This window comes from Anomalospiza imberbis, unplaced genomic scaffold (genome assembly GCF_031753505.1).
Source record: "Anomalospiza imberbis isolate Cuckoo-Finch-1a 21T00152 unplaced genomic scaffold, ASM3175350v1 scaffold_46, whole genome shotgun sequence".
NCBI classification, from domain to species: domain Eukaryota; kingdom Metazoa; phylum Chordata; class Aves; order Passeriformes; family Viduidae; genus Anomalospiza; species Anomalospiza imberbis.
The window spans coordinates 537,154-1,035,579 of record NW_027100070.1 but is presented as its reverse complement, the minus strand read 5'-3'; the positions used below and the strand labels follow the sequence as shown (position 1 = coordinate 1,035,579).

Below are 498,426 nucleotides of genomic sequence, written 5' to 3'. Positions count from 1 at the left end.
CTGCATGCTGAGCAACATTGCTTAATTTGCCCTCTATTTCCTTTGTTTTCCTTCTCAAGGGCTAACACCAGTGGGTCTGAGGGAGCGCTGAGCCCACAGCCCGTCTCCCATTCCATATGATTTCACAAGGGGAGAAACATACCAGCAGAAGAGACCTCATCCTATTTCCTTCATGTCTTAAAAACAGCATTAACTGCAACAAGGTATTACAATCTAAAGTTCCTGCCGGTGGCCACTTGGCTCAGTCTTCCAGCCTGTATAATGGCCACTCCGCATGCAGCATTGGATTAAATCTTTCTTGTTCTCCAATCCCACCTTACTGGTGACTTCTTTCCAGTGGGTTCAGATACATCCCAAAGGGCTAGCTCGGGGAACTTCTTTGCTCTGGTGAGTTCCCATTATCTCCTTCTCCTTCTCACTTCCACCCAAAACTCCCTTCACAAAGCCTCACAGTCCTTTCCTAATTCTCCTCCCACGTGCAACCCCAGGTTACAGGTACCAGATGTGATTTTCCACACACAAGCTTTAAAATCTGAGGTTCAATATCGGCTTGATTAGGAAACCTCTGTCCACACTCAGAGCATGTGCCCCGCTGCCTGCGGAACAGCAGTACCAACGCCTCTCACAAACTCCGCACTGCAATAGTGCCCATGGAGGGTGCCAGTCTCTCAAGGTGCCCAAGGCTCCCAAGAACTGCCCGCAAAGGCAGGCTATTCCACTTACTCCTTCGTGAATTTCTAAATTCTCCACAGCAGGCTGCTTCCCATCTAGAGAAACTACATTACCAGCTTGTCACTGCTGAGGTGGTTGCAATACAAAGTAGAGGCATTAAGCAGTCTTAGATGGCAACTCTTTATTATCGAAGATGGTTGACTTTTTATACACTTCTAATTGTTTATACTTCTTCTACTTTAACTATTGGCTACAGTAAATTAACATAACACTATGAGTGAAAAGTAACAGTGACTTTAATTGACTTTTAAAAAATGCTTTGTTTAGTTACAAAGTTTCCTCTTTATCTTTCTTCAATTCCTCTCTTCTCTTCGTCTCCTCAATAACAACCTTAAAAAAACTCCTTATCAGCTTCTTACTTCTCAACTTCTTTGCACTTCTTTAGCTAACAGACCCGCAGTTAGCACCTTCCACACCAGCTGAGGTCCAGTAAAGCCCCTCTAAATAAACCCATTCATCCCCTTTATCTGTCCAGTGATTTACTGGATTCAGAAATTCCCAGGGGTCAAGCCCGAACCACTAAGGCAGTGGAATCCTCTCAGTTCATCTAGCCATGGCCCTGGCTGTGTAAGGCATGCTACGTGGACATGAGACAGCCGGTCCTGTCCCGCTGGGTCCCAGCAGTGCCTCACAGCACTTCTGCATCCACGTCAGGATGCTGGCAAAGAGAGGTCCTGGAAGCTGAGGCAGCTGATTTTAAGCTTGTGCAGGGGCCTACAGGACAAGGCCAACGGTGTTCCCTCAGGATATAGCAGTCCTGAGGGGTCTCCCTCATTCAAACAAATCGGCAGACAAATGCATTGTCCGCCAAAAGCCCTTTCATTGACCTGGCAGGAGGGCAGGGGTCTGCACCCACTGAAATGTTTCTCTGCCACATATAAATTTCAGTGGGTTGATGTAGGAGTTGTATCAAAATCACCATCCATCTTCACACTGCTGAGGTGATTCCATAGGCAGGCGGTTGGAAATACATTGTGTCAGATTCCCATACTTGAAGCTGATGTCCAGGCCCTGGCCAGGAGCGGTCTCGATGCCCCAAAGCAGCACAAAGTCTTCCTCAGGGCTTCCCTGCACAGGGCTGATTCCACACTTGCCCTTAGTTCTTCTGGTAGACTGTGTCTAAAGCTTTTTGTCAGGTCACTCTCATGTCAAGTTAGGCCTGCCAGGTTTTTGTTATGCTAACTGGTGCTAAGTACTTAGGCATGTCTGTGCTAATTACTTGTTTACTCATGTGAATTGCTTGTGCTGACTTATGTCAAACCAAGGCCTTGTTCCATCCCCAAAGGTGCCTGAGGCCACCCGCTCCTTGTGGCACCAGTTGCTTTCCTGTGGAATGTTCTACCCAGCCAGGGTAAAGAGGGAGCTGCAGAAAGAGCTTGCCAGGCTGCTCTCCATCCTTTCCCAGCACTCCTGGTGAAGTGGAGAAGTCCGAGCTGAGCGCAAAGGTGCAAATGGAACAGCCGTGCACAGGAAGGCTCGGTGGGAAGGATGATCCAGGATCCATAGGCCTGGCAGCCTGAGCGTGCTCCAGGGGAAGGCCTTGGAGCAGATCCTCCTGAGTGCCATCCCACGGCACCTGCAGAGAACCAGGGCGTCTGCTGGAGGGTGGGAAAGCTCTGCAGAGGGATGGGGACAGCTGGGGCTCCTGGCGGGGTGTTGAGGGCTTCTGTGTGGGAGTTTGGGGGGCTTGGTGCTGGTGGGGTGTTGGAGAAGGAGTTGTCTGGAAGGTGAGAGGTCTAGGCTGGAATTTGAGTCAGTTTGAAGGCAGCATCTGTGCTTTGGCACAGCTTTGGTTAGGGAGGGCAGAAGGAATATCTGTGACTTTTCCTCTTCATGGTCCTGATTCTCCTGCAGGGAACAAGAGGGGAGAGCTGTACTTTACTGGCCACTCAGATCTCTAATCCTACCAGGGGGAGGATTAGCCCTTTTGCCATCTACTCAATTCTTTCAGCTACTTTTCTACCACTGAGTGGACTTTGATTTCTTGAGAGCTTTTATTTCTTTAGAGAATAAGGATATTATCATCCCTACATAGAAAACCAAAGAATGGCCCTTGTTTTTTTCCTTTTTTTGTGTAGTGCTCTGTTCTGTAAAGTGACCCTCAGTGGATGAGGTTAAGGCAAATGAGTTGCTGCTTTGAGATTGGAAGCAAAATTCCAACTCTTCACCTCCTCAGGCCATCCCAATTAATTTGGGAAGTTTGCAACTTTCTGGAACTACTTGAGTCGAGCAATGGGAATTAAAGCTTTCCTGAATTGAGGATTCTTACTTGCGAGACTCTTCTGTGCCTTCGCCGCTAAGGGGTTTTTGTGCTGTAAGAAATTACTTCAATGAGAAAATAATTTCAGCATGGAGTAAGAGCTTCTGACAGAGACCAAGTGTTGCCAGCAGTTGCTCCAGGTGCTCCTGCCAACAGCCCCTGCAGGCAGGAGCGCAGCCCCCAGTGCATGTGGGCTTTGGCTCCCTCTGGCACAGAAGCCCCCCACGGGCACAGGTCTCTGGGGCAGGAGACGGGCACCGGTGCTGCCAGGGCTCGGGGGGTGGCAGGTCTGCTTGGACAGGGACCCTGCCACACCTGCTGATGTCAGCGCTCTCTGGGCCCCAGGGGTCAGAGCAGCATTCCTGCCATGGCCCACACGTTCCTTGTCTGTGCCACAGCCGCGGGTTTAGGATGGCCACCAGCCGGGACATGTCCCAAGGAGGCCGTGCCAGCTTCTGTGGAAGGCCCCGTGCCCTTCCCAGCGCAGCTGCGTTGGCAGCCCTGGGGGCTCCTTCTGCTGCCCTGAGCCCGCAGAGCAGGGCAGCGTTTGCTGATGGTTTGAGCCATTCCTAAAGATCCTGTCGGGCTGTCTTAGACACTTGGGGTGAGGGATTCCTTCCAACCTGAGCCACTTTGGGTGGGCTGGGGGCAGCCCTAGGGCAGGGGGCAGTGTGTGCAGGGGCCCTTTGTGACACGGGGCAGCACGGTCACCGTGGCATGGAACGGGACAGCGTGTCCAAGGGCCCTTTGTGACACGGGGTGACATAGGAGCTGGCGGTGACAAGACCGTGCCACAGTGCTCGGAGCACGCGACGGGACAGGACGGGACAGAGCGGTGCCATGAGGAGCCCCCGCACAGCGCACTCGTTCGTGTCTGACCCGGAGCTTTTCTGAGGCATTATTCCTGCAGCTGATCTCGAGGCCTGACCACAGGACTTGGTGACCCATGGCCTTCCCGAGGCTTCTCTCCTGCAGGTGTCCTCGAGGGCAGACCCTGGGACTTGGTGCCCTGGAGGCATCTCCCATCCCTGCCACCGGTGCCCCCGAGGCCAGACCATAATCCTCGACAGGAGTCTCCTGTCCTTGTGGCAGGAGCCCTCGAGACCAGAGTGCAGGACTTGCTGTCCTGTCGCCTTCCTGAGGCTTCTCTCTTGAAGGTGCCTTCCAGGCATGACTGCAGGCCTTGCTGACTCGGAGCTTTTCCGAGGCATCTCTCCTGCAAGTAGCCACAAATCCAGTCACTGACATGGAGCAGAAACCCCCGAGAGTGCCCAAGCTGGCCTGGGTGGAGGAGAGGAAGAAGGCCCTGGAGCTGGCCCTGCACAGGAGACTGAAGAGGTGGTGCAGTTCAAGGCTCAGCAGGAGAGTGAGTGGCAGAGCTGGGCTGCTGGGCTGGTGGCTGCAGCCAGCTTGGCCACATCCCATCCCATGGCATCCCATGGCATCCCATGGCATCCCATCCAATCCCAGCCCATCCCAGTCCATCCCCTGGGCACTTGCCCATGGACAGGACTAAAGAGGGCCAGGGCAGACACCCCACAGTGCCCGTGCTCCATGCCCTGGGGCATTCCAGGGCTGTCCCTGCCTGGGGAGTGCAGGGCTGGGCTGTGTTCTCCGGCCTCTCCCACAGCCCCTCAGCTCAGGCTGCGCTCGCTCTTTGCCAGGTGCAGCTGTGCAGCGCACACAAGAGCAGGAACACACCCGTGGCCTCTTCCACAGAACAGCGCAGGTACCTGCCGCAATCCCCAGCTGGGCTGGGCCTGCTGTCACTGCTCAGCCGAGCACCGCGCTTGGAGCATCCCTGGCTTCCTGCCTTTCTCCTACAGCTGGTTTTCAAATTCATCAAAAGGATTCGGGAGGAAGAGACCAGCACCATGGGCACAGGGCTCAGAGCATATTCGCACATCTTCAAAACCAAGACCTGTTCTGCCCTGCTGGATATGCTCGTAGAGGAGGGGTTTTGCAATCCAAAGCAAGTAAGCAGCCTGTGGCCATGGTTTGATCCTCCCAGGAATTGCTTGGCCTCCTAAGCCATGCCTCCTGGTCACTGGAAGCCTTTGAGGCCATGGCAGTGTGGTGGCAAGGGAAGCACTTCTCTGGGGAAGCTGGGGACATTCCTCCCTCTGGCAGCTTTCCAAGTCTCCCCTGCCTTCTCCAGGTGCCTGCCATGGTGAGGTACATCCACCAGTGGCTCATGGCCAGTCAGTTTGCTGAGCACAGGCTGAACAGGGCCCTGCTGGATCTCACCGAAGAACAGCCTGCTGATATAGTAATGTGTCCTGGTTTCGGGCAAATTTGGGAGAAAACCTTCAGAAGGAGCCCCCAGAAAGCAAACCCCCACAGCCCCACCCCCACCTGGTTCAGGAAGAATTTCCTCAGAGAGTAGTGTAAACAACCTGTTTATTGAGCAGGCAAAGCACTCCCCAGCACAAAAAAATGAACAACACCAGATGACAAAAAGTCTTTCACCACACTGAAGAGGTGACAAATTCAGAAAGTCTCTGCTGGGAGTGGTTGCCCAGTTCTCAGTCTCCGGCACTGGGGATGGCTGCTGCAGGTCACAAAATGCTGGCTCTTGGTGTTTCTTGGTGTTTCCCAGGTCCCAGTCCTGAGCAGGTTGGGAAGGTATTCAGGAAAGGGAAAGGAAAAAAAACAGTCCAGGGAAGAAATTGGATTGCCTAGCTAAACTAACTAATAAGCAAAAGCAAGGGCAAAAGCAAAAAGCAGGAGCAAGAGCAAAGCGAAAGCAAGCAAGCCAGCAAGCAAGCAAGAGAGCCAGCAAGCCCTAGCCTCTCTCCTAGACACAAACTGTGAGGGAAGGTGAGCTGGCTGATAACAAGACAAAACAAACCTTCACTTTTCGGAGCCAGTCCCGAAAGCACAGAACATAACATCAAGCATAAACAGAACACACAATTGGGGATGCAAGCACCATAATGTCACCCTAGGACATTCCACCCCTTATCTCCGAATCGTCAACATAACTACCAAACGTCATGTAAAAACTTCATCAAGTAAAAACTTCCATCTTTCACTTACTCAGACACATTTCCTTCCATCTCACTTGCTCAAACCTTTGACACACATTTCCTTCTATATCTCTTGCTCAAACCTTCAGCATTCACACATTTCCTTCTGTCTCAGGTCTGTCTGGTTTAATGTAAAGACAGTGGCAGTAACATCCAGCAAACGTGATATTTGCATATGAGGCTCGCCCCATAATCAGATCTCCCTGAGGTACACATCGTGTTGTTCCATATTTCTGCATTATTCACCATGTACAACCTGGTCCCTGAGCAAAGACAGTGCCACCAATGGGTTTGTCTGTACTCGCGGCAGAATTGATCCACACTGTCTTCCCTAACAAACCTCTGATATGTGCCACTGGGACTTTATCTTCGTCTACTATATTCAGGGACTCAGACTGGGCAGGACCTGCTCCATTGGTGGAACCTCGGGTGTTAACTAACCAGGTGGCCTTTGCTAAATGCTGCTCCCAGTTCTTGAAAGATCCTCCACCCAATGCTTTCAAGGTGGTTTTTAACAGTCCATTGTACCTCTCCACTTTGCCGGCAGCTGGTGCATGGTAGGGGATATGGTGCACCCACTCAATGCCATGTTCCCTAGCCCAGGTGTTGATAAGGCTGTTCTTGAAATGAGTCCCATTGTCTGACTCAATCCTATCAGGGGTACCATGCCTGCACAGGATTTATTTTCAAGGCCCAGGATGGTGCTCCGGGCAGTGGCGTGAGGCACAGGGGAAGTCTCCAACCATCCCGTGGTGGCTTCTACCATTGTGAGCACGTAGCGCTTGCCTTGGCGTGTCTGGGGCAGTGTGATGTAGTCAATCTGCCAGGCCCCCCATACCTGTACTTGGACCACCGCCCACCATACCACAGGGGCTTCACTCGCTTGGCCTGCTTGATCTCAGCACACATCTCACAGTCATTGATAACCTGAGAAATACTGTCCATGGTTAAATCCACCCCTCAGTCTCGTGCCCACTTGTGGGTGGCATCTCTGCCCTGATGGCCTGAGGCATCATGGGCCCATTGAGCTAGGAACAACTCCCCCTTATGTTGCCAATCCAAGTCTATCTTTGACACCTCTATCATTGCAGCCTGATCTACCTGCTCCTTGTTTCGGTGTTCCTCATTAGCCCGACTCTTGGGGACATGGGCATCTACATGACAGACTTTCACACACACATTTTCTACCCAAGAGGCAATGTCTTTCCACTCATCAGTAGCCCAGACTCGTTTTCCTCTACGCTGCCAGTTGGCCTTTTTCCACCTTTCCAGCCAGCCCCACAGAGCATTGGCTACCATCCAAGAATCCATATAAAGGTCGAGCTTTGGTCACTTCTCTCTCTCAGCAATGTCCAGGGTCAGCTGAAAAGCCTTGACTTCAGCAAGTTGACTTGATCCACCTTCTCCTTCAGTAGCTTGTGCTACGTGTTGTGTGGGGCTCCATATGGCTGCTTTCCACTTCCAGTTCATCCCTACGATTCCACAGGAACTGTCAGTGAAAACAGCGTATCGAGTTTCCTCTGCTGGTAGTTGGTTGCATGGTGCACCTTCTTTAGCCCTTGTCACTTGTTCCTGCTGCTCTCCGTCAGTGAGACCAAAGTTCTCACCAGCAGCCAGTTTGTAATTATCTCCAAAATCCCAGGGCGATTCAAGTTTCCAATCTGGGTGTGCTGCATGATGAGAGTAATCCATTTGCTCCATGTGGCAGCAGTGTCATGGAGGGTAGTGGGAACCTTTCCTTTAAACATCCACCCCAGTGCTGTCAGTCAGGGTGCCAGGAGGAGTTGTGCTTCTGTGGCAATCACCTCGGAGGTAGCTTGAACTCCTTCATAGGCAGCCAAGATTTCCTTCTCTGTGGGAGTGCATTTGGCTTCAGACCCTCTGTAATTTCAGCTGCAGAATCCCAGTGGTCGGCCTCAAGTCTCCCCAGGCACCTTCTGCCAAAGGCTCCAGGACAAGCCGTTGTTCCCAGCTGCAGAGTAGAGCACATTCTTCATCTCTGGTCCCATCCTGACTGGGCCAAGGGCTACTGCCTGAGCAATCTCCTGCTTGATCTGGGCGAAAGCTTGTTGCTGCTCAGGGCCCCAGAGGAATTATCGTTCTTCTTGCAGGTGACCAGGTAGGGAGGGCTCACAATCAGGCTGTACTCGAGAATGTGCATTCTCCAAAAACCTATGGTGCCTAGGAAAGCTCGTGTTTCCTTATTGCTGGTGGGTGGAGACACCGCAGTGATCCTTTTGGTGACCTCAGTGGGAATCTGACACAATCCGTCTTGCAACTTTACCCCCAGGAACTGGATCTCTCGGGCAAGTCCCTTGACTTTGGTCTTCTTGATGGTGAAGCCGGCTTCCAGCAGTAACTGGATGATCCTCTCTCTTTTCTCAAATACTTCCATTGCAGTGTTCTCCCACACAATGATGCCATCGATGTACTGCAGGGGTTCTGGAGCTTCACCCTTTTCCAGTGCAGCCTGGATCAGTCCAGGGCAGATGGTGGGGCTGTGCTTCCACCCCTGGGGCAGTCGGTTCCAGGTGTACTGCACGCCCCTCCAGGTGAAAGCAAACTGAGGCCTGCATTCTGCTGCCAGAGAAGTGGAGAAAAACGCGTTGGGAATGTCAACAGTGGCGTACCGCTTTGCTGCCTTGGACTCCAGCTCGTACTGGAGTTCCAGCATGTCCGGCACAGCAGCGTTCAGCGGTGGAGTCACTTCATTCAAGGCACGATAGTCCACAGTCAATCTCCACTGAGACTTGTGCACAGGCCAGATGGGACTGTTGAAGGGTGAGTGGGTTTTGCTGACCATCCCTTGGCTCTCCACCTAACGGATCATTCTGTGGATGGGGATCACAGCACCTCGATTCGTCCGATACTGCCAGCGATGCACGGTCAAGGTGGCAATTGGCACTCGCTGCTCTTCCACCCTCAGGAGTCCTCCTGCAGATGGGTGCTCTGACAGTCCAGGCAAGGTGTTCAATTGCTTAATGTGCTCTGCCTCTACAGCAGCTGTGCCAAAAGCCCACCTGAGTCCCTTTGGTTCTTTGTAATTGCCGTTCTGGAGGAAGTCTATGCCCAGAATACCCAGGGCCTCTGGGCCGGTCACAATAGAATGTTTCTGCCACTCCTTCCCAGTCAGGCTCACCTCGGCTCCCAACAGGGCCAATTGCTGTGATCCCCCCGTCACCCCAGCAATGGAAACAGGTTCTGCCCCCACATGTCCCGATGGTATCAGGGGACACTGCGCTCCAGTATCAACTAAGGTGTTGCATTTTTGTGGCTCTGATGTGCCAGGCCATCGGATCTACACTGACCAAAGATCCGGTTTTCCCGTGCCTCTCCTTGGCTCGAGGCAGGGCCCCTCTAGCTCTGGTTATCCTTTCTTCCCTGAGCATTCATACTAGAGGTACCTTCAAGGGGATCTGACAGATCATACCCGGCAGCTCGGTCACCGGAGGCTGAGTCTACCTTCACCTTACTGTAATCCTCTCAGTTAGTGTTTCCCTCCTTGAGTTGACACGCCCATGCTGCCAGGACAGAAGTGAGTTGATGTACTTCAGACCTGATTAGCATAAAAATTTTGATAATCAGAATGCCTTGGCAAGAACAAACAGAGCTTTGAAGACTGCAAGAAGACTGAATCAAGAAAGAAGATTGAATCAACTTCTATTAGCTAGAGATGCTGCAAAATGGATGTTTGTTTGTGATGATTAACCCAATTATTGTAGAAAAAATTACTAGTCTTCCTAGAATTTGTATAAGCATATGTAGTCCATGTGAAAAACACGTTCACTCTCCTGTGAAAATGTAAAAAGTTTAATAAAGGACAATAGGAGACAAGGACCATGGAGCAAAGGTTATTTATGGCTGGGTGCATCTTGGCACTCAGCCAAGACCACCCTGTTACCTTCAGGGATCCCCCTTAAATACCTTTTCCCTTACATCAGCCTGTTGCATATTCATAGCCGCTTATGCATATCCATAAACTAGTTTACATTTTCCAGGAGCTATTTTACATGGCCCCTCTTTGGGTCTGCCTTTTCAGAGCATGCGTGTTCCTTGGCTGGGGTTTGGCTCCTTCTCTTTATCCCTTCCAGTTCGGGCCTTGATCCGCACTGCCTTCAGACGGTGAGTGCTGATGGTTGGCAGATCTGTACAGGTGTGCTCATCCTGTGTTCATTGGATGTTATCCCATCCAAGCAGGCATTTTAACACAAGCATACTTCCATCAGCTATTGCACTACTGTGTCTAAGCCTAATTAACAACAAAATTTAAAACTATATATTTGGAACAAAGTTACTTTAACATCACATATATAAAATCCATTTTAATATTTGCGAAAAGCCAATATTATAATATATATCTAGAACACTTCTCTCCTGCAAGTAAGGGCTGACACAGCTCGGCTTCTTCAACCTGGGCAAGAGACTTAGACTTGACCCAACTGTGGCCTTCCAGTACCTGAGGGCAAGCTACAAGAAAGATGGACAGGGACTTTGTATGAGGGCAGGCAAGGACAGGACAAGAGAGAATGGATCCAGGTGGAAAGAGAGTCGGTTTAGGTAAGGAATTCAGAAAAAAGTCTCTCCTGGAACAGGTTGACCAGAGAAGGTGTGGCTGTCCCGTCCCTGACAGTGTTCAAGGCCAGGCTGCATGGAGCTCTAGACAAGCCGGGCTAGTGCAAGGGGTCCCAAGCCACAGCAGGGGGGTTGCAGCCGTGTGATTTTTCAGATCCTTTCCAAACCAAACCATGCCACGACTCCACGATTCTGGGATACTTCCCCTCCTCATCCTCTGGCAGAAAAAGGATCTTGGCCCCAAGTTCCACATTGCAGACCATGTCTTTTGGCAGCCTGCAACTGTCTCAACAGAGGATGAAAAGAGATGACATTACTGATACGATTTCCCTTTTCTACTCGAAAATTAAATGCTCCACTCCTGTCCACTCTTGCAAAAGGGTCTGAAGAAGCAATTCTTCCCCATGAAATGCTTCGTCTCAGCCAAAGAAGAAAGAAGCCACAAGCCAACACGCTTCTTTATTGCTACATTGTTTGATTTGGTTACTTCTCGAATAGGAATTACTTTGGGGTTTTATTTGTTAGTTTCTCTCTTTCGTTCCGCGGGGCGCGCGGCAGCTCCTCCGTTGGGTTCGCGGAGGCAACGGAAGAACGTTCGCGAGCTCCGGCGGTTCCGCAGCAGCAGCAGCAGCAGCAGCAGCAGCAGCAGCAGCAGCAGCAGCAGCAGCAGCAGCAGCAGCAGCAGCAGCAGCAGCGCTTCTCTCGATCGGTTTTCCGCTCGACTTTCCACTCGCTCCCCATCCCCTTCTCCCTCTCACACTCACTCTATTCCCGTCCCGTCCCGTCCGTGTTCTGCCTCTCCCAGCCCGGCTCATGCCGCGTCCCGCAAGGCGCCGCTCGGCGGGGCCGCCCCGTGCCCGCCCCTGCCCGTCCCGCCGCGGAGCCGCCTCGGCCGGGCTCTCTCCGTACTGGCTGTGGCACTTCTGGAAGTGCCTCTTGCTCTGGTGCTGGCGGAGCAGCGCGGTCTTTTGGCTCCGCCTGGCGCGGGCTCTGGGCCGGCCCCGGCCGAGGCCCCGGCCCCGAACCAAGCCCCTCCCGCGGTTCCGCCCGCAGCCGCCCCGCTGCCGCCCCGCGCCCGCCCCGGCCCCGACAGCGTCGCCAGCAGCTTCCCCGCTCCGAGCTCCGCCGCTGCTCGGCTTGGCCGCCGGCCCCGAGCCGCCGCAGCCCGGGGCGGCTCGCCAAGCAGCAGCGCGCCGGGCGGTCGGGTTCCCGGGGCAGAAGAGCGGGAGCGCGGTGCCGCCCGCACGGGCGGAGAAGCCTCCCCTGGAGCAGCTCTACCGGGAGGGCCCGCTGCTGGGGAGCGGCGGCTGCGGCAGCGTTTACTCCGGGACCCGGCTCACCGACGGCGCCCCGGTAAGAGACGGGGCCGGAGCGGAGGGGGCGGCGGGCGGCGAGCGGCGGGCGGGGAGCTCAGCCCGGCGCTCGCCTTGGCTTGCAGGTGGCCATCAAGCGAGTGCGCCGGGATCGCATCTCGGAGTGGGCGCGGCTGGTGAGTGAGCGGGGCCAGCGGGAGAAGCCGGCGGGGCGTGCCGGGCGGGGCTGAGGCGAGGCCCGGCAGGGTGGCAGCCGGAACGATGCGAGGGGAGCGAGCGGGGAGTGAGCGGGGGCCGCGCAGCGTCCCGGGCCGGGTAATGGCCAGCGGCGCTGGGGCCGGGCAGGGGATGCCCAAGGCGCGGCGCAGCATCGGCCCCGCTGAGGGCATCGCGGTCCCCCCGCAGCACAACGGCGCCCTTGTGCCCATGGAGCTGGCGCTGCTGTGGATGGTGTCGTGCCCTGGCTTCCGCGGCATTGTGCGGCTCCTGGACTGGTTCGAGCTGCCCGACGGCTTCGCGCTGGTCATGGAGCGTCCGCAGCGCTGTCAGGACCTCTGGGACTTCCTGGCTGAGCGGGGGTTCCTGACGGAGCCCGTGGCGCGGGGGCTGTTCCGCCAGGTGCTGGAGGCCGTGCGGCACTGCACCAGCCGCGGCGTCCTGCACCGCGACATCAAGGCCGAGAACGTCCTCGTCGACCTGGCCACGGGCGAGGCCAAGCTCATCAACTTCGGCTGCGGCACGATCCTCCAGGACACGTTCTACACCCGGATGTCAGGTGAGCCCAAAGCCGGGGCCCAACCGGGCAGCAGAGGTTCCCCCCTTTGCTGGCAGAGGGGGAAGAGGGAGGCAGGGAGGGAGGGGGAATCCTTCTTCAGCTGGCTGCAGCCAAGTTGCTTTTCGGCGGGGCAGAGGCTGGCTGTTGTGGGACAGGAGCTGGCTGGGAGGGAGGGAGGGAGGGAGCAGCATGGGCCTGATGAGCTGTGCCCGTGTCCCATAGGAACACCGGAGTACTGCCCACCGGAGTGGATCCTGTTTGGCTGCTACCATGGCCAGCCAGCCACCATCTGGTCCCTGGGCATCCTGCTTTATGACCTGGTCTGCGGGGACCTTCCTTTCCATACAAACAGGGACATCGTCCAGAGCCAACTCTTCTTCCCGCCCCGGGTGTCTCAAGGTGGGGATGCGCCTTCAAGGCTCGGGAGGAAGAGCGGGGTTGGGAGGGGGCAGCTGGCACAGAAGTGTCCCGCTCCAGCAGCTAGTGAGGAGGTTGATCTCCTGGGTTAGCTGGAGGAGGTGGCACGTGTGCCTCTGTGCTGCTCTCCTCCGGAAGGGAGGATCAATGGGAAGCTTTTGGCTGCAGCTCCGAGCACTCCTAGTGTGGCCTGGGCACCGTGGAATGTGGGATAGCACGGACAGGAGCCTTGTCCCGCTGAGTGGCGGTTTCTGGTTTCTCTGCAGAGTGCCAGCACCTCATCAGGTGGTGTTTATCCATGGAACCCGCAGACAGGCCATCACTGGAAGACCTTTTTGAGCATTCTTGGCTGCAGGAGCCCTGCCTGGCCCAGGAGACAGCAGAGATCCATCCCTCTGCTCAGTAGGATCCAGGAGCCCAGCAAGTACCCGCTGCACACGTCTCGTGGCACTCCAAGAAAACCCCGGAGCGTTTCCCTGTGGCCGCGGCCCGGAGGAGAGAGCGCAGCCAAGGAGATGCTTCCTCTGGTCCCCGGCAAGTTGTGGAGGGAGCGTCTCAGTGCTACCCGTCCCATTGGAGAAGTGGTGGCAGTGCAGTGAAGGTGCCACGGACTGGAACAGGGGAAACATCCCCCTGCAGCTCACTGGCATCGAGATGAGCCCGCAAGCCGAGGCACAGCTGGCGTGTTCTTCTGGAGCACCACGTGGAGCTGGGAACCCCATCCTCGAGCTGGCCGCTGGCGGGGCAAAGCCGAGTGGCTTTGTCTGCCGCCCCTTCCTGGAGGACACGCCCTGTGCCCCGATGAAATCAAGATGAGTCCCCAGCTGGCGCAGGGGCGGAGGGATGCTCGAGCTTCCAGGCATGGCAGGGCTCGGGCTGGCCACGCGCCGTAGGTTCCCCGCTTGGCGGCCCTGGGGAATATTAATTTTTCCCCCGGCCGCCAAGCTGCTTTTTGGTGGGAGAGGGGACGGGTGTTGTGGAAGGGGAGCCGGCTCCTGGCCTTGCTGACAGCTTCTGCCAGCCAGCCTGGCATGGGCTGGGGTGGGGGCAGCCAGCCTGACAAAGCATCCATCCATGTGGATGGGGGCAGCAGAGGGGGACGGGTTCTGAAGCCATGCCCCAGCTGATCTGCTTTGTAGGCCCTTGAGGAAGGGGTGCGTTTAAGGGCAGGAAAGGTGGGGTTTTTCCCCACCCATGGACAGGTTTAATTCTCGCATGGAGTGCTCAGACCCTCCTCAGGCCCGTGAAACGGTGACAGGCTTTGTAGCTTCTTCTTGTTTCCAGGTCTTGTTTAGAATTGATTTCATGAAATTGTTCTTTGTTTTCCCAGGAAGATTACACCTGGTGCCCAGACCGGACGGGCAAGCGCCTGCACCGTCCGTGGAGCACCTCCAGTGCCAGCGCTACCCCAGGGGCCACGGTCTGCGGGGACATCCCCTTCAAGAAGGATGAGGACCTCGTGCGGAATCGGCTCCTCTCCTGGCAGCAGGTCTCCAGAGGTGGGCACCCGGCTCCACAGCTGGGCTGGCAGAAGGGCTTCGGGCAGAGGGCAGCAGGCACACGGGCATCCTGCCCTTACAGCTGCTGAGGAGGCTGCTGTGCTGTGCTTAAGCAGAGGAGGTGGAACATGGCCTGCCACGCTGCCCTTCTCTCGAAACAGAGAATGGCTCGGGAGGTTTGGGCTCTGAGCACAGCCAGCAGCCTGGCCCAGGCCCAGGCCATGGTGGGACAGGGGGACAGGAGCCTTCTGTGACTGACCGTGGCTCTCTGGTTTCTCTCCACAGGCTGCCAGCACCTCATGCCATGGAAACGGCTCCGCTCGGCCTGCCAGTCTGGGAGGGCTGGAGGGCAGCGGGTGCTCATTTGCTGTCAAAAATAAATTGTTTTTTTTTTTTGTCATGTCACGATCACAGCATTTCTTTCATCCTTTTCCAAGGTTTTGGCCTCCCTTCCTCCAGGCTAATCTTTTTGTGTCCTTCCTCAGCCACTTGATGGCATTTGGCAGGGGGGGTTAAGCAATGTTAAAAGTTCAACAACAGCTCCTGTTGCCAACTGCAGCAGCCCCTTCAAGAGCCCTGAGCTACCAGCGAGGTCCACGTCTGCCTTGCAAAAGGGAGTGGTTTGCAGCCATGGGGTTGTCGCCCTGCTGCAAAAGCTGGGAGGAAATAACAAGTGGCAAAATGCCAATTTGGCTCAAGCCCTGCCCAGGTTCTTCATCTTTTCCCTCTGCTCAGTGATAGGCAGGCAGGGCTGGACTCCAGCGAGGTTCAAGCTCTTGGCGCTCCCTGGCATCAAGGGGATCAAGTCAACTCTTGTATGCAGTGACTGCAATAGAGCTCCTGAAGGAAAAAAGGGAATGTCATGAGGTGGGGCCTCCTTCTTGTCCCCTTTGTCTGCCCAGGAGCCCCTTGGAAAGGGAAATGCCCACACGGGTTTATCTGACTCCTTCCCAGCCAGCCTTTCCCTCACTCCCGGGTCTCATTTGCTCCGCAGGCTTCACCAGCTCGCTCAGCTCGGAGGAGCTCTCAGAGGAGAAAACGCTGCCTGGCGTGGGGCTGTCTGATCCCTGTCTCATCTGGATTCCATTTGCCCCGCTCCCTCCCCCATCCAAGAGACCCAAGGATGCCCCGCAGCCCCACGGTCCTGCAGCAGATGCCGGGCACATTCCCTCCTCCGCTCCTTGGTGGCCCTGGGGAGGCTCCAGAGCCCTCCCTGTGTGTGGGACAGCTGCTGCAGCACCGCTGTGCCTGCGTGCGAGCAGCGCCCGAGGAGCAGCTGCGCAAGTTCTGAGTCTGAAGCGGAATCCTCGGCGCACACAAATGACAACTGGCATCTCAGGGGCTGCCAGGAGAAGCTGAATCCATCTGCTCGCTGCCCTTTCGAGCCACAGCCACGCCGAGGCAATTGGAAGAATTGCCCCTGCCCAGGAAGCTCTCAGGTAGAAGAGAGGAGCAAAAGCCACGTGTTTCTGAAACACGAAATGTCAGAATGAGGTTCCTTAACACTAATTTGCTATTTAAGAGGGGATCATTTATTGAGGCCTGAGGCCCAGTGAGGGATAAATCCTAACCTGACGTGGACATGTAATTCTACCAGTGTGTTGTTCATATACAGTCACTAAATGCCAATTACAATTTACCCATTTCCATAAATCCCACCCCAAGTTCCCAGATTCAGTCCTTGTTTTCTCTATCACTGCACCCTTGAGCCAGATGTGTTCTTCTTCTCTTCCAGCCATCCTTGCTGGGAAAGCAGCCCCTGCATGCCTTTTTCCTGTGCTGGAAGTTCACAGGCACGGTAAAAATGGAATGAACCCTTTGGGTCTCAAGGCCAAGGCTTTGTGTGGCCAGGCAGGGGCAGGCAGGAGGCAGAGCTGTCAGCAAAGGAAGGGGCCAGCGAGGTGGGGCAGCCGGGGGATGACGACAGCCTGCAGGGACAGAGGCCAGGGCAGGGACACCGCAGGACAGCCTGGGCTGCAGAGGGCACAGGGATGTGCAGCAGCTGCAAGGCCCTGACAGAGCCAACCTGTGCAGCCCTTTGGCCATGGCTGCTGGCCCTGGGCCTGAGGCCACGAGGGGACAAGTGACCCTTGCAGCCCTGGGGCCTCATGGCCTCCTTGTCCCTGCTCAGCAGCCTGGCAGGGGCCGCCCCATGGTCCTGCCCTTGGCATGGCACATCCCCACATGGCAGTGCCCATCCCGGGAAGAGCCCTGAGCAAGGAGGGAGGGACAGGATCTGCCTTGCCAGGGGCTGGGGCTCAGCCTTGGCCCTTTGCATTCCTGAAACACATCCAGGTTTGCTCAGCGCCAGAGACACCTTTGCCTTGTTTGTCCCCACCTGTCATCAGTGCCTCCAGTGCTCTGCTCTGCCTGGGGCCTGGGGACACTTTGATATGAATTGTGTCCTTGAGTGGAACCCATTAACAGTTAAAGAAAGTTTGGACTTTGAATCTGACTTTTTGAGTTCTTGAGAAGTTCTTTGAGCACACTTCAAAGGACTGGGTCTGATGCAAACAGCACCAAAGCCCCAGAGGTCATTAAAGTCCTGGTGCTGTGTCTGTGCTGCTGAGCTGGGCCGGGCTCCTGGCCCAGAGGCAGCTCCTGGCAAGGGCAGCGCTGCAGAGAGACAGCTCTGGCCAGGAGCAGCTCCTGTGCACAGCCCAGCAGGGCTGGGGCACTGCCAGGGCATCCCAGGGACACGAGCAGGGCACAGACAGAGCTCACAGGGGCTCAGCACTGGCAGGGGCTGTGGGGTGTCCCAGAGGGGGCTGTGTCACGGCAGCACCTCTGTGGCTGTGTCACGGAGGCACAGAGCAGCTGTGATGTCAGAGAGGGGCTGTGTGACTGCACAGAGTGGGTTGTGTGAGGTCACAGATTGGGCTATGACATCACAGAGTGTGAGGTCATCAAGCAGCTATGGCATGACAGAGGGGACTGTGTGACATCACAGAGCAGGCTGTGACATCATGGCATGGCTGTATGACATCATAGAGCAGGCAGTGAGGTCAAAGTGTGTGCTGTGACATTACAGAGTGGCAGCATGACATCACAGGGAGGGTTTTGTGACATCACTGAGGGGGTTGTAACATCACAGGGCAGGCTGTGACATCATAGAGAAGGGTCTAAGGTAATAGAGCAGATCCTGCCATCATAGAGGGTGGCTCTGTGACAACAGAGAGTGGGTTGTGACATCACCGGGCAGCTGTGTGACATCACAGGGGTGTGTGACACCACAGGGGCTGTGTGAGGTCACTGGGGAGGTCACTCCACCCCAGCCCCCCCTCACAGTTCCCCCAGAGAAGTCCAACGCTGCTCGTGCACAGCGGGGTCCCCTGTCCCCCCGGGTCCCCCCGCCCCCGGCGCCGCAGCCTCCCCCAGAGGATGTTCCACGAGATCGACCCCAGAGCCTGACATGGGGACGGGGGCTGGGACTTTAGGGGGTGGGACAGGGGGACAGGAACCCACCGGCAGCGTCCCCGTGTCCCCCAGGGCCAGAGCCTGGGCCAGAGCTCCTTCACCCTGTTACCAACGAGGGCTTGAGAGCGCTGAAAAAATCCCCAGCAAGGGATCAGCAAAAACCAGATTTAATATTAAGCGACAGCACCACAAAGTTCCTTGGCAAGAATCACTCTGCTCCTGACTGGACACTGCAGGTACAGAAAAGGAAACAAAGCAACAACAAAACCAAACAGAATCCAGGCAATCAAACCAGAAATGAGCCAAGACCTGGGGCTTTCCTTCCTATTGAAAAGAACTGTCCTTCTCATCCAGGTGCCCATGGCCAGAATTGGGATTTCACCTCCTACGCCTGTTGTGACAGACTGGAGGAGATTGTTGGCTGGAAACATTTCATGTGTGGGGAGGAAGGGGCAGGTCCAGCCTTGCCCTGCCCTGGAACCCCAGCCCTGCCCTGCCCTGGAACCCCAATCCCCCCAGAGCCTCTATCCCAGCCCAGCAGTGTCTGCCAGTCCCTGGCACAGCACAGGCAATGTTCCACAGCCACCTCTGGAGCCCCCAGCCCAGCTCCTGAGTGACCAAATGACCCCAAGTCCCACCTGGGGGAAGGGCCCAGGAACACCAAGGGGTATTTAAGGCTGAGCACAAGGCAAGCACACATCTTGACCCTACCTCCCCTTGGAATTTCTATTTTTTTGAGAACCACTGGAATCCAGGAGTTGGTAGCTCTGTGTGTGCTTCTCTAAATCTTATTTTTCTCTATTTCTGTGTCTTCTTGTGAATTTTGATTAACTTAAAATTGAACAGGATTGGAGGTTGTGAAGTTGAATGGGCCAAGTTAATGCTTTGGGAAGTGTTTTTGTTGATTAAATGTTGTATAAGACCTTTTGCCAAAGTTTCTCTGATCTTCTAAAGTTCCCAATAACGGCTGTTTTGTTGGTTTGAGCTCATGAGAATCTCTTGTTGGTATTTCTCCAGTGCATCCAACTCAGAGGACACAAACAATTGTAATTCCTCTTAAATGTCTCCTTGAGAGAGTTGTTTGGGGGATGGGAGTCAGGGCTTGTGTGTCCTGCTTGGCACAGCCCAGGCAGGGCTTTCACAGCCACATTCCACACTCCATTTCCCAGCTGGAGCCGCTGGTGCCTCTGAGTTCTGCTGCCCCAGCCCCAGGGACGCTCTCCTTGTCTGCCCATTCCCCCACGGTCTCTGGGCAGGGATGGCCTCAGCGGGGGCTGCTGACATCCTCAGCAACTTGGAGGCTGCTGCTGAATTTTACTGCTCCAGAGGCTTCTTCAGCCTTCAGCTTTTCAGTTCAGCATTTCAGTGTCCCAGAGCTCATTAACATTCAGAACACATTAACAAGCCAAACCTCTGGGAATAAGGTAAGTGTTCAAATCATTTGTGGTTAATTAGCCCAATTACAGAAGCCTCTTCAAAGTGAATACACTACATTTTAAAATACAGTGAGAAAATATTTTTTTGGTCCTGTTCAGGTTTTTTTTTCCCTGTTAATACATTGATATGTGCACTCTCCAATTGACACTGAATCCAAGTTCCTCCTCATGCCCTTGGAACAGATATGAAAATCAAGACCCTTCATGGCTGACAATCAATCAGACTCTGTCCCTACCCCCACCCCAGCATTTCCCCCATCCAAGCCCTGGCACTCAGAGCAGCCTTGTGCAAATCTGAGCTCCCTCCAGCCCGGCTGCACCTGCAGGTTTCAGCTGCTTGGCTCCCACTCCCACCTGCTTTCCTTGGAGAAGGAGCTGCCTGAGACACAGAGGGATGTTCATTTCTTGTCAGCCAGCAAACCCAAGGGAAGGCACAGCTCCATCAAATGCAAAAGTCATTCCTCTGCTGGATATTAAATCCACTTTGCACAGCAGACAGTCTCAGAGCAATGGAAAACACCTTCTGTGCCCAGCACAGATCCCAAGGTCCCCCCAACCCCTCCCTGCCCTGATTCTGCCCCGATTTGCTCTTTGCACACACGAGTCACAGGCTGAAGTCAGGAGCTCCCTCCATGCCCAGAGGGAGGAAAAGAGGGAAAGTGGATGAAGAGCTCTCCTGTGCAGAGCCAAGGTCCAAGTGCCCCTGCAGTGGGAACCACAACTCATCAGGTTTGTGTCCTTTGGGCTCAGGGGTGGTGACACTCAGAGGCACAGAAAGATTTCTTGACAACAAATACAAGTTGAACATTTGAACAGTTTAATAACCATCACAGCTCTTCCCTCAGCTCTCTGTGATGTTCCAGCCATCCCCAAGGAACTTCTGTACAGGAACAGTTTTAGACAAAGACACAAGAAAACGTAATTCCATGATAGATTAAAAAATAGTAAGATGTAATTAATATTTATTTGAACTTCAGAAAGATTGGGCCACTCCCTGATGTGCAAAGAATGAAACCAGTCCATTCAGAGACATTTGAATGACCAGAAAGCATCTGGAGGGGGAAATCTGGGTGCAACAGGAAGTACATAGATCCACCTGGTCTAGTGCAGAGATGTCCTTAGACATGGCCATTTCAACAGAAGAACTGGAAACACCTGAAGGAAGAGGGAGAGGAAAGAATAAACAGAATATTGGTGACTCGAGGAGATGGGAAGATCAGTATTTCTTGTCATTCTGCCATCAGTACTTCAGAAAATTGCTGTTTCTTAAAAGTACTCAAGTGATGCAGATAATAAAAAATGTCCTTGTATAATATGAAATGTACAAGTATTAACACCTGTGCCCCTTTCCAGGCAGACATCAGCTGTGTGCCCATGGACAGGCAGTGCCACTTGTGCCCTGAGGTGCCGAGCTGGGATTGGATCTCTCAGAGAGGAGCTGAGGGAGAGCAGAGCACCTTGCAAGCTGCAGGTCCCTGCCAGCCCCGCAGGGCTCCTGTGCCATCAACATCTGCTCTGCTCCAGCCTGAAACAGGGCCCAGCATGGTGCCGGGACCATCAGAGAGCTGAGGTGTGTGCTGGAATTCAATGCCCTCCCCATGGCGCAGCAGCCCTGCATTTCCCCTCTCCAGCCTTGGTCTCCAGCACAGCCATGGAGGCTCTTTGGGCTCCTGAGTGTTCCTGCTGTGTCCATGCCCCCAAGGGCACAGAGCAGCCTCCTCTCTCGGGCACTTGCCTGTTTTCCATGCCTTGCACAGGCGCTGGCCCTGCCCCACAAGGCCTGGGCTGAGTCCTGCCCTGCACGCTCAGCCAGGCTGGGATGGACACTGATGGTTTCTGTGCCAGGCTCTCTGAGCCCAGCCCAGCTCCCTGCAAGCTCTGCCAGCTGCCCTGAGCTCTGTGCAGCACCAAGGGCCTCTCCCCAGCACAGCCCAGCCGGCTCTGGCCCCACAGCTCTGCTCAGCCCAGGCTGCTCTGGCCACTGGCCCCACGGCCTCAGCCCCTGGCCAGGGCACAGCAGCAGCTGCAGCTCAGCCAGGACTCAGCCCCAGCCATGGGGGAAGGGGCTTGGCCAAGGCCAAAGGAGGCTCCCTGGGTGCCCTGCTCCCCTCGGGCTGAGGTGCTGAGAGCTCTGCAGCCCCTGCTGCCATCCCATCTGCCCAGGCCCGCACAAGAGCCCGGCCTTGGGGCCCTCCAGAGCTGCTCCTGCTCCAGGCCCAGGGCCCATCCCAGAGCTGGGGCAGCCACAAAGCTGTGCCCATTGCTGGTCACTACTGCTCTGATGGGGATGGATCCTCAGCCACTTGGAGGCTGCTGATGAATTTTCCTCCTCCATAGGCCTTTTCTTTCTTGAGCTCTTCAGTTCACGAACTCAGTGAAAAAGGCTCATAACTATTTATTTAAAACTCCCAAAAAAGAAATGCTGCTGGGAATAATTGAAGTTTTCAATCCTTCTGAGGTTAGACAGATTTCAGTAGTGTATTTAAAGTGAATATACTGTTTTGAAAACTATGCAGAGAGAACTGTTTTGTCCTGTTTTCTTTTCCTGTTTTTCCTGTTTGTAGTTTGATATCAGCATTGTCCAATTGATATTGACCCCCAGCACCTCCTAATGCAGTGTGAATAGACGTGAAAATCAAGACCCTTCATATCTGGCAATCGATAACACTTTGTCCCCAAACCCTCCCCACCATTCCCCTCATCCAACCCCTGGCACTCAGAGCAGCTGAGGAATGGAGTCACACCCAGGGGTGTCCCCAGGGCTCAGGACTGGGGCCAGGTCAGTGAAATCTCTTGATTGCTGATCTGGACGAGGCCATCGAGGGCACCCTCAGTCAGTTCCCAGGTGAGCCCAAGCTGGGTGGGAGTGTGGCTGTGCTGGAGGGCAGAAGCTCTGCAGAGGGATCTGGACAGGCTGGAGCCATGGGCCCAGGACAATTGGATGAGGTTCACCAAGGCCAAGGGCCAGGTCCTGCCCTGGGCTCACAACCACCCCAAATCCCTGGCCGTGCCCTGCCCCTGATCCCCACAGCCTGTCCTGTTTCCTTCATCCCTGCATTGCCAGGGACTTTCTGGGACAAGGGAGCTCTGCTCTGGGGATGGAGGGAGGTCCAAGCGCCACCACTGGAGTGGGAACCACAACTCATCAGGTTTGTGTCCTTTGGGGGTCAGGAACTGGTGAGACTCAGAGGCACAGAAAGTTTCTCTTCATGGCCAAGAGACCACGGTTGAACAGGACACAATTTAATAACAATCACACTCTTCCCTGAGCAACGTGCAACGTCCCAGCAGTGTCTGATGAGTCCACCATCCACAAGTGATTTCCATATTAAAATTAATTTTAGACAAACGTGGTTCTGTGATAGATAATAAACACAATTAATTTCTTGTATCAGGATGCTCATCCTGCAGTGGGGCCAAAACATCTCCAACAATTCCTGATTTGCAAAGATGTCAGTGGTGGATGGAGAAGGGAGGTCAGGCTGCTTTTGGTGTTGAGGAAATGCTGAAACCAGCCTGACTCATTCCATCTCCTCCTGGCCTGGCTGATCTCCCCTCTTGCCCCTTCCACCCATTGGCTTCTGTCTCCCACCAGCCCCCAGTGAAGAGCCTGGCTCTGTGTTCTCCATCCCCTCCTCGCTGGCACTGCCAGGCTGGGATGAGGAGCCCCTCAGCCTTCCCTGCTCCAGGCTGGACAAGCCCAGCTCCCTCAGCCTCGGCTCACAGCCCAAGGGCTCCAGCCCCACCTTGCAGGCCCTTCCCTAACCCTGCTCCAGCTGCCAGACATCTTTCCTGCCCTGGGGAACCCAAACCAGGCCACAGGGACCTGGATAATCCACGTCCTTGATGTCCTGGTCACACAGCCCTGGCCCCTTTTCCCCATGTCAGGCTCTGGGGTGGATCCTGTGGAACATCCTTTGGTGGAGGCTGTGGCTCCAGGTGGACCGGGGGGATACCAGGGGACAGGGACCCCGCTGGGCATGAACAGCATTGGACTTGTTGGGAGAAACTGTGAGGGGGAGCTGGGGCAGAGTGACCAACCCAGTGACCTCACACAGCCCTCCTGGGATGTCACACCGCCCCTCTGTGATGCCACAGACTGCTCTGAGATATCATAGCCCATTCTCTAATGTCACACAGCTGTTCTCTGATGTCACAGCCAACTCTGTGATGTCATAATCTGCTCTGTGATTTCAGACCTCTGTCCCATGATGTCACAGCTGGCTCTGTGATGCCACAGAGGCAATCTATGATGCCATAGCTTCTCAATGACCTCACATATTCCCCTCTGTGATGTCATAGCCCACTCTGTGACCTCGTGTTACCAGATGATAAATTGGCTTTGGGAGGAGTTATCCCCCGTGCACCCGGCTGAATAAAGAATACTGCTTCTTCATGCTGCATTGGGGTTAAGGAGTACCTGGTACCCCCTTTTTGGGAAACCCTGGACTTCCCAATCCTGGGCTCAAAGACCCCCTGGAACTCCCTTCTACCTCTCCATGTCCCTGCCCCCCATTTCTGTGACCCTGAGACCCCCCTGCACCCCCATTCCTGAGAACTGACACACCCTTTTACCCCTTTGCCCGGCACTCAGACCCCCCTGCACCCCTTACCCGGCACAAACACAACCTGTTTCTGGCCCCCCGCCTCTCCCCGCCCCCAGCCCCACCCTTTTCCCTGACCTGGGACCCCTGGGCCCCCATTCCTGCCTGTCCCAGCCCCCAGCCCCTCCTTTCCTCACACTCAGGAGCCCTGGCACCCCCTTTCCTGGGCACAGGATTCCCTGGACACCCCATCCCAGCTCTCCCAGTCCCTGCACCCCATTTCCTTGACTCTGAGCCTCTGAACCTCCTTCCCAGCTCTGCCAGCCAGGACATTGGGATAGCCAGAGTTGGGATATTGGGATAGCCAGAGCTGGGATATTGGGATAGCCAGAGCAAGGATATTGGGATAGCCAGAGCCGGGATATTGGGATAGCCAGAGCCGGGATATTGGGATAGCCAGAGCCAGGATATTGGGATAGTCAGAGCTGGGACATTGGGATAGCCAGAGCCGGGACATTGGGATAGGCAGAGCTGGGACATTGGGATAGCCAGATCCGGCTCAAAGACAGGAACCGGCCCGTAGCCGACAGTGACCTGGAGACGGGGCTGGTACAACCAGAGCGGGGGGAGTGGGGGGAGCCAGGGGCTGGGCTGAGATCTGTGGGAATGGAGGACTCTGAGGGGCTGGGATGGGATCTCTGGGGATGGGGGGGATCTCTGGGGCTGGGATGGGAATCCAGCTGGGACACGACTCCATGGGTCCGTTCTCTCCTCATTCCCAGGTCTGCACAGGGTGCAGGTGGTTTCCAGCTGTGACCTCCTGTCCAACGGAGTGTCCATGGATCCCACCGGTATGGCTACGAGGGCTGGGATTTCGTCTGCTTCCAGCTGGGATCTGGGAGCTTTGCAGTGTCTGACGGTGCCGCCTGGATCACCCAGAGGTGCTGGGAATCCAAAGGGATCATGGTGGAGCAGATGAAGCATTACCTGGGACACACCTGTGTGGAAGGGCCCCCAAAATACATCAGATATGGTCGGGAGGCTCTGGAGCACAAAGGGGGGGTGTGGGAGGGGAAGGGCAGCACCAGGGGAGAGCCCTGTCCCTGCCCTGAGCCCAGCACGAGCCTTTCCTTGGGTGTTGTGTGCCCTGCCCGGGGCAGGAGGGCACTGCCGGAGCGGCTTTGGTGGCCCCGGGCACCCGGCCCAGCTGCAGCCACTGCAGGGCTCCTGGGGAATGTTCCAGAGCAGAGCTGAAAGCCAACAACAGTTTCTGGAGGGGATTCTGCCCCTGGGCCTGCGCTGGGAGCCCACGGGCAACAGCCCAAAGTGCTGGAGCTCAGTGTCCCTCGGCCAGGCCATGTTCCCTGGATGTGCCTTGTCCCTCAATTGTGCCCTGTCCCCTGTCCCTGTGCCCTGTCCCTTGGCTGTCCCCCCTATCCCTTGGCTGTGCCCTGTCCCTCGGCTGTGCCCTGTCCCTGTCCCCTGTCACTCAGCTCTGTGGGGCCGGGGGTGGCAGCAGGACCTGGGGCAGCCCTGGGGGAGAACAACCCAGAGCCCCAGCTGGGCCAGTTCCCCCAGTTCCCCCCAGGTCACTCCCAGCATGGGCCCTGTGGCTCCCAGTCACCCCCAGTATGGTCCCAGTCACTTCCAGTTACACTCAGTGTGATCCCAGTATCATCCCAGTCACTCCCAGTATCATCCCAGTATGGTTCCAGCATGTTCCCAGGTGTGTTCCCATTCACCCCTATAATAGTTCCAGGCACTCCCAGTATGGTTCCACTCCTTCCCAGTATGATCCCAGTATGAACCCAGTCACTCCCATTATGCTACCATTTGCCTCCAGTGTGGTCCCAGTCACTCCAAGTCACCCAGTATGATTCCAGTCACTCCCAGATACTCTCAGTATTATTCCAGTAACTTCCTTTATGATTCCTCTGTGATCCCAGTCACTCTTGGCCTTTCCTAGTAAATCCCAGCTGCCCCCAGTGTGCTTCCACTCACTCCATCCCGCTGCCACCGGAGCTCTGGCATGTCTGGACTTGTCTCCATGCTCCCAGCTGCAACATCCAGCCGGGCAAAAGTGTCTCCGGGGCGAAACACCACAGTGGCTGCTATTTGGTTCAGCAGCAGGGCCAGACAAGCCAAGGCACATCCTGTCCTCGATATCGGTAACACCAATATTTTGGCAACCTGACGTGGAGGCTGGCCCGACCCTGCCGCACCGATGGGACACTCCGGAGCTCTCGGAGCCTCACAAGACCATGGAGAGGCTTTAAGGCAGCTTGGCGTCCACTGGCAGAGCTTTGAGGACATAGCTCTCCAGGAGAGACTTTGGGCTTTATCCACAGAATACTTGTGGATGTCCTGCACCTCTGGGAAGCGCACCTCCTTTTTGGTGAGCCAGACCTTCCCAGAGGAAGAACAGGGCAGCTCCTCCTGCCCCGAGGAGTCCTGTTCAGGTGAAGAGAAGACCCCGCCGGACCAGGACACCGATTTGGGTGAGTATCCCCGCTCCATAGCGGGGTGGGGAGCTCAGAAACCGTCCCTGACGAGGGACTTGTTCTTTTTCGCTCTTCTTTCGAGCACGGCAAGGCTGCGCAGCCCCGCGGGGTCGGGAGCGATAGCCCCGGACGGCGCGGCTCTGCCGTTTTTAAAACCCGCGTGGCAGCGGCAGCGCCGCTGGCTCAGGGGGAGCGGGGGGCTCTGCCCGCCCCCTCAGCGCAGTGCGGGGCGTTCGGATTCTCCCGCGGCACAGCGGGCGGCGGCGGCGGCTCCCGGGAGCGGCGGGAGGGCGCGGGCAGCGGGGGCAGAACCATGGCTCGGGCTTTCTCGCTGGGCGTGGGCGGCGCTGAGCCGCGGCTCCTCCGCATGGCGCGGGGGATCCCTGCTGCTGCCGGCGGCAGTTTTAAAAGCCGCACAGGCTGCTGCGCTGGGCAGGGCTAAAAGCTGCATGTTTTCTCTTCTTAACCGCGGTTCTTGGAAATCGGTACCGAATTCGGGTTTGTTTTTGGTCGGTGTGAGGTTGTGCAGTGCATTTTACGTCTACAATGGGGGCTAAGCTAAGCACAGCACAGAAAGGCGTATATTATCAGATTATAGGAATGCTAGTTAGTGGAAATGTATAGTTTTCTAAGGGAAAATTAAAACAGTTTATAAGGTGGCTTTTTCTACACTTCCCGCAAGTTTCTCCCAAACAAGTCCACAACACCCACTTTTGGGACACGGTGGGTCGGTCACAAATTGATAACCTTGGGAAAGTCTGGGGACACGTCTTCAGCTGAATTTGTGTTTTGGAGTTTGCAAGTTCGATCAGCTTTACTCAAGCAAAGGGAAGTGAAGGAAAAGCCAAATAACAAGGAATGTACCTCTGCTCTTCCTATTTCTTCCCACCCCAGTTCTGAACCCTCTTCCCCAAAACTCAGTATTTTAAGGAGAGCAGACTCTGCTCATGCCCAGGGAAGCCGGCTCCCTGAGCATCTTAAAATGCCCGAGTCCCTCTGTCCACAAAGTCCTGGCCAGACCGCGTTGAATTCTCCCCACCCTGTCTGCCCAGCCCAGAAACCCCGAGCACGTGTTGGTTTTTTGGAGAGCAGTGACCACCCAAATGGCTCCCAGTCCCCAGAGAGCCAAGAAAATGGAGGATGCCATGTGGCACCACGCCCTACCTGGTCTCCTTCTTCCCATGATTCCCCTCAGCATCCCAAAAATCCTTTCTTTCCCCTCACCCCCCCGATCCTCGTGATACCTTCCCTCCCCCCACCTTACCTGGCACTCCCTCAGCTCCGCCCCTCCCCCAGGGGGCGTCTGCCGATGTGACGTCACCAGGCATCCCCGCCCCCTGTTCCCACGGTGGCCCCGCCCCCTGTTCCCACGGTGGCCCCGCCCCCTGCCCGGGTTCCCACGGTGGGGGCTCGCCCACTGCTCGCCCCTGTAGCCACACCAGTGATCCCAATGCTTCCCGTTCAAGGGAAAAGCAGCAGGGAACTGCAGAGCCAATGCAGGGTCCCGATTTCTCACTCGCCCCTGTCACATATCAGCATGCAGGGCAAGGGGGAGGAGCCACAGCTGCTAATTGGAAAGCTTTTGCACAGCAAATAATAAGAGAGATTTGCAAAACACACCAACAGTATGGCCCACAGAGCCCATGCTTCCGTGACCTTTTAAAGGCCGAACTGGGGAGGACTGTGCTAGTCCCACATGATTTAAAACATCTTTTTTCGTGCCTCATGACCTCTACAGAATTCAAACTATGGGAAGTGGCATGGAAACAACTGCTGAAAGAGGCCCTCCCAGACTTGCATGCTGATCCAAACACAGCAAAGGATGCCAGTGGTGTGCCAATTACCATCGAGCATCTCTCCGGTGAAGGCCAGTGGTCTCTGGCCCCGGTCCAAGCTGCAGTAATCCCTGTGGTAGTCCTTGAGAGAGTCAGAGATGCAGCTGAAAAAGCCTTCTTTGCCCTTCAACCTGACGGCCCTCTCGAGCCATATAGTAAGATCACACAGCTACCATCAGAGCCTTTTTTGAAATTTGTGGAAAGGTTAACTAGAGCTATTGAAATCCAAGTTAGGAAAGAAAATGCAAGGGAAGAAGTTTTAGAGGAAATGGCATTTGCAAATGCGAATGAACAGTGTCGAGCTGTGATTTTAAGCTTACCTTTAGAACCCCCCCACACTAAAAGATGTGCTTCTAGTTTGTAACAGGAAAGTGCCTCTGAGGAGTGTGGCTCAGGACACCAGACCAAAGCTGCTGCCAAGGCCACCACAGAGAGTCGCCGTTGCCAGCCCAGCGCCCGTTCCATCAGCACAGTGGCACACTGGGCAGCAGCGCGGACCAGCAATGGTTGACCCCACAAAGCCACGCCTGCTTTGTAAGAACCTTGGGCACTGGGTTAACCAGTGTCACCTGAAAATGCAATTGGAGGAATTTAAAAATAGCAGGGGTGGAGAACTACAAGTGCTCCCAGGGAGTCAACAACAACAAAAAAAACCTAAAAGGGGTTCTTTGGTTCTGTGCAAGCACGGGGCTCTGGCACCTCTGGGACCTCAGAGCCTGCTGTGACCCCAGAGCCTGCTGTGACCTCATGGCCTTAGCTGCACCCCCAGAGTGTACCCCCATCTGTACCAATTGACTGCCCTGACTGTAAATGTTTGGCTTGATCCAAGATCATTCCTCAGCAATTCCTTTCTTTTGCCTGCTGACTTTCACTGTGACCCTGTCGCCCTGATTTCTTAGGATTTTCTAAAGCCTTCTGAATTTACATTCTTGTAGAGAGCTTTCTCACGCAACTTTCTGTAAACAACCTCTTGTTTTGCATTCTTTCATAGAGGCGGAGAAATTTGATAGACTGGTAGTTTTTCCAGTGTCGTTGGAGAGGTGGCACGTTCACCTTCCAATCCACTGGCACCTTTTGAGAACTATAAAGGATTGGAGTCAGAAAAAATAAATTCGTCTCTTCATGGTGACCAAAGTTGTGGTGCGTCGTTTTTCCTTGTGTCCTCTGGTGACATCTGGTGGCCGCCGGCGCGTACTACAGCTTAGGTCGGGTGAGAGTGAGCTCACTCCCCCTCCTCTTTGGCGTTTTGCCTGCTGTGTTAGTTGTGAAAAATGCATATTTTATGATTGGCTTTTCGCAAATATTAAATTGAATACTATATGTATTATGTTATATTAATTAGAAGTGCTGTATTAACATTTTAATAGTATGGCATATGTAGTTTTGTAGTTAAAATAGAACCTATGTATGTGGGTTTTTTTTTTTACTAACTCAAGCAAGAGATGAGATAATGAAGAAACTCTTCACACAGAGATGACAATGATGGGGGCCCATAAAGAATTACTGCCTCCTTATCGGAAAAGACAAACATTCTTCCACCTTCTCTCCGTCTTTATGGAACCACCAGGATTAAGGGGAAGAAGTTGACAAAAACCAGAAAAGTTCTTAATTTGCAAGGAATTTATGCATCATGTATGAGATGTATGAATATGCAACAGGCTACTGCTTTTAAAGATTATTCCTTTGTTCACAAGGCATGCTTATCGGGCTTAAGTGCCCGAGAGCATCCGGACATCCGTAATTCTTTGCTTTTTATTGTCTTGTAATTATCCTAATTCTAAATTTTTATTACTCTAATTGTATTACTATTTTTATAACCATTTTATTATTATTAAACTTTTAAAATTTTAAAAACCAAGTGATTGGCGTTTATAACAATCTACAATATGCTAAAAATTGTAAAACCTAAACTTCTCATCCATGTGACATACTAAACTACACTCTACAATCCCTAAAATCCCTAAATGCCTGTTGCCCCCAGGGGATGCTATGTTGGTATTCTCCTTCCTGAGCCCCGGGGATGCTCCGCTGGTTGCCCTGGTCCTCCCAGTTCCATCGTCCTCGTTCCAGGGTGATGCCCCGCCACTCTCGGTGCTCACTGCCCCATGGGATGCTCTGGCAGGGTCCTCCCCCCTCTCCCCCGGGGCATTCCTCACCGCCGTCCGTTGCCAGAGGTGGCTCCGGGGCGCTCCCGGGGCTCTGACTCCGCCAACGCCACCGCTCCCATCGCCGGGCCCGCACTGAGCCCTGTGTGCCAGCACACGCCTTTTATAGTCCGGGCAAGCCCCGCCCTCCCGCCGACAGCCAATGGGAGCGCAGTGATGTCATAGTGGTGAGGGGCTGAGTGTCAAGGCCGCTTGTGATGTCACAATGAAGGGGTGGGGCCAGAATGAGAGTGCGATCTGATTGGACGATGTGGAAGGCGTTCCTGCACTGATTGTTCCAGGCGTTGATTGGTTGGATTGATGCTGGGGGCGGGGCAAGGCGGGGAGTGGGCGTGGCTCGCATGGGGGGAGTCCCAGCCCCATTCTGGGGATCCCAGGCCCATAGCGAGGGGTCTCTGGGGGTCCCTGTCCCATTTCTGGGGGTTGTAGGTTCATGGAGATGGGTCTGTGGTGGTTCCAGTCCCACGGGGATGGGTCTCTGGGGGCACCAGCACCATTTTGGGGGGTTTTAGGTTAATGGGGAGGTTTCTTTGGAAGTCCTAGCCCCATTTCTGGGGTGGCCAGTCCATAGGGAGGGGTCTTCTGGGGGTCCCTAGACTATGGGGAAGGGTCTGTGTGCTCCCAGTCCCACTTTTGAGGGGGAACTTTATGATTCGTGTGGGTGGCGAGTGACTCGTGGGGACAGCAAAGATCAGCCACAGAATTTAATAAGATTTTTTGCCAATTTTGCTTTGGAAAACACCTTACCTTTGGAGGATGCTCCGGTGGGGGTCCGTGCTCCTCCCGCCTGATCCCGGCACTGTCTTCGTCGTTGCCCCGGGGGGATGCTCTGCTGGTGTCCTCCCTCCTCACCCCGGGGCATTCCCCGTCGCTGGCCGCCGTCCATGGCCGGAGGTGGCTCCAGGGCGCTCCAAGGTGCTGAGGATGTCAGCAGCTCCCACTGAGGCCATCCCTGCCCAGAGACCGTGGGGGAATGGGCAGACAAGGAGAGCGTCCCTGGGGCTGGGGCAGCAGAACTCAGAGGCACCAGCGGCTCCAGCTGGGAAATGGAGTGTGGAATGTGGCTGTGAAAGCCCTGCCTGGGCTGTGCCAAGCAGGACACACAAGCCCTGACTCCCATCCCCCAAACAACTCTCTCAAGGAGACATTTAAAAGGAATTACAATTGTTTGTGTCCTCTGAGTTGGATGCACTAGAGAAATACCAACAAGAGATTCTCCGGAGCTCCAAACAACAAAACAGCCTTTTTTGGGAACTTTAGAAACCCAGAGAAACTTTGGTAAAAGGTTTAGCATGACATTCAATCAACAAAAACACTTCCCAAAGCATTACCTTGGCCCATTCAACTTCACAGACTATTAGCTCATTCAATTTTAAGTTAATCAACATTTGCACGAGGACCAAAATAGAAGAAATAGACACAGAAAGAAAGAAAGACAAAAAATATACAGAGAAGCACACACAGAGCTACCAACTCCTGGATTCCAGCAGTGTTCAGATAGAAATTCCAAGAGGAGGTAGGGTCAAGATGTGTGCTTGCCTTGTGCTCAGCCTTAAACACCCCTTGGTGTTCCTGGGCCCTTCCCCCAGGTGGGACTTGGGGTCATTTGGTCACTCAGGAGCTGGGCTGGGGGCTCCAGAGGTGGCTGTGGAGCATTGCCTGTGCTGTGCCAGGGACTGGCAGACACTGCTGGGCTGGGATAGAGGCTCTGGGGGGATTGGGGTTCCAGGGCAGGGCAGGGCTGGGGTTCCAGGGCAGGGCAAGGCTGGACCTGCCCCTTCCTCCCCACACACGAAATGTTTCCAGCCAACAATCTCCTCCAGTCTGTCACAACAGGCAGTGTAGGAGGTGAAATCCCAATTCTGGCCATGGGCACCTGGATGAGAAGGACAGTTCTTTTCCATAGGAAGGAAAGCCCCAGGTCTTGGCTCATTTCTGGTTTGATTGCCTGGATTCTGTTTGGTTTTGTTGTTGCTTTGTTTTCTTTTCCATGCCTGAAGTGTCCAGTCAGGAGCAGAGTGACTCTTGCCAAGGAACTTTGTGGTGCTCTCACTTAATATTAAATCTGGTTTTTGCTGATCCCTCGCTGGGGATTTTTTCAGCGCTCTCAAGCCCTCGTTGGTAACAGGGTGAAGGAGCCCTGGCCCAGGCTCTGGCCCTGGGGGACACGGGGACGCTGCCAGGGGGTCCCTGTCTCCCTGTCCCACTCCCCCACTGCCCCAGTCCCTGTCCCTGTGTCAGGCTCTGGGGTCGATCTCGTGGAACATCCTCTGGGGGAGGCTGCGGCGCCGGGGGCGGGGGGACCCGGGGGGACAGGGGACCCCGCTGTGCACGAGCAGCGTTGGACTTCTCTGGGGGAACTGGGAGGGGGGGCTGGGGTGGAGTGACCTCCCCAGTGACCTCACACAGCCCCTGTGATGTCACACAGCCCCTGTGATGTCACACACACACACCTGTGATGTCACACAGCCCCTGTGATGTCACACAGCTGCCCTGTAATGTCACACAGCCCCTGTGATGTCACAGAGCCAACTCTGAGATGTCACCCTGTGATGTCATACAGCTGCTCTGTGATGTCACAGAAGACTGTGAGATGTCACAATGTCACCCTGCAATGTCACTATTTGTTCTTTGGTGTCACAGCCTGCTCTATGACATTACACAGCTGCCCGGTGATGTCACAACCCACTCTCTGTCGTCACAGAGCCACCCTCTATGATGGCAGGATCTGCTCTATTACCTTATACCCTTCTCTATGATGTCACAGCCTGCCCTGGGATGTCACAACCCCCTCAGTGATGCCACAAAACCCTCCCTGTGATGTCATGCTGCCACTCTGTAATGTCACAGCACACACTTTGACCTCACTGCCTGCTCTATGATGTCATACAGCCATGCCATGATGTCACAGCCTGCTCTGTGATGTCACACAGTCCCCTCTGTCATGCCATAGCTGCTTGATGACCTCACACAACACGCTCTGTGATGTCACAGCCCAGTCTGTGACCTCACACAACCCACTCTGTGCAGTCACACAGCCCCTCTCTGACATCACAGCTGCTCTGTGCCTCCGTGACACAGCCACAGAGCTGCTGCTGTGACACAGCCCCCTCTGGGACACCCCACAGCCCCTGCCAGTGCTGAGCCCCTGTGAGCTCTGTCTGTGCCCTGCTCGTGTCCCTGGGATGCCCTGGCAGTGCCCCAGCCCTGCTGGGCTGTGCACAGGAGCTGCTCCTGGCCACAGCTGTCTCTCTGCAGCGCTGCCCTTGCCAGGAGCTGCCTCTGTGCCAGGAGCCCAGCCCAGCTCAGCAGCACAGACACAGCACCAGGACTTTAATGACCTCTGGGGCTTTGGTGCTGTTTGCATCAGACCCAGTCCCTTGAAGTGTGCTCAAAGAACTTCTCAAGAACTCAAAAAGTCGGATTCAAATTCCAAATTTCTTTAACTGTTAATGGGTTCAACTCAAGGACACAATTCATATCAAAGTATCCCCAGGCCCCAGGCAGAGCAGAGAACTGGAGGCACTGATGACGGGTGGGGACAAACAAGGCAAAGGTGTCTCTGGTGCTGAGCTAACCTGAATGTGTCTCAGGAATGCAAAGGGCCAAGGCTGAGCCCCAGCCCCTGGCAAGGCAGATCCTGTCCCTCCCTCCTTGCTCAGGGCTCTTCCCGGGATGGGCACTGCCATGTGGGGATGTGCCATGCCAAGGGCAGGACCATGGGGCGGCCCCTGCCAGGCTGCTGAGCAGGGACAAGGAGGCCATGAGGCCCCAGGGCTGCAAGGGTCACTTGTCCCCTCGTGGCCTTAGGCCCAGGGCCAGCAGCCATGGCCAAAGGGCTGCACAGGTTGGCTCTGTCAGGGCCTTGCAGCTGCTGCACATCCCTGTGCCCTCTGCAGCCCAGGCTGTCCTGCGGTGTCCCTGCCCTGGCCTCTGTCCCTGCAGGCTGTCATCATCCCCCGGCTGCCCCACCTCGCTGGCCCCTTCCTTTGCTGACAGCTCTGCCTCCTGCCTGCCCCTGCCTGGCCACACAAAGCCTTGGGCTGCTCCAGGCTCCTTCTGGGGACGTGTTGCACCACAGCCCTGACCTGGGAGGGAAATTCCTCTCCTCTTGTGTCCAGTCTAGGTGGGATGGCCCTGGCAGAAAGGTCTCCTTGGATTCCAGCAGATCCAGGCTCTGACCGTGGCTCTGTTCCTCTCTCTTCCAGCCCTTCAAGCCCTGAGTGAAAACAACAGCCCCTCCTGTAGAAGCACATTTGTTCAGGTGATGTTGGAGGGAAGAGCTGCAGAACTACTTTCATCTGCTGGTTCAGAAGAACCAGTGTCTCTTTAAGACCTGCAGATCCCTTGGAAGGTGAGACCACCTGGAGACCAGAGGAGACCAGGTGGAGCTCCAGGCACAGCTGATGACTGGCACAGCTGAGCCTGTGGGAAGCTCCCATAGCTCCTGCCTTCTCCCTCCCTGTTGACAGCTCCCTCCCTGCAGCCCTCAGACCCTGCCCATCCCCTTTCTTCCCTCCCAGCTCATCCCTTTGCTTCGCCTTCCATTAATGAACACTTTGGCTTCTTCGCTTTACCTGCATCTCTGTGGAGCTGAAGCGATGCAAATCCGGGGCCCTGGAACACACAGGCCCCTGCTGCCGTTCTCTTCCACGCCGTGTTTTGTGCACACACTCAGAGGAACGAGGGCAGATCAGGCTGGGAAGGACCCTGTGCTGAAGGTCCAGTTCCACAACACTGTGGAGTTACAGATCTTGCTGAGCACCCTGGAGCCCCTGGATTTTGGAAGAGCCAAGCTGAGGATGCTCTGAACCCAGCTGTGAGGGATTCCATGGCAAGCATGCACAGAGGGCAAAGGAGCTTGGAATGCTGCAAGTTTTCAAGAATACCTTCCTGAAAGCACAGCAGTGCTCCATCCCTGCACAGGATCAGGAAGAGGGCAGAACCAGAGACCATCTGGGCTTAACAGAGAGCTTTGGTGTGCCTAAGAGCAGCTGAAGCAGCAGCATGGTGCCCGAGACTCAGACATGTGACCGTGCCAGTGCCCGGAGCGCTGTCAGGCAGTGCTGGGATCCCGGGTGTGGTTCTGGTCCCCAGAACCGAGGAATGGCAGCCCCAGCCTCAGACCCAGTCAGAAAGCCAACCAAGGGAGACCAGAGGGAGGGCACCCTTCCAGTTTCTCTTGGGCATGGCCGCAAAACAACCCCTGCTGCTTCTTCTTCCATTGGTGTTTGGGTTGTGCTGGTGGCAGAGCCAGCCAGGTTGTGCTCTGCGTTCCAAAGCCTGTTGAGAGCAGGCATGAAAAGTGCAAGAGCATCCTGCGGGAACAGGGCTCTGGGCTCTGGGCTCTGGCTGGAACAGCCTGGTTTTGCTGCAGTGACCGCAGGCAGGAGTTGAGGCAGGTGAAGAGGCAGCGGGCAGCTTGTGTTTGTAGAGGGCCTGGGGCTGCCCCTCTGAACCTCCACCTGGAAACGCACTTGGGAGAATATGAGCTACAGCTGGAGTGCCTGTCCTGAAAGGACCTTAAGTCATTCAGCCTTGCCAGCTTTTCTTGAGAGTGTGTTGGTGTTCCCCAGGACAGCTACACATTTGGGGAAATGCCTTTGGAGGAAAGGGGCTTGCTTCTCAAGGAAGGTGCTTCCCAGGGAGCGCCCAGCGAGGCAGGTGCAAGTGTCCCCCTTTGGCTCTCTGTGGTCCTTTCACTGCCTGAGGCCCGTTGCACTTGGCAGAGGGGCAGGGCAAGGGAGAAGGCTGTGAAGAGAAGGTTTGGCATCCGCCTGGACCTGTGGAGACCAACCCAAGCACCTGCAGCAGGGTGTGTTCCCCTCTTTGGACAGAGGCGTGAGCAGGAGCATCTCTGTCCAGCCGTGAGCCCCAGAGCTCTCTCTGAGAGCTGTGAATTAAAAGGCCTTTACACACACACTTTTCACATCTTCCCTGTCTGCTGTGTTTCACCTCTTGGCAATGTGCATGTGGCTCTTGCTTGGTGGAAGCTGCTGTGGCCCAGGGCCAGCACAGAGCTGGGCTGGGTGGGCCAGGCAGCGTGGAGAGTCTTGGCTGATCTTGGTGTGTCCCTGGCCTCAGAAAAGGCTGGGAAGGTTTGCCTCCCAAGGCGTCCTGCTCATTGGCTCTCCCTGTGCACCCTGGAGAGAACAAGGTAGGCATTTCTGGCAGCTGGGCATCAGCAGGACTTAAAATGGGGCTGTGTTGTGGAGCGAGCCCAGCTGAGATACCCTGAGAGGAGCCCAGTGCTCCTTGCTCCCCTGTGCTGACACGTGAGTGTTTGTCTGGTTTCGGGATGGCCCTGGCTGTGTGAGGGGTGCTGCATGGACACGAGACAGCCGGTCCTGTCCCGCTGGGTCCCAGCAGTGCCTCACAGCAGTCCTGCATCCACGTCAGGATGCCGGCCAAGAGAGGTCCTGGAAGCTGAGGCAGCTGATTTTAAGCTTGTGCAGGTGCCTACAGGCCAAGGCCAACGGTGTTCCCTCAGGATACAGCAGTCCTGAGGGGTCTCCCTCATTCAAACAAATCATCAGACAAATGCATTGTCAGCCAAAAGCCCTTTTATTGACCTGGCAGGAGGGCAGGGGTCAGCACCCCACTAAAGTGTTTCTCTGCCACATATAAATTTCAGTGGGTTGATGTAGGCGTTGTATCAAAATCACCATCCATCTTTACACTGCTGAGGTGATTCCATAGGCAGCGGGTTAGAAATGCATTGTGTCAGATTCCCATACTTGAAGCTGATTTCCAGGCCCTGGCCAGGAGCGGTCTCGATGCCCCAAAGCAGCACAAAGTCTTCCTCACGGCTTCCCTGCACAGGGCTGATTCCACACTTGCCCTTAGTTCTTCTGGTAGACTGTGTCTAAAGCTTTTTGTCAGGTCACTCTCATGTCAAGTTAGGCCTGCCAGGTTTTTGTTATGCTAACTGGTGCTAAGTACTTAGGTATGTCTGTGCTAATTACTTGTTTACTCATGTGAATTGCTTGTGCTTACTTATGTCAAACCAAGGCCTTGTTCCATCCCCAAAGGTGCCTGAGGCCACCCGCTCCTTGTGGCACCAGTTGCTTTCCTGTGGAATGTTCTACCTCCCCAAGAGTAAAGAGGGAGCTGCAGAAAGAGCTTGCCAGGCTGCTCTCCATCCTTTCCCAGCACTCCTGGTGAAGTGGAGAAGTCCGAGCTGAGCGCAAAGGTGCACATGGAACAGCCGTGCACAGGAAGGCTCGGTGGGAAGGATGATCCAGGATCCATAGGCCTGGCAGCCTGAGTGTGCTCCAGGGGAAGGCCTTGGAACAGATCCTCCTGAGTGCCATCCCACAGCACCTGCAGGGAACCAGGGCGTCTGCTGGAGGAGGGGAAAGCTCTGCGGAGGGACGGGGACAGCTGGGGCTCCTGGCGGGGTGTTGAGGGCTTCTGTGCGGGAGTTTGGGGGGCTTGGTGTTGGGGGGGTGTTGGAGAAGGAGTTGTCTGGAAGGTGAGAGGTCTAGGCTGGAATTTGAGTCAGTTTGAAGGCAGCATCTGTGCTTTGGCACAGCTTTGGTTAGGGAGGGCAGAAAGAATATCTGTGACTTTTCCTCTTCATGGTCCTGATTGTCCTGCAGGGAACAAGAGGGGAGAGCTGTACTTTACTGGCCACTCAAATATCTGTACCAGGGGGAGGATTAGCCCTTTTGCCATCTACTCAATTCTTTGAGCTACTTTTCTACCACTGAGTGGACTTTGATTTATTGAGAGCTTTTATTTCTTAAGAGAATTAGGATATGATCATCCATTCATAGAAAACCAAAGAATGGCCCTTGTTTTTTCCCTTTTTTGTGTAGTGTTATGTTCTGTAAAGTGACCCTCAGTGGATGAGGTTAAGGCAAATGAGTTGCTGCTTTGCGATGGGAAGCAAAATTCCAACTCTTCACCTCCTCAGGCTATCCCTATCCATTTGGGAAGTTTGCAACTTCTTGGAACTACTTGAGTTGAGCAATGGGAAGTAAAGCTTTCCTGAATTGAGGATTCTTACTTGCCAGATTCTTCTGTGCCTTCACCACTGAGGTGGTTTTGTTCTGAAGGCAATAATTTCAATGAGAAAATAATTTCAGCATGGAGTAAGAGCTTCTGACAGAGACCAAGTGTTGCCAGCGTTGCTCCAGGTGCTCCTGCCTACAGCCCCTGTAGGACAGAGCACAGCCCCCAGTGGACGTGTGCTTTGGCTGCCCTCTGGCAGAGAAGCCCCCCACGGGCACAGGTCTCTGGGGCAGGAGACGGGCACCGGTGCTGCCAGGGCTCGGGGGGTGGCAGGTCTGCTTGGGCAGGGACCCTGCCACACCTGCTGATGTCAGCGCTCCCCGGGCCCCAGGGCTCAGAGCAGCATTCGTGCCCTGGCCCACACGTTCCTTGTCTGTGTCACACCCGCGGGTTTAGGATGGCCACCAGCCGGGACGTGTCCCAAGGAGGCCATGCCAGCTTCTGTGAAGGCCCCGTGCCCTTCCCAGTGCGGCTGCATCCGCAGCCCTGAGGGCTCCTTCTGCTGCCCTGAGCCTGCAGAGCAGGGCAGCGTTTGCTGATGGTTTGAGCCGTTCCTAAAGATCCTGTCGGGCTGTCTTAGACACTTGGGGTGAGGGATTCCTTCCAACCTGAGCCACTTTGGGTGGGCTGGGGGCGGCCCCAGGGCAGGGGGCAGTGTGTGCAGGGGCCCTTTGTGACACGGTGCAGCACGGTCACCGTGGCATGGAATGGGACAGCGTGTCCAAGGGCCCTTTGTGACACGGGCTGACATAGGAGCTGGCGGTGACAAGACCACACCACAGTGCTTGGAGCACGCGACGGGACAGGATGGGACAGAGTGGTGCCGTGAGGAGCCCCCACACAGCGCACTCGTTCGTGTCTGACCCGGAGCTTTTCTGAGGCGTTATTCCTGCAGCTGACCTCGAGGCCAGACCACAGGACTTGGTGACCCATGGCCTTCCCGAGGCTGCTCTCCTGCAGGTGTCCTCGAGGGTAGACCGTGGGACTTGGTGCCCTGGAGGCATCTCCCATCCCTGCCACCGGTGCCCTCGAGGCCAGACCACAATCCTCGACAGGAGTCTCCTGTCCTTGTGACAGGAGCCCTCGAGACCAGAGTGCAGGACTTGCTGTCCTGTAGCCTTCCTGAGGCTTCTCTCTTGAAGGTGCCTTCCAGGCACGACTGCAGGCCTTGCTGACTCGGAGCTTTTCCGAGGCATCTCTCCTGCAAGTTGTCACAAATCCGATCACTGAAATGGAGCAGAGACCCACGAGAGTGCCCAAGCTGGCCTGGGTGGAGGAGAGGAAGAAGGCCCTGGAGCTGGCCCTGCACAGGAGACTGAAGAGGTGGTGCAGTTCAAGCCTCAGCAGGAGGGTGAGTGGCAGAGCTGGGCTGCTGGGCTGGTGGCTGCAGCCAGCTTGGCCACATCCCATCCCATGGCATCCCATGGCATCCCATGGCATCCCATCCAATCCCAGCCCATCCCAGCCCATCCCCTGGGCACTTGCCCATGGACAGGACTAAAGAGGGGCTGGGCAGACACCCCACAGTGGCCATGCTCCATCCCCTGGGGCATCCCAGGGCTGTCCCTGCCTGGGGAGCGCAGGGCTGGGCTGTGTTCTCCGGCCTCTCCCGCAGCCCCTCAGCTCAGGCTGCGCTCGCTCTTTGCCAGGTGCAGCTGTGCAGCGCACACAAGAGCAGGAACGCACCCGTGGCCTCTTCCACAGAACAGCGCAGGTACCTGCAGCTATCCCCAGCTGGGCTGGGCCTGCTGTCACCGCTCCGCCGAGCACCACGCTTGGAGCATCCCTGGCTTCCTGCCTTTCTTCTACAGCTGGTTTTCAAATTCATCAAAAGGATTCGGGAGGAAGAGACCAGCACCATGGGCACAGGGCTCAGAGCATATTTGCACATCTTCAAAACCAAGACCTGTGCTGCCCTGCTGGATATGCTCGTAGAGGAGGGGTTTTGCAATCCAAAGCAAGTAAGCAGCCTGTGGCCATGGTTTGATCCTCCCAGGAATTGCTTGGCCTCCTAAGCCATGCCTACTGGTCACTGGAAGCCTTTGAGGCCATGGCAGTGTGGTGGAAGGGAAGGACTTCTCTGGGGAAGCTGGGGACATTCCTCCCTCTGGCAGCTTTCCAAGTCTCCCCCTGCCTTCTCCAGGTGCCTGCCATGGTGAGGTACATCCACCAGTGGCTCATGGCCAGTCAGTTTGCTGAGCACAGGCTGAACAGGGCCCTGCTGGATCTCACCGAAGAACAGCCTGCTGATGTAGTAATGTGTCCTGGTTTCGGGCAAATTTGGGAGAAAACCTTCAGAAGGAGCCCCCAGAAAGCAAACCCCCACAGCCTCACCCCCACCTGGCTCGGGAAGAATTTCCTCAGAGAGTAGTGGAAACAACCTTTTTATTGAGCAGGCAAAGCACTCCCCAGCACAAAAAAATGAACAACACCAGATGACAAAAACTCTTTCACCACACTGAAGAGGTGACAAATTCAGAAAGTCTCTGCTGGGAGTGGTTGCCCAGTTCTCGGTCTCCGGCACTGGGGATGGCTGCTGCAGGTCACAAAATGCTGGCTCTTGGTGTTTCTTGGTGTTTCCCAGGTCCCAGTCCTGAGCAGGTTGGGATGGTATTCAGGAAAGGTAAAGGAAAAAAAAACAGTCCAGGGAAAAAATTGGATTGCCTAGCTAAACTAACTAATAAGCAAAAGCAAGGGCAAAAGCAAAAAGCAGGAGCAAGAGCAAAGCGAAAGCAAGCAAGCCAGCAAGCAAGCAAGAGAGCCAGCAAGCCCTAGCCTCTCTCCTAGACACAAACTGTGAGGGAAGGTGAGCTGGCTGATAACAAGACAAAACAAACCTTCATTTTTCGGAGCCAGTCCCGAAAGCACAGAACATAACATCAAGCATAAACAGAACACACGATTGGGGATACAAGCACCATAATGTCACCCTAGGACATTCCACCCCTTATCTCCGAATCGTCAACATAACTACCAAACGTCATGTAAAAACTTCATCAAGTAAAAACTTCCATCTTTCACTTACTCAGACACATTTCCTTCCATCTCACTTGCTCAAACCTTTGACACACATTTCCTTCTATATCTCTTGCTCAAACCTTCAGCATTCACACATTTCCATCTGTCTCAGGTCTGTCTGGTTTAATGTACAGACAGTGGCAGTAACATCCAGCAAACAGTGATATTTGCATATGAGGCTCGCCCCACAATCAGATCTCCCTGAGGCACACATCGTGTTCTTCCATATTTCTGCATTATTCACCATGTACAACCTGGTCCCTGAGCAAAGACAATCCCAAGAATGGGTTTGTCTGTACTTGCGGCAGAATTGATCCACACTGTCTTCCCTAACAAACCTCTGATATGTGCCACTGGGACTTTATCTTCGTCTACTATATTCAGGGACTCAGACTGGGCAGGACCTCTCCATTGGTGGAACCTCGGGTGTTAACTAACCAGGTGGCCTTTGCTAAATGCTGCTCCCAGTTCTTGAAAGATCCTCCACCCAATGCTTTCAAGGTGGTTTTTAACAGTCCATTGTACCTCTCCACTTTGCCGGCAGCTGGTGCATGGTAGGGGATATGGTGCACCCACTCAATGCCATGTTCCCTAGCCCAGGTGTTGATAAGGCTGTTCTTGAAATGAGTCCCATTGTCTGACTCAATCCTATCAGGGGTACCATGCCTGCACAGGATTTACTTTTCAAGGCCCAGGATGGTGCTCCGGGCAGTGGCGTGAGGCACAGGGGAAGTCTCCAACCATCCCGTGGTGGCTTCTACCATTGTGAGCACGTAGTGCTTGCCTTGGCGTGTCTGGGGCAGTGTGATGTAGTCAATCTGCCAGACCTCCCCATACCTGTACTTGGACCACCGCCCACCATACCACAGGGGCTTCACTCACTTGGCCTGCTTGATCTCAGCACACGTCTCACAGTCATGGATAACCTGAGAAATACTGTCCATGGTTAAATCCACCCCTCAGTCTCGTGCCCACTTGTGGGTGGCATCTCTGCCCTGATGGCCTGAGGCATCATGGGCCCATTGAGCTAGGAACAACTCCCCCTTATGTTGCCAATCCAAGTCTATCTTTGACACCTCTATCACTGCAGCCTGATCTACCTGCTCCTTGTTTCGGTGTTCCTCATTAGCCCGACTCTTGGGGACATGGGCATCTACATGACAGACTTTCACACACACATTTTCTACCCAAGAGGCAATGTCTTTCCACTCATCAGTAGCCCAGACTCGTTTTCCTCTATGCTGCCAGTTAGCCTTTTTTCCACCTTTCCAGCCAGCCCCACAGAGCATTGGCTACCATCCAAGAATCCATATAAAGGTCGAGCTTTGGTCACTTCTCTCTCTCAGCAATGTCCAGGGTCAGCTGAAAAGCCTTGACTTCAGCAAGTTGACTTGATCCACCTTCTCCTTCAGTAGCTTGTGCTACGTGTTGTGTGGGGCTCCATACGGCTGCTTTCCACTTCCAGTTCATCCCTACGATGCCACAGGAACCGTCAGTGAAAACAGCGTATTGAGTTTCCTCTGCTGGTAGTTGGTTGCATGGTGCACCTTCTTTAGCCCTTGTCACTTGTTCCTGCTGCTCTCCGTCAGTGAGACCAAAGTTCTCACCAGCAGCCAGTTTGTAATTATCTCCAAAATCCCAGGGTGATTCAGGTTTCCAATCCGGGTGTGCTGCATGATGAGAGTAATCCATTTGCTCCATGTGGCAGCAGTGTCATGGAGGGTAGTGGGAACCTTTCCTTTAAACATCCACCCCAGTGCCGTCAGTCAGGGTGCCAGGAGGAGTTGTGCTTCTGTGGCAATCACCTCGGAGGCAGCTTGAACTCCTTCATAGGCAGCCAAGATTTCCTTCTCTGTGGGAGTGCATTTGGTTTCAGACCCTCTGTAATTTCAGCTGGAGAATCCCAGTGGTCGGCCTCGAGTCTCCCCAGGCACCTTCTGCCAAAGGCTCCAGGACAAGCCATTGTTCCCAGCTGCAGAGTAGAGCACATTCTTCATCTCTGGTCCCGTCCTGACTGGGCCAAGGGCTACTGCCTGAGCAATCTCCTGCTTGATCGGGGCGAAAGCTTGTTGGTGTTCAGGGCCCCAGAGGAAATCGTTCTTCTTGCAGGTGACCAGGTAGGGAGGGCTCACAATCTGGCTGTACTCGAGAATGTGCATTCTCCAAAAACCTATGGTGCCTAGGAAAGCTTGTGTTTCCTTCTTGCTGGTGGGTGGAGACACCGCAGTGATCCTTTTGGTGACCTCAGTGGGAATCTGACACAATCCGTCTTGCAACTTTACCCCCAGGAACTGGATCTCTCGGGCAAGTCCCTTGACTTTGGTCTTCTTGATGGCGAAGCCGGCTTCCAGCAGTAACTGGATGATCCTCTCTCTTTTCTCAAATACTTCCATTGCAGTGTTCTCCCACACAATGATGCCATCAATGTACTGCAGGTGTTCTGGAGCTTCACCCTTTTCCAGTGCAGCCTGGATCAGTCCATGGCAGATGGTGGGGCTGTGCTTCCACCCCTGGGGCATTCGGTTCCAGGTGTACTGCACGCCCCTCCAGGTGAAAGCAAACTGAGGCCTGCATTCTGCTGCCAGAGAAGTGGAGAAAAACGCATTGGGAATGTCAACAGTGGCGTACCGCTTTGCTGCCTTGGACTCCAGCTCGTACTGGAGTTCCAGCATGTCCGGTACAGCAGCGTTCAGTGGTGGAGTCACTTCATTCAAGGCACGATAGTCCACAGCCAATCTCCATTGAGACTTGTGCACAGGCCAGATGGGACTGTTGAAGGGTGAGTGGGTTTTGCTGACCACCCCTTGGCTCTCCACCTAACGGATCATTCTGTGGATGGGGATCACAGCACCTCGATTCGTCCGATACTGCCGGCGATGCACGGTCAAGGTGGCAATTGGCACTCGCTGCTCTTCCACCCTCAGGAGTCCTCCTGCAGATGGGTGCTCTGACAGTCCAGGCAAGGTGTTCAATTGCCTAATGTCCTCTGCCTCTACAGCAGCTGTGCCAAAAGCCCACCTGAGTCCCTTTGGTTCTTTGTAATTGCCGTTCTGGAGGAAGTCTATGCCCAGAATACCCAGGGCCTCTGGGCCGGTCACAATAGGATGTTTCTGCCACTCCTTCCCAGTCAGGCTCACCTCGGCTCCCAACAGGGTCAATTGCTGTGATCCCCCCGTCACCCCAGCAATGGAAACAGGTTCTGCCCCCACATGTCCCGATGGTATCAGGGGACACTGCGCTCCAGTATCAACTAAGGTGTTGCATTTTTGTGGCTCTGATGTGCCAGGCCATCGGATCTACACTGACCAAAGATCCGGTTTTCCCGTGCCTCTCCTTGGCTCGAGGCAGGGCCCCTCTAGCTCTGGTTATCCTTTCTTCCCTGAGCATTCATACTAGAGGTACCTTCAAGGGGATCTGACAGATCATACCCGGTAGCTCGGTCACCAGAGGCTGAGTCTACCTTCACCTTACTGCAATCCTCTCAGTTAGTGTTACCCTCCTTGAGTTGACATGCCCATGCTGCCAGGACAGAAGTGAGTTGATGTACTTCAGACCTGATTAGCATAAAAAATTTGATAATCAGAATGCCTTGGCAAGAACAAACAGAGCTTTGAAGACTGCAAGAAGACTGAATCAAGAAAGAAGATTGAATCAACTTCTATTAGCTAGAGATGCTGCAAAATGGATGTTTGTTTGTGATGATTAACCCAATTATTGTAGAAAAAATTACTAGTCTTCCTAGAATTTGTATAAGCATATGTAGTCCATGTAAAAAACACGTTCACTCTCCTGTGAAAATGTAAAAAGTTTAATAAAGGACAATAGGAGACAAGGACCATGGAGCAAAGGTTATTTATGGCTGGGTGCATCTTGGCACTCAGCCAAGACCACCCTGTTACCTTCAGGGATCCCCCTTAAATACCTTTTCCCTTACACCAGCCTGTTGCATATTCATAGCCGCTTATGCATATTCATAAACGAGTTTACATTTTCCAGGAGCTATTTTACATGGCCCCTCTTTGGGTCTGCCTTTTCAGAGCATGCGTGTTCCTTGGCTGGGGTTTGGCTCCTTCTCTTTATCCCTTCCAGTTCGGGCCTTGGTCCGCACTGCCTTCAGACGGTGAGTGCTGATGGTTGGCAGATCTGTACAGGTGTGCTCATCCTGTGTTCATTGGATGTTATCCCATCCAAGCAGGCATTTTAACACAAGCATACTTCCATCAGCTATTGCACTACTGTGTCTAAGCCTAATTAACAACAAAATTTAAAACTATATATTTGGAACAAAGTTACTTTAACATCACATATATAAAATCCATTTTAATATTTGCAAAAACCCAATATTATAATATATATCTAGAACACTTCTCTCCTGCAACTAAGGGCTGACACAGCTTGGCTTCTTCAGCCTGGGCAAGAGACTTAGACTTGACCCAACTGTGGCCTTCCAGTACCTGAGGGCAAGCTACAGGAAAGATGGACAGGGACTTTGTACGAGGGCAGGCAAGGACAGGACAAGGGAGAATGGATCCAGGTGGAAAGAGAGTCGGTTTAGGTAAGGAATTCAGAAAAAATTCTCTCCTGGAACAGGTTGCCCAGAGCAGGTGTGGCTGTCCCGTCCCTGACAGTGTTCAAGGCCAGGCTGCATGGAGCTCTAGACAAGCCGGGCTAGTGCAAGGGGTCCCCAGCCACAGCAGGGGGGTTGCAGCCGTGTGATTTTTCAGATCCTTTCCAAACCAAACCATGCCACGACTCCATGATTCTGGGATACTTCCCCTCCTCATCCTCTGGCAGAAAAAGGATCTTGGCCCCAAGCTCCACATTGCAGACCATGTCTTTTGGCAGCCTGCAACTGTCTCAACAGAGGATGAAAAGAGATGACATTACTGATACGATTTCCCTTTTCTACTCGAAAATTAAATGCTCCACTCCTGTCCACTCTCACAAAAGTGTCTGAAGAGGCAATTCTTCCCCATGAAATGCTTCGTCTCAGCCAAAGAAGAAAGAAGCCACAAGCCAACACGCTTCTTTATTGCCACATTGTTTGATTTGGTTACTTCTCTAATAGGAATTACTTTGGGGTTTTATTTGTTAGTTTCTCTCTTTCGTTCCTCGGGGCGCGCGGCAGCTCCTCCGTTGGGTTCGCGGAGGCAACGGAGGAACGTTCGCGAGCTCCGGCGGTTCCGCAGCAGCAGCAGCAGCAGCAGCAGCAGCAGCAGCAGCAGCAGCAGCAGCAGCGCTTCTCTCGATCGGTTTTCCGCTCGACTTTCCACTCGCTCCCCATCCCCTTCTCCCTCTCACACTCACTCTATTCCCGTCCCGTCCCGTCCGTGTTCTGCCTCTCCCAGCCCGGCTCATGCCGCGTCCCGCAAGGCGCCGCTCGGCGGGGCCGCCCCGTGCCCGCCCCTGCCCGTCCCGCCGTGGAGCCGCCTCGGCCGGGCTCTCTCCGAACTGGCTGTGGCACTTCTGGAAGTGCCTCTTGCTCTGGTGCTGGCGGAGCAGCGCGGTCTTTTGGCTCCGCCTGGCGCGGGCTCTGGGCCGGCCCCGGCCGAGGCCCCGGCCTCGAACCAAGCCCCTCCCGCGGTTCCGCCCGCAGCCGCCCCGCTGCCGCCCCGCGCCCGCCCCGGCCCCGACAGCGTCGCCAGCAGCTTCCCCGCTCCGAGCTCCGCCGCTGCTCGGCTCGGCCGCCGGCCCCGAGCCGCCGCAGCCCGGGGCGGCTCGGCAAGCAGCAGCGCGCCGGGCGGTCGGGTTCCCGGGGCAGAAGAGCGGGAGCGCGGTGCCGCCCGCACGGGCGGAGAAGCCTCCCCTGGAGCAGCTCTACCGGGAGGGCCCGCTGCTGGGGAGCGGCGGCTGCGGCAGCGTTTACTCCGGGACCCGGCTCGCCGACGGCGCCCCGGTAAGAGACGGGGCCGGAGCGGAGGGGGCGGCGGGCGGCGAGCGGCGGGCGGGGAGCTCAGCCCGGCGCTCGCCTTGGCTTGCAGGTGGCCATCAAGCGAGTGCGCCGGGATCGCATCTCGGAGTGGGCGCGGCTGGTGAGTGAGCGGGGCCAGCGGGAGAAGCCGGCGGGGCGTGCCGGGCGGGGCTAGGGCGAGGCCCGGCAGGGTGGCAGCCGGAACGCTGCGAGGGCAGCGAGCGGGGAGTGAGCGGGGGCCGCGCAGCGTCCCGGGCCGGGCAATGGCCAGCGGCGCTGGGGCCGGGCAGGGGGTGCCCAAGGCGCGGCGCAGCATCGGCCCCGCTGAGGGCATCGCGGTCCCCCCGCAGCACAACGGCGCCCTTGTGCCCATGGAGCTGGCGCTGCTGTGGATGGTGTCGTGCCCTGGCTTCCGCGGCATCGTGCGGCTCCTGGACTGGTTCGAGCTGCCCGACGGCTTCGCGCTGGTCATGGAGCGTCCGCAGCGCTGTCAGGACCTCTGGGACTTCCTGGCCAAGCAGGGGTTCCTGACGGAGCCCGTGGCGCGGGGGCTGTTCCGCCAGGTGCTGGAGGCCGTGCGGCACTGCACCAGCCGCGGCGTCCTGCACCGCGACATCAAGGCCGAGAACGTCCTCGTTGACCTGGCCACGGGCGAGGCCAAGCTCATCGACTTCGGCTGCGGCACGATCCTCCAGGACACGTTCTACACCCGGATGTCAGGTGAGCCCAAAGCCGGGGCCCAGCCAGGCAGCAGAGGTTCCCCCCTTTGCTGGCAGAGGGGGAAGAGGGAGGCAGGGAGGGAGGGGGAATCCTTCTTCAGCTGGCTGCAGCCAAGTTGCTTTTCGGCGGGGCAGGAGCTGGCTGTTGTGGAACGGGAGCTGGCTGGGAGGGAGGGAGGGAGGGAGCAGCATGGGCCTGATGAGCTGTGCCCGTGTCCCATAGGAACGCCGGAGTACTGCCCACCGGAGTGGATCCTCTTTGGCTGCTACCATGGCCAGCCAGCCACCATCTGGTCCCTGGGCATCCTGCTTTATGACCTGGTCTGCGGGGACCTTCCTTTCCATACAAACAGGGACATCGTCCAGGGCCAGCTCTTCTTCCCACCCCGGGTGTCTCAAGGTGAGGATGCGCCTTCAAGGCTCGGGAGGAAGAGCGGGGTTGGGAGGGGGCAGCTGGCACAGAAGCGTCCCGCTCCAGCAGCTAGTGAGGAGGTTGATCTCCTGGGTTAGCTGGAGGAGGTGGCACGTGTGCCTCTGGGCTGCTCTCCTCCGGAAGGGAGGATCAATGGGAAGCTTTTGGCTGCAGCTCCGAGCACTCCTAGCGTGGCCTGGGCACCGTGGAATGTGGGAGAGCACGGACAGGAGCCTTGTCCCACTGAGTGGCGGTTTCTGGTTTCTCTGCAGAGTGCCAGCACCTCATCAGGTGGTGTTTATCCATGGAACCCGCAGACAGGCCATCACTGGAAGACCTTTTTGAGCATTCTTGGCTGCAGGAGCCCTGCCTGGCCCAGGAGACAGCAGAGATCCATCCCTCTGCTCAGTAGGATCCAGGAGCCCAGCAAGTACCCGCTGCACATGTCTCGTGGCACTCCAAGAAAACCCCGGAGCGTTTCCCTGTGGCCGCGGCCCGGAGGAGAGAGCGCAGCCAAGGAGATGCTTCCGCTGGTCCCCAGCGAGTTGTGGAGGGAGCGTCTCAGTGCTCCCCGTCCCATTGGAGAAGTGGTGGCAGTGCAGTGAAGGTGCCACGGACTGGAACAGGGGAAACATCCCCCTGCAGCTCAATGGCATCGAGATGAGCCCGCAAGCCGAGGCACAGCTGGCGTGTTCTTCTGGAGCACCACATGGAGCTGGGAACACCATCCTCGAGCTGGCCGCTGGCGGGGCAAAGCCGAGTGGCTTTGGCTGCGGCCCCTTCCTGGAGGACACGCTCTGCGCCCCGATGAAATCAAGATGAGTCCCCAGCCGGCGCAGGGGCGGGGGGATGCTCGTGCTTCCAGGCATGGCAGGGCTCGGGCTGGCCACGCGCTGTAGGTTCCCCGCTTGGCGGCCCTGGGGAATATTAATTTTTCCCCCGGCCGCCAAGCTGCTTTTTGGTGGGACAGGGGACGGGTGTTGTGGAAGGGGAGCCGGCTCCTGGCCTTGCTGACAGCTTCTGCCAGCCAGCCTGGCATGGGCTGGGGTGGGGGCAGCCAGCCTGACAAAGCATCCATCCATGTGGATGGGGGCAGCAGAGGGGGACGGGTTCTGAAGCCATGCCCCAGCTGATCTGCTTTTTAGGCCCTTGAGGAAGGGGTGCGTTTACGGGCGGGAAAGGTGGGGTTTTTTCCCACCCATGGACAGGTTTAATTCTCGCATGGAGTGCTCAGACCCTCCTCAGGCCCGTGAAACGGTGACAGGCTTTGTAGCTTCTTCTTGTTTCCAGGTCTTGTTTAGAATTGATTTCATGCAATTGTTCTTTGTTTTCCCAGGAAGATTACACCTGGTGCCCGGACCGGACGGGGAAGCGCCTGCACTGTCCGTGGAGCACCTCCAGTGCCAGCGCTACCCCTGGGGCCACGGTCTGCGGGGACATCCCCTTCAAGAAGGACGAGGACCTCGTGCGGGATCAGCTCCTCTCCTGGCAGCAGGTCTCCAGAGGTGGGCACCCGGCTCCACAGCTGGGCTGGCAGAAGGGCTTCGGGCAGAGGGCAGCAGGCACACGGGCATCCCGCCCTTGCAGCTGCTGAGGAGGCTGCTGTGCTGTGCTTAAGCAGAGGAGGTGGAACGTGGCCTGCCACGCTGCCCTTCTCTCGAAACAGAGAATGGCTCGGGAGGTTTGGGCTCTGAGCACAGCCAGCAGCCTGGCCCGGGCCCAGGCCATGGTGGGACAGGGGGACAGGAGCCTTCTGTGACTGACCGTGGCTCTCTGGTTTCTCTCCACAGGCTGCCAGCACCTCATGCCATGGAAACGGCTCCGCTCGGCCTGCCAGTCTGGGAGGGCTGGAGGGCGGCGGGTGCTCGTTTGCTGTCAAAAATAAATTGTTTTTTTTTTGTCATCATCACGATCACAGCATTTCTTTCATCCTTTTCCAAGGTTTTGGCCTCCCTTCCTCCAGGCTAATCTTTTTGTGTCCTTCCTCAGCCACTTGGTGGCATTTGGCAGGGGGGGTTAAGCAATGTTAAAAGTTCAACAACAGCTCCTGTTGCCAACTGCAGCAGCCCCTTCAAGAGCCCTGAGCTACCAGCGAGGTCCACATCTGCCTTGCAAAAGGGAGTGGTTTGCAGCCATGGGGTTGTCACCCTGCTGCAAAAGCTGGGAGGAAATCACAAGTGGCAAAATGCCAATTTGGCTCAAGCCTCGCCCAGGTTTTTCATCTTTTCCCTCTGCTCAGTGATAGGCAGGCAGGGCTGGACTCCAGCGAGGTTCAAGCTCTTGGTGCTCCCTGGCATCAAGGGGATCAAGTCAACTCTTGTATGCAGTGACTGCAATAGAGCTCCTGAAGGAAAAAAGGGAATGTCATGAGGTGGGGCCTCCTTCTTGTCCCCTTTGTCTGCCCAGGAGCCCCTTGGAAAGGGAAATGCCCACACGGGTTTATCTGACTCCTTCCCAGCCAGCCTTTCCCTCACTCCCGGGTCTCATTTGCTCTGCAGGCTTCACCAGCTCGCTCAGCTTGGAGGAGCTCTCAGAGGAGAAAACGCTGCCTGGCGTGGGGCTGTCTGATCCTGTTGCGGTGTGTCTCCTCCCTCCCAAAGGTAACCCTCTCCCCCCGCCCCAACACCCATGAGCCCTGGCTGTGAGACAGGGGGTCCAGGGGGTCGAGTGATTGGCAGATTTGAAAGATACCCCCTGCCCCCTGTGGCTATTGGTAGACCTAAGTGCCCCTTCTCCCCTGGCACCCCTCCCCCTCACCTGCTTGGTGGCTACCTGTCCCTGCCCCTCCCCTTACCCCCGGGTTAAAAGGACAATCCAGCCACGTGGCCGGCCCTTCTGTTGGAGCTGCCACCAGGTCCACAACTCTGTAGCTGAAATAAAGACTCTGGATCAAGCTCTAGCAGAAGTGCCTCCTTTCTTCACCATCGCCTGAAGCCTCTCCACTGAGGAATATCGCTCGCAGCCTCTGAGTAACCCAAGGGTGTCACTGGGGAGGAAACATCCCAGCTGCCGCCATTGGACTCAGCAGCAAGGCAAGCCCGGGCAGGTCTCTGTCGGAATATTGGGAAACCCCAATAAACTCCTACATCAACCCACTGAAATTTATATGTGGCAGAGAAACACTTTAGTGGGGTGCAGACCCCTGCCCTCCTGCCAGGTCAATAAAAGGGCTTTTGGCTGACAATGCATTTGTCTGCCGATTTCTTTGAATGAGGGAGACCCCTCAGGACTGCTGTATCCTGAGGGAACACCGTTGGCCTTGGCCTGTAGGCACCTGCACAAGCTTAAAATCAGCTGCCTCAGCTTCCAGGACCTCTCTTGGCCGGCATCCTGACGTGAAGAGATTAGGTGGGAAGAAGACAAGAAGCAAATTTTGAAGCTTTAAAGCAAACATTAGTCAGTGCAGCAGCACTGAGTCTTCCTGCCTTAGACAAACCCTTCTATCTGTTTGTGGATATAGAAAAAGGGGCAGCACATGGAGGGTTAGCCCAGGACTGGGGAGGATCCAGGAAACCAGTGGCCTATTTATCAAAACCGCAAGACCCTGTCAGCTGGGGGTGGCCAACCTGTATTCAGGCGGTGGCAGCGAGCGCCTCACTTGTAGAAGAAAGCAAAAAATTAACCTTTGGGGGAAAACTGAAAATATATACCCCACACTCAGTAAGGAGTATCCTCAGCTAAAAGGCTGAGAAATGGCTCACTGATTCCCAAGTACTAAAATAAGAAGCCATCTTAATAGATAATGGTTTAGAGCTAGTCGTGAGTAGCCAACTCAACCCTGCCCAGTTTTAGATGAAAACCAGGTGAGGAATTAATACATAATTGCCTAGAGGTTATAAACTATCAAACTAAAGTAAGAGAGGACCTAACAGATCAACCACTCCAAGGTGGGAAACGATTGTACATCGATGGATTTTCACGGGTAATCCAGGGCACAGGGTATTGGGGTAGGCTATAGCAGATGAAGAGTTAGTGGCCCTAGAAAAAGGAAAGTCACCTTCCAACTGGTCAGCCCAAGCATGTGCGTTGTATGCCCTAAAGTGAGCTCTGGAAATATTCACACAGAAAAGAGAAACAATATATACAGACTCAAAATATGCTTTTGGAGTACTGCATACCTTTGGAAAAATTTGGGAAAAGAGTGAGCTATTAAATTCAAGGGGAAAGGAACTAAAAACTTCTTTTAGAAGTGTTAGAAACCTTACAATTACCAGAAGAAGTGGCAGCAGTATATGTTAAAGGACATAAAAAAGGAGTGACTCAAGAAGCACCAGGGAACCATTTACAGATTTAGATGCTAAGAATTCAGCCGAATCAGGGACAGAAAAACTAATGATAGCATTAACCCCCATGAGAGAAATGGAAGAAGTCCCCGTATTCAGTGAGACAGAAGAGAAAGAATTCTTCAAAACAGGAGCCAAGAAAGATAACAAAGGGAAGTGGAGAGCCAATGTTGTGAGTAAAACACTTCCAGAATCAATCATTCCCCAATATGGGATGGTGAACAGGATTGATTCAGACCAAGTGTAAGAGGCCGTCTGAAGCCCCCACTTTTGCCCACCAATTGCCACGAGGAGAAACCCCTTCCCCCAATGTAGTAACGGCTTGGAGAGAGCAGCAGTGCAGGTGCGGTTGCTGCACTGTTACGTTAGCTGTTCCAAACCAGGCCTGGCAAGGACTTGGCAAGGACCTGGCATGATCACAGGAAGGAACGGCCTACTGCATATTTGCCCACTCTCCTCCTGAAGCCAAATGAACTTTTGGGGTGACCCTAGTGGTCTCTCACTGAAGACCTCTCATCTGCCCCATTACCACTGTGACAGTCGGACGGAGATTGAAAACCCTCCTCCCAAGGACTGAGACTGAGACCCCTACCACAGGGAGTGGGGAAACCACTAATGACATGACCTGTTCTTCTTCAGTAATTCCAATGGACTTATTCTTCATTGTGTTTTCCTGCTTTGGTGGTTTCAGTGGACTCACTTGTTTTCCTGCAGCAATTGCAACGGACTTTCATTGTCCTGCATGTTCCCCCCTTTTTTCCTCCGTGGAGTATAACTGGACCCCTGAGTTGACCAGAACTTTGAAGACTTCCCCAACACGACCAGACGGATCCCCATCGTCCGGACCAGTGAGGATCTCGCCTGTGTTGGTAGCTATTCCCATCCCCCTCTTTTCTCTCTCTCTCTCTCTCTATCCTTTTATCTCCTTTCTGATCCCCACTATTGCATTTACTGCTTTGGCCCCTAATAAAGGTGCATTTATTGTGATTAACTGATAGTCCCTTGTTGTTTGCCTTTTTGCACTTTGCGGATCAGTGAAAAGAACCATCACGACACCCCGCACAAGCAGATCGTGACACCAAGGAGCTCATTTCACCTCTAAAATACTGCAAAAAGTTGTTCAAACCCTGGGAGTAAATGGGAATTACACACTCCATGGCATCCACAGAGTTCTAGTCACATTGAGAGGATGAATCAAACTCTTAAAAGAGCTCTAGATAAGCTAATGATTGAAACCCAAATGTAATGGATGAAATGTCTCCCTTTGTCCTTATTAAGACTTAGAACTCAACCCCAGTCAGATCTGGGGGTCTCACCTATGAAATGACGTTTGACTTACCCTTTTTGACCTCACCCCAGAGGGTTGCCACCTATGAGGAAGGGGAAGCCAATGCCAAGAAATATGTTATGTCTATAGCAGAAACCTTAGAAGGGCTAAGACATAGAGGGGCAATTCCTCAAACTACCACCCTGGATTTCAGAATCCATAATATTAATCCTGGGGACTGGGTGATGATCAAGTCATGGAGAGATCAGTCTTTAACTCCTCAATGGGAAGGTCCCTTTCAGGAACTGCTCACCACTGAATCAGCCGTGTGAACTGCAGAGTGGGGATGGACTCATGCCCACAGATGGACTCATGCCAACAGAGTTAAAGGCCCAGCAGGAAAAACACAAAGAATGGACGACATATAACATCCAGACCAGGTGAAACAAGATTGAATCTCAAGCAGAGACTGAAAGACAACCAGAAAAACACCAAGACGCCTAAAGTCAAGCTTCCACCAACCAGTTTGAGAACTGTCTTCCTGTTTTAATGGGTGAGAATTGCAAGCATCTGTTGAGGGGAAGTACACAAGGGACTGTAAAAGGTAATGGGACAGCTTCTTTAAGAAAATAAGACAAAGGAAGGAGGGCAAGACCCCTTTGTTCACTTCCAAGAAGATGGCATAGCCCTGCTGTGGGTAGCAACCCCGTAGGCATGGTAAGGTAGGGACAAAAGGCCATATTGGACCACTGTCATTCCCCAACTGTCTTTGAATACAACAGGGACTGGAGGGCGAGACCGAGCTGGCCTCTGGACCCCTAAGACACACTGACTATGGGTAACAACCACATAGGCATGATAGATGGGAGTCAAAGCCATCCTGGACCTCTGTTAGGCCCTTTTGTCCATTCCAAATAAGTGTGTCTAAGGAAAACCTGAGATTTTTCTCCTGTTCCCACTGTCCTTGCCCACATCAACAGATGCTAGTATGACTCTTTCAATAAAAAAATGTCTTACTTAATTGTTCAAGCATAATGACATATAGAAAAAGAAAAGGGGGGTTTGTTATAGATGAGTAATCCTATGGTTGACTCTCACAATTAAGGGGTGAATATTAAGTATATGTTAAGAGAAGTTGTGTAGGTGTATAGTTGTCTTTCCCTTCCCCCTTGCATTGTTATCATGGGATGCCCTCAGTAGTCAGGGCATTTGGGAGGGTCGGCTTGTTGCTATGGCAGCGCCTGAGCTCCAATCAAGCTGTAAGAAAGTGATCTCCACCACTGGACAGCGAAGGAGGAGCGGATTGACAAGACTTTGGGAGGGGCTGGAGGTATAAAAGACAGAACATCCATTTTGTAGATGAGCACATGGTGATTGAATCCTTTGCTCCGGAAACTGCATTTATTCTTTATTCACTCTTCTGTTAAATTTTGACAAGGTCTTAATAAACCAGTTAAATTTTTGAAAGTGAAAATTGTTTCTCACATGGGGTTGGGGAATGTGGGGCAAGGTTGTCCACACTGGGTCAGACCTCAAGGTAAAACTTCTCTGACCTGGCCGGACCTCCTTAGGAGTGGCCCTACATCAATATCAATCACAGAATGCTGCAATCAGCTCTTCTCTAAAGAGAACAGTAATAAAGACACTCTTTAAATAGGAATACATATTATTAGTAGCTCTTTAAAATATTTCTCCATAACTGCAAAAGGAAAACTTCTTAATGAACTGCATTAGAGCAAAGGAAAATCAACGCACCGCCATCGCTTCTCAGGACTTGCTTCATCCTAATGAGCCCCGTGGTGCATTTGGAGCTGAGCCCTGGAACCTCAGGGCCCGAGATGAGATAGCACAAACATGTCCAGGAGTCAAAGTCAGAGGAAAAACCCGAAGTTTCTTGAGCCATTAATGGGCGCCACTGAGGTCCATCCCCAACATAGGCTCCTCATGGACTCCTTGGAGGAGAGAATTGGAGGACAGGATGTCACAGAAACTTCTCAGAGAGTCAGAGTGAAAATGACAAACCAAAGTACCTTAAACTCCTTGAGTATCTCAAAGCATCAATGATCCCCACTGATTGTCAGTGCAAAGCTCTCAAGGGACTCATTAAAACAGATAATTTCAGGCTGTGACTGCTCAATCTTTCTCACAGAATCTGTATCAAAAGAGAAACAGCAAGTACCTTAAAAGAACTGAAGTACCTTGAAGCATTAATGAGCCCCACTGAGTGTTGTTCCTGACAAAGCCTCTCCAGGGACTAATTACAGCAGATAATTGGAGGCCATCACTGCACAAAGCTCTCAGAGACTCCAAGGCAAAAGCCGAAGTGCTTTGAAAAACCTGCAGTCCCTGGGAGCATGAAGGAGCCCCCAGGGCCATTCCTGAGCAAGGCTCCCCAGGGACTCCTTCCAGCAGATCCTTGAGGCCACTGGGATGTGGGCTAGGGGGGGATGCTGAGGGCAGGACAAGGGGCTGACAGTGCCCAGCCTGGCTGGGGCTGTGCCAGGAGGCCCCAGTGCCTCAGGACAAGGTGTCTCCTGACAGCCCTTGGTGGCACAGACCCTGCTGTGCCCCTGGGCACCAGGACTTGGCTTCTCTTTGTCCCCACCTGATATCGGTGCCTCCAGTTCTCTGCTCTGCCTGGGGTCTGGGGACACTTTCTCAGTCGTGTCCCTCAGTGGGACCCATTAAAAGTCAGAGAAACTTTGGAGTTGGATTCTGACTTGGAGTTCTGGAGAGGTTTCTGCAGCTCCCTCTCAGGGCCTGATGTTCAGGGCCTGAGCACAAAGCCCCAGAGGGTCATTAAAGTCCTTGTGCTGTGTCTGTGCTGCTGAGCTGGGCCGGGCTCCTGGCACAGAGGGTGATCCTGGTAAGCAAGGAGAGCTTCAAAAGCACATTTCTCTGGATGAGCAGCTCTTCTCCCAGCCCAGCAGGGCTGGGGCACTGCCTGCAGCCAGCCCAGGCACAGCACAGAGGCACAGAGAGCTTCCATCAGTCAGGGCTGGGAAGGTGCTGAGAAGTGCCTGGGGCAGAATCCCTGGCAGCCCTTGGCACAGGAACCTCTGGCTGCAGGACAATGCAGCTGCAGCTCCTGGAGTGATCTCCTACAGCCGGAACATCCCAATGCCCACAGACCCTGTGAGTACAACTCTGAGTATTTCTGGCACAGGGGAGGTGAAATGCTCATGAATCTCTGACATGCTGAAGGGTTCTGATCAGTCACAGAATAGTTCCAAAACAAGGATTTTGATAAAAATGAGGAAACTTCCAAAGACTTTGTATTGTTTCGTGCTATTGAAGAATGGTGGGCAGGGGTGATAAGTATTAATGGTTGATTATGAATTTTGACAAGCACCTGAGACATCCAAACTATTACTTTTAGTGATCATTAGGTTCACAGTAGATCCCTAATGTGCTTGCAGCCACTCTGCCCATGGACAGCAGCAGCATCACCTCTGCTGGAGCCATCAGGCTCAGTCTGAGCTGTCCTTTCTCCAAGCTGCAAACAGAACCTGCCCCCAGCCAGTGCCCTGCTAACAGGCAGGGTTCTGTCAGCCCAAGGAGAGTGCACAGAGATTTGGGGTCTGGGAGTACTGGCAGGGAGAGCTCAGGCACAGGGAAACACCTGCACGAGGAAAATCTCCAGGAAGCAGAGAGAAGATCAGGGAAGGAGAGAAAACAAAACCAGAAGTGCTGTGGCAGGGAGAGTTTAGAGATGTCCAGAGGATCCCCTCCAGTGCAGTCCCTCCCGCTGAACAAGCCCCCTCCCTCCTGTTCCCCCAGCCAAGCCTCTGCCCTCAGGGCCTGGGCTCCAAGGCGTGCAGCCCCTCCTGTGCAGGCAGAGCTGCAGCAGAGCCGTGGGGCAGCTCTGCAGCCCTGGGCCCAGTTCCCTCTGCAGAGCACAGGGCTGGGAGCAGCTGCCCGGCACTGGGGGCTCTGGGAGGGGGCACAGCTGGCTCAGGGTGACACAGCTGTCCCCAGTGCCCGGCTCTGGGCAATGCTGTCACTGCAGCCAGGGAAGGAGCTGCATCTCCCTGCATCCAGTGCCATTAGAAGGACACTTGGAAGTCTCCCTGAGATTTCCGTCCAAGCTGGATTGATGGGGAAAGGCAGAGGTGTTCTGATACTGAAAATGCTGCTGGGTTGGTGAAATGAGCAACGTGAGTCCTTGGCTACAAATGAGGAGCTGGGCTGTGGTGGATCGATCTGTCTCAGTAGCACCATAGCGTTTTTAAAAGAAACATGAGACTGTGAACATCCTTCATTTGAAAAAGTGAAAGCCCGGAGATACTCCAAAGAGAATGAAGTGACAGACCATCTCCCCTCAGTTTCCACTCATAATCTTCCCTCAGGGAACTCTGTTCTACCAGAGGGAGGCAGGAATGTTGAGTATTTCTGATATCCAAGTATACCAGGAGAGACATGGGGGTAGCTTAAAATGAAAACCTCTAAACTCTTAAACACAGAAGAGTGTCCATGTGTGTTACAGAGGAAAGTGTATGGGAAATGGCTTTGGTTTTGGTTACAGGTATCTCCTCTAACTCTTCTCTGTCCTTTCTCCATGAACAGGTCCCCATGTGCAGCCACAGCCAATGTCCAACAGCAGCTCCATCAGCCACTTCCTCCTGCTGGCACTGGCAGACACGCGGCAGCTGCAGCTCCTGCACTTCTGCCTCTTCCTGGGCATCTCCCTGGCTGCCCTCCTGGGCAACGGCCTCATCATCAGCGCCGTAGCCTGCGGCCACCACCTGCACACGCCCATGTTCTTCTTCCTGCTCAACCTGGCCCTCAGCGACCTGGGCTCCATCTGCACCACTGTCCCCAAAGCCATGCACAATTCCCTCTGGGACACCACCACCATCTCCTACACAGGATGTGCTGTACAGCTCTTTTTCTTTCTGTTCTTCATCTCAGCAGAGTATTTCCTCCTGACCATCATGTGCTACGACCGCTACGTGTCCATCTGCAAACCCCTGCACTACGGGACCCTCCTGGGCAGCAGAGCTTGTGCCCACATGGCAGCAGCTGCCTGGGCCAGTGCCTTTCTCACTGCTCTGCTGCACACAGCCAATGCATTTTCCCTGCCCCTGTGCCATGGCAATGCCCTGGGCCAGTTCTTCTGTGAAATCCCACACATCCTCAAGCTCTCCTGCTCCAAATCCTACCTCAGGAAACTTGGAGTTTCTGTTGTCACTACCTCCTTAGCATTTGGTTGTTTTGTGTTCATTGTTTTCTCCTATGTGCAGATCTTCAGGGCTGTGCTGAGGATCCCCTCTGAGCAGGGACGGCACAAAGCCTTTTCCACCTGCCTCCCTCACCTGGCCGTGGTCTCCCTGTTCCTCATCACAGCAGCATTTGCTCACCTGAAGCCCCCCTCCATGTCCTCCCCATCCCTGGATCTGGCCCTGTCAGTTCTGTACTCAGTGGTGCCTCCAGCCCTGAACCCCCTCATCTACAGCCTGAGGAACCAGGAGCTCAAGGCTGCAGTTTGGAGACTGATGACTGGATGCTTTCAGGAACATTAAACTGCTGGCTGATTTCTGCAAATCACTTGTAATAAAAGTCATCTTTGATACTCCTTGTTGATTTGGTTGTGTTTTTTTTTTTTTTTTTTTCCCTTTGCCTTACTTTTTTAATATTGACCACAAAGCAATGTCACTGGTTTTGCCATTTCTCCTTTTGTTTCTCTCCACCTTACCTGTGGCTACAGACTGTGTCAATGAGGGCCTGCACTGTTGTTGGCTTAAAAGGAACTCAAGGATCTCCCAGCACAGTTTTCTGCAGAGATGCCCTTTTGTTGCCTTCTCTGGAGCTGCAGCAGCAATGTCTGTGTGCAGAGCTGGGGGCAGATCAGTGCTGGCACAGCAGCTGTGCCCAGCAGCAGCAGCACTTGGTGTTGCCAGTGCTGCTCCCGTGGCCCTGCCCCGCTGCCCTGGTGGCCCTGGTGTTGCTGCAGGGCCTGAGTGCTCTCGGGGCCGGGCACAGTCCTGGGGGTGGCAGTGCCGGGGCTGCAGCAGGGACAGCCCATGGGCACTGCTGGGGCAGCGCTGACGCCTCAGGCCAGGGCCTGGGGGCTCCAGGCTCCTTGCCCAGGCTCTCTAAAGAACACGGCCAGGCCAATGCTCAGCACAGAAAACCCCCGTGAGCAGCCCCAGGCTGGCCGTGGGCAGGCTGGGGGCAAACAGCATGGCTGGTGCTCTGCAAGGGCCCTGGGGGAGACGGAAAGGAGCAGCAGAGCAGGGGCTGATCCATCCCCAGTGCGCTGGACAGGCCAGGGCAGCGTCCCAGAGCGTCCTCATGGAGCTGCCAACAACATCCCCCCTCTGCACCCCTGGCCTTTCCCCCAGCTCACACAGGTGCCGCATCCTTGCAGGCACAGCCACGGCAGCGCCGGCTCAGGAGCCCCTGTTTGCATTGCACACAGCAGGCGGGAGCACCCCCATGCTGCTGCTGTGGGGACATGAACCTGAGGGAGCACAAATGCCAGCAGCCCCTGGGGCCAGGAAGGGCTGGGGAACACCAGGGAAACCACTCAGCTTTGTCCTGGCCTCTGCAGTCAGCCAGAAAGTTTGTTCCCATCAGCTGGGAGTTTCCTGTCCCACTGCAGATGCTGTTGCTCAGAGCCAGGGCTGCCTGGCAGCCACCCCCAAACTGCCCGGAGCATTTCCTTGGCTTCACCTTTGCTTTCTTTACTCTTCGTCCTACAAATTTATTCCCACTGCCCACCCCTGTTCCCTCCCCTGCACACAGCCCATCCCTGTTTGCCCTTTCCTCTCTGGCCCCACTCCCCATTCCAGTTCCTGACTTGGCACCATGGGAACGGCCCTTGGGGAGCAGGATCATACCACAAGTGCTGCAGGAATTGTCTGCAGGCTCCTGCAGTGCCTCGCGCTGCTCCCTTGCCAGAGGCACCCCAGACCAGGGGGGCACATCTGGGCTGCTGTGTTTGGCTGTGGGGCTGCCTGTTCTGGGCAGTGAGGAGGGGCTGCAGAGGCTCTGCAGGACTGACAAGATGGGCTTTGGGGCTGTGAGGAGAAGCTGAGGGACCTGGGCTGCTGCAGCTTCTGAAGAGGAGGCCCAGGGCTCCTCCTGTAACTGCTCCAAGGGTGCTTTCACAGAATCCCAGAATCAGCAAGGTTGGAATAGACCATGGAGATCATCAGGTCCAACCTGTGCCGTGACACCGCCTTGTCTTCCCTGAGCCTCCTCTTCTCCAGGATATACAACCCGAGCTCCCTCAGCTGCTCCGCACAGGAATTGTGCTCCTGACACCTCACCAGCCTTGTTGCCTTTCTCTGGACACGCTCCAGCCCCTCCATGTCCTTCCTAAATTGCGGGGCCCAGAACTGGACACAGCACTCGAGGTGCTGCCCAACCAGTGCCCAGCACAGGGGAAGAATCACTGCCCTGGTCCTGCTGGCCACACCATTCCTGATCCAGGCCAGGAGCCATTGGCCTTCTTGGCCACCTGGGCACACGGCTGGCTCATGTCCAGCCTGCTGTCCATCAGTCCCTGCAGGTCCCTTTCTGCCTGGCTGCTGTCCAGCCACTCTGTCCCCAGCCTGTAGCGCTGCAGGGGTTGTTGTGCCCAAAGTGCAGGACCTGGCACATGGACTTGTTAAACCTCACCTTGTTGGATTTGGTTCCTGGATCCAGCCTGTCCAGGTCCCTCTGCAGAGCCCTCCTGCCTTCCAGCAGATCAACACCCCCAGCCAACTTGGTGTCACCACGGTTCCATGAGGCCCCAGAGTGTCCCAATGGTCTCCATGATTCCATGAGGCCTCCCAGTGTCACAATGTCCCTTTGGTGTCACAAAGTCCCTTGGATCCTTGGGCCCTGCAGTGTCACAATGGCACCGTGGTGCCCCAGGGCCCTGCAGTGTAACGATGGATCCTTGGTTCCATGAGGTCTGGCAGTGCAGCAATTCTCTCCTTGGTTCCCGCTGTCTCCCACACCTCCCACTGTCAGGCTATAGAAGGACACCTGGCCGATGAAGGGGAGTGGGAGTGGGTACCTACTCGAGGAGGTAATAATAAAAATCCCTCCCAAAGCCCTCTCCCAAGCCAGGGGCCACTTCAGATGCGGTATGATCTCCTGGATCTGGAGAGTCAGCCAGATGATTTAGAAGAAAATTATCTGCCCAGTGAACCTCCCAATTATGATTTATCTGTGAGACAGATCAGCACCTCTAACATCAAAAAGGAAAGAAGGGTAATCGTGGTGGGTGACTCCCTCCTGAGGGGAACAGAGGGCCCCATATGTCGACCAGACCCACCCCACAGGGAGGTCTGCTGCCTCCCTGGGGCCCGGGTACGGGATATCACTGGCACACTGCCTGGGCTGATTCAGCCCTCTGATTATTGCCCACTGCTGATACCCCAGGCTGGCAGTGATGAGATTGAGAAGAGGAGTGTCAGGCCAATTAAAAGGGACTTTAGGGCATTGGGTCAGGTGGTTAATAGGACAGGGGCACACACAGTCTTTTCCTCAGTCCCTCTGGAGTCTGAGAAAAACGGTGAAAGCAATAGGAGAGCTCACATTATCAACGAGTGGCTCAAGGGTTGGTGTCATCGTCAAAATTTTGGATTCTTTAATCATGGGGCAACTTTTACAGCACCTGGCCTCCTTGGATCAGACAGCCTCCATCTTTCTGTGAAGGGCAGAAGAATTTTAGCTCATGAACTGGCAGAACTTGTTGACAGGGCTTTAAACTAGGTCTGAAGGGGAAGGGGGTACAGCTGGGTTGTCTGGAAGCAGGCTCGTGGGTGGTAAGCCTGAGTTAGGGGTGAAATCAGCAGCCCAGCTGAGGTGCAGGTACACCAATGCACACAGCATGGGTGACAAACAAGAAGAGCTGGAGGCCATGGTGCAGCACCAGAGCTATGATGTAATTGCCATCACAGAATCATGGTGGGATGACTCACATGGCTGGAGCGCTGCACTGGATGGCTGCAAGCTCTTCAGGAGAGACAGGAAAGGGAGAAGAGGTGGAGGGGTGGCCCTTTACATTAGGGAGGCTTTTGATGCTGTGGGTGTTGAAACTAATGATGATGGAGTCGAATGACTATGGGTGAGACTTAGGGGGAAGGCCAACAAGGCTGACATCCTACTGGGAGTCTGTTATCGTCCACCCAGCCAGGAAGAAGAGGTGGACAGGTTATTTTTCAAGCAGCTAGAGAATGTTTCAGGATCATCAGCCCTTGCTCTTTTAGGTGACTTCTACCTGCTGGACATCTGCTGGGAACTCAATACAGCTGAAAAGAGGCAGTCCAGGAAATTTTTAGAGTTTGTGGAGGACAATTTTTTGTCATAGCTGGTGAGTGAGCCCACCAGGAGAGGGACTATGTTAGATCTGTTGTTTGTAAATAGAGATGGGCTGGTGGGAGATGTGGTGGTTGGAGGTCACTTGGGGCACAGTGATCATGAAATTATAGAATTCTCATGGTGAAGTCAGGTGGAACACTAATAAGACTTTTACATTGGACTTTGGAGGGCAGACTTTGGCCTATTTAGGAGACTTATTCAGAGAGTTCCTTGGGAAATAGCCCTTGAAAACAAAGGAGTTCAGTAAAGGTGGGCAAGCTTCAAAATACAGATCTCGAGGGCACAGAAGGAGACTGTTCCTGTGTGCCAAAAGATGAGTCGACGAAGCAAATGCCCAGCCTGGATGGGCAATGAGGTTTTGAAGGAACTTAGGAATAAAAAGAGGATGTATCATCTTTGGAAGGAGGGTCAGGTCTCTCAGGAAGTATTTAAGGGGCTTGCTAGGGTATATAGGAATGAAATTAGGGAAGCCAAACCTCAGTTTGAACTTAAAATGGCAGCTTTTGTAAAGGGTAATAAAAAATGCTTTTAGAAATATATCAATGGTAAAAGGAAGGGCAAGACCAATCTTTGTTCTTTATTAGATGTGGAAGGGAATTTAATAACTGCAGATGAGGAGAAGGCAGAGGTGCTTAACGCCTTCTTTGCCTCAGTTTTTAGTGAGAAGACGATTTGCCTTCAGGACAACTGTCCACCTGGGCTGGTAGATGGTGTCAGGGAGCAGAGTGGGCCACTGTTATCCAAAAGGAGGCAGTCAGAGAACTGCTGAGCTGCTTGGATGTTCATAAATCCATGGGACCAGATGGGATCCACCCCAGGGTGATGAGGGAGGTCTCAGATGAGCTTGCCAAGCCACTCTCCATCATTTACCAGCAGCCCTGGCTCACTGGTGAGGTCCCAGATGACTGGAAGCTGCCCAGTGTGATGCCCATTCAGAAAAAGGGTGGGAAGGAGGCTCCTGGTAATTCCAGGCCAGTCAGCCTGACCTCAGTACCCGGTAAGGTCATGGAACAGTTCACACTGAATGCCATCACACAGCACTTCCAGGATGGCCAGGGTGTCAGACCCAGCCAGCAGGGGTTTAGGAGGGCTAGGTCGTGTTTGACCAAGCTGGTCTCCTTCTATGACCAGGTGACCCTCCTGGTGGATGCAGGAAAGGCTGTGGATGTGTCTATTTGGACTCCAGCAAGGCCTTTGACACTGTCTCCCACAGCACACTCCTGGAAAAGCTGCAGCCCACGGCTGGGACAGGAGCACTCTGCGCTGGGTTCAGAACTGGCTGGATGGCCGGCCCAGAGAGTGGTGGTGAGCGGTGCTGCATCCAGCTGGGGACAGTCACCAGTGCTGTCCCTCAGGGCTCTGTGCTGGGCCAGCTCTGTTCAATATTTTTATTGACCACATGGATGAGGGGATTGAGGCTTTCATTAGTAAATTTGCAGATGACACTAAGCTGGAAGCTTAGTTACCTACTTCTACCATCTGTTGGAAGGCAGAAGGGCTCTGCAGGGAGACCTGAACAGTTGGATGGATGGGCAGATTCCAGTGGGATGGAGTTTAATAAAATCACTCGCCAAATCCTGCATTTTGGCCACAATAACCCCCTGCACAGCTCTAGGCTGGGGACGGTGTGGCTGGACAGTGCCCAGGCAGAAAGGGACCTGGGGGCACTGGTCGACAGCTGGCTGGACATGAGCCAGCAGTGTGCCCAGGTGGCCAAGAAGGCCAATGGCTCCTGGCCTGGATCAGGAATGGTGCGTCCAGCAGGAGCAAGGCAGTGATTCTTCCCCTCTACTCGGCACTGGTGTTCTTGGCATTCTTCCCCTGTAGTGGCGCCGTACCATGAGTGCTGTGTCCAGTTCTGGCCCCTCTGTTTGGGAAGGACGTTGAGATGCTCGAGAGAAGAGCGACAAGGCTGGTGAGGGGCTTGGAACACAAATCCTGTGAGGAACAACTGAGGGAGCTGGGGTTGCTTAGCCTGGAGAAAAGGAGACTCAGAGGTGACCTTATCCCTCTCTGCAACCTCCTGAAAGGTGGTTGCAGTCAGGTGGGGGTTGGTCTCTTTCTCCAGGCAGCAAATGTCAGAACGTGAGGACACAGTCTCTAGCTGTGTCAGGGGAAATATAGGTTGGATACTAGGAGGAAGTTTTTCACAGAAAGAGTGATAAAATATTGGAATGGCCTGCCTGGGGAGGTGGGGGAGTCATCATCCCTGGGAATGTTCACAAAAAGACTGGATATGGCACTTGGTGCCATGGGTCAGTTAAGGTGTTTAGGGCATGGGTTAGACTTGATGGTCTTGAAGGTCTCTTCCAACCCAGTCATTCTGTGATTCTGTGAAAGCAGCCCACACCTGAAGTCAACATCTGTGCAGACCAAAAGGCAATGCTGTCATCCTTCCTCAGCCCGCTCTCCCTGACCAGGCTGCCTTGCTGTTGGCATGGGTGGTGGGGCAGCAGGGTCATGACATGCGCATGCGTCACAATGGCCTCGGGGCACGATGTCACCGCGGGTCACAAAGGCCTGGTGGGCATGGCCGCCTTTCTGCCAGAGGCCTGGTGGTTTCCATGCAGATGTCCCTGGACACAAAGGCCTTCTTAATGCCTTTGCCCCTTGACTTTGCCTACTCTTGTTCCTCTCTCAATGATCTGCAGCTCTCTCTTGTCCCACCTGTGTTCCTCCCCTCAACATCCCCAAGGAAGCTCTGTGCAAAAGTGCCAAAGTGCTTTTCCCACCCAGCCCACTGTGGGTCCCAGCACACAGCCCCAACTTCCTGGAGAAAGTTCATCAGGAAGGCAAATGTGGATATTCTCAGTTCAGTCAGAGAGAAAAAGAGAAGGTTTTCTAACCAGGCGAGAGCCTGGGAGACATTTGGGAAAGAATGTAAATAATTCTCTAATCTATCTTGTTGTTCACATTGTTTATAGATAGGTTCTGCCACTGTGCGTCATCCACTGCACACCAATGGTGTGAGATGTTTTTACTCTAAGACCAATGAAATCAGTCCGCACGATGTTCTCTATAAATAGAGCGGTGCATTTGAAAAAAATTGGAGTTCATTCTCTTTGCCTTTGATTTGGAGTCATTTTTGTTCCCGTCCTGCTCTACAGCGACACCACTCCTTCCGCTTTTGTCCTTCCTAACAAGGCTATTTTCATCCTGGAATCCCCATGAAATGGGAACCCTGAGCTTGTGGAAGTGCCTGAAAGATGCCCTGTTCCTCTGCAGGGACACTGAGGCTGAAACAGGAGCAGGAGCCCTCTCTGGGGAAGCCTCCTCTGAGCTGGAATGTGTGCCGTGCTGGGAGAGGAACAGGAGGGGGAGAACGCTGGGCGCTGTGAGGCAGGAGCAGGAGGTTTGGGCCGCAGGACATTCCGTCTGTGCCGCTGCCCCGCAATGGGCGGCCGTGCCCGGGGCTCTGGGCCTGGCTCCCTGAGCTCCCGACACTGCGGGAGCTCCCCGCGCTGGGCTCAGGTTCCCACTGGGACTGGGAGCAGGCTGGGCTCCACTGGGATCAGCAGCAGCTGGGAATATCTCTGGGCATCTCCATTTTCTGCTGCTGCTAGGAAGAAACAATAAAGCGAGCCGAGAAGTTCTGGTTTCTCTTTCTCCTGGTGGATTTTTTCATTGTATTTGACACTCCAGAGGCAATTTCTGTGATGGCCTCTGTCAGTTGATTCTATTTCAGCAGCAGCAGCAGCAGCAACAGGGCTGTGTTTGAGCACTGCAGATGTGGCCTGTGTGGCTTTAATTCTCCGTGACTTAGTGCTCAGGGACTTGAGAGCATTTCAAGATCTGCTAATCATGATGCCTGTGACAAAAAGTCTGAGTTTCCTGTGACAAAAGCACTCTGGGTAGCACTGACAAAATTGCTGGCCAGCTTCTGCAAATCATTTGTAAGAAGTCATCTTTGATTGTTCCTGTTGGTTTGGTTGTGGGGTTTTTCCCCTGTGTTTTAGATTTTAAGATTGTCCACAAAGGCCATTCCTTGTGCCATTTCTCATTTTGTTTCTCTCTACCTTTGCTGTGGCCCCAGACTGTGTCAATGAAGAGCTGTGCTCTCAGTGGCTTTAAATGAACTAAAGGATCTCCCAGGAAAGTTTTCACCAGAAATCCTCCTTTTGTTCCCTCCTCTGAAGCTGCAGCAGCAATGTCTGTGTGCAGAGATGGGGGCAGATCAGGACTGGCACAGAAGCCCTGATCCTGCTGGCCACACCATTCCTGATCCAGGCCAGGAGCCATTGGCCTTCTTGGTCACCTGGGCACACTGCTGGCTCATGTCCAGCCTGCTGTCCATCAGTCCCTGCAGGTCCCTTTCTGCCTGGCTGCTGTCCAGCCACTCTGTCCCCAGCCTGTAGTGCTGCAGGGGTTGTTGTGGCTAAGGGGCAGGACCCGGCACATGGACTTGTTAAACCTCACCTTGTTGGATTTGGTTCCTGGATCCAGCCTGTCCAGGTCCCTCTGCAGAGCCCTCCTATCCTCCAGCACATCCACACCCACACCTAGCTTGGTGTCATCTGCAAATTTCCTGATGCTGGACTCAATCCCCTCATGCAGATCATCCATGCAGGCATTGAAATCCACGCTGGCTGGCTCTGATCCCTCGGCCATCCTGTGGGTGCCCTGTGATGGCACTCAGGGTGATCTGTTCCAGAACCTTGCCGGGCACCGAGGTCAGGCTGACAGGCCTGGAGTTCCCCAGATCCTCCTTCCAGCCCATCTTGGGGATGGGCTCACACTGGCATCTCCAGTGCTCTGGGACCTCCCTGCTGAGCCAGGACTGATGGTAAATGATGGAGAGCAGCTTGGGGAGCTCATCCACCAGCTCCCTCTTCCCCCTAGGATGGATCCTATCTGATCCCATACACCTGTGAGTATCTGAGTGGCCCAACAGGTCCCCAGCTGCTTCCTCCTGGATTCCAGAGGCCTGTTCTGCATTCTGACCCCATCTGCCAGCTCAGGAGAACTCTTGTCCTGATGACATCGTGTCCTAATATTGAAAATTGATACAAACAAGGTGTTAAGTAGCTTGGACTTTTCCTTATCTTTAGTTCCTATATTCTCCACTGCATCCAATAAAGAGTAGGGGTTCACCTTATTCCACATTTTGCCATTAATTTATTCATAGACACATTTTTATTATTTTTCACAGAAGTGGCCAGGTTAATCTCTAATTGAGATTTCTTTTTTTTTTTTATTTTTACTGCATGACCTGACAACATCCTTAAACACTTGCTTAAGTTGCCTGACCTTCTGTCCAAAGTTAATGCATACTTTTTTCCCACAAAAGCTCCATGGGCAGCCAGGGCAGTTATTTTCCTCACCAGCTCATCTTTGGCCACACTGGGACAGGCTGCTCCTTCCTCCTTAAGATTACTTTCTTGAAATGTGTCCATCCTCCCTGGACCCCTTTGTTTTTAAGGGCTGTTTCCCATTAAAAATCAGTACCTGATTCGGTACTCCCCAAACCAGCATCCTAAATAGGCCAAAGTCTGCCCTTCCTAATTCCAGTATGGAAGTTTTGTTGCTGCCCCTCCTTCTTTCACAGAACATTGAAAACTTGATTATTTCATGGTCACTGTGCCCCAGGCAGCCAATGACCCCCACATCTGCCACCAGCCCTTCTCTGTGTGTGAGCAGCAGGAGACAGAGCTTTCCTTGGCAGTGGAGTGTTACCAAAAATTCGGTAAAACAGAAAACTCCTTCACACCAATGCAGCATTAAGAAGCAGCATTCTTTATTCAGCCGGATGCACGGGGGATAGCTCCTCCCAAAGCCGAGCATGCTGAGTGCAGGAAAGTTTCTGTTCATATTCTGTATTTTGCACACATGTTCATTGATTGTCCTGGACTAAACACACATCTGATAATCATTTCCCCAGAATCATTAACATATTTCCCCTCCCCTTTACCCATGCTCTCTTCTGTCCTGGGGGTCTCTCTGGTGGTCCCTGGTGGTCATGGACCCCAATGTTCCAGTGGGCCTGGCTGAGCTGGCAGGACACTGAGGCTGGTGAACTTCCAGTTCCCCTTCTGACACAATGGGCATTGTGTGGTTTCCATAGGCCTGGGGATTTGGAGAACAAGCTCCAGGTGTCAGCTCACCTGGTGGTGACAATTTATCATCTGGTAACATGAGGACACAGAGTGGGCTATGACATCACAGAGTGGGTTGTGTGAGGTCATCAAGAAGCTATGACATCATAGGCCATCTCTGTGACATCACAGAGCCAGCTGTGACATCACAGGGCAGAGGTCTGACATCACAGAGCAGATTATGACCTCACAGAGCAGGCTGTGACATCACAGAGGGGCTGTGTGACATCCCAGGGGGGCTGTGTGAGGTCACTGGGTTGGTCACTCCGCCCCAGCTCCCCCTCACAGTTTCTCCCAACAAGTCCAATGCTGTTCATGCCCTGCCGAGGTCCCTGTCCTCCAGTATCCCCCCGGTCCACCTGGAGCCACAGCCCCCACCAAAGGATGTTCCACAGGATCCACCCCAGAGCCTGACATGGGGAAAAGGGGCCAGGGCTGTGTGACCAGGACATCAAGGACGTGGATTATCCAGGTCCCTGTGGCCTGGGTTGGGTTCCCCGGGGCAGGAAAGATGTCTGGCAGCTGGAGCAGGGTTAGGGAAGGGCCTCCAAGGTGGGGCTGGAGCCCTTGGGCTGTGAGCAGTGGCTGAGGGAGCTGGGCTTGTCCAGCCCAGAGCAGGGAAGGCTGAGGGGCTCCTCATCCCAGCCTAGCAGCCTGGCTGGGGCTGAGTCCTGGATGAGCTGCAGCTGCTGCTGTGCCCTGGCCAGGGGCTGAGGCCGTGGGGCCAGTGGCCAGAGCAGCCTGGGCTGAGCAGAGCTGTGGGGCCAGAGCCGGCTGGGCTGTGCTGGGGAGAGGCCCTTGGTGCTGCACAGAGCTCAGGGCAGCTGGCAGAGCTTGCAGGGAGCTGGGCTGGGCTCAGAGAGCCCGGCACAGAAACCATCAGTGTCCATCCCAGCCTGGCTGAGCGTGCAGGGGCCAAGGAGAGCAGTCCAGAGTCTGCAAGTTTTCTGTGTGGGAGCTGAGCTGGTGAGCCCCTGAGCCCTCCCCAGTGCTGGGGCTGCACCTCCAGCTCCAGAGGAGATGTGACAGATGGGAGCAGAGACAAATCATTCTTGCTGGATTCTTTATTGTGTTTGCTTATACAGGTGACCTGGATCCATATGTAGACGAGCTGTTTTGTGTCAGCAAACCCTGGCAGAGTGAGAAGAACACTATTTCCTAGCTGAAAATAGTATTTCATGCATAAGATACAATGAGAAAGAAAAGACACATATGATCAGAAGAGCATCTGAGTTTTTTAGAGGATGAGAGACTCACTGATGTTCCAGCAGTCAAACCTGCTCAAATACTCTCCTCAGGACTTCCTTGAGATGAGAGGTGACCACCAGAGGACCAGGCCAACCAGAGGTGTCTGTCCTGCCAGCTTTTGTCTGGGAGAACCCTTGCACATAGGGAATTTTTCAGGAGGAGTATCAGTTTTGGCTGTGGGCACCTGGAAAGACGGATGGTTCTTTTCCATAGGAAGGAAAGCACAGAGCTCCAGTTCTCCAGGTACTGATGAGAGGCAGCCCTCAACATTCCAAGATCAGCTGGACCTGTCAGGTAGCCCCTGGGAGGCCAAACCCTTGCTTCCATGAGGCCTTGCAGTGTCACAGGAGTCTCCTTGGTGCCGCAGGATCACAATGGACCCTTGGTTCCACGGGGACTCCCAGTGTCAGAAGGGTCTCCTTGGTTCCACGAGGCCCTGCAGAGCCCCTTGATTCAACGAGGCCTCAAAGTGTCACCATGGCCTCCAGGGTTCCATGAGGCCCCGCAATGTCACAGTGTACCTTTGGTTCCATGGAGTCCTGCACTGTTCCATGGATCCTTAGTTCCATGGGGCCCTGAAGTGTCAGGACCCCTTGGTTCCATGGTGCCACACAGTGTGACAAGTGCCCCTTGGCCTGACAAGACTCCATAGTGTCACAATGGCCCCTTGGTTCAGTGAGGCCTTTTAGTGTCACAATGGCTCCTTGGATCCATGGGGCCTGTAGTGTCACAATGGCTCCTTGGATCCATGGGGCCTGTAGTGTCACAATGGTCTCCATGATGCCATAGGGCCTTGCAGTGTCACAACAGAGCATTGGTTTCACTGAGCCCCACAGAGTCACTATGGTCCCCTTGGCTGCACAGGGCTCTGGAGTGCCACAATGCCTCCTTGGTGTCACAAGGCCTCAAAGTGTCAAAATGGCCTCCAAGGTTCCATGAGGCCCTGCTGTGTCACAGTGGACCTGTGGTTCCATGATGCCCCATAGTGTCACAATGGCATCCTTGGTTCCACGGTGTCAGAATGGCCCCTTCATCCCATGGACACCCACAGTGTTCACTGTAGTCCCCTTGATTCCACGAGGCCCTGCCATGCTCTAATGGTCCCTTGGTTCCAGTGGGTCCAAAGTGTCAGAAGAGTCTCCATTGTTCCATGAGGCCCCGCAATGTCACTGTGCTCCCCTTGGTTCCACAGGACCCCACAGTTGAAATACGGACTCTTGGTTCCATGAGGTTCCTCAGTCACAATGGTCTCCTTGGATTCACAGTGTCACCATGGACCCATGGCTCCACGAGGCCTTGCTGTGTCAGAATGTTCCCTTGGTTCCAAGAGGTTCCTCAGTGTCACAATGGTCTCCTTGGATCCACAGTATCACAATGGACCATTGGTTCAGTGTGGCCCCAAGGTGCCACAATGGATTTTGGTTCCATGGGGTTCCGCTGTGTCACCATGGCCCCTTTGTTCCATGAGTTTGCTCAGTGTCACAGCTGACTCCTTGGTTCTGTGAGGCCCCGCTGCCACCAAATCTCTGAAATATCAGAATGAGGCTCCTTAACACTCATTTGCTATTTCAGAGGGTATCGTTTATTCAGGCCTGAGGTCTAACATGGGATAACTCCTAACCTGACGTGGACATGTAATTCTACCAGTGTGTTGTTCATACACAGTCGCTAAATGCCAATCACAATTTACCCATTTCCATAAAACCCACCCCAAGTTCCCAGGTTCAGTCCTTGTTTTCTCTGTCACTGCACCCTTGAGCCAGATGTCTTCTTCTTGTCTTCCAGCCATCCTTGCTGGGAAAGCAGCCCCTGCATGCCTTGTTCCTGTGCTGGAAGTTCACAGGCACGGTAAAAATGGAATGAACCCTTTTGGTCTCAAGGCCAAGGCTTTGTGTGGCCAGGCAGGGGCAGGCAGGAGGCAGAGCTGTCAGCAAAGGAAGGGGCCAGCGAGGTGGGGCAGCCGGGGGATGACGACAGCCTGCAGGGACAGAGGCCAGGGCAGGGACACCGCAGGACAGCCTGGGCTGCAGAGGGCACAGGGATGTGCAGCAGCTGCAAGGCCCTGACAGAGCCAACCTGTGCAGCCCTTTGGCCATGGCTGCTGGCCCTGGGCCTGAGGCCACGAGGGGACAAGTGACCCTTGCAGCCCTGGGGCCTCATGGCCTCCTTGTCCCCGCTCAGCAGCCTGGCAGGGGCCGCCCCATGGTCCTGCCCTTGGCATGGCACATCCCCACATGGCAGTGCCCATCCCGGGAAGAGCCCTGAGCAAGGAGGGAGGGACAGGATCTGCCTTGCCTGGGGCTGGGGCTCAGCCTTGGCCCTTTGCATTCCTGAGACACATCCAGGTTTGCTCAGCGCCAGAGACACCTTTACCTTGTTTGTCCCCACCTGTCATCAGTGCCTCCAGGGTTCTGCTCTAACTGGAACCTGGGGACACTTTCTCAGTCGTGTCCCTCAGTGGGACCCATTAAAACTTCAAGAAACTTTGGAGTTTAAATTTGAGTTCTTTAGAAGTTTTTTGAAGACACTCTTCAGGGACTGAGTCTGGTGTAAACAACACCAAAGCCCTGAGAGGGCCATTAAAGTTTTCCTAGTGCAGTTATGGGGAAAGATTTCAAAGAGCTTGTAAGAAATACACTGTCCTCTTTCAAAGGGTGTATTTTATTACATTTCTCTTTAGAGCAGAGGCGATTGCAGCATTCTGTGATTGATACTGACCCAGGCTCTCCCCTCAGGAGCTCTGGCCTGCTCAGAGCAGCTGTGCCTTGAGCTCTGGCCCAGTGTGGACAGCCTTGCTCCACATTGCCCAAGCCCATCCTGTCTGTCCTCGCTCACCTGGGACCTGCTGTGCTTGCAGAGCTGGCTGCACCCAGCCTAAGAGGGGCTTTCCCTTTGTCTATTTTTGAAGCAATCTAAAACTCCCGAGTTTCCCCATGAAAACAGACACACTCCTCAGCTGTGTGCCAGCCCAAGGTGCCACCAAAACCACTGCAGACCTGCCCTGGGCCAGCTGTGAGGGTGGATCATCAGCCCAAGCTGCACTGGGCCACTGCAAGGGGCTGTGGCCATGGACACTGCACTGACCCCACTGCTGGGTTTGGCTGCCACGGCAACCCTGAGACATTAAACTGTCCTTGGAAACACTGGGGAGGACTGGGACATACTGGAGGACACTGGGAACGCTGTGGGAGAAACTGGGACATACTGGGAGTGACCCTGGGAAGGACTGGGACAGCCTGGGAACATGAGGAATGCTGAGGGGAATCTGGGTGGACTGGGATGGACTGTGGGGGTACACACTGAAACATACTGGGACATACTGGGAATGACACTGGGGGATAATGGGACAAACAGGGGACACTGGGAACGCTGTGGGGAAGACTGGGGGATACTGGAGCGGACTATGGATGACACTGGGGGAAACTGGGAGGGACTGCGAATGAACTCAGGTGTACTGGGAGGGACAGGGCTGTACTGGGAGGGACTGGAGGAGCACTGGGGCTGTACTGGGCTGTACTGGGGTTGTACTGGGCTGTACTGGGAGGGACTGTAGGAACACTGGGGCTGTACTGGGCTGTACTGGAGTTGCACTGGGCTGTACTGGGAGGGACTGGAGGAGCACTGGGGTTGCACTGGGCTGTACTGGGGATGCACTGGGCTGGACTGGAGGGGTTGGATGGGCTGTTCCCGCCTCCGCCACCTCCCATTTGCCGGGGCTCCCGCCCATCACCGCCCGCAGCCAATCAGCGACAGGGATTGTGGCCTTGGGGGCGGTGCCTGGAGTCGGCGCCATACTTCCGCTATTGCCTACAACTCCCGTCATGCCCCGCGGCCCGATTCAGCCCCATTGGAGCCGGGACTACAACGCCCGTCATGCCCCGCGCTCCACAGAACCCCCTCGGTACCCGCCCCCATCTGTCCCGTAAGTGTCCCCCAGACCCTCCAGGATCCCCAAGTGCCCCTCAGCGCCCATTCGGGACCCCGCAAAGGCGCCCCCGGATCCCCGGAGTGCTCCTGACCCCACGGATGCCCGGCACAGCCACTGCTGGGAATTCATCTCCTCTCATCCCCCGCGGCCCCAGAGCCCCTCAGAACACAGTCACGTCCCTAAACCGCCTGCCGTACCCCGCGCCCTAAGGAGCCCGGGAAGAGCTCCCCAAGCTCCCCCCAAGTTCTCCCGAACTGTTTACGTTCGCCCCGAGGGCCTCAAGTCGCGGCTCGGACGCAAAAGTGTCCCCCAAGGGCCTTCCCGGACCCCCAAACGCCGCGTCCCAGCCACTGCCGGGACTACAGCTCCCATCATGCTCCGCGGCGCACGTCCCGCACTACTGCAGCCGTGACTTCATCTCCCGTCATGCCCCGCGCCCCATCGCAGCTGCGCCTAGAACTCCCGTGATGCTCCGCGGCCCCGTTCAACCGTATTCTACCCGCGCCTACAACTCCCATCACCCCCCGCGCCCCGGAGAGCCCCGCTGGAGCCCCCCAAGTGCCCGCCCGGGCCCCGCGGGGCCCCAAATTCCCCTCCCTGACCTCCAAGGGCCCCCCTGGACCCCCAAGGGCTCCCCCGGACCCCGAGCTGTCCCTCAGAACCCCTAAGTGCCCCTCCAAGTGCCCACCCGGCTCCCCCAAGTGTCCTCCAGACCCTCAAGTTCTCTCTGAATTCCCTCCCCAGGCACAGAACTGCCCCAAATGTGCCCCAGAAATGTCTCCAAGGATCCCAAAGTGGCCCCTCCTTAACCCCGTGTGAGAAAAAGATGATAAAAAAGATGACAAAATGACTGGAAATATTGCTAATTGCCATAAACAGGAAGAAATGAATAGCCAATACATCCTAATTCATTAATGAAGGGAATTGTGTTACTCAGATTCAATGAACATTAGTTTTCTTCTAAACTAAAAATGTGTAGATTTTTAATGTAAATATTAAAACTAAGTAAGAAAAGCCAATGCTATTATTAGAACTAAATGTAATACATCTGGAAATAATTAAATATGTGAAAATTGGATATTACATGGCTCTATGCAGATAGTTACTATATGTATTGTGTTATATTGATTAGTTGTGCTGTATTAACATTTTAATAGTACAGTAAATGTAGTTTTGTAGTTAAAATTAAGCTTTAGTACTTAAAATATAAACTCTGTATGTGGGGTTTTTTTAAAGGAATGAGACACTGGCTTCGAGCTAACAGTCACAGAACACCTAAATCTGCCAGAGAAGAGGAATTTATGGTTTTCTCATCAGAAGAAGCCGATTTCTTCAGGCCTTGCTCAGACTCAAAGATGCCGTGGGGATTAAAGGAAGCAGTTGAAAAATACCAGAGTTGCTTGTTTTAAATAGAATGTATGCATAACCATGAAGTATGTATGAATATGCAACAGTGTATGGTTTTTAAGGTTATTCCTTTGTTCACAAAACGTGCTTATCGGGCTTAAGTGCCCGAGAGCATCCGGACGTCCGTAAGTCTTTGCTTTTCATTGCCTTGTAATTGCCCTAACTCTAATTTTTTATTGCTCTAATTGTATTACTATTTTTATAACCATTTCATTATTATTAAACTTTTTAAATTTTAAAACCCAAGTGATTGGTGTTTTTCACAGTTGTTAACATAAAATAATGTGTTACAGAATAGAAATAAGAGAATAAATCACAGGAGCATTTTTGGGTATTTTGGCGTGTCAGTCCCAGGTGGGCGGTGTCAGACATGGTGACGCTGGAGGTGAGGAGCAGGTTGTCCAAACAGGGTCAGCCCAAAAGGGGCTCATTCTTCTCCATTCTGTTAGAAATGAGAAGCCTGACTCAGCCAATACATCAAGCAGCAATTAAATTTATTAATTAATATGGAAACGCATGAGCAGAGACAGCGCTGGGTGCAGTGGTGGGGGTTTTCCCCTCCAACTGCACACCGGTTGTTGGGCTTGCTGGTGTTTATTGATCATGTTCATGCATATTCATCAGCTTTCCCCAGCAGCTTCCATTTCCCATTTTGACGTGAGCTTTCAGCAGTTTCTATTTCTACCTTTTGACGTCACAATTCTGTACTTTAGGATCGTAAATCTGTGATGGTGATGTCTGGTTCCTTTCCAATTTCTATACTCTGTTGTGATCTATTCCAGGTTTCAATATCCCGGGATGTGTGTCCAACATGGTGGGGTCCATCTTCCTGAGGTGGGGTCCAGCTTCTATTTTCTAGGATCATTAATCTATGGTAGTGATGTCCAGCTTCCCCTTTCAAAATCATTAATCAGCAACCTTGATGTCCATCTTCATTTTCCAGGAGCTTGGGATAGGATCACTTCCCTTTCTGTTTAAATCCTTTATATATTCTAAAGCTGCAGTTTAAAATCCTTAATGCTAAGCAATATTCTAAAGTTGTAATTCAAAGGTTCTTATTACAAAACAGTTTAAGACTTATAATTGTTATTTGCAAATAAAAGATTGGTTCAAAAGCCTTCTTCCATGCTTTCCTGGGTTGTGTATTAGAACTCATCTTTATAACTGCCCCATGGCCGTGTTCCATACATTTCATAACCACAACTGCACAGGCTGCCTTTATTTACCTGACACAAAACACAACTTTGTATTTCACACTCCTGCACAGAACTCCAAACCGACTCCAGTCACTGCACAAGCCCTGGAGCCTTGAAGACCATGGAAGGAAGACAAAGAGCTCCTGAGGGCTTTCTGTATTTTCATCAGCCCCACGGTGGATTTGGGGCTGGGTCCAGGACCCTCAGGCACTGGGAGAAGGATGAAGAAGCTGCTCAAGGAGGCAGAAGCAAAACTCCAAGTCCCTGGGAGCATCCCTGGGCCCCAGCGAGGGCAGGGAGTGCCAGAGGCTCCACAGGGAGTGCAGAGAGCAGATCCTTGAGGCCAGGATTGCAGGGAGCCCAAGGCTCAGAGCAGGGAACTGCGATGCTGAGCAAGGCCTGGCTTGGCTGCAGGAAGCAGAAAGGCCAAGCCCTGAGCCCAGCCTGGCACAGCAGGGCCTGTCCCTCACGGCTGGCTCGGGGCTGTTTGTGGGGCAGGGGGATGTGAGGGGCAGCAAGGACAAATGTCACAAACCTGTGTGACACTCCAGATCCTCATGGAGCCAAGGGGCCAGTGTGACACTGTGGGGCCTCATGGAAACAAGAGGCCATTGTGAGCCTGCAGGGCTGTAACACTCCAGAACACTGAAATGCTGGGGGTCACCAAAGGTTCCTTTATTCGACTTTGTTGTACAGGAGAAACACCAACCAGATATTCTCACCATGGCCAGATGCAAGGAATATTCTTGGTAGGAAGGGACCCACAATGATCATCAAGTCCAGCTCTGAAGTGAATGGCCCACACAGGGACTGAACACAGCCTCACTGATACCAGCACCATGCTCTAACCAACAGAGCTGAGAGAGCAAAATGACACAAAATTTTACTGGCAAAATATAGACAATCAAGGAACTTTGGCAAAGAGTTTAATACAACATCCTGTTCTACATAAAACTCTTACCATAGCATGAACTTCATTAACTTAGCCCATTTAACCTAAAAACCTTTAACCCTTAAGATGCTAAGCTACCCAAAAATGTTCCAGGTAAGTAGGATTAGAAGAAGAAGAAATGGAGAACAGAAAGACAGAAGATCTATAGAAAGACACACACAGAGGCACCACCTGCTCAGGTTCCAGCACCATTAACAGAGGAACCCCAGGAGAAGGCAGGATCCAGACCATGGGCTGGCCTCGTGCTCCGGCTTTTAAACCCCTGGGCCTTCATGGGCCCGCCCCTGGGGTGGGACTGCCAGTTGCTTGCCCAGTCAGAGTCAGGGAAGGCACCAGCTGCTGGTGTGTGATTGACTGACAGCTGGGCCAATCAGAGCTGGGTTAGCACTGCCTGCTGTGTGATTGACTGACAGCTCAGCCAATCAGAGCTGGGTTAACACCGCCCCCTTCCATGTGATTGACAGCTGTGCCAGGCCAGGGCTGGGGGCGGGGCTCTGTCCCACCACAAACCAAGGCCTGACCCGCTCCTGGCCCCACACGGGCATTCCGAGCCTCCCAAGGTGTCTGGGGACATCGATCTCATCCAGCCTCTGACAGCGACCACGGTGACACTACAGAACCTCATAAAGCCATGGGTCAGTTGTTACCCTGTGCTGCCCCATGGAATCAAGGAGACCATTGTGAACACGGGGGCCCCAAGGAACCAAGGGTCCATGGTGACCTTGTGGAGCCCGCAGTGTCACAGAGGAGCCGTTGGGACACAGCGAGGGCGCATGGAGCCGAGGAGCCATTGTGACACATCAGGGCTTTGTGGAACCACGAAGCCATTGTGACATTGCAAGGCCCCATGGAAGCACAGGGCCATTGTGACACTGCAGAAGCAAGGGGACATTGTGACACTCCAGGGCCTCATGGAACCAAGCAGACCATTGTGACACTGTGGGGTCACACGAAACCAAGGGAACACGGAACAGGTCTGGCTGGCTGGGCCTCCAGGGGACCACCTGAGAGGTCCAGCTGACCTTGGCATGTCGAGGGCTGCTTCTTACCTGCCCTGAAGCACTGGGGCCCTGGGCTTTCCTTCCTATGGGAGAGAACTGTCCTTCTCCTCCATGGGCCATGGCCAAAATTGGGATTCCACTTCCAAAACTCTGTACATCCAAGGATTGCTCCCCAGTGAAAGCTCCCAGGAAAGAAAGGTGTGGCTGCCCTTGGCCTCCTGCAGATGCCTCTCACCCAAAACACTAGGGCTCGGTGCTTTCCTTCCAATGAAAAAGAACCACCCTTCTTCTCAAGGTGTTCATGGTCCAAATTGAGATTCCTCCTCCCAAATTCTGTATAATTCTGTATATCCAAGGATTCATTCCATGACATAATCTGTGAGGACAAGCAGATCTTGCTGGCTTGGCCGCCCAGGAGCCATGTCTCTCTTCTTCTGCCTTTGAAACACTTGGGCTCTGTGCTTTTCTTCCTATGGAAAAGAACCATCCTTCTTGTCTATGCAGAAATGGCTGAAATTGGGGTTCCAGCTCCGAAATTCCCTATATCCAAGGGTTGCTTTCAGAAAAAAGCTACCAGGACAGAGATCTGGCTGGCTTAGGCCTCTGGTGCCCATCTGCCCTTGAAACACCAGTGTTCCAAGATGTTTTCCTTGGAACACCTTGTTCCAAGGAAACAAGGTTTCCTTCCTATGGAAAAGAATGGTACTCCTCCCCTAGTTGTCCATGTCTGAAACTGGGATTCCACCTCTAAAATTCTGTATATCCAAGGGTTGCTCCCAGCCAAAATCTGCCAGTACCATCAAGTCTGGCTGGCCTTGGCCTCTGGTGGCTGCCCCTGCCACACTGGGGCTCGGTTCTTTCCTTCCCATGGAGATTACTGTGACACGGTGGGGACCTCATGGAAGCAAGGGGATCATTGTGGCACCACTGGAGCCCATGGAACCAAGGGGCCATGGTGACACAGCGGAGCTTCATGGACCCAGAGACCATTATGACTCTGTGGGGCCTGATGGAACCATGGAGACCATTCTGACCCTTCAGGGCCTCGTGTCACCAAGGGGGCATTGTGATACCTCAGGGCCTCATGGAAGCAAGGGACCATTGGGACACTGTGGGGCCCCATGGAACCGAGGGAACATGGAACAGGTCTGGCTGGCTTGGCCTCCCAGGGGCCACCTGACAGGTCAGGCTGATGTTGGAATGCCAAGGGCTGCCTCTCATCAGCTCCTGGAGCACTGGGGCTCTGTGCTTTCCTTGCTATGGAAAAGAACTGTCCCTCTTTTCAGCTGCCCATTGCCAAAATTGCTAAGCTCCCTAAAAAATTTCCAATATGCAAGGGTATCTCTCAGAAAAAAAACCTGTCAGCTCTATCTGACCTCTGGCAGTAACCTCTCATCCACGCGGGGAAACAGTGGGGCTCTGTTCCTTCCTTCCTGTGGAAAAGAACCTGGCCTTCATATCCAGGGTCCATGGCTTAAATTAGAATTTGGCCTCCCGAATTCCGTACATGCAAGGATCGCTCCCAGACAAAAGTAGCCACGACAAACATGTCAGGCTGGCCCTGTGCTCTGGTGTTTTTCTTAGACTATGAGCTGAATGTTTTCATTTGAAAACACCCTGGAGAGTGCCCAGAGATCTCCCAAGTTGGGCTTTTCGGGCCTTGTGCACATGACCACTACATATAGGCAAAGGAGCTCTGTGCTCTGTGCTGTTGTGGTGGTTTTGCATCATGGAAGTGATGTCCTGAGAGAAGCTGCTAGCAGTTTCCTCGGTGTCTGACAAAAAACCAATCAGTAATTAGCTTTGAGAGCTGACAATCTGTTAAACCACTAAGGAAACTGCACACGCCTCTGTCAAGACACAAGTTAAAGATGAGAAAGCCTGGCTGGGTCTGTTTCCCTTCTGGCCAGCAAAGCGGTGACCAGGCCAGCCCGGTCCCCGTCTCAGCCAGGCCAGGCCGGGCGGCTCCTGCCGTGGGGCCGGGCCCCTTCCCAGGGAGCCGCCAGGCCCCATCGGCTGCCGGGCAGGGCAGGGGAGGCCGCGGGGCCGAGGCCGGGCCGGGCCGTGGCTGCGGTTGCTGACATCTGGCCGCTACCGAGCCCTGCCCCGCCGCCAGCCCGGGCCCAGCCAGGATCCGCCGGGCCCCAGGAGCAGCCCCGGGCTGGGCCGGCTCGGCCAAGGTTCTGCCGCCCTTGGGGTTCGCCCGCAACCAGCGGGCAGGGGAGGAGAAGCCATGGGCCCCAGCCGTGCTGCTGCTGTGCTCTGGCCTGGCTGCTGAGATCCTGGCCCTGCCCCAGCGCGGCCCAGCCTGACACAGCCCCAGCGCAGCCGCTGCAGAAACCTCCATGGTAAAACAGCTCCGGCCGCAAGTACCGAGCCCGGCCGGGGTCACGGAACCATCTGCAGGCCCCGGCTGAGATATTGACTCTTCCAGTGCTTCCATCCTCCCTCGAGTGAGAGAAAAGGACAAAGTGCAGGCACACACAGGAGCAACATGAAGACACCAAAGTCAGTGAAGAGGAAGTTGAGTCCCAGATGGGAGGGATGAGGAGATGCCTTGATCTTGGGGCTGAAATCCTCTGGTAATGCTGTGGAGAAGGATGTAATTGATACATCAGACTCTGTTTTTCCCTATAACTCTTTGAAAATAACTGGGTAATGACTTGTTTCAGCAAAGGCCTCCATGCTAATGTAAGGAAATGTTGCAGTAGCTGTGATCCCATGAAAAGTTTGAACAATGAAAGACAGCAGAGTGATGAGAACCTATGCCCCCAGGGAGAGAGAAGAAGACCTCTGTTTCCAGAGATGAAGGTGATTTCAGAAATAGATGAAGAGAACCTTTGCTCTTAAACAGCTCATCTGTAAACTAATACCTCATAAGTTGACAATGCCCATAAACACAGCTGTGGGAAAGGCTGTGAAAAAATGGGAGGGACTTCATGTTTCCAGATTTTTCCAGGAAGCTTCTATTCGTGGAACTGAAAAGCCATGAGACAACTGTTTTCTTGTGGAGAAGTCTCCATAACATTTACAAGAGGAACTTCTCTCCCTAAGTGAAGAAAGACTATTCTAGAGGTGGAAAACTGACTGAAAATTTTAGGTTTTGTCTCTTTACATTGTCAGGTTGTATGGAGAGGGGAAGTGTTCTGAAAGTTTTGTTCTGATTATTATTACTCTTTATTTTAGTTACTATTAATAAACTTTTCTTTATACACTTTTAAAGTTTTGAGCCCACTTTGCCTTTCTCCTAATCTTATCTCAGAGCAGGAAATTAGTAAGTGTATTCTAGTGAGTGCCCTGGTAATTAGCCACTCTCAAACTGGCAAACCAAAACCAATACAGAAACATCCTGATGAACTGCCTCAGACTAGAGGGAAATCAAGGCAGAGTCATGTTTTTTCAAGATTTGTTTGATCCTCATGAGCCCCGTGGTGCATTTGGAGCTGAGCCCTTGAACCTCAGGGCCTGAGAGGAGATTGCACAAATCTTTCCAGGAGTCAAAGTCAGAAGAAAACCCCAAAGTGTCTCAAAGCACAAGTGGGACCCACTGAGGTCCATCCCCAACACAGGCTCCTCATGGACTCCATGGAGGAGAGAAATGGAGGCCAGGATTGCACAAAAACTTCTCAGAGACTCAAAATGGCACAAAAACCTCTCAGTGTGCAAAGGAGAATCTAAAGTACCTTACAAAAGTTGAGTATCTCAAAGCATTCATGAGCCCCACAGAGTGTCAGTACAAAGCTCTCAGGGGGCTAATTAAAACAGATAACTGGGGCCATGATTGCACAAACCTCTCACAGAGTCTGGATCAAAAGGGAAACACCAAGTACCTTAAAAGAACTGAAGTACTTTGAAGCATTAATGAGCCCCACTGAGTGTTGTTCCTGACAAAGCCTCTCCAGGGACTAATTACAGCCGATAATTGGAGGCCATGACTGCACAAAGCTCTCAGAGACTCCAAGGCAAAAGCAAAAGTTAAAGTGCTTTGAAAAACCTGCAGTCCCTGGGAGCATGAAGGAGCCCCCAGGGCCATTCCTGAGCAAGGCTCCCCAGGGACTCCTTCCAGCAGATCCTTGAGGCCACTGGGATGTGGGCTAGGAGGGAATGCTGAGGGCAGGACAAGGGGCTGACAGTGCCCAGCCAGGCTGGGGCTGTGCCAGGAGGCCCCAGTGCCTCAGGACAAGGTGTCTCCTGACAGCCCTTGGTGGCACAGACCCTGCTGGGCCCCAGGGCACCAGGACTTGGCTTCTCTTTGTCCCCACCTGTCATCAGTGCCTCCAGTTCTCTGCTCTGCCTGGGGCCTGGGGACACTTTCTCAGTCGTGTCCCTCAGTGGGACCCATTAAAAGTCTGAGAAACTTTGGAGTGTGATTCTGACTTGGAGTTCTGGAGAGGTTTCTGCAGCTCCCTCTCAGGGCCTGATGTTCAGGGCCTGAGCACAAAGCCCCAGAGGGTCATTAAAGTCCTTGTGCTGTGTCTGTGCTGCTGAGCTGGGCCGGGCTCCTGGCACAGAGGGTGATCCTGGTAACCAAGGAGAGCTTCAAAAGCACATTTCTCTGGATGAGCAGCTCTTCTCCCAGCCCAGCAGGGCTGGGGCACTGCCTGCAGCCAGCCCGGGCACAGCACAGAGGCACAGAGAGCTTCCATCAGTCAGGGCTGGGAAGGTGCTGAGAAGTGCCTGGGGCAGAATCCCTGGCAGCCCTTGGCACAGGAACCTCTGGCTGCAGGACAATGCAGCTGCAGCTCCTGGAGTGATCTCCTACAGCTGGAACATCCCAATGCCCACAGACCCTGTGAGTACATTCTCTGATCATCTCTTGTGCAGAGCAGCCAGGGGTGCCCAGGGCTGTCCTGCAGAGCAGGGTCCTGCAGCCCAGGGCGCTGTGCTGGGCCAGGGACTCTGCTGCCTGCCAGGGACAGCTCTCAGCCAGCCCGGGGAGCTGCTCGCAGTGCTGGGGGACAAGATGTGGGTGGGAGGAGACAGCTGGTAGAGCTTGGAAGTGTTCTCCATGTGTGGTGAGAATGCTACATTGTTCAGGACTGCTCCCAGCATGGCATTTAACTGCAGAACATTTCCAAGTATATTATATGGGAGCACAGCAAGGCAGGGGCAGCATAAAAGGGAAAATCCTGCTTTTTTAATCTACTGATCTGTGTGGATTGGATGGGAAATTGCACATAGATATTCATCAGTCAGTTCAGGCTGAGAGAAAAATAAAAATGTTTTCTCTCAGGAGTTAATAAACCAGGCAGTGACAGAAATCAGCACAGAGCCCCTCACAGGCAGCATCAGTGCTGCTTTTCCAGCCTTCTCAGGGTTGCTCTGGCATTGCCATCGGAGCCTGCAGAGCTAAAGCTGCCCCTGGGCAGTGCCTGAGCTGGGAAGGGTCTGCAGGGCAGAGCGGAGCCCCCAGGGCTGGGCTGGGCTCTGGCAGCACTGGCAGGGCCCAGCGCTGGGCACAGGGAAGCAGCTGCTGGCAGGGACAGCTCCAGGCAGCAGAGCCCTGGGCAGGCAGAGTGGGAAAGTGCCCCTAAGCTGGGGTGGGATATTTAAAGTCCTCTCAAAACCCAACTGTTCCATGATCACTTTTCTTACAGATCCCCATGTGCAGCCACAGCCAATGTCCAACAGCAGCTCCATCAGCCACTTCCTCCTGCTGGCACTGGCAGACACGCGGCAGCTGCAGCTCCTGCACTTCTGCCTCTTCCTGGGCATCTCCCTGGCTGCCCTCCTGGGCAACGGCCTCATCATCAGCGCCGTCGCCTGCGGCCACCACCTGCACACGCCCATGTTCTTCTTCCTGCTCAACCTGGCCCTCAGCGACCTGGGCTCCATCTGCACCACTGTGCCCAAAGCCATGCACAATTCCCTCTGGGACACCACCACCATCTCCTACACAGGATGTGCTGCACAGCTCTTTTTCTTTCTGTTCTTCATGTCAGCAGAGTTTTCCCTCCTGACCATCATGTGCTACGACCGCTACGTGTCCATCTGCAAACCCCTGCACCACGGGACCCTCCTGAGCAGCAGAGCTTGTGCCCACATGGCAGCAGCTGCCTGGGCCAGTGCCTTTCTCAATGCTCTGCTGCACACGGCCAATACATTTTCCCTGCCCCTGTGCCATGGCAATGCCCTAGGCCAGTTCTTCTGTGAAATCCCTCATATCCTCAAGCTCTCCTGCTCCAAAACCCACCTCAGAGAACTTGGGCTCATTGCTGTTAGTGCCTGTTTGGTATTTGGTTGTTTTGTGTTCATTGTTTTCTCCTATGTGCAGATCTTCAGGGCCGTGCTGAGGATCCCCTCTGAGCAGGGACGGCACAAAGCCTTTTCCACCTGCCTCCCTCACCTGGCCGTGGTCTCTCTGTTTGTCTGCATTGGCATACTTGCGAACCTGAAGCCCCCCTCCATGTCCTCCCCATCCCTGGATCTGGCCCTGTCAGTTCTGTACTCAGTGGTGCCTCCAGCCCTGAACCCCCTCATCTACAGCCTGAGGAACCAGGAGCTCAAGGCTGCAGTGAGGACACTGATGACTGGATGCATTCAGGGACATTAAACTGCTGGCCAATTTCTGCAAATCACTTTTAATAAAAGTCATCTCGGTAACTTCTTGTTGGTTTCATTTTGGAGGTTCATATTTTTACTTTTTTGATATTGTCCACAAATAAAAAATACAGTCTGTGCCATTTCTCACTTTGTTTCTCTCCACCTTCCCTGTGGCTACAGACCATGTCAATGAGGGTCTGCCCTCTTGGTGGCTTAAAAGGAACTCAAGGATGTCCCAGCAAAGTTTTCTGCAGATATGCCCTTTTGTTGCCTTCTCTGGAGCTGCAGCAGCAATGTCTGTGTGCAGAGTTGGGGGCAGATCAGTGCTGGCACAGCAGCTGTGCCCAGCAGCAGCAGCACTTGGTGTTGCCAGTGCTGCTCCCGTGGCCCTGCCCCGCTGCCCTGGTGGCCCTGGTGTTGCTGCAGGGCCTGAGTGCTCTCGGGGCCGGGCACAGTCCTGGGGGTGGCAGTGCCGGGGCTGCAGTAGGGACAGGCCATGGGCACTGCTGGGGCAGCGCTGACGCCTCAGGCCAGGGCCTGGGGGCTCCAGGCTCCTTGCCCAGGCTCTCTCAAGAACACGGCCAGGCCAAGGCTCAGCACAGAAAACCCCCGTGAGCAGCCCCAGGCTGGCCGTGGGCAGGCTGGGGGCAGACAGCATGGCTGGTGCTCTGCAAGGGCCCTGGGGGAGACGGGAAGGAGCAGCAGAGCAGGGGCTGATCCATCCCCAGTGCGCTGGACAGCCCAGGGCAGCGTCCCAGAGCATCCTCATGGAGCTGCCAACAACATCCCCCTCTGCAGCCCTGGCCTCTCCCCCAGCTCACACAGGTGCCGCAGCCTTGCAGGCACAGCCACGGCAGCGCTGGCTCAGGAGCCCCTGTTTGCATTGCACACAGCAGGCTGGAGCACCCCCATGCTGCTGCTGTGGGGACATGAACCTGAGGGAGCACAAATGCCATCAGCCCCTGGGGCCAGGAAGGGCTGGGGGACACCAGGGAAACCACTCAGCTTTGTCCTGGCCTCTGCAGTCAGCCAGAAAGTTTGTTCCCATCAGCTGGGAGTTTCCTGTCCCACTGCAGACACAGTTGCCCAGAGCCAGGGCTGCCTGGCAGCCACCCCCAGACTGCCCTGAGCATTTCCTTGGCTTCACCTTTGCTTTCTTTCATCTTTCTGCTATAAATTTCTTCCTACTGCCCACCCCTGTTCCCTCCCCTGCAAGCAGCCCATCCCTGTTTGCCCTTTCCTCTCTGGCCCCACTCCCCATTCCAGTTTCTGACTGGGCACCGAGGGAACGGCCCTTGGGGAGCAGGATCGTCCCACAAGTGCTGCAGGAATTGTCTGCAGGCTCCTGCAGTGCCTCGTGCTGCTCCTTTGCCAGAGGCAGCCCAGGCCAGGGGGGCACATCTGGGCTGCTGTGTCTGGCTGTGGGGCTGCCTGTTCTGGGCAGTGAGGAGGGGCTGCAGAGGCTCTGCAGGACTGACAGGATGGGCTTTGGGGCTGTGAGGAGAAGCTGAGGGACCTGGGCTGCTGGAGCTTCTGAAGAGGAGGCCCAGGGCTCCTCCTGCAACTGCTCCAAGGGTGGTTTCAGAGAATCACAGAATCAGCAAGGCTGGAAAAGAGCTTGGAGATCATCAAGTCCAACCTGTGCCCTGACGCCGCCTTGTGTCCCCTGAGCCTCCTCTTCTCCAGGATAAACAACCCCAGCTCCCTCAGTCGCTCCTCACAGGACTTGTGCTCCAGACCCCTCAGCAGCCTTGTTGCCCTTCTCTGGACACGATCCAGCCCCTCCAGGTCCTTCCTAAATTGGGGGGCCCAGAACTGGACACAGCACTCAAGGTGCTGCCCAACCAGTGCTGAGCACAGGGGAAGAATCACTGCCCTGGTCCTGCTGGCCACACCATTCCTGATCCAGGCCAGGAGCCATTGGCCTTCTTGGCCACCTGGGCACACTGCTGGCTCATGTCCAGCCTGCTGTCCATCAGTCCCTGCAGGTCCCTTTCTGCCTGGCTGCTGTCCAGCCACTCTGTCCCCAGCCTGTAGCTCTGCAGGGGTTGTTGTGGCCAAAGTGCAGGACCTGGCACTTGGACTTGTTAAACCTCACCTTTTTGGATTTGGGCCCTGGATCCAGCCTGTCCAGGGCCCTCTGCAGAGCCCTCCTGCCTTCCAGCAGATCAACACCCCCAGACAACTTGGTGTCACCACAGTTCCATGAGGCCCCAGAGTGTCCCAATGGTGTCCATGATTCCATGAAGCCTCCCAGTGTCACAATGTCCCTCTGGTGTCACCAAGTCCCTTGGATCCTTGGGCCCTGCAGTGTCACAATGGCACCGTGGTGCCCCAGGGCCCTGCAGTGTCACAATGGATCCTTGGTTCCATGAGGTCTGGCAGGGCAGCAATGCTCTCCTTGGTTCCCGCTGTCTCCCACACCTCCCACTGTCAGGCTATAGAAAGACACCTGGCTGATGAAGGGGAGTGGGAGTGGGTACCTACTCGAGGAGGTAATAATAAAAATCCCTCCCAACCCCCTCTCCCAAGCCAGGTGCCCCTTCAGATTTTGTATGATCCCCTGGATCTGGAGAGTCAGCCAGATGGTTTAGAAGAAAATTATCTGCCCAGTGAACCTCCAGATTGTGATTCATCTGTGAGACAGATCAGCACCTCTAACATCAAAAAGGAAAGAAGGGTAATCGTGGTGGGTGAGTCCCTCCTGAGGGGAACAGAGGGCCCCATATGTCGACCAGACCCACCTCACAGAGAGGTCTGCTGCCTCCCTGGGGCCCGGGTACGGGATATCACTGACACACTGCCTGGGCTGATTCAGCCCTCTGATTATTGCCCACTGCTGATACCCCAGGCTGGCAGAGATGAGATTGAAAACAGGAGTGTCAGGGCAATTAAAAGGGACTTTAGGGCATTGGGTCAGGTGGTTAATAGGACAGGGGCACAGACAGTCTTTTGCTCAGTCCCTTTGGAGTCTGAGAAAAATGGTGAAAGCAATAGGAGAGCTCACATTATCAACGAGTGGCTCAAGGGTTGGTGTCATTGACAACATTTCAGATTCTTTAATCATGGGGCAACTTTTACAGCACCTGGCCTGCTTGGACCAGGTGGGCTCCATCTTTCTGTCAAGGGCAGAAGAATTTTAGCTCATGAACGGGCAGAACTTGTTGAGAGGGCTTTAAACTAGGTCTGAAGGGGAAGGGGATGCAGGTGGTTTGTCTGGAAGCAGGCTTGTGGGTGGTAAGCCTGAGTTAGGGGTGAAATGAGCAACCCAGCTGAGGTGCATGTACACCAATGCACACAGCATGGGTAACAAACAAGAAGAGCTGGAGGCCATGGTGCAGCTCCAGAGCTATGATGTAATTGCCATCACAGAAACAGGGTGGGACGACTCACATGGCTGGAGCGCTGCACTGGATGGCTGCAAGCTCTTCAGGAGAGACAGGAAAGGGAGAAGAGGTGGAGGGGTGGCCCTTTACATTTGGGAGGCTTTTGATGCTGTGAGTGTTGAAACTAATGATGATGAGTCAAATGTCTATGGGTGAGACTTAAGGGGAAGGCCAGCAAAGCTGACATCCTACTGGGAGTCTGTTATCATCCACCCAACCAGGAAGAAGAGGTGGACAACTCATTCTAAAAGCAGCTAAAGAATGTTTCAGGATCATCAGCCCTTGTTGTTGTAGGTGACTTCAGTCTGCTGGACATCTGCTGAGAACTCAATACAGCTGAAATGAGGCAGTCCAGGAAATTTTTAGAGTTTGTGGAGGACAATTTTTTGTCATAGCTGCTGAGTGAGCCCACCAGGAGAGGGACTATGTTAGATCTGTTGTTTGTAAATAGAGATGGGCTGGTGGGAGATGTGGTGGGTGGAGGTCACTTGGGGCACAGTGATCATGAAATTATAGAGTTCTCAATATTTTGTGAAGTCAGGAGGAACACTAATGAGACTTTTACATTGGACTTCGGAGGGCAGACTTTGGCCTACTTAGGAGACTTATTCCGAGAATTCCTTGGGGAGCAGCCCTTAAAAACAAGGGACTTCAGGATGGTGGTCATGCTTCAAAACAGAGATCTTGAGGGCACAGGAACAGACTGTCCCTGTGTGCCAAAAGACGAGTCGACAAGGCAAACATCTAGCCTGCATGGGCAACAAGGATTTGAAGGAACTTAGGAATAAAAAGAGGATGTATCATCTTTGGAAGGAGGGTCAGGTCTCTCAGGAAGTATTTAAGGGGCTTGCTGGGGCATGAAGGGAAGAAATTAGGGAGGCTAAAGCTCAGTTTGAACTTAAAATGGCAGCTTCAGTTAAGGGTAATAAAAAAAGTTTTACAAATATATCACTGATTAAAGGAAGGGTAAGACCAACCTTTGTTCTTTATTAGATGTGGACGGGAATTTAATAACTGCAGATGAGGAGAAGGCAGAGGTGCTTAACATAATTTTTTGCCTCAGTTTTTAGTGAGAAGATGTTTTGCCATCAGGACAACTCTCTTGGGCTGGTAGATGGTGTAAGGGAGCAGAGTGGACCACTGTTATCCAAGAGGAGGCAGTCGGAGACCGGCTGAGCTGCTTGCATATTCATAAATCCATGAGGCCAGATGGGATCCAGCCCAGGGTGAAGAGGGAGCTGGCAGATGAGCTTGCCAAGCCACTCTCCATCATTTACCAGCAGTCCTGGCTCACTGGTGAGATCCCAGATGACTGGAAGCTGCCCAATGTGACACCCATTCACAGCAAGGGTGGGAAGGAGGATCCTGGTAATTCCAGCCCAGTCAGCCTGACCTCAGTACCTGGTAAGGTCATGGAACAGTTCACACTGAGTGCCATCACACAGCACTTCCAGGATGGCCAGGGTGTCAGACCCAGCCAGCAGGGGTTTAGGAGGGCTAGGTCGTGTTTGACCAACCTGGTCTCCTTCTATGACCAGGTGACCCTCCTGGTGGATGCAGGACAGGCTGTGGATGTGTCTATTTGGACTCCATCCAGGCCTTTGGCACTGTCTCCCACAGCACACTCCTGGAAAAGCTGCAGCCCACGGCTGGGCCAGGAGCACTCTGTGCTGGGTTCAGAACTGGCTGGATGGCCGGCCCGGAGAGTGGTGGTGAGCGGTGCTGCATCCAGCTGGGGACAGTCACCAGTGGTGTCCCTCAGGGCTCTGCGCTGGGCCAGCTCTGTTCAATATTTTTATTGACCACATGGATGAGGGGATTGAGGGTTTCATGAGTAAATCTGCAGATGACACTAAGCGGGAGCGTGTGTCTATCTGTTGAAAGGCAGGAGGGCTCTGCAGGAACACCTGGAACATCTGGAGAGATGGCAGATACCAATATGATGAAGTTTAACAAGTCCAAGTGTCCAGTCCTGCATTTTGGCCACAATAACCCCCTGCACAGCTCTAGGCTGGGGACGGTGTGGCTGGACAGTGCCCAGGCAGAAAGGGACCTGGGGGCACTGGTCAACAGCAGGCTGGACATGAGCCAGCAGTGTGCCCAGGTGGCCAAGAAGGCCAATGGCTCCTGGCCTGGATCAGGAATGGTGTGGCCAGCAGGAGCAGGGAGGTCATTCTTCCCCTGTGCTTGGCACTGGTGTACTTGGCATTCCTCCCCTGTACTGGCACCGTTCCTCGAGTGCTGTGTTCAGCTCTGGGCTCCCCAATTTAGGAAGGACATGGATGGGCTGGAGCGTGTCCAGAGAAGGACAACAAGGCTGGTGAGGGGTCTGGAACATAAGTCCTGTGAGGAATGACTGAGGGAGCTGGAGTTGTTTATCTTGGAGAAGACTCAGAGGTGACCTTATCACTCTACACTCCCTGAAAGGTGGTTGCAGTCAGGTGGGGGTCGGTCTCTCTCTCCTCACAACAACTGACAGGACCAGAGGACAGTGTCTTAAGCTGCACCAAAGGAAAAATTAGGTTGGATATTAGGAAAAAAAGTATTTTATGGAAAGGGTGATAAAGTACTGGAATTGTCTGTCCAGGGAGGTGGTGGAGTCACCATCATGGGATGTGTTTGAAAAAAGACTGGATGTGGCACTCAGTGCCATGGTTTAGCTGAGGTGGTGTTAGGGCATGGGTTGGACTTGATGACCTTAAAGGTCTCTTCCAACCCAGCAATTCTGTGATTCTGTGATTGTGTGACATCACAGAGCAGGCTGTGACATCATATAGTTGGCTGTGGCATCCCTGGTTTATTATGTGACATCACAGAGCAGGCTGTGACATAACAGAGGAGGTTGTGATGTCACGAAGTCGGCTGTGACATTACAGGCTGGCAGTGTGACATCACAGAACGGGCTGTGAGGCCACAGAGAAGACTCTGCCATTACAGAAAAGGGCTCTGTGACATCACAGAGCAGCTGTGTGATGGCACAGAGAAGGCTGAAACAATACCGAGTGGGTTGTGACATCACAGAGCTGGCTGTGACATCACAGAGCAGGCTGTGACATCACGGCGAGGCTGCATAACATCACAAAGGTGGCTCTGACATCATAGAGCTGGCTGTGACATCACAGGGTGTATGTGACATCACAGGCTGGGCTGTGACATCACAGGGCTGATTTTGTGACATCACAGAGCAGACTGGCGCCTCAAAGAGCAGGCTGTGACATCACAGGACACCTGTCTCATATCACAGGTGGCCTGATACATCTCAGAGTGGGCTGTGTGACATTACAGGGCAGCTGTGTGACATCACAAGAGCTCTGTGACATCACAGGGGTGTGTGTGACATCACAGGGGCTGTGTGAGGTCACTGGGGAGGTCACTCCACCCCAGCCCCCCCTCCCAGTTCCCCCCAGAGAAGTCCAACGCTGCTCGTGCCCAGTGGGGTCCCCTGTCCCCCCGGGTCCCCCCACCCCCGGTGCCGCAGCCTCCCCCAGAGGATGTTCCACGAGATCGACCGCAGAGCCTGACACGGGGACGGGGGCTGGGGACATGGGGGGTGGGACAGGGGGACAGGGACCCCCTGGCAGCGTCCCCGTGTCCCCCAGGGCCAGAGCCTGGGCCAGGGCTCCTTCACCCTGTTACCAACGAGGGCTTGAGAGCGCTGAAAAAATCCCCAGCAAGGGATCAGCAAAAACCAGATTTAATATTGAGCAACAGCACCACAAAGTTCCTTGGCAAGAGTCACTCTGCTCCTGACTGGATACTGCAGGCACACCAAGGAAACAAAGCAACAACAAAACCAAACAGAATCCAGGCAATCAAACCAGAAATGAACCGGGAACTAGGGCTTTCCTTCCTATGGAAAAGAACTGTCCTTCTTGTCCAGGTGCCCATGGCATGAACTGGGATTTCACCTCCAACACTGCCTGTTGTGACAGACTGGAAGAGATTGTTGGCTGGAAACATTTCATGTGTGGGGAGGAAGGGGCAGATCCAGCCTTGCTCTGCCCTGGAACCCCAGCCCTGCCCTGCCCTGGAACCCCAATCCCCCCAGAGCCTCTATCCCAGCCCAGCAGTGTCTGCCAGTCCCTGGCACAGCACAGGCAATGCTCCACAGCCACCTCTGGAGCCACCAGCCCAGCTCCTGAGCGACCAAATGACCCCAAGTCCCACCTGGGGGAAGGACCCAGGAGCACCAAGGGGTATTTATGGCTGAGCACAAGGCAAGCACACATTTGACCCTACCTCCCCTTGGAATTTCTATTTTTTTGAGAACCACTGGAATCCAGGAGTTGGTAGCTCTGTGTGTGTGCTTCTCTAAATCTTATTTTTCTCTATTTCTGTGTCTTCTTGTGAATTTTGATTAACTTAAAATTGAACAGGATTGGAGCTTGTGAAGTTGAATGGGCCAAGTTAATGCTTTGAGAAGTGTTTTTGTTGATTAAATGTTATATAAGACCTTTTGCCAAAGTTTCTCTGATTTTCTAAAGTTCCCAATATAGGCTGTTTTGTTGTTTTGAGCTCCTGAGTATCTCTTGTTGGTATTTCTCCAGTGCATCCAACTCAGAGGACACAAACAATTGCAATTCTTCTTAAATGTCTCCTTGAGAGAGTTGTTTGGGGGATGGGAGTCAGGGCTTGTGTGTCCTGCTTGGCACAGCCCAGGCAGGGCTTTCACAGCCACATTCCACACTCCATTTCCCAGCTGGAGCCGCTGGTGCCTCTGAGTTCTGCTGCCCCAGCCCCAGGGACGCTCTCCTTGTCTGCCCATTCCCCCACGGTCTCTGGGCAGGGATGGCCTCAGTGGGGGCTGCTGACATCCTCAGCAACTTGGAGGCTGCTGCTGAATTTTACTGCTCCAGAGGCTTCTTCAGCCTTCAGCTCTTCAGTTCAGCAATTCAGTGTCCCAGAGCTCATTAACATTCAGAACCACTTAACAAGCCAAACCTCTGGGAATAATGTAAGTGTTCAAATAATTTGTGGTTAATTAGCCCAATTACAGAAGCCTCTTCAAAGTGAATACACTACATTTTAAAAGACAGTGAGAAAAGATTTTTTTGGTCCTGTTTAGTTTTTTTTCCCTGGTAATACACTGATATGTGCAATCTCCAATTGACATTGAATCCAAGTACCTCCTCATGCAGTTTGAACAGACATGAAAATCAAGACCCTTCATGGCTGACAATCAATCAGACTCTGTCCCTACCCCCACCCCACCATTTCCCCCATCCATGCCCTGGCACTCAGAGCAGCCTTGTGCAAATCTGAGCTCCCTCCAGCCCAGGCTGCACCTGCAGGTTTCAGCTCCTTGGCTCCAACTCCCACCTGCTTTCCTTGGAGAAGGAGCTGCCCGAGACACAGAGGGATGTTCATTTCTTGTCAGCCAACAAACCCAAGGGAAGGCACAGCTCCATCAAATGCAAAAGCCATTCCTCTGCTGGATATTAAATCCACTTTGCACAGCAGACAGTCTCAGAGCAATGGAATACACCTTCTGTGCCCAGCACAGATCCCAAGGTCCCCCCAGATCCTCCCTGTCCCGATTCTGCCCAGATTTGCTCTTTGCACACAGGAGTCACAGGCTGAAGTCAGGAGCTCCCTCCATGCCCAGAGGGAGGAAAAGAGGGAAAGTGGATGAAGAGCTCTCCTGTGCAGAGCCAAGGTCCAAGTGCCCCTGCAGTGGGAACCACAACTCATCAGGTTTGTGTCCTTTGGGCTCAGGGGTGGTGACACTCAGAGGCACAGAAAGGTTTCCGGCCAACAAACACAAGTTGAACATTTGAACAGTTTAATAACCATCACAGCTCTTCCCTCAGCTCTCTGTGATGTCCCAGCAGCATCTGACATGTCCCCCAACCCAAGGGATTTCTGTACAGGAACAGTTTTAGACAAAGACACAAGAAAAGGGAATTCTACAATAGATAGGAAGACAAATAAGGATGTTGACTAATATGGGGTTTTTTTGAACTTCGGAAAGATTGGACCACTCCCTAAAGCTCAAAGCATGAAACCAGTCAGGTGAGAGGCACTTGAATGACCAGAAAGCATCTGGAGGAGAAACACTTGGAGCAATAGGAAGTACATAGATCCAGCTGGTCGATTGAAGAGATTTCCTTAAACAAGACCATTTAAACAGGAGAGTGGGAAACACCTGAAGGAAGAGGGAGATGATATAATAAACAGAATATTGGTGACTCAAGTAGACAGGAAGATCAGTATTTCTTCTCCTTCTCCCATCAGTACACTTCCAGGAAATTCCTGTTCCTGGAGGGAAAACTTTGCTATTTCTTAAAAATACTCAAGTGACCCAGATAATAAAAAATGTGCCTGTATATTTATAAAATAAAAGATATTAAAACTTTTGCCCTGTTCCAGGCAGACACCAGCTGTGTGCCCATGACCAGGCAGTGCCACTTGTGCCCTGAGGTGCCGAGCTGGGATTGGATCTCTCAGAGAGGAGGGAGAGCAGAGCACCTTGCAAGCTGCAGGTCCCTGCCAGCCCCGCAGGGCTCCTGTGCCATAAACATCTGCTCTGCTCCAGCCTGAAACAGGGCCCAGCATGGTGCCGGGACCATCAGAGAGCTGAGGTGTGTGCTGGAATTCAATGCCCTCCCCATGGCACAGCAGCCCTGCATTTCCCTGCTCCAGCCTTGGTCTCCAGCACAGCCATGGAGGCTCTTTGGGCTCCTGAGTGTTCCTGCTGTGTCCATGCCCCCAAGGGCACAAAGCAGCCTCCTCTCTCGGGCACTTGCCTGTTTTCCATGCCTTGCACAGGCGCTGGCCCTGCCCCACAAGGCCTGGGCTGAGTCCTGCCCTGCACGCTCAGCCAGGCTGGGATGGACACTGATGGTTTCTGTGCCAGGCTCTCTGAGCCCAGCCCAGCTCCCTGCAAGCTCTGCCAGCTGCCCTGAGCTCTGTGCAGCACCAAGGGCCTCTCCCCAGCACAGCCCAGCCGGCTCTGGCCCCACAGCTCTGCTCAGCCCAGGCTGCTCTGGCCACTGGCCCCACGGCCTCAGCCCCTGGCCAGGGCACAGCAGCAGCTGCAGCTCAGCCAGGACTCAGCCCCAGCCATGGGGGAAGGGGCTTGGCCAAGGCCAAAGGAGGCTCCCTGGGTGCCCTGCTCCCCTCGGGCTGAGGTGCTGAGAGCTCTGCAGCCCCTGCTGCCATCCCATCTGCCCAGGCCAGCACAAGAGCCCGGCCTTGGGGCCCTCCAGAGCTGCTCCTGCTCCAGGCCCAGGGCCCATCCCAGAGCTGGGGCAGCCACAAAGCTGTGCCCATTGCTGGTCATTGCTGCTCTGATGGGGATGGATCCTCAGCCACTTGGAGGCTGCTGATGAATTTTCCTACTCCAGAGGCCTCTTCTTTCTTGAGCTCTTCCGTTCAGGAATTCCATGAGAAAATCTCATAAACACGAGATTTTCAAAACATGAGATTTTGTTCAAAACACCCAAGACAAGAAAAGCCCTTGGTAATAATTCAAGTCCTCAATTCTTCTCTGGTTAATTAGACAGATTTCCGTAGTGTATTCAAAGTGAATATGCTATATTGGAAACAGTGCTGAGAGATTTTTTTTCCTGTTTATAGATTGATATCAGCAATGTCCAATTGATGTTGATCCCCAGCACCTCCTAATGCAGTCTGAATAAATGTGAAAATCAAGACCCTTCATGGCTGACAATCAATCACACTTTGTCCCCAACCCCTCCCCACCATTTCCCTCATCCAAGCCCTGGCACTCAGAGCAGCTGAGGAATGGAGTCACACCCAGGGGTGTCCCCAGGGCGCACGACTGGGGCCAGGTCAGTGAAATCTCTTGATTGCTGATCTGGACGAGGCCATCGAGGGCACCCTCAGTCAGTTCCCAGGTGAGCCCAAGCTGGGTGGGAGTGTGGCTGTGCTGGAGGGCAGGAAGCTCTGCAGAGGGATCTGGACAGGCTGGAGCCATGGGCCCAGGACAATTGGATGAGGTTCACCAAGGCCAAGGGCCGGGTCCTGCCCTGGGCTCACAACCACCCCAAATCCCTGGCCGTGCCCTGCCCCTGATCCCCACAGCCTGTCCTGTTTCCTTCATCCCTGCATTGCCAGGGACTTTCTGGGAGAAGGGAGCTCTGCTCTGGGGATGGAGGGAGATCCAAGCGCCACCGCTGGAGTGGGAACCAAAACTCATCAGGTTTGTGTCCTTTGGGGGTCAGAAACTGGTGAGACTCAGAGGCACAGAAAGTTTCTCTTCATGGCCAACAGACCATGGTTGAACACGACACAATTTAATAACAATCACACTCTTCCCTGAGCTATGTGCAACATCCCAGCAGTGTCTGATGAGTCCACCATCCACAAGTGATTTCCATACTAGAATTGATTTTACACAAATGTGGTTCTGTGGTAGAAATAAACACAATTAAGTTCTTGTATCAGGATGATTGTCCTGCAGTGGGGGCAAAACAGCTCAAACAATTCCTGATTTGCAAAGCTGTCAGTGGTGGATGGAGAAGGGAGGTCAGGCTTCTTTTGGTGTTGAGGAAATGCTGAAACCAGCCTGACTCATTTCATCTCCTCCTGGCCTGGCTGACCGGCCCTCTTTCCCCTTCCACCCACTGGCTTTTGTGTCCCACCAGCCCCCAGTGAAGAGCCTGGCTCTGTGTTCTCCATCCCCTCCTCGCTGGCACTGCCAGGCTGGGATGAGGAGCCCCTCAGCCTTCCCTGTTCCAGGCTGGACAAGTCCAGCTCCCTCAGCCTCTGCTCACAGCCCAAGGGCTCCAGCCCCACCTTGGAGGCCCTTCCCTAACCCTGCTCCAGCTGCACGACATCTTTCCTGCCCTAGGGAACCCAACCCAGGCCACAGAGAGCTGGATAATCCACGTCCTTGATGTCCTGGTCACACAGCCCTGGCCCCTTTTCCCCATGTCAGGCTCTGGGGGGGATCCTGTGGAACATCCTTTGGTGGAGGCTGTGGCTCCAGGTGGACCGGGGGGATACCGGGGGACAGGGACCCCACTAGGCATGAACAGCATTGGACTTGTTGGGAGAAACTGTGAGGGGGAGCTGAGGCAGAGTGACCAACCCAGTGACCTCACACAGCCCTCCTGGGATGTCACACAGCTGCCCTGTGATGTCACAGCCTGCTCTGTGATGTCACAGAGATGACCTATGATGTCATAGCTTCTTGATGACCTCATATAAACCACTCTGTGATGTCATGGACCATTCCATCATAGATCACTCATGTGATGTCATAGATCACTCTGTGACCTCATGTTACCAGATGATAAATTGTCTCCACCAGGTGAGCTGACACCTGGAGCTTGTTCTCCAAAACCCCAGGCCTATGGAAACCACACAATGCCCATTGTGTCAGAAGGGGATCTGGAAGTTCACCAGCCTCAGTGTCCTGCCAGCTCCGCCAGGCCCATGGGAACATTGGGGTCCACGACCACCAGGGACCACCAGAGAGACCCCCAGGACAGAAGAGAGCATGGGTAAAGGGGAGGGGAAATATGTTAATGATTTTGAGGAAATGATTATCAGATATGTGTTTAGTCCAGGACATCCAATGAATATGTGTGCAAAATACAGAATATGAACAGAAACTGTCCTGTACTCAGCATGCTCGGCTTTGGGAGGAGCTATCCCCCGTGCACCCGGCTGAATAAAGAATGCTGCTTCTTAATGCTGCATTGGGGTTAAGGAGTTTTCTGTTTTACCGAATTTTTGGTAACACTCCACTCCCAAGGAAAGCTCTGTCTCCTGCTGCTCACAAACAAAGAAGGGCTGGTGGCAGATGTGGGGGTCGGAGGCTGCCTGGGGCACCGTGACCATGAAATAATCAAGTTTTCAATGTTCTGTGAAAGAAGGAGGGGCAGCAACAAAACTTCCACACTGGAATTAGGAAGGGCAGACTTTGGCCTATTTAGGATGCAGATTTGGGAAGTACTGAATCAGGTACTGATTTTTTAATGGGAAACAGCCCTTAAAAAGAAAGGGGTCGAGGAAGGAGGGACACATTTCCAGAAAGTAATCTTAAGGGGGAAGGAGCAGCCTGTGCCAGTGTGGCCAAAGATGAGCCGGTGAGGAAAATGACTGCCCTGGCTGCCCATTGAGCTTTTGTGGGAACTCAAGTGAAAAAAGGACCGGCAACTCAGGAAGAGTTTAAGGATGTTGTTAGGCCATGCAGAAAGAGAAGTTGAGAGGTGAAATCTCAATTAGAACTTAACATGGCAGCTTCTGTAAAAAGAATAAAACATGTTCTTATAAAAGATTTATAACAAAAGGTAGGATAAGGAGAACCTCTACTCTTTACTGGATCCAGTGGAGCATACAGGAACTAAAGATAAGGAAAAGGCCAAGCTACTTAACACCTTGTTTGCACCAATTTTCAATATTAGGACAGGTTGTCCTCAGGACAAGAGTTCTCCTGAGCTGACAGGTGGGCACAGGGAGCAGAGCAGTCCCTAATCCAGGAGGAAGCAGCTGGGGACCTGCTGAGCCACTCAGATGCTCACAGGTGTATGGGATCAGATGGGATCCATCCTAGGGGCATGAGGGAGCTGGTGGATGAGCTCCTCAAGCTGCTCTCCATCATTTACCATCAGTCCTGGCTCACCAGGGAGGTGCCAGAGCACTGGAGGTGCCAGTGTGAGCCCATCCCCAAGAAGGGGTGGAAGGAGGATCTGGGGAACTCCAGGCCTGTCAGCCTGACCTCGGTGCCCGGCAAGGTTCTGGAACAGATCACCCTGAGTGCCATCACAGGGCACCCACAGGATGGCCCAGGGATCAGAGCCAGCCAGCATGGATTTAAGAGGGGCATGTCCCGCCTGAGCAACCTGATCTCCTTTTGTAACCAGGTGACCCACCTGTGGATGTGGGAAAGGCTGTGGATGTGTCCATCTGGACTTCAGCAAAGCCTTTGACACTGATAGCATTCCCTGGAAAAGCTGCACCCACGGCTTGGGCAGGTTCCTCCTCACTGGGAGATTGAAGAGCTGGCTGGAGGCTGGGCCCAGAGAGCGGTGGGGATGTTGCTGCATCCAGCTGGTGTCCAGTCCCTGGTGCTGTCCCCCAGGGATCTGTGTTGGGCCCAGTCCTGTTTAACATCTTCACTGATGATCTGGGTGAGGGGATCGAGCCCACCATCACCAAATGTGCAGATGACACCAAGCTGGTGTGAGTGTGGATCTGCTGGAGGGCAGGACAAGAAGACACAGCCTTGAGCTGCACCAGGGGAGGTTTAGGCTGGACAACAGGAGGAAGTTCTTCACAGAAAGGGTGAGTGGGCATTGGAATGGGCAGGCCAGGGGGGAGGTGGCAGAGTCACTGTCCCTCTCCAGTGGCACTTAGTGGCATGGTCTGGGTGACAAGGCAGTTTTAGGCATTGGTTGGACTTGATGATCCCAAAGGTCTTTTCCAGCCTATTTGATTCTGTCATTCTGTGATGATTGGGACACTCTGGGGCCATTGTGACACTGCAGGGCCTCGTGGAACTAAGAGGACCATGGTGACCCTGTGCAGCCCCATAGAACCAGGGCTCCATTGTGGTGCTCTGGGGCCAAATGGAACCAGGGAGTGCCCCGTGACACTGGGTCCTCGTGGAACCACAGAGGCCATTGTGACAGTGTGGGGCCTCCTGGAACTGAGGGTTTTCACAATTTTGACACTGCGAAACCAAGGAGAGCATTGGGAGAGTCCAGGGCCCAGTGGAACCAAGGGGCCGTTCTGACACTGCGGGGCCTCATGGAACCAAGGGGACATTGTGACACTGCAGGACCTTGTGTAACCAAGGGACCACTGTGACATTCTGGGGCCTCAAGGAATCTGGAAGGCCGTTGTGACACTGTGTGGCCTCGTGGAAACAAGGAGTCCATTGTGACACTGAGGGGACTTGTGGAACCACAGAGAGCATTGTGACAGTGTGGGACCTCATGTAACCATGGGCCCACTATGACACTCTGGGGCCCCATGGAACCAAGGGGCCACTGTGAAACTGCGGCACCAACGATAACATTGTGACACTGTGAAGCCCCATGGAACCAAGGAGTCCTTTGTCACATTTTGGGGCCCCGTGGAACCAAGGAGACCCGTGTGACAGTGCAGGGCCTGGTGTAACCAAAGGGACATTGTGACACTGAGGGGCCCCTTGGAACCAAGGACATCTTTGCAGATGACTCCAAGCTGGATGTTAGTGTTGCTCTGCTGGAGGGTAGGAGGGCTCTGCAGAGGGACCTGGAAGGCTGGATCCAGGGGCCAGATCCAACAAGGTGAGGTTTAGCAAGTCCAAGTGCTGGGTCCTGCACTTTGGCCACAACAACCCCTGCAGCACTACAGGCTGAGGACAGCAGCCAGGCAGAAAGGGACCTGCAGGGAACGGTGTGGCCAGCAGGACCAGAGCTGCTGTGCCAGCACTGATCTGCCCCCAGCTCTGCACACAGACATTGCTGCTACAGCTCCAGAGAAGGCAACAAAAGGGCATCTCTGCAGAAAACTCTGCTGGGAGATCCTTGACTTCCTTTAAAGCCACCAAGACTGCAGCCCCTCATTGACACAGTCTGTGGCCACAGGGAAGGTGGAGTGAAACAAAATGAGAAATGGCACAAACAATGGCATTTCCTTGTGGAAAACATTAAAATGTAAAACAAAGAAAAAGAACCTCCAAAAGGAAGCCAAAAGGAAGTACCAAAGATTACTTTTATTGCAAGTCATTTGGCCAGCAGTTTAATGTTCCTGAAAGCATCCAGTCATCAGTCTCCTCACTGCAGCCTTGAGCTCCTGGTTCCTCAGGCTGTAGATGAGGGGGTTCAGGGCTGGAGACACCACTGAGTACAGAACTGACAGGGCCAGATCCAGGGATGGGGAGGACATGGAGGGGGGCTTCAGGTGAGCAAACATAATAGTGCTGAGGAACAGGGAGACCACGGCCAGGTGAGGGAGGCAGGTGGAAAAGGCTTTGTGCCGTCCTTTCTCAGAGGGGATCCTCAGCACAGCCCTGAAGATCTGCACATAGGAGAAAACAATGTACATAAAACAGCCAAGTCCTAAACAGGCACTAACAGCAATGAGCCCAAGTTCCCTGAAGTGGGATTTGGAGCAGGAGAGCTTGAGGATCTGTGGGATTTCACAGAAGAACTGGCCCAGGGCATTGCCATGGCACAGGGGCAAGGAAAATGTATTGGCCGTGTGCAGCAGTGAATAGAGAAAGGCACTGGCCCAGGCAGCTCCTGCCACGTGGGCACAAGCTCTGCTGCCCAGGAGGGTCCCGTAGTGCAGGGGTTTGCAGATGCACACGTAGCGGTCGTAGCACATGATGGTCAGGAGGAAATACTCTGCTGAGATGAAGAACATAAAGAAAAAGAGCTGTGCAGCACATCCTGTGTAGGAGATGGTGGTGGTGTCCCAGAGGGAATTGTGCATGGCTTTGGGGACAGTGGTGCAGATGGAGCCCAGGTCGCTGAGGGCCAGGTTGAGCAGGAAGAAGAACATGGGTGTGTGCAGGTGGTGGCCGCAGGCTACGGCGCTGATGATGAGGCCGTTGCCCAGGAGGGCAGCCAGGGAGATGCCCAGGAAGAGGCAGAAGTGCAGGAGCTGCAGCTGCCGCGTGTCTGCCAGTGCCAGCAGGAGGAAGTGGCTGATGGAGCTGCTGTTGGACATTGGCTGTGGCTGCACATGGGGACCTGTTCATGGAGAAAGGACAGTGAAGAGTTAAAAGAGGTAGCTGTAACCAAAACCAAAGCCATTTCCCATACACTTTCCTCTGGAACACACACGGACAAACTTTTGTGTTTAAGAATTTAGAGGTTTTCATTTTAAGCTCCCCCCATGTCTCTCCTGGTATTCTCGGATATCAGAAACACTCAACATTCCTGCATCCCTCTGGTAGAACAGAGTTCCCTGAGGGAAGATTATGAGTGGAGACTGAGGGGAGATGGTCTGTCACTTCATTCTCTTTGGAGTTTCTCTGGGCTTTCACTTTTTCAAATGAAGGATGTTCACACTCTCATGTTTCTTTTAAAAACACTACGGTGCTACTGAGAGCAGATGGATCCAGCACAGCCCAGCTCCACATTTGTAGCCAAGGTCTCACGTTGCTCAGTTCACCAACCCAGCAGCATTTTCAGTGTCAGAACACCTCTGCCTTTCCCCATCAATCTTATAACTCAGAGATGCTCTAGGACAGGTTTGCACCCTGGATTGAAGCTCCCAGCTTGGACTGAAATCTCAGGGAGACTTCCAGGTGTCCTTCTGATGGCACTGGATGCAGGGAGATGCAGCTCCTTCCCTGGCTGCACTGACAGCATTGCCCAGAGCCGGGCACTGGGGACAGCTGTGTCACCCTGATCCAGCTGTGCCCCCTCCCAGAGCCCCCAGTGCCGGGCAGCTGCTCCCAGCCCTGTGCTCTGCAGAAGGAACTGGGCCCAGGGCTGCAGAGCTGCCCCACGGCTCTGCTGCAGCTCTGCCTGCACAGGAGGGGCTGCACGCCTTGGAGCCCCAGCCCTGAGGGCAGAGGCTTGGCTGGGGGGACAGGAGGGAGTGGGCTTGTTCAGAGGGAGGGGCTGCACTGGAGGGGATCCTCTGGACATCTCTAAACTCTCCCTGCCACAGCATTTCTGGGTTTTGTTTTCTCTCCTTCCCTGATCTTCCCTCTGCTTCCTGGGGATTTTCCTCCTGCAGGTGTTTCCCTGTGCCTGAGCTCTCCCTGCCAGCACTCACAGACCCCAAATCTCAGTGCACTCTCCTTGGCCTGACAGAACCCTGCCTGTTTGCAGGGCACTGGCTGGGGGCAGGTTCTGTTTGCAGCTTGGAGAAAGGACAGCTCAGACTGATCCTGATGGCTCCAGCACAGGTGATGCTGGTGCTGTCCATGGGCAGAGTGGCTGAAAGCACATTAGGGATCTTCTGTGAACCTATTGATCACTAAAAATAACATGTCTCAGACACTTGTCAAAATTAATAATCAATAATTCATAATAATCCTTTAATATTTATAGTTCCATTCCTGCCATTCTCCAGTAGTATGAAACTGGATACAAAGTCTATGGAAATTTCCTCATTTTTGTCAAAATCCTTGTTTTGGAAATATTCGGTGACTGATAAGAACCCCTCAGCATGTCAGAGCTTCATGAGCATTTCACCTCCCCTGCACCAGAAATACTCAGAGTCGTACTCACAGGGTCTGTGGGCATTGGGATGTTCCAGCTGTAGGAGATCACTCCAGGAGCTGCAGCTGCATTGTCCTGCAGCCAGAGGTTCCTGTGCCAAGGGCTGCCAGTGATTCTGCCCCAGGCACTTCTCAGCACCTTCCCAGCCCTGACTGATGGAAGCTCTCTGTGCCTCTGTGCTGTGCCCGGCCTGGCTGCAGGCAGTGCCCCAGCCCTGCTGGGCTGGGAGAAGAGCTGCTCATCCAGAGAAATGTGCTTTTGAAGCTCTCCTTGGTTGCCAGGATCACCCTCTGTGCCAGGAGCCCGGCCCAGCTCAGCAGCACAGACACAGCACAAGGACTTTAATGACCCTCTGGGGCTTTGTGCTCAGGCCCTGAACATCAGGCCCTGAGAGGGAGCTGCAGAAACCTCTCCAGAGCTCCAAGTCAGAATCCAACTCCAAAGTTTCTTTGACTTTTAATGGGTCCCACTGAGGGACACGACTGAGAAAGTGTCCCCAGGCCCCAGGCAGAGCAGAGAACTGGAGGCACTGATGACAGGTGGGGACAAGGAGAAGCCAAGTCTTGGTGCCCTGGGGCACAGCAGGGTCTGTGCCACCAAGGGCTGTCAGGAGACACCTTGTCCTGAGGCACTGGGGCCTCCTGGCACAGCCCCAGCCAGGCTGGGCACTGTCAGCCCCTTGTCCTGCCCTCAGCATCCCCCCCTAGCCCACATCCCAGTGGCCTCAAGGATCTGCTGGAAGGAGTCCCTGGGGAGCCTTGCTCAGGAATGGCCCTGGGGGCTCCTTCATGCTCCCAGGGACTGCAGGTTTTTCAAAGCACTTTGGCTTTGGCTTTTGCCTTGGAGTCTCTGAGAGCTTTGTGCAGTCATGGCCTCCAATTATCTGCTGTAATTAGTCCCTGGAGAGGCTTTGTCAGGAACAGCACTCAGTGGGGCTCATTAATGCTTCAAGGTACTTCAGTTCTTTTAAGGTACTTGGTGTTTCCCTTTTTATACAGATTCTGTGAGAAAGATTGTACAGTCACAGCCTGAAATTATCTGCTTTAATTAGCCCCCTGAGAGCTTTGTACTGACACTCAGTGGGGCTCACTTATGCTTTGAGATACACAAGGAGTTTAAGGTACTTTGGATTGTCCTTTTCACTCTGAGTCTCTGAGAGGTTTTTGTGCAATCCTGTCCTCCAGTTCTCTCCTCCAAGAAGTCCATGAGGAACCTGTGTTGGGGATGGACCTCAGTGGCACCCATTAATGGCTCGAGAAACTTTGGGTTTTTTCTCTCACTTTGACTCCTGGACAGGTTTATGCAATCTCCTCTCAGGCCCTGAGGTTTCAGGGCTCAGCTCCAAATGCACCACGGGGCTCATTAGGGTGAAGCAAGTCCTGAGAAACGATAGCTGCGCTTTGATTTCTCTCTGCTCTAGTGCAGTTCATCTGGAAGTTTTCCTTTTACAGTTATGGAGAAATATTTCTAAGAGCTTCTAAGAAATATGTATTCCTATTTTAAAGAGTGTCTTTTATTGCTGTACTCTTCTGAGAAGAGCTGATTGCTGCATTCTGTGATTGATATTGATGTAGGGCCGCTCCTAAGTTTTACCTTGAGGTCTGACCCAGTGTGGAGAACCTTGCCCCACGTTCCTCAACCCCATGTGAGAAACAATTTTCACTTTCAAAATGTATATGGTTTTAAGACCTTATCAAAATACAACAGAAGAGTTAATAAAGTAAAGAATACAGCACCAGGAGCAAAGGATTCCGTCACCATGTGCTCATCTACAAAATGGATGTTCTGTCTTTTATACCTCCAGCCCCTCCCAAAGTCTTGTCAATCCACTCCTCCTTCGCTGTCCAGTGGTGGAGATCACTTTCTTACAGCTTGATTGGAGCTCTGGCGCTGCCATAGTAACAAGCCGACCATCCCAAATGCCCTGACTACTGAGGACATCCCATGATAACAATGCAAGGGGGAAGGGAAAGATAACTATACACCTACAAAACTTCTCTTAACATATACTCAATATTCACCCCTTAACTGTGAGAGTCAACCATAGGATTACTCATCTATAACAAACCCCCATTTTCTTTTTCTATAAGTCATTTTGCTTGAACATTTAATTAAAAATTTTGTCTCTCTTGAAAGAGTCATACTAGCATCTGTTGATGTGGGCAAGGACAGTGGGAACAGGAGGAAAATCTCAGGTTTTCCTTAGACACACTTATTTGGAATGGACAGAAGGGCCTAACAAAGGTCCAGTATGGCTTTGACTCCCATCTATCATGCCTCTGTGGTTGCTACCCATAGTCATTGTACCTTAGGGGTCCAGAGGCCAGCTCGGTCTCGCCCTCCAGTCCCTGTTGTATTCAAAGACAGCTGGGGAATGACAGCGGTCCGATATGGCCTTTTGTCCCTACCTTACCATGCCTACAGGGTTGCTACCCACAGCAGGGCTATGCCATCTTCTTGGAAGTGAACAAAGGGGTCTTGCCCTCCTTCCTTTGTCTTATTTTCTTAAAGAAGCTGTCCCATTACCTTTTACAGTCCCTTGTGTACTTCCCCTCAACAGGTGTTGGTAATTCTCACCCATTAAAACAGGAAGACAGTTCACAAACTGGTTGGTGGAAGCTTGACTTTGGGTGTCTTGGTGTTTTTCTGGTTGTCTTTCAGTCTCTGCCTGAGAGTCAATCTCGTTTCCCCTGGCCAGGATGTTACAGTCCACTCATTGTGTTTTTCCTACTGGGCCTTTAACTCTGTTGGCATGAGTCCATCTGTTGGCATGAGTCCATCCCCACTCTGCAGTTCACACGGCCGATTTGGTGGTGAGCAGTTCCTGAATGGGACCTTCCCACTGAAGAGTTAGAGGCTGATCTCTCCATTACTTGATCATTACTTGATCAAATCCTCAGAATTAATGTTATTGAGTCTGAAATCCAGGGTGGTAGTTTGAGGAATTGCCCCTTTATGTCTTAGCCCTTCTAAGGTTTCTGCTATAGACATAACATATTTCTTGGCATTGGCTTCCCCTTCCTCATAGGTGGCAACCCTCTGGGGTGAGGTCAAAAAGGGTAACCCAAACGTCATTTCATAGGGTGACACCCCCAGATCTGACTGGGGTTGAGTTCTAAGTCTTAATAAAGACAAAGGGAGACATTTTATCCATGACATTCGGGTTTCCATCATCAGCTTAACTAGAGCTCTTTTAAGAGTTTGATTCATCCTCTCAGTGTGACCAGAACTCTGCGGATGCCATGGAGTGTGTAATTCCCATTTACTCCCAGGGTTTGAACAACTTTTTGCATTATTTTAGAGGTGAAATGAGTTCCTTGGTGTCATGATCCGCTTGTGCGGGGTGTCGTGATGGTTCTTTTCACCGATCCCAAAAGTGCAAAAAGGCAAACAACAAGGGACTATCAGTTAATCACAACAAATGCACCTTTATTAGGGGCCAAAACAGTAAATGCGATAGTGGGGATCAGAAAGGAGAGAAAAGGATAGAGAGAGAGATAGAGGAAAGAGGGGGATGGGAATAGCTACCAACACAGGCGAGATCCTCACTGGTCCGGACGATGGGGATCCGTCTGGTCGTGTCGGGGAAGTCTTCAAAATTCTGGTCAACTCAGGGGTCCAGTTATAGTCCACGGAGGAAAAAAAGGGGGGAACATGCAGGACAATGAGAGTCTATTGTAATTGCTGCAGGGGAACAAGTGAGTCCACTGAAACCACCGAAGCAGGACAAACACAATGAAGAATAAGTCCATTGGAATTACTGAAGAAGAACAGGTCTTGTCATTAGTGGTTTCTCCCCTCCCTGTGGTAGGGGTCTCAGTCTCAGTCCTTGGGAGGAGGGTTTTCGATCTCCGTCCGTTTGTCACAGTGGTAATGGGGTAGATGAGAGGTCTTCAGTGAGAGACCACTAGGGTCACCCCAAAAGTTCACTCAGCTTCAGGAGGAGAGTGGGCAAATATGCAGTAGGCCGTTCCTTGCTGGGTTCATGCCAGGTCCTTGCCGATTCCTTGCCAAGTCCTTGCCAAGTCCTTGCCAGGCCTTGTTCGGAACAGCTAACGTAACGGTGCAGCAGCTGCACCTGCACTGCTGCTCTCTCCAAGCCGGTACTGTGGTGGGGAAGGGGGTTTCTCCTTGTGGCAATCGGTAGGCAAAAGTGGGGGCTTCAGACGGCCTCTTACACTTGGTCTGAATCAATCCTGTTCAACATCCTCTATCGGGGAATGATTGATTCTAGAAGTGTTTTACTCACAACATTGGCATTGGCTTTAACCGTGGGTACCGCCTCTACCCAATGAGTCAGATCACCTACTATCACTAGTAAAAACTTCCACCGTTGTACCTGGGGAAGCTCGGTAAAGTCTACTTGGATGTTTTGAAAGGGCTGTAAGGCTAGTTCTCGCTCTCCCCTGGTGTTTTCCTCATGACCTTCTCATTTACTTGTTGGCATATCTCACACCTTTCAATTACCTGCTTAGCTATCCCAAAAATTCCTATGCAGGCCCAGTCCCTTAGAAATTGATCACTTAGCACTTGTGTACCCCAGTGTGTTGTCCCATGTGTGCCTTCGAGCATTTTCCTGGCAAGGGGTTTATTCAACATTTGCCTCCCATCTGCTAATCTCCACTTCCCTTTGTTTTCTTTCTTGGCTCCTGTTTTAAGGAATTCTTTCTCTTCTTTCCTACCGAATACGGGGACTTCTTCCATTTCTCTCATGGGAGTTAATGCTATCATTAGTTTTTCTGTCCCTGATTCAGCTGAATTCTTAGCATCTAAATCTGCTAAATGGTTCCCTCGTGCTTCTTGAGTCACCCCTTTTTTATGTCCTTTAACATATACTGCTGCCACTTCTTCTGGTATTTGTAAGGTTTCTAACACTTCTAAAATAAGTTTTTAGTTCCTTTCCCCTTGAATTTAATAGCTCACTCTCTTCCCAATTTTTTCCAAAGGTATGCAGTACTCCAAAAGCATATTTTGGGTCTGTATATATTGTTTCTCTTTTCTGTGTGAATATTTCCAGAGCTCACTTTAGGGCATACAACTCACATGCTTGGGCTGACCAGTTGGAAGGTAACTTTCCTTTTTCTAGGGCCACTAACTCTTCATCTGCTATAGCCTACCCCAATACCCTGTGCCCTGGATTACCCGTGAAAATCCAGCGATGTACAATCGTTTTTCACCTTGTAGTGGTTGATCTGTTAGGTCCTCTCTTACTTTAGTTGGATAGTTTATAACTTCTAGGCAATTATATATTAATTCCTCACCTGGTTTTCCATCTAAAACTGGGTACGGTTGAGTTGGTTACTCACGACTAGCTCTAAACCATTATCTATTAAGATGGCTTCATATTTTAGCACTGGGGAATCTGTGAGCCATTTCTCAGCCTTTTAGCTGACTATACTCCTTAATGAGTGAGTGGTATATATTTTCAATTTTCTCCCAAAGGTTAATTTTTTGCTTTCTTCTACGAGTGGGGCACTCGCTGCCACCGCCTGAATGCAGGTTGGCCACGCCCAGCTGACAGGGTCTTGCAGTTTTGATAAACAGGCCACTGGTTTCCTGGATCCTCCCTGGTCCTGGGCTAACCCTCCATGTGCTGCCCTTTTTCTTTATCCACAAACAGATAGAAGGGTTTGTCTAAGGCAGGAAGACTCAGTGCTGCTGCACTGACTAATTTTGGCTTTAAAGCTTCAAAATTTGCTTGTTGTCTTCTTCCCACCTAATCTCTTCTTCTACTAACTTTTCAAACAAGAACCTGATGGCCTGCGTGTATCCTTCAATCCATAGCCTGCAATATCCCAACAGGCCTAAAAACCTTCTGACTTCTCTCTTAGTTTTTGGTCATGGGAGTGAGGCTATCCCTGCAATTCTCTCAGGGTTCAGCCGCCAGCTCCCTTGACAAATCACACGTCCTAGGCATTTTACTTCCCTCTCTACAAATTGGAGTTTCCCTTTTGATACTCAAAGTCCTTGGTCCCCCCAAAAATTTACCAGTGCTGTGGTGGATTCTTGAACTTTGAGATAACTTGAGAGGAGCCCAGTGCTCCTTGCTCCCCTGTGCTGACACGTGAGCATTTGTCTGGTTTCGGGATGGCCCTGGCTGTGTGAGGAGTGCTACGTGGACACGAGACAGCCGGTCCTGTCCCGCTGGGTCCCAGCAGTGCCTCACAGCAGTCCTGCACCCACGTCAGGATGCTGGCCAAGAGAGGTCCTGGAAGCTGAGGCAGCTGATTTTAAGCTTGTGCAGGTGCTTACAGGCCAAGGCCAACGGTGTTCCCTCAGGATACAGCAGTCCTGAGGGGTCTCCCTCATTCAAACAAATCAGCAGACAAATGCATTGTCAGCCAAAAGCCCTTTTATTGACCTGGCAGGACGGCTGGGGTCTGCACCCCACTAAAGTGTTTCTCTGCCACATATAAATTTCAGTGGGTTGATGTCGGAGTTGTATCAAAATCACCATCCATCTTTACACTGCTGAGGTGATTCCATAAGCAGACAGTTAGAAATACGTTGTCAGATTCCCATACTTGAAGCTGATGTCCAGGCCCTTGCCAGGAGCGGTCTCCATGCCCCAAAGCAGCACAAAGTCTTCCTCAGGGCTTCCCTGCAAAGGGCTGATTCCACACTTGCCCTTAGTTCTTCTGGTAGACTGTGTCTAAAGCTTTTTGTCAGGTCACTCTCATGTCAAGTTAGGCCTGCCAGGTTTTTGTTATGCTAACTGGTGCTAAGTACTTAGGCATGTCTGTGCTAATTACTTGTTTACTCATGTGAATTGCTTGTGCTCACTTATGTCAAACCAAGGCCTTGTTCCATCCCCAAAGGTGCCTGAGGCCACCCGCTCCTTGTGGCACCAGTTGCTTTCCTGTGGGATGTTCTCCCTCCCCGAGGGTAAAGAGGGAGCTGCAGAAAGAGCTTGTCAGGCTGCTCTCCATCCTTTCCCAGCAGTCCTGGTGAAGTGGAGAAGTCCGAGCTGAGCGCAAAGGTGCAAATGGAGCAGCCGTGCACAGGAAGGCTCGGTGGGAAGGATGATCCAGGATCCATAGGCCTGGCAGCCTGAGCGTGCTCCAGGGGAAGGCCTTGGAGCAGATCCTCCTGAGTGCCATCCCACGGCACCTGCAGGGAACCAGGGCGTCTGCTGGAGGGTGGGAAAGCTCTGCGGAGGGACGGGGACAGCTGGGGCTCCTGGTGGGGTGTTGAGGGCTTCTGTGCAGGAGTTTGCGGGGCTTGGTGCTGATGGGGTGTTGGAGAAGGAGTTGTCTGGAAGGTGAGAGGTCTAGGCTGGAATTTGAGTCAGTTTGAAGGCATCATCTGTGCTTTGGCACAGCTTTGGTTAGGGAGGGCAGAAAGAATATCTGTGACTTTTCCTCTTCATGGTGCTGATTCTCCTGCAGGGAACAAGAGGGGAGAGCTGTACTTTACTGGCCACTCAGATCTCTGTACCAGGGGGAGGATTAGCCCTTTTGCCATCTACTCAATTCTTTGAGCTACTTTTCTACCACTGAGTGGACTTTGATTTCTTGAGAGCTTTTATTCCTTAAGAGAATTAGGATATGAGCATCCATTCACAGAAAACCAAAGAATGGCCCTTGGTTTTGCCCTTTTTTTGTGTAGTGCTCTGTTCTTTAAAGTGACCCTCAGTGGATGAGGTTAAGGCAAATGAGTTGCTGCTTTGAGATGGGAAGCAAAATTCCAACTCTTCACCTCCTCAGGCCATCCCTGTTCATTTGGGAAGTTTGCAACTTCTTGGAACTACTTGAGTTGAGCAATGGGAAGTAAAGCTTTCCTGAATTGAGGATTCTTACTTGCGAGACTCTTCTGTGCCTTCGCCGCTAAGGTGTTTTTGTGCTGAAGGCAATAACTTCAATGAGAAAATAATTTTAGCATGGAGTAAGAGCTTCTGACAGAGAACAAGTGTTGCCAGCGTTGCTCCAGGTGCTCCTGCAAACAGCCCCTGCAGGCAGGAGCGCAGCCCCCAATGCACGTGGGCTTTGGCTCCCTCTGGCACAGGAGCCCCCCACGGGCACAGGTCTCTGGGGCAGGAGACGGGCACCGGTGCTGCCAGGGCTCGGGGGGTGGCAGGTCTGCTTGGGCAGGGACTGTGCCACACCTGCTGATGTCAGCGCTCCCCGGGCCCCAGGGGTCAGAGCAGCATTCGTGCCCTGGCCCACACGTTCCTTGTCTGTGTCACACCCGCGGGTTTAGGATGGCCACCAGCCGGGACGTGTCCCAAGGAGGCCGTGCCAGCTTCTGTGAAGGCCCCGTGCCCTTCCCAGCGCGGCTGCGTCGGCAGCCCTGGGGGCTCCTTCTGCTGCCCTGAGCCTGCAGAGCAGGGCAGCGTTTGCTGATGGTTTGAGCCGTTCCTAAAGATCCTGTCGGGCTGTCTTATACACTTGGGGTGAGGGATTCCTTCCAACCTGAGCCACTTTGGGTGGGCTGGGGGCGGCCCCAGGGCAGGGAGCAGTGTGTGCAGGGGCCCTTTGTGACACGGTGCAGCACGGTCACCGTGGCATGGAACGGGACAGGGTGTCCAAGGGCCCTTTGTGTCACGGGGTGACATAGGAGCTGGCGGTGACAAGACCACGCCACAGTGCTCGGAGCACGCGACGGGACCGGACGGGACAGAGCGGTGCCGTGAGCAGCCCCCGCACAGCGCACTCGTTCGTGTCTGACCCGGAGCTTTTCTGAGGTGTTATTCCTGCAGCTGACCTCGAGGCCTGACCACAGGACTTGGTGACCCGTGGCCTTCCCGAGGCTTCTCTCCTGCAGGTGTCCTCGAGGGCAGACCTTGGGACTTGGTGCCCTGGAGGCATCTCCCATCCCTGCCACCGGTGCCCTCGAGGCCAGACCACAATCCTCGACAGGAGTCTCCTGTCCTTGTGGCAGGAGCCCTCGAGACCAGAGTGCAGGACTTGCTGTCCTGTAGCCTTCCTGAGGCTTCTCTCTTGAAGGTGCCTTCCAGGCACGACTGCAGGCCTTGCTGACTCAGAGCTTTTCCGAGGCATCTCTCCTGCAAGTTGTCACAAATCTGATCACTGAAATGGAGCAGAGACCCACGAGAGTGCCCAAGCTGGCCTGGGTGGAGGAGAGGAAGAAGACCCTGGAGCTGGCCCAGCACAGGAGACTGAAGAGGTGGAGCAATTCAAGCCTCAGCAGGAGAGTGAGTGGCAGAGCTGGGCTGCTGGGCTAGTGGCTGCAGCCAGCTTGGCCACATCCCATCCCATGGCATCCCATGGCATCCCATCCAATCCCAGCCCATCCCAGCCCATCCCCTGGGCACTTGCCCATGGACAGGACTAAAGAGGGGCTGGGCAGACACCCCACAGTGGCCATGCTCCATCCCCTGGGGCATCCCAGGGCTGTCCCTGCGTGGGGAGCGCAGGGCTGGGCTGTGTTCTCCGGCCTCTCCCGCAGCCCCTCAGCTCAGGCTGCGCTCGCTCTTTGCCAGGTGCAGCCGTGCAGCGCACACAAGAGCAGGAACACACCCATGGCCTCTTCCACAGAACAGCGCAGGTACCTGCCGCCATCCCCAGCTGGGCTGGGCCTGCTGTCACCGCTCAGCCGAGCACCACGCTTGGAGCATCCCTGACTTCCTGCCTTTCTCCTACAGCTGGTTTTCAAATTCATCAAAAGGATTCGGGAGGAAGAGACCAGCACCATGGGCACAGGGCTCAGAGCATATTCGCACATCTTCAAAACCAAGACCTGTGCTGCCCTGCTGGATATGCTCGTAGAGGAGGGGTTTTCCAATCCAAAGCAAGTAAGCAGCCTGTGGCCATGGTTTGATCCTCCCAGGAATTGCTTGGCCTCCTAAGCCATGCCTGCTGGTCACTGGAAGCCTTTGAGGCCATGGCAGTGTGGTGGCAAGGAAAACACTTCTCTGGGGAAGCTGGGGACATTCCTCCCTCTGGCAGCTTTCCAAGTCTCCCCCTGCCTTCTCCAGGTGCCTGCCATGGTGAGGTACATCCACCAGTGGCTCATGGCCAGTCAGTTTGCTGAGCACAGGCTGGACAGGGCCCTGCTGGATCTCACCAAAGAACAGCCTGCTTATGTAGTAATGTGTCCTGGTTTCGGGCAAATTTGGGAGAAAACCTCCAGAAGGAGCCCCCAGAAAGCAAACCCCCACAGCCCCTTGCTCACCTGGCTCGGGAAGAATTTCCTCAGAGAGTAGTGGAAACAACCTGTTTATTGAGCAGGCAAAGCACTCCCCAGCAAAAAAAATGAACAACACCAGATGACAAAAACTCTTTCACCACACTGAAGAGGTGACAAATTCAGAAAGTCTCTGCTGGGAGTGGTTGCCCAGTTCTCGGTCTCCGGCACTGGGGATGGCTGCTGCAGGTCACAAAATGCTGGCTCTCGGTGTTTCTTGGTGTTTCCCAGGTCCCAATCATGAGCAGGTTCAAATGGTATTCAGGAAAGGGAAAGAAAAAAAACAGTCCAGGGAAAAAATTGGATTGCCTAGCTAAACTAACTAATAAGCAAAAGCAAGGGCAAAAGCAAAAAGCAGGAGCAAGAGCAAAGTGAAAGCAAGCAAGCCAGCAAGCAAGCAAGAAAGCCAGCAAGCCCTAGCCACTCCTAGACACAGACTTTGGGGAGAGGTGAGCCAGCTGATAACAAGACAAAACAAACCTTCACTTTTCGGAGCCAGTCCTGAAAGCACAGAACATAACATCAAGCATAAACAGAACACACGACTGGGGATACAAGCACCATAACGTCACCCTAGGACATTCCACCCCATATCTCCAAATCGTCAACATAACAACCAAACATCATGTAAAAACTTCATCAGGTAAAAACTTCCATCTTTCACTTACTCAGACACATTTCCTTCCATCTCACTTGCTCAAACCTTTGACACACATTTCCTTCTGTCTCATGTCGGTGTGGTTTAATGTAAAGACAGTGGCAGTAACATCCAACAAACAGTGATATTTGCATATGAGCCTCACCCGACAATCAGATCTCCCTGAGGTACACATCGAGTTCTTCCATATTTCTGCATTATTCACCATGTACAACCTGGTCCCTGAGCAAAGACAATCCCACCAATGGGTTTGTCTGTACTCGAGGCAGAGTTGATCCACACTGTGTTCCCTAGCAAACCTCTGATATGTGCCACTGGGATTTTATCTACCTGGATCGGAACAGCAAATAAAAAGGAGCAGTTCCAAACATATGGCACATTATGCCAATCAGCCTTCTGATGAGCCTGTGACATTTCTTACTCAACAGTGACACTGCAGTGCTGGCCACCAGGCCGGGTTGCCAAGGGAGGCTTCTGGCCATGCCCTGCAAGCAGCTGCTGCTGCCAAGGCGCCTTTGGTGCCTCAGGCTCTCCCTGGCACAGCTCCCAGCACGGCACTCTGTCCTCGTGCCCGAGGCCTTCCCTGTGCTGGGGCTGGCCTGGGGCTTTTCCTGCAGTGGGACCTGCCCTGCTCCTGGCACAGGAAAGGCAGTTCCTGCTGGAGCAGGAGGCTCTGCCTGCGGTGGGCTCAAACCACTCCAGCAAGGCCCTGGTGACGTCAAAATTGCTTCCTAGAGCAGAATAGTCTATAATTGGTATAGCTCCTATATTGAGGAGTAAATAACTATTTTTTAAATTTTATTCTGTGTTGTAAATAGACCGTTTTATCTAATAATGATCAGAATCAATCATAGCTGTATTTATACAGAATTATCTGGTATTCCATCGTTAATCTTTTGGGACAAATTGCATTAAGGTTCAATTCCACCTGTCCAATCTGCAGGGTTGGGATGGGATCCACTAGCTGCCAGTCTCTTCTTTTAGAAGGAATTCTAGAAGTCTAGGGGTCCTGCAGGGGTTTGAGGATCTATGTTGGCTGTTGGAGGACATTTCTCCATCTCATGACTCAGCAGGAGTTTCTCCAGTAAGGAAATAAAGCTTTTGCCTGAAGCTCCCACTCTGCCCATGACAGGAACCCCTGTGAGTGCCCGTAACATCCTGGCTCTTTGGCAGCCTGGGGACTCCTGGGATGTCACTGTGGAGCCCCGGTGAGTGCCTGTGACAGATCGGTGCCTTTGCAGCCCAAGGTCCCCTGGGATGTCACCATGGGATGGCTGTGACTGCCTCTGACCACACGTCTCTTTACCATCCCCAGAAACCCCTGGGAGGTCTCCATGGAGCCCCTGTCTCTGCCTGTGACATTCCAGCTCTTGAGCAGCCTGGAGGCTCTTGGAAAGTCCCCATGGAACCCTTCTGAGTGCCTGTGACAAATCTGATCCTTAGCAGGCAAACATCACCAGGAAGCCCTGTTGCTGTGGTCAGTTTCCATGGCAACCATCACCAGGAACCCCTGTTGCTATGGTCAGTTTCCATGGCAACCATCACCAGCCCCTGTTGCTCTGGTCAGTTTCCATGGCAACCATCACCAGCCCCTGTTGCTATGGTCCGTCCCTGGGCAGCTCCATGGAGACCCCATGCCTGGGGTGGTTGCCATGGACACCAGCTCGTGCCTGGAGCCAGAGCCCGTTGCCATGGCAACCATTGGCAGTCCCATCCCCAGGGCCATGGGATCCCAGAACCACAGAACTGGCTGAGCTGGGAGGGACTCATCAGGATCCTCGAGTCCAACTGCTGGCCCTGCACAGGACACCCCAACAATGCCAGCCTGGGCCTGGCAGCGGTGTCCAAACACTGCTGGAGCTCAGAGAGCCCTGGAGCTGTGACCCTTCCCTGGGGAGCCTGGGCAGTGCCCCAGCAGCCTCTGGGCAAAAACCTTTTCCTGAGATCCAACCTCAGCCTGCCCTGACTCAGCTGCTGCCTTCCTGCCTCCAATGGAAAGCACAAAAGGCAAAGATCCCAGGCTGGGAGGAGAACAATTTACTGGGAACAGCAACGAGACAAGGAACAAACAGGACCAGAAATAATACTGATAATAGAAGGGATAAGAAAAACTATTTACAGGAAAAACTACATCACAACTGACTGGCTCTTCCTGGCCATGTATTTCCTTTAGCCTGGAAAGGACACCCTTCTCCTCAGGGACACAAAGAGAGAGAGAGTCCCTTTCCTGTCCTGCCCCTGGCAATGACCTGTGGTGGGAGTGAATGTAATGACAGGGCCATGGCCAGACCCTCATGTTCTTTGATCCCACACCATGTCATTGGCAGGGGCAGGAAAAGGGAAAGATCTCTTCCCAGCATGGATCACAGGGAACATGGATCACCAGAGCTCTTCCCAACATGGGTTCTCCCATGGGGGATGAAGCTGGAGCAGTGCATGAAGCTCTTCCTGGAGCTAGGGCATTTGCAGGGCTTCCCTTACTGGTGCCTCCGTTGGTGTCTGGTAAAGTGAGAGCTCCTGGAGAAGTTCTTCCCACACTGGGGACACATGTAGGGCCTCTCCCTGGTGTGGATGTGCTGGTGCCTGATGAGATGGGAGTTTTGCTTGAAGCCCTTCCTGCAGTGGGGGCAGCGGAAGGGCCTCTCCCCAGTGTGAATCCGCTGGTGCTTGAGAAGAATGGATCTGGTCTGAAAGCTCTTCTGACAGTTGGGACATTCGTAGGGCTTCTCCCCAGTGTGGATCATTTGGTGGATGATCAGTTGGGACTTCTGGCTGAAGCCCTTCCCACATTCCCCACATTTGTATGGCCTTTCTCCAGTGTGGATCCCCTGGTGGCTGATCAAGTGGGACCTTCGGCTGAAGCTCTTCCCACATTCCCCACACTCGTAGGGCCTTTCCCCAGTGTGGATCCTCTGGTGGCGGATCAAGTGGGACCTTAAGCTAAAGCTCTTCCCACATTCCCCACACTCGTAGGGCCTCTCCCCAGTGTGGATGTGTTGGTGGATGACAAGGGCAGAGCTGCAGCTGAAGCCCTTCCCACATTCCCCACATTTGTATGGCCTTTCCCCGGTGTGGATCCTCTGGTGGCGGATCAAGTGGGACCTTAGGCTGAAACTCTTCCCACATTGCCCACACTCGTAGGGCCTCTCCCCAGTGTGGATGCGTTGATGGCTGATGAGGTTGGATCTGTAGCTGAAGCCCTTCCCACATTCCCCACACTCATAGGGCCATTCCCCGGTGTGGATCATCTGGTGGCAGATCAGGCTGTTGCTCTTCCTGAAGCTCTTCCCACACTGCAAGCACTTGTAGGGCTTCTCCCCACCCTGAAGCTTATCATGGACCACCAGCTCCAAGATCTGGCTGAAGCTCTGTCCACCTTCCTGGCACAGGGTAGGTCTTTCCTCCTCAGAGCACCCTGAGCTGGGTTTGCAGCCCCTCCTCCTGTGGGATCTCCAGGGCTTTTCCTCCCCGTTGGATTCCTGCGCCATGGAGCTGCTCAAAACGGCCTCTGCCAGGAGGTTCTGCCGTGGGGATTTGTCCTTCCTGGTCTCCATCCTCAGCTCCTTGTCTGGGGGAGGAAGGACAAGGAGAGGATGGGATTTGCCTCCGTGCCATAGGGAAGGGGAAGGAGATCCCCGCAGTGCGTCCCCGGCAGGATGGCGTTGGCAGAGAGGTTGTCCTGTAGTCGGGGGCTGTGCTGTGCTGGGAGACGGAGAAGGAGAGAGGGCGAAAGGGGCAGTGACTTCCTCCTCACCTGCCTGCGTTTCCAGGGGCTCCTTCCCCTTCCTCGTAGCCTTCTCCTCCATTTTGCAATGGTTTGGAGAAGGAAAATTCTGTTTTGGGAGGAAAACAAGGGATGAGCACAATGAGTTTTGTGCTGGTTTGAAGGCAAACCAGGAGGAGAGTCTAAGCCAGAATTACAATTTAATAAAAAAAAAAAATCAATATCAAGGCAATGATACAGAAACACTGGCTTAATCTGACAGAGTCAGGATTTAACCTGACACCCCGTTGGTCAGGGTGGTGGTAGCCGTCGGATTAAATGGTGTCTGCAGACCTGTTGGAGTGATGAACGTGATTCTGTCAAAGCAGTGATCCTGTAGAAGGGATCACCTGATGGGTCTTGCTCTGAAGGTCCAGTGGTGGTTATGGAGCTCTTGTCCTCTGGGAATCCAGTAGGCAAGGTGGTCCTGGTGTTGCAAGGGTGAGATTATATCCAGGTAGGAATGCTTGGTTCCTCCCCCTGGGCGGAGCATCCCACAATGGGATGATGTAATTTTATCAGTCCTGCAGTGGCACTCAATGGCCCATTAACAGAAGATAGCCCCTGGAGGGCGTTATCAGGGTTGAGCCATGGAAGAGATAAAGAACACTGCCCCACCTGTTTATCACAGTTTATGAAGATGGTGACTGAAAACATACTTTGGGTTACATCTTACATTGCACCCTGAAACAGTGAGGCAATCCCTGCTCGGGGTGGGGGGTGAACACCACCCCCCTTTCCCAAACTGGCTCAGGTGTAAAACCTCCACCCTGGGAAGGCCACGCACACAGGGGACAATGTCACACTTGCCCCACCTCAGGGGAGGTCTCTGTCCCTGTCACTCCCTTGCTCTCCCCCCTTTTCTCTTTCTTTCCATCTCTCTCTCTACCTCGTATTTACTGTTCAATAAAATCCACTTGGGATTTGGTCTCGTTAGCACCTTAATTGGGGCAGAGGCATCTCTCTAACAATTTTATTAACCAGATTGAGACATTATTTTTGTGCAGTGAGTTCAGGGCACTGTTGTCTGACCCCGAGTGCCTTTGACAAGAGCATGGTTCCCCCCTCTCAGGAGGTCCTGGCTCTTTCTGGAGGAACTCTTGGACACCTGGAGGCAGCTTCTTCTGTGTGACTTTTGGGAGAACTTATGAGGAAAATGGCTGTTGTGGGTGGCCAGTGTAAAGAAAATATTTTGTTGTCCTTCCTAGAAAAGTTTGTTAAAATCACTGGAGGAAAGGGAGCAAATGATACCAGCAAGACTGACAAGGATCATTCACCACAAGGTGAGGAACACAAGGCTGCCAAAAGTCCTAGTGATTTATTAAAGAAATATGGATATTGATGTAGTACTGATATCCAACTGTGACGGACAGAAACTATCTAACAGTTTAAAGTAAGAAAGTGTATGTTTATTACGATGCCAGGCAGCGTGCGGGATAGCTCCCAAATACACACTGCGCCTTTCAAATGATTACAGAGTCCTTTTATCCATACAAGTATTGAATACCCAAAATGCAAATACATATTCATAATTTTAGTGCATCCCATTCCTCACTTTGTATGCTAATCATTTCAAAAGCTATTAAGCATGTGTAGTTTGTTCCTTGAAATGGGTCGGTGGTCCCTTTCATGGGGAGGGGTCCCAAAATGAGGAAGTAAATGAAGTCTTCCTCATTCTGACCTTTCTACCTTTTCAATGCAAATAGGACAAATGAACCTTGGTAGAACTCCCATTCCCTGTCGTCAATTGGTTTCACAACAGAGGAGGCCCACAACTGTCTTATGTTCCTAAAAGCTATTTGTCAGTTTCTATATTCTTCATTATAAACCCAGCTAACTAAACATCGTGTTGACAAGCAATCAATTATTAGTTAACTACTAACTCTTAACTTCATCAAGGCCTACTCATTTGTTTTAATTAACTCTAGTAAGGCTTATCTCTAACTAAAATCTTAGCTCCTCTAAAATCTTTAAATCGCTTCAAGTTTATGTTTTACTAGAAGAAGCCCAGCTCAAGTAGTTAAATTCCCAAATAACTCCCAAATTCACAGGCTTGTGGGCTTTGCCAAATGTGAGAATAATTTTTTTCTTCATCCCTGTCACCATTGTGACAGCTACACAGAGCTTTCCCTTCCTTTTAATAATCTGTATTGGGCCAAATTTTCACTTTTATCAGAACCTGCCAGCAGCAGAGCTGAAGCTGTGCAGGAAACGATGAAATTTGGAATTGCCACATTATTGCTACTATTGTCAGTTTATTCATGTTTGGGATTTGTTTGCCTTTCCATCACAAGTGACATGTGGGAAGAGCAAATATTCCTCAAGGCATTTTATGTAGGGTGAAGTTTGATTTCTGCCGAGTTTGTTTTGTCCAGTGCCCAGGGGATGCTTGAGGTGTCTCTGTGCCTCTTGTCCTGGCAGATGCTTGGGAGGGGCTTGGGGGGTTGTCCCTGTCCCTGTCACCCCAGGCCATTCCCCAAGGGGTGTCCCTGTCCCTCTCACCCCAGGCCATTCCCCAGGGGGTCTCCATCTCTCTATCGTTCTCACTCCAGGGAATGCCTGGGAGGGTCTCCCTACCTCTCACCCCTGTGCCAGGGGAGTGCTCAAGGGAGTCTCTGTCCCTCTCAGCCCAGGGGGTGCTCAGTAGTTGAAACAGGGTATTTTACAGGGTAAATTTAACAGGGTAGAAATCCATGTGTATTTAGGTGAAATGTGCTGCTTTGAATCATTAGTAGCTTGCCAGCCTAGATAAAATACTGCTAGCTCTGCTGCTGAAACGTGGATGAAAAATCGATCCCACAAATCCCGTACGGAGCTGTAGAGACTGTGTGTTTATTGCAGTGCTGGACACATGTGGGGATCATTCCCCTTCAAAGGACATGCACGCCCCTGTGTAAGAGATGGTCCCAAGTTCCCCTCATTTTTGCCTCACGTTTGCCGCAATGGCAGAGACTGAGATCCTGGAGATGCCGAGCGGAGTTCTGGCTTGGAGAGACGGATAATTATTTTTGCAGGTGTATTTGCTGTATCACCACGGACCACTGCTTTGAGCAGGGCCTGGCAAGGAGCGGCTTGTTCTACCTGCTTACACCTGCTTCACAATACCTGCTCAACCCACGAATTTTCCCACCTCTTGGCCAAATGAACTTTCTGGGGTAACTCTGGTGATCTCCCACGGAAGACCCCTCATCTGCCTCATGACCACTGTGATGGATGGAGATTGAAGCCCCTCCCAAAGACTGAGACTCAGACCCCTACCACAGGGAGGAGGGCTGGCCTGATCAATGTGAGATGTTTGCCCAGGTGTGGTCGATGGACCAAGAAGACAATGGCTCTCGCTCACTGCTGATAACATGACCTGTTCCCCTTTGGTGGCTTCAATGCACATTCATTGTCTTGTCCCCGTCCCCCCCTTCCACAGAGGACTATAAAAGACCCCTGAGATAACCAAGATTTTGAGATTCTCCCTGATGTGACACGGCTCTTTGGGAGCCACTGCAGGAGCAGCACCCTGGGAGCCTCGGGAATGCCCCTCTGGGATCCACAGCACACACTCCCTGAGGCTGGAATTCCAATTTCCAGCCAGGAAAAGATGTTCCTGCCCTTGAAGGCAAAGCTCTTAACAAGGAGCCAAAAGCCAAGTGGAGCAAGTTCCTACAGTGACATTTCACTGCCAGCTTTCATAACTTCACCCATAGTTCTTGTAGCTCATGGATTAGGAATGAAATCCGGGCAGGGCCTTTGGTGGGAGCTGCCCTGGATCAAGGGAGACACTGAGAGAGACACAGAGCAGGCAAAGAAAGGCAGGAGAGAAAAGAGGACACAAACACTGAGAAGGTGGCACTCTGAAAACAGAACTGCAACTGACTGAAAAGGAATGGGATGGAAAGAAATAATTTTGTAACTTGTATTTCCAATCAAAATACAATTTCCTCCCTTTCTCACAAACCTCCTCCCGCTGTCATTCAGCAGGGCTGTCAGAATGTTCTTCATTCTGAATGGATGTTCCACGCAGCTGTCACAAAGAAACAGGGAATAGGGACTTTCATGCTCGTGGGGAGTTTGACATCCCCAGCTGAGGAGAGTAGAAGGCACCAAAAGGAAAGGACAGCTGAGCTTCACCCTTCCTCAGGAAAGAGGCGGGGGAAAAATCTCTCGGCATGTCTGCAGCTGCTCCCACAGGGATGTGAAGGCTGATCCCCGAGCCCCAAAGGTCACGTTCAGGGCTGCTCTCAGGGAATGCTCGCCTGGTATTGAGGGGCAGTGTGGGAGCACCTGGATCTTGGAGAACCCAGCTGCCCCTCATATTTGGAGGTGCCTGAGGAGGGCTGGGACGATTCCAGGAACATCCTGCAGTGGCATCCCCCCTGTCCTGCTCTGCGTGTGCTCAGTCCCAAACCTGACCCTGATCCTGCTCTCAATCTCACTCCACATTTAGACACACTCACAGTTCTGTATTTAATCTCATCCCAGAGGCAGAATTATCTAGCCTCAGACCCAATCCCAACCCCAGCCCTAAAGCCAATCCCATGACTAGCTTTAACCCCAATCCCAGCTCTGATCCTATTCTCAGTCCCAACTCCAACCCCAGCCCCAATTCCACCCTCTTCCTAAATCCTCATCCCAAATCAAATCCCAGGTTCAGCCTTTCTGGGCGTTTGGGGATGTCTCTGTCCCTCTGACCCTGATGACATTTGGGCGGGGTCACACCAGGGCTGAGAGGGGCAGAGAACCCCCCACCTCCCCAGGGATGAGAAGGTTGGAGATCCCCCCCGCCCTGAGCACCCTCAGCGGTGAGAGGGACACAGAGCCCCTGGTCCCCAGCCCTGCACAAGCATTCCCTGAGGCCAGAGGGATGGAGACCCCCCGAGCATCCCCCAGGGCAAGGGGACAAAGACCCCCGAGCACTCCCAGGGCTGAGAGGGACAGAGACTGCCCCAAACAACTCCTGGCACAGGGTGAGAGGGAGGGAGACCCCCCAGACATTCCCTGGGGTGAGAACAATGGAGACCCCCTGGAGAATGGCCTGGGGTGACAGGGACAGGGACACCCCATGGGGAATGGTCTGAGGTGAGAGAGGGACACCCCCTGGGGAATGGCTTTGGATGACAGGGACAGACCCTGGGGAATGGCCTGGGGTAAAAGGGACAGGGACAACCCCCCCAAGCCCCTCCCAAGCATCCTCCAGGGCGAGAGGCACAGACTGCCCTGGAGCATCCCTTCGGCAACAGACAAAATAATCTCAGCAGAAATCAAACTTAACTCTGCATAAAATACTTTGATGAATATTTGATATTCCCACAAGTCACTTGTGATGGAAATGCAAACAAATCCCAAACATGAACAAACCGACAATAGAAGCAATTCTGTGGCAATTCCAAATTTCATTGGTTCCTGCACAGCTCCAGCTCAGCTACTGGCAGGTTCCAATAAAAGAAAAGTGGAAGTTTGGCCCAATACAGATGAATAAAGGGAAGGGAAAGCTCAGTCTACCTGTCACAAAGGTGACAGGGATGAAGAGAAAAATGATTCTCACATTTGGCTGTTCTAGATGCAGGTGAACCCAATAGGAAGAATGAAGATGTCTAACTCCAGTTCAGAAGGCTGAATGATTTCTTTATTATAATTATGCTATAATGCATTAATATACTATATAAAAGAGGATACTAAAAGTACATGCTACTTTCTCTAACTATCATATCTAACTAACTCATATGGCAAAGCCCCCAAGCCTGTGAATTTGGGACTTATTGGGGAATTTAGCTATTTGAGCTGGGCTTCTTGTACGACTTCGTGCAGCCTTGTGTTCCTCACCTTGTGCTGAATGATCCTTGTCAGTCTTGCTGGTATCATTTGCTCCCTTTCCTCCAGTGATTTTAACAAACTTTTCTAGGAAGGACAACAAAATATTTTCTTTACACTGGCCACCCACAACAGCCATTTTCCTCATAAGTTCTCCCAAAAGTCACACTGAAGAACCTGCATTGAAGTTTCCAAGAGTTCCTCCAGAAAGAACCATAACCGCCTGAGAGGAGGAAACCATGCTGTTGTCAAAGGCACTTGGGGTCAGACATCAGTGCCCTGAACTCACTGCACCAAAATAATGTCTCAATCTGGTTAATAAAATTGTTAGAGAGGTGCCTCTGCCACAATTAAGGTGCTAATGAGACCAAATCCCAAGTGGATTTTATTGAACAGTAAATGTGAGGTAGAGGGAGAGATGGAAGAAAGAGAAAAGGGGGGAGAGCAAGGGAGTGACAGGGACAGAGACCTCCCCTGAGGTGGGGCAAGTGTGACATTGTCCCCTGTGTGCGTGGCCTTCCCAGGGTGGAGGTTTTACACCTGAGCCAGTTTGGGAAAGGGGGTGGTGTTCACCCCCCACCCCGAGCAGGGATTGCCTCACTGTTTCAGGGTGCAATGTAAGATGTAACCCAAAGTATGTTTTCAGTCACCATCTTCATAAACTGTGATAGGCAGGTGGGGCAGTGTTCTTTATCTCTTCCATGGCTCAGCCCTGATAACGCCCTCCAGGGGCAATCTTCTGTTAATGGGCCATTGAGTGCCACTGCAGGACTGATAAAATTACATCATCCCATTGTGGGATGCTCCGCCCAGGGGGAGGAACCAAGCATTCCTACCTGGATATAATCTCACCCTTGCAACACCAGGACCACCTTGCCTACTGGATTCCCAGAGGACAAGAGCTCCGTAACCACCACTGGACCTTCAGAGCAAGACCCATCAGGTGATCCCTTCTGCAGGATCACTGCTTTGACAGAATCACGATCATCACTCCAACAGGGCTGGAGCCTCCATTTCATCAGACTGCTACCACCACCCTGACCAACGGGGTGTCAGGTTAAATCCTGACTCTGTCAGATTAAGCCAGTGTTTCTGTATCATTGCCTTGATATTGATTTTTTTTTATTAAATTGTAATTCTGGCTTAGACTCTCCTCCTGGTTTGCCTTCAAACCAGTACAAGGCTCAATGTGCTCATCCCTTGTTTTCCTCCCAAAACAGAATTTTCCTTCTCCAAACCATTGTGAAATGGAGGAGAAGGCTGCGAGGAAGGGGAAGGAGCCCCTGGAAACCCAGGCAGGTGAGGAGGAAGTCACTGCCCCTTTCCCCCTCTCTCCTGCTCCATCTCTCAGCCCAGCACGGCCCCCAACTACAGGACAACCTCGCTGCCAACGCAGTCCTGCCAGGGATGCACTGGGGGGATATCCTTCCCCTTCCCTAGGGCACAGAGGCAAATCCCAACCTCTCCTTGTCCTTCCTCCCCCAGACAAGGAGCTGAAGATGGAGACCAGGAAGGACAAATCCCCATGGCAGAACCTCGTGTCAGAGGCTGCTTTGAGCGGCTCCATGGCGCAGGAATCCAACGGGGAGGAAAAGCCCAGGAGATCCCACAGGAGGAGGAGCTGGAAACCCAGCTCAGGGTGCTCTGAGGAGGAAAGACCCACCCTGTGCCAGGAAGGTGGGCAGAGCTCCTGCCAGAGCTCGGAGCTGGTGGGCCATCAGCAGCTTCATGATGGGGAGAAGCCCTACAAGTGCTTGCAGTGTGGGAAGAGCTTCAGGCAGAGCTGCCACCTGATCTGCCACCAGATGATCCACACCGGGGAATGGCCGTATGAGTGTGGGGAGTGTGGGAAGGGCTTCAGCTACAGATCCAACCTCATCATCCACCAACGCATCCACACTGGGGAGAGGCCCTACGATTGTGGGGAATGTGGGAAGAGTTTCAGCCGAAGGTCCCACTTGATCCGCCACCAGAGGATCCACACTGGGGAGAGGCCATACAAATGTGGGGAATGTGGGAAGGGCTTCAGCCAGAAGTCCCAACTGATCATCCACCAAATGATCCACACTGGGGAGAGGCCCTACGAATGTCCCAACTGTCAGAAGAGCTTTCAGACCAGATCCATTCTTCTCAAGCACCAGCGGATTCACACCGGGGAGAGGCCCTTCCGCTGCCCCCACTGCAGGAAGGGCTTCAAGCAAAACTCCCACCTCATCAGGCACCAGCACATCCACACCAGGGAGAGGCCCTACATGTGTCCCCAGTGTGGGAAGAGCTTCTCCAGGAGCTCTCACTTGACCAGACACCAACGGAGACACCAACAAGGGAAGCCCTGCAAATGCCCTAGCTCCAGGAAGAGCTTTGTGCACTGCTCCAGCTCCATCCCCCATGGGAGAACCCATGTTGGGAAGAGCTCTGGTGATCCATGTTCCCTGTGATGCATGCTGGGAAGAGATCTTTCCCTTTTCCTGCCCCTGCCAATGACATGGTGTGGGATCAAAGAACATGAGGGTCTGGCCATGGCCCTGTCATTACATTCACTCCCACCTCAGGTCATTGCCAGGGGCAGGAAAGGGACTCTCTCTCTCTTTGTGTCCCCGAGGAGAAGGGTGTCCTTTCCAGACAAAAGGAAACACATGGCCAGGAAGAGCCAGTCAGTTGTGATGTAGTTTTTCCTTTAAATAGTTTTTCTTATCCCTTCTGTTATCAATATTGTTTCTGGTCCTGTTTGTTCCTTGTCTCGTTGCTGTTCCCAGTAAATTGTTCTCCTCCCAGCCCAGGATCTTTGCCTTTTGTGCTTTCCATGGGAGGCGGGAGGGCAGCGAGGGGCAGTGCGGTTTTAGCAGGAACAGGAAATTGGGGAATCCCATTCCTGAACCCCAGCCCTTGGAAGCCGAGCATCCCAGCTGGTCCCAGCCCTGGTGGCCATGGCAACAGCCTTGGGAGCGGGTCCCTGGCTGGGGCTGTGGGAACCTCTTCACTCTGGTGCCCAGGGACAGGAGTGGAGGGAGTGGCTGCAGCTGAGACGGGGCAGGCTGAGGTTGGATCTCAGGAAAAGGTTTTTGGCCAGAGGCTGCTGGGGCACTGCCCAGGCTCCCCAGGGAAGGGTCACAGCTCCAGGGCTCTCTGAGCTCCAGCAGCGTTTGGACACCACTGCCAGGCCCAGGCTGGCATTGTTGGGGTGTCCTGTGCAGGGCCAGCAGTTGGACTCGAGGATCCTGATGGGTCCCTCCCAGCTCAGCCAGTTCTGTGGTTCTGGGATCCCATGGCCCTGGGGATGGGACTGCCAATGGTTCCATGGCAACGGGCTCGGGCTCCAGGCCTGAGCTGGTGTCCATGGCAACCACCCCTGGCATGGGGTCTCCATGGAGCTGCCCAGGGACTGACCATAGCAACAGGGGCTGGTGATGGTTACCATGGAAATAGAGTATAGCAACAGGGGGTGGTGATGGTTGCCAGGGAAACTGACCACAGCAACAGGGCTTCCTGGTGATGTTTGCCTGCTAAGGATCAGATTTGTCACAGGCACTCAGAAGGGTTCCATGGGGACTTTCCAAGAGCCTCCAGGCTGCTCAAGAGCTGGAATGTCACAGGCAGAGACAGGGGCTCCATGGAGACCTCCCAGGGGTTTCTGGGGATGGTAAAGAGACGTGTGGTCAGAGGCAGTCACAGCCATCCCATGGTGACATCCCAGGGGACCTTGGGCTGCAAAGGCACCGATCTGTCACAGGCACTCACCGGGGCTCCACAGTGACATCCCAGGAGTCCCCAGGCTGCCAAAGAGCCAGGATGTTACGGGCACTCACAGGGGTTCCTGTCATGGGCAGAGTGGGAGCTTCAGGCAAAAGCTTTATTTCCTTACTGGAGAAACTCCTGCTGAGTCATGAGATGGAGAAATGTCCCCCAACAGCCAACATAGATCCTCAAACCCCTGCAGGACCCCTAGACTTCTAGAATTCCTTCTAAAAGAAGAGACTGGCAGCTAGTGGATCCCATCCCGACCCTGCAGATTGGACAGGTGGAATTGAACCTTAATGCAATTTGTCCCAAAAGATAAACGATGGAATACCAGATAATTCTGTATAAATACAGCTATGATTGATTCTGATCATTATTAGATAAAACGGTCTATTTACAACACAGAATAAAATTTAAAAAATAGTTATTTACTCCTCAACATAGGAGCTATACCAATTATAGACTATTCTGCTCTAGGAAGCAATTTTGACGTCACCAGGGCCTTGCTGGAGTGGTTTGAGCCCATTGTAGGCAGAGCCTCCTGCTCCAGCAGGAACTGCCTTTCCTGTGCCAGGAGCAGGGCAGGTCCCGCTGCAGGAAAAGCCCCAGGCCAGCCCCAGCACAGGGAAGGCCTCGGGCACGAGGACAGAGTGCCGTGCTGGGAGCTGTGCCAGGGAGAGCCTGAGGCACCAAAGGCGCTTTGGCAGCAGCAGCTGCTTGCAGGGCATGGCCAGAAGCCTCCCTTGGCAAGCCGGCCTGGTGGCCAGCACTGCAGTGTCACTGTTGAGTAAGAAATGTCACAGGCTCATCAGAAGGCTGATTGGCATCATGTGCCATATGTTTGGAACTGCTCCTTTTTATATGCTGTTCCGATCCAGGTAGATAAAATCCCAGTGGCACATATCAGAGGTTTGTTAGGGAAGACAGTGTGGATCAACTCTGCCTCGAGTACAGACAAACCCATTGGTGGGATTGTCTTTGCTCAGGGACCAGGTTGTACATGGTGAATAATGCAGAAATATGGAAGAACTCAATGTGTACCTCAGGGAGATCTGATTGTCGGGTGAGCCTCATATGCAAATATCACTGTTTGTTGGATGTTACTGCCACTGTCTTTGCATTAAACCACACAGACATGAGACAGAAGGAAATGTGTGTCAAAGGTTTGAGCAAGTGAGATGGAAGGAAATGTGTCTGAGTAAGTGAAAGATGAAAGTTTTTACCTGATGAAGTTTTTACATGATGTTTGGTAGTTATGTTGACGATTCGGAGATAAGGGGTGGAATGTCCTAGGGTGACATTATGGTGCTTGCATCCCCAATTGTGTGTTCTGTTTATGCTTGATGTTATGTTCTGTGCTTTCGGGACTGGCTCCGAAAAGTGAAGGTTTGTTTTGTCTTGTTATCAGCTGGCTCACCTCTCCCCAAAGTCTGTGTCTAGGAGAGGCTAGGGCTTGCTGGCTTTTTTGCTTGCTTGCTGGCTTGCTTGCTTTCACTTTGCTCTTGCTCCTGCTTTTTGCTTTTGCCCTTGCTTTTGCTTATTAGTTAGTTTAGCTAGGCAATCCAATTTTTTCCCTGGACTGTTTTTTTTCTTTCCCTTTCCTGAATACCATTTGAACCTGCTCATGATTGGGACCTGGGAAACACCAAGACACACCGAGAGCCTGCATTTTGTGACCTGCAGCAGCCATCTCCAGCACCGGAGACCGATAACTAGGCAACCACTCCCAGGAGAGACCTTCTGAATTTGTCACCTCTTCAGACCGTAGAAAGACTTTTTGTCATCTGGTGTTGTTCATTTTTTGTCCTGGGGAGTGCTTTGCCTGCTCAATAAACAGGTTGTTTCCACTACTCTCTGAGGAAATTCTTCCCAAGCCAGGTGAGCAAGTGCTGTGTGGGTTTGCTTTCTGGGGGCTCCTTCTGAAGGTTTTCTCCCAAATTTGCCCAAAACCAGGACACTTTAGTACATCAGCAGGCTGTTCGTTGGTGGGATCCAGCAGGGCCCTGTTCAGCCTGTGCTCAGCAAACTGACTGCCCATGAGCCACTGGTGGATGTACCTCACCATGGCAGGCACCTGGAGAAGGCAGGGGAGACTTGGAAAGCTGCCAGAGGGAGGAATGTCCCCAGCTTCCCCAGAGAAGTGCTTTCCTTGCCACCACACGGCCATGGCCTCAAAGGCTTCCAGTGACCAGTAGGCATGGCTTGGGAGGCCAAGCAATCCTGGGAGGATGAAATCCTGGCCACAGGCTGCTTACTTGCTTTGGATTGGAAAACCCCTCCTCTACGAGCATATACAGCAGGGCAGCACAGGTCTTGGTTTTGAAGATGTGCGAATATGCTCTGAGCCCTGTGCCCATGGTGCTGGTCTCTTCCTCCCGAATCCTCTTGATGAATTTGCAAACCAGCTGTAGGAGAAGGGCAGGAAGCCAGGGATGTTCCACGGAATGCTCCAAGCGCAGTGCTCGGCTGAGCGGTGACAGCAGGCCCAGCCCAGCTGGGGATGGCTGCAGGTACCTGCGCTGTTCTGTGGAAGAGGCCACGGGTGCGTTCCTGCTCTTGTGTGCGCTGCACGGCTGCACCTGGCAAAGAGCGAGCGCAGCCTGAGCTGAGGGGCTGCGGGAGAGGCCGGAGAACACAGCCCAGCCCTGCGCTCCCCACGCAGGGACAGCCCTGGGATGCCCCAGGGGATGGAGCACGGGCACTGTGGGGTGTCTGCCCAGCCCCTCTTTAGTCCTGTCCATGGGCAAGTGCCCAGGGGATGGGCTGGGATGGGCTGGGATTGGATGGGATGCCATGGGATACCATGGGATGCCATGGGATGGGATGTGGCCAAGCTGGCTGCAGCCACCAGCCCAGCAGCCCAGCTCTGCAACTCACTCTCCTGCTGAGGCTTGAACTGCACCACCTCTTCAGTCTCCTCTGCTGGGCCAGCTCCAGGGCCTTCTTCCTCTCCTCCACCCAGGCCAGCTTGGGCACTCTCGTGGGTCTCTGCTCCATTTCAGTGATCGGATTTGTGACAACTTGCAGGAGAGATGCCTCGGAAAAGCTCCGAGTCAGCAAGGCCTGCAGTCGTGCCTGGAAGGCATCTTCAAGAGAGAAGCCTCAGGAAGGCGACAGGACAGCAAGTCCTGCACTCTGGTCTTGAGGGCTCCTGCCACAAGGACAGGAGACTCCTGTCGAGGATTATGGTCTGGCCTCGGGGGCACCGGTGGCAGGGATGGGAGATGCCTCCAGGGCACCAAGGCCCACGGTCTGCCCTCGAGGACACCTGCAGGAGAGCAGCCTCGGGAAGGCCACGGGTCACCAAGTCCTGTGGTCAGGCCTCGAGGTCAGCTGCAGGAATAACGCCTCAGAAAGGCTCCGGGTCAGACACGAACGAGTGCGCTGTGCGGGGGCTCCTCATGGCACCGCTCTGTCCCGTCCTGTCCCGTCGCGTGCTCCGAGCACTGTGGCGTGGTCTTGTCACCGCCAGCTCCTATGTCACCCCGTGTCACAAAGGGCCCTTGGACACGCTGTCCCGTTCCATGCCATGGTGACCGTGCTGCACCGTGTCACAAAGGACCCCTGCACACACTGCCCGCTGCCCTGGGGCCGCCCCCAGCCCACCCAAAGTGGCTCAGGTTGGAAGGAATCCCTCACCCCAAGTGTCTAAGACAGCCCAACAGGATCTTTAGGAATGGCTGAAACCATCAGCAAACGCTGCCCTGCTCTGCAGGCTCAGGGCAGCAGAAGGAGCCCCCAGGGCTGCCGATGCAGCCGTGCTGGGAAGGGCACGGGGCCTTCACAGAAGCTGGCACGGCCTCCTTGGGACACGTCCCGGCTGGTGGCCATCCTAAACCCGCAGGTGTGACACAGACAAGGAACGTGTGGGCCAGGGCACGAATGCTGCCCTGACCCCTGGGGCCCGGGGAACGCTGACATCAGCAGGTGTGGCACAGTCCCTGCCCAAGCAGACCTGCCACCCCCCGAGCCCTGGCAGCACCGGTGCCCGTCTCCTGCCCCAGAGACCTGTGCCCATGGGGGGCTCCTGTGCCAGAGGGAGCCAAAGCCCACGTGCACTGGGGGCTGTGCTCTGTCCTACAGGGGCTGTTGGCAGGAGCACCTGGAGCAACTGCTGGCAACACTTGGTCTCTGTCAGAAGCTCTTACACCATGCTGAAATTATTTTCTCATTGCAGTTATTGCCTTCAGCACAAAAACACCTTAGTGGTGAAGGCACAGAAGAGTCTGGCAAGTAAGAATCCTCAATTCAGGAAAGCTTTACTTCCCATTGCTCGACTCAAGTAGTTCCAGAAAGTTGCAAACTTCCCAAACTAATTGGGATGGCCTGAGGAGGTGAAGAGTTGGAATTTTGCTTCCAATCTCAAAGCAGCAACTCATTTGCCTTAACCTCATCCACTGAGGGTCACTTTACAAAACATAACACTACACAAAAAAAGGAAAAAAACAAGGGCCATTCTTTGGTTTTCTATGAATGGATGATCATATCCTAATTCTCTAAAGAAATAAAAGCTCTCAAGAAATCAAAGTCCACTCAGTGGTAGAAAAGTAGCCCAAAGAAATGAGTAGATGGCAAAAGGGCTAATCCTCCCCCTGGTACAGAGATCTGAGTGGCCAGTAAAGTACAGCTCTCCCCTCTTGTTCCCTGCAGGAGAATCAGGACCATGAAGAGGAAAAGTCACAGATATTCCTTCTGGCCTCCGTAACCAAAGCTGTGCCAAAGCACAGATGCTGCCTTCAAACTGACTCAAATTCCAGCCTAGACCTCTCACTTTCCAGACAACTCCTTCTCCAACACCCCACCAGCACCAAGCCCCCCAAACTCCCGCACAGAAGCCCTCAACACTCTGCCAGGAGCCCCAGCTGTCCCCATCCCTCCGCAGAGCTTTCCCACCCTCCAGCAAACGCCCTGGTTCCCTGCAGGTGCCGTGGGATGGCACTCAGGAGGATCTGCTCCAAGGCCTTCCCCTGGAGCACGCTCAGGCTGCCAGGCCTATGGATCCTGGATCATCCTTCCCACCGAGCCTTCCTGTGCACGGCTGTTCCATTTGCACCTTTGCGCTCAGCTCGGACTTCTCCACTTCACCAGGAGTGCTGGGAAAGGATGGAGAGCAGCCTGGCAAGCTCTATCTGCAGCTCCCTCTTTACCCTGGGGAGGTAGAACATTCCACAGGAAAGCAACTGGTGCCACAAGGAGCGGGTGGCCTCAGGCACCTTTGGGGATGGAACAAGGCCTTGGTTTGACATAAGTAAGCACAAGCAATTCACATGAGTAAACAAGTAATTAGCACAGACATGCCTAAGTACTTAGCACCAGTTAGCATAACAAAAACCTGGCAGGCCTAACTTGACATGAGAGTGACCTGACAAAAAGCTTTAGACACAGTCTACCAGAAGAACTAAGGGCAAGTGTGGAATCAGCCCTGTGCAGGGAAGCCGTGACGAAGACTTTGTGCTGCTTTGGGGCATCGAGACCGCTCCTGGCCAGGGCCTGGACATCAGCTTCAAGTATGGGAACCTGACACAATGTATTTCCAACCGCCTGCCTATGGAATCACCTCAGCAGTGTAAAGATGGATGGTGATTTTGATACAACTCCTACATCAACCCACTGAAATTTATACATGGTGGAGAAATATTTCAGTGGGTGCAGACCCTTGCCCACCTGCCAGGTCAATAAAAGGACTTTTGGCTGACAATGCATTTGTCTGCCGATTTGTTTGAATGAGGGAGACCCCTCAGGACTGCTGTATCCTGAGGGAACAGCATTGGCCTTGGCCTGTAGGCACCTGCACAAGCTTAAAATCAGCTGCCTCAGCTTCCAGGACGTCTCTTGGCCAGCATCCTGACGTGGATGCAGGATTGCTGCGAGGCACTGCTGGGACCCAGCAGGACAGGACCGGCTGTCTCGTGTCCACGTAGCACCCCTCACACAGCCAGGGCCATCCCGAAACCAGACAAACACTCACGTGTCAGCACAGGGGAGCGAGGAGCACTGGGCTGCTCTCAGGGTATCTCAGCTGGGCTCGCTCCACAACACAGCCCCACTTTCAGGCCTGCTGATGCCCAGCTGCCAGAAATGCCTACCTTGTTCTCTCCAGGGTGCACAGGGAGAGCCAATGAGCAGGACGCCTTGGGAGGCAAACCTTCCCAGCCTTTTCTGAGGCCAGGGACACACCAAGATCAGCCAAGACTCTCCACACTGCCTGGCCCACCCAGCCCAGCTCTGTGCTGGCCCTGGGCCACAGCAGCTTTCACCAAGCAAGAGCCACATGCACATTGCCAAGAGTTGAAACACGGCAGACAGGGAAGATGTGAAAAGTGTGTGTGTAAAGGCCTTTTAATTCACAGCTCTCAGAGAGAGCTTTGGGGCTCACGGCTGGACAGAGATGCTCCTGCTCACGCCTCTGTCCAAAGGGGGGAACACACCATGCTGCAGGTGCTTGGGTTGGTCTCCACAGGTCCAGGCGGATGCGAAACCTGCTCTTCACAGCCTTCTCCCTTGCCCTGCCCCTCTGCCAAGTGCAATGGGCCTCAGGCAGTGAAAGGACCACAGAGAGCCAAAGGAGGACCCTTGCACCCACATTACTGGGAGCTCCCTGGGAAGCACTTTCCTTGAGAAGCAAGCCCCTTTCCTCCAAAGGCATTTCCCCACATGTGTAGCTGTCCTGGGGAACACCAACACACTCTTAAGAAAAGCTGGCAAGGCTGAATGACTTCAGGTCCTTTCAGGACAGGCACTCCGGCTGTAGCTCGTATTCCCCCAAGTGTGTTTCCAGGTGGAGGTTCAGAGGGGCAGCCCCAGGCCCTCTACAAACACAAGCTGCCTGCTGCCTCTTCACCTGCCTCAACTCCTGCCTGCGGTCACTGCAGCAAAATCAGGCTGTTCCAGCCAGAGCCCAGAGCCCTGTTCCCGCAGGACGCTCTTGCCAGCACCTTCCAGGACTCTCCACTGTGCATGCAGCACTTTTCATGCCTGGTCTCAACAGGCTTTGGAACGCAGAGCACAACCTGGCTGGCTCTGCCACCAGCACAGCCCAAACACAGCGGGAGGAAGAAGCAGCAGGGGTTGTTTTGCGGCCATGCCCAAGAGAAACTGGAAGGGTGCCCTCCCTCTGGTCTCCCTTGGTTGGCTTTCTGACTGGGTCTGAGGCTGGGGCTGCCATTCCTCGGTTCTGGGGACCAGAACCACACCCAGGATCCCAGCACTGTCTGACAGCGCTCCGGGCACTGGCACAGTCACATGTCTGAGTCTCGGGCACCATGCTGCTGCTTCAGCTGCTCTTAGGCACACCAAAGCTCTCTGTTAAGCCCAGATGGTCTCTGGTTCTGCCCTCTTCCTGATCCTGTGCAGGGATGGAGCACTGCTGTGCTTTCAGGAAGCTATTCTTGAAAACTTGCAGCATTCCAAGCTCCTTTGCCCTCCGTGGATGCTTGCCATGGAATCCCTCACAGCTGGGTTCAGAGCATCCTCACCTTGGCTCTTCCAAAATCCAGGGGCTCCAGGGTGCTCAGCAAGATCTGTAACTCCACAGTGTTGTGGAACTGGACCTTCAGCACAGGGTCCTTCCCAGCCTGATCTGCCCTCGTTCCTCTGAGTGTGTGCACAAAACACGGTGTGGAAGAGAACGGCAGCAGGGGCCTGTGTGTTCCAGGGCCCCGGATTTGCATCGCTTCAGCTCCACAGAGATGCAGGTAAAGCGAAGAAGCCAAAGTGTTCATTAATGGAAGGCGAAGCAAAGGGATGAGCTGGGAGGGAAGAAAGGGGATGGGCAGGGTCTGAGGGCTGCAGGGAGGGAGCTGTCAACAGGGAGGGAGAAGGCAGGAGCTATGGGAGCTTCCCACAGGCTTAGCTGTGCCAGTCATCAGCTGTGCCTGGAGCTCCAGCTGGTCTCCTCTGGTCTCCAGGTGGTCTCACCTTCCAAGGGATCTGCAGGTCTTAAAGAGACACTGGTTCTTCTGAACCAGCAGATGAAAGTAGTTCTGCAGCTCTTCCCTCCAACATCACCTGAACAAATGTGCTTCTACAGGAGGGGCTGTTGTTTTCACTCAGGGCTTGAAGGGCTGGAAGAGAGAGGGGAACAGCGCCTCGGTCAGAGCCTGGATCTGCTGGAATCCAAGGAGACCTTTCTGCCAGGGCCATCCCACCTAGACTGGACACAAGAGGAGAGGAATTTCCCTCCCAGGTCAGGGCTGTGGTGCAACACGTCCCCAGAAGGAGCCTGGAGCAGCCCAAGGCTTTGTGTGGCCAGGCAGGGGCAGGCAGGAGGCAGAGCTGTCAGCCAAGGAAGGGGCCAGCGAGGTGGGGCAGCCGGGGGATGACGACAGCCTGCAGGGACAGAGGCCAGGGCAGGGACACCGCAGGACAGCCTGGGCTGCAGAGGGCACAGGGATGTGCAGCAGCTGCAAGGCCCTGACAGAGCCAACCTGTGCAGCCCTTTGGCCATGGCTGCTGGCCCTGGGCCTGAGGCCACGAGGGGACAAGTGACCCTTGCAGCCCTGGGGCCTCATGGCCTCCTTGTCCCTGCTCAGCAGCCTGGCAGGGGCCACCCCATGGTCCTGTCCTTGGCATGGCACATCCCCACATGGCAGTGCCCATCCCGGGAAGAGCCCTGAGCAAGGAGGGAGGGACAGGATCTGCCTTGCCTGGGGCTGGGGCTCAGCCTTGGCCCTTTGCATTCCTGAGACACATTCAGGTTTGCTCAGCACCAGAGACACCTTTGCCTTGTTTGTCCCCATCTGTCATCAGTGCCTCCAGGGTTCTGCTCTAACTGGGGCCTGGGGACACTTTGATATGAATTGTGTCCTTGAGTGGAACCCATTAACAGTTAAAGAAATTTGGAATTTGAATCCGACTTTTTGAGTTCTTGAGAAGTTCTTTGAGCACACTTCAAGGGACTGGGTCTGATGCAAACAGCACCAAAGCCCCAGAGGTCATTAAAGTCCTGGTGCTGTGTCTGTGCTGCTGAGCTGGGCCGGGCTCCTGGCCCCGAGGCAGCTCCTGGCAAGGGCAGCGCTGCAGAGAGACAGCTCTGGCCAGGAGCAGCTCCTGTGCACAGCCCAGCAGGGCTGGGGCACTGCCAGGGCATCCCAGGGACACGAGCAGGGCGCAGACAGAGCTCACAGGGGCTCAGCACTGGCAGGGGCTGTGGGGTGTCCCAGAGGGGGCTGTGTCACAGCAGCACCTCTGTGGCTGTGTCACGGAGGCACAGAGCAGCTGTGATGTCAGAGAGGGGCTGTGTGACAGCACAGAGTGGGTTTTGAGAGGTCACAGATTGGGCTATGACATCACAGAGTGTGTTGTGTGAGGTCATCAAGCAGCTATGGCATGACAGAGGGGACTGTGTGACATCACAGAGCAGGCTGTGACATCATGGCATGGCTGTATGACATCATAGAGCAGGCAGTGAGGTCAAAGTGTGTGCTGTGACATTACAGAGTGGCAGTATGACATCACAGGGAGGGTTTTGTGGCATCACTGAGGGGGTTGTGACATCCCAGGGCAGGCTGTGACATCATAGAGAAGGGTATAAGGGAATAGAGCAGATCCTGCCATCATAGAGGGTGGCTCTGTGACAACAGAGAGTGGGTTGTGACATCACCGGGCAGCTGTGTGACATCACAGGGGTGTGTGACACCACAGGGGCTGTGTGAGGTCACTCCACCCCGGCCCCCCCTCCCAGTTCCCCCAGAGAAGTCCAACGCTGCTCGTGCACAGCGGGGTCCCCTGTCCCCCCGGGTCCCCCCGCCCCCGGCACCGCAGCCTCCCCCGGAGGATGTTCCACGAGATCGACCCCAGAGCCTGACACGGGGATGGGGGATGGGGCTGTGGGGGGTGGGACAGGGGGACAGGGACCCCCTGGCAGCATCCCCGTGTCCCCCAGAGCCAGAGCCTGGGCCAGGGCTCCTTCACCCTGTTACCAACGAGGGCTTGAGAGCACTGAAAAAATCCCCAGCAAGGGATCAGCAAAAACCAGATTTAATATTAAGTGACATCACCACAAAGTTCCTTGGCAAGAGTCACTCTGCTCCTGACTGGACACTGCAGGCACACCAAGGAAACAAAGCAACAACAAAACCAAACAGAATCCAGGCAATCAAACCAGAAATGAGCCAAGACCTGGGGTTTTCCTTCCTATGGAAAAGAACTGTCCTTCTCATCCAGGTGCCCATGGCCAGAATTGGGATTTCACCTCCAACACTGCCTGTTGTGACAGACTGGAGGAGATTGTTGGCTGGAAGCATTTCATGTGTGGGGAGGAAGAGGCAGGTCCAGCCTTGCCCTGCCCTGGAACCCCAGCCCTGCCCTGCCCTGGAACCCCAATCCCCCCAGAGCCTCTATCCCAGCCCAGCAGTGTCTGCCAGTCCCTGGCACAGCACAGGCAATGCTCCACAGCCACCTCTGGAGCCACCAGCCCAGCTCCTGAGCGACCAAATGACCCCAAGTCCCACCTGGGGGAAGGGTCCAGGAACACCAAGGGGTATTTAAGGCTGAGCACAAGGCAAGCACACATCTTGACCCTACCTCCCCTTGGAATTTCTATTTTTTTGAGAACCACTAGAATCCAGGAGCTGGTAGCTCTCTGTGTGCTTCCCTAAATCTAATTTTTTCTCTATTTCTGTGTCTTCTTGTGAATTTTGATTAACTTAAAATTGAACAGGATTAGAGCTTGTGAAGTTGAATGGGCCAAGTTAATGCTTTGAGAAGTGTTTTTGTTGATTAAATGTTGTATAAGACCTTTTGCCAAAGTTACTCTGATCTTCTAAAGTTCCCAGTAAAGGCTGTTTTATTGTTTGGAGCTCATGAGAATCTCTTGTTGGTATTTCTCCAGTGCATCCAACTCAGAGGACACAAACAATTGTAATTCCCCTTAAATGTCTGCTTGAGAGAGTTGTTTGGGGGATGGGAGTCAGGGCTTGTGTGTGCTGCTTGGCACAGCCCAGGCAGGGCTTTCACAGCCACATTCCACACTCCATTTCCCAGCTGGAGCCGCTGGTGCCTCTGAGTTCTGCTGCCCCAGCCCCAGGGACGCTCTTCTTGTCTGCCCATTCCCCCACGGTCCCTGGGCAGGGATGGCCTCAGTGGGGGCTGCTGACATCCTCAGCAACTTGGAGGCTGCTGCTGAATTTTACTGCTCCAGAGGCTTCTTCAGCCTTCAGCTCTTCAGTTCAGCAATTCAGTGTCCCAGAGCTCATTAACATTCAAAACACCTTAACAAGCCAAGCCTCTGGGAATAATGTAAGTGTTCAAATAATTTGTGGTTAATTAGAGCAATTTCAGATGCCCCTTCAAATTGAATACTCTACTTTTAAAAAGACAGTGAGAAAAGATTTTTTTGGTCCTGTTGTTTTTTTTCCCCCTGGTAATACAGTGATATGTACAATCTCCAACTGACACTGAATCCAAGTGCCTCCTTATGCAGTTGGAATAGATATGAAAATCAAGACCCTTCATGGCTTACAATCAATCAGACTCTGTCCCCACCCCACCATTTCCCCCATCCAAGCCCTGGCACTCAGAGCAGCCTTGTGCAAATCTGAGCTCCCTCCAGCCCAGGCTGCACCTGCAGGTTTCAGCTCCTTGGCTCCAACTCCCCCCTGCTTTCCTTTGAGAAGGAGCTGCCTGAGAAACAGGGGGATGTTCATTTCTTGCCAGCCAACAAAGCCAAGGGAAGGCACAGCTCCAGCAAATGCAAAAGTCATTCCTCTGCTGGATATTAACTCCACTGTGCACAGCAGACAGTCTCAGAGCAATGGAAAACACCTTCTGTGCCCAGCACAGATTCCAAGGCCCCCCAAACCCTCCCTGCCCTGATTCTGCCCAGATTTGCTCTTTGCACACACGAGTCACAGGCTGAAGTCAGGAGCTCCCTCCATGCCCAGAGGGAGGAAAAGAGGGAAAGTGGATGAAGAGCTCTCCTGTGCAGAGCCAAGGTCCAAGTGCCCCTGCAGTGGGAACCACAACTCATCAGGTTTGTGTCCTTTGGGCTCAGGGATGGTGACACTCAGAGGCACAGAAAGGTTTCTTGCCAACAAACACAAGCTGAACATTTGAACAGTTTAATAACCATCACAGCTGTTCCCTCAGCTCTCTGTGATGTCCCAGCAGCATCTGACATGTCCCCCATCCCCAAGGGATTTCCGTACAGGAACAGTTTTAGACAGAGACACAAGAAAAGGTAATTCTGTGGTAGACATAAATATAAGTAAGGTGTTGACTAACGTGATATTTATTTGAACTTCAGAAAGATTTGGCAACTCCCTGAACCTCAAAGCAGGAAGCCAGCCAGTTGAGAGCCCCTTGAATTACCAGAGAGCACCTAGATGAGGAAATTTGGGAGCAGCAGAAAGTACATAGATGCACTGGTCTAGTGAAGAGATGTCATTAGACACGGCCATTTCAACAGGAGAGCTGGAAACACCTGAAGGAAGAGGGAGATGATATAATAGGAGAATATTGGTGACTCAAGTAGATGGGTAGATAGATATTTCTCCTCATTCTGCCATCAGTACACTTCCAGGACATTCCTGTTCCTAGAGGGGAAACATTGGTGTTTCTTTAAAGTACTCAAGTGACCCAGATAATAAAATGTCCTTGTATAATATCAAATGTACAAGTATTAAAACCTATACCCCCTTCCAGGCAGACATCAGCTGTGTGCCCATGACCAGGCAGTGCCACTTGTGCCCTGAGGTGCTGAGCTGGGATTGGATCTCTCAGAGAGGAGCTGAGGGAGAGCAGAGCACCTTGCAAGCTGCAGGTCCCTGCCAGCCCCGCAGGGCTCCTGTGCCATCAACATCTGCTCTGCTCCAGCCTGAAACAGGGCCCAGCATGGTGCTGGGACCATCAGAGAGCTGAGGTGTGTGCTGGAATTCAATGCCCTCCCCATGGCGCAGCAGCCCTGCATTTCCCTGCTCCAGCCTTGGTCTCCAGCACAGCCATGGAGGCTCTTTGGGCTCCTGAGTGTTCCTGCTGTGTCCATGCCCCCAAGGGCACAAAGCAGCCTCCTCTCTCGGGCACTTGCCTGTTTTCCATGCCTTGCACAGGCGCTGGCCCTGCCCCACAAGGCCTGGGCTGAGTCCTGCCCTGCACGCTCAGCCAGGCTGGGATGGACACTGATGGTTTCTGTGCCAGGCTCTCTGAGCCCAGCCCAGCTCCCTGCAAGCTCTGCCAGCTGCCCTGAGCTCTGTGCAGCACCAAGGGCCTCTCCCCAGCACAGCCCAGCCGGCTCTGGCCCCACAGCTCTGCTCAGCCCAGGCTGCTCTGGCCACTGGCCCCACGGCCTCAGCCCCTGGCCAGGGCACAGCAGCAGCTGCAGCTCAGCCAGGACTCAGCCCCAGCCATGGGGGAAGGGGCTTGGCCAAGGCCAAAGGAGGCTCCCTGGGTGCCCTGCTCCCCTCGGGCTGAGGTGCTGAGAGCTCTGCAGCCCCTGCTGCCATCCCATCTGCCCAGGCCAGCACAAGAGCCCGGCCTTGGGGCCCTCCAGAGCTGCTCCTGCTCCAGGCCCAGGGGCCATCCCAGAGCTGGGGCAGCCACAAAGCTGTGCCCATTTCTGGTCATTGCTGCTCTGATGGGGATGGATCCTCAGCCACTTGGAGGCTGCTGATGAATTTTCCTACTCCACAGGCCTTTTCTTTCTTGAGCTCTTCAGTTCACGAACTCAGTGAAAAAGGCTCATAACTATTTATTTAAAACTCCCAAACAAGCAATACCGCTGGGAATAATTGAAGTTTTCAATCCTTCTGAGGTTAGACAGATTTCAGAAGTGTATTTAAAGTGAATATACTGTTTTGAAAACTATGCAGAGAGAACTGTTTTGTCCTCTTTTCCAGTTTTTCCTGTTTGTAGTTTGATATCAGCAATGTCCAATTGATATTGATCCCCAGCATCCCCTAATGCAGTCTGAATAGACGTGAAAATCAAGACCCTTCATGTCTGGCAATTGATAACACTTTGTCCCCAACCCCTCCCCACCATTCCCCTCATCCAAGCCCTGGCACTCAGAGCAGCTGAGGAATGGAGTCACACCCAGGGGTGTCCCCAGGGCTCAGGACTGGGGCCAGGTCAGTGAAATCTCTTGATTGCTGATCTGGGCGAGGCCATCGAGGGCACCCTCAGTCAGTTCCCAGGTGAGCCCAAGCTGGGTGGGAGTGTGGCTGTGCTGGAGGGCAGGAAGCTCTGCAGAGGGATCTGGACAGGCTGGAGCCATGGGCCCAGGACAATTGGATGAGGTTCACCAAGGCCAAGGGCCAGGTCCTGCCCTGGGCTCACAACCACCCCAAATCCCTGGCCGTGCCCTGCCCCTGATCCCCACAGCCTGTCCTGTTTCCTTCATCCCTGCATTGCCAGGGACTTTCTGGGACAAGGGAGCTCTGCTCTGGGGATGGAGGGAGGTCCAAGCACCCCCGCTGGAGTGGGAACCACAACTCATCAGGTTTGTGTCCTTTGGGGGTCAGGAACTGGTGAGACTCAGAGGCACAAAAAGTTTCTCTTCATGGCCAACAGACCACAGTTGGACAGGACACAATTTAATAACAATCACACTCTTCCCTGAGCTATGTGCAACGTCCCAGCAGTGTCTGATGAGTCCACCATCCACAAGTGATTTCCATACTAGAACTGATTTTAGACAACCATGGTTCTGTGATAGAAATAAACACAATTAAGTTCCTGTATCAGGATGCTCGTCCTGGAGTGAGGGCAAAACAGCTCAAACAATTCCTGATTTGCAAAGCTGTCAGTGGTGGATGGAGAAGGGAGGTCAGGCTGCTTTTGGTGTTGAGGAAATGCTGAAACCAGCCTAACTCATTTCATCTCCTCCTGGCCTGGCTGATCTCCCCTCTTTCCCCTTCCACCCATTGGCTTCTGTCTCCCACCAGGCCCCCCGGTGAAGAGCCTGGCTCTGTGTTCTCCATCCCCTCCTCGCTGGCACTGCCAGGCTGGGATGAGGAGCCCCTCAGCCTTCCCTGCTCCAGGCTGGACAAGCCCAGCTCCCTCAGCCTCTGCTTACAGCCCAAGGGCTCCAGCCCCACCTTGGAGGCCCTTCCCTAACCCTGCTCCAGCTGCCAGACATCTTTCCTGCCCTAGGGAACCCAACCCAGGCCACAGGGACCTGGATAATCCACGTCCTTGATGTCCTGGTCACACAGCCCTGGCCCCTTTTCCCCATGTCAGGCTCTGGGGTGGATCCTGTGGAACATCCTTTGGTGGAGGCTGTGGCTCCAGGTGGACCGGGGGGATACCAGGGGACAGGGACCCCGCTGGGCATGAACAGCATTGGACTTGTTGGGAGAAACTGTGAGGGGGAGCTGGGGCGGAGTGACCAACCCAGTGACCTCACACAGCCCTTCTGGGATGTCACACAGCCCCTCTGTGATGCCACAGACTGCTCTGGGATGTCATAGCCCATTCTCTGATGTCACACAGCTGGTCTCTGATGTCACAGCCAACTCTGTGATGTCATAGTCTGCTCTGTGATTTCCGACCTCTGTCCCATGATGTCACAGCTGGCTCTGTGATGTCAGAGAGGCAATCTATGATGCCATAGCTTCTCAATGACCTCACATAACCCCCTCTGTGATGTCATAGCCCACTCTGTGACCTCATGTTACCAGATGATCAATTGTCTCCACCAGGTGAGCTGACACCTGGAGCTTGTTCTCCAAAACCCCAGGCCTATGGAAACCACACAATGCCCATTGTGTCAGAAGGGGAACTGGAAGTTTACCAGCCTCAGTGTCCTGCCAGCTCAGCCAGGCCCACTGGAACATTGGGGTCCACGACCACCAGGGACCACCAGAGAGACCCCCAGGACAGAAGAACACATGGGTAAAGGGGAGTGGAAATATGTTAATGATTCTGGGGAAATAATTATCAGATGTGTGTTTAATCCAGGACAATCAGTGAATATGTGTGTAAAATACAGAATATGAACAGAAACGTTCCTGTACTCAGCATGCTCGGCTTTGGGAGGAGCTATCCCCCGTGCACCTGGCTGAATAAAGAATGCTGCTTCTTAATGCTGCATTGGTGTGAAGGAGTTTTCTGTTTTGCCGAATTTTTGGTAACACTCCCACGCCCAAGGAAAGCTCTGTCTCCTGCTGCTCACAAACAGAGAAGGGATGGTGGCAGATGTGGGGGTCGGAGGCTGCCTGGGGCACAGTGACCATGAAATAATCAAGTTTTCAATGTTCTGTGAAAGAAGGAGGGGCAGCAACAAAACTGCCACACTGGAATTAGGAAGGGCTGACTTTGGCCTATTTAGGATGCTGATCTAGGGAGTACCAAATCAGGTACTGATTTTTTAAGGGAAACAGCCCTTAAAAACAAAGAGGTCCTGGGAGGATGGACACATTTCAAGAAAGTAATCTTAAGGGGGAAGAAGCAGCCTGTCCCAGTGTGGCCAAAGATGAGCCGGTGCGGAAAATGACTGGCCCTGACTGCCCTTGGAGCTTTTGTGGGAACTTAAGGGAAAAAAGAGGGCGTATTAACTTTGGACAGAAGGTCAGGCAACTTAGCAAGTGTTTGAGGATGTTGTTAGGTCATGCAGAATGAGAAGTTGAGAGGTGAAAGCTCAATTAGAACTTAACCTGGCAGCTTCTGTAAAAAGAATAAAATTGTATTTATTAAAAAATTTATAGCAAAAGGGAGGGGAAGGAGAAGTTCTACTCTTTATTGGATGCAGTGGAGAATATAGGAACTAAAGATAAGGAAAAGGCCGAGCAACTTAACATCTTGTTTGTCTCAATTTTCAATATACGGACAGGTTGTCCTCAGGACAGGAGTTCTCCTGAGCTGGTAGATGGGCACAGGGAGCAGAACAGCCTTCTGGAATCCAGGAGGAAGCAGCTGGTGATCTGCTGGGCCACTCAGATGCTCACAGGTGTATGGGATCAGATGGGATCCATCCTAGGGGGATGAGGGAGCTGGTGGATGAGCTCCCCAAGCTGCTCTCCATCATTTACCATCAGTCCTGGCTCCCCAGGGAGGTCCCAGAGCACTGGAGGTGCCAGTGTGAGCCCATCCCCAAGAAGGGCTGGGAGGAGGATCTGGGGAACTCCAGGCCTGTCAGCCTGACCTCGGTGCCCGGCAAGGTTCTGGAACAGATCACCCTGAGTGCCATCACAGGGCACCCACAGGATGGCCCAGGGATCAGAGCCAGCCAGTGTGGATTTAAGAGGGGCATGTCCCGCCTGAGCAACCTGATCTCCTTTTGTAACCAGGTGACCCAGCTGTGGATGTGGAAAGGCTGCGGATGTGTCCATCTGGACTTCAGCAAAGCCTTTGGCACTGTCTCTGACAGCATTCCCTGGAAAAGCTGCACCCACGGCTTGGGCAGGTTCCCTCCTCGCTGGGAGATTGAAGAGCTGGCTGGAGGCTGGGCCCAGAGAGCGGTGGGGATGGTGCTGCATCCAGCTGGTGTCCAGTCCCTGGTGCTGTCCCCCAGGGATCTGTGTTGGGCCCAGTCCTGTTTAACATCTTCACTGATGATCTGGGTGAAGGGATCGAGCCCACCATCACCAAATGTGCAGATGACACCAAGCTGGGGGTGAGTGTGGATCTGCTGGAGGGCAGGACAAGAAGACACAGCCTTGAGCTGCAGCAGGGGAGGTTTAGGCCGGACAACAGGAAGAAGTTCTTCACAGAAAGGGTGAGTGGGCATTGGAATGGGCAGGCCAGGGGGGAGGTAGCACAGTCACTGTCCCTCTCCAGTGGCACTTAGTGGCATGGTCTGGGTGACAAGGCAGTTTTAGGGCATTGGTTGGACTTGATGATCCCAAAGGTCTTTTCCAGCCTATTTGATTCTGTCATTCTGTGATGACTGGGACACTCTGGGGCCATTGTGACACTGCAGGGCCTCGTGGAACTAAGAGGACCATGGTGACACTGGCAGCCCCATAGAACCAGGGCTCCATTGTGGTGCTCTGGGGCCAAATGGAACCAGGGAGTGCCCCGTGACACTGGGTCCTCGTGGAACCACAGAGGCCATTGTGACACTGCGGGGCCTCCTGGAACCGAGGGGTTTCACCATTTTGACATTGCAAAACCAAGGAGAGCATTGGGAGAGTCCAGGGCCCAGTGGAACCAAGGGGCCGTTCTGACACTGCGGGGCCTCATGGAACCAAGGGGACATTGTGACACTGCAGGACCTTGTGGAACCAAGGGGCCACTGTGACACTCTGGGGCCTCAAGGAATCTGGAAGGCTGTTGTGACACTGTGTGGCCTCGTGGAAACAAGGAGTCCATTGTGACACTGAGGGGACTTGTGGAACCACAGAGAGCATTGTGACAGTGTGGGACCTCATGTAACCATGGGGCCACTGTGACACCCTGGGGCCCCATGGAACCAAGGGGCCACTGTGAAACTGCGGCACCAACGAGAACATTGTGACACTGTGAAGCCCCATGGAATCAAGGAGTCCATTGTCACATTTTGGGACCCCATGGACCCAAGGAGACCAGTGTGACAGTGGAGGGCCTGGTGTAACCCAAGGGACATTGTGACACTGAGGGGACCTGTGCAACCAAGGACATCTTTGCAGATGACTCCAAGATGGCTGGAAGTGTGGATCTGCTGGAGGGTAGGAGGGCTCTGGACAAGGCCCTTGACAGGCTGGATCCAGGGGCCAGATCCAACAAGGTGAGGTTTAACAAGTCCAAGTGCCAGGTCCTGCACTCTGGCCACAACAACCCCTGCAGCACTACAGGCTGGGGACAGAGTGGCTGGACAGCAGCCAGGCAGAAAGGGACCTGCAGGGACTGATGGAAAGCAGGCTGGACATGAGCCAGCAGTGTGCCCAGGTGGCCAAGAAGGCCAATGGCTCCTGGCCTGGATCAGGAATGGTGTGGCCAGCAGGACCAGAGCTGCGGTGCCAGTGCTGATCTGCCCCCAGCTCTGCACACAGACATTGCTGCTGCAGCTCCAGAGAAGGCCACAAATGGCATCTCTGCAGAAAACTTTGCTGGCAGATCCTTTAGCTCCTTTAAAGCCACCAAGAGCGCAGCCCCTCATTGACACAGTCTGTGGCCACAGGGAAGGTGGAGAGAAACAAAATGAGAAATGGCACAAACAATGGCATTTCCTTGTGGACAATATTTAAAAAACAAAACAAAGAAAATGAACCTCCAAAATGAAACCAACAAGAAGTATCAAAGATGACTTTTATTACAAGTGATTTGCAGAAATTGGCCAGCAGTTTAATGTTTCTGAAACCATCCAGTCATCAGTGTCCACACTGCAGCCTTGAGCTCCTGGTTCCTCAGGCTGTAGATGAGGGGGTTCAGGGCTGGAGGCAGCACCGAGTACACAACTGACAGGGTCAGATCCAGGGATGGGGAGGAGATGGAGGGGGGCTTCAGATGAGCAAATGCTGCAGTGCTGACAAACAGGGAGACCACGACCAGGTGAGGGAGGCAGGTGGAAAAGGCTTTGTGCCGTCCCTGCTCAGAGGGGATCCTCAGCACGGCCCTGAAGATCTGCACATAGGAGAAAACAATGAACACAAAACAACCAAATGCCAAACACACACTAAAAGCAATGAGCCTAAATAACCTGAGGTGGGATTTGGAGCAGGAGAGCTTGAGGATCTGTGGGATTTCACAGAAGAACTGGCCCAGGGCATTTCCATGGCACAGGGGCAGGGAAAATGTATTGGCCGTGTGCAGCAGAGCATTGAGAAAGGCACTGGCCCAGGCAGCTGCTGCCATGTGGGCACAAGCTCTGCTGCCCAGGAGGGTCCCGTAGTGCAGGGGTTTGCAGATGGACACGTAGCGGTCGTAGCACATGATGGTCAGGAGGGAAAGCTCTGCTCCCATGAAGAAGATAAGCAGAAAGAGCTGTGCAGCACATCCTGTGTAGGAGATGGTGGTGGTGTCCCAGAGGGAATTGTGCATGGCTTTGGGGACAGTGGTGCAGATGGAGCCCAGGTCGCTGAGGGCCAGGTTGAGCAGGAAGAAGAACATGGGCGTGTGCAGGTGGTGGCCGCAGGCTACGGCGCTGATGATGAGGCCGTTGCCCAGGAGGGCAGCCAGGGAGATGCCCAGGAAGAGGCAGAATTGCAGGAGCTGCAGCTGCCGCGTGTCTGCCAGTGCCAGCAGGAGGAAGTGGCTGATGGAGCTGCTGTTGGACATTGGCTGTGGCTGCACATGGAGACCTGTTCATGGAGAAAGGACAGTGAAGAGTTAAAAGAGGTACCTGTAACCAAAATCAAAGCTATTTCCCATACTCACTTCCCTGGAACACACATAGACAGCCTTTTGTGTTCAAGAGTTCTGGGGTTTTCTTCATAAGCTCCCCCCATGTCTCTCCAGGTATTCTTAGATATCAGAAACCCTCGGCATTTCCGCTGCACTCAGGGAGAACAGAGGAAGTTCTGTGAGGCAAAATGATGAGTGTAGAGTGAGGGGAGATGGTCTGCAATTCTGACCTCTTCAGAGTTTCTCCGGGATTTAACTTCTCTCAGGTAGAGGGTGATCACCTTCCTGCACTTGTACTAAAATGTCACCAGGTACTGCTGAGAGCAGATGGATCCACCACAGCCCAGCTCCACATTTGTAGCCAAGGACTCACGTTGCTCATTTCACCAACCCAACAGCATTTTCAGTGTCAGAACACCTCTGCCTTTCCCCATCGGTCTTATAACTCAGAGATGCTCTAGGACAGGTTTGCACCCTGGATTGAAGCTCCCAGCTTGGACTAAAATCTCAGGGAGACTTCCAAGTGTCCTTCTGATGGCATTGGATGAAGGGAGATGCAGCTCCTTCCCTGGCTGCACTGACAGCATTGCCCAGAGCCGGGCACTGGGGACAGCTGTGTCACCCTGAGCCAGCTGTGTCCCCTCCCAGAGCCCCCAGTGCCGGGCAGCTGCTCCCAGCCCTGTGCTCTGCAGAGGGAACTGGGGCCGGGGCTGCAGAGCTGCCCCACGGCTCTGCTGCAGCTCTGCCTGCACAGGAGGGGCTGCACGCCTTGGAGCCCCGGCCCTGAGGACAGAGGCTTGGCTGGGGGGACAGGAGGGAGGGGGCTTGTTCAGAGGGAGGGGCTGCACTGGAGGTGATCCTCTGGACATCTCTAAACTCTCCCTGCCACGGCATTTCTGGGTTTTGTTTTCTCTCCTTCCCTGATCTTCTCTCTGCTTCCTGGGGATTTTCCTCCTGCAGGTGTTTCCCTGTGCCTGAGCTCTCCCTGCCAGCACTCACAGACCCCAAATCTCTGTGCACGCTCCTTGGCCTGACAGAACCCTGCCTGTTTGCAGGGCACTGGCTGGGGGCAGGTTCTGTTTGCAGCTTGGAGAAAGGACAGCTCAGACTGAGCCTGATGGCTCCAGCAGAGGTGATGCTGCTGCTGTCCATGGGCAGAGTGGCTGCAAGCACATTAGGGATCATCTGTGAACCTATTGATCACTAAAAGAAACAGTTCAGATGTCTCAGGCACTTGTCAAAATTCTTATCAATAAGTCATAATCATCATTTAATATTTATCCCTCCATCCCTGCCATTCTCCAATAGTAGGAAACAGAATACAAAGTCTTAGGAAATCTCCTCATTTTTATCAAAATCCTTGTTTTGCAAACATTCTATGACAGATCAGAAGTCCTCAGCATATCAGAGCTTCATGAGCATTTCACCTGCCCTGCACCAGAAATACTCAGAGTTGTACTCACAGGGTCTGTGGGCATTGGGATGTTCCAGCTGTAGGAGATCACTCCAGGAGCTGCAGCTGCGTTGTCCTGCAGCCAGAGGTTCCTGTGCCAAGGGCTGCCAGTGATTCTGCCCCAGGCACTTCTCAGCACCTTCCCAGCCCTGACTGATGGAAGCTCTCTGTGCCTCTGTGCTGTGCCCGGGCTGGCTGCAGGCAGTGCCCCAGCCCTGCTGGGCTGGGAGAAGAGCTGCTCATCCAGAGAAATGTGCTTTTGAAGCTCTCCTTGGTTACCAGGATCACCCTCTGTGCCAGGAGCCCGGCCCAGCTCAGCAGCACAGACACAGCACAAGGACTTTAATGACCCTCTGGGGCTTTGTGCTCAGGCCCTGAACATCAGGCCCTGAGAGGGAGCTGCAGAAACCTCTCCAGAGCTCCAAGTCAGAATCCAACTCCAAAGTTTCTCTGACTTTTAATGGGTCCCACTGAGGGACACGACTGAGAAAGTGTCCCCAGGCCCTAGGCAGAGCAGAGAACTGGAGGCACTGATGACAGGTGGGGACAAGGAGAAGCCAAGTCTTGGTGCCCTGGGGCACAGCAGGCTCTGTGCCACCAAGGGCTGTCAGGAGACACCTTGTCCTGAGGCACTGGGGCCTCCTGGCACAGCCCCAGCCAGGCTGGGCACTGTCAGCCCCTTGTCCTGCCCTCAGCATCCCCCCCTAGCCCACATCCCAGTGGCCTCAAGGATCTGCTGGAAGGAGTCCCTGGGGAGCCTTGCTCAGGAATGGCCCTGGGGGCTCCTTCATGCTCCCAGGGACTGCAGGTTTTTCAAAGCACTTTGGCTTTGGCTTTTGCCTTGGAGTCTCTGAGAGCTTTGTGCAGTCATGGCCTCCAATTATCTGCTGTAATTAGTCCCTGGAGAGGCTTTGTCAGGAACAGCACTCGGTGGGGCTCATTAATGCGTCAAGGTACTGCCGTTCTTTTAAGGTACTTGGTGTTTCCCTTTTTATACAGATTCTGTGAGAAAGATTGTGCAGTCACAGCCTGAAATTATCTGTTTTAATTAGCCCCCTGAGAACTTTGTACTGACACTCAGTGGGGCTTATTGATGCTTTGAGATACACAAGGAGTTTAAGGTACTTTGGATTGTCCTTTTCACTCTGAGTCTCTGAGAGGTTTTTGTGCAATCCTGTCCTCCAGTTCTCTCCTCCAAGAAGTCCATGAGGAGCCTGTATTGGGGATGGACCTCAGTGGCACCCATTAATGGCTCGAGAAACTTTGGGTTTTTTCTCTCACTTTGACTCCTGGACAGGTTTATGCAATCTCCTCTCAGGCCCTGAGGTTTCAGGGCTCAGCTCCAAATGCACCACGGGGCTCATTAGGATGAAGCAAGTCCTGAGAAGCGATGGCTGTGCTTTGATTTCTCTCTGCTCTAGTGCAGTTCATCTGGAAGGTTTCCTTTTACAGTTATGGAGAAATATTTCTAAGAGCTTCTAAGAAATATGTATTCCTATTTTAAAGAGTGTCTTTTATTGCTGTTCTCTTCTGAGAAGAGCTGATTGCTGCATTCTGTGATTGATATTGATGTAGGGCCGCTCCTAAGTTTTACCTTGAGGTCTGACCCAGTGTGGACAACCTTGCCCCACGTTCCTCAACCCCATGTGAGAAACAATTTTCACTTTCAAAATGTATATGGTTTTAAGATCTTATCAAAATACAGCAGAAGAGTTAACAAAGTAACGAATACAGAGCCAGGAGCAAAGGATTCAGTCACCATGTGCTCATCTACAAAATGGATGTTCTGTCTTTTATACCTCCAGCCCCTCTCAAGGTCTTGTCAATCCACTCCTCCTTCGCTGTCCAGTGGTGGAGATCACTTTCTTACAGCTTGATTGGAGCTCAGGCGCTGCCATAGTAACAAGCCGACCCTCCCAAATGCCCTGACTACTGAGGGCATCCCATGATAACAATGCAAGGGGGAAGGGAAAGATAACTATACACCTACACAACTTCTCTTAACATCTACTTAATATTCACCCCTTAACTGTGAGAGTCAACCATAGGATTACCCATCTGTAACAACCCCCCGTTTTCTGTTTTTACAAGTCATTTTGCTGGAAAAAATAAGTAAAAAAAATTCTCTCTCTCTTCAATGAGTCATACTAGCATCTGTTGATGTGGGCAAGGACAGTGGGAACAGGAGGAAAAATCTCAGGTTTTCCTTAGACACACTTATTTGGAATGGACAAAAGGGCCTAACAGAGGTCCAGGATGGCTTTGACTCCCATCTATCATGCCTATGTGGTTGCTACCCATAGTCAGTGTATCTTAGGGGTCCAGAGGCCAGCTCGGTCTCGCCCTCCAGTCCCTGTTGTATTCAAAGACAGTTGGGGAATGACAGTGATCCGATATGGCCTTTTGTCCCTACCTTACCATGCCTACGGGGTTGCTACCCACAGCAGGGCTATGCCATCTTCTTTGAAGTGAACAAAGGGCTCTTGCCCTCCTTCCTTTGTCTTATTTTCTTAAAGAAGCTGCCCCATTACCTTTTACAGTCCCTTGTGTACTTCCCCTCAACAGGTGCTGGTAATTCTCACCCATTAAAGCAGGAAGACAGTTCTCAAGCTGGCTGGTGGAAGCTTGACTTTGGGCGTCTTGGTGTTTTTCTGGTTGTCTTTCAGTCTCTGCCTGAGAGTCAATCTTGTTTCCCCTGGCCTGGATGTTACAGTCCACTCATTGGGTTTTTCCTACAGGGCCTGTAACTCTGTGGACATGAGTCCATCTGTTGGCATGAGTCCATCCCCACTCTGCAGTTCACACGGCCGATTCCGTGGTGAGCAGAACCTGAAAGGGACCTTCCCATTGAGGAGTTAAAGGCTGATCTCTCCATGACTTGATCATTACTTGATCAAATCCTCAGAATTCATGTTGTGGACTCTGAAATCCAGGGTGGTAGTTTGAGGAATAGCCCCTTTATGTCTTAGCCCTTCTAAGGTTTCTGCTATAGACATAATATATTTCTTGGCATTGGCTTCCCCTTCCTCATAGATGGCAACCCTCTAGGGTGAGGTCAAAAAGGGTAACCCAAACGTCATTTCATAGTGTGAGACCCCCAGATCTGACTGGGGTTGGGTTCTAAATCTTGACAAGGCTAAAGGGAGACATTTTATCTATGACATCTGGGTTTCCATCATCAGCTTAACTAGAGCTCTTTTAAGAGTTTGATTCATCCTCTCAATGTGACCAGAACTGTGTGGATGCCATGGAGTGTGTAAGCCCCATTTACTCCCAGGGTTTGAACAACTTTTTGCAATATTTTAGAGGCGAAATGAGTTCCTAGGTCTGAATCAATCCTCTTCACCATCCCATATTGGAGAATGATTGATTCTAGAAGTGTTTTACTCACAACATTGGCATTGGCTTTAACCGTGGGTACCGCCTCTACCCAATGAGTCAGGTCACCTACTATCACTAGTAAAAACTTCCACCGTTGTACCTGAGGAAGCTCAGTAAAGTCTACTTGGATGTTTTGAAAGGGCTGTAAGGCTAGTTCTCGCCCTCCCGTGGTGTGTTCTGCATGACCTTCTCATTTACTTGTTGGCATATCACACACCTTTCAATTACCTGCTTAGCTATCCCAAAAATTCCTATGCAGCCCCAGTTCCTTAGAAATTGATCACTTAGCGCTTGTGTACCCCAATGTGTTGTTCCATGTATGCCTTCGAGCATTTTCCTGGCAAGGGGTTTATTCAACATTTGCCTCCCATCTGCTAATCTCCACTTCCCTTTATCTTTCTTGGCTCCTGTTTTGAGGAATTCTTTCTCATCCGTCTCACTGAATATGCAGACTTCTTCCATTTCTCTCATAGGGGTTAATGCTGTCATTAGTTTTTCTGTCCCTGATTCGGCTGCATTCTTACCATCTAAATCTGCTAAATGGTTCCCTCGTGCTTCTTGAGTCACTCCTTTTTTATGTCCTTTAACATATACTCCTGCCACTTCTTCTGGTAATTGTAAAGTTTCTAACACTTCTAAAATAAGTTTTTAGTTCCTTTCCCCTTGAATTTAATAGCTCACTCTTTTCCCAAATTTTTTCAAAGGAGTGCACTATTCCAAAAGCATATTTTGAGTCTGTATATATTGTTTCTCTTTTCTGTGTGAATATTTCCAGAGCTCACTTTAGGGCATACAACTCACATGCTTGGGCTGACCAGTTGGAAGGTTACTTTCCTTTTTCTAGGGCCACTAACTCTTCATCTGCTATAGCCTACCCCAACACCCTGTGCCCTGGATTACCCATGAAAATCCATCGATGTACAATCGTTTTCCACCTTGGAGTGGTTGATCTGTTAGGTCCTCTCTTACTTTAGTTTGATAGTTTATAACCTCTAGGCAATTATGTATTAATTCCTCATCTGGTTTTCCATCTAAAACTGGGCAGGGTGGAGTTGGTTACTCGCATCTAGCTCTAAACCATTATCTATTAAGATGGCTACATATTTTAGTACTTGGGAATCAGTGAGCCATTTCTCAGCCTTTTAGCTGAGGATACTCCTTACTGAGTGTGGGGTATATATTTTCAGTTTTCCCCCAAAGGTTAATTTTTTGCTTTCTTCTACGAGTGGGGCGCTCACTGCCACTGCCTGAATGCAGGTCGGCCACCCCCAGCTGACAGGGTCTTGCAGTTTTGATAAACAGGCCACTGGTTTCCTGGATCCTCCCCGGTCCTGGGCTAACCCTCCATGTGCTGCCCCTTTTTCTATATCCACAAACAGATAGAAGGGTTTGTCTAAGGCAGGAAGACTCAGTGCTGCTGCACTGACTAATTTTTGCTTTAAAGCTCCAAAATTTGCTTCTTGTCTTCGTCCCACCTAATTTCTTCACGTCAGGATGCTGGCCAAGAGAGGTCCTTGGAGCTGAGGCAGCTGATTTTAAGCTTGTGCAGGTGCCTACAGGCCAAGGCCAACGGTGTTCCCTCAGGATACAGCAGTCCTGAGGGGTCTCCCTCATTCAAACAAATCAGCAGACAAATGCATTGTCAGCCAAAAGCCCTTTGATTGACCTGGCAGGAGGGCAAAGGTCTGCACCCCACTAAATTGTTTCTCTGCCACGTATAAATTTCAGTGGGTTGATGTAGGAGTTGTATCAAAAACACCATCCATCTTTACACTGCTGAGGTGATTCCATAGGCAGGCGGTTGGAAATACGTTGTGTCAGATTCCCATACTTGAAGCTGATGTCCAGGCCCTGGCCAGGAGCGGTCTGGATGCCCCAAAGCAGCACAAAGTCTTCCTCAGGGCTTCCCTGCACAGGGCTGATTCCACACTTGCCCTTAGTTCTTCTGGTAGACTGTGTCTAAAGGTTTTTGTCAGGTCACTCTCATGTCAAGTTAGGCCTGCCAGGTTTTTGTTATGCTAACTGGTGCTAAGTACTTAGGTATGTCTGTGCTAATTACTTGTTTACTCATGTGGATTGCTTGTGCTTACTTATGTCAAACCAAGGCCTTGTTCCATCCCCAAAGGTGCCTGAGGCCACCCGCTCCTTGTGGCACCAGTTGCTTTCCTGTGGAATGTTCTCCCTCCCCAGGGTAAAGAGGGAGCTGCAGAAAGAGCTTGCCAGGCTGCTCTCCATCCTTTCCCAGCACTCCTGGTGAAGTGGAGAAGTCCGAGCTGAGCGCAAAGGTGCAAATGGAACAGCCGTGCACAGGAAGGCTCGGTGGGAAGGATGATCCAGGATCCATAGGCCTGGCAGCCTGAGCGTGCTCCAGGGGAAGGCCTTGGAGCAGATCCTCCTGAGTGCCATCCCACGGCACCTGCAGGGAACCAGGGCGTCTGCTGGAGGAGGGGAAAGCTCTGCGGAGGGACGGGGACAGCTGGGGCTCCTGGCGGGGTGTTGAGGGTTTCTGTGCGGGAGTTTGGGGGGCTTGGTGCTGGTGGGGTGTTGGAGAAGGAGTTGTCTGGAAGGTGAGAGGTCTAGGCTGGAATTTGAGTCAGTTTGAAGGCAGCATCTGTGCTTTGGCACAGCTTTGGTTAGGGAGGCCAGAAGGAATATCTGTGACTTTTCCTCTTCATGGTCCTGATTCTCCTGCAGGGAACAAGAGGGGAGAGCTGTACTTTACTGGCCACTCAGATCTCTGTACCAGGGGGAGGATTAGCCCTTTTGCCATCGAAACATTTCTTTTGGCCACTTTTATACCACTGAGTGGACTTTGATTTCTTGAGAGCTTTTATTTCGTTAGAGAATTAAGATATAATCATCCGTTCATAGAGAACCAAAGAATGGCCCTTGGTTTTGCCCTTTTTTTGTGTAGTGTTATTTTCTGTAAAATGACCCTCAGTGGATGAGGTTAAGGCAAATGAGTTGCTGCTTTGAGATGGGAAGCAAAATTCCAACTCTTCACCTCCTCAGGCCATCCCAGTTAATTTGGGGAGTTTGCAACTTTTTGGAACTACTTGAGTTGAGCAATGGGAAGTAAAGCTTTCCTGAATTGAGGACTATTACTTGCCAGATTCTTCTGTGCCTTTGCCACTAAGGTGTTTTTGTGCTGAAGGCAATAACTTCAATGAGAAAATAATTTCAGCATGGAGTAAGAGCTTCTGACAGAGACCAAGTGTTGCCAGCGTTGCTCCAGGTGCTCCTGCCAACAGCCCCTGCAGGCAGGAGCGCAGCCCCCAATGCACGTGGGCTTTGGCTCCCTCTGGCACAGAAGCCCCCCATGGGCACAGGTCTCTGGGGCAGGAGACGGGCACCGGTGCTGCCAGGGCTCGGGGGGTGGCAGATCTCCTTGGGCAGGGACTCTGCCACACCTGCTGATGTCAGCGCTCCCCGGGCCCCTGGGGTCAGAGCAGCATTCCTGCCATGGCCCACATGTTCCTTGTCTGTGTCACACCCGCGGGTTTAGGATGGCCACCAGCCGGGACGTGTCCCAAGGAGGCCGTGCCAGCTTCTGTGAAGGCCCCGTGCCCTTCCCAGCACGGCTGCGTTGGCAGCCCTGGGGGCTCCTTCTGCTGCCCTGAGCCCGCAGAGCAGGGCAGCGTTTGCTGATGGTTTGAGCCATTCCTAAAGATCCTGTCGGGCTGTCTTAGACACTTGGGGTGAGGGATTCCTTCCAACCTGAGCCACTTTGGGTGGGCTGGGGGCGGCCCCAGGGCAGGGGGCAGTGTGTGCAGGGGCCCTTTGTGACACGGGGCAGCACGGTCACCGTGGCATGGAACGGGACAGCGTGTCCAAGGGCCCTTTGTGACACGGGGTGACATAGGAGCCGGCGGTGACAAGACCACGCCACAGTGCTCGGAGCACGCAATAGGACAGGACGGGACAGAGCGGTGCCGTGAGGAGCCCCCGCACAGCGCACTCGTTCGTGTCTGACCCGGAGCTTTTCCGAGGCGTTATTCCTGCAGCTGACCTTGAGGCCAGACCACAGGACTTGGTGACCCATGGCCTTTCCGAGGCTTCTCTCCTGCAGGTGTCCTCGAGGGCAGACCTTGGGACTTGGTGCCCCAGAGGCATCTCCCATCCCTGCCACCAGTGCCCTCGAGGCCAGACCACAATCCTTGACAGGAGTCTCCTGTCCTTGTGGCAGGAGCCCTCGAGACCAGAGTGCAGGACTTGCTGTCCTGTAGCCTTCCTGAGGCTTCTCTCTTGAAGGTGCCTTCCAGGCACGACTGCAGGCCTTGCTGACTCGGAGCTTTTCTGAGGCATCTCTCCTGCAAGTAGCCACAAATCCAGTCACTGACATGGAGCATTGACCCCCGAGAGTGCCCAAGCTGGCCTGGGTGGAGGAAGAGGAAGAAGGCGCTGGAGCTAGCCCTGCACAGGAGACCTGTGCTGCCCCACTGCATATGCTCGTAGAGGGGGGTTTTGCAATCCAAAGCAAGTAAGCAGCCTGTGGCCATGGTTTGATCCTCCCAGGAATTGCTTGGCCTCCCAAGCCATGCCTACTGGTCACTGGAAGCCTTTGAGGCCATGGCAGTGTGGTGGCAAGGAAAGCACTTCTCTGGGGAAGCTGGGGACATTCCTCCCTCTGGCAGCTTTCCAAGTCTCCCCCTGCCTTCTCCAGGTGCCTGCCATGGTGAGGTACATCCACCAGTGTCTCATGGCCAGTCATTTTGCTGAGCTCAGGCTGAACAGGGCCCTGCTGGATCTCACCAAAGAACAGCCTGCTTATGTAGTAATGTGTCCTGGTTTTGGGCAAATTTGGGAGAAAACCTTCAGAAGGAGCCCCCAGAAAGCAAACCCCCACGGGCCCTTCCCCACCTGGTTCGGGAAGAATTTCCTCAGAGAGTAGTGAAAACAACCTTTTTATTGAGCAGGCAAAGCACTCCACAGCACAAAAAATGAGCAACACCAGATGACAAAAAGTCTTTCTACGCTCTGAAGAGGTGACAAATTCAGAAAGTCTCTGCTGGGAGTGGTTGCCCAGTTCTCAGTCTCCGGTGCTGGGGATGGCTGCTGCAGGTCACAAAATGCTGGCTCTCGGTGTGTCTTGGTGTTTCCCAGGTCCCAGTCCTGAGCAGGTTCAAATGGTATTCAGGAAAGGGAAAGAAAAAAAACAGTCCAGGGAAAAAACTGGATTGCCTAGCTAAACTAATTAATAAGCAAAAGCAAGGGCAAAAGCAAAAAGCAGGAGCAAGAGCAAAGTGAAAGCAAGCAAGCCAGCAAGCAAGCAAGAAAGCCAGCAAGCCCTAACCTCTCCTAGACACAGACTTTGGGGAGAGGTGAGCCGGCTGGTAACAAGACAAAACAAACCTTCACTTTTCGGAGCCAGTCCCGAAGGCACAGAACATAACATCAAGCATAAACAGAACACACGATTGGGGATGCAAGCACCATAACGTCGCCCTAGGACATTCCACCCCTTATCTCCATATCGTCAACATATTACCAAACATCATGTAAAAACTTCATCAAGTAAAAACTTCCATCTTTCACTTACCCATCCTTCCATCTCACTTGCTCAAACCTTCAACACTTACACATTTCCTTCTATCTCTCTTGCTCAAACCTTTGACACTTAAATATTTCCTTCTGTCTCATGTCGGTGTGGTTTAATGTACAGACAATGGCAGTAATATCCAGCCAACAGTGATATTTGCATATGAGTCTCACCCCACAATCAGATCTCCCTGAGATACACATTGTGTTATTCCATATTTCTGCATTATTCACCATGTACAACCTGGTCCCTGAGCAAAGACAATCCCACCAATGGATTTGTCTGTATTCGAGGCAGAATTAATCCACACTGTCTTCCCTAACAAACCTCTGATATGTGCCACTGGGACTTTATCTCCGTCTACTAGGACGCACAAATTGTCCACAAATAAATGTCATTGTTTGTGCCATTTCTCATTTTGTTTCTTTCCACCTTCCCTGTGGCCACAGACTGTGTCAATGAGGGGCTGCACTCTTGGTGGCTTTAAAGGAACTCAAGGATCTCCCAGCAAAGTTTTCTGCAGAGATGCCCTTTTGTTGCCTTCTCTGGAGCTGCAGCAGCAATGTCTGTGTGCAGAGCTGGGGGCAGATCAGTGCTGGCACAGAAGCCCTGGTCCTGCTGACCACACCATTCTCAATCCAGGCCAGGAGCCATTGGCCTTCTTGGCCACCTGGGACCACTGCTGGCTCATGTCCAGCCTGCTGTCCATCAGTCCCTGCAGGTCCCTTTCTGCCTGGCTGCTGTCCAGCCACTCTGTCCCCAGCCTGTAGCGCTGCAGGGGTTGTTGTGGCCAAGGTGCAGGACCCGGCACTTGGACTTGTTAAACCTCACCTTGTTCGATTTGGGCCCTGGATCCAGCCTGTCCAGGGCCCTGTGCAGAGCCCTCCTATGCTCCCACAGATCAACACTCACATCCAGCTTGGAGTCATCTGCAAAGATGTCCTTGGTTCCAAGGGGTCCCTCAGTGTCACAATGTCTCTTGGGTTACACCAGGCCCTGCACTGTCACACTGGTCTCCTTGGTTCCATGGGGCCCCAAAATGTGACAATGGACTCCTTGGTTCCATGGGACTTCACAGTGTCACAATGTTCTCCTTGGTGCCCCAGTTTCACAGTGGCCCCCTGGTTCCATGGGGTCCCAGGGTGTCACAGTGGCCCCATGGTTACATGAGGTCCCACACTGTCACAATGCTCTCTGTGGTTCCACAAGTCCCCTCAGTGTCCCAATGGACTCCTTGTTTCCACGAGGCCACACAGTGTCACAACAGCGTTCCAGATTCCTTGAGGCCCCAGAGTGTCACAGTGGCCCCTTGGTTCCACAAGGTCCTGCAGTGTCACAATGTCCCCTTGGTTCCATGAGGCCCCGCAGTGTCACAATGGCCTCTGTGGTTCCACGAGGACCCAGTGTCACAGGGGACTCCCTGGTTCCATTTGGCCCCAGAGCACCACAATGGAACCCTGGTTCTATGGGGCTGCACAGTGTCACCATGGTCCTCTTAGTTCCACGAGGCCCTGCAGTGTCACAATGGCCCCAGAGTGTCCCAGTCATCACAGAATGACAGAACCATGGTTGTCTAAAATCAGTTCTAGTATGGAAATCACTTGTGGATGGTGGACTCATCAGACACTGCTGGGACGTTGCACATAGCTCAGGGAAGAGTGTGATTGTTATTAAATTATGTTCTGTTCAACCATGGTCTGTTGGCCATGAAGAGAAACTTTCTGTGCCTCTGAGTCTCACCAGTTTCCAACCCCCAAAGGACACAAACCTGATGAGTTGTGGTTCCCACTCCAGTGGTGGCGCTTGGACCTCCCTCCATCCCCAGAGCAGAGCTCCCTTCTCCCAGAAAGTCCCTGGCAATGCAGGGATGAAGGAAACAGGACAGGCTGTAGGGATCAGGGGCAGGGCACGGCCAGGGATTTGGGGTGGTTGTGAGCCCAGGGCAGGACCCGGCCCTTGGCCTTGGTGAACCTCATCCAATTGTCCTGGGCCCATGGCTCCAGCCTGTCCAGATCCCTCTGCAGAGCTTCCTGCCCTCCAGCACAGCCACACTCCCACCCAGCTTGGGCTCACCTGGGAACTGCCTGAGGGTGCCCTCGATGGCCTCGTCCAGATCAGCAATAAAGAGATTTCACTGACCTGGCCCCAGTCCTGAGCCCTGGGGACACCCCTGGGTGTGACTCCATTCCTCAGCTGCTCTGAGTGCCAGGGGTTGGATGAGGGGAATGGTGGGGAGGGGTTGGGGACAAAGTGTTATTGATTGTCAGCCATGAAGTGTCTTGATTTTCACATCTATTCAGACTGCATTAGGAGGTGCTGGGGGTTAATATCAACTGGACATTGCAGATATCAACCTATAAACAGGAAAAAAAAATTCTCTCAGCATTGTTTCCAATATAGCATATTCACTTTGAATACACTACTGAAATCTGTCTAATTAACCAGAGAAGAATTGAGGACTTGAATTATTACCAAGGGCTTTTCTTGTCTTGGGTGTTTTGAACAAAATCTCATTTTTTGAAAATCTCATGTTTATGAGATTTTTTAATGGAATTCCTGAACGGAAGAGCTCAAGAAAGAAGAGGCCTCTGGAAAAGTAAAATTCATCAGCAGCCTCCAAGGTGCTGAGGATCCATCCCCATCAGAGCAGCAATGACCAGCAATGGGCACAGCTTTGTGGCTGCCCCAGCTCTGGGATGGGCCCTGGGCCTGGAGCAGGAGCAGCTCTGGAGGGCCCCAAGGCCGGGCTCTTGTGCTGGCCTGGGCAGATGGGATGGCAGCAGGGGCTGCAGAGCTCTCAGCACCTCAGCCCGAGGGGAGCAGGGCACCCAGGGAGCCTCCTTTGGCCTTGGCCAAGCCCCTTCCCCCATGGCTGGGGCTGAGTCCTGGCTGAGCTGCAGCTGCTGCTGTGCCCTGGCCAGGGGCTGAGGCCGTGGGGCCAGTGGCCAGAGCAGCCTGGGCTGAGCAGAGCTGTGGGGCCAGAGCCGGCTGGGCTGTGCTGGGGAGAGGCCCTTGGTGCTGCACAGAGCTCAGGGCAGCTGGCAGAGCTTGCAGGGAGCTGGGCTGGGCTCAGAGAGCCTGGCACAGAAACCATCAGTGTCCATCCCAGCCTGGCTGAGCGTGCAGGGCAGGACTCAGCCCAGGCCTTGTGGGGCAGGGCCAGCGCCTGTGCAAGGCATGGAAAACAGGCAAGTGCCCGAGAGAGGAGGCTGCTCTGTGCCCTTGGGGGCATGGACACAGCAGGAACACTCAGGAGCCCAAAGAGCCTCCGTGGCTGTGCTGGAGACCAAGGCTGGAGCAGGGAAATGCAGGGCTGCTGTGCCATGGGGAGGGCATTGAATTCCAGCACACACCTCAGCTCTCTGATGGTCCCGGCACCATGCTGGGCCCTGTTTCAGGCTGGAGCAGAGCAGATGTTGATGGCACAGGAGCCCTGCGGGGCTGGCAGGGACCTGCAGCTTGCAAGGTGCTCTGCTCCCCCTCAGCTTCTCTCTGAGAGATCCAATCCCAGCTCGGCACCTCAGGGCACAAGTGGCACTGCCTGTCCATGGGCACACAGCTGATGTCTGCCTGGAAAGGGGCACAGGTTTTAATACTTGTACATTTCATATTATACAAGGACATTTTTATTATCTGTGTCACTCCAGTAATTTTAAGAAACAGCAATTTTCTGAAGTACTGATGGCAGAAGGAAAAGAAATACTGATCTTCCCATCTCCTCGAGTCACCAATATTCTGTTTATTCTTTCTTCTCCCTCTTCCTTCAGGTGTTTCCAGTTCTCCTGTTGAAATGGCCTTGTCTAAGGACATCTCTGCACTAGACCAGGTGGATCTATGTACTTCCCGTTGCACCCAGATTTCCCCCTCCAGATGCTTTCTGGTCATTCAAATGTCTCTCAACGGACTGGTTTCACTGTTTTGCACATCAGGGAGTGGCCCAATTTTTTGAAGTTCAAATAAATATGAATTATATCTTACTATTTTTAAATCTATCATAGAATTAGCTTTTCTTGTGTCTTTGTCTAAAACTGTTCCTGTACAGAAGTTCCTTGGGGATGAGGGACATGTCAGATGCTGCTGGGACATCACAGAGAGCTGAGGGAAGAGCTGTGATGGTTATTAAACTGTTCAAATGTTCAACTTGTATTTGTTGTCAAGAAACCTTTCTGTGCCTCTGAGTGTCACCATCCCTGAGCCCAAAGGACACAGACCTGATGAGTTGTGGTTCCCACTGCAGGGGCACTTGGACCTTGGCTCTGCACAGGAGAGCTCTTCATCCACTTTCCCTCTTTTCCTCCCTCTGGGCATGGAGGGAGCTCCTGACTTCAGCCTGTGACTCGTGTGTGCCAAGAGCAAATCTGGGCAGAATCAGGGCAGGGAGGGTTTGGGGGGACCTTGGGATCTGTGCTGGGCACGGCAGGAGTTTTCCATTGCTCTGGGACTGTCTGCTGTGCACAGTGAAGTTAATATCCAGCAGAGGAATGACTTTTGCATTTGGTGGAGCTGTGCCTTCCCTTGGATTTGTTGGCTGACAAGAAATGAACATCCCTCTGTGTCTGGAGCAGCTCCTTCTCCAAGGAAAGCAGGTGGGACTGGGAGCCAAGGAGCTGAAACCTGCAGGTGCAGCCTGGGCTGGAGGGAGCTCAGATTTGCACAAGGCTGCTCTGAGTGCCAGGGCTTGGATGGGGGAAATGGTGGGGTGGGGGTAGGGACAGAGTCTGATTGATTGTCAGCCATGAAGGGTCTTGATTTTCATATCTATTCCAACTGCATGAGGAGGTACTTGGATTCAGTGTCAGTTGGAGATTGCACATATCAATGTATTAACAGGGAAAAAAAAACTAAACAGGACCAAAAAAATATTTTCTCACTGTCTTTTAAAATGTAGTGTATTCACTTTGAAGAGGCTTCTGTAATTGGGCTAATTAACCACAAATTATTTGAACACTTACATTATTCCCAGAGGTTTGGCTTGTTAATCTGTTCTGAATGTTAATGAGCTCTGGGACACTGAATTGCTGAACTGAAGAGCTGAAGGCTGAAGAAGCCTCTGGAGCAGTAAAATTCAGCAGCAGCCTCCAAGTTGCTGAGGATGTCAGCAGCCCCCACTGAGGCCATCCCTGCCCAGAGACCGTGGGGGAATGGGCAGACAAGGAGAGCGTCCCTGGGGCTGGGGCAGCAGAACTCAGAGGCACCAGCGGCTCCAGCTGGGAAATGGAGTGTGGAATGTGGCTGTGAAAACCCTGCCTGGGCTGTGCCAAGCAGGACACACAAGCCCTGACCCCCATCCCCCAAACAACTCTCTCAAGGAGACATTTAAGAGGAATTGCAATCGTTTGTGTCCTCTGAGTTGGATGAACAGGAGAAATACCAACAAGAGATTCTCAGGAGCTCAAAAGAACAAAACAGCATTTTTGGGGAACTTAAAAAAATCAGAGAAACTTTGGCAAAATGTCTTATAAAACATTCAATCAACAAAAAATGCTTCTCAAAGCATTGCCTTGGCCCATTCACTCCACAAACTCTAAGCTTGTTCAGTTTTAAGTTAATCAAATTTTGCAAGACAACAGAAATAGAAGTAGACCCAGAAAGAGAGAAAAATAAGATTTAAAGAAGCACACAAAGAGCTACCAACTCCTGGATTCCAGTGATGTTCAGATAGAAATTCCAAGAGGAGGTAGGGTCAAGATGTGTGCTTGCCTTGTGCTGAGCCTTAAATGCCCCTTGGTGTTCCTGGGTCCTTCCCCCAGGTGGGACTTGGGGTCATTTGGTCACTCAGGAGCTGGGCTGGGGGCTCCAGAGGTGGCTGTGGAGCATTGCCTGTGCTGTGCCAGGGACTGGCAGACACTGCTGGGCTGGGATAGAGGCTCTGGGGGGATTGGGGTTCCAGGGCAGGGCAGGGCTGGGGTTCCAGGGCAGGGCAAGGCTGGACCTGCCCCTTCCTCCCCAAACATGAAATGTTTCCAGCCAACAATCTCCTCCAGTCTGTCACAACAGGCAGTGTTGGAGGTGAAATCCCAGTTCTGGCCATGGGCACCTGGACAAGAAGGACAGTTCTTTTCCATAGGAAGGAAAGCCCCAAGTCTTGGCTCATTTCTGGTTTGATTGCCTGGATTCTGTTTGGTATTGTTGTTGCTTTGTTTCCTTTTCTGTACCTGCAGTGTCCAGTCAGGAGCAGAGTGACTCTTGCCAAGGAACTTTGTGGTGCTCTCACTTAATATTAAATCTGGTTTTTGCTGATCCCTTGCTGGGGATTTTTTCAGTGCTCTCAAGCCCTCGTTGGTAACAGGGTGAAGGAGCCCTGGCCCAGGCTCTGGCCCTGGGGGACACGGGGACGCTGCCGGTGGGTCCCTGTGCCCCTGTCCCACCCCCCACAGCCCCAGCCCCCGTCCCCGTGTCAGGCTCTGGGGTCGATCTCGTGGAACATCCTCTGGGGGAGGCTGCGGCACCGGGGGCGGGGGGACCCGGGGGGACAGGGGACCCCGCTGTGCACGAGCAGCGTTGGACTTCTCTGGGTGAACTGGGAGGGGGGGCTGGGGTGGAGTGACCTCCCCAGTGACCTCACACAGCCCCTGTGGTGTCACACACCCCTGTGATGTCACACCGCTGCCCGGTGATGTCACAACCCACTCTCTGTTGTCACAGAGCCACCCTCTAGGATGGCAGGATCTACTCTATTGCCTTATACCCTTCTCTATGATGTCACAGACTGCCCTGTGATGTTACAACCCCCTCAGTGATGTCACAAAACCCTCCCTGTGATGTAATACTGCCACTCTGTAATGTCACAGCACACACTTTGACCTCACTGCCTGCTCTTGATGTCATACAGCCATGCCATGATGTCACAGCCTGCTCTCTGATGTCACACAGTCCCCTCTGTCATGCCATAGCTGCTTGATGACCTCACACAACACACTCTGTGATGTCATAGCCCAGTCTGTGACCTCACACAACCCACTCTGTGCAGTCACACAGCCCCTCTCTGACATCACAGCTGCTCTGTGCCTCCGTGACACAGCCACAGAGGTGCTGCTGTGACACAGCCCCCTCTGGGACACCCCACAGCCCCTGCCAGTGCTGAGCCCCTGTGAGCTCTGTCTGTGCCCTGCTCGTGTCCCTGGGATGCCCTGGCAGTGCCCCAGCCCTGCTGGGCTGTGCACAGGAGCTGCTCCTGGCCAGAGCTGTCTCTCTGCAGCGCTGCCCTTGCCAGGAGCTGCCTCGGGGCCAGGAGCCCAGCCCAGCTCAGCAGCACAGACACAGCACCAGGACTTTAATGACCTCTGGGGCTTTGGTGCTGTTTGCATCAGACCCAGTCCCTCAGAGTGTGCTCAAAGAGCTTCTCAAGAATTTAAAAAGTCAGATTCAAAGTCCAAACTTTCTTTAACTGTTAATGGGTTCCACTCAAGGACACAATTCATATCAAAGTGTCCCCAGGCCCCAGGCAGAGCAGAGCCCTGGAGGCACTGATGACAGGTGGGGACAAACAAGGCAAAGGTGTCTCTGGCGCTGAGCAAACCTGGATGTGTTTCAGGAATGCAAAGGGCCAAGGCTGAGCCCCAGCCCCTGGCAAGGCAGATCCTGTCCCTCCCTCCTTGCTCAGGGCTCTTCCCGGGATGGGCACTGCCATGTGGGGATGTGCCATGCCAAGGGCAGGACCATGGGGCGGCCCCTGCCAGGCTGCTGAGCGGGGACAAGGAGGCCATGAGGCCCCAGGGCTGCAAGGGTCACTTGTCCCCTCGTGGCCTCAGGCCCAGGGCCAGCAGCCATGGCCAAAGGGCTGCACAGGTTGGCTCTGTCAGGGCCTTGCAGCTGCTGCACATCCCTGTGCCCTCTGCAGCCCAGGCTGTCCTGCGGTGTCCCTGCCCTGGCCTCTGTCCCTGCAGGCTGTCGTCATCCCCTGGCTGCCCCACCTCGCTGGCCCCTTCCTTTGCTGACAGCTCTGCCTCCTGCCTGCCCCTGCCTGGCCACACAAAGCCTTGGCCTTGAGACCCAAAGGGTTCATTCCATTTTTACCGTGCCTGTGAACTTCCAGCACAGGAAAAAGGCATGCAGGGGCTGCTTTCCCAGCAAGGATGGCTGGAAGAGAAGAAGAACACATCTGGCTCAAGGGTGCAGTGATAGAGAAAACAAGGACTGAATCTGGGAACTCGGGGTGGGATTTATGGAAATGGGTAAATTGTAATTGGCATTTAGCGACTGTATATGAACAACACACTGGTAGAATTACATGTCCACGTCAGGTTAGGATTTATCCCTCACTGGGCCTCAGGCCTCAATAAATGATCCCCTCTTAAATAGCAAATTAGTGTTAAGGAACCTCATTCTGACATTTCGTGTTTCAGAAACACGTGGCTTTTGCTCCTCTCTTCTACCTGAGAGCTTCCTGGGCAGGGGCAATTCTTCCAATTGCATCAGCATGGCTATGGCTCGAAAGGGCAGCGAGCAGATGGATTCAGCTTCTCCTGGCAGCCCCTGAGATGCCAGTTGTCATTTGTGTGCGCCGAGGATTCCACTTCAGACTCAGAACTTGCGCAGCTGCTCCTCGGGCGCTGCTCGCACGCAGGCGCAGCGGTGCTGCAGCAGCTGTCCCACACACAGGGAGGGCTCTGGAGCCTCCCCAGGGCCACCAAGGAGCGGAGGAGGGAATGTGCCTGGCATCTGCTGCAGGACCGTGGGGCTGCGGGGCATCCTTGGGTCTCTTGGATGGGGGAGGGAGCGGGGCAAACGGAATCCAGATGAGACAGGGATCAGACAGCCCCACGCCAGGCAGCGTTTTCTCCTCTGAGAGCTCCTCCGAGCTGAGCGAGCTGGTGAAGCCTGCGGAGCAAATGAGACCCGGGAGTGAGGGAAAGGCTGGCTGGGAAGGAGTCAGATAAACCCGTGTGGGCATTTCCCTTTCCAAGGGGCTCCTGGGCAGACAAAGGGGACAAGAAGGAGGCCCCACCTCATGACATTCCCTTTTTTCCTTCAGGAGCTCTATTGCAGTCACTGCATACAAGAGTTGACTTGATCCCCTTGATGCCAGGGAGCGCCAAGAGCTTGAACCTCGCTGGAGTCCAGCCCTGCCTGCCTATCACTGAGCAGAGGGAAAAGATGAAGAAACTGGGCAGGGCTTGAGCCAAATTGGCATTTTGCCACTTGTTATTTCCTCCCAGCTTTTGCAGCAGGGCGACAACCCCATGGCTGCAAACCACTCCCTTTTGCAAGGCAGACGTGGACCTCGCTGGTAGCTCAGGGCTCTTGAAGGGGCTGCTGCAGTTGGCAACAGGAGCTGTTGTTGAACTTTTCACATTGCTTAACCCCCCCTGCCAAATGCCATCAAGTGGCTGAGGAAGGACACAAAAAGATTAGCCTGGAGGAAGGGAGGCCAAAACCTTGGAAAAGGATGAAAGAAATGCTGTGATCGTGACGATGACAAAAAAAAAAAAACCAATTTATTTTTGACAGCAAATGAGCACCCGCCGCCCTCCAGCCCTCCCAGACTGGCAGGCCGAGCGGAGCCGTTTCCATGGCATGAGGTGCTGGCAGCCTGCGGAGAGAAACCAGAGAGCCACGGTCAGTCACAGAAGGCTCCTGTCCCCCTGTCCCACCGTGGCCTGGGCCTGGGCCAGGCTGCTGGCTGTGCTCAGAGCCCAAACCTCCCGAGCCATTCTCTGTTCGGGGAGAAGGGCAGCGTGGCAGGCCACGTTCCACCTCCTCTGCTTAAGCACAGCACAGCAGCCTCCTCAGCAGCTGTAAGGGCAGGATGCCCGTGTGCCCGCTGCCCTCTGCCCGAAGCCCTTCTGCCAGCCCAGCTGTGGAGCCGGGTGCCCACCTCTGGAGACCTGCTGCCAGGAGAGGAGCCGATTCCGCACGAGGTCCTCGTCCTTCTTGAAGGGGATGTCCCCGCAGACCGTGGCCCCTGGGGTAGCGCTGGCACTGGAGGTGCTCCAGGGACGGTGCAGGCGCTTCCCCGTCCGGTCCGGGCAGCAGGTGTAATCTTCCTGGGAAAACAAAGAACAATTGCATGAAATCAATTATAAACAAGACCTGGAAACAAGAAGAAGCTACAAAGCCTGTCACCGTTTCACGGGCCTGAGGAGGTTCTGACCACTCCATGTGAGAATTAAACCTGTCCATGGGTGGGAAAAAACCCCACCTTTCCCGCCCTTAAACGCACCCCTTCCTCAAGGGCCTGCAAAGCAGATCAGCTGGGGCACGGCTTCAGAACCCGTCCCCCTCTGCTGCCCCCATCCACATGGATGGATGCTTTGTCAGGCTGGCTGCCCCCGCCCCAGCCCATGCCAGGCTGGCTGGCAGAAGCTGTCAGCAAGGCCAGGAGACGGCTCCCCTTCCACAACACCCGTCCCCTGTCCCACCAAAAAGCAGCTTGGCGGCCGGGGGAAAAATTAATATTCCCAGTGCCGCCGAGCGGGGAACCTGCAGCGCGTGGCCAGCCCAAGCTCTGCCATGCCTGGAAGCACGAGCATCCCCCCGCCCCTGCACCGGCTGGGGACTCATCTTGATTTCATCGGAGCGCAGAGCGTGTCCTCCAGGAAGGGGCCGCAGCCAAAGCCACTCGGCTTTGCCCCGCCAGCGGCCAGCTCGAGGATGGTGTTCCCAGCTCCATGTGGTGCTCCAGAAGAACACGCCAGCTGTGCCTCGGCTTGCGGGCTCATCTCGATGCCATTGAGCTGCAGGGGGATGTTTCCCCTGTTCCAGTCCGTGGCACCTTCACTGCACTGCCACCACTTCTCCAATGGGACGGGGAGCACTGAGACGCTCCCTCCACAACTCGCTGGGGACCAGCGGAAGCATCTCCTTGGCTGCGCTCTCTCCTCCGGGCCGCGGCCACAGGGAAACGCTCCGGGGTTTTCTTGGAGTGCCACGAGACGTGTGCAGCGGGTACTTGCTGGGCTCCTGGATCCTACTGAGCAGAGGGATGGATCTCTGCTGTCTCCTGGGCCAGGCAGGGCTCCTGCAGCCAAGAATGCTCAAAAAGGTCTTCCAGTGATGGCCTGTCTGTGGGTTCCATGGATAAACACCACCTGATGAGGTGCTGGCACTCTGCAGAGACAAACCACAAACCGCCACTCAGCGGGACAAGGCTCCTGTCCGTGCTCTCCCACATTCCACGGTGCCCAGGCCACACTAGGAGTGCTCGGAGCTGCAGCCAAAAGCTTCCCATCGATCCTCCCTTCCGGAGGAGAGCAGCACAGAGGCACACGTGCCACCTCCTCCAGCTAACCCAGGAGATCAACCTCCTCACTAGCTGCTGGAGCGGGACGCTTCTGTGCCAGCTGTCCCCTCCCAACCCCGCTCTTCCTCCCGAGCCTTGAAGGCGCATCCCCACCTTGAGACACCCGGGGCGGGAAGAAGAGCTGGCCCCGGACGATGTCCTTGTCTGTATGGAAAGGAAGGTCCCCGCAGACCAGGTCATAGAGCAGGATGCCCAGGGACCAGATGGTGGCTGGCTGGCCATGGTAGCAGCCAAAGAGGATCCACTCCGGTGGGCAGTACTCCCGCGTTCCTATGGGACACGGGCACAGCTCATCAGGCCCATGCTGCTCCGTCCCTCCCTCCCTCCCAGCCAGCTCCTGTCCCACAACAACCAGCCCCTGCCCCGCCGAAAAGCAACTTGGCTGCAGCCGGCTGAAGAAGGATTCCCCCTCCCTCCCTGCCTCCCTCTTCCCCCTCTGCCAGCAAAGGGGGGAACCTCCGCTGCCCGGCTGGGCCCCGGCTTTGGGCTCACCTGACATCCGGGTGTAGAACGTGTCCTGGAGGATCGTGCCGCAGCCGAAGTCGATGAGCTTGGCCTCGCCCGTGGCCAGGTCGACGAGGACGTTCTCGGCCTTGATGTCGCGGTGCAGGATGCCGCGGCTGGTGCAGTGCCGCACGGCCTCCAGCACCTGGCGGAACAGCCCCCGCGCCACGGGCTCCGTCAGGAACCCCTGCTCGGCCAGGAAGTCCCAGAGGTCCTGACAGCGCTGCGGACGCTCCATGACCAGCGCGAAGCCGTCGGGCAGCTCGAACCAGTCCAGGAGCCGCACGACGCCGCGGAAGCCAGGGCACGACACCATCCACAGCAGTGCCACCTCCATGGGCACAAGGGCGCCGTTGTGCTGCGGGGGGACCGCGATGCCCTCAGCGGGGCCGATGCTGCGCCGCGCCTTGGGCACCCCCTGCCCGGCCCCAGCGCCGCTGGCCATTGCCCGGCCCGGGACGCTGCGCGGCCCCCGCTCACTCCCCGCTCGCTCCCCTCGCAGCGTTCCGGCTGCCACCCTGCCGGGCCTCGCCCTAGCCCCGCCCGGCATGCCCCGCCGGCTTCTCCCGCTGGCCCCGCTCACTCACCAGCCGCGCCCACTCCGAGATGCGATCCCGGCGCACTCGCTTGATGGCCACCTGCAAGCCAAGGCGAGCGCCGGGCTGAGCTCCCCGCCCGCCGCTCGCCGCCCGCCGCCCCCTCCGCTCCGGCCCCGTCTCTTACCGGGGCGCCGTCGGCGAGCCGGGTCCCGGAGTAAACGCTGCCGCAGCCGCCGCTCCCCAGCAGCGGGCCCTCCCGGTAGAGCTGCTCCAGGGGAGGCTTCTCCGCCCGTGCGGGCGGCACCGCGCTCCCGCTCTTCTGCCCCGGGAACCCGACCGCCCGGCGCGCTGCTGCTTGCCGAGCCGCCCCGGGCTGCGGCGGCTCGGGGCCGGCGGCCGAGCCGAGCAGCGGCGGAGCTCGGAGCGGGGAAGCTGCTGGCGACGCTGTCGGGGCCGGGGCGGGCGCGGGGCGGCAGCGGGGCGGCTGCGGGCGGAACCGCGGGAGGGGCTTGGTTCGGGGCCGGGGCCCCAGCCGGGGCCAGCCCAGAGCCCGCGCCAGGCGGAGCCAAAAGACCGCGCTGCTCCGCCAGCACCAGAGCAAGAGGCACTTCCAGAAGTGCCACAGCCAGTACGGAGAGAGCCCGGCCGAGGCGGCTCCGCGGCGGGACGGGCAGGGGCGGGCACGGGGCGGCCCCGCCGAGCGGCGCCTTGCGGGACGCGGCATGAGCCGGGCTGGGAGAGGCAGAACACGGACGGGACGGGACGGGAATAGAGTGAGTGTGAGAGGGAGAAGGGGATGGGGAGCGAGTGGAAAGTCGAGCGGAAAACCGATCGAGAGAAGCGCTGCTGCTGCTGCTGCTGCTGCTGCTGCTGCTGCTGCTGCTGCTGCTGCTGCTGCTGCTGCTGCTGCTGCTGCGGAACCGCCGGAGCTCGCGAACGTTCTTCCGTTGCCTCCGCGAACCCAACGGAGGAGCCGCCGCGCGCCCCGCGGAACGAAAGAGAGAAACTAACAAATAAAACCCCAAAGTAATTCCTATTCGAGAAGTAACCAAATCAAACAATGTAGCAATAAAGAAGCGTGTTGGCCTGTGGCTTCTTTCTTCTTTGGCTGAGACGAAGCATTTCATGGGGAAGAATTGCTTCTTCAGACACTTTTGCAAGAGTGGACAGGAGTGGAGCATTTAATTTTCGAGTAGAAAAGGGAAATCGTATCAGTAATGTCATCTCTTTTCATCCTCTGTTGAGACAGTTGCAGGCTGCCAAAAGACATGGTCTGCAATGTGGAACTTGGGGCCAAGATCCTTTTTCTGCCAGAGGATGAGGAGGGGAAGTATCCCAGAATCGTGGAGTCGTGGCATGGTTTGGTTTGGAAAGGATCTGAAAAATCACACGGCTGCAACCCCCCTGCTGTGGCTTGGGACCCCTTGCACTAGCCCGGCTTGTCTAGAGCTCCATGCAGCCTGGCCTTGAACACTGTCAGGGACGGGACAGCCACACCTTCTCTGGTCAACCTGTTCCAGGAGAGACTTTTTTCTGAATTCCTTACCTAAACCGACTCTCTTTCCACCTGGATCCATTCTCTCTTGTCCTGTCCTTGCCTGCCCTCATACAAAGTCCCTGTCCATCTTTCTTGTAGCTTGCCCTCAGGTACTGGAAGGCCACAGTTGGGTCAAGTCTAAGTCTCTTGCCCAGGTTGAAGAAGCCGAGCTGTGTCAGCCCTTACTTGCAGGAGAGAAGTGTTCTAGATATATATTATAATATTGGCTTTTCGCAAATATTAAAATGGATTTTATATATGTGATGTTAAAGTAACTTTGTTCCAAATATATAGTTTTAAATTTTGTTGTTAATTAGGCTTAGACACAGTAGTGCAATAGCTGATGGAAGTATGCTTGTGTTAAAATGCCTGCTTGGATGGGATAACATCCAATGAACACAGGATGAGCACACCTGTACAGATCTGCCAACCATCAGCACTCACCGTCTGAAGGCAGTGCGGACCAAGGCCCGAACTGGAAGGGATAAAGAGAAGGAGCCAAACCCCAGCCAAGGAACACGCATGCTCTGAAAAGGCAGACCCAAAGAGGGGCCATGTAAAATAGCTCCTGGAAAATGTAAACTAGTTTATGGATATGCATAAGCGGCTATGAATATGCAACAGGCTGATGTAAGGGAAAAGGTATTTAAGGGGGATCCCTGAAGGTAACAGGGTGCCACAGAAGCACAACTCCTCCTGGCACCCTGACTGACAGCACTGGGGTGGATGTTTAAAGGAAAGGTTCCCACTACCCTCCATGACACTGCTGCCACATGGAGCAAATGGATTACTCTCATCATGCAGCACACCCGGATTGGAAACTTGAATCGCCCTGGGATTTTGGAGATAATTACAAACTGGCTGCTGGTGAGAACTTTGGTCTCACTGACGGAGAGCAGCAGGAACAAGTGACAAGGGCTAAAGAAGGTGCACCATGCAACCAACTACCAGCAGAGGAAACTCGATACGCTGTTTTCACTGACAGTTCCTGTGGAATCGTAGGGATGAACTGGAAGTGGAAAGCAGCCGTATGGAGCCCCACACAACACGTAGCACAAGCTACTGAAGGAGAAGGTGGATCAAGTCAACTTGCTGAAGTCAAGGCTTTTCAGCTGACCCTGGACATTGCTGAGAGAGAGAAGTGACCAAAGCTCGACCTTTATATGGATTCTTGGATGGTAGCCAATGCTCTGTGGGGCTGGCTGGAAAGGTGGAAAAAGGCCAACTGGCAGCGTAGAGGAAAACGAGTCTGGGCTACTGATGAGTGAAAAGACATTGCCTCTTGGGTAGAAAATGTGTGTGTGAAAGTCTGTCATGTAGATGCCCATGTCCCCAAGAGTCGGGCTAATGAGGAACACCGAAACAAGGAGCAGGTAGGTCAGGCTGCAGTGATAGAGGTGTCAAAGATAGACTTGGATTGGCAACATAAGGGGGAGTTGTTCCTAGCTCAATGGGCCCATGATGCCTCAGGCCATCAGGGCAGAGATGCCACCCACAAGTGGGCACGAGACTGAGGGGTGGATTTAACCATGGACAGTATTTCTCAGGTTATCAATGACTGTGAGATGTGTGCTGAGATCAAGCAGGCCAAGCGAGTGAAGCCCCTGTGGTATGGTGGGCGGTGGTCCAAGTACAGGTATGGGGGGGCCTGGCAGATTGACTACATCACACTGCCCCAGACACGCCAAGGCAAGCGCTACGTGCTCACAATGGTAGAAGCCACCACGGGATGGTTGGAGACTTCCCCTGTGCCTCACGCCACTGCCCGGAGCACCATCCTGGGCCTTGAAAATAAATCCTGTGCAGGCATGGTACCCCTGATAGGATTGAGTCAGACAATGGGACTCATTTCAAGAACAGCCTTATCAACACCTGGGCTTGGGAACATGGCACTGAGTGGGCGCACCATATCCCCTACCATGCACCAGCTGCCGGCAAAGTGGAGAGGTACAATGGACTGTTAAAAACCACCTTGAAAGCATTGGGTGGGGGATCTTTCAAGAACTGGGAGCAGCATTTAGCAAAGGCCACCTGGTTAGTTACCACCCGAGGTTCCACCAATGGAGCAGGTCCTGCCCAGTCTGAGTCCCTGAATATAGTAGACGAAGATAAAGTCCCAGTGGCACATATCAGAGGTTTGTTAGGGAAGACAGTGTGGATCAATTCTGCCGCGAGTACAGACAAACCCATTGGTGGCACTGTCTTTGCTCAGGGACCAGGTTGTACATGGTGAATAATGCAGAAATATGGAACAACAGGATGTGTACCTCAGGGAGATCTGATTGTGGGGCGAGCCTCATATGCAAATATCACGTTTGCTGGATGTTACTGCCACTGTCTTTACATTAAACCAGACAGACCTGAGACAGATGGAAATGTGTGAATGCTGAAGGTTTGAGCAAGAGATATAGAAGGAAATGTGTGTCAAAGGTTTGAGCAAGTGAGATGGAAGGAAATGTGTCTGAGTAAGTGAAAGATGGAAGTTTTTACTTGATGAAGTTTTTACATGACGTTTGGTAGTTATGTTGACGATTCGGAGATAAGGGGTGGAATGTCCTAGGGTGACATTATGGTGCTTGCATCCCCAATTGTGTGTTCTGTTTATGCTTGATGTTATGTTCTGTGCTTTCGGGACTGGCTCCGAAAAGTGAAGGTTTGTTTTGTCTTGTTATCAGCCAGCTCACCTTCCCTCACAGTTTGTGTCTAGGAGAGAGGCTAGGGCTTGCTGGCTCTCTTGCTTGCTTGCTGGCTTGCTTGCTTTCGCTTTGCTCTTGCTCCTGCTTTTTGCTTTTGCCCTTGCTTTTGCTTATTAGTTAGTTTAGCTAGGCAATCCAATTTCTTCCCTGGACTGTTTTTTTTCCTTTCCCTTTCCTGAATACCTTCCCAACCTGCTCAGGACTGGGACCTGGGAAACACCAAGAAACACCAAGAGCCAGCATTTTGTGACCTGCAGCAGCCATCCCCAGTGCCGGAGACCGAGAACTGGGCAACCACTCCCAGCAGAGACTTTCTGAATTTGTCACCTCTTCAGTGTGGTGAAAGACTTTTTGTCATCTGGTGTTGTTCATTTTTTTGTGCTGGGGAGTGCTTTGCCTGCTCAATAAACAGGTTGTTTCCACTACTCTCTGAGGAAATTCTTCCTGAACCAGGTGGGGGTGGGGCTGTGGGGGTTTGCTTTCTGGGGGCTCCTTCTGAAGGTTTTCTCCCAAATTTGCCTGAAACCAGGACACATTACTATATCAGCAGGCTGTTCTTCGGTGAGATCCAGCAGGGCCCTGTTCAGCCTGAGCTCAGCAAACTGACTGGCCATGAGCCACTGGTGGATGTACCTCACCATGGCAGGCACCTGGAGAAGGCAGGGGAGACTTGGAAAGCTGCCAGAGGGAGGAATGTCCCCAGCTTCCCCAGAGAAGTGCTTCCCTTCCCACCACACTGCCATGGCCTCAAAGGCTTCCAGTGACCAGTAGGCATGGCTTAGGAGGCCAAGCAATTCCTGGGAGGATCAAACCATGGCCACAGGCTGCTTACTTGCTTTGGATTGCAAAACCCCTCCTCTACGAGCATATCCAGCAGGGCAGCACAGGTCTTGGTTTTGAAGATGTGCGAATATGCTCTGAGCCCTGTGCCCATGGTGCTGGTCTCTTCCTCCCGAATCCTTTTGATGAATTTGAAAACCAGCTGTAGGAGAAAGGCAGGAAGCCAGGGATGCTCCAAGCGTGGTGCTCGGCTGAGCGGTGACAGCAGGCCCAGCCCAGCTGGGGATTGCGGCAGGTACCTGCGCTGTTCTGTGGAAGAGGCCACGGGTGTGTTCCTGCTCTTGTGTGCGCTGTACGGCTGCACCTGGCAAAGAGTGAGCGCAGCCTGAGCTGAGGGGCTGTGGGAGAGGCCGGAGAACACAGCCCAGCCCTGCGCTCCCCAGGCAGGGACAGCCCTGGGATGCCCCAGGGCATGGAGCACGGGCACTGTGGGGTGTCTGCCCTGGCCCTCTTTAGTCCTGTCCATGGGCAAGTGCCCAGGGGATGGACTGGGATGGGCTGGGATTGGATGGGATGCCATGGGATGCCATGGGATGCCATGGGATGGGATGTGGCCAAGCTGGCTGCAGCCACCAGCCCAGCAGCCCAGCTCTGCCACTCACTCTCCTGCTGAGCCTTGAACTGCACCACCTCTTCAGTCTCCTGTGCAGGGCCAGCTCCAGGGCCTTCTTCCTCTCCTCCACCCAGGCCAGCTTGGGCACTCTCGGGGGTTTCTGCTCCATGTCAGTGACTGGATTTGTGGCTACTTGCAGGAGAGATGCCTCGGAAAAGCTCCGAGTCAGCAAGGCCTGCAGTCATGCCTGGAAGGCACCTTCAAGAGAGAAGCCTCAGGAAGGCGACAGGACAGCAAGTCCTGCACTCTGGTCTCGAGGGCTCCTGCCACAAGGACAGGAGACTCCTGTCGAGGATTATGGTCTGGCCTCGAGGGCACCGGTGGCAGGGATGGGAGATGCCTCCAGGGCACCAAGTCCCAGGGTCTGCCCTCGAGGACACCTGCAGGAGAGAAGCCTCGGGAAGGCCATGGGTCACCAAGTCCTGTGGTCAGGCCTCGAGATCAGCTGCAGGAATAATGCCTCAGAAAAGCTCCGGGTCAGACACGAACGAGTGCACTGTGCGGGGGCTCCTCATGGCACCGCTCTGTCCCGTCCTGTCCCGTCGCGTGCTCCGAGCACTGTGGCGTGGTCTTGTCACCGCCAGCTCCTATGTCACCCCGTGTCACAAAGGGCCCTTGGACACGCTGTCCCGTTCCATGCCACGGTGACCGTGCTGCCCCGTGTCACAAAGGGCCCCTGCACACACTGCCCCCTGCCCTAGGGCTGCCCCCAGCCCACCCAAAGTGGCTCAGGTTGGAAGGAATCCCTCACCCCAAGTGTCTAAGACAGCCCGACAGGATCTTTAGGAACGGCTCAAACCATCAGCAAACGCTGCCCTGCTCTGCAGACTCAGGGCAGCAGAAGGAGCCCCCAGGGCTGCCAACGCAGCTGCGCTGGGAAGGGCACGGGGCCTTCACAGAAGCTGGCACGGCCTCCTTGGGACATGTCCCGGCTGGTGGCCATCCTAAACCCGCGGCTGTGGCACAGACAAGGAACGTGTGGGCCATGGCAGGAATGCTGCTCTGACCCCTGGGGCCCAGAGAGCGCTGACATCAGCAGGTGTGGCAGGGTCCCTGTCCAAGCAGACCTGCCACCCCCCGAGCCCTGGCAGCACCAGCGCCCGTCTCCTGCCCCAGAGACCTGTGCCCATGGGGGGCTTCTGTGCCAGAGGGAGCCAAAGCCCACATGCACTGGGGGCTGCGCTCCTGCCTGCAGGGGCTGTTGGCAGGAGCACCTGGAGCAACTGCTGGCAACACTTGGTCTCTGTCAGAAGCTCTTACTCCATGCTGAAATTATTTTCTCATTGAAGTAATTTCTTACAGCACAAAAACACCTTAGCGGCGAAGGCACAGAAGAGTCTCGCAAGTAAGAATCCTCAATTCAGGAAAGCTTTAATTCCCATTGCTCGACTCAAGTAGTTCCAGAAAGTTGCAAACTTCCCAAATTAATTGGGATGGCCTGAGGAGGTGAAGATTTGGAATTTTGCTTCCAATCTCAAAGCAGCAACTCATTTGCCTTAACCTCATCCACTGAGGGTCACTTTACAAAACATAACACTACACAAAAAAAGGAAAAAAACAAGGGCCATTCTTTGGTTTTCTAAGTAGGGATGATAATATCCTAATTCGCTTAAGGAATAAAAGCTCTCAAGAAATCAAAGTCCACTCAGTGGTAGAAAAGTAGCTGAAAGAATTGAGTAGATGGCAAAAGGGCTAATCCTCCCCCTGGTACAGAGATCTGAGTGGCCAGTAAAGTACAGCTCTCCCCTCTTGTTCCCTGCAGGAGAATCAGGACCATGAAGAGGAAAAGTCACAGATATTCCTTCTGGCCTCCGTAACCAAAGCTGTGCCAAAGCACAGATGCTGCCTTCAAACTGACTCAAATTCCAGCCTAGTCCTCTCACCTTCCAGACAACTCCTTCTCCAACACCCCACCAGCACCAAGCCCCCCAAACTCCCGCACAGAAGCCCTCAACACCCCGCCAGGAGCCCCAGCTGTCCCCGTCCCTCCGCAGAGCTTTCCCACCCTCCAGCAGACGCCCTGGTTCCCTGCAGGTGCCGTGGGATGGCACTCAGGAGGATCTGCTCCAAGGCCTTCCCCTGGAGCACGCTCAGGCTGCCAGGCCTATGGATCCTGGATCATCCTTCCCACCGAGCCTTCCTGTGCACGGCTGTTCCATTTGCACCTTTGCGCTCAGCTCGGACTTCTCCACTTCACCAGGAGTGCTGGGAAAGGATGGAGAGCAGCCTGGCAAGCTCTTTCTGCAGCTCCCTCTTTACCCTGGCTGGGTAGAACATTCCACAGGAAAGCAACTGGTGCCACAAGGAGCGGGTGGCCTCAGGCACCTTTGGGGATGGAACAAGGCCTTGGTTTGACATAAGTGAGCACAAGCCATTCACATGAGTAAACAAGTAATTAGCACAGACATACCTAAGTACTTAGCACCAGTTAGCATAACAAAAACCTGGCAGGCCTAACTTGACAGGAGAGTGACCTGACAAAAAGCTTTAGACACAGTCTACCAGAAGAACTAAGGGCAAGTGTGGAATCAGCCCTGTGCAGGGAAGCCCTGAGGAAGACTTTGTGCTGCTTTGGGGCATGGAGACCGCTCCTGGCCAGGGCCTGGACATCAGCTTCAAGTATGGGAATCTGACACAATGTATTTCTAACCGCCTGCCTATGGAATCACCTCAGCAGTGTAAAGATGGATGGTGTTTTTGATACAACTCCTACATCAACCCACTGAAATTTATATGTGGCAGAGAAACATTTCAGTGGGTGCAGACCCCTGCCCTCCTGCCAGGTCAATGAAAGGGCTTTTGGCGGACAATGCATTTGTCTGCCGATTTGTTTGAATGAGGGAGACCCCTCAGGACTGCTATATCCTGAGGGAACACCGTTGGCCTTGTCCTGTAGGCCCCTGCACAAGCTTAAAATCAGCTGCCTCAGCTTCCAGGACCTCTCTTTGCCAGCATCCTGACGTGGATGCAGAAGTGCTGTGAGGCACTGCTGGGACCCAGCGGGACAGGACCGGCTGTCTCATGTCCACGTAGCATGCCTTACACAGCCAGGGCCATGGCTAGATGAACTGAGAGGATTCCACTGCCTTAGTGGTTCGGGCTTGACCCCCTGGGAATTTCTGAATCCAGTAAATCACTGGACAGATAAAGGGGATGAATGGGTTTATTTAGAGGGGCTTTACTGGACCTCAGCTGGTGTGGAAGGTGCTAACTGCGGGTCTGTTAGCTAAAGAAGTGCAAAGAAGTTGAGAAGTAAGAAGCTGATAAGGAGTTTTTTTAAGGTTGTTATTGAGGAGACGAAGAGAAGAGAGGAATTGAAGAAAGATAAAAGAGGAAACTTTGTAACTAAACAAAGCATTTTTTAAAAGTCAATTAAAGTCACTGTTACTTTTCTCTCATAGTGTTATGTTAATTTACTGTAGCCAATAGTTAAAGTAGAAGAAGTATAAACAATTAGAAGTGTATAAAAAGTCAACCATCTTCGATAATAAAGAGTTGCCATCTAAGACTGCTTAATGCCTCTACTTTGTATTGCAACCACCTCAGCAGCGACAAGCTGGTAATGTAGTTTCTCTAGATGGGAAGCAGGCTGCTGTGGAGAATTTAGAAATTCACGAAGGAGTAAGTGGAATAGCCTGCCTTTGCGGGCAGTTCTTGGGAGCCTTGGGCACCTTGAGAGACTGGCACCTTCCATGGGCACTATTGCAGTGCGGAGTTTGTGAAAGGCGTTGGTACTGCTGTTCCGCAGGCGGCGGGGCACATGCTCTGAGTGTGGACAGAGGTTTCCTAATCAAGCCGATATTGAACCTCAGATTTTAAAGCTTGTGTGTGGAAAATCACATCTGGTACCTGTAACCTGGGGTTGCATGTGGGAGGAGAATTGGGAAAGGACTGTGAGGCTTTGTGAAGAGAGTTTTGGGTGGAAATGAGAAGGAGAAGGAGATAATGGGAACTCACCAGAGCAAAGAAGTTCCCCGAGCTAGCCCTTTGGGATGTATCTGAACCCACTGGAAAGAAGTCACCAGTAAGGTGGGATTGGAGAACAAGAAAGATTTAATCCAATGCTGCATGCGGAGTGGCCATTATACAGGCTGGAAGACTGAGCCAAGTGGCCACCGGCAGGAACTTTAGATTGTAATACCTTGTTGCAGTTAATGCTGTTTTTAAGACATGAAGGAAATAGGATGAGGTCTCTTCTGCTGGTATGTTTCTCCCCTTGTGAAATCATATGGAATGGGAGACGGGCTGTGGGCTCAGCGCTCCCTCAGACCCACTGGCATTAGCCCTTGAGAAGGAAAACAAAGGAAATAGAGGGCAAATTAAGCAATGTTGCTCAGCATGCAGCATAGGACAGCCATGTACCAAATCAGATAAGGTCTACCGTGCTGCAGCTCAAGAACAAGATACAATAGATTTGCTGAAATTGCCTCCTAGGAGACGGGAGGATGAGGATGAGGATGAGGTGGACTTTCCAAAAAAATAGGACTTAGGCTTGGAAGGGACATCCGCTCAAACCCACTCCCCTCCTGGCAGTCCGGTTTAGTCCAGAACCAGGAGACAAGCAGTGTTACAGGCCGCTCTGCGAGAGGCAGTGGGACCGGAAGGAGAGAGACTGATGGTTAAAGTACCATTCTCCACCCCTGATCTAGAGGCATGGGAAAGGATTGCTAAAATTACCACAGCAACCTGATACTTTTTGCGAAGCATTTACGATATGTTATCAAACAACACAACCCAGATTGGAGAGACACCCAGTTATTACTGGATACTTTCACTGAAACAGAAAAGCAGCTGATCCTGAGAAGGGGCTTTGGCAGAGGATAACTGTAAAAGCTGGTGATTGGATGTAAGAGAATTTTTCCCTCTCCAAGGGACCCTAAATGGGATCCAAATATATTGGCAGAGTTACAGAAATTAGCAGATTATCAAGATTGGATAGCACTGGGAGTGGAGAGAGCTATCCCAAAGACCAAAAATTGGTCTGTCCTAAATTCTGTTAAGCAGGGGCCTTCCGAGACTCCATCTGAGTTTCTAGAGTGTCTAAGGGATGCTATGCATCGCCATGCATCATTAGACCTGGGGTCTGAGATAGGAATTGCGGTGCAGAGAATCACAAATGGGACATCTCGCCATGATCAATATGATCAAGTGAAACCAATTTTATTGTACAGAGGCCTGTATTTATAATAAGTTCTGCTGTGCACGAGTCTCTAGCTAATACATGATTGGTTAATCCTAGCTGTTTATGTGTCTAAAATTAAATGCCGATTGGATCACCCGATTCTTGACGCGTCTTGCTTTGGTTGTCTGGCCCACCCTGAGTTCTCTTTTTTATTTTGCTGACAACTTTGCCGACTCCTCTGACTTCTTCTTCTTTTCCTGTCGTCAAGGATTCACTGACCCCGTTTCTTGAACTGATTCCTTTGTTACCAGAAGGCTGGACTGTGCATCTGCTGAATGTGTCCATTGTCCTGCAAAAAATCCTCAACAGGGGATGTCCTATTAGTTCCAGAAGCAGGGTGCAATCTATTAGGGTGGGATTTACAGGTGCAGTTAGACATTGGAGTACTCCCAGAGGAAGGAAAAATGGTGGTTAAGGTATTAAAATTAACGGAAGAGAATGAGGACAAAATTCATGAGGTGGTGTGGACAAAACTGAAAAATCGAGGTAAATTGAACATGAAACCTATAGTAATAAAAATAGTTGATGAGAACCATCCAGTTCAGGTATGACAATACCCACTCTCCCTTGAAGGGAGACAAGGACTGCAGCCAGGGATCCAGGACCTACTTGAGGAGGGGACTTTAGAGCCATGTATGTCCCCCAAAATACACCCATATTACCAGTAAAGAAGTCAGATGGGACTTACAGGCTTGTCCAAGATTTAAGAGAAGCAAACCAAAGAACAGTGAATCGGTACCCAGTTGTGCCTAAGCCCTGTACACTACTGAGTAATATCCCCCCAGCACAGCAGTGGTTTAGTGTGATAGACCTAAAAGATGCTTTTGGGGCATATCCACTGGCAGAAGAAAGCAGGGATATATTTGCCTTTGAATGGGAGGACCCCAGTTCAGGGAGAAAGCAACAGCTTTGGTGGACCAGGTTACCACAAGGGTTTTCCAAATCCCCAAACCTATTTGGTCAAGGCTTGGGAGAAGTACTAAAACTCTTCTCCATCAAACCTGAGATAAAGCTCATCCAGTATGGAGATGATTTGTTTCTCTCAGGACGGGAAGAAAATGAAGTTTGAGAATCCACCATAGCATTATTAAATTTTCTGGGGGACCAAGGACTTTGAGGATCAAAAGGGAAACTCCAGTTTGCAGAGAGGGAAGTAAAATGCCTGGGACATGTGATTTGTCAAGGGAGCTGGCGGCTGAACCCTGAGACAATTGCAAGGATAGCCTCACTCCCACAGGCAAAAACTGAGAGAGAAGTCAGAAGGTTTTTAGGCCTGTTGGGATATTGCAGGCTATGGATTGAAGGATACACTCAGGCCTTCAGGTTCTTGTTTGAAATGTTAGTAGAAGAAGAGATTAGGTGGGAAGAAGACGACAAGCAAATTTGAAGCTTTAAAGCCAAAATTAGTCAGTGCAGCAGCACCGAGTCTTCCTGCCTTAGACAAACCCTTCTATCTGTTTGTGGATATAGAAAAAGGGGCAGCACATGGAGTGTTAGCCCAGGACCACGGAGGATCCAGGAAACCAGTGGCCTATTTATCAAAACTGCAAGACCCTGTCAGCTGGGGGTGGCCAACCTGCATTCAGGCGGTGGCAGCGAGCGCCCCACTCGTAGAAGAAAGCAAAAAAGTAACCTTTGGGGGGAAACTGAAAATATATACCCCACACTCAGTAAGGAGTATCCTCAGCTAAAAGGCTGAGAAATGGCTCACTGATTCCCAAGTACTAAAATATGAAGCCATCTTAATAGATAATGGTTTAGAGCTAGATGTGAGTAACCAACTCAACCCTGCCCAGTTTTAGATGGAAAACCAGGTGAGGAATTAATATATAATTGCCTAGAAGTTATAAACTATCAAACTAAAGTAAGAGAGGACCAGAATTAATATATAATTGCCTAGAAGTTATAAACTATCAAACTAAAGTAAGAGAGGACCTAACAGATCAACCACTCCAAGGTGGAAAACGATTGTACATCGATGGATTTTCACGGGTAATCCAGGGCACAGGGTATTGGGGTGGGCTATAATAGATGAAGAGTTAGTGGCCCTAGAAAAAGGAAAGTTACCTTCCAACTGGTCAGCCCAAGCATGTGAGTTGTATGCCCTAAAGTGAGCTCTGGAAATATGAACACAGAAAAGAGAAACAATATTTACAGACTCAAAATATGCTTTTGGAGTAGTGCATTCCTTTGGAAAAATTTGGGAAGAGAGTGGGCTATTAAATTCAAGGGGAAAGGAACTAAAAAATTCTTTTAGAAGTGTTAGAAACCTTACAATTGCCAGAAGAAGTGGCAGCAGTATATGTTAAAGGACATAAAAAAGGAGTGACTCAAGAAGCACGAGGGAACCATTTAGCAGATTTAGATGCTAAGAATTCAGCCGAATCAGGGACAGGAAAACTAATGACAGCATTAACCCCTATGAGAGAAATGGAAGAAGTCTGCATATTCAGTGAGACAGAAGAGAAAGAATTCCTCAAAACAGGAGCCAAGAAAGATAACAAAGGGAAGTGGAGATTAGCAGATGGGAGGCAAATGTTGAATAAACCCCTTGGCAGGAAAATGCTCGAAGGCATACATGGAACAACACACTGGGGTACACAAGCGCTAAGTGATCAATTTCTGAGGGACTGGGCCTGCATAGGAATTTTTGGGATAGCTAAGCAGGTAATTGAAAGGTGTGGGATATGCCAACAAGTAAATGAGAAGGTCATGAGGAAAACACCAGGGGAGAGCGAGAACTAGCCTTACAACCCTTTCAAAACATCCAAGTAGACTTTACTGAGCTTCCCCAGGTACAACGGTGGAAGTTTTTACTAGTGATAGTAGGTGACCTGACTCACTGGGTAGAGGCGGTACCCACGGTTAAAGCCAATGCCAATGTTGTGAGTAAAACACTTCTAGAATCAATCATTCCCCGATATGGGATGGTGAACAGGATTGATTCAGACCAAGTGTAAGAGGCCATCTGAAGCCCCCACATTTGCCTACCGATTGCCACGAGGAGAAACCCCTTCCCCCCTGCAGTACTGGCTTGGAGAGAGCAGCAGTGTGGGTGCAGTTGCTGCACCGTTACGTTAGCTGTTCCGAACAAGGCCTGGCAAGGACTTGGCAAGGAGTTGGCAAAAACTTGGCAAGGAATCGGCAAGGACCTGGCATGAACCCAGCAAGGAACGGCTTATTGCATATTTGCCCACTCTCCTCCTGAAGCTGAATGAACTTTTGGGGTGACCCTAGTGGTCTCTCACTGAAGACCTCTCATCTGCCCCATTACCACTGTGACAGACCGACGGAGATCAAAAACCCTCCTCCCAAGGACTGAGACTGAGACCCCTACCACAGGGAGTGCGGAAACCACTAATGACATGACCTGTTCTTCTTCAGTAATTCCAATGGACTTATTCTTCATTGTGTTTGTCCTGCTTTGGTGGTTTCAGTGGACTCACTTGTTCCCCTGCAGCAATTACAATAGACTCTCATTGTCCTGCACATTCCCCTCTTTTTTCCTCCGTGGACTATAACTGGACCCCTGAGTTGACCAGAACTTCGAAGACTTCCCCGACACGACCAGAAGGATCCCCATCGTCCGGACCACTGAGGATCTCGCCTGTGTTGGTAGCTATTCCCATCCCCCTCTTTTCTCTCTCTCTCTTTATCCTTTTATCTCCTTTCTGATCCCCACTATCGCATTTACTGCTTTGGCCCCTAATAAAGGTGCATTTGTTGTGATTAACTGATAGTCCCTTGTTGTTTGCCTTTTTGCACTTTTGGGATCAGTGAAAAGAACCATCACGACACCCCGCACAAGCGGATCGTGACACCAAGGAGCTCATTTCACCTCTAAAATATTGCAAAAAGTTGTGCAAACCCTGGGAGCAAATGGGAATTACACAGTCCATGGCATCCACAGAGTTCTGGTCACACTGAGAGGATGAATCAAACTCTTAAAAGGGCTCTAGATAAGCTGATGATTGAAACCCAAATGTCATGGATGAAATGTCTCCCTTTGTCCGTATTATGACTTACAACTCATCCCAAGTCAGATCTGGGGGTGTCACCCTATGAAATGATATTTGGGTTACCTTCTTTGACCTCACCCCAGAGGGTTGCCACCTATGAGGAAGGGGAAGCCAATACCAAGAAATACGTTATGTCTATAGCAGAAACCTTAGAAGGGCTAAGACATAAAGGGGCAATTCCTCAAACAGCCACCCTGGATTTCAGAGTCCATAGCATTAATCCGGGGGATTGGGTGATGATCAAGTCATGGAGAGATCAGCCTTTAACTCCTCAGTGGGAAGGTCCCGTTCAGGAACTGCTCACCACCGAATCGGCCGTGTGAACTGCAGAGTGGGGATGGACTCATGCCCACAGATGGACTCATGCCAACAGAGTTAAAGGCCCAGCAGGAAAAACACAAAGAATGCACTACATATAACATCCAGACCAGGTGAAACGAGACTGAATCTCAGGCAGAGACTGAAAGACAACCAGAAAAACACCAAGACGCCCAAAGTCAAGCTTCCACCAACCAGTTTGTGAACTGTCTTCCTGTTTTAATGGGTGAGAATTACCAGCACCTGTTGAGGAGAAGTACACAAGGGACTGTAAAAGGTAATGGGACAGCTTCTTTAAGAAAGTAAGAAAAAGGAAGGAGGGCAAGACCCCTTTGTTCACTTCCAAGAAGATGGCATAGCCCTGCTGTGGGTAGCAACCCCGTAGGCATGGTAAGGTAGGGACAAAAGGCCATATCGGACCACTGTCATTCCCCAACTGTCTTTGAATACAACAGGGACTGGAGGGCGAGACCGAGCTGGCCTCTGGATCCCTAAGGTACACTGACTATGGGTAGCAACCACATAGGCATGATAGATGGGAGTCAAAGCCACACTGGACCTCTGTTAGGCCCTTTTGTCCATTCCAAATAAGTGTGTCTAAGGAAAACCTGAGATTTTTCTCCTGTTCCCACTGTCCTTGCCCACATCAACAGATGCTAGTATGACTCTTTCAATAAAAAAATTTCTTACTTAATTGTTCAAGCATAATGACATATAGAAAAAGAAAAGGGGGGTTTGTTATAGATGAGTAATCCTATGGTTGACTCTCCCAATTAAGGGGTGAATATTGAGTAGATGTTAAGAGAAGTTGTGTAGGTGGATAGTTCTCTTTCCCTTCCCCCTTGCATTGTTATCGTGGGATGCCCTCAGTAGTCAGGGCATTTGGGAGGGTCGGCTTGTTGCTATGGCAGCGCCTGAGCTCCAATCAAGCTGTAATAAAGTGATCTCCACCACTGGACAGCGAAGGAGGAGCGGATTGACAAGACTTTGGGAGGGGCTGGAGGTATAAAAGACAGAACATCCATTTTGTAGATGAGCACATGGTGATTGAATCCTTTGCTCCTGGTGCTGTATTCTTTACTTTATTCACTCGTCTGTTGTATTTTGATAAGGTCTTAATAAAACCCTTTAAATTATTGAATGTGGAAATTGTTTCTCACATGGGGTTGGGGAATGTGGGGTAAGGTTGTCAACACTGGGTCAGACCTCAAGGTGAAACTTCTCTGACCTGGCCAGACCTCCTTAGGAGTGGCCCTACATCAATATCAATCACAGAATGCTGCAATCAGCTCTTCTCTAAAAAGAACAGTAATAAAGACACTCTTTAAAATAGGAATACTTATTTCTTATAAGCTCTTTGAAATATTTCTCCATAACCTAAAAGGAAAACTTCTTAATGGACTATATTAGAGCAGAGGGAAATCAACGCACAGCCATGGCTTCTCAGGACTTGCTTGATCCTAATGAGAACCGTGGTGCATTTGGAGCTGAGCCCTGGAACCTCAGGGCCTCAGAGGAGATTGCACAAACCTGTCCAGGAGTCAAAGTCAGAGAAGAAACCCCAAAGTTTCTCGATCCATTAATGGGTGCCACTGAGGTCCATCCCCAACGCAGGCTCCTCATGGACTCCTTGGAGGAGAGAATTGGAGGACAGGATGGCACAAAAACTTCTCAGAGACTCAGAGTGAAAAGGACAATCCAAAGTACCTTAAACTCCTTGCCTATCTCAAAGCACCAATGAGCCCCACTGAGTGTCAGTACAAAGCACTCAGGGGGCTAATTAAAGCAGATAATTTCAGGCTGTGACTGCACAATCTTTCTCACAGAGTCTGGATCAAAAGGGAAACACCAAGTACCTTAAAAGAACTGAAGTACCTTGAAGCATTAATGAGCCCCACTGAGTGCTGTTCCTGACAAAGCCTCTCCAGGGACTAATTACAGCAGATAATTGGAGGCCATGACTGCACAAAGCTCTCAGAGACTCCAAGGCAAAAGCCAAAGCCAAAGTGCTTTGAAAAACCTGCAGTCCCTGGGAGCATGAAGGAGCCCCCAGGGCCATTCCTGAGCAAGGCTCCCCAGGGACTCCTTCCAGCAGATCCTTGAGGCCACTGGGATGTGGGCTAGGGGGGGATGTGAGGGCAGGACAAGGGGGTGACAGTGCCCAGCCTGGCTGGGGCTGTGCCAGGAGGCCCCAGTGCCTCAGGACAAGGTGTCTCCTGACAGCCCTTGGTGGCACAGAGCCTGCTGTGCCCCAGGGCACCAAGACTTGGCTTCTCCTTGTCCCCACCTGTCATCAGTGCCTCCAGTTCTCTGCTCTGGCTGGGGCCTGGGGACACTTTCTCAGTCGTGTCCCTCAGTGGGACCCATTAAAAGTCAAAGAAACTTTGGAGTTGGATTCTGACTTGGAGTTCTGGAGAGGTTTCTGCAGCTCCCTCTCAGGGCCTGATGTTCAGGGCCTGAGCACAAAGCCCCAGAGGGTCATTAAAGTCCTTGTGCTGTGTCTGTGCTGCTGAGCTGGGCCGGGCTCCTGGCCCAGAGGGTGATCCTGGTAACCAAGGAGAGCTTCAAAAGCACATTTCTCTGGATGAGCAGCTCTTCTCCCAGCCCAGCAGGGCTGGGGCACTGCCTGCAGCCAGCCCGGGCACAGCACAGAGGCACAGAGAGCTTCCATCAGTCAGGGCTGGGAAGGTGCTGAGAAGTGCCTGGGGCAGAATCCCTGGCAGCCCTTGGCACAGGAACCTCTGGCTGCAGGACAATGCAGCTGCAGGTCCTGGAGTGATCTCCTACAGCTGGAACATCCCAATGCCCACAGACCCTGTGAGTACATTCTCTGATCATCTCTTGTGCAGAGCAGCCAGGGGTGCCCAGGGCTGTCCTGCAGAGCAGGGTCCTGCAGCCCAGGGCGCTGTGCTGGGCCAGGGACTCTGCTGCCTGCCAGGAACAGCTCTCAGCCGGCCCGGGGAGCTGCTCCCAGTGCTGGAGAGAACCTGTGGGGGGAAGGAGCCACCCTGAGCAGGGCAGGTGCTGCTGCTGAGAGCTGCTGGGTGGGGCAGGGCTGCTCCCTGCTCCAGAGCAGCCTGGGCACAGCTCTGGAGGACACTTCCCAAAGAAGGTAAACCTGGGATTGCTGTAAAGCTCAGGAGCTTTCCTGAGAGTGTTTTCAATTTCCTGCTTGGAGAAGGATGAGACAAAACGATTTTTTCCTTTTATACATTTTTAATATATTTGTAGGTCTGTAAATTACTATTATATACTTATAAAACTATAATCCTTACTTTACTCTATTAAACACTTAATTAGCTATATTAAGGTTCTATTATATGCTTCTATAACTGCGATCCTTAATTTAGTACATTTCCTAATCTTTTTCTTAGATTTTAGAACAATAAGCTGACCTTCTAAACACAGTCCTGAGTTTCTGAATAGTCTTATTACCCGGAAGAGGACCTAGAAGAAGAACATTTGTTTTTTGAATGTGCGCAGTGATAACAAAAACTGGGGCAAAGAAGTCCTTAGACATACTCCAATGGGTTGAGCCATGGGTGTGTAACTGGGGCAACTGAATCTCCTATTGGATGTTCCTGTTAAATATCCTAATTAATCAACCTTAATGAATTGTTGAAATCAGGGGCTGGGTTTGCCCCATCCCCACTGGGACACCTGGAAACTTCCAATAAAGGTCTGGTTTTTACTTTATTGGTCTAACACTATTACAAGGTTTTTTTTTTTTTCTCTTTTGATTATAGACAACAGGGGGATTAGAGAAGCAGAACAGGAATTGTAATCCCAGAATCACAGAACATTCTGAGTTGAAAGGGACACACAGGATCATCAAAGGAATGTTTGAACATTTACAGAGACTCCAGAACTGTGACTTTGGGTGGTCAGTCTCTCTGCTGGCAGCCTCCCAAAGGGCCTTCAGCCACTCCTCAGCCCTGGACAGCAGCAGCATCACCTTTGCAGGGCCCAGCAGGGCTCTCCTGAGCTGCCCTGGCCCAGCTGCACACAGACCCTGCCCCAGCCAGGGCCCTGCACACAGGCAGGTTTCTGTAGGGCCGGGACGAGGGCACACAGGGTGGGATGGGCTCTGTGAGCGCTGGCAGGGACAAGGCACCTCTCAGGAGGGAATGTCCAGGCCAGGGAGATGCGCAGGGAAGCAGAGGGGGCTGAACAGAGCAGTGCTGGGGCAGGAGGGCACTGTTGGTGTGTGGGAGGTGCCGGGCACAGCTGGGCACGGGAACACTGTCCTGAGTGCCCGGCTGTCTCTGCCCTGCCCTCTCAGGCACAGCACCACAACATCTTCTCCTGTTTCTGCACTCCCCTGATATTGTCAGTGTTTTCTGGTGCTCTCAGGAAGGCTCTGGCATTTGCAGCAGCTGAGTCAGGCACTGCCCTTGGCATTCCTGCCAGGCAGGGCTGTCCATGGGAATGGGGTGTCCAAGCTTCCCTGGGACCTGTGGGGCTGTGGGCAAAGCAGTCCATGGGAAAGGGGAATGAGCTGAGCCCCTCCCTGAGATCCCATCATGGGCACACCCGGGGATCTCCTTGCTGTGCCCTTCCCAGCTCTGAGCTGCCCTCCTGGGTGCAGAGCTGTGCCAGAGCCTCTGGGAGTTCCCTGAATTACCCATGGGGAAGTGCAGAGATGCCACAGCTGAGGAAATGTTGCTGGGCTGGCCAAGGGAGCCGTGAGTGTCCTTGGCACAGGGGGGTGCTGAGAGCTTGCCCAGAGACCTTTGAAGAGGGTGAGACATTCAGGGATCCCTCTGCTCTGAGCAGGGTCTGGTTTATCCCAGGGTGACCCAGGGGTGTGACTGTGCTCTGATTGCAGCCAAAGGTGCAAAGCCAGGGCAGTTGGGAACAAGCCCATCCAGCCCCTCACCTTCCCTCATCCACAGGGAATCCTTTGCCTCTCACATCTCTCAGTGGCAAACTGAGTGTAGCAGGAATGCTGGGGATTTCTGACCTCAGAGAGCCAGGAATTATGTGTGGGTAGGAAAACAATTCCTAAACAAGCTACTGCCAGCCTCTCCTGACTTGTCACTGTCCTTTCTGCCTGAACAGGTCCCCATGTGCAGCCACAGCCGATGTCCAACAGCAGCTCCATCAGCCACTTCCTCCTGCTGGCACTGGCAGACACGTGGCAGCTGCAGCTCCTGCACTTCTGCCTCTTCCTGGGCATCTCCCTGGCTGCCCTCCTGGGCAACGGCCTCATCATCAGCGCCATAGCCTGCGGCCACCACCTGCACACGCCCATGTTCTTCTTCCTGCTCAACCTGGCCCTCAGCGACCTGGGCTCCATCTGCACCACTGTCCCCAAAGCCATGCACAATTCCCTCTGGGACACCAGCACCATCTCCTACACAGGATGTGCTGCACAGGTGTTTCTGGTTTTCTTCTTCCTTGGAGCAGAGTATTTCCTCCTGACCATCATGTGCTACGACCGCTACGTGTCCATCTGCAAACCCCTGCACTACGGGACCCTCCTGGGCAGCAGAGCTTGTGCCCTCATGGCAGCAGCTGCCTGGGTCAGTGCCTTTCTCTATTCACTGCTGCACACGGCCAATACATTTTCCCTGCCCCTGTGCCATGGCAATGCCCTGGGCCAGTTCTTCTGTGAAATCCCACAGATCCTCAAGCTCTCCTGCTCCAAATCCCACCTCAGGGAACTTGGGCTCATTGCTGTTAGTGCCTGTTTGGGACTTGGCTGTTTTGTGTTCATTGTTTTCTCCTATGTGCAGATCTTCAGGGCTGTGCTGAGGATCCCCTCTGAGCAGGGACGGCACAAAGCCTTTTCCACCTGCCTCCCTCACCTGGCTGTGATCTCTCTGTTCCTCAGAAATGGCACTCTTGCCTACCTTAAGCCCCCCTCCATGTCCTCCCCATCCCTGGATCTGGCCCTGTCAGTTCTGTACTCGGTGGTGCCTCCAGCCCTGAACCCCCTCATCTACAGCCTGAGGAACCAGGAGCTCAAGGCTGCAGTGTGGACAGTGATGACTGGATGCTTTCAGGGACATTAAACTGCTGGCTAATTTCTGCAAATAATTGTAATAAAAGTCATCTTTGGTACTTCTTGTTGGTTTCATTTTGGAGTTTCTTTTTATTTGTTTTTGTTTTTCCATGTTGTCCAAAAGGAAAAGCCATTCCTTGTGCCATTTCTCATTTCATTTCACTCCACCTTCCCTGTGTCTACAGACTGTGTCAATGAGGGGCTGCACTCTCGGTGCCTTTAAAGGAGCTAAAGGATGTCCCAGCAAAGTTTTCTGCAGAGACGCCCTTTTGTTGCCTTCTCTGGAGCTGCAGCAGCAATGTCTGTGTGCAGAGCTGGGGGCAGATCAGTGCTGGCACAGCAGCTGTGCCCAGCAGCAGCAGCACTTGGTGTTGCCAGTGCTGCTCCCGTGGCCCTGCCCCGCTGCCCTGGTGGCCCTGGTGTTGCTGCAGGGCCTGAGTGCTCTCGGGGCCGGGCACAGTCCTGGGGGTGGCAGTGCCGGGGCTGCAGCAGGGACAGCCCATGGGCACTGCTGGGGCAGTGCTGACGCCTCAGGCCAGGGCCTGGGGGCTCCAGGCTCCTTGCCCAGGCTCTCTCAAGAACACGGCCAGGCCAATGCTCAGCACAGAAAACCCCCGTGAGCAGCCCCAGGCTGGCCGTGGGCAGGCTGGGGGCAAACAGCATGGCTGGTGCTCTGCAAGGGCCCTGGGGGAGAGGGGAAGGAGCAGCAGAGCAGGGGCTGATCCATCCCCAGTGCGCTGGACAGCCCAGGGCAGCGTCCCAGAGCGTCCTCATGGAGCTGCCAACAACATCCCCCCTCTGCAGCCCTGGCCTCTCCCCCAGCTCACACAGGTGCCGCATCCTTGCAGGCACAGCCACGGCAGCACTGGCTCAGGAGCCCCTGTTTGCATTGCACACAGCAGGCGGGAGCACCCCCATGCTGCTGCTGTGGGGACATGAACCTGAGCGAGCACAAATGCCATCAGCCCCTGGGGCCAGGAAGGGCTGGGGGATGCCAGGGAAACCACTCAGCTTTGTCCTGGCCTCTGCAGTCAGCCAGAAAGTTTGTTCCCATCAGCTGGGAGTTTCCTGTCCCACTGCAGACGCTGATGCTCAGAGCCAGGGCTGCCTGGCAGCCACCACCAAACTGCCCTGAGCATTTCCTTGGCTTCACCTTTGTATTGTTTTCTCTTTTCTAGTTGAAATTTCTTTCCATTGCCCACCCCTGTTCCCTCCCCTGCAAACAGCCCATCCCTGACTGCCCTTTCCTCTCTGGCCCCACTCCCCATTCCAGTTCCTGACTTGGCACCATGAGAACGGCCCTTGGGGAGCAGGATCATCCCACAAGTGCTGCAGAAATTGTCTGCAGGCTCCTGCAGTGCCTCGTGCTGCTCCCTTGCCACAGGCAGCCCAGGCCAGGGGGGCACATCTGGGCTGCTGTGTCTGGCTGTGGGGCTGCCTGTTCTGGGCAGTGAGGAGGGGCTGCAGAGGCTCTGCAGGACTGACAGGATGGGCTTTGGGGCTGTGAGGAGAAGCTGAGGGACCTGGGCTGCTGGAGCTTCTGAAGAGGAGGCCCAGGGCTCCTCCTGCAACTGCTCCCAGGGTGGTTTCAGAGAATCCCAGAATCAGCAAGGCTGGAAAAGACCTTGGAGATCATCAAGTCCAACCTGTGCCCTGACAGTGCCTTGTCTTCCCTGGGCCTCCTCTTCTCCAGGATAAACAACCCCAGCTCCCTCAGCCGCTCCTCACAGGAATTGTGCTCCAGACCCCTCACCAGCCTTGTTGCCCTTCCCTGGACATGCTCCAGCCCCTCCAGGTCCTTCCTAAATTGGGGGGCCCAGAACTGGACACAGCACTCGAGATGCTGCCCAACCAGTGCTGAGCACAGGGGAAGAATCACTGCCCTGCTCCTGCTGGCCACATCATTCCTGATCCAGGCCAGGAGCCATTAGCCTTTTTGGCCACCTGGGCACACTGCTGGCTCATGTCCAGCCTGCTGTCCATCAGTCCCTGCAGGTCCCTTTCTGCCTGGCTGCTGTCTAGCCACTCTGTCCCTCAGCAGGGGTTGTTGTGGCCAAAGTGCAGGACCTGGCACATGGACTTGTTAAACCTCACCTTGTTGGATTTGGGTCGTGGATCCAGCCTGTCCACGGCCCTGTGAAGAGCCCTCCTAAGCTCCAGCAGATCAACACTCCCCGCCAGCTTGGTGTCACCACGGTTCCATGAGGCCCCAAAGTCTCCCAATGGTGTCCATGATTCCGTGAGGCCTCCCAGTGTCACAATGTCCCTTTGGTGTCACAAAGTCCTTTGGATCCTTGGGCCCCACCGTGTCACAATGGATCCTTGGTTCCATGAGGTCTGGCAGGGCAGCAATGCTCTCCTTGGTTCCCGCTGTCTCCCACACCTCCCACTGTCAGGCTATAGAAGGACACCTGGCTGATGAAGGGGAGTGGGAGTGGGTACCTACTCGAGGAGATAATAATAAAAATCCCTCCCAACCCCCTCTCCCAAGCCAGGTGCCACTTTAGATTCGGTATGATCCCCTGGATCTGGAGAGTCAGCCAGATGGTTTAGAAGAAAATTATCTGCCCAGTGAGCCTCCCAATTATGATTCAGCTGTGAGACAGATCAGCACCTCTAACATCAAAAAGGAAAGAAGGGTAATCATGGTGGGTGACTCCCTCCTGAGGGGAACAGAGGGCCCCATATGTCGACCAGGCCCACCCCACAGAGAGGTCTGCTGCCTCCCTGGGACCCGGGTACGGGATATCACTGACACACTGCCTGGGCTGATTCAGCCCTCTGATTATTACCCACTGCTGGTACCCCAGGCTGGCAGTGATGAGATTGAAAAGAGGAGTGTCAAGGCAATTAAAAGGGACTTTAGGGCATTGGGTCAGGTGGTTAATAGGACAGGGGCACAGACAGTCTTTTCCTCAGTCCCTTTGGAGTCGGAGAAAAACGGTGAAAGCAATAGGAGAGCTCACATTATCAACGAGTGGGTCAAGGGTTGGTGTCATTGGCCAAATTTGGGATTCTTTAATCATGGGGCAACTTTTATGGCACCTGGCCTGCTTGGACCAGATGGGCTCCATCTTTCTGTGAAGGGCAGAAGAATTTTAGCTCATGAACTGGCAGAACTTGTTGAGAGGGCTTTAAACTAGGTCTGAAGGGGAAGGGGATGCAGCTGGGCTGTCTGGAAGCAGGCTCGTGGGTGGTAAGCCTGAGTTAGGGGTGAAATCAGCAGCCCAGCTGAGGTGCATGTACGCCAATGCACACAGCATGGGTGACAAACAAGAAGAGCTGGAGGCCATGGTGCAGCAGCAGAGCTATGATGTAATTGCCATCACTGAAACAGGGTGGGACGACTCACATGGCTGGAGCGCTGCACTGGATGGCTGCAAGCTCTTCAGGAGAGACAGGAAAGGGAGAAGAGGTGGAGGGGTGGACCTTTACATTGGGGAAGCTTTTGACGCCATAAGTATTGCAACTTATAACGATGAAGTCGAATGTCTATGGGTAAGAATTAGGGAAGGCCAACAAGGCTGACATCCTACTGGGAGTCTGTTATCATTCACCCAACCGAGAAGAAGAGTTGGACAACTCATTCTATAAGCAGCTAGAGAATATTTCTGGATCTTCAGCCCTTGTTCTTGTAGGCGACTTCAACCTGCTGGACATCTGCTTGGAACTCAATACAGCTGAAAAGAGGCAGTCCAGGAAATATTTAGAGTTTGTGGAGGACAATTTTTTGTCGCAGCTGGTGAGTGAGCCCACCAGGAGAGGGACTATGTTGGATCTGTTGTTTGTAAATAGAGATGGGCTGGTGGGAGATGTGGTGGTTGGAGGCCGCTTGGGGCACAGTGATCATGAAATTATAGAATTCTCAATATTTGGAGAAGTCAGGAGGAACACTAATAAGACTTTTACATTGGACTTCGGAGGGCAGACTTTGGCCTATTTAGGAGACCTATTTAGAGAGTTCCTTGGGAAGCAGCCCTTGAAAACAAAGGAGTTCAGGAAAGGTGGGGCAGCTTCAAAACAGAGATCTCAAGGGCACAGGAAGAGACTGTCCCTATATGCCAAAAGACGAGTAGACGAGGCAAACGTCCAGTCTGGATGGGCAAGGAGGTTTTGAAGGAACTTAGGAATAAAAAGAGGATGTATCATCTTTGGAAGGAGGGTCAGGTCTCTCAGGAAGTATTTAAGGGGCTTGCTGGGGCATGAAGGGAAGAAATTAGGGAGGCCAAACCTCAGTTTGAACTTAAAATGGCAGCTTCTGTAAAGGATAATAAAAAAATGTTTTTACAAATACATCAATGGTAAAAGGAAGGGTAAGACCAACCTTTGTTCTTGATTAGATGTGGAAGGGAATTTAATAACTGCAGATCAGGAGAAGGCAGAGGTGCTTAACGCCATTTTTTTGCCTCAGTTTTTAGTGAGAAGATGATTTGCCTTCAGGACAACTCTCCTTCTGGGCTGGTTGATGGTGCCAGGGAGCTGAGTGGTGCACCCATTATCCTTGAGAGGCAGTCAGAGAACTGCTGAGTTGCTTGGATGTTCATAAATCCAAAGGACCAGATGGGATCCACCCCAGGGTGATGAGGCAGCTGGCAGATGAGCTTGTGAAGCCACTCTCCATCATTTACCAGCAGCCCTGGCTCACTGGTGAGGTACCAGATGACAGGTGACTGGACAGTGCCGAGGCAGAAAGGGACCTGGGGGCACTGGTCAACAGCAGGCTGAACATGAGCCAGCAGTGTGTCCAGGTGGTCAAGGCGGCCAATGGCTCCTGGCCTGGATCAGGAATGGTGTGGCCAGCAGGAGCAGGGAGGTCATTCTTCCCCTGTACTTGGCACTGGTGTACTTGGCATTCTTACCCTGTACTGGCACCGTTCCTCGAGTGATGTGTCCTGTTTTGGGCTCCCGAATTGAAGGGGGACACAGAGGACCTGGAGCGTGTCCAGAGAAGGGCAAAAAGGCTGGTGAGGGGTCTGGAACACAAGCCCTGTGAGGAACGACTGAGAGAGCTGGGGTCGTTTCGCTTAGAGAAGACTCAGAAGTGACCTTATCACTCTACATATTCCTGAAAGGTGGTTGCAGTCAGGTGGGGGTCGGTCTCTCTCCTCACAACAACTGACTGAATCAGGGGACAGTGTCTTAAGCTACAGCAAGGGAAATTTAGGTCGGAGATCAGGAAAAATGTTTTTATGGAAAGGGTGATAAATTCCTGGAACTGTCAGTCCAGGGAGGTGGTGGAGTCACCATCCTGGGATGTGTTTAAGAAAGACTGGATGTGGCACTCAGTGCCATGGTTTAGCTGAGGTGGTGTTGGGGCATGGGCTGGACTTGATGACCTTAAAGGTCTCTTCCAACCCAGCAATTCTGTGATTGTGTGACATCACAGACCAGGTTGTGACATCATATAGATGGCTGTGACATCCCTGGTTTATTATGTGACATCACAGAGCAGGCTGTGACATCAGAGCATGCCTGTATGACATCACAGAGCAGAGTGAGCTGTGAGGTCAAAGAGTGTGCTGTGACATCATAGGGTGGCTGTGTTCCATCACTGAAGGTGTTGTGACATCACAGGGTGGGGCTGTGAGCCCACAGAGGTGCTGTGTGACATGCTAAGTGAGTTCTGCCATCACAGAGCAGGCTGTGACATCACAGAGCAGGCTGTGACATCACAGAGCAGGCTGTGACATGATAGAGGAGGTTGTGATGTCACAAAGTCGGCTGTGACATTACAGGCTGGCACTGTGACATCACAGAACAGGCTGTGAGGCCACAGAGAAGACTCTGCCATCATAGAAAAGGGCTCTGTGACATCACAGAGCAGCTGTGTGATGGGCTGGCTGTGACATCACAGCTGGCTGTGACATCACAGCGAGGCTGCATAACTTCACAAAGGTGGCTGTGACATAATAGGGCTGGCTTTGACATCATAGAGCTGGCTGTGACATCACAGGGCAGATTTTGTGATATCACAGAGCAGACTGGGACCTCAAAGAGCAGGCTGTGACATCAGAGGACACCTGTATGAAATCACAAGTGGCTTATTACATCTCAGAGTGGGCTGTGTGACATCACAGGGGCTGTGTGACATCACAGGGGCTGTGTGAGGTCACTGGGGAGGTCACTCCACCCCGGCCCCCCCTCCCAGTTCCCCCAGAGAAGTTCAACGCTGCTTGTGCACAGAGGGGTCCCCTGTCCCCCCGGGTCCCCCCGCCCCCGGCACCGCAGCCTCCCCCAGAGGATGTTCCACGAGATCGACCCCAGAGCCTGACACGGGGACGGGGGCTGGGGCTGTGGGGGGTGGGACAGGGGGACAGGGACCCCCCGGCAGCGTCCCCGTGTCCCCCAGGGCCAGAGCCTGGGCCAGGGCTCCTTCACCCTGTTACCAACGAGGGCTTGAGAGCGCTGAAAAAATCCCCAGCAAGGGATCAGCAAAAACCAGATTTAACATTAAGCGACAGCACCACAAAGTTCCTTGGCAAGAGTCACTCTGCTCCTGACTGGACACTGCAGGCACACCAAGGAAACAAAGCAACAACAAAACCAAACAAAATCCAGGCAATCAAACCAGAAATGAACCGGGAATTAGGGCTTTCCTTCCTATGGAAAAGAACTGTCCTTCTTGTCCAGGTGCCCATGGCCAGAATTGGGATTTCACCTCCAACACTGCCTGTTGTGACAGACTGGAGGAGATTGTTGGCTGGAAACATTTCATGTGTGGGGAGGAAGGGGCAGGTCCAGCCTTGCCCTGCCCTGGAACCCCAGCCCTGCCCTGCCCTGGAAGCCCAATCCCCCCAGAGCCTCTATCCCAGCCCAGCAGTGTCTGCCAGTCCCTGGCACAGCACAGGCAATGCTCCACAGCCACCTCTGGAGCCCCCAGCCCAGCTCCTGAGTGACCAAATGACCCCAAGTCCCACCAGGGGGAAGGGCCCAGGAACACCAAGGGGTATTTAAGGCTGACCACAAGGCAAGCACACATCTTGACCCTACCTCCTCTTGGAATTTCCATCTGAACAGTGCTGGAATCCAGGAGTTGGTAGCTCTGTGTGTGCTTCTCTAAATCTTTTTCATCATTCTCTATTTCTGTCTCTTATTCTTTTATTTCTGTCCTCTTGAACATTTTGAGTAACTTAAAACTCAGATGGCTTAGAGTTTGTGAAGTTGAATGGACCAATATACAGCTTTGAAAAGTGTTTTTTGTTCATTGAATGTCTTATTAAACCTTTTCCCTAAGTTTCAGCTCCTTGGCACCAGACTTGTTGCCCTTCTCTGGACATGATCCAGCCCCTCCATGTTGTGGCCAAAGTGCAGGACCTGGCACTTGGACTTGTTAAACCTCACCTTGTTGGATTTGGGCCCTGGATCCAGCCTGTCCAGGTCCCTCTGCAGAGCCCTCCTGCCTTCCAGCACATCCACACCCACACCCACCTTGGTGTCATCTGTAAATTTGCTGATGCTGGACTCAATCCCTTCATGCAGATCATCCATGCAGACATTGATATCCACACTGGCTGGCTCTGATCCCTCGGCCATCCTGTGGGTGCCCTGTGATGGCACTCAGGGTGGTCTGTTCCAGAACCTTGCCGGGCACCGAGGTCAGGCTTACAGGCCTGGAGTTCCCCAGATCCTCCTCCCAGCCCTTCTTGGGAATGGGCTCACACTGGCACCTCCAGTGTTCTGGGACCTCCCTGGTGAGCCAGGACTGATGGTAAATGATGGAGAGCAGCTTGGGGAGCTCATCCACCAGCTCCCTCATCCCCCTAGGATGGATCCCATCTGATCCCATACACCTGTGAGCATCTGAGTGGCCCAGCAGGTCCCCAGCTGCTCCCTCCTGGATTACAGGGGGCTGTTCTGCTCCCTGTGCCCATCTACCAGCCCAGGAGAACTCTTGTCCTGAGGACAACCTGTCGTTATATTGAAAATTGAGTCAAACAAGATGTTAAGTTGCTCAGCCTTTTCCTTATCTTTAGTTGCTATATTCTCCACTGCATCCAATAAAAAGTAGAACTTCTCCTTCCTCCTCCTTTTGCTATAAATTTTTTTATAAAAACATTTTTTATTCTTTTTACAGAAGCTACCAGCTTGAGTTCTAATTGAGCTTTCACCTGTCAACTTCTCTTTCTGCATGACCTAACAACATCCTTAAACACTTCCTGAGTTGCCGGTCCTTTTTCCCCTGACTTCCCACAAAAGCTCCACGGGCAGCCAGGGCAGTCATTTTCCTCACCAGCGCATCTTTGGCCACAGTGGCACAGGCTGCTCCATCCCCCTTAAGATTACTTGTGTGAAATGTGTCCATCCACCCTGGACCCCTTTGTTTTTAAGGGCTGTTTCCCATTAAAAAATCAGTACCTGATTCAGTACTCCCCAAATCTGCATCCTACATAGGCCAAAGTCTGCCCTTCCTAATTCCAGTGTGGCAGTTTTGTTGCTGCCCCTCCTTCTTTCACAGAACATTGAAAACTTGATTATTTCATGGTCACTGTGCCCCAGGCAGCCAACGACCCCCACATCTGCCACCAGCCCTTCTCTGTTTGTGAGCAGCAGGAGACAGAGCTTTCCTTGGCAGTGGAGTGTTACCAAAAATTCAGTAAAACAGAAAACTCCTTCACACCAATGCAGCATTAAGAAGCAGCATTCTCTATTCAGCTGGATGCATGGGGGACAGCTCCTCCCAAACCCAAGCATGCTGAGTACAGGAAAGTTTCTGTTCATATTCTGTATTTTGCACACATGTTCATTGATTGTCCTGGACTAAACACACATCTGATAATCATTTCCCCAGAATCATTGACATATTTCCCCTCCCGTTTACCCATGCTCTCTTCTGTGCTGGGGGTCTCTCTGGTGGTCCCTGGTGGTCATGGACCCCAATGTTCCAGTGGGCCTGGCTGAGCTGGCAGGACACTGAGGCTGGTGAACTTCCAGTTCCCCTTCTGAGACAATGGGCATTGTGTGGTTTCCATAGGCCTGGGGATTTGGAGAACAAGCTCCAGGTGTCAGCTCACCTGGTGGAGACAATTTATCATCTGGAACATGAGGTCACAGAGTGGGCTATGACATCACAGAGTGGGTTATGTGAGGTCATCAATAAGCTTTGCCATCATAGGCCATCTCTGTGACATCACAGGGGGGCTGTGTGACATCCCAGTAGGGCTGTGTGAGGTCACTGGGTTGGTCACTCCACCCCAGCTCCCCCTCACAGTTTCTCCCAACAAGTCCAATGCTGTTCATGCCCAGCGGTGTCCCTGTCCCCCGGTATCCCCCCGGTCCACCTGGAGCCACAGCCCCCACCAAAGGATGTTCCACAGGATCCACCCCAGAGCCTGACATGGGGAAAAGGGGCCAGGGCTGTGTGACCAGGACATCAAGGACGTGGATTATCCAGGTCCCTGTGGCCTGGGTTGGGTTCCCCAGGGCAGGAAAGATGTCTGGCAGCTGGAGCAGGGTTAGGGAAGGGCCTCCAAGGTGGGGCTGGAGACCTTGGGCTGTGAGCAGAGGCTGAGGGAGCTGGGCTTGTCCAGCCCGGAGCAGGGAAGGCTGAGGGGCTCCTCATCCCAGCCTGGCAGTGCCAGCGAGGAGGGGATGGAGAACACAGAGCCAGGCTCTTCACCGGGGGCCTGGTGGGAGACAGAAGCCAACGGGTGGAAGGGGCAAGAGGGGAGATCAGCCAGGCCAGGAGGAGATGAAATGAGTCAGGCTGGTTTCAGCATTTCCTCAACACCAAAAGCAGCCTGACCTCCCTTCTCCATCCACCACTGACAGCTTTGCAAATCAGGAATTGTTGGAGATGTTTTGCCCCCACACCAGGGCGAGCATTACTGATACAAGAACTTAATTGTGTTTATTTCTACCACAGAACCACGGCTGCCTACAATCAATTCTGGTATGGAAATCACTTGTGGATGGTGGACTCATCAGACACTGCTGGGACGTTGCACATTGCTCAGGGAAGAGTGTGATTGTTATTAAATTGTGTCCTGTTCAACCATGGTCTGTTGGCCATGAAGAGAAACTTTCTGTGCCTCTGAGTCTCACCAGGTCCTGACCCCCAAAGGACACAAACCTGATGAGTTGTGGTTCCCACTCCAGTGGTGGCACTTGGACCTCCCTCCATCCCCAGAGCAGAGCTCCCTTATCCCAGAAAGTCCCTGGCAATGCAGGGATGAAGGAAACAGGACAGGCTGTGGGGATCAGGGGCAGGGCACAGCCAGGGATTTGGGGTGGTTGTGAGCCCAGGGCAGGACCCGGCCCTTGGCCTTGGTGAACCTCATCCAATTGTCCTGGGCCCATGGCTCCAGCCTGTCCAGATCCCTCTGCAGAGCTTCCTGCCCTCCAGCACAGCCACACTCCCACCCAGCTTGGGCTCACCTGGGAACTGACTAAGGGTGCCCTCGATGGCCTCGTCCAGATCAGCAATAAAGAGATTTCACTGACCTGGCCCCAGTCCTGAGCCCTGGGGACACCCCTGGATGTGACTCCATTCCTCAGCTGCTCTGAGTGCCAGGGGTTGGATGAGGGAAATGGTGGGGAGGGGTTGGGGACAAAGTGTGATTGATTGTCAGCCATGAAGGGTCTTGATGTCCACATTTATTCAGACTGCATTAGGAGGTGCTGGGGGTCAATATCAATTGGACATTGCTGATATCCATCTCTAAACAGGAAAAACTGGAAAAGAAAACAGGACAAAACAGTTCTCTCTGCATAGTTTGCAAAACAGTATATTCACTTTAAATACACTACTGAAATCTGTCTAATTCATCACAGAAGAATTGAAAACTTCAATTATTCCCATGGGCTTTTCTTGTTTGGAAGTTTTAAACAAATCTTTATGAGCCTTTCTCACTGAATTCCTAAAAGAAGGAGCTCAAGAAAGAATAGGCCTCTGGAGTAGTAAAATTCATTAGCAACCTCCAAGTGGCTGAGGATCCATCCCCATCAGAGCAGCAATGACCAGCAATGGGCACAGCTTTGTGGCTGCCCCAGCTCTGGGATGGGCCCTGGGCCTGGAGCAGGAGCAGCTCTGGAGGGCCCCAAGGCCGGGCTCTTGTGCTGGCCTGGGCAGATGGGATGGCAGCAGGGGCTGCAGAGCTCTCAGCACCTCAGCCCGAGGGGAGCAGGGCAGCCAGGGAGCCTCCTTTGGCCTTGGCCAAGCCCCTTCCCCCATGGCTGGGGCTGAGTCCTGGCTGAGCTGCAGCTGCTGCTGTGCCCTGGCCAGGGGCTGAGGCCGTGGGGCCAGTGGCCAGAGCAGCCTGGGCTGAGCAGAGCTGTGGGGCCAGAGCCGGCTGGGCTGTGCTGGGGAGAGGCCCTTGGTGCTGCACAGAGCTCAGGGCAGCTGGCAGAGCTTGCAGGGAGCTGGGCTGGGCTCAGACAGCCTGGCACAGAAACCATCAGTGTCCATCCCAGCCTGGCTGAGCGTGCAGGGCAGGACTCAGCCCAGGCCTTGTGGGGCAGGGCCAGCGCCTGTGCAAGGCATGGAAAACAGGCAAGTGCCCGAGAGAGGAGGCTGCTCTGTGCCCTTGGGGGCATGGACACAGCAGGAACACTCAGGAGCCCAAAGAGCCTCCATGGCTGTGCTGGAGACCAAGGCTGGAGCAGGGAAATGCAGGGCTGCTGCGCCATGGGGAGGGCATTGAATTCCAGCACACACCTCAGCTCTCTGATGGTCCCGGCACCATGCTGGGCCCTGTTTCAGGCTGGAGCAGAGCAGATGTTGATGGCACAGGAGCCCTGCGGGGCTGGCAGGGACCTGCAGCTTGCAAGGTGCTCTGCTCTCCCTCAGCTCCTCTCTGAGAGATCCAATCCCAGCTCGGCAGCTCAGGGCACAAGTGGCACTGCCTGGTCATGGGCACACAGCTGATGTCTGCCTGGAAAGGGGCACAGGTTTTAGTACTTGTACATTTCATATTATACAAACACATTTTTAGTATCTGTGTCACTTCAGTACTTTTAAGAAACAGCAATTTTCTGAAGTACTGATGGCAGAAGGAAAAGAAATACTGATCTTCCTGTCTCCTTGAGTCACCAATATTCTGTTTATTCTTTCCTCTCCCTCTTCCTTCAGGTGTTTCCAGTTCTCCTGTTGAAATGGCCATGTCTAAGGACATCTCTGCTCTAGACCAGGTGGATCTATGTACTTCCCGTTGCACCCAGATTTCCCCCTCCAGATGCTTTCTGGTCATTCAAATGTCTCTCAACGGACTGGTTTCACTGTTTTGCACATCAGGGAGTGGCCCAATTTTTTGAAGTTCAAATAAATATGAATTATATCTTACTATTTTCAAATCTATCATAGAATTACATTTTCTTGTGTCTTTGTCTAAAACTGTTCCTGTACAGAAATCCCTTGGGGATGGGGGACATGTCAGATGCTGCTGGGACATCACAGAGAGCTGAGGGAAGAGCTGTGATGGTTATTAAAGTGTTCAAATGTTCAACTTGTGTTTGTTGGCAGGAAACCTTTCTGTGCCTCTGAGTGTCACCATCCCTGAGCCCAAAGGACACAAACCTGATGAGTTGTGGTTCCCACTGCAGGGGCACTTGGACCTTGGCTCTGCACAGGAGAGCTCTTCATCCACTTTCTCTCTTTTCCTCTCTCTGGGCATGGAGGGAGCTCCTGACTTCAGCCTGTGACTCGTGTGTGCAAAGAGCAAATCTGGACAGAATCAGGGCAGGGAGGGGTTGGGGGGCCTTGGGATCTGTGCTGGGCACAGAAGGTGTTTTCCATTGCTCTGAGAATGTCTGCTGTGCACAGTGGAGTTAATATCCAGCAGAGGAATGACTTTTGCATCTGATGGAGCTGTGCCTCCCCTTGACTTTGCTGGCTGACAAGAAATGAACATCCCTCTGTGTCTCGGGCAGCTCTTCCTCCAAGGAAAGCAGGTGGGAGTTGGAGCCAAGGAGCTGAAACCTGCACGTGCAGCCTGGGCTGGAGGGAGCTCAGATTTGCACAAGGCTGCTCTGAGTGCCAGGGCTTGGATGGGGGAAATGGTGGGGTGGGGGTAGGGACAGAGTCTGACTGATTGTAAGCCATGAAGGGTCTTGATTTTCATATCTATTCCAACTGCATAAGGAGGCACTTGGATTCAGTGTAAGTTGGAGATTGTACATATCAGTGTATTACCAGGGGAAAAAAAAACAACAGGACCAAAAAAATCTTTTCTCACTGTCTTTTTAAATGTAGAGTATTCAATTTGAAGGGGCTTCTGAAATTGCTCTAATTAACCACAAATTATTTGAACACTTACATCATTCCCAGAGGCTTGGCTTGTTAATCTGTTCTGAATGTTAATGAGCTCTGGGACACTGAATTGCTGAACTGAAGAGCTGAAGGCTGAAGAAGCCTCTGGAGCAGTAAAATTCAGCAGCAGCCTCCAAGTTGCTGAGGATGTCAGCAGCCCCCACTGAGGCCATCCCTGCCCAGAGACCGTGGGGGAATGGGCAGACAAGGAGAGCGTCCCTGGGGCTGGGGCAGCAGAACTCAGAGGCACCAGCGGCTCCAGCTGGGAAATGGAGTGTGGAATGTGGCTGTGAAAGCCCTGCCTGGGCTGTGCCAAGCAGGACACACAAGCCCTGACTCCCATCCCCCAAACAACTCTCAAGGAGACATTTAAGAGGAATTACAATTGTTTGTGTCCTCTGAGTTGGATGCACTGGAGAAATACCAACAAGAGATTCTCAGGAGCTCAAAACAACAAAACAGCCTCTATTGGGAACTTTAGAAGATCAGAGAAAATTTGGCAGAAGGTCTTATACAACATTTAATCAACAAAAACACTTCTCAGAGTGTTAACTTGGCCCATTCAACTTGAAAAGCTCCAATCCTGTTCAATTTTGAGTTAATCAAAATTTGCAAGAAGACACAGAAATAGAGAAAAATAAGATTTAGAGAAGCACACACAGAGCTACCAATTCCTAGATTCCAGTGGTTCTCAAAAATATAGAAATTCCAAGAGGAGGTAGGGTCAAGATGTGTGCTTGCCTTGTGGTCAGCCTTAAATACCCCTTGGTGTTCCTGGGCCCTTCCCCAGGTGGGACTTGGGGTCATTTGGTCACTCAGGAGCTGGGCTGGGGGCTCCAGAGGTGGCTGTGGAGCATTGCCTGTGCTGTGCCAGGGACTGGCAGACACTGCTGGGCTGGGATAGAGGCTCTGGGGGGATTGGGGTTCCAGGGCAGGGCAGGGCTGGGGTTCCAGGGCAGGGCAAGGCTGGACCTGCCCCTTCCTCCCCACACATGAAATGTTTCCAGCCAATAATCTCCTCCCGTCTGTCACAACAGGCAGTGTTGGAGGTGAAATCCCAATTCTGGCCATGGGCACCCGGATGAGAAGGACAGCTCTTTTCCATATGAATGAAAGCCCCAGGTCTCAGCTCATGTCTGGTTTGATTGCCTGGATTCTGTTTGGTTTTGTTGTTGCTTTGTTTCTTTGGTATGCCTGAAGTGTCCAGTCAGGAGCAGTGACTCTTGCCAAGGAACTTTGTGGTGATGTCACTTAATATTAAATCTGGTTTTTGCTGATCCCTTGCTGGGGATTTTTTCAGCGCTCTCAAGCCCTCGTTGGTAACAGGGTGAAGGAGCCCTGGCCCAGGCTCTGGCCCTGGGGGACACGGGGACGCTGCCGGGGGGTCCCTGTCCCCCTGTCCCACCCCCCACAGCCCCGGCCCCCGTCCCCGTGTCAGGCTCTGGGGTCGATCTCGTGGAACATCCTCTGGGGGAGGCTGGGGCGCCGGGGGCGGGGAGACCCGGGGGGACAGGGGACCCCTCTGTGCACGAGCAGCGTTGGACTTCTCTGGGGGAACTGGGAGGGGGGGCTGGGGTGGAGTGACCTCCCCAGTGACCTCACACAGCCCCTGTGATGTCACACAGCCCCTGTGATGTCACACAGCCCCTGTGATGTCACAGAGCCAACTCTGAGATGTCACCCTGTGATGTCATACAGCTGCTCTGTGATGTCACAGAAGACTGTGAGATGCCACAATGTCACCCTGCAATGTCACTATTTGTTCTTTGGTGTCACAGCCTGCTCTATGACATTACACAGCCACCCGGTGATGTCACAACCCACTCTCTGTTGTCACAGAGCCACCCTCTATGATGGCAGGATCTGCTCTATTACCTTATACCCTTCTCTATGATGTCACAGCCTGCCCTGTGATGTCACAACCCCCTCAGTGATGTCACAAAACCCTCCCTGTGATGTCATGCTTCCACTCTGTAATGTCACAGCACACACTTTGACCTCACTGCCTGCTCTATGATGTCATACAGCCATGCCATGATGTCACAGCCTGCTCTGTGATGTCACACAGTCCCCTCTGTCATGCCATAGCTGCTTGATGACCTCACACAACACACTCTGTGATGTCATAGCCCAGTCTGTGACCTCACACAACCCACTCTGTGCTGTCACACAGCCCCTCTCTGACATCACAGCTGCTCTGTGCCTCCGTGACACAGCCACAGAGCTGCTGCTGTGACACAGCCCCCTCTGGGACACCCCACAGCCCCTGCCAGTGCTGAGCCCCTGTGAGCTCTGTCTGTGCCCTGCTCGTGTCCCTGGGATGCCCTGGCAGTGCCCCAGCCCTGCTGGGCTGTGCACAGGAGCTGCTCCTGGCCAGAGCTGTCTCTCTGCAGCGCTGCCCTTGCCAGGAGCTGCCTCGGGGCCAGGAGCCCAGCCCAGCTCAGCAGCACAGACACAGCACCAGGACTTTAATGACCTCTGGGGCTTTGGTGCTGTTTGCATCAGACCCAGTCCCTCAGAGTGTGCTCAAAATACTTCTCAAGAACTCAAAAAGTCAGATTCAAATTCCAAATTTCTTTAACTGTAAATGGGTTCCACTCAAGGACACAATTCATATCAAAGTGTCCCCAGGCCCCAGGCAGAGCAGAGAACTGGAGGCACTGATGACAGGTGGGGACAAACAAGGCAAAGGTGTCTCTGGTGCTGAGCAAACCTGGATGTGTCTCAGGAATGCAAAGGGCCAAGGCTGAGCCCCAGCCCCTGGCAAGGCAGATCCTGTCCCTCCCTCCTTGCTCAGGGCTCTTCCCGGGATGGGCACTGCCATGTGGGGATGTGCCATGCCAAGGGCAGGACCATGGGGCGGCCCCTGCCAGGCTGCTGAGCAGGGACAAGGAGGCCATGAGGCCCCAGGGCTGCAAGGGTCACTTGTCCCCTCGTGGCCTCAGGCCCAGGGCCAGCAGCCATGGCCAAAGGGCTGCACAGGTTGGCTCTGTCAGGGCCTTGCAGCTGCTGCACATCCCTGTGCCCTCTGCAGCCCAGGCTGTCCTGCGGTGTCCCTGCCCTGGCCTCTGTCCCTGCAGGCTGTCGTCATCCCCCGGCTGCCCCACCTCACTGGCCCCTTCCTTTGCTGACAGCTCTGCCTCCTGCCTGGCCCTGCCTGGCCACACAAAGCCTTGGCCTTGGTGCCCAAAGGGTTCATTCCATTTTTACCGTGCCTGTGAACTTCCAGCACAGGAACAAGGCATGCAGGGGCTGCTTTCCCAGCAAGGATGGCTGGAAGAGAAGAAGAAGACATCTGGCTCAAGGGTGCAGTGATAGAGAAAACAAGGACTGAATCTGGGAACTTGGGGTGGGATTTATGGAAATGGGTAAATTGTAATTGGCATTTAGCGACTGTATATGAGCAACACACTGGTAGAATTACATGTCCACGTCAGGTTAGGATTTATCCCTCACTGGGCCTCAGGCCTGAATAAATGATCCCCTCTTAAATAGCAAATGAGTGTTAAGGAGCCTCATTCTGACATTTTGTGTTTCAGAAACACGTGGCTTTTGCTCCTCTCTTCTACATGAGAGCTTCCTGGGCAGGGGCAATTTTTCCAATTGCATCGGCGAGGCTATGGCTGGAAAGGGCAGCGAGCAGATGGATTCAGCTTCTCCTGGCAGCCCCTGAGATGCCAGTTGTCATTTGTGTGCGCCGAGGATTCTGCTTCAGACTCGGAACTTGCGCAGCTGCTCCTCGGGCGCTGCTCGCACGCAGGCGCAGCGGTGCTGCAGCAGCTGTCCCGCACACAGGGAGGGCTCTGCAGCCTCCCAAGGGCCACCAAGGAGCGGAGGAGGGAACGTGCCCGGCATCTGCTGCAGGTCCGTGGGGCTGCAGGGCATCCTTGGGTCTCTTGGATAGGGGAGGGAGCGGGGCAAACGGAATCCAGAAGAGACAGGGATCAGACAGCCCCACGCCAGGCAGTGTTTTCTCCTCTGAGAGCTCCTCCGAGCTGAGCGAGCTGGTGAAGCCTGCGGAGCAAATGAGACCCAGGAGTGAGGGAAAGGCTGGCTGGGAAGGAGTCAGATAAACCCGTGTGGGCATTTCCCTTTCCAAGGGGCTCCTGGGCAGACAAAGGGGACAAGAAGGAGGCCCCACCTCATGACTTTCCTTTTTTTCCTTCAGGAGCTCTATTGCAGTCACTGCATACAAGAGTTGACTTGATCCCCTTGATGCCAGGGAGCACCAAGAGCTTGAACCTCGCTGGAGTCCAGCCCTGCCTGCCTATCACTGAGCAGAGGGAAAAGATGAAGAAACTGGGCAGGGCTTGAGCCAAATTGGCATTTTGCCACTTGTTATTTCCTCCCAGCTTTTGCAGCAGGGCGACAACCCCATGGCTGCAAACCACTCCCTTTTGCAAGGCAGACGTGGACCTCGCTGGTAGCTCAGGGCTCTTGAAGGGGCTGCTGCAGTTGGCAACAGGAGCTGTTGTTGAACTTTTCACATTGCTTAACCCCCCCTGCCAAATGCCATCAAGTGGCTGAGGAAGAACACAAAAAGATTAGCCTGGAGGAAGGGAGGCCAAAACCTTGGAAAAGGATGAAAGAAATGCTGTGATCGTGACATGACAAAAAAAAAAACCAATTTATTTTTGACAGCAAATGAGCACCCGCCGCCCTCCAGCCCTCCCAGACTGGCAGGCCGAGCGGAGCCGTTTCCATGGCATGAGGTGCTGGCAGCCTGCGGAGAGAAACCAGAGAGCCACGGTCAGTCACAGAAGGCTCCTGTCCCCCTGTCCCACCATGGCCTGGGCCCGGGCCAGGCTGCTGGCTGTGCTCAGAGCCCAAACCTCCCGAGCCATTCTCTGTTTCGAGAGAAGGGCAGCATGGCAGGCCACGTTCCACCTCCTCTGCTTAAGCACAGCACAGCAGCCTCCTCAGCAGCTGTAAGGGCAGGATGCCCGTGTGCCCGCTGCCCTCTGCCCGAAGCCCTTCTGCCAGCCCAGCTGTGGAGCCGGGTGCCCACCTCTGGAGACCTGCTGCCAGGAGAGGAGCCGATTCCGCACGAGGTCCTCGTCCTTCTTGAAGGGGATGTCCCCGCAGACCGTGGCCCCTGGGGTAGCGCTGGCACTGGAGGTGCTCCAGGGACGGTGCAGGCGCTTCCCCGTCCGGTCCGGGCACCAGGTGTAATCTTCCTGGGAAAACAAAGAACAATTGCATGAAATCAATTCTAAACAAGACCTGGAAACAAGAAGCTACAAAGCCTGTCACCGTTTCACGGGCCTGAGGAGGGTCTGAGCACTCCATGCGAGAATTAAACCTGTCCATGGGTGGGGAAAAACCCCACCTTTCCCGCCCTTAAATGCACCCCTTCCTCAAGGGCCTGCAAAGCAGACCAGCTGGGGCACGGCTTTGGAACCCGTCCCCCTCTGCTGCCCCCATCCACATGGATGGATGCTTTGTCAGGCTGGCTGCCCCCGCCCCAGCCCATGCCAGGCTGGCTGGCAGAAGCTGTCAGCAAGGCCAGGAGCCGGCTCCCCTTCCACAACACCCGTCCCCTCTCCCACCAAAAAGCAGCTTGGCGGCCGGGGGAAAAATTAATATTCCCCAGGGCCGCCAAGCGGGGAACCTGCGGCGCGTGGCCAGCCCGAGCCCTGCCATGCCTGGAAGCACGAGCATCCCCCCGCCCCTGCGCCAGCTGGGAACTCATCTTGATTTCATCGGGGCGCAGAGCGTGTCCTCCAGGAAGGGGCCGCAGCCAAAGCCACTCGGCTTTGCCCCGCCAGCGGCCAGCTCGAGGATGGTGTTCCCAGCTCCATGTGGTGCTCCAGAAGAACATGCCAGCTGTGCCTCGGCTTGCGGGCTCATCTCGATGTCATTGAGCTGCAGGGGGATGTTTCCCCTGTTCCAGTCCGTGGCACCTTCACTGCACTGCCACCACTTCTCCAATGGGACGGGGAGCACTGAGCCGCTCCCTCCACAACTCGCTGGGGACCAGCGGAAGCATCTCCTCGGCTGTGCTCTCTCCTCCGGGCCGCGGCCACAGGGAAACGCTCCGGGGTTTTCTTGGAGTGCCACGAGACGTGTGCAGCGGGTACTTGCTGGGCTCCTGGATCCTACTGAGCAGAGGGATGGATCTCTGCTGTCTCCTGGGCCAGGCAGGGCTCCTGCAGCCAAGAATGCTCAAAAAGGTCTTCCAGTGATGGCCTGTCTGCGGGTTCCATGGATAAACACCACCTGATGAGGTGCTGGCACTCTGCAGAGAAACCAGAAACCGCCACTCAGCGGGACAAGGCTCCTGTCCGTGCTCTCCCACATTCCACGGTGCCCAGGCCACACTAGGAGTGCTCGGAGCTGCAGCCAAAAGCTTCCCATCGATCCTCCCTTCCGGAGGAGAGCAGCACAGAGGCACACGTGCCACCTCCTCCAGCTAACCCAGGAGATCAACCTCCTCACTAGCTGCTGGAGCGGGACGCTTCTGTGCCAGCTGCCCCCTCCCAACCCCGCTCTTCCTCCCGAGCCTTGAAGGCGCATCCCCACCTTGAGACACCCGGGGTGGGAAGAAGAGCTGGCCCTGGACGATGTCCTTGTTTGTGTGGAAAGGAAGGTCCCCGCCGACCAGGTCATAGAGCAGGATGCCCAGGGACCAGATGGTGGCTGGCTGGCCATGGTAGCAGCCAAACAGGATCCACTCCGGTGGGCAGTACTCCGGCGTTCCTATGGGACACGGGCACAGCTCATCAGGCCCATGCTGCTCCCTCCCTCCCTCCCTCCCAGCCAGCTCCCGTTCCACAACAGCCAGCCCCTGCCCTGCCGAAAAGCAACTTGGCTGCAGCCAGCTGAAGAAGGATTCCCCCTCCCTCCCTGCCTCCCTCTTCCCCCTCTGCCAGCAAAGGGGGGAACCTCTGCTGCCCGGCTGGGCCCCGGCTTTGGGCTCACCTGACATCCGGGTGTAGAACGTGTCCTGGAGGATCGTGCCGCAGCCGAAGTCGATGAGCTTGGCCTCGCCCGTGGCAAGGTCGACGAGGACGTTCTCGGCCTTGATGTCGCGGTGCAGGACGCCGCGGCTGGTGCAGTGCCGCACGGCCTCCAGCACCTGGCGGAACAGCCCCCGCGCCACGGGCTCCGTCAGGAACCCCTGCTCGGCCAGGAAGTCCCAGAGGTCCTGACAGCGCTGCGGACGCTCCATGACCAGCGCGAAGCCGTCGGGCAGCTCGAACCAGTCCAGGAGCCGCACGACGCCGCGGAAGCCAGGGCACGACACCATCCACAGCAGCGCCAGCTCCATGGGCACAAGGGCGCCGTTGTGCTGCGGGGGGACCGCGATGCCCTCAGCGGGGCCGATGCTGCGCCGCGCCTTGGGCACCCCCTGCCCGGCCCCGGCGCCGCTGGCCATTACCCGGCCCGGGACGCTGCGCGGCCCCCGCTCACTCCCCGCTCGCTCCCCTCGCAGCGTTCCGGCTGCCACCCTGCCGGGCCTCGCCCTAGCCCCGCCCGGCACGCCCCGCCGGCTTCTCCCGCTGGCCCCGCTCACTCACCAGCCGCGCCCACTCCGAGATGCGATCCCGGCGCACTCGCTTGATGGCCACCTGCAAGCCAAGGCGAGCGCCGGGCTGAGCTCCCCGCCCGCCGCTCGCCGCCCGCCGCCCCCTCCGCTCCGGCCCCGTCTCTTACCGGGGCGCCGTCAGCGAGCCGGGTCCCGGAGTAAACGCTGCCGCAGCCGCCGCTCCCCAGCAGCGGGCCCTCCCGGTAGAGCTGCTCCAGGGGAGGCTTCTCCGCCCGTGCGGGCGGCACCGCGCTCCCGCTCTTCTGCCCCGGGAACCCGACCGCCCGGCGCGCTGCTGCTTGCCGAGCCGCCCCGGGCTGCGGCGGCTCGGGGCCAGCGGCCGAGCCGAGCAGCGGCGGAGCTCGGAGCGGGGAAGCTGCCTGCGATGCTGTCGGGGCCGGGGCGGGCGCGGGGCGGCAGCGGGGCGGCTGCGGGCGGAACCGCGGGAGGGGCTTGGTTCGGGGCCGGGGCCCCAGCCAGGGCCAGCCCAGAGCCCGCGCCAGGCGGAGCCAAAAGACCGCGCTGCTCCGCCAGCACCAGAGCAAGAGGCACTTCCAGAAGTGCCACAGTCAGTACGGAGAGAGCCCGGCCGAGGCGGCTCCACGGCGGGACGGGCAGGGGCGGGCACGGGGCGGCCCCGCCGAGCGGCGCCTTGCGGGACGCGGCATGAGCCGGGCTGGGAGAGGCAGAACACGGACGGGACGGGACGGGAATAGAGTGAGTGTGAGAGGGAGAAGAGGATGGGGAGCGAGTGGAAAGTCGAGCGGAAAACCGATCGAGAGAAGCGCTGCTGCTGCTGCTGCTGCTGCTGCTGCTGCTGCTGCTGCTGCTGCTGCTGCGGAACCGCCGGAGCTCGCGAACGTTCCTCCGTTGCCTCCGCGAACCCAACGGAGGAGCCGCCGCGCGCCCCGAGGAACGAAAGAGAGAAACTAACAAATAAAACCCCAAAGTAATTCCTATTCGAGAAGTAACCAAATCAAACAATGTAGCAATAAAGAAGCGTGTTGGCTTGTGGCTTCTTTCTTCTTTGGCTGAGACGAAGCATTTCATGGGGAAGAATTGCCTCTTCAGACACTTTTGTGAGAGTGGACAGGAGTGGAGCATTTAATTTTCAAGTAGAAAAGGGAAATCGTATCAGTAATGTCATCTCTTTTCATCCTCTGTCGAGACAGTTGCAGGCTGCCAAAAGACATGGTCTGCAATGTGGAGCTTGGGGCCAAGATCCTTTTTCTGCCAGAGGATGAGGAGGGGAAGTATCCCAGAATCGTGGAGTCATGGCATGGTTTGGTTTGGAAAGGATCTGAAAAATCATACGGCTGCAACCCCCCTGCTGTGGCTGGGGACCCCTTGCACTAGCCCGGCTTGTCTAGAGCTCCATGCAGCCTGGCCTTGAACACTGTCAGGGACGGGACAGCCACACCTTCTCTGGGCAACCTGTTCCAGGAGAGAATTTTTTCTGAATTCCTTACCTAAACCGACTCTCTTTCCACCTGGATCCATTCTCCCTTGTCCTGTCCTTGCCTGCCCTTGTACAAAGTCCCTGTCCATCTTTCCTGTAGCTTGCCCTCAGGTACTGGAAGGCCACAGTTGGGTCAAGTCTAAGTCTCTTGCCCAGGTTGAAGAAGCCAAGCTGTGTCAGCCCTTACTTGCAGGAGAGAAGTGTTCTAGATATATATTATAATATTGGGTTTTTGCAAATATTAAAATGGATTTTATATATGTGATGTTAAAGTAACTTTGTTCCAAATATATAGTTTTTAATTTTGTTGTTAATTAGGCTTAGACACAGTAGTGCAATAGCTGATGGAAGTATGCTTGTGTTAAAATGCCTGCTTGGATGGGATAACATCCAATGAACACAGGATGAGCACACCTGTACAGATCTGCCAACCATCAGCACTCACCGTCTGAAGGCAGTGCGGACCAAGGCCCGAACTGGAAGGGATAAAGAGAAGGAGCCAAACCCCAGCCAAGGAACACGCATGCTCTGAAAAGGCAGACCCAAAGAGGGGCCATGTAAAATAGTTGTTGGAAAATGTAAACTCGTTGATGGGTATGCATAAGGGGCTATGAATATGCAGCAGGCTGGTGTAAGGGAAAAGGTATTTAAGGGGGATCCCTGAAGGTAACAGGGTGGTCTTGGCTGAGTGCCAAGAGGCACCCGGCCATAAATAACCTTTGCTCCATGGTCCTTGTCTCCTATTGTCTTTTATTAAACTTTTTACATTTTGACAGGAGAGTGAACGTGTTTTTCACATGGACTACATATGCTTATACAAATTCTAGGAAGACTAGTAATTTTTTCTACAATAATTGGGTTAATCATCACAAACAAACATCCATTTTGCAGCATCTCTAGCTAATAGAAGTTGATTCAATCTTCTTTCTTGATTCAGTCTTCTTGCAGTCTTCAAAGCTCTGTTTGCTATTGCCAAGGCATTCTGATTATCAAATTTTTTATGCTAATCAGGTCTGAAGTACATCAACTCACTTCTGTCCTGGCAGCATGGGTGTGTCAACTCAAGGAGGGAAACACTAACTGAGAGGATTGCAGTAAGGTGAAGGTAGACTCAGCTTCCAGTGACCGAGCTGCCAGGTATGATCTGTCAGATCCCCTTGAAGGTACCTCTAGTATGAATGCCCAGGGAAGAAAGGATAACCAGGGCTAGAGGGGCCCTGCCTCGAGCCAGGGAGAGGCACGGGAAAACCGGATCTTTGGTCAGTGTAGATCCGATGGCCGGGCACATCAGAACCACAAAAATGCGACACCTTAGTTGATACTGGAGCGCAGTGTCCCCTGATACCATCGGGACATGTGGGGGCAGAACCTGTTTCCATTGCTGGGGTGACGGGGGGATCACAGCAATTGACCCTGTTGGAAGCCGAGGTGAGCCTGACTGGGAAGGAGTGGCAGAAACATCCTATTGTGACTGGCCCAGAGGCCCTGGGTATTCTGGGCATAGACTTCCTCCAGAACATTCCCGAGTACAGCCAGATTGTGAGCCCTCCCTACCTGGTCACCTACAAGAAGAACGATTTCCTCTGGGGCCCTGAGCAGCAACAAGCTTTCACCCAGATCAAGCAGGAGATTGCTCAGGCAGTAGCCCTTGGCCCAGTCAGGACGGGACCAGAGGTGAAGAACATGCTCTACTCTGCAGCTGGGAACAACGGCTTGTCCTGGAGCCTTTGGCAGAAGGTGCCTGGGGAGACTCGAGGCCGACCACTGGGATTCTGCAGCTGAAATTACAGAGGGTCTGAAGCCAAATGCACTCCCACAGAGAATGAAATCTTGGCTGCCCATGAAGGAGTTCAAGCTGCCTCCGAGGTGATTGCCACAGAAACACAACTCCTCCTGGCACCCTGACTGACAGCACTGGGGTGGATGTTTAAAGGAAAGGTTCCCACTACCCTCCACGACACTGCTGCCACATGGAGCAAATGGATTACTCTCATCATGCAGCACACCCGGATTGGAAACCTGAATCGCCCTGGGATTTTGGAGATAATTACAAACTGGCTGCTGGTGAGAACTTTGGTCTCACTGACGGAGAGCAGCAGGAACAAGTGACAAGGGCTAAAGAAGGTGCACCATGCAACCGACTACCAGCAGAGGAAACTCAATACGCTGTTTTCACTGACGGTTCCTGTGGCATCGTAGGGATGAACTGGAAGTGGAAAGCAGCCATATGGAGCCCCACACAACACGTAGCACAAGCTACCGAAGGAGAAGGTGGATCAAGTCAACTTGCTGAAGTCAAGGCAGGCCGTTCAGCTGGCCCTGGACATTGCTGAGAGAGAGAAGTGACCAAAGCTCGACCTTTATATGGATTCTTGGATGGTAGCCAATGCTCTGTGGGGCTGGCTGGAAAGGTGGAAAAAGGCCAACTGGCAGCATAGAGGAAAACCTATCTGGGCTACTGATGTGTGGAAAGACATTGCCTCTTGGGTAGAAAATGTGTGTGTGAAAGTCTGTCATGTAGATGCCCATGTCCCCAAGAATCGGGCTAATGAGGAACACCGAAACAACGAGCAGGTAGATCAGGCTGCAAAGATAGAGGTGTCAAAGATAGACTTGGATTTGCAACATAAGGGAGAATTGTTCCTAGCTCAATGGGCCCATGATGCCTCAGATCATCAGAGCAGAGATGCCACCTACAAGTGGGCATGAGACCAAGGGGTGGCTCTAACCATGGACAGTATTTCTCAGGTTATCCATGACTGTGAGACGTGTGCTGCCATCAAGCAGGCCAAGCGAGTGAAGCCCCTGTGGCATGGTGGGCAGTGGTCCAAGTACAGGTATGGGGGGGCCTGGCAGATTGACTACAGCACACTGCCCCAGACACGCCAAGGCAAGCGCTATGTGCTCACAATGGTAGAAGCCACCACGGGATGGTTGGAGACCTCCCCTGTGCCTCACACCACTGCCTGTAACACCATCCTGGGACTTGAAAAGCAGGGCCTTTGGAGGCATGGTACCCCTGATAGGATTGGGTCTGACAACGGGACTCATTTCAAGAGCAGCCTTATCAACACCTGGGCTAGGGAACATGGCATTGAGTGGGTGCACCATATCCCCTACCATGCACCAGCTGCAGGCAAAGTGGAGAGGTACAATGGACTGTTAAAAACCACCCTGAAAGCATTGGCTGGGGGATCTTTCAAAAACTGGGAGCAGCATTTAGCAAAGGCCACCTGGTTAGTTAACACCCGAGGTTCCACCAGTGGAGCAGGTCCTGCCCAGTCTGAGTCCCTGAATATAGCAGATGGAGATAAAGTCCCAGTGGCACATATCAGAGGTTTGTTAGGGAAGACAGTGTGGATCAATTCTGCCTCGAGTACAGACAAACCATTTGTGGGATTGTCTTTGCTCAGGGACCAGGTTGTACATGGTGAATAATGCAGAAATATGGAAGAACACGATGTGTACCTCAGGGAGACCTGATTGTGGGGTGAGGCTCATATGCAAATATCACTGTTTGCTGGATGTTACTGCCACTGTCTGTACATTAAACCAGACAGACATGAGACAGAAGGAAATATTTAAGTGTCAAAGGTTTGAGCAAGAGAGATAGAAGGAAATGTGTAAGTGTTGAAGGTTTGAGCAAGTGAGATGGAAGGATGAGTAAGTGAAAGATGGAAGTTTTAACTTGATAAAGTTTTTACGTGATGTTTGGTAGTTATGTTGACGATTCGGAGATATGGGGTGGAATGTCCTAGGGTGACGTTATGGTGCTTGTATCCCCAGTCGTGTGTTCTGTTTGTGCCTGATATTACGTTCTGTGCCTTCAGGACTGACTCTGAAAGTGAAGGTTTGGTTTGTTTTGTTATCAGCCAGCTCACCTCCCCCATGGTTTGTGTGTAGGAGAGGCTAGGTTTCCTTGCTTGCTTGCTGGCTTGCTTGCTTTCGCTTTGCCCTTGCTTTTGCTCATTAGTTAGGTATTTTTGGATGGGTTTTTTTTGGGGTTTTTTTGGGGTTTTTTTTTTTGTTGTTGTTGTTGTTGTTGTTTTTTTTTTTTGCATTGGGGAGTGTTTTGCTTGTTGAATAACAGTTTTTTTTTCCACTTCTCTCCAAGGAAATTCTTTCGTAAGCAGGTAGGGGAGGGGCCGTGGGGGGTTTCGCTTTCTGGGGGCTCCTCCTGGAAGATTTCTCCCAAATTTGCCCTAAACTAGGACACCTTGGCATGTCGATGGCTGCTTCTCACCTGCCCCTGAAGCACTGGGGCTCTGGGCTTTCCTTCCTATGGGAGAGAACTGGCCTTCTCCTCCAGTGACCTAGGGCCAAAACCGGGATTCCTTCTCCAAATTTCTTTATATGCAGAGATTGTTCCCAGATTAAATCTGTCAGGAGAGACAGGTCTGGCTGCCTTGGCCACCCAGGGGCCACCTCTCATCTTCCTTTGAGACACTGGGACCATGTACTTTTCTTTCTTATGGGAAAAAACATCCATCTCAACTAGGTACCCATGGCCAAAATTGGGGATCTGCCTCCAGAATTCCCTATATCCAAAGATAGCTCCCAGACAAAAGCTGCCAGGGGAGACAAGTCTGGCTGGCCTTGGCTTCCTGAGGGGTGGCACTCATGTGCCTCTGAAACACTGGGGCTCTGTGCTTTCCTTCCTAATGAAAAGAACGCCTCTTTCTGTAAGGGTGCCCACGGCCAAAACTAAGATTCCACTTCCAAAATGCCCTGTGTCCAAGGATAGCCCCTTGACAAAAGGTGCCAGGACAGACAGGTCTGGCTGTCTTGGCCTCTCAGGAGCCACCTCTCTCCTCCTCTGCCTTTGAAACACTTGGGCTCTGTGCTTTCCTTCCTCTGGAAAAGAACCGTCCTTATTATCTATGCAGAAATGGCCAAAATTGGGGTTCCACCTCCCAAATTCCCTATATCCAAGGGTTGCTCCCAGGCAAAATCTGCCAGTACCATCAAGTCTGGCTGGCCTTGGCCTCTGGTGGCTGCCCCTGCCACACTGGGGCTCAGTTCTTTTCTTCCCATGGAGATCACTGTGACACGGTGGGGACCTCATGGAAGCAAGGGGATCATTGTGGCACCACTGGAGCACATGGAAACAAGGGGCCATGGTGACACAGTGGGGCTTCATGGACCCAGAGACCATTATGACTCTGTGGGGCCTGATGGAACCATGGAGGCCATTAGGACCCTTCAGGGCCTCGTGTCACCAAGGGGGCATTGTGACACCTCAGGGCCTCATGGAAGCAAGGGACCATTGGGACACTGTGGGGCCTCATGGAACCGAGGGAACATGGAACAGGTCTGGCTGACTTGGTCTCCCAGGGGCCACCTGACAGGTCAGGCTGATCTTGGAATGCCAAGAGCTGCCTCTCATCAGCTCCTGGAGCACTGGGGCTCGGTGCTTTCCTTGCTAAGGGAAAGGACTGTCCCTCTTTTCAGTTGCCCATTACTAAAATTGGTAAACTCCCGAAAAAATTTTCTCTATGCAAAGGTATCTCTCAGAAAAAACCTGCAAGCTCTGGCTGGCCCTGGCCTCCAGTGGTCACCTCTCATCTGCCCCTGGAACAGAGGGCTCTGTTCCTTCCTTCCTATGGATAAAAACAAGCCTTCTTACCAAAGACCATGGCAAAAATTAGACCTTGTCCTCCCAAATTCCGTATATCCAAGGATTGCTCCCAGACAAAAGTAGCCAGGACAGACAGGTCGGGCTGGCCCTATGCTCCGGTGATTTTCTTAGACTATGAGCTGAATGTTTTCATTTGAAAACACCTTGGAGAGGGCCCAGAGATCTCCCAGGCTGGGATTTTGAGGCCTCGGGCACATGACCACTACATATGGACAAAAGAGCTCTGTGCTCTGTGCTGTTGTGGTGGTTTTGCATCACGGAAGTGATGTCCTGAGAGAAGCTGCTAGCAGTTTCCTTGGTGTCTGATGAAAAACCAATCAGTAATTAGCTTTGAGAGCTGACAATCTGTTAAACCACTAAGGAAACTGCACACGCCTCTGTGAAGACACAAGTTAAAGATGGAGAAGCCTGGCTGGGTCTGTTTCCCTTCTGGCCAGCAAAGAGGTGACCAGGCCGGCCCAGCCCCGTCTCAGCCAGGCCAGGCCGGGCGGCTCCTGCCGTGGGGCCGGGCCCCTTCCCAGGGAGCCGCCAGGCCCCATCGGCTGCCGGGCAGGGCAGGGGAGGCCGCGGGGCCGAGGCCGGGCCGGGCCGTGGCTGCGGTTGCTGACATCTGGCCGCTACCGAGCCCTGCCCCGCCGCCAGCCCGGGCCCAGCCAGGATCCGCCGGGCCCCAGGAGCAGCCCCGGGCCGGGCCGGCTCGGCCAAGGTTCTGCCGCCCTTGGGGTTCGCCCGCAACCAGTGGGCAGGGGGAGGAGAAGCCATGGGCCCCGGCCGTGCTGCTGCTGTGCTCTGGCCTGGCTGCTGAGATCCTGGCCCTGCCCCAGCGCGGCCCAGCCTGACACAGCCCCAGCGCAGCTGCTGCAGAAACCTCCATGGTAAAACAGCTCCGGCCGCAAGTACCGAGCCCGGCCGGGGTCACGGAACCATCTGCAGGCCCTGGCTGAGATATTGACTCTTCCAGTGCTTCCATCCTCCCTCGAGTGAGAGAAAAGGACAAAGTGCAGGCACACACAGGAGCAACATGAAGACACCGAGGTCAGTGAAGAGGAAGTTGAGTCCCAGATGGGAGGGATGAGGAGATGCCTTGATCTTGGGGCTGAAATCCTCTGGTAAAGCTATGGAGAAGGATGTAATTGATACATCAGACTCTCTTTTTCTCTATAACACATTGAAAAGAATTGGGAGATGATTTGTTCAGCAAAGGTCTCCATGCTAAAGTGAGCAAATGTTGAAGTAGCTGTGATCCCATGAGAAGTTTGAACAATGAAAGACAGCAGAGTGATGAGAACCTATGCCCCCAGGGAGAGAAGAAGAAGACCTCTGTTTCCAGAGATGAAGATGATTTCAGAAATAAAAGAAGAGAACCTTTGCTCTTATACAGCTCATCTTTAAACTAATACCCCATAAGCTGGCATGGCTGATAAACACAGCTGTGGGAGAAGATGTGAAAAAATGGGAGGGACTTCACGATTACAGATTTTTCCTAGGCAGCTGCTATTCATGGAAATGAAAAGCCATGAGATAACTGTTGTCTTGTGGAGAAGTCTCCATAACATTTACAAGAGGAACTTCTCTTTCTAAGTCAATCGAAGAAAGACTATTCTAGAGGTGGAAAACTGACTGAAATTTTAGGTTTTGTCTCTTTTCATTGTCAGGTTGTATGGAGAGAGGAAGTGTTCTGAAAGTTTTGTTCTGATCCTTATTACTCTTTATTTTAGTTACTATAAATAAACTTTTCTTTATACCCTTTTAAAGTTTTGAGCCCACTTTGCCTTTCTCCTAATCTTATCTCAGAGAAAGAAATTAGTAAGTATATTCTAGTGAGTGCCCTGGTAATTAGCCAACACTGAACCCACCACAGTAATTAACGCATTGGCCGAGAAATCTCAAATTGGCGAAGCAAAGCCAATACAAAATCTTCCTGATGAACTGCCTCAGACAAGAAGGAAATCAAGGCACAGCCATGGTTTCTCAGGATTTGTTTGTTCCTCATGAGCCCCGTGGTGCATTTGGAGCTGAGCCCTGGAACCTCAGGGCCCAAGAGGAGATGGCACAAACCTTTCCAGGAGTCAAAGGCAGAAGAAAACCTCAAAGTGTCTCAAAGCATAAATGGGACCCACTGAGGTCCATCCCCAACACAGGCTCCTCATGGACTCCTTGGAGGAGAGAATTGGAGGCCAGGATGGCACAAAAACCTCTCAGAGACTCAAAAGAGCACAAAAACCTCTCAGTATGGAAAGGAAAATCCAAAGTAATTTACAAAACTTGAGTATCTCAAAGCATTCATAAGCCCCACTGAGTGTCAGCACAAAGCTCTCAAGGGACTCGTTAAAGCAGATAATTGGGGCCATGATTGCACAAACCTCTCTCAGAGTCTGGATCAAAAGGGAAACACCAAGTACCTTAAAAGAACTGAAGTACCTTGAAGCATTCATGAGCCCCACTGAGTGTTGTTCCTGACAAAGCCTCTCCAGGGACTAATTACAGCAGATAATTGGAGGCCAGGATTGCACAAAGCTCTCAGAGACTCCAAGGCAAAAGCCAAAGCCAAAGTGCTTTGAAAAACCTGCAGTCCCTGGGAGCATGAAGGAGCCCCCAGGGCCATTCCTGAGCAAGGCTCCCCAGGGACTCCTTCCAGCAGATCCTTGAGGCCACTGGGATGTGGGCTAGGGGGGGATGTGAGGGCAGGACAAGGGGGTGACAGTGCCCAGCCTGGCTGGGGCTGTGCCAGGAGGCCCCAGTGCCTCAGGACAAGGTGTCTCCTGACAGCCCTTGGTGGCACAGACCCTGCTGTGCCCCAGGGCACCAGGACTTGGCTTCTCTTTGTCCCCACCTGTCATCAGTGCCTCCAGTTCTCTGCTCTGCCTGGGGCCTGGGGACACTTTCTCAGTCGTGTCCCTCAGTGGGACCCATTAAAAGTCAAAGAAACTTTGGAATTGGATTCTGACTTGGAGCTCTGGAGAGGTTTCTGCAGCTCCCTCTCAGGGCCTGATGTTCAGGGCCTGAGCACAAAGCCCCAGAGGGTCATTAAAGTCCTTGTGCTGTGTCTGTGCTGCTGAGCTGGGCCGGGCTCCTGGCACAGAGGATGATCCTGGCAACCAAGGAGAGCTTCAAAAGCACATTTCTCTGGATGAGCAGTTCTTCTCCCAGCCCAGCAGGGCTGGGGCACTGCCTGCAGCCAGCCCGGGCACAGCACAGAGGCACAGAGAGCTTCCATCAGTCAGGGCTGGGAAGGTGCTGAGAAGTGCCTGGGGCAGAATCCCTGGCAGCCCTTGGCACAGGAACCTCTGGCTGCAGGACAATGCAGCTGCAGCTCCTGGAGTGATCTCCTACAGCTGGAACATCCCAATGCCCACAGACCCTGTGAGTACATTCTCTGATCATCTCTTGTGCAGAGCAGCCAGGGGTGCCCAGGGCTGTCCTGCAGAGCAGGGTCCTGCAGCCCAGGGCGCTGTGCTGGGCCAGGGACTCTGCTGCCTGCCAGGGACAGCTCTCAGCCGGCCCGGGGAGCTGCTCCCAGCGCTGGAGAGAAGCTGTGGGGGGAAGGAGCCACCCTGAGCAGGGCAGGTGCTGCTGCTGAGAGCTGCTGGCTGGGGCAGGGCTGCTCCCAGCTCCAGACCAGCCTGGGCACAGCTCCGGAGGACACTTCCCAGAGAAGGTAAACCTGGGATTGCTGTAAAGATCAGGAGCTTTCCTGAGAGTGTTTTCCATTTCCTGCTTGCAGAAGGATGAGAAAGTTGCGGTGGTGACAAAAAGATTTCTGCTTTTTATTCATTTTTCATATATTTGTAGCTCTGTAAATTACTATTATATAGTTATAAAAATATAATCCTTACTTAACTCTATATAACTCTTAATTAACTCTATTAAACTACTGTTATGTACTTTTATAACTATAATCCTTAATTAACTCTAGTACATTTCCTAACCTTTCTCTTAGATTTTAGAAAAATTACCTGTCTAAATACATTCCTGAAATACTATATAGTCTTATGATCAGGAAGAGGACCCACAAGAAGAATATTTTTGTTTTTGAGCAGAATTTAAGCAGTCATAACAAAAACATGCAAAAAAACCCCTTGGACCTACTCCAATGGGTTGAGCAAGGGGTTGTTACTGGGGCAACTGAATGTCCTACTGGATGTTCCTGTTAAATATCCTAATTAATCAACCATAATAAATTGTTGAAATCAGGGGCCAGGTATGACCCATCCCCACTGGGACACCTGGAAGCTTCCAATAAAGGTCTGTTTTTTACTTTACTGGTCTAACACTGTTTTTACCTTACTGTTCTAACTTTGTTGCAAGGTTTTTGTTTTTTTTTTTTTTTTCCTCTTTTGATTATAGACAACAGGGGGATTAGAAAAGCAGAACAGGAATTGTAATCCCAGAATCACAGAACATTCTGAGTTGAAAGGGACACACAGGATCATCAAAGGAATGTTTGAACATTTACAGAGACTCCAGAACTGTGACTTTGGGTGGTCAGTCTCTCTGCTGGCAGCCTCCCAAAGGGCCTTCAGCCACTCCTCAGCCCTGGACAGCAGCAGCATCACCTTTGCAGGGCCCAGCAGGGCTCTCCTGAGCTGCCCTGGCCCAGCTGCACACAGACCCTGCCCCAGCCAGGGCCCTGCACACAGGCAGGTTTCTGTAGGGCCGGGCCGAGGGCACACAGGGTGGGATGGGCTCTGTGAGCGCTGGCAGGGACAAGGCACCTCTCAGGAGGGAATGTCCAGGCCCAGGGAGATGCTCAGGGAAGCAGAGGGGCCTGAACAGAGCAGTGCTGGGGCAGGAGGGCACTGTTGGTGTGTGGGAAGTGCCGGGCACAGCTGGGCACGGGAACACTGTCCTGAGTGCCCGGCTGTCTCTGCCCTGCCCTCTCAGGCACAGCACCACAACATCTTCTCCTGTTTCTGCACTCCCCTGATATTGTCAGTGTTTTCTGGTGCTCTCAGGGAGGCTCTGGCATTTGCAGCAGCTGAGTCAGGCACTGCCCTTGGCATTCCTGCCAGGCAGGGCTGCCCATGGGAATGGGATGTCCAAGCTTCCCTGGGACCTGTGGGGCTGTGGGCAAAGCAGTCCATGGGAAAGGGGAATGAGCTGAGCCCCTCCATGAGATCCCATCATGGACACAGCCGGGGATCTCCTTGCTGTGCCCTTCCCAGCTCTGAGCTGCCCTCCTGGGTGCAGAGCTGTGCCAGAGCCTCTGGGAGTTCCCTGAATGTCCCACGGGGAAGTGCAGAGATGCCACAGCTGAGGAAATGCTGCTGGGTTGGCCAAGGGAGCCGTGAGTGTCCGTGGCACAAGGGGGTGCTGAGAGCTTGCCCAGAGACCTTTGGAGAGGGTGAGACATTCAGGGATCCCTCTGCTCTGGGCAGGGTCTGGTTTATCCCAGGGTGACCCAGGAGTGTCATTGTGCCCTGATTCCAGCCAAAGGTTTTCCCAGAACGGGAAGAAGGACTGGTAAGTCCCAGCAGGACAGTCGGCAGGGAATGGCCCAGGTGTAGCTCCAAGCAACCTCTCCTGATGTGTCACTGTCCTTTCTCTATGAATAGGTCCCCATGTGCAGCCACAGCCAATGTCCAACAGCAGCTCCATCAGCCACTTCCTCCTGCTGGCACTGGCAGACACGCGGCAGCTGCAGCTCCTGCACTTCTGCCTCTTCCTGGGCATCTCCCTGGCTGCCCTCCTGGGCAACGGCCTCATCATCAGCGCCGTAGCCTGCGGCCACCACCTGCACACGCCCATGTTCTTCTTCCTGCTCAACCTGGCCCTCAGCGACCTGGGCTCCATCTGCACCACTGTCCCCAAAGCCATGCACAATTCCCTCTGGGGCACCAGCACCATCTCCTACTCAGGATGTGCTGCTCAGCTTTTTCTGATTATCTTCTTCCTTGGAACAGAGCTTTCTCTCCTGACCATCATGTGCTACGACCGCTACGTATCCATCTGCAAACCCCTGCACTACGGGACCCTCCTGGGCAGCAGAGCTTGTGCCCACATGGCAGCAGCTGCCTGGGCCAGTGCCTTTCTCAATGCACTGCTGCACACAGCCAATACATTTTCCCTGCCCCTGTGCCATGGCAATGCCCTGGGCCAGTTCTTCTGTGAAATCCCACAGATCCTCAAGCTCTCCTGCTCCAAATCTCACCTCAGGGAACTTGGACTTCTTGCTGTTAGTGTGTGTTTCGCATTTGGTTGTTTTGCGTTCATTGTTTTCTCCTATGTGCAGATCTTCAGGGCCGTGCTGAGGATCCCCTCTGAGCAGGGACGGCACAAAGCCTTTTCCACCTGCCTCCCTCACCTGGCCGTGGTCTCTCTGTTTATCAGCACTGCAGTGTTTGCCTACCTGAAGCCCCCCTCCATCTCCTCCCCATCCCTGGATCTGTCAGTGTCTGTTCTGTACTCAGTGGTGCCTCCATCCCTGAACCCCCTCATCTACAGCCTGAGGAACCAGGAGCTCAAGGCTGCAGTGTGGACACTGATGACTGGATGCTTTCAGGAACATTAAACTGCTAGTCAAGTTCTGCAAATCACTTGTAATAAAAAGAATCTTTGATACTTCTTGTTGGATTCATTTGGTAGGTTTTTTTATTTTTCTTTTTTCATATTGTCCACAAAGAAATGTTATTGTTTGTGCCATTTCTCACTTTGTTTCTCCCCACCTTCCCTGTGGCTGTGTCAATGAGGGGCTGCACTCTCGGTGGCTTTAAAGGAACTCAAGGATCTCCCAGCAGAGTTTTCTGCACAGATGCCCTTTTGTTGCCTTCTCTGGAGCTGCAGCAGCAATGTCTGTGTGCAGAGCTGGGGGCAGATCAGTGCTGGCACAGCAGCTGTGCCCAGCAGCAGCAGCACTTGGTGTTGCCAGTGCTGCTCCCGTGGCCCTGCCCCGCTGCCCTGGTGGCCCTGGTGTTGCTGCAGGGCCTGAGTGCTCTCGGGGCCGGGCACAGTCCTGGGGGTGGCAGTGCCGGGGCTGCAGCAGGGACAGCCCATGGGCACTGCTGGGGCAGCGCTGGCGCCTCAGGCCAGGGCCTGGGGGCTCCAGGCTCCTTGCCCAGGCTCTCTCAAGAACACGGCCAGGCCAATGCTCGGCACAGAAAACCCCCGTGAGCAGCCCCAGGCTGGCCGTGGGCAGGCTGGGGGCAGACAGCATGGCTGGTGCTCTGCAAGGGCCCTGGGGGAGACGGGAAGGAGCAGCAGAGCAGGGGCTGATCCATCCCCAGTGCGCTGGACAGCCCAGGGCAGCGTCCCAGAGCGTCCTCATGGAGCTGCCAACAACATCCCCCCTCTGCAGCCCTGGCCTCTCCCCCAGCTCACACAGGTGCCGCATCCTTGCAGGCACAGCCACGGCAGCGCTGGCTCAGGAGCCCCTGTTTGCATTGCACACAGCAGGCGGGAGCACCCCCATGCTGCTGCTGTGGGGACATGAACCTGAGGGAGCACAAATGCCATCAGCCCCTGGGGCCAGGAAGGGCTGGGGAACACCAGGGAAACCACTCAGCTTTGTCCTGGCCTCTGCAGCCAGCCACAAAGTTTGTTCCCATCAGCTGGGAGTTTCCTGTCCCACTGCAGATGCTGTTGCTCAGAGCCAGGGCTGCCTGGCAGCCACCCCCAAACTGCCCGGAGCATTTCCTTTGCTTCTCCTTTGCTTTCTTTTTCCTTCCCTAGTACATACTTCTTCCAATTGCCCACTCCTGTTCCCTCCCCTGCAAACAGCCCATCCCTGTTTGCCCTTTCCTCTCTGGCCCCACTCCCCATCCCAGTTCCTGACTTGGCACCATGGGAATGGCCCTTGGGGAGCAGGATCATCCCACAGGTGCTGCAGGAATTGTCTGCAGGCTCCTGCAGTGCCTCATGCTGCTCCCTTGCCAGAGGCAGCCCAGGCCAGGGGGGCACATCTGGGCTGCTGTGTCTGGCTGTGGGGCTGCCTGTTCTGGGCAGTGAGGAGGGGCTGCAGAGGCTATGCAGGACTGACAGGATGGGCTTTGGGGCTGTGAGGAGAAGCTGAGGGACCTGGGCTGCTGGAGCTTCTGAAGAGGCGGCCCAGGGCTCCTCCTGCAACTGCTCCAAGGGTGGTTTCAGAGAATCCCAGAATCAACAAGGCTGGAAAAGACCTTGGAGATCATCAAGTCCAACCTGTGCCTTGACAGTGCCTTGACTCCCTGAGCCTCCTCTTCTCCAGGATAAACAACCCCAGCTCCCTCAGCCGCTCCTCACAGGAATTGTGCTCCTGACCCCTCACCAGCCTTGTTGCCCTTCTCTGGACATGCTCCAGTCCCTCCAGGTCCTTCCTAAATTGGGGGTCCCAGAACTGGACACTGCACTCGAGGTGCTGCCCAACCAGTGCTGAGCACAGGGGAAGAATCACTGCCCTGCTCCTGCTAGCCACTCCATTCCTGATCCAGGCCAGGAGCCATTGGCCTTCTTGGCCACCTGGGCACACTGCTGGCTCATGTCCAGCCTGCTGTCCATCAGTCCCTGCAGGTCCCTTTCTGCCTGGCTGCTGTCCAGCCACTCTGTCCCCAGCCTGTAGCGCTGCAGGGGTTGTTGTGGCCAAAGTGCAGGACCTGGCACATGGACTTGTTAAACCTCACCTGGTTGGATTTGGGCCCTGGATCCAGCCTATCCAGGGCCCTGTGCAGAGCTGTCCAGCAGATCCATATTTACAGCCAGCTTGGTGTCATCTGCAAATTTGCTGATGTTGGACTCAATCCCCTCATCCAGATCATCCATGCAGACATTGAAATCCACGCTGGCTGGCTCTGACGCCTCGGCCATCCTGTGGGTGCCCTGTGATGGCACTCAGGGTGATCTGTTCCAGAACCTTGCCGGGCACCGAGGTCAGGCTGACAGGCCTGGAGTTCCCCAGATCCTCCTCCCAGCCCTTCTTGGGGATGGGCTCACACTGGCACCTCCAGTGCTCTGGGACCTCCCTGGTGAGCCAGGACTGATGGTAAATGATGGAGAGCAGCTTAGGGAGCTCATCCACCAGCTCCCTCATCCCCCTAGGATGGATCCCATCTGATCCCATACACCTGTGAGCATCTGAGTGGCCCAGCAGGTCACCAGCTGCTTCCTCCTGGATTAGGGGCTGTTCTGCTCTCTGTGCCCAACTACCAGCTCAGGAGAACTCTTGACCTGAGGACAACCTGTCCTAATATTGAAAATTGGTGCAAACAAGGTGTTAAGTAGCTTGGCCTTTTCCTTATCTTTAGTTACTATATTCTCCACTGCATCCAGTAAAGAGTAGAGGTTCTCCTTATCCTACCTTTTGTTATAAATCTTTTATAAGAACATGTTTTATTCTTTTTACAGAAGCTGCCATGATAAGCTCTAATTGAGATTTCACCTCTCAACTTCTCTTTCTGCATGGCATAACAACATCCTTAAACACTTCCTGAGTTGCTGGTCCTTTTTTCCCTTGAGTTCGCACAAAAGCTCCATGGGCAGCCAGGGCAGTCATTTTCCTCACCAGCTCATCTTTTGCCACACTGGCACAGGCTGCTCCATCCCCCTTAAGATTACTTGTGTGAAATGTGTCCATCCACCCTGGACCCCTTTGTTTTTAAGGGCTGTTTCCCATTAAAAAATCAGTACCTGATTCAGTACTCCCCAAATCTGCATCCTACATAGGCCAAAGTCTGCCCTTCCTAATTCCAGTGTGGCAGTTTTGTTGCTGCCCCTCCTTCTTTCACAGAACATTGAAAACTTGATTATTTCATGGTCACTGTGCCCCAGGCAGCCAACGACCCCCACATCTGCCACCAGCCCTTCTCTGTTTGTGAGCAGCAGGAGACAGAGCTTTCCTTGGCAGTGGAGTGTTACCAAAAATTCGGTAAAACAGAAAACTCCTTCACACCAATGCAGCATTAAGAAGCAGCATTCTTTATTCAGCTGGATGCACGGGGGATAGCTCCTCCCAAAGCTGAGCATGCTGAGTGCAGGAAAGTTTCTGTTCATATTCTGTATTTTGCACACATGTTCATTGATTGTCCTGGACTAAACACACATCTGATAATCATTTCCCCAGAATCATTAACATATTTCCCCTCCCCTTTACCCATGTGTTCTTCTGTCCTGGGGGTCTCTCTGGTGGTCCCTGGCGGTCATGGACCCCAATGTTCCAGGGGGCCTGGCTGAGCTGGCAGGACACTGAGGCTGGTGAACTTCCAGTTCCCCTTCTGACACAATGGGCATTGTGTGGTTTCCATAGGCCTGGGGTTTTGGAGAACAAGCTCCAGGTGTCAGCTCACCTGGTGGAGACAATTTATCATGTGGTAACATGAGGTCACAGAGTGGGCTATGACATCACAGAGTGGGTTATGTGAAATCATCAAGCAGCTTTGACATAAACTGCCTCTGTGACATCTGAGATCCTGCTGTGACATCACAGGGCAGAGGTCTGACATTACAGAGCAGGCTATAACATCACAGAGGGGCTGTGTGACATCCCAGGAGGGCTGTGTGAGGTCACTGGGTTGGTCACTCCACTCCAGCTCCCCCTCACAGTTTCTCCCAACAAGTCCAATGCTGTTCATGCCCAGCGGGGTCCCTGTCCCCCGGTATCCCCCCGGTCCACCTGGAGCCACAGCCTCCACCAAAGGATGTTCCACAGGATCCCCCCCAGTGCCTGACATGGGGAAAAGGGACCAGGGCTGTGTGACCATGACATCAAGGACGTGGATTATCCAGGTCCCTGTGGCCTGGGTTGGGTTCCCCAGGGCCCGAAAGATATCGTGCAGCTGGAGCAGGGTTAGGGAAGGGCCTCCAAGGTGGGGCTGGAGCCCTTGGGCTGTGAGCAGAGGCTGAGGGAGCTGGGCTTGTCCAGCCCCGAGCAGGGAAGGCTGAGGGGCTCCTCATCCCAGCCTGGCAGTGCCAGCGAGGAGGGGATGGAGAACACAGAGCCAGGCTCTTCACCGGGGGCCGGGTGGGAGACAGAAGCCAAATGCAGTCTGACCTCCCTTCTCCATCCACCACTGACAGCTTTGCAAATCAGGAATTGTTTGAGCTGTTTTGCCTCCACTCCAGGACGAGCATCCTGATACAAGAACTTAATTGTGTTTATATCTATCACAGAACCACATTTGTCTAAAATTAGTTTTAGTATGCAAGTCACTTGTGGATGGTGGACTCATCAGACACTGCTGGGACGTTGCACATAGCTCAGGGAAGAGCGTGATTGTTATTAAATTGTGTCCTGTTCAACCATGGTCTGTTGGCCATGAAGAGAAACTTTCTGTGCCTCTGACTCTCACCAGTTCCTGACCCCCAAAGGACACAAACCTGATGAGTTGTGGTTCCCACTCCAGTGGTGGCACTTGGACCTCCCTCCATCCCCAGAGCAGAGCTCCCTTGTCCCAGAAAGTCCCTGGCAATGCAGGGATGAAGGAAACAGGACAGGCTGTGGGGATCAGGGGCAGGGCACAGCCAGAGAGAAGAATGACTTTTGCATTTGCTGGAGCTGTGCCTTCCCTTGGCTTTGTTGGCTGACAAGAAATGAACATCCCTCTGTGTCTGGAGCAGCTCGTTCTCCAAGGAAAGCAGGGGGAGTTGGAGCCAAGGAGCTGAAAACTGCAGGTGCAGCCTGGGCTGGAGGGAGCTCAGATTTGCACAAGGCTGCTCTGAGTGCCAGGGCTTGGATGGGGGAAATGGTGGGGTGGGGGTAGGGACAGAGTCTGATTGATTGTCAGGTCTTGATTTTCATATCTATCCAAACTGCATGAGGAGGTACTTGGATTCAGTGTCAATTGGAGATTGAACTTATCAATGAATTAACAGAAAAAAAAAAAACCAACAGGACCTGAAAAACCTTATCTCACTGTCTTTTTAAATATAGTGTATTCACTTGGAATAGACTTCTGAAATTGGTCTAATTAACCACAAAACATTTTAATGCTTACATTATTCCCAGAGGCTTGGCTTGTTAATCTGTTCTGAATGTTAATGAGCTCTGGGACACTGAATTCCTGAACTGAAGAGCTGAAGGCTGAAGAAGCCTCTGGAGCAGTAAAATTCAGCAGCAGCCTCCAAGGTGCTGAGGATGTCAGCAGCCCCCACTGAGGCCATCCCTGCCCAGAGACCGTGGGGGAATGGGCAGACAAGGAGAGCGTCCCTGGGGCTGGGGCAGCAGAACTCAGAGGCACCAGCGGCTCCAGCTGGGAAATGGAGTGTGGAATGTGGCTGTGAAAGCCCTGCCTGGGCTGTGCCAAGCAGCACAGACAAGCCCTGACTCCCATCCCCCAAACAACTCTCTCAAGGAAACATTTAAGAGGAATTACAATTGTTTGTGTCCTCTGAGTTGGATGCACTGGAGAAATACCAATAAGAGATTCTCAGGAGCTCCAAACAACAAAACAGCCTTAACTGGGAACTTTAGAAAACCAGAGAAACTTTGGCAAAAGGTTTAATATAACATTTAATTCACACAAAACACTTCTCAAAGCATTAACTTGGCCCATTCGACTTCACAAACTCTAAGCCTGTTCAATTTTAAGTTACTCAAAATTTTCAAGAGGACAGAAATAGAAGTAGACAAAGAAAGAGAGAAAAATAAGATTTAGAGAAGAACACACACAGAGCTACCAACTCACAGATTCCAGTGGCATTCAGATAGAAATTCCAAGAGGAGGTAGGGTCAAGATGTGTGCTTGCCTTGTGGTCAGCCTTAAATACCCCTTGGTGTTCCTGGGCCCTTCCCCAGGTGGGACTTGGGGTCATTTGGTCACTCAGGAGCTGGGCTGGGGGCTCCAGAGGTGGCTGTGGAGCATTGCCTGTGCTGTGCCAGGGACTGGCAGACACTGCTGGGCTGGGATAGAGGCTCTGGGGGGATTGGGGTTCAAGGGCAGGGCAGGGCTGGGGTTCCAGGGCAGGGCAAGGCTGGACCTGCCCCTTCCTCCCCACACATGAAATGTTTCCAGCCAACAATCTCCTCCAGTCTGTCACAACAGGCAGTGTTGGAGGTGAAATCCCAGTTCTGGCCATGGGCACCTGCAGGAGAAGGACAGTTCTTTTCCATATGAATGAAAGCCCCAAGTCTTGGCTCATTTCTGGTTTGATTGCCTCGATTTTGTTCGGTTTTGTTGTTGCTTTGTTTCCTTGGTGTGCCTGCAGTGTCCAGTCAGGAGCAGAGTGACTCTTGCCAAGGAACTTTGTAGTGCTGTCGCTTAATATTAAATCTGGTTTTTGCTGATCCCTTGCTGGGGATTTTTTCAGCGCTCTCAAGCCCTCGTTGGTAACAGGGTGAAGGAGCCCTGGCCCAGGCTCTGGCCCTGGGGGACACAGGGACATTGTCGGAGGGTCCCTGTCCCCCTGTCCCACCCCCCACAGCCCCAGCCCCCATCCCCGTGTCAGGCTCTGGGGTCGATCTCGTGGAACATCCTCTGGGGGAGGCTGCGGCGCCGGGGGCTGGGGGACCCGGGGGGACAGGGACCCCGCTGTGCACGAGCAGAGTTGGACTTCTCTGGGGGAACTGGGAGGGGGGGCTGGGGTGGAGTGACCTCCCCAGTGACCTCACACAGCCCCTGTGATGTCACACAGCTGCCCTGTAATGTCACACAGCCCACTCTGAGATGTAGCAGGTCACCTGTGATTTCAGACAGGTGTCCTGTGATGTCACAGCCTGCTCTTTGAGGTCCCAGTCTGCTCTGTGATATCACAAAATCTGCCCTGTGATGTCACAGCCCAGCCTGTGATGTCACAGACACCCTGTGATGTCACAGACACCCTGTGATGTCACAGCCAGCTCTATGATGTCACAGCTACCTTTGTGATGTTATGCAGCCTCGCTGTGATGTCACAGCCTGCTCTGTGATGTCACACAATCACAGAATCACAGAATTGCTGGGTTGGAAGAGACCTTTAAGATCATCAAGTCCAGCCCATGCCCTAACACCACCTCAGCTAAACCATGGCACTGAGTGCCACATCCGGTCTTTGTTTAAACACATCCCATGGTGGTGACTCCAGCACCTTCCTGGACAGACAATTCCAGTAATATATCACCCTTTCCATAAAAAACTTTTTTCCTAATATCCAACCTAAATTTCCCTTGGTGCAGCTTAAAACGCTGTCCTCTGGTCCTGTCAGTTGCTGTGAGGAGAGAGGCCGACCTCTACCTGACTGTAGCCACCTTTCAAGAAGTGTAGAGAGTGATAAGGTCACCTCTGAGTCTCCTCCATGATAAACGACCCCACTCTCTCAGGCATTCCTCATAGGTCTTGTGTTCCAGACCCCTCATCAGCCTTGTTGCCCATCTCAGTATAAACTGTTCCATGACCTTACCGGGTACTGAGATCAGGCTGACTGGCCTGTAATTACCAGGATCCTCCTTCCCACCCTTGCTTTGAATGGGCGTCACATTGGGCAGCTTCCAGTCATCTGGGACCTCACCAGTGAGCCAGGACTGCTGGTAAATGATGGAGAGTGGCTTGGCAAGCTCATCTGCCAGCTCCCTCATCACCCTGGGGTGGATCCCATCTGGTCCCATGGATTTATGAACATCCAAGCAGCTCAGAAGTTCTCTGATGGCCTCCTCTTGGATAACAGTGTCCCACTCTGCTCCCTGACACCATCTACCAGCCCAGGAGGAGAGTTGTCCTGAAGGCAAATCATCTTCTCACTAAAAACTGAGGCAAAAAAATGGTGTTGAGCACCTCTGCATTCTCCTGATCTGCAGTTATTAAATTCCCTTCCACATCTAATAAAGAAAAAAGGTTGTTCTTACCCTTCCTTTTACCATTGATATATTTGAAAAAATATTTTTATTAGCCTTTACAGAAGCTGCTATTTTAAGTTCAAACTGAGCTTTGGCCTCCCTAATTTCTTCCCTTCATGCCCTAGAAAGTCCTTTAAATACTACCTGAGAGACCTGACCCTCCTTCCAAAGATGATACATCCTCTTTTTATTCCTAAGTTCCTTCAAAACCTCCTTTCCCATCCACACTGGATGTTTGCCTAGTCGACTCGTCTTTCGGCACACAGGGACAGTGTGTTCCTGTGCCCTCGAGATCTCTGTTTTGAAGCTCGCCCACCTTTCCTGAACTCCTTTGTTTTCAAGGGCTGCTTCCCAAGGAACTCTCTGAATAAGTCTCCTAAGTAGACCAAAGTCTGCCCTCCAAAGTCCAATGTAAAAGTCTTATTAGTGTTCCTGCTGACTTCACCATGAGAATTCTATAATTTCAAGATCACTGTGCCCCAAGTGACCTCCAACCACCACAACTCCCACCAGCCCATCTCTATTTACAAACAACAGATCTAACATAGTCCCTCTCCTGGTGGGCTCACTCACCAGCTGCGACAAAAAATTGTCCTCCACAAACTCTAAAAATTTCCTGGACTGCCTCTTTTCAGCTGTATTGAGTTCCCAGCAGATGTCCAGCAGGTTGAAGTCGCCTACAAGGACAAGGGCTGATGATCCTGAATCATTCTCTAGCTGCTTATAGAATGAGTTGTCCACCTCTTCTTCCCGGTTGGGTGGACGATAACAGACTCCCAGTAGGATGTCAGCCTTGTCGGCCTTCCCCCTAAGTCTCACCCATAGACATTCAACTCCATCATCATTAGTTTCAACACCCACAGCAGCAAAACCCTGCCTAATGTAAAGGGCCACCCCTCCACCTCTTCTCCCTTTCCTGTCTCTCCTGAAGAGCTTGCAGCCATCCAGTGCAGCGCTCCAGCCATGTGAGTCGTCCCACCCTGTTTCTGTGATGGCAATTACATCACAGCTCTGCTGCTGCACCTTGGCCTCCAGCTCTTCTTGTTTGTCACCCATGCTGTGTGCACTGGTGTACATGCACCTCAGCTGGGCTGCTGATTTCACCCCTAACTCAGGCTTACCACCCACAAGCCTGCTTCCAGACAAACCAGCTGCATCTCCCTCCCTCTTCAGACCTAGTTTAAAGCCCTCTCAACAAGTTCTGCCAGTTCATGAGCTAAAATTCTTCTGCCCTTCACAGAAAGATGGAGCCCATCTGGTCCAAGGAGGCCAGGTGATGTAAAAGTTGCCCCATGATTAAAGAATCCCAAATTTTACCAATGACACCAACCCTTGACCCACTCGTTGATAATGTGAGCTCTCCTATTGCTTTCAGCGTTTTTCTCAGACTCCCAAGGGACTGAGGAAAAGACTGTCTGTGCCCCTGTCCTATTAACCACCTGACCCAATGCCCTAAAGTCCCTTTTAATTGCCCTGACACTCCTCTTTTCAATCTCATCACTGCCAGCCTGGGGTATCAGCAGTGGGCAATAATCAGAGGCCTGAATCAGCCCAGGCAGTGTGTCAGTGATATCCCGTACCCGGGCCCCAGGGAGGCAGCAGACCTCTCTGTGGGGTGGGTCTGGTCGACATATGGGGCCCTCTGTTCCCCTCAGGAGGGAGTCATCCACCACGATTACCCTTCTTTCCTTTTTGATGTTAGAGGTGGTGATCTGTCTCACAGATGAATCATAATTGGGAGGTTCACTGGGCAGATAATTTTCTTCTAAACCATCTGGCTGACTCTCCAGATCCAGGGGATCATACCGAATCTGAAGTGGCTTGGGAGAGGGGGTTGGGAGGGATTTTTATTATCACCTCCTTGAGTAGGTATGCACTCCCAATCCCTTCATCAGCCAGGTGTCCTTCTGTAGCCTGACAGTGGGAGGAGTGGGAGACAGCGGGAACCAAGGAGAGCATTGCTGCACTGCCAGACCTCATGGAACCAAGGATCCATTGTGACACTGCAGGGCCCTGGGGCACCACGGTGCCATTGTGACACTGCAGGGCCCAAGGATCCAAGGGACTTTGTGACACCAGAGGGACATTGTGACACTGGGAGGCCTCATGGAATCATGGAGACCATTGGGACACTCTGGGGCCTCATGGAACCGTGGTGACACCAAGTTGTCTGGGGGTGTTGATCTGCTGGAAGGCAGGAGGGCTCTGCACAGGGCCCTGGAAAGGCTGGATCCAGGGCCCAAATCCAACCAGGTGAGGTTTAACAGGTCCATGTGCCAGGTCCTGCACTTTGGCCACAACAACCACTGCAGCGCTACGGGCTGGGGACAGAGTGGGTGGACAGCAGCCAGGCAGAAAGGGACCTGCAGGGACTGATGGACAGCAGGCTGGACATGAGCCAGCCGTGTGCCCAGGTGGACAAGAAGGCCAATGGCTCCTGGCCTGGATCAGGAACTGTGTGGCCAGCAGGAGCAGGGCAGTGATTCTTCCCCTGTGCTCAGCACTGGTTGGGCAGCACCTCGAGTGCAGTGTCCAGTTCTGTGCCCCCCAATTTAGGAAGGACCTGGAGGGGCTGGAGCGTGTCCAGAGAAGGGCAACAAGGCTGGTGAGTGGTCAGGAGCACGAGTCCTGTGAGGAGCGGCTGAGAGAGCTGGGGTTGTTTATCCTGGAGAAGAGGAGGCTCAGGGGAGACAAGGCGGTGTCAGGGCACTGGTTGGACCTGATGATCTCCAAGGTCTTTTCCAGCCTTGCTGATTCTGTGATTCTCTGAAACCACCCTGGGAGCAGTTGCAGGAGGAGCCCTGGGCCTCCTCTTCAGAAGCTCCAGCAGCCCAGGTCCCTCAGCTTCTCCTCACAGCCCCAAAGCCCATCCTGTCAGTCCTGCATAGCCTCTGCAGCCCCTCCTCACTGCCCAGAACAGGCAGCCCCACAGCCAGACACAGCAGCCCAGATGTGCCCCCCTGGCCTGGGGTGCCTCTGGCAAGGGAGCAGCACGAGGCACTGCAGGAGCCTGCAGACAATTCCTGCAGCACTTGTGGGATGATCCTGCTCCCCAAGGGCCATTCCCATGGTGCCAAGTCAGGAACTGCAATGGGGAGTAGGGCCAGAGAGGAAAGGGCAAACAGGGATGGGCTGTTTGCAGGGGAGGGAACAGGGATGGGCAATAGGAAGAAATATGCACTAGGGAAGGAAAAAGAAACCAAAGGTGAAGCCAAGGAAATGCTCAGGGCAGTCTGGGGGTGGCTGCCAGGCAGCCCTGGCTCTGAGCAACAGCGTCTGCAGTGGGACAGTAAACTCCCAGCTGCTGGGAACAAACTTTCTGGCTGACTGCAGAGGCCAGGACAAAGCTGAGTGCTTTCCCTGACAAAGAGAAGCCAAGTCCTGGTGCCCTGGGGCACAGCAGGCTCTGTGCCACCAAGGGCTGTCAGGAGACACCTTGTCCTGAGGCACTGGGGCCTCCTGGCACAGCCCCAGCCAGGCTGGGCACTGTCACCCCCTTGTCCTGCCCTCACATCCCCCCCTAGCCCACATCCCAGTGGCCTCAAGGATCTGCTGGAAGGAGTCCCTGGGGAGCCTTGCTCAGGAATGGCCCTGGGGGCTCCTTCATGCTCCCAGGGACTGCAGGTTTTTCAAAGCACTTTGGCTTTGGCTTTTGCCTTGGAGTCTCTGAGAGCTTTGTGCAATCCTGGCCTCCAATTATCTGCTGTAATTAGTCCCTGGAGAGGCTTTGTCAGGAACAACACTCAGTGGGGTTCAATAATGCTTTGAGATACTCAAGTTTTTAAAGGTACTTTAGATTTTCCTTTCCACACTGAGAGGTTTTTGTGCTCTTTTGAGTCTCTGAGAGGTTTTTGTGCCATCCTGGCCTCCAGTTCTCTCCTCCTAGGAGTCCATGAGGAGCCTGTGTTGGGGATGGACCTCAGTGGGTCCCATTAATGCTTTGAGACACTTTGGGGTTTTCTTCTGCCTTTGAATCCTGGAAAGGTTTGTGCCATCTCCTCTCGGGCCCTGAGGTTCCAGGGCTCAGCTCCAAATGCACCACGGGGCTCATGAGGAACAAACAAATCCTGAGAAACCATGGCTGTGCCTTGATTTCCCTCTTGTCTGAGGCAGTTCATCAGGAAGATTTTGTATTGGCTTTGCTTCGCCAATTTGAGATTTCTTGGCCAATGTGTTAATTACTGTGGTGGGTTCAGTGTTGGCTAATTACCAGGGCACTCACTAGAATATACATACTAATTTCTTGCTCTGAGATAGGATTAAGAGAAAGGCAAAGTGGGCTCAAAACTCTAAAAGGGTATAAAGAAATCTTTATTAATAGTAAATTAAATAAAGATTAATAAGAATCAGAACAAAACTTTCAGAACACTTCCTCTCTCCATACAACCTGACAATGTAAAGAGACAAAACATAAAATTTTCCATCAGTTTACAACCTCTAGAATAGTCTTTTTTCAGTTCACTTAGGGAGAGAAGTTCCTCTTGTAAATGTTATGGAGACTTCTCTGAAAGGAAAGAGTTGTCTCATGGCTTTTCATTTCCATGAATAGCAGCTGCCTGCAATGGTGAAGTCCCTCCCATTTTTCACAGCTTTTCCCACAGCTGTGTTTATGGGCCATGTCAACTTATGAGGTATTAGTTTACAGATGAGCTGTTTAAGAGCAAAGGTTCTCTTCATTTATATCTGAAATCATCTTCATCTCTGGAAAAAGAAGTCTTCTTCTCTCCCTGGATCCACAGGGTCTCATCACTCTGCTCTCTTTCATTGTTCAAACTTCCCATGGGATCACAGGTACTTCAACATTTCCTTACATTAGCATGGAGGCCTTTGCTGAATAAGTCATTTCCCAATTCTTTTCAATGTGTTATAGGGAAAAAGAGAGTCTGATGTATCAATTACATCCTTCTCCATAGCTTTACCAGAGGATTTCAGCCCCAAGATCAAGGCATCTCCTCATCCCTCCCATCTGGGACTCAACTTCCTCTTCACTGACCTCGGTGTCTTCATGTTGCTCCTGTGTGTGCCTGCACTTTGTACTTTTCTCTCACTCGAGGGAGGATGGAAGCACTGGAAGAGTCAATATCTCAGCCGGGGCCTGCAGATGGTTCCGTGACCCCGGCCGGGCTCGGTACTTGCGGCCGGAGCTGTTTTACCATGGAGGTTTCTGCAGCGGCTGCGCTGGGGCTGTGTCAGGCTGGGCCGCGCTGGGGCAGGGCCAGGATCTCAGCAGCCAGGCCAGAGCACAGCAGCAGCACGGCCGGGGCCCATGGCTTCTCCTCCCCTGCCCGCTGGTTGCGGGCGAACCCCAAGGGCGGCAGAACCTTGGCCGAGCCGGCCCGGCCCGGGGCTGCTCCTGGGGCCCGGCGGATCCTGGCTGGGCCCGGGCTGGCGGCGGGGCAGGGCTCGGTAGCGGCCAGATGTCAGCAACCGCAGCCACGGCCCGGCCCGGCCTCGGCCCCGCGGCCTCCCCTGCCCTGCCCGGCAGCCGATGGGGCCTGGCGGCTCCCTGGGAAGGGGCCCGGCCCCACGGCAGGAGCCGCCCGGCCTGGCCTGGCTGAGACGGGGCCGGGCCGGCCTGGTCACCTCTTTGCTGGCCAGAAGGGTAAGAGACCCAGCCAGGCTTCTCCATCTTTAACTTGTGTCTTCACAGAGGCGTGTGCAGTTTCCTTAGTGGTTTAACAGATTGTCAGCTCTCAAAGCTAATTACTGATTGGTTTTTTGTCAGACACCGAGGAAACTGCTAGCAGCTTCTCTCAGGACATCACTTCCGTGATGCAAAACCACCACAACAGCACAGAGCACAGAGCTCCTTTGTCCATATGTAGTGGTCATGTGCCCACGGCCTCAAAACCCCACCTTGGGAGATCTCTGGGTGCTCTCCAGGGTGTTTTCAAATGGAGACATTCAGCTCATTGTCTAAGAAAATCACCAGAGCAGAGGGCTAGCCCAACCTGTCTGTCCTGGCTCCTTTTGTCTGGGAGCGATCCTTGGAGATACGGAATTTGGGAGGCCAAACTCTAATTTTAGCCATGGACCCTGGACATGAAGGCCAGGTTCTTTTCCACAGGAAGGAAGGAACAGTGCTCCACTGTTTCCCCGGGTGGATGAGAGGTTACCGCCAGAGGTCAGCTAGAGCTGACAGTTTTTTTTTTCTGGGAGATACCCTTGCATATAGGAAATTTTTTAGGGAGGATACAAATTTTGACAATGGGCACCTGAAAAGAGGGACAGTTCTTTTCCATAGCAAGGAAAGCACGGAGCCCCAGTGCTCCAGGAGCTGATGAGAGGCAGCCCTTGGCATTCCAAGATCAGCCAGACCTGTCAGGTGGCCCCTGGGAGGCCAAGCCAGCCAGACCTGTTCCATGTTCCCTCGGTTCCATGGAGCCCCACAGTGTCCCAAAGTTCCCTTGCTTCCATGAGGCCCTGAGGTGTCCCAATGCCCCCTTGGTGACACGAGGCCCTGAAGGGTCCGAATGGCCTCCATGGTTCCATCAGGCCCCACAGAGTCATAATGGTCTCTGGGTCCATGAAGCCCCGCTGTGTCACCATGGCCCCTTGGTTCCATGGGCTCCAGTGGTGCCACAATGATCCCCTTGCTTCCATGAGGTCCCCACCGTGTCACAGTGATCTCCATGGGAATAAAAGAACCGAGCCCCAGTGTGGCAGGGGCAGCCACCAGAGGCCAAGGCCAGCCAGACTTGACGGTACTGGCAGATTTTGGCTGGGAACAACCTTTGGATATAGGGAATTTTAGAGGTGGAATCCCAATTTCAGACATGGACACCTGAAGGAGAAGCACAAATCTTTTCCATACCAAAAAATACAGAACACTGGTGTTTCAGGGGCAGATAAAACGTGGGCACCAGAGGCCTAGGCCAGCCAGACCTCTTTGTCCTGGTAGCTTTTGTCTGAAAGCAACCCTTGGATAGAGGGAATTTGGGAGGTGGAACACCAATTTCAGCCATTTCTGCATAGATAAGCACAGTTCTTTTCCACAGGAAGGAAAGCACAGAGCCCATGTGTTTCAAAGGCAGAAGAGGAGAGAGGTGGCTCCTGGGAGGCCAAGCCAGCCAGACCTGTTTGTCCTGGCAGCTTTTGTCATGAACGGATCCTTGGATATATGGAATTTGGGAGGAGGAATCTCAATTTCCACCACGGACACCTTGAGAAGGATGGTTCTTTTCCACAGGAAGGAAAACATTGAGCCCCAGTGTTTTGAGGCAGGTGAGAGGCAGCCCCCAAGAGGCCAAGGGCACCCAGACCTGTCTGTCCTGGGAGCTTTCACTTGGGAGCAATCCTTGGATGTACGGAGTTTTGGAGGTGGAATCCCAGTTTTGGCCATGGGCGCCTGGTCAGGATGGATGGTTTTTTCCTATAGGAAAGAAAAGCACAAAATCCAAGTGTTCTGGAAGAAGATGAGAGGTTGCCACCCTTAGGCCAAGCCAGCCAGACCTGTCTGTCCTGGCACCTTTTGTCTAGGGGCTATCCTTGGACACAGGGCATTTTGGAAGTGGAATCTCAGTTTTGGCCGTGGGTGCCTGGACAGGAAGATGAGTTCTTTTCATTAGGAAGGAAAGCACAGAGCCCCAGTGTTTCAGAGGCACATGAGTGCCAGCCCTCAGGGAGCCAAGGCCAGCCAGACTTGTCTCCCCTGGCAGCTTTTATCTGGGAGCTATCCATGGATATAGGGAATTCTGGAGGCAGATCCCCAATTTTGGCCATGGGTGCCTGGTTAAGATGGATGTTTTTTTCCCATAAGAAAGAAAAGTACATGGTCCCAGTGTTTCAAAGGCAGATGAGAGGTGGCCCCTGGGTGGCCAGGGCAGCTAGACCCATTTCTCCTGGCAGATTTCATCTGGGAACAATCTTTGCATATAAGGAAATTTGGAGAAGGAATCCCGGTTTTGGCCATAGGCCCCTGGCGGAGAAGGACAGTTCTCTCCCATAGGAAGGAAAGCCCAGAGCCCCAGTGCTTCAGGGCAGGTGAGAAGCAGCCATTGACATGCCAAGGTCAGCTGGACCTCTCAGGTGGTCCCCAGGAGGCTCAGCCAGCCACACCTGGTCCATGTTCCCTTGGTTTCGTGTGACCCCACAGTGTCACACTGGTCTGCTTGGTCCATGAGGCCCTGGAGTGTCACAATGTCCCCTTGCTTCTGCAGTGTCACAGTGGCCCTGTGCTTCCATGGGGCCTTGCAATGTCACAATGGCTTCGTGGTTCCACAAAGCCCTGATGTGTCACAATGGCTCCTGGGCTCCATGCGCCCTCGCTGTGTCACAACAGCTCCTCTGTGACACCGTGAGCTCCACAAGGTCACCATGGACCCTTGGTTCCTTGGGGCCCCCGTGTTCACAATGGTCTCCTTGATTCCATGGGGCAGCACAGTGTCACAATGGCCCCTTGGTTCCATGAGGTTCCATTGTGCCACCATGGTGTCCTTGGGGCCTGCATTGTCACAACTGACCCATGGCTCCATGAGGTTCTGTAGTGTCACCGTGGTCGCTGTCAGAGGCTGGATGGGATTGATGTCCCGAGATACCTTGGGATGCTCGGAATGCCCGTGTGGGACCAGGAGCGGGTCAGGCCTGGTTTGTGGTGGGACAGAGCCCCGCCCCCAGCCCTGGCCTGGCACAGCTGTCAATCACATGGAAGGGGCGGTGTTAACCCAGCTCTGATTGGCTGAGCTGTCAATCAATCACACAGCAGGCAGGGCTAACCCAGCTCTGATTGGCCCAGCTGTCAGTCAATCACACACCAGCAGCTGGTGCCTAACCTGACTCTGATTGGACAAGCAACTGGCAGTCCCACCCCAGGGGCGGGCCCATGAAGGCCCAGGGGTTTAAAAGCCGGAGCACGAGGCCGGCCCATGGTCTGGATCCTGCCTTCTCCTGGGGTTCCTCTGTTAGTGACACTGGAACCCGAGCAGTTGGTGTCTGTGTGTGTCGTTCTATAGATCTGTCTTTCTGTTGTTCTCTATTTCTTCTTCTTCTAATCCTGCTTACCTGGAACATTTTTGGGTAACTTAACATCTTAAGGGTTAAAGGTTTTTAGGTAAAGTGGGCTAAGTTAACAAAGTAATGCTATGGTAAGAGTTTTATGCTGCAGTGGATGTTGTATGAAACCCTTTGCTCAAGTTCCTTGATTGTCCATATTTTGCCAGTAAAATTTTGTGTCATTTTGCTCTCTCAGCTCTGTTGGTTAGAGCATGGTGCTGGTATCACTGAGGCTGTGTTCAGTCCCTGTGTGGGCCATTCACTTCAGAGCTGGACTTGATGATCCTTGTGGGTCCTTTCCTATCAAGAAAACTCTTTCATCTGGCCATGGTGAGAATATCTGGTTGGTGTTTCTCCTGTACAACAAACTCGAATAAAGGAACCTTTGGTGACCCCCAGCATTTCAGTGTTCTGGGGTGTTACAGCCCTGCAGGCTCACAATGGCCTCTTGTTTCCATGAGGCCCCACAGTGTCACACTGGCCCCTTGGCTCCATGAGGATCTGGAGTGTCACACAGGTTTGTGACATTTGTCCTTGCTGCCCCTCACATCCCCCTGCCCCACAAACAGCCCCGAGCCAGCCGTGAGGGACAGGCCCTGCTGTGCCAGGCTGGGCTCAGGGCTTGGCCTTTCTGCTTCCTGCAGCCAAGCCAGGCCTTGCTCAGCATCACAGTTCCCTGCTCTGAGCCTTGGGCTCCCTGCAATCCTGGCCTCAAGGATCTGCTCTCTGCACTCCCTGGGGAGCCTCTGGCACTCCCTGCCCTCGCTGGGGCCCAGGGATGCTCCCAGGGACTTGGAGTTTTGCTTCTGCCTCCTTGAGCAGCTTCTTCATCCTTCTCCCAGTGCCTGAGGGTCCTGGACCCAGCCCCAAATCCACCGTGAGGCTGATGAAAATACAGAAAGCCCTCAGGAGCTCTTTGTCTTCCTTCCATGGTCTTCAAGGCTCCAGGGCTTGTGCAGTGACTGGAGTCGGTTTGGAGTTCTGTGCAGGAGTGTGAAATACAAAGTTGTGTTTTGTGTCAGGTAAATAAAGGCAGCCTGTGCAGTTGTGGTTATGAAATGTATGGAACACGGCCATGGGACAGTTATAAAGATGAGTTCTAATGCACAACCCAGGAAAGCATGGAAGAAGGCTTTTGAACCAATCTTTTATCTGCAAATAACAATTACAAGTCTTAAACTGTTTTGTAATAGGAGTATTTGAATTAGAACTTTAGAATGGTGCTTTTGATAAGAACTTTTTACTTGTAATTAAGTCTTAAGCTGTTTTGCAATAAGAACCTTTGAATTCTAACTTTGGAATGTTGCTTAGCATTAAGGATTTTAAACTGTAGCTTTGGAATATATAAAGGATTTAAACAGAAAGGGAAGTGACCCTATCCCAAGCTCCTGGAAAAGGAAGATGGACATCAAGGTTGCTGATTAATGATTTCGAAAGGGGAAGCTGGACATCACTACCATAGATTAATGATCCTAGAAAATAGAAGCTGGACCCCACCTCAGGAAGATGGACCCCACCACGTAGGACACACATCCCGGGATATTGAAACCTGGAATAGATCACAACAGAGTATAGAAATTGGAAAGGAACCAGACATCACCATCACAGATTTACGATCCTAAAGTACAGAATTGTGACGTCAAAAGGTGGAAATAGAAACTGCTGAAAGCTCACGTCAAAATGGGAAATGGAAGCTGCTGGGGAAAGCTGATGAATATGCATGAATATGATCAATAAACACCAGCACGCCCAACAACCGGTGTGCAGTTGGAGGGGAAAACCCCCACCACTGCACCCAGCGCTGTCTCTGCTCATGCGTTTCCATATTAATTAATAAATTTAATTGCTGCTTGATGTATCGGCTGAGTCAAGCTTCTCATTTCTAACAGAATGGAGAAGAATGAGCCCCTTTTGGGCTGACCCTGTTTGGACAACCTGCTCCTCACCTCCAGCGTCACCACGTCTGACACCGCCCACCTGGGACTGACACGCCAAAATACCCAAAAATGCTCGTGTGATTTATTCTCTTATTTCTATTCTGTAACACATTATTTTATGTTAGCAACTGTGAAAAACACCAATCACTTGGTTTTTAAAATTTATAAAGTTTAATAATAATAAAATGGTTATAAAAATAGTAATACAATTAGAGCAATAAAAATTTAGAGTTAGGGCAATTACAAGACAATAAAAAGCAAAGACTTACGGACGTCCGGATGCTCTCGGGCACTTAAGCCCAATAAGCATGTTTTGTGAACAAAGGAATAACCTTAAAAACCATACACTGTGGCATATTCATACATACTTCATGGCTATGCATACATTCTATTTAAAACAAGCAACTCTGTTATTTTTCAACTGCTTCCTTTAATCCCCACGGCATCTTTGAGTCTGAGCAAGGCCTGAAGAAATCAGCTTCTTCTGATGAGAAAACCATAAGTTCCTCTTCTCTGGCAGATTTAGGTGTTCTGGGACTGTTAGCTCGAAGCCAGTGTCTCATTCCTTTAAAAAACCCCCACATACAGAGTTTCTGTTTTAAATACTAAAGCTTCATTTTAACTACAAAACTACATTTACTGTACTATTAAAATGTTAATAAAGCACAACTAATCAATATAACATAATACATACAGTAACTATCTGCGTAGAGCCATATAATATCCATTTTCACATATTTAATTATTTCTATATTAAATTTATTTCTAATAATAGCATTGGTTTTTCTTACCTAGTTTTAATATTTACATTAAAAATCTATACATTTTTAGTAACCAAGAAAACGAATGTTCTTTGTATCTCAGTAACACAATTCCCTTCATTAATGAATTAAGATGTATTGGCTATTTATTTCTTCCTGTTTATGGCAATTAGCAATATTTCCAGTCATTTTGTCATCTTTTTTATCATCTTTTTCTCACACAGGGTTGAGGAGGGGCCACTTTGGGATCCTTGGAGACATTTCTGGGGCACATTTGGGGCAGTTCTGTGCCTGGGGAGGGAATTCAGAGAGAACTTGAGGTTCTGGAGGACACTTGGGGGAGCCGGGTGGCACTTGGAGGGGCACTTAGGGGTTCTGAGGGACAGCTCGGGGTCCGGGGGAGCACTTGGGGGTCCAGGGGGGCCCTTGGAGGTCAGGGAGGGGAATTTGGGGCCCCGCGGGGCCCGGGCGGGCACTTGGGGGGCTCCAGCGGGGCTCTCCGGGGCGCGGGGGGTGATGGGAGTTGTAGGCGCGGGTAGAATACGGATGAACGGGGCCGCGGAGCATCACGGGAGTTCTAGGCGCAGCTGCGATGGGGCGCGGGGCATGACGGGAGATGAAGTCACGGCTGCAGTAGTGCGGGACGTGCGCCGCGGAGCATGATGGGAGCTGTAGTCCCGGCAGTGGCTGGGACGCGGCGTTTGGGGGTCCGGGAAGGCCCTTGGGGGACACTTTTGCGTCCGAGCCGCGACTTGAGGCCCTCGGGGCGAACGTAAACGGTCCGGGAGAACTTTGGGGGAGCTCGGGGAGCTCTACCCGGGCTCCTTAGGGCGCGGGGTACGGCAGGCGGTTTAGGCGCGTGACTGTGTTCTGAGGGGCTCTGGGGCCGCGGGGGATGAGAGGAGATGAATTCCCAGCAGTGGCTGTGTCGGGCATCCGTGGGGTCGGAAGCACTCCGGGGATCCGGGGGCGCCTTTGGGGGGTCCCGAATGGGCGCTGAGGGGCACTTGGGGATCCTGGAGGGTCTGGGGGACACTTACGGGACAGATGGGGGGGGTAGCGAGGGGTTCTGTGGAGCGCGGGGCATGACGGGCGTTGTAGTCCCGGCTCCAATGGGGCTGAATCGGGCCGCGGGGCATGACGGGAGTTGTAGGCACTAGCGGAAGTATGGCGCCGAGTCCAGGCACCGCCCCAAGGCCACAATCCCTGTTGCTGATTGGCTGCGGGCGGTGATGGGCGGGAATTCCGGCAAATGGGAGGCGGCGGAGGCGGGAACAGCCCATCCAACCCCTCCAGTCCAGCCCAGTGCATCCCCAGTACAGCCCAGTACAGCCCCAGTGCTCCTCCAGTCCCTCCCAGTACAGCCCAGTGCATCCCCAGTACAGCCCAGTACAACCCCAGTGCTCCTCCAGTCCCTCCCAGTACAGCCCAGTGCAACCCCAGCACAGACCAGTACAGCCCAGTACAACCCCAGTGCTCCTCCAGTCCCTCCCAGTACAGCCCAGTGCATCCCCAGTACAGCCCAGTGCATCCCCAGTACAGCCCAGTACAACCCCAGTACACCCCAGTCCCTTCCAGTACACCTGAGTTCATTCCCTGTCCCTCCCAGTTTCCCCCAGTGTCATCCATAGTCCGCTCCAGTGTCCCCCAGTCTTCCCCACAGTGTTCCCAGTGTCCCCTGTTTGTCCCAGTATCTCCCAGTATCACTCCCAGTATGTCCCAGCATGTTTCAGTGTGTACCCCCACAGTCCATCCCAGTCCACCCAGATTCCCCTCAGCATTCCTCGTGTTCCCAGGCTGTCCCAGTCCTTCCCAGGGTCACTCCCAGTATCTCCCAGTGTCTCCCACAGCGTTCCCAGTGTCCCCCAGTTATGTCCCAGTCCTCCCCAGTGTTTCCAAGGACAGTTTAATGTCTCAGGGTTGCCGTGGCAGCCAAACCCAGCAGTGGGGTCAGTGCAGTGTCCATGGCCACGGCCCCTTGCAGTGGCCCAGTGCAGCTTGGGCTGATGATCCACCCTCACAGCTGGCCCAGGGCAGGTCTGCAGTGGTTTTGGTGGCACCTTGGGCTGGCACACAGCTGAGGAGTGTGTCTGTTTTCATGGGGAAACTCGGGAGTTTTAGATTGCTTCAAAAATAGACAAAGGGAAAGCCCCTCTCAGGCTGGGTGCAGCCAGCTCTGCAAGCACAGCAGGTCCCAGGTGAGCGAGGACAGACAGGATGGGCTTGGGCAATGTGGAGCAAGGCTGTCCACACTGGGCCAGAGCTCAAGGCACAGCTGCTCTGAGCAGGCCAGAGCTCCTGAGGGGAGAGCCTGGGTCAGTATCAATCACAGAATGCTGCAATCGCCTCTGCTCTAAAGAGAAATGTAATAAAATACACCCTTTGAAAGACGACAGTGTATTTCTTACAAGCTCTTTGAAATCTTTCTCCATAACTGCACTAGGAAAACTTTAATGGCCCTCTCAGGGCTTTGGTGTTGTTTACACCAGACTCAGTCCCTGAAGAGTGTCTTCAAAAAACTTCTCAAGAACTCAAAGTTAAACACCAAAGTTTCTTGAAGTTTTAATGGGTCCCACTGAGGGACACGACTGAGAAAGTGTCCCCAGGTTCCAGTTAGAGCAGAGCCCTGGAGGCACTGATGACAGGTGGGGACAAACAAGGCAGAGGTGTCTCTGGCGCTGAGCAAACCTGGATGTGTCTCAGGAATGCAAAGGGCCAAGGCTGAGCCCCAGCCCCTGGCAAGGCAGATCCTGTCCCTCCCTCCTTGCTCAGGGCTCTTCCCGGGATGGGCACTGCCATGTGGGGATGTGCCATGCCAAGGGCAGGACCATGGGGCGGCCCCTGCCAGGCTGTTGAGCAGGGACAAGGAGGCCATGAGGCCCCAGGGCTGCAAGGGTCACTTGTCCCCTCGTGGCCTCAGGCCCAGGGCCAGCAGCCATGGCCAAAGGGCTGCACAGGTTGGCTCTGTCAGGGCCTTGCAGCTGCTGCACATCCCTGTGCCCTCTGCAGCCCAGGCTGTCCTGTGGTGTCCCTGCCCTGGCCTCTGTCCCTGCAGGCTGTCGTCGTCCCCCGGCTGCCCCACCTCGCTGGCCCCTTCCTTTGCTGACAGCTCTGCCTCCTGCCTGCCCCTGCCTGGCCACACAAAGCCTTGGCCTTGAGACCCAAAGGGTTCATTCCATTTTTACCGTGCCTGTGAACTTCCAGCACAGGAACAAGGCATGCAGGGGCTGCTTTCCCAGCAAGGATGGCTGGAAGAGAAGAAGAACACATCTGGCTCAAGGGTGCAGTGATAGAGAAAACAAAGACTGAACCTGGGAACTTGGGGTGGGATTTATGGAAATGGGTAAATTGTGATTGGCATTTAGCGACTGTAGATGAGCAACACACTGGTCGAATTACATGTCCAGGTGAGGTTAGGAGTTATCTCATGTTAGACCTCAGGTCTGAATAAATGATACCCTCTGAAATAGCAAATGAGTGTTAAGGAGCCTCATTCTGATATTTCAGAGATTTGGTGGCAGCGGGGCCTCACAGAACCAAGGAGTCAGCTGTGACACTGAGCAAACTCATGGAACAAAGGGGCCATGGTGACACAGCAGAACCCCATGGAACCAAAATCAATTTTGGCACACTGGGGCCACACTGAACCAATGGTCCACTGTGATACTGTGGATCCAAGGAGACCATTGTGACACTGAGAAACCTCTTGGAACCAAGGGGCCATTCTGACACAGCAAGGCCTCATGGAGCCATGGGTCCATGGTGACACTGTGAATCCAAGGAGACCATTGTGACTGAGGAACCTCATGGAACCAAGAGTCCATTGTTCAGCTGTGGATCCTGTGGAACCAAGGGGAGCACAGTGACATTGTGGGGTCTCATGGAACAATGGAGACTCTTCTGACACTTTGGACCCACTGGAACCAAGGGGCCATTAGAGCATGGCAGGGCCTCGTGGAATCAAGGGGACTACAGTGAACACTGTGGGTGTCCATGGGATGAAGGGGCCATTCTGACACCGTGGAACCAAGGATGCCATTGTGACACTATGGGGCATCATGGAACCACAGGTCCACTGTGACACAGCAGGGCCTCATGGAACCTTGGAGGCCATTTTGACACCTTGAGGCCTTGTGACACCAAGGAGGCATTGTGGCACTCCAGAGCCCTGTGCAGCCAAGGGGACCATAGTGACTCTGTGGGGCTCAGTGAAACCAATGGTCTGTTGTGACACTGCAAGGCCCTATGGCATCATGGAGACCATTGTGACACTACAGGCCCCATGGATCCAAGGGGCCATAGTGACACTACAGGCCCCATGGATCCAAGGCGCCATTGTGACACTACAGGCCCCATGGATCCAAGGAGCCATTGTGACACTACAGGCCCCATGGATCCAAGGAGCCATTGTGACACTACAGGCCCCATGGATCCAAGGGGCCATTGTGACACAATGGAGTCTTGGCAGGCCAAGGGGCACTTGTCACACTGTGTGGCACCATGGAACCAAGGAGTCCATTGTGACTCTTCAGGGCCCCATGGAACTAAGGATCCATGGAACAGTGCAGGACTCCATGGAACCAAAGGTCCACTGTGACATTGCGGGGCCTCATGGAACCCTGGAGGCCGTGGTGACACTTTGAGGCCTCGTCAAATCAAGGGGCTCTGCAGGGCCTCATGGAACCAAGGAGACCCTTCTGACATTGTGAGTCCCCATGGAACCAAGGGTCCATTGTGATACTGTGGCACCAAGGAGACCCCTGTGACACTGCAAGGCCTCATGGAAGCAAGGATTTGGCCTCCCAGGGGCTACCTGACAGGTCCAGCTGATCTTGGAATGTGGAGGGCTGCCTCTCATCAGTCCCTGGAGAACTGGAGCTCTGTGCTTTCCTTCCTATGGAAAAGAGCCATCCGTCTTTCCAGGTGCCCACAGCCAAAACTGATACTCCTCCTGAAAAAAATCCCTATATGCAAGGGTTCTCCCAGAGAAAAGCTGGCAGGATAGACACCTCTGGTTGGCCTGGTCCTCGGGTGGTCACCTCTCATCTCAAGGAAGTTCTGAGGAAAGTATTTGAGCAGGTTTGCCTGCTGGAACATCAATGAGTCTCTCATCCTCTAAAAAACTCAGATGCTCTTCTGATCATATGTGTCTTTTCTTTCTCATTGTGTCTTATGCATGAAATACTGTTTTCAGCTAAGAAATAGTGTTCTTCTCACTCTAGCAGGGTTTGCTGACACAAAACAGCTCGTCTACATATGGATCCAGGTCACCTGTATAAGCACACAAAAGAAAGAATCCAGCAGGAATGATTTGTCTCTGCTCCCATCTGTCACATCTCCTCTGGAGCTGGAGGTGCAGCCCCAGAACTTGGGAGGGCTCAGGGGCTCACCAGCTCAGCTCCCACACTGAGAACTTGCAGACCCTGGGCTGCTCTCCTTGGCCCCTGCACGCTCAGCCAGGCTGGGATGGACACTGATGGTTTCTGTGCCAGGCTCTCTGAGCCCAGCCCAGCTCCCTGCAAGCTCTGCCAGCTGCCCTGAGCTCTGTGCAGCACCAAGGGCCTCTCCCCAGCACAGCCCAGCCGGCTCTGGCCCCACAGCTCTGCTCAGCCCAGGCTGCTCTGGCCACTGGCCCCACGGCCTCAGCCCCTGGCCAGGGCACAGCAGCAGCTGCAGCTCAGCCAGGACTCAGCCCCAGCCATGGGGGAAGGGGCTTGGCCAAGGCCAAAGGAGGCTCCCTGGGTGCCCTGCTCCCCTCGGGCTGAGGTGCTGAGAGCTCTGCAGCCCCTGCTGCCATCCCATCTGCCCAGGCCAGCACAAGAGCCCGGCCTTGGGGCCCTCCAGAGCTGCTCCTGCTCCAGGCCCAGGGCCCATCCCAGAGCTGGGGCAGCCACAAAGCTGTGCCCATTGCTGGTCATTGCTGCTCTGATGGGGATGGATCCTCAGCCACTTGGAGGTTGGTGATGAATTTTCCTCCTCCAGAGGCCTCTTCTTTCTTGAGCTCTTCAGTCCTGGAATTCAGTGTGAAAAGCTCATAAACACTTGTTCAAAATGCCTGAACAAGAACAACCCCTGGGATTAATTCAAGTTTTCAACTCTTCTGTGGTTAATTAGACAGATTTCTGAAGTGTATTCAAAGTGAATATTTAGTATATTGAAAACAATGCAGGGAATTGTTTTGTCCTGTTAAGTTTGGTTTTCCTGTTTACAGATTGGTATCAGCAATCCCCAATTGATATTGACCCCCCGCACCTTCTAATGCAGTCTGAACAGATATGAAAACCAAGACCCTTCATGGCTGACAATCAATAACACTTTGTCCCCACCCCCTCCCCACCATTTCCTTTATCCAGCCCCTGGAACTCCTATGGATCAGGAATGGTGTGGCCAGCAGGAGCAGGGCAGTGATTCTTCCCCTGTGCTGAGCACTGGTTGGGCAGCAGCTCGAGTCCGGTGTCCAGTTCTGGGCCCCCCAATTTAGGAAGGACCTGGAGGGGCTGGAGTGTGTCCAGAGAAGGGCAACAAGGCTGGTGAGGGGTCTGGAGCACAAGTCCTGCGAGGAGCAGCTGAGGGAGCTGGGGTTGTTTATCCTGGAGAAGAGGAGGCTCAGGGGAGACCTCATCACTCTCTACAACTCCCTGACAGGAGGGTGCAGCCAGCTGGGGGTCGGGCTCTTTTCCCACAGAACAGAGACAGGACAAGAGGACACAGCCTTCAGCCGCACCAGGGGAACTTTAGGCTGGACATTAGGAAATATTCTTCACACAAAGCATGATTGGGCATTGGAATGGGCTGCCCAGGGAAGTGGTTGTGTCACTGTCCCTGGAAGTGTTTCAGGAAAGACTGGATGTGGCACTCAGTGCCATGGTCTGGGTGACAAGGCGGTGTTGGGTCCCAGGTTGGACTTGATGCTCTCCAAGGTCTTTTCCAGCCTGGTTGATTCTCTGATGCTTGTGACACTGCAGGGCCTGGTGGCACTAAGAGGACCATGGTGACACTGTGTGTGACATGGCACCACAGAGCCAAGGGGCCATTGTGACACTGTGGGGCTGAATGGAAGCAAGGAGTGCATTGTGACAGTCTGGGTCCTGGTGGAACCACAGAGGCCACTGTGACACTGTGGGGCCTTGTGGAACCAAGGGGCCATTGTGACACTGCGGAACCAAGGAGACCCTTGGGAGAGCCTGGGGACAATGGAATCAAGGGGCCATTGCTCCATTGCAAGGACTCTGGGAACGGAGGGAACAATTGTGACACTGTGGTGCCCCGTGGAACCAAGGGTCTCTGGTGACACTGCAGGATCTTGTGTCACCAGGGCTCCATTGTGACATGGCAGCACCAAGGAATTCATTGTGGCTCTCTGAGGCCTTGTGGAACCAAGAGGCCACAGTGACCATGCAGGGCCTTGTGGAACCATGCAGAGCTCTGTGACAGAGCAGGACCTTCTGTCATGATGGGGCCACTGTGACACTGCAGGGTCCCATGGAACCAAGGGGCCAGTGCTGCTTCTCAGGGACTCATGGAATGAAGGAAACACGTTTGACACCGTGGTGGCCCTTAGGACCAAGAGGCCATTGTGACACTGTTGGACAAAGGAGAGCATTGCTGTCCTGCCAGACCTCATGGAACCAAGGATCCATTGTGACACTGCAGGGCCTTGGGGGACCAAGGGCCATTGTGACACTGCAGGGTCTTGAGGGACCAAGGATCCATTGCTGCACTGCCAGGCCTCATGGAACCAAGGATCCATTGTGACACTGCAGGGCCCTGGGACCAAGGGCCATTGTGACACTGTGGGGCCCAAGGACCCATGGGACTTGGTGACACCAAGGGGTCCCATGGAACCAAAGGGACATTGTGACACTAGGAGGCCTCATGGAATCATGGAGACCATTGGGTCACTCTGGGGCTTCATGGAACTGTGGTGACACCAAGTTGGCTGGGAGTGCGGATCAGCTGGAGGGCTCTGCACAGGGACCTGGTGAGGCTGGATCCAGGGCCCAAATCCAACAAGGTGAGGTTTAACAAGTCCAAGTGCCGGGTCCTGCACTCTGGCCACAACAACCCCTACAGCACTACAGGCTGGGGACAGAGTGGCTGGACAGCAGCCAGGCAGAAAGGGACCTGCAGGGACTGATGGACAGCAGTGGCACAAACAATGACATTTATTTGTAGACAATATTGAAAATGTAAAACAAAGAAAAAGAACCTCCAAAATGAAACCAACAAGATGTATCAAAGATGACTTTTATTACAAGTGATTTGCAGAAACTGGCCAGCTGTTTAATGTTTCTGAAACCATCCAGTCATCAGTGTCCACACTGCAGCCTTGAGCTCCTGGTTCCTCAGGCTGTAGATGAGGGGGTTCAGGGCTGGAGGCACCACTGAGTACAGAACTGACAGGACCAGATCCAGGGATGGGGAGGAGATGGAGGGGGGCTTCAGGTAAGCAAACATAATAGTGCTGAGGAACAAGGAGACCACGGCCAGGTGAGGGAGGCAGGTGGAAAAGGCTTTGTGCCGTCCCTGCTCAGAGGGGATCCTCAGCACAGCCCTGAAGATCTGCACATAGGAGAAAACAATGAACACAAAACAGCCAGATGATAAACAGGCACTAACAGCAAGAAGCCCAAGTTCCCTGAGGTAGGATTTGGAGCAGGAGAGCTTGAGAATCTGTGGGACTTCACAGAAGAACTGGCCCAGGGCATTGCCATGGCACAGGGGCAGGGAAAATGTATTGGCCATGTGAATGAGAGCATTGAGAAAGCCACTGGCCCAGGCAGCTGCTGCCATGTGGGCACAAGCTCTGCTGCCCAGGAGGGTCCCGTAGTGCAGGGGTTTGCAGATGGACACGTAGCGGTCGTAGCACATGATGGTCAGGAGGAAAAGCTCTGATGACATGAAAAAGACAAAAAAAAAGAGCTGTGCAGCACATCCTGTGTAGGAGATGGTGGTGGTGTCCCAGAGGGAATTGTGCATGGCTTTGGGGACAGTGGTGCAGATGGAGCCCAGGTCGCTGAGGGCCAGGTTGAGCAGGAAGAAGAACATGGGCGTGTGCAGGTGGTGGCCGCAGGCTACGGCGCTAATGATGAGGCTGTTGCCCAGGAGGGCAGCCAGGGAGATGCCCAGGAAGAGGCAGAAGTGCAGGAGCTGCAGCTGCCGCGTGTCTGCCAGTGCCAGCAGGAGGAAGTGGCTGATGGAGCTGCTGTTGGACATTGGCTGTGGCTGCACATGGGGACCTGTTCATGGAGAAAGGACAGTGACAAGTCAAGAGCGGCTGGCAGTAACTGGTTTAGGAATTGTTTTCCTACCCACACATCATTCCTGGCTCTCTGAGGTCAGAAATCCCCAGCATTCCTGCTGCACTCAGCGTTTGCCACTGAGAGATGTGAGAGGCAAAGGATTCCCTGTGGCTGAGGGCAGGTGAGGGGCTGGATGGGCTTGTTCCCAACTGCCCTGGCTTTGCACCTTTGGCTGCAATCAGAGCACGGTCACATTCCTGGGTCACCCTGGGATAAACCAGACCCTGCCCAGAGCAGAGGGATCCCTGAATGTCTCACCCTCTCCAAAGGTCTCTGGGCAAGCTCTCAGCACCCCCTTGTGCCAAGGACACTCACGGCTCCCTTGGCCAACCCAGCAGCATTTCCTCAGCTGTGGCATCTCTGCACTTTCCCGTGGGACATTCAGGGAACTCCCAGAGGCTCTGGCACAGCTCTGCACCCAGGAGGGCAGCTCAGAGCTGGGAAGGGCACAGCAAGGAGATCCCCGGCTGTGCCCATGATGGGATCTCAGGGAGGGGCTCAGCTCATTCCCCTTTCCCATGGACTACTTTGCCCACAGCCCCACAGGTCCCAGGGAAGCTTGGACATCCCATTCCCATGGGCAGCCCTGCCTGGCAGGAATGCCAAGGGCATTGCCTGACTCAGCTGCTGCAAATGCCAGAGCCTCCCTGAGAGCACCAGAAAACAATGACAATATCAGGGGAATGCAGAAACAGGTGAAGATGTTGTGGTGCTGTGCCTGAGAGGGCAGGGCAGAGACAGCCGGGCACTCAGGACAGTGTTCCCGTGCCCAGCTGTGCCCGGCACCTCCCACACACCAACAGTGCCCTCCTGCCCCAGCACTGCTCTGTTCAGCCCCCTCTGCTTCCCTGAGCATCTCCCTGGGTCTGGACATTCCCTCCTGAGAGGTGCCTTGTCCCTGCCAGCGCTCACAGAGCCCATCCCACCCTGGGTGCCCTCGGCCCGGCCCTACAGAAACCTGCCTGTGTGCAGGGCCCTGGCTGGGGCAGGGTCTGTGTGCAGCTGGGCGAGGGCAGCTCAGGAGAGCCCTGCTGGGCCCTGCAAAGGTGATGCTGCTGCTGTCCAGGGCTGAGGAGTGGCTGAAGGCCCTTTGGGAGGCTGCCAGCAGAGAGACTGACCACCCAAAGTCACAGTTCTGGAGTCTCTGTAAATGTTCAAACATTCCTTTGATGATCCTGTGTGTCCCTTTCAACTCAGAATGTTCTGTGATTCTGGGATCACAATTCCTGTTCTGCTTCTCTCATCCCTCTGTTGTCTACAATCAAAAGAGAAAAAAAAAAATCCTTTGCAACAGTGTTAGACCAATAAAGTAAAAACCAGACCTTTATTGGAAACTTCCAGGTGTCCCAGTGGGGATGAGGCACACCCAGCCCCTGATTTCAACAATTCATTAAGGTTGATTAATTAGGATATTTAACAGGAACATCCAATAGGAGATTCAGTTGACCCAGTTACACACCCCTGGCTCAACCCATTGGAGTAGGTCCAAGGACTACTTTGCCCCAGTTTTGGTTATCACTGCTCACATTCAAAAATCTAAATGTTTTTCTTCCAGGTCCTCTTCCATATAAGAAGACTATAAAGTATTTAAAAAACGTATTTAGACAAGTTATTGTTCTAAAATCTAAAGAAAGGTAAGGAAACATACTAGAGTTAATGAAGGTTTATAACTATATTAAGTATATAATAGTAGTTAAATAGAATTATTTAATAGTTAAAAAGAGTTAAGTAAGGATTATAGATTTATACTTATAAAATAGTAATTTACAGAACTATGAATATATGAAAAATATATGAAAAGCAAAAATCTTTTTGTCATCCCCCCAACATTCCCATTCTGCTCCAAGAAGGAAATTCAAAACATTCTGAGGAAAGCTCCTGACCTTTACAGCAATCCCAGGTTTACCTTCTTTGGGAAGTGTCCTCCAGAGCTGTGCCCAGGCTGGTCGGGAGCTGGGAGCAGCCCTGCCCCAGCCAGCAGCTCTCAGCAGCAGCACCTGCCCTGCTCAGGGTGGCTCCTTCCCCCCACAGCTTCTCTCCAGCGCTGGGAGCAGCTCCCCGGGCCGGCTGAGAGCTGTCCCTGGCAGGCAGCAGAGTCCCTGGCCCAGCACAGCGCCCTGGGCTGCAGGACCCTGCTCTGCAGGACAGCCCTGGGCACCCCTGGCTGCTCTGCACAAGAGATGATCAGAGAATGTACTCACAGGGTCTGTGGGCATTGGGATGTTCCAGCTGTAGGAGATCACTCCAGGAGCTGCAGCTGCATTGTCCTGCAGCCAGAGGTTCCTGTGCCAAGGGCTGCCAGTGATTCTGCCCCAGGCACTTCTCAGCACCTTCCCAGCCCTGACTGATGGAAGCTCTCTGTGCCTCTGTGCTGTGCCCGGGCTGGCTGCAGGCAGTGCCCCAGCCCTGCTGGGCTGGGAGAAGAGCTGCTCATCCAGAGAAATGTGCTTTTGAAGCTCTCCTTGGTTGCCTGGATCACCCTCTGGGCCAGGAGCCTGGCCCAGCTCAGCAGCACAGACACAGCACAAGGACTTTAATGACCCTCTGGGGCTTTGTGCTCAGGCCCTGAACATCAGGCCCTGAGAGGGAGCTGCAGAAACCTCTCCAGAGCTCCAAGTCAGCATCCAACTCCAAAGTTTCTTTGGCTTTTAATGGGTCCCACTGAGGGACACGACTGAGAAAGTGTCCCCAGGCCCCAGGCAGAGCAGAGAACTGGAGGCACTGATGACAGGTGGGGACAAAGAGAAGCCAAGTCCTGGTGCCCTGGGGCACAGCAGGGTCTGTGCCACCAAGGGCTGTCAGGAGACACCTTGTCCTGAGGCACTGGGGCCTCCTGGCACAGCCCCAGCCAGGCTGGGCACTGTCAGCCCCTTGTCCTGCCCTCAGCATCCCCCCCTAGCCCACATCCCAGTGGCCTCAAGGATCTGCTGGAAGGAGTCCCTGGGGAGCCTTGCTCAGGAATGGCCCTGGGGGCTCCTTCATGCTCCCAGGGACTGCAGGTTTTTCAAAGCACTTTGGCTTTGGCTTTTGCCTTGGAGGCTCTGAGAGCTTTGTGCAATCATGGCCTCCAATTATCTGCTGTAATTAGTCCCTGGAGAGGCTTTGTCAGGAACAACACTCAGTGGGGCTCATTTATACTTTGAGATACTCAAGGAGTTTAAGGTACTTTGGATTTTCCTTTCCACACTGAGTCTCTGAGAGGTTTTTGTGCCATCCTGGCCTCCAGTTCTCTCCTCCAAGGAGTCCATGAGGAGCCTGTGTTGGGGATGGACCTCAGTGGCACCCATTAATGCTTTGAGACACTTTGGGTTTTTTTCTCTGACTTTGACTCCTGGAAAGATTTGTGCAATCTCCTCTCAGGCCCTGAGGTTCCAGGGCTCAGCTCCAAATGCACCACAGGGCTCTTTAGGATAAGCACGTCTTACCAAATCATGGCTCTGCCTTTATTTCCCTCTGCTCTAATGTAGTTCCTTAGGAATGTTTCATTTTACAGTTATGGAGAAATATTTCAAAGTGCTTCTAAGAAATATGTATTCCCATTTTAAAGAGTGTCTTTTATTACTGTTCTCTTTAGAGAAGAGCTGATTGTAGCATTCTGTGATTGATATTGATGTAGGGCCACTCCTAAGGAGGTCTGGCCAGATCAGAGAAGTTTTACCTTGACGTCTGACCCAGTGTGGACAACCTTGCCCCACATTCTCCAACCCCATGTGAGAAACAATTTTCACTTTCAATAATTTAACTGGTTTATTAAGACCTTGTCAAAATTCAACAGAAGAGTGAATAAAGAATAAATACAGTTTCCGGAGCAAAGGATTCAGTCACCATGTGCTCATCTACAAAATGGATGTTCTGTCTTTTATACCTCCAGCCCCTCCCAAAGTCTTGTCAATCCACTCCTCCTTCGCTGTCCAGTGGTGGAGATCACTTTCTTACAGCTTGATTGGAGCTCAGGCACTGCCATAGCAACAAGCCAACCCTCCCAAATGCCCTGACTACTGAGGACATCCCATGATAACAATGCAAGGGGGAAGGGAAAGATAACGATCCACCTACACAACTTCTCTTAACATATACTTAATATTCACCCCTTAATTGTGAGAGTCAACCATAGGATTACCCATCTATAACAAACCCCCCTTTTCTTTTTCTATATGTCATTTTGCTTGAACATTTAATTTCAAATTTTCTCTCTCTCTTGAATGAGTCATACTAGCATCTGTTGATGTGGGCAAGGACAGTGGGAACAGGAGAAAAATCTCAGGTTTTCCTTAGACACACTTATTTGGAATGGACAAAAGGGCCTAACAGATGTCCAGGATGGCTTTGACTCCCATCTATCATAGCTATGTGGTTGCTACCCATAGTCAGTGTATCTTAGGGGTCCAGAGGCCAGCTCGGTCTCACCCTCCAGTCCCTGTTGTATTCAAAGACAGTTGGGGAATGACAGTGGTCCGATATGGCCTTTTGTCCTTACCTTAACATGTCTATAGGGTTGCTACCCACAGCAGGGCTATGCCATCTTCTTGGTAGCAAACAAAGGGGTCTTGCCCTCCTTCCTTTGTCTTATTTTCTTAAAGAAGCTGCCCCATTACCTTTTACAGTCCCTTGTGTGCTTCCCCTCAACAGGTGCTGGTAATTCTCACCCATTAAAGCAGGAAGACAGTTCTCAAACTGGCTGGTGGAAGCTTGACTTTGGGCGTCTTGGTGTTTTTCTGGTTGTCTTTCAGTCTCTGCCTGACAGTCAATCTCATTTCACCTGGCCTGGATGTTATATGTAGTGCATTCTTTGTGTTTTTCCTGCTGGGCCTTTAACTCTGTTGGCATGAGTCCATCCGTTGGCATGAGTCCATCCCCACTCTGCAGTTCACACGGCCGATTTGGTGGTGAGCAGTTCCTGAACGGGACCTTCCCATTGAGGAGTTAAATGCTGATCTCTCCATGACTTGATCATTACTTGATCAAATCCTCAGAATTAATGTTATTGAGTCTGAAATCCAGGGTGGCTGTTTGAGGAATTGCCCCTTTATGTCTTAGCCCTTCTAAGGTTTCTGCTATAGACCTAACATATTTCTTGGCATTGGCTTCCCCTTCCTCATAGGTGGCAACCCTCTGGGGTGAGGTCAAAAAGGGTAACCCAAACGTCATTTCATAGGGTGACACCCCCAGATCTGACTGGGGTTGGGTTCTAAGTCTTAATAAGGACAAAGGGAGACATTTTATCCATGACATTCGGGTTTCCATCATCAGCTTATCTAGAGCCCTTTTAAGAGTTTGATTCATCCTCTCAGTGTGACCAGAACTCTGTGGATGCCATGGAGTGTGTAATTCCCATTTACTCCCAGGGTTTGAACAACATTTTGCAATATTTTAGAGGTGAAATGATTTCCTTGGTGTCATGATCCGCTTGTGCGGGGTGTCGTGATGGTTCTTTTCACCAATCCCAAAAGTGCAAAAAGGCAAACAACAAGGGACTATCAGTTAATCACAACAAATGCACCTTTATTAGGGGCCAAAACAGTAAATGCGATAGTGGGGATCAGAAAGGAGATAAAAGGATAGAGAGAGAGAGAGAGAAAAGAGGGGGATGGGAATAGCTACCAACACAGGCGAGATCCTCACTGGTCCGGACGATGGGGATCCGTCTGGTCGTGTCGGGTAAGTCTTCAAAATTCTGGTCAACTCAGGGGTCCAGTTATAGTCCACGGAGGAAAAAAGGGGGGAACATGCAGGACAATGAGAGTCTATTGTAATTGCTGCGGGGGAACAGGTGAGTCCACTGAAACCACCGAAGCAGGACAAACACAATGAAGAATAAGTCCATTGGAATTACTGAAGAAGAACAGGTCTTGTCATTAGTGGTTTCCCCACTCCCTGTGGTAGGGGTCTCAGTCTCAGTCCTTAGGAAGAGGGTTTTTGATCTCCGTCGGTCTGTCACAGTGGTAATGGGGCAGATGAGAGGTCTTCAGTGAAAGACCACTAGGGTCACCCCAAAGTTCATTCAGCTTCAAAAGGAGAGTGGGCAAATATGCAGTAGGCCGTTCCTTGCTGAGTTCATGCCAGGTCCTTGCTGATTCCTTGCCAAGTCCGTGCCAATTCCTTGCCAAGTCCTTGCCAGCCTTGTTCGTAACAGCTCACGTAACGGTGCAGCAACTGCACCTGCACTGCCGCTCTCTCCAAGCTGGTACTGTAGTGGAGGAAGGCGTTTCTCCTCGTGGCAATCGGTAGGCAAAAGTGGGGGCTTCAGACGGCCTCTTACACTTGGTCTGAATCAATCCTGTTCACCATCCCATATCGGGGAATGATTGATTCTAGAAGTGTTTTACTCACAACATTGGCATTGGCTTTAACCGTGGGTACCGCCTCTACCCAATGAGTCAGGTCACCTACTATCACTAGTAGAAACTTCCACCGTTGTACCTGGGGAAGCTCGGTAAAGTCTACTTGGATGTTTTGAAAGGGCTGTAAGGCTAGTTCTCGCCCTCCCCTGGTGTTTTCCTCATGACCTTCTCATTTACTTGTTGGGATATCACACACCTTTCAATTACCTGCTTAGCTATCCCAAAAATTCCTATGCAGGCCCAGTCCCTCAGAAATTGATCACTTAGCGCTTGTGTACCCCAATGTGTTGTTCCATGTATGCCTTCTGGCATTTTCTTGGCAAGGGGTTTATTCAACATTTGCCTCCCATCTACTGATCTCCACTTCTCTTTGTTATCTTTCTTGGCTCCTGTTTTGAGGAATTCTTTCTCTTCTGTCTCACTGAATATGCAGACTTCTTCCATTTCTCTCATGATAATGCTATCATTAGTTTTCCTGTCCCTGATTCGGCTGCATTTGTAGCATCTAAATCTGCTAAATGGTTCCCTCGTGCTTCTTGAGTCACCCTTTTTTATGTCCTTTAACATATACTGCTGCCACTTCTTCTGGTATTTGTAAGGTTTCTAACACTTCTAAAATAAGTTTTTAGTTCCTTTCCCCTTGAATTTAATAGCCCACTCTCTTCCCAAATTTTTCCAAAGGTATGCAGTACTCCAAAAGCATATTTTGAGTCTGTATATATTGTTTCTCTTTTCTGTGTTAATATTTCCAGAGCTCACTTTAGGTCATACAACTCACATGCTTGGGCTGACCAGTTGAAAGGTAACTTTCCTTTTTCTAGGGCCACTAACTCTTCATCTGCTATAGCCTACCCCAATACCCTGTGCCCTGGATTACCCGTGAAAATCCAGCAATGTACAATCGTTTTCCACCTTGGAGTGCTTGATCTGTTAGCTCCTCTCTTACTTTAGTTTGATAGTTTATAACTTCTAGGCAATTACATATTAATTCCTCACCTGGTTTTCCATCTAAAACTGGGCAGGATTGAGTTGGTTACTCACGACTAGCTCTAAACCATTATCTATTAGGATGGCTTCATATTTTAGTACTTGGGAATCAGTGAGCCATTTCTCAGCCTTTTAGCTGAGGACACTCCTTACTGAGTGCGGGATATATATTTTCAATTTCACCCCAAAGGTTAATTTTTTGTTTTCTTCTACGAGTGGGGCGCTCGCTGCCACCGCCTGAATGCAGGTTGGCCACCCCCAGCTGACAGGGTCTTGCGGTTTTGATAAACAGGCCACTGGTTTCCTGGATCCTCCCTGGTCCTGGGCTAACCCTCCATGTGCTGCCCCTTTTTCTATACCCACAAACAGATAGAAGGGTTTGTCTAAGGCAGGAAGACTCAGTGCTGCTGCACTGACTAATTTTTACTTTAAAGCTTCAAAATCTGCTTGTCATCTTCTTCCCACCTAATCTCTTCTTCTACTAACTTTTCATACAAGAACATGATGGCCTGCGTGTATCCTTCAATCCATAGCCTGCAATATCCCAACAGACCTAAAAACCTTCTGACTTCTCTCTTAGCTTTTGGTAATGGGAGTGAGGCTATCCCTACAATTCTCCCGGGGTTCAGCTACCAGCTCCCTTGACAAATCACATGTCCCAGGCATTTTACTTCCCTCCCTACAAATTGGAGTTTCCCTTTTGATACTCAAAGTCCTTGGTCCCCCCAAAAATTTACCAGTGCTGTGGTGGATTCTCGAACTTTGAGATACCTTGAGAGGAGCCCAGTGTCCCTTGCTCCCCTGTGCTGACACGTGAGCGTTTGTCTGGTTTCGGGATGGCCCTGGCTGTGTGAGGGGTGCTACGTGGACACGAGACAGCCGGTCCTGTCCTGCTGGGTCCCAGCAGTGCCTCACAGCAGTCCTGCATCCATGTCAGGATGCTGGCCAAGAGAGGTCCTGGAAGCTGAGGCAGCTGATTTTAAGCTTGTGCAGGTGCCTACAGGCCAAGGCCAACGGTGTTCCCTCAGGATACAGCAGTCCTGAGGGGTCTCCCTCATTCAGCAAATCGGCAGACAAATGCATTGTCAGCCAAAAGCCCTTTCATTGACCTGGCAGGAGGGCAGGGGTCTGCACCCCACTAAAGTGTTTCTCTGCCACATACAAATTTCAGTGGGTTGATGTAGGAGTTGTATCAAAATCACCATCCATCTTCACACTGCTGAGGTGATTCCACAGGCAGGCGGTTGGAAATGCATTGTGTCAGATTCCCATACTTGAAGCTGATGTCCAGGCCCTGGCCAGGAGCGGTCTCGATGCCCCAAAGCAGCACAAAGTCTTCCTCAGGGCTTCCCTGCACAGGGCTGATTCCACACTTGCCCTTAGTTCTTCTGGTAGACTGTGTCTAAAGCTTTTTGTCAGGTCACTCTCATGTCAAGTTAGGCCATCAGGTTTTTGTTATGCTAACTGGTGCTAAGTACTTAGGCATGTCTGTGCTAATTACTTGTTTACTCATGTGAATGGCTTGTGCTTACTTATGTCAAACCAAGGCCTTGTTCCATCCCCAAAGGTGCCTGAGGCCACCCGCTCCTTGTGGCACCAGTTGCTTTCCTGTGGGATGTTCTACCTCCCCAGGGTAAAGAGGGAGCTGCAGAAAGAGCTTGCCAGGCTGCTCTCCATCCTTTCCCAGCACTCCTGGTGAAGTGGAGAAGTGCGAGCTGAGCGCAAAGGTGCAAATGGAGCAGCCGTGCACAGGAAGGCTCGGTGGGAAGGATGATCCAGGATCCATAGGCCTGGCAGCCTGAGCGTGCTCCAGGGGAAGGCCTTGGAGCAGATCCTCCTGAGTGCCATCCCACGGCACCTGCAGGGAACCAGGGCGTCTGCTGGAGGGTGGGAAAGCTCTGCGGAGGGACGGGGACAGCTGGGGCTCCTGGCGGGGTGTTGAGGGCTTCTGTGCAGGAGTTTGGGGGGCTTGGTGCTGGTGGGGTGATGGAGAAGGAGTTGTCTGGAAGGTGAGAGGTCTAGGCTGGAATTTGAGTCAGTTTGAAGGCAGCATCTGTGCTTTGGCACAGCTTTGGTTACGGAGGCCAGAAGGAATATCTGTGACTTTTCCTCTTCATGGTCCTGATTGTCCTGCAGGGAACAAGATGGGGGAGCTGTACATTACTGGCCACTCAGATCTCTGTACCAGGGGGAGGATTAGCCCTTTTGCCATCTACTCATTTCTTTGGGCTACTATTGTACCACTGAGTGGACTTTGATTTCTTGAGAGCTTTTATTTCTCAAGAGAATAAGGATATTATCATCCCTACACTGAAAATCAAAGAATGGCCCGCGTTTTTTCCCTTTTTTTGTGTAGTGTTATGTTCTGTAAAGTGACCCTCAGTGGATGAGGTTAAGGCAAATGAGTTGCTGCTTTGAGATGGGAAGCAAAATTCCAACTCTTCACCTCCTCAGGCCATCCCTATTCATTTGGAAAGTTTGCAACTTTTTGGAACTACTTGAGTCGAGCAATGGGAAGTAAAGCTTTCCTGAATTGAGGATTCTTACTTGCCAGATTTTTCTGTGCCTTCGCCGCTAAGGTGTTTTTGTGCTGAAGGCAATAACTTCAATGAGAAAATAATTTCATCATGGAGTAAGAGCTTCTGACAGAGAACAAGTGTTGCCAGCAGTTGCTCCAGGTGCTCCTGCCAACAGCCCCTGCAGGCAGGAGCGCAGCCCCCAGTGCACGTGGGCTTTGGCTCCCTCTGGCACAGGAGCCCCCCACGGGCACAGGTCTCTGGGGCAGGAGACGGGCACCGGTGCTGCCAGGGCTCGGGGGGTGGCCGGTCTGCTTGGGCTGGGACCCTGCCACACCTGCTGATGTCAGCGCTCCCCGGGCCCCAGGGGTCAGAGCAGCATTCCTGCCCTGGCCCACACGTTCCTTGTCTGTGTCACACCCGCGGGTTTAGGATGGCCACCAGCCGGGACGTGTCCCAGGGAGGCCGTGCCAGCTTCTGTGAAGGCCCCGTGCCCTTCCCAGCACGGCTGCGTCGGCAGCCCTGGGGGCTCCTTCTGCTGCCCTGAGCCCGCAGAGCAGGGCAGCGTTTGCTGATGGTTTGAGCCGTTCCTAAAGATCCTGTCGGGCTGTCTTAGACACTTGGGGTGAGGGATTCCTTCCAACCTGAGCCACTTTGGGTGGGCTGGGGGCGGCCCCAGGGCAGGGGGCAGTGTGTGCAGGGGCCCTTTGTGACACGGTGCAGCACGGTCACCGTGGCATGGAACGGGACAGCGTGTCCAAGGGCCCTTTGTGACACGGGGTGACATAGGAGCTGGCGGTGACAAGACCACGCCACCGTGCTCGGAGCACGCGACGGGACAGGATGGGACAGAGCGGTGCCGTGAGGAGCCCCCGCACAGCGCACTCGTTCGTGTCTGACCCGGAGCTTTTCCGAGGCGTTATTCCTGCAGCTGACCTCGAGGCCAGACCACAGGACTTGGTGACCTGTGGCCTTCCCGAGGCTTCTCTCCTGCAGGTGTCCTCGAGGGCAGACTTTGGGACTTGCTGCCCTGGAGGCATCTCCCATCCCTGCCACCGGTGCCCGCAAGGCCAGACCACAATCCTTGACAGGAGTCTCCTGTCCTTGTGGCAGGAGCCCTCGAGACCAGAGTGCAGGACTTGCTGTCCTGTAGCCTTCCTGAGGCTTCTCTCTTGAAGGTGCCTTCCAGGCATGACTGCAGGCCTTGCTGACTCGGAGCTTTTCCGAGGCATCTCTCCTGCAAGTAGCCACAAATCCGATCACTGACATGGAGCAGAGACCCACGAGAGTGCCCAAGCTGTCCTGGGTGGAGGAGAGGAAGAAGGCCCTGGAGCTGGCCCAGCACAGGAGACTGAAGAGGTGCTGCAGTTCAAGCCTCAGCAAGAGAGTGAGTGGCAGAGCTGGGCTGCTGGGCTGGTGGCTGCAGCCAGCTTGGCCACATCCCATCCCATGGCATCCCATGGCATCCCATCCAATCCCAGCCCATCCCAGCCCATCCCCTGGGCACTTGCCCATGGACAGGACTAAAGAGGGGCCGGGCAGACACCCCACAGTGCCCGTGCTCCATCCCCTGGGGCATCCCAGGGCTGTCCCTGCCTGGGGAGCGCAGGGCTGGGCTGTGTTCTCCGGCCTCTCCCGCAGCCCCTCAGCTCAGGCTGCGCTCGCTCTTTGCCAGGTGCAGCCGTGCAGCGCACACAAGAGCAGCAACGCACCCGTGGCCTCTTCCACAGAACAGCGCAGGTACCTGCCGCCATCCCCAGCTGGGCTGGGCCTGCTGTCACCGCTCAGCCGAGCACCACGCTTGGAGCATCCCTGGCTTCCTGCCTTTCTCCTACAGCTGGTTTTCAAATTCATCAAAAGGATTCGGGAGGAAGAGACCAGCACCATGGGCACAGGGCTCAGAGCATATTTGCACATCTTCAAAACCAAGACCTGTGCTGCCCTGCTGGATATGCTCGTAGAGGAGGGGTTTTGCAATCCAAAGCAAGTAAGCAGCCTGTGGCCATGGTTTGATCCTCCCAGGAATTGCTTGGCCTCCTAAGCCATGCCTACTGGTCACTGGAAGCCTTTGAGGCCATGGCAGTGTGGTGGGAAGGGAAGCACTTCTCTGGGGAAGCTGGGGACATTCCTCCCTCTGGCAGCTTTCCAAGTCTCCCCCTGCCTTCTCCAGGTGCCTGCCATGGTGAGGTATATCCACCAGTGGCTCATGGCCAGTCAGTTTGCTGAGCACAGGCTGAACAGGGCCCTGCTGGATCTCACCAAAGAACAGCCTGCTTATGTAGTAATGTGTCCTGGTTTCGGGCAAATTTGGGAGAAAACCTTCAGAAGGAGCCCCCAGAAAGCAAACCCCCCACCGCCCCTCCCCCACCTGGTTCGGGAAGAATTTCCTCAGAGAGTAGTGGAAACAACTTTTTTATTGAGCAGGCAAAGCACTCTCCAGCACAAAAAATGAGCAACACCAGATGACAAAAAGTCGTTCTACGCTCTGAAGAGGTGACAAATTCAGAAAGTCTCTGCTGGGAGTGGTTGCCCAGTTATCGCTCTCCGGCACTGGGGGTGGCTGCTGCAGGTCACAAAATGCTGGCTCTTGGTGTTTCTTGGTGTTTCCCAGGTCCCAGTCCTGAGCAGGTTCAAATGGTATTCAGGAAAGGTAAAGGAAAAAAAACAGTCCAGGGAAGAAATTGGATTGCCTAGCTAAACTAACTAATAAGCAAAAGCAAGGGCAAAAGCAAAAAGCAGGAGCAAGAGCAAAGTGAAAGCAAGCAAGCCAGCAAGCAAGCAAGAAAGCCAGCAAGCCCTAGCCTCTCTCCTAGACACAAACTGTGAGGGGAGGTGGGCCGGCTGATAACAAGACAAAACAAACCTTCACTTTTCGGAGCCTGTCCCGAAAGCACAGAACATAACATCAAGCATAAACAGAACACACGATTGGGGATGCAAGCACCCTAACGTCACCCTAGGACATTCCACCCCTTATCTCCGAATCGTCAACATAACTACCAAACGTCATGTAAAAACTTAATCAAGTAAAAACTTCCATCTTTCACTTACTCAGACACATTTCCTTCCATCTCACTTGCTCAAACCTTTGACACACATTTCCTTCTATATCTCTTGCTCAAACCTTCAGCATTCACACATTTCCATCTGTCTCACGTCTGTCTGGTTTAATGCAAAGACAGTGGCAGTAACATCCAGCAAACAGTGATATTTGCATATGAGGCTCGCCCCACAATCAGATCTCCCTGAGGTACACATCGTGTTGTTCCATATTTCTGCATTATTCACCGTGTACAACGTGGTCCCTGAGCAAAGACAATCCCACCAATGGGTTTGTCTGTACTCGCGGCAGAATTGATCCACACTGTCTTCCCTAACAAACCTCTGATATGTGCCACTGGGACTTTATCTTCGTCTACTATATTCAGGGACTCAGACTGGGCAGGACCTCTCCATTGGTGGAACCTCGGGTGTTAACTAACCAGGTGGCCTTTGCTAAATGCTGCTCCCAGTTCTTGAAAGATCCCCCACCCAATGCTTTCAGGGTGGTTTTTAACAGTCCATTGTACCTCTCCACTTTGCCTGCAGCTGGTGCATGGTAGGGGATATGGTGCACCCACTCAATGCCATGTTCCCTAGCCCAGGTGTTGATAAGGCTGTTCTTGAAATGAGTCCCATTGTCTGACTCAATCCTATCAGGGGTACCATGCCTGCACAGGATTTACTTTTCAAGGCCCAGGATGGTGCTCTGGGCAGTGGCATGAGGCACAGGGGAGGTCTCCAACCATCCCGTGGTGGCTTCTGCCATTGTGAGCACGTAGTGCTGGCCTTGGTGTGTCTGGGGCAGTGTGATGTAGTCAATCTGCCAGGCCCCCCCATACCTGTACTTGGACCACTGCCCACCATACCACAGGGGCTTCACCCACTTGACCTGCTTGATCTCAGCACACGTCTCACAGTCATGGATAACCTGAGAAACACTGTCCATGGTTAGAGCCACCCCTTGGTCTCATGCCCACTTAAAAGTGGCATCTCTGCCCTGATGGCCTGAGGCTTCATGGGCCCATTGAGCTAGGAACAACTCCCCCTTATGGTGCCAATCTAAATCTATCTTTGACACTTCTATCATTGCAGCCTGATTTACCTGCTCGTTGTTTCGGTGTTCCTCATTAGCCCAACTCTTGGGGACATGGGCATCTACATGACAGACTTTTACAGACACATTTTCTACCCAAGAGGCAACGTCTTTCCACTCATCAGTAGCCCAGATTGGTTTTCCTCTATGCTGCCAGTTGGCCTTTTTCCACCTTTCCAGCCAGCCCCATAGAGCATTGGCTACCATCCAAGAATCCATATAAAGGTCGAGCTTTGGTCACTTCTCTCTTTCAGCAATGTCCAGGGCCAGCTGAACGGCCTTGACTTCAGCAAGTTGACTTGATCCACCTTCTCCTTCGGTAGCTTGTGTTACGTGTCATGTGGGGCTCCATACGGCTGCTTTCCACTTCCAGTTCATCCCTATGATGCCACAGGAACTGTCAGTGAAAACAGAGTATTGAGTTTCCTCTGCTGGTAGTTGGTTGCATGGTGGAGCTCCTTTAGACCTTGTCACTTGTTCCTGCTGCTCTTCGTCAGTGAGACCAAAGTTGTCACCAGCAGCCAGTTTGTAATTATCTCCAAAATCCCAGGGCAATTCAGGTTTCCAGTCTGGGTGTGCTGCATGATGAGAGTAATCCATTTGCTCCATGTGGCAGCGGTGTCGTGGAGGGCAGTGGGAACCTTCCCTTTAAACATCCACCCCAGTGCTGTCAGTCAGGGTGCCAGGAGGAGTTGTGCTTCTGTGGCAATCACCTCGGAGGCAGCTTGAACTCCTTCATAGGCAGCCAAGATTTCATTCTCTGTTGGGGTGTAGTTGGCTTCAGACCCTCTGTAATTTCAGCTGCAGAATCCCAGTGGTCGGCCTCGAGTCTCCCCAGGCACCTTCTGCCAAAGGCTCCAGGACAAGCCATTGTTCCCGGCTGCAGAGTAGAGCACATTCTTCATCTCTGGTCCCATCCTGACTGGGCCAAGGGCTACTGCCTGAGCAATCTCCTGCTTGATCTGGGCGAAAGCTTGTTGCTGCTGAGGGCCCCAGAGGAATTATCGTTCTTCTTGCAGGTGAACAGGTAGGGAGGGCTCACAATCTGGCTGTACTCAGGAATGTGCATTCTCCAAAAACCTATGGCACCTAGGAAAGCTCGTGTTTCCTTCTTGCTGGTTGGTGGAGACATCGCAGTGATCCTTTTGGTGACCTCAGTGGGAATCTGACACAATCCGTCTTGCAACTTTACCCCCAGGAACTGGATCTCTCGGGCAAGTCCCTTGACTTTGCTCTTCTTGATGGCGAAGCCGGCTTCCAGCAGAATCTGGATGATCCTCTCTCCTTTCTCAAATACTTCCATTGCCGTGTTCCCCCACACAATGATGCCATCGATGTACTGCAGGTCTTCTGGAGCTTCACCCTTTTCCAGTGCAGTCTGGATCAGTCCATGGCAGATGATAGGACTGTGCTTCCACCCCTGGGGCAGTCGGTTCCAGGTGTACTGCACTCCCCTCCACGTAAAGGCAAACTAAGGCCTGCATTCTGCTGCCAGAGGAGTGGAGGAAAACGTGTTAGCAATGTCAACAGTGGCGTACCACTTTGCTGCCTTGGACTCCAGCTCGTACTGGAGTTCCAGCATGTCCGGCACAGCAGCGTTCAGCAGTGGAGTCACTTCATTCAAGGCACGATAGTCCACAGCCAATCTCCATTGAGACTTGTGCACAGGCCAGATGGGACTGTTGAAGGGTGAGTGGGTTTTGCTGACCATCCCTTGGCTCTCCACCTAACGGATCATTCTGTGGATGGGGATCACGGCATCTTGATTCATCCGATACTGCCGGCGATGCACTGTCAAGGTGGCAATTGGTACTTGTTGCTCTTCCACCCTCAGGAGTCCTACTGCAGATGGATGCTCTGACAGTCCAGGCAAGGTGTTCAACTGCTTAATGTTCTCTGCCTCTACAGCAGCTATGCCAAAAGCCCACCTGAGTCCCTTTGGTTCTTTGTAGTAGCCGTTCTGGAGGAAGTCTATGCCCAGAATACCCAGGGCCTCTGGGCCGGTCACAATAGGATGTTTCTGCCACTCCTTCCCAGTCAGGCTCACCTCGGCTCCCAACAGGGCCAATTGCTGTGATCCCCCCGTCACCCCAGCAATGGAAACAGGTTCTGCCCCCACATGTCCCGATGGTATCAGGGTACACTGCGCTCCAGTGTCAACTAAGGCGTCGCATTTTTGTGGCTCTGATACGCAGGCCATTGGATCCACACCGTCCAGGAGATCCGGTTATCCTGTGCCTCTTCCTGGCTAGAGGCTCTAACCCTGGTTATTATTTCTTTCCTGGGCATACATGTTAGAGGTACCTTCAATGGGATCTGACAGATCATACCCAGCTGCTCGGTCATGGGAGGTTGAGACTATATTCACTTTAGTGGAACTCCCTCGGTTAGTGTCCTAGGGTGACATTATGGTGCTTGTATCCCCAGTCGTGTGTTCTGTTAATGTTTGATATTATGTTCTGTGCCTTCAGGACTGACTCTGAAAGTGAAGGTTTGTTTTGTCTTGTTATCAGCTGGCTCAACTCCCCGCCATGGTCTGTGTCTAGGAGAGGCTGGCTTGCTGGCTTGCTTGCTTTGCTTTCACTTTGCTCCTGCTTTTTGCTTTTGCTTATTAGTTAGTTTAGCTAGGCAATCCAATTTTTACCCTGGACTGTTTTTTTTTTTCCTTTCCCTTTCCTGAATACCATCCCAACCTGCTCTGGACTGGAACCTGGGAAACACCAAGAAACACCGAGAGCCAGCATTTTGTGACCTGCAGCAGCCATCCCCAGCACCGGAGACTGATAGCTGGGTTACCACTCCCAGAGAGACTTTCTGAATTTGTCATCTCTTCAGAACGGTGAAAGAGTTTTGTCATGTGGTGTTGTTTTTTGTATTGGGGAGTGTTTTGCTTGTTAAATAAACAGGTTTTTTTTCCACTTCTCTCCCAGGAAATTCTTCCTGAACCAGGTGGGGGAGGGGCTGTGGGGGGATTTGCTTTCTGGGGGCTCCTTCCAGAGGTCTTCTCCCAAATTTGCTCTAAACTAGGACAAATATTTTGGCACCCAACTCGTGGCTCGAGAGAGTGGAAAAAACCCTGTTCTAGTAATATTTTGGTTGCAATTACTCTGGGCTGGTATAGAGCAGTTACTGGCTATGTTTTTTGAATTCATAATGTCTCTTGGGGTGCAGGCCTGCATGTGTTTCTGGTCCCTAGGGTTTTTTGAGGTCTTAATACCTCTATGGTCCTTAGGTTTATTTTCTTATCCCGAAATAGCTCTGGTATTGTCCCTAATATGTAGTTTTTGCAGTAGAAGGGCACTGACCAGAATATCCATTGGGCTGGGCTTGGTTGTAATGGCTTGCAGGAGGTTTATAAAGGTGCTGGAGTCTGTTCCAGGAATGTTTGGTTCATGGTTATGGTTGTGCACCCAGTTTGTCAGAGGAGAAGCAGGAGATGAGGCTTTTCAGCCTTTGCTTTCCTTCTTCTCCTCTGAATCTGTTACATCCCTATTGGAGAATGTTCAGTTTCCCCTGAATGTTAAAGAGACCATCTTTCTGGTATTTAATTTGGTAAGCTTTCTCTATACAGTCTGCAGCTTCTCTAGAATGAGGGCTGAGATTTCTAGAAGGGCTGATGAGACCCCTGACCCAGGAGTAGACCCAGGTGTGAGAAATCCTGAGTGGTGTGGGAAATGGACCAAATCTTAAAGGAGTTTTCTGACCCTATAGTCTGGGACTTTCCATGTGAACAAATTCAGAACCCAGCTGAGGTGGCAAAGTACCTGAAAGAGAAGTGCCATGATACCCCTAAGGAGAAAAAGATCATTGCAGTGAGCTGGGCCCTGGCATATGCTTATCGCACTCTGCTAGGTCCTGTAGGGCAGAAGACAGAGGAAGGGGGGCAGGGAGATAAATCAGCAGCGATCCCAGTCACTCAGGCTGCAGCCAACAGCCCAGGCTCGAGGCCAGCAGCTAAACCAGACTGTAAGCCTCAATCAGTGGCTGTTGCTACCAGCACAAGTGGAAAGTGCACAGACAAGACCGATCGACCAGTGGATGACGATGATGATTATGATGCAGAAGAAGGACCCTCAACGCCTCCTGACACAAAATCAGGAGTCAAAGAAACTGGTACAAGATCAGAAGCCAATATTGAGTCCTTTTCCCTAAAGGACCTCCGTGGCCTAAGAAAGGATTACACTCGACAACCTGATGAGTCTATAATTAGTTGGTTGGTCCATCTTTGGGATGCTGCAGGAGAAGCTACAATTCTGGACGGCACTGAAGCGAGGCATTTGGGATCCCTGTCACATGATCCTGTCATCGACCAAGGAATGATGAAGGGGGCTAACCCTTACAGCCTCTGGGCACGGCTCCTGGAAAGTGTAGCACAAAGATACCTGTGTGCAGATGATCTTCATATGCAGCAGACCCAGTGGAAGACTATAGAACAAGGGATGCAACGCCTGAGAGAAATGGCAGTGGCAGAGATTATCTTCTCCAATGAAATAACAACTAGGAATCCAGACATGGTACCATGTACATCTGTGATGTGGCAAAAACTTGTACGGCTGGGGCCACATGAATACGCTTCTGCTTTAGCAATAATGAAGCGGGATGAGAAGGACGAGACCGTGCTCAATATGGCCAAGAAGCTGTGGGCATATGCAGATGCTGTGCATGGCCCAACAGACGCCAGAATTGCAGCGGTGGAAACACATCTGCAGAAATTAGAAGACAAGATAGAGGAGAATCACAAGAAACTCAGGGAGGAGATTAAAGAGGACCTTCTCCAAATCTCGGCAGTATAAATTAGAGGCCCTGGTATCCAACGCAGATGTTCCCCAGATGGGGAGAGAAGGTACACCCCACGAGCTGAGCTGTGGTTCTTCCTGAGTGATTGCGGAGAAAACATGAGGAGATGGGACAGAAAATCTACTGCTGCTCTGGCACAATGGGTGTGTGAATTGAAGGAAGGCAAGACTCAGAGAGGAAGTTCCACCAAAAGGAAACAGCTCCAGTTGCCCATAGCCAAGCTTCCAGGTATGATGATGATGATGATGATGATGACATGTCTGATCCCCCTGAAGGAAGCTCTAAGACATATGCCCAAGGAAAGAAGGATAACCAAGCTTAGAGGGGCCCTGCCTCTAGCCAGGTAGAGGCGAGGGAAAACTGTGTTTTCTGGACTGTGTTGGATTTGTTGGCCTGGCACATCAGAACCACAAAAATAGAAGGCTTTGGTCGATACTGGTGCACAATGCACATTAGTCCCATCGAGACATGGTGGGGCAGAACCTGTCTCCATTGCTGGCATGACAGGGGGATCACAGGACTTTACCTTGGTGGAAGCTGAGGTGAGCCTGACTGGAAATGAGTGGAAAAAACACCCTATTGGGACTGGCCCAGAGGCCACATGCATTTTGGGCATAGATTACCTCCAAAGGGGGTATTTTAAAGACCCAAAAGGACTGAGGTGGGCATTTGGGATAGCAGCTACAGTGACAGAGGGCGTCCATCAATTGAACACCTTGCCTGGACTGTCCGAGAATCCAACTACAGTAGGACTTCTGAAGGGAGAAGAGCAACAAGTACCAATTGCCACTTCAACAGTGCATCGCCGACAGTACAGAACAACTCGAGATGCTGTGGTTCCCATCCATAAGATGATTCAAGAGCTGGAGACCCAAGAAGTGGTCAGCAAAACCCACTCACCCTTCAACAGCCCCATCTGGCCTGTGCGTTAATCTGAAGGAGAATGGAGATTGACAGTGGACTACCATGCATTAAATGAAGTGACTCCACCACTGAGCACTGCTGTGCCAGACATGCTGGAACTCCAGTACGAGCTGGAGTCCAAGGCAGCAAAGTGGTACGCCACTATTGATATTGCTAATGCATTTTTCTGCATTCCTCTAGCAGCAGAATGCCGGTCTCAGTTTGCCTTTACGTGGAGGGGAGTGCAGTACACCTGGAACCGACTGCCCCAGGGGTGGAAGCACAGCCCCACCATCTGTCATGGACTGATCCAGGCTGCACTGGAAAAGGGTGAGGCTCCAGAACATCTACAGTATATTGATGATATTATTGTGTGGGGGAACACAGCAGCAGAAGTGTTTGAGAAAGGAGAGGAAATCATCCAAATCCTCCTGCAAGCTGGTTTCGCCATCAAGAAGAGTAAAGTTAAGGGACCTGCTTGAGAGATCCAGTTCTTGGGAGTGAAGTGGCAAGATGGACAGTGTCAGATTTCTACGGATGTCATCAACAAGATCACAGCTATGTCCCCACCAACCAATAAGAAGGAAACACAAGTTTTCTTAGGCACCATAGGCTTTTGGAGAATGCACATTCCTGAGTACAGTCAGATCGTGAGCCCTCTTTACATGGTCACCCACAAGAAGAACGAGTTACATTGGGGCCCTGAGCAGCAACAAGCTTTCACCCAGATTAAGCAGCAAATTGCTCATGCAGTAGCCCTTGGACCAGATGTAAAGAACGTGCTCTACTCTGCAGCCAGGAACCATGGTCTGTCCTGGAGTCTTTGGCAGAAGGTGCCTGATGAGACTCGAGGTCGACCATTAGGATTCTGGAGTCAAAGTTACAGAGGGTCTGAAGCCAACTACACCTGTTGCGGTGTGTCTCCTCCCTCCCAAAGGTAACCCTCTCCCCCCGCCCCAACCCCCATGAGCCCTGGCTGTGAGACAGGGGGTCCAGGGGGTCAAGTGATTGGCAGATTTGAAAGATACCCCCTGCCCCCTGTGGCTATTGGTAGACCTAAGTGCCCCTTCTCCCCTGGCACCCCTCCCCCTCACCTGGTTGGTGGCTACCTGTCCCTGCCCCTCCCCTTACCCCCGGGTTAAAAGGAGAATCCAGCCACGTGGCCGGCCCTTCTGTTGGAGCTGCCACCAGGTCCACAACTCTGTAGCTGAAATAAAGACTCTGGATCAAGCTCTAGCAGAAGTGCCTCCTTTCTTCACCATCACCTGAAGCCTCTCCACTGAGGAATATCGCTCGCAGCCTCTGAGTAACCCAAGGGTGTCACTGGGGAGGAAACATCCCAGCTGCCGCCATTGGACTCAGCAGCAAGGCAAGCCCGGGCAGGTCTCTGTCAGAATATTGGAAACCCCAATATACACCCCAACAGAGAATGAAATCTTGGCTGCCCATGAAGGAGTCCAAGCCACCTCAGAGGTGATTGGTAAGGAAGCACAACTCCTCCTGGCACCCCGACTACCGGTGCTGGGGTGGATGTTCAGAGGAAAGGTTCCCTTCACCCACCATGCCACCAGTGCTACATGGAGCAAGTGGATTGCTCTCATCACGCAGCATGCCCATATTGGTAAACTGAATCGCCCTGGGATTTTGGAAGCAATTACAAATTGGCCTGAAGGTGAAAGTTTTGGTGTCACAGGTGAAGAACAAGAACCAGTGACACAGGCTGAAGAAGCTCCACCATACAACCAATTGTCAGCAGAGGAAACACAATATGCTCTTTCCACTGAGGGTTCCTGTCACATTGTAGGGATGAATCGGAAGTGGAAAGCAGCTGTATGGAGCCCCACACAATGGGTCGCAGAGGCCACTGAAGGAGAAGGTGGATCAAGTCAACTTGCTGTACTCAAAGCCGTTCAACTGGCCCTAGACATTGCAGAAAGGAAGTGGCCAAATCTCTATCTCTACACTGATTCATGGATGGTAGCCAATGTTCTGTGGGGCTGGCTGCAGAGACGGAAAGAGGCTAACTGGCAGCATAGAGGAAAACCAATTTGGGCTGCTGAAGAATGGAAAGACATTGCTGCCCGGGTAGAGAAACCACCTGTGAAGGTTTGCCACAAAGATGCCCATGTCCCCAAAAGTAGAGCTAATGAAGAGCAGCAAAACAATCAGCAGGTAGATCAGGCTGCAAAGATAGGGGTGTCAAAGATAGACCTGGATTGGCAACACAAGGGGGGAGTTGTTCCTAGCACAATGGGCCCATGATGCCTCAGGCCATCAGGGTAGAGATGCCACCTCTAAGTGGGCATGAGACCAAGGGCTCATGGTGGGCTCTAACCATGGACAGTATTTCTCTGGTTATCCATGACTGTGAGATGTGTGCTGCCATCAAGCAGGCCAAGCGAGTGAAGCCCCTGTGGTATGGTGGGCAGTGGTCCAAGTACAGTTATGGGGGGCCTGGCGGATTGACTACATCACACTGCCCCAGACACGCCAAGGCAAGCGCTACGTGCTCACAATGGTAGAAGCCAGCACGGGATGGTTGGAGACCTCCCCTGTGCCTCACACCACTGCCCGGAGCACCATCCTGGGCCTTGGAAAGTAAATCCTGAGCAGGCATGGTACCCCTGAGAGGATTGAGTCTGACAACGGGACTCATTTCAAGAACAGCCTTATCAACACCTGGGCTAGGGAACATGGCATTGAGTGAGCGCACCATATCCCCTACCATGCACCAGCTGCAGGCAAAGTGGAGAGGTACAATGGACTGTTAAAAACCACCCTGAAAGCATTGGGTGGGGGATCTTTCAAGAACTGGGAGCAGCATTTAGCAAAGGCCACCTGGTTAGTTAACACCCGAGGTTCCACAAATGGAGCAGGCCCTGCCCAGTCTGAGTCCCTGAATATAGCAGACGGAGATAAAGTCCCAGTGGCACATATCAGAGGTTTGTTAGGGAAGACAGTGTGGATCAGTTCTGCCGCGAGTACAGACAAACCCATTGGTGGGATTGTCTTTGCTCAGGGACCAGGTTGTACACGGTGAATAATGCAGAAATATGGAAGAACATGATGTGTACCTCAGGGAGACCTGATTGTGGGGTGAGCCTCATATGCAAATATCACTGTTTGCTGGATGTTACTGCCACTGTCTGTACATTAAACCACACAGACATGAGACAGAAGGATATGTATAGGTGTCGAAGGTCTGAGCAAGTGATATAGAAGGAAATGTGTGTCAAAGGTTTGAACAAGTGAGATGGAAGGAAATGTGTCTGAGTAAGTGAAAGATGGAAGTTTTTACTTGATGAAGTTTTTACATGATGTTTGGTAGTTATGTTGACGATTCGGAGATACGGGGTGGAATGTCCTAGGGTGACATTATGGTGCTTGCATCCCTAATTGTGTGTTCTGTTTATGCTTGATGTTATGTTTTGTACCTTCGGGACTGGCTCCGAAAAGTGAAGGTTTGTTTTGTCTTGTTATCAGCCGGCTCACCTTCCCTCACAGTTTGTGTCTAGGAGAGAGGCTAGGGCTTGCTGGCTCTCTTGCTTGCTTGCTGGCTTGCTTGCTTTCACTTTGCTCTTGCTCCTGCTTTTTGCTTTTGCCCTTGCTTTTGCTTATTAGTTAGTTTAGCTAGGCAATCCAATTTTTTCCCTGGACTGTTTTTTTTCTTTCCCTTTCCTGAATACTATTTCAACCTGCTCAGGACTGGGACCTGGGAAACACCAAGAAACAACGAGAGCCAGCATTTTGTGACCTGCAGCAGTCATCCCCAGCGCCGGAGACTGATAACTGGGCAACCACTCCCAGCAGAGACTTTCTGAATTTGACACCCCTTCAGAGTGTAGAAAGACTTTTTGTCATCTGCTGTTGTTCATTTTTTTGTGCTGGGGAGTGCTTTGCCTGCTCAATAAACAGGTTGTTTCCACTACTATCTGAGGAAATTCTTCCCGAGCCAGGTGAGCAAGGGGCTGTGGGGGTTTGCTTTTTGGAGGCTCCTTCTGGAGGTTTTCTCCCAAATTTGTCCAAAACCAGGACACATTACTACATCAGCGGGCTGTTCGTTGGTGAGATCCAGCAGGGCCCTGTTCAGCCTGTGCTCAGCAAACTGACTGGCCATGAGCCACTGGTGGATGTACCTCACCATGGCAGGCACCTGGAGAAGGCACAGGAAGACTTGGAAAGCTGCCAGAGGGAAGAATGTCCCCAGCTTCCCCAGAGAAGTGCTTCCCTACCCACCACACTGCCATGGCCTCAAAGGCTTCCAGTGACCAGTAGGCATGGCTTGGGAGGCCAAGCAATTTCTGGGAGGATCAAACCCTGGCCACAGGCTGCTTACTTGCTTTGGATTGGAAAACCCCTCCTCTACGAGCATATCCAGCAGGGCAGCACAGGTCTCCTGTGCAGGGCCAGCTCCAGGGCCTTCTTCCTCTTCCTCCACCCAGGCCAGCTTGGGCACTCTCGGGGGTCTCTGCTCCATTTCAGTGATCGGATTTGTGGCTACTTGCAGGAGAGATGCCTCGGAAAAGCTCTGAGTCAGCAAGGCCTGCAGTCGTGCCTGGAAGGCACCTTCAAGAGAGAAGCCTCAGGAAGGCTACAGGACAGCAAGTCCTGCACTCTGGTCTCGAGGGCTCCTTGCCACAAGGACAGGAGACTCCTGTCAAGGATTGTGGTCTGGCCTCGAGGGCACCAGTGGCAGGGATGGGAGATGCCTCTGGGGCACCAAGTCCCACAGTCTGCCCTCGAGGACACCTGCAGAAGAGAAGCCTCAGGAAGGCCACGGGTCACCAAGTCCTGTGGTCTGGCCTCGAGGTCAGCTGCAGGAATAACGCATCGGAAAAGCTCCGGTCAGACACGAACGAGTGCGCTGTGCGGGGGCTCCTCACGGCACCGCTCTGTCCCGTCCTGTCCCATCGTGTGCTCCGAGCACTGTGGCGTGGTCTTGTCACCGCCAGCTCCTATGTCACCCCGTGTCACAAAGGACCCTTGGACACGCTGTCCCGTTCCATGCCACGGTGACCGTGCTGCCCCGTGTCACAAAGGGCCCCTGCACACACTGCCCCCTGCCCTGGGGCCGCCCCCAGCCCACCCAAAGTGGCTCAGGTTGGAAGGAATCCCTCACCCCAAGTGTCTAAGACAGCCCAACAGGATCTTTAGGAACAGCTCAAACCATCAGCAAACGCTGCCCTGCCCTGCAGGCTCAGGGCAGCAGAAGGAGCCCCCAGGGCTGCCGATGCAGCCGCGCTGGGAAGGGCAAGGAGCCTTCCACAGAAGCTGGCACGGCCTTCTTGGGACACGTCCCGGCTGGTGACCATCCTAAACCCGCGGGTGTGACACAGACAAGGAACGTGTGGGCCAGGGCAGGAATGCTGCTCTGACCCCTGGGGCCCGGGGAGCGCTGACATCAGCAGGTCTGGCACAGTCCCCACCAAAGCAGAGTTCCCCCGAGCCATGGCAGCACCGGTGCCCGTCTCCTGCCCCAGAGACCTGTGCCCGTGGGGGGCTTCTGTGCCAGAGGGAGCCAAAGCCCACGTGCACTGGGGGCTGTGCTCTGTCCTACAGGGACTGTAGGCAGGAGCACCTGGACCAACTGCTGGCAACACTTGTTCTCTGTCAGAAGCTCTTACACCATGATGCAATTATTTTCTCATTGAAGTTATTGCCTTCAGAACAAAACCACCTCAGCAGTGAAGGCACAGAAGAATCTGGCAAGTAAGAATCCTCAATTCAGGAAAGCTTTACTTCCCATTCCTCAACTCAAGCAGTTCCAAAAAGTTGCAAACTTCCCAAATTAATTGGGATGGCCTGAGGAGGTGAAGATTTGGAATTTTGCTTCCTATCTCAAAGCAGCAACTCATTTGCCTTAACCTCATCCACTAAGAGTCACTTTACAGAACATAACACTACAAAAAAAAAAGGGAAAAACCAAGGGCCATTCTTTGGTGTTCTATGTAGGGATGATAATATCCTTATTCTCTTAAGGAATAAAAGCTCTCAAGAAATGAGAGTCCACTCAGTGGTACAATAGTAGCCCAAAGAATTGAGTAGATGGCAAAAGGGCTAATCCTACCCCTGGTACAGATATCTGAGTGGCAGTAAAGTACAGATCTCCCCTCTTGTTCCCTGCAGGAGAATCAGGACCATGAAGGGGAAAAGTCACTTTTTATTCTGCCCTCCGTAACCAAAGCTGTGCCAAAGCACAGATGCTGCCTTCAAACTGACTCAAATTCCAGCCTAGTCCTCTCACCTTCCAGACAACTCCTTCTCCAACACCCCACCAGCACCAAGCCCCCCAAACTCCCACACAGAAGCCCTCAACACCCCGCCAGGAGCCCCAGCTGTCCCCGTCCCTCCGCAGAGCTTTCCCACCCTCCAGCAGACGCCCTGGTTCCCTGCAGGTGCTGTGGGATGGCACTCAGGAGGATCTGCTCCACGACCTTCCCCTGGAGCACGCTCAGGCTGCCAGGCCTATGGATCCTGGATCATCCTTCCCACCGAGCCTTCCCGTGCATGGCTGTTCCATTTGCACCTTTGCGCTCAGCTCGGACTTCTCCACTTCACCAGGAGTGCTGGGAAAGGATGGAGAGCAGCCTGGCAAGCTCTTTCTGCAGCTCCCTCTTTACCCTCGGGGAGGAAGAACATTCTACAGGAAAGCAACTGGTGCCACAAGGAGCGGGTGGCCTCAGGCACCTTTGGGGATGGAACAAGGCCTTGGTTTGACATGAGTAAGCACAAGCAATTCACATGAGTAAACAAGTAATTAGCACAGACATGCCTAAGTACTTAGCACCAGTTAGCATAACAAAAACCTGGCTGGCCTAACTTGACATGAGAGTGACCTGACAAAAAGCTTTAGACACAGTCTACCAGAAGAACTAAGGGCAAGTGTGGAATCAGCCCTGTGCAGGGAAGCCGTGAGGAAGACTTTGTGCTGCTTTGGGGCATCGAGACCGCTCCTGGCCAGGGCCTGGACATCAGCTTCAAGTATGGGAATCTGACAAAATGTATTTCTAACCCGCTGCCTATGGAATGACCTCAGCAGTGTAAAGATGGATGGTGATTTTGATACAGCTCCTACATCAACCCACTGAAATTTGTATGTGGCAGAGAAGCACTCTAGTGGGGTGCAGACCCCAGCCGTCCTGCCAGGTCAATAAAAGGGCTTTTGGCTGACAATGCATTTGTCTGCCGATTTGTTTGAATGAGGGAGACCCCTCAGGACTGCTGTATCCTGAGGGAACAGCATTGGCCTTGGCCTGTAGGCACCTGCACAAGCTTAAAATCAGCTGCCTCAGCTTCCAGGACCTCTCTTGGCCAGCATCCTGACGTGGATGCAGGACTGCTGTGAGGCACTGCTGGGACCCAGCGGGACAGGACCGGCTGTCTCGTGTCCACGTAGCACCCCTCACACAGCCAGGGCCATCCCAAAACCAGACAAACGCTCACGTGTCAGCACAGGGGAGCAAGGAGCACTGGGCTCCTCTCAGGGTATCTCAAAGTTTGAGAATCCACCACAGTACTGGCAAATTTTTGGGGGGACCAAGGACTTTGAGTATCTAAAGGGAAACTCCAATTTGTAGAGAGGGAAGTTAAATGCCTAGGACGTGTGATTTGTCAAGGGAGCTGGCAGTTGAACCCTGAGAGAATTGCAAGGATAGCCTCACTCCCATGGGCAAAAACTAAGAGAGAAGTCAGAAGGTTTTTAGGCCTGTTGGGATATTGCAGGCTATGGATTGAAGGATACATGCTGGCCTGCAGGTTCTTGTTTGAAGTCAGTAGAAGAAGAGATTAGGTGGGAAGAAGACGACAAGCAAATTTTGAAGCTTTAAAGCAAAAATTAGTCAGTGCAGCAGCACTGAGTCTTCCTGCCTTAGACAAACCCTTCTATCTGTTTGTGGATATAGAAAAAGGGGCAGCACATGGAGGGTTAGCCCAAGACCGGGGAGGATTCAGGAAACCAGTGGCCTATTTATCAAAACTGCAAGACCCTGTCAGCTGGGGGTGGCCAATCTGCATTCAGGCGGGTGGCAGCGAGCGCCCCACTCGTAGAAGAAAGCAAAAAATTAACCTTTGGGGGAAAACTGAAAATATATACCCCACACTCAGTAAGGAGTATCCTCAGCTAAAAGGCTGAGAAATGGCTCACTGATTCCCAAGTACTAAAATATGAAGCCATCTTAATAGATAATGGTTTAGAGCTAGTCGTGAGTAACCAACTCAACCCTGCCCAGCTTTAGATGGAAAACCAGGTAAGGAATTAATACATAATTGCCTAGAAGTTATAAACTATCCAACTAAAGTAAGAGAGGACCTAACAGATCAACCACTCCAAGGTGGAAAACGATTGTACATCGATGGATTTTCACGGGTAATCCAGGGCACAGGGTATTGGGGTAGGCTATAGCAGATGAAGAGTTAGTGGCCCTAGAAAAAGGAAAGTTACCTTCCAACTGGTCAGCCCAAGCATGTGAGTTGTATGCCCTAAAGTGAGCTCTGGAAATATTCACAAAGAAAAAAGAAACAATATTTAAAGACTCAAAATATGCTTTTGGAGTAGTGCATACCTTTGGAAAAATTTGGGAAGAGAGTGGGCTATTAAATTCAAGGGGAAAGGAACTAAAAACTTCTTTTAGAAGTGTTAGAAACCTTACAATTACCAGAAAAAAGTGGCAGCAGTATATGTTAAAAGACATAAAAAAGGGGTGACTCAAGAAGCACGAGGGAACCATTTAGCAGATTTAGATGCTAAGAATTCAGCTGAATCAGGGACAGAAAAATTAATGACAGCATTAACCCCTATGAGAGAAATGGAAGAAGTCCCTGTATTCAGTGAGACAGAAGAGAAAGAATTCCTCAAAACAGGAGCCAAGAAAGATAACAAAGGGAAGTGGAGATTAGCAGATGGGAGGCAAATGTTGAATAAACCCCTTGGCAGGAAAATGCTCGAAGGCATACATGGAACAACACACTGGGGTACACAAGCGCTAAGTGATCAATTTCTAAGGGACTGGGCCTGCATAGGAATTTTTGGGATAGCTAAGCAGGTAATTGAAAGGTGTGTGATATGCCAACAAGTAAATGAGAAGGTCATGAGGAAAACACCAGGGGAGGGCGAGAACTAGCCTTACAGCCCTTTCAAAACATCCAAGTAGACTTTACCGAGCTTCCCCAGGTACAACGGTAGAAGTTTTTACTAGTGATAGTAGGTGACCTGACTCATTGGGTAGAGGCGGTACCCACGGTTAAAGCCAACGCCAATGTTGTGAGTCAAACACTTCTAGAATCAATCATTCCCCAACGTGGGATGGTGAACAGGATTGATTCAGACCAAGTGTAAGAGGCCGTCTGAAGCCCCCACTTTTGCCTACCGATTGCCACAAGGAGAAACCCCTTCCCCCACTGCAGTTCTGGCTTGGAGAGAGCGGCAGTGCAGGTGCAGTCGCTGCACCGTTACGCTACCTGTTCCGAACAAGGCCTTGCAAGGACTTGGCAAGGAGTTGGCAAAAACTTGGCAAGGAATCGGCAAGGAGCTGGCATGAACACAACAAGGAACGGCCTACTGCATATTTGCCCACTCTCCTCCTGAAGCCAAATGAACTTTTGGGGTGACTCTAGTGGTCTCTCACTCAAGACCTCTCATCTGCCCCGTTACCACTGTGACAGACGGACAGAGATGGAAAACCCTCCTCCCAAGGACTGAGACTGAGACCCCTACCACAGGGAGTGGGGAAACCATTAATGACATGACCTGTTCTTCTTCAGTAATTCCAATGGACTTATTCTTCATTATGTTTGTCCTGCCTTGGTGGTTTCAGTGGACTCACCTGTTCCTCCGCAGCAATCACAACAGACTCTCATTGTCCTGCATGTTCCCCCCTCTTTCCTTTGTGGACTATAACTGTGAGGATCTCGCCTGTGTTGGTAGCTATTCCCATCCCCCTCTTTTCTCTTTCTATCTCCTTTTATCTCCTTTCTGATCCCCACTATCGCATTTACTGTTTTGGCCCTTAATAAAGGTACATTTGCTGTGATTAACTGATAGTCCCTTGTTGTTTGCCTTTTTGCACTTTTGGGATTGGCGAAAAGAACCATCGCAACACCCCGCACAAGCGGATCGTTACAGATGTCCAGGGTGTCAGACCCAGCCAGCAGGGGTTTAGCAGGGGCAGATCGTGTTTGATCAACCTGGTCTCCTTCTATGACCAGGTGACCCTCCTGGTGGATGCAGGAAAGGCTGTGGATGTTGTCTGTTTGGACTCCAGCAAGGCCTTTGACACTGTCTCCCACAGCACACTCCTGGAAAAGCTGCAGCCCACGGCTGGGACAGGAGCTCTCTGTGCTGGGTTCAGAACTGGCTGGATGGCCGGCCCAGAGAGTGGTGGTGAGCGGTGCTGCATCCAGCTGGGGACAGTCACCAGTGCTGTCCCTCAGGGCTCTGTGCTGGGCCAGCTCTGTTCAATATTTTTATTGACCACATGGATGAGGGGATTGAGGCTTTCATTAGTAAATCTGCAGATGACACTAAGCAGGAGTGTGTGTCCATCTGTTGGAAGGCAGGAGGGCTCTGCAGGGACACCTGGAATGGTTGGATGGATGGGCAGAGGCCAAAAGGATGAAGTTTAACCAGTCCAAGTGCCCAGTCCTGCATTTTGGCCACAATAACCCCCTGCAATGCTATAGGCTGGGGACAGCGTGGCTGGACAGTGCCCAGGCAGAAAGGGACCTGGGGGCACTGGTCGACAGCAGGCTGGACATGAGCCAGCAGTGTGCCCTGGTGGCCAAGAAGGCCAATGGCTGCTGGGCTGGATCAGAAATGGTGTGGCCAGCAGGAGCAGGGCAGTCATTCTTCCCCTGTACTTGGCACTGGTGTGCTTGGCATTCTTCCCCTGTACTGGCACCGTACCTCGAGTGCTGTGTCCAGTTCTGGCCTCCCCAATTTGGGAAGGACATGGAGGGGCTGGAGCATGTCCAGAGAAGGACAACAAGGCTGGTGAGGGGTCTGGAACACAAGTCCTGTGAGGAACGACTGAGGGAGCTGGGGTTCTTTAGATTGGAGAAGACTCAGAGGTGACCTTATCACTCTCTACACTCCCTGAAAGGTGGTTGCTGTCAGGTGGGGGTCGGTCTCTCTCCTCACAGCAACTGACAGGACAAGAGGACAGTGTCTTAAGCTGCACCAAGGGAAATTTAGGCTGGATATTAGGAAAAAAAGTTTTTTATAGAAAGGGTGATAAATTCCTGGAATTGTCTGTCCAGGGAGGTGGTGGAGTCACCATCATGGGATGTGTTTAAAAAAAGACTGGATGTGGCACTCAGTGCCATCGTTTAGCTGAGGTGGTGTAAGGGCATGGGTTGGAGTTGTTGATCTTAAAGGTCTCTTCCAACCCAGCAATTCTGTGATTTTGTGATTGTGTGACATCACAGATCAGGTTGTGACATCATACAGTTGGCTGTGACATCACTGGTTTATTATGTGACATCACAGAGCTGGCTGTGACATCACAGCATGCCTGTATGACATCACAGAGCAGAGCGAGCTGTGAGGTCAAAGAGTGTGCTGTGACATTATAGGGTGGCTGTGTTCCATCACTGAAGGTGTTGTGACATCACAGGGTGGGTCTGTGTGACCACAGAGGTGCTGTGTGACATGATAAGTGAGTTCTGCCATCACAGAGCAGGCTGTGACATCACAGAGCAGGCTGTGATGCCACAAAGTCAGCTGTGACATTAGAGGCTGGCAGTGTGACATCACAGAATGGGCTGTGAGGTAACAGAGAAGACTCTGCCATCATAGAAAAGGGCTCTGTGACATCTCTTTGCCATCCACCACTGACAGCTTTGCAAATCAGGAATTGTTTGAGCTGTTTTGCCTCCACTGCAGGACAATCATCCTGATACAAGAACTTAATTGTGTTTATTTCTATCACAGAACCACGGTTGTCTAAAATCAGTTCTAGTATGGAAATCACTTGTGGATGCTGGACTCATCAGACACTGCTGGGACATTGCACATTGCTCAGGGAAGAGCGTGATTGTTATTAAATTGTGTCCTGTTCAGCCATGGTCTGTTGGCCATGAAGAGAAACTTTCTGTGCCTCTTGAGTCTCACCAGGTCCTGACCCCCAAAGGACACAAACCTGATGAGTTGTGGTTCCCACTCCAGTGGTGGCACTTGGACCTCCCTCCACCCACCCAGAGCAGAGCTCCCTTGTCCCAGAAAGTCCCTGGCAATGCAGGGATGAAGGAAACAGGACAGGCTGTGGGGATCAGGGGCAGGGCACGGCCAGGGATTTGGGGTGGTTGTGAGCCCAGGGCAGGACCTGGCCCTTGGCCTTGGTGAACCTCATCCAATTGTCCTGGGCCCATGGCTCCAGCCTGTCCAGATCCCTCTGGAGAGCTTCCTGCCCTCCAGCACAGCCACACTCCCACCCAGCTTGGGCTCACCTGGGAACTGCCTGAGGGTGCCCTCGATGGCCTCGTCCAGATCAATAAAGAGATTTCTCTGACCTGGCCCCAATCCTGAGCCCTGGGGACACCCCTGGGTGTGACTCCATTCCTCAGCTGCTCTGAGTGCCAGGGGTTGGATGAGGGTAAAGGTGGGGAGGGGTTGGGGATAAAGTGTTATTGATTGTCAGCCATGAATGGTCTTCATTTTCATATCTGTTAAAACTGCTTTAGGAGGTGCTGGGGGTCAATATCAATCGGACATTGCTTATATCAATATATAAACAGGAAAAGAACAATTCTCTCAGCACTGTTTTCAATATGGTATAGTCACTTTGAATACACTACTGAAATCTGTTTAATTAACCACAGAATTGAAATTTTCAATTATTCCCTTTTTTCTTGTCCTGGGTGTTTTGAACAAATGTTTATGAGCTTTTCTCGCTGAATTCCTGAATTGAAGAGCTCAAGAAAGAAGAGGCCTCTGGAGTAGGAAAATTCATCAGCAACCTCCAAGTGGCTGAAGATCCATCCCCATCAGAGCAGCAATGACCAGCAATGGGCACAGCTTTGTGACTGCCCCAGCTCTGGGATGGGCCCTGGGCCTGGAGCAGGAGCAGCTCTGGAGGGCCCCAAGGCCGGGCTCTTGTGCTGGCCTGGGCAGATGGGATGGCAGCAGGGGCTGCAGAGCTCTCAGCACCTCAGCCCGAGGGGAGCAGGGCAGCCAGGGAGCCTCCTTTGGCCTTGGCCAAGCCCCTTCCCCCATGGCTGGGGCTGAGTCCTGGCTGAGCTGCAGCTGCTGCTGTGCCCTGGCCAGGGGCTGAGGCCGTGGGGCCAGTGGCCAGAGCAGCCTGGGCTGAGCAGAGCTGTGGGGCCAGAGCCGGCTGGGCTGTGCTGGGGAGAGGCCCTTGGTGCTGCACAGAGCTCAGGGCAGCTGGCAGAGCTTGCAGGGAGCTGGGCTGGGCTCAGAGAGCCTGGCACAGAAACCATCAGTGTCCATCCCAGCCTGGCTGAGCGTGCAGGGCAGGACTCAGCCCAGGCCTTGTGGGGCAGGGCCAGCGCCTGTGCAAGGCATGGAAAACAGGCAAGTGCCCGAGAGAGGAGGCTGCTCTGTGCCCTTGGGGGCATGGACACAGCAGGAACACTCAGGAGCCCAAAGAGCCTCCATGGCTGTGCTGGAGACCAAGGCTGGAGCAGGGAAATGCAGGGCTGCTGTGCCATGGGGAGGGCATTGAATTCCAGCACACACCTCAGCTCTCTGATGGTCCCGGCACCATGCTGGGCCCTGTTTCAGGCTGGAGCAGAGCAGATGTTGATGGCACAGGAGCCCTGCGGGGCTGGCAGGGACCTGCAGCTTGCAAGGTGCTCTGCTCTCCCTCAGCTCCTCTCTGAGAGATCCAAACCCAGCTCGGCACCTCAGGGCACAAGTGGCACTGCCTGGTCATGGGAACACAGCTGGTGTCTGCCTGATAACGGGGCAAAAGTTTTAATATCTTTTATTTTATTAATATACAGGCACATTTTCATTATCTAGGTCACTTGAGTATTTTTAAGAAATAGCGAAGTTTTCCCTCAATGAACAGGAATTTCCTGGAAATGTACTAATGGGAGAAGGAGAAGAAATACTGATCTTCCTGTCTACTTGAGTCACCAATATTCTGTTTATTATATCATCTCCCTCTTCCTTCAGGTGTTTCCCACTCTCCTGTTTAAATGGCCTTGTTTAAGGAAATCTCTTCACTTGACCAGCTGGATCTATGTACTTCCTATTGCTCCAAGTGTTTCTCCTCCAGATGCTTTCTGGTCATTCAAGTGCCTCTCACATGACTGGTTTCATGCTTTGAGCTTTAGGGAGTGGTCCAATCTTTCCGAAGTTCAAAAAAAAACCCATATTAGTCAACATCCTTATTTGTATTCCTATCTATCATAGAATTACCTTTTCTTGTGTCTCTGTCTAAAACTGTTCCTGTACAGAAATCCCTTGGGGATGGGGGACATTTCAGATGCTGCTGGGACATCGCAGAGAGCTGAGGGAAGAGCTGTGATGGTTATTAAACTGTTCAAATGTTCAGCTTGTGTTTGTTGGCAAGAAACCTTTCTGTGCCTCTGAGTGTCACCATCCCTGAGCCCAAAGGACACAAACCTGATGAGTTTTGGTTCCCACTGCAGGGGCACTTGGACCTTGGCTCTGCACAGGAGAGCTCTTCATCCACTTTCTCTCTTTTCCTCCCTCTGGGCATGGAGGGAGCTCCTGACTTCAGCCTGTGACTCGTGTGTGCAAAGAGCAAATCTGGGCAGAATCGGGACAGGGAGGGTTAGGCGGGACCTTGGGATGTGTGCTGGGCACAGAAGGTGTTTTCCATTGCTCTGAGACTGTCTGCTGTGCAAAGTGGAGTTAATATCCAGCAGAGGAATTACTTTTGCATTTGATGGAGCTGTGCCTTCCCTTGGCTTTGTTGGCTGAAAAGAAATGAACATCCCTCTGTGACTGGAGCAGCTCCTTCTCCAAGGAAAGCAGGTGGGAGTGGGAGCCAAGGAGCTGAAACCTGCAGGTGCAGCCTGGGCTGGAGGGAGCTCAGATTTGCACAAGGCTGCTCTGAGTGCCAGGGCTTGGATGGGGGAAATGGTGAGGTGGGGGTAGGGACAGAGTCTGATTGATTGTCAGCCATGAAGGGTCTTGATTTTCATATCTATTCCAACTGCATGAGGAGGTACTTGGATTCAGTGTCAATTGGAGATTGCACATATCAATGTATTAACGGGGAAAAAAAACCTAAACAGGACCAAAAAAATCTTTTCTCACTGTCTTTTTAAATCTAGTGTAATCACTTTGAAGAGGCTTCTGTAATTGGGCTAATTAACCACAAATGATTTGAACACTTACCTTATTCCCAGATGTTTGGCTTGTTAATGTGTTCTGAATGTTAATGAGCTCTGGGACACTGAATTCCTGAACTGAAGAGCTGAAGGCTGAAGAAGCCTCTGGAGCAGTAAAATTCAGCAGCAGCCTCCAAGTTGCTGAGGATGTCAGCAGCCCCCACTGAGGCCATCCCTGCCCAGAGACCGTGGGGGAATTGGCAGACAAGGAGAGCGTCCCTGGGGCTGGGGCAGCAGAACTCAGAGGCACCAGCGGCTCCAGCTGGGAAATGGAGTGTGGAATGTGGCTGTGAAAGCCCTGCCTGGGCTGTGCCAAGCAGGACACACAAGCCCTGACTCCCATCCCCCAAACAACTCTCTCAAGGAGACATTTAAGAGGAATTGCAATTGTTTGTGTCCTCTGAGTTGGATGCACTGGAGAAATACCAACAAGAGATTCTCAGGAGCTCAAAACAACAAAACAGCCTATATTGGGAACTTTAGAAAATCAGAAAAAATTGGCAGAAGGTCTTATACAACATTTAATCAACAAAAACACTTCTCAGAGCATTAACTTGGCCCATTCAACTTCACAAGCTCCAATCCTGTTCAATTTTAAGTTAATCAAAATTCACAAGAAGACACAGAAATAGAGAAAAATAAGATTTAGAGAAGCACACACAGAGATACCAACTCCTGGATTCCAGTGGTTCTCAAAAAAATAGAAATTGCAAGAGGAGGTAGGGTCAAGATGTGTGCTTGCCTTGTGCTCAGCCATAAATACCCCTTAGTGTTCCTGGGCCCTTCCCCCAGGTGGGACCTGGGGTCATTTGGTCACTCAGGAGCTGGGCTGGGGGCTCCAGAGGTGGCTGTGGAGCATTGCCTGTGCTGTGCCAGGGACTGGCAGACACTGCTGGGCTGGGATAGAGGCTCTGGGGGGATTGGGGTTCCAGGGCAGGGCAGGGCTGGGGTTCCAGGGCAGGGCAAGGCTGGACCTGCCCCTTCCTCCCCACACATGAAATGTTTCCAGCCAACAATCTCCTCCAGTCTGTCACAACAGGCAATGTTGGAGGTGAAATCCCAATTCTGGCCATGAGCACCTGGACAAGAAGGACAGTTCTTTTCCACAGCAATGAAAGCCCCAGGTCTCAGCTCATTTCTGGTTTGACTGCCTGGATTTTGTTTGGTTTTGTTGTTGCTTTGTTTCCTTGGTGTGCCTGCAGTGTCCAGTCAGGAGCAGAGTGACTCTTGCCAAGGAACTCTGTGGTGCTGTCGCTCAATATTAAATCTGTTTTTTGCTGATCCCTTGCTGGGGATTTTTTCAGCGCTCTCAAGCCCTCGTTGGTAACAGGGTGAAGGAGCCCTGGCCCAGGCTCTGGCCCTGGGGGACACGGGGACGCTGCCGGGGGATCCCTGCCCCCTGTCCCACCCCCCACCCCCCCGGCCCCCGTCCCCGTGTCAGGCTCTGGGGTCGATCTCGTGGAACATCCTCTGGGGGAGGCTGCGGCGCCAGGGTTGGGGGACCCGGGGGGACAGGGGACCCCGCTGTGCACGAGCAGCGTTGGACTTCTCTGGGGGAACTGTGAGGGGGGGCTGGGGTGGAGTGACCTCCCCAGTGACCTCACACAGCCCCTGTGATGTCACACAGCTGCCCTGTAATGTCACACAGCCCACTCTGAGATGTAACAGGCCACCTGTGATTTCATAGCGGTGTCCTGTGAGGTCACAGCCTGCTCTTTGAGGTCCCAGTCTGCTCTGTGATGTCACAAAATCTGCCCTGTGATGTCACAGCCCAGCCTGTGATGTCACAGACACCCTGTGATGTCACAGCCAGCTCTATGATGGCACAGCTCTCTTTGTGATGTTATGCAGCCTCGCTGTGATGTCACAGCCTGCTCTGTGATTTCACAGTCAGCTCTGTGATGTCACAACCCACTCTGTATTGTCTCAGCATTCTCTGTGACATCACACAGCTGCTCTGTGATGTCACAGAGCCCTTTTCTATGATGGCAGAGTCTTCTCTGTGGCCTCACAGCCCATTCTGTGATGTCACACAGCCAGCCTGTAATGTCACAGCTGACTTTGTGACATCACAACCTCCTCTGGGATGTCACAGCCTGCTCTGTGATGTCACAGCCTGCTCTGTGATGGCAGAACTCACTCAACATGTCACACAGCACCTCTGTGGTCACACAGACCCACCCTGTGATGTCACAACACCTTCAGTGATGGAACACAGCCACCCTATAATGTCACAGCACACTCTTTGACCTCACAGCTTGCTCTGCTCTGTGATGTCATACAGGCATGCTCTGATGTCACAACCTGGTCTGTGATGTCACACAATCACAGAATTGCTGGGTTGGAAGAGACCTTTAAGATCATCAAGTCCAACCCATGCGCTAACACCACCTCAGCTAAACGATGGCACTGAGTGCCACATCCAGTCTTTTTTTAAACACATCCCATGATGGTGACTCCACCACATCCCTGGACAGACAGTTCCAGGAATTTATCACCCTTTCCATAAAAAAAAATTTCCTAATATAAAACCTAAATTTCCCTTTGTGCAGCTTAAGACACTGTCCTCTGGTCCTGTCAGTTGTTGTGAGGAGAGAGACCGACCCCCACCTGACTGCAACCACCTTTCAGGGAGTGTGGAGAGTGATAAGGTCACCTCTGAGTCTTCTCCAGGATAAACAACTCCAGCTCCCTCAGTCATTCCTCACAGGACTTGTGTTCCAAGCCCCTCACCAGCCTTGTTGCCCTTCTCTGGACACGCTCCAACCCCTCCATGTCCTTCCTAAATTGGAGGGCCCAGAACGGGACACAGCACTCGAGGTACGTTGCCAGTACAGGGGAAGAATGCCAAGCACACCAGTGCCAAGTACAGGAGAAGAATGACCACTCTGCTCCTGCTGGCCACACCATTCCTGATCCAGGCCAAGAGCCATTGGCCTTCTTGGCCACCTGGGCACACTGCTGGCTCATGTCCAGCCGGCTGTCGACCAGTGCCCCCAGGTCCCTTTCTGCCTGGGCACTGTCCAGCCACGCTGTCCCCAGCCTGTAGCTGTGCAGAGGGTTATTGTGGCCAAAATGCAAGACTGGGCACTTGGACTGGATAAACTTCATCCTATTGGACTCTGCCCATCCATCCAAGCATTCCAGGTGTCCCTGCAGAGCCCTCCTGCCTTCCAACAGATGGACACACGCTCCCAGCTTAGTGCCATCTGCAGATTTACTAATGAAAGCCTCAATCCCCTCAGCCATGACATCAATAAAAATATTGAACAGAGCTGGCCCAGCACAGAGCCCTGAGGGACAGCACTGGTGACTGTCCCCAGCTGGATGCAGCACCGCTCACCACCACTCTCTGGCCCGGCCATCCAGCCAGTTCTGAACCCAGCACAGAGTGCTCCTGGCCCAGCCGTGGGCTGCAGCTTTTCCAGGAGTGTGCTGTGGGAGACAGTGCCAAAGGCCTTGCTGGAGTCCAAATAGACACATCCACAGCCTGTCCTGCATCCACCAGGAGGGTCACCTGGACATAGAAGGAGACCAGGCTGGTCAAACACGACCTAGCCCTCCTGAACCCCTGCTGGCTGGGTCTGACACCCTGGCCATCCTGGAAGTGCTGTGTGATGACACTCAGTGTGAACTGTTCCATGACCTTACCGGGTACTGAGGTCAGGCTGACTGGCCTGGAATTACCAGGATCCTCCTTCCCACCCTTGCTGTGAATGGGTGTCACATTGGGCAGCTTCCAGTCATCTGGGACCTCACCAGTGAGCCAGGACTGCTGGTAAATGATGGAGAGCGGCTTGGCAAGCTCATCTGCCAGCTCCCTCATCACCCTGGGGTGGATCCCATCTGGTCCCATGGATTTATGAACATCCAAGCAGCTCAGCATTTCTCTGATGGCCTCCTCTTGGATAACAGTGGCCCACTCTGCTCCCTGACACCATCAACCAGCCCAGGAGGACAGCTGTCCTGAAAGCAAATCATCTTCTCACTAAAAACTGAGGCAAAGAAGGCGTTAAGCACCTCTGCCTTCTCCTGATCTGCAGTTATTAAATTCCCTTCCACATCTAATAAAAAACAAAGGTTGGTCTTACCCTTCCTTTAACCACTGATATATTTGAAAAAATATTTTTATTATCCTTTACAGAAGCTGCCATTTTAAGTTCAAACTGAGCTTTGGCTTCCCTAATTTCTTCTCTTCATGCCTCAGCAAGCCCCTTAAATACTTCCTGAGAGACCTGACCCTCCTTCCAAAGATGATACATCCTCTTTTTATTCCTATCTTCCTTCAAAACCTCCTTTCCCATCCAGACTGGACGTTTGCCTTGTCGACTCGTCTTTGGGCACACAGGGACAGTCTGTTCCTGTGCCCTCGAGATCTCTGTTTTGAAGCTTCCCACCTTTCCTGAACTCCTTTGTTTTCAAGGGCTGCTTCCCAAGGAACTCTTGGAATAAGTCTCCTAAGTAGGCCAAAGTCTGCCCTCCAGAAGTCCAATGTAAAAGTCTTATTAGTGTTCCTCCTGATTTCACCAAATATTGAGAACTCTATAATTTCATGATCACTGTGCCCCAAGTGACCTCCAACCACCACATCTCCCACCAGCCCATCTCTATTTACAAACAACAGATCCAACATAGTCCTTCCCCTGGTGGGCTCACTCACCAGCTGCAGCAAAAAGTTGTCCTCCACAAACTCTAAAAATTTCCTGGACTGCCTCTTTTCATCTGTATTAAGTTCCCAGGAGATGTCCAGCAGGTTGAAGTCACCTACAAGAACAAGGGCTGATGATCCAGAAACATTATCTAGCTGCTTGAAAAATAACCTGTCCACCACTTCTTCCTGGCTGGGTGGACGATAACGGACTCCCAGTAGGATGTCAGCCTTGTTGGCCTTCCCCCTAAGTCTCACCCATTGACATTCAACTCCATCATCATTAGTTTCAACATCCGTAGCATCAAAAGCCTCCCTAATGTAAAGGGCCACCCCTCGACCTCTTCTCCCTTTCCTGTCTCTCCTGAAGAGCTTGCAGCCATCCAGTGCAGCGCTCCAGCCATGTGAGTTGTCCCACCCTGTTTCTGTGATGGCAATTACATCACAGCTCTGCTGCTGCACCATGGCCTCCAGCTCTTCTTGTTTGTCACCCATGCTGTGTGCATTGGTGTACATGCACCTCAGCTGGGCTGCTGATTTCACCCCTCACTCAGGCTTACCACCCACAAGCCTGCTTCCAGACAACCCAGCTGTATCCCCTTCCCCTTCAGACCTAGTGTAAAGCCCTCTCAACAAGTTCTGCCAGTTCATGAGCTAAAATTCTTCTGCCCTTCACAGAAAGATGGAGCCCATCTGGTCCAAGCAAGTCAGGTACTGTAAAAGTTTCCCCATGATTAAAGAATACCAAATTTTACCAATCACACCAACCCTTGAGCCACTCGTTGATAATGTGAGCTCTCCTATTGGTTTCAGCATTTTTCTCAGACTCCAAAGAGACTGAGGAAAAGACTGTCTGTGCCCCTGTCCTATTAACCACCTGACCCAATGCCCTAAAGTCCCTTTTAATTGCCCTGACACTCCTCTTTTCAATCTCATCACTGCCAGACTGGGGTATCAGCAGTGGGCAATAATCAGAGGGCTGAATCAGCCCAGGCAGTGTGTCAGTGATATCCCGTACCCGGGCCCCAGGGAGGCAGCAGACCTCCCTGTGGGGTGGGTCTGGTCGACATATAGGGCCCTCTGTTCCCCTCAGGAGGGAGTCACCCACCACGATTACGCTTCTTTCCTTTTTGATGTTAGAGGTGCTGATCTGTCTCACAGATTAATTGGGACGCTCACTGGGCAGATAATTTTCTTCTAAATCTTCCTGACTGTCTAGATCCAGGAGCTCATACCTGTTCTGAAGTGGCACCTGAATAAGGGAGAGGGGGCTGAGAGGAGTTTTTATTAATACTTCCCCAAGCAGGGACCCATTTCCAGTCCCCTTCATCTCCCAAGCATTCTTCTATTGCCTGACAGTGGGAGGCATGGGAGTCCTCTGACCCTTGGTGGGCCTCCCGTAAAGATGGAAGGGCTGAACTCCACCAATCTCTTTCCCTTTCACTTTCCCTGATACTCCTTAGTCCTTCAACTTCCTCTCTAAGCTCGGCCACCACTGTGAGGAGATCATTCACCTGTTCACACGGCAGGCAGATTTCCTCTGCAATGCCCCTGAAACCACTGCTAAGCTCAAACAGTCCACACAAGAATGAGTCTGTACAGACACATCCTTCCTGGAGAGTTGCTTTTGGTTACACCGATTTGCACTAACTAGCATTTTTGGTTATGTGAAGCCCATTACTAACAGAAACTCTGAAACCAAACAACAAAAACACCGAAAGCAACACACAGCAAACCTTTCCAACAGGGGCCACCTGGAAACCTGCAACCCTGCCTGCGCAAACTGCCGTGCAAACTGCTACACAAACTGCCATGCCAAACCCTTCAAGCCGTGCCATGCCCCTGCTTGCCCGCTCCGGGTCACCGCACTCCCCAGAGGCCTCTTTTAAAGCCCCTGCTTCACACCGCAGCCGAGAAAAACCCCACCGTGCACCTGCACGGACGAACGAGCACAACACAGCCCACCTGCTAAGCGGCATTATGGGGGTGCATCCCCATCCTACCCCAGGGAGGGTGGTTTAGGAGCTTAGAAATGCTCCTTGGGCCACAGCATTGCAGGTAAATGAAGGCAAACCCATTCTCTCTTCACATGGCAAAGAGGAAAACGGTTCCCTGGATACCCGCAACATGGACTGGAGAAAGATAACCCCAGATGAATGACCTTGTTTCCCCACCTCCACAAGAACCACTGGGACTCCAGCGCAGAGAAGCGCAGGGTGACCAAGGACGGATGGGACACTGCTGGAGCCAAGAGTCGTGTGCTCTCCTCTGTTTGATCTCTTCCCCACCCCACTCCCGATCTTCCCCACACCCATGCACCCCCACTCTTTCCTTCCCCACCCCATCCTCCATCTTTCCCCTCTTTCCTTCTCACTCTCCTGTCTCCTATCCCTTTCTATCTGTCTACGGCACATTTATTGTTAAATAAATTCCCTGTTGTTGACTTTTGTAGACTATCTCCTGGACTGCTGATCATTCTCAAAGGAGAACCCAAAATATACATAGACATAACTTGGCCCACGCGCTGAAGACCCTCACTTCTTTATTTATGCCAATTGATTAGCATAAATCATAATAAATATAACTTTAGTTCAATTCTACGTCATGCACCACATGTCTTCCACAGATGCGGTTGCAATCTGCTGTAATAGCAATTAAAAGGGAAGGCGGTAACGGCACCTTGACCACTGATAAACTAAAGGTAATTTGGAATTATGACAGTCTCTTTCAAAGGATTCCCAATCTTGGTGACATCTTGTTAGTGACACTTATTATCCCATTGAGGGTAAAGCCACAAAGCCACAGCTTTTCTTTTAACAATACTCTATGCCTTACACCCAGTTATAGTGCTGATTAAATCCCAATGGAACTGTCCTCTGGCTGTTAGAACATCCAAGTGTGAGCCCCAAATGGGAGCACATGGCCAACTGTGGATGTTGATGCCTGACTGTACAGGAACAGCAAGGATTTATTTGTGAAAATAATACTGTAGACAACTAAGACATTTGCCTTGACCTTTAAGAAAATGTCAATATGTGTTGAAACCCCAGCAACTGTACTTGCATATGTTGGAAATGGATGTATCTGTATGAGAACTCTGTGTGATTCTATGTTTACAGAAAACACCACCTGAGAGACATCTGATCACTCTAATAGCTGTATCTGTAGTTTTAGCAAAATGATGGGCTGCAGCTTTAACAATTCAGCTCCCTCACAACTCACCAATTGCTACAGTCCAACTGCACACCGTGTCAAGTTTCATTGCCTGTCACTGCTGGAGTGAATCTGGCATTGGCAAGAAACTGTTGCAATGGTCTGAGTCCATGCTGAAATGGACAACAGCACACCAGACAAGGAACCCACATTACCACCCATCGTCAGGCAGAGAAGATAAACCGTGTCCTGGAAAGAGGGAAGAAAGATAGAGAACATTGCTGGTGGGAAATTATTTTTGGATGGCCACACAGAGCAACTGGAATTTTGAATTTAATGTTGCATCCAATTGTAGTTTTGTTAGTTTCGTCTTTATTCTGTTTACTGTTTATAATAATCCTGCATATCCTGTCAGAAGATAAACCAAATTATATCCATCCAACATGTAAACCACATACAATGAACTCAGTACATGAAATGTAATATAATTGCAGTATTTCTGAACCATAAATTAGAAAACTTATCAATGAACTGTACCCTTACCTCTAATCTGCAATACGCCACATATTTATGACAAAGACACAAGAGATAACTGAATTACCGTTCAAGGAGTTGGTAATTTGTATTAAATGTAGCCACAGGGTAAAGGGACTCAGAGCCGGGCATAGGATATGAGGTGTGGCCTCCCCAGTGCCCAGCAGAGAGGGACAATCAGAGCCCGGTCCTGCTGCCCACACTATGGCTGGCACAGACAACCAGGATGCCCCTGGCATATTCCTGACCAGAATCCCTTCCTCCCCACCCTGCCCCCAATCCCTGCAATAAAGAATGGACATTTTCCTTGGCCCTACTTTGTTATTAATCTTTTTTAAAAACCACACTTTTTATAGTCTTTCACAGTAGCCATCAGAGTAATTTCAAATGGAGCTTTTGCCTTCCTGATGATCTTTCTCCAGGAGGTTGGGGCTGAGGGCTGGGACCCAGGGTGGGCTGGGTGGGAAAAGCTCTTTGGCACTTTGGCAAAGGAATTCCTTGGGGATGTTAGGGGAGGAATAAAGGTGGGACAAGAGGTCTCTGGGAGGAAGGGCGGCCATGTCCACCAGGCCTTTGTGACCCACGGTGACATCATGCCCAGAGGCCATTGTGACGTGGGTGCATGTCCTGACCCTTGGGGCTGCCAGTCCCTGCAGTGGCCACTGCCAGGAGAGCAGCTCTCTGAGGAGGCAGCAGCTTCTCTGGAGGCAGCAGCTCCCCTGGGTGATTGTGGCCAGTGTTCACCAGAGCACTACCACAATGCTGAAGGAGGAGGAGGAGAATGCCCACGGCCAGCCCCGTGAGGGGCAGCCACTCAGATCCATGCAGCAAAAGGTGAGGGACAGGGATGGAGGCACAGCTTCCAGAGGGACAGCCCTGGGGCAGAGACAGCCAGGCCGGGCACCAGGCCATGCTCTGTGGAGGGAACAGTGCTGGGATGGGCCAGGCACAGCAATGCCCCAGAGGCAGCGAGCCCAGCTGGGAACCCAGCCCAGCCTGGCTGCTGTGGCCAGCACCTGCCCTGGGGCCAGGCCTGGGCATGCTGGCACATGGGGGACACTGTGCCCACACAGCCACCTCCATCCCGTGCCTCCTCCTGCTTCCCACAGGTGACCCACAGGCAGCCACAGGCGGCACCTCAGGTCACCCTGACGAACAACACGCCTCACAGCAGTGCCACAGGGCCACAGAGACTGTCCGTGTCGGACTTGCTGTCTCTCCATGGCCCTCAGCTGCCACTGGTACCTCCCTGCCAGCTCAGCCCTGAAATGCAAAGAGCAGCCTCTGCGAGGGTCAAGCTGCCCCATCTGCCAGCACCAGCAGCAGGAGCAGCCCCTGGGTTTTCTCCCGGAGGCACAGCACGTGCTGTGGGCCCCGTGGCCAGAGGCCAGCCAGAGATGGTACCACCTTCACCAAAGGGCACTCAGGCTGCTGCTGGGGCCTGGGAAACGCCTTCCCTGGCAAGGAGAACAGAAGGGCTCTGGTGTGGCTCAGCAGCAAGGCAGGGCCATCACCTGCCACCGGTGCAACCCGCACACAGCCTGCAGATCAGCACTGGGACCCAGCCGGCTTGGAAGCACCTGGGGCGCTCTGAGATAGAGGAGCTCGTCAAGGTGCAGGAAGGGCATGGGGGCAACACCTGCAGTGACCTGTTGAGAGGCCTGGGCCCATACCTGCGTGAGAACAGGTCCGTCAAGTCCACCTTGAGAACCCCAAAGTGGTTAAGTGCCCGCCAAGAGGCAGAGGGAATTCGTCAGCCAGCCGAGGAAACTGCGCGGCTCAAGCGGCTGTGCCCAGAGGATGAGGAGGCTTTGATGCAGTGTCTGCGGAAAAAGAGGGAGGAGCTGGACGAGGTGGAAGACAAAGTCCATGAAAAGATGTTTAGAGCCATCTTCTCCTCGTTGATGACGCAGAAAGCCCCATGAGGTCCAAGTGCATCCTCAAGGATGCATCAAGCCTCACCCTGGAGCCAGCTGCAGGCCCCTGGGTCCCACTCAGCACTTGCAGTGTGATCGATGATGCCACAGGAGAGACACAAACCTCCTCAGAACTTGTGTCTCTTGACCAGTTGCTGGCTGAGCTGTGCCCTGTCTGGGACAACTTGCTGTCATGCGATGCTCTCCTCAAGGATTCCACAGGAGAGACAGAAAACAACTCAGGGATTGCACATCCTGACCTGCTGGCAGGCCTGTGCCCTGTCTCTGGTGACTCGCCATCCTGCGCCTTTCTAGACGAGCTCCTGGAAATGTGGGAGGAAGAAGAGCTCCAAGACAGAGCAGTGGCAGGAGACAGTGACAGCGAGCCAGAGAGCCCGTTGTCTCTCCCACTGCAAGAGAAGGAAGCAGAACCACCAGCTTCTCCCATGGACAGCGATCCCTGCATCCAGCTGCACAGCGAGCCCCTCCCCACAGCCTCACTCGAAAACCCAAATATGTCTGTGGGTTGTGCCTTGCCTGCTGGCCCTGCGGACGAGGCTGAAGAAGCCGGCATGGAGGCTGGCCGTGCCCAGCCTGCCCCTCCACAGGAAAAGCCCTGCGGGGATGAGCTGCCGGCAGGAGCTTGCCCAGTGCCTGCCCAGCCCCTGGCACGCAGGGTTCCTGCCTGCCCCGCTGGCAGCGCAGCCGTCCCGCAGCCCCCGGCCCCACGGCGATGGCGCTCCATGGCCGAGACAGCCCAGCGGGCTCTGCGCCGCCTCTTCTCCTTCAGCTGCCTCGGGGGCAGCCGGAGGAGTGAGCCCAGGGCCAGCACAAGGACGATGCCGAGAGATGCCGGATCACCCTGAGGACACCCAGCTCCCAGGGACAGCAGCAGCTCCCAGAGCTAATGGCAGCAGGGAGAGAAAAACCCGGGGTACACACCAATGGATGGGTGAGTGGCACCCAAGGCAGGGTGACAAGGACCAACGTGACACTGCTGGAGACAAGCGTCCGGACCCGTCCTTTGTTTGATCATTTCCCCACCACACCACAGCCTTGCTTTTCCCCCTCTTTCCTTCTCACTCTCCTGTTTTCAGTCCGTTTCAACCTCTCTACCCCACATTTATTGTAAAATAAAATCCCCATTGTTGCCTTTGGTAGATGATCTCCTTGGCACCTTAATTCATGCAGAAGCATCTCACACTAATCAAATCTTAATGGGGGCACACTTGTGCACACAGCACTCGAGGTGTGACCACGCCAGTGCCCAGCAGAGAGGGAAAATCAGAGCCCTGGTCCTGCTGGCCACACTATGGCTGACACAGAATACAAGGATGCCCCTGGCATATCCCTGACCAGTATTCCATCCTCCCCCGCCCTCCCCATATGAAATAAAAAATGGACATTTTCCTTGGCCCTACTTTGTTATTAATCTTTTTAAAAAATTCACTTTTTATAGTCTTCCACAGTCGCCACCAAATAAAGTCCAAATGGAGCTTTTGCCTTCCTGATGATCTTTCTCCAGGAACTTGGGGCCGAGTGCTGGGACCCACGGTGGGCTGGGTGGGAAAAGCACTTCGGCACTTTTGCACAGAGCTTCCTTGGGGATGTTGAGGGGAGGAACAAAGGTGGGACAAGAGAGAGCTGCAGATCATTGAGAGAGGAACAAGAGTAGGCAAAGTCAAGAGGCAAAGGCATTAAGAAGGCCTTTGTGTCCAAAGGCATCTGCACGGAAACCACCAGGCCTCTGGCAGAAAGGCGGCCATGCCCACCAGGCCTTTGTGACCCGCGGTGACATCGTGCCCCGAGGCCATTGTGACGCATGCGCATGTCATGACCCTGCTGCCCCACCACCCATGCCAACAGCAAGGCAGCCTGGCCAGGGAGAGCGGGCTGAGGAAGGATGACAGCGTTGCCTTTTGGTCTGCACAGATGTTGACTTTAGGTGTGGGCTGCTTTCACAGAATCACAGAATGACTGGGTTGGAAGAGACGTTCAAGATCATCAAGTCTAACCCATGCCCTAAACACCTTAACTGACCCATGGCACCAAGAGCCATATCCAGTCTTTTTGTGAACATTCCCAGAGATGGTGACTCCCCCACCTCCCCAGGCAGGCCATTCCAATATTTTATCACTCTTTCTGTGAAAAACTTCTTCCTAGTATCCAACCTATATTTCCCCAGACACAGCTTGAGACTGTGTCCTCACGTTCTGACATTTGTTGCCTGGATAAAGAGACCAACCCCCACCTGACTACAAACACCTTTCAGGAAGTTGTAGAGAGTGATAAGGTCACCTCTGAGTCTCCTTTTCTCCAGGCTAAGCAACCCCAGCTCCCTCAGTTGTTCCTCATAGGATTTGTGTTCCAAGCCCCTCACCAGCCTTGTCGCTCTTCTCTCGAGCATCTCAACGTCCTTCCCAAACTGAGGGGCCAGAACTGGACACAGCACTCATGGTACGGCGCCAGTACAGGGGAAGAATGCCAAGTACACCAGTGCCGAGTAGAGGGGAAGAATCACCTTCCTGCTCCTGCTGGCCACACCATTCCTGATCCAGCCCAGGAGCCATTGGCCTTCTTGGCCACCTGGGCACACTGCTGGCTCGTGTCCAGCCTGCTGTCGACCAGTGCCCCCAGGTCCCTTTCTGCCTGGGCACTGTCCAGCCACGCCGAACCCAGCCTATAGCAATGCAGGGGGTTATTGTGGACAAAATGCAGGACTGGGCACTTGGACTGATTGAACTTCATCCTTTTGGACTCTGCCCATCCATCCAACCATTCCAGGTGTCCCTGCAGAGCCCTCCTGCCTTCCAACAGATGGACACACGCTCCAAGTTTAGTGTCATCTGCAGATTTACTAATGAAGGACTCAATCCCCTCATCCATGTGGGCAATAAAACTATTGAACAGAGCTGGCCCAGCACAGAGCCCTGAGGGACAGCACTGGTGACTGTCCCCAGCTGGATGCAGCACCGCTCACCACCACTCTCTGGGCCGGCCATCCAGCCAGTCCTGAACCCAGCACAGAGTGCTCCTGTCCCAGCCGTGGGCTGCAGCTTTTCCAGGAGTGTGCTGTGGGAGACAGTGTCAAAGGCCTTGCTGGAGTTCAGATAGACACATCCACAGCCTTTCCTGCATCCACCAGGAGGGTCACCTGGTCATAGAAGGAGACCAGGTTGGTCAGACACGACCTAGCCCTCCTAAACCCCTGCTAGCTGGGTCTGACACCCTGGCCATCCTGGAAGTGCTGTGTGATGGCACTCAGTGTGAACTGTTCCATGACCTTACCGGGTACTGAGGTCAGGATGACTGGCCTGGAATTACCAGGATCCTCCTTCCCACCCTTTTTCTGAATGGGTTTCACACTGGGCAGCTTCCAGTGTTCTGGGACCTCACCAGTGAGCCAGGGCTGTTGGTAAATGATGGAGAGCGGCTTGGCAAGCTCATCTGCCAGCTCCCTCATCACCCTGGGGTGGATCCCATCTGGTCCCATGGATTTATGAACATCCAAGCAGCTCAGCAGGTCTCTGATGGCCTCCTCTTGGATAATGGCTGCACCATTCTGCTCCCTGGCACTATCAACCAGCCCAGGAGGACAGTTGTCCTGAAGGCAAATCGTCTTCTCACTAAAAACTGAGGCAAAAAATGGCGTTAAGCACCTCTGCCTTCTCCTCATCTGCAGTTATTAAATTCTCTTCCACATCTAATAAAGAACAGTGGTTGGTCTTACCCTTCCTTTTACCATTGATGTATTTGTAAAAACATTTTTATTATTCTTTACAAAAGCTGTCATTGTAAGTTCAAACTGATCTTTGACTTCCCTAATTACTTTCCTACATGCCCTAGCAAGCACCTTAAATACTTCCTGAGAGACCTGACGCTCCTTCCAAAGACAATACATCCTCTTTTTTTCCTACGTTCCTTCAAAACCTCCTTGCCCATCCAGACTGGACAGTTGACTCGTCGACTTGTCTTTTGGCACACAGGAACAGTCTCTTCCTGTGCCCTCGAGATCTCTCTTTTGAAGCTTGCCCACCTTTCCTGAACTCCTTTGTTTTTAAGGGCTGCTTCCCAAGGAACTCTCTCAATAAGTCTCCTAAGTAGGCCAAAGTTTGCCCTCTGAAGTCCAATGTAAAAGTCTTATTAGTGTTCCGCCTGACTTCACCAAATGTTGAGAATTCTATAATTTCATGATCACTGTGCCTCAAGTGACCTCCAAGCACCACATCTCCCACCAGCCCATCTCTATTTACAAACAACAGATCTAACATAGTCCTTCCCCTGGTGGGCTCACTCAACAGCTGCAGCAAAAAGTTGTCCTCCACAAACTCTAAAAATTTCCTGGACTGCCTTTTTTCTGCTGTATTGAGTTCCCAGCAGATGTCCAGCAGGTAGAAGTCACCTAAAAGAGCAAGGGCTGATGATCTAGAAACATTCTCGAGCTGCTTGAAAAATAACCTGTACACCTCTTCTTCCCAGCTGGGTAGCTGATAACAGACTCCCAGTAGGATGTCAGCCTTGTTGGCCTTCCCCCTAAGTCTCACCCATAGACATTCGACTCCATCATCATTAGTTTCAACACCCACAGCATCAAAACCCTTCCCAATGTAAAGGGCCACCCCTCCACCTCTTCTCCCTCTCCTGTCTCTCCTGAAGAGCTTGCAGCCATCCAGTGCAGTGCTCCAGCCATGTGAGTCGTCCCACCCTGTTTCTGTGATGGCAATTACATCATAGCTCTGCTGCTGCACCATGGCCTCCAGCTCTTCTTGTTTGTTACCCATGCTGTGTGCAATGGTGTACATGCACCTCAGCTGGGCTGCTGATTTCACCCCTAACTCAGGCTTACCACCCATGAGCCTGCTTCCAGACAACCCAGCTGCATCCCCTTCCCCTTCAGACCTAGTTTAAAGCCCTCTCAACAAGTTCTGCCAGTTCATGAGCTAAAATTCTTCTGCCCTTCACAGAAAGATGGAGCCCGTCTGGTCCAAGGAGGCCAGGTGCCATAAAAGCTGCCCCATGATTAAAGAATCTGAAATTTTGTCGATGACACCAACCCTTGAGCCACTCGTTGATAATGTGAACTCCCCTATTGCTTTCAGCATTTTTCTCAGACTCCAAAGGGACTGAGGAAAAGACTGTCTGTGCCCCTGTCCTATTAACCACCTGACCCAATGCCCTAAAGTCCCTTTTAATTGCCCTGACACTCCTCTTTTCAATCTCATCACTGCCAGCCCAGGGTATACGTAGTGGGCAATAATCAGAGGGCTGAATCAGCCCAGGCAGTGTGTCAGTGATATCCCGTACCCGGGCCCCAGGGAGGCCGCAGACCTCTCTGTGGGGTGGGTCTGGTCGACATATGGGGGGGCCCTCTGTTCCCCTCAGGAGGGACTCACCCACCACGATTACCCTTCTTTCCTTTTTGATGTTAGAGGTGCTGATCTGTCTCACAGATGAATCATAATTGGGAGGCTCACTGAGCAGATAATTTTCTTCTAAACCATCTGGCTGACTCTCCAGATCCAGGGCATCATACTGAATCTGAAGTGGCACCTGGCTTGGGAGAGGGGGTTGGGAGGGATTTTTATTATTACCTCCTCGAGTAGGTACCCACTCCCACTCCCCTTCATCAGCCAGTGTGACACTGCAGGGCCCAAGGATCCAAGGGACTTTGTGACACCAGAGGGACATTGTGACACTGGGAGGCCTCATGGAATCATGGAGACCATTGGGATACTCTGGGGCCTCATGGAACCGTGGTGACACCAAGTTGTCTGGGGGTGTTGATCTGCTGGAAGGCAGGAGGGCTCTGCAGAGGGACTAGGACAGGCTGGATCCAGGGCCCAAATCCAACAAGGTGAGGTTTAACAAGTCCATGTGCCGGGACCTGCACTTTGGCCAAAACAACCCCTGCAGAGCTACAGGCTGGGGACAGAGTGGCTGGACAGCAGCCAGGCAGAAAGGGACCTGCAGGGACTGATGGACAGCAGGCTGGACATGAGCCAGCAGTGTGCCCAGGTGGCCAAGAAGGCCAATGGCTCCTGGCCTGGATCAGGAATGGTGTGGCCAGCAGGTTGGGCAGCACCTCGAGTGCTGTGTCCAGTTCTGGGCTCCCCAATTTAGAAAGGACCTGGCAGGGCTGGAGCATGTCCAGAGAAGGGCAACAAGGCTGGTGAGGGGTCTGGAGCACAAGTCCTGTGAGGAGCAGCTGAGGGAGCTGGGGTTGTTGATCCTGGAGAAGAAGAGGCTCAGGGGAGAGAAGGCGGTGTCAGGGAAAAGGTTGGACTTGATGATCTCCAAGGTCTTTTCCAACCTTGCTGATTCTGGGATTCTCTGAAACCACCCTTGGAGCAATTGCAGGAGGAGCCCTGGGCCTCCTCTTCAGAAGCTCCAGCTGCCCAGGTCCCTCAGCTCCTCCTCACAGCCCCAAAGCCCATCCTGTCAGTCCTGCAGAGCCTCTGCAGCCCCTCCTCACTGCCCAGAACAGGCAGCCCCACAGCCAGACACAGCAGCCCAGATGTGCCCCCCTGGCCTGGGGTGCCTCTGGCAAGGGAGCAGCACGAGGCACTGCAGGAGCCTGCAGACAATTCCTGCAGCACTTGTGGGATGATCCTGCTCCCCAAAGGACATTCCCATGGTGCCAAGTAAGGAACTGGAATGGGGAGTGGGGCCAGAGAGGAAAGGGCAAACAGGGATGGGCTGTTTGCAGGGGAGGGAACAGGGGTGGGCAATAGGAAGAAATACATACAAGGGAAGGAAAAAGAAAGCAAAGGTGAAAGCAAGGAAATGCTCAGGGCAGCTTGGGGGTGGCTGCCAGGCAGCCCTGGCTCTGAGCAACAGCGTCTGCAGTGGGACAGGAAACTCCCAGCTGATGGGAACAAACTTTCTGGCTGGCTGCAGAGGCCAGGACAAAGCTGAGTGGTTTCCCTGGCGTCCCCCAGCCCTTCCTGGCCCCAGGGGCTGATGGCATTTGTGCTCCCTCAGGTTCATGTCCCCACAGCAGCAGCATGGGGGTGCTCCCGCCTGCTGTGTGCAATGCAAACAGGGGCTCCTGAGCCAGCGCTGCCGTGGCTGTGCCTGCAAGGATGCGGCACCTGTGTGAGCTGGGGGAGAGGCCAGGGCTGCAGAGGGGGGATGTTGTTGGCAGCTCCATCAGGACGCTCTGGGACGCTGCCCTGGGCTGTCCAGCGCACTGGGGATGGATCAGCCCCTGCTCTGCTGCTCCTTCCCGTCTCCCCCAGGGCCCTTGCAGAGCACCAGCCATGCTGTTTGCCCCCAGCCTGCCCACGGCCAGCCTGGGGCTGCTCACGGGGGTTTTCTGTGCTGAGCACAGGCCTGGCCGTGTTCTTGAGAGAGCCTGGGCAAGGAGCCTGGAGCCCCCAGGCCCTGGCCTGAGGCGTCAGCGCTGCCCCAGCAGTGCCCATGGGCTGTCCCTGCTGCAGCCCCGGCACTGCCACCCCCAGGACTGTGCCCGGCCCCGAGAGCACTCAGGCCCTGCAGCAACACCAGGGCCACCAGGGCAGCGGGGCAGGGCCACGGGAGCAGCACTGGCGACACCAAGTGCTGCTGCTGCTGGGCACAGCTGCTGTGCCAGCACTGATCTGCCCCCAGCTCTGCACACAGACATTGCTGCTGCAGCTCCAGAGAAGGCAACAAAAGGGCATCTCTGCAGAAAACTTTGCTGGGACATCCTTGAGTTCCTTTAAAGCCACCAAGAGTGCAGCCCCTCATTGACACAGTCTGTGGCCACAGATAGGTGGAGGGAAAAGAAATGACAAATGGCACAGTGTGTATTTTTTATTTGTGGGCAGCATGAAATAAGTAAAACAAAATATGAACCTCCAATATGAAATCAGCAAGGAGTATCAAAGAGGACTTTTATTACAAGTGATTTGCAGAAATTGACCAGCAGTTTAATGTTTCCTGACAGCATCCAGTCATCAGTGTCCACACTGCAGCCTTGAGCTCCTGGTTCCTCAGGCTGTAGATGAGGGGGTTCAGGGCTGGAAGCACCACCGAGTACAGAACTGACACTGACAGATCCAGGGATGGGGAGGACATGGAGGGGGGCTTCAGGTGAGCAAATGCTGCAGTGCTGAGGAACAGAGAGACCACAACCAGGTGAGGGAGGCAGGTGGAAAAGGCTTTGTGCCGTCCCTGCTCAGAGGGGATCCTTAGCACGGCCCTGAAGATCTGCACATAGGAGAAAACAATGAACACAAAACAACCAAATGCTAAACAGGCACTAAATGCTATGAGCCCAAGTTCCCTGAGGTGGGATGTGGAGCAGGAGAGCTTGAGGATCTGGGGGATTTCACAGAAGAACTGGCCCAGGGCATTGCCATGGCATAGGGGCAGGGAAAATGTATTGGCCGTGTGCAGCAGAGCATTGAGAAAGGCACTGGCCCAGGCAGCTGCTGCCATGTGGGCACAAGCTCTGCTGCCCAGGAGGGTCCCGTAGTGCAGGGGTTTGCAGATGGACACGTAGCGGTCGTAGCACATGATGGTCAGCAGGGAAAGCTCTGCTCCAAGGAAGAAGATAAGCAGAAAAACCTGTGCAGCACATCCTGTGTAGGAGATGGTGGTGGTGTCCCAGAGGGAATTGTGCATGGCTTTGGGGACAGTGGTGCAGATGGAGCCCAGGTCGCTGAGAGCCAGGTGGAGCAGGAAGAAGAACATGGGCGTGTGCAGGTGGTGGCCGCAGGCTACGGCGCTGATGATGAGGCCGTTGCCCAGGAGGGCAGCCAGGGAGATGCCCAGGAAGAGGCAGAAGTGCAGGAGCTGCAGCTGCCGCGTGTCTGCCAGTGCCAGCAGGAGGAAGTGCCTGATGGAGCTGCTGTTGGACATTGGCTGTGGCTGCACATGGGGACCTGTTCATGGAGAAAGGACAGTGAAGAGTTAAAAGAGGTACCTGTAACCAAAATCAAAGACATTTCCCATACACCCTCCTCTGTGCCACAGACAGACACCATTTTGTGTTCAAGAGTTCTGAGGTTTTCTTTTTAAAAACCCCCATATCACTGCTGGTGTTCTTGGATATCAGAAACCCTCAGAATTTCTGCTGCCCCCAGGAAGAACAGAGCATGTTCTGTGAGGCAAAATGATGAGAAGAGAGTGAGGGGAGATGGTCTGTCATTCTGACCTGTACAGATTTTCTCTGGGCTTTAACCTCTCTCAAGTGGAGGATGATCACCTTCCCGCACTTGTACTAAAATGTCACCAGGTACTGCTGAGAGCAGATGGATCCACCACAGCCCTGCTCCATATTTGTAGCCAAGGACTCACGTTGCTCATTTCACCAAACCAGCAGCATTTTCAGTGTCAGAACACCTCCTCCTTTCCCCATCAGTCTTATAACTCAGAGATACTCTAGGACAGGTTTGCACCCTGGATTGGAGCTCCCAGCTTGGACTGAAATCTCAGGGAGACTTCCAAGTGTCCTTCTGATGGCACTGGATGCAGGGAGATGCAGCTCCTTCCCTGGCTGCACTGACAGCATTGCCCAGAGCCGGGCACTGGGGACAGCTGTGTCACCCTGAGCCAGCTGTGCCCCCTCCCAGAGCCCCCAGTGCCGGGCAGCTGCTCCCAGCCCTGTGCTCTGCAGAGGGAACTGGGCCCGGGGCTGCAGAGCTGCCCCACGACTCTGCTGCAGCTCTGCCTGCACAGGAGGGGCTGCACACCTTGGAGCCCCAGCCCTGAGGGCAGAGGCTTGGCTGGGGGGACAGGAGGGAGGGGGCTTGTTCAGAGGGAGGGGCTGCACTGGAGGGGATCCCCTGGACATCTCTAAACTCTCCCTGCCACAGCACTTCTGGGTTTTGTTTTCTCTCTTTCCCTGATCTTCTCTGTGTTTCCTGGGGATTTTCCTCATGCACGTGTTTCCCTCTGCCTGAGCTCTTCCTGCCAGCACTCACAGACCCCAAATCTCTGTGCACTCTCCTTGGCCTGACAGAACCCTGCCTGTTTGCAGGGCACTGGCTGGGGGCAGGTTCTGTTTGCAGCTTGGAGAAAGGACAGCTCAGACTGAGCCTGATGGCTCCAGCAGAGGTGATGCTGCTGCTGTCCATGGGCAGAGTGGCTGAAAGCACATTAGGGATCGTCTTTGAACCTATTGATCACTAAAGGTAATAGTTTGGATGTCTCAGGCACTTGTCAGAATTCATAATCAACTGTTACTATCTATTCCTCCCCCCCTGCCATTCTCCAACAGTACGAAACTGAATATAAATTCTTAGGAAATTTCCTCATTTTTATCAAAATCCTTGTCTTGGAAATATTCTATGACTGATCAGAACCCCTCAGCATATCAGAGCTTCATGAGCACTTTACCTGCCCTGTACCAGAAATACTCAGAGTTGTACTCACAGAGTCTGTGGGCATTGGGATGTTCCAGCTGTAGGAGATCACTCCAGGAGCTGCAGCTGCATTGTCCTGCAGCCAGAGGTTCCTGTGCCAAGGGCTGCCAGGGATTCTGCCCCAGGCACTTCTCAGCACCTTCCCAGCCCTGACTGATGGAAGCTCTCTGTGCCTCTGTGCTGTGCCCGGGCTGGCTGCAGGCAGTGCCCCAGCCCTGCTGGGCTGGGAGAAGAGCTGCTCATCCAGAGAAATGTGCTTTTGAAGCTCTCCTTGGTTGCCAGGATCACCCTCTGTGCCAGGAGCCCGGCCCAGCTCAGCAGCACAGACACAGCACAAGGACTTTAATGACCCTCTGGGGCTTTGTGCTCAGGCCCTGAACATCAGGCCCTGAGAGGGAGCTGCAGAAACCTCTCCAGAACTCCAAGTCAGAATCCAACTCCAAAGTTTCTTTGACTTTTAATGGGTCCCACTGAGGGACAGGACTGAGAAAGTGTCCCCAGGCCCCAGGCAGAGCAGAGAACTGGAGGCACTGATGACAGGTGGGGACAAAGAGAAGCCAAGTCTTGGTGCCCTGGGGCACAGCAGGCTCTGTGCCACCAAGGGCTGTCAGGAGACACCTTGTCCTGAGGCACTGGGGCCTCCTGGCACAGCCCCAGCCAGGCTGGGCACTGTCAGCCCCTTGTCCTGCCCTCACATCCCCCCCTAGCCCACATCCCAGTGGCCTCAAGGATCTGCTGGAAGGAGACCCTGGGGAGCCTTGCTCAGGAATGGCCCTGGCGGCTCCTTCATGCTCCCAGGGACTGCAGGATTTTCAAAGCACTTTGGCTTTGGCTTTTGCCTTGGAGTCTCTGAGAGCTTTGTGCAATCATGGCCTCCAATTATCTGCTGTAATTAGTCCCTGGAGAGGCTTTGTCAGGAACAACACTCAATGGGGCTCATTAATGCTTCAAGGTGCTTCAGTTCTTTTAAGGTACTTGGTGTTTCCCTTTTGATCCAGACTCTGTGAGAGGTTTGTGCAATCATGGCCCCAATTATCTGCTTTAACGAGTCCCTTGAGAGCTTTGCACTGACACTCAGTGGGGCTCATGAATGCTTTGAGATACTCAACTTTTGTAAGGTACTTTGGATTTTCCTTTCCACACTGAGAGGTTTTTGTGCAATTTGAGTCTCTGAGAGGTTTTTGTGTCATCCTGGCCTCCAATTCTCTCCTCCAAGGAGTCCATGAGGAACCTGTGTTGGGGATGGACCTCAGTGGGTCCCATTTATGCTTTGAGACACTTTGGGGTTTTCTTCTGCCTTTGACTCCTGGAAAGGTTTGTGCAATCTCCTCTTGGGCCCTGAGGTTCCAGGGATCAGCTCCAAATGCACCACGGGGCTCATGAGGAACAAACAAATCCTGAGAAACCATGGCTGTGCCTTGATTTCCTTCTTGTCTGAGGCAGTTCATCAGGAAGGTTTTGTATTGGCTTTGGTTCGCCAGTTTGAGATTTCTCGGCCAATGAGTTAATTACTGTGGTGGGTTCTGTGTTGGCTAACTACCAGGGCACTCACTAGAACATACTTACTACTTTCTTGCTCTGAGATAAGATTAGGAGAAAGGCAAAGTGGGCTCAAAACTTTAAAAGGGTATAAAGAAAAGTTTATTAATAGTAACTAAAATAAAGAGTAATAAGGATCAGAACAAAACTTTCAGAACACTTCCTCTCTCCATACAACCTGACAATGAAAAGAGACAAAACCTAAAATTTCAGTCAGTTTTCCAGCTCTAGAATAGTCTTTCTTTGGTTGACTTAGAAAGAGAAGTTCCTCTTGTAAATGTTATGGAGACTTCTCCACAAGACAACAGTTATCTCATGGCTTTTCATTTCCATGAATAGCAGCTGCCTAGGAAAAATCTGTAATTGTGAAATCCCTCCCATTTTTTCACAGCTTTTCCCAGAGCTGTGTTTATCAGCCATGCCAGCTTATGGGGTATTAGTTTAAAGATGAGCTGTATAAGAGCAAAGGTTCTCTTCTTTTATTTCTGAAATCATCTTCATCTCTGGAAACAGAGGTCTTCTTCTCTCCCTGGGGGCTCAGGTTCTCATCACTCTGCTATCTTTCATTGTTCAAACTTCTCATGGGATCACAGCTACTTCAACATTTCCTTACATTAGCACGGAGGCCTTTGCTAAACAAATCATCTCCCCATACTTTTTAATGCGTTATTGTCTGATGTATCAATTACATCCTTCTCCATAGCTTTACCAGAGGATTTCAGCCCCAAGATCAAGGCATCTCCTCATCCCTCCCATCTGGGCCTCAACTTCCTCTTCACTGACCTTGGTGTCTTCATGTTGCTCCTCTGTGTGCCTGCACTTTGTCCTTTTCTCTCACTCGAGGGAGGATGGAAGCACTGGAAGAGTCAATATCTCAGCCGGGGCCTGCAGATGGTTCCGTGACCCCGGCCGGGCTCGGTACTTGCGGCCGGAGCTGTTTTACCATGGAGGTTTCTGCAGCGGCTGCGCTGGGGCTGTGTCAGGCTGGGCCGCGCTGGGGCAGGGCCAGGATCTCAGCAGCCAGGCCAGAGCACAGCAGCAGCACGGCCGGGGCCCATGGCTTCTCCTCCCCTGCCCGCTGGTTGCGGGCGAACCCCAAGGGCGGCAGAACCTTGGCCAAGCCGGCCCGGCCCGGGGCTGCTCCTGGGGCCCGGCGGATCCCGGCTGGGCCCGGGCTGGCGGCGGGGCAGGGCTCGGTAGCGGCCAGATGTCAGCAACCGCAGCCACGGCCCGGCCCGGCCTCGGCCCCGCGGCCTCCCCTGCCCTGCCCGGCAGCCGATGGGGCCTGGCGGCTCCCTGGGAAGGGGCCCGGCCCCACGGCAGGAGCCGCCCGGCCTGGCCTGGCTGAGACGGGGGCTGGGCCGGCCTGGTCACCTCTTTGCTGGCCAGAAGGGAAACAGACCCAGCCAGGCTTCTCCATCTTTAACTTGTGTCTTCACAGAGGCGTGTGCAGTTTCCTTAGTGGTTTAACAGATTGTCAGCTCTCAAAGCTAATTTCTGATTGGTTTTTTGTCAGACACCGAGGAAACTGCTAGCAGCTTCTCTTAGATCATCACTTCTATGATGCAAAAGAACCACAACAGCACAGAGCTCCTTTGTCCATATGTAGTGGTCATGTTCCCAAGACCTCAAAATCCCCTCTTGGGAGATCTCTGGGCACTCTCCAGGGTGTTTTCAAATTAAAACATTCAGCTCATAGTCTAAGAAAATCACCAGAGCATAGAGCTAGCCTGACCTGTCTGTCCTGGCTACTTTTGTCTAGGAGCAATCTTTGGATATACACAATTTGGGAGGCTAAAGTCTAATTTTTGCCATGGTCTTTGGCAAGAAGGCTGTTTTTTATCCACAGGAAGGAAGGAACAGAGCCCTCTGTTCCAGGGGCAGATGAGAGGTGACCACTGGAGGCCAAGGCCAGCCAGAGCTAGCAGGTTTTTTTCTGAGAGATACCTTTGCATGGAGGAAATTTTTTAGGGAGCTTACCAATTTTGGCAATGGGCATCTCAAAAGAGGGACAGTTCTTTTCCATAGCAAGGAAAGCACAGAGCCCCAGTGCTCCAGGAGCTGATGAGAGGCAGCCCTTGGCATTCCAACATCAGCCAGACCTTTCAGGCAGCCCCTGGGAGGCCAAGCCAGCCAGACCTGTTCCATGTTCCCTCGGTTCCATGGGGCCCCACAGTGTCCCAATGGTCCCTTGCTTCCATGAGGCCCTGAGGTGTCACAATGCCCCCTTGGTGACACGAGGCCCTGAAGGGTCCTAATGGCCTCCATGGTTCCATCAGGCCCCACAGAGTCATAATGGTCTCTGGGTCCATGAAGCCCCGCTGTGTCACCATGGCCCCTTGGTTCCAAGGGCTCCAGTGGTGCCACAATGATCCCCTTGCTTCCATGAGGTCCCCACCGTGTCACAATGATCTCCATGGGAAGGAAAGAACCGAGCCCCAGTGTGGCAGGGGCAGCCACCAGAGGCCAAGGCCAGCCAGAATGGATGGTACTGGCAGATTTTGGCTGGGAGCAATCCTTGGATATACAGAATTTTATAGGTGGAATCCCAATTTCCGACATGGACACCAGGGGGTGGAGGACAGTTCTTTTCCATAGGAAGGAAAGCATGGAACACTGGTGTTTCAGGAGCAGATGAAAGGCGGCCACCAGAGGCCTAAGCCAGCCAGACCTCCCTATCCTGGTAGCTTTTTTCTGAAAGCAACTGTTGGATAAATGGAATTTGGGAGGTGGAAGCCCAGTTTTGGCCATTTCTGCATAGATATAGAAGGACAGTTCTTTTCCATAGGAAGAAAAGCACAGAGCCCAAGTGTTTCAAAGGCAGAAGAGGAGAGAGGTGGCTCCTGGGAGGCCAAGCCAGTAAGACCTGCTTGTCCTGACAGATTTTGTCATGGAGGAATCCTTGGATATACAGAATTTGGGAGGAGGAATCTCAATTTGGACCATGAGCACCTTGAGAAGACGGGCGGTTCTTTTTCATTGGAAGGAAAGCACCGAGCCCCAGTGTTTTGGGTGAGAGGCATCTGCAGGAGGCCAAGGGCAGACAAACCTTTAGGTCCTGGTTGCTTTCACCGGGGAGCAATCCATGGATGTACGGAGTTTTGGAAGTGGAATCCCAATTTTGGCCATGGCCCATGGAGGAGAAGGACAGTTCTCCCCCATAGGAAGGAAAGCCCAGAGCCCCAGTGCTTCAGGGCAGGTGAGAAGCAGCCATCGACATGCCAAGGTCTGCTGGACCTGTCAGGTGGTCTCCAGGAGCCCCAGCCAGCCAGACCTGTTCCATGTTCCCTTGGTTTCGTGTGACCCCACAGTGTCCCAATGGTCTCCTTGGTTCCATGAGGCCCTGGAGTGTCACAATGTTCCCCTTGCTTCTGCAGTGTCACAATGGCCCTGTGCTTCCATGGGGCCTTGCAATGTCACAATGGCTTCGTGGTTCCACAAAGCCCTGATGTGTCACAATGGCTCCTCGGCTCCATGCGCCCCCGCAGTGTCACAACGGCTCCTCTGTGACACTGCGGGCTCCACAAGGTCACCATGGACCCTTGGTTCCTTGGGGCCCCCGTGTTCACAATGGTCTCCTTGATTCCATGGGGCAGCACAGTGTCACAATGGCCCCTTGGTTCCATGAGGTTCCATTGTGTCACCATGGTGTCCTTGGACCTGCATTGTCACAACTGACCCTTGGTGTTGTAGTGTGCTTGCCACACCTTGGTTCCATGAGGTTCCCCAGTGTCACCCTGGTGTCCTTGGGCCTGTGTTGTCACAACTGACCCATGGCTCCATGAGGTTCCGTAGTGTCACCATGTGGTCACTGTCAGAGGCTGGATGAGATCAATGTCCTTGGGATGCTCGGAATGCCCGTGTGGGGCCAGGAGCGGGTCAGGCCTTGGTTTGTGGTGGGACAGAGCCCCGCCCCCAGCCCTGGCCTGGCACAGCTGTCAATCACATGGAAGGGGCGGTGTTAACCCAGTTCTGATTGGCTGAGCTGTCAGTCAATCACACAGCAGGAAGGGCTACCCCAGCTCTGATTGGCCCAGCTGTCAGTCAATCACACAGCAGGCAGGGCTAACCCAGCTCTGATTGGCCCAGCTGTCAGTCAATCACACACCAGCAGCTGGTGCCTTCCCTGGCTCTGATTGGACAAGCAACTGGCAGTCCCACCCCAGGGGCGGGCCCATGAAGGCCCAGGGGTTTAAAAGCCGGAGCACGAGGCCAGCCCATGGTCTGGATCCTGCCTTCTCCTGGGGTTCCTCTGTTAGTGATGCTGGAACCTGAGCAGGTGGTGCCTCTGTGTGTGTCTTTCTACAGATCTTCTGTCTTTCTGTTGTTCTCTATTTCTTCTTCTAATCCTGCTTACCTGGAACATTTTTGGGTAATTTAACATCTTAAGGGTTAAAGGTTTTTAGGTAAAGTGGGTTAAGTTAACAAAGTTAATGCTATGGTAAGAGTTTTATGCTGCAGTGGATGTTGTATGAAACCCTTTGCTCAAGTTCCTTGATTGTCTATATTTTGTCAGTAAAATTTTGTGTTATTTTGATCTCTTAGCTCCATTGGTTAGAGCATGGTGCTGGTATCACTGAGGTTGTGGGTTCGATCCCTGTGTGGGCCATTCACTAAAGAGCTGGGTCCCTTCCTACCAAGAAAACTCTTTCATCTGGCCATGGTGAGAATATCTGGTTGGTGTTTCTCCTGTGCACCAAACTCAAGTAAAGAAACCTCTGGTGACCCCCAGCATTTCAGTGTTCTGGGGTGTTACAGCCCTGCAGGCTCACAATGGCCTCTTGTTTCCATGAGGCCCCACAGTGTCACACTGGCCCCTTGGTTCCATGGGCCCCAACAGTGCCACAGTGATCCCCTTGGTTCCACAACTTCCCACAGTGTCACACTGGCCCCCTGGTTCCATGAGGATCTGGAGTGTCACATAGGTTTGTGACATTTGTCCATGCTGCCCCTCAAATCCCACTGTTGAGAGCTGGCATGAAAAGTGCTGCATGCACAGCGGAGAGTCCTGGAAGGTGCTGGCAAGAGCGTCCTGTGGGAACAGGGCTCTGGGCTCTGGCTGGAACAGCCTGGTTTTGCTGCAGTGACCGCAGGCAGGAGTTGAGGCAGGTGAAGAGGCAGCGGGCAGCTTGTGTTTGTAGAGGGCCTGGGGCTGCCCCTCTGAACCTCCACCTGGAAACACACTTGGGGGAATACGAGCTACAGCCGGAGTGCCTGTCCTGAAAGGACCTGAAGTCATTCAGCCTTGCCAGCTTTTCTTAAGAGTGTGTTGGTGTTCCCCAGGACAGCTACACATGTGGGGAAATGCCTTTGGAGGAAAGGGGCTTGCTTCTCAAGGAAAGTGCTTCCCAGGGAGCTCACAGCGAGGCAGGTGCAAGGGTCCTCCTTTGGCTCTCTGTGGTCCTTTCACTGCCTGAGGCCCATTGCACTTGGCAGAGGGGCAGGGCAAGGGAGAAGGCTGTGAAGAGCAGGTTTGGCATCCACCTGGACCTGTGGAGACCAACCCAAGCACCTGCAGCAGGGTGTGTTCCCCCCTTTGGACAGAGGCGTGAGCAGGAGCATCTCTGTCCAGCCGTGAGCCCCAGAGCTCTCTCTGAGAGCTGTGAATTAAAAGGCCTTTACACACACACTTTTCACATCTTCCCTGTCTGCTGTGTTTCAACTCTTGGCAATGTGCATGTGGCTCTTGCTTGGTGGAAGCTGCTGTGGCCCAGGGCCAGCACAGAGCTGGGCTGGGTGGGCCAGGCAGCGTGGAGAGTCTTGGCTGATCTTGGTGTGTCCCTGGCCTCAGAAAAAGCTGGGAAGGTTTGCCTCCCAAGGCGTCCTGCTCATTGGCTCTCCCTGTGCACCCTGGAGAGAACAAGGTAGGCATTTCTGGCAGCTGGGCATCAGCAGGCCTTAAAATGGGGGTGTGTTGTGGAGCGAGCCCAGCTGAGATACCCTGAGACGAGCCCAGTGCTCCTTGCTCCCCTGTGCTGACACGTGAGTGTTTGTCTGGTTTCGGGATGGCCCTGGCTGTGTGAGGGGTGCTACGTGGACACGAGACAGCCTGTCCTGTCCCGCTGGGTCCCAGCAGTGCCTCACAGCAGTCCTGCATCCACGTCAGGATGCTGGCTAAGAGAGGTCCTGGAAGCTGAGGCAGCTGATTTTAAGCTTGTGCAGGTGCCTGCAGGCCAAGGCCAACGGTGTTCCCTCAGGATACAGCAGTCCTGAGGGGTCTCCCTCATTCAAAGAAATCAGCTGACAAATGCATTGTCAGCCAAAAGCCCTTTCATTGACCTGGCAGGAGGGCAGGGGTCTGCACCCCACTAAAGTGTTTCTCTGCCACATATAAATTTCAGTGGGTTGATGTAGGAGTTGTATCAAAACCACCATCCATCTTTACACTGCTGAGGTGATTCCATAGGCAGGCGGTTGGAAATACATTGTGTCAGATTCCCATACTTGAAGCTGATGTCCAGGCCCTGGCCAGGAGCGGTCTCGATGCCCCAAAGCAGCACAAAGTCTTCCTCACGGCTTCCCTGCACAGGGCTGATTCCACACTTGCCCTTAGTTCTTCTGGTAGACTGTGTCTAAAGCTTTTTGTCAGGTCACTCTCATGTCAAGTTAGGCCACCAGGTTTTTGTTATGCTAACCGGTGCTAAGTACTTAGGCATGTCTGTGCTAATTACTTGTTTACTCATGTGAATTGCTTGTGCTTACTTATGTCAAACCAAGGCCTTGTTCCATCCCCAAAGGTGCCTGAGGCCACCCGCTCCTTGTGGCACCAGTTGCTTTCCTGTGGAATGTTCTCCCTCCCCAGGGTAAAGAGGGAGCTGCAGAAAGAGCTTGCCAGGCTGCTCTCCATCCTTTCCCAGCTCTCCTGGTGAAGTGGAGAAGTCCGAGCTGAGCGCAAAGGTGCAAATGGAGCAGCCGTGCACAGGAAGGCTCGGTGGGAAGGATGATCCAGGATCCATAGGCCTGGCAGCCTGAGCGTGCTCCAGGGGAAGGCCTTGGAGCAGATCCTCCTGAGTGCCATCCCACGGCACCTGCAGGGAACCAGGGCGTCTGCTGGAGGTTGGGAAAGCTCTGCGGAGGGACGGGGACAGCTGGGGCTCCTGGAGGGGTGTTGAGGGCTTCTGTGTGGGAGTTTGGGGGGCTTGGTGCTGGTGGGGTGTTGGAGAAGGAGTTGTCTGGAAGGTGAGAGGTCTAGGCTGGAATTTGAGTCAGTTTGAAGGCAGCATCTGTGCTTTGGCACAGCTTTGGTTAGGGAGGGCAGAAAGAATATCTGTGACTTTTCCTCTTCATGGTCCTGATTCTCCTGCAGGGAACAAGAGGGGAGAGCTGTACTTTACTGGCCACTCAAATATCTGTACCAGGGGGAGGATTAGCCCTTTTGCCATCTACTCAATTCTTTGAGCTACTTTTCTACCACTGAGTGGACTTTCATTTCTTGAGAGCTTTTATTTCTTAAGAGAATTAGGATATGATCATCCATTCATAGAAAACCAAAGAATGGCCCTTGTTTTTTCCCTTTTTTGTGTAGTGTTATGTTCTGTAAAGTGACCCTCAGTGGATGAGGTTAAGGCAAATGAGTTGCTGCTTTGAGATTGGAAGCAAAATTCCAACTCTTCACCTCCCCAGGCCATCCCAATTAATTTGGGAAGTTTGCAACTTTTTGGAACTACTTGAGTTGAGCAATGGGAATTAAAGCTTTCCTGAATTGAGGATTCTTACTTGCGAGATTCTTCTGTGCCTTCACCGCTAATGTGTTTTTGTGCTGAAGGCAATAACTGCAATGAGAAAATAATTTCAGCACGGAGTAAGAGCTTCTGACAGAGAACAAGTGTTGCCAGCATTGCTCCAGGTGCTCCTGCCAACAGCCCCTGCAGGCAGGAGCGCAGCCCCCAATGCACGTGGGCTTTGGCTCCCTCTGGCACAGAAGCCCCCCACGGGCACAGGTCTCTGGGGCAGGAGACGGGCACCGGTGCTGCCAGGGCTCGGGGGGTGGCAGGTCTGCTTGGGCAGGGACCCTGCCACACCTGCTGATGTCAGCGCTCCCCGGGCCCCAGGGGTCAGAGCAGCATTCCTGCCCTGGCCCACACGTTCCTTGTCTGTGTCACACCCGCGGGTTTAGGATGGCCACCAGCCGGGACGTGTCCCAAGGAGGCCGTGCCAGCTTCTGTGAAGGCCCCGTGCCCTTCCCAGCGCGGCTGCGTCGGCAGCCCTGGGGGCTCCTTCTGCTGCCCTGAGCCCGCAGAGCAGGGCAGCGTTTGCTGATGGTTTGAGCCGTTCCTAAAGATCCTGTTGGGCTGTCTTAGACACTTGGGGTGAGGGATTCCTTCCAACCTGAGCCACTTTGGGTGGGCTGGGGGCAGCCCCAGGGCAGGGGGCAGTGTGTGCAGGGGCCCTTTGTGACACGGTGCAGCACGGTCACCGTGGCATGGAACGGGACAGCGTGTCCAAGGGCCCTTTGTGACACGAGGTGACATAGGAGCTGGCGGTGACAAGACCACGCCACAGTGCTCGGAGCACGCGACGGGACAGGATGGGACAGAGCGGTGCCGTGAGGAGCCCCCACACAGTGCACTGGTTCGTGTTTGACCCGGAGCTTTTCCAAGGCATTATTCCTGCAGCTGACCTCGAGGCCTGACCACAGGACTTGGTGACCCGTGGCCTTCCCGAGGCTTCTCTCCTGCAGGTGTCCTCGAGGGCAGACCGTGGGACTCTGTGCCCCAGAGGCATCTCCCATCCCTGCCACCGGTGCCCTCGAGGCCAGACCACAATCTTCGACAGGAGTCTCCTGTCCTTGTGGCAGGAGCCCTCGAGACCAGAGTGCAGGACTTGCTGTCCTGTAGCCTTCCTGAGGCTTCTCTCTTGAAGGTGCCTTCCAGGCACGGCTGCAGGCCTTGCTGACTCGGAGCTTTTCCGAGGCATCTCTCCTGCAAGTAGCCACAAATCCAGTCACTGACATGGAGCAGAGACCCACAAGAGTGCCCCAGCTGGCCTGGGTGGAGGAAGAGGAAGAAGGCCCTGGAGCTGGCCCAGCACAGGAGACTGAAGAGGTGGTGCAGTTCAAGCCACTGCAGGAGGGTGAGTGGCAGAGCTGGGCTGCTGGGCTGGTGGCTGCAGCCAGCTTGACCACATCCCATCCCATGGCATCCCATGGCATCCCACCCAATCCCAGCCCATCCCAGCCCATCCCCTGGGCACTTGCCCATGGACAGGACTAAAGAGGGGCCGGGCAGACAGCCCACAGTGCCCGTGCTCCATCCCCTGGGGCATCCCAGGGCTGTCCCTGCCTGGGGAGCACAGGGCTGGGCTGTGTTCTCCGGCCTCTCCCACAGCCCCTCAGCTCAGGCTGCGCTCGCTCTTTGCCAGGTGCAGCCATGGACTGCACACAAGAGCAGGAATGCACTCGTGGCCTCTTCCACAGAACAGCGCAGGTACCTGCAGCCATCCCCAGCTGGGCTGGGCCTGCTGTCACCGCTCAGCCGAGCACCGCGCTTGGAGCATCCCTGGCTTCCTGCCTTTCTCCTACAGCTGGTTTGCAAATTCATCAAGAGGTTTCGGGAGGAAGAGACCAGCACCATGGGCACAGGGCTCAGAGCATATTTGCACATCTTCAAAACCAAGACCTGTGCTGCCCTGCTGGATATGCTCGTAGAGGAGGGGTTTTCCAATCCAAAGCAAGTAAGCAGCCTGTGGCCAGGGTTTGATCCTCCCAGGAATTGCTTGGCCTCCCAAGCCATGCCTACTGGTCACTGGAAGCCTTTGAGGTCATGGCAATGTGGTGGGAAGGGAAACACTTCTCTGGGGAAGCTGGGGACATTCCTCCCTCTGGCAGCTTTCCAAGTCTCCCCATGCCTTCTCCAGGTGCCTGACATGGTGAGGTACATCCACCAGTGGCTCATGGCCAGTCAGTTTGCTGAGCACAGGCTGAACAGGGCCCTGCTGGATCTCACCGAACAGCCCACTGATGTAGTAATGTGTCCTGGTTTCGGGCAAATTTGGGAGAAAACCTTCAGAAGGAGCCCCCAGAAAGAAAACCCCCACGGGCCCTCCCCACCTGGTTCAGGAAGAATTTCCTCAGAGAGTAGTGGAAACAACCTGTTTATTGAGCAGGCAAAGCACTCCCCAGCAAAAAAAAAAATGAACAACACCAGATGACAAAAACTCTTTCACCACACTGAAGAGGTGAGAAATTCAGAAAGTCTCTCCTGGGAGTGGTTGCCCAATTATCGCTCTCCAGCGCTGGGGATGGCTGCTGCAGGTGACAAAATGCTGGCTCTCGGTGTTTCTTGGTGTTTCCCAGGTTCCAGTCCTGAGCAGGTTCAAATGGTATTCAGGAAAGGGAAAGAAAAAAAACCAGTCCAGGGAAAAAATTGGATTGCCTAGCTAAACTAACTAATAAGCAAAAGCAAGGGCAAAAGCAAAAAGCAAAAGCAAGAGCAAAGTGAAAGCAAGCAAACCAGCAAGCAAGCAAGAAAGCCAGCAAGCCCTAGCCTCTCTCCTAGACACAAACTGTGATGGAAGGTGAGCCGGCTGATAAAAAGACAAAAAAAACCTTCACTTTTCGGAGCCAGTCCCGAAGGTACAAAACATAACATCAAGCATAAGCAGAACACACAATTAGGGATGCAAGCACCATAATGTCACCCTAGGACATTCCACCCCTTGTCTCCGAATCGTCAACATAACTACCAAACATCATGTAAAAACTTCATCAAGTAAAAACTTCCATCTTTCACTTACTCAGACACATTTCCTTCCATCTCACTTGTTCAAACCTTTGACACACATTTCCTTCTATATCACTTGCTCAAACCTTCGACACTTACACATTTCATTCTGTCTCATGTCTGTGTGGTTTAATGTACAGACAGTGGCAGTAACATCCAGCAAACAGTGATATTTGCATATGAGGCTCGCCCCACAATCAGATCTCCCTGAGGTACACATTGTGTTCTTCCATATTTCTGCATTATTCACCGTGTACAACCTGGTCCCTGAGCAAAGACAATCCCACAAATGGTTTGTCTGTACTCGCGGCAGAATTGATCCACACTGTCTTCCCTAACAAACCTCTGATATGTGCCACTGGGACTTTATCTTCGTCTACTATATTCAGGGATTCAGACTGGGCAGGGCCTGCTCCACTGGTGGAACCTCGGGTGGTAACTAACCAGGTGGCCTTTGCTAAATGCTGCTCCCAGTTTTTGAAAGATCCCCCACCCAATGCTTTCAAGGTGGTTTTTAACAGTCCATTGTACCTCTCCACTTTGCCTGCAGCTGGTGCATGGTAGGGGCTGTGGTGCGCCCACTCAATGCCATGTTCCCTAGCCCAGGTGTTGGTAAGGCTGCTCTTGAAATGAGTCCCGTTGTCAGACTCAATCCTATCAAGGGTACCATGCCTGCACAGGATTTACTTTTCAAGGCCCAGGATGGTGCTCCGGGCAGTGGCGTGAGGCACAGGGGAGGTCTCCAACCATCCCGTGGTGGCTTCTACCATTGTGAGCACGTAGCGCTTGCCTTGGCGTATCTGGGGCAGTGTGATGTAGTCAATCTGCCAGGCCTCCTCATACTTGGACCACTGCCCACCATGCCAGAGGGGCTTCACCCACTTGGCCTGCTTGATCTCAGCACACATCTCCCAGTCATGGATAACCTAAGAAATACTGTCTATGGTTAGATCCACCCCTTGATCTTGTGTCCACTTAGAGGTGGCATCTCTGCCCTGATGACCTGAGGCATCATGGGCCCATCGTGCTAGGAGCGACTCTCCCTTGTGTTCCCAATCTAGGTCTATCTTTCACACCCCTATCTTTGCAGCCTGATCTACCTGCTGATTGTTTTGCTGCTCTTCATTAGCTCTACTCTTAGGGACATGGGCATCTATGTGGCGAACCTTCACAGGTAGTTTACTACCCGGGTAGCAATGTCTTTCCATTCTTCAGCAGCCCAAATTGATTTTCCTCTATGCTGCCAGTTAGCCTCTTTCCATTCTTCAGCCAGCCGCACAGAGCATTGGCTACCATCCATGAATCATTGTAGAGATAGAGCTTTGGCCACTTCTCTCTTTCTGCAATGTCTAAGGCCAGTTGAACGGCTTTGAGTTCAGCAAGTTTGACTTGATCCACCTTCAGTGATCCTCCTTCAGTGGCCTCTGCGACCCATCATGTGGGGCTCCATACGGCTGCTTTCCACTTCCAATTCATCCCTACAATGTGACAGGAACGGTCAGTGAAAAGAGCGTAGCGTGTTTCCTCTGCTGGCAGTTGGTTGCATGGTGGAGCTTCTTCAGCCTGTGTCACTGGTTCTTGTTCTTCATCTGTGACACCAAAACTTTCACCTTCAGGCCAATTTGTAATTGCTTCCAAAATCCCAGGGCGATTCAGTTTACAATATGGGTGTGCTGCGTGATGAGAGCACTCCACTTGCTCCATGTAGCACTGGTGGCATGGTGGGTGGAGGGAACCTTTCCTCTGAACATCCACCCCAGCACCGGTAGTCGGGGTGCCAGGAGGAGTTGTGCTTCCTTACCAATCACCTCTGAGGTGGCTTGGACTCCTTCATAGGCAGCCAAGATTTCATTCTCTGTTGGGGTGTAGTTAGCTTCAGACCCTCTGTAGATCCGACTCCAAAATCCTAATGGTCGGCCTCGAGTCTCCCCAGGCACCTTCTGCCAAAGGCTCCAGGACAGACCATTGCTCCCGGCTGCAGAGTAGAGCATGTTCTTCACCTCTGGTCCCGTCCTAAATGGGCCAAGGGCTAGTGCATGGGCGATTTCCTGCTTAATCTGGGTGAAAGCTTGTTGCTGCTCAGAGCCCCAGTGGAACTCATTCTTCTTGCGGGTGACCAGGTAAAGAGGGCTCACGATCCTACTGTACTCAGGAATGTGCATTCTCCAAAAGCCTTTGGTGCCTAAGAAAACTTGTGTTTCCTTCTTATTGGGTGGTGGGGACATAGCTGTGATCTTGTTGATGACATCCGTAGGAATCTGACGCCGTCCATCTTGCCACTTCACTCCCAAGAACTGGATCTCTTGAGCAGGTTCCTTAACTTTACTCTTCTTGATGGCAAAACCATCTTCCAGGAGTATTCGGATGATTTTCTTTCCTTTCTCAAACACTTCTGCTGCTGTGTTCCCCCACACAGTGATGTCATTGATGTTGCCATGGTTTCACACTGGTGCAATGCCAGTGCCCCCATGAAAATGCACCTTTCCAAATAATTGCTGTGAGATGTGATCAGGAACAGAGTAGAGAGGGCCCAAGCTTAATAACAAAGAAAAGAACTTTATTAATCTACTACTACTATAAAACTACAAACACTAAATCCTGGATGAAGTCCTTCCAAAACACCCCTCCTCCTCCCACCTAATTTCCAAACAAACTCAACACTGAGACACCACCCGGGGTGACATTATGGTGCTTGCATCCCCAATCGTGTGTTCTGTTTAAGCCTGATATGATGTTTTGTGCCTTCAGGACTGACTCTGAAAGTGAACATTTCTTTTGTCTTGTTATCAGCCGGCTCACCTCCTGCCATGGTCTGTGTCTAGGAGAGGCTAGGTTTCCTTGCTTGCTTGCTGGCTTGCTTGCTTTCGCTTTGCACTTGCTTTTGCTTTTGCTTATTAGTTAGTTGGTTTTGGTTTTTTTTTTTTTTCTTTTTTTTTTTTTTTTTTTGTACTGGGGAGTGTTTTGCTTGTTGAATAAACAGGGTTTTTTTCCACTTCTCTCCAAGGAAATTCTTCCCGAACCAGGAAGGGGAGGGGCTGTGGGGGTGTTTGCTTTCTGGGGGCTCCTCCTGGAGGATTTCTCCCAAGTTTGCCCTAAACTAGGACACCTTGGCATGTCAAGGGCTACTTTTCTTCTGCCTCTGAAGCACTGAGGCTCTGGGCTTTCCTTCCTATGGGAGAGAACTGTCCTTCTTCTAAAGGTTTCCAAGGTCAAAATTCAGATTCCTCCTCCCAAATTCCATATATCCAACGATCCTTTCATGACAAAAGATGCCAGAACAAGCAGGTCTGGCCGGCTTGGCCTCCCAGGAGCCACCTCTCTCCTCTTCTGCCTTTGAAACACTTGGGCTCTGTGTTTTTCTTCCTATGGAAAAGAACCGTCCTTCTTATCTATGCAGAAATGGCCAAAATTGGGGTTCCACCTCCAAAATTCCCTATACCCAAGGGTTGCTTTCAGAAAAAATCTACGGGGACAAACAGGTCTGGCTGCCTTAGGCCTCTGGTGCCCATCTGCCTTTGAAACACTGGTGTTCCATGCTTTCCTTCCTATGGAAAAGAACTGTCCTCCTCCCGCAGGTGTCCATGTCTGAAATTGGGATTCCACCTCTAACATTCTGTATATTCAAGGGTTGCTCCCAGCCAAAATCTGCCAGTACCATCCATTTTGGCTGGACTTGGCCTCTGGTGGCTGCCCCTTCCACACTGGGGCTCGGTTCTTTCCTTCCCATGGAGATCACTGTGACACGGTGGGGACCTCATGGAACCAAGGGGATCATTGTGGCACCACTGGAGCCCATGGAACCAAGGGGCCATGGTGACACAGCGGGGCTTCATGGACCCAGAGACCATTATGACTCTGTGGGGCCTGATGGAACCATGGAGGCCATTCTGACCCTTCAGGGACTCGTGTCACCAAGGGGGCATTGTGACACCTCAGGGCCTCATGGAAGCAAGGGACCTTTGGGACACTGTGGGGCCCCATGGAACCGAGGGAACATGGAACAGGTCTGGCTGGCTTGGCCTCCCAGGGGCCACCTGACAGGTCTGGCTGATGTTGGAATGCCAAGGGCTGCCTCTCATCAGCTCCTGGAGCACTGGGGCTCGGTGCTTTCCTTCCTAAGGGAAAGAACTGTCCCTCTTTTCAGATGCCCATTGCCAAAATTGGTATCCTCCCTAAAAAATATCCTCTATGCAAAGGTATCTCTCAGAAAAACCTGCGAACTCTGGCTGGCCTTGGCCTCCAGTGGTCACCTCTCATCTGCCCCTGAAACAGAGGGGCTCTGTTCCTTCCTTCCTATGGATAAAAAACAGCCTTCTTGCCAAAGACCATGGCAAAAATTAGACTTTGGCCTCCCAAATTCCGTATATCCAAGGATTGTGCTCAGACAAAAGTAGCCAGGACAGACAGGTCGGGCTGGCCCTGTCCTCTGGTGATTTTCTTAGATTATGAGCTGAATGTTTTCACTTGAAAACACCCTGGAGAGGGCCCGGAGATCTTGCAAGCTGGGCTTTTGGGGCCTTGGGCACATGACCACTACATATGGACAAAGGAGCTCTGTGCTCTGTGCTGTTGTGGTGGTTTTGCATCATGGAAGTGATGTCCTGAGAGAAGCTGCTAGCAGTTTCCTTGGTGTCCGACAAAAAAAAAACAATCAGTAATTAGCTTTGAGAGCTGACAATCTGTTAAACCACTAAGGAAACTGCACACGCCTCTGTGAAGACACAAGTTAAAGATGGAGAAGCCTGGCTGGGTCTGTTTCCCTTCTGGCCAGCAAAGAGGTGACCAGGCCGGCCCAGCCCCGTCTCAGCCAGGCCAGGCCGGGCGGCTCCTGCCGTGGGGCCGGGCCCCTTCCCAGGGAGCCGCCAGGCCCCATCGGCTGCCGGGCAGGGCAGGGGAGGCCGCGGGGCCGAGGCCGGGCCGGGCCGTGGCTGCGGTTGCTGACATCTGGCCGCTACCGAGCCCTGCCCCGCCGCCAGCCCGGGCCCAGCCAGGATCCGCCGGGCCCCAGGAGCAGCCCCGGGCCGGGCCGGCTCGGCCAAGGTTCTGCCGCCCTTGGGGTTCGCCCGCAACCAGCGGGCAGGGGGAGGAGAAGCCATGGGCCCCGGCCGTGCTGCTGCTGTGCTCTGGCCTGGCTGCTGAGATCCTGGCCCTGCCCCAGCGCGGCCCAGCCTGACACAGCCCCAGCGCAGCCGCTGCAGAAACCTCCATGGTAAAACAGTTCCGGCCGCAAGTACCGAGCCCGGCCGGGGTCACGGAACCATCTGCAGGCCCCGGCTGAGATATTGACTCTTCCAGTGCTTCCATCCTCCCTCGAGTGAGAGAAAAGGACAAAGTGCAGGCACACACAGGAGCAACATGAAGACACTGAGGTCAGTGAAGAGGAAGTTGAGTCCCAGATGGGAGGGATGAGGAGATGCCTTGATCTTGGGGCTGAAATCCTCTGTTAAAGCTATGGAGCAGGATGTAATTGATACATCAGACTCTCTTTTTCCCTATAACACATTGAAAAGAATTGGGAGATGACTTGCTCAGCAAAGGCCTCCATGCTAATGTAAGGAAATGTTGAAGTAGCTGTGATCCCATGAGAAGTTTGAACAATGAAAGACAGCAGAGTGATGAGACCCAGGGAGAGAAGAAGACCTCTTTTTCAAGAGATGAAGATGATTTCAGAAGTAGATGAAGAGAACCTTTGCTCTTAAACAGTTCATCTGTAAACTAATACCTCATAAGTTGACATGGCCCATAAACACAGCTGTGGGAAAAGCTGTGAAAAATGGGAGGGACTTCACGATTGCAGGCAGCTGCTATTCATGGAAATGAAAAGTCATGAGACAACTGTTTTCTTTCAGAGAAGTCTCCATAACATTTACAAGAGGAACTTCTCTCCCTAAGTGAGCTGAAGAAAGACTATTCTAGAGGTGGAAAAATGACTGAAAATTTTATGTTTTGTCTCTTTACATTGTCAGGTTGTATGGAGAGAGGAAATGTTCTGAAAGTTTTGTTCTGATTCTTACTACTCTTTATTTTACTTACTATAAATAAACTTTTCTTTATACCCTTTTAGAGTTTTGAGCCCACTTTGCCTTTCTCCTAATCTTATCTCAGAGCAAGAAAGTAGTAAGTATATTCTAGTGAGTGCCCTGGTAATTAGCCAACACAGAACCCACCACAGTAATTAACTCATTGGCCGAGAAATCTCAAACTGGCGAACCAAAGCCAATACAAAATCTTCCTGATGAACTGCCTCAGACAAGAAGGAAATCAAGGCACAGCCATGGTTTCTCAGGATTTGTTTGATCCTCATGAGCCCCGTGGTGCATTTGGAGCTGAGACCTGGAACCTCAGGGCCCAAGAGGAGATTGCACAAACCTTTCCAGGAGTCAAAGTCAGAAGAAAACCCCAAAGTGTCTCAAAGCATAAATGGGACCCACTGAGGTCCATCCCCAAGACAGGTTCCTCATGGACTCCTTGGAGGAGAGAATTGGAGGCCAGGATGACACAAAAACCTCTCAGAGACTCAAATTGCACAAAAACCTCTCAGTGTGGAAAGGAAAATCTAAAGTACCTTTAAAAACTTGAGTATCTCAAAGCATTATTGAGCCCCACTGAGTGTCAGTGCAAAGCTCTCAAGGGACTCGTTAAAGCAGATAATTGGGGCCATGATTGCACAAACCTCTCACAGAGTCTGGATCAAAAGGGAAACACCAAGTACCTTAAAAGAACTGAAGTGCCTTGAAGCATTAATGAGCCCCACTGAGTGCTGTTCCTGACAAAGCCTCTCCAGGGACTAATTACAGCAGATAATTGGAGGCCATGATTGCACAAAGCTCTCAGAGACTCCAAGGCAAAAGCCAAAGCCAAAGTGCTTTGAAAAACCTGCAGTCCCTGGGAGCATGAAGGAGCCCCCAGGGCCATTCCTGAGCAAGGCTCCCCAGGGACTCCTTCCAGCAGATCCTTGAGGCCACTGGGATGTGGGCTAGGGGGGGATGCTGAGGGCAGGACAAGGGGCTGACAGTGCCCAGCCTGGCTGGGGCTGTGCCAGGAGGCCCCAGTGCCTCAGGACAAGGTGTCTCCTGACAGCCCTTGGTGGCACAGAGCCTGCTGTGCCCCAGGGCACCAAGACTTGGCTTCTCTTTGTCCCCACCTGTCATCAGTGCCTCCAGTTCTCTGCTCTGCCTGGGGCCTGGGGACACTTTCTCAGTCGTGTCCCTCAGTGGGACCCATTAAAAAGTCAAAGAAACTTTGGAGTTGGATTCTGACTTGGAGCTCTGGAGAGGTTTCTGCAGCTCCCTCTCAGGGCCTGATGTTCAGGGCCTGAGCACAAAGCCCCAGAGGGTCATTAAAGTCCCTGTGCTGTGTCTGTGCTGCTGAGCTGGGCCGGGCTCCTGGCACAGAGGGTGATCCTGGTAACCAAGGAGAGCTTCAAAAGCACATTTCTCTGGATGAGCAGCTCTTCTCCCAGCCCAGCAGGGCTGGGGCACTGCCTGCAGCCAGCCCGGGCACAGCACAGAGGCACAGAGAGCTTCCATCAGTCAGGGCTGGGAAGGTGCTGAGAAGTACCTGGGGCAGAATCACTGGCAGCCCTTGGCACAGGAACCTCTGGCTGCAGCTCCTGGAGTGATCTCCTACAGCTGGAACATCCCAATGCCCACAGACCCTGTGAGTACAACTCTGAGTATTTCTGGTACAGGGTAGGTAAAGTGCTCATGAAGCTCTGATATGCTGAGGGGTTCTGATCAGTCATAGAATATTTCCAAGACAAGGATTTTGATAAAAATGAGGAAATTTCCTAAGAATTTATATTCAGTTTCTTACTGTTGGAGAATGGCAGGGGGGGAGGAATAGATAGTAACAGTTGATTATGAATTTTGACAAGCACCTGAGACATCCAAACTATTACCTTTAGTGATCAATAGGTTCACAGAAGATCCCTAATGTGCTTGCAGCCACTCTGCCCATGGAGAGCAGCAGCATCACCTCTGCTGGAGCCATCAGGCTCAGTCTGAGCTGTCCTTTCTCCAAGCTGCAAACAGAACCTGCCCCCAGCCAGTGCCCTGCAAACAGGCAGGGTTCTGTTAGGCCAAGGAGAGTGCACAGAGATTTGGGGTCTGTGAGTGCTGGCAGGGAGAGCTCAGGCACAGGGAAACACCTGCAGGAGGAAAATCCCCAGGAAGCAGAGAGAAGATCAGGGAAGGAGAGAAAGCAAACCCAGCAAATGTTGTGACAGGGAGAGTTTAGAGATGTCCAGAGGATCCCCTCCAGTGCAGCCCCTCCCTCTGAACAAGCCCCCTCCCTCCTGTCCCCCCGGCCAAGCCTCTGCCCTCAGGGCCGGGGCTCCAAGGCGTGCAGCCCCTCCTGTGCAGGCAGAGCTGCAGCAGAGCCGTGGGGCAGCTCTGCAGCCCCGGGCCCAGTTCCCTCTGCAGAGCACAGGGCTGGGAGCAGCTGCCTGGCACTGGGGCTCTGGGAGGGGACACAGCTGGCTCAGGGTGACACAGCTGTCCCCAGTGCCCGGCTCTGGGCAATGCTGTCAGTGCAGCCAGGGAAGGAGCTGCATCTCCCTGCATCCAGTGCCATCAGAAGGACACTTGGAAGTCTCCCTGAGATTTCAGTCCAAGCTGGGAGCTCCAATCCAGGGTGCAAACCTGTCCTAGAGTATCTCTGAGTTATAAGACTGATGGGGAAAGGCAGAGGTGTTCTGACACTGAAAGTGCTGCTGGGTTGGTGAAATGAGCAACGTGAGTCCTTGGCTACAAATATGGAGCTGGGCTGTGGTGGATCCATCTGCTCTCAGCAGTACCTGGTGACATTTTAGTACAAGTGCGGGAAGGTGATCATCCTCCACTTGAGAGAGGTTAAAGCCCAAAGAAACTCTGAAAAGGTCAGAATGACAGACCATCTCCCCTCACTCTCCTCTGATCATTTTGCCTCACAGAACTTGCTCTGTTCTTCCTCGGGGCAGCAGAAATTCTGAGGGTTTCTGATATCCAAGAACACCAGCAGTGATATGGGGGTTCTTAAAAAGAAAACCTCAGAACTCTTGAACACAAAATGGTGTCCGTCTGTGGCACAGAGGAGGGTGTATGGGAAATGGCTTTGGTTTTGGTTACAGGTACCTCTTTCAACTCTTCACTGTCCTTTCTCCATGAACAGAACCCCATGTGCAGCCACAGCCAATGTCCAACAGCAGCTCCATCAGCCACTTCCTCCTGCTGGCACTGGCAGACACGCGGCAGCTGCAGCTCCTGCACTTCTGCCTCTTCCTGGGCATCACCCTGGCTGCCCTCCTGGGCAACGGCCTCATCATCAGCGCCGTAGCCTGCGGCCACCACCTGCACACGCCCATGTTCTTCTTCTTGCTCAACCTGGCCCTCAGCGACCTGGGCTCCATCTGCACCACTGTCCCCAAAGCCATGCACAATTCCCTCTGGGACACCAGCACCATCTCCTACTCAGGATGTGCTGCTCAGCTCTTTTTCTTTATGCTCTTCCTTGGAGCAGAGTATTTCCTCCTGACCATCATGTGCTACGACCGCTACGTGTCCATCTGCAAACCCCTGCACTATGGGACCCTCCTGGGCAGCAGAGCTTGTGCCCACATGGCAGCAGCTGCCTGGGCCAGTGCCTTTCTCAATGCACTGCTGCACACGGCCAATACATTTTCCCTGCCCCTGTGCCATGGCAATGCCCTGGGCCAGTTCTTCTGTGAAATCCCCCAGATCCTTAAACTCTCCTGCTCAAATTCCTACCTCAGGAAATTTGGGCTCATTGCTGTTAGTGCCTGTTTGGTATTTGGTTGTTTTGTGTTCATTGTTTTCTCCTATGTGCAGATCTTCAGGGCCGTGCTGAGGATCCCCTCTGAGCAGGGACGGCACAAAGCCTTTTCCACCTGCCTCCCTCACCTGGCCGTGGTCTCCTTGTTCCTCAGCACTATTATGTTTGCTCACCTGAAGCCCCCCTCCATCTCCTCCCCATCCCTGGATCTGTCAGTGTCAGTTCTGTACTCGGTGGTGCCTCCAGCCCTGAACCCCCTCATCTACAGCCTGAGGAACCAGGAGCTCAAGGCTGCAGTGTGGACACTGATGACTGGATGGTTTTCAGGAACATTAAACTGCTGGCCAATTCCTCCAAATGACTTGTAATACAAGTCATCTTTGATACATCTTGTTGGTTTCTTTTTGGACATTCTTTTTCTTTGTTTTGTTTTTTAAATATTGTCCACAAATAAATGTCACTGTTTTTGCCATTTCTCATTTTGTTTCTCTCCACCTTCCCTGTGGCTATAGACTGTGTCAATGAGGGGTTGCGATGTCGGGGGCTTTAAAGGAACTCAAGGATGTCCCAGCAAAGTTTTCTGCAGAGATGCCCTTTTGTTGCCTTCTCTGGAGCTGCAGCAGCAATGTCTGTGTGCAGAGCTGGGGGCAGATCAGTGCTGGCACAGCAGCTGTGCCCAGCAGCAGCAGCACTTGGTGTTGCCAGTGCTGCTCCCGTGGCCCTGCCCCGCTGCCCTGGTGGCCCTGGTGTTGCTGCAGGGCCTGAGTGCTCTCGGGGCCGGGCACAGTCCTGGGGGTGGCAGTGCCGGGGCTGCAGCAGGGACAGCCCATGGGCACTGCTGGGGCAGCGCTGACGCCTCAGGCCAGGGCCTGGGGGCTCCAAGCTCCTTGCCCAGGCTCTCTCAAGAACACAGTGAGGCCAAGGCTCAGCACAGAAAACCCCCGTGAGCAGCCCCAGGCTGACCGTGGGCAGGCTGGGGGCAAACAGCATGGCTGGTGCTCTGCAAGGGCCCTGGGGTAGACGGGAAGGAGCAGCAGAGCAGGGGCTGATCCATCCCCAGTGCGCTGGACAGCCCAGGGCAGCGTCCCAGAGCGTCCTGATGGAGCTGCCAACAACATCCCCCCTCTGCAGCCCTGGCCTCTCCCCCAGCTCACACAGGTGCCCCATCCTTGCAGGCACAGCCACGGCAGCACTGGCTCAGGAGCCCCTGTTTGCATTGCACACAGCAGGCGGGAGCACCCCCATGCTGCTGCTGTGGGGACATGAACCTGAGGGAGCACAAATGCCATCAGCCCCTGGGGCCAGGAAGGGCTGGGGGACGCCAGGGAAACCACTCAGCTTTGTCCTGGCCTCTGCAGCCAGCCAGAAAGTTTGTTCCCATCAGCTGGGAGTTTCCTGTCCCACTGCAGACGCTGTTGCTCAGAGCCAGGGCTGCCTGGCAGCCACCCCCAAACTGCCCTGAGCATTTCATTGGCTTCACCTTTGCTTTCTTTACTCTTCCTGCTACCAATTTCTTCCCATGGCCCACCCCTCTTCCCTCCCTTGCACCCAGCCCATCCCTGTTTGTCCTTTCCTCTCTGGCCCCACTCCCCATTCCAGTTCCTGACTTGGCACCATGGGAACGTCCCTTGGGGAGCAGGATCATCCCACAAGTGCTGCAGGAATTGTCTGCAGGCTCCTGCAGTGCCTGGTGCTGCTCCCTTGCCAGAGGCACCCCAGGCCAGGGGGGCACATCTGGGCTGCTGTGTCTGGCTGTGGGGCTGCCTGTTCTGGGCAGTGAGGAGGGGCTGCAGAGGCTCTGCAGCACTGACAGGATGGGCTTTGGGGCTGTGAGGAGAAGCTGAGGGACCTGGGCTGCTGGAGCTTCTGAAGAGGAGGTCCAGGGCTCCTCCTGCAACTGCTCCAAGGGTGGTTTCAGAGAATCACAGAATCAACAAGGCCTGAAAAGACCTTGGAGATCATCAAGTCCAACCTGTGCCCTGACACCGCCTTGTCTCCCCTGAGCCTCCTCTTCTCCAGGATCAACAACCCCAGCTCCCTCAGCCGCTCCTCACAGGACTTGTGCTCCAGACCCCTCACCAGCCTTGTTGCCCTTCTCTGGACACGATCCAGCCCCTCCATGTCCTTCCTTAATTGGGGGACCCAGAACTGGGCACAGCACTCGAGGTGCTGCCCAACCAGTGCCCAGCACAGGGGAAGAATCACTGCCCTGGTCCTGCTGGCCACACCATTCCTGATCCAGCCCAGGAGCCATTGGCCTTCTTGGCCACCTGGGCACACTGCTGGCTCATGTCCAGCCTGCTGTCCATCAGTCCCTGCAGGTCCCTTTCTGCCTGGCTGCTGTCCAGCCACTCTGTCCCCAGCCTGTAGTGCTGCAGGGGTTGTTGTGCCCAAGGTGCAGGACCCGGCACTTGGACTTGTTAAACCTCACCTTGCTGGTTCTGGGCCCTGGATCCAGCCTGTCCAGGGCCCTGTGCTTGGCCCTCTTGCCCTCCAGCAGATCAACACCCCCAGACAACTTGGTGTCACCATGGTTCCATGAGGCCCCAGAGTGTCCCAATGTTCTCCATGATTCCATGAGGCCTCCCAGTGTCACAATGTCCCTCTGGTGTCACAAAGTCTCTTGGATCCTTGGGCCCTGCAGTGTCACAATGGCACCGTGGTGCCCCAGGGCCCTGCAGTGTCACAATGGATCCTTGGTTCCATGAGGTCTGGCAGGGCAGCAATGCTCTCCTTGGTTCCTGCTGTCTCCCACACCTCCCACTGTCAGGCTATAGAAGGACACCTGGCTGATGAAGGGGAGTGGGAGTGGGTACCTACTCGAGGAAGTAATAATAAAAATCCCTCCCAACCCCCTCTCCCAAGCCAGGTGCCACTTCAGATGCGGTATGATCTCCTGGATCTGGAGAGTCAGCCAGATGGTTTAGAAGAAAATTATCTGCCCAGTGAACCTCCCAATTATGATTCATCTGTGAGACAGATCAGCACCTCTAACATCAAAAAGGAAAGAAGGGTGATCGTGGCAGGTGACTCCCTCCTGAGGGGAACAGAGGGCCCCATATGTCGACCAGACCCACCCCACAGAGAGGTCTGCTGCCTCCCTGGGGCCCGGGTACGGGATATCACTGACACACTGCCTGGGCTGATTCAGTTCTCTGAACAAAGTACAGGTCCAGACTCTTGTCTCCAGCAGTGTCACGTTAGTCCTTGTCACCCTGCCTTGGGCGCCACCCACCCACCCATTGGTGTGTACCCCGTGTTTTTCTCTCCCTGCTGCCGTTTGCTCTGGGAGCTGCCGCTGCCCCTGGGAGCTGGGCATCCTCAGGGTGATCCGGCGTCTATGGGCATCGTCCTGGTGCTGGCCCCGGGCTCACTCCTCCGGCTGCCCCCTGAGGCAGCTGAAGGAGAAAAGGCGGCGCAGAGATGGGCTGGTGGGAGATGTGGTGGTTGAAGGTCACTTGGGGCACAGTGATCATGAAATTATAGAATTCTCGATATTTGGTGAGATGAGGAAGAACACAAATAAAACCCTTACATTGGACTTCAAGAGGGCAGACTTTGGCCTACTTAGGAGACTTTTTCAGAGAGTTCCTTGGGAAGCAGCCCTTGAAAACAAAGGAGTTCAGGAAAGGTGGGAAACTTCTAAACAGAGATCTTGAGGGCACAGGAACAGACTGTCCCTGTGTTCCAAAAGACGAGTCGACGAGGAAAACATCCAGCCTGGATGGGCAAGGAGGTTTTGAAGGAACTTAGGAATAAAAAGAGGATGTATCATCTTTGGAAGGAGGGTTAGGTCTCTCAGGAAGTATTTAAGGGCCTTGCTAGGGCATGTAGGAAAGAAATTAGGGAAGCCAAACCTCAGTTTGAACTTAAAATGGCAGCTTCTGTAAAGGATAATAAAAATGTTTTTATAAATACATCAATGGTTAAAGGAAGGGTAAGACCAACCTTTGTTCTTGATTAGATGTGGAAGGGAATTTAATAACTGCAGATGAGAAGGCAGAGGTGCTCAACACCATTTTTTGCTTCAGTTTTTAGTGAGAAGACGATTTGCCTTCAGGACAACTGTCCTCCTGGGCTGGTAGATGGTGCCAGGGAGCAGAGTGGGACACTGTTATCCAAGAGGAGGCAGTCAGAGAACTGCTGAGCTGCTTGGCTGTTCATAAATCCATGGGACCTGATGGGATCCACCCCAGGGTGATGAGGGAGCTGGCAGATGAGCTTGTGAAGCCGCTCTCCACAATTTACCAGCAGCCCTGGCTCACTGGTGAGGTTCCCGATGACTGGAAGCTGCCCAATGTGACGCCCATTCACAGCAAGGGTGGGAAGGAGGATCCTGGTAATTCCAGGCCAGTCAGCCTGACCTCAGTACCCGGTAAGGTCATGGAACAGTTCACACTGAGTGCCATCACACAGCACTTCCAGGATGGCCAGGGTGTCAGACCCAGCCAGCAGGGGTTTAGGAGGGGCAGGTCGTGTTTGACCAGCCTGGTCTCCTTCTATGACCAGGTGACCCTCCTGGTGGATGCAGGAAAGGCTGTGGATGTGTCTATTTGGACTCCAGCAAGGCCTTTGACACTGTCTCCCACAGCACACTCCTGGAAAAGCTGCAGCCCACGGCTGGGACAGGAGCACTCTGTGCTGGGTTCAGAACTGGCCGGATGGCCGGCCCAGAGAGTGGTGGTGAGCGGTGCTGCATCCAGCTGGGGACAGTCACCAGTGCTGCCCCTCAGGGCTCTGTGCTGGGCCAGCTCTGTTCAATATTTTTATTGACCACATGGATGAGGGGATTGAAGCTTTCATTAGTAAATCTGCAGATGACACTGAGCTGGGAGCGTGTGTCCATCTGTTGGAAGGCAGGAGGGCTCTGCAGGGACACCTGGAACAGCTGGATAGATGTCAGAGTTCAATAAGTTTAAATTTAATAAATCCATGTGCCAAGTCCTGCATTTTGGCCACAATAACCCCCTTCACTGCTCTAGGCTGGGGACGGCGTGGCTGGACAGTGCCCAGGCAGAAAGGCACCTGGGGGCACTGGTCGACAGCAGGCTGGACATGAGCCAGCAGTGTGCCCAGGTGGCCAAGAAGGCCAATGGCTCCTGGCCTGGATCAGGAATGGTGTGGCCAGCAGGAGCAGGGAGGTCATTCTTCCCCTGTACTTGGCACTGGTGTACTTGGCATTCTTCCCCTGTACTGGCAACGTACCTCGAGTGCTGTGTCCAGTTCTGGGCTCCCCAATTTGGGAAGGACATGGAGGGGTTGGAGCGTGTCCAGAGAAGGACAACAAGGCTGGTGAGGGGTCTGGAGCACAAGTCCTGTGAGGAACGACTGAGGGAGCTGGGGTTGTTTCGCTTGGAGATGACTCAGGGGTGACCTTATCACTCTCTACACTCCCTGAAAGGTGGTTGCAGTCAGGTGGGGTCGGTCTCTTTCTCCTCACAGCAACTGACAGGACCAGAGGACGGTGTCTTAAGCTGCACCAAGGGAAATTTAGGTCGGATATTAGGAAAAAAAATTTTTATGGAAAGGGTGATAAAGTACTGGAATTGTCTGTCCAGGGACTCGGTGGAGTCACCACCATGGGATGTGTTTAAAAAAAGACTGGATGTGGCACTCAGTGCCATGGTTTAGCTGAGGTGGTGTTAGGGCTTGGGTTGGACTTGATGATCTCAAAGGTCTCTTCCAACCCAACAATTCTGTGGTTGTGTGATTGTGTGACATCACAGACCAGGTTGTGACATCATATAGATGGCTGTGACATCACTGGTTTATTATGTGACATCACAGAGCAGGCTGTGACATCACAGGATGCCTGTATGACATCACAGAGCAGAGCGAGCTGTGTGGTCAAAGAGTGTGCTGTGACATTATAGGGTGGCTGTGTTCCATCACTGAAGGTGTTGCGACATCACAGGGTGGGTCTGTGAGCCCACAGAGGTGCTGTGTGAAATTATAAGTGAGTTCTGTCATCCCAGAGCAGGCTGTGACATCACAGAGCAGGCTGTGACATCACAGAGGAGGTTGTGATGTCACAAACTCGGCTGTGACATTACAGGCTGGCTGTGTGACATCACAGAACGGGCTGTGAGGTCACAGAGAAGACTCTGCCATCACAGAAAAGAGCTCTGTGACATCACAGAGCAGCTGTTTGATGTCACAGAGAAGGCTGAGACAATACAGAGTGGATTGTGACATCACAGACCTGACTGTGAAATCAAAGAGCAGGCTGCGACATCACAGCGAGGCTGCATAACATCACAAAGGTGGCTGTGACATCATAGAGCTGGCTGTGACATCACAGGGTGTCTGTGACATCACAGGCTGGGCTGTGACATCACGGGGCAGATTTTGTGACATCACAGAGCAGACTGGGACCTCAAAGAGCAGGCTGTGACATCACAGGACACCTGTATGAAATCACAGGTGGCCTGATACATCTCAGAGTGGGCTGTGTGACATCACAGGGGTGTGTGTGACATCACAGGGGCTGTGTGAGGTCACTGGGGAGGTCACTCCACCCCGGCCCCCCCTCCCAGTTCCCCCAGAGAAGTCCAACGCTGCTCGTGCACAGCGGGGTCCCCTGTCCCCCCTGGTCCCCCCGCCCCCGGCACCGCAGCCTCCCCCAGAGGATGTTCCACGAGATCGACCCCAGAGCCTGACACGGGGACGGGGGCTGGGGCTGTGGGGGGTGGGACAGGGAGACAGGGACCCCCCGGCAGCGTCCCCGTGTCCCCCAGCGCCAGAGCCTGGGCCAGGGCTCCTTCACCCTGTTACCAATGAGGGCTTGAGAGCGCTGAAAAAATCCCCAGCAAGGGATCAGCAAAAACCAGATTTAATATTAAGTGACAGCACCACAAAGTTCCTTGGCAAGAGTCACTCTGCTCCTGACTGGACACTTCAGGCACAGAAAAGGAAACAAAGCAACAACAAAACCAAACAAACGACCGGCAATCAAATGAGAAATGAGCCAAGAATTGGGGCTTTCCTTCCTGTGGAAAAGAACTGTCCTTCTTGTCCAGATGCCCATGGCCAGAATTGGGATTTCACCTCCAACACTGCCTGTTGTGACAGACTGGAGGAGATTGTTGGCTGGAAACATTTCATGTGTGGGGAGGAAGGGGCAGGTCCAGCCTTGCCCTGCCCTGGAACCGCAGCCCTGCCCTGCCCTGGAACCCCAATCCCCCCAGAGCCTCTATCCCAGCCCAGCAGTGTCTGCCAGTCCCTGGCACAGCACAGGCAATGCTCCACAGCCACCTCTGGAGCCCCCAGCCCAGCTCCTCAGTGACCAAATGACCCCAAGTCCCACCTGGGGAAGGGCCCAGGAACACCAAGGGGTATTTAAGGCTGACCACAAGGCAAGCACACATCTTGACCCTACCTCCCCTTGGAATTTCTATTTTTTTGAGAACCACTGGAATCCAGGAGTTGGTAGCTCTGTGTGTGCTTCTCTAAATCTTACTTTTCTCTATTTCTGTGTCTTCTTGTGAATTTTGATTAACTTAAAATTGAACAGGATTGGAGCTTGTGAAGCTGAATGGGCCAAGTTAATGCTTTGAGAAGTGTTTTTGTTGATTAAATGTTGTATAAGACCTTTTGCCAAAGTTTCTCTGATCTTCTAAAGTTCCCAATAAAGGCTATTTTGTTGTTTTGAGCTCATGAGAATCTCTTGTTGGTATTTCTCCAGTGCATCCAACTCAGAGGACACAAACAATTGTAATTCCTCTTAAATGTCTCCTTGAGAGAGTTGTTTGGGGGATGGGGGTCAGGGCTTGTGTGTCCTGCTTGGCACAGCCCAGGCAGGGCTTTCACAGCCACATTCCACACTCCATTTCCCAGCTGGAGCCGCTGGTGCCTCTGAGTTCTGCTGCCCCAGCCCCAGGGATGCTCTCCTTGTCTGCCCATTCCCCCACGGTCTCTGGGCAGGGATGGCCTCAGTGGGGACTGCTGACATCCTCAGCAACTTGGAGGCTGCTGCTGAATTTTACTGCTCCAGAGGCTTCTTCAGCCTTCAGCTCTTCAGTTCAGCAATTCAGTGTCCCAGAGCTCATTAACATTCAGAACAGATTAACAAACCAAGCCTCTGGGAATAATGTAAGTGTTCAAATAATTTGTGGTTAATTAGAGCAATTTCAGAAGCCTATTCCAAGTGAATACACTATATTTAAAAAGACAGTGAGAAAAGATTTTTTAGGTCCTGTTTAGTTTTTTTTTTCTGTTAATACATTTATATGTGCAAACTCCAATTGACACTGAATCCAAGTGCCTCCTCATGCAGTTGGAATAGATATGAAAATCAAGACCCTTCATGGCTGACAATCAATCAGACTCTGTCCCTACCCCCACCCCACCATTTCCCCCATCCAAGCCCTGGCACTCAGAGCAGCCTTGTGCAAATCTGAGCTCCCTCCAGCCCAGGCTGCACCTGCAGGTTTCAGCTCCTTGGCTCCAACTCCCCCCTGCTTTCCTTGGACAAGGAGCTGCTCCAGACACAGAGGGATGTTCATTTCTTGTCAGCCAACAAACCCAAGGGAAGGCACAGCTCCATCAGATGCAAAAGTCATTCCTCTGCTGGATATTAAATCCACTGTGCACAGCAGACAGTCTCAGAGCAACGGAAAACACCTTCTGTGCCCAGCACAGATCCCAAGGTCCCCCCAAACCCTCCCTGCCCCGATTCTGCCCAGATTTGCTCTTTGCACACACGAGTCACAGGCTGAAGTCAGGAGCTCCCTCCATGCCCAGAGGGAGGAAAAGAGGGAAAGTGGATGAAGAGCTCTCCTGTGCAGAGCCAAGGTCCAAGTGCCCCTGCAGTGGGAACCAAAACTCATCAGGTTTGTGGCCTTTGGGCTCAGGGATGGTGACACTCAGAGGCACAGAAAGGTTTCCAGCCAACAAACACAAGTTGAACATTTGAACATTTTAATAATCATCACAGCTCTTCCCTCAGCTCTCTGTGATGTCCCAGCAGCATCTGACATGTCCCCCATCCCCAAGGGAATTCTGTACAGGAACAGTTTTAGACAAAGACACAATAAAAGGGAATTCTATGATAGATTTAAAAATAGTAAGATATAATTCATATTTATTTGAACTTCAGAAAGATTGGGCCACTCTCTGATGTGCAAAACGGTGAAACCAGTCCTTAGAGACGCATTTGAATGACCAGAAAGCATCTGGAGGGGGAAATCTGGGTGCACCAGGAAGTACATAGATCCACCTGGTCTAGTGCAGAGATGTCCTTAGACATGGCCATTCCAACAGGAGAACTGGAAACACCTGAAGGAAGAGGGAGAGGAAAGAATAAACAGAATATTGGTGACTCAAGGAGATGGGAAGATCAGCATTTCTTGTCATTCTGCCATCAGTACTTCAGAGAATTGCTGTTTCTTAAAAGTACTGGAGTGACACAGATAATAAAAATGTCCTTGTATAATATGAAATGTACAAGTACTAAAACCTGTGCCCCTTTCCAGGCAGACACCAGCTGTGTGCCCATGACCAGGCAGTGCCACTTGTGCCCTGAGGTGCTGAGCTGGGATTGGATCTCTCAGAGAGGAGCTGAGGGAGAGCAGAGCACCTTGCAAGCTGCAGGTCCCTGCCAGCCCCGCAGGGCTCCTGTGCCATCAACATCTGCTCTGCTCCAGCCTGAAACAGGGCCCAGCATGGTGCCGGGACCATCAGAGAGCTGAGGTGTGTGCTGGAATTCAATGCCCTCCCCATGGCGCAGCAGCCCTGCATTTCCCTGCTCCAGCCTTGGTCTCCAGCACAGCTGTGGAGGCTCTTTGGGCTCCTGAGTGTTCCTGCTGTGTCCATGCCCCCAAGGGCACAGAGCAGCCTCCTCTCTCGGGCACTTGCCTGTTTTCCATGCCTTGCACAGGCGCTGGCCCTGCCCCACAAGGCCTGGGCTGAGTCCTGCCCTGCACGCTCAGCCAGGCTGGGATGGACACTGATGGTTTCTGTGCCAGGCTCTCTGAGCCCAGCCCAGCTCCCTGCAAGCTCTGCCAGCTGCCCTGAGCTCTGTGCAGCACCAAGGGCCTCTCCCCAGCACAGCCCAGCCGGCTCTGGCCCCACAGCTCTGCTCAGCCCAGGCTGCTCTGGCCACTGGCCCCACGGCCTCAGCCCCTGGCCAGGGCACAGCAGCAGCTGCAGCTCAGCCAGGACTCAGCCCCAGCCATGGGGGAAGGGGCTTGGCCAAGGCCAAAGGAGGCTCCCTGGGTGCCCTGCTCCCCTCGGGCTGAGGTGCTGAGAGCTCTGCAGCCCCTGCTGCCATCCCATCTGCCCAGGCCAGCACAAGAGCCCGGCCTTGGGGCCCTCCAGAGCTGCTCCTGCTCCAGGCCCAGGGCCCATCCCAGAGCTGGGGCAGCCACAAAGCTGTCTTAGGGTGACGTTATGGTGCTTGTATCCCCAGTCATGTGTTCTGTTTATGCCTGATATTATGTTCTGCGCCATCAGGACTGACTCTGAAAATGAAGGATTGTTTTGTCTTTTTATTAGCCGGATCATCTCCTCCCATGGTCTGTGTCTAGGAGAGGCTTGGCTTGTTTGCTTGCTTGCTTGCTTTTCATTTTTCTTTTGCTATTGCTTATTAGTTAGTTTAGCTAGGCTGGGCAGTCCAATTTTTACCCTGGACTGTTTTTTTTCCCTCCTTTCCTTTCCCTTTCCTGAATATCATCTGAACCTGCTCCGGACCGGGACCTGGGAAACACCAAAAGACACCAGGAGCCTGCACTTTGTGACCTGCAGCAGCCATCCCCAGCACTGGAGACTGAGAACTGGACAACCACCCCCAGGAGAGACTTTCTGAATTTGTCATCTCTTCAGAACAGTGAAAGAGTTTTGTCATCTGGTGTTTTTGTACTGGGGAGTGTTTTGCTTGTTAAATAAACAGTTTTTTTTCCACTATTCTCCCAGGGAGTTCTTCCCAAACCAGGTGGAGAAGGGGCCGTGAAAGTTTGCTTTCTGGGGGCTCCTTCCGGAGGTCTTCTCCCAGATTTGCCCTAATCTAGGACAATCTAATCTGTGCCCATTTCTGTTCATTGCTTCTCTGATGGGGATGGAGCCTCAGCCACTTGGAGGCTGCTGATGAATTTTCCTACTCCAGAGGCCTATTCTTTCTTGAGCTCTTCCGTTCAGGAATTCCATTAAAAAATCTCATAAACATGAGATTTTCAAAAAATGAGATTTTGTTCAAAACACCCAAGACAAGAAAAGCCCTTGGGAATAATTCAAGTCCTCAATTCTTCTCTGGTTAATTAGACAGATTTCAGTAGTGTATTCAAAGCGAATATGCTATATTGGAAACAGTGCTGAGAGAATTTTTTTTTCTTGTTTATACATTGATATCAGCAATGTCCAATTGATATTGACCCCCAGCACCTCCTAATGCAGTCTGAATAGATATGAAAATGAAGACCCTTCATGGCTGACAATCAATAACACTTTGTCCCCAACCCCTCCCCACCATTTCCCTCATCCAAGCCCTGGCACTCAGAGCAGCTGAGGAATGGAGTCACACCCAGGGGTGTCCCCAGGGCTCAGGACTGGGGCCAGGTCAGTGAAATCTCTTTATTGCTGATCTGGACGAGGCCATCGAGGGCACCCTCAGTCAGTTCCCAGGTGAGCCCAAGCTGGGTGGGAGTGTGGCTGTGCTGGAGGGCAGGAAGCTCTGCAGAGGGATCTGGGCAGGCTGGAGCCATGGGCCCAGGACAATTGGATGAGGTTCACCGAGGCCAAGGGCCAGGTCCTGCCCTGGGCTCACAACCACCCCAACTCCCTGGCCATGCCCTGCCCCTGATCCCCACAGCCTGTCCTGTTTCCTTCATCCCTGCATTGCCAGGGACTTTCTGGGACAAGGGAGCTCTGCTCTGGGGATGGAGGGAGGTCCAAGTGCCACCACTGGAGTGGGAACCACAACTCATCAGGTTTGTGTCCTTTGGGGGTCAGGAACTGGTGAGACTCAGAGGCACAGAAAGTTTCTCTTCATGGCCAACAGACCATGGTTGAACAGGACACAATTTAATAACAATCACACTCTTCCCTGAGCTATGTGCAATGTCCCAGCAGCGTCTGATGAGTACGGCACCCACAAGTGATTTCCATATTAAAATTAATTTTAGACAAATGTAGTTCTGTGATAAATAATAAACACAATTAAGATCCTGTATCAGGATGCTCGTCCTGGAGTGGGGGCAAAACAGCTCAGAACAATTCCTGATTTGCAAAGCTGTCAGTGGTGGATGGAGAAGGGAGGTCAGGCTGCTTTTGGTGTTGAGGAAATGCTGAAACCAGCCTGACTCATTCCATCTCCTCCTGGCCTGGCTGATCCCCCCTCTTTCCCCTTCCACCCATTGGCTTCTGTCTCCCACCAGGCCCCCGGTGAAGAGCCTGGCTCTTTGTTCTCCATCCCCTCCTCGCTGGCACTGCCAGGCTGGGATGAGGAGCCCCTCAGCCTTCCCTGCTCCAGGCTGGACAAGCCCAGCTCCCTCAGCCTCTGCTCACAGCCCAAGGGCTCCAGCCCCACCTTGGAGGCCCTTCCTTAACCCTGCTCCAGCTGCCAGACATCTTTCCTGCCCTGGGGAACCCAACCCAGGCCACAGGGACCTGGATAATCCACGTCCTTGATGTCCTGGTCACACAGCCCTGGCCCTTTTCCCAATGTCAGGCTCTGGGGTAGATCCTGTGGAACATCCTTTGCTGGGGGCTGTGGCTCCAGGTGGACCGGGGGGATACCGGGGGACAGGGACCCCACTGGGCATGAACAGCATTGGACTTGTTGGGAGAAACTGTGAGGGGGAGCTGGGGCGGAGTGACCAACCCAGTGACCTCACACAGCCCTCCTGGGATGTCACACAGCCCCTCTGTGATGCCACAGCCTGCTCTGGGATGTCACAGCCCATTCTCTGATGTCACAGCCAACTCTGTGATGTCATAGTCCCAAAAATCCCCTCTTCCCTGAGGAAAGGTGAAGCCCAGCTGCCCTTTCCTTCTGCTGCCTCCTCCTCTCCTCAGCGAGGATGTCAAACTCCCCAGGAGCAGGAAAGTCCCCATTCCCTGTTTCCTTGTGGCTGCAGCCTGGAACATCCACTCAGAACAAAGAACTTTCTGACAGCCCTGCTGAATGACAGCAGGAGGAAGTTTTGAGAAATGAAGGAAATTGTATTTTGATAGGAAATAAAGTTTAAAAATTATTTCTTTCTGTCCCATTCATTTCAGTCCATTGCAGTTCTATTTTTCAGAGTGCCACCTTCTCAGCTGATTGTGTTTGTGTCCTCCTCTCTCTCCTGCCTCTCTTTGCCTGCTCTGTTTCTCTCTCCGTGTCTCCCTTGAGCCAGGGCAGCTGCCACCAAAGACCCTGCCCTGATTTAATTCCCAGTGCAGGAGCTACAACAACCATGGGTGAAGGTAGGAAGGCTGGCAGTGAAATGTCACTGTAGGATCTTGCTGCACTTGGCTTTTGGCCCCTTCTTAAGAGCTTTGCCTTCAAGGGCAGGAACATCTTTTCCTGGCTGGGAACTGGAATTCCAGCCCCTGGGAGTGTGTGCCACGGATCCCAGAGGGGCATTCCCGAGGCTCCCAGGGTGCTGCTCCTGCCCTGCCTCCCAAGGAGCTGTGCAGGGCCAGGGGACAAGGTGCAGCAGCTCCGTGGGCTCCTGCAGCACGCAGCAAAGGTGGCTGTGCTGGACATTTCCCAGCACATCCCCGGCTGTAGGCAGAGGGAGGGAGGAAAGGAAAGCGAGTCCCCGACAGAATCTCGGAACGATTGGGGTGGGAACGGACCCTGCCCGCGGGTTACGATCCCGTGAGGGAGAGACGCCTCTGCCCCAGTGAAGGTGCAAATGAGAGCATGGGAGCGCAACGTGCGGATTCGACTGAACATAGATTGGACGGAACAAGAAATGGGAAGGAGAAAGGGAGAGACAGAAATAGTAAAGAGATCTCAGAGAGAGAGAAAGCAATCGGGAAAAGGTCTCAGAGAGACAGAAAGAAACAGGGAAAGGCTCCGGCCCGGACTCCGCAGCTCCCCGGGACACCCGCGGGGCGCAGCGCCTTTCACAATTCCAGCCAATCCGAGAAGGCGCTGGACAATTTCCAGCCAACCAGCGCTTTCCTCGCCGATGACTCACCGGTTGCCGGGCGGACCCGCAGAGCCCCGCGGGCCCGGGAGCGGAATTTCGGGCTCGGGCCGGGGGGACGGATCCGCGCCGGGGGGGTCCCCGAGCCCCCTGCCCACCCCTGGGGCCGATCGGGGGCTGCCCCCACGCAGCAGCCGGTGCTGCGGCGGCCCGGGACAGAGGGGTGGGAAAGGGAGCTCCGGGCTGGGAGCGGAGGGGATGCGGGAGGAAGAGGAGGGACAGGAGGAGGAGGAGCAGCAGGAGCAGGAGCGGGAGGATCCCGCCGCTCGCAGCGCTCGCACGCTGGGTCTGCAGCACCCCCTGCCCCGGGAGCATCGCCCCCAGCCCCGAGCCGCAGGGGAGGGGGAGGCCGAGCTCGCCCCGCCTCTATCGAGGGGTCTCCGGGAGGATTTTTCTGGAGAGTGTTCGGAGCCGGCAGATTCCGGCCCCGGATCCCTCCGGGCGTCCCTAAGAGGAGCTTTTTCCGGGGGAGGGGAGCTGTGATCGCCCCTCGGGAGGGTCCAGGGGGGTCCAGGCGGGGCTGGCCCGGTACTGACAGGGCGGGACATTGGTTTTGGGGATCCCCGTGAGAGCCGGGCCTCCGGAGCGTGGGACCCCCGGGGCGGGGAGAGGGGAAGGGGCGATAGCGGAGCTGGGGGACCCCCGGCAGCCCGGAGATGAGGCGGGGACGGGACCCCCTGACCCTGACAGGGCCGTGTGCTGGGGTGACCTCGCGGTGCCCGTGCCCCCATTGGTCCGTGTAGCCCGAAATGAGTTCTGCACCTTTAAGGCTGGTTCTGAGAGCGAAGAGGGGCAGGAAGAAGCGCGCAGTTTGTTTCCAGGAGCTGCACTCGCTCCTCCACATTCCGGCTCCTGGACTGCTGTGATGCCTTAAGGAGCTGGAGCAGAGGCCAGACGGAGCCAAGAGGAATAAAGTGGATGTAATAAACGCCAATCACTTGTTTCAAAAATTTAGAAAAGTTTAATAAAAATAAAAATAAAATGGTTATAAAAATAATACAAGTGTAGTAATAAAGGTTAAACAATTAGAGTTAGGACAATTAATGAGACAATAGCAGCAAAGAGTTACAGCCCGGGCTGGGTACCTCTTTCTGGACAAAAGTGAGCCAGGAAAAGGACCCCGTTAAAAGAAAATTTACTCCTTAAGGAGGGTAATCTGTTGCATATACAAAACACTTTATGAATATGTATATATTTTATTTAAAACAAGAAATCCATCTGGTACTTGTCAAGAAATTTTCTGTAATCCCCAGGCGCCTTCCAGTCTAAGTCAGGCTTGAAGAAGTTCGTTTCTGCTGATAAGGAAAACCATACATTCCTCTCCTCTGGAAAATTTATGGGTTTCTGTAATTGTTATCTCCATGTGAAGAATTTCTTGATTATCTTCTCCTTTTCTTGAGCTCATAAAAGAATACCTTACACACATAATTTCTATTTTAACTACTAAAGCTTAATTACAAAACTACATTTACTATATTATTAAAATGTTAATACAACATAACTTTCCAACCTAGCATAATACATATAGTAAATATCTGTGTAGAGTCATATAATATGCATTTTTCACAGTGGATATTTATTGAAGTGCCTTCAAAGGCCACACCCCGGCGGTGCCGGAGCCACAGTCGTGGCTCTGCCTGGATGGCTCCAAGATGGAAGCAAAAGAGGGCTTGTTCATGAGATCTCACATTTTTATAAGTTTTAGTCCATTTGCATACAGGATTTAACTGCCCAATTAATAGCTTCAAATTATGAAGTTTCATCCTCCTTGCTGGCTTGCTTTCCTGCCCTCCTCTTTTCCCGTTGTTTGTGCTTTGGGCCTGAAGTTTGAAGAGATTGTCCTTGACTCTCCAGCTAGAACAGGATTGTTTTGTCTTCACCACCCTGTGAAAAGATCCCAGTAACACTTAATAGAAAGCTAAAGCTGCACAGCAAAACAGAACAGAAAAACTTAAACCTAAGGTATCAGTTGTCTGCTAGCAGACAGGCAGCAGGACAGAGCTCTCCTTTGCTTTTAGTTAGTTTTTAGCTCGCTGGGGCAGGGAAGTTCCCTGGATGGTGGTTTTTCTTTTTCTTTGGAGCTGTTTAAACCTGCTCTGGACTGAGCACCAGAAGAGCACTGGCAGCTCGCACCTGTGGCCCACCGGGCCGGGCCTGGGCCACGGAGGGACTGATCAGAGACGGAGTGAGCCGAGCTGCAGCCCACGGAGGGACTTTCTGAGTTTGTCATCTCTTTTGGAGCGGCAACAGGTTGTATTGTTTACTATTGTTCATTTTCTGTGCTGGTGAATGCTTTGCCTGTTAAATAAACAGTTTTTTTCTACTTTTCTCCAAGGAAATCTTTTCTCGAACTGGTTGGGGGAGGGGTCGCTTGAATCTGCTTTCTCGAAAACCCCCTTTGGGCGTTTTCTCCCAAATTTGCCCTAAACCAGGACAGGGTGGTGGGGAGAGGGGAGAGCCCCAAGTGCCTGGACCGGGGGGAGGCTGGAGAGGGGGACCCTCGTACCCCAAAACCCCCCAGCATCCCTAAGCAGGACCCTGGAGAAGGGGGATCCCCAGGACCCACGGGATCCCCTGCAGCCCTGAGACGGGGAACCACCAGAACCCCAGAGGGATCAGACTGCAAATGGGACACCCCTGCTTTTTTGGTTTTTTTTATTCACTCTTGATTTTTGGAGGTTTTTATGGACACCTGGAGACATCTGGAGATGGATTTGGGCAGGAGGAATCCCCAACACAAGGTGTTCACACCTTCTTTTTCCCCAAACCAGGATTTCCCATTCCCAAACTTTGGCTGGATGGAGGAGGAGGAGGCTGCAAGGAAGATGCCCTGGGACACTCAGGCAGGTGAGGAGGAAGTCAGTGCCCCTTTCCCCCTCTCTCCTGCTCCATCTCCCAGCCCAGCACGGCCCTGGCTGCAGGACAGCCCTGCTGCCGGTGCCGTCCTGCTGGGGACGCACTGGGGGGATCTCCTTCCCCTTCCCTGTGGCACGGAGGCAAATCCCATCCGCTCCTTGTCCTTCCTCCCCCAGAGCAGGAGCTGAGGATGGAGAGCAGGGAGGACAAATCCCCAGGACAGAACCTCGTGGAAGAGGCCGTTTTGAGCGGCTCCACGGCGCAGGAACCCAACGGGGAGGAAAAGCCCCAGAGATGCCACACGAGGAGGGGCTGTAATTGCAGATCGCTGGGATCTGAGGAGGAAAGACCCACCCTGGGGCAGGCAGGTGGACAGAGCTCCAGCCAGAGCTCAGAGCTGGTGGTCCATGAGCAGCCTCATGACAGGGAGAGGCCCTACGAGTGCTTGGAGTGTGGGAAGAGCTTCAGGAAGAGTTTCAACCTGATCTGCCACCACAGGATCCACACTGGGGAACGGCCCTACGAGTGCTTGGAATGTGGGAAGGGCTTCAGCCACAGGTCCGACCTGATTGTCCACCAGAGGTTCCACACTGGGGAGAGGCCCTACGAGTGTCCCCAGTGTGGGAAGAGGTTCCACACCAGCTCCCATCTCCTTGTGCATCAGCGGATTCACACCGAGGAGAGGCCGTTCCACTGCCCCCACTGCGGGATGGGCTTCAAGCACAACTCCACCCTCGTCACCCACCGGCGCATCCACACCGGGGAGAGGCCCTACGAGTGTCCCCAGTGTGGGAAGAGCTTCTCAGACCGCTCGTTCTTTACCCGACACCAGCGGAGGCACCGGTAAGGGACGTCCTGCGAGTGCCCCGAGTGCGGGAAGAGCTTCGTGCGCTGCTCCAGCTCCATCCCCACTGCAGGACCCACGCTGGGCAGAGCCCTGGTGACCCACATTTCCTCTGATACACAGAGGGAAGTGGCTGGTGTTCCTTTTATTTTGTCTCTAATTATCTTTTATCTTCCTCCCTTCAAAATACAGAAATATGGGGTAAAAATCAACAAATTCATCAAAGGCATCTGAAGCCTCACATTTTACTTGTGTTTTGGGGAATCTTGGATTCTGGGAGACATCTGGAAGGATATGGGAGAGGTTGGAGGAATTTGGTTTAGTGGTCTTTATTTCTTTGCACACCAAATGACAAGAAGTATTGATCTGTCACCACAAAACCAGTCAATACCACTGAAAACTACTGAATCCTACCCCAAAATTACTGGATTCCACCACTTCTCAGGGTGAAATTGGGTTGGAAGGGGATTGGGCAATGTGGGATGCAAATCAGGAGGGGTGAGATGGGCATTGGGTGGGGCAGGATGGGTGGGATGGGGTTTGGGCAGTGTGAAATGGGGGAAATCCAGGTTGGGAAGGGGATCTTGATGTCCAGCATGGGTGGGATGGGTTGGGACTGGGGAGGTGGACTGGAGTCTGGAATGGGACAGCCAAAGTTTGGGGATGATTAAGATAGGGGGAGCCCATTACTGAGTGAGTTTTTGAATAGTCTACATTCAAGAAGAGATCCCGGGGTATCTCACATGCTTGAGGCAGTTTTGGGGCACTCCCCAACTCTTGGGGTGTTTCCTGAGAGCAGCTCCATGGAGCCCCATTGCCAGGGGTGGCTGTCACGGGCACGAGCTCAGAGCTGTGCCAGAGTCCATTGCCTCGGTGCTGGAGAGCAGAGAAATGATGAACGGCCCCAGACATCTCCAGTGTGTGTTTGTGGAGGCCTGCGAGCTTACTGGGGAGAGGGCAACAGCAATCCCCTGGAGAAATGCACCTTAGGCTCTGGGCCTCCCTCACAGCTCAGGGTGAGGACAGAAGATTCCCCCAAGGTGCTCTACAGCACTGTGTTAATTTGTCCCAGTTCTGTCCTCCCCATTGACCCGTTGGCCTTTCCTACCCCTTTTACCCTCATATGTTCATGTTCTAGCAAGTTCTCCCTTCCCTGTCTTCCCCTTGGTTTATGTCCCCGCCTATCCACCCTGGCATTCCCTATCAGTCCCTTTCCCTGTGCACCACCCCTAAACCCTCAGATCCCTGATGCTCTCCTCCACCCCCTCTTTCCCTATATTTATACCCTAAACCCTCCTTTGTCTTTGTCTTTAACCCCTGGACCGCTGAGCGTCAGACCCTCACAAACCCTCGCTGGAGCTCCATGCCCGGACCCTCCCGTGTCTTCACTGCCGAGCTGCTCCGTGTGTGTGTGTGTGTGTGTGTGTGTGTGTGTGTGTGCTGGGGCTCTCATGGCTCCTGCCCGTTAGCACAAAACACTCTCAGGGAAAGTTGTGCCCGCCACCAATCCAGACCACAACAGTGTCCCTTGGGACCAAGAGGCCATTGTGAAACCGTGGGACCAAGGAGAGCATTGCTGCCCTGCCAGACCTCATGGAACCAAGGATCCATGGGGACACTGCCAGTCCCAAGGATCCAAGGGACTTTGTGACACCAAGGGGTCCCATGGAAGCAAAGGGACATTGTGACACTGGGAGTCCTCATGGAATCATGGAGACCATTGGGACACTCCGGGGCCTCATGGAACCGTGGTGACACCAAGTTGGCCGGGAGTGCTGATCTGCTGGAGGGTAGGAGGGCTCTGCACAGGGCCCTGGACAGGCTGGATCCAGGGCCCAAACCCAACAAGGTGAGATTTAACAAGTCCAAGTGCCGGGTCCTGCACTTTGGCCACAACAACCCCTGCAGCGCTACAGGCTGGGGACAGAGTGGCTGGACAGCAGCCAGGCAGAAAGGGACCTGCAGGGACTGATGGACAGCAGGCTGGACATGAGCCAGCAGTGTGCCCAGGTGGCCAAGAAGGCCAATGGCTCCTGGCCTGGATCAGGAATGGTGTGGCCAGCAGGAGCAGGGCAGTGATTCTTCCCCTGTGCTCAGCACTGGTTCTGCAGCACCTTGAGTGCTGTGTCCAGTTCTGGGCCCCCTAATTTAGGAAGGACATGGAGGGGCTGGAGCGTGTCCAGAGAAGGGCAACAAGGCTGGTGAGGGGTCTGGAGCACAAGTCCTGTGAAGAGCAGCTGAGGGAGCTGGGGTTGTTTATCCTGGAGAAGAGGAGGCTCAGGGGAGACAAGGCAGTGTCAGGGCACAGGTTGGACTTGATGATGTCCAAGGTCTTTTCCAGCCTTGCTGATTCTGTGATTCTCTGAAACCACCCTGGGAGCAGTTGCAGGAGGAGCCCTGGACCTCCTCTTCAGAAGCTCCAGCAGCCCAGGTCCCTCAGCTCCTCCTCACAGCCCCAAAGCCCATCCTGTCAGTCCTGCAGAGCCTCTGCAGCCCCTCCTCACTGTCCAGAACAGGCAGCCCCACAGCCAGACACAGCAGCCCAGATGTGCCCCCCTGGCCTGGGGTGCCTCTGGCAAGGGAGCAGCACGAGGCACTGCAGGAGCCTGCAGACAATTCCTGCAGCACTTGTGGGATGATCCTGCTCCCCAAGGGCCGTTCCCATGGTGCCATGTCAGGAACTGGAATGGGAGTGGGGCCAGAGAGTGAAGGGCAACCAGGGATGGGCTGTGTGCAGGGGAGGGAACAGTGTTGGGCAAGAGGAAGAAATATGTAAAAGGGAAGGAAAAAGAAAGCAAAGGTGAAGCCAAGGAAATGCTCAGGGCAGTTTGGGGGTGGCTGCCAGGCAGCCCTGGCTCTGAGCAGCAGCGTCTGCAGTGGGACAGGAAACTCCCAGCTGATGGGAAAAAACTTTCTGTCTGGCTGCAGAGGCCAGGAAAAAGCTGAGTGGTTTCCCTGGCGTCCCCCAGCCCTTCCTGGCCCCAGGGGCTGATGGCATTTGTGCTCCCTCAGGTTCATGTCCCCACAGCAGCAGCATGGGGGTGCTCCCGCCTGCTGTGTGCAATGCAAACAGGGGCTCCTGAGCCAGTGCTGCCGTGGCTGTGCCTGCAAGGATGCGGCACCTGTGTGAGCTGGGGGAGAGGCCAGGGCTGCAGAGGGGGGATGTTGTTGGCAGCTCCATCAGGACGCTCTGGGACGCTGCCCTGGGCTGTCCAGCGCACTGGGGATGGATCAGCCCCTGCTCTGCTGCTCCTTCCCGTCTCCCCCAGGGCACTTGCAGAGCACCAGCCATGCTGTCTGCCCCCAGCCTGCCCACGGCCAGCCTGGGGCTGCTCACGGGGGTTTTCTGTGCTGAGCATTGGCCTGGCCGTGTCCTTGAGAGAGCCTGGGCAAGGAGCCTGGAGCCCCCAGGCCCTGGCCTGAAGCGTCAGCGCTGCCCCAGCAGTGCCCATGGGCTGTCCCTGCTGCAGCCCCGGCACTGCCACCCCCAGGACTGTGCCCGGCCCCGAGAGCACTCAGGCCCTGCAGCAACACCAGGGCCACCAGGGCAGCGGGGCAGGGCCACGGGAGCAGCACTGGCAACACCAAGTGCTGCTGCTGCTGGGCACAGCTGCTGTGCCAGCACTGATCTGCCCCCAGCTCTGCACACAGACATTGCTGCTGCAGCTCCAGAGAAGGCAACAAAAGGGCATCTCTGCAGAAAACTTTGCTGGCTGATCCTTTAGTTCCTTTAAAGGCACCAAGCGCACAGCCCCTCATTGACACAGCCACAGGTAAGGTGGAGAGAAATAAAATGAGAAACGGCACAAATAATGTCATTTCCTTGTGGACAAATTAAGAAAGGAAAACAAAGAAGAAGAATTTTCAAAATGAAACCAATAAAAAGTATCAAGGATGACTTTTATTTCAAGTGACTTGCAGAAATTGACCAGCAGTTTAATGTTTCTGCAATTGCCTAGTGATCAGTCTCCTCACTGCAGCCTTGAGCTCCTGGTTCCTCAGGCTGTAGATGAGGGGGTTCAGGGCTGGAGGCACCACCGAGTACAAAACTGACAGGGCCAGATCCAGGGATGGGGAGGACATGGAGGGGGGCTTCAGGTGAGCAAATGCTGCAGTGCTGACAAACAGAGAGACCACGGCCAGGTGAGGGAGGCAGGTGGAAAAGGCTTTGTGCCGTCCCTGCTCAGAGGGGATCCTCAGCACGGCCCTGAAGATCTGCACATAGGAGAAAACCATGAACACAAAACAGCCGAAAAACAAACAGGCACTAACAGCAATGAGCCCAAGTTCCCTGAGGTTTGACTGTGAGCAGGAGAGCTTGAGGATCTGTGGGATTTCACAGAAGAACTGGCCCAGGGCATTGCCATGGCACAGGGGCAGGGAAAATGTATTGGCCGTGTGCAGCAGTGAATAGAGAAAGGCACTGGCCCAGGCAGCTGCTGCCATGTGAGCACAAGCTCTGCTGCCCAGGAGGGTCCCATAGTGCAGGGGTTTGCAGATGGACACGTAGCGGTCGTAGCACATGATGGTCAGGAGGAAATACTCTGCTGAGATGAAAAAGACAAAAAAAAAGAGCTGAGCAGCACATCCTGGGTAGGAGATGGTGCTGGTGTCCCAGAGGGAATTGTGCATGGCTTTGGGGACAGTGGTGCAGATGGAGCCCAGGTCGCTGAGGGCCAGGTTGAGCAGGAAGAAGAACATGGGCGTGTGCAGGTGGTGGCGGCCGCAGGCTACGGCGCTGATGATGAGGCCGTTGCCCAGGAGGGCAGCCAGGGAGATGCCCAGGAAGAGGCAGAAGTGCAGGAGCTGCAGCTGCCGCGTGTCTGCCAGTGCCAGCAGGAGGAAGTGGCTGATGGAGCTGCTGTTGGACATTGGCTGTGCCTGACCATGGGGACCTGTTCATGGAGAAAGGACAGTGACGAGTCAGGAGAGGCTGCTTGGAGCCAAACCTGGGCCATTCCCTGAACAATGTCCCGCTGGGACTCACCCACACTTCTTCCTGCTCTGGGAAAACTTTTGGCTACAATCAGAGCACAATAACACTCCCGGGTCACCCTGGGATAATCCAGACCCTGCCCAGAGCAGAGGGATCCCTGAATGTCTCACCCTCTCCAAAGGTCTCTGGGCAAGCCCTCAGCACCCCCTTGTGCCAAGGACACTCACGGCTCCCTTGGCCAACCCAGCAGCATTTCCTCAGCTGTGGCATCTCTGCACTTCCCCGTGGGACATTCAGGGAACTCCCAGAGGCTCTGGCACAGCTCTGCACCCAGGAGGGCAGCTCAGAGCTGGGAAGGGCACAGCAAGGAGATCCCCGGCTGTGCCCATGATGGGATCTCAGGGAGGGGCTCAGCTCATTCCCCTTTCCCATGGACTGCTTTGCCCACAGCCCCACAGGTCCCAGGGAAGCTTGGACACCCCATTCCCATGGGCAGCCCTGCCTGGCAGGAATGCCAAGGGCAGTGCCTGACTCAGCTGCTGCAAATGCCAGAGCCTCCCTGAGAGCACCAGATAACACTGACAATTTCAGGGGAGTGCAGAAACAGGAGAAGATGTTGTGGTGCTGTGCCTGAGAGGGCAGGGCAGAGACAGCCGGGCACTCAGGACAGTGTTCCTGTGCCCAGCTGTGCCCGGCACCTCCCACACACCAACAGTGCCCTCCTGCCCCAGCACTGCTCTGTTCAGCCCCCTCTGCTTCCCTGAGCATCTCCCTGGCCTGGACATTCCCTCCTGAGAGGTGCCTTGTCCCTGCCAGCGCTCACAGAGCCCATCCCACCCTGTGTGCCCTCGGCCCGGCCCTACAGAAACCTGCCTGTGTGCAGGGCCCTGGCTGGGGCAGGGTCTGTGTGCAGCTGGGCGAGGGCAGCTCAGGAGAGCCCTGCTGGGCCCTGCAAAGGTGATGCTGCTGCTGTCCAGGGCTGAGGAGTGGCTGAAGGCCCTTTGGGAGGCTGCCAGCAGAGAGACTGACCACCCAAAGTCACAGTTCAGGAGTCTCTGTAAATGTTCACACATTCCTTTGATGATCCTGTGTGTCCCTTTCAACTCAGAATGTTCTGTCATTCTGGGATTACAATTCCTGTTCTGCTTCTCTCATCCCCCTGTTGTCTATAATCAAAAGAGAAAAACAAACCCTTGCAACAAAGTTAGAACAGTAAAGTAAAAACCAGACCTTTATTGGAAGCTTCCAGGTGTCCCAGTGGGGATGGGGCAACCCCACCCCTGATTTCAACAATTTATTAAGGTTGATTAATTAGGATATTTAACAGGAACATCCAATAGGAGATTCAGTTGCCTCAGTTACACACCCCTGGCTCAACCCATTGGATTAGTTCCAAGGATTTCTTTGCCCCAGTTTTTGTTATCACTGCGCACATTCAAAAACCAAAATGTTCTTGTACGTGCTCTTCCTGATAATAAGACTATGCAGTATTTCAGGAATGTATTTAGACAGTCAGCTTATTGTTCTAAAATCTAAGAGAAAGGTAAGGAAACATACTAGAGATAATTAAGGATTGTAAATATATGAAGTATAAAATAGTTGTTAAACAGAGTTAATTAAGAATTTAATAGAGTTAGATAAGGATTTTAGATTTATACTTATGTTATACTAATTTACAGAACTACGAATATAAGAAAAATATATGAAAAGCAAAAATCTTTTTCTCATCACCCCAACTTTCCCACCCTGCTCCAAGCAGGAAATGGAAGACACTCTCAGAAAAGCTCCTGAGCTTTACAGCAATCCCAGGTTTACCTTCTTTGGGAAGTGTCCTCTGGAGCTGTGTCCAGGCTGCTCTGGAGCAGGGAGCAGCCCTGCCCCAGCCAGCAGCTCTCAGCAGCAGCACCTGCCCTGCTCAGGGTGGCTCCTTCCCCCCACAGCTTCTCTCCAGTGCTGGGAGCAGCTCCCCGGGCCGGCTGAGAGCTGTCCCTGGCAGGCAGCAGAGTCCCTGGCCCAGCACAGCGCCCTGGGCTGCAGGACCCTGCTCGGCAGGACAGCCCTGGGCACCCCTGGCTGCTCTGCACAAGAGATGATCAGAGAATGTACTCACAGGGTCTGTGGGCATTGGGATGTTCCAGCTGTAGGAGATCACTCCAGGAGCTGTAGCTGCACTGTCCTGCAGCCAGAGGTTCCTGTGCCAAGGGCTGCCAGTGATTCTGCCCCAGGCACTTCTCAGCACCTTCCCAGCCCTGACTGATGGAAGCTCTCTGTGCCTCTGTGCTGTGCCCGGGCTGGCTGCAGGCAGTGCCCCAGCCCTGCTGGGCTGGGAGAAGAGCTGCTCATCCAGAGAAATGTGCTTTTGAAGCTCTCCTTGGTTACCAGGATCACCCTCTGTGCCAGGAGCCCGGCCCAGCTCAGCAGCACAGACACAGCACAAGGACTTTAATGACCCTCTGGGGCTTTGTGCTCAGGCCCTGAACATCAGGCCCTGAGAGGGAGCTGCAGAAACCTCTCCAGAGCTCCAAGTCAGAATCCAACTCCAAAGTTTCTTTGACTTTTAATGGGTCCCACTGAGGGACACGACTGAGAAAGTGTCCCCAGGCCCCAGGCAGAGCAGAGAACTGGAGGCACTGATGACAGGTGGGGACAAAGAGAAGCAAAGTCCTGGTGCCCTGGGGCACAGCAGGGTCTGTGCCACCAAGGGCTGTCAGGAGACACCTTGTCCTGAGGCACTGGGGCCTCCTGGCACAGCCCCAGCCAGGCTGGGCACTGTCAGCCCCTTGTCCTGCCCTCAGCATCCCCCCCTAGCCCACATCCCAGTGGCCTCAAGGATCTGCTGGAAGGAGTCCCTGGGGAGCCTTGCTCAGGAATGGCCCTGGGGGCTCCTTCATGCTCCCAGGGACTGCAGGTTTTTCAAAGCACTTTGGCTTTGGCTTTTGCCTTGGAGGCTCTGAGAGCTTTGTGCAGTCATGGCCTCCAATTATCTGCTGTAATTAGTCCCTGGAGAGGCTTTGTCAGGAACAACACTCAGTGGGGCTCATTAATGCTTCAGGGTACTTCAGTTCTTTTAAGGTACTTGGTGTTTCCCGTTTGATCCAGACTCTGTGAGAGGTTTGTGCAATCATGGCCCCAATTATCTGCTTTAACGAGTCCCTTGAGAGCTTTGTACTGACACTCAGTGGGGCTCATTGATGCTTTGACATACTCAACTTTTGTAAGGTACTTTGGATTTTCCTTTCCACACTGAGAGGTTTTTGTAATATTTAGAGTCTCTGAGAGGTTTTTGTGCCATCCTGGCCTCCAGTTCTCTCCTCCAAGGAGTCCATGAGGAGCCTGTGTTGGGGATGGACCTCAGTTGGTCCCATTTATGCTTTGAGACACTTTGTGGTTTTCTTCTGACTTTGACTCCTGCAAAGGTTTGTGCAATCTCCTCTCGGGCCCTGAGGTTCCAGGGCTCAGCTCCAAATGCACCACGGGGCTCATGAGGAACAAACAAATCCTGAGAAACCATGGCTGTGCCTTGATTTCCCTCTTGTCTAAGGCAGTTCATCAGGAAGAATTTGTATTGGCTTTGCTTCGCCAATTTGAGATTTCTCGGCCAATGCGTTAATTACTGTGGTGGGTTCAGTGTTGGCTAATCACTAGTGCTCTCACTAGAATATACTTACTAATTTCTTGATCTGAGATAGGATTAGGAGAAAGGCAAAGTGGGCTCAAAACTTTAAAAGTGTATAAAGAAAACTTTATTAACAGTAACTAAAAGAAAGAGTAATAAGAATCAGAACAAAACTTCAGAACACTTCCCCTCTCCATACAACCTGACAATGTAAAGAGACAAAACCTAAAATTTTCAGCCAGTTTTCCACCTCTAGAATAGTCTTTCTTCAGTTCACTTAGGGAGAGAAGTTCCTCTTGTAAATGTTATGGGGACTTCTCAACTAGAAAACAGTTGTCTCATGGCTTTTCATTTCCATGAATAGCAGCTGCCTGGAAAAACCTGGAATCGTGAAGTCCCTCCCATTTTTTCAAAGCTTTTCCCACAGCTGTGTTTATGGGCCATGTCAACTTATGAGGTATTAGTTTACAGATGAGCTGTTTAAGAGCAAAGGTTCTCTTCATCTATTTCTGAAATCATCTTCATCTCTGGAAACAGAGGTCTTCTTCTTCTCTCCCTGGGAGCATAGGGTCTCATCACTCTGCTGTCTTTCATTGTTCAAACTTCTCATGGGATCACAGCTACTTCAACATTTCCTTACATTAGCATGGAGGCCTTTGCTGAACAAGGCATCTCCCAATTCTTTTCAATGTGTTATAGGGAAAAAGAGAGTCTGATGTATCAATTACATCCTTCTCCATAGCATTACCAGAGGATTTCAGCCCCAAGGTCAAGGCATCTCCTCATCCCTCCCACCTGGGACTCAACTTCCTCTTCACTGACCTCGGTTTCTTCATGTTGCTCCTGTGTGTGCCTGCACTTTGTCCTTTTCTCTCACTCGAGGGAGGATGGAAGCACTGGAAGAGTCAATATCTCAGCCGGGGCCTGCAGATGGTTCCGTGACCCCGGCCGGGCTCGGTACTTGCGGCCGGAGCTGTTTTACCATGGAGGTTTCTGCAGCGGCTGCGCTGGGGCTGTGTCAGGCTGGGCCGCGCTGGGGCAGGGCCAGGATCTCAGCAGCCAGGCCAGAGCACAGCAGCAGCACGGCCGGGGCCCATGGCTTCTCCTCCCCCTGCCCGCTGGTTGCGGGCGAACCCCAAGGGCGGCAGAACCTTGGCCGAGCCGGCCCGGCCCGGGGCTGCTCCTGGGGCCCGGCGGATCCTGGCTGGGCCCGGGCTGGCGGCGGGGCAGGGCTCGGTAGCGGCCAGATGTCAGCAACCGCAGCCACGGCCCGGCCCGGCCTCGGCCCCGCGGCCTCCCCTGCCCTGCCCGGCAGCCGATGGGGCCTGGCGGCTCCCTGGGAAGGGGCCCGGCCCCACGGCAGGAGCCGCCCGGCCTGGCCTGGCTGAGACGGGGGCTGGGCCGGCCCGGTCACCTCTTTGCTGGCCAGAAGGGAAACAGACCCAGCCAGGCTTCTCCATCTTTAACTTGTGTCTTCACAGAGGCGTGTGCAGTTTCCTTAGTGGTTTAAAAGATTGTCAGCTCTCAAAGCTAATTACTGATTGGTTTTTTGTCAGACACCAAGGAAACTGCTAGCCGCTTCTCTCAGGACATCACTTCCGTGATGCGAAACCACCACAACAGCACAGAGCACAGAGCTCCTTTGTCCATATGTAGTGGTCATGTGCCCAAGGCCTCAAAATCCCAACTTGGGAGATCTCTGGGCCCTCTCCAGGTTTTTTTCAAGTGAAAACATTCAGCTCATAGTCTAAGAAAATAACCAGAGCATAGAGCTAGCCTGACCTGTCTGTCCTGGCTACTTTTGTCTGGGAGCAATCCTTGGATATACACAATTTGGGAGGCCAAAGTCTAATTTTTGCCATGGTCTTTGGCAAGAAGGCTGTTTTTTATCCATAGGAAGGAAGGAACAGAGCCCTCTGTTTCAGGGGCAGATGAGAGGTGACCACTGGAGGCCAAGGCCAGCCAGAGTTCGCAGGTTTTTTTCTGAGAGACACTTTTGCATGGAGGAAATTTTTTAGGGAGCTTACCAGTTTTAGCAATGGGCAACTGAAAAGAGGGACAGTTCTTTTCCTTAGGAAGGAAAGCATGGAGCCCCAGTGCTCCAGGAGCTGATGAGAGGCAGCCCTTGGCATTCCAAGATCAGCCGGACCTGTCAGGTGGCCCCTGGGAGGCCAAGCCAGCCAGACCTGTTCCATGTTCCCTCGGTTCCATGAGGCCCCACAGTTTCCCAAAGTTCCCTTGCTTCCATGAGGCCCTGAGGTGTCACAATGCCCCCTTGGTGACACGAGTCCCTGAAGGGTCAGAATGGCCTCCATGGTTCCATCAGGCCCCACAGAGTCATAATGGTCTCTGGGTCCATGAAGCCCCGCTGTGTCACCATGGCCCCTTGGTTCCATGGGCTCCAGTGGTGCCACAATGATCCCCTTGCTTCCATGAGGTCCCCACCGTGTCACAGTGATCTCCATGGGAAGGAAAGAACCGAGCCCCAGTGTGGCAGGGGCAGCCACCAGAGGCCAAGGCCAGCCAGAATGGATGGTACTGGCAGATTTTGGCTGGGAGCAACCCTTGGATATACAGAATTTTAGAGGTGGAATCCCAATTTCAGACATGGACATCTGGGAGAGGAGGACAGTTCTTTTCCATAGGAAGGAAAGCATGGAACACCAGTGTTTCAAGGGTAGATGGCCACCAGAGGCCTAAGGCAGCCAGACCTCCATGTCCTGGTAGCTTTTGTCTGAAAGCAACCCTTGGGTATAGGGAATTTGGGAGGTGGAACCCCAATTTTGGCCATTTCTGCATAGATAAGAAGGACGGTTCTTTTCCACGGGAAGGAAAGCACAGAGCCCAAGTGTTTCAAAGGCAGAAGAGGAGAGAGGTGGCTCCTGGGAGGCCAAGCCAGCCAGACCTGTTTGTCCTAGCATCTTTTGTCATGAAGGGATCCTTGAATATATGGAATTTGGGAGGAGGAATCTCAATTTCGACCACGGACACCTTGAGAAGAAGGATGGTTCTTTTCCATAGGAAGGAAAGCATCGAGCCCCAGTGTTTTGAGGCAGGTGAGAAGCAGCTCCCTAGAGGCCAAGGGCAGCCAAACCTTTAAGTCCTGGCTGCTTTCACTGGGCAGCAATCCTTGGATGTACGGAGTTTTGGAGGTGGAATCCCAGTTTTGGCCATGGGCGCCTGGTCAGGATGGATGGTTTTTTCCCTATAGGAGAGAAAAGCACAAAATCCAAGTGTTCTGGAAGAAGATGAAAGGTGGCCACCCTTAGGCCAAGCCAGCCAGACCTGTCTCTCCTGGCACCTTTTATCTAAGGGCTATCCTTGGACACAGGGCATTTTGGAAGTGGAATCTCAATTTTGGCCGTGGGCACCCTGACAGGAAGATGAGTTCTTTTCATTAGGAAGGAAATCACAGAGCCCCAGTGTTTCAGAGGCACATGAGTGCCACCCCTCAGGAAGCCAATGCCAGCTGGACTTGTTTCCCCTGGCAGCTTTTGTCTGGGAGCTATCCTTGGATATAGGGAATTCTGGAGGCAAATCCCCAATTTTGGCCATGGGTGCCTGGTCGAGATGGATGTTTTTTTTCCCATAAGAAAGAAAAGCACATGGTCCCAGTGTTTCAAAGGCAGATGAGAGGTGGCCCCTGGGTGGCCAAGGCAGCCAGATCTGTTTCTCCTGGCAGATTTCATCTGAAAACAATCCTTACATATAAGGAAATTTGGAGAAGGAATCCCAGTTTTGGCCCTGGGTCCCTGGAGGAGAAGGACAGTTCTCTCCCATGGGAAGGAAAGCCCAGAGCCCCAGTGCTTCAGGGCAGGTGAGAAGCAGCCATTGACATGCCAAGGTCAGCTGGACCTCTCAGGTGGTCCCCAGGAGGCCCAGCCAGCCAGACCTGTTCCGTGTTCCCTTGGTTTCGTGTGACCCCACAGTGTCACAATGGTCTGCTTGGTTCCATGAGGCCCTGGAGTGTCACAATGTCCCCTTGCTTCTGCAGAGTCACAATGGCCCTGTGCTTCCACGGGGCCTTGCAATGTCACAATGGCTTCGTGGTTCCACAAAGCCCTGATGTGTCCCAACGGCTCCTCTGTGACACCGTGGGCTCCACAAGGTCACCATGGACCCTTGGTTCCTTGGGGCCCCCGTGTTCACAATGGTCTCCTTGATTCCATGAGGCAGCACAGTGTCACAACTGACCCATGGCTCCATGAGGTTCTGTAGTGTCACCGTGGTCGCTGTCAGAGGCTGGATGAGATCAATGTCCCCAGACACCTTGGGATGCTCGGAATGCCCGTGTGGGGCCAGGAGCGGGTCAGGCCTTGGTTTGTGGTGGGACAGAGCCCCGCCCCCAGCACTGGCCTGGCACAGCTGTCAATCACATGGAAGGGGCGGTGTTAACCCAGCTCTGATTGGCTGAGCTGTCAGTCAATCACACAGCAGGCAGGGCTAACCTAGCTCTGATTGGCCCAGCTGTCAGTCAATCACACACCAGAAGCTGTGCCTAACCTGACTCTGATTGGACAAGCAACTGGCAGTCCCACCCCAGGGGCGGGCCCATGAAGGCCCAGGGGTTTAAAAGCCGGAGCACGAGGCCAGCCCATGGTCTGGCTCCTGCCTTCTCCTGGGGTTCCTCTGTTAATGGTGCTGGAACCTGAGCAGGTGGTGCCTCTGTGTGTGTCTTTCTATAGATCTTCTGTCTTTCTGTTCTCCATTTCTTCTCCTTCTAATCCTGCTTACCTGGAACATTTTTGGGTAACTTAGCATCTTAAGGATTAAAGGTTTTTAGGTTAAATGGGCTAAGTTAATGAAGTTAATGCTATGATAAGAGTTTTATGTTGAAGTCGGTGTTGTATGAAACCCCTTGTCAATATTCCTTGATTGTCCATATTTTGTCAGTAAAATTTTGTGTCATTTTGCTCTCTCAGCTCTGTTGGTTAGAGCATGGTGCTGGTATCACTGAGGCTGTGTTCAGTCCCTGTGTGGGCCATTCACTTCAGAGCTGGACTTGATGATCCTTGTGGGTCCCTTCCTACCAAGAATATTCTTTACATCTGTCCATGGTGAGAATATCTGGTTGGTGTTTCTCTTGTGCACCAAACTCGAATAAAGGAACCTTTGGTGACCCCCAGCATTTCAGTGTTCTGGGGTGTTACAGCCCTGCAGGCTCACAATGGCCTCTTGTTTCCATGAGGCCCCACAGTGTCACACCGGCCCCTTGGCTCCATGAGGATCTGGAGTGTCACACAGGTTTGTGACATTTGTCCTTGCTGCCCCTCACATCCCCCTGCCCCACAAACAGCCCCGAGCCAGCCGTGAGGGACAGGCCCTGCTGTGCCAGGCTGGGCTCAGGGCTTGGCCTTTCTGCTTCCCGCAGCCAAGCCAGGCCTTGCTCAGCATCGCAGTTCCCTGCTCAGAGCCTTGGGCTCCCTGCAATCCTGGCCTCAAGGATCTGCTCTCTGCACTCCCTGGGGAGCCTCTGGCACTCCCTGCCCTCGCTGGGGCCCAGGGATGCTCCCAGGGACTTGGAGTTTTGCTTCTGCCTCCTTGAGCAGCTTCTTCATCCTTCTCCCAGTGCCTGAGGGTCCTGGACCCAGCCCCAAATCCACCGTGGGGCTGATGAAAATACAGAAAGCCCTCAGGAGCTCTTTGTCTTCCTTCCATGGTCTTCAAGGCTCCAGGGCTTGTGCAGTGACTGGAGTCGGTTTGGAGTTCTGTGCAGGAGTGTGAAATACAAAGTTGTGTTTTGTGTCAGGTAAATAAAGGCAGCCTGTGCAGTTGTGGTTATGAAATGTATGGAACACGGCCATGGGACAGTTATAAAGATGAGTTCTAATACACAACCCAGGAAAGCATGGAAGAAGGCTTTTGAACCAATCTTTTATTTGCAAATAACAATTACAAGTCTTAAACTGTTTTGTAATAAGAGTATTTGAATTCTAACTTTAGAATGTTGCTTTTGAGAAGAACTTTTTACTTGTAATGAAGTCTTAAGCTGTTTTGCAGTAAGAACCTTTGAATTCTAACTTTGGAATGTTGCTTAGTATTAAGGATTTTAAACTGCAGCTTTGGAATATATAAAGAATTTAAACAGAAAGGGAAGTGACCCTATCCCAAGCTCCTGGAAAAGGAAGATGGACATCAAGGTTGCTGATTAATGATTTCGAAAGGGGAAGCTGGACATCACTACCATAGATTAATGATCCTAGAAAATAGAAGCTGGACCCCACCTCAGGAAGATGGACCCCACCATGTGGGACACACATCCCGGGATATTGAAACCTGGAATAGATACAGAAATTGGAAAGGAACCAGACATCACCATCACAGATTTACGATCCTAAAGTACAGAATTGTGACGTCAAAAGGTAGAAATAGAAACTGCTGAAAGCTCACGTCAAAATGGGAAATGGAAGCTGCTGGGGAAAGCTGATGAATATGCATGAATGTTATCAATAAACACCAGCAAGCCCAACAACCGGTGCGCAGTTGGAGGGGAAAACCCCCACCACTGCACCCAGCGCTGTCTCTGCTCATGTGTTACCATATTAATTAATAAATTTAATTGCTGCTTGATGTATTGGCTGAGTCAAGCTTCTCATTTCTAACAGAATGGAGAAGAATGAGCCCCTTTTGGGCTGACCCTGTTTGGACAACCTGCTCCTCACCTCCAGCGTCACCACGTCTGACACCGCCCACCTGGGACTGACACGCCAAAATACCCAAAAATGCTCGTGTGATTTTTTCTCTTATTTCTACTCTGTAACACATTATTTTGTGTTAACAACTGTGAAAAACACCAATCACTTGGTTTTTAAAATTTAAAAAGTTTAATAATAATGAAATGGTTATAAAAATAGTAATACAATTAGAGCAATAAAAATTTAGAGTTAGGGCAATTACAAGACAATAAAAAGCAAAGACTTACGGACGTCCAGATGCTCTTGGGCACTTAAGCCCGATAAGCACGTTTTGTGAACAAAGGAATAACCTTAAAAACCATACACTGTGGCATATTCATACACACTTCATGGCTATGCATACATTCTATTTAAAACAAGCAACTCTGTTATTTTTCAACTGCTTCCTTTAATCCCCACAGCATCTTTGAGTCTGAGCAAGGCCTGAAGAAATCAGCTTCTTCTGATGAGAAAACCATAAATTCCTCTTCTCTGGCAGATTTAGGTGTTCTGTGACTGTTAGCTCGAAGCCAGTGTCTCATTCCTTTAAAAAACCCCCACATACAGAGTTTTTATTTTAACTACTAAAGCTTCATTTTAACTACAAAACTACATTTACTGTACTATTAAAATGTTAATACAGCACAACTAATCAATGTAACACAATACATATAGTAACTATCTGCATAGAGCCATATAATATCCATTTTTCACATATTTAATTATTTCTAGATGTATTACATTTATTTCTAATAATAGCATTGGATTTTCTTACTTAGTTTTAATATTTACATTAAAAATCTATACACTTTTAGTAGCCAAGAAAACGAATGTTCTTTGTATCTCAGTAACACAATTCCCTTCATGAATGAATTAAGATGTATTGGCTATTTATTTCTTCCTGTTTATGGCAATTAGCAATATTTCCAGTCATTTTGTCATCTTTTTATCATCTTTTTCTCACACAGGGTTGAGGAGGGGCCACTTTGGGATCCTTGGAGACATTTCTGGGGCACATTTGGGGCAGTTCTGTGCCTGGGGAGGGAATTCAGAGAGAACTTGAGGGTCTGGAGGACACTTGGGGGAGCCGGGTGGGCACTTGGAGGGGCACTTAGGGGTTCTGAGGGACAGCTCGGGGTCCGGGGGAGCACTTGGGGGTCCAGGGGGGCCCTTGGAGGTCAGGGAGGGGAATTTGGGGCCCCGCGGGGCCCGGGCGGGCACTTGGGGGGCTCCAGCGGGGCTCTCCGGGGCGCGGGGGGTGATGGGAGTTGTAGGCGCGGGTAGAATACGGTTGAACGGGGCCGCGGAGCATCACGGGAGTTTTAGGCGCAGCTGCGATGGGGCGCGGGGCATGACGGGAGATGAAGTCACGGCTGCAATAGTGCGGGACGTGCGCCGCGGAGCAGGATGGGAGCTGTAGTCCCGGCAGTGGCTGGGACGCGGCGTTTGGGGGTCCGGGAAGGCCCTTGGGGGACACTTTTGCGTCCGAGCCGCGACTTGAGGCCCTCGGGGCGAACGTAAACGGTTCGGGAGAACTTGGGGGGAGCTCGGGGAGCTCTACCCGGGCTCCTTAGGGCGCGGGGTACGGCAGGCAGTTTAGGGACGTGACTGTGTTCTGAGGGGCTCTGGGGCCGCGGGGGATGAGAGGAGATGAATTCCCAGCAGTGGCTGTGCCGGGCATCCGTGGGGTCGGGAGCACTCCGGGGATCCGGGGGCGCCTTTGGGGGGTCCCGAATGGGCGCTGAGGGGCACTTGGGGATCCTGGAGGGTCTGGGGGACACTTACGGGACAGATGGGGGCGGGTACCGAGGGGTTCTGTGGAGCGCGGGGCATGACGGGCGTTGTAGTCCCGGCTCCAATGGGGCTGAATCGGGCCGCGGGGCATGACGGGAGTTGTAGGCAATAGCGGAAGTATGGCGCCGACTCCCGGCACCGCCCCCAAGGCCACAATCCCTGTCGCTGATTGGCTGAGGGCGGTGATGGGCGGGAGCCCCGGCAAATGGGAGGCGGCGGAGGCGGGAACAGCCCATCCAACCCCTCCAGTCCAGCCCAGTGCATCCCCAGTACAACCCAGTACAACCCCAGTGCTCCTCCAGTCCCTCCCAGTACAGCCCAGTGCATCCCCAGTACAGCCCAGTACAACCCAGTGCTCCTCCAGTCCCTCCCAGTACAGTCCAGTGCATCCCCAGTACAGCCCCAGTGCTCCTCCAGTCCCTCCCAGTACAGCCCAGTGCATCCCCAGTACAGCCCAGTACAGCCCCAGTGCTCCTCCAGTCCCTCCCAGTACAGCCCTGTCCCTCCCAGTACACCTGAGTTCATTCCCAGTCTCTTGCAGTTCCTCCCAGTCTTCCCTGCAATGTCCAGTGTCCATCCCAGTATCCCCCAGGGTCACTCCCAGTATGTCCCAGTGTCTCCCACATCGTTCCCAGTGTCCCCCAGTATGTCCCAGTCCTCCCCAGTGTTTCCAAGGACAGTTTAATGTCTCAGGGTTGCCGTGGCAGCCAAACCCAGCAGTGGGGTCAGTGCAGTGTCCATGGCCACGGCCCCTTGCAGTGGCCCAGTGCAGCTTGGGCTGATGATCCACCCTCACAGCTGGCCCAAGGCAGGTCTGCAGTGGTTTTGGTGGCACCTTGGGCTGGCACACAGCTGAGGAGTGTGTCTGTTTTCCTGGGGAAACTCGGGAGTTTTAGAGTGCTTCAAAAATAGACAAAGGGAAAGCCCCTCTTAGGCTGGGTGCAGCCAGCTCTGCAAGCACAGCAGGTCCCAGGTGAGCGAGGACAGACAGGATGGGCTTGGGCAATGTGGAGCAAGGCTGTCCACACTGGGCCAGAGCTCAAGGCACAGCTGCTCTGAGCAGGCCAGAGCTCCTGAGGGGAGAGCCTGGGTCAGTATCAATCACAGAATGCTGCAATCGCCTCTGCTCTAAAGAGAACTGTAATAAAATACACCCTTTGAAAGAGGACAGTGTATTTCTTACAAGCTCTTTGAAATCTTTCTCCATAACTGCACTAGGAAAACTTTAATGGCCCTCTCAGGGCTTTGGCGTTGTTTACATCAGACTCAGTCCCTGAGAGTGTCTTCAAAAAACTTCTAAAGAACTCAAAGTTAAACTCCAAAGTTTCTTGAAGTTTTAATGGGTCCCACTGAGGGACACGGCTGAGAAAGTGTCCCCAGGTTCCAGTTAGAGCAGAACCCTGGAGGCACTGATGACAGGTGGGGACAAACAAGGCAAAGGTGTCTCTGGTGCTGAGCAAACCTGGATGTGTTTCAGGAATGCAAAGGGCCAAGGCTGAGCCCCAGCCCCTGGCAAGGCAGATCCTGTCCCTCCCTCCTTGCTCAGGGCTCTTCCCGGGATGGGCACTGCCATGTGGGGATGTGCCATGCCAAGGGCAGGACCATGGGGCGGCCCCTGCCAGGCTGCTGAGCAGGGACAAGGAGGCAATGAGGCCCCAGGGCTGCAAGGGTCACTTGTCCCCTCGTGGCCTCAGGCCCAGGGCCAGCAGCCATGGCCAAAGGGCTGCACAGGTTGGCTCTGTCAGGGCCTTGCAGCTGCTGCACATCCCTGTGCCCTCTGCAGCCCAGGCTGTCCTGTGGTGTCCCTGCCCTGGCCTCTGTCCCTGCAGGCTGTCGTCATCCCCCGGCTGCCCCACCTCGCTGGCCCCTTCCTTTGCTGACAGCTCTGCCTCCTGCCTGCCCCTGCCTGGCCACACAAAGCCTTGGCCTTGAGACCCAAAGGGTTCATTCCATTTTTACCGTGCCTGTGAACTTCCAGCACAGGAACAAGGCATGCAGGGGCTGCTTTCCCAGCAAGGATGGCTTGAAGACAAGAAGAAGACATCTGGCTCAAGGGTGCAGTGATAGAGAAAACAAGGACTGAATCTGGGAACTTGGGGTGGGATTTATGGAAATGGGTAAATTGTAATTGGCATTTAGCGACTGTATATGAGCAACACACTGGTAGAATTACATGTCCACGTCAGGTTAGGAGTTATCCCATGTTAGACCTCAGGCCTGAATAAACGATACCCTCTGAAATAGCAAATGAGTGTTAAGGAGCCTCATTCTGATATTTCAGAGATTTGGTGGCAGCGGGGCCTCACAGAACCAAGGAGTCAGCTGTGACACTGAGCAAACTCGTGGAACAAAGGGTCCATGGTGACACAGTGGAACCCCATGGAACCAAAATCCATTTTGGCACGTTGGGGCCACACTGAACCAATGGTCCATTGTGATACCGCGGATCCAAGGAGACCATTGTGACACTGAGAAACCTCTTGGAACCAAGGGGCCATTCTGACACAGCAAGGCCTCGTGGAGCCATGGGTCCATGGTGACACGGTGAATCCAAGGAGACCATTGTGACTGAGGAACCTCATGGAACCAAGAGTCCATTGTTCAGCTGTGGATCCTGTGGAACCAAGGGGAGCACAGTGACATTGCGGGGCCTCATGGAACAATGGAGACTCTTCAGACACTTTGGACCCACTGGAGCCAAGGGGCCATTAGAGCATGGCAGGGCCTTGTGGAATCAAGGGGACTACAGTGAACACTGTGGGTGTCCATGGGATGAAGGGGCCATTCTGACACCGTGGAACCAAGGATGCCACTGTGACACTATGGAGCATCATGGAACCACAGGTCCATTGTGACACAGCAGGGCCTCATGGAACCTTGGAGGCCATTTTGACACCTTGAGGCCTTGTGACACCAAGGAGGCATTGTGGCACTCCAGAGCCCTGTGCAGCCAAGGGGACCATAGTGACTCTGTGGGGCTCAGTGAAACCAATGCTCTGTTGTGACACTGCAAGGCCCTATGGCATCATGGAGACCATTGTGACACTACAGGCCCCATGGATCCAAGGAGCCATTGTGACACTACAGGCCCCATGGATCCAAGGAGCCATTGTGACACTACAGGCCCCATGGATCCAAGGGGCCATTGTGACACTACAGGCCCCGTGGATCCAAGGAGCCATTGTGACACTACAGGCCCCATGGATCCAAGGAGCCATTGTGACACTACAGGCCCCATGGATCCAAGGGGCCATTGTGACACTACAGGCCCCATGGATCCAAGGGGCCATTGTGACACTACAGGCCCCATGGATCCAAGGAGCCATTGTGACACTACAGGCCCCATGGGTCCAAGGAGCCATTGTGACACTACAGGCCCCATGGATCCAAGGAGTCATTGTGACACTACAGACCCCATGGATCCAAGGAGCCATTGTGACACTACAGGCCCCATGGATCCAAGAGGCCATTGTGATACTACAAGGCCTCACTGAACCAAGGGGCCATTGTGACACTATGGAGTCTTGGCAGGCCAAGGGGCACTTGTCACACTGTGTGGCACCATGGAACCAAGGGGTCCATTGTGACACTTCAGGGCCCCATGGAAATAAGGATCCATGGAACAGTGCAGGACTCCATGGAACCAAAGGTCCACTGTGACATTGCGGGGCCTCATGGAACCCTGGAGGCCATGGTGACACTTTGAGGCCTCGTCGAATCAAGGGGCTCTGCAGGGCCTCATGGAACCAAGGAGACCCTTCTGCCACTGGGAGTCCCCATGGAACCAAGGGTCCATTGTGATACTGCGGCACCAAGGAGACCCCTGTGACACTGCAAGGCCTCATGGAAGCAAGGGTTTGGCCTCCCAGGGGCTACCTGAAAGGTCCAGCTGAACTTGGAATGTTGAGGGCTGCCTCTCATCAGTCCCTGGAGAACTGGAGCTCTGTGCTTTCCTTCCTATGGAAAAGAACCATCCATCTTTCCAGGTGCCCACAGCCAAAACTGATACTCCTCCTGAAAAATTCCCTATATGCAAGGGTTCTCCCAGAGAAAAGCTGGCAGGACAGACACCTCTGGTTGGCCTGGTCCTCTGGTGGTCACCTCTCATGTCAAGGAAGTCCTGAGGAAAGTATTTGAGCAGGTTTGACAGCTGGAACATCAATGAGTCTCTCATCCTCTAAAAAACTCAGATGCTCTTCTGATCATATGTGTCTTTTCTTTCTCACTGTGTCTTATGCATGAAATACTATTTTCAGCTAAGAAATAGTGTTCTTCTCACTCTACCAGTGTTTGCTGACACAAAACAGCTCGTCTACATATAGATCCAGGTCACCTGTATAAGCACACACAAGAAAGAATCCAGCAGAAATTATTTGTCTCTGCTCCCATCTGTCACATCTCCTCTGGAGCTGGAGGTGCAGCCCCAGCACTCGGGAGGGCTCAGGGGCTCACCAGCTCAGCTCCCACACAGAGAACTTGCAGACCCTGGGCTGTTCTCCTTGGCCCCTGCACGCTCAGCCAGGCTGGGATGGACACTGATGGTTTCTGTGCCAGGCTCTCTGAGCCCAGCCCAGCTCCCTGCAAGCTCTGCCAGCTGCCCTGAGCTCTGTGCAGCACCAAGGGCCTCTCCCCAGCACAGCCCAGCCGGCTCTGGCCCCACAGCTCTGCTCAGCCCAGGCTGCTCTGGCCACTGGCCCCACGGCCTCAGCCCCTGGCCAGGGCACAGCAGCAGCTGCAGCTCAGCCAGGACTCAGCCCCAGCCATGGGGGAAGGGGCTTGGCCAAGGCCAAAGGAGGCTCCCTGGGTGCCCTGCTCCCCTCGGGCTGAGGTGCTGAGAGCTCTGCAGCCCCTGCTGCCATCCCATCTGCCCAGGCCAGCACAAGAGCCCGGCCTTGGGGCCCTCCAGAGCTGCTCCTGCTCCAGGCCCAGGGCCCATCCCAGAGCTGGGGCAGCCACAAAGCTGTGCCCATTGCTGGTCACTGCTGCTCTGATGGGGATGGATCCTCAGCCACTTGGAGGTTGCTGATGAATTTTACTACTCCAGAGACCTATTCTTTCTTGAGCTCGTCAGTCCAGGAATTCAGTGAGAAAAGCTCATAAATATTAGTTCAAAACACCCAAGACAAGAAAAGGCCTTGAAGTTTTCAATTCTTCAGTGATGAATTAGACAGATTTCAGTAGTGTATTTAAAGTGAATATACTGTTTTGAAAACTATGCAGAGAGAACTCTTTTGTCCTGCTTTCTTTTCCAGTTTTTCCTGTTTATAGATTGATATCAGCAATGTCCAATTGATATTGACCCCCAGCACCTCCTAATGCAGTCTGAATATATGTGAAAATGAGGACCGTTCATGGCTGACAATCAATAACACTTTGTCCCTACCCCCTCCCCACCATTTCCCTCATCCAACCCCTGGCACTCAGAGCAGCTGAGGAATGGAGTCACACCCAGGGGTGTCCCCAGGGCTCAGGATTGGGGCCAGGTCAGTGAAATCTCTTGATTGCTGATCTGGACGAGGCCATCGAGGGCACCCTCAGTCAGTTCCCAGGTGAGCCCAAGCTGGGTGGGAGTGTGGCTGTGCTGGAGGGCAGAAGCTCTGCAGAGGGATCTGGACAGGCTGGAGCCATGGGCCCAGGACAATTGGATGAGGTTCACCAAGGCCAAGGGCCGGGTCCTGCCCTGGGCTCACAACCACCCCAAATCCCTGGCCGTGCCCTGCCCCTGATCCCCACAGCCTGTCCTGTTTCCTTCATCCCTGCATTGCCAGGGACTTTTTGGGACAAGGGAGCTCTGCTCTGGGGATGGAGGGAGGTCCAAGCGCCACCACTGGATTGGGAACCACAACTCATCAGGTTTGTGTCCTTTGGGGGTCAGGAACTGATGAGAGTCAGAGGCACAGAAAGTTTCTCTTCATGGCCAACAGACCACGGTTGAACAGGACACAATTTAATAACAATCACACTCTTCCCTGAGCAATGTGCAACGTCCCAGCAGTGTCTGAGGAGTCCACCATCCACAAGTGATTTCCATACTAGAATTGATTGTAGACAACTATGGTTCTGTGATAGAAATAAACACAATTAAGTTCTTGTATCAGGATGATTGTCCTGCAGTGGAGGCCAAACAGCTCAAACAAGTCCTGATTTGCAAAGCTGTCAGTGGTGGATGGCAAAGAGATGTCACAGAGCTCTTTTCTATGATGGCAGAGTCTTCTCGGTGGCTTCACAACCCATTCTATGATGTCACACTGCCAGCCTGTAATGTCACAGCCGACTTTGTGACATCACAACCTCCTCTGTGATGTCACAGCCTGCCCTGTGATGTCACAGCCTGCTCTGTGGTGGCAGAACTCACTTAACATGTCACACAGCACCTCTGTGGGCTCACAGACCCACCCTATGATGTCACAACACCTTCAGTGATGGAACACAGCCACCCTATAATGTCACAGCACACTCTTTGACCTCACAGCTTGCTCTGCTCTTTGATGTCACACAGGCATCCTGTGATGTCACAGCCTGCTCGGTGATGTCACATAATAAACCAGGGATGTCACAGCCAACTATATGATGTCACAACCTGGTCTGTGATGTCACACAATCACAGAATTGCTGGGTTGGAAGAGACCTTTGAGATCATCAAGTCCAACCCATGCCCTAACACCACCTCAGCTAAACCATGGCACTGAGTGCCACATCCAGTCTTTTTTTAAACACATCCCAGGATGGTGACTCCACCACCTCCCTGGACAGACAATTCCAGTACTTTATCACCCTTTCTATAAAAAACTTTTTTTCCTAATATCTAACCTATATTTCCCTTGGTGCAGCTTAAGACACTGTCCTCTGGTCCTGTCAGTTGCTGTGAGGAGAGAGACCGACCCGCCCCTGACTGCAAACCCCTTTCAGGAAGATGTAGATTGGTAAGGTCACCTCTAAGTCTTCTCCAATCTAAACAACCCCAGCTCCCTCAGTCGTTCCTCACAGGACTTGTGTTCCAGACCCCTCGCCAGCCTTGTTGCCCTCCTTTCGACACACTCCAGGTCCTTTGTATCCCTCCTAACTGGGGGGCCCAGAACTGGACACAGCACTCGAGGAAAGGTGCCAGTACAGAAGAGGAATGCCAAGCACACCAGTGCCAAGTACAGTGGAAGAATGACCTCCCTGCTCCTGCTGGCCACACCATTCCTGATCCAGCCCAGGAGCCATTGGGCTTCTTGGCCACCTGGGCACACTGCTGGCTCATGTCCAGCCGGCTGTCGACCAGTGCCCCCAGGTCCCTTTCTGCCTGGGCACTGTCCAGCCACGCCGTCCCCAGCCTAGAGCTGTGCAGGGGGTTATTGTGGCCAAAATGCAGGACTGGGCACTTGGACTGGTTAAACTTCATTTTACTGGAAACCAGTCCAGGTCTCCCTGCAGAGCCCTCCTACTTTCCAACAGATGGACACACGCTTCCAGCTAAGTGTCATCTGCAGATTTACTAATGAAAGCTTCAATCCCCTCATCCATGTGGTCAATAAAAATATTGAACAGAGCTGGCCCAGCACAGAGCCCTGAGGGGCAGCACTGGTGACTGTCCCCAGCTGGATGCAGCACCGCTCACCACCACTCTCTGGGCCGGCCATCCAGCCAGTTCTGAACCCAGCACAGAGTGCTCCTGTCCCAGCCATGGGCTGCAGCTTTTCCAGGAGTGTGCTGTGGGAGACAGTGCCAAAGGCCTTGCTGGAGTCCAAAAAGACAACATCCACAGCCTTTCCTGCATCCACCAGGAGGGTCACCTGGTCATGAAAGGAGACCAGGTTGGTCAAACACGACCTGCCCCTGCTAAACCCCTGCTGGTTGGGTCTGACACCCTGGCCATCTGTCACGATCCACTTGTGCGGGGTGTTGCGATGGTTCTTTTTGCCAATCCCAAAAGTGCAATAAGGAAAACAACGAGGGACTATCAGTTAATCACAACAAATGTACCTTTATTAAGGGCCAAAACCGTAAATGCGATAGTGGGGATCAGAAAGGAGATAAAAGGATAAAGAGAGAGAGAAAAGAGGGGGATGGGAATAGCTACCAACACAGGCAAGATCCTCACAGTTATAGTCCACAGAGGAAAGAGGGGGGACCATGCAGGACAATGAGAGTCTATTGTAATTGCTGTGGGGGAACAGGTGAGTCCACTGAAACCACCAAGGCAGGACGAACACAATGAAGAATAAGTGCATTGGAATTGCTGAAGAAGAACAGGTCATGTCATTAGTGGTTTCCCCACTTCCTGTGGTAGGGGTCTCAGTCTCAGTCCTTAGGAAGAGGGTTTTCGATCTCCGTCCGTCTGTCACAGTGGTAACAGGGCAGATGAGAGGTCTTCAGTGAGAGACCACTAGGGTCACCCCAAAAGTTCATTCGGCTTCAGAAGGAGAGTAGGCCATTCCTTGCTGTGTTCATGCCAGGTCCTTGCCGATTCCTTGCCAAGTTTTTGCCAACTCCTTGCCAAGTCCTTGCCAGGCCTTGTTCGGAACAGCTAACGTAACGGTGCAGCAACTGCACCTGCACTGCCGCTCTCTCCAAGCTGGTACTGCAGGGGGGGAAGGGGGTTTCTCCTCGTGGCAATCGGTAGGCAAATGTGGGGGCTTCAGACGGCCTCTTACACTTGGTCTGAATCAATCCTGTTCACCATCCCATATCGGGGAATGATTGATTCTAGAAGTGTTTTACTCACAACATTGGCATTGGCTTTAACCGTGGGTACCGCCTCTACCCAATGAGTCAGGTCACCTACTATCACTAGTAGAAACTTCCACCGTTGTACCTGGGGAAGCTCGGTAAAGTCTACTTGGATGTTTTGAAAGGGCTGTAAGGCTAGTTCTCACCCTCCCCTGGTGTTTTCCTCATGACCTTCTCACTTACTTGTTGGCATATCACACACCTTTCAATTATCTTCTTAGCTATCCCAAAAATTCCTATGCAGCCCCAGTCCCTTAGAAATTGATCACTTAGCGCTTGTGTACCCCAGTGTGTTGTTCCATGTATGCCTTTGGGCATTTTCCTGGCAAGGGGTTTATTCAACATTTGCCTCCCATCTGCTAATCTCCACTTCCCTTTGTTTTCTTTCTTGGCTCCTGTTTTAAGGAATTCTTTCTCTTCTTTCCTACCGAATACGGGGACTTCTTCCATTTCTCTCATGGGGGTTAATGCTGTCATTAGTTTTCCTGTCCCTGATTCAGGTGAATTCTTAGCATCTAAATCTGCTAAATGGTTCCCTCGTGCTTCTTGAGTCACTCCTTTTTTATGTCCTTTAACATATACTGCTGCCACTTCTTCTGGTAATTGTAAAGTTTCTAACACTTCTAGAAGAAGTTTTTAGTTCCTTTCCCCTTGAATTTAATAGCCCACTCTCTTCCCAATTTTTTCCAAAGGAATGCACTACTCCAAAAGCATATTTTTAGTCTGTATATATTGTTCCTCTTTTCTGTGTGAATATTTCCAGAGCTCACTTTAGGGCATACAACTCACATGCTTGGGCTGACCAGTTGAAAGGTAACTTTCCTTTTTCTAGGGCCACTAACTCTTCATCTGCTATAGCCTACCCCAATACCCTGTGCCCTGGATTACCCATGAAAATCCATCAATGTACAATCGTTTTCCACCTTGGAGTGGTTGATCTGTTAGCTCCTCTCTTACTTTAGTTGGATAGTTTATAGCTTCTAGGCAATTATATACTAATTCCTCACCTGGTTTTCCATCTAAAGCTGGGCAGGGTTGAGTTGGTTACTCACGACTAGCTCTAAACCACTATCTATTAAGATGGCTTCATACTTCAGCACTCGGGAATCTGTGAGCCATTTCTCAGCCTTTTAGCTGACGATACTCCTTACTTAGTGTGGGGTATATATTTTCAGTTTTCCCCCAAAGGTTAATTTTTTGATTTCTTCTACGAGTGGGGCGCTTGCTGCCACCGCCTGAATGCAGGTTGGCCACCCCCAGCTGACAGGGTCTTGCAGTTTTGATAAAAAGGCCACTGGTTTCCTGGATCCTCCCTGGTCCTGGGCTAACCCTCCATGTGCTGCCCCTTTTTCTATATCCACAAACAGATAGAAGGGTTTGTCTAAGGCAGGAAGACTCAGTGCTGCTGCACTGACTAAATTTTGCTTTAAAGCTCCAAAATTTGCTTGTTGTCTTCTTCCCACCTAATCTCTTCTTCTGCTAAATTTTCAAACAAGAGCCTGATGGTCTACATGTATCCTTCAATCCATAGCCTGCAATATCCCAACAGGCCTAAAAACCTTCTGACTTCCCTCTTAGCTTTTGGTCATGGGAGTGAGGCTATCCCTGCAATTCTCTCAGGATTCAGCCACTGGCACCCTTGACAAATCCCATGTCCTAGGCATTTTACTTCCCTCCCTACAGATTGGAGTTTCCCTTTTGACACTCAAAGTCCTTGGTCCCCCCAAAAATTTACCAGTGCTGTGGTGGATTCTTGAACTTTGAGATGCCTTGAGAAGAGCCCAGTGCTCCTTGCTCCCCTGTGCTGACACGTGAGCGTTTGTCTGGTTTTGGGATGGCCCTGGCTGTGTGAGGGGTGCTACGTGGACACGAGACAGCCGGTCCTGTCCCGCTGGGTCCCAGCAGTGCCTCACAGCAGTCCTGCATCCACGTCAGGATGCTGGCCAAGAGAGGTCATGGAAGCTGAGGCAGCTGATTTTAAGCTTGTGCAGGAGCCTACAGGCCAAGGCCAACGGTGTTCCCTCAGGATACAGCAGTCCTGAGGGGTCTCCCTCATTCAAAGAAATCAGCTGACAAATGCATTGTCAGCCAAAAGCCCTTTCATTGACCTGGCAGGAGGGCAGGGGTCAGCACCCCACTAAAGTGTTTCTCTGCCACATATAAATTTCAGTGAGTTGATGTAGGAGTTGTATCAAACATACCATCCATCTTCACACTGCTGAGGTGATTCCATAGGCAGCGGGTTGGAAATACATTGTGTCAGATTCCCATACTTGAAGCTGATGTCCAGGCCCTGGCCAGGAGCGGTCTCGATGCCCCAAAGCAGCACAAAGTCTTCCTCAGGGCTTCCCTGCACAGGGCTGATTCCACACTTGCCCTTAGTTCTTCTGGTAGACTGTGTCTAAAGCTTTTTGTCAGGTCACTCTCATGTCAAGTTAGGCCTGCCAGGTTTTTGTAATGCTAACTGGTGCTAAGTACTTAGGTATGTCTGTGCTAATTACTTGTTTACTCATGTGAATTGCTTGTGCTTACTTATGTCAAACCAAGGCCTTGTTCCATCCCCAAAGGTGCCTGAGGCCACCCGCTCCTTGTGGCACCAGTTGCTTTCCTGTGGAATGTTCTCCCTCCCCCAGGGTAAAGAGGGAGCTGCAGAAAGAGCTTGCCAGGCTGCTCTCCATCCTTTCCCAGCACTCCTGGTGAAGTGGAGAAGTCCGAGCTGAGCGCAAAGGTGCAAATGGAGCAGCCATGCACAGGAAGGCTCGGTGGGAAGGATGATCCAGGATCCATAGGCCTGGCAGCCTGAGCGTGCTCCAGGGGAAGGCCTTGGAGCAGATCCTCCTGAGTGCCATCCCACGGCACCTGCAGGGAACCAGGGCGTTTGCTGGAGGGTGGGAAAGCTCTGCGGAGGGACGGGGACAGCTGGGGCTCCTGGCGGGGTGTTGAGGGCTTCTGTGCGGGAGTTTGGGGGGCTTGGTGCTGGTGGGGTGTTGGAGAAGGAGTTGTCTGGAAGGTGAGAGGTCTAGGCTGGAATTTGAGTCAGTTTGAAGGCAGCATCTGTGCTTTGGCACAGCTTTGGTTAGGGAGGGCAGAAGGAATATCTGTGACTTTTCCCCTTCATGGTCCTGATTGTCCTGCAGGGAACAAGAGGGCAGAGCTGTACTTTACTGGCAACTTAGATATCTGTACCAGGGGGAGGATTAGCCCTTTTGCCATCTACTCAATTCTTTGGGCTACTATTGTACCACTGAGTGGACTCTCATTTCTTGAGAGCTTTTATTCCTTAAGAGAAAGAAGATATTATCATCCCTACATAGAAAACCAAAGAATGGCCCTTGTTTTTGCCCTTGTTTTATGTAGTGTTATGTTCTGTAAAGTGACCCTCAGTGGATGAGGTTAAGGCAAATGATTTGCTGCTTTGAGATGGGAAGCAAAATTCCAACTCTTCACCTCCTCAGGCCATCCCAATTAATTTGGGAAGTTGGCAACTTTTTGGAACTACTTGAGTTGAGCAATGGGAAGTAAAGCTTTCCTGAATTGAGGATTCTTACTTGCCAGACTCTTCTGTGCCTTCACCACTAAGGTGTTTTTGTGCTGAAGGCAATAATTTCAATGAGAAAATAATTTCAGCATGGAGTAAGAGCTTCTGACAGAGAACAAGTGTTGCCAGCAGTTGCTCCAGGTGCTCCTGCCAACAGCCCCTGCAGGCAGGAGCTCAGCCCCCAATGCACTTGGGCTTTGGCTCCCTCTGGCACAGGAGCCCCCCACGGGCACAGGTCTCTGGGGCAGGAGACGGGCACCGGTGCTGCCAGGGCTCGGGGGGTGGCAGGTCTGCTTGGGCAGGGACTGTGCCACACCTGCTGATGTCAGAGCTCCCCTGGCCCCAGGGCTCAGAGCAGCATTCCTGCCCTGGCCCACACGTTCCTTGTCTGTGTCAAACCCACGGGTTTAGGATGGCCACCAGCCGGGACGTGACCCAAGGAGGCCGTGCCAGCTTCTGTGAAGGCCCCGTGCCCTTCCCAGCACGGCTGCGTCGGCAGCCCTGGGGGCTCCTTCTGCTGCCCTGAGCCCACAGAGCAGGGCAGCGTTTGCTGATGGTTTGAGCCGTTCCTAAAGATCCTGTCGGGCTGTCTTAGACACTTGGGGTGAGGGATTCCTTCCAACCCGAGCCACTTTGGGTGGGCTGGGGGCGGCCACAGGGCAGGGGGCAGTGTGTGCAGGGGCCCTTTGTGACACGGGGCAGCACGGTCACCGTGGCATGGAACGGGACAGCGTGTCCAAGGGCCCTTTGTGACACGGGCTGACATAGGAGCTGGCGGTGACAAGACCACGCCACAGTGCTCAGAGCACGCGACGGGACAGGATGGGAGAGAGCGGTGCTGTGAGGAGCCCCCGCACAGCGCACTCGTTCGTGTCTGACCCGGAAATTTTCTGAGGCGTTATTCCTGCAGCTGACCTCGAGGCCAGACCACAGGACTTGGTGACCCATGGCCTTTCTGAGGCTTCTCTCCTGCAGGTGTCCTCAAGGGCAGACCATGGGACTTAGTGCCCCAGAGGCATCTGCCATTCCTACCACCGGTGCCCTCGAGGCCAGACCACAATCCTTGACAGGAGTCTCCTGTCCTTGTGGCAGGAGCCCTCGAGACCAGAGTGCAGGACTTGCTGTCCTGTAGCCTTCCTGAGGCTTCTCTCTTGAAGGTGCCTTCCAGGCATGACTGCAAGCCTTGCTGACTCGGAGCTTTTCCGAGGCATCTCTCCTGCAAGTAGCCACAAATCCAGTCACTGACATGGAGCAGAGACCGCCGAGAGTGCCCCAGCTGTCCTGGGTGGAGGAAGAGGAAGAAGGCGCTGGAGCTGGCCCTGCACAGGAGACCTGTGCTGCCCTGCTGGATATGCCCGTAGAGGAGGGGTTTTCCAATCCAAAGCAAGTAAGCAGCCTGTGGCCAGGTTTTGATCCTCCCAGGAACTGCTTGGCCTCCCAAGCCATGCCTACTGGTCACTGGAAGCCTTTGTGGCCATGGCAGTGTGGTGGGAAGGGAAGTACTGCTTTGGGGAAGCTGGGGACATTCCTCCCTCTGGCAGCTTTCCAAGTCTCCCCGTGCCTTCTCCAGGAGCCTGCCATGGTGAGGTACATCCACCAGTGGCTCATGGCCAGTCAGTTTGCTGAGCACAGGCTGAACAGGGCCCTGCTGGATCTCACCAAAGAACAGCCTGCTTATGTAGTAATGTGTCCTGGTTTTGGGCAAATTTGGGAGAAAACCTTCAGAAGGAGCCCCCAGAAAGCAAACCCCCCACCGCCCCTCCCCCACCTGGTTCAGGAAGAATTTCCTCAGAGAGTAGTGGAAACAACCTGTTTATTGAGCAGGCAAAGCACTACCCAGGACAAAAAATGAACAACACCAGATGACAAAATCTTTCTACGCTCTGAAGAGGTGACAAATTCAGAAAGTCTCTCCTGGGAGTGGTTGCCCAGTTATTGGTCTCCGGCACTGGGGATGGCTGCTGCAGGTGACAAAATGCTGGCTCTCGGTGTGTCTTGGTGTTTCCCAGGTCCCAATCCTGAGCAGGTTGAAATGGTATTCAGGAAAGGGAAAGAAAAAAAACAGTCCAGGGAAAAAATTGGATTGCCTAGCTAAACTAACTAATAAGCAAAAGCAAGGGCAAAAGCAAAAAGCAGGAGCAAGAGCAAAGTGAAAGCAAGCAAACCAGCAAGCAAGCAAGCAAGCCAGCAAGCCCTAACCTCTCCTAGACACAGACTTTGGGGAGAGGTGAGCTGGCTGGTAACAAGACAAAACAAACCTTCACTTTTCAGAGCCAGTCCCGAAGACACAGAACATAACATCAAGCATAAACAGAACACACGACTGGGGATGCAAGCACCATGATGTCACCCTAGGACATTCCACCCCATATCTCCATATTGTCAACATAACTACCAAACGTCATGTAAAAACTTTATCAGGTAAAAACTTCCATCTTTCACTTACTCAGACACATTTCCTTCCATCTCTCTTGCTCAAACTTTAGACACACATTTCCTTCTGTATCACTTGCTCAGACCTTCGACACTTACACATTTCATTCTGTCTCATGTCTGTGTGGTTTAATGTAAAGACAGTGGCAATAACATCCAGCAAACAGTGATATTTGCATATGAGGCTCACCCCACAATCAGATCTCCCTGAGGCACACATCGTGTTCTTCCATATTTCTGCATTATTCACCGTGTACAACCTGGTCCCTGAGCAAAGACAATCCCACCAATGGGTTTGTCTGTACTCGCGGCAGAATTGATCCACACTGTCTTCCCTAACAAACCTCTGATATGTGCCACTGGGACTTTATCTCCATCTACTATATTCAGGGACTCAGACTGGGCAGGACCTGCTCCATTGGTGGAACCTTGGGTGGTAACTAACCAGGTGGCCTTTGCTAAATGCTGCTCCCAGTTTTTGAAAGATCCCCCACCCAATGCTTTCAGGGTGGTTTTTAACAGTCCATTGTACCTCTCCACTTTGCCTGCAGCTGGTGGATGGTAGGGGATATGGTGCACCCACTCAATGCCATGTTCCCTAGCCCAGGTGATGATAAGGCTGTTCTTGAAATGAGTCCCGTTGTCAGACTCAATCCTCTCAGGGGTACCATGCCTCCAAAGGACCTGCTTTCCAAGGCCCAGGATGGTGCTCCAGGCAGTGGCGTGAGACACAGGGGAAGTCTCCAATCATCCCATGGTGGCTTCTACCATGGTGAGCACGTAGCGCTTACCTTGGTGTGTCTGGGGCAGTGTGATGTAGTCAATCTGCCAGGCCCCCCCATACCTGTACTTGGACCACTCCCCACCATACCACAGGGGCTTCACCCACTTGGCCTGCTTGATCTCAGCACACGTCTCACAGTCATGGATAACCTGAGAAATACTGTCCATGGTTAAATCCACCCCTCGGTCTTGTGCCCACTTGTGGGTGGCATTTCTACCCTGATGGCCTGAGGCATCATGGGCTCATCGTGCTAGGAGCAACTCTCCCTTGTGTTCCCAATCTAGTTCTATCTTTGACACCCCTATCTTTGCAGCCTGATCTACCTGCTGATTGTTTTGCTGCTCTTCATTAGCTCTACTTTTGGGGACATGGGCATCTATGTGGCAAACCTTCGCAGGTAGTTTCTCTACCCTGGTAGCAATGTCTTTCCACACATCAGCAGCCCAGGTTGGTTTTCCTCTATGCTGCCAGTTAGCCTCTTTGCATCTCTCCAGCTATCCCCACAGAGCTTTGGCTACCATCTATGAATCAGTGTAGAGGTAGAGCTTTGGCCACTTCTCTCTTTCTGCAATGTCTAGGGCCAGTTGAATGCCTTTGAGTTCAGCAAGTTGACTTGATCCACCTTCTCCTTCAGTGGCCTCTGCGACCCATCATATGGGGCTCCATAGAGCTGCTTTCCACTTCTGATTCTGCCCTACGATGCCACAGGAACCATCAGTGAAAAGAGCGTAGCGTGTTTCCTCTGCTGGCACTTGGTTGTATGGTGGAGCTTCTTCAGCCCATTTCACTGGTTCTTGTTCTTCATCTGTGACACCAAAACTTTCACCTTCAGGCCAATTTGTAATTACTTCCAAAATCCCAGGGTGATTCAGTTTACCAATATGGGCGTGCTGCGTGATGAGAGAAATCCATTTGCTCCATGTAGCACTGGTGGCATGGTGGGTGGAGGGAACCCTTCCTCTGAACATCCACCCCAGCACCGGTAGTCGGGGTGCAGGAGGAGTTGTGCTTCTGTACCAATCACCTCTGAGGCGGCTTGAACTCCTTCATAGGTGGCCAAGATTTCTTCTCTGTTGGGGTGTAGTTGGCTTCAGACCCTCTGTAGCTCCGACTCCAAAATCCTAGTGGTCAGACTCAAGTCTCCCCAGGCACCTTCTGCCAAAGGCTCCAGGACAAGCCATTGTTCCCAGCTGCAGAGTAGAGCACATTCTTCATCTCTGGTCCCATCCTGACTGGGCCAAGGGCTACTGCCTGAGCAATCTCCTGCTTGATCTGGGTAAAAGCTTGTTGGTGTTCAGGGCCCCAGAGGAAATCGTTCTTCTTGCAGGTAACCAGGAAGGGAGGGCACACAATCTGGCTGTACTCGGGAATGTGCATTCTCCAAAAACCTATGGCACCTAGGAAAGCTCGTGTTTCCTTCTTGCTGGTTGGTGGAGACATCCCAGTGATCCTTTTGGTGACCTCAGTGGGAATCTGACACAATCCGTCTTGCAACTTTACCCCCAGGAACTGGATCTCTCAGGCAAGTCCCTTGACTTTGCTCTTCTTGATGGCAAAGCCAGCTTCCAGCAGAAACTGGATGATCCTCTCTCCTTTCTCAAATACTTCCACTGCCGTGTTCCCCCACACAATGATGCCATTGAGGTACTGCAGGTGTTCTGGAGCTTCACCCTTTTCCAGTGCAGCCTGGATCAGTCCATGGCAGATGGTGGGGCTGTGCTTCCACCCCTGGGGCAGTCGGTTCCAGGTGTACTGCACGCCCCTCCAGGTGAAAGCAAACTGAGACCTGCATTCTGCTGCCAGTGGAATGGAGAAAGACGTGTTAGCAATGTCAACAGTGGCGTACCACTTTGCTGCCTTGGACTCCAGCTCGTACTGGAGTTCCAGCATGTCTGGCACAGCAGCGCTCAGTGGTGGAGTCACTTCATTTAATGCATGGTAGTCCACTGTCAATCTCCATTCTCCTTCAGATTAACGCACAGGCCAAATGGGGCCGTTTAAGGGTGAGTGGGTTTTGCTGGCCACTTCTTTGCTGTCCAGCTCTCGAATCATCTTATGGATGGGAACCACAGCATCTCGAGTTGTTCTGTACTGTCGGCGATGCACTGTTGAAGTGGCAATTGGTACCTTTGCTCTTCTCCCTTCAGAAGTCCTACTGTAGTTGGATTCTTGGACAGTCCAAGCAAGGTGTTCAATTGCTGGATGTCCTCTGTCACTGCAGCTGCTATCCCAAATGCCCACCTGAGTCCTTTGGGGTCTTTAAAATACCCCCTTTGCAGGTAATCTATGCCCAAAATGCATGGGGCCTCTGGGCCAGTCACAATAGGGTGTTTTTCCCACTCATTTCCAGTCAGGCTCACCTCAGATTCCACCAAGGTAAAGTCCTGTGATCCCCCTGTCACGCCAGCGATGGAGACAGGTTGTGCCCCCACATGTCTTGATGGGACTAATGTGCATTTTGCACCAGTATTGACCAAAGCCTTCTATTTTTGTGGTTCTGATGTACCAGGCCAACGAATCCACACAGTCCAGAAAACACAGTTTTCCCTCGCCTCTACCTGGCTAGAGGCAGGGCCCTTCTAAGCCTGTTTATCCTTCTTTCATTGGGCATATGTCTTAGAGCTTCCTTCAGGGGGATCACTCATGAAGAACCACAGCTCAGCTCATGGGGTGTACCTTCTCTCCCCCTCTGGGGAACGTCTGCGTTGAATACCAGGGCCTCTAATTTGTACTGCCGAGATTTGGAGAAGGTCCTCTTTAATCTCCTCCCTGAGTTTCTTGTGATTCTCCTCTATCTTGTCTTCTAATTTCTGCAGACGTGTTTCCCCTGCTGCAATTCTGGCGTCTGTTGGGCCATGCACAGCATCTGCATATGCCCGGAGCTTCTTTACCATATTGAGCACGGTCTCATCCTTCTCATCCCACTTCATTATTGCTAAAGCAGAAGCGCATTCATGTGGCCCAAGCCGTACAAGTTTACGCCACGTCACAGACGTACATGGTACCGTGTCTGGATTCCTAGTTGTTATGTCATCTGAGAAGATAATCTCTGCTACTGCCATTTCTCTCAGGCGTTGGATCCCTTGTTCTATAGCCTTCCACTGGGTCTGCTGCATATAAAGATCATCTGCACACAGGTATCTTTGTGCTACACTTTCCAGGAGCCGTGCCCAGAGGCTGTGAGTGTTAGCCCCCTTCATCATTCCTTGGTCGATGACAGGATCATGTGACAGGGATCCCAAATGCCTCGCTTCAGTGGCGTCCAGAATTGCGGCTTCTCCTGCAGCATCCCAAAGATGGACCAACCAACTAATTATAGACTCATCAGGTTGTCGAGTGTAATCCTTTCTTAGGCCACGGAGGTCCTTTAGGGAAAAGGACTCAATATTGGCCTCTGATCTTGTACCAGTTTCTTTGACTCCTGATTTTGTGTCAGGAGGCGTTGAGGGTCCTTCTTCTGCATCATAATCATCATCGTCATCCACTGGTCGATCGGTCTTGTCTGTGCACTTTCCACTTCTCGTGCTGGTAGCAACAGCCACTGATTGAGGCTTACAGTCTGGTTTAGCTGCTGGCCTCGAGCCTGGGCTGTTGGCTGCAGCCTGAGTGACTGGGATCGCTGCTGATTTATCTCCCTGCCCCCCTTCGTCTGCTGCCCTACAGGACCTAGCAGAGTGCGATAAGCATATGCCAGGGCCCAGCTCACTGCAATGATCTTCTTCTCCTTATGGGTATCATGGCACTTCTCTTTCAGGTACTTTGCCACCTCAGCTGGGTTCTGAATTTGTTCACATGGAAAGTCCCAGACTATAGGGTCAGAAAACTCCTTTAAGATTTGGCCCATATCCTCCCATTTCCCACACCACTCAGGATTTCCCACACCTGAGTCTACTCCTGGGTCAGGGGTCTCATCAGCCCTTCTAGAAATCTCAGCCCTCATTCTAGAGAAGCTGCAGACTGTATAGAGAAAGCTTACCAAATTAAATACCAGAAAGATGGTCTCTTTAACATTCAGGGGAAACTGAACATTCTCCAATAGGGATGTAACAGATTCAGAGGAGAAGAAGGAAAGCAAAGGCTGAAAAGCCTCATCTCCTGCTTCTCCTCTGACAAACTGGGTGCACAACCATAACCATGAACCAAACATTCCTGGAACAGACTCCAGCACCTTTATAAACCTCTTGCAAGCCATTACAACCAAGCCCAGCTCAATGGATATCCTGGTCAGTGCCCCTCTACTGCAAAAACTACATATTAGGGACAATACCAGAGCTATTTCTGGATAAGAAAATAAACCTAGGGACCATAGAGGTATTAAGACCTCAAAAAACCCTAGGGACCAGAAACACATGCAGGCCTGCACCCCAAGAGACATTATGAATTCAAAAAACATAGCCAGTAACTCTCTATACCAGCCCAGAGTAATTGCAACCAAAATATGATTAGAACAGGGTTTTTTCCACTCTCTCAAGCCACAAGTTGGGTGCCAAAATATTTGTCCTAGTTTAGAGCAAATTTGGGAGAAGACCTCTGGAAGGAGCCCCCAGAAAGTCAATTCCCCCACAGCCCCTCCCCCACCTGGTTCAGGAAAAATTTCCTGGGAGAGAAGTGGAAAAAAACCCTGTTTATTTAACAAGCAAAACACTCCCCAATACAAAAAAACAACACCAGATGACAAAACTCTTTCATCATTCTGAAGAGATGAAACATTCAGAAAGTCTCTCTGGGAGTGGTCGCCCGGTTCTCAGTCTCCGGTGCTGGGGATGGCTGCTGCAGGTCACAAAATGCTGGCTCTCGCTGTTTCTTGGTGTTTCCCAGGTTCCAGTCCGGAGCAGGTTGGGATGGTATTCAGGAAAGGGAAAGGAAAAAAAAACAGTCCAGGGTAAAAATTGGATTGCCTAGCTAAACTAATAAGCAAAAGCAAAAAACAGGAGCGAGAGCAAAGCAAAGCAAGCAAGCCAGCAAGCAAGCCAGCATCCCCTAGACACAGACCATGGCGGGGAGTTGAGCCGGCTGATAACAAGACAAAACAAACCTTCACTTTCAGAGTCAGTCCTGAAGGCACAGAACATAATATCAAACATAAACAGAACACACGACTGAGGATACAACACCATAATGTCACCCTAGGACACTAACCGAGGGAGTTCCACTAAAGTGAAGATAGTCTCAACCTCCCATGACCGAGCAGCTGGGTATGATCTGTCAGATCCCCTTGAAGATACTTCGACCATGTATGCCCAGGAAAGAAATAATAACCAGGGTTAGAGCCTCTAGCCAGGAAGAGGCACAGGAAAACTGGATCTTCTGGACAGTGTGGATCTGATGGCCTGGCATATCAGAGCCACAAAAATGCGATGCCTTAGTTGACACTGGTGCGCAGTGTACCCTGATACCATCGGGACATGTGGGGGCAGAACCTGTTTCCATTGCTGGGGTGACGGGGGGATCACAGCAATTGGCCCTGTTGGGAGCTGAGGTGAGCCTGACTGGGAAGGAGTGGCAGAAACATCCTATTGTGACCGGCCCAGAGGCCCCTTTTCTTCTGGGCATAGACTTCCTCCAGAACGGCTATTACAAAGAACCAAAGGGACTCAGGTGGGCTTTTGGCACAGCTGCTGTAGAGGCAGAGGACATTCGGCAATTGAACACCTTGCCTGGACTGTCAGAGCACCCATCTGCAGGAGGACTCCTGAGGGTGGAAGAGCAACAAGTACCAATTGCCACCTCGACAGTGCATCGCCGGCAGTATCGGACGAATCGAGGTGCCGTGATCCCCATCCACAGAATGATCGGTTAGGTGGAGAGCCAAGGGATGGTCAGCAAAACCCACTCACCCTTCAACAGTCCCATCTGGCCTGTGCACAAGTCTCAATGGAGATTGACTGTGGACTATCGTGCCTTGAATGAAGTGACTCCACTACTGAACGCTGCTGTACCGGACATGCTGGAACTCCAGTACGAGCTGGAGTCCAAGGCAGCAAAGTGGTTCGCCACTGTTGACATTGCTAACACGTTTTTCTCCATTCCTCTGGCAGCAGAATGCAGGTCTCAGTTTGCTTTCACCTGGAGGGGTGTGTAGTACACCTGGAACCGACTGCCCCAGGGGTGGAAGCACAGCCCCACCATCTGCCATGGACTGATCCTGGCTGCACTGGAAAAGGGTGAAGCTCCAGAACACCTGCAGTACCTCAATGGCATCATTGTGTGGGGGAACACGGCAATGGAAGTATTTGAAAAAGGAGAGAGGATCATCCAGATTCTGCTGGAAGCCGCCTTTGCCATGAAGAGGAGCAAAGTCAAGGGATTTGCCCGAGAGATCCAGTTCCTGGGGGTAAAGTTGCAAGACGGATTGTGTCAGATTCCCACTGAGGTCTCCAAAAGGATCACTGGGATGTCTCCACCAACCAGCAAGAAGGAAACACGAGCTTTCCTAGGTGCCATAGGTTTTTGGAGAATGCACATTCCCGAGTACAGCCAGATTGTGAGCCCTCCCTACCTGGTCACCTGCAAGAAGAACGATTTCCTCTGGGGCCCTGAGCAGCAACAAACTTTCGCCCAGCTCAAGCAGGAGATTGCTCAGGCAGTAGCCCTTGGCCCAGTCAGGATGGGACCAGAGATGAAGAATGTGCTCTACTCTGCAGCTGGGAACAATGGCTTGTCCTGGAGCCTTTGGCAGAAGGTGCCTGGGGAGACTCGAGGCCGACCACTGGGATTCTGCAGCTGAAATTACAGAGGGTCTGAAGCCAAATGCACTCCACCAGAGAAGGAAATCTTGGCTGCCTATGAAGGAGTTCAAGCTGCCTCCGAGGTGATTGCCACAGAAACACAACTCCTCCTGGCACCCTGACTGACGCCACTGGGGTGGATGTTTAAAGGAAAGGTTCCCACTACCCTCCACAACACTGCTGCAACATGGAGCAGATGGATTACTCTCATCATGCAGCACACCCGGATTGGAAACCTGAATCGCCCTGGGATTTTGGAGATAATTACAAACTGGCTGCTGGTGAGAACTTTGGTCTCATTGACGGAGAGCAGCAGGAACAAGTGACAAGGGCTAAAGAAGGTGCACCATGCAACCAACTACCAGCAGAGGAAACTCGATATGCTGTTTTCACTGACGGTTCCTGTGGCATCTAGGGATGAACTGGAAGTGGAAAGCAGCCATATGGAGCCCCACACAACACATAGCACAAGCTACCGAAGGAGAAGGTGGATCAAGTCAACTTGCTGAACTCAAGGCCATTCAGGTGGCCCTGGACATTGCTGAGAGAGAGAAGTGACCAAAGCTCAACCTTTATATGGATTCTTGGATGGTAGCCAATGCTCTGTGGGGCTGGCTGGAAAGGTGGAAAAAGGCCAACTGGCAGCATAGAGGAAAACCAATCTGGGCTACTGATGTGTGGAAAGACATTGCCTCTTGGGTAGAAAATGTGTGTGTGAAAGTCTGTCATGTAGATGCCCATGTCCCCAAGAGTCAGGCTAATGAGGAACACCGAAACAAGGAGCAGGTAGATCAGGCTGCAATGATAGAGGTGTCAAAGATAGACTTGGATTGGCAACATAAGGGGGAGTTGTTCCTAGCTCAGTGGGCCCATGATGCCTCAGGCCATCAGGGCAGAGATGCCACCCACAAGTGGGCACAAGACCGAGGGGTGGATTTAACCACGGACAGTGCTTCTCAGGTTATCAATGACTGTGAGATGTGTGCTGAGATCAAGCAGGTCAAGTGAGTGAAGCCCCTGTGGTATGGTGGGCAGTGGTCCAAGTACACGTATCGGGGGGCCTGGCAGATTGACTACATCACACTGCCCCAGACACGCCAAGGCAAGCGATACGTGCTCACAATGGTAGAAGCCACCACGGGATGGTTGGAGACTTCCCCTGTGCCTCACGCCACTGCCCGGAGCACCATCCTGGGCCTTGAAAAGTAAATCCTGTGCAGGCATGGTACCCCTGATAGGATTGAGTCTGACATCGGGACTCATTTCAACAACAGCCTTATGAACACCTGGGCTAGGGAACATGGCATTGAGAGGGTGCACCATATCCCCTACCATGCACCAGCTGCAGGCAAAGTTGAGAGGTACAATGGACTGTTAAAAACCACCTTGAAAGCATTGGGTGGGGGATCTTTCAAAAACTGGGAGCAGCATTTAGCAAAGGCCACCTGGTTAGTTACCACCCAAGGTTCCACCAATGGAGCAGGTCCTGCCCAGTCTGAGTCCCTGAATATAGCAGACGGAGATAAAGTCCCAGTGGCACATATCAGAGGTTTGTTAGGGAAGACAGTGTGGATCAATTCTGCCTCGAGTACAGACAAACCCATTTGTGGGATTGTCTTTGCTCAGGGACCAGGTTGTACACGGTGAATAATGCAGAAATATGGAAGAACACGATGTGTACCAGAGGGAGATCTGATTGTGGGGTGAGCCTCATATGCAAATATCACTGTTTGCTGGATGTTACTGCCACTGTCTGTACATTAAACCACACCGACATGAGACAGAAGGAAATGTGTAAGTGTCAAAGGTTTGTGCAAGAGAGATAGAAGGAAATGTGTAAGTGTCGAAGGTTTGAGCAAGTGAGATGGAAGGATGGGTAAGTGAAAGATGGAAGTTTTAACTTGATGAAGTTTTTACATGATGTTTGGTAGTTATGTTGACGATATGGAGATATGGGGTGGAATGTCCTAGGGTGACGTTATGGTGCTTGCATCCCCAATCGTGTGTTCTGTTTGTGCCTGATATTATGTTCTGTGCCTTCAGGACTGACTCTGAAAGTGAAGGTTTGTTTTGTCTTGTTATCAGCCAGCTCACCCTCACCTTGGTCTGTCTCTAGGAGAGGCTAGGTTTCCTTGCTTGCTTGCTGGCTTGCTTGCTTTCGCTTTGCCCTTGCTTTTGCTTTTGCTTATTAGTTAGTTGTTTTTTTGTATTGGGGAGTGTTTTGCTTGTTGAATAACAGGGTTTTTTTCCACTTCTCTCCAAGGAAATTCTTCCCGAACCAGGAAGGGGAGGGGCCGTGGGGGGGATTACTTTCTTGGGGCTCCTCCTGGAGGATTTCTCCCAAATTTGCCCTAAACTAGGACACCTTGGCATGTCAAGGGCTGCTTCTCACCTGCCCTGAAGCACTGGGGCTCTGGGCTTTCCTTCCTGTGGGAGAGAACTGTCCTTCTCCTCCAGGAACCCAGGGCCAAAAACGGGATTCCTTCTCCAAATGTCTTTATATGCAAAGATTGTTCCCAGATGAAATCTGCCAGGAAAGACAGGTCTGGCTGCCTTGGCCACCCAGGGGCCACCTCTCATCTGCCTTTGAGACACTGGGACCATGTGCTTTTCTTTCTTATGGGAAAAAAACATCCATCTCAACTAGGTACCCACGGCCAAAATTGGGCATCTGCCTCCAGAATTCCCTATATCCAAGGATAGCTCCCAGACAAAAGCTGCCAGGAGAGACAAGTCTGGCTGGCCTTGGCTTCCCGAGGGCTGGCACTCATGTGCCTCTGAAACACTGGGGCTCTGTGCTTTCCTTCCTAATGAAAAGAACTCTTCTTCCTGTCCAGGTGCCCACGGCCAAAATTGAGATTCCACTTCCAAAATGCCCTGTGTCCAAGGATAGCCCCTAGACAAAAGGTGCCAGGACAGACAGGTCTGGCTGGCTTGGCCTAAGGGTGGCCACCTCTCATCTTCTTCCAGAACACTTGCATTTTGTGCTTTTCTTTCCTATAGGAAAAAAACATCCATCCTGACCAGGCGCCCATGGCCAAAACTGGGATTCCACCTCCAAAACTCCGTACATCCAAGGATCGCTCCCCAGTGAAAGCAGCCAGGACTTAAAGGTTTGGCTGCCCTTGGCCTCTAGGGAGCTGCCTCTCACCTGCCTCAAAAAACTGGGGCCCAATGCTTTCCTTCCTATGGAAAAGAGCCGTCCTTGTTCTCAAGGTGTCCATGGTCACAATTGAGATTCCTCCTCCCAAATTTCATATATACAAGGATCCCTTCATGACAAAAGCTGCCAGGACAAACAGGTCTGGCTGGCTTGGCCTCCCAGGAGCCACCTCTCTCCTCTTCTGCCTTTGAAACACTTGGGCTCTGTGTTTTCCTTCCTGTGGAAAAGAACTGTCCTTCTTATCTATGCAGAAATGGCCAAAATTGGGGTTCCACCTCCCAAATTCCTTATATCCAAGAGTTGCTCCCAGCCAAAATCTGCCAGTACCATCCATTCTGGCTGGCCTTGGCCTCTGGTGGCTGCCCCTGCCACACTGGGGCTCGGTTCTTTCCTTCCCATGGAGATCACTGTGACACGGTGGGGACCTCATGGAAGCAAGGGGATCATTGTGGCACCACTGGAGCCCATGGAACCAAGGGGCCATGGTGACACAGCGGGGCTTCATGGACCCAGAGACCATTATGACTCTGTGGGGCCTGATGGAACCATGGAGGCCATTCTGACCCTTCAGGGCCTCGTGTCACCAAGGGGGCATTGTGACACCTCAGGGCCTCATGGAAGCAAGGGACCATTGGGATACTGTGGGGCCTCATGGAACCGAGGGAACATGGAACAGGTCTGGCTGGCTTGGCCTCCCAGGGGCCACCTGACAGGACTGGCTGATCTTGGAATGCCAAGAGCTGCCTCTCATCAGCTCCTGGAGCACTGGAGCTCCATGCTTTCCTTGCTATGGGAAAGAACTGTCCCTCACTTCAGATGCCCATTGCCAAAATTGGTAAGCTCCCTAAAAAATTTCCTCCATGCAAAGGTATCTCTCAGAAAAACCTGCCAGCTCTGGCTGGCCTTGGCCTCCAGTGGTCACCTCTCATCTGCCTCTGAAACAGAGGGGCTCTGTTCCTTCCTTCCTATGGATAAAAAACAGCCTTCTTGCCAAAGACCATGGCAAAAATTAGAATTTGGCCTCCCAAATTGTGTATATCCAAGGGTTGCTCACAGACAAAAGTAGCCAGGACAGACAGGTCAGGTTGGCTCTATGCTCTGGTGATTTTCTTAGACTATGAGCTGAATGTTTTCATTTGAAAACACCCTGGAGAGTGCCCAGAGATCTCCCAAGTTGGGATTTTGAGGCCTTGTGCACATGACCACTACATATAGGCAAAGGAGCTCTGTGCTCTGTGCTGTTGTGGTGGTTTTGCATCACGGAAGTGATGTCCTGAGAGAAGCTGCTAGCAGTTTCCTCGGTGTCTGACAAAAAACCAATCAGTAATTAGCTTTGAGAGCTGACAATCTGTTAAACCACTAAGGAAACTGCACACGCCTCTGTGAAGACACAAGTTAAAGATGGAGAAGCCTGGCTGGGTCTCGTTCCCTTCTGGCCAGCAAAGAGGTGACCAGGCCGGCCCAGCCCCGTCTCAGCCAGGCCAGGCCGGGCGGCTCCTGCCGTGGGGCCGGGCCCCTTCCCAGGGAGCCGCCAGGCCCCATCGGCTGCCGGGCAGGGCAGGGGAGGCCACGGGGCCGAGGCCGGGCTGGGCCGTGGCTGCGGTTGCTGACATCTGGCCGCTACCGAGCCCTGCCCCGCCGCCAGCCCGGGCCCAGCCAGGATCCGCCGGGCCCCAGGAGCAGCCCCGGGCTGGGCCGGCTCGGCCAAGGTTCTGCCGCCCTTGGGGTTCGCCCGCAACCAGCGGGCAGGGGGAGGAGAAGCCATGGGCCCCGGCCGTGCTGCTGCTGTGCTCTGGCCTGGCTGCTGAGATCCTGGCCCTGCCCCAGCGCGGCCCAGCCTGACACAGCCCCAGCGCAGCCGCTGCAGAAACCTCCATGGTAAAACAGCTCCGGCCGCAAGTACCGAGCCCGGCCGGGGTCACGGAACCATCTGCAGGCCCCGGCTGAGATATTGACTCTTCCAGTGCTTCCATCCTCCCTCGAGTGAGAGAAAAGGACAAAGTGCAGGCACACAGAGGAGCAACATGAAGACACCGAGGTCAGTGAAGAGGAAGTTGAGGCCCAGAAGGGAGGGATGAGGAGATGCCTTGATCTTGGGGCTGAAATCCTCTGGTAAAGCTATGGAGAAGGATGTAATTGATACATCAGACTCTCTTTTTCCCTATAACACATTGAAAAGTGTGGGGAGATGATATGTTCAGCAAAGGCCTCCATGCTAATGTAAGGAAATGTTGAAGTAGCTGTGATCCCATGAGAAGTTTGAACAATGAAAGAGAGCAGAGTGATGAGACCCTATGCCCTCAGGGAGAGAAGAAGACCTCTGTTTACAGAGATGAAGATGATTTCAGAAATAGATGAAGAGAACCTTTGCTCTTAAACACCACATCTTTAAATTTATACCCCATAGGTTGGTATGGCCCATAAACATAGCTGTGGAAAGGCTGTGAAAAAATGAGAGGGACTTCACCATTGCAGGCAGCTGCTATTCATGGAAATGAAAAGCCATGAGATAACTGTTGTCTTGTGGAGAAGCCCCCATAACATTTACAAGAGGAACTTCTCTCTAAGTGAGCTGAAGAAAGACTATTCTAGATGGTGTTAAACTGACTGAAATTTTAGGTTTTGTCTCTTTACAAAATTGTCAGGTTGTATGGAGAGAGGAAGTGTTCTGAAAATTTTGTTCTGATTCTTATTACTCTTTATTTTAGTGACTATTAATAAACTTTTCTTTATACCCTATTAAAGTTTTGAGCTCACTTTGCCTTTCTCCTAATCTTATCTCAGAGCAGGAAATGAATGAGTATATTCTAGTGAGTGCCCTGGTAATTAGCCAGCCTCAAATTGGCGAACGAAAATCACTACAGAAACTTCCCGATGAACTACTTCAGACAAGAAAGAAATCAAGGCAGAGTCATGTTTTTTCAGGATTTGTTTGATCCTCATGAGCCCTGTGGTGCGTTTGGAGCTGAGACCTGGAACCTCAGGGCCCGAGAGGAGATCGCACAAATCTTTCCAGGAGTCAAAGTCAGAAGAAAACCGGAATGTGTCTCAAAGCATTCATGGGTCCCACTGAGGCCCATCCCCAACACAGGCTCCTCATGGACTCCTTGGAGGAGAGAACTGGAGGCCAGGATGGCACAAAAACCTCTCAGAGACTCAAAAGAGCACAAAAACTTCTCAGTGTGGAAAGGAAAACCCAAAGCACCTTAAACTCCTTGAGTATATAAAAACATCAATGAGCCCCACTGAGTGTCAGCACAAAGCTCTCAAGGGACTCCTTAAAGCAGATAATTGGGGCCATGATTGCACAAACCTCTCACAGAGTCTGGATCAAAAGGGAAACACCAAGTACCTGAAAAGAACTGAAGTACCTTGCAGCATTAATGAGCCCCACTGAGTGTTGTTCCTGACAAAGCCTCTCCAGGGACTAATTACAGCAGATAATTGGAGGCCATGACTGCACAAAGCTCTCAGAGCCTCCAAGGCAAAAGCCAAAGCCAAAGTGCTTTGAAAAGCCTGCAGTCCCTGGGAGCATGAAGGAGCCCCCAGGGCCATTCCTGAGCAAGGCTCCCCAGGGACTCCTTCTAGCAGATCCTTGAGGCCACTGGGATGTGGGCTAGGGGGGGATGCTGAGGGCAGGACAAGGGGCTGACAGTGCCCAGCCTGGCTGGGGCTGTGCCAGGAGGCCCCAGTGCCTCAGGACAAGGTGTCTCCTGACAGCCCTTGGTGGCACAGACCCTGCTGGGCCCCAGGGCACCAAGACTTGGCTTCTCTTTGTCCCCACCTGTCATCAGTGCCTCCAGTTCTCTGCTCTGCCTGGGGCCTGGGGACACTTTCTCAGTCGTGTCCCTCAGTGGGACCCATTAAAAGTCAAAGAAACTTTGGAGTTGGATTCTGACTTGGAGCTCTGGAGAGGTTTCTGCAGCTCCCTCTCAGGGCCTGATGTTCAGGGCCTGAGCACAAAGCCCCAGAGGGTCATTAAAGTCCTTGTGCTGTGTCTGTGGTGCTGAGCTGGGCCGGGCTCCTGGCACAGAGGGTGATGCTGGCAACCAAGGAGAGCTTCAAAAGCACATTTCTCTGGATGAGCAGCTCTTCTCCCAGCCCAGCAGGGCTGGGGCACTGCCTGCAGCCAGCCCGGGCACAGCACTGAGGCACAGAGAGCTTCCATCAGTCAGGGCTGGGAAGGTGCTGAGAAGTGCCTGGGGCACAATCACTGGCAGCCCTTGGCACAGGAACCTCTGGCTGCAGGACAATGCAGCTGCAGCTCCTGGAGTGATCTCCTACAGCTGGAACATCCCAATGCCCACAGACCCTGTGAGTACATTCTCTGATCCTCTCTTGTGCAGAGCAGCCAGGGGTGCCCAGGGCTGTCCTGCAGAGCAGGGTCCTGCAGCCCAGGGCGCTGTGCTGGGCCAGGGACTCTGCTGCCTGCCAGGGACAGCTCTCAGCCGGCCCGGGGAGCTGCTCCCAGCGCTGGGGAGAAGCTGTGGGGGGAAGGAGCCACCCTGAGCAGGGCAGGTGCTGCTGCTGAGAGCTGCTGGGTGGGGAAGGGCTGCTCCCTGCTCCAGACCAGCCTGGGCACAGCTCCGCAGGACACTTCCCAAAGAAGGTAAACCTGGAATTGCTGTAAAGATCAGGAGCTTTCCTGAGAGTGTTTTCAATTTCCTGCTTGGGTGGGAAAGCTGGGGTGATGACAAAATGATTTTTGCTTTTATACATTTTTCATACAGTCGTATCTCTGTAAATTACTATTATATACTTATAAAAATATAACCCTTATATTGTAAATGTAGGTAAACTTAATGGGAAGAAATGATGATGTCTAACATCAGTTTAAAAGGCTGAATGATTTCTTTATTATAACTATGCTATAATACATTAATATACTATATAAAAGAAGATACTAAGACTACATACTTACTTTCTTTAACTACTGTATCTAACTAGTAATAACTTGTGATCCTGTTCTTGAGAGTCTAGACACAGGTGGATTGGATTGGCCATCAGGCTCAAGCAATCCTCACTAGAATCTAATCAAGCAATCACCCCAGGTAAACAATTCTCTAAACACATTCTACATAGGAAAAACAATGAGTAGAAATAGAAATTGTTTTCTCTTTCTCTCTGTGCACCTCTATGAAAAATCCTGAGAGTGGGAGAAATGTGCTACCACACCCTTACCTAACTCTTAATTGACTCTATTTAACTACTATTATAAACTTAATATAATTATAATCCTTAATTAACTCTAGTACATTTCCTAACCTTTCTCTTAGATTTTGGAACAATAAGCTGAATGTCTAAATACATTCCTGAAACACTGTATAGTCTTACTATCAGGAAGAGGACCTAGAAGAAGAACATTTTGGTTTTTGACCAGAATGTGAGCAGTCACAAGAAAAAGTGAAGGCAAAGAAGCCCTTGGACCTACTCCAATGGGTTGAGCCAGGGGTGTGTAACTGGGGCAACTGAATCTCCTATTGGATGTTCCTGTTAAATATCCTAATTAATCAACCTTTAGAAATTGCTGAAATCAGGGGCCAGGTGTGCCTCATCCCCACTGGGACACCTGGAAGCTTCCAATAAAGGTCTGGTTTTTACTTTACTGGTCTCACACTGTTGCAAGGGTTTCTTTCTCTTTTGATTATAAACAACAGGGGGATGAGAGAAGCAGAACAGGAATTGTGATCCCAGAATCACAGAACAAACTGAGTTGAAAGGGACACACAGGATCATCAAAGGAAGGTTTGAACATTTACAGAGACTCCAGAACTGTGACTTTGGGTGGTCAGTCTCTCTGCTGGCAGCCTCCCAAAGGGCCTTCAGCCACTCCTCAGCCCTGGACAGCAGCAGCATCACCTTTGCAGGGCCCAGCAGGGCTCTCCTGAGCTGCCCTCGCCCAGCTGCACACAGACCCTGCCCCAGCCAGGGCCCTGCACACAGGCAGGTTTCTGTAGGGCCGGGCCGAGGGCACACAGGGTGGGATGGGCTCTGTGAGCGCTGGCAGGGACAAGGCACCTCTCAGGAGGGAATGTCCAGGCCCAGGGAGATGCGCAGGGAAGCAGAGGGGGCTGAACAGAGCAGTGCTGGGGCAGGAGGGCACTGTTGGTGTGTGGGAGGTGCCGGGCACAGCTGGGCACGGGAACACTGTCCTGAGTGCCCGGCTGTCTCTGCCCTGCCCTCTCTGGCACAGCACCACAACATCTTCTCCTGTTTCTGCACTCCCCTGATATTGTCAGTGTTATCTGGTGCTCTCAGGGAGGCTCTGGCCTTTGCAGCAGCTGAGTCAGGCACTGCCCTTGGCATTCCTGCCAGGCAGGGCTGCCCATGGGAATGGGGTGTCCAAGCTTCCCTGGGACCTGTGGGGCTGTGGGCAAAGCAGTCCATGGGAAAGGGGAATGAGCTGAGCCCCTCCCTGAGATCCCATCATGGGCACACCAGGGGATCTCCTTGCTGTGCCCTTCCCAGCTCTGAGCTGCCCTCCTGGGTGCAGAGCTGTGCCAGAACCTCTGGGATTTCCCTGAATGTCCCACGGGGAAGTGCAGAGATGCCACAGCTGAGGAAATGCTGCTGGGTTGGCCAAGGGAGCCGTGAGTGTCCTTGGCACAAGGGGGTGCCGAGAGCTTGCCCAGAGACCTTTGGAGAGGGTGAGACATTCAGGGATCCCTCTGCTCTTGGCAGGGTCTGGTTTATCCCAGGGTGACCCGGGAGTGTGATTGTGCTCTGATTCCAGCCAAAGGTGCAAAGCCAGGGCAGTAGGGAACAAGCCCATCCAGCCCCTCACCTTCCCTCATCCACAGGGAATCCTTTGCCTCTCACATCTCTCAGTGGCAAACTGAGTGTAGCAGGAATGCTGGGGATTTCTGACCTCAGAGAGCCAGGAATGATGTGTGGGTAGGAAAACAATTCCTAAACCAGTTACTGCCAGCCGCTCTTGACTTGTCACTGTGCTTTCTCCATGAACAGGTCCCCAAGTACAGCCACAGCCAATGTCCAACAGCAGCTCCATCAGCCACTTCCTCCTTCTGGCACTGGCAGACACGCGGCAGCTGCAGCTCCTGCACTTCTGCCTCTTCCTGGGCATCTCCCTGGCTGCCCTCCTGGGCAACGGCCTCATCATCAGCGCCGTAGCCTGTGGCCACCACCTGCACACACCCATGTTATTCTTCCTGCTCAACCTGGCCCTCAGCGACCTGGGCTCCATCTGCACCACTGTCCCCAAAGCCATGCACAATTCCCTCTGGGACACCAGCACCATCTCCTACACAGGATGTGCTGCACAGCTCTTTTTTTTTGTCTTTTTCATGTCAGCAGAGCTTTCCCTCCTGACCATCATGTGCTACGACCGCTACGTGTCCATCTGCAAACCCCTGCACTACGGGACCCTCCTGGGCAGCAGAGCTTGTGCCCACATGGCAGCAGCTGCCTGGGCCAGTGGCTTTCTCAATGCTCTCATTCACATGGCCAATACATTTTCCCTGCCCCTGTGCCATGGCAATGCCCTGGGCCAGTTCTTCTGTGAAGTCCCACAGATTCTCAAGCTCTCCTGCTCCAAATCCTACCTCAGGGAACTTGGGCTTCTTGCAGTTAGTGCCTGTTTAGGACTTGGTTGTTTTGTGTTCATTGTTTTCTCCTATGTGCAGATCTTCAGGGCTGTGCTGAGGATCCCCTCTGAGCAGGGACGGCACAAAGCCTTTTCCACCTGCGTCCCTCACCTGGCCGTGGTCTCCTTGTTCCTCAGCACTATTATGTTTGCTCACCTGAAGCCCCCCTCCATCTCCTCCCCATCCCTGGATCTGGTCCTGTCAGTTCTGTACTCGGTGGTGCCTCCAGCCCTGAACCCCCTCATCTACAGCCTGAGGAACCAGGAGCTCAAGGCTGCAGTGTGGACACTGATGACTGGATGCTTTCAGAAACATTAAACTGCTGGCCAATTTCTGTAAGTCACTTGTAATAAAAGTAATCTCTGAAACTTCTTTTTGGTTTCATTTTGGAGGTTCTTTTTCTTTGTTTTACATTTTCAATATTGTCTACAAATAAATGTCATTGTTTGTGCCACTGCTGTCCATCAGTCCCTGCAGGTCCCTTTCTGCCTGGCTGCTGTCCAGCCACTCTGTCCCCAGCCTGTAGGGCTGTAGGGGTTGTTGTGGCCAGAGTGCAGGACCCGGCACTTGGACTTGTTAAACCTCACCTTGTTTGATTTGGGCCCTGGATCCAGCCTCACCAGGTCCCTGTGCAGAGCCCTCCAGCTGATCCGCACTCCCAGCCAACTTGGTGTCACCACAGTTCCATGAGGCCCCAGAGTGACCCAATGGTCACCATGATTCCTTGAGGCCTCCTAGTGTCACAATATCCCTTTGGTTCCATGGGACCCCTTGGTTTCACCAAGTCCCTTGGGTCCTTGGGCCCCACAGTGTCACAATGGCCCTTGGTCCCAAGGCCCTGTAGTGTCACAATGGATCCTTGGTTCCATGAGGCCTGGCAGTGCAGCAATGGATCCTTGGTCCCTCAAGGCCCTGCAGTGTCACAATGGCCCTTGGTCCCCCAAGGCCCTGCAGTGTCACAATGGATCTTGGTTCCATGAGGTCTGGCAGGGCAGCAATGCCCTCCTTGGTCCCACAGTTTCACAATGGCCTCTTGGTCCCAAGGGCCACCACGGTGTCAAACGTGTTTCCTTCATTCCACGAGTCCGTGAGCAGCAGCACTGGCCCCTTGGTTCCATGGGACCCTGCAGTGTCTCAATGGCCCCATCATGACAGAAGGTCCTGCTCTGTCACAGAGCTCTGCATGGTTCCACAAGGCCCTGCAGGGTCACTGTGGCCTCTTGGTTCCATGAGGCCTCAGAGAGCCACAATGAATTCCTTGGTGCTGCCGTGTCACAATGGAGCCCTGGTGACACAAGATCCTGCAGTGTCACCAGGGACCCTTGGTTCCACGGGGCACCACAGTGTCACAATTGTTCCCTCAGTTCCCAGAGTCCTTGCAATGGAGCAATGGCCCCTTGATTCCATTGTCCCCAGGCTCTCCCAAGGGTCTCCTTGGTTCCGCAGTGTCACAATGGCCCCTTGGTTCCACAAGGCCCTGCAGTGTCACAGTGGCCTCTGTGGTTCCACCAGGACCCAGACTGTCACAATGCACTCCTGGCTTCCATTCAGCCCCACAGAGTCACAATTGCCCCTTGGCTCTGTGGTGCCATGTCACACACAGTGTCACCATGGTCCTCTTAGGGCCACCAGGCCCTGCAGTGTCACAAGCATCAGAGAATCAACCAGGCTGGAAAAGACCTTGGAGAGCATCAAGTCCAACCTGGGACCCAACACCGCCTTGTCACCCAGACCATGGCACTGAGCGCCACATCCAGTCTTTCCTGAAACACTTCCAGGGACGGTGACACAACCACCTCCCTGGGCAGCCCATTCCAATGCCCAATCACGCTTTATGTGAAGAATATTTCCTAATGTCCAGCCTAAAGTTCCCCTGGTGCGGCTGAAGGCTGTGTCCTCTTGTCCTGTCCCTGTTCCCTGGGAAAAGAGCCCGACCCCCAGCTGGCTGCACCCTCCTGTCAGGGAGTTGTAGAGAGTGATGAGGTCTCCCCTGAGCCTCCTCTTCTCCAGGATCAACAACACCAGCTCCCTCAGCTGCTCCTCACAGGACTTGTGCTCCAGACCCCTCACTAGCCTTGTTGCCCTTCTCTGGACACGCTCCAGCCCCTCCATGTCCTTCCTAAATTGGGGAGCCCAGAACTGGACACAGCACTCGAGGTGCTGCCCAACCAGTGCTGCGCACAGGGGAAGAATCACTGCCCTGGTCCTGCTGGCCACACCATTCCTGATCCATAGGAGTTCCAGGGGCTGGATAAAGGAAATGGTGTGGAGGGGGTGGGGACAAAGGGTTATTGATTGTCAGACATGAAGGGTTTTCATTTTCATATCTGTTCAGACTGCATTAGAAGGTGCGGGGGGTCAATATCAATTGGGGATTGCGGATATCAATCTATAAACAGGAAAACAAAACTTAACAGGACAAAACAATTCCCTGCATTGTTTTCAATATACTAAATATTCACTTTGAATACACTTCTGAAATCTGTCTAATTAGCCACAGAAGAGTTGAAAACTTGAATTAATCCCAGGGGCTGTTCTTGTTCAGGCATTTTGAACAAGTGTTTATGAGCTTTTCACACTGAATTCCTGGACTGAAGAGCTCAAGAAAGAAGAGGCCTCTGGAGTAGTGAAATTCATCAGCAACCTCCAAGTGGCTGAGGATCCATCCCCATCAGAGCAGCAATGACCAGCAATGGGCACAGCTTTGTGGCTGCCCCAGCTCTGGGATGGGCCCTGGGCCTGGAGCAGGAGCAGCTCTGGAGGGCCCCAAGGCCGGGCTCTTGTGCTGGCCTGGGCAGATGGGATGGCAGCAGGGGCTGCAGAGCTCTCAGCACCTCAGCCCGGGGGGAGCAGGGCAGCCAGGGAGCCTCCTTTGGCCTTGGCCAAGCCCCTTCCCCCATGGCTGGGGCTGAGTCCTGGCTGAGCTGCAGCTGCTGCTGTGCCCTGGCCAGGGGCTGAGGCCGTGGGGCCAGTGGCCAGAGCAGCCTGGGCTGAGCAGAGCTGTGGGGCCAGAGCCGGCTGGGCTGTGCTGGGGAGAGGCCCTTGGTGCTGCACAGAGCTCAGGGCAGCTGGCAGAGCTTGCAGGGAGCTGGGCTGGGCTCAGAGAGCCTGGCACAGAAACCATCAGTGTCCATCCCAGCCTGGCTGAGCGTGCAGGGCAGGACTCAGCCCAGGCCTTGTGGGGCAGGGCCAGCGCCTGTGCAAGGCATGGAAAACAGGCAAGTGCCCGAGAGAGGAGGCTGCTCTGTGCCCTTGGGGGCACGGACACAGCAGGAACACTCAGGAGCCCAAAGAGCCTCCATGGCTGTGCTGGAGACCAAGGCTGGAGCAGGGAAATGCAGGGCTGCTGCGCCATGGGGAGGGCATTGAATTCCAGCACACACCTCAGCTCTCTGATGGTCCCGGCACCATGCTGGGCCCTGTTTCAGGCTGGAGCAGAGCAGATGTTGATGGCACAGGAGCCCTGCGGGGCTGGCAGGGACCTGCAGCTTGCAAGGTGCTCTGCTCCCCCTCAGCTCCTCTCTGAGAGATCCAATCCCAGCTCGGCACCTCAGGGCACAAGTGGCACTGCCTGTCCATGGGCACACAGCTGATGTCTGCCTGGAAAGGGGCACAGGTTTTAATACTTGTACATTTCATATTATACAAGGACATTTTTATTATCTGTGTCACTCCAGTACTTTTAAGAAACAGCAATTCTCTGAAGTACTGATGGCAGAATGACAAGAAATGCTGATCTTCCCATCTCCTTGAGTCACCAATATTCTGTTTATTCTTTCCTCTCCCTCTTCCTTCAGGTGTTTCCAGTTCTCCTGTTGGAATGGCCATGTCTAAGGACATCTCTGCACTAGACCATGTGGATCTATGTACTTCCTGGTGCACCCAGATTTCCCCCTCCAGATGCTTTCTGGTCATTCAAATGCGTCTCTAAGGACTGGTTTCACTGTTTTGCACATCAGGGAGTGGCCCAATCTTTCTGAAGTTCAAATAAATATGAATTATATCTTACTATTTTTAAATCTATCATAGAATTCCCTTTTCTTGTGTCTTTGTCTAAAACTGTTCCTGTACAGAATTCCCTTGGGGATGGGGGACATGTCAGATGCTGCTGGGACATCACAGAGAGCTGAGGGAAGAGCTGTGATGATTATTAAAATGTTCAAATGTTCAACTTGTGTTTGTTGGCTGGAAACCTTTCTGTGCCTCTGAGTGTCACCATCCCTGAGCCCAAAGGCCACAAACCTGATGAGTTTTGGTTCCCACTGCAGGGGCACTTGGACCTTGGCTCTGCACAGGAGAGCTCTTCGTCCACTTTCCCTCTTTTCCTCCCTCTGGGCATGGAGGGAGCTCCTGACTTCAGCCTGTGACTCGTGTGTGCAAAGAGCAAATCTGGGCAGAATTGGGGCAGGGAGGGTTTGGGGGGACCTTGGGATCTGTGCTGGGCACAGAAGGTGTTTTCCGTTGCTCTGAGACTGTCTGCTGTGCACAGTGGATTTAATATCCAGCAGAGGAATGACTTTTGCATCTGATGGAGCTGTGCCTTCCCTTGGGTTTGTTGGCTGACAAGAAATGAACATCCCTCTGTGTCTGGAGCAGCTCCTTGTCCAAGGAAAGCAGGGGGGAGTTGGAGCCAAGGAGCTGAAACCTGCAGGTGCAGCCTGGGCTGGAGGGAGTTCAGATTTGCACAAGGCTGCTCTGAGTGCCAGGGCTTGGATGGGGGAAATGGTGAGGTGGGGGTAGGGACAGAGTCTGATTGATTGTCAGCCATGAAGGGTCTTGATTTTCATATCTATTCCAACTGCATGAGGAGGCACTTGGATTCGATGTCAATTGGAGTTTGCACATATAAATGTATTAACAGAAAAAAAAAACTAAACAGGACCAAAAAAATATTTTCTCACTGTCTTTTTAAATCTAGTGTATTCACTTTGAAGAGGCTTCTGTAATTGGGCTAATTAACCACAAATTATTTGAACACTTACATTATTCCCAGAGGCTTGGTTTGTTAATCTGTTCTGAATGTTAATGAGCTCTGGGACACTGAAATGCTGAACTGAAGAGCTGAAGGCTGAAGAAGCCTCTGGAGCAGTAAAATTCAGCAGCAGCCTCCAAGTTGCCGAGGATGTCAGCAGCTCCCACTGAGGCCATCCCTGCCCAGAGACCGTGGGGGAATGGGCAGACAAGGAGAGCGTCCCTGGGGCTGGGGCAGCAGAACTCAGAGGCACCAGCGGCTCCATCTGGGAAATGGAGTGTGGAATGTGGCTGTGAAAGCCCTGCCTGGGCTGTGCCAAGCAGGACACACAAGCCCTGACCCCCATCCCCCAAACAACTCTCTCAAGGAGAAATTTAAGAGGAATTACAATTGTTTGTGTCCTCTGAGTTGGATGCACTGGAGAAATACCAACAAGAGATTCTCATGAGCTCAAAACAACAAAATAGCCTTTATTGGGAACTTTAGAAGATCAGAGAAACTTTGGCAAAAGGTCTTATACAACATTTAATCAACAAAAACACTTCTCAGAGCTTTAACTTGGCCCATTCAGCTTCACAAGCTCCAATCCTGTTCAATTTTAAGTTAATCAAAATTCACAAGAAGACACAGAAATAGAGAAAAGTAAGATTTAGAGAAGCACACACAGAGCTACCAACTCCTGGATTCCAGTGGTTCTCAAAAAAATAGAAATTCCAAGGGGAGGTAGGGTCAAGATGTGTGCTTGCCTTGTGGTCAGCCTTAAATACCCCTTGGTGTTCCTGGGCCCTTCCCCCAGGTGGGACTTGGGGTCATTTGGTCACCCAGGAGCTGGGCTGGGGGCTCCAGAGGTGGCTGTGGAGCATTGCCTGTGCTGTGCCAGGGACTGGCAGACACTGCTGGGCTGGGATAGAGGCTCTGGGGGAATTGGGGTTCCAGGGCAGGGCAGGGCTGGGGTTCCAGGGCAGGGCAAGGCTGGACCTGCCCCTTCCTCCCCACACATGAAATGTTTCCAGCCAACAATCTCCTCCAGTCTGTCACAACAGGCAGTGTTGGAGGTGAAATCCCAATTCTGGCCATGGGCATCTGGACAAGAAGGACAGTTCTTTTCCACAGGAAGGAAAGCCCCAATTCTTGGCTCATTTCTCATTTGATTGCCGGTCGTTTGTTTGGTTTTGTTGTTGCTTTGTTTCCTTGGTGTGCCTGAAGTGTCCAGTCAGGAGCAGAGTGACTCTTGCCAAGGAACTTTGTGGTGCTGTCACTTAATATTAAATCTGGTTTTTGCTGATCCCTTGCTGGGGATTTTTTCAGCGCTCTCAAGCCCTCGTTGGTAACAGGGTGAAGGAGCCCTGGGCCAGGCTCTGGCGCTGGGGGACACGGGGACGCTGCCGGGGGGTCCCTGTCTCCCTGTCCCACCCCCCACTGCCCCAGCCCCCGTCCCCGTGTCAGGCTCTGGGGTCGATCTCGTGGAACATCCTCTGGGGGAGGCTGCGGTGCCGGGGGCGGGGGGACCCGGGGGACAGGGGACCCCGCTGTGCACGAGCAGCGTTGGACTTCTCTGGGGGAACTGGGAGGGGGGGTTGGGGTGGAGTGACCTCCCCAGTGACCTCACACAGCCCCTGTGATGTCACACACACCCCTGTGATGTCACACAGCCCACTCTGAGATGTAACAGGCCACCTGTGATTTCATACAGGTGTCCTGTGAGGTCCCAGCCTGCTCTGAGATGTCACAGTCAGCTCTGTGATGTCACAACCCACTCTGTATTGTCTCAGCCTTCCCTGTGACATCACACAGCTGCTCTGTGATGTCACAGAGCCCTTCTCTATGATGGCAGCGTCTTCTCTGTGGCCTCACAGCCCGTTCTGTGATGTCACACTGCCAGCCTGTAATGTCACAGCTGACTTTGTGACATCACAACCTCCTCTGTGATGTCACAGCCTGCTCTGTGATGTCACTGCCTGCTCTGTGATGGCAGAACTCACTCAACATGTCACACAGCACCTCTGTGGGCTCACAGACCCACCCTGTGATGTCACAACACCTTCAGTGATGGAACACAGCCACCCTATAATGTCACAGCACACTCTTTGACCTCACAGCTTGCTCTGCTCTGTGATGTCATACAGGCATGCTCTGATATCACAGCCTGCTCTGTGAGGTCACATAATAAACCAGTGATGTCACAGCCTACTATATGATGTCACAACCTGGTCTGTGATGTCACACAATCACAGAATTGCTGGGTTGGAAGAGACCTTTAAGATCATCAAGTCCAGCCCATGCCCTAACACCACCTCAGCTAAACCATGGCACTGAGTGCCACATCCAGTCTTTTTTTAAACACATCCCATGATGGTGACTCCACCACCTCCCTGGACAGACAGTTCCAGTAATTTATCACCCTTTCCATAAAAAACTTTTTTCCTAATATAAAACCTAAATTTCCCTTGGTGCAGCTTAAGACACTGTCCTCTGGTCCTGTCAGCTGCTGTGAGGAGAGAGAGACCGACCCCCACCTGACTGCAACCACCTTTCAGGGAGTGTAGAGAGTGATAAGGTCACCCCTGAGTCTTCTCCAAGCAAAACAACCCCAGCTCCCTCAGTCGTTCCTCACAGGACTTGTGTTCCAGAACCCTCACCAGCCTTGTTGCCCTTCTATGGACATGCTCCAGTCCCTCCATGTCCTTCCTAAATTGGGGAGCCCAGAACTGGACACAGCACTCGAGGTACGGTGCCAGTACAGGGGAAGAATGCCAAGTACACCACTGCCAAGTACAGGGGAAGAATGACCTCCCTGCTCCTGCTGGCCACACCATTCCTGATCCAGGCCAGGAGCCATTGGCCTTCTTGGCCACCTGGGCACACTGCTGGCTCATGTCCAGCCTGCTGTCGACCAGTGCCCCAGGTCCCTTTCTGCCTGGGCACTGTACAGCCACACCGTCCCCAGCCTAGAGCAGTGCAGGGGGTTATTGAGGCCAAAATGCAGGACTTGGCACATGGATTTATTAAATTTAAACTTATTGAACTCTGACATCTATCCAGCTGTTCCAGGTGTCCCTGCAGAGCCCTCCTACCTTCCAACAGATGGACACACGCTCCCAGCTCAGTGTCATCTGCAGATTTACTAATGAAAGCCTCAATCCCCTCATCCATGTGGTCAATAAAAATATTGAACAGAGCTGGCCCAGCACAGAGCCCTGAGGGACAGCACTGGTGACTGTCCCCAGCTGGATGCAGCACCGCTCACCACCACTCTCTGGCCCGGCCATCCAGCCAGTTCTGAACCCAGCACAGAGTGCTCCTGGCCCAGCCGTGGGCTGCAGCTTTTCCAGGAGTGTGCTGTGGGAGACAGTGTCAAAGGCCTTGCTGGAGTCCAAATAGACACATCCACAGCCTGTCCTGCATCCACCAGGAGGGTCACCTGGTCATAGAAGGAGGCCAGCTTGGTCAAACACAACCTAGCCCTCCTAAACCCCTGCTGGCTGGGTCTGACACCCTGGCCATCCTGGAAGTGCTGTGTGATGACACTCAGTGTAAACTGTTCCATGACCTTACTGGGTACTGAGGTCAGGCTGACTGGCCTGGAATTACCAGGATCCTCCTTGCCACCCTTGCGGTGAATGGGCGTCACATTGGGCAGCTTCCAGTCATCTGGAACCTCACCAGTGAGCCAGGACTGCTGGTAAATGATGGAGAGCAGCTTGGCAAGCTCATCTGCCAGTTCCCTATCACCCTGGGGTGGATCCCATCTGGTCCCATGGATTTATGAACATCCAAGCAGCTCAGCAGTTCTCTGATGGCCTCCTCTTGGATAACAGTGGTCCACTCTGCTCCCTGACACCATCAACCAGCCCAGGAGGACAGTTTTCCTGAAGGCAAATCGTCTTCTCACTAAAAACTGAGGAAAAGAAGGCATTAAGCACCTCTGCCTTCTCCTGATCTGCAGTTATTAAATTCCCTTCCATATCTAATAAAGAACAAAGGTTGGTCTTACCCTTCCTTTAACCACTGATATATTTATAAAAACATTTTTATTAGCCTTAACTGAAGCTGCCATTTTATGTTCGAACTGAGCTTTGGCCTCCCTAATTTCTTCCCTTCATGCCCTAGCAAGCCCCTTAAATACTTCCTGAGAGACCTGCCCCTCTTTCCAAAGATGATACATCCTCCTTTTATTCCTAAGTTCCTTCAAAACCTCCTTGCCCATCCGGACTGGATTTTTGCCTCGTCGACTCGTCTTTTGGCACACAGGGACAGTCTGTTCCTGTGCCCTCGAGATCTCTGTTTTGAAGCTTCCCACCTTTCCTGAACTCCTTTGTTTTCAAGGGCTGCTTCCCAAGGAACTCTCTGAATAAGTCTCCTAAATAGGCCAAACTCTGCCCTCCGAAGTCCAATGTAAAAGTCTCATTAGTGTTCTTCCTGACTTCACCAAATATTGAGAATTCTATAATTTCATGATCACTGTGCCCCAAGTAGCCTCCAAACACCACATCTCCCACCAGCCCTTCCCTATTTGAAAACAGCAGATCGAACATTGTCCCTGTTCCAGTGGGACTATGCTGCAACCAGCTGCAACAAAAAGTTCTCCTCCATACACTCTAAACATTTCCTGGACTGCCTTCTTTCTGCTGTATTAAGTTCCCAGCAGATGTCTGGTAGGCTCACGTCACCTACCAGAACAAGGGCTGATGATCCTGAAACATTCTGTAGCTGCTTATAGAATGAGTTGTCCATCTCTTCTTCCTGGCTGGGTGGATGATAACAGACTCCCAGTAGGATGTCAGCCTTGTTGGCCTTCCCTTAATTCTTACCCATAGACATTCAACTCCATCATCATTAGTTTCAACATTTGTAGCATCAAAAGCCTCCCTAATATAATGGGCCACCCCTCCACCTCTTCTCCCTTTCCTGTCTCTTCTGAAGAGCTTGCAGCCATCCAGTGCAGCGCTCCAGCCATGTGAATCGTCCCACCCTGTTTCTGTGATGGCAATTACATCATAGCTCTGCTGCTGCACCATGGCCTCCAGCTCTTCTTGTTTGTCACCCATGCTGTGTGCATTGGTGTACATGCACCTCAGCTGGGCTGCTGATTTCACCCCTCACTCAGGCTTACCACCCACGAGCCTGCTTCCAGACAACCCAGCTGCATCTCCCTCCCCCTTCAGACCTAGTTTAAAGCCCTCTCAACAAGTTTTGACAGTTCATGAGCTAAAATTCTTCTGCCCTTCACAGAAAGATGGAGCCCATCTGGTCCAAGCAAGTCAGGTGCTGTAAAAGTTGCCCCATGATTAAAGAATCCAAAATATTGACGATGACACCAACCCTTGAGCCACTCGTTGATAATGTGAGCTCTCCTATTGCTTTCACTGTTTTTCTCAGACTCCAAAGGGACTGAGGAAAAGACTGTCTGTGCCCCTGTCCTATTAACCACCTGAGCCAATGCCCTAAAGTCCCTTTTAATTGCCCTGAATCTCCTCTTCTCAATCTCATCACTACCAGCCTGGGGTATCAGCAGTGGGCAATAATCAGAGGGCTGAATCAGCCCAGGCAGTGTGTCAGTGATATCCCGTACCCGGGCCCCAGGGAGGCAGCAGACCTCTCTGTGGGGTGGGTCTGGTCGACATATGGGGCCCTCTGTTTCCCTCAGGAGAGAGTCACCCACCACGATTACCCTTCTTTCCTTTTTGATGTTAGAGGTGCTGATCTGTCTCACAGATGAATCATAACTGGGAGGCTCACTGGACAGATAATTTTCTTCTAAACCATCTGGCTGACTCTCCAGATCCAGGGGATCATACCGAATCTGAAGGGGCACCTGGCTTGGGAGAGGGGGTTGGGAGGGATTTTTATTATTACCTCCTCAAGTAGGTACCCACTCCCACTCCCCTTCATCAGCCAGGTGTCCTTCTATAGCCTGACAGTGGGAGGTGTGGGAGACAGCGGGAACCAAGGAGAGCATTGCTGCCCTGCCAGACCTCATGGAACCAAGGATCCATTGTGACACAGCAGGGCCCTGGGGCACCACGGTGCCATTGTGACACTGCAGGGCCCAAGGATCCAAGGGACTTTGTGACACCAGAGGGACATTGTGACACTGGGAGGCCTCATGGAATCATGGAGACCATTGGGACAGTCTGGGGCCTCATGGAACCATGGTGACACCAAGTTGTCTGGGGGTGTTGATCTGCTGGAAGGCCGGAGGGCTCTGCAGAGGGCCCTGGACAGCCTGGATCCAGGGCCCACATCCAACAAGGTGAGGTTTAACAAGTCCAAGTGCCAGGTCCTGCACTTTGGCCACAACAACCCCTGCAGCGCTACAGGCTGGGGACAGAGTGGCTGGACAGCAGCCAGGCAGAAAGGGACCTGCAGGGACTGATGGACAGCAGGGTGGACATGAGCCAGCAGTGTGCCCAGGTGGCCAAGAAGGCCAATGGCTCCTGGCCTGAATCAGGAATGGTGTGGCCAGCAGGAGCAGGGCAGGGATTCTTGCCCTGTGCTCAGCACTGGTTGGGCAGCACCTTGAGTGCTGTGTCCAGTTCTGGGTCCCCCAATTTAGGAAGGACCTGGAGGGGCTGGAGTGTGTCCAGAGAAGGGCAACAAGGCTGGTGAGGGGTCTGGAGCACAAGTGCTGTGAGGAGCGGCTGAGGGAGCTGGGGTTGTTTATCCTGGAGAAGAGGAGGCTCAGGGAGACAAGGTGGTGTCAGGGCACTGGTTGGACTTGATGATGTCCAAGGTCTTTTCCAGCCTTGCTGATTCTGGGATTCTCTGAAACCACCCTTGGAGCAGTTGCAGAAGGAGCCCTGGGCCTCCTCTTCAGATGCTCCAGCAGCCCAGGTCCCTCAGCTTCTCCTCACAGCCCCAAAGCCCATCCTGCCAGTCCTGCAGAACCTCTGCAGCCCCTCCTCACTGCCCAGAACAGGCAGCCCCACAGCCAGTCACAGCAGCCCAGATGTGCCCCCCTGGCCTGGGCTGCCTCTGGCAAGGGAGCAGCACGAGGCACTGCAGGAGCCTGCAGACAATTCCTGCAGCACTTGTGGGATGATCCTGCTCCCCAAGGGACGATCCCATGGTGCCAAGTCAGGAACTGGAATGGGGGAGTGGGGCCAGAGAGGAAAGGGCAAACAGGGATGGGCTGTTTGCAGGGGAGGGAACAGGGGTGGGCAATAGGAAGAAATTTCAACTAGGAAAGAGAAAACAAAGCAAAGGTGAAGGCAAGGAAATGCTCAGGGCAGTCCGGGGGTGGCTGCCAGGCAGCCCTGGCTCTGAGCAGCAGCGTCTGCAGTGGGACAGGAAACTCCCAGTTGATGGGAACAAACTTTCTGGCTGGCTGCAGAGGTCAGGACAAAGCTGAGTGGTTTCCCTGGTGTCCCCCAGCCCTTCCTGGCCCCAGGGGCTGCTGGCATTTGTGCTCCCTCAGGTTCATGTCCCCCCCGCAGCAGCATGGGGGTGCTCCCGCCTGCTGTGTGCAATGCAAACAGGGGCTCCTGAGCCAGTGCTGCCATGGCTGTGCCTGCAAGGATGCGGCACCTGTATGAGCTGGGGGAGAGGCCAGGGCTGCAGAGGGGGGATGTTGTTGGCAGCTCCATGAGGACGCTCTGGGACGCTGCCCTGGGCTGTCCAGCGCACTGGGGATGGATCAGCCCCTGCTCTGCTGCTCCTTCCCGTCTCCCCCAGGGCCCTTGCAGAGCACCAGCCATGCTGTTTGCCCCCAGCCTGCCCACGGCCAGCCTGGGGCTGCTCACGGGGGTTTTCTGTGCTGAGCATTGGCCTGGCCGTGTTCTTGAGAGAGCCTGGGCAAGGAGCCTGGAGCCCCCAGGCCCTGGCCTGAGGCGTCAGCGCTGCCCCAGCAGTGCCCATGGGCTGTCCCTGCTGCAGCCCCGGCACTGCCACCCCCAGGACTGTGCCCGGCCCCGAGAGCACTCAGGCCCTGCAGCAACACCAGGGCCACCAGGGCAGCGGGGCAGGGCCACGGGAGCAGCACTGGCAACACCAAGTGCTGCTGCTGCTGGGCACAGCTGCTGTGCCAGCACTGATCTGCCCCCAGCTCTGCACACAGACATTGCTGCTGCAGCTCCAGAGAAGGCAACAAAAGGGCATCTCTGCAGAAAACTGTGCTGGGAGATCCTTGACTTCCTTTAAAGCCACCAAGAGTGCAGCCCCTCATTGACACAGTCTGTGGCAAGAGGGAATATGGAGAGAAACAAAACGAGGTATGGCACAAACAATGGCATTTCTTTGTGGATAATATTGAAAAAGTAAAAGAAATCCCATAACCAAATCAACAAGAAGTATCAAAGATGACTTTTATTACAAGTGATTTGCAGAAACTGGACATCAGTTTAATGTTTCCGAAACCATCCAGTCATCAGTGTCCACACTGCAGCTTTGAGCTCCTGGTTCCTCAGGCTGTAGATGAGAGGGTTCAGGGCTGGAGGCACTACTGAGTACAGAACTGACAGGGCCAGATCCAGGGATGGGGAGGAGATGGAGGGGGGCTTCAGGTAGGCAAACACTGCAGTGCTGAAGAACAGGGAGACCACGGCCAGGTGAGGGATGCAGGTGGAAAAGGCTTTGTGCCGTCCCTGCTCAGAGGGGATCCTCAGCACAGCCCTGAAGATCTGCACATAGGAGAAAACCATGAACACAAAACAGCCAAATGATAAAATGGCACTAACTGCAAGGACCCCAAGTTCTCTGAGGTAGAAGTGTGAGCAGGCGAGCTTGAGGATCTGGGGGATTTCACAGAAGAACTGGCCCAGGGCATTGCCTTGGCACAGGGGCAGGGAAAATGTATTGGCTGTGTGCAGCAGAGCATTGAGAAAGGCACTGGCCCAGGCAGCTGCTGCCATGTGGGCACAAGCTCTGCTGCCCAGGAGGGTCCCGTAGTGCAGGGGTTTGCAGATGGACACGTAGCGGTCGTAGCACATGATGGTCAGGAGGGAAAGCTCTGCTGAGATGAAAAAGACAAAAGAAAAGACCTGAGCAGTACATCCTGTGTAGGAGATGGTGGTGGTGTCCCAGAGGGAATTGTGCATGGCTTTGGGGACAGTGGTGCAGATGGAGCCCAGGTCGCTGAGGGCCAGGTTGAGCAGGAAGAAGAACATGGGCGTGTGCAGGTGGTGGCCGCAGGCTACGGCGCTGATGATGAGGCCGTTGCCCAGGAGGGCAGCCAGGGAGATGCCCAGGAAGAGGCAGAAGTGCAGGAGCTGCAGCTGCCGCGTGTCTGCCAGTGCCAGCAGGAGGAAGTGGCTGATGGAGCTGCTGTTGGACATTGGCTGTGCCTGACCATGGGGACCTGTTCATGGAGAAAGGACAGTGACGAGTCAGGAGAGGCTGCTTGGAGCCAAACCTGGGCCATTCCCTGCAGACTGTTCTGCTGGGACTCACACACCCTTGTTCCTGATCTGGGAAAACCTTCACCCAGGTCCCTGCCTGAGCTCCAGTTGTGCTGGCTGAGTGTGCCAGGAGCAGCCAGGGCTGTGCATGGGAGCTCTCGCAGAGCCATCCCTGCCCCACTGCCCTGGGTTTGTGGCCATGTGGCAGAGGGACAAGGTTGGATATTCAGGATTTTTCAGGCCAATCACTCCTACTGCAGAAAGGGTTGGTAGCATCTGCAGTCACACTTGTAAAGGAATTTCACTCTATTTCTTAAGGAAATACATAGCACGAGTTGATTTTTGGAATTCTTTTCCTACCCACACATCATTCCTGGCTCTCTGAGGTCAGAAATCACCAGCATTCCTGCTGCACTCAGAGTTTGCCACTGAGACATGTGAGAGGCATGTGGCTGAGGGCAGGTGAGGGGCTGGATGGGCTTGTTCCCAACTGCTCTGGCTTTGCACCTTTGGCTGCAATCAGAGCACAATCACACTCCCAGGTCACTCTGGGATAAACCAGACCCTGCCCAGAGCAGAGGGATCCCTGAATGTCTCACCCTCTCCAAAGGTCTCTGGGCAAGCTCTCAGCACCCCCTTGTGCCAAGGACACTCACGGCTCCCTTGGCCAACCCAGCAGCATTTCCTCAGCTGTGGCATCTCTGCACTTCCCCGTGGGACATTCAGGGAACTCCCAGAGGCTCTGGCACAGCTCTGCACCCAGGAGGGCAGCTCAGAGCTGGGAAGGGCACAGCAAGGAGATCCCCGGGTGTGCCCATGATGGGATCTCATGGAGGGGCTGAGCTCATTCCCCTTTCCCATGGACTGCTTTGCCCACAGCCCCACAGGTCCCAGGGAAGCTTGGACACCCCATTCCCATGGACAGCCCTGCCTGGCAGGAATGCCAAGGGCAGTGCCTGACTCAGCTGCTGCAAATGCCAGAGCCTCCCTGAGAGCACCAGAAAACACTGACAATATCAGGGGAGTGCAGAAACAGGAGAAGATGTTGTGGTGCTGTGCCTGAGAGGGCAGGGCAGAGACAGCCGGGCACTCAGGACAGTGTTCCCGTGCCCAGCTGTGCCCGGCACCTCCCACACACCAACAGTGCCCTCCTGCCCCAGCACTGCTCTGTTCAGCCCCCTCTGCTTCCCTGAGCATCTCCCTGGGCCTGGACATTCCCTCCTGAGAGGTGCCTTGTCCCTGCCAGCGCTCACAGAGCCCATCCCACCCTGTGTGCCCTTGGCCCGGCCCTACAGAAACCTGCCTGTGTGCAGGGCCCTGGCTGGGGCAGGGTCTGTGTGCAGCTGGGCGAGGGCAGCTCAGGAGAGCCCTGCTGGGCCCTGCAAAGGTGATGCTGCTGCTGTCCAGGGCTGAGGAGTGGCTGAAGGCCCTTTGGGAGGCTGCCAGCAGAGAGACTGACCACCCAAAGTCACAGTTCTGGAGTCTCTGTAAATGTTCACACATTCCTTTGATGATCCTGTGTGTCCCTTTCAACTCAGAATGTTCTGTCATTCTGGGATTACAATTCCTGCTCTGCTTCTCTCATCCCCCAGTGGTCTATAATCAAAAGAGAAAAAAAAAATCCTTGTAATAGTGTTAGACCAGTAAAGTAAAAACCAGACCTTTATTGGAATCTTCCAGGTGTCCCAGTGGGGATGGGGCGAACCCAGCCCCTGATTTCAACAATTTATTAAGTTTAATTAATTAGGATATTTAACAGGAACATCCAATAGGAGAGTCAATTGCCCCAGTTACACACCCCTGGCTCAACCCATTGGAGTAGGTCCAAGGGCTTCTTTGCCTTCACTTTTTCTTGTGACTGCTCACATTCTGGTCAAAAACCAAAATGTTCTTCTTGTAGGTCCTCTTCCTAATAATAAGGCTATACAGTATTTCAAGAATGTATTTAGACAGTCAGCTTATTGTTCTAAAATCTAAGAGAAAGGTTAGGAAATGTACTAGAGTTAATTAATGATTATAATTATAGTAAGTATATAATAGTAGTTAAATAGTTAATTAAGAGTTAGGTAAGGGTGTGGTAGCACATTTCTCCCACTCTCAGGATTTTTCATAGAGGTGCACAGAGAGAAAGAGAAAACAATTTCTATTTCTACTCCTTGTTTTTCCTATGTAGAATGTGTTTAGAGAATTGTTGACCTGGGGTGATTGCTTGATTAGATTCTAGTGAGGATTGTTTGAGCCTGATGGCCAATCCAATCCACCTGTGTCTAGACTCTCACGAACAGGATCACAGGTTATTACTAGTTAGATATAGTAGTTAAAGAAAGTAAGTATGTAGTCTTAGTATCTTCTTTTATATAGTATATTAATGTATTATAGCATAGTTATAATAAAGAAATCATTCAGCCTTCTAAACTGATGTTAGACATCATCATTTCTTCCGATTAGGTTTGCCTATGTTTTACAATATAAGGGTTATAGTTTTATAAGTATATAATAGTAATTTACAGAGATATGACTATATGAAAAATGTATAAAAAGCAAAAATCTTTTTGTCATCACCCCAGCTTTCCCACCCTGCTCCAAGCAGGAAATTGAAAACACTCTAAGGAAAGCTCCTGAGCTTTACAGCAATCCCAGGTTTACCTTCTTTGGGAAGTGTCCTCTGGAGCTCTGCCCAGGCTGGTCTGGAGCAGGGAGCAGCCCTTCCCCACCCAGCAGCTCTCAGCAGCAGCACCTGCCCTGCTCAGGGTGGCTCCTTCCCCCCACAGCTTCTCCCCAGCGCTGGGAGCAGCTCCCCGGGCCGGCTGAGAGCTGTCCCTGGCAGGCAGCAGAGTCCCTGGCCCAGCACAGCGCCCTGGGCTGCAGGACCCTGCTCTGCAGGACAGCCCTGGGCACCCCTGGCTGCTCTGCACAAGAGATGATCAGAGAATGTACTCACAGGGTCTGTGGGCATTGGGATGTTCCCGCTGTAGGAGATCACTCCAGGAGCTGCAGCTGCATTGTCCTGCAGCCAGAGGTTCCTGTGCCAAGGGCTGCCAGGGATTCTGCCCCAGGCACTTCTCAGCACCTTCCCAGCCCTGACTGATGGAAGCTCTCTGTGCCTCTGTGCTGTGCCCGGGCTGGCTGCAGGCAGTGCCCCAGCCCTGCTGGGCTGGGAGAAGAGCTGCTCATCCAGAGAAATGTGCTTTTGAAGCTCTCCTTGGTTGCCAGGATCACCCTCTGTGCCAGGAGCCCGGCCCAGCTCAGCAGCACAGACACAGCACAAGGACTTTAATGACCCTCTGGGGCTTTGTGCTCAGGCCCTGAACATCAGGCCCTGAGAGGGAGCTGCAGAAACCTCTCCAGAGCTCCAAGTCAGAATCCAGCTCCAAAGTTTCTTTGACTTTTAATGGGTCCCACTGAGGGACACGACTGAGAAAGTGTCCCCAGGCCCCAGGCAGAGCAGAGAACTGGAGGCACTGATGACAGGTGGGGACAAAGAGAAGCCAAGTCCTGGTGCCCTGGGGCACAGCAGGGTCTGTGCCACCAAGGGCTGTCAGGAGACACCTTGTCCTGAGGCACTGGGGCCTCCTGGCACAGCCCCAGCCAGGCTGGGCACTGTCAGCCCCTTGTCCTGCCCTCAGCATCCCCCCCTAGCCCACATCCCAGTGGCCTCAAGGATCTGCTGGAAGGAGTCCCTGGGGAGCCTTGCTCAGGAATGGCCCTGGGGGCTCCTTCATGCTCCCAGGGACTGCAGGTTTTTCAAAGCACTTTGGCTTTGGCTTTTGCCTTGGAGTCTCTGAGAGCTTTGTGCAATCATGGCCTCCAATTATCTGCTGTAATTAGTCCCTGGAGAGGCTTTGTCAGGAACAACACTCAGTGGGGCTCATTAATGCTTCAAGGTATTTCAGTTCTTTTAAGGTACTTGGTGTTTCCCTTTTGATCCAGACTCTGTGTGAAAGATTGTGCAGTCACAGCCTGAAATTATCTGTTTTAATGAGTCCCTTGAGAGCTTTGCACTGACACTCAGTGGGGCTCATGAATGCTTTGAGATACTCAAGGAGTTTAAGGTACTTTGGATTGTCCTTTTCACCCTGAGTCTCTGAGAGGTTTTTTGTGCAATCCTGTACTCCAATTCTCTTTTCCAAGGAGTCCATGAGGAGCCTGTGTTGGGGATGGACCTCAGTGGCGCCCATTAATGGCTCAAGAAACTTTGGCTTTTTTCTCTGACTTTGACTCCTGGACAGGTTTGTGCAATCTCCTCTCAGGCCCTGAGATTCCAGGGCTCACCTCCAAATGCACCACGGGGCTCATTAGGATGAAGCAAGTCCTGAGAAGCCATGGCTGTGTGTTGATTTCCCTCTGCTCTAATGTAGTTCATTAAGAAGGTTTTCTTTTACAGTTATGGAGAAATATTTCAAAGAACTTCTAAGAAATATGTATTCTTATTTTAAAGAGTGTCTTTATTACTGTTCTCTTTTGAGAAGAGCTGATTGCAGCATTCTGTGAATGATATTGATGTAGGGCCGCTCCTAAGGAAGTCTGGCCAGGTCAGAGAAGTTTTACCTTGAGGTCTGACCCAGTGTGGACAACCTTGCCCCACATTCCCCAACCCCATGTGAGAAACAATTTTCACTTTCAATAATGTAAATGGTTTTATTAAGACCTTGTCAAAATACAACAGAAGAGTGAATAAAGTAAAGAATACAGCACCAGGAGCGAAGGATTCAGTCACCGTGTGCTCATCTACAAAATGGATGTTCTGTCTTTAATACCTCCAGCCCCTCACAAAGTCTTGTCAATTCACTCCTCCTTCGCTGTCCAGTGGTGGAGATCACTTTCTTACAGCTTGATTGGAGCTCAGGCGCTGCCACAGCAACAAGCCGACCCTCCCAAATGCCCTGACTACTGAGGGCATCCCATGATAACAATGCAAGGGGGAAGGGAAAGATAACTATACACCTACACAACTTCTCTTAACATCTACTTAATATTCATCCCTTAATTGTGAGAGTCAACCATAGGATTACTCATCTATAACAAACCCCCATTTTCTTTTTCTGTAAGTCATTTTGCTTGAACATTTAAGTAAAAATTTTCTCTCTCTCTTGAATGAGTCATACTAGCATCTGTTGATGTGGGCAAGGACAGTGGGAACAGGAGAAAAATCTTAGGTTTTCCTTAGACACACTTATTTGGAATGGACAAAAGGGCCTAACAGAGGTCCAGGATGGCTTTGACTCCCATCTATCATGCCTCTGTGGTTGCTACCCATAGTCAGTGTATCTTAGGGGTCCAGAGGCCAGCTCGGTGTCGCCCTCCAGTCCCTGTTGTATTCAAAAACAGTTGGGGAATGACAGTGGTCCGATATGGCCTTTTGTCCTTAACCTTACCATGCCTACGAGGTTGCTGCCCACAGCAGAGCTATGGAGTCTTCTTGGTAGCAAACAAAGGGGCCAACCTGGTCTTGCCCTCCTCCTTTTGTCTTATTTTCTTAGAGAAGCTGTCCCATTTCCTCTTATGGTCCCTTGTGTACTTCCCCTACAGGGGTGCTGGTAATTCTCACCCATTAAAACAGGAAGACAGTTCTCAAATTGGTTGGTTGAAGCTTGCCTTAAGGCGTCTTGGTGTTTTTCTGTTTGTCTCTCAGTCTCTGCCTGAGAGTCAATCTCGTTTCACCGGGTCTGGATGTTACAGTCCACTCTTTGGGTTCTTCTACTGGGCCTTTAACTCTGTGGGCATGAGTCTATCTGTTGGCATGAGTCCATCCCCACTCTGCAGTTCACACGGCTGATCCAGTGGTGAGCAGTACCTGAAAGGGACCTTCCCACTGAGGGGTTAAAGGGTGATTCCTCCATGACTTGATCATTACTTGATCCAGTCCCCAGAATTAATGTTATGGATTCTGAAATCCAGGGTGGTAGTTTGAGGAATTGCCCCTTTATGTCTTAGCCCTTCTAAGGTTTCTGCTATAGACATAACATATTTCTTGGCATTGGCTTCCCCTTCCTCATAGATGGCAACCCTCTGGGGTGAGGTCAAAAAGGGTAACACAAACGTCATTTCATAGGGTGACACCCCCAGATCTGACTGGGGTTGAGTTCTAAGTCTTAATAAGGACAAAGGGAGACATTTTATCCATGACATCCGGGTTTCCATCATCAGCTTATCTAGAGCTCTTTTAAGAGTTTCATTCATCCTCTCAATGTGACCAGAACTCTGTGGATGCCAGGGAGTGTGTAATTCCCATTTAATCCCAGGGTTTAAACAACTTTTTGCAATATTTTAGAGGTGAAATGAGTTCCTTGGTCTGAATCAATCCTCTTCACCATCCCATATCGGGGAATGATTGATTCTAGAAGTGTTTTACTCACAACATTGGCATTGGCTTTAACCGTGGGTACCGCCTCTACCCAATGACTCAGGTCACCTACTATCACTAGTAAAAACTTCCACCGTTGTACCTGGGGAAGCTCAGTAAAGTCTACTTGGATGTTTTGAAAGGGCTGTAAGGCTAGTTCTCGCCCTCCCCTGGTGTTTTCCTCATGACCTTCTCATTTACTTGTTGGCATATCACACACCTTTCAATTACCTGCTTAGCTATCCCAAAAATTCCTATGCAGGCCCAGTCCCGTAGAAATTGATCACTTAGCGCTTGTGTAGCCCAGTGTGTTGTTCCATGTATGCCTTCGAGCATTTTCCTGCCAAGGGGTTTATTCAACATTTGCCTCCCATCTGCTAATCTCCACTTCCCTTTGTTATCTTTCTTGGCTCCTGTTTTGAGGAATTCTTTCTCTTCTGTTTCACTGAATATGCAGACTTCTTCCATTTCTCTCATAGGGGTTAATGCTGTCATTATTTTTCCTGTCCCTGATTCGGCTGAATTCTTAGCATCTAAATCTGCTAAATGGTTCCCTCGTGCTTCTTGAGTCACTCCTTTTTTATGTCCTTTAACATATACTGCTGCCACTTCTTCTGGTATTTGTAAGGTTTCTAACACTTCTAAAAGAATTTTTTAGTTCCTTTCCCCTTGAATTTAATAGCCCACTCTCTTCCCAAAGTTTTCCAAAGGTATGCAGTACTCCAAAAGCATATTTTGAGTCTGTATATATTGTTTCTCTTTTCTGTGTGAATATTTCCAGAGCTGTGTTCCGACACTTTCCTTTTTCTAGGGCCACTAACTCTTCATCTGCTTTAGCCTACCCCAATACCCTGTGCCCTGGATTACCCGTGAAAATCCATCGATGTACAATCATTTTCCACCTTGGAGTGGTTGATCTGTTAGGTCCTCTCTTACTTTAGTTTGATAGTTTATAACTTCTAGGCTGTGAAAAATGCATATTGTATGATTGGCTTTTCGCAAATATTAAATTGAATACTATATGTGTTATGTTATATTGATTAGAAGTGCTGTATTAACCTTTTAATGGTATGGTAAATGTAGTTTTGTAGTTAAAATAGCACCTATATATGTGTTTTTTTTTTTTTACTAGCTCAAGCAAGTGATGAGATAATGAAGAAACTCTTCACACAGAGATGACAATGATGGGGGCCCATAAAGAATTACTGCCCCCTTATCGGAAAAGACAAACATTCTTCCACCTTCTCTCCGTCTTTATGGAACCACCAGGATTAAGGGGAAGAAGTTGACAAAAACCAGAAAAGTTCTTAATTTGCAAGGAATTTATGCATCATGTATGAGATGTATGAATATGCAACAGGCTATTGCTTTTAAAGATTATTCCTTTGTTCACAAGGCATGCTTATCGGGCTTAAGTGCCCGAGAACATCCGGACATCCGTAATTCTTTGCTTTTTACTGTCTTGTAATTGTCCTAACTCTAAATTTTCATTACTCTAATTGTATTACTATTTTTAAAACTATTTTATTATTATTAAACTTTTAAAATTTTAAAAACCAAGTGATTGGCGTTTATAACACTGGTTTCCTATAATACAGAAATAGAAATACTAAAATACTTTACCTTTGTCTACATGAAGTATTTTGTATAGAAATAACACTGTACTGGCATTTAATTAATAGCTCTTTCTAAATAAAAAGTGACCACTTTACCTATAGATTTGTGTCTAGGCACAATTAACGTTTTTCATGACCAAAAATTACTCGATGACATATGTTTTCACACTTTTTTTTTTTTTTGACTGGCCAAAGAGACACAAATGCCATCAACAAGGGGATCAGTAACTTAGATTAAATCTTGTCTTTAAAGACATTTCTACTATTAAAGAATGAAGTTTCAGGTTTTTAGCTGCAGACCATAAATATTTTATAATTGAATAAATACTAAGTGTATTCCCATTTAAAAAGAAGACAGACTTCATCTGTCAGATCAGAACATCTATACGAGATCAGAAATTGTTCCACAAGGTGCCGTCTTCTTAACATATTTTATGTATTTAATAAGTGTAGGAGATAATAATCATTAAAACCTGCATGCACTGCAAGAAAACCACAAGCTCATTATTGGTTTTCAGTACTTACTACCAGAGCCATACTCAGAGCAAGCAACATGACTCAAAGAGCAAGAGATCAGCAACAATTAAAATCACTTTTTTTAATGCAACTCAGCTCTTGGGACAACCTGTGCCAGTTGCCAGTGTGGCACCATGCTCCAAGTGAACAAGTTCTTCCTTAGACCTAATCTGACTCAATTCTCCATTATATATTCTCAATATTATCGCATGTCCTATTGCAACTGAGCCTGTGAAAAAAGGTCTTTCCTACTTCCTGAGAATCCCCTTTGAAGTACTGGAACTCAGCAATGAAGTCTCCCTGGGGCCTCTTCTCCTCCAGGCTGAATAACTCCAGGTCTCTCAGCCTGCCCTCAGAGGAGAGGCGCTCTGTCCTCTGTTTCTGTCACCCTGTTTTGTAATTTGGTGGGGTGTTCAGTTTTATCTAATGGCAAAAGAATTGAAGTAGAGCAATGCAGGGTACAGAGCCATGAAATGGTGGTGGAGGAACCCAAGGATGCCAGTCCTGGCAGAGCAGTCTGGAGAGATTTGGCTGTGGGCAGGAGGGGCTGTGAGGGGCTCACTGTGAGCCTCTGGTTTGTGCCCCCCACCCCACCCTTAGAGGTTTCTGGCACGCAAACAGGGACAGCTGAGAGGGACTTGTCCCAGCCCCATCTGCTGCCTGGCACGCTCAGGCAGAGGGGAACTGGCCCAGGCTTACTGCCAGGTTGTGTGGCAGAGAGGGAACTGCAGGAGCCAGCGCCACTGGGCTGGCCCTGCTGGGAAGGAAGCACATCCAGCACAGGAGGGGCAGGGCATGGAAAGGTAGACACTGCTCTGTCTCCCTGTGGAAATTAACACGGGGCCTGTCTTTCAAAGACAGGGACCTATGGGAGTCACTGGAGTTTCCTGAAAGGGAGAAACCCCAGGGACAGAAAGCACCACTTCTAGAGCACTGGCAGGGCAAAAATCCCAGCAAGATGGAGAAACCAGAATAAACGGATGAGTGGGATTCTGGGCCAGGTTTGCCTGTGATGGCAATGTCCTGCAGATAAAGATGGGGTGCAGATGGTCCCATTGGTCCTCTTTCTGCATCTTTCTAGGAGCCAGAGGAATCCTGTGAAATACTGAGCTTGGAAACTCATGGTTCATTGGTTTTTGTTGATTTTTTTTTTCCTTTGGGCAGCATCCATTTGTAACATTTGCTGAGCCTGCGTCCAGCCTGCTGCCACTGATTGTTTCAGTGAAGAAGAGGAAGGAGACAAGAATGTGATAATCACATCAGGACCATTACCATTTACTTCGACTAGGATTATAGGTTAGGGTTAGGGTTAGTGTTAGGGTAGGATTGTCTAATAAGACAGGGAACAGTAGGATTGGAAATGAATAAAGTTTGAAACCACAACTCACCTTGAAGATTCCCTTCTTTCTCACTCCGTGAATAACCTCAAGATTTCCTTCTGAATTGCCTGTTGTTCCTTAAGGGTGCAAAGTGACACTTAGGGAGTCTTTGGCACGGTGTGAAAGTGGGGAAGGCTCTTCTTCATTCATCCTCTTCAGACCACACTGCCTTTGGAATCCGGCCCACTGGTCTGTTTTTGCCCTGCTGTGGTACTTCTGTTTGAGGCAGAAAGGGCAATGACATTTGCAGGAAAAACCAGAGGGGGAGTGGGGCAGTCCAAACACCCTGTGCTGATGCAGCCCTTCTGCTGTGCCTCGAGAGCATTGGGGCGCCTGCCACTTGGACTTGTATCCCTAAGTGCAATGTCTTGGGCTGGAGGAGAGCCGTGCTCAGCTGAGAAAGCAGAAAGATCAGAGAGGGTGCTCTGAAAGGTCTCCTCCGGTGCAGAGCTGTCAGCGACTGTGAGGTGCGAGCGGGCCCGGCCTTGCCCGGGGTGGAGCCGCAGCAGAGCCCCGGCAGAGCCCGGAGCAGCCTGAGCCTCGGCACGGGCAGGCGGCCAGGAGGCCCTTGTAGCTGCAGGAGGCAGCAGCCCGGCCCTGCATGCCTCTTCCTGGCACCGGGCGCATCCTCTGGTTGTAATTTTGAGCAAAATTACAAGTGTATCCTCAAAAGGTTTCCAACGCAAATGGAGCGGCTGGAGATGAAACATGGAACCAATCAGATCTTCACTAGACGTGAGCTGCATTCTCCTCTCACAGCCACTGGTGCTGTGCCAGCCTCTAGACTGAATGAAACCAGAGGTGAATGAAGTGCAGACCCTCTCAGTAAAACCTGACTCGTTCCATTTCAGCCTATAATGGCATTGACAGTCAATCTAGTGGTTATGAACTGAACCTTACAGTTCCTACCTGCTTGAATGGAGCAGTTCTACTGAAAGCAACAAGGCCATTGCCTTTTGTAGATGAAGCTGGCACACTGCTTTGCCAAATCTCAGCATTTCACAGGCATCTCAGCTTGGCAGTGCCCTTCATCCTATGCAAAACAGTATAAAGATTTTTTCTAAGTGAGTTATTGGAACAGCACGTACGGGGATCCTGTGAGGTATCTTTTAAGAGAAACATTAAATTACAGCTCAAATTTTAAAAGACAACTGTCATGGAACCATTTTCCTTCTCTTAGCAGCAGCACTGACTTTAGCTGTGTGAAAAATGCAGAATGTATGGCTCTACGCAGATATTTACGATATGTATTATGCTAGGTTGGAAAGTTATGCTGTAGTAACATTTTAATAATATAGTAAATGTAGTTTTGTAATTGAAATTAAGCTTCAGTAGTTAAAATAGAAAATATGTGTGTGTGGTATTCGTTTTGCTCAAGAGAAGAAGAAGATAATCAAGGAATTCTTCACACAGAGATAACAATTACAGAAACCCCTAAATCTTCCAGAGGAGAGGAATTTATGGCTTTCCTTATCAACAAAAAACCGAACTTCTCCAAACTCGACTTAGACTTCAAGGCGCCTGGGATTAACAGGAATTCCTCAACAAGTACCGGACGAACTTCTTGTTTTAAATAAATATATGCATATTCATGAAGTGATTTGTGTATGCAACAGGTTACCCCTCTTAAGGAGGGAATTCTTTTTTATCGGGGTCCTTCTCCTGGCTCACTTTTGTCCAGAGAGAGGTACCCAGCCCGGGCTGTAACTTTTTGCTGTTATTGTCTCTTTAATTGTCCTAACTCTAATTGTTTAATCTTTATTACTATACTTGTATTTTTTTTTCCCATTTTATTTTTAGTAAACTTTTATAAATTTTTAAAACGAGTGATTGGCGTTTATAACAAATGGTAGCAGAGGATGGTTCCCAATACCTCGCTGTGGATGCTGTAGGAGAATTAGAGTGAGAAGGCGCGTCCTGCCCTGATTAGGCAGTCTCGCTCTGTTCCCCTGGTGTGACCACAGACCGCAGGTTACGATCCGATGGACAAAAAGAGACAATAAAGCAAAGAAAAGGGAAAGAATTCCTAAACCGCGGTAATTAGCCCCTAAGACCAAAGTGTACACGAAGAACAAAGACCCAAGGACAACGGATAGGTAAGTATTTGTTGGGATGAATGTGTGAATGGGGTGGATAAGGGGGGGATGAATGTGTGTGAATGAGAGGCGGGCTGGTTACCCCAGACCTGCTAAGTGAGAGCGGTAGTCTCCTATGCTGCGTTTCCGTCTTTTTCGCGAGAAGAGCGGCCAGTACAGAGACGAAGCGAATGATAAAAGAGTGAGAGAATCCCCCCAGAGAGATTGAATTGAATGGGCTGGGTTGAGGGATTAATATTCAAGAGCACCCAGGGTTGCTGCTGGGTTGAGATATTAATCTTCAAGAGCACCCAGGGTTGAATAAAAGTCTGCTGGGTTGAGGGATTAATATTCAAGAGCACCCAGGGTTGCTGCTGGGTTGAGATATTAATTTTCGAGAGCACCCAGGACTGAGTAAAATTTTGCCGGAGTGAGGGTACACCCGAGAGAATCTGGGGTTGGCAACAATGCAGCCGGATTGAGGGGTATCCAAGAACACCGGTACTGGCCAGGGACACCTAAAAGTGTAATAGGTGTGTTGAAAAATAAAAGGTACCTTGTTGTTGTGGTTGTTTTGTTGTGTGTGTGAGTAAGTGAAAAATAAACTTGAGCGAATGGGGACAAATGAAAGTATACGCAATGCAGATTGTTTATTTTAAGCTTTGTTGTAGTTCCTTGGAGGAAAGTGTGTTGTGTTGAAGGGTGGTGAGAGAAAAAGGAGTTGTTCTTTTTTTTTTTTTTTTTTTTTTTTTTTTTTTTTTTTTGAGTGTAGTCGAGGGAAAAGTGGTATTTAAGTAGGGGGAGGAAGGTGGAACAGAGGCAGGGGGTGAGTAGATAAAATCTTGAAAAATGGGACAAAAATCCAGTAAGAAATTATCAACAGAGATACCCCAAGATAGTCCCCTAGGAGTTATGTTAGCCAACTGGGAAAAAAACCCTTGTACAAGAAATAAAGACAAAGTAAAGATGATACAATTTTGTATGCTTGAATGGCCAAAAAAGGAAATAAGATCTGACCACGTTTATTGGCCTAGATATGGTTCTTTTGAGAAATGGATTTGTCAGGCTTTAAATGTATTTGTAAACTCAAAGGAACCGTTTAATTCAGAAGAAAGAGAATATGCCACGTGTTGGACAGGGGATTTTAGGAAAATAAAAATCTTTAATGTATCAGAAATCCCCGAAACAAAACAAGAAAGGAAAAAAGGGAAAGAGAAGGGAGGGGAACAAGAGGAAAAAAGAGGAAAAGAAAAAGAATGGGATCCTTTAGAAATGTTACCTCCTCCCTTCCCATTCGCGCCTGCACCGCCTGCGGCCCCAGCACCGGTTTCGGGTCCCAGCGAGCTGCTCCCCTCAGCTCCGCCGGTCCCGGTGCCGGTGCCTGTCCCGGTGCCTGCGCCCACCCCGGGCTCTGGCTCGCCGCGTGTTCCTGCCCCGGTTCCCGTACCCGCGGCGGCGGCTCTGCGGGTTCCCGTCCCGCTGCCCGCAGCAAACCCCCTGGTCCCTGTTTCGCCGCCTGCCGCTTCGGTACCGGCCCCCGCCTCGCTGCTCGCGGCTGCCCGACCGGCCCCCTCCCCATCCTGCCCGGTTTGTCCGCGGCTGGTCCGCTGGCCGCGCCCGGCGGGCTCCCGTTAGTCCCGGCTGTCCCGTCTCTGGCCGCTTCTCCCGCAGCGGTTTTCTCGGCCCCATGCCCCGCGGTTTTGCCCGTTCCGGCTACACTGGGCGCTGCTGCCGCTGCCCTGCCTCTGCCGGGAGCGGCCGGCTCAGCCGCCGTGAGCCACGTGGAGGCTGACCGCACTCCCATCCGGTATCCCCCGGACATGCTGCCCCCTTCAGCAGCTCCGGCAGCAAACCCCGCCCGTGCTCCGCCTCTGGAGGACCTGGCCTCTATGGTATGTCCTCCTCACACCGCCCTTCCTGCCCGGAGCTCCGTTCCCTTGGAAACCGCAGCTCCGGCTCCAAGGAACTCCCTGTCCCTGGAAGATGCTCCTTATAAAAATACTAGAGGTGCAGTTAGGAAGCAGCTTTCTCCTGATTTTTCCTCACCACACGAAAATAAAGCTGCAGAAAAACATTGGAATAAAGAAATTGGTCTATTTCCACTAAGAGAGGTCCCGATGGGAGGGGGTGGGATTGGATTTGTGAATGCTCCCCTGACTTCTTCCGAAGTCAGAAATTTTAAAAAGGAAATCAAAGGGATTTTAGAGGATCCCATCGGCACAGCTGAACAACTTGACCAATTTTTAGGTCCAAACGTTTATACCTGGGAAGAAATGCAGTCTATAATGAAGATATTATTTTCTCAGGAAGAAAGGGAAATTATAAGAGTTGCAGGCATTAAAGCCTGGAATAAAGAACATCCACAGGGGCCCTCTGGAGAAGACATAATGCCAACTGAACCTCCGGGGTGGAGTCAAAATAGTGAGGAGGGGAGAAAACTTATGAATGACTATCGCAATACAATAATCAAGGGAATAAAAGGGGCGTCACCTCGAGGGCAAAATGCTAAAAAGGCTTTTGAGACACAGCAGGGGAAAGAAGAGACCCCAACTGAATGGTTAGACAGACTTAGGAAAAATATAAAACAATATTCAGGAATAGATCCTGAAACTGATGTGGGGAAAGCTTTGTTAAGAATTAACTTTGTAACGAATGCTTGGCCAGATATTAGAAAGAAATTAGAAAAAATTGAGGATTGGCATGATAAACCATTAAATGACTTATTAAAGGAAGCTCAGAAAGTTTATGTCCGGAGAGATGAAGAAAAAGCTAAACTGAAGGCAAAAATTATGGCAGTCACCATGAGAGAAAACAAGTACAAGAAAAATCAAAACCACACAGACTCTACTCCTAACGGTCGTAGAGACAGAGGAACAGAAAAGAATAAAACCCCAATACAAACCAAACCTCAGGAGCATTTTAGGAATGTCTGTTTTTACTGTCAGGGCGAAGGACATTATAGGAAGGACTGTCCTAAGCGGGCAAAAGATCTGAAAATCTTCAAAGAGATGAGCACAGAAGAAGAATAGGGGGGTCAAAGGCTCTATTTTCTAGGGGACAGATACCATCTGGAGCCTGTGATAACTTTAAAAGTAGGTCCCCAAGAAGAAGAATTGGAATTTGTAGTAGATACAGGAGCAGAAAGAACCTGTTTGTTAAATATTCCAAAAGGTTATAGTGTAAGTAAAGATACTGTAAAAGTAACAGGAGCAAAAGGAGAGAGTTTCACTGTTCCTGTCATCAAAAATGTGGTAATGGAGGGAGAAACTAGATTTTGGATGGGGGATGTCTTGTTAGTCCCAGGAGCAGGTAGTAATTTATTGGGACGAGACTTTCAAGTGAAATTAGGGATAGGAGTTATACCAGAAGATGGGAGGATGACAGCTAAAGTGCTAAAATTAGACCAGGAGGATGAAAAGAAGATTAAAAAGGAAGTTTGGGCTGGTGAAGGAAATAGGGGAGGATTAAATATCGATCCTATAAAAGTTACAATTGAGAGAGAAGATTGTCCCATACGTGTGCGTCAGTATCCTATCTCATTAGAAGGACGAGAAGGTTTGAAGCCAGTAATAGAAGGGCTAATAGAGGATGGGACATTAGAACCTTGTATGTCTCCTCACAATACCCCTATTCTCCCAGTAAAGAAGTCTGATGGGAGTTACAGACTAGTACAAGATTTAAGGGAGGTAAACAAGAGAACTCGGACTCGCTACCCAGTGGTACCAAATCCCTATACTCTCCTAAGTAAGGTCCCTCCCCAGCATCAGTGGTTTAGTGTGGTGGATCTTAAAGATGCTTTTTGGGCTTGCCCATTAGCCAAAGAGAGCCGAGATATCTTTGCCTTTGAATGGGAGGATCCACAAACTGGGAGAAAGCAGCAATTAAGATGGACGAAATTACCACAAGGCTTTACAGAGTCCCCAAACTTATTTGGACAAGCCTTAGAAACAATATTACAAGCTTTCCCCACTCCCCCTGGGATACAAATTCTCCAATATGTGGATGATCTTTTACTATCGGGGGAAGTTGAAGCTGAAGTCAGGGAGGCTACTATAAAACTTTTGAATTTTCTTGGAGAAAAAGGATTAAGGGTGTCAAAAGGAAAGCTGCAATTTGTGGAACCAGAGGTAAAATATCTTGGACACTTAATAAGTAAAGGTAGTCGGAAGCTTAACCCAGAAAGAATTGCCGGAATTTTATCCCTTCCCCCTCCCTCTTCCAAGAGGGAGATCAGAAAACTACTTGGGTTATTGGGATATTGTAGATTATGGATTGAGGGATACACACAGGCAGTAAAGTTTTTGTATGAAAAATTAACAGAGGGAGATGATATAAAATGGACCAAGGAAGATGATGATAAATTAGGAGAACTGAAGTTAAAACTGGCCTCAATACCTGCTTTAAGCTTACCTTCACTAGAAAAACCCTTTCATCTGTATGTGAATGCAGAAAAGGGGGTGGCTCATGGAGTTCTGGTTCAGGAGTGGGGGGGAGTAAAGAGACCAGTGGCTTATTTATCAAAGATGTTAGATCCAGTGAGTCATGGCTGGCCAGTATGTATTCAGGCTATAGCAGCTACTGCAATCCTGGTGGAAGAAAGTCGTAAACTGACTTTTGGGGGCAAACTAATTGTGTGCACACCTCATGCAGTACGAAATGTGTTAAATCAAAAGGCTGAAAAATGGTTGACAGACTCTAGGATGTTAAAATATGAAGCAATCTTGATAGACAGTGATGACTTAACACTAGAAGTAAACAGAAGTTTAAATCCAGCTCAATTTTTATATGGGGAACCAACAGATAATCTAATACATGATTGTCTAGAAATTATCCAATACCAAACAAAGGTTCGAGAAGATCTTGAAGAACAAGCCCTTTCAGAAGGGGAGATAATTTTTGTGGATGATTCCTCCAGGTGTCTACAAGGAAAAAGAATGTCAGGGTATGCAGTAGTGGATGGGAAAAACATGCAAACCATTGAAAAGGGGAAATTACCTTCAAACTGGTCAGCTCAAACCTGTGAATTATATGCTCTAAAAAGGGCACTGGAATATTTAGCACACAAAAAGGGAACTATATATACTGATTCAAGGTATGCCTTTGGAGTAATACATACCTTTGGAAAAATTTGGGAAGAAAGAGGATTGCTTAATTCAAGGGGAAAAGGATTAGTACATGAGGGGCTCATTTTAGAGGTTTTAGAAGCATTAAGATTACCAGAAGAAATAGCTGTAGTACACATTAAGGGTCACCAAAAGGGAGTGACTCCAGAAGTAAGAGGAAATAATTTGCCAGACCAGGAAGCTAAGGATGCAGCAGAAAATGGAACTGAAAGAGTTATGCTAATATTAACTCCAAATGAGGAGAAATTGGAAATTCCAAAATTTAGTGAAGCAGAGGAAAAAGAATTAAAAAAAATAGGAGGTGAACAACATGAATCAGGGAAATGGAAACTTCCTGATGGAAGACAATTACTTAATAAAATACTTACTAGAAGGATATTAGAAGACATGCATCAAAAAACTCACTGGGGTACTCAGGCTCTGTGTGATCACTTTCTAAGGAACTATGGGTATATTGGGATTTTTGGGATAGCAAAGAAGGTTACTGAAAAATGTATAACTTGCCAAAGGATAAATAAAAAGGTAATGAGAAAAACCACATTGGGAGGTCGGGAATTAGCTCTTAGGCCATTTCAAAGTATTCAAGTAGATTTTACTGAACTCCCTCAAGTTCAAAGATGGAAGTATTTATTAGTAATAACAGACCATCTAACTCATTAGGTGGAAGCGGTTCCCACTGCCAAGGCCACAGCCAACGTGGTAAGTAAAACCCTTTTGGAACAGATTATTCCAAGATATGGAATGGTTAATAGGATAGACTCAGACAGAGGAACACATTTTACGTCAAAAGTGTTACAACAATTAATTCAGACCTTGGGGATAAAATGGGAATTACACACCCCATGGCATCCACAGAGTTCTGGCCGAGTAGAGAGAATGAACCAAACTTTAAAAAGAACTTTAACTAAATTAATAGTTGAAACCCGAATGTCATGGGTACAATGACTACCTTTAGCCTTACTGAGGATTCGAACACAACCCAGGTCAGACCTGGGAGTGTCACCTTATGAAATGATGTTTGGATTACCTTTTTTGACTACTCTACATGAAAATGCTACCCATGAGGTAGGGGAAGAAAATGTTAAAAAATATGCGAACACTATTGCCAAAACTATTGAAAATTTAAGGTTAAAAGGAATAATCCCCCAAACCACACCTTTAGACTTTAAAATCCATAATATTCATCCAGGGGAATGGGTGTTGGTAAAAACATGGAAAGAACAATCTTTAACTCCACAATGGGAACGTCCTTTTCAGGTATTGCTGACGACCGAGGCTGCGATCCGGACCAGGGAACGAGGGTGGATCCACGCCAGCAGAATCAAAGGACCTGTGGAAGAACCTAAGGAGTGGACGATAACCTCTGAACCGGGTGATTCAAAATTGACTCTTAAACGGGGAATGGGTGGTAATGAACTGGGAAGACCTGAATGATCCAAGAAATATACACAGGATCACACCTGACTGGAGAGTAAGACCGAGTTTACATCAGTGGTTTCAAATACCGCGTGGACAAACTTTGAGGCGCATCCGATATCCTCCTTGGGAAGGAATACTGCCACCACAGACAGGAGGATCAGGACTGTTTCGGACAGAAAACACCTGTATTTTGGCCTTAGCCTGTGATTTATACAAAGAGGAGGGTGAATTACAATCTCAATCAGTGCCACGTAATATACCCTGTTTGATTCATCCAAATACTAGACACGTTAAATGGGTTAAATGCAAATGTTTGAAATGTGGGAAAAAACTGGTATTGTAGTTCACACAAGCGACGCCCTCGTTGCAGGAAGTGTCGAGTGCCAACTAGATCCCCTATCCAAGTAGAGCTCGAAGCAACTGAAATAATAACTTTGTTTTGTGGATGGGAATTATTAGTGCCTGTTGAATGGGAAATAGCTGAGGAACAGTGGGAGACCACCGTTAAGGAGTGTCAAAAATGATTTGCCTGGAAATTAGCTAAGAGAAAGTGACAAGAGAAGAGAGGGCAAGACCAGATTGGCCTCTATAATCGCCACCAAGAAGATCACATACACCTGCTGTGGGTTGCAACCCCATAGGCATGGGAGGTGGGAGTATAAGCCATACTGGACCTCTCCTTTTTCTGTCACTCATTTTCTGTCTTTTCCCTTTTGGGACATTGACAAAGCCATGCTACAGGTGTTACCAGAAGCTGTATATGGAAAGACACCGAGGCTCCTTTTTTATCTCGCACACTCATGTCAACAGTCACTGTTATAACCCATCCAGATTAGGAAACTGCATGCACAATGGACAAAAGTACTGGATTACTGAGAATCTAGGAATAAGTGGTAAGAGGATGGGAAGTGAATGCCCAAAAGGGGAGAAATGGATTTGTTTCACATACGCTATTGGGAATAAAGCCCAGGATTTGGTAAAAGAGCAATTGATAAACAAAAAAGCTAAGCCGGCACCACCACCTAAACCTGTACCAATCTCACTTGACAATTTGTATACAAAACTGGAACAACAATTAGAAAAAGAGATAGATATTTCGAGGATGGGTAAAAATCAGTTTGTAGAATTGGGAGAAAGAATAAGTAAGGAAGTTAACATAACCAATTGTTGGGTCTGTGGAGGGGCTCTGATGTCAGAAGAATGGCCATGGAAAGGCAGCAGCTTAGGCCCAATTGAGCTCCTTAAGTGGAACCAGACAAGTATAAGAGGAGAAAACCGACCAGAGGGGTGGGTTTTGAGTTCAGTAGTCATAGGGGAAGAATGTCTTTGGCGAAATGGGAAAAAGTTCCTTCATGAAGTAGGAAAAACTCCCTGTAAAAAATATAAAGTCAGTAATGGAACTTCTGTATGGTGGCTCCCAGAAGAACCCACCATGTATTGGACCCAAGAAAAAGTAAAAAAAGGGAAATTGTAAGTATAATAATAAAATCAGACTTTTTCAGTGTAATGACACAGGAAAAAATCCTTACGTTGGCATCCCAGAGATTTCTAAATTTTGGGAGAATATAGATGAGCAAAAATTTGATTATTGGAAAGCCCCAGATGGCTTATTCTGGATATGTGGAAAAAAGGCATACCCAAAACTCCCCTCTCAGTGGAAAGGGAGCTGTACTCTGGGAGTCATACAGCCAGGATTTTTTCTTTTGCCAGGGTCTGAAGGGGATCACTTAGGGATACCAGTTTATGAAGATCTAAAAAGAAACAAGAGAGACTTAATTGGAGGATTCCAAAAATGGGGAGACGAGGAATGGCCCCCTGAACGTATATTGGAAACATATGGGCCAGCCACCTGGGCACAAGATGGGAGTTGGGGATATCAAACCCCAATTTATATGTTAAATCGTATTATAAGACTCCAAGCCGCTGTAGAAATAATAACAAACAAAACTGGTCGGGCAATGGCATTAATGTCAAGACAACAGACCCAAATCAGAGCAGCAGTGTATCAGCACAGGTTGGCTTTGGATTATCTATTAGCTGAAGAAGGGGGTGTTTGTGGAAAATTCAATACATCAGATTGCTGTTTGAAAATAGATGATAACGGGGATGCTGTCCTAGATATAGTCAATGATATCAGAAAAATAGCCCATGTACCAGTTCAAAGGTGGGAACCAATGCTAAATACTAGCTGGTGGGATAACGTGTTGGGAATAGAATGGTGGAAGAAGCTAGGTTTCTTTCTGTTATGTGCTACAGCTGGTCTAATATTCCTTCCTTGTTTGATCCCCTGTTTCATTCGACTCATCACCAGTGTAGTTCAAAGCATGCAAATAGTGACCATGGATCAAAAATTGGATACAACAAAAACGGTGCAAAAGATTATGGTATTAAAGAAACAAAATAATATAGAAGACCCCTTTCAAGAGGCTAGATTGATTTATGAAGAAAATGAACGAAAAGTGAAGACTAGAAAGCAGTAAATATTGCTCGAGCCAAAATAATTATAAAAAGAAAGAGGAAGGATTGTGAAAAATGCAGAATGTATGGCTCTACGCAGATATTTACTATATGTATTATGCTAGGTTGGAAAGTTATGCTGTAGTAACATTTTAATAATATAGTAAATGTAGTTTTGTAATTGAAATTAAGCTTCAGTAGTTAAAATAGAAAATATGTGTGTGTGGTATTCGTTTTGCTCAAGAGAAGAAGAAGATAATCAAGGAATTCTTCACACAGAGATAACAATTACAAAAAACCCCTAAATCTTCCAGAGGAGAGGAATTTATGGCTCTCCTTATCAACAAAAAACCGAACTTCTCCAAACTCGACTTAGACTTCAAGGCGCCTGGGACTAACAAGAATTCCTCAACAAGTACCGGACAAACTTCTTGTTTTAAATAAATATATGCATATTCATGAAGTGATTTGTGTATGCAACAGGTTACCCCTCTTAAGGAGGGAATTCTTTTTATCGGGGTCCTTCTCCTGGCTCACTTTTGTCCAGAGAGAGGTACCCAGCCCGGGCTGTAACTTTTTGCTGTTATTGTCTCTCTAATTGTCCTAACTCTAATTGTTTAATCTTTATTACTATATTTGTATTTTTTTTCCATTTTATTTTTAGTAAACTTTTATAAATTTTTAAAACGAGTGATTGGCGTTTATAACATGCTGAACCAGACGACTCGGAGAGAAGAACACAGTCCCATCCAATTCCTTCTGGGACACGGAGAGGGGAGGCTGTGGAAACAGGAGCAGTGTTTGGTGTGGCCTCCTCTCTGCCCTGCACGCCTTTCAGCGCTTTGAACCAGCCAAGAGCTTTCTCCAAGAGTGCAATGGAGCAGCTGTTCCTGCTGCCGGGTCTGGCTCTCTCCAGTCTCTGACCTTGCCTGCTTTTGTTCCTCTTGCTGTGCCCTCTGCTCCCCCAGGGCTCGGTGGCTGCTGCCCAGGACTGTGGGACTGGCACAGATCCCGTGGTCAAGACCCTCCTTTCTCTGCCCTTGGAGCTGCCTGGGCACAGCAGCCTTTTCCATCTGGAAGCTCCCCATGGACAGGGAGTCCCCAGCTCCGCTCCTTGCACAACCTCCAGGAGCCCAGGGCTGCCATCTCAAGTCCCTGCTGGCCCTGGGGGCTCCCAGGTGGGCACAAGTGGGGCAGCAGAGCCAGCAGGGAGCCTGTGAGTCTCTTCCAGCCCTGTCTGCTCTGAGTTTGGGCCTTAGAGCCTCAGGTGGCCAAAGGCAGCTGCTGCTGGTCCCTCTGTGTGCCCCTGTTTTTAGCAGTGCTGCTCCATCAGTCTGTGCCCAGCCATGGGGAAAAGCCTCAGCCCTGCAGGGTCAGGAGCTGCCGGGCTCTGCCTGAGCAGCTCAGCCAGAGGGAAGGGAGCTGCTCCCCACGGGAACCAGGAGCCAAGGGCTGGAGCACCTCGTTCTGGGGCAGAGCCCAAATTCTGAGGGAGTAACAGAGTTATTCACGTGCACTGGTGTGTCAGCTCTGCAGGTGCTGTGCCTGCAAACACATGGCTCGAGATGTGCAAAAGAATTCTGCAACTCTTGGCTGGAGCAGGATGTCAGCAGTGCTGAACTCCTGCTTAGTCCAAAGCAAACGCTTGACACCTCTGCTCATATCTGCTAGATTTTTTACATCAGGGTATCCAGAGAAAAGTAAACAGAGGAGTAAATATTTTCATTCTTTATCAGAAATGTATCTCATTTTGCTGAACATTTCTTTTTCAGAATGTGTTATCTTCTTAAAAAAGAAAAAGAAAAAAGAAAAAAAACCCGAGAAAAATATTAAAGAGAAAAAAAAAGAAACAAATGTGTAGTGAAATCTTCTTGAACTTTGGATTAAGAGGTAACTGATCTTTTTAAAAGGAGAACTCATTTAATTTGTGCATGTTCTCATGCCTGGATCCATCTTACGGACTGACATCAGCATCCATTTTAAAGACTTTGGGTTTTGTTTCCAATATTAAGATTTTTTTTTAATTGGAGTTGAAGCAATAGGAGGATGAGAGATGGATTGTGCACGACTGTGTCTTGAGAACAAAAATATTGCAGTTTGAAACTTGGACCTAAAGTATTGAAAATGAAACTTACAAATCCCAGTGTATTGTGTGACAGCAGCTTTTCCTATAGGATGCGCAGCATCACAAAGACTTCATCAGTGGGGTTGGGAGGGCTTGGAGCTTTGTCCTGTGCCACTCTGGGATGTCATAAACCAGGACTTCGCCTGCCACCAGCCCAGGTCACCCTCTGCCACAGCAGCTCCTTGGGCCTTGTGTCCCCAAAGCAGACACAAAGTGTTTCTGCTGCTCCCCCGTTGCACAAACCCACAGAGAGCTGGGATTTTTCCAAGGCTCGTGTCTCCATTGGGCCATATTCCCAAAGAACCAGCAGCACATCCTGATGAATACGGCGAGTTACGTGGATGGTTGTCAGCTCCACTTCCTGCCTAGAAATCCTGAAACTGCTTCTAAATGCTGCTCCTTCAGCTCCTGGACACCTTCTCACACAGAGCTGGGAAAAAATCCCCTGGCCACTGGCTAAAAGGTGAGTTATGCCCAAGTTAGAGCTCTGTGGGAAATCTCTCTCCCTCCCTGATGTTTTAATGTATCTGTACATGGGGGTGTGCATGGATGCGTCTTGTATACAAAGGAAGGAGCGTGCAAGCAACAGGACTGACACTTTCAGTGTCCATGCTATTCCATACCCATGGGCACAGAGACATTATGGAAACCCTGACACACACAGAGCCTTCTGTCCATGGGTACAGAGACATCCAAGAGCCCCTGGCACACACAGAGCCTTCTGTCCATGGGTACAGAGACATCCAAGAGCCCCGGGCACACACAGGCCTGGCACACACAGGCCTGGCAGCACAGGTGGCTTTCCCCACAGGCTGCAGGAGATGACAACACAACCTTTGCCAACACTGACTGCAAGCCACAGCTCTGGGTGCTCCCCGTGAACCTCAGCTCTGGGACCACTGTCTGCCCCAAGCTCCAGAGTCTGCAGTGGGAGCCTGGCTGGGCTCTGCCCTGGGGCCATCCTGCAGGGACAGCTGCAAACAGGGAGCATTCCCTTGCCACAAACAGCCAAGCCAGGGCTGCAGGGCAGCTGCTCCAGCCCGGAGTGCACTGCTGAGTGCTGTGCTCTGGGGCTGGGGCTCCCTGCACAGGGGACTGGACTGGTGTGCCACAGGAGACAGAGAAGCTGCAGCTTCAGCCTAACTGAGGTGGGTGCGTGGGCTGGGAAGAGTGGGGAGGCTCAAGGGGATTCACAGAGCTCATCCTGCTGCAAGGACGAGGAAAAGGGAGTGGGAACTCAGCAGTGAGGAGAGCTGAGGGCTGGAGAGCAGCTCTGAATGACACTAAAATCCCACTGCACCTCTGAGACATTGCTGCTCCTCAGCCCGTGACAGGATGAGTCCCTAAGCCTGGGGCTCAGCCTTCCTCATGGTGAGGGGCATCAAGGAAGGCAACAGTGTGATGGAGACTGCCATGGGCTGGGAACTCACTGGGGGAAAAGAGGGAGCAGTTGGGAAGTAAAAGGCAGGTGGAGGAGAGAACTGTTCAGAGAAAGATTGAGCTACAGCTTGAGCAGGCTGCAAAATGTCATTTGGGGTCATCCCAGATTGATTTCATTTCAGAAGCTAATGAACAAGTTTATTTTGGGGTGGTGTCATGTTTTCCCTGGGAGGTGTACACTCTGAACACTTGAGCTGTGTTGCTGAAATGCTCCAGCAGGTCTGTGCTGCAGGTCACCCCATTTCTTCTTTGGCTGATTGCGGCCCGGTGCTGAGCTCCAGCAGAGCCCTGGCAGAGCCCAGAGCAGCCTCAGCACCCGCAGAGCCCGGCTGCAAGGAGAGAAACCAGAAAGCGCCCGTCAGCTGAAGGCTCCTGTCCCCTTGTCCCAGCCACCCGCGGTGCCCAGGCCATGCTGGCCGTGCCCAGAGCTGTGCCCAGAGCTGCCCATCCCTGCTGCCTTCGGGAGCAGAGCAGGAGGGCAGAACATGTGCCCAGCCTGCAGCTGGCCACGGCACATCCAGCCCTCAGCAGCTGCCCAGAGCAGGATGCTCCTGTGCTCGCTGCCATCTCCCCAAAGCTCTGATCCCACCATGCCAAGCAGACGGGACCCACCTGACGCCATCCCCCGCTGGAAGAAAAGCTGGTCCCAAACGATGTCCTCATCCTTCTCCAAGGGCACGGCCCATCCACGCCACAGCTGCTCCCAAGCACTTCCCCATCCAGACTGGACCCCACCTGGAACACTTCCTCTAGAAAAACACACAACAAATTATTGAAAATAGATTACAGACAAAAAGGGGAAACAAGAAAAAAGGTCAAAAATCATATTACTGTCAGGGACTTGAGGAAGGCCCAACCCCTGCATGCCAGGGAAAAACCCACCCACAGGTAAGGGAAGCCCAGGCTTACTCCCTTCCCCCCCAAAATAACGGTGACCCCAAAGCAAACAGGGGCAGTGGAGCAGCCCAAGCCCTTCCTTGCCTGCAGAGCAAAGCAGCCCCTGCACAGGTTCTGGAGTCTCACCTCTGCTCCCACCATGGGGGTTTGTTTGTGTCGGGCTGGCTGCCCCAGCCCCAGCCCCAGCCCGGGGCACGGTGGGTGCTGGGGGCTGTTGGCAGGGCCAGGAGCCCACTCCCATTTCATCACCACCCCAGCCCACCCCCCCAGCCCTGCCAAAAGCAGCCTGGCAGCCGACTGAAGGATCAGCTGCATCCACCCAGCAAAGGGGGAAACTTTGGTTCCTGGCCAGGCTGTGCAATGCCCAAATCTGGGAGCATCCCCCTGCGTGTGGACTCACCTGCTAATTCCCTGTGGAGCCTGGCTTTGGAGAAGGTGCCAGAATCGAAGTCCATCATCCTCAGCTGCCGGTGGCCAGGTGGAGGAAGAGGTTGTCATCCTTGATGTCGTCCTCGCTGTCCCCAGCAGCAGCAGCCCCACCTGGTACAGCTCCTCCAGGGGCTCCTTCTCCTTCCCTGGGGGTGAGCCCAGGCTGTCTGGGTTCTGCCCAGGGCCCCAGCTGTCAGGGAACCAGGACAAGCAAAACCAGCTCAGATGGTGGCCACCAGTGCTGGGCAGAGCAGCTCAGCTCCAGCACAAGGGCTGCGTGTCCCCATCTGATGACCCCTGGGCAGTGACACAGGCAGGACAAAATGTCTGGGTTCCTTTGCTTCTGATTGCCAAGGCATGTGTGGAGCTGTAACTTACCAGGGCCTTGCATCAAAGTGTGCCTGTGGCTCTCTCCCTTCTTCTAGGGCCGATCAATATCCTGCAGCCAGGGATCACAGAACAGCTCTTCTAACGAGGGCCTGTCCGAGTGCAGCATGGATAAACACCACCTGATCACATCTTGGCACTCTGGGCAGAGAAACCAGAACCCGCCGGTCAGCTGGAGAAGGCTCCTGTTGGCTTTGCCCCACTATTCCCGTGTCCAGGCCATGCTGGATGTGCTCAGAGCTGGGCCTAAACTCCCCCATCAATTCCCTGTTTTGGAGGAGAGCAGGAGAGCAGGACATGTGCCACCTCCTCAGCAGCTGCCAGAGCGGGATGCTCACGAGCTGCTGCTGTCTCCAAGCACTGGCATTGCCCCCGTGGCCAGAGATGAGGATCCACCTTGAGAGAGCCGTCGTGGCAGCGAGAGCTGATGGTCCCAGCTGATGTTCTGGCTCCTCCTGAAAGGGTGCTCCCCGCAGACCATCTGGTGCAGCAGGATGCCCAGGGACCAGATGGTAGCTGGCTTGCCATAGTAAAATCCAAAGTGGATCCATTCCGGGGGGCTGTATGACGGTGTTCCTGTGGAATACAGATGGGGTTCATCAGGGGGATGCTGCTGCTCCCAGAGCCTGGCCCCAGCATCCCTGGGCGTGTGGGGGCTGCCCCAGTGGCACACGGGGTGACCGCTGCCCTCTCGCCAGCACCTGGGACTTGTGTATAGACTCGGGGTTGGAAAAGAAGCCACTGGGGTTGGAAGAGGGCAGCAGAAATCCTGGCAAGGCCCAACCATGAGGAGGAAAAACCCACCCAGTGCTTGGGAAAACCATGCCTTCATCCTCCCTGCCTGCACTGCCCAAAAAACATCATGAATCCAAAACAAACCAGATGAGTGGAGCAGTCCAAGCCCTTTCTCACCTGCACACCAAACCGGCTGGGACACAGCTTACGGCCCCCCTCTCTGCTACCCCCACGGGTGTTTTTGTCAGGCTGGCTGCCCCAGCCCCAGATTCAGTCCTGCCCAGAGAGGTGGACAAAGGCTGCCAGCAGGGCTGGAAGCTTGCTCCCCACCCAGCCCGGCTCAAACGCAACTCAGCTGAAATCTCAGCGCCATGAAGGGCAGCAAAAGGGAGAACCCCCGCTGCCACACCCAGCTTGGGCTGTGAGATGTTGGGCCATGAGATGCCAGGACCGAGAGCACACCCCTGCGTGGGCTCACCTGCAAAGCGAGTGTAGGCTGTGTCTTGCAGGTAGGTGCCACAGCCAAAGTCGATCAATTTGGCCTGCCCGGTGGCCAGGTCCACCAGGATGTTCCCTGGTTTGATGTCCCTGTGCAGGACCCCGCAGCTGGTGCAGTGCTGCACGGCCTCCAGCACCTGGCGGAACAGATCCCGCGCCACCTCCTCGGACAGGAACCCCCGTGCCCGAATGAAATGGTGCAGGTCCTGAGAGCGCTCTGGGCGTTCCAGCACGATCAAGATGTCGTTGGGGAGCTCAAGCCACTCCAGCAGCTGGACGACACCGGGGAAGCCAGTGGAGACCTTGGCCAGCAGCACGATCTCCAGGGGTGCGCTGGTGCCGTCGGGCTGCGGGAGGAGCACGATGCCATCAGTGGGGCTGATGCCATGCCGGGGGTCAGGAACCCCTCACCCAGCACGGGATGCTCTTCGCCCTGCGCTGGCCCCACGCCCGCTCTCCCTCGAGGTGTCCTGGTGGCTGCCACCCTGCTGGGCCTCGGCTCATCCCCGCCCGGCACGGCCCGGCTTCTGCCGCTGGCTCCGCTCACTCACCAGCTCGCCCCAGTGCCGGACGCGGTTCCTTGGCACCCTTTTGATGGCCACCTGCAAGCCAAGAGCAGCAGCGGGCTGAGCTCGCCGCCCGCCCTGCGCAGCCCCAGCTCCATCGCCATCCTCCTCCCCCTTCTCCTCCTCCCCCTCCTCCTCCCCCTCCTCCTCCTCCTGCCCCGCCGCCGGCCCCGCCGCTCACCGGGGCGCCGTCCGAGAGCCGCGTGGCCGCGAAGACGCTGCCGAAGCCGCCGCTGCCCAGCAGCGAACCCAGCCGGTACCGCTCCTTCAGGCCCTGCTGCGCCTTCCCTGCGGGCGGGACGCGGCTGTCAGCGCTCGGCCCGGGGCCAGGAGCGGCCCCCGAGCGCCCCCCGACCGCCCCGGGCCGGCCCTCCCCAGGCGTTCGCTCCTGGCAACGGGACAGCGGCGGCTCGGGGGCGGCGGCCGCGCTGCCGAGCGGCGGAGCTCGGGCCGGGGAAGCCGCAGCGGAGGCGGCGGCAGCGGCCGCGCCGCGTGTGTCCTCCGCGGGGCCCGGGAGGAGCCGGGGCCGGGGCCAGGCTCGGGCCAGGCGGAGCCAGAGCGAGGCGATGCCGCCCCAGCCCCAGGCACCGATGCCCACACAGAAGCGCCACCGCCAGCACGGCCAGAGCCGGGCGGAGGCGAGACCCCGGCGGGACGGCCGGGGGCGGGGATGGGGCAGCCCCGCCCGGAGCCGGGGGCGGGCCGGGGGCATGGCCCGGCCGGGAATGGGGAGAGAGAGAGACTGGGAGAGGAGGGGACAGCGGAAAAGGGAGAGCGGGAGACGGTGCGGGACAGCGGGAGAAGGAGAGGAGAATCAAGAGGGAATCAACAAAATCACTGCTTTGGCTGCTGCCGCCGCTGCTGCTGCCGCCGCTGCTGCTGCTGCTGCAACTGAAGCTCCGGGGCTGTTTGTCCCCGTGTCCGTTTGTCCGTTGCCCGCTCGCCCCTGCGCCCAGCCCCCCGCTCCCCGGGGGCGGCCCCTGAGCCTGTCCAAACACGGGAACTTTGCCCTGTTCAGCCCAGACCCAGAGTCTGGACTCCTGCACAGCGGCACAGAAATCCTCTTGGTCGCTGCTGTGCATTGTCCCTGCTGAGGGTCAAACACTATCGGAGCACATTCCCTGAATGCAGAATTTGTTCCTGACCCAAGCACTGCACTTAGTCTCCAGCACTGCTTTCCAAGTAAACCAGGGGAAGGCAAACTGTGTGTAGCTCATGGTATTTTACAGTGTCTCAAACTTGCCATGTCATGGATCTTAGAGGTGAGATCCAGTTGGATTAATGGGATGGAGAAGCAGTGCAAGATGGAAAAGGGGAGCATAAAAATAAACAGAGGAAAACATCTTGGATTGTTTCTTTCCATTTTCATTTCATTTCCTAGAAGCTCATTCAGTTTTCCCAGAATCTTCTCCACAGTCCTGTTTGCTCTTTCCAAGAACCTTTCCTGGAGAACGAGGTGCAGCTCCTGTCACAAGATGTGCCACCAGCTGCAGCTTCTCTTGGCTTTCCACACCGTGAGTGCAGCACGACTCTTACAGCAAAGCAGGACTAATATTAGAAAAACTTGACAGCTTGTTCTTTCTTTTCCTTGTGGGCTGGGCAGTTGTGCCATCGGTGAGGTTTTCATTGTTACTGTGATACCGTAAGAATCCATGACGGGCTACCGGAAATTATTAGGGAATGCAAGCCTGACTGAATGCAGAGAAAGAATCTGCAGAGCCTGCAGCCAGAAATGGAGAGCTGTGGGATAATCATTCCAACATCCCCATGGGCATCTTGAAAGTGATGTAGAAGATGAAAATGGGCTGACAGGGGAGTTCGTTTCTGTGTTCACTTTAGATGCTTCTACGTCTCATGCACTGATATAATTCAAGAGTTCAATCAATTAATGACAAGCACCAGACCAAGCTGGATCTCTCAGGAGATGACTGAAAGAATCTGAAAAGGAGAAATGCAGGCAATGACGTGGTGATCTTTGTCTGTAAGAATGGTCATTTTTTCCTAATAATTTTCAGTCCACTCCCTCCGCTTTTGTCCTTCCTAACAAGGCCATTTTCATCCTAGATTCCCCATGAAATGGGAACCCGGAGCTTGTGGAAGTGCCTGAAAGATGCCCTGCTTCTCTGCAGGGACACTGAGGCTGAAACAGGAGCCGGAGCCCTCTCTGGGGAAGCCTCCTCCGAGCTGGAATGTGTGCCGTGCTGGGAGAGGAGCAGGAGGGGGAGAACGCTGGGCGCGGTGAGGAAGGAGCAGGAGGTTTGGGCTGCAGGACATTCCATCTGCGCCGCTGCCCCGCAATGGGCGGCCGTGCCCGGGGCTCTGGGCCTGGCCCCGCGTGCGCGGAGCTCCCAGCACTGCGGGAGCTCCCCGGGCTGGGCTCAGGTTCCCGCTGGGACTGGGCAGCAGGCTGGACTCCACTGGGATCAGCAGCAGCTGGGAATACCTCTGGGCATCTCCATTTTCTGCTGCTGCTAGGAAGAAACAATGAAGTGTGTCGAGAAGTTCTGGTTTCTCTTTCTCCTGGTGGAATTTTTCATTGTATTTGACACTCCAGAGGCAATTTCTGTGATGGCCTCTGTCAGTTGATTCTATTTCAGCAGCAGCAGCAGCAGCAACAGGGCTGTGTTTGAGCACTGCAGATGTGGCCTGTGTGGCTTTAATTCTCCGTGACTTAGTGCTCAGGGACTTGAGAGCATTTCAAGATCTGCTAATCATGATGTCTGTGACAAAAAGTCTGAGTTTCCTGTGACAAAAGCACTCTGGGTAGCACTGACAAAATTGCTGGCCAGCTTCTGCAAATCATTTGTAATAAAAGTCATTTTTGATTGTTCCTGTTGGTTTGGTTGTGGGGTTTTTCCCCTGTGTTTTAGTTTTTTAAGATTGTCCACAAAGGCCATTCCTTGTGCCATTTCTCATTTTGTTTCTCTCAACCTTTGCTGTGGCCCCAGACGGTGTCAATGAGGAGCTGTGCTCTCAGTGGCTTTAAATGAACTAAATGATCTCCCAGGAAAGTTTTCACCAGAGATCCTCCTTTTGTTCGCTCCTCTGGAGATGCAGCAGCAATGTCTGTGTGCAGAGCTGGGGGCAGATCAGGGCTGGCACAGAAGCCCTGGTCCTGCTGGCCACACCATTCCTGATCCAGGCCAGGAGCCATTGGCCTTCTTGGCCACCTGGGCACACTGCTGGCTCATGTCCAGCCTGCTGTCCATCAGTCCCTGCAGGTCCATTTCTGCCTGGCTGCTGTCCAGCCACTCTGTCTCCAGCCTGTAGCGCTGCAGGGGTTGTTGTGGCCAGAGTGCAGGACCCGGCACTTGGACTTGTTAAACCTCACCTTGCTGGATTTGGGCCCTGGATCCAGCCTGTCCAGGTCCCTCTGCAGAGCCCTCCTATCCTCCAGCACATTCACACCCACACCACCTTGGTGTCATCTGCAAATTTGCTGATGCTGGACTCAATCCCCTCATGCAGACATTGAAATCCACGCTGGCTGGCTCTGACCCCTCGGCCATCCTGTGGGTGCCCTGTGATGGCACTCAGGGTGATCTGTTCCAGAACCTTGCCGGGCACCGAGGTCAGGCTGACAGGCCTGGAGCTCCCCAGATCCTCCTCCCAGCCCTTCTTGGGGATGGGCTCACACTGACACCTCCAGTGCTCTGGGACCTCCCTGGTGAGCCAGGACTGATGGTAAATGATGGAGAGCAGCTTGGGGAGCTCATCCACCAGCTCCCTCTTCCCCCTAGGATGGATCCCATCTGATCCCATACACCTGTGAGTATCTGAGTGGCCCAACAGGTCCCCAGCTGCTTCCTCCTGGATTCCAGAGGCCTGTTCTGCATTCTGACCCCATCTGCCAGCTCAGGAGAACTCTTGTCCTGATGACATCCTGCCCTAATATTGAAAATTGATACAAACAAGGTGTTAAGTAGCTTGGACTTTTCCTTATCTTTAGTTCCTATGTTCTCCACTGCATCCAATAAAGAGTAGGGGTTCACCTTATTCCACATTTTGCCATTAATTTATTCATAGACACATTTTTATTATTTTTCACAGAAGTGGCCAGGTTAATCTCTAATTGAGATTACACCTCTTTCTTTTTTTTTTTTTTTACTGCATGACCTGACAACAACCTTAAACACTTGCTAAGTTGCCTGACCATTTGTCCAAAGTTAATGCATACTTTTTTCCCACAAAAGCTCCACGGGCAGCCAGGGCAGTCATTTTCCTCACCAGCTCATCTTTGGCCACACTGGGACAGGCTGCTCCTTCCCCCTTAAGATTACTTTCTTGAAATGTGTCCATCCTTCCTGGACCCCTTTGTTTTTAAGGGTTATTTCCCATTAAAAATCAGTACCTGATTCGGTACTCCCCAAACCAGCATCCTAAATAGGCCAAAGTCTGCCCTTCCTAATTCCAGTATGGAAGTTTTGTTGCTGCCCCTCCTTCTTTCACAGATCATTGAAAACTTGATTATTTCCTGGTCACTGTGCCCCAGGCAGCCAATGACCCCCACATCTGCCACCAGCCCTTCTCTGTTTGTGAGCAGCAGGAGACAGAGCTTTCCTTGGCAGTGGAGTGTTACCAAAAATTCGGCAAAACAGAAAACTCCTTCACACCAATGCAGCATTAAGAAGCAGCATTCTTTATTCAGCCGGGTGCACGGGGGATAGCTCCTCCCAAAGCCGAGCATGCTGAGTGCAGGAAAGTTTCTGTTCATATTCTGTATTTTGCACACATATTCACTGATTGTCCTGGACTAAACACACATCTGATAATCATTTCCCCAAAATCATTAACATATTTCCCCTCCCCTTTACCCATGTGTTCTTCTGTCCTGGGGGTCTCTCTGGTGGTCCCTGGTGGTCGTGGACACCAATGTTCCCATGGGCCTGGCTGAGCTGGCAGGACACTGAGGCTGGTGAACTTCCAGTTCCCCTTCTGACACAATGGGCATTGTGTGGTTTCCATAGGCCTGGGGTTTTGGAGAACAAGCTCCAGGTGTCAGCTCACCTGGTGGAGACAATTTATCATCTGGTAACATGAGGTCACAGAGTGGGCTATGACATCACATGAGTGATCTATGACAGAATGGTCCATGACATCACAGAGTGGGTTATGTGAGGTCATCAAGAAGCTACAGCATCATAGATTGCCTCTGTGGCATAACAGAGCCAGCTGTGACATCACAGGACAGAGGTCTGAAATCACAGAGCAGATTATGACATCACAGAGTTGGCTGTGACATCAGAGACCAGCTGTGTGACATTAGAGAATGGGCTGTGACATCTCAGAGCAGTCTGTGGCATCACAGAGGGGCTGTGTGACATCCCAGGAGGGCTGTGTGAGGTCACTGGGTTGGTCACTCCGCCCCAGCTCCCCCTCACAGTTTCTCCCAACAAGTCCAATGCTGTTCATGCCCAGTGGGGTCCCTGTCCCCTGGTATCCCCCCGGTCCACCTGGAGCCACAGCCTCCACCAAAGGATGTTCCACAGGATCTGCCCCAGAGCCTGACATGGGGAAAAGGGGCCAGGGCTGTGTGACCAGGACATCAAGGACGTGGATTATCCAGGTCCCTGTGGCCTAGGTTGGGTTACCTAGGGCAGGAAAGATGTCTGGCAGCTGGAGCAGGGTTAGGGAAGGGCCTCCAAGGTGGGGCTGGAGCCCTTGGGCTGTGAGCAGAGGCTGAGGGAGCTGGGCTTGTCCAGCCCCGAGCAGGGAAGGCTGAGGGGCTCCTCATCCCAGCCTGGCAGTGCCAGCGAGGAGGGGATGGAGGACACAGAGCCAGGCTCTTCACCGGGGGCCTGGTGGGAGACAGAAGGCAATGCGTGGAAGGGGAAATAGGGGCGGTCAGCCAGACCAGGAGGAGATGAAATAAGTCAGGCGGGTTTCAGCATTTCCTCAACACCAAAAGCAGCCTGACCTCCCTTCTCCATCCACCACTGACAGCTTTGCAAGTCAGGAATTGTTTGAGCTGTTTTGCCCCCACTCCAGGACGAGCATCCTGATACAAGAACTTAATTGTGTTTATATCTATCAGAAGACCACATTTGTATAAAATCAATTTTAATATGGAAATCTCTTGTGAATGGTGGACTCATCAGACACTGCTGGGACGTTGCACATAGCTCAGGGAAGAGTGTGATTGTTATTAAATTGTGTCCTGTTCAACCATGGTCTTTTGGCCATGAAGAGAAACTTTCTGTGCCTCTGAGTCTCACCAGTTCCTGACCCCCAGAGAACACAAACCTGATGAGTTGTGGTTCCCACTCCAGTGGTGGCGCTTGGACCTCCCTCCATCCCCAGAGCAGAGCTCCCTTGTCCCAGAAAGTCCCTGGCAATGCAGGGATGAAGGAAACAGGACAGGCTGTGGGGATCAGGGGCAGGGCACGGCCAGGGATTTGGGGTGGTTGTGAGCCTAGGGCAAGACCCGGCCCTTGGTCTTGGTGAACCTCATCCAATTGTCCTGGGCCCATGGCTCCAGCCTGATATCAATCTATAAACTGGAAGAGAAAACTAAACAGGAAAAAAGAGTTCTCTCTGCAGTGTTTTCAATGTGGTATATTCACTCTGAATTCACTTCTGAAATCTGTCTAATTAACCACAGAAGACTTGAAAACTTCAATTATTCCAAGCAGCTTTTCTTGTTTGGGTATTTTGAACAAATGTTTATAAGCATTTCTCACTGAATTCCTGAACTGAAGAGCTCAAGAAAGAAGAGGCCTCTGGAGAAGTTAAATTCATCAGCAACCTCCAATTGGCTGAGGATCCATCCCCATCAGAGCAGCAATGACCAGCAATGGGCACAGCTTTGTGGCTGCCCCAGCTCTGGGATGGGCCCTGGGCCTGGAGCAGGAGCAGCTCTGGAGGGCCCCAAGGCCGGGCTCTTGTGCTGGCCTGGGCAGATGGGATGGCAGCAGGGGCTGCAGAGCTCTCAGCACCTCAGCCCGAGGGGAGCAGGGCAGCCAGGGAGCCTCCTTTGGCCTTGGCCAAGCCCCTTCCCCCATGGCTGGGGCTGAGTCCTGGCTGAGCTGCAGCTGCTGCTGTGCCCTGGCCAGGGGCTGAGGCCGTGGGGCCAGTGGCCAGAGCAGCCTGGGCTGAGCAGAGCTGTGGGGCCAGAGCCGGCTGGGCTGTGCTGGGGAGAGGCCCTTGGTGCTGCACAGAGCTCAGGGCAGCTGGCAGAGCTTGCAGGGAGCTGGGCTGGGCTCAGAGAGCCTGGCACAGAAACCATCAGTGTCCATCCCAGCCTGGCTGAGCGTGCAGGGCAGGACTCAGCCCAGGCCTTGTGGGGCAGGGCCAGCGCCTGTGCAAGGCATGGAAAACAGGCAAGTGCCCGAGAGAGGAGGCTGCTCTGTGCCCTTGGGGGCATGGACACAGCAGGAACACTCAGGAGCCCAAAGAGCCTCCATGGCTGTGCTGGAGACCAAGGCTGGAGCAGGGAAATGCAGGGCTGCTGCACCATGGGGAGGGCATTGGATTCCAGCACACACCTCAGCTCTCTGATGGTCCCGGCACCATGCTGGGCCCTGTTTCAGGCTGGAGCAGAGCAGATGTTGATGGCACAGGAGCCCTGCGGGGCTGGCAGGGACCTGCAGCTTGCAAGGTGCTCTGCTCTCCCTCAGCTCCTCTCTGAGAGATCCAATCCCAGCTCGGCAGCTCAGGGCACAAGTGGCACTGCCTGGTCATGGGCACACAGCTGATGTCTGCCTGGAAGGGGGTATAGGTTTTAATACTTGTACATTTGATATTATACAAGGACCTTTTATTATCTGGGTCACTTGAGTACTTTTAAGAAACACCAATGTTTTCCCTCTAGGAACAGGAATGTCCTGGAAGTGTACTGATGGCAGAATGAGGAGAAATATCTATCTACCCATCTACTTGAGTCACCAATATTCTCCTATTATATCATCTCCCTCTTCCTTCAGGTGTTTCCAGCTCTGCTGTTGAAATGGCCTTGTCTAATGACATCTCTTCACTAGACCAGCTGCATCTATGTACTTTCGGCTGCTCCCAAATTTCCTCATCTAGGTGCTCTCTGGTAATTCAAGGGGCTCTCAACTGGCTGGCTTCCTGCTTTGAGGTTCAGGGAGTTGCCAAAACTTTCTGAAGTTCAAATAAATATCACGTTAGTCAACACCTCACTTATATTTATATCTACCACAGAACTACCTTGTCTTGTGTCTCTGTCTAAAACTGTTCCTGTACAGAAATCCCTTGGGGATGGGGGACATGTCAAATGCTGCTGGGACATCACAGAGAGCTGAGGGAACAGCTGTGATGGTTATTAAACTGTTCAAATGTTCAGCTTGTGTTTGTTGGTAAGAAACCTTTCTGTGCCTCTGAGTGTCACCATCCCTGAGCCCAAAGGACACAAACCTGATGAGTTGTGGTTCCCACTGCAGGGGCACTTGGACCTTGGCTCTGCTCAGGAGAGCTCTTCATCCACTTTCCCTCTTTTCCTCCCTCTGGGCATGGAGGGAGCTCCTGACTTCAGCCTGAGACTCGTGTGTGCAAAGAGCAAATCTGGGCAGAATCAGGGCAGGGAGGGGTTGGGGGGACCTTGGGATCTGTGCTGGGCACAGAAGGTGTTTTCCATTGCTCTGAGACTGTCTGCAGTGCAAGGTGGATTTAATATCCAGCAGAGGAATGACTTTTGCATTTGCTGGAGCTGTGCCTTCCCTTGGGTTTGTTGGCTGACAAGAAATGAACATCCCTCTGTGTCTCGGGCAGCTCCTTCTCAAAGGAAAGCAGGGGGGAGTTGGAGCCAAGGAGCTGAAACCTGCAGGTGCAGCCTGGGCTGGAGGGAGCTCAGATTTGCACAAGGCTGCTCTGAGTGCCAGGGCTTGGATGGGGGAGATGGTGGGGTGGGGGTAGGGACAGAGTCTGACTGATGGTCAGCCATGAAGGGTCTTGATTTTCATATCTGTTCAAACTGCATGAGGAGGTACTTGGATTCACTGTCAATTGGAGAGTGCACATATCAATGTATTAACAGGGAAAAAAAACCTAAACAGGACAAAAAAAAATTCTTTTAAAATGTAGTGTATTCACTTTGAAGAGGCTTCTGTAATTGGTCTAATTAACCACAAATTATTTGAACACTTACATTATTCCCAGAGGCTTGGCTTGTTAAGGTGTTCTGAATGTTAATGAGCCCTGGGACACTGAATTGCTGAACTGAAGAGCTGAAGGCTGAAGAAGCCTCTGGAGCAGCAAAATTCAGCAGCAGCCTCCAAGTTGCTGAGGATGTCAGCAGCCCCCACTGAGGCCATCCCTGCCCAGAGACCGTGGGGGAATGGGCAGACAAGGAGAGCGTCCCTGGGGCTGGGGCAGCAGAACTCAGAGGCACCAGCGGCTCCAGCTGGGAAATGGAGTGTGGAATGTGGCTGTGAAAGCCCTGCCTGGGCTGTGCCAAGCAGGACACACAAGCCCTGACTCCCATCCCCCAAACAACTCTCTCAAGGAGACATTTAAGAGGAATTACAATTGTTTGTGTCCTCTGAGTAGGATGCACTGGAGAAATACCAACAAGAGATTCTCATGAACTCAAAACAACAAAACAGCCTATATTGAGAACTTTAGAAAATCAGAAAAAAAATTGGCAGAAGGTCTTGTACAACATTTAATCAACAAAAACACTTCTCAGAGCATTAACTTGGCCCATTCAACTTCACAAGCTGCAATCCTGTTCAATTTTAAGTTAATCAAAATTCACAAGAAGACACAGAAATAGAGAAAAATAAGATTTAGAGAAGAACACACAGAGAGCTACCAACTCCTGGATTCCAATGGTTCTCAAAAAAATAGAAATTCCAAGAGGTGGTAGGATCAAGATGTGTGCTTGCCTTGTGGTCAGCCATAGATACCCCTTGGTGTTCCTGGGCCCTTCCCCCAGGTGGGACTTGGGGTCATTTGGTCACCCAGGAGCTGGGCTGGGGGCTCCAGAGGTGGCTGTGGAGCATTGCCTGTGCTGTGCCAGGGACTGGCAGACACTGCTGGGCTGGGATAGAGGCTCTGGGGGGATTGGGGTTCCAGGGCAGGGCAGGGCTGGGGTTCCAGGGCAGGGCAAGGCTGGACCTGCCCCTTCCTCCCCACACATGAAATGTTTCCAGCCAACAATCTCCTCCAGTCTGTCACAACAGGCAGTGTTGGAGGTGAAATCCCAGTTCTGGCCATGGGCACCTGGACAAGAAGGACAGTTCTTTTCCACAGGAAGGAAAGCCCCAGGTCTCAGCTCATTTCTGATTTGATTGCCTGGATTTTGTTTGGTTTTGTTGTTGCTTTGTTTCCTTGGTGTGCCTGCAGTGTCCAGTCAGGAGCAGAGTGACTCTTGCCAAGGAACTTTGTGGTGCTGTCACATAATATTAAATCTGGTTTTTGCTGATCCCTTGCTGGGGATTTTTTCAGCGCTCTCAAGCCCTCGTTGGTAACAGGGTGAAGGAGCCCTGGCCCAGGCTCTGGCCCTGGGGGACACGGGGACACTGCTGGGGGGTCCCTGTCCCCCTGTCCCACCCCCCACAGCCCCGGCCCCCGTCCCCGTGTCAGGCTCTGGGGTCGATCTCGTGGAACATCCTCTGGGGGAGGCTGCGGTGCTGGGGGCGGGGGGGACCCGGGGGGACAGGGGACCCCACTGTGCACGAGCAGCATTGGACTTCTCTGGGGGGAACTGGGAGGGGGGGCTGGGGTGGAGTGACCTCCCCAGTGACCTCACACAGCCCCTGTGATGTCACACAGCCCTTGTGATGTCACACAGCCCCTGTGAGGTCACACAGCCCACTCTGAGATGTAACAGGCCACCTGTGATTTCATACATGTGCCCTGTGAGGTCACAGCCTGCTCTTTGAGGTCTCAGTCTGCTCTGTGATGTCAGAAAATCTGCCCTGTGAGGTCACAGCCCAGCCTGTGATATCACAGACACCCTGTGATGTCATAGCCAGCTCTATGATGGCACAGCCACCTTTGTGAAGTTATGCAGTCTCGCTGTGATGTCACAGCCTGCTCTGTGATTTCACAGTCAGCTCTGTGATGTCACAACCCCCTCTGTATTGTCTCAGCCTTCTCTGTGACATCACACAGCTGCTCTGTGATGTCACAGAGCCCTTTTCTATGATGGCAGAGTCTTCTCTGTGGCCTCACAGCCCGTTCTGTGATGTCACACTGCCAGCCTGTAATGTCACAGCCGACTTTGGGACATCACAACCTCCTCTGTGATGTCACAGCCTGCTCTGAGATGTCACAGCCTGCTCTGTGATGGCAGAACTCACTTAGCATGTCACACAGCACCTCTGTGGGCTCACAGACTCACCCTGTGATGTCACAATACCTTCAGTGATGGAACACCGCCACCCTATAATGTCACAGCACACTCTTTGACCTCACAGCTTGCTTTGCTCTGTGATGTCATACAGGCATGCTCTGATGTTACAGCCTGCTCTGTGATGTCACAAAATAAACCAGGGATGTCACAGCCAACTATATGATGTCCCAACCTGGTCTGTGATGTCACACAATCACAGAATTGCTGGGTTGGAAGAGACCTTTAAGATTATCAAGTCCAACCCATGCCCTAACACCACCTCAGCTAAACCATGGCACTGAGTGCCACATCCAGTCTTTTTTTAAACACATCCCATGATGGTGACTCCACCACCTCCCTGGACAGACAGTTCCAGTACTTCACCCTTTCAATAAAAAAAATTTCCTAATATCCAATCTAAAGTTCCCTTGATGCAGCTTAAGACACTGTCCCCTGGTACTGTCAGTTGTTGTGAGGAGGAAGAGACCGACCCCCAGCTGACTGCAACCACCTTTCAGGAAGCTGCAGAGAGTGATAAGGTCACCTCTGAGTCTTCTCCGATCTAAACAACCCCATCTCCCTCAGCTGTTCCTCACAGGACTTGTGCTCCAAGCCCCTCACCAGCCTTGTTGCCCTTCTCTGGACACGCTCCAGCCCCTACATGTCCCTCCTAAATTGGGGGGCCCAGAACTGGACACAGCATTAGAGGTACGGTTTCACTACAGGGGAAGAATGCCAAGCACACTAGAGCCAGCTACAGGGGAAGAATGACCTCCCTGCTCCTGCTGGCCACACCATTCCTGATCCAGGCCAGGAGCCATTGGCCTTCTTGGCCACCTGGGCACACTGCTGGCTCATGTCCAGCCTGCTGTCGACCAGTGCCCCCAGGTCCCTTTCTGCCTGGGCACTGTCCAGCCACACCATCCCCAGCCTAGAGCAGTGCAGGGGGTTATTGTGGACAAAATGCAGGACTGGGCACTTTGACTTGGTAAACTTCACCTTCTCGAACTCTGTCCATTCCTCCAACTGTTCCATGTGTCCCTGCAGAGCCCTCCTACTACCCAACAGATGGACACACACTCCCAGCTTAGTGTCATCTGCAGATTTACTAATGAAAGCCTCAATCCCCTCATCCATGTGGTCAATAAAAATATTGAACAGAGCTGGCCCAGCACAGAGCCCTGAGGGACAGCACTGGTGACTGTCCCCAGCTGGATGCAGCACCGCTCACCACCACTCTCTGGGCCGGCCATCCAGCCAGTTCTGAACCCAGCACAGAGTGCTCCTGGCCCAGCCGTGGGCTGCAGCTTTTCCAGGAGTGTGCTGTGGGAGACAGTGTCACAGGCCTTGCTGGAGTCCAAATAGACACATCCACAGCCTTTCCTGCATCCACCAGGAGGGTCACCTGGTCATAGAAGGAGACCAGGTTGGTCAAACACGACCTAGCCCTCCTAAGCCCCTGCTGGCTGGGTCTGACACCCTGGCCATCCTGGAAGTGCTGTGTGATGGCACTCAGTGTGAACTGTTCCATGACCTTACCGGGTACTGAGGTCAGGCTGACTGGCCTGGAATTACCAGGATCCTCCTTCCCACCCTTGCTGTGAATGGGCGTCACATTGGGCAGCTTCCAGTCATCTGGAACCTCACCAGTGAGCCAGGGCTGCTGGTAAATGATGGAGAGCGGCTTCACAAGCTCATCTGCCAGTTCCCTATCACCCTGGGCTGGATCCCATCTGGTCCCATGGATTTATGAACATCCAAGCAGCTCAGCAGTTCTCTGTCTGCCTCCTCTTGGATAACAGTGGTCCACTCTGCTCCCTGACACCATCTACCAGCCCAGGAGGACAGTTCTCCTCAAGGCAAATCGTCTTCTCACTAAAACCTGAGGCAAAAAATGGCGTAAAGCACCTCTGCCTTCTCCTCAACTGCAGTTATTAAATTCCCTTCCACATCTAATCAAGAACAAAGGTTGGTCTTACCCTTCCTTTTACCATTGATATATTTGTAAAAACATTTTTTTTTATCCTTTACAAAAGCTGCCATTTTAAGTTCAAACTGAGCTTTGGCTTCCCTAATTTCTTCCCTTCATGCCCCAACAAGCCCCTTAAATACTTCCTGAGAGACCTGACCCTCCTTCCAAAGATGATACATCCTCCTTTTATTCCTAAGTTCCTTCCAAACCTCCTTGCCCATCCAGGCTGGATGTTTGTCTCGTCGACTCGTCTTTTGGCACACAGGGACAGTCTCCTCCTGTGCCCTCGAGATCTCTGTTTTGAAGCTTCCCTCCTTTTCTGAACTCCTTTGTTTTCAAGGGCTGCTTCCCAAGGAACTCTCTGAATAAGTCTCCTAAGCAGGCCAAAGTCTGCCCTCCAGAAGTCCAATGTAAGAGTCTTATTTGTGTTCTTCCTCGTTTCACCAAATATTGAGAATTCTATAATTTCATGATCACTGTGCCCCAAGCGGCCTCCAACCACCACATCTCCCACCAGCCCATCTCTATTTACAAACAACAGATCCAACATAGTCCCTCTCCTGGTGGGCTCACTCACCAGCTACAACAAAAAATTGTCCTCCACAAACTCTAAAAATTTCCTGGACTGCCTCTTTTCAGCTGTATTGAGTTCCCAGCAGATGTCCGGCAGGTTGAAGTCGCCTACAAGAACAAGGGCTGATGATCCAGAAACATTCTCTAGCTGCTTATAGAGTGAGTTGTCTACCTCTTCTTCCTGGTTGGGTGGATGATAACAGACTCCCAGTAGGATGTCAGCCTTGTTGGCCTTCCCCTTAAGTTTCACCCATAGACATTTGACTCATCATCATTAGTTTCAACATCCGTAGCATCAAAATCCTCCCTAATGTAAAGGGCCACCCCTCCACCTCTTCTCCCTATCCTGTCTCTCCTGAAGAGCTTGCAGCCATCCAGTGCAGCGCTCCAGCCATGTGAGTCGTCCCACCCTGTTTCTGTGATGGCAATGACATCATAGCTCTGCTGCTGCACCATGGCCTCCAGCTCTTCTTGTTTGTCACCCATGCTGTGTGCATTGGTGTACATGCACCTCAGCTGGGCTGCTGATTTCACCCCTAACTCAGGCTTACCAGCCATGGGCCTGTTTCCAGACAACCCAGCTGCATCCCCTTTCCCTTCTGTAAAAGTTGCCCCATGATTAAAGAATACCAAATTTTACCAATGACACCACCCCTGAGCCACTCGTTTATAATGTGACCTTTCATATTGCTTTCACCGTTTTTCTCAGACTCCAGAGGGACTGAGGAAAAGACTGTCTGTGCCCCTGTCCTATTAACCACCTGACCCAATGCCCTAAAGTCCCTTTTAATTGCCCTGACACTCCTCAATCTCATCACTGCCAGCCTGGGGTATCAGCAGTGGGCAATAATCAGAGGGCTGAATCAGCCCAGGCAGTGTGTCAGTGATATCCTGTACCCGGGCCCCAGGGAGGCAGCAGACCTCTCTGTGGGGTGGGTCTGGTTGACATATGGGGCCCTCTGTTCCCCTCAGGAGGGAGTCACTCACCACAATTGCCCGTCTTTTTGATGTTAGAGGTGCTGATCTGTCTCACAGATGAATCATAATTGGGAGGTTCACTGGGCAGATAATTTTCTTCTAAACCATCTGGCTGACTCTCCAGATCCAGGGGATCATACCGAATCTGAAGGGGCACCTGGCTTGGGAGAGGGGGTTGGGAGGGATTTTTATTATTACCTCCTCCCACTCCCCTTCATCGGCCAGGTGTCCTTCTATAGCCTGACATTGGGAGGTGTGGGAGACAGCGGGAACCAAGGAGAGCATTGCTGCCCTGCCAGACCTCATGGAACCACGGATCCATTGTGACACTGCAGGGCCCTGGGGCACCACGGTGCCATTGTGACACTGCAGGGCCCAAGGATCCAAGGGACTTGGTGACACCAGAGGGACATTGTGACACTGGGAGGCCTCATGGAATCATGGAGACCATTGGGACACTCTGGGGCCTCATGGAACCGTGGTGACACCAAGCTGGGTGTGAGTGTTGATCTGCTGGAAGGCAGGAGGGCTCTGCAGAGGGACCTGGACAGGCTGGATCCAGGAACCAAATCCAACAAGGGGAGGTTACCAAGTCAAAGTGCCGGGTCCTGCACTTTGGCCACAACAACCCCTGCAGCACTACAGGCTGGGGACAGAGTGGCTGGACAGCAGCCAGGCAGAAAGGGACCTGCAGGGACTGATGGACAGCAGGCTGGACATGAGCCAGCAGTGTGCCCAGGTGGCCAAGAAGGCCAATGGCTCCTGGCCTGGATCAGGAATGGTGTGGCCAGCAGAAGCAGGGCAGGGATTCTTCCCCTGTGCTCAGCACTGGTTGGGCAGCACCTCGAGTGCTGTGTCCAGTTCTGGGACCTGCAATTTAGGAAGGACCTGGAGGGGCTGGAGCGTGTCCAGAGAAGGGCAACAAGGCTGGTGAGGGGTCTGGAGCACAAGTGCTGTGAGGAGCGGCTGAGGGAGCTGGGGTTGTTTATCCTGGAGAAGAGGAGGCTCAGGGACACAAGGCGGTGTCAGGGCACTGGTTGGACTTGATGATGTCCAAGGTCTTTTCCAGCCTTGCTGATTCTGGGATTCTCTGAAACCACCCTTGGAGCAGTTGCAGGAGGAGCCCTGGGCCTCCTCTTCAGAAGCTCCAGCAGCCCAGGTCCCTCAGCTTCTCCTCACAGCCCCAAAGCCCATCCTGCCAGTCCTGCAGAGCTTCTGCAGCCCCTCCTCACTGCCCAGAACAGGCAGCCCCACAGCCAGACACAGCAGCCCAGATGTGCCCCCCTGGCCTGGGGTGCCTCTGGCAAGGGAGCAGCACGAGGCACTGCAGGAGCCTGCAGACAATTCCTGCAGCACTTGTGGGATGATCCTGCTCCCCAAGGGCTGTTCCCTTGGTGCCAAGTCAGGAACTGGAATGGGGAGTGGGGCCAGAGAGGAAAGGGCAAACAGGGATGGGCTGTTTGCAGGGGAGAGAACGGGGGTGGGCAACAGGAAGAAATATGTACTAAGGAAGGAAAAAGAAAGCAAAGGTGAAGCCAAGGAAACGGTCAGGGCAGTTTGGGGGTGGCTGCCAGGCAGCCCTGGCTCTGAGCAACAGCGTCTGCTGTGGGACAGGAAACTCCCAGCTGATGGGAACAAACTTTCTGGCTGACTGCAGAGGCCAGGACAAAGCTGAGTGGTTTCCCTGGTGTCCCCCAGCCCTTCCTGGCCCCAGGGGCTGATGGCATTTGTGCTCCCTCAGGTTCATGTCCCCACAGCAGCAGCATGGGGATGCTCCCGCCTGCTGTGTGCAATGCAAACAGGGGCTCCTGAGCCAGCGCTGCCGTGGCTGTGCCTGCAAGGATGCGGCACCTGTGTGAGCTGGGGGAGAGGCCAGGGCTGCAGAGGGGGGATATTGTTGGCAGCTCCATGAGGACGCTCTGGGACGCTGCCCTGGGCTGTCCAGCGCACTGGGGATGGATCAGCCCCTGCTCTGCTGCTCCTTCCCGTCTCCCCCAGGGCCCTTGCAGAGCACCAGCCATGCTGTTTGCCCCCAGCCTGCCCACGGCCAGCCTGGGGCTGCTCACGGGGGTTTTCTGTGCTGAGCATTGGCCTGGCCGTGTCCTTGAGAGAGCCTGGGCAAGGAGCCTGGAGCCCCCAGGCCCTGGCCTGAGGCGTCAGCGCTGCCCCAGCAGTGCCCATGGGCTGTCCCTGCTGCAGCCCCGGCACTGCCACCCCCAGGACTGTGCCCGGCCCCGAGAGCACTCAGGCCCTGCAGCAACACCAGGGCCACCAGGGCAGCGGGGCAGGGCCACGGGAGCAGCACTGGCAACACCAAGTGCTGCTGCTGCTGGGCACAGCTGCTGTGCCAGCACTGATCTGCCCCCAGCTCTGCACACAGACATTGCTGCTGCAGCTCCAGAGAAGGCAACAAAAGGGCATCTCTGCAGAAAACTTTGCTGGGACATCCTTGAGTTCCTTTAAAGCCACCAAGAGTGCAACCCCTCATTGACACAGTCTGTGGGCACAGGTAAGGTGGAGAGAAACAAAATGAAAAAAGGCACAAAAATGACATTTATTGTGGACAATATGAAAAAAAGCAAAACAAAGGAAAAAAATCCCCAGAACTAAACCAACAAGAAGTATCAAAGATGACTTATATTTCAATTGATTTTCAGAAATTGCCAGAAGTTTAATGTTCCTGAAAGCATCCAGTCATCAGTGTCCACACTGCAGCCTTGAGCTCCTGGTTCCTCAGGCTGTAGATGAGGGGCTTCAGGGCTGGAGGCACCACCAAGTACAGAACTGACAGGGCCAGATCCAGGGATGGGGAGGAGATGGAGGGGGGCTTCAGGTAGGAAATAGCTCCAGTGCTGATAAACAGGGAGACCACGGCCAGGTGAGGGAGGCAGGTGGAAAAGGCTTTGTGCCGTCCCTGCTCAGAGGGGATCCTCAGCACGGCCCTGAAGATCTGCACATAGGAGAAAACAATGAACACAAAACAGCCAAACACCAAACACACACTAGCCACAATGAGCCCAAGTTCCCTGAGGTAGGATTTGGAGCAGGAGAGCTTGAGGATCTGTGGGATTTCACAGAAGAACTGGCCCAGGGCATTGCCCTGGCACAAAGGCAGGGAAAATGTATTGGCCGTGTGCAGCAGTGAATAGAGAAAGGCACTGGCCCAGGCAGCTGCTGCCATGTGGGCACAAGCTCTGCTGCCCAGGAGGGTCCCGTAGTGCAGGGGTTTGCAGATGGACACGTAGCGGTCATAGCACATGATAGTCAGGAGGGAAAGCTCTGCTGAGATGAAGAACAGAACGAAAAAGAGCTGTGCAGCACATCCTGTGTAGGAGATGGTGGTGGTGTCCCAGAGGGAATTGTGCATGGCTTTGGGGACAGTGGTGCAGATGGAGCCCAGGTCGCTGAGGGCCAGGTTGAGCAGGAAGAAGAACATGGGTGTGTGCAGGTGGTGGCCGCAGGCTACGGCGCTGATGATGAGGCCGTTGCCCAGGAGGGCAGCCAGGGAGATGCCCAGGAAGAGGCAGAAGTGCAGGAGCTGCAGCTGCCGCGTGTCGGCCAGTGCCAGCAGGAGGAAGTGGCTGATGGAGCTGCTGTTGGACATTGGCTGTGGCTGCACATGGGGGCCTGTTCATGGAGAAGGGACAGTGACAAGTCAGGAGAGGCTGGCAGTAGCTGGTTTAGCAATTGTTTTCCTACCCACACATCATTCCTGGCTCTCTGAGGTCAGAAATCCCCAGCATTCCTGCTGCACTCAGCGTTTGCCACTGAGAAATGTGAGAGGCAAAGGATTCCCTGTAGATTAGGGCAGGTGAGGGGCTGAATGAGCTTGTTCCCAACTGCCCTGGCTTTGCACCTTTGGCTGCAATCAGAGCACAATCACACTCCCGGGTCACCCTGGGATCTGCCCAGAGCAGAGGGATCCCTGAATGTCTCACCCTCTCCAAAGGTCTCTGGGCAAGCTCTCAGCACCCCCTTGTGCCATGGACACTCACGGCTCCCTTGGCCAACCCAGCAGCCTTTCCTCAGCTGTGGCAGCTCCGCACTTCCCCGTGGGACATTCAGGGAACTCCCAGAGGCTCTGGCACAGCTCTGCACCCAGGAGGGCAGAGCTGGGAAGGGCACAGCAAGGAGATCCCCGGCTCTGTCCATGATGGGATCTCAGCGAGGGGCTCAGCTCATTCCCCTTTCCCATGGACTGCTTTGCCCACAGCCCCACAGGTCCCAGGGAAGCTTGGACACCCCATTCCCATGGGCAGCCCTGCCTGGCAGGAATGCCAAGGGCAGTGCCTGACTCAGCTGCTGCAAATGCCAGAGCCTCCCTGAGAGCACCAGAAAACACTGACAATATCAGGGGAGTGCAGAAACAGGAGAAGATGTTGTGGTGCTGTGCCTGAGAGGGCAGGGCAGAGACAGCCGGGCACTCAGGACAGTGTTCCCGTGCCCAGCTGTGCCCGGCACCTCCCACACACCAACAGTGCCCTCCTGCCCCAGCACTGCTCTGTTCAGCCCCCTCTGCTTCCCTGAGCATCTCCCTGGGCCTGGACATTCCCTCCTGAGAGATGCCTTGTCCCTGCCAGCGCTCACAGAGCCCATCCCACCCTGTGTGCCCTCGGCCCGGCCTTACAGAAACCTGCCTGTGTGCAGGGCCCTGGCTGGGGCAGGGTCTGTGTGCAGCTGGGCGAGGGCAGCTCAGGAGAGCCCTGCTGGGCCCTGCAAAGGTGATGCTGCTGCTGTCCAGGGCTGAGGAGTGGCTGAAGGCCCTTTGGGAGGCTGCCAGCAGAGAGACTGACCACCCAAAGTCACAGTTCTGGAGTCTCTGTAAATGTTCAAACATTCCTTTGATGATCCTGTGTGTCCCTTTCAACTCAGAATGTTCTGTCATTCTGGGATTACAATTCCTGTTCTGCTTCTCTCATCCCCCTGTTGTCTATAATCAAAAGAGAAAAACAAACCCTTGCAACAAAGTTAGAACAGTAAAGGAAAAACCAGACCTTTATTGGAAGCTTCCAGGTGTCCCAGTGCGGATGGGGCACACCCCACTCCTGATTTCAACAATTTATTAAGGTTGATTAATTAGGATATTTAACAGGAACATCCAATAGGAGATTCAGTTGCCCCAGTTACACACCCCTGGCTCAACCTATTGGATTAGTTCCAAGGATTTCTTTGCCCCAGTTTTTGTTATCACTGCGCACATTCAAAAACCAAAATGTTCTTGTACGTGCTCTTCCTGATAATAAGACTATGCAGTATTTCAGGAATGTATTTAGACAGTCAGCCTATTGTACTAAAATCAAAGAGAAAGGTAAGGAAACATACTAGAGATAATTAAGGATTGTAAATATATGAAATATAAATTAGTTGTTAAACAGAGTTAATTAAGAATTTAATAGAGTTAGATAAGGATTTTAGATTTATACTTATGTTATACTAATTTACAGAACTACGAATATAAGAAAAATATATGAAAAGCAAAAATCTTTTTGTCATCACCCCAACTTTCCCACCCTGCTCCAAGCAGGAAATGGAAGACACTCTCAGAAAAGCTCCTGAGCTTTACAGCAATCCCAGGTTTACCTTCTTTGGGAAGTGTCCTGCGGAGCTGTGCCCAGGCTGCTCTGGAGCAGGGAGCAGCCCTGCCCCAGCCAGCAGCTCTCAGCAGCAGCACCTGCCCTGCCCAGGGTGGCTCCTTCCCCCCACAGCTTCTCTCCAGCGCTGGGAGCAGCTCCCCGGGCTGGCTGAGAGCTGTCCCTGGCAGGCAGCAGAGTCCCTGGCCCAGCACAGCGCCCTGGGCTGCAGGACTCTGCTCTGCAGGACAGCCCTGGGCACCCCTGGCTGCTCTGCACAAGAGATGATCAGAGAATGTACTCACAGGGTCTGTGGGCATTGGGATGTTCCAGCTGTAGGAGATCACTCCAGGAGCTGCAGCTGCATTGTCCTGCAGCCAGAGGTTCCTGTGCCAAGGGCTGCCAGGGATTCTGCCCCAGGCACTTCTCAGCACCTTCCCAGCCCTGACTGATGGAAGCTCTCTGTGCCTCTGTGCTGTGCCCGGGCTGGCTGCAGGCAGTGCCCCAGCCCTGCTGGGCTGGGAGAAGAGCTGCTCATCCAGAGAAATGTGCTTTTGAAGCTCTCCTTGGTTACCAGGATCACCCTCTGTGCCAGGAGCCCGGCCCAGCTCAGCAGCACAGACACAGCACAAGGACTTTAATGACCCTCTGGGGCTTTGTGCTCAGGCCCTGAACATCAGGCCCTGAGAGGGAGCTGCAGAAACCTCTCCAGAGCTCCAAGTCAGAATCCAACTCCAAAGTTTCTTTGACTTTTAATGGGTCCCACTGAGGGACACGACTGAGAAAGTGTCCCCAGGCCCCAGGCAGAGCAGAGAACTGGAGGCACTGATGACAGGTGGGGACAAAGAGAAGCCAAGTCTTGGTGCCCTGGGGCACAGCAGACTCTGTGCCACCAAGGGCTGTCAGGAGACACCTTGTCCTGAGGCACTGGGGCCTCCTGGCACAGCCCCAGCCAGGCTGGGCACTGTCAGCCCCTTGTCCTGCCCTCAGCATCCCCCCCTAGCCCACATCCCAGTGGCCTCAAGGATCTGCTGGAAGGAGTCCCTGGGGAGCCTTGCTCAGGAATGGCCCTGGGGGCTCCTTCATGCTCCCAGGGACTGCAGGTTTTTCAAAGCACTTTGGCTTTGGCTTTTGCCTTGGAGTCTCTGAGAGCTTTGAGCAATCATGGCCTCCAATTATCTGCTGTAATTAGTCCCTGGAGAGGCTTTGTCAGGAACAACACTCAGTGGGGCTCATTTATACTTTGAGATACTCAAGGAGTTTAAGGTACTTTGGATTTTCCTTTCCACACTGAGTCTCTGAGAGGTTTTTTTGCCATCCTGGCCTCCAGTTCTCTCCTCCAAGGAGTCCATGAGGAGCCTGTGTTGGGGATGGACCTCAGTGGCACCCATTAATGCTTTGAGACACTTTGGGTTTTTTCTCTGACTTTGACTCCTGGAAAGATTTGTGCAATCTCCTCTCAGGCCCTGAGGTTCCAGGGCTCAGCTCCAAATGCACCACAGGGCTCTTTAGGATAAGCACGTCTTACCAAATCATGGCTCTGCCTTTATTTCCCTCTGCTCTAATGTAGTTCCTTAGGAATGTTTCCTTTTACAGTTATGGAGAAATATTTCAAAGTGCTTCTAAGAAATATGTATTCCCATTTTAAAGAGTGTCTTTTATTACTGTTCTCTTTAGAGAAGAGCTGATTGTAGCATTCTGTGATTGATATTGATGTAGGGCCACTCCTAAGGAGGTCTGGCCAGATCAGAGAAGTTTTACCTTGACGTCTGACCCAGTGTGGACACCTTACCCCACATTCCCCAACCCCATGTGACAAACAATTTTCACTTTCAAGAATTTAAATGGTTTATTAAGACCTTGTCAAAATTCAACAGAAGAGTGAATAAAGAATAAATACAGTTTCCGGAGCAAAGGATTCAATCACCACGTGCTCATCTACAAAATGGATGTTCTGTCTTTTATACCTCCAGCCCCTCCCAAAGTCTTGTCAATCCACTCCTCCTTCGCTGTCCAGTGGTGGAGATCACTTTCTTACAGCTTGATTGGAGCTCAGACGCTGCCATAGCAACAAGCCGACCCTCCCAAATGCCCTGACTACTGAGGGCATCCCATGATAACAATGCAAGGGGGAAGGGAAAGACAACTATACACCTACACAACTTCTCTTAACATATACTTAATATTCACCCCTTAACTGTGAGAGTCAACCATAGGATTACTCATCTATAACAAACCCCCCTTTTCTTTTTCTATATGTCATTTTGCTTGAACATTTAATTTCAAATTTTCTCTCTCTCTTGAATGAGTCATACTAGCATCTGTTGATGTGGGCAAGGACAGTGGGAACAGGAGAAAAATCTCAGGTTTTCCTTAGACACACTTATTTGGAATGGACAAAAGGGCCTATCAGAGGTCCAGGATGGCTTTGACTCCCATCTATCATGCCTATGTGGTTGCTACCCATAGTCAGTGTATCTTAGGGGTCCAGAGGCCAGCTCGGTCTCGCCCTCCAGTCCCTGTTGTATTCAAAGACAGTTGGGGAATGACATTGATCCGATATGGCCTTTTGTCCTTACCTTAACATGTCTATAGAGTTGCTACCCACAGCAGGGCTATGCCATCTTCTTGGTAGCAAACAAAGGGGTCTTGCCCTCCTTCCTTTGTCTTATTTTCTTAAAGAAGCTGTCCCATTACCTTTTACAGTCCCTTGTGTACTTCCCCTCAACAGGTGCTGGTAATTCTCACCCATTAAAACAGGAAGACAGTTCTCAAACTGGCTGGTGGAAGCTTGACTTTGGGCGTCTTGGTGTTTTTCTGGTTGTCTTTCAGTCTCTGCCTGAGAGTCAATCTTGTTTCACCTGGTCTGGATGTTACATACAGTCCACTCATTGTGTTTTTCCTACTGGGCCTTTAACTCTGTTGGCATGAGTCCATCTGTGGGCATGAGTCCATCCCCACTCTGCAGTTCACACGGCCGATTTGGTGGTGAGCAGTTCCTGAATGGGACCTTCCCACTGAAGAGTTAGGGGCTGATCTCTCCATGACTTGATCATTACTTGATCAAATCCTCAGAATTCATGTTATGGATTCTGAAATCCAGGGTGGCTGTTTGAGGAATAGCCCCTTTATGTCTTAGCCCTTCTAAGGTTTCTGCTATAGACATAAAATATTTCTTGGCATTGGCTTCCCCTTCCTCATAGGTGGCAACCCTCTGGGGTGAGGTAAAAAAGAGTAACCCAAACGTCATTTCATAGGGTGAGACCCCCAGATCTGACCGGGGTTGAGTTCTAAGTCTTAATAAGGACAAAGGGAGACATTTTATCCATGACATTTGGGTTTCAATCATTAGCTTATCTAGAGCTCTTTTAAGAGTTTGATTCATCCTCTCAGTGTGACCAGAACTCTGTGGATGCCATGGAGTGTGTAATTCCCATTTACTCCCAGGGTTTGAACAACTTTTTGCAGTATTTTAGAGGTGAAATGAGTTCCTTGGTGTCATGATCCGCTTGTGCGGGGTGTCGTGATGGTTCTTTTCACCGATCCCAAAAGTGCAAAAAGGCAAACAACAAGGGACTATCAGTTAATCACAACAAATGCACCTTTATTAGGGGCCAAAACAGTAAATGCGATAGTGGGGATCAGAAAGGAGATAAAAGGATAGAGAGAGAGAGAGAGAGAAAAGAGGGGGATGGGAATAGCTACCAACACAGGCGAGATCCTCACCGGTCCAGACGATGGGGATCCGTCTGGTCGTGTCGGGGAAGTCTTAAAAATTCTGGTCAACTCAGGGGTCCAGTTATAGTCCATGGAGGAAAAAAGGGGGGAACATGCAGGACAATGAGAGTCTATTGTGATTGCAGCGGGGGAACAGGTGAGTCCACTGAAACCACCGAAGCAGGACAAACACAATGAAGAATAAGTCCATTGGAATTACTGAAGAAGAACAGGTCATGTCATTAGTGGTTTCCCCACTCCCTGTGGTAGGGGTCTCAGTCTCAGACCTTGGGAGGAGGGTTTTCAATCTCCGTCCGTCTGTCACAGTGGTAACGGGGCAGATGAGAGGTCTTCAGTGAGAGACCACTAGGGTCACCCCAAAAGTTCATTCGGCTTCAGGAGGAGAGTGGGCAAAGATACACCAGGCTGTTCCTTGCTGTGTTCATGCCGGGTCCTTGCCGATTCCTTGCCAAGTCCTTGCCAAGTCCTTGCCAGGCCTTGTTCGGAACAGCTAATGTAACGGTGCAGCAACTGCACCTGCACTGCCGCTCTCTCCAAGCTGGTACTGCAGTGGGGGAAGGGGTTTCTCCTCGTGGCAATCGGTAGGCAAAAGTGGGGGCTTCAGACGGCCTCTTACACTTGGTCTGAATCAATCCTGTTCACCATCCCATGTCGGGGAATGATTGATTCTAGAAGTGTTTTACTCACAACATTGGCATTGGATTTAACCGTGGGTACCGCCTCTACCCAATGAGTCAGGTCACCTACTATCACTAGTAAAAACTTCCACCGTTGCACCTGGGGAAGCTCGGTAAAGTCTACTTGGATGTTTTGAAAGGGCTGTAAGGCTAGTTCTCGTCCTCCCCTGGTGTTTTCCTCATGACCTTCTCATTTACTTGTTGGCATATCACACACCTTTCAATTACCTGCTTAGCTATCCAGAAAATTCCTATGCAGGCCCAGTCCCTTAGAAATTGATCACTTAGCGCTTGTGTACCCCAGTGTGTTGTTCCATGTATGCCTTCGAGCATTTTCCTGCCAAGGGGTTTATTCAACATTTGCCTCCCATCTGCTAATCTCCACTTCCCTTTGTTTTCTTTCTTGGCTCCTGTTTTAAGGAATTCTTTCTCTTCTTTCCTACCGAATACGGGGACTTCTTCCATTTCTCTAATGGGAGTTAATGCTATCATTAGTTTTCCTGTCCCTGATTCGGCTGAATTCTTAGCATCTAAATCTGCTAAATGGTTCCCTCGTGCTTCTTGAGTTACTCCTTTTTTATGTCCTTTAACATATACTGCTGCCACTTCTTCTGGTATTTGTAAGGTTTCTAACACTTCTAAAAGAAGTTTTAGTTCCTTTCCCCTTGAATTTAATAGCCCACTCTCTTCCCAAATTTTTCCAAAGGTATGCAGTACTCCAAAAGCATATTTTGAGTCTGTATATATTGTTTCTCTTTTCTGTGTGAATATTTCCAGAGCTCACTTTAGGGCATACAACTCACATGCTTGGGCTGACCAGTTGGAAGGTAACTTTCCTTTTTCTAGGGCCACTAACTCTTCATCTGCTATAGCCTACCCCAATACCCTGTGCCCTGGATTACCCATGAAAATCCATCGATGTACAATCATTTTCCACCTTGGAGTGGTTGATCTGTCCTCTCTTACTTTAGTTTGATAGTTTATAACTTCTAGGCAATTATATATTAATTCCTCACCTGGTTTTCCATCTAAAACTGGGCAGGGTTGAGTTGGTTACTCACGACTAGCTCTAAACCATTATCTATTAGACAGCATCATATTTTAGTACTGGGGAATCAGTGAGCCATTTCTCAGCCTTTTAGCTGACTATACTCCTTAATGAGTGAGTGGTATATATTTTCAATTTTCTCCCAAAGGTTAATTTTTTTCCTTTCTTCTACGAGTGGGGCGCTCACTGCCACCACCCCAGGTTGGCCACGCCCAGCAGGTTGGCCACCCCCAGCTGACAGGGTCTTGCAGTTTTGATAAACAGGCCACTGGTTTCCTGGATCCTCCCCGGTCCTGGGCTAACCCTCCATGTGCTGCCCCTTTTTCTATATCCACAAACAGATAGAAGGGTTTGTCTAAGGCAGGAAGACTCAGTGCTGCTGCACTGACTAATTTTTGCTTCAAAGCTTCAAAATTTGCTTCTTGTCTTCTCGCCACCTAATCTCTTCATGTCAGGATGCCAGCCAAGAGAGGTCCTGGAAGCTGAGGCAGCTGATTTTAAGCTTGTGCAGGTGCCTACAGGCCAAGGCCAACGGTGTTCCCTCAGGATATAGCAGTCCTGAGGGGTCTGCCTCATTCAAACAAATCAGCAGACAAATGCATTGTCAGCCAAAAGCCCTTTTATTGACCTGGTGGGAGGGCAGGAGTCTGCACCCACTGAAATGTTTCTCCACCATGTATAAATTTCAGTGGGTTGATGTCGGAGTTGTATCAAAATCACCATCCATCTTTACACTGCTGAGGTGATTCCATAGGCAGCGGGTTGGAAATACATTGTGTCAGATTCCCATACTTGAAGCTGATGTCCAGGCCCTGGCCAGGAGCGGTCTCGATGCCCCAAAGCAGCACAAAGTCTTCCTCAGGGCTCCCCTGCACAGGGCTGATTCCACACTTGCCCTTAGTTCTTCTGGTAGACTGTGTCTAAAGCTTTTTGTCAGGTCACTCTCATGTCAAGTTAGGCCTGCCAGCTTTTTGTTATGCTAACTGCTGCTAAGTACTTAGGCATGTCTGTGCTAATTACTTGTTTACTCATGTGAATTGCTTGTGCTTACTTATGTCAAACCAAGGCCTTGTTCCATCCCCAAAGGTGCCTGAGGCCACCCGCTCCTTGTGGCACCAGTTGCTTTCCTGTGGAATGTTCTCCCTCCCCAAGGGTAAAGAGGGAGCTGCAGAAAGAGCTTGCCAGGCTGCTCTCCATCCTTTCCCAGCACTCCTGGTGAAGTGGAGAAGTCCGAGCTGAGCGCAAAGGTGCAAATGGAGCAGCCGTGCACAGGAAGGCTCGGTGGGAAGGATGATCCAGGATCCATAGGCCTGGCAGCCTGAGCGTGCTCCAGGGGAAGGCCTTGGAGCAGATCCTCCTGAGTGCCATCCCACGGCACCTGCAGGGAACCAGGGCGTCTGCTGGAGGGTGGGAAAGCTCAGCGGAGGGACGTGGACAGCTGGGGCTCCTGGCGGGGTGTTGAGGGCTTCTGTGTGGGAGTTTGGGGGGCTTGGTGCTGGTGGGGTGTTGGAGAAGGAGTTGTCTGGAAGGTGAGAGGTCTAGGCTGGAATTTGAGTCAGTTTGAAGGCAGCATCTGTGCTTTGGCACAGCTTTGGTTATGGAGGCCAGAAGGAATATCTGTGACTTTTCCTCTTCATGGTCCTGATTGTCCTGCAGGGAACAAGAGGGGAGAGCTGTACTTTACTGGCCATTCAGATATCTGTACCAGGGGGAGGATTAGCCCTTTTGCCATCTACTCAATTCTGTGAGCTACTTTTCTAACACTGAGTGGACTTTGATTTCTTGAGAGCTTTTATTCCTTAAGAGAATGAGGATATTATCATCCGTTCATAGAAAACCAAAGAATGGCCCTTGTTTTTTCCCTTTTTTTGAGTAGTGTTATGTTCTGTAAAGTGACCCTCAGTGGATGAGGGTTAGGCAAATGAGCTGCTGCTTTGAGATTGGAAGCAAAATTCCAAATCTTCACCTCCTCAGGCCATCCCAATTAATTTGGGAAGTTTGCAACTTTCTGGAACTACTTGAGTCGAGCAATGGGAAGTAAAGCTTTCCTGAATTGAGGATTCTTACTTGCCAGATTCTTCTGTGCCTTCGCCGCTAAGGTGTTTTTGTGCTGAAGGCAATAACTTCAATGAGAAAATAATTTCAGCATGGAGTAAGAGCTTCTGACAGAGACCAAGTGTTGCCAGCAGTTGCTCCAGGTGCTTCTGCCAACAGCCCCTGCAGGCAGGAGCGCAGCCCCCAATGCACGTGGGCTTTGGCTCCCTCTGGCACAGGAGCCCCCCACGGGCACAGGTATCTGGGGCAGGAGACGGGCACCGCTTCTTCCAGGGCTCGGGGGGTGGCAGGTCTGCTTGGGCAGGGACTGTGCCACACCTGCTGATGTCAGCGCTCCCCGGGCCCCAGGGGTCAGAGCAGCATTCCTGCCCTGGCCCACACGTTCCTTGTCTGTGTCACACCCGGGGGTTTAGGATGGCCACCAGCCGGGACGTGTCCCAAGGAGGCCGTGCCATCTTCTGTGGAAGGCCCCGTGCCCTTCCCAGCGCGGCTGCGTCGGCAGCCCTGGGGGCTCCTTCTGCTGCCCTGAGCCTGCAGAGCAGGGCAGCGTTTGCTGATGGTTTCAGCCATTCCTAAAGATCCTGTCGGGCTGTCTTAGACACTTGGGGTGAGGGATTCCTTCCAACCTGAGCCACTTTGGGTGGGCTGGGGGCGGCCCCAGGGCAGGGGGCAGTGTGTGCAGGGGCCCTTTGTGACACGGTGCAGCACAGTCACCGTGGCATGGAACGGGACAGCGTGTCCAAGGGCCCTTTGTGACACAGGGTGACATAGGAGCTGGCGGTGACAAGACCACACCACAGTGCTTGCAGCACGCGATGGGACAGGACGGGACAGAGCCGTGCCGTGAGGAGCCCCCGCACAGCGCACTCGTTCGTGTCTGACCCGGAGCTTTTCCGAGGCGTTATTCCTGCAGCTGACCTCGAGGCCAGACCACAGGACTTGGTGACCCATGGCCTTTCCGAGGCTTCTCTCCTGCAGGTGTCCTCGAGGGTAGACCGTGGGACTTGGTGCCCCAGAGGCATCTCCCATCCCTGCCACCGGTGCCCTCGAGGCCAGACCACAATCCTCAACAGGAGTCTCCTGTCCTTGTGGCAGGAGCCCTCGAGACCAGAGTGCAGGACTTGCTGTCCTGTCGCCTTCCTGAGGCTTCTCTCTTGAAGGTGCCTTCCAGGCATGACTGCAGGCCTTGCTGACTCGGAGCTTTTCTGAGGCATCTCTCCTGCAAGTCATCACAAATCCAGTCACTGAAATGGAGCAGAGACCCCCGAGAGTGCCCAAGCTGGCCTGGGTGGAGGAGAGGAAGAAGGCCCTGGAGCTGGCCCAGCACAGGAGACTGAAGAGGTGGTGCAGTTCAAGCCTCAGCAGGAGAGTGAGTGGCAGAGCTGGGCTGCTGGGCTGGTGGCTGCAGCCAGCTTGGCCACATCCCATCCCATCGCATCCCATGGCATCCCATCCAATCCCAGCCCATCCCAGCCCATCCCCTGGGCACTTGCCCATGGACAGGACTAAAGAGGGGCCGGGCAGACACCCCACAGTGGCCATGCTCCATCCCCTGGGGCATCCCAGGGCTGTCCCTGCCAGGGGAGCGCAGGGCTGGGCTGTGTTCTCTGGCATCTCCCACAGCCCCTCAGCTCAGGCTGCGCTCGCTCTTTGCCAGGTGCAGCCGTGGACTGCACACAAGAGCAGGAACGCACCCATGGCCTCTTCCACAGAACAGCGCAGGTACCTGCCACCATCCCCAGCTGGGCTGGGCCTGCTGTCACCGCTCAGCCGAGCACCGTGCTTGGAGCATCCCTGGCTTCCTGCCTTTCTCCTACAGCTGGTTTACAAATTCATCAAAAGGATTCGGAAGGAAGAGACCAGCACCATGGGCACAGGGCTCAGAGCATATTTGCACATCTTCAAAACCAAGACCTGTGCTGCCCTGCTGGATAAGCTTATAGAGGAGGGGTTTTCCAATCCAAAGCAAGTAATCAGCCTGTGGCCATGGTTTGATCCTCCCAGGAATTGCTTGGCCTCCTAAGCCATGCCTACTGGTCACTGGAAGCCTTTGAGGCCATGGCAGTGTGGTGGCAAGGAAAGCACTTCTCTGGGGAAGCTGGGGACATTCCTCCCTCTGGCAGCTTTCCAAGTCTCCCCGTGCCTTCTCCAGCTGCCTGCCATGGTGAGGTACATCCACCCGTGGCTCATGGCCAGTCAGTTTGCTGAGCACAGGCTGAACAGGGCCCTGCTGGATCTCAAAGAAGAACAGCCTGCCTATGTAGTAATGTGTCCTGGTTTCGGGCAAATTTGGGAGAAAACCTTCAGAAGGAGCCCCCAGAAAGAAAACCCCCACAGCCCCTTGCTCACCTGGCTCGGGAAGAATTTCCTCAGAGAGTAGTGGAAACAACCTTTTTATTGAGCAGGCAAAGCACTCCCCAGCAAAAAAAAAAAAAAATGAACAACACCAGATGACAAAAAGTCTTTCTACACTCTGAAGAGGTGACAAATTCAGAAAGTCTCTGCTGGGAGTGGTTGCCCAGTTCTCGGTCTCCGGTGCTGGGGGTGGCTGCTGCAGGTCACAAAATGCTGGCTCTTGGTGTTTCTTGGTGTTTCCCAGGTCCCAGTCCTGAGCAAGTTCAAATGGTATTCAGGAAAGGGAAAGAAAAAAAACAGTCCACTGAAAAAATTGGATTGCCTAGCTAAACTAACTAATAAGCAAAAGCAAGGGCAAAAGCAAAAAGCAAAAGAAAGAGCAAAGCGAAAGCGAGCAAACCAGCAAGCAAGCAAGAAAGCCAGCAAGCCCTAGCCTCTCTCCTAGACACAAACTGTGAGGGAAGGTGAGCCGGCTGATAACAAGACAAAACAAACCTTCACTTTTCGGAGCCAGTCCCGAAGGCACAGAACATAACATCAAGCATAAACAGAGCACACGATTGGGGATGCAAGCACCATAACATCACCCTAGGACATTCCACCCCTTATCTCTATATCGTCAACATACTACCAAACATCATGTAAAAACTTCATCAAGTAAAAACTTCCATCTTTCACTTACTCAGACACATTTCCTTCCATCTCACTTGCTCAAACCTTCGACACACATTTCCTTCTATATCATTTGCTCAAACCTTCGACACTTACACATTTCCTTCTGTCTCATGTCTGTGTGGTTTAATGTACAGACAGTGGCAGTAACATCCAACAAACAGTGATATTTGCATATGAGGCTCACCCCACAATCAGATCTCCCTGAGGTACACATCGAGTTCTTCCATATTTCTGCATTATTCACCATGTACAACCTGGTCCCTGAGCAAAGACAATCCCACAAATGGGTTTGTCTGTACTTGAGGCAGAGTTGATCCACACTGTCTTCCCTAACAAACCTCTGATATGTGCCACTGGGATTTTATCTACCTGGATCGGAACAGCATATAAAAAGGAGCAGTTCCAAACATATGGCACATGATGCCAATCAGCCTTCTGATGAGCCTGTGACATTTCATACTCAACAGTGACACTGCAGTGGTGGCCACCAGGCCGGGTTGCCAAGGGAGGCTTCTGGCCATGCCCTGCAAGCAGCTGCTGCTGCCAAGGCGCCTTTGGTGCCTCAGGCTCTCCCTGGCACAGCTCCCAGCACGGCACTCTGCCCTTGTGCCCGAGGCCTTCCCTGTGTTTGGGCTGCCTGGGGCTTTTCCTGCAGCGGGACCTGCCCTGCTCCTGGCACAGGAAAGGCAGTTCCTGCTGGAGCAGGAGGCTCTGCCTCCGGTGGGCTCAAACCACTCCAGCAAGGCCCTGGTGACGTCAAAATTGCTTCCTAGAGCAGAATAGTCTATAATTGGTATAGCTTCTATATTGAGGAGTAAATAACTATTTTTTAAATTATATTCTGTGTTGTAAATAGACCGTTTTATCTAATAATGATCAGAATCAATCATAGCTGTATTTAAACAGATTTATCTGGTATTCCATCATTAATCTTTTGGGACAAATTGCATTAAGGTTCAATTCCACCTGTCCAATCTGCAGGGTCGGGATGGAATCCAGCCACTGCCAGTCTCTTCTATTAGAAGGAATTCTAGAAGTCTAGGGGTCCTGCAGGGGTTTGAGGATCTATGTTGGCTGTTGGGGGACATTTCTCCACCTCATGACTCAGCAGGAGTTTCTCCAATAAAGAAATAAAGCTTTTGCCTGAAGCTCCCACTCTGCCCATGACAGGAACCCCTGTGAGTGTCTGTGACATCCTGACTCTTTGGCAGCCTGGGGACTCCTGGGATGTCACTGTGGAGCCCCCGTGAGTGCCTGTGACAGATCGGTGCCTTTGCAGCCCAAGGACCCCTGGGATGTCACCATGGGATGGCTGTGACTGCCGCTGACCACACGGCTCTTTCCCATCCCCAGAAACCCCTGGGAGGTCTCCATGGAGCCCCTGCCTCTGCCTGTGACATTCCAGCTCTTGAACAGCCTGGAGACTCTTGGAAAGTCCCCATGGAACCCCTCTGAGGGCCTGTGACAAATCTGATCCTTAGCAGGCAATCATCACCAGGAACCCCTGTTGCTGTGGTCCGTTTCCATGGCAACCATCACCAGCCCCTGTTGCTATGGTCAGTTTCCATGGCAACCATCACCAGCCCCCTGTTGCTATGGCCAGTCCCTTGGCAGCTCCATGCCCACCAGGGTGGGGCTGGGGCTGCTCCTCCTCCCGCTCCTCCGCTGACCCTCCTCCCGCTCCTCTTCCTCCTGGTCCTTCTTTTCCTCCCGCTCCTCTTTTCCCCTTTCCTTTTCCTCCTTTTCTCTCCCTCTTCTCCCTCCCTAACAAATACGGCGGGAGCAGCGCGGGGTTTGCTCGGTCACGTGAGGGCCGGGGGGGCTGGAGCGATGGCGGCGGCGGCGGTGAGCGGGAATGGGGACCGGGAATGGGGACAGGGAATGGGAATGGGGACAGGGACCGGGAATGGGGACAGGGACCGGGAATGGGGACAGGGAATGGGAATGGGGACAGGGAATGGGAATGGGGACAGGGACCGGGAATGGGGACAGGGACCGGGAATGGGGACAGGGAACGGGAATGGGGACAGGGAGTGGGAATGGGGACAGGGACCGGGAATGGGGACAGGGACCGGGAATGGGGACAGGGAATGGGAATGGGGACAGGGAGTGGGAATGGGGACAGGGACTGGGAATGGGGACAGGGACCGGGAATGGGGATAGGGACCGGGAATGGGGACAGGGAATGGGAACGGGGACCGGGAATGGGAATTGGGACAGGGACGGGGAATGGGGACAGGAAATGAGAATGGGGACAGGGACCAGGACTGGGGACGGGGACTGGGACTGGGACCAGGAATGGGGACAGAGACCAGGAATAGGACTGGGAATGGGAACAGGGACAGGGAATGGGGACAGGGACTGGGAATGGGGACACAAAGTGGGGACAGGGACAGGGAATCAGACCGGGAATGGGGACAGAGACCAGGAATAGGACTGGGAATGGGACTGGGAATGGGGACAGTAATCAGGACTGGGGACAGGGACTGGGAATGGGACCGGGAATGGGGGCAGAGACCAGGAATAGGACTGGGAATGGGACCAGGAATGGGGACAGGGACAGGGGGTCCTTGACCAGCTTCCCCAGAACCTCCACCAGGGTCTCCCAGTGCAACCGGAGCCGCTCAGCCTGGTGTCCCCAAAGCCCTGAGCAACCTCCAAGGCCCTCCCGGGAACCCTCCGGTCCCTCAAACCCAGCATCCCCCACATTCCCTGCAAGACCCCCATGTCCCCATCCTTGTCTTAGCTCAACGTCTTTATTTTTACCTGCTTTTGAGGGTTTTGAAAGGGCAAAGAGAAATGAAAAAAAAAATCCAGGCCAAGGGGAGCCAGGAGGATGTGGAGCCCCCAGCCAGGTGTCTTCCCAACACGGATCAGCGGCACCACAGATCACCGGGGCTCTGCCCACCGGGGCTCACTGGGGATCATCCAGCACGGATCCTCCCGTGGGAGATGGAGCTGGAGCAGCGCATGGAGCTCTTCCACACTGGGGGCACTCGCAGGGCTGCCCTTGGTGGTGCCTCTGTTGGTGTTGGGTCAAGGCTGGGCTGTGTGAGGAGCTCTTCCCACATCTGGAACACTCGTAGGGCCTGGGACATCACCAGGAGCGGGGCTGGGACTTGCTCTGGTGCCTGGGACACCACCAGGAGCGGGGCTGGGATGTGCTCTGGTGCCTGGGACATCACCAGGAGCGGGGCTGGGACGTGCTCTGGTGCCTGGGACACCACCAGGAGCAGGGCTGGGATGTGCTCTGGTGCCTGGGACATCACCAGGAGCGGGGCTGGGATGTGCTCTGGTGCCTGGGACATCACCAGGAGCGGGGCTGGGATGTGCTCTGGCGCCTGGGACACCACCAGGAGCGGGGCTGGCTGTGATGCTCTCCGGTGCCTGGGACATGACAAGGGGCGGTGCTGGCTGGGGTCTGTTTGGTGCCTGTGAAGTGCCAAGGGCAGTGTCCCAGCGGGGCAGCTCTCAGTGTCCCCAGCAGGTCACAGTGTCCAGTGCAGCCCGTGCCAGCGGTCACTGCGCACACGGGGCAGGCTGGGCTGGACGGGGGTCGGGGCAGAAACGCCGCCCCCGGGACTGGGCTCTCCCCCTGCCTCTGGGGCCCAGCCCCTGCTGGGAGCGCCTTGGGCAGGGCACGGGGCTGCTGCTGGGCCAGGGGGACAGGCCTTGCCCCCTGCCAGCTGCCCGGGCCCCTCTGATGCCTGTCCCACGTCCCTGTGGCTCCTGTCCCCACCACTCCCCACCACCTTCACTCCCTCCATCAAAGCCCCACTCAACCTCTGCACCGTGACCTCTGGAAAGAAAGAAAGAATGAAGGAAAGGAAGTGTTGTCTCTTCACCCTGGCTGGATGCCAGGCACCCACCAAAGCTGCTCTCTCACTCCCCTCCAGAGATGGCCAGGAGAGAGAAAACAGAAGGAAGGCTTCATGGGTTGAGTTAAGGACTGGGGCAGATCACTCAGCAAATGCCATCAGGGGCAAATCATTTTCAAAATTAGAGATATTAGTGGAATTTATTGCTATCCAGATCAGGGCAGGATAGTGAGAAGTAAAATAAAGCTTTAAAAACCCCTTCTGCCCATCCCTCCTTCCTTCCCAGCTCTACCTCCTCCCCCAGTGGGTGCAGGGAGACAGGGAATGGGGGTTCTGGTCAGGTCATCACCTCTTGTTTCTCCTGCTGCTCGGGGAGAGGAGTTGTTCCCCTGCTGTGCTGGGGTCCCTCCCTGAGACACTTCTCCATGAACTTCTCCAAGGTGAGTTCATCTCAGGGACAGCAGTTCTTCACAAACTGCTGCAGCGTGGCTCGCTCCTCCATGGGCTCACAAGTCCTAGCAGGACCCTGCTCCAGCGTGGGCTCCTCTCTCCAGGGGTTTGCAGGTCCCTGCCAGGTCCCTGCTCCAGCACAGGTTTCTCGTGGGGTCACAGCTCCGCTCAGGCATCCCCCTGCTCCGGCACGGGCTCCTCCAGGCGCTGCAGGTGCATCTCTGCTCTCCGTGCCCTCCATGGGCTGCAGGGGCCCAGCTGCCTCACCAGGGACTGCACCAGGGAACCACAGGGCAATCAGCTCCAGCACCTGGAGCAGCTCCTGCCCCTCCTGCCCTGCCCTGGGGTGTGCAGAGCTGTTCCTCTCACATGTTCTCACCGGCTCTTCCCTGCTCACAGTTACAGCTACACGATCACCATTTTTTGTTTTCTCAAATCTCTTATCTCAAAGGCGTTACCACCATTTCTAACTGGCCCAGCCTTGGCCGGCGGCCGGTCCATCCTGGAGTGGGCTGGAATTGACTCTGTGGGACATGGAGGAGCAGCTGCTCTCACAGAAGGTGCTCCTAGAGCCCCTCCCTTGCCAAAACCTGGCCATGCAAACCTCGTATAAGTATGGTAGGGTTTTTATTACCATTATGATTTCAATGATCTCTATTTTTGCTATTAATGGTACAGTTGTTATTACTAGTATTTTTAGTCTTTTTGACTCTGTATTAATAGTGGCTATAGTAGAAACAGGTTCTTCATTGCAAGCAGAAGTTATAGTTTTGTCAGCCTCTTGCCCTGCCCTGTTCTGTGTCATTGCTGCGTGTGAAGCTGCTGCTGCCAGGGCTCCCCATTTCCCTGGTTTGGGAAATTCCATGGCGTTGCTCACATGTCAGAAAGAGAGGGCTCATTCCATTCAAATGGATTGCCTGAGCTCTTCTAGTCCCAGTGTTGGAAGCTTGTTTTCTAACATTGTTGACTTTCTCAGCTTCTGTTAACATTTGTGATTTTATAACAAAATGTTCTCGGATGTGATTTTCCAAGATTCTCTAATCAGCTTTCAGTTTGCTCTTGGATTCTTAATGGTGTGTCCGAACCGAAGGCAGCATTTTGGGTGGGAAGGCTTCAGTCGGAGCTGGGATTGCCTCAGCAGCAGCTGGTTTTGCACATGTCAGCAGAGCTAACAGAGATTCCGGGAGCTGAATATTCTGCCTCGTTCGGAAGCCGCAGTGCCCGGCTCGGGGGAGCTGCGCTGGGAGCTGCAGGTTGTGCCGGGGCCGGGCAATGGCCGGAGCCCCCGGCAAGGGCCGGCGATGGACACCGACCCTTTGCTGGGCAGGGGCTCGGGGCCCTGCGGCGCCGGGCGGTCGGTGCCCGCTCACGGCGGGACTGCGGGAGCCGGGAGCAGCGAGAGAGCCCGGGCGGAACATCAGCACCGGGGCGGGCACGGCCTGGGAGGGGGCACAGCCCGGGGGTCCCGCGGAGCCTCCCTGCTCCAGAGCCGCAGCTGCGACAGCGGGGCCGCTGCCGGGATCTTTGGGGCAGGGAGAGCCGCAGGCGGGCGTTCCAAGTGCCTCCTTCGGGGCAGGATTTTGTCCCGGTGCGGGGGAATTCCCGCGGGCTGGGGCCGCTGCCGAGCGCCGCCGCCTTTCCCGGGAGCCCCCGGGCAGAGCTCTCTGCTCGGGCTGTGAAAAACACGCTCACTCTCCTGTGAAAATTTAAACATTTTAATACAGGACGATAGGAGACAAGGACCATAGAGCAAAGGTTGTTACGGCCGGGTGCATCTTGGCACTGAACCGGGAGCACACTTATCTCCGGAGATGCCCATTAAATACCTTTCCCCTCCCATCAGCCTGTTGCATATTCATAGACACTTATGCATAGTAAACTTTTTTCCCAAACTAGTTTACATATTCCAAGAACTGTTTAGAGTGGCTCCCCCTCCTCGGTTCCACCCTTTTAGAGCATGTGTATTCCTTGGTTGTGGTTTTAGTCCTTTTTTATCATCATCTTCACTTTTGGCCCCGGCCCTCACTGCCTTCAGACGGTGAGTGCTGATCATTGGCAGATCTGTACAGGTGTCCTCATCCTGTGTTCATTGCCATCCAAGCAGGCACTTTAACTCAAGCATACTTGTTAGAAACATTCCCGGTACGAAAAGTGATTTCAGCATTTAATGTAATAAAAAAAGAAAGGCCTAAAGCATGGAGGCCCGCGGGCTGAGCAGGAGCGCTCCCCTCAAGGATGCTGCAGCGCCGGCGCTGGGTCTTCTGAGCAGCGACGTCCCCGACGTTCCAGGTGGAGCAGCACAGGTTCAGTGGGTCAGAAGCCCCTTTTTATCCTGTTTTTTGTCCCTTTGGATCGGTTTCTTTTTGGATCCCTCATTTGCATGAAGGTTTAGGCGCTCGATTGGCCCGTGGCAGTTCAGTCCAGGCTGGCTCCTTTCCCTTGGGGGGCTGCACTTTACTTAGGTGTAATACGGTACGTGGAGTACCGTATTTCTTCTAACTACCCTTCAAACCTCTTTTACCATAACCAAACCAACAGTACACGCTCAACAGCGATCAACTATTTTACAATAGTTTCTGACCTATTTTAACAATTCCCCCTCTAACGATTTGATCAGTCTTCTAGCCTGCATCAGCCTTTTAAAGTCCAATTTCTAATTTTCTCAATTTGTCATACTGTTCAAGCATATCTCTGGCATTCTGATCACTCTGTTCTTTTATTAGCGTTACTTTTTTGTCATTTTTCCCTTCTACATTACCTTGCAGCATGATGCTGCCTTGGCCAATGCTGGGTACTATCAGGACTAGACATGGAATTGCACATGGTAGAAATATTACACTTACTAGTGCACACACTACAAAGAAGACCAATTTCTTCCACCATTTACCGTTCCAGGTGAACAAGTTGTCCCGCCTATCGGGGTCTCCAAAAAGGGGGTCCATTTTTGCGTTCCAGCATAGGTTAGTTTCCTAATATTTTGAGTAATGTTTTTAATTACATGACTGTGGTCATCTATCTCTACGCAGCATTCTGAAATGTTAAATTTCCCACAGATCCCTCCTTCCTCTGCAAGGAGGTAGTCCACTGCCAATCGAATTTGGTAAATTACTGATCATGTTTGTGGTTGCTGCTGGCTCAAGAGAGCAATGGTCAGAGTTGTTTGATTGGACATTATTTCAAGTACTGCTTGTAAACGGATGATTCGATTGAGCATGTATACTGGGCTTCTGTACCCCCAGGATCCACCCTGGGCCCAGGCAGCCGGCCCATAAGTATCGATAATCTTTTGTGGGGTCCAAATTTAATTGTTCCAATTTTGGTTCTGCCAAGTAAACTCCTTTTCTTTCTGGCCAGATCATCATATACTGGGACTCCCAAGTTTGATTTCAAGCAGTAAGAAAAGGATGGTTTTACTGCTCCAATTGTGCAGTTCGTGGTCCACCCTCCCGGTAACTTCACATACGCTGTGTTACCACAGACCCAAAATAAATTTTTAGGTGCATCCCAGAAATTAGAATCTTGATTTGTTGTATGTTTCCAATATTTGGATAGGGTTTCTATTGCCCAGAATGGGTCAATATAATCTCCTAAGCATTCAAACAGTTTTTCACTGTATGCACATCTACTTTCAGTTTTTTCTATTGGCCAATATGAATGGGGGGTTTCTGGGATCCACCTGGGGTGTGTGTGTCATTTGCTGCTAGATATCTTTCACATGGTGTTTCTCCTGCTTCTATAGTATACATTTTCCCTTTTCTTGATAAACACTCTTCCCCTATTATTGTGGATTTTAGCTTCCACTCTCCTTCCCTTCTTTTGGGTACTACCATACTTTTTTTTCATGTAATCCATTTAAAAATGTCTAGGGGACCCAAACTGATACCATCCCATGGCCAAATTTTAAGTGTGTCCCCTTGCACACCCAACAATCAGTCAAATTAAATTCTTTTGTAATCTTTTCCACCATATCGATAAAAAGATTCTTACCATTTATTTGTCCCTCCCTATCCCTTTGTCCTTTCAATTGCACTTCTTTCTCCTTGAATGTATCCTCTAAGTTGGTTTTACTTTCTTGTTCAAAACATACCCATCTTTCTTTCATGGGGCACTCTCCTGAGATCCTCTGACTTGGGTTTGCAATAGTTTTAGCCAGCCAATATATTTCATTATCCTCTTTACAGGTTGTTAACTGGAGTGGTCGATACATTTGGGATTCATGTTGGTGTGCACTCTGATGAATGCACTTACTGTATCTCCTCTACACAAGGGATAGTAACACTTCTCACAAGTGTTTCCTCCACTTCCTCCGAAGTGGATGAGTAGCAGCATTGCTACCAGTGGGAGTCTGGTACGGGCTGGCCTCCTCACCTCTCGATCCACAGGGCTTTTCTCGGTGCCCTGAGAGTCTTTCCCAGAGGTAGTTCCTGGTCCAGTCTTGCCTCCCACCTCTGGTTTTCCCTCCTTCTGGAGACATTCTGCCATGACCCTTATCTCACCAACTCCCTTCCCTCAATTTGGTCCCAATGAGGGTTGCAAGGGGAGTGCTCTATGGAGCAGTACTGGAAACTGAGATGTTATTCTGATTGTCAATTCTTAGCTAAACAAAACTTAAATTTATCCTATAACTATAACAAACATTAGCAAACTTTAATGATATACGGATAACAATGTAGAGGTTTCCTGTGGGGGGGTTGTGTTCAGGGTTGCACTTCTTTTGGTGCTTTCCTCAGGACCAGTTTCAAGTCTTTATCGTCTCTGCTGGCTATAGTCCATTCGCTTGCCTCAGCTGGGGGTTGTACTGGACCCTTCACTCGACTTGCATGAGTCCAGCCCCGCTCCTTTGTTCTCACTGTGGTGTTTGCTGCAAGCAGTGCCTGGAAGGGGCCTTCAAAGCGAGCAGTTAGTGGAGGGTTTTTCCATGATTTCATCAACACCCAGTCTCCTGGGTTAGTACCATGTATTTTACAGTCCAGTGGGGAAGTTTGAGGAAGGTAGCCGTTTTTCCTTAGTTCTTCCAGGGTTGTTGTTAGTGTTTCTATATATTTTTGCATGGTCATCCCCCCCTCTTGATGTTCCCCAGTACTGTATGGGGTAAGCAAGAAGGCAGCCCAAACAACATTTCACAAGGAGAGACCCCTAGATCTGTTCTGGGTCTCGTTCCTATTCATAATAGGGCTAGTGGTAAACATTTGACCCAATTCCATTGGCTTTCTAAGACCAATTTTGTTAAAATATTCTTTAAGGTTTGATTTACCCTCTCGACCCTCGCAGAACTCTGAGGGTGCCAAGGGGTGTGTAACTCCCACTTCATTCCCAGGGCCCCGAGGACTTGTTGCAGAACACTGGATGTAGAGTGGGGCCACGGTCTGAATCAATAAAATTTACTAGCCCGTATCTCGGAATAATTTCTTCTAAAAGAACTTTTGTCACAGTTTGGGCTGTCTCCCTTCTCGTGGGGAATGCCTCAAACCAGTGGGTTAGATGGTGAATCTCCTCTGGGGAGAAGAGGATGTTCCTAATAGGATGCAGCTCTTCCCAGGTGTGTGTATTGGGACCCAGGAACTGATCTGTTTGCTGTGCGGTGCCAGTTGGATCTTCTATTAAACCAACTAGCTCTTTCTTATATATTCTTGCTTCAGAAGCTGTCAGGGGTGCATTTATAACACCTATTCCTCCTACCCCACACCTAGTGGAACTTCCCTCAGGGGAAGCAGCCTGTCAGGATTTACCTCTGGCCTTACACCACTTTTTGATCTGGTATTACAGTAAGGGCCAGCATCTGAAGGCTTACTTGACTGGCTCACTAATTCTTTGTTATCACGTTGGGAGGGCTCAGTTGTTAGGTTGGAGGATATATCCAGAGGTTTTTTCTCAGGGAAAGGTGTTGTATTCTGACTTACAGGTGAAGCAAGTTGTATGTTAGTGGGGGTAGGAGGCAATGGGGAAAAAGCACCAAGGGGTGGATATATATGGGGCAGTGGGTTGTTGGAGGGTGTAAAAATGGCATGGAGATTCCCTGAGGAGATAGAGAAGGGGCAGGGATCATTGGAGGGGGTAAAGGTAGGTTTTGAGAAGCAGGAGGCTGGGTGTTAAGGGGGGGGGGGGTGGCTTCATAGTGTGAAAAAAAGGCAATCACTTGGGTTTTTTTTAGTTTTAAAAGTTTATTAGTAATAAAATTGTTATAAAAATAGCAATAAAATTAGAGTAATAAAAATTTGGACAATGAGGATTAGGACAATTACAAGACAATAAAAAGTAAAGAATTATGGATGTCCGGATGTTTTTGGGCACTAAGCTGCCAAAAACATGCCTTGTGAACAAAGGAATTACCCTTAACAGCAACAGCCTGTTGCATATTCATATATCTCATACATGATGCATAAATTCCTTGCAAATTAAGAATTTTTCTGGTTGTTGTCAACTTCTTCCCCTTAATCCTAATGGTTCCATAAAGATGGAGAGAAGGTGGAAGAATGTTTGTCTTTTCTGATAAGGAGGCAGTAACTCTTTATGTGTCTTGTCGCTGTTATTTCTGTGTCAAGAGTTTCTTGATTATCTTATTCCTTTTCTTGAGCTAGTAAAAATATCTGACATTGCAGAGTTTCTATTTTAACATTGTGTTATAGCCTAGAACTATATTTAACACACTACTTAAGAGAATTAATACAGCATAACTTTCTATCATTGCACATATAATATTTGTTTTAATATTTGTGAAAAAAGCAATCATAAAATATGCATTTTTCACACCTTGCCCTCACTGCCCTTTTGTCACACACACACACACACGGACAGTTCTCAGTTCATTTCTGGTTTTGATTGCCTGGATTTTGTTTGGTTTTGTTGTTGCTTTGTTTCTTGGTGTGCCTGAAGTGTCCAGTCAGGAGCAGAGTGACTCTTGCCAAGGAACTTTGTGGTGCTGTCACTTAATATTAAATCTGGTTTTTACTGATCCCTTGCTGGGGATTTTTTTCAGCGCTCTCAAGCCCTCATTGGTAACAGGGTGAAGGAGACCTGGCCCAGGCTGTGGCCCTGGGGGACATGGGGACGCTGCTGGGGGATCCCTGTCCCCCTGTCCCAACCCAAAGTCCCCTCCCCCCGTCCCGTGTCAGGCTCTGGGGTCGATCTCGTGGAACATCCTCTGGGGGAGGCTGCGGTGCCGGGGGCGGGGGGACCCGGGGGGACAGGGGACCCCGCTGTGCACGAGCAGCGTTGGACTTCTCTGGGGGAACTGGGAGGGGGGGATGGGGTGGAGTGACCTCCCCAGTGACCTCACACAGCCCCTGTGATGTCACACTCACCCCTGTGATGTCACACAGCCCCTGTGATGTCACACAGCCCACTCTGAGATGTATCAGGCCACCTGTGATTTCATACAGGTGCCCTGTGAGGTCACAGCCGGCACTTTGAGGTCCAAACTGCTCTGTGATGTCACAAAATTTGCCCTGTGATGTCACAGCCCAACCTGTGATGTCACAGACACCCTGTGATGTCACAGCCAGCTCTATGATGTCACAGCCACCTTTGTGATGTTATGCAGCCTTGCTGTGATGTCACAGCCTGCTCTGTGATTTCACAGTCAGCTCTGTGATGGCACAACCCACTCTGTATTGTCTCAGCCTTCTCTGTGACATCACACAGCTGCTCTGTGATGTCACAGAGCCCTTTTCTATGATGGCAGAGTCTTCTCTGTGGCCTCACAGCCCGTTCTGTGATGTCACACAGCAGCCTGTAATGTCACAGCCGACTTTGGGACATCACAACCTCCTCTGTGATGTCACAGCCTGCTCTGTGATGGCAGAACTCACTTAACATGTCACACAGCACCTCTGTGGGCTCACAGACCCACCCTGTGATGTCACAACACCTTCAGTGATGGAACACAGCCACCCTATGATGTCACAGCACACTCTTTGACCTCACAGCTTGCTCTGCTCTTGATGTCATACAGGCATCCTGTGATGTCACAACCTGGTCTGTGATGTCACACAATCACAGAATCACAGAATTGCTGGGTTGGAAGAGACCTTTAAGGTCATCAAGTCCAACCCATGCCCTAACACCACCTCAGCTAAACCATGGCACTGAGTGCCACATCCAGTCTTTTTTTAAACACATCCCAGGATGGTGACTCCACCACCTCCCTGGACAGACAGTTCCAGTACTTTATCACCCTTTCCATAAAAAACTTTTTTCCTAATATCCAACCTGAATTCCCTTGGTGCAGCTTAAGACACTGTCCCTCTGGTCCTGTCAGTTGCTGTGAGGAGAGAGACCGACCCCCACCTGACTGCAACCACCTTTCAGGGAGTGTGGAGAGTGATAAGGTCACCTCTGAGTCTTCTCCAGGATAAACAACTCCAGCTCCCTCAGTCATTCCTCACAGGACTTGTGTTCCAGACCCCTTGTAATAGATAAGAGAAGTCTCTTTGTTCATCATTAAACAGGAACGCAGGCAAAGGAAGAGTTTTTTTGTGAATAACAGGAAACCCGAGGATACGCTGACTCCTTCAGTTGATTGTACAACGAGGGTCGGGAGGTGTGTAACCATCTATGGAAAGATTGTTACAGGGTCATAAACCCCCAGCGAGGAAGAGGAGGAGAGCCTTCATCCAGACGACCACCAGAGAGCAGGCGGCGACCCCCTAGCAACTGGGAGGCGCACGCGCAGAGTACTCCGGAAAAGCCACAATCGTGGAAGAAGGGGAGAATAAAGGACCGTGGGAAAAGGGAAGCGGTGTGAGCCTTGGCGGAGCACTGACTCCCCGGCTGCACCCAGCGCTGTTTGCTGTCATTGCTTGCTGTAATCAATAAAATTATTTTTACCAATCCTAAAGGATCAGACAAATTACTTACTTTAACTTAGAACACCCATTCCCTGCTCTTCCTGCTGCCCCATCTTCAAAGCCTCTCCTCGGGCTCTTCCTCCCGTGCAGAGCAGCTCCTCCTGGACAGGGACGGCAGATGGCACAGCTGGGAAGCAAAGGGAGCACTGAGTCAGTATGGGGACGTTTTCCTTGGCAGCAGCTGCACTTCCATCAGGGAAGGGAAGATCTCAGAGCCTCCCCAGGAGGGTTAGAAAGAAAAAGCAGCCGAGCGGGCCAGGCTGCGGTGAGCGCAGCCGCGGCGGGACTGTCCCGCAGCCCCGGCAGCCCGGCACAGCCGGCACAGCTCCCGGGCCCTGCCGGCACAGCTGCCTTGCCCAAGGACAGCACCCTGTGCCGGCCGGGGCAGCTGCGCTGAGCAGCCCCAGCACGGGCAGGGCCCGCTGCTGCCCCGCCGGGCAGTGCCCACGGCCACAGCCCACGCCACCCTCAGCCCCACCCTGCCTCCCCGGGCCTGGGGCCTCACCCGGGCTCTCTCCAGCGTGGCAGCAGAAGGTCCCAGGTCCCAGGACACCTGGGATGACGTGGCTTCTACTCTGCCTGTGGCCACCAGTTCTGCCGGGGCTGCATCCTGCGGTGGGCACAGACAAATCCATCATGCCCACTGTGCAGAGGAGCAATAGAGACTGTCAGGTTTTCTGATGATGCCGGTGACTCTCTAGAGATTGTCATCACAGGCCCTGAGCAGCTGCCAGCACCAACGAGCTCATCAGAGCGAGCTCCCGGCGGCCAGGACGAGATCAGCCCCCATGGCCCTGTGCCGGCCCATCCCTCTTCTCCTCAGGAGACACCAGCCAGAGCTGTCGGCGGTGTCCTGCCCAAGGTCTGGGCAGGACTTTTCCGTCAACGATGGGAACTTCTGGACCCTGTGTGGACTTGGCTGAACCAGAGGATGGAGGCCATCCAAAGGGAGCAGTGGTGGATGGCAAGGAGCACAGAGTGCCATCCTGTATGTTCTCTGTGTGTGTGGGCCAGACCAGGAGGTCATGATCCAGAGTCTGCAGGGCTTCCTGGAGGAACACACAGTGCCACTGGTCCAGGGCACCATCGACATCACTGTGAGACACTGCAGCTCAGGGGCCCAGAGTCTGCTGCACTCCCACGCTGCCGCAGATGAGGATGACAGCCCAGCAGCCAGCAGCTGCTCCAGCAGCTCCAGTTCCATCTTCTCCAGCCCCCCAGCCTCTCCAGACCCAACAGCCACAGTTCCCCCAGCTTCTCCAGCCCAAACAACCCCAACTCCTCCAGCCCTAACAGCCCCAGACCCAGCTCGTGGACTCTACCCAGCAGCCCTCAAGTCCCCACAGAGGAAGAAGAGGAAGCTGCCACAACGGAGGCCACCCCCAGCAGGGGTCAAAGCCATCCCCAGTTGTGCCGGTGTCCCCAGAGCAGGACCAGCCCCAGGATGAGGCAGGTCCCTCTGATCCATCTGTCCAGAGCACCAGCCTCAGACCCTCTGGTCCCACCAAGGCAGGCACTGCTTGCCTGGGTGGCCCCGGCGGTCCCTAAAGAGAAAGGCCTCAAACTCTCCCCACCCCTGCCAGAGGCCCCCCTGCCAGCAGAACTAGCAAGGCTCTTCAACTCCTTATTTTTGGAAAAATAAATAAATTGTTGTTATTTCCCCCCACACAGTCTCTGCGCTCTGCTTCCTCAGCCTTCCCCTTGTGCCCCACCGTGGGTGGCACCATGTCCTGTGGGCACCAGCCTTGCGCCCAGGGCCATATGGGCAGCTTAATTGTCTTCAAGGCCATTCTTACCTAAGAAGAAGATGCCTGGACTTTCATTTGTCTCAATGTCAATTCCACTCTTGGAGTTTTTCCCAGCTTTGTCCTTCCCAAGGCCGTTCGTGCGAAAATATCTCTGTACTCCATCCTGGATCTTATGAGCATCTGCAAACAGCTGTTTTGTGATGCTAATTACATATCACTTTCCCCTATTACTTTTTAACAAATATTTTCTAAATATCGATATAGTTACAATTATTGGCACAAATCATATTCATTTATCACATCTCTATCTGGCTTTGTTTGAAGGTGTAGGCTCAAAGCAAACTCCCTTAGTTCCTCCCTGAGCCCTGGCCAAGAGGAGGATGAAACCAGATGTTCCCGCACTAGAAGTTATGGTAGCTTGTTTATTCAACAGTATAAAATCTGGGCCCTCTCACTTGGCGCAAAGTTGGCGGCCTCGCCTGAGGGTGGGCGAACCACATAGGAATTCCCAGTTACTGGGAGTGCTTCTCCAATCCCTTGGTGTGACAGGGCATCCCCAGCTGACGTGTGTGTCAGGACAACGGTCAAGTATTAGGGTAACTGGTGATGTATCTTTTTGAATCCCTACAGACAATGTTTTCTAGTAATAATCAGGTGCATTGCTTAGCTTATCTTTTGTACTTCCTGTGCTGCTTTGCCCTACAGTCAATGACACTTCTTCCTTAAGCTGGGGTGGGTGTCTTTGGTGCTGACCCTGCAGCAAGCCATTCCCTTCAGAATTGGACTCGGTGGATCCCTTCCAACACAGAACATTCTGTGATTCTGTGATCACTTCTACAAAGTTTGCTCAGAATGAGTTTCAGCTAAAACACTTGGAATTATTTGCTGAAATTAGAGTTGGTAGATGGAACTCTTGTTGGTAAACAATGGAGGGAGAGAACAGCTTCATGTGGGTTTTTGGGGCGTTGCCCCAATTCTGTGGGTTCCTCCCTCCATTTTGGGATCTCACACCTCCGTTGGTCTCCACCCAGCGATTTTGGCTTCCACTCCTTCCACTTTGGGGTCCCCCTTTAATTTTGTGCACCCCATCCCCATGTTCCACACATGCCCAGCGGCCCCAGTGTGCACTGAATGGCCAGCAAGGGAACTGGGGAATGCTGGGACCCACAGTGATGTCAGTCATCCCTCCTGGGTACACACAGGACTCCTCGGCCCTTTTTGGGGTGCCCTGGAGTGCCAAGGCCACGGGGAGGAAATGTCTTTGCTGCCATGCTGGGCAGGATCTTGCTTGGCCCATTATGGCCTCATGTCCCCTGTCTCTCATTGTCCTCTGACAGCCCCTGTGTCCCTGCACCCCTCTCAAGAGCAGGACTTTGGTGCCAGCACCCCCAGGCTCCAAATCCCGCGTTGGCTCTGTCCCTATGGTATCCCCACGCGGCCGTTGCGCCGGGGCCGTTGTGGCGACAGCCGGCGAGCGGCGCCATGGCGGAGCTGCCGCTGCCCGCCGGGCTCAGAGCCAGCGCCTTCCCCGCCAAGCTGTGGCGCCTGGCGAACAGCCCCCCGCGTCCGCTCCGTGCGCTGGGACAGCCGGGCCCGGGGGCTGCTCATCACCGCTCCCTCTTCGAGCGGGAGCTGCTCAGCCCGGGCGACGCCCAGGACCCGGCCCCGCACACCTTCAGGGCCACGCAGTTCCGCAGCTTCGTGCGCCAGCTCTACCGCTACGGCTTCCGCAGGGTGCCGGGCCGGGTTGGCTCAGCTGCGCCGGGCGATGCCGGGGCTTGGCTCCACTACAGCAACCCCTGCTTTCGCCGCGACCGCCCCGACCTCCTGCTCCGCATCAGGCGCCGGAGCGCGGCCAACAGGCAGCGGCCGGCGGCGGGGCGGGAGGGCCGCAGGCGCCCGCCCCGCGGCTCCCAGCAGCTCCCCGGGGCGCGGCCGCTGCCGCACGGGCGGGACGGGGCGCAGTCGCTTCCAGCCGCTCTCCAGGGAGCGGCCGCCGCTGCCGCCCGGGCGCCCGCCCAGCGGCTTCCTGCTGCTGCACAGGGAGCGGACGCTGCCGGACGGGCGGGAGCTGCGCAGCCCCCGGCCTGGCCGCTTCCAGCCGCCCCCCGGGCAGCGGCCGCTGCTCGCCCGGCGCCCGCCCTGCGGCTTCCACCTGCTGCACAGGGACCGGCCGGTGCCGGCCCGGCGGGAGGGGCCGAGCCGCTTCCAGGAGCTCTATGGGGAGCGGCCGCCGCCCGCCGAGCGGGAGCTGCTGCGCATCCCGCCCTGCGGCTTCTTCGGTTTCTACGGGGAGCCGCTGCTGCCGCTCGGGCGGGAGGGGCCTCGCAGCCGCTTCCAGCAGCTCTACGGGGGGCAGCTGCCTCCCATCGACCGGGAGGTGCTCAGGATCCAGCCCTGCAGCTTCCAGCAGCTCCACAGGGAGCAGCAGCCCCCAGCCTACGACCCACGAGGTAGGAAAAGAGTTGTAGCCTTGCTTTTCCAAAAGGTCATGAAAAGTGACTGCTTGGAATATTTTTCCACAAGGCTCTGTCCTTCTCGGCCCAAAATTCTCAAGCTTATTTAGGAGGGGCACCTAGAAAGCCAAAAGATTCTCTGCCTGGTTTTCCTGCCTGCTTCCTGTGATGGTTGATCCAAGGCAGCAACAGAGATCTGTGTCCCAGAGCCACATTGTGGAGTGTGACCAATGTGTTTGGATTCTTGCAGCCACCTCGGGCACTTCGGCCCCCAGCACTCCACCTGGCAGTGCAGGTTGTGCAGCATCGACGGCCTCCGGCTCAGCCTGGAATGCACCTGGTGAAGAGCAGTTGCCACCAGTAGATCTTGGCTTTGCCGTGGAGCAAATGATCCGGGAGATCAGGAGATCCCTGCCTGAAAGGTCTCCCTCTGCTCAGGTAACCCATTGGAGGGGAATGGAAGAGGCTGGGCTGAAAGCTTTGGAACACTGTTACATGGAGAAGGAGAGCAACTGTATCCTTGATGCAATTCCAGCAAAATACTGAATGATCTTCAGTTTTCTTTTTTTCTATTGTTCTTTCAAGGGCAATATGAATGTTGCCCCTGAGTCTTCAGGAGGGGAGCCTGTGAACTGGGCTGCAGCAGAGGAAACTTCATCTGGCACCGAGAGCTGCGAGAACAGTTCCCCAGAGCCCGAGGAGCCTGGTAAGGACAGAGCCCCCGTTGGTTTAGAGAGGTGTGAGACGGCTGCTCTGAGCCTGCCTCTGGCAGGAAGGGAGACGAGAAGAGTTGAGCTCTTGTCTGCAGGGTTGGTGCTTCCTGGTGCCTTTAGTTCAAAGGCACATGCACAACCTGCCCGAGCCCTGCCCTCCACGCTTTGCCAGAGGCTTGGGCACTGAGTCCTCTGCTGTGGCAAGAGAGCAGGGAATAAACCTGACCTTGTGGGAGTTGTGCCACCAAGCTGGGTGTCCCAGTCTGGTTCATACCTCAGCCCCCAGCAGCCTTCAGCCATTTCAGTGAGGACTGTGGTCTCTCTGTCACTGGGACTGTCTGTGTTTCAAGCTCTCGTGGGTGCCATTTGCACTGTGGGTACTGAGACTTTATTAGAATACTTAAATACTTTACACAGTTCCGTTTTGAAAACTTGGAAGGATCCCTGTTCTTTGTAGAGCAGGCTTCAAATTGCCAAGTGAGAGTCTGCCTTGCAGGCCATCTTTTAATGTCCCTGATAGAAGGACAATTGGTGCTCAAGGGACACTTGCACAAGGGCCAGGATTGTCTCAGTGTTCCCTTGGCTTCCCAGATCCCGTGTGATCAACGTGTCCAGGAGGGCTGCCCTGTGTGCCAGGAAGAGACAGAGGGAGAGCCTGTGACCATTGGGCAGGTAGAATTCCTCTATCTCTAGTTATATTTATAGATGTGTATAGTTCTATTTATTGATATATGTAGTTGTATTTATAGGTTTATGTAGTTACATTTATTTATCTACATAGACAGAGATTTGTCCAGTTAATTTATTTTTAGTTTTAGGTGTATATATTTATATTTTTCGATGTGCAGTTATAGTTGTAGATGTCCATAGTTGCCTTTATACATGTGTATAGTTACATTTACATATATATAGTTACATTTGTAGATAGGCATATTTATATTGATATATGGGGGTTTAGTTACATAGATTGATATCTGCATAGGTATAGGCCTCTTTTTAACCTCTTCCCCTGCTCTGCTTCCTCCCTCACCTCTTGCTTTTCCCCCGTAGCCCCTGTGTCCCCTGTCCCTGTGCTGGGTCCGAGCTGGCGGCCGGGCCGGGCGGAGCAGCAGTTCCAGCCCCGGGTGTCCCTGGAGCGGTGGGAGCTGCCGGTGGCCCCAGGCACTGTCCCCTGAGGAGCTGCTGAAGGACGGTGAGACTGAGGGGGCTGAGGGGGCGGTGACGCTGAAGGGACGGTGACCCTGAGGTGCTGCTGGGGCTGAGGGCTGTGGGGCAGCCGAGGGCGATGGTGGCACTGAGGTGACAGGGAAGTGGCACAGGCCGAGGGGTGGCGGGTCTAGGGGGACGGGATGGGTCAGAAGGGACTGAGGGGCTGAGAGGACTGTGAGGGGCTGAAGAAACTGAAGGGGGCTGGGGCTTTGCCGAGAGCATGGCGGGGTTGAGGGGATGGAGGGGGCCAGCAGGGAGCACAGAGGGCTCCGGGACTGCAGCTCTGCCAGGCCTTGGAACCAGTTGCAGAGCCTCCGCTTTTGCCACAGCTGCAGTGGAGACCTTGAGGACAGCTGGAGACTGACGGGAGCCAGCAGGGAGAAGCTGAAGGCCAGCAGCAAGAGCAGGGAACGGGGACCTGCTGCTGCCACGCTGGAGAGAGCCCGGGTGAGGCCACAGGGCCGGGGAGGCAGGGTGGGGCTGAGGGTGGCGTGGGCTGTGGCCGTGGGCACTGCCCGGCGGGGCAGCAGCCGGCCCTGCCCGTGCTGGGGCTGCTCAGCGCAGCTGCCCCGGCCGGCACAGGGGCTGTCCTTGGGCAAGGCAGCTGTGCCGGCAGGGCCCGGGAGCTGTGCCGGCTGTGCCGGGCTGCCGGGGCTGCGGGACAGTCCCGCCGCGGCTGCGCTCACCACAGCCTGGCCCGCTCAGCTGCTTTTTCTTTCTAACCCTCCTGGGGAGGCTCTGAGATCTTCCCTTCCCTGATGGAAGTGCAGCTGCTGCCAAGGAAAACGTCCCCATACTGACTCAGTGCTCCCTTTGCTTCCCAGCTGTGCCATCTGCCGTCCCTGTCCAGGAGAGCTGCTCTGCACGGGAGGAAGAGCCCGAGGGAGAGGCTTTGAAGATGGGGCAGCAGCAAGAGCAGGGAGCGGGTGTTATAAGTTAAAGTAAATAATTTGTCTGATCCTTTAAGGATTGATAAAAGGAATTTTATTGATTACAAGCAATGACAAGCAAACAGCGCTGGGTGCAGCCGGGGAGTCAGTGCTCCGCCCAGGCTCACACCGCTTCCCTTTTCCCACAGTCCTTTATTCTCCCCCTTCTTCCGCGTTTGTGGCTTTTCCAGGAGTACTCTGCGCGTGCGCCTCCAGTTGCTAGGGGGTCGCCGCCTGCTCTCTGGTGGTCGTCTGGATGAAGGCTCTCCTCCTCTTCCTCGTTGGGGGTTTATGACCCTGTAACAATCTTTCCATAGATGGTTACACACCTCCCGACCCTAGTTGTACAATCAACTTAAAGGAGTCAGCATATCTTCGGGTTTCCTGTTATTCACAAAAAACCTCTTCCTTTGCCAGAGTTCCTGTTTAATGATGAACAAAGAGACTTCTCTTATCTATTACAAGGGGTCTGGAACACAAGTCCTGTGAGGAATGACTGAGGGAGCTGGAGTTGTTTATCCTGGAGGAGACTCAGAGGTGACCTTATCACTCTCTACACTCCCTGAAAGGTGGTTGCAGTCAGGTGGGGGTCGGTCTCTCTCCTCACAGCAACTGACAGAACCAGGGGACAGTGTCTTAAGCTGCACCAAGGGAAATTTAGGTTGGATATTAGGAAAAAAGTTTTTTACGGAAAGGGTGATAAATTACTGGAATTGTCTGTCCAGGGAGGTGCTGGAGTCACCATCCTGGGATGTGTTTAAAAAAAGACTGGATGTGGCACTCAGTGACATGGTTTAGCTGAGGTGGTGTTAGGGCATGAGCTGGACTTGATGGCCTTAAAGGTCTCTTCCAACCCAGCAATTCTGTGATTGTGTGATTGTGTGACATCACAGACCAGGTTGTGACATCAGATAGTTGGCTGTGATATCACTGGTTTATTATGTGACATCACAGAGCAGGCTGTGACATCACAGGATGCCTATATGACATCACAGAGCAGAGCAAGCTGTGAGGTCAAAGAGTGTGCTGTGACATTATAGGGTGGCTGTGTTCCATCACTGAAGGTGTTGTGACATCACAGGGTGGGTCTGTGAGCCCACAGAGGTGCTGTGTGACATGTTAAGTGAGTTCTGCCACCACAGAGCAGGCTGTGACATCACAGAGCAGGCTGTGACATCACAGAGGAGGTTGTGATGTCACAAAGTCGGCTGTGACATTACAGGCTGGCAGTGTGTGACATCACAGAACGGGCTGTGTGGCCACAGAGAAGACTCTGCCGTCATAGAAAAGGGCTCTGTGACATCACAGAGCAGCTGTGAGATGCCACAGAGAAGGCTGAGACAATACAGAGTGGGTTGTGACATCACAGAGCTGACTGTGAAATCACAGAGCAGGCTGTGACATCACAGCATGGCTGCATGCTATAACAAAGGTGGCTGGGCCATCATGAGCTGGCTCTGACATCACAGGGTGTCTGTGACATCACAGGCTGGGCTGTGACATCACAGGGCAGATTTTGTGATATCACAGAGGCAGACTGGGACCTCAAAGAGCAGGCTGTGACCTCACAGGACACCTGTATGAAATCACAGGTGGCCTGATACATCTCAGAGTGGGCTGTGTGACATCACAGGGGCTGTGTGACATCACAGGGGTTCTGTGACATCACAGGGGGCTGTGTGAGGTCACTGGGGAGGTCACTCCACCCCAGCCCCCCCTCCCAGTTCCCCCCAGAGAAGTCCATCGCTGCTCGTGCACAGCGGGGTCACCTGTCCCTCCGCGTCCCCCCACCCCCAGCGCCGCAGCCTCCCCCAGAGGATGTTCCACGAGATCGACCCCAGAGCCTGACACGGGGACGGGGGCTGGGGCTGTGGGGGGTGGGACAGGGGGACAGGGACCCCCCGGCAGCGTCCCTGTCTCCCCAGGGCCAGAGCCTGGGCCAGGGCTCCTTCACCCTGTTACCAATGAGGGCTTGAGAGCGCTGAAAAAAATCCCCAGCAAGGGATCAGCAAAAACCAGATTTAATATTAAGCAACAGCACCACAAAGTTCCTTGGCAAGAGTCACTCTGCTCCTGGAGCCGTTGTGATGGTTGGTGCCATGGAAACCTGCCCTGGCCCCTTGCTCAGGGCTGGTGTCACTGCCCAGAGCCAGAGGGGATCCCTTGCTGGGGGCTTGTGCCACGGCCACCTGCCCTGTGCCGCGCTGGCCGGTCAGGCGCCGCGGAACCAGCAGCAAACGCCAGGGCCAGGGCCAAAGGCCAGGTCAGCCAGACAGAAAGGGGCAGTGCTGGGCACTGTTTCCATGGCAGCCCTCACTGGGGGTGACACCTGGGTCACCTGTCCTGGCAGTTGCCATGGAAACCCGGCTCATTGGGAATACAAGGGTGGACAAAGGTTTTAGTAGGGCCTGTCACAACGGGACAAAGGGGGGTGGTTTTAAACTAAAGGAAGGGAGGTTCAGATAAGAACAGATAAGGAGGAAATGTTTGATGATGAGGGTGGTGATACACCAGGACAGGTTCCCAGGGAGGTGGTCAGTGCCCCATTCCTAGAAACATTCAAGTCCAGCTGGGACAGGGCTCTGAACAACCTGATCTGGTGAAAGATGTCCCTGCTCATGGCGGGATTTGGATGAGATGAGCACTGCAGAGCTCTTCCCATCCAAACCATTCCAGGACTGCACGGGCAGAAGGGGCTGCTCAGTGCCCTCCATCCTCTGCCTCGACTCCTCATGGTCTCTGCTGGACCCCACACCCCACAGCCAAACCCAGCCCCTTCTCTGCCTTTCCTCCCCCTGCCCCAGGGGCTGGCACAGCCAGGGGGGCACAGGTGACCTTTGGGCTTTGCAGGGCTCAGGCACAAAGGCCGTGGCAGAGTCAGGGCTGAGGTCACACTCTGTGGGCTGGGGCAGAGCCCAGCCAGAAATGAGCCCTGAGGCAGCAGCTCTGCAGTGCTGGCCACCAGGCCGGCTTGCCAAGGGAGGCTTCTGGCCATGCCCTGCAAGCAGCTGCTGCTGCCAAGGCGCCTTTGGTGCCTCAGGCTCTCCCTGGCACAGCTCCCAGCACGGCACTCTGCCCTTGTGCCCGAGGCCTTCCCTGTGCTGGGGCTGGCCTGGGGCTTTTCCTGCAGCGGGACCTGCCCTGCTCCTGGCACAGTCCACCAAGTCATTCCCTGCATTTCTCCTTTTCAAATTCCTTCCATCACCTACTCTCAGAGGTCCAGCCTGTTCTGGTGCTTATCATGAACTGACTGTGCTCTTGATTTATACCAGCTCTGGAGATGTAGAATCACCCAAACTGAACACAGAAACAAACTCCCTCTGTCCCACTTTCATGTTCTAGATCACTTTCCAGGTGTCCATGGAGATGTGGGAATGATTATCACACAACTCTCCATTTCTGGCTGCAGGCTCTGGAGATTCCTTCTCTGAATTCAGTCAGGCTTGTATTCCCTAACAAGTCCTGGTTCCACCTCCTGTTTCCCAA

At 52.7% G+C, this 498,426-nt stretch overlaps 8 protein-coding genes and 5 long non-coding RNA genes across 13 annotated transcripts; 7 read left to right on the top strand and 6 right to left on the bottom strand.

The window, feature by feature from the left end:
* The first annotated feature begins 4,626 nt into the window (after positions 1–4,626).
* LOC137466880 (uncharacterized) lies at positions 4,627–5,255 on the top strand. The gene is made up of 3 exons (XR_010995320.1): positions 4,627–4,721; positions 4,819–4,968; positions 5,151–5,255. It is a non-coding gene; the product is annotated as an uncharacterized lncRNA (long non-coding RNA).
* A 6,151-nt stretch (positions 5,256–11,406) lies between these two features.
* On the top strand, positions 11,407–297,317 carry LOC137466879 (uncharacterized). The gene is made up of 12 exons (XM_068178505.1): positions 11,407–11,946; positions 12,032–12,082; positions 12,312–12,681; positions 12,904–13,080; positions 13,365–13,477; positions 14,429–14,597; positions 15,592–15,738; positions 39,749–39,862; positions 267,600–267,664; positions 267,762–267,911; positions 268,095–268,205; positions 297,189–297,317. Exons 1-12 carry the CDS (start codon positions 11,407–11,409, stop codon positions 297,315–297,317), a joined length of 2,136 nt encoding a protein of 711 aa, XP_068034606.1.
* Positions 46,753–49,176, top strand: LOC137466876 (serine/threonine-protein kinase pim-1-like). Its single transcript, XM_068178502.1, is given in 6 exon segments — positions 46,753–47,425; positions 47,511–47,561; positions 47,791–48,160; positions 48,383–48,559; positions 48,844–48,971; positions 48,973–49,176. Coding segments are annotated over 6 exon segments (1,470 nt in total). The 5' UTR covers positions 46,753–46,885.
* LOC137466870 (uncharacterized) lies at positions 50,004–50,474 on the top strand. Its single transcript, XR_010995317.1, has 2 exons — positions 50,004–50,076; positions 50,362–50,474. It is a non-coding gene; the product is annotated as an uncharacterized lncRNA (long non-coding RNA).
* Positions 113,779–114,344, top strand: LOC137466881 (uncharacterized). Its single transcript, XR_010995321.1, has 3 exons — positions 113,779–113,842; positions 113,940–114,089; positions 114,273–114,344. It is a non-coding gene; the product is annotated as an uncharacterized lncRNA (long non-coding RNA).
* Positions 117,617–118,798, bottom strand: LOC137466874 (zinc finger protein ZFP2-like). The gene has a single exon (XM_068178501.1). The coding sequence runs from the start codon at positions 118,691–118,693 to the stop codon at positions 117,617–117,619; it is 1,077 nt and encodes a 358-aa protein (XP_068034602.1). The 5' UTR covers positions 118,694–118,798.
* On the bottom strand, positions 130,419–131,033 carry LOC137466885 (uncharacterized). Its single transcript, XR_010995323.1, has 3 exons — positions 130,957–131,033; positions 130,698–130,847; positions 130,419–130,516 (listed from the first exon to the last, which is right to left on the bottom strand). It is a non-coding gene; the product is annotated as an uncharacterized lncRNA (long non-coding RNA).
* On the bottom strand, positions 169,541–172,020 carry LOC137466873 (serine/threonine-protein kinase pim-1-like). Its single transcript, XM_068178500.1, is given in 6 exon segments — positions 169,541–169,934; positions 169,936–170,060; positions 170,347–170,523; positions 170,746–171,115; positions 171,345–171,395; positions 171,481–172,020. Coding segments are annotated over 6 exon segments (1,470 nt in total). The 3' UTR covers positions 169,541–169,727.
* LOC137466887 (uncharacterized) lies at positions 176,073–176,672 on the bottom strand. Its single transcript, XR_010995325.1, has 3 exons — positions 176,609–176,672; positions 176,362–176,511; positions 176,073–176,179 (listed from the first exon to the last, which is right to left on the bottom strand). It is a non-coding gene; the product is annotated as an uncharacterized lncRNA (long non-coding RNA).
* Positions 211,391–217,750, bottom strand: LOC137466872 (serine/threonine-protein kinase pim-1-like). The gene is given in 7 exon segments (XM_068178499.1): positions 211,391–211,863; positions 211,865–211,989; positions 212,274–212,450; positions 212,673–213,090; positions 213,133–213,266; positions 213,308–213,707; positions 217,697–217,750. Coding segments are annotated over 7 exon segments (1,515 nt in total). The 3' UTR covers positions 211,391–211,656.
* On the top strand, positions 225,955–226,887 carry LOC137466884 (olfactory receptor 14J1-like). The gene has a single exon (XM_068178506.1). It carries the CDS (start codon positions 225,955–225,957, stop codon positions 226,885–226,887), a length of 933 nt encoding a protein of 310 aa, XP_068034607.1.
* Positions 297,318–333,110: 35,793 nt separating the features above from the next.
* LOC137466878 (olfactory receptor 14I1-like) lies at positions 333,111–334,076 on the top strand. The gene has a single exon (XM_068178504.1). The coding sequence runs from the start codon at positions 333,111–333,113 to the stop codon at positions 334,074–334,076; it is 966 nt and encodes a 321-aa protein (XP_068034605.1).
* Positions 334,077–414,836: 80,760 nt separating this feature from the next.
* On the bottom strand, positions 414,837–416,019 carry LOC137466871 (olfactory receptor 14J1-like). The gene has a single exon (XM_068178498.1). The coding sequence runs from the start codon at positions 415,767–415,769 to the stop codon at positions 414,837–414,839; it is 933 nt and encodes a 310-aa protein (XP_068034599.1). The 5' UTR covers positions 415,770–416,019.
* Positions 416,020–498,426: the final 82,407 nt, after the last annotated feature.

What these genes read in the sequence shown, in the direction of transcription:
- LOC137466878 (XM_068178504.1), top strand. Translation starts at nt 333,111, where the DNA reads ATGTCCAACAGCAGCTCCATCAGCCACTTCCTCCTGCTGGCACTGGCA.
- LOC137466871 (XM_068178498.1), bottom strand. Translation starts at nt 415,769, where the DNA reads ATGTCCAACAGCAGCTCCATCAGCCACTTCCTCCTGCTGGCACTGGCA.
- LOC137466884 (XM_068178506.1), top strand. Translation starts at nt 225,955, where the DNA reads ATGTCCAACAGCAGCTCCATCAGCCACTTCCTCCTGCTGGCACTGGCA.
- LOC137466874 (XM_068178501.1), bottom strand. Translation starts at nt 118,693, where the DNA reads ATGGAGACCAGGAAGGACAAATCCCCACGGCAGAACCTCCTGGCAGAG.
- LOC137466879 (XM_068178505.1), top strand. Translation starts at nt 11,407, where the DNA reads ATGCCGCGTCCCGCAAGGCGCCGCTCGGCGGGGCCGCCCCGTGCCCGC. An exon ending in GGCTCACCGACGGCGCCCCG is followed by an intron (nt 11,947 to 12,031) that starts GTAAGAGACGGG and finishes CTTGGCTTGCAG; the next exon opens with GTGGCCATCAAGCGAGTGCG. An exon ending in GGTTTTGCAATCCAAAGCAA is followed by an intron (nt 267,912 to 268,094) that starts GTAAGCAGCCTG and finishes TGCCTTCTCCAG; the next exon opens with GTGCCTGCCATGGTGAGGTA.